The sequence below is a fragment of the Xyrauchen texanus genome, chromosome 1 (assembly GCF_025860055.1).
Source record: "Xyrauchen texanus isolate HMW12.3.18 chromosome 1, RBS_HiC_50CHRs, whole genome shotgun sequence".
Classification (NCBI taxonomy): domain Eukaryota; kingdom Metazoa; phylum Chordata; class Actinopteri; order Cypriniformes; family Catostomidae; genus Xyrauchen; species Xyrauchen texanus.
This window is the reverse complement of record NC_068276.1, coordinates 27,824,273-28,396,928: the sequence shown is the minus strand read 5'-3', so window position 1 is coordinate 28,396,928 and position 572,656 is coordinate 27,824,273. Positions and strand designations below refer to the sequence as shown.

The 572,656-nt window shown below is 40.0% G+C and overlaps 6 protein-coding genes across 15 annotated transcripts; 1 reads left to right on the top strand and 5 right to left on the bottom strand.

Annotated features, from left to right (window-relative positions):
* Positions 1–60,828: 60,828 nt before the first annotated feature.
* On the top strand, positions 60,829–68,066 carry LOC127644710 (cartilage intermediate layer protein 1-like). The gene is made up of 9 exons (XM_052128039.1): positions 60,829–60,950; positions 61,714–61,875; positions 62,939–63,007; positions 63,145–63,414; positions 63,720–63,893; positions 64,022–64,336; positions 65,028–65,136; positions 65,441–65,598; positions 65,716–68,066. Exons 2-9 carry the CDS (start codon positions 61,809–61,811, stop codon positions 68,064–68,066), a joined length of 3,513 nt encoding a protein of 1,170 aa, XP_051983999.1. The 5' UTR covers positions 60,829–60,950; positions 61,714–61,808.
* A 3,363-nt stretch (positions 68,067–71,429) lies between these two features.
* On the bottom strand, positions 71,430–79,960 carry LOC127644718 (eukaryotic translation initiation factor 3 subunit J-B-like). Its single transcript, XM_052128050.1, has 8 exons — positions 79,785–79,960; positions 79,599–79,690; positions 76,565–76,613; positions 76,277–76,368; positions 76,027–76,141; positions 72,115–72,315; positions 71,826–71,899; positions 71,430–71,568 (listed from the first exon to the last, which is right to left on the bottom strand). Exons 1-8 carry the CDS (start codon positions 79,804–79,806, stop codon positions 71,434–71,436), a joined length of 780 nt encoding a protein of 259 aa, XP_051984010.1. The 5' UTR covers positions 79,807–79,960; the 3' UTR covers positions 71,430–71,433.
* An 18,520-nt stretch (positions 79,961–98,480) lies between these two features.
* Positions 98,481–129,552, bottom strand: LOC127651366 (CTD small phosphatase-like protein 2-B). Its single transcript, XM_052137141.1, has 13 exons — positions 129,393–129,552; positions 123,596–123,771; positions 120,844–120,967; positions 118,070–118,219; positions 117,490–117,714; positions 109,666–109,762; positions 109,347–109,458; positions 109,174–109,260; positions 102,529–102,591; positions 102,318–102,397; positions 101,791–101,917; positions 101,446–101,541; positions 98,481–101,351 (listed from the first exon to the last, which is right to left on the bottom strand). Exons 2-13 carry the CDS (start codon positions 123,746–123,748, stop codon positions 101,286–101,288), a joined length of 1,380 nt encoding a protein of 459 aa, XP_051993101.1. The 5' UTR covers positions 123,749–123,771; positions 129,393–129,552; the 3' UTR covers positions 98,481–101,285.
* Positions 129,553–132,034: 2,482 nt separating this feature from the next.
* Positions 132,035–154,970, bottom strand: LOC127646941 (protein GOLM2-like). 2 transcript variants are annotated; one of them, XM_052130933.1, is made up of 10 exons: positions 153,642–154,970; positions 142,946–143,000; positions 140,847–140,949; positions 140,510–140,600; positions 140,253–140,397; positions 140,065–140,148; positions 138,811–139,116; positions 137,247–137,375; positions 136,016–136,183; positions 132,035–133,892 (listed from the first exon to the last, which is right to left on the bottom strand). In XM_052130933.1, the coding sequence occupies exons 1-10, from the start codon at positions 153,966–153,968 to the stop codon at positions 133,816–133,818; spliced, it is 1,485 nt and encodes a 494-aa protein (XP_051986893.1). In that variant the 5' UTR covers positions 153,969–154,970; the 3' UTR covers positions 132,035–133,815. The 2 variants fall into 2 exon arrangements, with proteins under 2 accessions (XP_051986893.1, XP_051986901.1); XM_052130941.1 differs by lacking the exon at positions 136,016–136,183 and having other exon boundaries at positions 132,036–133,892.
* A 2,204-nt stretch (positions 154,971–157,174) lies between these two features.
* On the bottom strand, positions 157,175–362,234 carry LOC127646933 (protein ENTREP2-like). The gene is made up of 12 exons (XM_052130920.1): positions 361,697–362,234; positions 262,895–262,951; positions 205,423–205,533; positions 189,890–190,021; positions 170,526–170,633; positions 167,906–168,066; positions 166,994–167,129; positions 163,694–163,772; positions 160,965–161,651; positions 160,359–160,424; positions 159,891–160,213; positions 157,175–158,070 (listed from the first exon to the last, which is right to left on the bottom strand). The coding sequence occupies exons 1-12, from the start codon at positions 361,919–361,921 to the stop codon at positions 157,855–157,857; spliced, it is 2,301 nt and encodes a 766-aa protein (XP_051986880.1). The 5' UTR covers positions 361,922–362,234; the 3' UTR covers positions 157,175–157,854.
* Positions 362,235–370,703: 8,469 nt separating this feature from the next.
* LOC127620185 (tight junction protein ZO-1-like) lies at positions 370,704–533,101 on the bottom strand. Of its 9 annotated transcripts, none has more exons than XM_052093351.1 (30): positions 532,637–533,101; positions 518,741–518,888; positions 419,048–419,104; positions 415,534–415,658; positions 414,028–414,130; positions 411,822–412,119; positions 411,460–411,563; positions 409,483–409,648; positions 409,129–409,258; positions 401,117–401,247; positions 399,889–399,994; positions 399,481–399,631; positions 395,382–395,490; positions 394,986–395,205; positions 393,541–393,725; positions 392,594–392,689; positions 392,333–392,359; positions 390,021–390,103; positions 389,617–389,827; positions 388,211–388,311; positions 386,598–386,951; positions 384,772–384,996; positions 381,480–382,232; positions 380,533–380,618; positions 379,926–380,129; positions 379,116–379,195; positions 378,515–378,953; positions 377,604–377,821; positions 375,264–375,407; positions 370,704–372,588 (listed from the first exon to the last, which is right to left on the bottom strand). In XM_052093351.1, the coding sequence occupies exons 1-30, from the start codon at positions 532,729–532,731 to the stop codon at positions 372,494–372,496; spliced, it is 5,244 nt and encodes a 1,747-aa protein (XP_051949311.1). In that variant the 5' UTR covers positions 532,732–533,101; the 3' UTR covers positions 370,704–372,493. The 9 variants fall into 9 exon arrangements, with proteins under 9 accessions (XP_051949311.1, XP_051949464.1, XP_051949539.1 ...); XM_052093504.1 differs by having other exon boundaries at positions 375,303–375,407; XM_052093579.1 differs by having other exon boundaries at positions 370,704–372,585; positions 375,303–375,407.
* Positions 533,102–572,656: the final 39,555 nt, after the last annotated feature.

The window sequence follows — 572,656 nt, the reverse complement described above, 5'->3', positions numbered from 1 at the left end:
AACTTCGGCATTCCCTTGTTTCAAAGAGCGCTACTTCCGCAATCAGTCAACCGCAGCCCAACAACTTCGGCATTCCCTCGTTTCAAAGAGTGCTACTTCCGCAATCAGTCAACCACAGCCCAGTCCTCCTGTGCCATCAGCCCCTCCAGTGAACACCTTATTGAATTCACTAGCACCACCTTTGCCTACCAGCCACCATTCAGGGCCTGTGGCCAATCCAGCACCATATTTCGGGTCTGCTGAGGATTGTAATGGATTCCTCCTCCAGTGTTCTCTTTCCATGGAGATGCACGAAGTGGCACTTCGTCAGGGGCTCACATCTACACTCCAAAGACAACTCACTTCCTACGACGATGCAGTGGGGCTTGAGCATTTCATCCATTTCACTCCCTTTCATTGTAGAAGTCGACACCTCCATGACCAGCGTCGGAGCGGTGTTGTCTTAATGCCAGGGCCAACCTCCCATGCTTCATCCTTGTGCCTTTTCATCCCACAAGCTATCATCTGTGGAAAGGAACTATGATATCGGCAACCGAGAGCTTCTTGCCATCAAGTTGGCTTTGGACGAGTGCTGCCACTGGTTGAAGGGTTCCAAGGACCCTTTCCAGGTGGTAACTGACCACTGAAACCTCGAATATCTCTGTGACGCAAAGAGGCTGAATCCTCATCAGGTGAGATGGCCACGATTCTGCTTCTCGGAAACCTATTCCCTTGGATCCAGATGTCAAAGCTCTTTCACCTGGTTCCAAAAACAAAACTTCTTCAGTTTAAGATTTTGCATTGTTTCTACTGCTAGACTCCCTCTAGATTGTTTAGGCTTGGTTTAAAAGGCACACCTGCTGGCGATGTAATTTGGGGGATGGAGACATAGCCCATGCTCTGTGGTTCTGTGCTTAGATTCAAGAATTCTGGGCAGGAGTCCAGAACTTTATCTGTGATGTTTTAGATAATCAAATTTAATTTTACCCCAGACCCAATGTATATTGGGTGCTGAGGAGGTTATTAAACTAGGTGATAATTATACAAAAAGCTGGGTCCCAACTAGCGTAATGATTGGCAGACAGATAATTCTTAGAGGATGGAAGTCAATTGGCGCTCCCTCATTTCAAGAATGTTCACATTCTTGTGTGTGTGTGTGTGTGTGTGTGTGTTTGTGTGTGTGTGTGTGTGCGCGTGTGTGTGTGTGTGTGCGTGCGCGCGCGCGCGTTTATATGTGTATAGTCAGGCATGGACCACTGTAATGTTTGTTGGGGACTGGGAAGGGGGATAGGGAATTAATGGGGGAGAAAGGGGGATAATGGATGACTCTGGATATGTATACTTTGTTATATTCTGTACTGTGTTTGAGAATCAACCAAAAAACCAGCCAGGCAGCTCCTGCTGCTTTGCTCTGATAGTCTTGTTGCTATGTGTGATTGCATCTGTGTGTTTGTTTGGGGGTAGAAAAAGTCTGCCGGTGGCCACATACCAAGCACACAACATTTTATTTTAAGTGTGGCCCCATTTCAGTCAGTAGCTACCAGAGCCCTAAAGAGAGTATGACAGAATTATGGGCCCTTACAGTGTGGGCTTTTTGTGTGTGTGCTATATGAATGTGTAAGCATGTGTTTGTGTGCTTGCATTCCTGTTTCTGTGGCTCAACTAGTAGTAATGCATGGTGCTACTGGAGTGGTGGTGGTGTAGTGGGCTAAAGCACATAACTTGAGCAAGGCACTTAACTCCAGGTTGCTCCGGGGGGATTGTCCCTGTAATAAATGCACTGTAAGTTGCTTTGGTAAAAGCATCTGCCAAATGTATAAATGCTACTGTAACCAAAGTCATGGGTCTGATTCCCAATGAACAAGCCATGCTGATACAATGTACTTTCTTGAATGCACTGCAAGGGGCCGCTCACACCGAATATGTTTTTGCGTCTGTCTGCACTGTTCTTCAATTGTTTTTCAATGTAAACAAGCCAAAGGTGAATGCTCTATTCGTGCTGCTGGCCCTAGGTTTTTGTAGCACAATGATACATTCAGTTTCAAAGTCATTTTGGAAGCATCTGCCACATGCATAACTGCAAATTAGTGTTTATGTGTGACTTTATTGTTGCACTTAGAAAATAGCAGAACGGATGTTCTTTAAAAGGAGAATGTGAAGGAGATTTGGGAATATGTATACTATTATATATTCAAAGACTATATTTTTATATTTTTGCCAGAAATAAATCTACTGAACATTATTGAGGCTGTGAGAGAGTGTCTTGAGCAAAGATATGAAATGCTGATTCCACAGAGCTCCACATATCTGCACACACACTCACACAAATGTTCCTAAGCCCAAGTGATCAAATCCCAACATATACACAGACACTCAAAATTGCTTAGCTCCTGAGGAGAGGGATCAGAGAGAGAAGGGAAAGAGCATCACCTGAGCAGCCGACAGCAGTCATGTGTAAAGCAGGACAAATCGTGAAGAGAAAGAGAGTGAGCGTAAACCTAAATTCTTTGTCAGCCTATAGTACGCATCTCCTCAAACATTTCCGATGTGGAAATCCACAGAAAACAGGCAAATCTGCAGCAGAGCAGATCGCATTCAATAAAGAAATGTGCGTGTGGGGGGGCGTATTTGGGTGGTTTACGAGGACATTTTTTTTTAGGTTACAAACTGTTAATTACAGGGGTATTATGCTATAAACGTTGTTTATGAAGACATTTCTAGTGTCCCCATAATTCAAATCGCTTAAAAAACATACTAAACTATGTGTTTTTTGATAATGTAAAAAGGCAGAATGTTTTTTTGTGAGGAATAGGTATAGAGTTAGGTTTATAATATAAAAAGGGGATATAATCTATAGTTTATACAGTATAAAAATCATTATTTCTATGGAGAGACCTCATAAGGATAGCCGCACCAGAGTGTGTGTGTGTGTGTGTGTGTGTGGCTGTGTGTGGCTGTGCAGAATGTCAAGTTTAAAACCCAGGGGTTAAAAGTTTCCTGAGCTCAGTAATACAATAACAGTTATTTTAGTCTTTATTGGACTGTCAGTAACATTTTTCCAATTCATTCCTGCAGGGCTAATCATACTCCTTTGTGTGCAAGTCAAATAGCTTTTCCTGCCCCCTGTTCCTGGTATACATAGAGTGAAAAAGAGAGAGAGTGAACGGTTTTCTGCAGTGTGGAGGACATCAATGAAGAGCGATAGAAGAAGGGTGATACGCTGCTCATGTGGGGAGAGAGAAAAAAAATAACAAGAGCAGAGAGCGTGAGAAAGGTGGGGGGGAAAGCAGCTGATCCATTCACTCTGTGTTAACATATTTATCAATATGGATGCCCAAAATGTTGAATTAATTAAGTCCCAGGGTGCAACTTCCTGGCTCCCATCCCTCACTACCACGCCAAGTCCACCTGTCTCTCTCACTCTGTCTCTTGTTCAATCTGTGCTGGAGCAAAATCACCTCCAGAGAGGATACTCACAAAGACAATGCAGTTGACCAGGCAACAAATTATATCTGGGCCTTAAAGGCTACAACCTCTAGTGTCAGTCACGTGTGCACCTCTTGAGGCCAGGTAAGTTAGGTTTAAACATACAGCATTGCTATCACGTACCAGATGGCTCCCGTTACACATAAATGATACAATGTGTAATTTAATATTTGAAGGAAGGATGTCAGCTGAGGTAGTGTTAATATGCACATCACACATCATCTCATTCTTTCAGAGCATGCGCACAATGGCAAAGCTAATTGTGGTCCAATTAAGGTGTACACATCAGTTCAGTCGCCTACAGCTTGCTCACTGGGGTTATTAATACAATTATAATTTAATTATTTTTAAACACTATTAAAAATCGTATTTTATCTAAATTACACAATGATGATTAATCGACTTTATAGACATTACAGTTTGATCGTCTGTTAATGCTGATATTCTGTAAAGCTGCTTTGAAACGATGTGTGTTGTGAAAGGCGCTATACAAATAAAATTGACTTGACTTGACTACACATGCTGGACAAAACCAAGCTAGAATCATATTATATATGTCTGTTTGTCTGACTTTGCATGTTAATTCGTGACATTTTAAAATGGCAAATTATTGTCTTAGTCTGGCTGAATTTGAACCTTTAAAGTGCATGTAAATGTCTGCTGCAAAAGTCAGACATTTAAATATAAACTCAAACATTTCTAATAAGATTAATTTATCTTACTAGCTACCCATATTAATTGTATAGCTCAGGGTTCATATATGTTAAGATCTGACAAGTTAAATTCAACGTAATGTAGATCCAGACTAAAATTTCCATTCTTACTTACAGATAAGATAGTATTTCCCAATTAGGATGTTTGTGTAATATGGCCCCTGTTCACTTTCTATATGTGAACATTTGTCTCATCAGTGTCTATATTTATTTTTTCCTAAGGAATCTTATGGAGAACATCTGAAGCACAGATAATACTGAAATTAACTTCTTATTGACTAAGAATCACTCTTGGTCTATAAGAGTGCAAATTTCAAGAATTTTAAGTTCTCTGCATGTTAATATACAGTATAATGTGTTATTCCATGTTTAATGCCTAGATGAAAAGATGTAGAGTTAGATGTAAAGACTTTTAACTTTCTGCCTGTAAATTAGGTAAACCCAAAAGCATTGCAGGCAAGTTTGAGAGAGAGACATACATACGTAGATGTTTACATGTCTACAAGTTCAAAGAGCTCAAGTCTTTGACATTTTTTACATAGATTATGCTTGGCAAGCTGAGCTTCATATTAATAATAGATGGAGAATCCTATTCCTGGGTACAAAACAGAAAGCAACAGGAAAAGCAAGAGACAAGATAAGCTTTCCAATAATGCTTTGCTTAGCAAAGCCGAAATTAGCTTGGAGAGGAAAAGAAAGAGAAATGAGCATAAAAGAAGAATGAGTGTGTTCAGAATTTATGGATGTTCTCTTTTTTGTAGCCAGGCCCTTGTTTCCTCCACTGAGGTGCAAATCTATAGAAATCTACTCAAGAGTCATCTAGAGGGAGCATCTGCTTCCTGAAAATACTAAAGAGTAATGAGAATGGGTTTTCCCTCAGCACCCAGAAGAACACTATGATGGGGCTCACACACCAGTTTGACAGGTAGAGTGATGCTGAACACAGAAGCACTTGAGTGAGAAAACTGCCTGGTCCTCCCATTCATTTTATTGAATCACCTTCCTTTTATCTCTCACTTCTTTTTTTACTACCATTTTCTTCTTCTCTGCAGAGATCAAGTTAGTGGATTTGGCAAAGTTTGCCATCATATCTTTGAACAACACACTCTCATAATAAATCCCCATAGCGACTTTTTGCATGCACCACAATACTTGAGGCTACATTTAAAAAAAACATTATAATAATTATTATTATTATTTACTCATTGCTTTATTTAATTTTTATATTTGTTTGTTGTGGGAGTTCTCATGATGTCATTTAATTTAAATTTATATTTAGGGTACAAGGGTGCTCAAGGCACCCCTTTTTCTGGTCACAAAATGTATAAAGGTACAAAAAATACATATATTTATTTTTATTGAATATTGATGGATCAACATAGTTTGTGTAAAAAAACCTTTTTGATCTGTGTTGATTACATTTAAAAAAAAAAAAAAAAAGGTGATGAGGGAGCCTTTTACTCCTCACTCGGGGTCCCCTATGGACCCTAGGGGGTTTAAAGTCATATCGTGTAGATGCAGGGGCAAAAGTTATAGGGCACAATTTGTCAGCTAATGCAAATAAGTTTGAGACAACAAGATGATTTTTGTGTAACAAATTAAGATGATGTTTACTCAAAATATCTACTTAAGAAAAAAGTCAAATCTCTATTATGATTGGAAGAGTAAATGTGAGGCAACTTTGACAATTTTTCATAACAAATCTATTCGCCCCACTTTAAAAAAACTAAAAAACAAAAAAAAAAAACAATGCGTGGTAGGTGCTTTTAGCTCCTGCTACAGGGGCTTTTTATTTTTTTACCCCAAATGCTATCCTTTCACTTATTGAACAGTTATTGAAAAATGTTTGATTTAAAGACCTTAATCAAAACTGAAAATTATAAATAAGTATTTAACTTTTTTTTTAATTAGATCAAATTGCCTCAAAATCAAACTTTAGACACCAAAAGCATTGATCTTATGGATCAGGAAAAGTGCTGTGGTAGTTTTTGTTGCTATTTAGAGTTTTGGGAGAAAATTATCAATGAAAATCAATGGAGCCTTTTACCCCTGTCACGTTCCTCTGTTGTCTCACTATTCACGTTCATGTCATGTTTCCTTGTCTGCTCCGTGTTTTCCATTTTACCCATCACCGTTCACGCTCCATGTTTCACTGTCCTTGTCTAAAACTACATTTCCCACAATTCTCGGCCTCCCTCACTGCCTGCACTCATCATTGTTTTCACCTGTGTCTTGTTCAGTCTCCACTTTGTCTGTGTATTTAAACCCTGGTTCTTTGTTTAGTCTCTGTCAATCTTTGTTCGTTTCTTGAATGTCGTCAAGCCTGGTCTGTGTTCCTTACCCGAGTTCTTAGTTTTGTTTGAGTTATGTTTCACTGTGTTAAATCTGTTTCGTTGTGTTTTAGTTTCCTGTTTTCCCATCGTGGACTTTCATTTGTGTTTACCTTTTATTTCTTATGTGTTAATCCCAATAAAACCGCGTTTGGATCCGCACCTCTTGTCCGTCTTGTCCTGCTTCCACACCCTTCATAACAACCCCACTGAGCCTTTAGCCCCGTTGTACCCCACATTTCATTTGACAAAAAATGAGAGCACCATAAAAATTATCATGAAAGTAGTTATCTGTTCATGCTCTGTATTCCAGGTCTTTTTAAACTGTTAAAAAAGTTTTAAACTGTATGTAAAGGTTTTTAAACCTGGGTCTCATAAGCAGACTGGGAGGTTATAGTGGGTGAGCATCAATTGAAGGGTTCCCTGTAACTAATTCCAAGAGCTGGGGCCTGGGTACAGGCTCCACAGGTCATGGCAAATAAAAGTGTAATATGGTTGTTTGACCAGCTGTCTACTGGGTGACTGGGGTTGAGAGGGACATATGATGGGGTGGTGGATTTAGGAGCAGCAAAGACATTCTTAAAGATACAGAAGACAAAAAAAAGACGGAGCATCCTTTTAACATGAATACATACATTATATTAAGGGCAGAGGGAGGATGAGAAGAAGAAAGGGGGCTATAGTCAGCCCCCACTTATGCATGAATAATATGAACACAATATAAGATGGGACGGTGTGATAGTGTGGTATTATTTGTTTTAGAAGCAGCAGGTCTCCATCCACCCCCAGCACACCTCCTGTCATGCCACTCCATCTCTCCCCTCATCCATGCTACTCCTTGTAAAGGGATATATGGGAAAGGAGGAGGCAAGAACCCGCTTGACAATATAAATAATAGTTTAATGAAGAAATAACCAAAAAGACACAAACACAAACAGCTGACTGTAAATGACCTGTAACATTGTAGTACCCCCCCACCAAACAAAACACTGTAAAATTTAAAAGAGAGGGAAAAGGCCAACGCGGAGTGGCGGTGAGAGAGAGAGGAGAGATGAAAAAAAAATCTCACCGGTTCTCTGATAAACCATCATGTGGTCCTCGATCACTCCTCCACCATCTTATGCGGACGGCAGCCGCTCCTCCCTGGGTGGACCGGAGTCAGACCTACGACCCCCGGTGGACAGAACGCCCCTCTGCGTTTCCAGCGACTCGTAAGGACACTCCTCTGCCCCTGGCAGCAGCTCCATTGCTCCAGGTGGTCATGGAGTCCAGTACCCACTCGCCACTTGGCAGCCGTAGCCCGCGTCCTGGTGGCCAGGCTACTCCGTCCCCCTGCGGACGGCAGCACCACTCCCCTGGGTGGACGGCAGTGTTGAGGACTCTGCAACGGTCATCCCCCTTCCTTCCGAGGTTTCGGCACCAGTTTAAAGGGATATATGGGAAAGGAGGAGGAGGCCAGAACCCACTTGACAATATAAATAATAGTTTAATGAAGAAATAAACAAAAGACACAAACACACACATTACGGTCAGCTGACCGTAAACTATCTCTCTCTCGTCGCACCCCCTTCCGCAGTCAGCCTTTATCCCACTCGGAGGCTTAATTAGCCTGATAAGGGAACGGGTGTGTATAATCACGACCCGGCCCGCCCTCCGCCCTGTCACACTCCTCCATGTCCCCAGTCCTTGTCTCCTCTCCACTCTTCTGACAAACGAATCCTCTCAAAGCCTCGCCCTACCCCGGGAATGGCATTCCTCCTCGTCCGTCTTCGCCTGTAAATTCCTCCTGTCTTTTTGTTTGCCTTCCCACCCACATCTACACAACTGGACACTTTAGGCCCTCTCACTTGCTACAGACGCATATCAATTTGACACCCACTCGACAAGTGAGTTTACATACAATCAGCAAGCTCACCAGCACTTCTGTGCCATGAATTTTCCTTTACTGATGATGTTAAAAGCATGTGACTCATATGTGTCTATAGCTACACTCAAAAAGCCCTCTGGAAATATAAATAAGGTATGGTAAGCCTTGGGGAACGAGAACTTCCTTTTGGCCTTCGTTTATCAGGTGCAGATATTTTCTTTGTTTCTTTTCTCCATCTCAATGTGAATAAAGTGCTGTTGTTTTGATCTGCGGCTATTTGAAGCACAATTCAATACAGTAAATGTATTTACTGCATGTCTTAGAGACAACTCTATGGTGGGAAAATATGGAGAGAGAGAGAGAGAGAGAGAGGGCTGCTGTCGGTATCTATAAGACCAGCACAAAGAGACTTGAGAGGTCAGTCTGTATGAATCTGTGGAGGATTTATTGCATCTCGTTGCATCATCCTCCATGATATTTTTATGACTGCTTTTTTATGCTGAAATGCATTAAAAGGTCTTCTGTTTCTCCATAAGAATTTATTGAGCATCTGTTCTTCCATCCTAGGTTAAGATGTGGTCACAAGTTTAAAGAATATTCCGGGTTAAACTCAATCGACAGCATTTGTGGCATAATGTTGATTACCACAAAAATTACTTTTGACTTATCCCTCTGGGTTACAGTAAAGCACTTACAATGGAATTTAATGGGGCCAATCCGTAAATGTTAAAATACTCAATGTTTTAAAGATAAGGGCACAAGATACAAATGTATTCTGTCCTCTTGTCAATGTTAGCCCAACACATCTCTGTCTGTTTGGTTACTTTTTATTGTGGTCTTTTTCCTGTGTTTTTATTTTATTATATTTATATACGTATTTATTTTATTATTATTATTATTATTATTATATTTTTTTTCTTTCATTTTCGTCTTCCAGGTCAATAAGTGGTCGAGCAAATCAAAACTGTAACGTTTTCAATGTTCAACACAGAACAGTGCGCAGAAAAGTACTGCCATCTGTTGGCTAAAACCGGAATTCGTTTAGAAACTGTTCTTTTCCATACTGTACTGTACAAGCCCAATTCCAATTCAATTCAAAGTTGGGACAGTATGAAAAATGCGAAGAAAAACAAAAAGGAGTGATTTGTAAATTATATTCACACTTTGCTATATTGAAAGCACTACAACTAAACATTATATGATGTTTTACCTTGTGAATTTCATTGTTTTTTTATGTACAGTAATTTCAAATCAGATGATTGTAACATGAGACAGGGGCAATTTAAGACTAGTAACAATTTGAAAAGTTAAAGCGATGTTAAACGGGAGATGTTAAACAGGTGAGGCAACTGTGTCATAGTATATATGGAGCCTCCAAAACAACCTAATCCTTCAAGAGCAAGGATTGTTCAAGACTTGCCAACAGATGCTTCAGCAAATAAACCAGAAATTTGAGAACAATGTTCCCCAAAGACTAATTGGAAGGATTTTGGACATTTTACTTTCTACAGTGCACAATATAGTTAAAAGATTCAAGTATCGGGGCTTCGTTCGTTTTGGATATTAGAAATAATTAATAATTATCAAAGATAATTATTTATTATTAAAATCAATAGAACATTGATTAGAATCGCCAGCTTATTTTATTAATCCTTAAAATCACCAATCATCAAATATAATTATCAATTATCAAAATCAATATAATATTAATTGGGATTAATATTGCCAGGGCACCACCCTGGAATCATGGACAAATAACCAGACAGTATAACAGTCTCAATATAGGATTGTACTCTTAGGAAGGACATCGACATTAAAAAGGAAAACAATGAAGGCTTGAATCCGAACTCTGACATCCCCTGCCAGCCCTTGGCACAGGTGCGTGCAGAACAATACCAAAACACTTCTCTTTAAAGTATAACAAAGTTTATTGATGCAGTAATATCAATTAATAATCAATACAGTGAGTGAGTGAGTGAGTGGAGAGTAGGAGTGCACAAAATGGTGAGTTATCGCCAAGTTATCTGTTCGCCAAATGTGTGTGTGGGTATGTTTGTGAGTGGTCGTGTGTGTGTGTGTGTGTGAGGTTAGTACAAGAGAGAGAGAACAGGGTGACTGCACCGAAGCCGCTTAAGTGATCTTGGGAGAGACGGCAACCATTAGTTTTAACACTCAGAGACGTGGTGAACAGCTCGTAATCCGGCCGCCATGCTCGTTGGTTCTTTAATGGATAAACTCAGTGTACCAATCTCACCCGCGATGGCGGAAATAAACAAACAGCCCTGGTTGGATGACAACACAGCAAATCTCATTCGTGGGAACAGTGAGTTACAGTAATACCTGGAGTATTATTAGCAGCAATGAGCGGACTCGGTGGTCCATAAACTGTTCAAGCAATAACCTTGATACACAAAAACAACACACTATAATAATCTCTGCTCAGACGTAAACCGCATAAAACCGACTTGAATCACATGAGGACGTGGGTAGAATATGTGTTCGCCGACTCTGTTCCTCAAAGCTCGGGTGATGACAGGATGCCGTTTCCCCACTCTGTCGGCGGGCGGGACGGCAGGTTGGTGGAGATATCAGAGAAGTCAACTCGGTTGAAGAAGGAAGAGAAATCTTCTTGACTTCTGCAGGCACAAGGGTGAGAAGCCGATTGCTCGGCGGTCTCCTTCGGATCCGTTAGCATGCTTGGTGGAACATGGAGAATCTCGGTTCATCCAGCGAGATGGAGATCTTATGGCCAAAGTTCAGGTACATACATTACTTCCTTGGGCAGCAATGCTACACCTGGGAGCAGCAGAGCTGCAACTAGATGCAGCGCATACCTAGTTGTAAAGTGAGCAATGCTTGATGGGATCTGCACTCTGTTTGGACTCCCTTTGTTTAATTTTGGTGCCGTTTTTGTGTTATCAGGCTTTGAGAGTTCCTTCAGGCCTCATTCAGGCTTTATGACTATGTGTAGGCCTGTCTTTGTCTCCTATCTGAGCACATGAGGCCCAACACAAGGAATCTGGTCAAATTACAGTGCGTGAAGGGCAAGGCAAAAACCACTTCTGAATGTGCGTGATCTATATATATATATATATATATTCCTGTTTGCGCACAGCTTCCCTGTCAAACAAATATATTTATTGAACAAAAAATCTAAATATTAGGTCGAGAGATGAGACTTTGTCGAGTTCCGATGCCCTCCCTCTCTCTCTCTCTCTCTCTCTCTCTCTCTCTCTCTCTCTCTCTCTCCCTCTTTCTCCCTCTCACTCCCTCCCTCTCTCTCTTTCTCTCTCCCTTCGCGTCACCGCGCAGCAGTGCAGCATACATCAGACACACAGACAGGCAGGCAGCAGCCCCTCCCAGCTCCCAGCTCCTATCCCAATTTAGATTTTTTTGACTTGTGTGGAGGTGAGTCGTGATGAACAAAAGACAAATCTACCAGTGCCTCGAATTCACAGCTAATTGGCCAAAAGACAAATATATTTAACTTGTGTCTTGCTAACTTGCATGACTCATGAACTACTAGCTAATGTAATAAGTTAGCAAAGGTTTAGCTATGACAATATATCATGGCCATACAGGCTAATGTACAGTACTTAATGGAGACACTATTGAATACAGTAAAATTTGTGTCTAATAACGTCTTAAAAATCACCACATTGATAAGTAAATTAAGCGTTAACTAATTAAAATGCTCTAATTTGCATACATTTGATAAGACACTGCAGGTGAATAGGATAAACTAAATAACTAAAGCATATCACCACAGAACTTCCCCAGTTAATGACATCAGGTGTCTTTTCCCCTGAAATGTTATGTTTAAATATGCAGATTAGCTTGTTAATTTTGAATAAATGTACTAATGCAAACAGACAAGAGGTAGGCTTAAACAAACAAAAATCTAAATGTGTATTTTGGAAGTTTTCTTTCCATAAGAGTAAAAGAAGACATGGAAGCAAAATAGACCAAAATCTAAAAATTGACCACTACATGAAAAAAGTGTCCTGCCTTATACAGTAACTTCATAATTGTGATCATAGGCTCCTCATCTAATAGCTATCCATTCTATTAATTTGTTGTACGCTGATAGATCTTGACATGATACAGACAGCCCTCCCTCAGATGTGAAACTAAGTCACTGACCAAAAGTCAGTGTCTGTCTGGGCCAGGGGTGTCAGTGCCAATGGCATGGGTAACTTGCACATTTGGGAGAGCACCATTAATGCAGACAGATATGTACAAATTTTGAAGCGGCATATACTGCCATCCAGCACCGTCTTTTCCAGGGACGTCCCTGAATTTTCAGCATGATAACTTCAAACCACATACTGGCCAAATAAGCAGAGAGTGCATTTGCTAGATTGGCCTGCCTGCAGTCCTGACCATCTCCAATTGAGAATGTGTGGTGCATTATGAAGCACACCATATGGCAACGAAGACACGGTTTCAAACAAAACACTCGACTGTCCCAACTTTTTTGGAGCATCATCTGATTTGAAATTACTGTATATTTAAAAAAACAAAACAATGAAATTCACAAGGTAAAACATCACATAATGTTTAGTTGTAGTTGTTTCAATATAGCAAATATAATATGAATATATTTTACAAATCACTAATATTTGTTTTTATTAGCATTTTTGTCCCAACTTTTTCGGAAGTGTGGTTGTACATGAGATTATGTGGTTAACTTCTAAATTCTCAATCAGGTGGAAATATATATGGATTGTAACTGTTTAAATTGATATTCTGTCATTTTTCTGCTATAGGAAACAACATTCATTGAAACTCTTAATACTCATGATGGCCACTGACTTCTATCAGTGAAATGGAATTTTCTTTTTGTCACTTTATGTCTGTATGTTACTGCTAATAATAACTACATCATTATACATCAATTTAAATAATCTGGATTGAGAAGATTCACTCACAGTACAGGAGTCAAATGTCAAAATTGCTCATGAACTGAAATGGTTTGCCATCATTAATGCATACAGCTGAATGCACAAGAAGAAATCTTTCACCTGTGCTATCAGCATGAACATGTGAGAGCTCTTTCTCAACACAAATGTAACACACACACACACACACACACACACACACACACACACACACAAAACACTGAAACTGTGATCTCCATCAAACCTTTTACCCCTTATGCCATTTAAGGTACACACGCTTTGGTATCCCTAATGTCTGGGACATATAACCAAGCGGTGTGAATCTACTTGTTGTCGAGATGTGGGCAGTGATGTTTAACTTGTCAAGCACTATTGTTATTGTTATGGAGTCCAGCATGTCACTGCTAAACAAAAAAAAAGAAAAGAAAAAAAAGAAAAGAAAGACACCTGCATAGCTGATGCACCAGCTTTTATGTTTTGATTGCTGCTTCCCAGCATGGAATGATGGTGTTGGTAACAGTGTTCCTGGATCAATTTGTTGGTCCTTTAATGACATTCTTGTCCAACAGACATAGACCTATAGCCAAATCTGTAATCCCAACCCTAACCATTAACTACCACTTAAATCATAGGGAGGGCAAGGTTGATAAGATTAATGTAAGCCCAACCTCAGACATAAACCTAACCCTAATTTCTGATTGGTCGATAGGAATGTTGCTGATATTTTGTCCTATTTTGGAGAATCAAGTTCACCTCTCTGCACTAGGCTTGTTTGATTTGATTTGATTTACTAAGCTTATGCTTTATGCATTTATGTATATTGTATTTTCTCAATACATATCATTGTGCCTGTCTAATACATGGCAAGAAATCCCCCATTGAAGCTTACCGCCAACAAGGTTAATTGTGTGCTGTTTATTTTGACCAACAGTGGGGATGCTCCCTATAGCAGCTTTCAGTCATTCATCTTCCTTTACTGATTACTTGTTGTTTGCTCCAGTTTTGCCATTACGAACAGGACCAGGAAATATTTACAGGGTAAACTTTGACAGAGGTGAATAGGAGGTCACAGCATATATTATTTTCATTTCCTGATTTTCTCCAAATCCAAAAGAAAAAATCCACTCTTACATTTGAATAATTTTCCTTAAGAGTTCAAAAAAATTAAATTTTCGTTAACAGCTTCGAGGTGAGGCACATACTAGTTATGATATAAAGAATTTATATTATGTATTATATAAAATGTATGCATTTAAAATAAGAATACAACATTAAAAACATGGTATAATAAATTAAATGTATAATAAAGTATCTACAAAGAACAACAGTAAATTTAAATAATCACATTACAGCATAGGCAGGTTGTCACGAACCCCGCTCCCTCGCTCCGCCCCCTCGAGCTTCCACGCTCGTTCCGCCCCCTCGAGCTCGCACGCTCGTTTTGCTCCCTCGAGCTTCCACGCTCGTTTTGCTCCTACGAGCTCTCATGCTCGTAGCAGGTCTCCCTCCTCGGGCTCACATGCCCGCTCCCAATGGCCAGAACATTATGACCACCTGCACTCGTCTCTATCACCCCTTTATTCGTTTCACCTGCACTCGTCTCATCACCTTTCATTGTTTACACCTGCACCTTCCCCTATAAATACCACAGCACATCCGTTTCACGGGTGTTGGTTATTGTATTTAGTTTCCCGTGTCTTTGCCCCCCGCTAGTCTCGTCTAGTTCTGAAACTCCTCTCGTTTACCCCTTAGCTTGCCAGCTCCCCTTGTTCCCCTGTCTTTTGCTCCCTCTAGTCCCATCTCGCTGATTCTGATTACCCCGGCTTTGACCCTACGCTTTCCACGACCTCTCTCTTTGGATTTGCCCCTTTTATATTCTCCGATTCCCCGGCTTCGACCTCTCGCTCCCCTTGACTACTCTTCACTGGATTTGCCCCTTGATTGTACTTTTGCCTGCCTGCAATAAAACGCAGTTTGACTTACATTGTGACTGTCTCTTCTTGTGCGGGTTACACAGGTTTGGGGAGTAACGGAATACATGTAACGGGATTACGTATTTAAAATTCTAAATATAAGTAACTGTATTTCACTACAGTTACAATTTAAATCAGTGGTAATTAGAATACATTTACATTCAAAATGTATTTTGATTACTGAAGAGATTACTTTGCATTTTATTGTCATTTGTTTCATTTAATATTAAGTTCTTTCAGATGGAAAACATTTAAATATTTAAATGATGTGATCCAAACTGCATTTGAACAGCAGTGAAACACTTTCTTATGAAGTGTTACATTCATATGAGCTGACAGAGAAGTGACTGAAAAGAAGCATCATAATACATAAGAATTAATCAAAAGGAATAATTAACAAAAACAAGTCCATATGAGATAACTGATAGAAAAAGTTAGGTGAAATAGTGTAATAATAATAGCAATAATAATTTTATACAATATAGAAAATCTTTTTGTTATGACTACAAAAAGGAAAAAATCCCCAACAACATGAGGCAATATGGGGCAATCCCTATGTTCACCAAAATTAGATTAGATCCATTTAATGATTCAGTGACTATTTCTGTTCATGCCAGAAGGTGATGACAAATCAGGGTCTTGTGTGAAAATAGTCACTGAATCATGAACAAAAGAAAATTTGAATCCTTTAAAATTTGTCGGTCTACATACCAACAAAGAGACTTTAGTAGAGGTTTTAAGTAGCGGTCAACCAATATGTTTTTTTTTTTAATGGACGATATCCAGAGATCAGGGTGGCCGATAGATAGATACAATGCCTATATATCACAAAATTTAATATAGTAAATAACAAACATAAAATTGCTATTTAGCATAAAAACATTTTTAAAAAACTCTTATTTAGCACTTTATATACTCATTTTCACACAAAACAAAAAAAAAGATAATAATATTGTATTTGAAATGGTAGATTGCAGTTTCTTCAGATTTCTGTTTAGTCATCCAATTTTAGTAATTATTTGCACAAAGAAATTGTTAATATATTAGGAAGAAGTCTAGATCAAGAGTTAAAAAGTGTGATTGCTTGAGGGAAGAAGCTGTCGTGTCAATGGAAAGCTCCTCCTTTCCATTGAACTGCTTTACACTGGTGCCGAAATCCGGGAAGGAGGAAGGACAGGCCATAGTAGAGTTCTCGCCACTACCATCTACCCCAACGGAGCAGCCGTGAGGGGAAAAGGCTCACGGCTGACCGCCTGGAGCGAGAACTGGTGAGTAAGTGTTTTTTTCATCTCTCTCTCCTCTCTCTCTCTCTCTCATTGCCGATCCACATTGGCCTCTTACATTCATACAGACGGGATCATCACAGATGTTTTTTTAATCAGACCAGAAAACAACAAAAAACCTTTGTAACTTCAGAATGAGAGATGTTTAAGGTGATGTGCAGGTGGGCGTGTGTACTTACCTGTCACATATGAGACTCGCCTGTGTCCGTGGATAAATTGTGGATAAAATATATTTAAATACCTGCAAAAGTTCAATTTGTAATATTTGTGCTGTCTTCAGACCTTTATGAACTTTTCCTCGGACTTAGCAAGGAGCAAAAGCTATTTTTTTTTTAATGTTTTTCTTGATATCGATTTTTCGGGTGTTTTTCCATTCACCACCATTGTTTCCTCCCACTGATGGTCACAAATATGGCAGCTGCGGGGAAAAGTGAAGTCACTGAAACAGGCCAATATACAGTATTTTAAGTAAATCCAACGCAATAAATGATTTCATTGCAGTGTAAGACTTTCTTTCTCTGCTAAACACAAACATAGGTTTTTAGAAGAATATTCCAGCTATGTTGGTCCATACAATGTAAGTAAATGGTGGCCAGAACTTTGAAACTCCAAAATGCACATAAAGGCAGCATAAAAGTAATCCATACAACTCCAGTGGATATATCCATATCTTCAGAAGTGATGTGAAAGGTGTGGCTGAGAAACAGATCTAAATTAAGTCCTTTTATATTATAAATTCTCCTCCCTGCTCAGTAGGTGGCGAAATATGCCTGAAGAATGTGAATTTCCAAGAAGAGAAATAAGAATAAGGAGGAAGTGAATGTGGAATTAGAGATTTATAGTAAAAAAATTAATAAAATATCTGTCTGTTTCTCACCAGCACCTATCACATCACTTCTGAAGATATGTACAGTATTAAACCACTGGAGAATGAAATAGTCAGCTGAAATATTCTTCTAAAATATTTTGTAAAATCTTCTAAAATTTGTTTGTGTTCAGCAGAAGAAAGAAAGTCAGACACATTTGGGATGAGTAAATGATGGGAGAATTTTTGGTTGAACTATCCCTTTAAGATTTCCTTTTTTCAATGTTCATTATTTTAAGGAAATGTATATATGTAATTTATATTTTTGTTCAAACAAAAAAAATAGCATTTATAAACAATCCTGTTCATGGGTAACCTTAAATCCAATTATCTTTTGGTATCACGTCAGTGCATCATTTACGCCTACTTTTGGTTAAAGCAACAGGTGAAGTTTAGTAAAAAATATCAGTGAAATCCAAATTATTGAAAGATATCAGATCATGCAATGAAGGAGCAGAGCAGAAAGGGATTTAGCGCTCTACATTGGTGAGTACATGATGTTTGAATGGGGTCCTCCATTCATTTCTAAATGTTTGTATTTGTCATTGTCTGTCAGTAGATGGCACTGCGTGATTAATTCGTTCCGTTCACTAGATTGACAGGTGTTTGACTGGTGATAGGGAAAGAAAATAATGCAGAGTTCATTTTCAAGACAATTTAAAGCTGTCAGGGAGATATCAGACAGGAGCAAATTTATCAGCAAAAAAATACATGATAACAAAACCTACTGCAATATTTTATTGGTTTGATCAATCGATATTGATTAACATATCAGCCTCCCAGAAAATATTGTCACCGACCACCACTGATACTCTGGTCATGCAGACATAGTTCAACTGTCGCATTCATTTCATTTCTGTTCCTTGGCCCTCTTCCCCCCAGACTGGGCACTGGGTTTGTTCAGACATTCAGAGGAGCTCCAGGCTGCACTTGAAACCTGTCAACATCATTCAAACCAGCAGTCACTCACAATCCAGGGAGCCACAATCCAGTGCTCTTCTGGAAAACACAACACCTCAGAAAGCTTCTCTTCTCTTCTCTTCTCTTCTCAACAAAGCTACAGTAAACCTACTACAAATAGTAAGACTTTGCAAATACATCTCTCCTATCGCTCACATACGCTCACATAAAGACTTTATGTATTTATAACCGGCCACTTAATTCTGCAGTGTGCATATCAGCATCCCCTGTGTGTGCTTATACTAGTGTAAAATATTTCAGGCATAGATGTGTGTTCTATCCTCAGCATTCCTTGTAGATCAATATGCTGCTAATCTGTCACCACCCTGGGGAGAAATATGTGTGTGAGTGTGTGTGTGTGTGAGTGTGTGTGTGTGTGTGCGTGTGTGTGTGTGCATGTGAGTGAGTGAGTGAGTGAGTGAGTGAGTGAGTGAGTGTGTAGCTATGTCCTTGTGCTGGATTGCACACTCAAACAGCTCATCCTTGTCTGATTTGTCTCACGTGAGCTTTAATAAAAGGACAAGGGAGGCTTTTCCACTGTGTGAGTGGTTGTATGTGTGCATTGATTAGTGTCTGTGCCTCAGTGTTTACATGTAATGAAAAAGTCTTCATTTTGTCCGTGTGCTTAAGGATGAGGGGATTTGTGCATACCTGTGCATTTGTGGAGGGGTGTGTGTGCATGTGTTTTGAGGTCATACTTTGAACAGATAAAATAAGCTGTTCAAGGCAGCTATAGACTGGAAATTGGAAGCCATTTTAGGAGACCTTTCAAAACACACATAGCCATCACTCATCATAAAGGAGATGAAAAGTAGAAATTCATTTCTGGAAAGGATGCAAATAACACAGAGTGTGTTCAGTGGCTCTGTGCTGTCACTTTGCACATCAAAATGCTAAGATAAAAGTGATTGGTGGGCCGGGGGGGGGGGGGGTCCTTAATGCCTTATGGGGAATGCCCCCACCCTCAATTGAAGCACTGAGTAAAACTCATTTTAAGAATATTTTTCAAAAATACTGTTCTACTATTACTATTTCTTTGCATTTGCAAAAAGGTTCAATTTGTTAACATTTGTTAACTACATTAGTTTTGATGTAAACATGAACTAAGAATTAACAATAATCTTAAAGCATTTATTAATCTTGTTTCATGTTAAGTTCAACATATATTATAAAATCTTTTTTATTAAAAGTTGTATATGTTAACATTAGTTAATGTATTATGAACATAATGAACAGCTGTATTTTTGTATACTAACATTAACCAAGATGAATAAATGGTGTAAAGAGATATTGTTAATTGTTTGTTCAATAGTTAATCCATTAACTAATGGATTTATTGTAGTGTTATCAGTCTTGCAATTATTAGCGTTTGACACCACTTCAGGGTTCATGTGTGGAAATGAGGAGGAGGGGAGCGGTGACACGCGTCTGGTCAGATTTTTATTCTGTTCTTCCTTTGGTGTACTTTTTGGTGGCTTTTCACTCAGTCAATAATTCACTCTTAAAATAAACGTAAACTTTTTCTAAATATTCAATGGATCAAACACTCAATATAAACAGATGCCAACACTGCACACTCATTCTATCTTTCTCTTCTCTGGTGTGTTCAGCTGTATTAAGGAGTCTCTCCGCTATCACTGTAATAAGATTTAGCTGTTAGAAATAATGTCAACCAGCTTGACGAGCCACACCACACTCTCTCTCCCACAGACAGACACATGACCATGCCCCCATCACCACATAGCAATTTTAAAATAAAATAAAATATAAAACAATACTGGGTGCACCCAAACATTTTCACCCAAACGAAACTAACAAAATGAAAATCTGTCATAATTGACCAACCCCTAATTGACTTACCCCTGTGTGTTGTTCCAAACATTTTTTAATTTTTTTAACAAAAAATTCAATATTATGGCAGGTGGATAGTGCCTCACTTTAGAGCATAAAAAGGACCCAAATGTATCATAAAAGTAGTCCATCCGACTCGTGCTTCATATTACATGTCTTTTGAATGCATATGATTAGTTTGTGTACGTTTTTCAGTGAAAATCTTGACGTCTGTTGCACTGAGAGCTATGAGAGAAGCTTGTTCACAGTGGCTTGTGTGCTCATGCAAGCACTTGCATTGTTTAGTGCTAAAAAACTGAGGCCCATTTAAGTGAGGCTTTGGTCATTAAAATGTTCATTCCTTTTTGTATTGCACAAAAGAAAGAACGTTATATGGGTTTGGAACAAGTGTTAATTATGACAGAATTTAGATTTTTGGGTGATCTATTTCTTTAAAGAACTATAATGCAGCTAGCATTTCCACAAACACTATAGAATACATAATACTGTATACAGCTTTCAGCACACACACACACACACACACACACATTTGTTTCACTATATAAGTTAGGACATCTCATAGACTACTAATGATTTCATTGCAGGCTAGTGATATTTGTTATCCCCTAACCCTACTTCTAAACCTAACCCTCACTATGTTTCACTATATTAGTTAGGACATTTAAAAAAAATTGCCACTCACGATTGTGGCACACACACACACTACATTTCTGTTCAAGGAGCTCTCTGCAAGTGAGAGAAGATCCTTCTCCATCCATCACTTCTTCACTTTGCCTCTGACAAACTGCTGATGTTTGGAACCTCTTTATTATTTTCGTATTTGCATTTCAATAAGTGCAACACCACACAATGTTGGGAGAGTGATAATGTCTGCCAATTGCAGAGCCATAACTTGAAGTGAGTAAAGAGTCAATACATTTCACCATCTCGCTCCTTCCCCCTCGCCCTCCGTCTGAATTGCAGATAGTTGCTTTTTGATCTGAATGTACTCATTAAGAACAACTGAGCTTGGATTATCTGCACTGTGTGTCTGTATTTATAATTACAAGCACCTCAATTAGTCAGACAATCCCCCCTCCCCCTCTGTTTTGTGGTCATGTTTAAAATGTGAAGCAAATGTGATATTCATATGCATTGATGGGTTGTTCCCTATCTTTCACTCACTCTATGTTGTGACGATGTAGTGACACTAGGGATCACTCTTGAGAGTCCGAAACACCTCTGATCTTTGATAAAAGGCCAATGGGAATTGGCGAGTGGTATTTGCTTGCCCCTCCCCCAGACATTCGGGTATATATTTTCTCTTCGGAGCCAAACGGTCGATGGTTCAAGCTGAGTTAAGAGTTTTCCATCCCTCAACTCTGCCGGATTCTTACGACGCATCACAGGGGCTTTCTCCCCTCTCTGCACAGGTGCACTGCAGAGATCGCCCCTGGGCACTTCAGCAGATCACTTACTGTATTCAAAAGAGTATTTTCCCTCCTAAAAGAGTATATTCCAAAAGACCGGCACACATCGGAACGTCTTTTTCAAGACGCGTCTTTTTAAAAATGACTTTCCGATTGTGTGTTAGTCCTGGTTGCGGTCGATACCTCTCGCCCTCTGACAGCCACAATCGCTGTCTTTCGTGCCTGGGCGCCCCCACGGCGAGACATCTTTTGTGGATGCATCATGCCCTCATTGCGAAGACACGACCATGGCAACGTTGCTGTCACGGCTCGCTTTTGTAAGAAAGCAAGCCACCCCAGCGGCTCCCTGCCTCGGTCCTTCTACCTACAGGTTTGAGGCCAGCGCAGAGAGCAGTGGGGGCGATTTGGGGACAACAATGGGAACACCCACGCCGGTTAAATCCCTGCGGACCTCCCATTTCTTGGCATGCCCGTTTGCTCCGGTTAGGCATTAGAAAAAGACCCTTAAAGCGTATACATTTCAGTCACTTTTGCACATTAATCATTGCTCTTCGCAATCACAAAAGTGACCGATTATGGTTTCAAAACGACAAATTTCTCCGAAAGGTAAGGAGTTTGTATCCCTGAAATATTTATTTTTTTCATGCATTTATTTATTTAGTGGAATTTTATAATTTTTCACGGCACACCTGACAGGTTTTTATGGCACACTGGTTGGGAAACACTGCCCTAGTGGCTCCCTACTGGCCCACCCAGACTAGGTTCTCGGCCCTCACGCTCCCTACAAAGGAGATGTAGACTTTATAAACTGTCCCTGGAATGAGTCACATACAGTGTGCTAAGTTAATTGGAAATTACTTGTGCAGAGTGCGGCAGCCATGGCTAGATATTACAGAATCAGAGGGAGGTGTGACAAAATTGTCATTATTTTTCTCAAGGTCAGATCAGCCACAGGCTGCCCCCATCCTCCCCTTCTTCCTGCTCTCTAGATGAGAAATCAATGTCATTTTGCCCAACACACTCTGTGTCGCCTGCCTTCCCCTGTGCCTTTCATCACGTACCTCACAGTGGAATAAGACTGTCCTCCAATCAATTCACCTTCTGCCCTCTATTTGAACGACTTTGACATAAATCAAAGAACTGAGCAGTGCACACCCTTAGAGACACAAACACTTGTGCATTCATTCTCCAGATGGGTTTATTTCATAAACACAGAAACTGCACGAGAGCAGAATAAAAAACTGTGCACGTTTGTATTAGATTATCTCATTGGACTAGAAACAAGTGTACAACCACTGCAAATCCATTAGCTAGAGGATGTAATTTTCTGTTTCAATTTGGAATTGCACTGTTGCGACATTTAGTGCATCTACAGAAGGCTACAAGAACCTTTTTAAAAAAAAGAAAAATACTCTTGTACATTCCGTAATAATGGCTTTAGTATTGTGTTATTATCTCTGTATGATTCCACAAAAATCTAAACTTATATTATTTGCATTTCTAGTGCGGTGTGCTCACTTGTTTATGACATTGGAGCTTGTCAGAGGCAGTAAAGGTCATATCATTAGTGTCCATGGCAGCAATCAGAGAGCCTGTAAAGACATGCCTGTGTCCTCATAGAGAATCCATTATGATTAATTGATCATTACTGAGCAATCACAAATTGTGCAGGGAATATAACCTTGTTGTGAGATCAATTAGCCTGCGCTACCAAGGCTGTGAATTGACTAACCCGATTCTGGCCTCTGAACCTGCAGTTACTGAAATGACATTGTGATCAATTAAAAAAAATAGGAAAAGGCAGCAAACTAAATGGAGGAAAGTGACAAGTATTCATTATGTCCTCATTTTAGTGATGGTGTAATTATGGGATGGTCACGGGAGATATCGATTCATTGCAACTCACTGCATGGACAGATTCACAGATAATGAAGAAAGAAAGAAAGATAATGAAAGAAAGAAAGAAAAACACAAGCAAAAATATGTATTATAAGGATGGATGGACAGATAGATCATTTATACGCTGCTGTATTGTTGAACAGTGGATAATGCTGTTTGTTTAAGCTCATTGGTGTATAAACCAGAACAGCTCCATACATTAAAACAGTGAGGAAAAGATGGGTAGAAAAAAAAGAAGAGAAGTATGTGGAAAAGAAAACAAGATAAGAAGCCAATAAATGAGCTGTGGGAAATGAGAATGAATTCTAAGGTGTTTGTACAATGTTGTGATGCTCCTCTCAGAGTGAAGTCATTTTTATTAGTGTGGCGCTTTTTACAACACACACAATTTCAAAGCAGCTTTACAGAAAATCATGCTTTAACAGACAATGAAACTGTAATATCTATAAAGTCATCATTGTGTAATTTGATTAAATATGATTGTAGATTGTGTACAAAAAAAAATCATTAAATAATTAAATAATAATTGTATTAATAACCCCAGTGTATAAACTAAGTAAGTGTTATGATCAAGTGTTTATACAAAGATTTTGTAAAATTAATGACTAATGTCTTTGAAGTTCATCCTGGAATAACGGCAGAAGTTCAAATAGATGCGGCTGAGGAGGGATTTTGTTGGCAATTAATTGTTTTCCATTATGTATACCATTTTAAGAGTATAGTCCATCAATAGACAAAGGTGATGCAGACAGAGATCAATGAGGTTCATTGCAGTTCAACTGGCAGGTCATTTCGGTGAGGTTCGTGGGGTCCATCCACGTCCAAGTTTCATGCAGTGGCATATGAAGTATTCCTAACAGTTGCAGTTGGCATCAGTTCATCCTCTAAACTCCATAGTAAAAGCGGAGAAATCTCTTTCTAGCACTGGCTGTAGTTTGTCATCATCACTCAGCGGCACATAGCAGTGGAGTCTGACACCAAGCAGGGATGGAGCTGGATCTGGCCGGCTCTGGGAACCTCGGGATATGAGACAGGGAAACAAATAGAAATATATCTGCAAGCAGCAATGCGATTCCTCCTCAAAATGGCAAATCATTTAAAATTGATCTATAGAGGGTTGGGGTTAAACCCTCCCAATGGAGGAATCCAAAAAACATGTCTTTCTGTCTGAAACCTAAACGAAAAATGTTCAGATCATGCTGGACCTTATGGATCCTTGAAGCTTTTTTGTTCCCAATGAGAAATGAGAAGGTATGTACATTAAGTTTCAGAAGAATTTATTAAATGGGGTGGAAATGACTCTTTGAAAATAGGACATTTGGGAATGGCTTCTAAGGGTGATTGTGGGCCATTCTTGGTATGGGGTTTCCTGTTGGCCTGTAGTATCAATGTACACAATTACAAGATTTTGGCAAATGTTGGCCATTATTGATGTACAAAATTAGAACAGTTTTGTCCCAAAAATGGGACATTTGGGCATGGCCTGAAGTGGCCCCTAAAGGCAAATGTGGGCCATTCTTGGTTTGTGGGTTCCTGTTGGCCTGTAGTATCAATGTACCAAATTAGAACATTTTTGACCAGAAAATGGGAATTTTGGTTGTGGCCTGTAGCGCCCCTAAGGGTGAATGTGGGCCATTCTTTGAGCAGTACTTCAGAGTGATGTCATCTTGAAGCATGTTAGGTTTGAAAAACCATCAGTCAAAATTACAATTGATTTATTGACACATATATATTTAATTGGATAAATGGGGTGGAAATGACATCACTTTGAAAATATTTATTTGGGCTTGGCCTGTAGCGCCACCTATGGGCGAATGTGGGCCATTCTTGGTGTGGGGGTACCCGTTGGCATGAAGTATCAATTTAGAAAATGTTTGGGTATTGGGGCTCAAGGAGAATAATAATAATAATAATAATAATAATAATAATAATAATACCTACCGGAGGAATCTAATAATAAAACCGTCAATAACAATAGATTTCCTCCTATCGGAGGAATCTAATAAAACTGTCAATAACAATAGATTTCCTCCTACCGGAGGAATCTAATAATATTAGCATAGATGCCATTCAATTTATTGCAGAGTTATAGATTATGAGAAATATTTCTTAGAAATTTGTATGGTTCCGGCAGACCTAACTAAAGTAGCCGAAGAGTTGATGGATGAATTAGGTGAATGCCTGGCTATATAGATGTGTCTTTAGTCTAGACTTAAACTGAGTGAGTGTGTCTGTGTCCAGAACAGTGTTAGGGAAACTATTCCATAGTTTAGGAGCCAAATAGGAAAAGGATCTACCTCCTTTTGTGGATTTTGATATTCTAGGAACTATTAATATGGAATATTTTATTTAATAATTCAGCTAATCCATTTTTGGTGATTTAATTAATATGTATGCAATATGCAATTATTTAAAAATTATAATATTTAATCAATGTACTATGAATAACTGCATTATGGATGTTATTCAATATGTTAGATATTTAATTATTAATTTATTGATTTAATTATCATTTACAATTTTTGTCAAATTTTGAATGACCCTAAGGGAGATAATTAAATTTTTAATAAGAGCAGAGCTGGTGTCCAAAAAAGTCAGATGATATATATGCATTAATTAGTGAAAGAAATTACATGCAAAACTTGTATGTGGACAGCCTTTATTTGTTAAACTCTATATGACTCTAAATGTGGATATTAAAAGGATGACTTAAGGTCAGAGGCAGGAACTGCCTCATATCCAAAAAAGGCAGATGATAAATGTGCGCTTATTAGTGCTAGAAACGACATGAAAAACATGTAAACTGTCAAGATCCCATGTTGTCTGCCCCGTGTTTCACTAGTCAATTGTCTTAAACTACAATTCCCATAATTCCCGGCCCTCATCACTGCCAGCACTCAGCTATTGTTCTCACCTGTTTGTCGTATAGTCCTCATTACTCCTGTGTATTTTAAACCCTGCTGTTCCTCCATTCCTTGTTGATCGGTAAATGTAAATGTTTGAATGTTATGGTTGTCCTCGATGTTTCTCCTGCCCGTGCTCTCCGTGGATGTTTTTCATGTTTGTGTTTTGTTTTCCCGTCGTGGATGTTTTGTTTGTTCCCTGTGTTGTTTTATTACTTTGAGTTACCCTGTTCACCCTTTTGTTCATTCATTAAAGAACTGCATCTAGATCCTCACTCCTCATCTACTCTCGTCTGATTCATAGCAGAACGACCGACCGATAATGGATCTAGCGGTGCAACAGGCAAATTATAAACTGCTCTGCCTCATGCAAAAGGACCACCCAGTTGAGGATCACATTCACTACTTCCTGGAGCTGGTGAAGGTAGCGGACTTTCCGGAATACTCCCTGGTGGTATTCTTCAGGGCAAATCTGAACAGTTCGCTCAAGGAGCGGTTGCCACCGGCGCCTCGCCGCTGGACGCTCCTCGAATTCGTGGAGGAGACTCTACTAGTCTGCTATTCGCCGTTCATTGTGGGCATAGTTGAAGAGGGCCCTACCTCTCCTCCCACAGTGGTCACCCCCCAGTCTTCCATGGCTCATCCCTTCATGCCTGCCTCGGCCAAAGAACCAGCGTTGCCAGCTTCGTCCACCCAGAGGAGGAGGAGGAGGAGGAGAAGAGGAAAGGCTACTGCTCTCCAGCCTCCGCCTTCCACGGCTCCGTCCACAGAACCTCCCATGGCTCTGCCTCCAATGTTCAGCGAACCAGAGCTCACGCATGCCACGATCAACAAATCAATGCCCGTAGCCTCGACCGTCAGTGAGCCAGTGCCTGTAGCCTCGACTGCCAGTGAGCCAGTGCTTGTAGCCTCGAACGTCAGTGAGCCAGTGCCTGTAGCCTCGACCATCCCAGAGCCAGCGCCTGTAGCCTCGACCGTACCAGAGCCAGCGCCTGTAGCCTCGACCATCCTAGAGCCCCCCAGGGCTCCGCCTCTCGAGCCTCTTAGGGCTCCACCCCCGAGTCTTCCAGGGCTCCGCCTCCAGTGTAGCTTACGTAGCATTGAGAGTTTCTGGCATCCCAGCACCGTCCGACGCTATAGTCCCCTTGGTCCCTCTCGCTCGGAGCTTGGGGGCGTGGCTCGCGCTCCCCAACCTGTCGCGTCGGCTATGCGATTCAGTTCACCAGGCACCCGCCCAGGTTCAACGGCGTCCGCCCCACCACGGTGAGAGGTGAGAACGCTGCTGCCTTGCGTGCTGAAATTGCTTCCCTCCTACAGAAGGGCGCGATAGAGCCTGTCCCTCCAGCAGAGATGAAGAAGGGGTTTTTACAGCCCCTACTTCATCGTACCCAAAAAAGACAGCGGGTTGCGGCCAATCCTCGACCTGCGAGTTCTGAACTTCCCCTGAGGAAGGACCGTCTTTCTCTGGATGCAGTAGACTTAGGTGGCCTACCACCTGCGGTGGTAGACACGATCACTCAGGTGAGAGCCCCCTCAACGAGGCGCCTTTACGGCCTGAAGTGGCATCTGTTCACTCAGTGGTGTTCTTCCCGTGGTGAAGACCCCCAGAGATGTGCAGTTGGATCAGTGCTTTCCTTTCTGCAGGAAAAGTTGGAGGGATGGCTGTCCCCTCCACCTTGAAGGTGTATGTAGCCGCTATATTGGCACATCACGATGCAGTGGAAGGTAAGTATTTAGGGAAAAACCATTTGATTATCAGGTTCCTGAGAGGCGTGAGGAGGTTAAATCCCCCCATGCCGCTCCTCGTTCCCTCGTGGGACCTCTCCGTGGTCCTTCGAGGCCTTCAGGGAGCTGAGTCAGCAGAGCTAAAGGTGCTCTCTCTGAAGACCGCCCTCCTGACGGCACTCACCTCCATCAAGAGGGTAGGGGACCTGCAGGCGTCCTCTGTTAGCGAACTGTGCCTAGAGTTCGGTCCGGCTTACTCTCACGTCATCCCAATCCCTGCACCTACGTGCCCAAGGTTACCACGACCCCTTTTAGGGGTCACGATGGCATACCATGCCCAGCATGTGCCGTCCCCTGCTTGCCTACAACCCCATTCTACCAGGGGCGTTGCGGCTTCATGGGCATTGTTCCATGGCACCTCTCTAGCATACATATGTAGAGCCGCGTGTTGGGCAACACCTAACACCTTTGCAAGGTTCTATAACCTCAGGTTTGAGCAAGTTTCGTCCCGTGTGTTATCAGATGACACAAACAGGTAAGTTCGGGTCAGCTGGCTGGGTGTATCGCTTGTGCATAGCGCCTTTCCCCTCCCTTGTGGCGAAGACGTGCGCTATTTTCCCAGTTGTGTTCGCAGGGAGTGTGAACCCCCTTGACGGGGCTGCGGTACCCTCATTCTCAGTAAAAGAGCTATTTCCTTTGTCTCTGGGTCACCTGGCCTGCAAAGGCCGTTCTCACGGCACTCTGCCGCCACACTTCAACAGTCCCGGCATGCTTGACGAGGACCCCCCGCCCTCAGCCTCACGACTGTTCCCCGGCCGGCCGGTTCTGATGAATCTAGAGGATGCCTCCACCGGACCCCCTCCTCAGTCACTAACCCGCCTCCTGCTGTGTGTGCGGAGCAAGGTAAGTGCTTTGAGTCCTTTCTCAGCACCAGAGCCTCGGGACGCGTCCTCGCCTCCCGATGCCGTACTACCTGCTCCGCCCCGCCGGGTACATAAAAAATAATCGTCCCCTTGGTGCCCCTAGCACAGAGCTTGGATGCATGGCTTTCACTTCCCATTCTGTCACGCTGGCTGGCCCAGACCATTCGACTCTGTTATGCAATTCAGTTTGCCAGGCCTCCGCCCCCATTCGCGGGCGTCCACTTTACCGCAGTACACGGTGAGCATGCCAAATCCCTGCACGCGGAAATCGCTACTCTCTTACTCAAAGTCGCGATAGAGCCTGTCCCTCCAACCGAGATGAAGAAGGGTTTCTACAGCCCTTACTTCATCATACCCAAGGAAGGCGGCAGCTTACGACCGAACTTGGACTTGCAAGTTTTCAACCGGGCTTTGCACAAACTCCTGTTCAAAATGCTCACGCAAAAACACATCTTAACTTGCATCCGGCATCTTGATTGGTTCGCAGCGGTAGACCTGAAGGATGCGTACATGCACGTCTCAATTCTGCCTCGACACCAACCCTTCCTACGGCCAGGTGTATCAGTACAAAATCCTCCCCTTCAGCATGTCTCTGTCCCCTCGCGTCTTCATGAATGTCGCAGAGGCAGCCCTTGCCCCGCTCCAAGAAGCCAAAATCTCCAAACTCAATTACCTCGACGACTGGCTCATTCTGGCCCACTCCCGAGAGTTACTATGCACTCACACTTAGGAACCTCAGCCCTTTGGGGCTTCAGGTCAACTGGGAAAAGAGCAAGCTCACCCCGGTTCAGAGCAACACTTTTCTCAGCATGGAGTTAGACTCAGTCTCAATGTTAGCACGTCTCACCAACGAGCGTGCGCAGTTGGTGCTGGAATGCCTCGCCACCTTCAGGCAGGGCACAGCAGACCCTTTAAAACTTTTCCAGAGGCTCCTGGGGCATATGGCGTCCTCCGCGGCGGTCACGCTGCTGGGGTTGATGCATATGAGACCGCTTCAGCACTGCTTCAGACTCGAGGCCCGAGACGAGCATGGTGCCACGGCATGCACCGTGTGATTTCCCCCCCTGCCTGCCACCAAACGTTCAAATCCTGTACAGACCTCTGCTTTTTGCGGGCAGGAATGCCCTTGAAGCAGGTGTCCCGATGCGTCCTGGTCATGACCGACGCCTCCAGATTGGGTTGGGGCACCGTGTGCAACGGGCAGCCGAAAGGTGCCCCGCTGCGCTGGCACATCAATTGCCTAGAGTTGCTGTGGAGAGTGGAGGCTTTTCTCATGGACGGGGCACGTTCTGGCATCCGCACCCAGACATTTGGAACCTCCACGTATGGCCCCTGGACGGGACGTGGAAGATCTAGCTTGTCTATCACCTGCCGTCGTAGACACTATCAAACAAGACAGTGCCCCCTCTACCAGGCAACTTTATGCCCTGAAGTGGCACTTGTTCGCAAATTGGTGTTCTTCCCGGGCTGAAGACCCACAGATGTGCACAGTTAGGTCAGTGCTCTTATTCCTGCAGGAGAGGCTAGAGGGGAGGCTGTCCCCTTCCACCTTGAAGGTGTATGTTGCTGCTATCGTGGCCAACCACGACGCAGTAGATGGCAAGTCTTTGGGCAAGCACGACTTAATCATCAGGTTCCTAAGAGGTGCCCGGAGGTTAAATCCTTCCTGGCCAATCCTGTTCCCCTCCTGGGATCTCTCAGTGGTCCTCGCGGGCTTTCAGAGACCCCCCCTTCAGTTGGACTCAGGGCCCTCTCCCTGAAGACGGCCATGCTGATCGCGCTCACCTCCATCAAGAGGGTCGGGGACCTGCAAGCGTTCTTTGTCAGCGACACTTGCCTGGAGTTCGGTCCAGCAGACACACATGTGATCCTAAGACTGCAACCGGGCTACGTGCCCAAGTTTCTTACCAGGCCCTTCAGAGACCAGGTATTGAACCTGCAATTGCTGCCCCGGGAGGAGGCAGACCCAGCCCATTCGTTGCTGTGTCTGGTACGTGCTTTTCATGGAATTCGCCGACCCAATCCACTGCGGGTACTCAAATCTACCCTGTACTGGAATAGGTGCTCCACAGGTTGGGACTCCTGCGTGGACTCCTCCTGTGTGTATTTTCCATGGTACGGTCCACTTACGAGTGGACCCGCGTCTCCCTTGGGCAGTTCCATCTGCCCTCCGGTCGCCGTGTTGTAGCAACTCCCCACTCCTTGAGGCTGGATCTACCACCGTGCCATTTTTCCACATGTGACCTGAGTGGTCCATGTAATGTATTTCGCCACTTTTACCTCCCCGTTCCTGGGCAGGTGTGGAAAGAACAGGAAACTGGGTAAGACCCCCTTCCCACAATGCATGTAAGGGCCCCAGCCGTTTGGCTCTATGCGAGAAACATAGAGAGAAAAGGGGCCCGGCTAGGCTCGGCCCGTTGGCAAGCGTCGCCTTATTCCACTGTTTAGGGTAACCAGAAGGATTCCAACAACTTTTATGGGGCATTGGGGAAGGGTATGTGCATTCTGACACAACTAGTTGCCTTTGCACGTGAAATACTTGCCCGCTCTTGTGTCAGCAGTACACGTACACGGCTCAGCGCATGGCCTGATTTAAATTGGACCCCTAGTGTCGCTTCTTCTACACAACGTCGAAGTGAGCGACAGACGGGGAACGTCTAGGTTACGTATGTAACCTCCATTCCCTGATGGAGGGAACGAGACTTTGTGTCCTCCAGCCACGTCGCTGAGCCGAGCCACTATGGTGGCCGGACCATTTCCGTCTCCTCAGAAAAATGCTGAATTAACTCAACGTATTTCCCCGCTTTTATACCCATATGTCCGGGGTCGGGGTATGCAAATACTGTCTGCCTAATTCTCATTGGCCTTTTTTCATAGATCAGAGGCATATTCGGCGCTCAAGTGAGACCCCTAGTGTCGCTTCTTCAACAGGGTGTTCTTCGAGACATTTGATTTTCTGCATGCAAATTATAAATTCTTATCTATTTCTTTACATTTTAGAATGACTGTACTGTACAATTTTCCTATGGGTAAATATGTGAACCACACATTAGGATTACAAAAGAACTGTACAATGTTACCAATGCCAAATTCCCATTGCGATTCCCTGTTCATGCTTTCCCAGTGAATACAAGCATTTCCATTGTTTTTATTGTTAATTCCCACCCTGACCCTTATTCGTAATGGCATTCTGTGGTTAAGAGGATGCAGTCTCACTTCACACACCTGCAGAGAGAACCTTTTGCCTTCCACCTGTCTGTTAATAAATGAAATTGCAGCACAATACCCATTCATCGGGTTGCCAATAAAATAGTAAACAGAATCACAGTTGCAATTACAGTACTATTAGTATATAAAGCAGACACAAATACAGAACCTGATAGATGAGATTGGACAGTGACAAAAGGGAATTGATTGAATTTGAGAGACGATGGTTTCACCTGCTCTTTAAAATGTCCTTTTTTTTCTATTCCAAGATTCTTTTCTTCTAAACTATGCTTTGAAGAGATCCAGGGAATCATGTTCTCTATAGAGGCTATAGAGGGAGAGGAGCCAATTGGGAGTATATGGGAAGAGAATTTAGTGTTCATTGTAGTGTAGAGTGGCAACAAAAGTGCAAGGAAACCACATGGGTCAAGAGCATTGGATACACTACACCACCAGCTTGTGCTAACAGACTCTGCTTTCATTTACTTTAGCATAAAATGGGAAAGTAATGGCCTGTATATTGTGCCAGCATGTTCACTGTTATGGAAATAATAGTTAAGTTTCAGTTCTTTTTTAATTACCAAAAAAAAGACCTTCCTCTCCCTCAGTCAGGCCACTGTGAGAAAACAATGGTGTTCTAGAAACACACAAACAGGGAATAAGTCATGTGAGAAGAAATAGGGAAAAGTGAGTAAAACAAAGGAGAGAAAACCATATCTAACACACCCACTGTGTTTCATATTAATTATGTATCTCTTCTTATTTTTCATTCACGGAGTTGTTCTTTGATCGTGAGAGTTAAAGAGTGGTGGAAGCCCTCTCTCCCTGCAGTCTTCACAGCTCTGCTGGAGCTCGCTGGCCTCTATAGAGAGAGCTCACTGTGCTGCTAGGACCCCTAGCAGGGGATCCAGATCTCTGCCTGCCTGCTGTGCACAGATCTCTCATGGGCACTACAGCTGTGAGGCAGGTCTCGGCCCCCTCCAGTGTGTATTCACAAACACGGGCTGGCCGTCATTCCTTTTAGGCACACACAGATGCAATCTCCCCCTCGCATTCTGCTCATAATCCACCTCCAACTGCTCTGCCTTTCCTCTATTGTCTCATACATGCTGCTCACCTCACTTCTCTGCCATTAGAAAATCCTGCATGCAAACCCTCAAGATCAGCCACTCACCATAAAAGCATTTTGATTTCAGGCTAGTGTCAGAGTTAATTTTTAAGTGGTAATGACATAAGGATGCAATCTTGTGTTTTAGTTAATATCGTTCATTTTGTGTGCTGCTTGTGTGTAAATTGGGACAATTGAAAACATGTGTTATTCTTCTGTGTTAACTTAAAGGAATAGTTCACCTAAAAATGAAAATGTACTGATAGTTTACTCACCCTCAGGCCATACAAGGTGTATCTGAGTTTCTTTCTTCATCAAAACAGAATTTAAGATTTTTAGGATTTCATTTCAGGCTTCCTCCTTCTAACAATGCAAGTGAATGTACACCATTTTTTGACGGTCCAAAATGCATATTTAGGGTGTATCAAAATAAATCCACACGACTCCAGTTGATAAATAAAGATCTTCTGAACCCAAACGATTGATTATATTTAGAAACAAATCAATACTTATATACTTTTTAACTACAAATGTTCGCTTCCGTACATCTCTGTGATGCGCGCTCATGAGAGGGATGACGTAAGCGTGTTGGTAAGGTCACGCATCACGTTGAGGAGGAGGCAGGAAGCGCGTCATTGTTTACAACACTTGCACAGACCACAGACCAAGTGCCGTTCACAAACCAAAACAGTCCAAAACAATTTTAAAACAATATAAAATAAATACAAAATAATTTGCAAATTATAATAATAATAAAAACATTACTGCAGTAAATATCCATCCTTTATTTTGGAGCAATGCCATTGCGTTATCTACTTATGCTTTTTCTTTTGCAGAAATATATAGGCTATATATCAAGCCACACAAGTTGTAGTTATTGAAACCAAGAGCTAGAGTGTTTATAGAGATTTATCAGGATTTACAGGGTTTACGCAGTGAGATCAATGGTACAGGTGATATCACACAGAAGAGAAGCTTCACAAACTGAAGAGGGATTGACAAGGTTGATGTCCATAGAACTGAAGAAGAGGTAACAGGCAAAACAGCAGGGTAAGCACTAAACAGATATTGACGAAGATCAAGAGCAAATACAGACAGGTAAATAAACACTGCATGAGAGCAGCACAGTCAAACCAGAGTCCTTTGTGTGAGAATTGACGGTGAAGTTGCGTGAAGGTGAGTTCTTTATCCAGGCAGTGATGAGCGAGTGAATTGAGTGCAGGTGCGGTGAATTAGGAATCGGGTGATGAGGAGCGGAGCGCTGAGGGAGGCGTGACAGTTACAAAGTTTTCACACATCCCTGAGTTCACTGGAAAAACAGCACAGGCACAGCCGATGAATTCAGATATCGACCCTTTGTTTCTTTCGATGGTCTGAAATCCTCAGGGGTAAAATATTCACTGCACACCCTTTTTGAGAGAATGTAGGGGTGTACTGATATCCAGGTTCAGTTATTAAAGTTAATATTTTTCCTGGTGTGGGGTTTCTTTGGGATTTCAGAAGGTTGAAGCATCCAGGATGCACACACCAAATTATCATTTTGAACAATTCACTTATACAAATACAAATCTACAGCAAAGACAATTAAACTTTTGTACAGCGCTCCTTCACTTGTAAACAATAATGCACTTCCTGACTCCTCCACGTGATGCGTGACCTTACCAACGAGCTTACGTCATCCCTCTCATGAGCGCACATCACAGAAATTTACGGAACGAACATTTGTAGTTAAAAAGTATATAAGTATTGTTTTGTTTCTAAAAATATTCAATCATTTGGATTCAAAAGAACTTTATATGTCGAGTGTCGTGTGGACTATTTTGATACACCCTAAATATGCATTTTGGAGTACATTCACTTGCATTGTTTGAAGGAGGAGGCCTGAAATGAAATCCTAAAAATATTAAATTCTGTTTTGTTGAAGAAAGAAATTCAGATACAACTTTGAGTAAATTATCAGTTTTTTGTATATGTTACCTCATGAAGCACATTTTTGTTAACATTCTTTTCAGTGTAGGTTTGCTAAGTGAATATCAGGGTTCAAGAGTTTCTTTTCTAATAACACTACTTAAGCACACACAATCACCTCCTACATATAATCTACATTATCCTGCACTTACAGTGCCTCTATCCCCACCCACACAAGCTCACAGTCATGAAGAAAAATAATGACACATTCAGCTAAAGGAGCCTGTGCTTTTTTATTCATGAATGTCATCCATAGACATTCAGCCTGCTCTCTTATGTAAATGCAACCGCAAAAATATATTCAACTTATTCCTTCTTCATCGTGTATTGAAATGAGGCAGAGTTCAAATACATTGAGACCCCATCAATTGAGATTGCGGTAAAAGCTCCAGACTGAAGTTGTTAGAAGAAAAAAAGAAGAAAAAAAATAGCATCCTTCTGCTATTATATTATATACAGCAATGTACATAATGTAATATTAGATATGATGTTTGTAAAATTTAACATTTTAAATACAGAGCTCAGCATCTGTAAGACTGTAAAATCCTTATCCTTTCTCAAAACTGTAGCATAGGTTGATCAGACCTGGTTAAATACACTATTTCCATGAGCATTTGGGACATCTATACTGACTGTGTAGTGCACACTGAGCAGACTACATTTTTAGGTCTCATATTCTCATGCCAGATGTGAAGTGTGCGTTCATTCTTATGACATGCTAATTATATACCAAGGCCAACTGTCTGTTGAAATGTTTCTCAAAGAGCAACATTCATATTGAAGGGGTGCTGCGTGAGTGTCGATATGATAGTCTAGAGAACTAAATAGTGTGAGCCAGAGAGACAAATCTGCAGAATAAGCTTTAATTGGGTAATTACACAAAGTGAGAATGAGGCATTTAGAGGCTTAAATGGAAAGCAAATTGCCCATTATCCTGCGATTGTCCTTTTCTATCTTCCTGCTTAGCACCGAGATACAAATTTTACAATAGCACCATCATATACTGGGGGTTCACAAACATAAATTGCCCCATTATTTCTTGTAAACATAGGATGCCACACCTGTAGAAACAAGCAATAGACCTCATGAAGCAAATCACTGGAATAATTATTGGAATACATGTTTATTTTATGGCCACACATTATGCGCTTATTAAGAGGAGAAACATTAATCATGGCTTTTTAATTATAGCCTGGCCATGATCGTTAGTTGCAATATTTAAATGTATAATGATCTCGTGGATTGAAACTGATGGGTGCTTTTTCTTTCCCAGATTTCATCTTGATCTTTAAATCCCCTGCAGCCCTCTCTTTAAAACCTATTACATTTGAACGCAATGCTGTCTCCACTGATGTGCTCAATCATTTTCAAGGTGTACACAAGGTTTTGCCAGTACATCTGTCTGTTGTTTTTCTTAGAGCTCCCTGTACAGAGTGTTTTGTTTGATTGTTGGCTCACATCTAAGAAAGTATTTGTCATTTTCACTGGTGCACAGGATGCCTTTGGCACTCTGAACAGCCATCTGAAGACCTCTTTACTCTGCCACCAAGCGGTGAGTCTTTAGAATTGAAGCACTGGGTTAAAGGAATATTCCGGGTTCAATACAAGTTAAGCTCAAAAGACATTTGTGGAATAATATTGATTACCACAAAAATGTATTTAGACTCGTTTATACTTTTCTTAAAAAAATAAAAAAGGAAAAATCTGGGTTACATGGAGGCACTTACAATGCAAGTGAAAAAATTAAAATACTCATTATTTCAAAAGTATAGCTATTAGACGTAAACAATATGCTTGTTAACACAAATAAATCTTTGTTGGCCCTATGTTCTTTGATCAGTAAAATGTCAAATGTGACTGGACGGTGTGCCCTTTGCAGGCCTTAAAGGCAATATAAGATGGGCTGTTATGTCAAACATGGTTTTAAACTAAAAATGAAATAAATAAACTTAAATTAACTGGTAGTTCATTTCAGATGCGGGCTCTGCAATTGGAAATTATTAATTAGTTTGACAAGAATAATTGTTTTACTTTACATTGTAATTTTCATCCTTCTAAATGGTTTAATATTTAAACTTATTAAAAGTTTCATAGTCAAACACCCCCACACCACCATCATCACCCCCACATTCATAGCAGTCTAGATCCAGGCTACAACAGTGAGATTCAAAAGCTTCTGCCAATTGCCAGTAAGATTGGATAGCTGCTGCCACCTGTCTATAGGATGTCATACTGCCTGACACCAGTCAGAAAAAGATTCACTTCTTATGCTTCACATTTTAAGACCCCCAAAGTACAGATCAATCAAATCAGCTAAATTAAAGGTATTTACAAACTATTATTATTATTATTATTATTATTATTATTATTATTATTATTATTATTGCTCTTGGGCAATGAGTTTTGCATAGTTTTTTTTTTTTTTTTTTTTTTTACCTGAGCTGTAAATGCTATGTGACTAATCACTCTGGAGCAACAGAAAAGTCATGTCATGACAAGGCTGATTCCCTGATGGCAGAAAAAGTACGTGCTCAGTCCCAAGTCCTTCACTAGCGACTATCCTGCTGTGACTCTTTATTTTTTTTCTCGATGTCTTTCTATGTTGTGCATATGTGTGTGTAAGGAAGCTGTAATTGTGGCAATATCACTTTTTGTGGCAACAAAGCACAGAGGGTCTCAAAGCTGAAACATCACATCTTAAATGCAGATTTTCGTCTTGAGGGCATACAGCAAAGAAGTCATTTTTAGTGGCTCAACGGGATTGTGGCACTTTTTTTTCACCTCAGGCATCAGGTTTGAAGTGGACAACAGGGTATTCATGAGTCTTATGACGTGGCTTACAGCAGTCTGCCACTTCTAGCACGGATAGCCCAGTATCTTTTTCCAGATGGCAAACGAGCAAAAAGTCCATGCGATTGGTGTGTGAGGTCAATGTTCACTGCAAATTCTTCACTTGTGGTGAAGGGAGGGAAGCCAGCTGCAAGGACTATCGGTCAAAAACTTAGTAGTTCATATACCAGAGAGACAAAACTAATTCCTGGCCCAGACAAAAATGTTGATGGATGATCTGCTAAGGAAGGTCAGCTTAAAATCACAATTCTAAAAATAAAACATAACATATAACATAACCACGCCCATATGTAATCTAAATGTACAGAATTCCATAGAAAACTCTGCTGATTACCACAGATTTGGGACACCCATCACTCACATATTTCCACACATCCCCAACCTTGCGTGTTTGTTTATTAAATATATAAGCTAATTATGCTTTCACCAGTCATTGAGATTGTTTTACTCTCCATTTAGTTCAACACATTTAATAATGTATAAAATCCTTTTGCAGAATTCCACAGATTTCAAACATTATCAGCACAGAAATGCCTGCACATTCTGTATGGGCCTGCATTTAACAAAGCTCAAAATGACAGCTGTTACATAAATTCAGGGACATCTTAGTACACAGCATGACATAGCTCATGTTTTGTATGTTAAAAATGTCCAATCTCATTGTCATTGCTTGTTGTTTCTTTCCCCCTCAGCTTGAATGTGTTCACTTGTGCCTTGTTTCCTCATTAGTTTAAATGTGTTTTTACGAACAGTTTGTTCCGGTCATCTAATACCAGACAGTTGCAGCAGGACAGCAGATCCACCACAGTGCTCCTGTAGAAGTACTATTTCTCACAGTCATACTGTCATTAGATAAAAGAAGGAGAAAATATACTTGTCAGAAATCCTCTGTCCACGCATTAACAAAAGAACATGGAAAATGTTCGGACTGTTCATGTTATATGGTTGGCTCTATGCTGACTGTTCTTCTTTGTTCTAGGATGTCCTCTCCAGAGGCAGGAGGTATGTATTACTGTGTGCGTGGGGAAGAAAGCTTAGGGATTTTAGTGACTGATTGCTTTTACAGAGATCTGCATGCAAATATACACATCTGTTTTGTGGGGATGTACAGTTTTATATTAATTTCCATATTGAGGAGATGATGAAGTACCTTCATGCTGTCTTCTAATTGACATGTACTTTACAAAGCACACTTATCCCTACCTTTCACCCATATTAAACAGACTATTATAATCTTTAAAGCAGAAAATGGTGTTGCTACTGTATAAAGTCTACAGGCACACCATTTTTGAATTTAAGGAGACCAAGGTCAGATTAAAATCACAATTCTAAAAATGACACATAACACTATGCACATAACAGAAAACAAATATCTCAGAACATCTGCTTTTACACAAACTCAATACCAAAGTCTTGGAACATAGTTTGCAGTTTGTCTCATTGTCATTGTTAATTGATTCCTGTTCCTCCCCTCTGAGATTTTTTTCCACTTTTATTTTGCAGTAGCAGAATAAAACAAACAAACAAACAAACAAACAAACAAACAAACAAAACATCCAATGAGCAGGCATTAGGCCTAAGGATCCAAGATTTTCCAGGATTGTGATGGTTTTTGGCCATCTGCCCTGGAAAAATAAAATTCTTTAATGTTCTAAAAAAACATGTCCAAAAAGGAATGTGCTTACTTTTACTGTAAGATTTCTTAGGTCCATACTGCAGTTAAACAGTTTAAAAAACAGTTACAAAAGTAAATGTATGTTTACATATTTCAATTTCATAAAAAATGTCTATCAAATTGAATTTTGTGATCTTTATCAAAATTAAATTAGTACATTTCAAATATCTAAGATTTTTTACTTAATTTTGTTAAAGATAACTCAATTTGATGGAAATGTGTTATGAAATTTAAACGTGTAAATCTATATATATATATATATATATATATATATATATATATATATATATATATATATATATATACATATATATACGTTTTATACATTTAATTTGGTTAAAAATTACACAATTCATTGTGATGGGATTTTGGTAAGAAATGGATATGAATATTTTTTAAAATAGGTTAAAATATTTTTTTCATTGTACATTGTATTGGTGTCATTGTTTGATAGAATTATTTGCTATGTATGATCTAATTTCCAAATCAAACAAGGAGTAAAAAATCATAAATAATATGTTTTATTTCTTGAATGATGGCCAGCAATGCTTTTCGTCATTGACCAGGTGTCCAGGAATTTTAAAGGACCAAGGTGGCAACACTAAGTAGGCCTCATTTGTTAGAATGGATCTATAATATGTTAGAGAGAAACAGGCACAAACTGGTTATGGAGGAGAACAGAGTAGTTAGCCAAGAGGCAACAGAGGAAGGACATATAGGATGATCATACTGTCAATTTTATAAAAGATTTGCAAGTTTCAGGCAGAGGTGGACTGACCATCAGGAGAACAGCGACTTTTCCCAGTGGGCCTGCCACAAAATGGGGCCAAAGAGGTCCGCAATATGACGAAAGGGACTGCGATAAGCTGAAGGGGGCCACAAAAAGTTGACGCATTATGCCGAAGGGAACAGCAAAACACATTGCCATCCAGGTCGACAGCTTCACATCCTCCAACCCCCTTCCGGTCGACAAATTTTCTCAAGGGCTGATTTTTGTTCCCAGTCTGCCCCTGGTTTCAGGAGTTATAGTAGTTTACATCAGGAGATAAAGTGACAAAAGCGTTAAGAATTGCACATTTCCAAATATAACTTTAGGACTAAGATAGTGTTTAGAACTATTATCAGAAAGATAATTAGATATTGCTGCTTTAAACAAGTGCTAAAAAGTGCTTTTAAGAAAAATAAATTATAATATCATTAGACACTTGCAACTTACCTTCCATATATGTACTTCTTATATACTCCTGACTTAGGGCATGAGCGGTCTTTAGAGAAGTGACCAACTTTGAAGAGACACTGTTCAACTGCTCTTGTTCATGCACAAAAAGATGAGTTGGTGTCAAACATTAGGTCTTCTAATCTAAAATGGAGCAATAGTGTCTACAGTGTACATACTAGTACCAAAAGAAGAATGGAGAAATAGCCTCAATAGAGCATGTAAAAGGAGAAAAAATAAATACACCTGAGCAATTCCTGGCCATGGAAGGTTATTAGAGGTAAGAAGTTCATTAAACACATATAATACATTGCGATAGTAATAACAATGTGTACATACAAACTGTTCCAAAAACTACAAGTAATTAAAGCTGAAGTGTCAAATGTCTGTGCCACTAGCGACACCAAATAAATTAGCAAAAATAAACATTGTTTTCAGCCTTCCAAATGCACCCTCTGTCTGCCCTTGTTCAAACAAACCGATAGTATCACGCTAAATGGTTGAGCCAATATTGTGGTGTCAGGCTGAATGAGACGCTCAAAACCTACAGAGAAAATTGACATAGCAACTAAAATACCTGGAGAGAGCTATCTGTTAGCTTCTCCATTCATCTCTGTGGCAGTGCTCAGCTAGCGCAGGGATCCCAGGAAGCTTGTGACATGGCTGTTTGCTGTGAATGTCACTCACTTATTCATGGGTATGCACGCATGATATAATCATAAACTCCCGATCAAAGCCTAAGATGACAGAGAAAGTTGACAAGCAGCATCATGGTATCAATTCAGCCAGATTGGATTGGTTTAGTTTGGTCAAACTAATCCTGTAACCCTGAGTCTGTTTAAACGAGCCTCATGGTATAAACCCAAAGTTTACTGTTTCATGTTGAGTATTTCAAAAAAACACATTTGTACACTTGAATTAACTTTCAAAGATGCTGCTTTAAATTTTGAAGTGATTATATCAATTAAATTACATGCAGTAAACCCGTCAAATATAATTGAAATAGCTGCCATCACACCTGTCTCTGTAACAGCCCTAGGCTCATTAAACACCGGCAAAAAAGATGTCAGCGGGCTGGGGATCATTTGTTTAGCCAACCAGAAGACGTTTTGCCTGTCAATCGTTGTCTGCATTCACAGGGCAACCCATATATATGCTCATATCCACCTTTTTCCTGACATCTCCATGGGTGCGCCATTTTGGCGAGAGACTTTCACTTTGATGCTCCACACTTCAGTTTAGTTGTTGTTATCAGCTAGACTAACGTTACTGGTGATGGCGAGCAGCTAAGGGTCTGGATAATTATGCACTGTTATACGGTGTTATAACAACTACAGTTGGCTTAAAAATTACTGGAAAATGAATGTCACAACGATAAGCCGAGTCAGACCAGATGTAATAATCAGAGGTTGCATTAAACTAATTCTCCGTCACTTGTCTTTTTTAAAACATTGACAGATAATTCCAAATACTGTCTGTCATTATGGAAGATAACAAAGATGAAAAACATTCAAACCAAGCCTTTGTTTTATTAATCATCTATACATGGTTCATATCTCATGTCGCGCTGTGAGTGTATGTGAATGAGGGAGAGACCAAGTTCTTCCCGGCAGTGTGTGAGAAGGCGGCACTTGTTAATGCAAAAATAATGTGAAGTTACGTGCCTCAAATCTGTGGATTTTTAAATGGAATCTATTGTGATCATATGTCCTCTTTTCCCGGATGTTTCCTCTTTTTTTTTAACCTTAAAAAGTGACCAGTCAGGATTTCTAGATTCCCTTAATGTCTGCGATTTGTTTTCATATTGAACTGCTCAACAAAAACTTAATTAAATCTAGCGCATCATATACATTGTATCTCTCTCTCTCTCTCTCTCTCTCTCTCTCTCTCTCTCTCTCTCTCTCTCTCTCTCTGCGTGTTGTATGTCTGTGTCTCTCATAATGGGTAATTTCGATGCCTGTGAAAAAGGTGGATAAGTGCCTGTATGGTGTCCTGCTCCTGTGAAATGCTCAGGGGGACCCTCCATCTGCTCCAAAACAACGGTCTCCATGTGCATCGGTGTGTGCTGCATGCGTGTCTTTGTTGTACGTGGTTTTGGACAAAGAGGGCTTGGCTAAGTCTGGTGGAAGTTCCAGAGCTAAAACTGCTAATAGCAACGTTAAATGTTGTTCAATAAATCAAATAGTTTTGACACTAAATTCTTATTGAATGCAACACGTTTGAAGCCATTGTTACTGTTACTGACTGCATAACTGATACAGAGAGGACTAATTTGCAGGAACTTGAATTATTTTTCCTAAAAAGATATTAAAAAGAGAATGTCAGAGCAATAATTTACAGAGCAGCCTGTGGTCTGAAGTTGTCAGCGGCTCTCTAATAACATCTAAATGTGCCTTCGGAAGCCCAAACATTAATGAGAAACAGATGATTTTCTAAGGGTCTTCTTTCCCTTTCTTTCTTTCTTTTTCTTTCTTTCTTTCTCTTGTATTAACACGTTCTGTCACAGAATCAAGTCACAAAATAGTAATTGCATTTGACTGCTACTGCACTTGATAATCTGACATTTATTTTTCAAACATTAATTTCATGTTTCCATTGGAATGCTTCAAATGGTTACATTTAGGTTCATGACATTTTTGGAGAATACATTCTTAATTCAGAATAAGAATTTCAGAGTCCATTCTTATAGTATCAAACATAAGGATAAATATATTAGGGTAGAGAAACTAGGATACTATTTGTGAGGAGAAACATAAAAATTCAATTGACCTCTCCAGAGTGGTTAAAATGCTGTCATACTGTAATATCTGCATTGCGCTGCAGGATATGTCAAATTCTTGGAACACAAAAAAGACATAGTTAATTGGTTCTTAAAGGCACCCTTTGACTATTCAAAATTAAGATACTTAATTTTGATAAATTAAGATACTTTTTGTACAATGTACAGTACTGTACAAAAGTTTAGGCACTTTGGAAAATGTTTGGGGACCATACCATTTGTTGCAGGGCTCCCTGCTCTTCTATTCTATTCTATTCTATTCTATTTGCAAAAGAAATGTTTGGGAGTCTAAAATTTATATTTACTATTAACACACTAAAGCTGCAAATACAAATAACCATCTTAAGACAAATGTTTTTGTGAAGCATCTTATGTGCCTAAGACTTTTGCACAGTACTGTATATTTTCTTGTTTCCCCTTTTTTGACCTTTGAGTGAGAGACAGGCTGAGCCAGAATGAACAAATGAATGGTTGAGAGAAAGATGGAAGACTTTGTCTTGCTAGCATGTTGAAAGCACATCCCATTGATCTTGCAGGTCTGCCACATGTTTTCAATCTCATGGTACATACTGCATGTCTTTGTGTTTTATAGCTGCAGGGCAGCCTCGGCCAACACCATACCAAAACTGCTCACTGCTTGCCTGAGGTGATATGCATGTGTGTAAATGTTGAACATATCTTTTAAAACATGTTTATAAGGCTATGTGTCTGTTTGATTGCAGGAATCTAGTCTTTAAACGAAAGCATGCAGAGCTGAATGACATCATGGAAATGTAATTCATACAACATTGCACAAACATGCCGCTAGATCAATTATTTTTCGTTTTGCCTATTCTGTGTTAAGAAACCCTGAATCATCTTTTGGAACCATGACAAAGAACACAGAGGTCTGGACAGACCGGACACTGAATAGTCTACTTTTAGCCTTCCTTGCCATTATGCAAGTTTTCAACCAGACAACAGCATTACTTCATGTCAATACCTTCTAATGCTTTCCATTCAGACATATGCATTAAGACAAGACAAGACTAAATAAGATGACCCCCATAGCCTGGTTACAGGGTACTTTCAACGTAACACTAAACAATAAGGTTGTATTTATTAACTCTGTAGTTAACATGAACTAACAATGTAAAATACTTTTACAGCATTTATTTAGAAATGTTAACAAGGAGGACCTCATTGTAAAACTTGTTTAGTGTTACACTCAATGTGTCAGCTAACTAAATCAAGGCAAATGGGGGAATATTTTTACCATTTCAAACAATCCCAAACAAACCGGAACACCAATCCAATGTCTAATTTCAGTGGAGTTGTTTATTAAAGTGTAACAGTGGTTTTATGCTTAGAACTAATAATGAGCAAGATGTCATTTAAAACAATTCTCTGGAATACAAAAAGCATACGTTAAGTTTCCAACAAATCTGTTTCATATTTTCTTTATCCGCAGGCTCAACCAATTCCATGTAAAGCTTTTAGTCATTTCAGGGAATATGCACATTATTCTGAATGACAAGAGAAAAGGGGTTAACATCCTTTTCCTGGGGGTCCAGGCCTCTTAATGACCCTACCAGAAGCTGCTGCATACTTTTTCTGGTGTAGTCATTAAATCAAGCTTCCTCAAGAAACCCCAGCACATAATACCAAACCACTGCATTCTCCAGTGGGATTCATTTTGAATCCAGAACCCACTCAGTTACGGCACTATCTTTATCTGCTGGTCAAGTTTAATTTTGCCTTGGTGGCAACAATAAAAACTCCTGGAACCGAAACTTTACACAACACTAATGAAAATGAGCCACAGAAGCTTTGATAAAGTCCAGATCTTTTAAGTATTTGAAGAGAGTGAGCTTAAAGTGCTCAATTTAATCTGTACATAATAACAAGTTATTGGTTTGAATTGGTATGGTATTCATTGCGTGTGTTCCTCCAGTGTCAGTTGAGGGGCACAATGTCATTTTTCCAAACACCAGAAAACTACAACACATGTGTATCTCACTGAGGTCCTGACGTGCCATTACTTGCCTTGAGACCTTGCTGTTGCTAGACAACTGGCAAACCTTGTGTGTTTGCTTGTATTTGTTTATCTTTCCACTTCCTCTCTCTGTGCCCACCTATTGGACCTGTCCTGCTCAATTAATGAGAAATAAGCTCTTTGAAGTAAGCGGTTTACATTAAATTACCTCCTCACAAATACAATTTTAAGAGTACATTTTACAGGAGAGTAGACACAGAACAGTTATTAAACTGGTGCTGATGTGGAATTGGGATCTTAAGAAGAGTTGTATGTGTTATATCGCTAACAAACAGATGAATGCATGGCACTACCATGGATTTGCTGGACATAATACCACTACTTTACCATGGTACAGATACAGTGCTTTTTGTAAGGCATGAGAGGAGTATGTGGCTGTATGTGTAAGAATGTGTTGGTATTATGGAAACAAGGTAACCGTAGGCATATAACAAGGAACAAGGAACCCTAACCCTAAGATGTGCTTTTAGAGAATTGTTAGGGGTAGGTTTAGGTTAGGAGTAGGGCTGTCGATTTAACGTGTTCATTTAGTGCGATTAATTTTACAAAAAATAAAGCGTTAAAAAACGCATTTAATCGTGATGCCCCCCAGGACCATAATAAGGAAGAGTCCTGAGAAATGGAAGCTTGTAGTACCACCTGTTTACTCCAGAGGGCAGTAAGTGAAATTTCAGCTGTATGAGCATCGCGCAGTTTATACAGTGAAGAAAATACTTCAGTAGCCAGAACAACACAGACATGCGTTATGTTCTTGCGTTCAAAACACTTGAAGGAGCGCAAATGCGAACTTAGGGATCTCAAGATGTGTTTAAAGATTGAGTATTAAACTATATTTAACTTGAAACAGTGACCTAAACATTTTATGTTTATGATGCAACACACCCGAGACGCTACACAATGTCTGACGCAGGGTGTGGCTGGATTGAGATGGTGCAAAATTTGGAAATTACCCATAAATATTTAATCACGAATAAAATCAAAAAAATTTCCTTCAAACTTATTTATAAGTACTAACTCACTAATTATTTACTTGTAGAGAAATTTAATTGTGATGTCGATATATTCTGTACATTTTGTGGTCTGCAGGAGGAAACATATTTTAATTTATTTTGGATTAGTCCCTACTCGACTTGTTTTTGGTCTGATTTCTGCAAGATTGTTAGAGATCATATAATTCCCAGCTTTGTTTTGAAAATGTTTTATTCTGTGTTTTTATCTATGACATTAGTTTTAATTTTTAATTCAGAGGTTCAGCAATACCTAAGAACAATTATACAATTGTATATATATAATTTGGATATATATATATATATATATATATATATATATATATATATATATATATATATATATATATATATATATATATATAATTTTACATATTTTAAGATAACTATGTATAATTATATATATTGATATAAATATGTATAATCATTATATATTGAGTTATTGTTATGTGAGGGGCTTTCTCAGCAAATATTTGTATATGCGATTAATCACGATTAATTAATCGGGACACCATGCAATTAATTCGATTAAAAAATGTAATCGATTGACAGCCCTCGTTAGGAGTATTTCAATGTACAATAATTACTGCTTAATTTCTTCTCTTCACATCTATTTAAAGTCTGGCACATGCGCAGTGTTACGCAAGTTGTACTTTTCTGCATATTGCAGCGCCTTTTTGTGGTCCGTTCTGCATAACACCACACCACCGGCCCGCTCGGTTCTCCCGCTGGCCAGTCCACCCATGAATGGCCCCAAAGTGTGTTGGCCCACCGGAATAATGCCCGGTATGCCAGATTGCCAGTCCAGCCCTGGTCCGAAAGCAAAAACCTATTGCAGCAGTCAAAACATTCAACCTCCTTTCACTGATTTTCAATTAGATTAGTCTGAAAAATGAAAACATCAGTGTCTAAAACATAATTCCATCATGAATATTTACTGATGTACTGTATACAATATTGTTCCAAGTATAAAAATGTCTGTAATTCATTTTAATCCACTGTTACATTGTGTAAATCCATTTAAAGGGATTCAGTGAACGCCAGCACAATTCCTTTTTTTACAGGCAATGTTTAAGCACAGGCATGAATGGAAAAACAGACAGCACCAATAAATCTTACCTCATGTTTACTGGACACTGGAATATTGCAATAGCTGTGTTTCCTGTGTGATTTGGCAGAATGTGAGATCATTAAAACAGAATTAAAACGAGATGTAGGTGGTGTCACAGGTGAGATGCCAGCTCAAACAGCTAATTTCAGTGAGACTTGGAGAACGGTGACTGTTATGATTTTCCAAAACAGTACTTAGACCAAAACACTATTTTTGTCACTTCTTTGCAAATGTAGTATGATGGTAGCTGGAAATCAAAACAATGAGATGTCAAACGTACAGGACGACTATTTTGGGGGCATGGACATTCAGTGCATATAGGGGTGTAAAAAAGTACTCGGTAATTATACTTAAGTGAAAGTATGGATACTGACTGAACATTTTACTTAATTAAAAGTCCAAGTATCTAGCCAAAAACATACTTACTAAATACAAAAAAATAATTTACATAAAATTGTACTTAAGTATTAAAAAAGTAAAGGTATATTTTTTCCTAGCTAGAATGAAATCAAGAGAGAAGATTGTGTGAGAGAGGATGTTGTTAAATTTGGTTCCCCTTCTGTCGCTCTCTCCACGTTGTGTCAGAGAAGCGACACTAGGGGTCTCTCTTGAGCGCTGATATTCACCTCTGGACTATGAAAAAAGGCCAATGAGAGTTGGCAACCAGTATTTGCATGTCCCGCCCCCGGACATACGGGTATTTAAGCGGCACAAATACAGGAGTTCATTCAGAAAATTTCTTCGGAGCCGATGGTCGTGTCTGCAACTGCTGCGTGTACACACCAAGTTCCTGCTATCCCTCTGCTGCATGCTGTTGGATTCTACGGTGCACAACAGCGGCTTTCTCCTGTTTGCACGGCTGTGCATTCCTGCCCCTGGGCGCATCGACAGTGCAGATTCAAAAACTCTCACAAGTTTTTTCCCTAAAAGAGTGATATTATTTAAAAGAGTAATTTCCTCTAAAAGAGCAAAACACAGCGCATTGAACGTCCTTTTAAGGACGCATCTTTATAAAGATGCCTTTCCGCCCCTGTGTTGTGTCTGGATGCGGTAGAGTGCTCTCCGCTTCCGACGGCCACAGGCGCTGTCTCGTGTGTCTGGGTAGCGATCACACCGAGGCTGCGTTTGTGGATGGTTCATGTTCTCACTGCGAGAACATGACCATGACCATGTTGCGGTCGCGGCTTGCTTACAATCGTGAGCAAGCCACTCCAGCCGCCCCCCGTGTCGCTCCTTCTTCCCACGGGATTGAGGACGATGCGGCTGGCGATGGAGGCGATTTGGGGATGGCAGCGGGTGCAGCTCCGCCGGGTACGCCCCCTCGGACCACCCGCACCCCGGCACGCTCGTTGATTCCCGTCCGTGCTCGAGGCAGTGGTGACTCGCCTCACAGCCAGTCTGCCGACCCTCTTGCGATGGAAGCAGATGAGCTCGCCGCGGCATCGGAGGGCGTGTTATCTGATGCTGAGGACTCCCCTGGGCTACCGCTTTCGGGCCTGAATGCCCAGGCTGAGGCTGACGCACAGATGACTGACATGCTTTCCCGGGCAGCCAACAGCGTGGGCTTGGATTGGAACCCTCCATCCTCCCCACAACCATCACGGCTGGACGACTGGTTCCTGGGGTCTGGGCGCCGCTCACAGCCTCGCCCCCCCGGTCCCGTTTTTCCCGGAAGTGCATGACGAGCTGACGTCTTCGTGGAGAGCACCCCTCTCCACTCGTCACATCGCCACAGGCTCGTCCGCCCTCGCCACCCTCGACAGCGGAGCGCGGCATGGGTACGAGGCGATTCCCCAGGTGGATAGGGCGGTTGCGATTGCCCCGGTACCCCTACCACCTGGCGAGGTCGCCCCGTACTCCCTTCCCGGACATGTAGAGCAACCTCCTCGCTGACAGCGAAGGCCTACAGCGCCGCCGGATGTGCCGCTTCCGCCCTGCATGCCATGGCTCTCCAGCAGGTCCACCAAGCCAAGGCACTACGCGACATGCACGGGGGTGGCCCTGATCCCGACACGCTGCAGGAACTGCGCTCAGCAACTGACCTCGCCCTGAGAGCGACAAAGGTCACAGCGCAAGCGCTCGGGCAGGCGATGGCCACGCTAGTGGTCCAGGAACGTCAACTGTGGCTGAACATGGTCGAGATGCGTGAAGCCGACAAGACTCGCTTCCTCAACGCCCCTGTCTCCCAGTTCGGCCTCTTCGGCGACACCGTCGAGGACTTTGCCCAGCAGTTCTCCATGGTGAAGAAGCAGACAGAGGCCATCTCTCACATCATGCCTCGCTGCAAGCCTGCCGCCACGGCCCATGCCCCGTCTGCTCACCGAGGGCGTCCTCCCGCGGCCAGAAGGCAAGCTCCTGCTCCGCCTCAACCCGGGCCCAGCTCTCAGCCCCAGTGTCGAGCAAACCGCGGGAAGCACACGCCCCCTGTCTCATGGACCCCCTCGAGGGCCCGGAAGTCTTCCAGGCGCTCCTGAGACAACGCACCCAGAGCCCAAGACGTTAGCTCCGGAGGTGTTAAGACCGCTCCGTCCCCGGTGGAGGGCCGGGAGGAGAATCCTTTGTTTTTTCATTTGCCACACCCCCTAACACAGGCTGCGGTACCCAAATTCTGAATAAAAGAGCTATTTCCTCTGTCTCTGGGGCACATGGCCTGCAAATGCCGTTCTCACGGCACTCTGCTTTCAGGCCTCAACAGTCCCGGCTCCATGGATGCGGTGTCCCCGCCTTCAGTGCCACGACTGTTCCCCGGCCGGCCGGTTCAGACGAGTCCAGAGGACGCCAGCATCAGACCTCCTCCTCAGTCACGAACCCGCCCCCTGCCGGATGCGCGGAGCAAGGTAAGTGCTTTGAGTTTATTCTCAGCACCAGAGCCTCGGGACGCCACGTTGCCTCCCGATGCCGCGTTACCTGTTCCGCACCGCTGCGAAGCCCCGCTGGGTACGTCCAAAAAACCCGTCCCCTTGGTGCCCCTAGCACGGAGTTTAGAGGCGTGGCTTTCACTGCCCAACCCGTCACGCTGGCTGCACCGGACCATTCGACTCGGTTACGCAATTCAGTTTGCCAGGTCTCCGCCCCCTTCATGGGCTTACATTTTTCCGCAGTACACGGCCAACATGCCCACTCCCTGCATGAAGAAATCGCCTCCCTTCTATTAAAGGACGCGATAGAGCCTTTCCCTCCAACCGAAACGAAGAAGGGTTTCTACAGCCCTTACTTCGTTGTACCCAAGAAAGGCGGCGGCTTACGACCGAACTTGGACCTGCGAGTTTTCAATCGGACCTTGTCCAAACTCCCGTTCAAAATGCTCACCCAGAAACAAATTCTATCTGGCGTCCGGCATCTAGATTGGTTCGCAGCGGTAGACCTGAAGGACGCGTACTTCCACGTCTCAATTCGCCCTCGACATCGACCCTTCCTAAGGTTCACTTTCGACGGCCAGGCGTATCAGTACAAAGTCCTCCCCTTCGGCCTGTCTCTGTCCCCTCGTGTCTTCACGAAAGTTGCAGAGGCAGCTCTTGCCCCGCTCCAAGAAGCCGGCATACGCATACTCAATTACCTCGACGACTGGCTCATACTGGCCCACTCCCGAGAGTTACTATGAGCACACAGAGACCAGGTGCTCAGCCACCTCAGCCGTTTGGGGTTTCAGATCAACTGGGAAAAGAGCAAGCTCTCCCCGGTCCAGAGCATCTCTTTTCTCAGTCTGGAGTTAGACTCAGTTCCAATGACAGCACGTCTCTCTAACGAGCGTGCTCAGTCAGTGCTGAAATGCCTCGCTTCCTTCAAGCCAGGCGCCATGGTCCCGCTAAAACATTTCCAACAGCTCCTGGGGCATATGGCATCCTCCGCGGCGGCCGTGCCGCTGGGGTTGATGCATATGAGACCACTTCAGCACTGGCTCCGGACTCGAGTCCCGAGACTGCCCAACCCATCACGCTGGCTGCACCGGACCATTCGACTCGGTTACGCAATTCAGTTTGCCAGGTCTCCGCCCCCCTTCATGGGCTTACATTTTTCCGCAGTACACGGCCAACATGCCCACTCCCTGCATGAAGAAATTGCCTCCCTTCTATTAAAGGACGCGATAGAGCCTTTCCCTCCAACCGAAACGAAGAAGGGTTTCTACAGCCCTTACTTCGTTGTACCCAAGAAAGGCGGCGGCTTACTACCGATCTTGGACCTGCGAGTTTTCAATCGGACCTTGTCCAAACTCCCGTTCAAAATGCTCACCCAGAATGCACAACATAAAAGTTACCTCTGCCTGCCGCCAAACCTTCAAACCCTGGACAGACCTCTGCTTTCTAAGGGCAGGAGTACCCTTGCAGCAGGTGTCCCGACACGTTCTGGTCACAACCGACGCCTCCAAATTGGGTTGGGGCGCCATATGCAACGGGCGCGCAGCCGCAGGCCGGTGGAACCGAGGCCCGCTGCGCTGGCACATCAACTGCCTAGAGCTGCTGGCTGTTTTTCTGGCCCTGTAGAAGTTTCTCCCGTTAATTCGGAACAAACAAGTCCTAGTCAGGACAGACAGCACCACGGTCGTAGCCTCCATAAACCGCCAAGGCGGAGTACGCTCCCTCCACATGTCACAGCTCGCCCATCGTCTCCTCCTTTGGAGTCAGCAGCAACTGAAGTCACTGCGCGCCACTCACATCCCCGGCAACCTCAATGTGATAGCAGACGCGCTGTCAAGACAAAGCTTGCCTGGAGGAGAGTGGAGGCTCCACCCCCAGTCGGTCCAGCTGATTTGGGACCGGTTCGGCAAGGCTCAGGTAGACCTGTTTGCCTGCCAAGAAACCTCCCACTGCCCGCTCTGGTATGCCCGGACAGAGGCTCCCCTCGGGCCAGACGCGTTGGCACACAGCTGGCCTGCGGGGCTGCGCAAGTACGCATTCACCCCAGTGAGCCTTCTTGCACAGGTGCTATGCAAGGTCAGGGAGGACGAGGAACAAGTCATTCTGGTAGCCCCTTACTGGCCCACCCGGACTTGGTTTTTGGACCTCACGCTCCTCACAACAGCCCCTCCCTGGCGAATTTCCCTGAGGAAGGACCTTCTTTCTCAGGGACGGGGCACGCTTTGGCACCCGCACCCAGACCTCTGGAACCTCCACGTCTGGCCCTTGGACGGGATGCGGAAGATCTAGCTGGCCTACCGCCGACCGTCATAGATACAATCAACCAAGCCAGAGCCCCCTCTACCAGGCATCTCTACGCTCTAAAGTGGCGTCTGTTCACGGACTGGTGTTCTTCCCGAGCCGAAGACCCGCAGAAGTGCGCAGTTAAGTCAGTGCTCATGTTTCTTCAGGAGAGGCTGGAGAGGAGGCTGTCCCCCTCCACCCTCAAGGTGTATGTCACCGCGATCGCGGCCCACCACGACACGGTAGACGGCAAGTCTCTTGGTAAGTCTCTCTTTCACTGCTGTGTCCAGTACGTGCCTTACGTATTTATCTGGACCGCACACAGAGCACCAGACGCTCTGAGCAGCTCTTCGTCTGCTTTGGGGGACAGCAGAAAGGGAACGCTGTCTCCAAGCAGAGACTCGCCCACTGGGTTTTCGACGCCATTTCCCTGGCTTATCACACCCAGGCCTTGTCCCCCCTGCGGGTCCGAGCTCACTCCACCAGGAGTGTTGCGTCCTCATGGGCACTGGCTAGGGGCACTGCCCTAGCAGACATTTGTAGAGCAGCAGGCTGGGCAACACCTAACACTTTTGCGAGATTCTACAATCTGTATCGTCCCGTGTTTTCTCAGGTACCGAGCCCGTAGAACTCGGTAGCACGCCCATGATCTGACCGGGTGAATCGCTTGCACCTAGCGCCCTTCCTCCTAACCAGGGGAAACAGTGCGCCTTCATTCCCAGGAGATCTCAGGTTTGGGACACTGGTCGATTCCTCCCTAGCCCTCGTGGGTCGCAGTTCAGCGGAGGAACTCGCTGACCCAAGCCACTGCGGGTACCACAAGCTACCCTGTACTGGTATAGGTGCTCCACAGGTAAGGCCTCCTTCGGACTCCCCCTGTGTGTAACACCACGGTTCTGTCCCCTCTGGTGAGCGGACTCCCGTGTTTCCCTTAGGCAGTCATGGCTGCCTTGGTTGCCGTGCAGTATGTTCCCCCCTCTATGAGGTTGGATCCACCACCGCACCAACTTTTCCACACAGGCCCTAAGCAGGCCTCTTATGGTTTTGCCACTTAAACTTTCCTCCCCTCTCGGGTAGGCATGGCCTCCGCAGGGTCTTCTCCGCCCTGAATAAGGGCTAAGACCCCCTTCCCTCAATGCGTGTAAGGGCCCCGGCCTTAGTTGCTCTATGCGAGAAACATAGAGAGAAAAGAGGCCCGGCCAGGCTTGGCCCGTTCCCAGGTTGGCGGCCAGCACCTTGTTCCCCTCTCTAGGGTAACGATAAGTAATCCTGATGGCTTAAATGGGGCATTGGGGAAGGGTACGTGCAGCCTGATACAGTTGGTCGTCCTGCACGTAAGAATACCTGCTCGCTCCTGTATCAGCAGTTCACGTACATGGCTCAGCGCATGGCACTTTTATAAGTGGACCCCTGGTGTCTCTTCTCTGACACAACGTGGAGAGAGCGACAGAAGGGGAACGTCTAGGTTACGTATGTAACCTCCGTTCCCCGATGGAGGGAACGAGACGTTGTGTCTCCCCTGCCACGTCGCTGAGCCGAGCCACTGTTGTGGCTGGACCATTTCCGGCTCCTCAGAAAAATCCTGAATAAACTCCCGTATTTGCGCCACTTAAATACCCGTATGTCCGGGGGCGGGACATGCAAATACTGGTTGCAACTCTCATTGGCCTTTTTTCATAGTCCAGAGGTGAATATCGGCACTCAAGAAAGACCCCTAGTGTCGCTTCTCTGACACAACGTCTCGTTCCCTCCATCGGGGAATGGAGGTTACATACGTAACCTAGACGTTTGTTTAAGTTGCCTTTTTTCTGTCTCTGACAACTGTCATATCTCTCCCCCTATGGCATTCGCAACCTGGTCATAGAATCATCTTACAATAACTACATTTTAGCTAAATGATTTTTATGTGGCCTGTTGTACATAACACGGCAATTTCCTGGTGGAATGAACACTAGAGCCGCTAAAACAACAATGACTTTAAATCTTTTACTCAAATCACGTGTAAAACAGCTGATTATCAGTTCATAAACACTTTTCACTCTGTTCCTCACACACTGCTATCTTATGACATCCAAACAATTTGACTATCCACCGTTTTCCTGAGAAACCACTGGGCGGTGCCATGATGACTCTAATTGCTTGTTTTCTGTTTCTGGTCTCAAGACACTAACCAAAACCAGCGATTTAGACAGAGAACAACAAACATTAAAAAAAATTTGGAGTAAAAATTAACTTGTGCAGTTGTTGGATGTAGTAACAACTCAAAGTAGTTAATGATATTAACATAACTAACCTCGGACCATCAATTCATGACATCTACACACTCGACTCTGTGAAGTATCAGCACTATACTGCCGCACGTTTTTTTTTTACCATTTATGCAAACATTAGCATTATCTAACATTACCACTAAGAATATACGCCGACACGAATTAAAACACCGAAGACAGGAAACTGAAAACAGTCGAATTGTGGAACACTTCCACGTTCAGGTAAAAGGTGGATAGTGTATGACTCATTTTAACATTTACATTACATACCCAACTACATTTACAAGCTTGTTTAAGTGTGATCAAATTGTGCCGTAGGTCAAATTGATCACACTTAAACAGCTCAGAGGTCAAATTGCGATGTCAGAGCACCCAGCCCCTTGAGATGTAGAGAAAGAAAAAAGAAAAAAAAAGCTTTGAAGAAAGTTAGTAATGTTGTTGCTTTTGTGAACTGTTTTCTGAGGTTTACTACCAAACCTTGCTGTTGAGCAGATGGAAATTAATACAATTAATAATTAATATTTACTCAGATTCCATTATTTTAATTATCATTAGTATCATCATTTTCATTGCTGGTTTTATAGTTGTTATGATTATAACGAATAGAGTCATAGATATGATTTAAATATGAAGGCATGTGTAGAAATAAATGACATGTACACATTTAATTACAAAAGCCTTTTGTTCTTACATATATACTATATTTGCAACATGAATGATCAGTCCTAAGTCCTAACTGTAGAAGTAGCAGACGTTTAGAATAAAGCTTAGGACAAAAACCGTCAGTGTTTTTCACTTCTTGCTCATAGGTGCAAGCGATTCACCCGGTCAGATCGTGGGCGTGCTACCGAGTTCTACGGGCTCGGTACCTGAGAAAACACTCATTCATTTAAATGAATACATCACATTCAGTCAGGCGGTCAAATACGGACTAGTCGCACAAATATTATGACGTATCCGAAACTCAACTCAGATCTGAAATTGTGACGATGTGCGAGACTGGATTTGAAACGACTGACCTCTGGTCTATCATCTGTTGTTTGTCGGAAGCAGCTTCAGTCTAGTTAGTCGTAATAAAATTTTAACTTTAAAATTTAAGGAGTAAAAAGTAAATAATTTTCTTTGGAAATGTAGTACAAGTATTCTGTTTAAATTGCACTTAAGTAAAGTCCAAATCCCAAAAATTAATACTCAAGTATAATACTTAAGTATTTTTACTCAATTATTTTACACCCCTGAGTGCATGGTGGTGCTTTTCTATAATTGAGCACATTAAATCCGAATTAGGGAAAACCTTTTAAACTAACACGGTTATTTTCTGCGTGATGATGTTGGTTATGCAATTCCATTCTGTGATACCCTCAAATTAAATTAGCATTGATCATTGTCCTTTCATATTTGATGACATGAATGTTGACTTGAGGAAATGTTCATTTGATTGCAGAAATATGCAACAAGATAAGTGCCTTGAATTATTATTGTTTGGTTATGTACGTATGTGAGTGTTTTTGTGTGCGTGATTAGACATTGAGGCTTTCAAGGCTCCTTTGTGGTAATTTGCCCAAAACAGTCATCAAGAAAAAATGTTACTGTGTTACTGAATTTCAACAAGGCCACTGGACTGAAACTAATCTTAGCTGATTTGGACAGCAGAAAGTTGTTTAAAGATTAGTTTGCAGCAGCATTATTGATTTTATATGAGTAGATCAGCAAAATGAAAGAGAGATTTTAAAGGACCTGGACCCAAGAAGTATTACTATTGCTATATTTTATGCCTGTTGTCCTCTTTTTCCATATCTGACTTCCCATTCACCCTAGGGAGTATGTTAGTGCTTTTAGTTTTCAAACACACATACTTCTCATGCTCTGCTGATAGAGCGGGTGTGTTCTGCAAAATCTGACATCATGTCTGCAGAGGCACAGTGTATATTGTTCTTGGCTCTTGTTTGCAATACATCACTTTCATATTGTTTATCAACACATTCAAAGGGACAGATGGGAAGGAATGCTAAAGAGTTTGAGTTACAGAAATAATCTCTTTCGTGTGTTTAAAATACATGGATGTCTTTATGACAAGTAATCTAAATTCTAAACAAAAGCAAACTTAGAAAAATAACTTTCTTTGTGGATGTTGCATAATGAAAGACATTCACAACACAAAACTCCCAGCAACAAATATTTAACCAAATTTATTTCACTCTCATTTCAAGTTCTATAAGTTTCTTAGTCTATCTAACTGGCAAATACATTTGAACTTCTACATTTTAGACATAAAGTGTTTTATGTTTACACTTCAGGGATTCGTGTGATGATGGGAACAGACTTGATTTGTCAGTGGGACTTAATGAACTAAACCCAGAAATAGTTATTTGTGTTAATAAGATAAGCCAGTGGTGTGTGAATTTGTGTGTAGTTTTTAAGCTTTGTGAGCTTCGGGTCTCTTTTCTAGCGTTTGCCTGTGATGAAGGATAAATGGATGGCGCTGCGGGAGAAAATGGAGAAAGAAAACATCTAAATGATCCAGTGTTTGTGCCTGTGAAGAGAATAAATTTGTGGCATGAGAAGATGGATAAATAATTGTTAATTTGAGGATTGATATGGTAAGCCAATCTTTTTGGAGTGTTTTGTTCACGCGAATGGGTTGACCTTGTTAGTTATAATATGGCCAAATGTACTATATCATTCGCACAACCTGCTCTGGAAAAGCTTTTTGTAATTTCCCCCCTCATTTCAGGCTGATTAATCTGATGAAAGATCCAGTGCTATTGTAAGACCACATGAGCTCAATTAGCATTCAGGTTTAGGGCAAATAATCAGTTCTATGATCGTGCTTTTGAGTCCGTGTTATCATTTTGCCAGCACATGAAACTCCATAGTCATGTTCCTAATGCTGGTTTTAAATGTGGTATTCCAGATTGCTCCAGATCCTTTAGAAAGTTTCCTGCTTTCAAGGCTCATATCTACACGGATCACAAAAAGAGGGCCACAAAGACGCCTGTGGAACAGGAAGGAAGTGATGCTGCCACTGCATCAATGTGACATTGATTTACTGTATGTCAAGTAAAGTGTAGTGATTGGAAAAACATAATTTTACACTTGAAGTCTCATATCAAAGAAGAGCCTTGCCTGTTTCAGTGTAACAAAAGGTTTTAGCATCAACACTGACCTCACATATATCTAGAAATAATTTAAACTCTTCAGCAGAAAGGCTACTTGATAATATACTGCAGTTTGGTGTTTCAGTCCAGAGGCCTCACGGTGATGAATGCAATGTGGCTGAACACTCAAATACAACATGTTTTATTTTTTTGTTGTCTTTTAATGAAGGTGTGCTGTCTTTTCTATCATTTTGTTTCAGGAATTTGCAACTCTGTCTGACATCCAGCAATCTCTACATCTGCCAGGGAGTTCACCACTTATAATTCTTGGTATGTAAACATTAGGAACATTCATTTCTGTCACTCAGCCCGATGCAATCCGCATCTTGATACATTATGAATGATCCAATAAATTTAACAAAGAACAAATTTCAAGAAAACAATCATACAATATGATTCAGTTCTTTTGAATGAGACAATGCGATGCGTTATAATGCAATTTGACTGGATGTGATGTGATGCAAAGAGTTCATATTTAACTCCCTTTTAACAAATGTAATTATAGAATTGCTCTTATATGCTCCTTTTTGCAGGTCATCTTAGGGTGTGTTCACACTTGTAGTTTGCTTCTCTTGGTTCTCTTGGTCCAGAACAAAAAAGGAAATGATACATTTAGTCCTGGTTTGCTTGGTATTCACACTGGCATTTTTATCACTGAACCTAAAGATACAAAACAAAAGGCATAAGGATAAGGTCACAACCTGATTGGACAGCTTTTATGACGTATATTTTGCAATGGAACTTGCTGAACATCTAAAACATTGCTGGCTGCTGGTCTAAATGTCCTCGTTGGATTTATGTATATAAACTCACCTAAAGGATTATTAGGAACACCTGTTCAATTTCTCATTAATGCAATTATCTAATCAACCAATCACATGGCAGTTGCTTCAATGCATTTAGGGGTGTGGTCCTGGTCAAGACAATCTCCTGAACTCCAAACTGAATGTCAGAATGGGAAAGAAAGGTGATTTAAGCAATTTTGAGTGTGGCATGGTTGTTGGTGCCAGACGGGCCGCTCTGAGTATTTCACAATCTGCTCAGTTACTGGGATTTTCATGCACAACCATTTCTAGGGTTTACAAAGAATGGTGTGAAAAGGGAAAAACATCCAGTATGCGGCAGTCCTGTGGGCGAAAATGCTTTGTTGACGCTAGAGCCAACTGATTCAAGCTGATAGAAGAGCAACTTTGCCTGAAATAACCACTCGTTACAACCGAGGTATGCAGCAAAGCATTTGTGAAGCCACAACACGCACAACCTTGAGGCAGATGGGCTACAACAGCAGAAGACCCCACCGGGTACCACTCATCTCCACTACAAATAGGAAAAAGAGGCTACAATTTGCAAGAGCTCACCAAAATTGGACAGTTGAAGACTGGAAAAATGTTGCCTGGTCTGATGAGTCTCGATTTCTGTTGAGACATTCAGATGGTAGAGTCAGAATTTGGCGTAAACAGAATGAGAACATGGATCCATCATGCCTTGTTACCACTGTGCAGGCTGGTGGTGGTGGTGTAATGGTGTGGGGGATGTTTTCTTGGCACACTTTAGGCCCCTTAGTGCCATTTGGGCATTGTTTAAATGCCACGGCCTACCTGAGCATTGTTTCTGACCATGTCCATCCCTTTATGGCCACCATGTACCCATCCTCTGATGGCTACTTCCAGCAGGATAATGCACCATGTCACAAAGCTCGAATCAGTTCAAATTGGTTTCTTGAACATGACAATGAGTTCACTGTACTAAAATGGCCCCCACAGTCACCAGATCTCAACCCAATAGAGCATCTTTGGGATGTGGTGGAACGGGAGCTTCATGCCCTGGATGTGCATCCCACAAATCTCCATCAACTGCAAGATGCTATCCTATCAATATGGGCCAACATTTCTAAAGAATGCTTTCAGCACCTTGTTGAATCAATGCCACGTAGAATTAAGGCAGTTCTGAAGGGGGTCAAACACAGTATTAGTATGGTGTTCCTAATAATCCTTTAGGTGAGTGTATATATATAGCTGGTATTTTTACCAGCTGAAAACAAACGAAGAGCTAACAAAAGATATCTGTTTTGACTCCATCTGTTTCTGTTATAATGATGTTAAATTAGTCAGCCCTTACTTCTACTGTACAGGAGCAGTTGATAGTGTCAAACTCATTTAGTTGTTTCGCGAGAATGGCAGAGAGTCGACTCTATGGCTGAGGGCTGAGCTATAAAAGTGCTGGACACAGTCCTGCACTGCACATTCACTCTCATTCTCTCTCTCATTCTCACTCCAATTATTTAGCAACTGCTCTCTAAACACATCTAGAAACAAGCAGGAGTAAAAGATCTGTCCATTTCACAGAGAAACATTTGCTTTGGTAAGGTTTCATATTCTCAGCTATTTAATCATTCTTGCTTTGACCATTTTTGTGGATTTGGGCACTTGTACTTTCTAATAATTTTTCTAACATGTAATTTCTTCCTTGTCGAAGATTTTCTTAGGTTGTATAGATTTTTTGTTTGTTTGTTTTTCGCATTTGTTGAGCCCTTTTAAATATTTGTGGTTAACATATTTTGTGAATTTTAACCTTTTGTTTCCCCCTTAGCGACAGCGCAAATTGATTGTACATTGTTCAATATAATATTTTTATAACATAAGATTTGACTCTGAAGTCAAAATTTTCATTTTCATTTGGTGTATTTTTGTACATAAGACATTTGTGCAGTTAGGTCTGATTTTTCTGACAGGATGTCCATTCCCTTGACACACAGGGATGGCTTACACAGACGTGATATTTGAGAGCAGCTGAAAAATCTAAGTACTTAAGGTTTTTTAATCTAACAACATTTAAGCCAATTTCAGCATGGGTATTTCACAAGAACTGTACCCTAATATTATTTAAGCATTCCAAATTATATTGGTTAAGTATCTTAAAGAGGAAATTATTTAAATGCACACTAATTTTAGAATTCTTCTTTGGTCATTTTTTTTTTTTTAAAGGTTGCAATGAGTTAATAACTTGCTGAACAAACACACATGGAAGTGATTTTGGGGTTTTCCTGTGTGATTTACTGAAATAAAAACAATGTGGCCAATTTCACTTAAAAAAAAATAGGCTGATTGTCTTTATTTCCTTTCAGATTGGCACAGAATCTGTGTCTGATCTATTCTTAGTGTGTAGCTGTGTGGAAGAGTGTCATTCCCAGAGGTTGGAGGTCATTAACAGAGAGCAAGGATGGGCTGCCACTCAATATGGACCATTCTTCTATTTCTGTTGGGTTCTACAAGCACCGTTGCACAAGGTTTGTTTGGCCATAACCCCTCTGAACATTACAACAACATGAACAAGCCATAATTTTATCAGCACATTTCACACAAGATTGTTAATGCATGTTGTAATGCAACTATCTTGCATGTCATTGCTTATGGCAGAGGCTGCAAATTTCCCCAGGATATTGACAGCTGGCTCTTAGAAACATGACTCTTTCAATACTCTCCCATCTCCTTCTTAGCAAACCCATTACTGAAGCTAAGGCAACAGTGTTCTAGTGTCCCCAATATATACCTAGAATCTGAGGTGTTTTGCAAGGCAGCAGCTAGCAAACCACCTGTCAGCAATCGAGTATTCTTCAGTATGTTACAGAACCAGTAGTGGAAATCTTGTTTAACTCTGATCTAAGAAGAAAGCAGGCAACTTAATCTGGAGTAATTTGGTAGAACTCACATGAAAATGAAGAGTTGTATTCCACAGATGAAGGCAACATCCAGTATAACAGATGTACTATGTAAAAAATAAATAAATACATAGTACTTTTGAAAATAGTTTTTTAATTATTGAGACTCCAGTCTTATCTGTATTCTAATAAAAGCTATTTTATTCAGGGCTACCTCATGGGGTCAGCCATATTGAGATCACATGACCAGCCGGATACTGCTCCCTTTATCTCGGTATTCCAAGTGTTATTGGACAGTTTCACTATCTGACATTTTTTTTGTGTATGACTGTGAATAGCAGCACATTTCTAACAAAAAAACTTCTGTTTTTGTGTAATGCTGCATCTACACCACTAGGTGTCAATGCAACATAAACTTACTGAATATAACTTTAAATGCTCCTTTAAATTCGTAAGGCTCATGACAATAAGCTTTTATTAACCTACAATAAGACAAAATTCTCATTTTAAATATTTTCCCTACATCAAAGCCATCCCTGTATTAAACCCATTTGTAACCCACAAGTGTAGACTATATCATTATCAATAAACGTGTTTTCAAGAGACTGCAACAGCTCCATGTATTTGGCAAGATAAATCTGTTGTGAAAATGAATGAAAAGCATATTAAGAACATTTGTTTTTCTCCATAGGGATACAAAAAAGCATCAGTGGAAGATCAGGGAGACCTAACACAGCAGTAGGCCTATACGATAATGACGGTAAGTTTGCATGCATGTCTGACAACATCGAGCTAATGAAACATTTCAAAAGATTATCAAAACTCTCTTGTAAGTCAATACATTTGAGGTCATAGAGCTTGGTGCTTAAAATCATCAAATACTCTCCCTGTCACTAGATGATTATGAGTGGACCACATGGTTCAATGTAGATCACCCTGGAGGGAAAGGAGACTATGAGAAGCTGAATGTCATTCATTTCTATTATCGAGCCCGTGTGTGTGATGTTCCTCGAGCTCTAGAAGCACGCACTACAGAGTGGATCCCAGCTCGCAGCACTGGGGAAAGAGTACATGCTGACCCAGCTTTGGGATTCTGGTGTATCAATGCTGAACAGGCTGAAGGAAAGAACTGCTCAAACTATGCAGTACGCTTCCTGTGTGCAAGAGGTAAGTAAATAAGACTTTAGGAGCAACAAGTTGAACAGGTTGACACCTGTGCAGTGGTTAAAGGGAACAATCTTCCCAATAGTCTTTTATAATTATTTTTTATATTAAAACACCCTCCACCAAAGCACAGAATTTGCTAGTGCATTTCATTGTGTACTCTTTTTGTCTCTGATAATGATGGTGAGAAAATGAGGTATGCAAAAGTTTCATTTGTTGTTTGAGTACAGCAGAATACATTTCTCAAAAGTATAATCCACTAATGTCTTGAATTCAACATAAGCAAAGAGATTCCTCTCTCCATTAAGACAATCCATCAGAAGTTGAAGTGATATGGGGTCCATGGTCAGATTGGAGTCTGTGTCCAGCTCAATGTGATCAGGTGGCAACACAGCATCGCTCTAGAACTTGCCAATCCAATTCCAAGCAATGCAATGGCCAAGCTGTAGAAGCCAGGTATTGCCAAGGACCCCCTTGCCCAGGTACCACATCTGCATTTCCAAAAGATTGAAAAAATTACTAATAATTTTCTTGCCAATTATTATTTCTGCCAATCATTACTGAAGTTTATTTTAACAGGAAAACATTTCTTTCCCCTGTGCGTCCTCAGGCTGTAATCTGCAGTGTGTGATGGGCAGGGTAAATGCTGAGTGTGATGGCTGTATGTGTCAGGATCATACAGTGCTAGGATCAGTCCGTAGTGCAGGGGGCCTGCCTGCACCTGGAGTTGCCGTCCTCCGCGCTGGTCCAAGCCCTAAACTCTACACCATTACTGATCATAATGGGCATTTCCAAATCCCCGGAATCTGCCCCGATGGCAACACTACTTTGATGATCAAGCTACATAATCACACTCCATACAAAGTCATTGTGCCTCAAAGCACCGACCGTACCTCCGTCCTCATTCTGAAGCTTGAGCGAGCAAGTAATGATTCTTTTGATTACCTTGAAAACATTTGCTGAATTCTGTAGTGTTTGTTATTAATTGATCAAGAAGACTACACACAATGACAACATTCACAAAGTTACTCAATTAAACAGGACTGACCAAGTGATAAATAACAGTTATGCCCATACACAATTTGATTGTGTATGAGCATAACTAGAGTGACAACTAGGTTCTGTCAACAAAGTAATTCCCTTAAAAAAAAAAATTAACAACTTATTAATAAAACTCAAATTATTTCTTTAATTATTATAAAAAATTAAATGATGCACACTCTCATGAAATGAAGTATCCAGTTATAAAAGTAGCAAAATCTCCAAACTGCAATTGTAGGAACTGAGTTTAGACTTCGCACTGAAAACAGACATGCTTTTGAAATGCTTTGCGTAACTTCATTAACATATAATTCCCCCACAGATAGTGCAAACTCTCCCACTCATGGCCACTTGTGCTGACATGAAAATTGCACTTAGAATTATTGCACTAAAATAAATGGTGCCCAATGTGTGAACATAGCCAATATGACTTATTCCATACATACATGACTGCACCAGCCAAATCCAACCTTTTGAAGAGCTGAGGTTGAATTATATATATCAAAAAAAAAATTATAATGAAAATGTGACATGTACAGAAAAATACTTACATGCAATATTGCTGTGTTTCTCAGAAAAACTGTATGTTCTGAAAAATCCTGAGAATAAGGCCAGAAGGGAAGGTCAAACAGCTGCCTTCTGTTGCAAGGTTAATGGCTCACCTGAACCAGACCAGTATGAATGGTAAGCTTAATGCTCTATGGCTGTAAAGGTAACTTTAACATAGGAATTGATGCTCACTATGCAGTTTCAACAGAATAAATTCTATCTTTCCCTTGACATTAAATGACAAAATAATTAGAGAATTATAGAGAAACACTTTGACAGCCTTGATCTTTCGTATTCCTTCTAATTAATGACCAAGTTATATGGAGACGGCTTAAACAAACCAGGTTGACGGGTTGAGGTTTCTTTTGACGTCACTGCATGACAACAATAAATTATCATGAATCGGAAAACAATGTAAATTAATGGTATTCATCTTCAGGTTCCACAATGGTACTCTGCTGGACAGAAGACGATATCATTTTGACGAGACATTGGTTTTGAAGAATCTCAGTTTGGACCAGATGGGAGAATACTATTGCAGAGCCAGTAATGACAATGGAGCCATCAAATCCAAACCAGCCATGTTAACAGTTATTGGTGTGCTCCTTAATTCTGCTGACCACAAACATTTCAATGAAATATACTCACAGATTACCTAACAAAAATTGTGATCTGTCATAATAATTTTTTCCTTCCAACTATTTCCATATTAAGGTAAAAATGAGCCATCATGCAATGCTAAGCCTGATTCACACCTGATGCGCCTACCACATGACTGTTTTCAAAAAGAGACAAACTCTTTCTACTATGACGTGGGGAGATGTCCTATATCCACATGTACTGGGAAGCTCGATAATGGCATCAGATGCAAAGACTCCGTGTCATACTGCTGTGGAATTTCAAACATGGAGGAAAAAGAGATTAAATGTCAGGGATATCTGTTACCCATGATGATAGTGACTCAGTGTGGCTGCAAAACATGTGTGGAAACCAAAGCTATTGTTCGCGGACGTGCTATTGCAGCAGACACTGGTGAGCCCATGAGGTTTGGACACATCTACATGGATGGCACAAGAGTAAGCCGAACAGGATACAAAGGCACCTTTTCAATCCAGGTACCAAAAGACACACAGCGTCTGGTCCTCACATTTGTGGACAACATGCAGAAGTTTGTGAACACCACCAAAGTACTGCCATTCAACACTAAAGGTGGAGCTGTGTTTCATGAGATCAAGCTATTGAGGAAAAAACCAGCTGTGACCATTAGCTCAAGAGAGACTAATAAGCTAAACCTTGGTGAGGTAGAGGGACAAGACCCCATTGCTGAGATTGAGATCCCACCCAACACATTCTATAAAGAAAATGGAGAGGTATTTATGGGAAATGTCAAGGCCAGTGTAACTTTCCTTGACCCCAGGGATGTATCAACAGCAGCAGCTGCCCAGAGTGACCTCAACTTCATTGGTGATGAAGGTGATACTCTGCCGTTGAGGACCTACGGAATGTTCTCTGTGGACTTCAGGGATGAGGAAGGAGGGGAGCCACTCAATGCTGGGGAGGTGAAAGTGCGTCTTGATGCAGCACAAGTAAAGATGCCTGAGCACTTAAAGACCATGAAGTTGTGGTCCCTTAATCCAGATACTGGCTTGTGGGAGGAGGAGGGGCAGTTCCATGCTGAGAAAAAGCAACGAGGGAAAAGAGAGGAGAGGACCTTCCTAATAGGTAATATGGAAATCCGTGAGAGGCGGCTGTTTAACTTAGATGTACCAGAGAACAGGAGATGTTATGTGAAAGTGAGAGCTTTCCGCAGTGAACGATTTATGCAAAGTGAGCAAACTGAAGGAGTTGTGGTTACTTTAATTAATATGGAGCCCACACCAGGGTTTTCAACCAATCCTCGGGCTTGGGGTAGATTTGACAGTGTCATCACTGGCCCAAATGGTGCATGTCTTCCAGCCTTCTGTGATGAACAAAAAGCAGATGCATACTCTGCTTATGTTATGGCCAACCTTGGGGGAGAAGAGCTTGAGGCAGTGGCATCATCTCCAAAGCTGAATTCGAACAGCATTGGTGTCCCGCAACCGTATTTGAATAAACTTAACTACAGACGCACGGACCATGATGATCCCAGAATAAAAAAGACTGCATTCAGCATGAATGTGGTCAAACCCATATCGAACACAGCGGAGGCCAACGGTCCAGTTTACTCATTTGACAAACTTAAAGAGTGTGAGGAAGCTCCATTCAGCGCAGCTCACTTCCGTTTCTCAAGAGTTGAGGGAGATCGCTATGATTACAACACAGTGCCTTTTAATGAGGATGATCCCATGAGCTGGACCGAAGACTACTTGAGTTGGTGGCCAAAGCCCATGGAATACAGGGCTTGCTATATTAAAGTCAAACTCAACAGTGCCCACGAGCTCAATGTTCGCTCTCGTAATATGGGAGGTACCCACCCAAAAACTGTTGGCCAGCTCTATGGTATCCGTGACACCCGAAGCATCCGAGACATGGACCAATCAAGCATTTCTGCTGTGTGTCTGGAATTTAAATGCAGCGGGATGCTCTATGACCAGGACCGAGTGGATCGCACTCTTGTTAAGGTAATTCCACAGGGCAACTGCAAGAGAGACAGTGTAAACAGCATGCTACAGGAATATTTGGTAAATCATCTCCCACTGGCTGTCAACAATGACACAAATGAGTTTACTATGCTTGCACCCCTGGACCCACTGGGCCACAACTATGGTATATATACAGTGACAGACCAAGACCCCCGCACAGCCAAAGAAATTGCTCTTGGCCGTTGCTTTGATGGTACATCAGATGGTACCTCCCGAGTCATGAAGAGCAATGATGGTGTGGCACTGACATTCACCTGTGGTGATAAAGAAGTCACTAGGCAGAATGTGTTCCAGCAGATGCAGAACTCATTGGGTCAGGCCACAGCTGGAAGTGCACGGCAGGGACGAGGAAACAGAAAACAGAGAGGAGGCTCAACAGCACCTAGCAGTAGGAAGAGGAGTACTCGTAATCCCTACCAACGTGCCCAGACTGTTGGCTGATATCCCAAGCAAAACTTAACCCTATGAGACAAGACAGACCTATTCCCAATGAGAGTTGTTCTCAAGTTCAGTTCCTAGTTACTAGGTTTAAGCAGTTTCAGAACCTGGATGAAGTGAGGAAAGTACAGATGTTCTTGAAAATGGCTGAGGTAAAGTCCAGTGAATTATTCATTTAGAATGGCTAATAATAATGTACACTGGCAAACACAATTACAAGTTTCATGAATTGCAAAGCAAATTATATAAAAGGAGAACAGAATACATTTAACAATAAACATAATTTTTTACCCCTTTAAAGCCTTACAAGAATTAAAACATTTTAATAATGTATTTTAGAAATAGCAACTCCAGAAGAACCTGTGCTTTATGTAAGTTTTTATTTATGCATTTTTATTCACTTTTACTGTGGCAAATATTTTATACTTTAAATTGAAGTATGCAATAAATACTCTATATTTACAGAGTATCAAAGACAAAGCAGTTAAACAACACTCTTCTATCCAACCAAACATCTGCCATATTTCATTCACTAATTTGAAAAATCTCTGAAGTTGTCCCAAATTTAAACAAACATAACAAATTATTGTTATAGACCAATGCTTTTATTAAATTCGATTCTTAAAAAAATAAAAAAGTAAAACTATGCCTTTGAGTTTGCTTTCTCTATTTTTGACTTACCTATTTTAAACATTTGTGAGAACATTCTCTCTAAAAATATTTTTAGGGACATTTTGCTGCTTACTACCAAATAAGCTTGTATTTTATTTCATACATGTCTGTAGAAGCTACTGTGCAGTGACAACAGGTGAAAATAAAACATAAGCCCCATATACCTATTACTTTAGCTAGTAATTGTTCAAATCTACCATCAAGAATCTAACACACCATTAGTAACTCTATACATTAAGGTTGCATATATCATTCATTAAAGCAAGGGTTACCATGAACTTATGATAAACAATGCTTTTACAGAGTTTATCAATCATATCCGATACATAACACTAAATGTTTTACATAGAATGCTGCATATACTGTACATTGGTACAGTATATTAACTTGTAAACCAACATAACAATAGTGTTTTTATAAACTATCATTAACCAAGACTACTAAATGCAGTCAAAATGTGTTCATTGTTTGTTCACCATAACCTTATGCATTAACCAATGTAAATAGATAGAACCTTATTGTCTGTGTTAAGAAGTGTTACCTTTCTTTTACATTTTGAGAAACAAATCAATTGATCAAGTGTGCAGAAATACAGTTAATTTAAAAATTACTTTGGAGGAATAGCAAAACAAAAAGACCTACAATAGAGGATTATTCTATTTACTCTCATTTCACAAATTTTTAAGGATGGCACCAATCCGATACCTGGGTCGGTATTGAGTCCGATACTGATGTTTTAACCCAGATCGGGTATCTGTCTGACGAATTCGATCCAAATCCGATACCGCGTGTTGGTCATTGACGTTATTGTCATGATCAAAAAATTACATAAATAACCTTCAAATCATCATTATAGTAGTCCATATGACTTGTGTGTTATTCAGGCTCTTACAGTCAACCAAAAGGTTTGTGAAAGTCCATGTTTAATAATAAATATACAACATTTAGTTCCAGTCCTCTAATCTGATTGGAGACGTTCCATTAGTACCGATTGTCTTACACCATCAGCACTAACTCGGACACTTCACTGTTTGTATCACTCCGCTTGTGTTCATACCCTTCTAAAGTGTAAGAGCATCGCTGTGTTCAGAGAAGTCTCTTTACATTTAATCTTGTAACATTACATGTTAGCCAGCAGGTGGAGGCAAAAGACAATTTTGGTGTGTAATAGGAGCGAGTTAGTGATGTTAAGTGTCAGCATCATTCAGTGTTTATATTCAATAGCACTCTGTTATTAATCATATTACTACTAAAGCTAGGAAATGGGTTTAAACTAACAACTTCAGCATTACGGCTCATCACAGCTGACAGACACAACAGACTGATTGATTTAATTACACAAACTCAAGGTGCTTACCTCTTACTGCACTTTCCACATTGGAGAGGAAATACTGTTCAAAAAGGCAGAGAAGATTGCGGTTTCTATAGTGAATGACTCTTGCACACTAGCTACCGAAATAGTGAGGAATACCCCTGCTTGGATGGCTATTTTTCCACTGAGAAAATTGGATGAATTTTGAAACTGCATCTCACATAAATAGACTTCCTGGAGCATTCAGCGCAAGACTTTCAAAATAAAAGCCTTAAGAAATTACAACTGAAATGTATTACCAATGTATAGAAAAATTATTAATAATAACAATAAAAACAAATTGGGTTCCAAAAATTACTGTGTAATTGAAAAGTGGATTGATATACTAATAAAACTAAAATTAAATAAATAGAGAGAGAGATCTGAAACCATTAACAACTCCAGATTGAAGTGAAAAGACTTAAAGTGGAATTACTTTTACTGTTACTGTTATTTTTGCTGCTGCCTAGTTCAGACTAGTTAAACAAAGTTTGCACATTCTCTTCAGCAATTGTTTTTGTTTTCCTATTTTATAATTAAATTATGTATTGTTTGAGGTTTTGTTTCTTTACACAAGGAATACTCCAAATCAGTTTATAGTGAATTATTGAAGTTCTAAACTCATTAAAGAAAAAAACAATGGTACCGGATCGGGATTGGCTGATACTGATAGTTCAGGTATCAGAATCAGAAAAGAAATTTTTTTTATCGATCCATCCCTACAAATTTTCCATCTCTTCTTTTAATCAGTGTGCCACCTTCTGTTAATTATGTAGTATTGACATTAAAAGCAGACAAACTTTCAATTTATATTTTTAAAATTTCAATCACACTAATCTGGTTTACATTTGGGAAGTTTAAGACTGTGATACTGTTTGCAGAAAACTGCAAGAAAAGTACAACCGTATGTTCAATATGGACATTCTTGAAAGATATTAATTTGCATAGAGCATTACCTTTACTTGTGTACCTGAAATTGCACAGCATTTAAAACAAGTCACTTTTAATAAAACAAAAGATATTTTCTACAAAGTACTCAGTAAGGCAATGAAATTCTAGTTTAGCCCAATCAGAGACACCTACGTCAAAGATGTCCCACACAGTCTGCTTTGATCATAAATATTTTAAGGCCATATGAATAAATTTGCTTTGCCCATACGTCGCCTGGGGCCAATGGCGTGATTGCAGCTTAATGAGGAGTCCGTTACCACACTGAAACCAAGTTAAGGGTTGACACACTGTTCAGTTTACCCCAAGATGGCACTGTGTAGCATGAAAGGGTACTGCTGCATGTCTGCAGGGGTGTTTGGGCACTGAGGGAATAGGAAGGGTGACGATCAACCTTTGTCACATGAAGTCATCATATTCATTGCCGTAGCCACCATCAAAGTCACCATAATCAGCAAAGTCATCTCTCATGTTTGCTTTAAAACCACCACCAGGGAGCACACCTTTCTTCTTTTTCTTATTTGCTTTCTTTTCCTGTGTGTAATGCAACAGCAACAAATTGAGATGTAATATTTATCATAAACAATAGAGTAATAACAATGGCAGATACAAATGGCTTTACATCTGATCCTTGATCACTTAATGTGATTTCCATAAAAAAAAAAAAGGGTTTTAAGGGGTTCCTTTAGCACAACTGAAAAACCAGATGACTAATGCCTACCCACAGACATTCACACAGAGTAAAATAGACTCATGACTTCCTGATTCATCTTCCCCATCATTCAACTCACCTTTTCTTGTTTTTGTCTTTCACTAAGAAGAACAGATAAAGAATTACTTATTTTCTTCAGATCATCTACTTCCACTATAAAGAAAACAAGAAAAAAACAAAATAAGCTTATTAGCCTTCAGACATGTAAATAGTTTAATATTTTTGCAAGCCACAAAACAATCTTTAAACACCAGGGTAAATATCTGTAACACCTCATCACAACTAATATATTAAGAACAACAAACAAAACATTAACAATCATGCACATTAAATAGCCGATTCACACAAAAATAAATGTATGCACTTACATGAAATACAAAGCTCTCGAAACAGTGACTCCAAAAAGCTGGAATAATGAACAGATTTTTCAAACTGTGTTATCTTATCTTTGAGTAATTTTTCAAATGCAACAAAATCTTCTTTGGATGAGGGGCACATGGCTTCAATTCCACAGGTATCGTTAGTGGTAATACCAGTAGTAGACGCATTTGCAGCAGCAGGATCAACACCTACAATCAGAAAGTTTGTCAAAAGTAATCTTAGTATCTAACAGACTCAAATATGAGCATAAATGTGATGTGTAAAAAAAAAAAAAAAAATCTGTTTTTATTAGCACCAGTTTACATACAAGGGCATTTTTTCAAGAATGAGAACCAGTACTTTCTGGTAGAGATAACAACATTTTTTGTAATGCTGTAATATTCAAGTACAGTACAGGGTTCTACAGTTCGAGCATTTCACTAGCATTTTCCAAGTCATGTTAAAAATAGTCTCAAGCCTATTAGTCTCAAGTTTTTAAACACAAAAACATGTCCAATGAGTACATGTGTTCAATAACAAACTGTTGCACAGATACAATCATTTAAATGCTGGCTGTCATAAAACCTTTATTTTGAGAGTTAGCAATTAATACTTTAGTGAGTGAGAGAGCTGTAGCGGCAGCAGAAGGAGCATCACCATGTGTGCAGCTCTCTTAGTTTGAAGATCCAACTTGCCTGAGTTTTCTCTTTTTCTATACTACTTATATTTACTTGCTACGCTTGTAATATGTGTTTTAAATACATTCTATTGTTTCCTGTAGTCGAAAATCCACATGCTGTACACTACACACTCAGAACACCGGAGGTGGCATAGTGCTGCCTCATCACAGCCTCTCTCTCCCTCTGTGGAATTGCCAGTCAGCAGTCAACAAAGCCGACTTCTTCCCGGCCTTTGCCATTCAGTCAAAACTCAATGTTTTGTCTGTTTTGTCTGTCAGCAGAGACAACACATCAACTCCCTCGGCTCTCTTAACCAACTTCAGTTTCACCCTCACCCCTTGTCTGACTGGGCAGGGTGGGGGGGGCGGCTAGTTTGCTCATTTCTAACTCACTGCAACAACACATCTTTCAAATATCATGTCATTACTGCCACAAATACTGCTAACATTCTGTTTTTGGACATTCATTTTCCTCCAGGTCAACTAGGCATCACATTCCCTGAGGAAGGCACTCCACTAGTGGTCATTGGGGACTTCAACATTCACCTCGACAAACCTAAACCAGCAGACATTTTTAGCTCTTCTGACCCCATGTGACCCATACAAGATTGCACACCCCGACAATACAGGGCAGGAAAACAACTAGATCTCATCCTTACCCGTAATTGTATCTCTGATAATCCTCTTGTTACTCCACTACATATCTCTGACCACATCCAGTTCTCTGTCACTCTCCCTTCCCTCTCAACCCACCTATGGTTTCCTTCCGCCGTAACCTTCACTCTCTTTATCCCTCTCCCACGTGCTTCTCTTCGATGGTTTCTGCATCACTTTCCTCCACTAAAAACTTCTCTTCACTTGATATAAATGGAGCTACAAAAGCTCTTTGCTCAACATTAACTTCTTGCCTTGATAGAGTCCGTCCTGTTTCCTCCAGGCCAGCGTGTGCCACACCGTCTAGCCCCTGGCTGTCGGAGACACTTTGTCATCATCCCACAGAGCTCAGGGCTGCGGAGAAAGTGACGCACGTTAAAAGGCTCTGCTGACCTGAGCAAGTATCAATCTCTTCTCTCTTCTTTTTCCTCTAGTGTTTCTGCTGCTAGGGTTTATTATTACCAGAAAAAGATCAGTAACACTTCAGATTCCTGTAAACTGACTTTTTCTTCAATATCCTCCTTTATCATGACTGCTGATGACTTTGCTACGTTTGTTACTGACAAAGTAGCGAGCATCAGCAGACAGCTCTTTACACCACAAACCCACAACCTTTCTCTCCTCTCTCCTTATCTGGGATCTCCAAAGTGCTTCTTTCCAACTGTCCTACCACCGGTCACCTTGACCATATCCCCACTCCCATCCTCTGCAACTGCCCCATCATCATTCTTAAACTCACTCACACACTTCAACCCGTCTCTTGGAAACCGGAAAGTTTCCCAACACATTCAAACAGGCTCAAGTATCCCCACTGCTCAAAAAACAACACATGACCCAACAGTAGTTGATAACTACTAACTTTCCTAGCTAAAACTCTTGAGAGGGTTGTTTTCAACTAGCTTTTATTTTACAGAACAACCTACTCGACAGACATGAGTCTGGTTTCAAAAAAGGACACTCAACAGAGCCTGCCATCTTGTCAGTAGCTGAAACACTGTGACTGGCAAGAGCTAAATCCAAATCATCTGTCCTTATCCTCCTTGACTTGTCTGCTACTTTCAACACAGAGAACCACTAGATTCTCCTGCCCACTCTCTCTGACCTGGGCATCACAAGAACTGCGCTTGGATGGTTTGAGTCATACCTAGCAGATCCTTCAAGGTCACCTGGAGAGGTGTCCAAGTCACACCAGCTGGCCACTGTTGTTCCTCAGGGATCAGTGCTTGGACCTCTCCTCTTCTCTATCTACACTACATCACTCAGACCTATCATTAAGGCACATCGTTTTTCATACCACTGCTGCACAGAGGAAGCCTGATGACCCCACCGTTTAAGCTTGTATCACTGCCTGCCTCTAAATCTCGGCCTGGATAAAGGAATGTCACCTTCAATTCAAACCTGACATGACAGAACTCCTCTTGATCCCAGTCAACCTGTCTGTTGGCCACAACATCCCTATTCATCTTGGTTCAACTAGGTTCAACTACACTAATGCCAACCACAGCCCTGAACCTGGGAGTGGTGGTGGATGACCAGCTTAACTTCACTGCCAACCTCTCAACAACTGGCAACATCTCATCAACCGCTCTATTCATCTTGGTTCAACTATGCTAATGCCAACCACAGCCCAGAACTTGGGAGTGGTGGTGGATGACCAGCTTAACTTCACTGCCAACCTCTCAACAACTGCCAACATCTCATCAACCGCTCTATTCATCTTGGTTCAACTATGCTAATGCCAACCATAGCCCAGAACTTGGGAGTGGTGGTGGATGACCAGCTTAACTTCACTGCCAACATCACATCAACTGTCAATTATGTTGTTTTACAACATATGGAAAATTAGACTTTTCCTGTCTGCACATGCTGCACAGCTCCTGGTCATTTCAAGACTGGAATACTGTAATACCCTGTTGGCCAGCCTCCCAGCTACCACGATTAAGCCACTGCAGATGGTCCAGAACGCTGCAGCGCATCTGATCTTCAATCAGCCAAAGAGGTCTCACATCTCTTAATTTCACTCCACTGACTACCAGTAGCTACCCGCATCAAAGTAACAACAATGGCAGAGCAAAGTGTGGACATCAAAGGATGTGAAACTCAGACTGGAAAAGGGTCAATTTAGTGTTAAGATATCAATCTCAGGGAAGTCAGATGGGCATTAGGTCATACGTCATCTAATTAGCAATAATAAGAAAAATAAAATGTTCTTTGTGTACACTTCTTGTCTATTTGTATGGCTTTTGCTCTATGTGGAAAACACATGCAGGGTTGCAGGAAAGGGAGAGGTCGGGGAGAAAATCACTGCAGGTAGAGAGTGGGTGAACATGAAGTAAAATTTAGTGGGAGCATTAGGGTGCAGGTTAGAAACTTGCTGGAGCGGGATGGGAAAAAAAACAGTTCTGCACAGACCTCTTCATTGGTATTACACAGATTACAAATAAAAGCTAACTAATATGCTCAATAAATACTTACATTTTTAAATAGAACCCTGCATTAATGTAGACTTTAAATGCCACCAGATGTATCTTTTTGTTTTTTTAAAAGGTCTATGTTGCACATGCTGTGCGCGTAGGCTGATTCTTACCAAAAGCCTCACGGGCCAATTCCAGGTCTGCCTCCTCCTGCAGCTTCTGCTGTCGAAGCTTCTCTGCTTGCTGCTCCTCAGGTGATAGTTTCTCACTTATCTGTGGTTCTTGTAACTGTTCACAAATTGCAAAAACAAAAGATGGGGCCTAACTATCACTCAGAATATGTAACAGAAATTAGCATAAGGCGGAGCGTGGGAGTAATAATTCATTATAAAATTGCACATCAACTAAAAGTATTATTCTTACCTTATTTTTTGACTCTTCTTGTTTTTTCTTTTGTGTTATTTCTTTCTCTTTTATTTTAGGAATTTCCTTTTTCTTCTTAGGGGCTTTCACTTCTATAAGAAAAGTAAATCAAACCACTGGAGGACTTGAACGAAGGTGAAAAACAAGACTATGTTCGACATTGGTAAAAGAAGAACATTAACATAACAATATCACTTCCCTAAAAGATCTACTTAATTCCCTCTTTTGCTTTTGAAATATGCAATTGTTCCATCTGTGAAATATTTACAGCTCAACAGAGACCCATACCTTCTTTTTTCTGCTCTTCCTCAGTCTCCACCTCATCATCCCAGTTATCCTGCAGAGACATACAGTATTTGCATGGTGCCCAATGAATTAATATTAAACAGCCACATGTGAGAATTGGTTGTAACTAGGGTTGCAGCGGTATACCGGTTTCACGGTACACCACGGTTTGAAAATTGACGGTTATCATACCATGTACATTTGCTTATCTACGGTATTGAGAAAAAAATGCAAACGGAGAATCTCACATGCGCATCTCCTTTCCTTCTCGACTGTCTGTCAGACTCGTCAACTTGCGCCACACACACATGCAGCAGATGTCAGAGAGAAGCGAGGGGGTCTGACATGAGTTTGTGTGCGAGTTAAAGCAGTGTTTCTCAACTGGTCTATTCGGACAGGGTCGCGGACAGCAGGGAAAGAACAATGCCATGGTAACTTCTCCCATTGAAGATATTTTGGCGGCTGCACAAGTGATCAAGTATTTACCTGCCGAGGCAGATTTGATGATAATCTCGCTAACAGCTAAAGGCGTCTCATCTGCACTTTCGCGAGTATAATGAGCTCTTCTCTCTGGCGTGCGTGTTCAACAACTGGGCTTCCCTCGATATTGCGGAGCGCAGACATCAAAACTGATGTGACCAATTTCAATTCTAGCGAGACTTTTCTAGTTTAAAGTGTTACGGAGATTGTCAATTTGAACCTCTCAACAGTAGCATCCCTGACATGCCAAACAGCATTGAGGAGGAAAAGAGCAACTGTGCTCTGCGCCAAAATAAATAAATTAATTAATTAAACACAATCACCTTTACAAATTAGTTTTGTTATATTTTGACAAAATGTTAAAGTTTCGTATGAAATAATCTAAAGGTAGAATCTATTAAACCTCATTTTATATCAACAGTGGCAGTTTTAGTTAACTTTTCAAGATGTGTTTCAGCTAGTATTTATTTTTTTATAATTATTTTTTATTATATTTATTTATTTTTCATAAATACACTTATTTATTATTATTATTGCTATTATTTAAGACTAGCACAATGACCTAACCATGGTAACGAGGAGCCTTTCCTCCTGTGTAATATGTGTATAAATATGTAATATTATGTAACAAACGGGATAATAATGGGCTCATAGAAGTAAATATGCTCTTCAATTTTTAAAAGGGGAGAGAGAAACTTCCTGTAGATTTTGACATCAACAACAAAAATAATGTCACTTGATGCGTGTCCTTGTACTGGTAAACCATGAACAAAACTATACAACATAAAAGGAAATGCAACTCAGGATACATTAAATACAGGTTATGTTTAATCTATGGCAGGTCGACATTTGATGTCCAATGTAAAATCTGTCCTGAAGCAAAACCAGTTGAGAAGCACTGGGTTAAAGATACAGACAGGAGCATTCTGGCTTCACTGTCACGCACCTACAGTACATGTTAACTGTTAATAATCATTGGACATTACTTTAAAAGCTCACACAGCTGATGTTATTTTTCATTTAGTAGTTCATTTAACATGTAAACTAACATGCTTTAGTTATATAACATGTTATAGTTACATGATATTTTTTATCAGGTTTATAATTCTGTTTATTATAATTCTGTTAGCTTACTTATTTTTTCTATTTATTTTATTTTCAAAAGAGAGAATTTTTTTTACACATACTTCAATAAAATAAATGGTTTCAAGTTTCAATTATAATAAAGTGTTTGCTCAAAAATAAGTTAATTAATAAAATAACCCTTCTGTTTTCACTAATAATAGTAATTGTGTAATACCATATACTGTGAAACAGTGATATTTTCTGAGACGGTTATCATACCGTGAAAATCTCATACCGTTGCAACCCTAGTTGTAACATATATAATAAGAACTATAATGTTTGATGTATGTATAATTTATGTACTGTATTATAACTACATGTAAATGCTCAATTACAGTCATAGCTTAGTTTAATAAACACAGCTGCCAAAATAATAATAACAAATTTAAGCAGCATTAAGCACCATTTGAATGACCATTTTTACATGTCAACGGTAACATGTAACGTGGCTTAACAGTAACACGAAACAAACAGCATGTCAGCATCAAATTCAGGTGAACTCTCATGAAGGCTTCAGATGCCTTGTTCATCCATATGTCACCTGCTACACCAGGGGAAAGCAGTTGAAAAGCGAGTCCTTTCTAGCGCTGCCTTCAAACAAAACACAATCCCCTAACTAGCCCATAATAACATTTCAACTGGAAATGAGTAGGGCGTGTGAGAGTTCTAAAGTTGACGCAACATGACAATCGCTTCGTGACGTCATATCGAACTAGACCAGCTGCTGCCGTTCGCTCAACTTTTCTAGAGCGCAAAAGCTACTGCAACTATTATGACGTGGAGCGCAAATTCATGTAAAAAAAATAAACGTAATAAAAGTGTTAACCTGTTTGCCAGGGTAATGTCAATGCATTTCAATTAAGTGTGTAATTACAACCAACTAACTTAAAAAAAAAAAAAAAAAAAGAAAAGAAACCGATCACTCGTGGGAAAGCTACAAATGAAGTGCTCCACGTGGCTGTCACTCGCTCACAGTATTCATGTCATTAATACTTCATATGAACATATGAACAGGCACAATCGTGTCTGCACTGTATGGTGTGCTTTCATTATGACTGGATTAGTGCGATTAATCTGTAAATTATTAACTGCTTGTTACTTACTGGTATGAGAGCAACAGTTAAACGGTTAAGAACGTGTTAAGATGGAACATGAAACATTTGCTAACTTAGACACAGAAAATGTCCCTGTCTGTAAGATTAGTACTAGGAATTCATAAACACGAAAATGGATACAGCTGGGTGAATCTCTAAATAAAACAGGCCCATTCAAGGCTAGCTAAAGTGCTAAAAACACACCACCCGATAGACCATGTTAGTTTGCTGTGATGTCTGCGACAAGGCACATCTCACTTCTCTAAGACAACACCGAAGACGGAATTGAAATGAGGAAACAATTTACAGATGTGATTATTTGGCCATTTGCACGTTACCTTCACGTCTTCCTCCTCGTCCTCGCCTTCCCACCTATCCAGCCTCACGGCGGTACTTCTGACCGGCTCACTCACCTCGAAGTTCTCAGCGTCTTTGAACAACACAAAAATATCGTAGTCAAGACAGGTCAAATACAGAGACCAACACTTTCATACTCGTAACCCAAAATATTGAAGTCATCCTACCCCAAGAGTCGGAATCCGCCATCTTGGCTAAGCGTGAGTAAAATAGAAACTGAGGTAAAGCATGTGAGCCGCTCTGCTCTACAGCGCTTCTGTCTTCATGATGACGTATCCCGGAGGACTCGCGTCAGCTCAGCGTCGCGCTACAGCGCACCCGCGTGGCGCACCATTGGATCACACGAGCATCAAAACGCTAACAAAAGAAACTGTTTCGAGATAGGTGTAATTGCAGAACCGCAGAACCATACGTCATAGCAGTGTGAGGACGACAGCGCCAGCCTAACCGTCTGATGCCGGAAGTGGGCGGGGTAGCAGTCTAATGCCGGAAGTGGGCGGAGTTCATGTTTAACTATGGCGGAGCACACGGTAGAACAAGGAAAAGAAGAAGAGAAGAAAGTAAAAAGAAGTTATATCTTTGATTGATGCAACATACTTAACGTTATACGCTTATGCAAAACGGCTCTAAGTATTTTGTAAGTTAATATTCAACAATACTATTGATCTGTCATTGACATATGAGAACTGAACTGGATGATAACATCACTGTTTTCTCCAGAATGGCTATATAGATTAATTAACAGAATTAATAACTTTTTTACAACAGAAATTAATCAACACTGAATTTACTTAAGCTGGATTATGACACTATTTTGTTCTAGATCTACAGAGACAAACTTTGTTGCATAATTTTCCTATTATCCCTGTAAAGCTGCTTTGAACAATCTGTATTGTAAAAAGTGCTATATAATAAATGTGACTAAGTGAGAATTGTGACGAAGGCACTTGATCACGTATCGTTATTTTACAGTTGGATTGTATCACTTTGTTAGGTTACATATTCATGGTTTTTGATTTAATTTGTTGTTGGCGTTGTATTTTACGGCATTTGTTAAATTTTCTGACCATGAGAATTGCATTAATTGTATTTTATTTCACCTATAGAACCACATAAAGATTCAGAGAGGTTCAGGCTACCACCTTTGGAGCAATGCACAACATGCTGCAGAAATTTTCACTGCCCTTTTTGTGATGGTCTTTGAGGCACCCTTTGATTTCACAGCTGTAAGTCTTTGTTAAAAATATATATTTTAACTAAATAATATAATCTATTAAATTGATCTATTAACACTTTTTCCCCCCTTATGCAAGTCTGATTTCCCTCTTATTCGAAAATGGTGATGCCTTATTCTGATGGAGAACTTTGCCATTGAAAGGTAACTCTCTCAGCTCTCAAGTTTTCTCTCTCTCTATAAATTAACTTAAAAATTAATTTGTCACAGGAAACATTGATGTGCAGGTGCCACCTAAAGCACAAGAAACTGAAATCGACGACAAGGTATGTTTTTATCGTCTCAAACGGGCACATGAAAGAGCATAATTTCAAAACAATAATTTACATGCATCCTGATTAAAACACAATGTATTGTTGAGGACACGTCCAATCTCCCCAGGGACAACAGATGGAAATTAGCTAGCAGCTAAATGTGGTGCAAACCATCTTTTCTCTTGTGAGAATAATTTCTTTTAAATGAATTAAATATTTCATTCCTTTTTTGTGCTCCTCTCTCAAGGAACCACAGATAGTCAAAGACCTCAGGACAGGAGCTGCATGGCTCGGGAAAACTGCCACTCGTTCAGAGGTTTTGTGGATGAGCCTTTTGTGGATGAGCCGTGGTATCAGTAACCTAAATAAGGAAGACCAGGAAAAGGCCCTTAAAGGGTAACTAAACACCTGCTCAGAGTCTGACTCCACCCACTAGAAATATTTGAAAATGCTGGAAAAGTGGGCAGACCCCGGCGGGGATAGAGGGAACGAACCGAGTGGGGGGAGACCTGAGACTTGTAGTGACGGATTAATTGACAGCTGTTGTCAGACTCTATGTTATTATTATTCCTCATACGGTCGCAAGACAACATGTACATGAATCTGGCATGGTGAGCTGGAACCTGCTTACATCAGCTGTCACCGCTTACATCACGAAGTACCGCAAACAGCCAATAGGAAAATTCAACTGCAGTAGCCACCGTTCAACCTGAAGAGGGCAGCACTCAGACGTTTTTACACCATATATTGTAGAATTAAAACACTTTATAAACAAATGTCAAAAAAATTACTTGAATCAATGACCAGTACTAATAAAGCCCCATGCTTACAGATCATTAACTAAAAAAAGTTGGTTTAGGGTTTAGTTACCCTTTAAACTTGATCAGGCAGAAAAGAAAGATGATCTGGAACTGGCCAAAGAGCCTTTCATGTTTCAGTTCCTGTTTAAGGAAGACATGGAACTTTTTCTTAGCAAGTGTCATGATGAAAGGCGCCTCAGGATTAACTGCATTTGTATGGAGTTTTGATTTATTTTAATTATTTTTCTCTTGAGAATTATTGTTAAATGTGTGCCTGCATAACTTTTATAAGATTTATATTCTTTGGTTTAATTTAGTTTTATATAATTTATTTATTATTTAGTTCAATTTTGTATTTTTCTTTAATTACTATTATTTATTTGGAGCAGGTACAGCTAGTGTGTGATTCTTTTCATATTTCAAAAGATGATTTGAGGAAAAAACTAATTTTATTTAAATTAATCATTTGTGTTTTTTCAGTCCATCATATAATTGTTGTGTTCTATGAAAAAAATTGTTGGTTGAGTATTAAAAATTATTTTCAATTAAATCAAATGTTCAAACGCTCAAGCTTTGTTTTCATTGTATTTTTTTGTTTTAAGCTTTGTTAAATTTATATTGTTAATCATTTGACTCAACAAAACAAATGGATAAAGTATAATTTTAACTTTTAAAAAACTATTAACATTTGTTAATAGTAGTATATTGTCTTTTGTTGGACAAAACATAATTCTTATCTTTTATACTATTTGAGAATTGATATATATATATATATATATATATATATATATATATATATATATATATATATATATATAATCTTTTCAATTAAATCGTTTAAAAAAAAGTATTTATAATAACGTTTTTTTAAACTTTAAAACGTTCCAAATCGCTGAAGTAGCGCAATGCCTTGCCGCGCCCACTTCCGGCATCAGACGGTTAGGCTGGCGCTGTCGTCCTCACACTGCTATGACGTATGGTTCTGCGGTTGGTTATTATTGACTGTTTCTCAAGTCATTATTCTTCTTCTCGTGTAAGTGCATTTACCGCCATTACCTTCTGTTTGCATGAATCAGAGACTGTCCTTCCTCTCTCCCTTCTCCTCCCCCTCAGATCCGTCAGGACCCCGGCTTCCACCGGCGCTGCGGTTCAGCTCATCCGGTGTACCAAAATCCCTTCGGTCCCAAATGAGGAAGAGAGAGGGTTGAATATTTGTATTATTATTATTATTATTATTATTATTATTATTATTTAAACTAACCCTTCCTCTATATTCTACCAGTTAGAATTGTATCTTTAATCATTTAAACGTCATGTATTTTTCCACCTGCTAACAGGGTCTTTACTGATAACTGTTCCCTCATCCTCTCCAACTTCTCTTTAATTCCACTTTCTGCATCATATTTCTTGCACTGTTTTAATACGTTCCACAGTTTCCTTACTCCACACAATTCACACAGTCCTGATGTATGTTACACAATAAAGCAAGACACCTTGATTTCAAACTTTGAACTTTATTTTTATTAACTGGAAAAACATAAGTGTATTTAAAATGTGTTGTTCAACGTTTTGAAAGATGGCTTTACAACATTTGTGAACTGTATATATATATATATATATTACATCGGAAACCTCGGGGCAGAGGGATTGGTGAATATTTTGCTTTATTGATTTTGCATTGAAAATTAAATAATTTATTTAAAAAACTCCAAATGAAACGAAAAAGCAAATAAATACATAATAAAGTGATAAAATAATAGCCTATATTTATAAAACCACCTTTCCATTTACCTTTGCAACTCAAATCATTTTCTGATAAGCCTACTAGTGTTTTTCCTTTATGCCTAAACACAGCCAATCACCGGCACTTTTAGATTTGGACACATCGAGCATGCTTATCACTGACGTTGACCAGATTAACCCCTTAAGTATCATAAGCGGTGCCTAAAATGTATCGAACTGGATACCCAGCCCTAGCTGGGACCCACACAAAAAAGCACGTTTAGCCTATATTTCTTTGTTCCAAACTATATAAGTGTTGAAATATGTCTCCTATAATATCCTGCCTGCTATTTGATTGTTGAACTTCCAGACTCCAGAAGAGTCTGAGCAGATAACCGCCTTCCTTATTTTATTTATTTTTTTGTATGGCCATTCCGATATTCTTTTCTTTTCTGCAATGTCCATTTCTGGAATTACATATGCTATACTTGATTCCTCATAGGATCTTTTGAAGCATCTGTAAATATTTGAGTGCAACATCTATTACCCTTACCATACTAGTTTCTTGAACTGAGTTAATTCAACTGCTGGACTAGAATCCACAGAGGAACATCTGCAATAATCAATCATGGAATATTTTCAAGATTTGCTTATCCCATTTCATTCACTATGTTTCCAAATATCCATCCAAAACTTCTACACTTTCCTTTCCCATACTCCCAACATGCTTTTATTACAGATTTCGTAGGGTGTGACTCATCTTGAACTTTTACATTTGTCCAATACACTGTCCTCAATTGTTTCCACCTGATACACAGCAGCATTTCCCCTACCTCTACTTGCAATGCCTATACCGGTGTACAGTAGATGGATACACACCACAGCTGATTCTCAAATGCTTGGGACTGTATTATATCTAGCCTTAATAACTGTGTCTTGCTTGCTGAATCATAGACTACAGTACACATTCATAATCCAGTACTAATCTGATCATTGATATATATATATATATATATATATATATATATAAAACGTCTTCAGAGCTTCTCTGTTTGCTCCCCACTCACATACTGTATAACTATATTGTATACAATATTTTATCGATATTACTTTTCCATGTTCATTTTCTACCGACCTATAACCCAAAAACCTTACTGCTGGTACCTGACACAATACACAATAAAGATTTACTTTACTGTTAACTTTTGTCTTTGTGAAAACCATCATCTGCGTCCAATCTTGAATCCAATGTACTTCTCCCACTTCTAAACTCATGTTGGTATGGGGAGAATAATTTCCTTTTTTCCAAATAATCTATTATTCTATCAGCTATCTTCCTCTCCATTAATTTACATACATGAAATGTTAGCACTATTGGTTGATAATTTAGCGGGTTACTTCTTTCCCTGTTTTTCTATTGGTATTAATAAAGCTTCTTTGCAACTCTGGGGGATTTTCCCTTCCATCCAAACTTTATTATACAACTTAAAAACCACCTTAATAGACTCATTACTAAGATGTTTTAACATTTCATACCTTAAGAGAATGTGACATCCAACAAATTGTTCTCTCTTTCTCATTAAGTTAGAATACTCTAATAATTTCTTCTTCCTAATTTCCTTACTTTCCTCTGGTCAATTCTCAGAACTATTCACCTTAATGAATGCACTTCTAAATCTGCCTTGTCTTTGTTACTTTCTGTAACAACTTCCCCCGAGCATAATACTGGATAGTCATATTCTTTTCGGATACCACAATTTTTTTTGATTGTATTCCAAACCTGTTCCGCTGGGGTATTATTTCCAATTTCACTACAACAAATTCTCCAGTACTCTTTCTTAGATTTCCTAATTATCCTTCTATCTTCTGCTTAGGCTTGTTTATACATTATTAGATGTATGAAATTATGCTTATTCTTTAAACGCTACATAATTTCTCTTCTTGACCCACACTGTAAACAAAATCCTGTTGTTTTTACAAAAACAAAACTGGCGGCTGTGGTTGCCATAATAATTATGTAAAAAATACAGTTAAAATGTAAACCACTTTACAGAACAACCTGTACATTTTACAGGTTAAAATGGTTATAATTTACATGCTGGCACTGTAAAAAAATAATAAGAAATTCTGTTAAATTTACAGTAAATAAAATTCATAAACTTGATATTAGCCTTCTGAAACTGTATAAATCTGTTGTTTACTTTATGAGGTATTTGTTAATCACAGTAGTAACTGTAGAAGGGCACATGATGACATGAAGTTCATCAGAAGTGTCTCTTCCAGGAGCAATAACCAATAAACATATAGAGACAGTGCTCAGTGTCACTCACAAACACTAAACACCATCATGGTAACACATGTGAGCTTTAAATAATGCAGTAAACATTAACTAAATTACATCAAATATAGCACAGAACACCCCTGTGTACGTAACTGATATAAAAAATATGATGAAACATAACTATTCCCATCAAATATAATGAAATATAATGGGTCATGCAGGGAATTGTGGGAATGCCCGATTACTGTTTTTTATTGTAATTTTAACTATAATTTACTGTAAAAATGTACATGTACTCTCTTGTTCTTTTTACCATTAATTATACAGGAAAATCTTACTTTTTACCTTTAAATAATGTAGTTTTTACTTCATTGTATTGTAAAAACTACTGTATTGACTTTTAAAATATATTAAAACATTTTACTGTATATTTTACAGTTAATATATGTTAATCAATTAACATTTTATTTATGTAGCATTTTTTACACTATTTTACTGTTAAAATTACATGTTAAATGTAATGTCATGTTAAAAATGACATTTCTTAGTGCAGATCTCTATGACCACATCCTCAACCCTTTTCCTATTTTTCTATATGGCATACCATATTTTATTAAAAAAAAATTATACATCCACCCCCATTTACTTTTTCCCTTTCCCTACGTTACACTTGAATATCCCTTCACCACAAAATCCAATAAGCCACGATTCCTGAAAACAAAATCACTTATTTACATAACCTTTTAATTCCTGCCCATTTGCCACTAAACGTCTTGCTTTCCACTGTAAAATGACTAACGTGTGTTTATTTTCCTGGCCATGAACTCTGACTATGTTGCATCCACTGTCAACTCATCCCTAATCACTTCCCAAGAAATTCCTCTTATTTCATGAAACTTTTCAACAGCTTTAAGGGTGAACTGGATTTTTTCCATTGTTCTTTCTGTCTGCGCTAAACAAATAAGACGTTTTTTCCCCTACCACCTTTGTTTCCTCATCTATCTTCCTGGTTCCCCCCACTCCAGTGTACCCTTTATTCTAGTCCTCTTTGTTTTAACCCACAAATTACATTGCCTTACCACACCTTATTCTAAATTCTTGCTTTCTGTATTTCCACTGCTCTTTTCCTTGCTTCACATCCTCCAAATGCCACGCCATGCGCTCCTCCACAATTACAACATTTGGCTTCAACTTCTCCGCATTTCCCATGATCATGCTCACCACCACATCGTGCACATCTCTTTTTGGACTCTTTGGACAAATTTTGCAATATGTCCATATTTCTGGCAGTTAAAACACCTTAACGGTGACGGTACATATTCCCTCAACGGAAAACGATTAAATCCTAATTTATCTCGATCCGACACAATTCTTTCCTTCAAACCTTAATCGAACCGACCAGCTGTCTGTCCTGTTTCCATCTCGATTAATCGGAACTCCTGTTTTCACACCACTTACCCACATTTTTCTCATACAGTATACTAAGAATTCCCTGTTTACATGCCACTTTTAATATCTCTATTAGGCTACTAGCTACTTGTCGACCCTTCCTGATTATTATTATTTTTCCTTTTCTTAGTACCTACAGGTGAAACTCGAAAAATTAGAATATCGTGCAAAAGTTCATTAATTTCAGTAATTCAACTTAAAAGGTGAAACTAATATATTATATAGACTCATTACAAGCAAAGTAAGATATTTCAAGCCTTTATTTGATATAATTTTGATGATTATGGCTTACAGCTTATGAAAACCCCAAATTCAGAATCTCAGAAAATTTGAATATTACATGAAATCAATAAAAAAAAGGATTTTAAATACAGAAATGTCGGCCCTCTGAAAAGTATAATCATGCATATGTACTCAGTACTTGGTTTGGGCCCCTTTTGCATTAATTACTGCCTCAATGCGGCGTGGCATGGATGCTATCAGCCTGTGGCACTGCTGAGGTGTTATGGAAGACCAAGATGCTTCAATAGCGGCCTTCAGCTCTTCTGCATTGTTTGGTCTCATGTCTCTCATCTTTCTCTTGGCAATGCCCCATAGATTCTCTATGGGGTTCAGGTCAGGCGAGTTTGCTGGCCAATCAAGCACAGTAATACCATGGTCATTGAACCAGGTTTTGGTACTTTTGGCAGTGTGGGCAGGTGCCAAGTCCTGCTGGAAAATGAAGTCAGCATCTCCATAAAGCTTGTCTGCTGAAGGAAGCATGAAGTGCTCTAAAATGTCCGGTAGACGGCTGCGTTGACTCTGGACTTAATAAAGCACAGTGGACCAACACCAGCCGATGACATGGCTCCCCAAACCAACACAGACTGTGGAAACTTCACACTGGACTTCAAGCATCTTGGATTGTGTGCCTCTCCATTCTTCCTCCAGACTCTGGGACCTTGGTTTCCAAATGAGATGCAAAATTTGCTCTCATCAGAAAAGAGGACTTTGGACCACTGAGCAACAGACCAGTTCTTTTTTTCTTTAGCCCAGGTAAGACGTTTGACATTTGAAGCCCATGTCCAGGACCCGTCTGTGTGTGGTGGCTCTTGATGCAGTAACTCCAGCCTCAGTCCACTCCTTGTGAAGCTCCCCACACATTTGAATGGCCTTTTCCTGACAATCCTCTCCAGGCTACGGTCATCCCTGCTGCTTGTGCACCTTTTTCTTCCACACTTTTCCCTTCCACTTAACTTTCTATTAATGTGCTTTGATACAGCACTTTGAGAACATCCAACTTCTTTTGCAATTACCTTTTGAGGCTTTCCCTCCTTGTGGAGGGTGTCAATGATGGTTTTCTGCACAACTGTCAGGTCAGCAGTCTTCCCCATAATTGTGAATTCAACTGAACCAGACTGAGAGACCATTTAAAGGCTCAGGAACCCTTTGCAGGTGTTTAGCTGATTAGAGTGTGACACTTTGAGCTACAATACTGAACCTTTTCACAATATTCAAATTTTCTGAGATTCTGAATTTGGGGTTTTCATAAGCTGTAAGCCATAATCATCAAAATTATATCAAATAAAGGCTTGAAATATCTTACTTTGCTTGTAATGAGTCTATATAATATATTAGTTTCACCTTTTAAGTTGAATTACTGAAATTAATGAACTTTTGCACGATATTCTAATTTTTCGAGTTTCACCTGTATACCCTTCCCTCCTACCTTCTTCTCTTCATTCACTGACTCATTTTCATATATTTCAGTCTCCAATCCAGCAATTTTATTATTTCTCCGTGTTTTTCTTTTTTCTTTCTTTTTTAATGTCTCTCTCATCTCGTGTCGCTGTTTGAATCTTCCTCCACGCCGCGCTTCTCCCAAGTAATAGTTTTCGCACATAACACAAAATAGTAATACTTTATTACCGAGGATTCATGCAGTGGTTTATGCACAACAAAGACAAACAACAATACAAAATTAAAATACAGCCTGACATCAGGTGACATGAAATAGTATGAGAAACATGATTTTAAAATGATAATTATAATTAACAAAAGATCACAATCAGGTTTTTTACTTTGTTTATACAATCCATATTGATATTTTGAGAAGTATGGCCCATATCGCAGGAACAATGCATAATAAATAAATAGATAAAACAAATCATAATATAGGATGAATATAAAGCACAAGTGAAACCAAAATAACTACAGCAATGTATAATTTTTAGCTCAGTAATTTATTTTAAGCAAAATATATATATAGCATAACTAACAATTGTATTTAATTTATAGATTTATAATATTCATATATAGAATTATAATAATTCATGATTTATAGTTACATACTTTTAAATTAATTTAATTACTTTTAAATTAAACAATGCACTTTAGGTCAAGTCAAGGTCAAGTTTATTTATATAGCACCATAAAAGCACCTTGAGTGCCAACAAGGTGATGTACAACAGACATAAAATAGCACACCCCCCTACACTGAAAACCATTAATGAAATCAAATTTAAAATAAATTAAATACAAATATAGGAAAAAAGAAAATATCAACATAATACAAAGCATCACCAGACATAAAATAAAAACATAATTGTACTAATGGTGAAAACAAGTTACGAAAAAGCCTTAAAAAAAAAAATGTTTTAAGAGATTATTTAAATGTAGATAGAGTAGGGGATGATCGAATACTTTAAAAGTATTGTTATTTTTAATTCTACTTAATATTGCACTTAATTGGAAAGGAGAGCTCAACGCAGTAAAGTGACATTATTCATCAGTGACAGATCTTACTCAGCAACAGCAGCAGTATCAGGACATTGGAGAAATAGAATACGGGACGGGGTGCACTGCAACTCCTTATGACCTACCTGGAAACATACACAAACAGAGTCAATAGCAAACATTTGAACAGTATAAACCAATGACATCTCTTAAAACATCCAATTATCTAGACTTAAAGACTTATTTTGAGAGAATACACCGCATTTTTTTTTTTCTTTTTTCTTGTTTAAACCATAAATCTCACAAACTTTTGTGAGGTTTATGCTTTTAAAAAAAAAGGTAATGCCCTAAGATAAATAAATGTAAAACTGATGTGTGTAACTTTTTCTGTGTTAAAATACTTTCTCCTATCGAAGCTTAACATGCAGAGACAACTTTGTAAGTCATTCATAGGTAAATCTTCTTAAAAACTGAGAATTCTTTCTCTTTTTGAAGATATACTGTAAATCATCTGAAAACAAGTCTTATTATATATCACAAATGTTCTTCTCCAGTAAACTTATCTTTTTTTTTAAGAATGCTTAGATATTGTTACTGGAAAACAAGTCACAATACTGAGATTAATTTATGTGTATCTCTACAATGAGGAAGCAGTTTTGAAGAATGTGTAATCTATGACAATAAGTATTAATTAATCATCAGTATTTATCAGTTCAGACATCTGATCTGGAATGAGTAGTTGTGGCATTGCCATTTTACCATATTCCTAGGGACACTGACTCCCTGGATGACACATGTCATAATGTTGTTCTGGATAACTTGGAGAAGGCTTCTGTTCCAGTATATACCATCAGCTGGCTGGGGTTAGCCAGACAAAACAGATTACCTAACCTGTGTCATGTAAAACAAGCATATGTGAAATTAATATGGAATATATCATTAGTTCATCAAACCATCCAGCAGCTAAGAGATTAAGACACAGGATCATAAGTATTTTATGACTCATTATGGTCATTTTAGACAATGCATTTAGTCAAAATGAGCATTTTATGTCTTTAAAAGTTTTTTATACCATATTGTTTTTAAGAAAACCATTTTGTGTTAAAGGGATAGTTCACCCAAAAATGAAAATTATGTCATAATTTACCCTTGTTGTTCTGAACCAGAAGACTTTCTTTTCTTACATTCTGGGTGAACTATTTCTTTAAGGAAATGTCCTTTCTGTGTGTACGAACAGCCGTGAAGACCTTTTCATTATTGTGTTCACTTCAATAAGCCCCACAATCTTATTGACTGTCCACTACACACCCATTTCTAATTCATGTGTCTTTGTATTTATTTATTGAAAACAGACTACGAGGGCTTGTCTGTTACAGTGAAACAGAGTCCAGCATTGGCATTTTGGTTAAATGGTGCCAAATTAGCTCAGATATCTTTGGGAGGTGTTGGGGCTGTTACCTGAGTAGGTGACAGATACTGGAAGCTCTGGGAGGGCAGATATGCGATTAGGTTACCACTGTCTCTGATGAAGGATAAGCTGCTGGCTGTAATTTTAGGCAAGCTCATGGACTGACTAAACCACTGACCAAATGCTTGCTGCTGCTGCTGCAGGGAAAGGTTTTTGATGCTGAGGTTAATGATGCTTAACCTGGAGAAAAGTATGGAAACAGAGTGTTTTATAATAATAATAATAATAATAATAATAAAAACTATATTCTGGTAGTTCGAAACAAAATAATTAAATATGTGTGATCTTTTATCCCACTCACGATTAACTCAGGCTTTTCATAATGTTTGACATTCAAATCAGACAGGAAATGACAGAAAAAGGAGGGAGAATGGGATTGGGAAATAACCTTGAGCTGGATTCGAACCCTGGGTCATCCAGAATCACTCTGGCTTAACAGGAAGTGATTAACAGGTGGTGCTTTTAAAGCTATATAAACAGATCCTACAATATGTGTGTCACTTACACATTGATGTTCTGTAGAGGAGGCATTGACATGATTTCTGAAGGTGTGGCCAGTTCCAGCAAAAGGCCCATGTCAGGGAACAGGCTTCTATCCCTGGGCAGGTGTGTTTGAAAGAGCACAGACAGCATGGTATGCAGGTACACATCTGACAGCTTCAAAAGTGGAAAGAGTGAAAATTACATTAATGCACATATAAAGCATATGAGTTAAGGAAAACGAGCTGAAAGTTAGTTCACAACAGTGACGTAAACAGACCTTAGCAGGACAGGGGTGGAAGGATAAAAAAGGGCACAGGCTTTTGCAGTTCACAGTTAGATCAGGTGCTAGATATTTTGTACCCCCCGCTTTGGTGGGCATGGTTTACCTGTAAAGTGGCATGGTTCCTGTTGTAATACTGCAGAATCTTCCTTACGACTGTGATGTCTGCAGCACTGAGCACTGACATCAGATTGGACAAATGAATGCAAAAATACTCCTGTAAAGCAAATAATCAGAACTGTAATGCTCTTTGACAAATTAAATAGGAATTTGGCCCAAAACACTTTAAAATGCCTGCCTAAAAAACTGGGGACTTTTAGGTCCCCCTTTATTTTAGGATCCTTTGACTACTGTGTACTTATGCATTTTATACAATGTAATTATTATGTACATATGCAGTGTTGTATAGTACTTACATTTAAAGCACCTGCATTTTATTACATGTGTAACTGCACTGTTAACATTACCCCTAACCTAAGCCTATAGCAACTCTTACCTAACCCTATCACCTACTCCCAAATCTATCCATACCTAAATCTCAGTAGCAGCAAATGTGGATCTTGTGAACATTTTGTAGAACAATATAAAGTTACACAATAAAAAAAATCTATTTTATGTATTTACATAGTAGTTACACACCTAATATATAGTGGGGCCCACTATTACACTGAAGTCAGCAAGTGAAACAGGAGATTGTTTCTGAATGGTAATGCAGGTTGACACTTTGACAAATGAAATAGGAATTTGGCCCAAAACACTTTAAAATGTTATTTTGTATAATTACAATGCCAGATAATTACAAAAATATGCAAATAAAGTTTTCCAACCAACATTGATAAGGAAGAAACTACTGGCGACACATCTTCCTGTTTGCATCAGACTGGTCAGAACTTTCTGAAATACACACATGGAAAGTTTCAACTGGAAATACAGTGCTATTATCATATTGTCATGGAAATGACAAGGAAATTATATCTGAACATTGATGACAACTACAACAAACATTAAGTATTTGTATCAGTACCAATGTAAAGACAAATCAAATGATTCCGAGTTAATATTACATGCTTAGGAAGAGATTTATAACATCCAGTGTCAGGTCTAACACCTTTCCTCATGTTGATGAGTTAGACCATTGAGCCAATTACAAAATTGTAGTGAACCTGGTAATGGATATACTTAATTAATAACCAAATTAACTTCCAGAACTCTCAAAGTACATTCTGTTTAACATTAAGGATTGAGGCCAGGAAAACCTCAATCTAATGATCTAATGAATGTTGTTTGCCTTGTTCTTAATAGTAATTAATTTAATTTATACGTAGTGACAGAATAATAATGCTAACCCCAAAGCACTGCAGAAGCACATGCTTGTTATCAAAGTTGGTCTCGTTCTCCATGTAGATGACCATTTACTCTAATACTCTAAGCCGAATATTCCCTGTCACCCTCATAGTAGTCATCTGGCTTTCCTCTAGAGCCAACAGTAGGATAACCCACAAGCTGGTGGTTTACCTGACAACTGATGCCACCTTTGTAGTCATTAGATTCGCTAAGCGTGTCAAGATCGGCACAGAGAGAAAGGTCGGTCATGTCTACAATAGTAGCCTGGCTCCAATCTGAATAGACACAAGCTTGTTCCAACATGTTCACAGTGCCATTATCAGAGCACTCTCGAAACAGCCATTGGTTGTCAGGATTAAGAGTCAAGTTCTGATACAAAAGCATGTTGCAGCAGATATACTGACGGAAGCCTATCTGGTCATACTGCCAACACAGAACAACCACTGAAGGATCCACATATATTTCAGTCCATTCACACCAGAAGTCAGTGCTCAGTGGTGGTGGGCTTGTTTCTCTATTGCTGATAGAGAAAGTGCAGTATTGCTCTTCCCAAACATTCACACTGTTATTTACAATGTCAGAAATGAATGTGTGGTTTGTACACACTTCACTAATAAATTTAAACTCATCATTTTGGATACAAAGAGAGATCTGTTCAGTGGTGAACGCTCGTACATTCTTCCATTCAGAGTATTTGCAAGACTCAGACACAAGGGTGTTTATGTCAACTTGTAAAGGACGTTCAGTACAATTGGGCTTCAACCAGCTGTTTTCATCTTAGGAGAACACAATCATAAAGAATTCCAGGCTGTCACACAAAAGCTGCTCAGATCTCTCCATGTAATTTTTCCAAAAGAATGTTACAATTGTTGGATCAATTGTTTCAAAGGTCCACAAGTTATACAGGAAATACTGCTTCACAACGTATGTGTCTGATGAGTTTGCACAGTATTCCCACAGCCAGGCATTACTGGGTTTGTTGATCAGCACTTGCATTAAATCTTTATTGTCACACACAGCGAGGATGAATGCCTCACTATCATTTTCACTGCACATAGTGACCAGAGCTGGGTCCAAGCCATCTGCAGGGATCCAGGTCTGATAGTCACAGAGGAGTTCGCTCAGGCTGAGGGTGGACCGTGCGACATGCTGACTTGATTGTACGGTGACAGGTTCACTGCAGGGCTCCATGAGAGGTAAGAAGATGTTCTGCATTATGTGACATGTGCTACTCCATACCTGGATCACCTCAGTATGGGAGAGCACGCTAAGTGCTCGACACATCTGATAAAGGACGTAAGATTCCGGAGAGCTTGTTGCTAAAATTGTAGTACAAAGAGTTTTATTGAGTTGGTTTACATTTTGAAGTTCGCAAGTTAGAATATTAGTAGGTATGTCCACTGAGGGTGTGGCAGTATGACTGAACTGCACACTTCTTGTAGTTTGGCATTCTGGACCTGGGAAACTGCAGGGAATATACTCAGGAGCCAAAAATATATCCAGAAGCGATTGTCCAAAGGACCAGCTCACATTATGATTCATGCCCCTGAATATAAAACACAAGGAATAGAATTAATTAAGAAATGAAGTCTTAATTTCATTATAAGAGAAAATAGCTCCCGTTATCATCTGCTTAAAAATAAAACAGTGATAAGATTTTATGGTCCATCCATATTTAATGTTGAATATTCAGGACATCTTTTAAAAAAAGAACATTCTGGAATGTGCTTTAAAAAAAAAAACAACAACAACAACAACAACAAAAAAAAACACTAATTGGTTCATAGCAGAATAAAAGTATGAAACAGTCTAATTCAAATGTGTAACAATAAAATGGACATCCAAGAACATACCACATGATAAGCTGCTTTAGGTCACCTGTGAACAAAGACAGCTGTCTTGGTTTGGATGCATGTTTGGATTAATTTTTCATGGCATTAAATATGCATCCATACCAAGACTGAAAAAAAAAATATATTGAACTTCAATGTATGACACACCTTGCTGACAATTGTCACTCTGGTCTAGAGAAGGGATTTCAATGCCGAACTGTAATCCAAGTTCTAGAAAATCCACTGCCGTTTGAAGCACACTTAACATGATATCGGTGAATAGATTATTATGAAACATTTTCAAATTGGACTCAACTTGACTAATCACAATAGAGATTAATTTATCAGTTACCTGAGATGTTATGTAATGCCAAATGTGTTTGAAAAATATCTGAAGTGGATATTTTGAATAAGCATTATCTTAATTTGTTACTCAAAGCATCTTGATGTCAAGTAGCCTAGTTGCCTGGTCAAAGCTGACACATTTTTGCCCTATATAACTATTCTCTCAATATCACAATGACACATTTTACCCCAAATGTGGGGGCCTTTCACACACAAATTATGCTGCTCCATCAGTATTTAATCTAAAAAAAATTTTTTTTTCAATAGACATGTAGGTAACAGTTTACCTAGAAAGATGCAGAGCGTGAGAAAGATGGCGCATATTTACCGAGAAATATACAGCTGTCGCTCGGGCGAATATTCAGTTTGACTCAAGCATGGCCACTAGCAGGCCACTGACAATAAAACTGTCAGAGTCCATTTCATCAAGATTAAAAATTCAACAGACGCCGCACTATTTGTTAAGCGTCTTTGTGTATTGATGCCTGCTTCTCTTCCCTCTCTGACTCTGGTCCTGTCCTATCACGGCAGCCGTGTCAACTGGCAATTCAGTCCTCAATCAGCCCCCTAATTAAACAGCGGCATGGAAATAGGTGCAAAACAGAGGCCGAGGACCACACGGAACGGATTTGGGCGTAAAGACACCGCCGACAGAGCTGAAATATTAACACGTCACGTTGACTCAGCAGGTTGGTCACAGTAATGTACACCGGACCTGCGGCACAGGTAGCAACTGACGTCAGCACAGGTGGGTGTGAGATGATGGACTCAGCGTCACTGATGCACAATATCATTTAATGAATCCAGAGAGGCTGAATTAAATGTGAATATCAAGTCACAAGTGCATTGTGAATGCAGCGCCTCAGAGACGGGGTTCCCAGAACTTCCCACTCTTTTCAAGCCACAATTTACTAGGACATTTTATGCGCCCAACAAGTGTAATATTTAAGCAAAAACACGTGTCCATTTAAATCAAGCTTTTATTTAGCCGTTTCTGTGTGTTTTTGACAGAAATTTCTCACCTCAATGGCCCATTTTCTCATTGGAAATAGGTACATATCTAAATATCACTGTCCTGATCACAAAAGCAACGTTTGTGGGGAATAATAGCCATTTTATATACTTTTGAGGCATAAGCAATTAGGAAATAATACTTTACTACCTAGTAACAAAAAATGGTGTTACATAGTGACCCCTTCTGGAGATGACACTAGGTGGCAACAAATTAAAGTCTTGTGCTATGAGAGAGTCATTGAATCATGTTCACGACCGAAATCTGCCAAGATACTTCAGTGTTTAAGCAGGTGTACTGTATAATTTTCCTACAGGATTTAAACAGCCGAACATTCATTTTATCTGAAAAGACAACAATAATCATTTTTAGTTTTATTGATGCCCCTTTGTCATTGTAAAGTGCATTTTAGATGAGTCGAGGCGTCAAAGCTACGCTAAACACCAGCGTCAAGCGGCCCTTTGCCATCCACACATGGGCGCCTACACACTGATCTCTATAGATCTGTGGCGCCTACACACCAGAGTTTATGCTGTGTCAGAGAATGCAGCGAATGCATTGATTTCAAAGGGGATGGTACGTCGGAAGGACGAAGAGGGAAATTATGAGACGTTCAATATCTCTTCATAAATTTCAACCATTTTAAAATGTAGCTTTGTACTCTCAAAGACATCATTTGTGAGGCAAAACGTGTGTGAAAAAACCTTTGGTGTGAAGTTGGAGCCGAGGTTGTGCTGACGCGTCACTTCATAGGCTTCAATGTATTCGGCAGCGCTGACACAAGACGTGAAATCCTCCAGTGAAATATCATTCACTTTTACACATTAACAGCTCTTTCCCCCTTTTCTCTCCAAGATGAACAAGATAGACTCGCATGCCGATGCTGAAGTAAACGAATAACACGCCCCTCTCATTCAGTTTGTTTATGAATGAAAAGCCTCACGAATGCCGCTTTTGCACGCGCCGCTGAAGCACAGCACGCCATTGGCTGTAGCCAATCATGAGGGTGTTAGCGCTCTTTACCGCTAATGTAAACATTGCGCAGAAACAAGCAGTGAAAACTATACAGATTTGTGCATATGACTTCTATTCCGAGTCTAATCATTACCATGTTTTTGTGCTTGTAACGGAAACCTTGCTAGCAACACAGTCAAATGGTTTTATTAATATTTTCCATGACAAATCATTATTTTTCCAGGACAATTAGGTATTTTTCTAATTTTCCATGACTGAAAAACTGCATTGCAAAATTCCAGGTTTTCCAGGACGCGTGGAAACCCGGAGAGTGTTACGAAAATCAACCTTATAGAATATTAACTATACTTGCTGTAAAATACTTGTAGAAACATTGAAATTGCATTAACGATCTTGGTATATGTTTGCAGAAACTATAGTAAACTGTTAAATAGCTTAGGCTTATAATGGACTGAGCAATAAAAAAATATTTGGAAGGCAATGCTTCTCTACTTTAGGGTTCCCTAAACCAAACAAATCCCTTATTTCACCAGTAGTTCCTGATTATAAAAAATATAGGGGTGGGTGGGTGGGATATACTGGTTGTTTTGATTATTGGAAACTGTGCATAGCCATTTTAGAGTCAAATACAACTAGAAAACAAGTAACTTAGAAAATCTCCAAGACTTTTAAAGATTTTATTGATTTCCATGACTTCCAGATCTAAAAAAACAAAACAAAAAAACAATTCTTTGATATTTCCAGGCTTTGACTGTGGGAACCCCAGGAACTTTTATACTAAAAGTTTGATTAAGAGCTTGGCTCCTTTTAGATGCATTAATCGTAGCTTGCTCTCAATCAAGGTACATTAAGGCATTCAGTTAACTTTTATCAGGATGCTGAATGAATCTCACAAGATTGATACTAGTCATTATCATATCCCTAAAATGTCCATGATATTAAGCACCTTTTGATGGTAAAATGAAGTAGCAGAAAGATACATGAAATACAACCATCTGTTCTGAAGTATGTTGTTTTGACATAACACTAACAGAAAAGAGCATGCAATTTTCCAAAGACTTAATTTCAATTATATGAACAATAACAACACGTTTCAGAAAATGACATTTAGACCTAGAGTGTTTCTCCAATGCAGCTCAAGAACAATTGCAAGCCATATGACTTTTGAAATGTGAAGTATAAAAGAAAATAAAACAAACCTGAAACATTCATCTGCAAAAAGTGCCTTGATTAAAATCTCAACTGTCATATGACAGGCTTTTTACATGCTGAGAATGTTTCGTGATTGTAATAACTACATACAAAGATATAATAATAATAATAATTAAAAAAAAAAAAATCAGATGTCAATTTATATCTGCAATAATACACTGGAAAATGAATACATTTGAAAAATAGATATGACATGCCTTTTGGAATACAAAATCAAAAATACAAAAAGATTTTCCTTTTTTCATGAAGCTGGATGTATTTAGTACAATATGCATTTTACAAAAAACAAAAATGTACATTACAATAATCTGGGATTTCATATGAAACAAACCTCTGCGTCATACTTCACACTTATAACATGAAGCTCTTTGACATTCATACAAAATAATTCTCTTTGCAAGAAAGTGCCAGACCCTAAAAGGTAGTTGCAACCCATCTCCCAACAACAGAGCTATCATTCTTGAATTAAGAAACTATTGGTACTTAACATCTTTTGAAGATTTTGCATGTAGTGAGAAGGAATACTTTACCCTAATAAAATGCTACTCATTTGTATTACATACTGTGTTGCCATATGCAACCATTTAAAAAAAAACATTACCAATTCATTTTTAAAAATACAGTGCCCCCCTCTCAAATAACTTGGAAGTATTATGGGATATTGAAAATTACAGTATGAACACAAATACATTTTAACATTAAATTTTTTTAATTCATATAAAAAGCACTAAATGGATCCAACCATTTTGTCTACTGCATAAGAGGAAGATTTTTTTTTTTTTTGTAGAAAGACACTCAACCAAAGGCCAAAATTAAAATAACTAACAACATAAGCAACAAATTACTATGTCATGGTCACAATCCAAAGTAGACAAATTATGTAATCCGTGATTGTCTATTATAATGACCCAGCACTAAAAAGCACACTGTTCACAAGAAGAGCAGAAATGGCACCAGAGGCATGAGTAGGAAAGTGAATATGTTCATGTCAAACACAAAACTAAATGCACGGTGGGACATACAGCAAAAAATGAGGGGGGGTTGGCAGCATAGTGCTGCTTTAGTTACCATAAATTACACTACTGTAGTTTTTTCTCTTACTCTGTATTTTTACTAAATCTGAAGTATCACCTACAACTGTGGAATTAAAAGGCAACATGAGAGGGGTGGAGGAGAATAAATAAAATAAAAAAAGATCTTTGCAGTATATTTATTTCTCATTCTTCCCCAGACTAAGATTCACATTCATTCATCTAGAAGATAACCTCACAAAATACTTCCTGACAGAGCAAAAACCTGTCAGAAACCCAGTATAGAAGAAAAGCAAGAACTAAAGGCAGTTAGGTTTAAACCACAGCGACAACGCTTGATGTTGTAATGCTGGTGATTTAAACAGGGCTCCTTCCAAGCTACCACCTTCTATCCATTCATTTGCAGTTCAGTTAGAATAGATTAGCTCTGGGTAATGCTACATTAGCTCCAATATTTTACATGAATATACTTGTTTGTAATCCAACACAAAAACAATGCAATTGTGGTTATTTTACTAACACCAGTAATAAAAAAAAATCTAAAGTATAAAAAATACACAGGCCAAGTATGAAAACAATTTTAAGAAAATACAAAATTATAAAAAAAAGGTAACAGTAGCTGATATAGTATTTGAAACCCTAACATGTGCTACTAATTAACAACTAATGTAAGCTCTCTTTGTTGTTGTTAGCTCTTACAAAGTGTAAGAATCTGTGGCGAGACAATACTAAGATGATTTTTAGCAAACAAAATAAGCCAGGAGTTAGAAACTATTATTTTGAAACAAAAAGAGATGGAGGAATGCATACCGGATATTTAAAAAATGGGTGGGGTGGGGCATTCAATCGCAAGGAACTAACTTGTGTCAAACAATATGCTTTCCTTACTGGCCATTCCTGTTGAAATTGGTCAAAAGCCCAAGTGTCAACCAATCCCATTGGGAGCACCAAAAGACATGAGCATGATCCTCTTCTCTTCTGACTGCTACACATTCACTTTGTACTGGATGAAATGACTGAAGATACCACACAACCACTTCAAAACCCTCAGACTAGAGGGTACAAAGGGTAAAAAGGAGTCAAAAACATTTGCCATTACTGTTCTGATGTTATCATAGTGAAGAAAATGTGGGACAAAAAAGCTAATTTTAAGAGTAATGGCAATGATGTTGTAATCCAAAGCATATCTGCTTTTGTTGTCTTTATTACTGTCTTGTCCCACTAGGAGCACTCAGTCAGGGGGAAGGAGATCATGCAGCCGAAACCGATCACGGACATGTGGTCGCACATCCTCATTCTGTAGACATAAATATATAAAACAATTATTCACATTCATTTTAGTACAAGGAGGAAGAAAAACTATGCCAGTACCAAATACTGTGCAAGCATACCAATTCAACAAGCTTCTCCAAGAAAGGGACCAGCTTCAGAAGCTCATTGTCATTCTTGTCCATGAACCAACTCTCAATAGGAATTCCATTGGAGAGCTGTAGGTGAAACACGTGAGCCAGCAATTTTGGTTGTATAGATATACCTTAATTTCTTTACAGTATTTCTTTAAATGTGTAATGTACCTTTATGCTCACTAAATATCTGTAAAGTACTTTGTGTAGCATTTTATGAGGGGCATTACATCATAAATGATGTGTAAATTTGTGAAAATAAGGTTGCAACTTAATGAATTTAACTTAATGTGAAATTACCTGAAATCAGGATAAGCCAACTAGTCAGCTCACCTGATAAGCAAAGGCTTGTGGCGAGTTATCAATAATTATGGTCTTGGACAGATCCCGACCGAGAATATTTAGATCCTTGATGTAGTTTCCTTGTACACAGACACAATGCTCACGAAATAACCGGTGCCTAGAACATGTAGGAAATCCGCACACACACACAGAAAGAGGAGCAAAATAAATCTCTAGAACCTGAAGGAATAATGCATTCAAAGTAAAGGTTTGACACCTGAGGATGGCGTGGAGTTTACATATACAAGAGACCAAAGCGGTCTAATCCACCCCAATTCCTCACTTTAACCAAACCCTACAGAGCAACTGCACAGCCATGACAAAGCTGAACCTGGGTTACCCAACAACTGACACTCTGCCTAATTTACATTTACTCTCCCCAAGAACTGGCAAAGTTTCTTAAAAGAAACATATGCAAACAATGGCTTGGTTTTACTTTTTCTATGTGAATCAAATTGTTATGAAGAAGAATTGAGTTTAAAATTATTACAATAAAATTAAAAATAAAGCCCACAGACCGCACCAGCTGTTTCTTCGGATCGAGAATATTCAGCAACTTGTCTGCATAAACTTTCTTGGAGGCAGTGAAGAGAATGATCTAGAAAAAAAAATCAAAATTGGAACAACTTCAGTGCACTATGAGAAACAGATGTTAACTTGAAGGTTCAAACTTTTCCTTGTAATACTTTAAGATATTTTAAGGGCGAAAAAGGATTGGGATAAGCTTACCTCAAAAATTTGGGACATGCGTTCAAGAAACTCTCTAAAGAATGGCCTCAATCGCACATAAACCTAACAGAAATTATACATTAGAATATACTAGAATCTATTAGAAATACAATTCAATAAACAAAATTGATCTTAGGCCACAAAGAAGTGGGTAAAAACCCTTTTACTCTTCACTTACAAAATTTCACACATTTCAGATCTCTCTCAACATTGGGCAAATAAGATTAGGTAAGCGCTGTATATTCCTGGCCAGTTAGTTTCTGAAAGTGGCTCTAGAACCTCCTCTAGTGGTAAGTTGCTGAAACTAAAGTCACAATGTACTAACAAACGCTTAACACAACAGGATAATACAGTTGTCCGTGTTTGGAGTGCTAAATAAGGTTCAAACAGTTCAGTAATGAAAAAGGCTGATAACTGGATTTCATAACCAAAGTCACCTTAAATTTGCAGGACTTACTACCCATTTGAAATGTGCTTTATGACACATCAATTTGTCAAAGTGTGTATTTGTGCATAACTGAGATACATATATAGCATGAGGCGTTGCAGGTTTTTTTTGCTGACAATCACTGATGTTAGGGCTGCCAACCTCTCTCAGGTTATAAACAGGGTTTCTGTAGGTTTGAAGGAATTACATTAAAGACTTAAGGCAACATAAAATAAAAATGTAAGACCACTTAAATGATTAATTAGATGGTAAATTCAAAGCCACTGAGGCTACATGGATGTCTCTGGACATGTTTTTTTTTTTTATATTTTATTGTGCATTTAGGTGTTTTCTTTAAAAAGAAAAAAAAAAAAAACATAAGTTAATACATTAAAACTCATTCATTAAGAATGCATGTAAGCTCAAGTATGTAGCCTATATTGTGACCCTTTTCTTTAGTCACATGTTTTCCAGCAAGACATGACGCAATAGACCAAAGCTTTAACAACATAACCACTTATGTCAAACACGGAAGTGGTGGAAAAAAACATGCGCAACAAGTAAAATTTTATTGGATTACATTGTTGAAAAATTATTCCGAGGGCTGTCATTGACTGCTGTGGCTTCAAGCCATCAACAGAGCTGACTGGACTGAGGAGATCATTTCAACTCACAACTTTGCAGCAAAAAAGTTTTGTGAACATGTTTGTTATTAATCTCATTTCATATAAGAATATGTTTGTATTTATGATGGTTTTGTGTCACACTGTCATGTCTTATCTTGTCATATCATCATATGTTTTGCTCTTGTTCTTTCCTTCTACTCTTATGCCATCTATTGGCTCTCTTTTGTTACTTCTCTCCTTTTCCCTCGCTCCCCAGCTGTCTCTCGTCTCCCCTTAAGTCTTCGTCAATTTCCTCCCCACCTGATTCCGTTTTCCCCGCTGATTAGCGCTCTACTTCTTTCCCTGCTTTCTCTGCCTTCATTGTCTGAGTCTCACTTGAGAACGCTACACGCTGTTTCTATCCACTGTCAGAATTGTCGCTGTCCAGTCCTGTCCTGTATTTGTTTCCGCTCCTCTGCACCCCTCTCTCCGTTAACAACCTGGATTTGTGTTCTATTCAGTTCGCCCCTCGCTGCTAGAGGTCTGGTTCCCACGTTCTCCCCTCTATCCCTGCCAACCCCAGGGGAATCCACAGCCTGTCGGCGCCACACCGCAAGCCTCGGCAGCCGCCTAAGGGACGCCCGCTAAGGAGCTCTGAAGACTGCTCCCTTCATTCTTCGCCCACGCTGCGGGTTGTTTATGTTTACCTTTCGCCTCTCAAGGAGAAGACTTTGTGTTCTGTTGTGATCTAATTACGAACTTTCATTAAAGACTGCTTTTTGTTATATCGCTTTTGGGTCCTCACTTACCTCACATCACACACTTTCGTTAATCATCTAATCTGTCAGATCTAACACAACAGTCAGCGGGCTTTCTGCCACAACTTACTGAGCATGTGCTGACATTTTTGTAAACCTTATTCACAGTAGTGCCATGTTTGATTAATGTGAATGGAAACAAAGCTTTGAGGGATAGACTTACCATCTCTTCAAGGACATGCACAGTATAAATCTGTAAAAAGCTCCAATATCCCATCTGGTTTTCCTCAACTCATGTTGTCTGGAGTTTTTTGTCTACTGAGTGTCCTTGAAAAGATATTTGTCCAATGTTTTGTACACGGAACGATCCAAAAACACTTTAAACTGCAGTACAGCCCATTGAAGAGACTGCATGTCTATCCCTCGTAGCCTTGTTGTTCCAATTAAAAAGCCATTCCAATTCAAAATCAAAGATGCCGCCCACGCATGTGCTGTATAACATTTACATAGAAATGTTTTCTTGGCAGATACCTTTAACAAATACTATAACAGGTCGTTAAATGGCAATTCATTTAAAATCACTGCTCACCCTTGAGTCTGTATGAATTTTTCTCTGCCATGGAACTAAAAAGTTGAGGTTAAGCAAAACGTTTAGTCTCATTCACTGTCACTGCATCTTGTTTTTCATTCAATGTAAGTGAATGGTGACTGAAACTCCCCAATATCTCTTTTTGATATTCACTAAAATAAGAAAGTCATGCCGGTTTGCAAAAGCATGAAGGTAAGTGATGACAATTTTAATTTTTGTGTGAAATACTTTAAAATAAACCTTCAAAGTTGATAAGATGTATTGAAAATGTTACTGTAAGTGATCTGTGCTGCATAATTAGTTATGATGTACAGTATATTGAAAACAGATTATATACAAATATTAAATATAGATAATATACATGTACAGGTGCTGGTCATATAATTAGAATATCATCAAAAAGTTAATTTATTTCAGTAATTCCATTCAAAAAGTGAAACTTGGATATTATATTCATTCATTACACACAGACTGATATATTTCAAATGTTTATTTCATTTAATTGTGATGATTAAAACTGACAACTAATGAAAATCCCCAATTCAGTCTCTCCAAAAATTTGAATATTACTTAAGACCAATACAAAAAAAGGATTTTTAGAAATGTTGCCCAACTGAAAATTATGAACATGAAAAGTATGAGCATGTACAGCACTCAATACTTACCGTAATTTCCGGACTATTGAGCGCACCCGAATATAAGCCGCACCCACTGATTTTTAAATACAATATTATTTTAAACATAAATAAGCCGCACCTGTCTATAAGCCGCAGGTGCCTACCGGTACATTGAAACAAATGAACTTTACTCAGGCTTTAACGAAACCCGGCTTGTAACAAAAATAAATAGGCTTTAACGAAACACGGTGTGGCAGCGGGGGCGTGGTCAAGCGCCCGTCCGGGAGAGAAAAGCGGTAAGGGCGCTTACACCTGAGCTAAATTATGTCTAACACCGGTGTCTAATTTCAGTAAGCATGGGGAGAGCGGCATAAAAAGGCAGCAGCCACAGAGCTGAGAGAGTGACACACGTCAGTCTAGTGTTGGCGCATAGAAGAATTGAGAAAATTTATAAAATTGATTGTAAACATTGCTGTGGCCATTAAAAGCCTTACCTGGAACGTCAAGTGCCCTGCTGAAAACTGTCACACTGGTGCCCGTGTGACAGTTTTCCCAAGAAGGACACGTGAAGCAGGGCACTTGAAATTAGACACCGGTGTTAGACATAATTTAGTGCAGGTGTAAGCGCCCTTACAGCTTTTCTCTCCCGGACGGGCGCTTGACCACGCCCCCGCTGCCACACACGGCTTGTAATAAAACATTTGCAGTAAACAGTCGCCTACCAAGAAAGTCATTGGTCACTATCTTCCTCGTCCTGTGCACTGAAACCACTGAAGTCATCTCCTTCGGTGTCGGAGTTGAATAGCCTCAGATTTAGTTGTCTTTTTGCACTGAGTCAATTCCTCACGCTGCTGTTTCCAACGTCTTATCATCGACTCATTAAGACCAAGCTCCCGTGCAGCAGCCAGATCAATCGCCTTCAACTTGAAAGCAGCATCATATGCGTTTCTCCATGTCTTTGCCATGGTGAGGGTGACAAAATTACTACCGTAATCAGAATGATGGGAAGTTTGAGCGCTTCGATTTAATCTAAACAGTAAACAAAAAAGTTGTTTTGACCTTAACCCGTTCGGCAATTTCATTGGTCTAATGAAAGCTTCATGCCGCCAAAAAACTGAGCACGTCACAGAATGTTTTTTTTTTTTTAAATAAAATTTGAAAGCGGGAAAAATCCATATATTAGCCGTGTCATTGTATAAGCCGCGAGGTTCAAAGCGTGGGAAAAAAGTTGCAGCTTATAGTCCGGAAATTACGGTAGTTGGGGCTCCTTTTGCCTGAATTACTGCAGCAATGCGGCATGGCATGGAGTCGATCAGTCTGTGGCACTGCTCGTGTGTTATGAGAGCCCAGGTTGCTCTGATAGTGGCCTTCAGCTCTTCTGCATTGTTGGGTCTGGCGTATCGCATCTTCCTCTTCACAATACCCCACAGATTTTCTATAGGGTTAAGGTCATGCGAGTTTGCTGGCCAATTAAGAACAGGGATACCATGGTCCTTAAACCAGGTACTGGTAGCTTGGCACTGTGTGCAGGTGCCAAGTCTTGTTGGAAAATGAAATCTGCATCTCCATAAAGTTAGTCAGCAGCAGGAAGCATGAAGTGCTCTAAAACTTCCTGGTAGACGGCTGCGTTGACCTTGGACCTCAGAAAACACAGCGGATCAACACCAGCAGATGACATGGCACCCCAAACCATCACTGACTTTGGAAACTTTACACTGGACTTCAGGCAACGTGGATTCTGTGCCTCTCCTCTCTTCCTCCAGACTCTGGGACCTTGATTTCCAAAGGAAATACAAAATTTACTTTCATCAGAGAACATAACTTTGGAACACTCAGCAGCAGTCCAGGCGAGACGCTTCTGACGCTGTGTCTTGTTCAAGAGTGGCTTGACACAAGGAATGTGACAGCTGCAACCCATGTCTTGCATACGTCTGTGCGTGGGGTGGTTCTTGAAGCACTGACTCCAGCTGCAGTCCACTCTTTGTGAATCTCCCCCTCATTTTTGAATGGGTTTTGTTTCACAATCCTCTCCAGGGTGCGGTTATCCCTATTGCTTGTACACTTTTTTCTACCACATCTTTTCCTTCCCTTCGCCTCTCTATTAATGTGCTTGGACACAGAGCTCTGTGAACAGCCAGCCTCTTTAGCAATGACCTTTTGTGACTTGCCCTCCTTGTGCAAGGTGTCAATGGTCGTCTTTTGGACAGCTGTCAAGTCAGCAGTCTTCCCCATGATTGTGTAGCCTACAGAACTAGACTGAGAGACCATTTAAAGGCCTTTGCAGGTGTTTTGAGTTAATTAGCTGATTAGAGTGTGGCACCCGGTGTCTTCAATATTTAACCTTTTCACAATATTCTAATTTTCGGAGATACTGAATTGGGGATTTTCATTAGTTGTCAGTCTTAATCATCACAATTAAATGAAATAAATCAGTCTGTGTGTAATGAATGAATATAATATCCAAGTTTCACTTTTTTAATGGAATTACTGAAATAAATTAACTTTTTGATGATATTCTAATTATATGACCAGCACCTGTATATTATTAATATTAATATCATTATTTTATTATTGTTTTGTGTATTACTACAAAAAATTTACAAATGACATTCAGATGGTAGAGAAAATACCAGTGTATGTCAGATGGAGCTCTAGACAGATGGAGATGATAGATATAACAGGTGTAACTCTTCAGCTGAGTAGATCTGTTACCTTTACAAATATTGTCAAAGGTGATATAAAGTAAGGAAGCACCATGATTTGTAAGGCATCGAAAGACGCTCCAACCTTGCGCACTTCCAAATTGCAACGTTGACAGCTTTGTCGCTTATCAGCAGGAGCGAGAGTGTTAGCGCATTGCTCGCATACAGAGACACAGAATAGCGGCATTTGCATTTCGGATTTATGAAGGTTTAGTAAAAATGTGCTTTACTGCACGTGCTCACACTAAACTCAAGCGTCAGCTGCTAAATGGTGGATGCATGGGAGAGATGAATGACTCACGCAGATGCTGCTGTTTTAAGCATCTCTACTATTCACGCCCCAAAATTTAAGACCTCAGCAAATTAAATTTAAGACTTCTTGTCATTTATTTAAGATATTTAAGACCGATTTTAAAAAGTAAATGTAAGATATTTTAAGACTTTGTAAGGACCCACGGGTACCCTGTATAAACAACACCATAAAACAGGGGTACTGTGAGGTCAAAGAGTGAGACTAACACCTCTTAAGTGTTTGCATGGAGGCGAAAGGAAAGGAACCAGAGAATTTTTGTCTGCATATCTGAGAGGAAGAAAGCAGTCAGAAATAGTACAGAAATAAAAATAATTCTTAGAGGCAGAGCACATCTTTTTTTTTTTGCCCACAAGCATTGGGTCCGAATCAGGGTTCACTTTGGTATAAAGACATACATTTAGATTCAGTGGAGATATGAATTCATCCACAAGATTTATTCCTGCATATCTTTAAGAAAACTGCAGATTTTTGCCAGCTTCAGGAACTTGATATTTACTGTTGTTTTCTGTCATTAGTTACAGGTGTACACAAGGCTATTAGAGAAGGGGATTAACCAGTTTCCACAGACATTGTTAAATTTGCTCCTGTATGTGTAGTAATACAGTTAATACCAAACACTCCTGTGAATTTCTACCTGGTAAATGACATCTTGGAAGAGGACAGGAAAGGTTAGTGCTGCATCCTCCAGCTCATTCAAGCTGCAATGGACAAGGGTTTCATCCTGCAGTGGGGACAAATTATAATTACTATGCTAACATCCATCCATTGTAGTGCCTATGAAATACACCTGTAGTCTTTAACACTGACCAGGTCAAGCACCAGGGAGAATTCGGGAGCGCTGCGAGTCTTCAAAGGGAGCGCAGGTTTGCGAGTTAGCTGCTCATCTGTTAGCGGAGGTACATGTTTGATGAAAAAATACCTGCAAAACCATATGTAAATGTACATAAATGCCTGCAATTACATACGTCCTTGTGACAAACACTGATAATGAAAGGAAATTTGCATTTTCTATGACAGGAAATTTATTTTTTCAAATGTATTTATTTTTAGCTGTAATGTAAAAAAATAAATAAAGACTTATTCTACATGAGAACAAAGCCCAGAGATTTAATACAGGTGAACTCACGGGTCGAACACTTCCCACTCCTCCTCATATGATCCTTCAGTTGGGACAGTCATTGGGGTGTCCACATACACCCCTGTTGGAGGAGGAGAGCCAGGAGCTGAGATAAAGCATGAGACAGAGGACAAATGATGCCAGGTAAGCACAACAATTTTCTTGTCTGTGTAGCCCTCATAAAGCAAGTAGACAGCCCTTCATAAGTAGCCAAATAAGAACATTCTATGGTTAGACATTTGTATACACAATATTATACACATTATTGTACAACAGTTTTGTATTGGATAGGCAGTGTTCCAGAAGTGCTCATATTTACTTTAACAGCACTATGACACTCACTGGGCCACATTCATGAAACATTCGTGAATACATGTGTAAATTGGGAGTCATTTACGCATAAAACGGACCTTCCCGAAAACGTTCCTCCAGATTTACAAATGCTGCGTACACCCCAGATTTGTTTTGTCAGATGCATGTTAGTGAATTACAAACATTAATAAATAGGGGGCATGCACACGTACATTCACAATTACATAATCCATGCCCATGAAAATGGCATATAAGGAAGGCACCAGATTCTAAAGTAAATGCTTTTAACATCTATATGGAACAGTAATTAAATTGTTTATGAATGAAGTGCTTTCATACCATAAAAGTTTGATTTAGCAAACACAATAGTGTCGCAAAGACAGTGAGGAACTAACTGTCACTGCATGTTTGTGCTGTCATTAGAAGTTTAAGAGTTCAATAAAAATTGTTTGACATGAAGCTTTAGAGAAAAAAAAATTCAGTTCACACCGGCAGGAGGATATCCACCACCATTAAACTTCTCTGTTTCTGTTCTTTGTCCGAAATACTGTAAACGAATAAAGAATTGCAAGCTACATGAGTGACCGGGCATTTTCTGTTTTTTGTTTTGTTGTTGATCGCATCTGCTGGAAAAACTCTATATAATGTATGAGGCAGAGTTGGGAATAAACTATACTTCTGAGAAGCTCAGAGAGTATTGACGCGGACTACCACCCCTGGAGTCGCGAGTTCGAATACAGGGTGTGCTGAGAGACTCCAGCCAGGTCTCCTAAGCAACCAAATTGGCCCAGTTGCTGGGGAGGGTAGAGTCACATGGGGTAACCCCATCTTGGTTGCGATTAAGTGGTTCTCACTCTCAATGGGGCACATGGCAAGTTGCTTGTGGATTGCGGAGTGTAGCATGAGCCTCCATATCCTGGGAATCTCCGTGGTGTCATGCACAACTAGCCACATGATAAGATGCGCGGATTGACTGTCTCAGAAACAGAGGCAACTGAGACTTGTCCTCCACCACCCGGATTGAGACAAGTAACCGTGCCACCACGAGGACCTACTAAGTAGTGGGAATTGGTCATTCAGAATTGGGAGAAAAAAACATTTGATTAAGTATATAAATATATATATATATATATATTATATATATATATATATATATATATATAACTCAGCAAAAAGAAATGTCCCCTTTTCAGGACACTGTATATTAAAGATAATTTTGTGAAATCCAAATAACTTTACAGATCTTTATTGTAAAGGGTTTAAACAATGTTTTCCATGCTTGTTAAGTGAACCATAAACAATTAATGAACATGCACCTGTGGAATGGTCGTTAAGACACTAATAGCTTATAGACGGTAGGCAATTAAGGGAGGTCTCCTTCATGCCGCCAAAACAGCACCTATACTTCTCACCACAATTGTACTGAGTGGTTATCCGAGTTACCGTAGACTTTGTCAGTTTGAACCAGTATGGCCATTTTCTGTTGACGTCTCTTATCAACAAGGCGTTTCCATCTGCAGAACTGCCGCACACTGGATGCTTTTTGTTGAGACTGTTGTGTGTGCAAATCCCAGGAGATTCTGCAGTAACACAATTACTCAAACCAGCCTGTCTGGCATCAACAATCATCCATGCGATTATCTAATCAGCAAATCGTGTGGCAGCAGTGCAGTACATAAAATCATGAAAATACTGTTCAGGAGCTTCAGTTAATGTTCACATCAACCATCAGAATCGGGAAAATGTTATTATCTCAGTGATTTGGACCATGGCATGATTATTGGTGCCAGATGGGCTTGTTTGAGTTTTTCTGTAACTGCTAATATCCTGGGATTTTCCAAACACAATAGTCACAAGAATTTACTCAGAATGGTACAAAAAAAATCTAGTGAGTGGCAGTTCGGTGGACGGAAATGCCTTGTTGATAAGAGAGGACAATGGAGAATGGACAGACTGGTTCGAACTGACAAAGTCTACGGTAACTCAGATAACCACCCTGACCAATGTGACAATTGTGGTGAGAAGAATAGAATAGGTTGGCGCTGTTTTGGCAGCATGAAGGGGACCTACACAATATTAGAGGCGTGGTTTGAATGTTGTGGCTGATCAGTGTATTTTTTTAATTTATTTTTTTATTTTTTTTAGAGAAACAGGGACAGCGTACAATAAACATTAACCTCAAGGGGAAAGATGCATAGTACCAGGTTTTAGCTCAAGAGCTAATTTCCACCCGTAGTCCCTGGGCAGGCTGATGTTATAATAAAATACATAATACATCATACATACATGAATAATGAAATTTACATTGACCAAATAAATAATAATAAAAAATTCAAGTCATTACATGCACAACATCGGTCACATATGGGTGCAAATTTGATTTGACAAAAGCCATTTCTTTGCCAGACATGAGAATGTGTAAAAGTTTGTACTTCTTATCAACTCTATAGGCAACATATTCCACTGACGAGAAGCCACACAAGAAAAAGCATAGTTTCCAAATGCTGTCCTGCGTTTAGGGATCCTGCATTCGCCTCGCACTGTAGATCTAGTGGCTCAAGCTGTTGTTTCAGAGCTCAAAGTTATAAACTCTTTTAGTGGAGCAGCAGCGTTGTCATGGAGGATCTTATACATCAAACACAGGTTTGTGTGGATTATCAGGTTTTCAAAACTGAGAAATTTGTATTTTACGAGGATATGACAGTGATGGAATCGTCTGGCTTTCGTATCATGAATTTTTAGAGAACTTTAATATAATGTCTCGAGTGGCTTGAGGGCAGATTTACAAGCCTGTGACCAACTTGTCATACAATAAAGAAAGTGTGGAACAATCATTGCATATAAATAGGCTCCTGAGGCCTCAATTGTAAGGGAATTTCGAATATGTCTGAATTGTACCATATTAAATTTGATTGTATTTGATAACTTTTTTATGTGCTTTTTAAAGCCTAAGTTCGGTTCCAATATGACACCTAAATATTTTACCTGATCTGGATTTGAAATGATTTGTCCATCAATTAAAATCTTAGGGCAATTTTGTATTTTATAACGATTTGTAAAAAACATTGAAACAGTCTTATCTAGATTTAAGGTGAGGCATGAATTTTTCAGCCACAAAGAAACTTTCTTCATCTCTTTGGTCAGTTTTTGAGCGACTTCTTCCGCAGTTATACCATGTGCATATATCACCGTATCATCAGCATACATAGTAATTTTACTCTTACACACATTTGGCAAGTCATTTATGTATAATGTAAACAGCAATGGGCCCAGAATGGAACCTTGTGGTACTTCCATGCTGCAAGGTCTTAAGGATGATTTTGTATTGTCGACCGCAACACATTGTTGTCTGTCATTAAGGTAAGATTGAATCCATGCTATTGTGTTTGTGTCAAGAGAAAAATTTGTTAATTTGCTGATGAGAAGCTGGTGATTAACTGTATCGAAGGCCTTTCTCAAGTCCAGAAAGACCGCCCCTACCACACCTCCGCCATCAAGACTTGATTTGATGTCTTCTAGTAAGTAGCAGCATGCAGACTCTGTGGAGTATCTTTTCCTAAACCCAAACTGGCAAGGATGTAATGCATCAATGTGGTCGAGATGCTCTCCTATCTACTCTGCCACCACCTTCTCCAAGATCGTGGAGATGGCTGGTAGGATACTAATAGGTCGGTAGTTTGACACACAGAGCTTGTCTCCTGACTTGAAAATCGGCGTGACTACTGCCTTTTTCAACGCCAAAGGAAAGATGTTTTCATTTATAGATTGATTCACAGCTATTGTTAGTACAGGAGTTAGAGTAATTTTGTGTTCTTTTAGAAGGGATGTATCAAGTCCAAATATATCCTTTGCTTTACTATTTTTTTTAAATTTGCTATTATTTTAGAAATTGTGTCTTCATCTATATTCTGCAACCTACACTAAAACGCATTGCCATCCCCATGATCATCTTGGCAACAGTTCACTTCAGGGAAAGTCTTCGCCAGGTCTAACACAGAATCCAAGAAATAATCATTGTAATATTTAGCCAGAATAGAGCCCTCATTTTGAACTACACCATTTATTTTGAGCTGTAAATGCTCCTGATACATTTTTTCCCTTCCCAATAATTTATCCATGCTCCTCCACAGATTTTTACAATTACCTTTTGCCTCTTTTATTAGGTTTAGGAAAAAAATTGTTTTTTCTTTTCGAAGCAGCATGGTAACTTTATTTCTCAGAGATTTATAAATGTAATAATCAGTGGTTAATTTAGTTTTAAGTGAAACCTTGAGAGCTTTATCTCTCTGTTTCATTATGTCCCAAAGGGATTTATTAAACCACGGGAGCCTCTTTTTATTTGATTTTCTATGTTTGAGCTGTGTATATTTATCAATTTTATTCTTTATTGCATTTAAAATATTGTTACATGTATGTACACAGCTTTCTCTATCAATTTTGGAGGCCCAATCAATTTCATTTAAATCATTTTTAAGGAGCTCTTGATTTGACTCGTGCCACGAGATCTCGCGATATTACAACGTGACGATATTTCTCGTCGAGATGAAAAGCTGCCTCGTGATATCAGCGTGACGGAATTTGAAGGTGAAATTAGGATAGAAGATGCCCCTGCCACATTTAAATCGTTTGTGTGGCAGCATTTTGGATACCCAGTGGAAACAATAAACGGCAAAGAATGTGACAAGACACGAACAATATGTAAGTACTGTAAGAAAATAGTGCCGTACACCACGGCTAACACAAGCACAATGCAAAGACACCTACAGAACCACCACAGCTCTCAACTAAAATCCACCAGGTCTGAAGAGACTCGTGCAGTACCGGCACTCCCTATAAACTGACTACGCAGTCTGCGTAGGGCACCAACTCCCTAGGTTGGCACGATCTTACCCTAGGAAGACACCAGTAAGTCCACCAGCTGCCCTTACTCGCACGTTATATGTTATTCAAGGACCCGAAAGCAGTTGGGGAACACGCTAAAAATCACACAAAACCCCTACAATTGGAACTCTGCGTAGGGCAGCAATTTGGCCAAAGCTGGCCCTGGAATGATCAAACTCTGGTCGCTGCCATCTCCACTTGATGCTGAAAAGGCATTTGATATGGCAGAATGTGATTATCTTTTTAAGATTTTGGATGGATTAAGTTACTTTATAGACACCCAGTAGTGGCGGTTCAAACAATTAAAATAATTTCATATTATTTTACTCTGATAGGGGCACCCAGCAGGGTTGCCCTCTTTCCCCATTATTGTTCTGTCTTGCCCTGGAAACATTAGCAGCCGCAATAAGAAAGGAGGGTGATTTTCTAGGGATGATGGCGGGAGGTGTGGCATATAAGCTTTTGCTTTATGCAGAAGATATTTTATTATTAATCTCCGACCCTAACAAGTTACATAGGCCGATTGACAAAGGTGGGCTAGGCCTACCTAAGATTTTGTTTTATTATTATGCATTCAGTCTCAGACATTTGGCTTATCGGTCACTTCCAACTGTGAGGTCACTTCCAACCCTTCCAAAGTTCTTGCCCCATGCCATTGCAAAGCTTTTTCTATCCAATAAACCGGAGAAGTTACACCTCGTTATCTCGCATTTGCAATTCTTTGGGTGTGGCTCAGGTGGTAGAGCGGGTCGGCCACTAATCGCAGGGTTGATTACTGGCCCACATGACTCCACATGCCGAAGTGTCCTTGGGGAAGACACTGAACCCCAAGTTGCTCCCAATAGCAGGCTAGCGCAGCTCAGCGGTGATCGGTTTATGAGTTTGAATGGGACACAGTATAAAGCACTTTGGTAACCATTAAGGTTAAAAATGGCGCTATATATGTGCAGACCATTTACCATTTAATTCTGACATTTATTTAAATGTAGTCTCGAGCATATGGCTGAACCCAACATTATGTTTTAATAAGTCCCCTTTCTGCTGGACAAAGTGGACTGAGAGGGAGTTTAATACGCTCGGTGACCTATATGAGAGCGGAGTGATGAGAGCCTTTGAAAATATGGTTCAACATTTTGAGAGTCCCATGTCTCAGTTCTTTAGGTATTTACAGCTGCACCACCTGCTCTGTACTATTTTAGGAAGTAGCATACACCCCCCCCCTAAAGCGGCAAATACTCTGTAATGGGAGTGTTGATTACTGCTTTTGGAAAAGGTCACAAGGCATCAGTGTATTACTCTTTGCTAATTCAGTGTCTGGGGGACAGAGTTTCGGCTTCTCTCAAGAGATTATGTAAGAAAGATCTAAACTTGGTATTGGAGGAGGGAGTGTGGGCCAGGGTTCTTAAAAAGTCAAGTCTACATCTAGAGACGCAAAGGTGCACCTTATGCAATTTAAGATTTTACATAAATTCTATTGGACCACATCTAAATGGTATAGGCTTGGTCTTAAAGACACACCCACCTGCTGGAGATGCCAATCGGAAGATGGAGACACAACCCATGCTTTTTGGTGTTGTGTTAAGATCCAAGAATTCTGGTTGAGGGTTCAGAGTTTTATGTCTGATGTATTGGGCACTCAAATTAAATTTTGCCCCAGACTCTGTGTTTTAGGCGCTGAGGCTGTCATTAATATAGGGAATAAATATATTAGCAAATTGGGTCATAGCTAGTGTTATGATTGGCAAACAGATTGTTCAAAAGGGATGGAAGTCAGCTGGAGTGCCCTTATTTCAAGAGTGGTGCAGAGATGGGGAATGTGGCAGCATTCGAAGAAATGTCATTGTCATGTCATTCTAGGCAAGTTGGATTCATTTAATAAAAAAATGGGGCAGCTACTTGGTCATCTTGGAGGGCTCTCTGGAAGGGGCAGTGGAGAGAAGTGTAGTTTTAAATGTGTGATTATTATTATAATTTTTTTCCTTTCTATTTTTTTTCCATGTGTGTATAAAATAAAGTGTGACCACAGGGATATTTGTTGAGGGTCAGGGTGGGGTTGGGGATTGGGAGGGGGAAAGGGAATAATGGGGGTTAAATGTTGATTCTGTGAAAATAGGTTTTGCTTTTCTTTGTCAATTGTATCAATAAACTGTTAATCAGAAAAAAATTATGCATGATAATTATTAAGGTTAATTGCACGATTTACACACAAATTAGTTCTGCTCATGTTTTATGAATGATATGCACTGTTTACATCACACTGCTTGTGTTTTTTTCACAGTGTTCCAGACAGGCTGTCAGTCTGTGCTCATTCTAATTCATTCTAGTCTAATTTGGCTTCTTTTGGAACTAATTTTGTTAGTGAATAAAAAACACCAAATAATTGGTCAAATTTTTTTACATTGTACATTTTCTTGCTTATAAAGCTGATGTATAAAAGCAATATCACAATTGAACCTTGTCCTTGTACGTACAGCCGAATCACAGCCATGCTGATTATCAGCTCAACAGCACTCTTGCTTGTGATATTGGCTTAATAATACATGGCATGATACATTTAACAAAAGAGTCAAGCCCTGTGTCAAGAACATAAGTATTATGTTCATTATTTGTACCGATAAGCCAATATTATATCTTTATCACCTGTGAGAGGTGGCAGGTCAGAGTGTGGGGTGTCTTCAACATCATCTGCAGATGTGTGAGTGGAGGGTGGGAGCCTTAGGTGTGAGGTCCTGGCACTGGTGTAGAGAGAGACACCCATGGGCTCTCTAGATGTGGCAGTACTGGCTGGTAACTCTTCTACTTGTTCAATTTCCAACTGCTTCACAATCTCTTCTGCCTCCACTGCCTGGCCTGGGGAATCTGAGCCTGATGTGAAAGAGTACAGGGTAGTGCAATAATTGATCAAATATTGCAATTTAATTCATACACTATCTAATTTTACTTTGCCAGTAAATGTACTCATCTCATTTATTTGTCTCAGATATAGTTACTTACCTTGCACATTTGACAAACTGAATATATGTAAGAATGACATATCCCACTTTTAAAAATGGTGATCCTAAAAAGGTTTTTTTGGGGAAAAGACCAGAGCTGGACTAATTCTCAACATATCGGAGCACACTCACTGCAATCAAGGCCACTTCTCCGACACCATGCTCTTGGCATTGGCTCTAGCTTCTTAAGAATGTCAGGCAATTATAGTCAGTGTTTTTCATCTCACCATTTTTATTTGCTGGTGAGAAGAAGCTGAAGACAGGAGAGAAGATGGTTCCAAGTAGGGTGGTGCGGGGTGGGCTGCTCAAAACCTCCTCAGAGTCTTCCATCTTCCCATTAGGCTTGACAGGCTTACTCGTGTCATGGTTTGTGGTTTCTACAAGACAATATTTGAAGAGAAACATAAAATAGATACTGGTAAAGTCAGAGGTAGAAGAGGCTTTTTAAAATCTCCAAATACATATAATAATAATAAATATATAAATATAGCTGCAGGCTGCAATTACGAGCCCAAGCATGCCAATGGCAACAATGACCGTAATCTTTGAATGTCTGAAGTTATCAATGTAGTTTAAAAGTCATTAGTAAAATTACTAAAAATGTAAATACAATTGCTTATAATTTATGAGCATAAGGTGGCAAAGTCACCAAATGTGTGTGGTAATATCAAAGCATGGTGGCATTGACACATGCAAAATTCCAAGTCAATACATTAAAACATTGCGGAGATACAGCCTAAGATCCTTTTTGGCATCTTGCCATCATTTCAATGTGTTAAGCGTGAAACTTTTTTTCAGCAAAAGCATTTCCATAACTTTTGGCCAGCATTTTCTGAAACAAACTAAACAGAAGCTAAAAGCATTTTTTTAGAAATATATTTGTCCCCTATGACAATGTAATGTTTCTACATTCAAAATGACTGACACTTATCTGACACAGGAAAATTGGGTATAATTCAACTATCATTTGATATGCCCCAAGGTGATCGGTTTCATTATTTCAGGTCAAACTATTCAAAAGTTAAGCAAAATAGCCATTTATCATATATCTTTACAGTAGGTGGTGCTGTGCCCAAACTGCTCATGTAACCCGAGAGAATGATGGCTATGACATTTCGTTTTAATACGTAAAAAAAAGTTTCCTCTTTGGCAAGCTCACCTACAAATTCATTGATGTGTTTTATGAGAAGGATCCTAAATTTTTGTCAAGATTTTCTCTAGATGATACATGCAGATTTTTTGCTAATCAGACATATGGTCAAGAAGTTTGAAAAATTAGGTTTTTCTGAAAATTTTAAATAGCAGAAAATCTATTCAGGTATCCAATCGAACTTCCAAGGAATCTTTCAGGATTAGTCTTTCTGTTAGTTTGTCTCCGTTTCATAGCCAAGTGCTTAAACTACACATCGCGCATTTATGTAACACATCTCACTAGAGCATGAATAGATGTTACATTTAATAAAATGTATTACTTTAAGCAAGTTACATTACCTGTGGACAACCCCCAGCATTGTTTCCTCTAACACACACACAGCTGCAATGGCCGTCTTGTTTGCAATTTCAGAAACTCCTGCTAGATGGCACCAGTTATCGGTGGATCCGATATTACAAAAACGATATACGATAAAAGTATCAACAAAATATCGGTAAATCCGTTTATCGGTCGATCCATGGTTGATGTTCAGACTCTTCCCTATTAGTGTGCCAAATACCAAAACTTTCCAATGGATTCATAAAACAGTTCTATGATACAATAACAACAGATACAATAGGGGCTCCACACCTTTGGTGCTTGATCCCTGATAATAACAATGATAATATAGGTCTAATACACTATTATTACTACAATAAATAGGGGACACTATAATGCCAGGTAAGTGCAACTATTTTCTTGCCTCAAATAGCCCCAGTAAAGCAGACAGGTTAGATGAATCTTTCAAAAATCTTGCTAATTTGGGCAAATATAAAAAATAAAGCTGTCGGGAACTGTAGATTTAACACATTAATTCAGTGCGATTAATTTGATAAAAAATTATGCATTTAAAAAAATTTACACAATTATTCATGTCCTCGGACCATAAAAAAGTAAGATTCCTGAGAAATTCAAGCTTGAAGTACCACCTGTTTTCTCCAGCAGGCAGCAAGCGAAACTTCAGGCAACATGCAGCTTATACAGAGAACAAAACAACCCTTTAGCACAACACAAGGATACATTCTTGTGTTCAAAACACAGCTTGGAGCACAAATCTGAACTAAGGGATCTCAAGACATGTCCTTCCATGTACTAAACTACATTTAACTTGACACAAAAATTTTAGCGGCCTAAAATGGTATGACGCAACATAACCAAACTGAGATGCTCCAAAAGCACCCGTCTGATGCAGGTGTACATTGACGGGTCCTTAGACAAGCCCTCATAATAAATCTCAGACTGACTGGCAAATTCAGTTGCTAAATGGATTGCTGTGAACTGTGTGCCAATGATTGTTCAATAATATGCAAATAAACAATGTATCTGCATGTCTTAACAATGCTTAACTGCCAAAATAACATAATACATTTTAATTATCTGAATATTTTTTTATATTACACACACATATAATATATAATCATATTAAATATTTAAAAAGATAACTATTAATAATTATTTCATCATTATATATTGAATTATTGTTATTTGAGGGGCTTTCTCAACAAACATTTATATATGTGGATAATTGTGATTAATCGGGACATAATGTAATTAATTTGATTTAAAAAAAAAAATCGATTGACAGCCTTAAAGTGTGGAAATATTGAATGAGATATCACTCTCATAACACAAGCACACTAACATAGATTTGCAAATAATGATTTCGCTTCATTGTCAAAATACTGGTAGATTTTTTTTTACTCTGTAAAAGAAATTAGCACTTTATATACGTTTTATGTAATGACTCTCAAAAGTTAAAGTGCAGACCATCCAATTTTTATGCTTACCTAGAGCAAACCTTTGACTCACCTCCATTGGAGCAGCTTCTACGGGCTCTGTAGATGCGTTTCCTAGGCAAGTTGTTCCTCTGCGGTGTGGAGGTGATCAGCTCGCAGCTCAAACGATTACGCTTTGCTGGATTCTCCTGTTCTACCTGATAAAGACCAACAGTCATGCAGAAGTTTCCATACTCCACTCTTGGGAGAACACTATGATATAACTTAAAGGTGTAAAAATCCCATCCGTTGAGCACAAATATATGTGATCAGTTGGATAATCAGTGAGCTTATTTTCATGGGCACCAGAAAGACATTTATTGCCATGTTTACATGCACTGTGTTAACGGCCTTCTCTTTACCCCCGTATATATGAAGCCCAGTCGGTAATTAGCTTTTCTCCACAGCAAAGGGGATACATGTGAGTTGTTGCTTCGCTTTATTTCCAGATGTTCCACAGCTGCAGCAGTGTTTGTTTCCTTAACCTCTCATTCTTGTGTCAAACTCTGCCATACGTAAGTGCATATGCTGACATGAGGGACAGTAGTTGATATTTGAAATTGGTGTGTTCTAGTTGATTGTGTGTGTATACATGTGTGATTTTTCAATTTTTCCTATGTACAGTCCATCTGGTCAGGTTACTTAAATTTGCCTATACAGTCTTTTTGACGCACATGCACGCTTCAAAGCCCTATAGGGGTTGGGCAGAATAATCTCTCTTAAATGTATTTAGTATTGTATTCTGATACATCATATAAATTTTTTTTTTATTACATTTATAAAGGCAAGGCACAACTGAAAGAATATTGTGTGATGTCAAATTATCTGAACCACTACATTTCCACTCTTAACTCTTTCCCCGCCAGCGTTTTTTAAAAAAGTTGCCAGCCACCACCAGGGTTTTTGACGATTTTCGCTAAATTTTAATGGCCCGCAGAATATTTTCTTCCATGAATATATGAAGATGCTATATATCAAAATAAAGATCTGAGCCTCTGCTTTTAGGCAAACTTCATTTGTTCTTTTTTTATTGCCACTTGAACAGAGGTAGGTTTTGTCAAAAACAACATTTCGGACAAAAAGCTGAGAAAAAGGCATTTTTATCAAACAAGTGCTTTAGTATTAGTATGGTGTTCCACTTCACGTTTGAGACGATCACAGTCTGTTTCTTTGATCAAAGAGTTGCATACTCTTTCAAAACATGCGCGCGGGTCTTCCTTACCGTATACCACCTAAAACACGGATACCCGGAAAATTCTGTGTTTGGCGGGGAAGCGTTTTTTCATAAAACCCGGAAAATTTCGTGTTTGGCGGGGAAAGAGTTAACAGCTAACTGAATCAAAACAGCAAGCTTAGCTAGCTATTTGTCAGCAAATTTCATGAATTTAGTAGCCTATTACCTTGAGATGTTTCTTTAGATTAGATTAGGACATTGATGTTTTTCTTTATGGAAGGCAGAAGGCAGTTTGTGGCCAACTACAATATCTCTTCCACATTCCAATATAAGAAAAATGCTGCTTGTTCCTCCAAGACCCAAAAGCACCTAGCTGCAACATTCTAGATACCAAGCAGGGTTGTTTGTGAATGTTCAGAATGGCATTTTTAACCTTTATTAACATTTATTTTTTAATATTAAACCATTATTTGATTGGACTGAAAAAGATTGTTAAATTGTGACACAAAATTGTATATGAAATGCAAATTAGCCATTTTTCCTTGATTATAACTGGATGCCATTTACAGAAATAAAAAATGCAACATAGTGAGTTCCTGTAATATGCATGGGAAACGAAAGCTAGAGGACAAGTGCACATCTGTGCCATTCTCCTTTTTTTCTCAATTTTCTTTTTTTCCTTGCTTTATCTTAATCATTCACTCGCCATAAGAAAAAGGCATTTACATGATTTTTCAGAATGCGGCTTAATGTAAAAAACCTAAAATAATCTTTCTCTTAAGTGCATGTAAACAGGGTCAGTCAATGCATTTACATGAACAGTCTCTCACAGATTAAGTTTAATAGGCCGACTATGTTTAAGCTCATGTAAATGTCTTGGCGCTACATTGACCCCCATTCAAACACAGCAGACCAGAAATGCAACCTTATTTGAAGAGAATTCATACTATGCTGCGCTCCGAAAATGAAAGTTTAGTTAACTCCGACCTGCGAATCTGTATGTCAAGAGGACACGTGACCAATAGAACATTTAAATGTTTTTGATGGTGAACTGCACATTTGTGTGCATGTAAAGTGTTATTATGAAAAATTTTATTTCAGTTAGGGGCAGTAGAAGCAGAGTGAAATTAATCAAATGAGTGTCTACATATCAACCTGTAGGCACAACATCTTCAAAGTCAGTACAAAAACTTATTTTCAAAACCCTAATTCAAATCCAGCTGTGTGCACATGGAAAATTACTTGTGTGCAAAGAACAGAGGTGATTTAGAACCCAAATGAGAGAACCTACTATCTATTTATTTCTAAACACTATATCTCTCCTGAAGTACTGGTTGTCTTGCAGCAGGCAGCATGCCTGTTAAACCAACCCTACCTACTGTCATTATGTGCACGCTGTGGAACCACTGCTAAAATTAGAACAGAACTGAGCTCCTCAGACAAGCAGCAGCATTCCACCATGCCTTTCTGGAGGAAATGTGACACCAGGTCTAACGTGCATTCCATTCTAGAACATACTGTGTCATGATCATCTAAGCCAAGAAAAGAGCCTGGATCTACCATGCTCAATGAACTTGTAATACAAGACAGAGAGAGATTGTTATAGGCTCACCTTGACGGAACTTCCGTGGATGATTTTCTTGATGCTGGTCAGAAGGCCCGTCCTTTCACCTGTGCACCCCTCCACCTCTGAGTGCTTCCGTTTGGTCGGGGGCCTGCGAGCGAGGTTTGGGTGCTGAGAAGCCTTGCGCATTCTCAGCCTCATTTTGTAGAGAGTCACATGTAAAACTGAAGAGAGAGAAGAAAGTACTGAAAGAAAACAGAACTGGAGAGAGAGAGCAACACAGGAGGCAATCACTCTGTTTAAGTTCAGCATGGCTGACAATGATCTTGAGAAGCGGCACTAAGCTTATCTCCAGCTATGCTCGTTAGTTCTCACACAGGTAAATTAATAGTTCTTTAGTTTGCTTTTTAGAGTGCAACACTTCATTCAAGAGCTCTAGCCACAGACATCTGGATGTATTCAGGACACCATTTTCTCTAACACAGTTCATCATTAATGCAGAAGCACCTCCACAGCAAAACATTCAACTACTTACAACTACTTATTAATTCCCCACAACATGAGAATTTTCAATCCTGAATGGACAAGCTTTTAAAGGACAATCTATGTTGTTCCTTAAAGGGTTAGTTCACCAAAAAATTAAAATTATCCCATAATTTACTCACCCTCAAGCCATCCTAGGTGTATAAGACTTTCTTCTTTCAGCCAAAAACAATCGGAGATATATTAAAAAATATCCTGGCTCTTCCAAGCTTTATAATCGGAATGAATGGTACCTTCAATTTTGAAGTCCAAAAAAAGCACATCCATCAAAAAAGTAATCCATGCGGCTCCAGGGGTTTAGTAAAGAACTTCTGAAGCAAAGCGATGTGTTTCTGTTAAAAAAATATCCATATTTATAACTTTATAATCTATAATCACTGGCTTCCTCGATCCTCTGCGCTTCAGTGTTTGTCACTTCTCACCGGAGCTTACACTACGCTTACATCATACACCGGAACTGGACTCTCTCGTGAACGCGTAGACGGCCGTTACCAGATGCCAGTTATTATAGATATTTTTTTTATATATCTCCGATTGTGTTTGGCTGAAAGAAGACAGTCATATACACCTAGGATTAGAGGTCGACCGACATTGTTTTTTTCAGGCCGATGCCGATCTTTTGAAAACCGGGTCGGCCGATTAATGCTGCCGATTTATTTTGGCCGATATGTGCTTGTTTTTAACCTCTTATTTGAACCTTTTATTTGAAAGATAAAATGTAACACAAATTACTTTAGACAAAATTTCTCAACAAATACATTTATAGACTTTAGACAAAATTTCTCAACAAATAAATTTATTGAACACTTGACCAATCTGCACTTGTACACTTAAATAAAAAATTTATAATGTAAAAACATATTATATAACAAATATATTAAATAAACAAAGCAGGTGTTACGAACTGCTCCGAGACACGTAGGTTGAGATCCAAATGCAGCTTTAATTAAGGGGCAATCCAGACACGTAATCCAATATTCAGAGCATCCAAGAGAAGCACAGGCATAACTAGGGATGGGTATCGTTAAGGTTTTAATGGTATTACTACTCTTACCGATACTGCTTATCGATCCGGTACTTCAACGGTATTCTTAACGGTTCTTTTTGTTATATATATATATATATATATATATTAAACAAAGATAAACATTATATAGGCAGTGATTTTATTTCAGGAAGGTCTACTAACATTACTGTTCAGGTGTGGTCTAAAAAGAAATCTAATAAAGTAATCAATTGTAAAATAACACTGCATAGTTTATCATAGATAGATTAATGCAGATTAATTCTCATTAATGCAGAAGTTATTCATTCAAGAGCTGTAAGTGATTTTCTCTTTGCCTTTTGTTGTTTGATTCGCAGTAATGTACGGAAGAGGATTAGGGCCAAGCAATAATAAAAAAATAAAACCATCTCGAGATTAAAGTCATTATAATGCGAGAATAAACTCGTTAAATTTCGAGAAAAAAGTCGAAATACAATCTTGAGAATAAACTCATTAAATATCGAGATTAAAGTCATTATAATGCGAGATTAAACTCGTTAAATGTTGAGAAAAAAGTTGAAATACAATCTTGAGAATAAACTCATTAAATATCGAGATTAAAGTCATTATAATGCGAGATTAAACTCGTTAAATGTCGAGAAAAAAGTCGAAATACAATCTTGAGAATAAACTCATTAAATATCGAGAATAAAGTCATTATAATGCGAGATTAAACTTAACGAGTTTTTTCTCGAAACACAACGACTTTATTCTCGATATTTAATGAGTTTATTCTCAAGATTGTATTTCGACTTTTTTCTCGAAATTTAACGAGTTTAATCTTGCATTATAATGACTTTAATCTCGATATTTAATGAGTTTATTCTCAAGATTGTATTTCGACTTTTTTCTCGAAATTTAACGAGTTTAATCTCGCATTATAATGACTTTAATCTCGAGATGGCTTTATTTTTTTTATTATTGCTTGGCCCTAATCCTCTTCCGTAGTAATGGCTCAATCGTCAGCATGTTTATTAGGATGCTTCCCCTTTAAGACCGAGTCTAATAGGCTCCTGATGCAGCATATTTTCTCCCAACTATTTCCATAACTACGTCCATTTAAGACATAAACTGTGTTTAAGTGAATCTTCAAGCCGGTCGTTTTGACATATTTTTGTGTATAGTTCATCGTTTAGACGCGCACATGAAACCCAAAGTAGCCTATATTTTGCTTGTCTCGTTGTGGTCCGTTTCGGAGCGCGCGCCGCCTTGGGAACGGTATCTCTTGCGCTCTTTTTATTATTAAACGCGTCCCGCAATTTAGCAACAGTAGCTAGACTGCATTTTACAACAATCACCGAACGTGCTGATTCTGACGTTAAGTTTGAGTTTTAGGGAGAAATGTCAGTGCACCGCTGTGAAGGGAAGGAAGGAGTGCAAGACATAATGCGGCTTATGTATAAATATTCTTTTTATAATCTTTGGAAGGCAAAATCTAAAATAAAATCACACTAATAATCACTGATCTAAACCAGGCTACGTTTGAATGTTTAGTTCTGTCCTCCGTCGTCACTCATTAAGCAAGGCTCTTGTTGTGCTCGCTGTGGCACCGCGTGAGCGAGATCTCTCTCTCTCTGAGTGCGAATAGCTAAATTGCATCACAGATGAATGGTTTCATATTATTACACATAAAAAATGGCTGGCGAGATAAAATAACTTTCTCTTTATAGCAATAATAAATGTATTTTCTTAATTTCTCCAGTACCGACAGCAGAACCGGTAACGTCCGAGCTTACCAAAGCCAGTCCTTCAATAGCCTATACTGCGTTGGTATATTTTTATTACTTATTTCTCTGCATTGAGTGACAACCCTCTCAAATATAAGACACACAAACAGAACAAATAAAAGTCTCAGATTCACTGTCTGTAATTGCAAAATTCTTGCTTATTGTGACATGATAGCAACCCTTCTGCTGTGATAATGCAACTTCAACTACGCTATCAATATCCAAAGTAGCCGAACGTCGCGTTTTTTCTTGAAGTTGGCAGTAACATATCAAAAGTTTTTAATTAGTTATACAAAATTAATCCTTACTGTTTTCCCCAAGGAACTTAGCTCCTTCCTTAGGCACTGGATGAGGTCTGCTCACTCTGCTGGAAAATGACTCTAGGGGCAGCGTGCGTCGAACACGTGTTCCACAACAACACTAGGCTGCCCACAGATGCGCCTGCCTAATAATCGGCTTGATATACTTGGATATTGGCCGATGCCGATTATGTTAAAAAATGCAAAAAATCGGCCGATTAATCGGTCGACCTCTACCTAGGATGGCTTGAGGTTGAGTAAATTATGGGATAAATGTTTATTAATGTAATAACATCAGTTAAGATCTATCAGTTTATCTCTGAAGCAAAATTTGTCTTGATCACTCTTCATTATTTTTATTTAATGTAGCTTAACATGGTCATGTAAGAATGCACATTAAAAGGCACACATTTCAGAAACACACATTTTCCAGGGCATCAATTTTTAAGGTGCAGGGAAAATATTTTTAGATTAAGGGAAAAAATGTTTAACCCCCTTAAACACCCTACAGAGATATACAACATTTTTAGTAAAACAAATATGTATGATGATTGCTTTCATTATTTCTGTGACTCCTTTGTCCTTTTCAACCACAATTTTACATTTACAGGTCAATGCAGAATCATTAAAGACAACAGTGTAGCCAGCCAACAAGTTCTTTAGCACCGCCAACGCCATTGTGGCTTGGTGTTGCTAATCTCTGTACTATGAAGTCGCTAGTGGGCATTCCTACTATGTTATAGAGTACAACAGTGCCCGTCCACCTTTTTTGTGTGTGAAAAAAAATGCATGCTTTTGAATGCATCGTTTTATTATATCCATACATGTAGTTATAGACAAATGATATAGGGCAGTGAAATCCCTTTAAAATTATCTGTCTTGCCTGCACTCGACATCATACCAGTATGTCACAGGAAATGGATGATATGATCTCCACTACCTTCTCTCCCATTGGTAGTCACTCCTGAATGTTGCTTGCCTTTTGCATAGTTAAATTGTTCACAACTTCTTGTTGCTCACCACACCACATCTTGCTGGTGCACCTCGAGAGCATGCCCCCATCTCATCCTCCCTTTTTCTTTTCTTCCCAATTTTCATCATCTTATATTATCTTTTCATCCTTATCTCATATTCTAATCAAAATCCATATCCAGGTATCCATTGAATAAAATAATAAAAAATAAAACGGCCTAGTCTCCTCACCAGGGTACTGCCCCATAGAATGTCTATAAAGGACCACAACAATATGTATTGTTTTACTAAACTTGTAGGCATCCCTTGGTAGGAGGGCTCTGGTCTGGTATCAGGCTGGTCATGTGATCCTCAAATGGCAGCCACCATGAAGGGACCCTCTCAATGTAGAATAAAACAGCTTTTAAAAAAAGGTAACTGATATGACTTAATTCCGTACATATGTTTCAGAATTACTAGGCTATTTATTTTTTTGGAAGTAAACATTTTTAAGGAGGAAAATATATGAGTGTACCTTTAAAGTACATTACAAACACGGACACATGTTATTTAATGCAACAGAGTGACATATCGAAGAACTTCAAAGACTCATTGTAACCTGTCCTTTAACAGCTGAACAACTAGGAAAGCTGCTCTTAAAACGAAGACAAATTACTCTACAGTTACCTTTGTTAATGTATGCATGACAAAGTGTTTCCCCGTCATGACTATCAACCTCATCAGATACTACACTACAGAAATGATTAAGTTCAGCCACTGGCAAAGTAAAACAGTGTCGTGCTGGGCGGGAAAACACACGGAAGACGAGCAACTCTCTTACGAATGACTATCCCGTTGATTAGAATAGCGTCTGTATGTTTCCACTAATCAAAAGGCTAAAATGTGGATTTTTCTCTCTCCAGGCAGCAGAGAGAGCAGTAAGCTCTCGAGACACAAAGCATCTGTGCATGTCTATTTTTAGTTTCTCCTGGACACTGCCAGCCAGGTGAGAAATGTGCTCGACCTGCTGATGGACACAAGCAGGACCAGAACCAGCTGACATGCTGCCAGAAACATGCAAGCTCTCATGACCCGCAACCACCAGAAGCGTCTTATGTTATGCCGTGAAAGCGCGGGAAATGTTCGCAGCAGTCTGTCCGCGCGAGTAAAAAGAAGCAAGCCGAACCACCGCGAAACATTTCCAACTGGAGCGAACAGACGGCCAGTTACTGGGGGACATTATTACTACATGCCAGACAGAATGGGGGGAAATCACTTACTGGATGAAGCTCAGGGGGATCGGGTCTCTGGATAACAGTCGATTTCACGGTTGCTGTAGCGACGACCGCGGTAGTCTGACGCCTGTTCTTGTTCGTGTCTCTTCAGACGAGGTTCACCTCTGTCCTCCGCGCACCTCTGGACGCCATTTCCCGCCTCTGTACCAACACAGTCAGCTGCAGGTACCCGGATGAGAAGAGCGAGCATGCGTCCTGCGGCGCGCATCCCACACCCCCTTTCTGTTTCGAGTATCAAAGCAATTCCGAGGCTTCGCAGTGCGACACGTACAGCGCCCATTTAAAAAGGAATAGAATAGTCATACAGAAAGTTACATTTTAAACAAAAACAACACTGAAAATAATAACTGGGTTTGTTGCGTGTTTTAAAGCAGACATGTGGGAATCTACCCCGGCAGCATGAAGGTACACACACAAATTGCTAATGTAATGAAATGTGTTTGAATACATTTTCTGATCGAAATGTGCCTCTGAAGATTTGGGAGAAGATGTTTGCATGACAATGAGCGTATCATTATCATAATCGAACAAAACGAGCAGGCTGACCAAAAGGTTAGTTCACCAAAAAATGGCAATTCATTCACCATTTACTCACCCTCATACCATTCCAGACGTGTATGACTTTCTTCTGAAGAACACTAATATTTTTTGAAGAATATCTCAGCTCTGTTGGTCCTCACAATGGAAATATGAATGATGTCCAGAACTTTGAAGCCCCAAAAACGATATATAGGCAGTACAAAAGTAATCCACAAGACTCCAGTGGTTAAATCCATATTTTCAGGAGTAATATTATAGCTGTGGGTGAGAAACAGATCAGTATTTAAGTATTTTTTTTTACACTACATCACCACCTTTGACTATGGTTGCAACAGTATGAGATTTTCACGGTATGATAACCATCTCAGAAAATATCACAGTATACGGTATTACACAATTACTATTATTAGTGAAAACAGAAGGGTTATTTATTTATTTATTTTTGAGCAAACACTTTATTATAATTGAAACTTGAAACCATTTATTTTATTGAAGCATGTGTATAAAAAAAATTCTCTCTTTTGAAAATAAAATAAATAGAAAAAATAAGTAAGCTAACAGAATTATAATAAACAGAATTATAAACCTGATAAAAAATATCATGTAACTATAACATGTTATATAACTAAAGCATGTTAGTTTACATGTTAAATTAACTACTAAATGAAAAATAACATCAGCTGTGTGAGCTTTTAAAGTAATGTCCAATGATTATTAACAGTTAACATGTACTGTAGGTGCGTGACAGTGAGGCCAGAATGCTCCTGTCTGTCCCTTTAACCCAGTGCTTCTCAACTGGTTTTGCTTCAGGACAGATTTTACATTGGACATCAAATGTCGACCTGCCATAGATTAAACATAACCTGTATTTAATGTATCCTGGGTTGCATTTCCTTTTATGTTGTATAGTTTTGTTCATGGATTTCCAGTACAAGGACACGCATCAAGTGACATTATTTTTGTTGCTGATGTCAAAATCTACAGGAAGTTTCTCTCCCCCCTTTTAAAAATTGAAGAGCATATTTACTTCTATGAGCCCATTATTATCCCGTTTGTTACATAATATTACATATTTATACATATATTACACAGGAGGAAAGGCTCCTCGTTACCATGGTTAGGTCAGTGTGCTAGTCTTAAATAGTAGTAATATAATTAGGTCTAATAGATTCTACCTTTAGATTATCTCAAATAAAACTATAACATTTTGTCAAAATATAACAGTTACTTTAACTCATGTAAAATCTTTTTTGGCGCATAGCACAGTTGCTCTTTTCCTCAATGCTGTTTGGCATGTCAGGGATGCTACTGTTTGAGAAGTTCGACTTGACTTCCTCCGTAACACTTTAAACTAGAAACGTCTCACTAGAATTGAAATTGGTCAGTTTTGATGTCTGCGCTCCGCAATATCGAAGCCCAGTTGTTGAACGCGCGCCAGAGAGAAGAGCAGATCATTAGCGCGAGCTCGTTACACTCGCAAAATTGCAGATGAGAAGTTTTAGCTGTTTGCGAGATTATCATTAAATCTGCCTCGGCAGTCCTACACAGTCGATCACTTGTGCAGCCACCGAAATCTCTTCAATGGGAGAAGTTACCATGGCATTGTTATTTCCCTGCTGTCCGCGACCAAGTCCGAATAGACCAGTTGAGAAACACTGCTTTAACTCGCACACAAACTCATGTCAGACCCCCTCGCCTCGCTTCTCTCTGACATCTGCTGCATGTGTGTGTGTGACGCAAGTTGACGAGTCTGACAGACAGTCACATTTTTTTCTCAATACCGTAGATAAGCAAATGTACATGGTATGATAACTGTCAATTTTCAAACCGTGGTATACCGTGAAACCGGTATACCGCTGCAACCCTACCTTTGACCAGTCCCTACCAGTAGGTGGCAATCATTCAAGAAGAATGCCAATCGTCTAAAACAAAAGAAGAATGTTGAAGTGAAAGTGGAGATTGATTGTAAAAAAGGACTTACATTTTTACCCGTTTCTCACCCACACTTGTGATATCACTTCTGAAGATGTAAATGTAACACTGGAGTATTATGATTACATTTATGCTGCATTTATGGAGCTTCAAATTTCTGGCCACCATTCACTTGCATTCACTTCAGCGTGGAGATATTATTGTAAATATGTGTATAGCAGAAGAAAAATCTGGGATAGCATGAGGGTGAGTAAATTATCTTTAACTGTATACTAGCAGAGGCATTAGATTTACATATGCATACAACAAGAGGCAAAAATAGAAAGAGCACATAGGGTATGAAATGAGAAGGAAAAGCATGTTGCTGGCCTCATGGCAATACCCTATAATGAAAGCACTTGTTAACAAAATGCCGTGAATTTCAGTTCACGTCTACTAATACAATCATATGATATGTACAAACATATGACATACTATAGAGAAAATGTTATTTTTCATGATAGTTTTGAAATGCATACACGTGGTGAATACAGTAAACAAGTGGCCACAAAGCCTATGCAATCTAAGAATGTATAAACATTCAAAAATAAAGATTTAAAGAAAATTTAAACGGAACACTGAATGCAAACAGACAATGAATGTATACAGAAAAGTCATTTATTGTTAGCCGAATGCAATCAATTATTTTTTAAAGCAGCCTGGAAAAAACTTAAAGATTTCTGGAGCATGCGCTTCTTGATGCTACTTTCTGTAGTTCAATCACAGTAATAGGGATTTTACTTTCCAAAACAGGACCTGTTTATTGGAAATATAGAGCATTTTGTTCAACTTTATTCCTTGGATTCCACTGCACAGCACTGTTTGAGAACCCAAACACCCATGTGACCGATCTCAAAACAATCACAAACTTTAAGAGTACATTCAGTATGCCAACCCTATCAAATTAGCTTGATTATGAAACAAACATGAACAGTTAGGTCTATGATCATTATATCCATTTGTGAGTTTAGGAATTCTGCAGCATTCCATGTCACTCAAGACTCCTCGGTTATTTACTGTACATCTCACTGTAAAAAAGGAAGCAGGTCGACGTAATGAGTTTAGTCTATGGCACCAAGTATTGCTTTTTTCTTGATGATATACAGGCTGATTTACAAAGGCTTCCTTTTGCATGCAACAATGTCCTTACAAGACTCAGTGTGCAATAAGAAATGCTCCTTCAGAACCAGAAACTGTGAGCAGTAAAAAAAAAAAAAAATGGCTCAAGCAACTATCTGCACCAGAGGGTGGTTTGAGGAAAAAAAAGGTAAACAGCAACTCAATTGCATCTTCCGATAGTCTACACTTTGATTCAGCAACAATTTTCCAAAAGATATAGGGAAATATTGCTTTTCAGCAGTTCTATGAGGGGAAGAAAAATGGTGTTGTAGAGGTCCTTTTCACCAGTAATATCAATTTGTTCCACTTTATTAATGAAACAGATGTTGTCGGTCTATCTCTCCTTCAGTCTAATGAAAAGGTATTACCCCCCCCCCCCCCCCCTACAAAACACTTTTGTGTACATTTATAATATTTTTTTTATTTCCAAAACCCAATTCTGCTAGACCAGATAAAAAAAAAGTAAGGAAAATGATACTCTCAAATCAGGTCATGTGAAAGCAAACATTTGTAGATCATGGAAATCACTTTGCTGCATTTCAGTTGAAAAAGATTTTCATCGACAGTCATTGATTTCCCAGCCATAACCGTTGAATGAAACTCACTCCTGTCTGAAGACACTGAAATAGTTTGAATAATCTGTATGTCTCCAATCATACATTACACCAAAATCACAGCTGAAATCCAAGGGCAAGAAATAAAGTTCTTTTTTTCTCACTTGGTTACTTCATAATCAGAAACATCCAAAGTTCAGTTTTAGGGACTTTGAGAAATGGGACTACAGAATGTCAATGGCTTGATGTCGCTTTCCATAATCCACTGCCCTTTTACCTGGAGCCTCCCGGTCTTCATCATCTGAAAGATACAAAAAGAATGCATGATTACAATTTAGGGAACAATGAGAGTTTCACAACCATGTCTTTCTACCTTAACATTCATGTGTAAAGAACATATGCTTAATTCAAACTCAAAAGAGTGAGAGCTACTAAGACCATGTACACACAGCAGCTAATAGTTGTCACTCCTTTTGAGTGTTTAATCCTGTTCTGTACACAGTTTAGTTATTTACAGCAGTGACTAATTCAAACCTGAAAAATTCAGGTAGTGAAAATCATATTTAGATTAAATCTGCATACCACATTAAACAACTAGTTAATGTAGTGACACCACTCTCTTTTGGACAGTGACAGCTCAAAGAAATGCCAAAACAGTTATAAATTAGCACGTTTACATATGCAGTTGTAATCGAGCTACAGCGGTTTTTGCATAGTCAAGCTAGTCTTCACCTGTCTTTCCAAGTATACATGAAAATGCATAATCCAATATTTGAAGGATGTCAGCTGAAGAAGTGTTAAATACAAATTGCGAGTCACCACTCTTTTTCGGATTATGTTCTCAACACTGAGGTCAATTGACCCTTTGCTAAGTCCTGCCTTAAGAGTATGTGACCAATCCTGTTTTAGCAACTTTTGCCTGCCGCCATTTCTCTGATACATGTTTGCAATTTTCCAATGAGAGCCTATATGAATGATGCGTGTGAGTAGTTTTTAGTGAGATTTTCTGAAAATCATCCGAAAAAAAAAATGTCCAACACGTTGTTGCTGGGTCACTTGTAATAGTGACCAAATTAACATGTATAACATCAGTGAGGTATATTAAAGCTAATAACTTAACATTAAATTATTTATGTATTAGTAAAAGGCATAAACGTGTATAGAGGTCACTGCATCAATGTGAGTTCTTTTCACTTAAACTAATGTTATGAGGTTTGTAATTGCTATCAAATGACGCTTTTCTCTTTGAAAGTGACTGATGATCATTTGCCTAAATTCTGATTCACAGTCTGCACAATTTTCAATCAAATTACTGTCTAATTTAACAATTTATTTGAGCAAAAAACATCAGCTAAATATGTTTTACAATGTCACTCTTCATTCCAGCCCACATAATAATATTATCGATTTCGTTTATGAGAATATTTACCAAAAACCACATCATTCACTATTCATTCCTATGAGGAGTTCTGCAGAGATTGTCTGAATGAGTAACCGTAACCATGGAGAAGGCAGAGCTTAGCGAAGGGTCAATTGTGGTCCAGTTAATATGTATACATGCTGGACGAAGCCAAGCTACAATTGCATTATCTAGGTCTGTTAGTGCAACCTCGCAAAAATCGGACTACTACGGTTTCAGTTAGACTAAAGCGTTTACGTGATGGTTTAAAGAGACAAATTATTATTTTAATCCATTACGATTTCAGTAGTGACTCCTGTACTCCATATTTGCACAATTAATTTAAAGGGGATTCACTCCTGCAATTAAATGTAATTGTCACTTCTGAAGTGTGGAATGGCCTAAGAGAAAAATGGTTTACAATTGCTAAAAGTGTTAAGTGACAAGGTGAGCTGAGGAAAAATGGTAATATTAAGGAAGATGGCCAGACAATGGTTCTATGAATTGTGGGTCCACTGGACAAATCTACACAGCTATACAGTATATCAAAACATCTAATGTATGAACATCAAAAACCTAGTGATATCTATGGCATTCAGAACAGCATTATGGCTTTTACATGCACCAAAAACACAACAGCTCTACACATAAGCACACCAATTAATAAAGACAAAGGCTGGATTTTGCAGAATAAAGTGCACAAACAAGAGCCGAAAAATGCATGCTGAGGAAAGGTTCAGTCTCATAACCACATAGCCCAGAAGGGTTAAAGATCTTACCACACAGGCCATTTCACATACTCGCATGCTCTCAGTATACAGAGTTTGAGATTTAAACAAAAAAGGCTCCAAACGTTGTTCCTTAAATTAGCCTTATAAGCATTAAATCAAAAGAACTGAGAGTAATTCAATATGATGTGAGACCATGATGTCTGAACCTGCAGCTTAATACAGCAGCACAGCAACCCGACAAGGGAGGGGGAGAGGAGACAGAATAGCAAAGCAGTTGCAATCCCCTTGGCTCACCTTGGACATCTTCCTCCCCACCATCACCATCCTCTTCCTCATTGTAGGCCAGCTCGGCCTGCTTGTCCGCCTCATACTCACCCACGTTGCCATCATCCCCGTTGTAGTCCGCCAGCTTATTGCCGTGTTGCGGATCTACAGGGGACTCATTTTCATCAAAGAAACGGCCTGCAGAGGCAGAGAAGGGCCCCATAAAGAAGGAAAGAAAGGACGAGGTGAGAAAAAGACAGACAGAAACAAAGAAAGACAAAGCACAAGCAAAAAAAAATTTAAAAGTAAGAGTAGTGAGGGTACAGTCATAGAAACCAAGGACAGGCAAACAGATCAGAAACATTCATAATGGGAATAAAGAGCCAAGTAATGAAAACTGCCTGTAGATATGACTAAACGGAAGGTAATGACTTTAAAAATGACAACAACAAAAAAAATAATTAAATGTCATAAATTGGGCTCATGGCAAATCAAATTTGTTGGTGGTAGAGGACTTCACAAAGTAGTAAGGATGTTAGTGTGGAGGAGTAAGAGAGCACAAAGTCAAGCAGCACAGTTATCAGGCTTATAAGCAGAGAATCTTCTGAGTTTGTACTTCATCCTATTAGCTCTTTGTTTACACACACCACTGCCAGACTCTAGCCCAAGATACTGAAAAACACCAAAATACAGTGGTGTGTACAAGTTTACAATCTCTGTTTTACATACTGTCCACTCTGCTAGGGCATCCATACATATTCAAGCTGCTAAAGAGGGATTGAATGAAGGCTGTAAAATGGTTTGAAAAGCGCCCACTACTACTGCTTCAAGCCCAGATAGAGTTAGTGTAATTTGCTCACCCTCATGTTGTTATAAACTTGTATGATTTTTTTAATTTTTCCATGGAACACAAAAGCTTGACAGTGTGAATCACTATACACTATTGTTGTACTGGAAAATAGCAGCTTGGACATTCTGATAAATACTCTATATCATTTTGTGTTCCATGCAAGGAAAAAATCATAAAAGGTTCGTTTTTGGATGAACAATTCCTTTAAGATGGCAGAATATTATATATCAGAGAATACAGTATATCTCAAAGGTTAGCCACCTGAACATTTCACAGACCACCGAATGTCAATAACATATAGATGAGCAAATGCAATCTGGGATTCAGAGAACCTGCGACTTTAGCTGATGCCTTGGCTTACATGATTGTTATAATCAGTAATTGCAAACACTTGGACTGTTTAACACTCACTCTGACGGTGCCGAATGGGATCAGCAGGCACAGGATCTCTACCATTGTGAGGATCAATGGGTTTGGGCAGAAACTGTGCAGGGTTCGGAGGAGGAAGCCCAACTCCCTCTGCTTTCAAGCTGTCAGGAGCTATTGAAGATGGAAATAAAGGAAAAAAATATGGATGTTAAAAAGGTACAATCCTGTGATTATTACTCTGTCTTATAATCATCCTCACTCCCATGTGAAAAACAATTAAAGTGCTAAGTAACTCTATTCTTTAATCATAGAAAATGAGTGAAATGGGGAGAAAAAAAAACAAGAGTGCCGAAAGGCTCAAGTTTAAAATAAATATTCCTGGTTCAATACAAGTTCAATCAATAGTGTTCGTCATAATGTTGATTACCACAAAAATAATTTTGACTCATCACTCACAGCAAAAATCAACGTTACTGTTACATTTTTGTGTAAAGGCAGAAATATGAAGCTTATAATTTTATAAAAGCACTTACATTAATTCTTCGGTTAAAACGTGTATTATTTGAGCTGTAAAATTGTTTAAATCATAATTTAAGTTGTTATGGTAACTAAATTGTAAAATGGGATATATAACTTGACACAGTAAACCATTTTATCACACTAAAATTATGTTAACATAATTGTAAGCATATTGTTTACATCTCATGGCTATACTTTTGAAACAATGTGTATATTAAATGTTAACGGATTGGCCCCATTGTACAGCAAGTGCCTCATTGTAACCCAGATTGAAATTAGTGACAAACTGAAATGCTGTTGACTGAGCATTTTGACAGCACAGAGTAATCAAAGGCCCAAAGTATCCACACAACCTCACATATAAAAGTACAGAATAATGGCATCCCTACTACTAAAAACTGCACAGCTTCCTTTGTAATTTCAAATCAGAGGCCCAGAGGACGGATGGACGGACAGGCGCACACATGCACACACACGAAACTTAAAAATGTTTGGGTAAATGATCATTCGATTTTGAATGCTGAACACTGTACCAGTGTAAGTTAAGGGAGATTTCAAAACTTAAAGGTGCACTCCGTAAGTTTCGGTGCATGTTTCATCGGCTATTTTTATTCCCAGCGTTTTTGGTGTTTATACTTGTACCCATCAGCATGGATGAATAAATATTGTTTATTAGCAGCAGCTGTTTCTCAACAGGGCTGTTTATCTCATGTTTAGTTCCTTCTCTTCTATGTTTTCAATCTGTGTTATACTACACACATCAATAAAATCAATATCTTTGAATTAAATCCCAAACAATTTTCACATATTGTTGGTGGTTATTACAGGTGCATGTCTAGCTGATCTGCCACAAACTGCTCTCTCTCTCTCTCTCTCTCCCCTGCCCTGTTTGTTCCAGAGTGAGCAAATGAGGAATTTTACCGTGTTGCCTTGTAAGCCCTGTAGTAATGTAATTCCTATTTTATGTATAGTACATTGCTGCAACAAGTGTTTCAGTTTTTGTTTTTGTACTGCAGTGCATCCTATTTCCAACAGAGAAGCATTACCCAAGAAAACAAGTGATGAACATGAAAACATGATCTCTCACCTCCCAGCTGTCTGTGCTGCTCCCCAAACTTTTCTGCCTTTATGGCAACTTTATTGTCCACATCCAACAGCATGGGTTTATCAGCCACTGGCTTTGGAACCTGCTGCTGAATGGGGATCTCATGGTTCCCCAAATGCAGGCTGTCATCATGAGGCATGTCCGGCCGGTCCAGCGGTTGCCCACGAGCCAAATCCTCCCCTGGTCTAACACCAGCGCCAGCTCCGAGCCCTGCCCTCTCCTCCTTCAGCAATGCTGCAGCCTCTGCAGGCTCCATGTGTTTCTGTGTGATCGCTGGCTTCTTTAGAGCTGGAGAAACATATTTGAATGAAGTAATTTAGGGACTCTTGGCCCTGTTTCCATCTGGAATGTCTCAAATGCGTCTCCTGTGATCACTTCTGTTCTGATTTCGAGGGGAGTGTCTCTGTTATCATTACTACATGAATCAATCACTATGTCAGCATGCTACTGCATGATAATAAACCTTTAAAGATGGATTGCAATTCACAACTCAAATGTGATGCAGTCACATGCATTTTAACTACCTTGGAATGTGATGTCAGTGATCCAATCACAAAATATGGTGGACCCCGTTTCCACCTGTATTTAGCAATGACCACATGTGATCGGATCACCAAAACCGCATCTTAATACCAGGTGGAAACTAGGGAGCATAGAGTACTCTTAACACATAGAAAAAAAAAAAAACAAGTTATCTATTTCTTTAAATGTAGAATTTACATTTACAAGTTTTTTTATTAGTTGAATATTTAAAGCTAACTCGAGTAATCGATTTCTCATGCATATCCGTAGTGGTAAAGGGGTCTTAAGTATAAGGTTTACCACACTTTTTGAGCAATTAGGTTCCAAGAACTTTCATTTATGATTAGTGGATAAGGATTTTTTTTTAGAAATCATTTTATGAAAAAAACTGAGGCAGATTTCCATTTGTACAGGTATCTCAGGCACCAATCTTTTGAATTTTAAATAATAGATTTAAACATACTATCTAGTGTACAAATGTCTCAGTGCACAGACCGATATTAACAAGCTGGCTTGTCTAGCCGATGAAATAAATCCACTATATATTGACTATAGAAATGTCCATGACATCTCCATAATTTGTAATATTCTACCAATTTCCATGTCTAATATTTACAGGTTTTCCATGAATGTGAATTATTTTTTAAGACAGAAATTCTTAAGCTAGAAATTCTGTGGACTTATTCTGCTAGAGTTGTAGTTTTTGATACTTACCAAAATGTGCATCTTCAATCTTGCCTACTTCACTATCCTCAATGCCGGGCATCCCAGCATCACTCCCAGGTTTACCCATCTCATCTTGAGTGTATGTGATAGAAAAGAAGTTAAAGAATGACACGTCGCAGTTAATAGATGTCAACCCAAATATTAATACATTTGTTCAGAATGTTCTATTCTGCTACCTTTAAGACCTTGGCTGTCATGTTGCCGTGTAGCCAATGTGTGGCGCTCTGCAGTGTCATCCCTTTCTTTTCTTTTCTTGGATTGCTCATGATCCACCTCCACTTGGTGACCCCCTTGGCCTGCTTTACCACTCTCTGATAAACTCTGCACATGGCAAGACAATTTGTTTGAAAATGATTAAGGCAAGATGAATTATGAGTGCAGGCAAGCAAAAGAGTTTACACTGACTGTATTCAAGACATAGTCGTAGATGTACCTGTCTGAGTTTTGCTACCTCCTCCTCCACTCTTTTCTTGCTCTCTTCATACTCTGCCTTCAGCTCAGCTATCTGTCGATGACACTGCAAACTGGAAAACACATCACATGAGTTGAGTGTCACACATATAAGAAAGCAACAGTAACATGATCATCTTTATAAATGGTCAAAGAGTAAAGAATGCGCTGCCTTCAAATCAAACAATAGGTCTTTATTAAATCAGAACAGACCAAGTTTGACACAAGTGTGTTTATACGTTCGAATAAGGGTTTGTTTGACTTAGACCCCTTTTGCTTGGTTCAGTAAAGTCCATCTGTGTGTGTTTGAGTTTATTCACCTCTCATACTCCAGTTTCTTCTCAAGGTTAGTGCTGTTTTTCTGCACCTCCCTCAACTGGTCTTCCTGTCGGATGATCTCCTGTCGTAACTCTTTCACCTGCTCTGAAAGTGTATATACTCACCTTTAGAATCAATCCCTAAAACATCCCATTAAAGGGATAGTTAACCTAAAATGTTTAATTCTCTCATTATTCACTTCCCATTATTCATCATCCCAGATGTGCATGACTGTCTTTCTTAAAGAACACAAATAAAGATTTTTAGAAGAGCTCTGAAGAGCTCTGTCTGATCCTTATAATGCAAGTACACGTGCGCCAGCATTTTAATGGTCAAAAATCAAATTTAGGCAGCGTAAAATAAATCCATGTGACTCCAGTCGATCAATGAATATCCTCTGAAGCAAATCGATAAGTTTGTGTATAAAGTAAATTGATAATTAAAACATTACTAACTTTTAAAAAGCGATTCCTGCTAGCAGTTGATGCATCACGTCGAGTGATCAAATTCAGAAGCGGCACTTATTTAGAGCAGAAGAATGAGCGTCACGCAAGAGTTCAGCCATTTTAAACAGCATCAAAGTCCTGGACGGAAGCGGCGTTTTAATTATCGACTTGTTTCTTACATGAACCTATCGATTCGCTTCAGAAGACATTTATTGATCAACTGATCGCATGGATTACATTTATGCTGCCTAAATGTGACTTTTGGACTGTAAAAGTTTACTTGCATTATAAGGACCTGACTGAGGGCTATCTTCTGCAAAAAATCTTAATTTGTGTTCTGCTGAAGAAAGACAGTCATACACATCTGGGATGGCATCAGGGTAAATGAATAATGACAGAATACATTTTTTAGGGTGAACTATTCCTTTAAAGCAGCAGTCAAACACATTATTATCAGATACATGATATATCCACTAACTCAGTGGTTCTCAAAGTGTGGGGTGCGCCCCATGGGGGGGTAATGCAGTGGGGTATTGCAAGGGGGTGCGGAAGACTGACCCGTCCTCTAATCTCATTCACTTTCACACATTCAACAAAAATAGTGAAAATACACATATGAACCAACGTGTGCATTTTTTGTTTTCTCCTGCCTTGTTTAAACTTTCGTCTGGCACCTCAGCACATCCTGCGTGCACAACTCTTGATAGCCCAAAGCGTTGATGTCAGGTGCGCTCATGTAAACATTCTTGTTCATTCTTGAATGTGCAGCAGTTTCAAATGAGTGACGAGGTGAATTAACACTTACATTTCCTGTTCCTTACACAACACTATCATGTGGCTTCAGATGAATTTAAATCTAAGGCACAACTGTTATGGACTAATTGAATGCCGTTTTTTATTTGTGCTTTCGGATCTTGTACAGCAACAAACACAATCCTCTCATCCCTCAATCTTGTGTTTCACAGATGAAAAAAGTAGTACTGATTTAGAAAGATCAATGAGGAGGAGGACTAAATGATGGCAGAGAGGTCAGTTTTTATTAAAATGTATCAGTAAATTATTGTCCAGAGCAGTGATGAGCACAGACCTTAGCAGGGTCAGGGGCGAAAGGACATGGACAGAGTGTGAAGGGGGGGGTGGGGGGGATGGGGGGGTTTGTGAGGTTGTGCTGTAGTAAAAACACCTCCGCTTAAATCTCTGCACTCTTAAAGGCACCTCTGCTTAAAAGGTCACCTTTAGATTTGTTTACGAAAGGGACTTGCGGCCCTGCAGCCCTGTTCTGTGCACGTCAATGGTCCAGAGGTCCTGACTGCTACTGAAACAGCATGTAGACAGCACTGTCACATTAATGGAGGAGGATTTAAAAACATTTATCAGTTTAAAAAATATATATATATATATTCTAAAATAAAATTATCTTCAATGAGATATAAAAACTTTCTTGTAGTTAAATGCGGATGGATGGAGGATTCGGTTTTCTGAGAGGCCAAGCACCCCCTGGAGTGAAGTATAACTTTTCATTCAGTTTTCATAGTATTTTTAAATAAAACCTTATTTGTCAAATAAAGATGAAATAAAAAGTAGTTTAATCTTTTAAAAGTATTATATTTTCAGTAAAAACTAACATTATATGGGGGAGGGTGGTGTTCACTCACCCTTTAACCTGTGAATCTCTGACATCTGTGCACTGACATCATTCTGCAGCTTATTCTGTAAAACACATAAAAAAATATTGAATAGTGACATGACAGAATATACAAAACATTAGAATATTTAAAATGACTACACTTTTTAAGAATGTGTCATGACATGACCATTTAAAGAGAAACAGGATAGTAATTAGGTTAAAACAAACTAAATAATGTAATTTTCTGATTAGACTAAAGTATGTGATGCAAGTTATTTTCAATCATTTTCAATATAAAAATAATATAAATAAAATGTTCAGTATATACAATAAAAAAAAATATATTTAAACAATGCTATTATTGTTAATTTAAAATTGTTCTTTTAAATTGTCTTGCCTTCTTAGATTTTATTTATTAATTTGTGTGTTAAGTAACAGCCAGCTAACGTGTAACTGTGGGTGATTAATCTCTAAATCCAAACTGTTTTACCTCTCTATAATTAATTACATCTCTTTCTTTGGAGATATGTTGCAATTACAATCACACCATCCTCTTAAAAAGACAAAATTCCTTTGGACCCATTAGGCATGTGCAGTTGCCTACTGCACTGACTCCCCACACACAAACCTTATTGTTGTCCAATTCCCTTTCACTAAGCCACAGTAAGAGAATTCAATCTCTGGAGCTTTAATGCGGTGGCTTTGAGATGGGATTTCAGAATCAGCAGGAGCATCCACTGATCTCACGAGGGGGGAAAAGCTCAAAACAAGCCAAGATAGAGAGAGCAAATTTATTGAGGTGGACGCTGAATAGTCGGAGCTGAAGAAAAGAGTCAGGGCTCTGCTCCCAGCTACTGTTCAGAAGATGATAGTTGGCACAGTGAATTAAGATGCAAAAGGACTTATAACTGAGCCATAAGAGAGGGTCGATAAACACCTGAACAACTGATCCCAACATAACAACATAGAGATACAACAAAACATCAGTCTACTGTACACTGCCTGTATGCAGTACTCAATAATACTGATGTAAGGTCATCTGAATGTCTTTGTATAAATAGCACGTAGGATTCCCAGTGGTGATACATCTGTAAAAACATTACCTAGGAGCAAACTTACCCGAGTTACCCGTTACCAGAGTGTCCAAACCCACCAGACTCTCTAGTAGAACATCTATGTACTATTCACTCAATACCTGAAGAGGGAGGCAGAGGCTGCAGACTTTCTTTACAGTTACTTCAGACACAATGGAGCTCTAATCAGACAAAGCACAGAGCTAGTTCTGATTCCCATTTTTAAGCTGAGACATCTAAACTTTACATCCATGAAAACATTGTGCTCATGGGTAGACTCAACCTACTCAGTGGTAGTTCTTTTTAAATCAGCAATTTCCACAAGAGTTAGAGACTAAACTGATCTAGTCCACTTGCATACAGAAAAAGATTAGCCTATTTGTTATTTCCTTTTAACAAAATAAGATTTTTACTAGTATGCTTAAAACAACATAAGGATATTGCATGCAGACACAGGACTACAGAGTTATTTAAGGGATAGTTCACCCAAAAATGAAAATTCTCTCATCATTTACTCACCCTCATGATATCCCAGGTGTGTATGACCTTTTACTTCTACAGAACATATTTGAAGAAAAATAGAAACATACATCAACTCAGTACGTCCTTAAAATGCAAGTGGCAAGTGGATGATGATCAGACATTTGAAGCTCCAAAACTCACAGACAGTCAGCATAATCGGCATCCATACAAAACCAGCGGTTAAATTAATGTCTTCTAAAGTGACATGATCGCTTTTGGTGTGAAAAAAGATCAATATTCAAGTACTTTTTAATTATAAATCATCGTTTCTGGTAAACGTAAAAAAAAAAAAAGCACTGAGTTCATGCGGTTTCTCGTGTGATGTTTCGCATTGGCATGTTACAGGTGCACTGTAATCTCACATTCTTCTCTCGGTTGAGACATCCAGGATAAGCATACAAACGCACCAGTCATTAAACAAACAGATACAAATGCAGATATAAACCAAAACCAACAAAGCGTTCCTCCTCCTCAGTTGCAAACAGTGCTGCTCTTCCAAGTGTGCTGCATGTTCTCGTGTGTCTCACATGCAAACTTGATTACATCACACGCACTTACTGTTGTTGACTGGAAGCAATTGTTTATACTGTAGTTAAAAAGTACTTAAAAAGTGATAGTGTAACTTTAGAAGACATTCATATTTCCACCTGAGTGCATGACTTTTATGCTGACTGTCTGTGATTTTTGGAACTTCAAAAGTCTGATCACCATTCATTTGCATTTTTAGGACCTACTGAGCTGAGATATTTTTCTTCAAATGTGTTCTGGGGAAGAATGTAAGTCATACACACCTGGGATATCATGAGGGTGAGTAAATAATGAGAGAAGTTTCATTTTTGGGTGAACAATCACTTTAAATTGATATATGGGTGTTTCAAAATGTATGTTAAAGAAAAAGACCATTATTATTAAAAATATACTGGCTGAGTGTGTCAATTAATGGTTATCGCAAATGAGCAAGATGGCTATTATACTCTTTGTATTTGATAATGATCATCAGGAACTACTTAAAAAGGGAATGTACAATTAAGGACTTTAACTACAAAGTGCGCACACACACACACGCGGTAGGAATTAATGAGGAATTAGAAGTAGGAGAGAGGGCAGTAATTAGGCATCAATGTGACCCTGTAGAGGATATAAAATCAGAGCTCAACGCCCCTCCCATTAAGCATGTGAGAGAGACGCAGAGGCTCACAGAATCACTTTAAACCACTTGGAGTGCTTCTTCTTGGCTCTCTTTTAATATTTGTCTCAAAGCAACAAATCGCCTACATTTTAGAGAAACACCTTGAAGACATGCAACCAGAGGACAACTGGTCTTCATTCGTCACATACAACTTAGTCAACATGAAACACTGTTTGCTTCCAAGACGTATTTTTGAATTGGGTTGTGTGGTATACTGGAACTATAAAAGGTACCACAGTCCCAAAAAACATACAGTGAAAATGTATTTGAAAATGCATTAAAATACACATATATACAGAAGCGCCTTGAACATTTTATAAGATGTTATTTTATATGCCATTAATATATACTGTTAATAGTTCATTATATGACCCTGCTTGATGGACCTCATCAGCCTGTACATTATAGATTTAATTTATATTTTTGCCTAGTGCAACCACTTGTCCTTCTGCATGGAAATTGTGTTTTGTCTTCGCTTTACGCTATGGATAATTTTATTTCATTTAAAATGACTGATCTCAGTTCAGAACACTCTGATCTATCAGTAAAGGGTTAAACTTTCTAAGCGCCGAGTCATATAAACAAAACAATATGGCGGCGATCACATCGGAATTTGTCTTTGGGAGAAACGGCAACAAAACTACATCCGGTAAGAAACCTTGTTTATTTTTTATATTGAAACCGGTTCGAGTGAAAAGATTAGAGTCTCTAGTTTCATCCGTTATGCCTATATCTGCCAAATCTGAGCGATTTATTGTGAAACATACAGGTGCATCTCAAAAAATAGAGAATATCGTGGAAAAGTAAATTTTTACCATAATTTAATTCAAAAAGTGGAACTTTCATATATTTTAGATTCATTACAGAAAGTTACATATTTCCAAGCCTTTTTGTGTTGTAATCTTGATGATTACGGCTTACAGCTCATGGGAATAAAAAATCCAGTATCTTAAAATATTAGAATAAAGAATTTAATGAAAATTACTTCTGAAAAGTATGTTAATTTATGCCCTCAATACTTGGTACTACAATATATAAATCATATTTGAACATGGTTGGCTGTGATTTGATGTTGATGGCCATTACTTTGAATCAGAAATAATTTGCCATTTTCTGATTGGTAAAATGGTTCACCACTGTTCTTTCACTTGTTTCTTTGACAATGCAAAGAGAAAATATTGAGATTTTGTTGGCAAAGTAGAAAAACCTAAAAGTCAAATCATGTCAAATAACTTTTATTTGTATAAAGTTTTTTTTATGCATTGATTTTCCCAATGCACATTGTTCCAAAGAAGCTTTACACAAAATTAGCTGCAGCGTCTGTAATGTCTCAAAAACATGAATAACCAACACTCCTGGAAACACAACAATTTGATAAAAATAAAAACTGACCTTCTATAGTATTATAAAGTCCTGCTTTCCCCATATGAGGACATACATTTCTATAATAAACTTTTCTTTTTTGCACATTTATTAGGGGCTACTAGTCAAAAAGGGTTATGTAAATTGCAGACAGCATTCACGCTCAGTCTGAAGGGCATGATTATTGGTTTAGCAAATGTTAAGGCTATGCAAATCTATTACAAATATCCAGCAGTCTACCAACTGTCTGTTTGTGATGACAGACAATGTTCTCTGTTATTCATATTTTAATCTATAGTGCATGTAACATCAGTGTTATAGTTTTTTTCATAATTGCAGACACGCACAGACAAACCTTCTTGTACATCCTAATGCATCTGTGACTGACGCATGCTAAAGACTATTCAAGGTCTAATGCGTTTCAATTAAGAATGTTCAGTAAAGATTTTTAATCTTCTTTCTGCCTGAAAACCCTCGGGCCCTAAAGCAATCTATGCACATATGGTTCTTTCTACCACAGAAAAAAAAAGTATGACAGCGCTTGACTGTATCTATCAAGAATTTATTAAATCCTCAATCAAAATCCATTTCAAAATCACAATGTGGATAGATACACTATTGTTATTGTTTAATTGGGGATTTAGTTAAAAAAAAATGACTGGTCATGAATAAAACATCAGGCCGGAAAAAAGTAAAAGTCTATACTATACTGTCTAGTGAATCACAAAATATATTACTGGACAATCTCTTGGGTATCCTTTAAAATGTTGGTAATCAGGACCCCAACAGGAAGTAAACAAGAAATATTATTTTAAGTTTTTAGGAAGAGTGTGAGTTTTCCCTATAAATATTGTGCTTAAATAAAATGTTAATGTTTATGTGGAACTACCTGAATGTTATTTTTTTTAGTCTTGCAGTATGAAGTCTCCATATACACTCACCTAAATGATTATTAGGAACACCATACTAATACTGTGTTTGACCCCCTTTCACCTTCAGAACTGCCTTAATTCTACGTGGCATTGATTCAACAAGGTGCTGAAAGCATTCTTTAGAAATACTGGCCCATATTGATAGGATAGCATCTTGCAGTTGATGGAGATTTGTGGGATGCACATCCAGGGCACAAAGCTCCCGTTCCACCACATCCCAAAGATGCTCTATTGGGTTGAGATCTGGTGACTGTGGGGGCCATTTTAGTACAGTGAACTCATTGTCATGTTCAAGAAACCAATTTGAAATGATTCGAGCTTTGTGACATGGTGCATTATCCTGCTGGAAGTAGCCATCAGAGGATGGGTACATGGTGGCCATAAAGGGATGGACATGGTCAGAAACAATGCTCAGGTAGGCCGTGGCATTTAAACGATGCCCAATTGGCACTAAGGGGCCTAAAGTGTGCCAAGAAAACATCCCCCACACCATTACACCACCACCACCAGCCTGCACAGTGGTAACAAGGCATGATGGATCCATGTTCTCATTCTGTTTACGCCAAATTCTGACTCTACCATCTGAATGTCTCAACAGAAATCGAGACTCATCAGACCAGGCAACATTTTTCCAGTCTTCAACCGTCCAATTTTGGTGAGCTCTTGCAAATTGTAGCCTCTTTTTCCTATTTGTAGTGGAGATGAGTGGTACCAGGTGGGATCTTCTGCTGTTGTAGCCCATCCGCCTCAAGGTTGTGCGTGTTGTGGCTTCACAAATGCTTTGCTGCATTCCTCGGTTGTAACGAGTGGTTATTTCAGGCAAAGTTGCTCTTCTATCAGCTTGAATCAGTCTGCCCATTCTCCTCTGACCTCTAGCATCAACAAGGCATTTTCGCCCACAGGACTGCCGCATACTGGATGTTTTTCCCTTTTCACACCATTCTTTGTAAACCCTAGAAATGGTTGTGCGTGAAAATCCCAGTAACTGAGCAGATTGTGAAATACGCAGACCAGCCCGTCTGGCACCAACAACCATGCCACGCTCAAAATTGCTTAAATCACCTTTCTTTCCCATTCTGACATTCAGTTTGGAGTTCAGGAGATTGTCTTGACCAGGACCACACCCCTAAATGCATTGAAGCAACTGCCTTGTGATTGGTTGATTAGATAATTGCATTAATGATAAATTGAACAAGTGTTCCTAATAATCCTTTAGGTGAGTGTAATAAAAGAGATTATCAACATCAATATTTCTGTTTGTAACATGTTTTAACATGGTAGGACCACTGAAATGAACTAGCGAGGGTAAAGAAAGTGGTACTATACAACATGAACAGGTAAAGACCCTGATTATCATAGGTTGGTACTGTGAAGAGAGATGGGCAGATAGCAAATGCGAAAAGGAAAGTACAGTTGAGTGGATGTGTCTACATGGGTGTATGTTGACACATTGGTCCACAAACTTTGAGATATACACACACACACACACACACACACACACACACACACACACACACACACACACACACACACACACACACACACACACACACACACACACACACACACACAGGACAGAAATAGGATTGCTACAGTGGCAGAAGTAGGAAACAGATTCTACAATGTTCTTAATCCCATGACACAAGTCTGGGGAGAGGTATTACATTGCATAGGCTTTAATATGCAAGCATTTGTGTTGCTATGATTAGGTGGGGTATATCACAATGTAACTGTAGTCTATCACAGATTTGCTGAAGTATGGAGAGGTCTTTGACTTAGCAAGTATGTGGTCAAGACCCTGAAGGAACAACTTTCCCTTGAAAGGTTTGCCTTACATGTATGAAAAAATTCGGAATTAGCAGCTGGTGCAAACCTTCCAAAAATAAGAAAATAAGCAGTGGTATCACAAAAGTAGAGGATAGTGTGTACAAAAGTAAATGTACACACTATCAGTGTGGCAGGGCGGAGGGTGGGGTCGTGATTCTGCACACCCGGGCCCAAATTAGGCTGATGAAGTTCAAGAGGGATAAAGGCGACCAGAGACAGCAGTGCAGAATCACAACCCGGCCCCGGCCCCGGCCCCGCCCTCCGCCCTGCCGCAATCAGTTATCTGCAAAAATCTATACCGATAGTTTTTTTATTCCTCAGCAATAAACCTCATCTGGTGAAATATTATATACACACACACACACACACACACACACACACACACAAACCAGTTAGTTCAGGTCCTCGAATCTGATGGTCTGAAACGCTTCACTGTGTGTATCACTCCGCTTGTGTTCGTGCCGTTCTAAACTAAAGTGAAAGAGCAGTTCAGATGTGTTAAGGGATGTCTCTTTACATTTAAATTTGTGACATTACATATTTTAGCCATGGCAGCAAAAGGCACTTTTTGTGTGTAATATGAGCCAGTTGGTGACATGAAGTGAGTCAGCGTCACTCAGTGTTTACATACAACAACACTCCGTGATCGCTCCTATTACTACTACACAACTAAAGCTAGGAAATAGCTTTAAACGGCTTTAAAATAAAAACTTCAGCATTAAGGCTCGTCACAGCTGAGAGACACTGCCACAGTCAGTAACACACAGCAAAACTAGCAGAACAGGAGCAAACAGAACAGTTAATATACGTAAACAGCTACTCCACTAAAAAGAGATGTGAACAGCACTCGCTTAAATGAGCAGTCTCTTTCATCAGCACATTCTTCTTAAATGGACTGTGTATGTATGTGAGAAGCTAAAAGGAAAGAAAACTGTTAAAAGAAATGTATAGCTACTTCCTGCAATCATGAATGTTCTTGTGAAATCAAATATTCCTAAAATAGGCATTTATTTAGACATCTTATTGTGTAAGAAGCAAACATGTTTTATGTTTTCTATCAACTGATTAAAAAGCACTTCAATAAAAAGTATGTTCTTTTGTCATATAATTTTCAAACTTTCATTTGTTTGCGATAACCAAGCAGTACCTACAAAAACGTATCATAATGACCACAGGGCTAAGCAAATACACTATATGAGGTGCACTGCTCAAAAGGCACAGCTATGGTTACTATGGACCATATGAAGTAACATTATATTCCTACTAGGGATGGGCATTTTGGTCATTTTGTCTACTCAAGTACTCGGACTAAGTACTTGTCGAGTTCTCGAGGGGCAATGACATGTACATAACTGTATACAGTTGTATACATTTTGCCACAAACAAATGCACCATATTCCAGGCCTTCAAAGCCATATGATCAAAGTCAATAGAGTTTAACTTGTGTTAAACCCAAAACACTTCTTGTAAGAATGAATATTGATGAATTTATGTTAGGTCTCAAAACAGTCCTGGTTTGGTGGCAATGTCTGCACTTCACTTCATTCTCTAAAGTTTGAACAAAACAAACAAATCTTGATTTGCAAATGGTTCTATCTAGGGGCATGTCAATGTGTGTCATTGTTGAAATTTTAATGTAGACATTCAAACGATGGTGGAATACATACCAAAAGTGGTCTCAAATTCTTAAACCGCAGAGTAAAACCACAGTAAATACTTTTAACTGTAACTTTTGTTAAACAATTAACAGGAGGCATTAGAATAAGCGGTCAAATATTTTGCTGCAGGGCTAACATTAGCTAACAAATAACAAATCTGATAATCAGCAATCTGTTTCCCGCACCGGCATTTTTTTACTTCTATAGCACGGCCGGTAAAATTATCACAGGTTAAGGTTAAAATGTTGTGAATCTGAACTGTCTGTGAGCCGTTGGCTTTAATGATCGTTGTTTCTCATGTTCTCCGTGTGACTGAAGATGTCGGTCATGTAAGAAGCTTCATAACTTAAGATAACTCTGGACGGATGCATGTTTTTCCTCAAGCAATAAATCCAATTATGTGTTTATTTACCCATTTAAAAGAGAAACAAATAATCATGTTTTCTTGTGATTAAGGAAATTAGAACACAAGTGAAGGGGAGAAATTGTGTTTTTAAGTGTTGTTCGGACACTGCAGCCTCTCGTTTCGGAACATAATCGTAGCCTAATAATGAGCTTCCACAAGCAAATATTAATTGTGGAAATAAAAATACTTGTGGCATGAAAAATTACAAACTTCTCTATTGACATTGGAGAAAACAAAAAAGGTGGGTTATAGTACATCTTTCTCCCCTTTTAGATTAGTAAACTTTAGGCCATGCAAAATTTAGAAAATTCATAAAGGCTGATAATCTATCACGCTTGCAATTCCCTATGTATGATGCATAAACATGATGTACATTTCTATAATTGTATCCAACTGTATTTGCTGATTTGGATTCAAACGTCCCATAAATAATTACCAGTATATACAGTTCAATCTTTCTATTATATTTTATTTATTTATTATAAATAAAATTGGAGTTGTGTGAATCTCAGCTTAAGAAGTTTACATATGTTTAAAGTAAAATTAGTAATTAAGTTATTAAATAGTAATTAAATTAACACTGTAAAGAAAATGCATGATAAATGTAAAGAAAAAAAAAACGAGAAAATGCAATAATTTATTTATTTTCATTTTGTAGCCCAAGCTCTGCATTTATTTCATTTGAAGAATAAATCTTTCATATTGCTGAAGTGTTACACTTTTCTCAAAGTATTTTCTGCTAATTTATTTATTAAAAAGCTTTTATATAAAATGAAAAGAAAAAACATTAAAAGTGCTTGAGTAGAGTGATAACTGGGCACAAATGTTGCTACAGTGGGGCAAACACGGGGCAGGTTTCTTTGGGTGCGAGAGAGGAGCGGAATATCTCAACTGGCCGTCCTAATAGCAGTCACAACATACGGCTATGATGCTAAATATAAACAAAAACAATGTATTTGCATGTCAAGAACACGTGTGTGGGGGTCTGGTTAGCTCAGCAAGTAAAGAGGCTGACTACCACACCTGGAGTCGCAAGTTCGAATCCAGGGCGTGCTGAGTGACTCCAGTCAGGCTTCCTGAGCAACCAATTGGCCTGGTTGCTAAGGGTGGGTAAAGTCACATGGGGTAGCCTCCTCATGGTCACAATAATGTGGTTCTAGCTCTCGGTGGGGCATATGGTGAGTTGTGTGTGGATGCCGCGGAGAATAGCGTGAGCCTCCACGCGCTATGTCTCAGTGGTAACACACTCAACGAGACGCATGATAAAATGTGCAGTGAGGCAACTGGATCTGGATTTAGTCACTACGCAACCATGAGGACTTAGAGCACATTGGGAATTGGGCATTCCAAATTGATGAGAAAAGGAGGTCATGTGATGTGCATTCGTATAGCTCAGGTCAACTTTATGGGTCTTAAGCAACCAAGTACACCCCCCCAACCCCCCCAATATTTATACCATGATCAATGGAAATATGGAAATTCTTCACAATGTAACCACCCAATTTTCAAGCCATTTGTGTAACATCTTATTTTTTTCACACTGCAGTTAAACAAATATCATAACATTTCTTCTCATTACAGTAATGACACGATGTAAAAAATATTGGCTCGAAATTAAAGCTTTATTTTGTCATGGGCATAATATAATTTCTTATTAGTTTCTTTTGATTTTGGAATTAAGGCCAGAACATATTCTTAACCGGTTTCGTGAGAATCACCCCTATGGTTCTTGTGTCCTTGTGGACTCTCACCCACCTTTTCATCGGTGCAGGATTTCACCAGCGCATCCCTGGCCTGCAGTTTGCTCTCCAGCACGCTGTAGTCTCCGTGATTCTGATCGATCTGTTTCCTGTGCGTGTCCACCTGCATTATCAGCTCAGAGTTTCTCTTCTCCAGACGGGAGCGCGCCGCGTCCGTGCGCTTCACCTGCGTCTGCACTTCGGCCAGCTCGTCCAGAAGCCGCCCGTACTTTGTGGACACGCTCCAGTAGTTAAACGCCAGAATGACGATGATCACCAATAACGCGATCAGGATGAAAGACGGGAGACGACCTCCGCGTCGATTCGCACCGAACCCGATCATCGTGTAATCGAACGAACACCGATAACGATCACAGGTTTTACGTGAGCGTTGGACGTTTTAATACGTGTGCAATGGCTAGTGCTCCACTAAGTTATCTATCTTGGAATGTTTAAGCGAAACACGTATTCCCAAGATGTTTTATAGCAGCCTTGAGACGTCCTTAAGTTGATGACAGAACTACTTTGACGATTCCTCCGTGTTCCTTCCGCACAGTTGGCGACTTCTCGCTTTTCCGTGTTTGCATTCATGCAACGCCACAGTCAGTAGATCAAATACCTCAACACACACACAGACGACGTGGCCTATCTATCTGAGAGCTAACAGCACACAGGCATGAGCTTTCTGCTTCTACAGCGCTAGAGATCGTGCATTTTCATTCGGTTAAGGTCATCTCTGCAGATCTACCGTCATGCTCGAGTCACGTATAGACTTAAGAATATCGGCTGTGTTAATAGTATTAGCGAATGACCACGTCAAAGTGACATGCGTGTATAATAACAAAAACCGGTGGTGCAACAGCCGTGCTTCAGTCAAACAATACGAACCCGATCTCTTCTAAACACACGGCGATTGATAAAGAAACCGCAACCGAATTTGTGCACGTTAACAGAGCCATTAGCATTAGAGCGCAGGAAACTAGACAGTTAGCATCACATCTGACACTGCTAACATGACCAAATGTACACTATTCAGCGAATGCACCACATACGCACCTGATATGAAACAACACCGTATAAACAAACGGAAAATAAGCGTTTAATGCGTCTCTGGATAAAACTCCGTGCAGGTTTGACTATCCACACACACAGCTATCTGTAGAGTTCGCTTATTACTCAACTCCAGTCTTCCTGCTCTGCTTTCAGTCCTGACAGTGTGCGTAAGGAAAACCGGCGAACAATGTCTATGTGTGTGTGTAAGTAAACTAGTCAAAAAGCATCGCGTATCGGTGTCTTACTGTATATCTAAATGCCAGGTTACACGTCTCGATAAAATCCTGCAAAAATGTCGTCCAACGTGTAAGGTGTACAAAAGGGCGTGACTGTTAGCTGCATTAGCCAATCCGTGAATACAACCAAATGAATTAGACGTTTCTGATTGGCTGCGCGTGTAACTGGTACTTTCGCTCGATTTCAATTGGACGCTCAAATACTAAGAGAAGGTGGGGTCTGTGTCACTAGAATGAACATAGATCCTACAGACAAAACGTCACATTTATGAGGAAACAAAACTGTCCTGGGTGTGTTGCACATCAGGTTACTTATAGAAATAATGTATTTGATGCTTGTGGTTGAGTTGATTACATAACTCACTTTGAATGAGTTGACTAAAGTTCAAGAATCAGAGGTGCCTGGTGGCATACTGAGATGACAGTTGGATAATTGATTGATTTAGATATATTACCAAATTCATCCTTAGAACTTCACTTTTCAAAGCCAAAAATAATATGTGCAGTTGAAGTCAGAAGTTTACACACACTTAGGTTGAAGTCATTAAAAAACATAATTTTAACCACTCCACAGATTTAATATTACCAAACTATAGCTAAGACAAGTCGTTTAGGACATCTACTTTAGTTTTTTACAACAGAAATTATTTACACACAGACTGTTTCACTTCTAATTGACTATAACACAGTTCCAGTGGGGCAGAAGTTTACATACACTAAGTTAACTGTGACTTTAAGCAGCTTGGAAAATTCCAGAAAATTATGTCAAGCCTTTAGACAGTTATCCAATTAGCTTCTGATAGGAGGTGTTCCTGTGAACCATTTTAGGCCTACCTTCAAATTCAGTGCCTCTTTGCTTGACATCATGGAAAAGGAAAATAAATCAGCCAAGACCTCAGAAAAACAATTGTGGACCTCCACAAGTCAGGTTCATTCTTGGGAGCAATTTCCATACACCTGAAGGTTTCAGGTTCATCTGTACAAACATTAGTATGCAAGTATAAACACCATGGGACCACGCAGCCATCATAACGCTCAGGAATGAGAGATGGACTTAGTTTGGTGCGAAAAGTGCGAATCAATCCCAGAACAACAGCAAAGGACCTTGTGAAGCTGCTGGAGGAAACAGGGAGACAAGTATCTATATCCACAGTAATACAAGTCTTATATCGACATAACCTGAAAGGCTGCTCAGCAAGGAAGAAGCCACTGCTCCAAAACCGCCAGACTAAAGTTTGCAAATTCACATAGGGACAAAGATCTTACTTTCTGGAGAAATGTCCTCTGGTCTGATCAAACAAAAATGGAACCGTTTGGCCATAACAACCATCGTTATGTTTGGATGAAAAAGGGTGATGCTTGCAAGCCGAAGATCACCATCTCAAACTTGAAGCATGGGGGTGGCAGCATCATGTTGTGGGGGTGCTTTGCTGCAGGAGGGACTGGTGCAGCTCACAAAATAGATGGCATCATGAGGAAGGAAATTTAAGTGGATATATTGAAGCAACATCTCAAGACATCAGCCATGAAGTTAATGCTCGGTTGCAAAATGGTCTTCCAAAGGGACAATGACCCCAAGCAGACCTCCAAAGTTGTGGCAAAATGTCTTAAGGACAACAAAGTCAAGGTATTGGAGTGGCCATCACAAAGCCCTGACCTCAATCCAATTTGTTGGAAGAACTGAAATAGTGTGTACGAGCAAGGAATCCAACAAGCCAGACTCCGTTACACCAGTTCTGTCTGGAGGAATGGGCCAAAATTCCAGCAAATTATTGTGAGAAGCTTGTGTAAGTTTACCCAAAATGTTTGACCCAAGTTAAACTATTGTAAAGGCAATGCTACCAAATACTAATAAAGTGTATGTAAACTTCTGACCCACTGGAAATGTGATGAAAGAAATAAAAGCTGAAATAAATCATTCTCTCTACTATTTCTCTCTGACATTTCACATTCTTAAAATAAAGTTGTGATCCTAACTGACCTAAGACAGGGAATGTTTTCTACGATTAAATGTCAGGAATTGTGAAAATTGAGTTTAAATATATTTGGCTAAGGTGTATGTTAACTTCTGATTTCAACTGTACTTGGGAAAGATTGTTTGATATATTTAAGAAACAAGTATCTGCCACCTGTTGTAGCAAATCATTGACTGGGGATCATTCAATCTCCCTGAGAAGTTTACCAAGGGCTCTTGAAAAGAATTTGCAAACTGAACAAAAACTTTATTGGACAGCAAAGCAAATACTCTTTGTCGGTTTTTTGAATACAGACAGAACAGAATCTAGTCAAAACAAGGATTTTCACTGCAGAGTCACGTTGAGATTTACTGAGATCTCTGTCAGGTGGACGTTACCAAAAACTCATTGTTACTAAGGACTCAAAACCCCATAAAAGTAATGTTTTTCCAACCAGATAATCTGCAGAAGGGGATAAAAATACAAACAGACACATTTTTATTTTGCAACACTGAAAATAATAATTACACACTGAGGTAAGTTGATAATCCAGCTTCACCGAGTTCTCTGCCCTGCAGTGGCACATAATGAACGAATATGTCCCATAATTCACACAATGTCTGCAGAAGTTGTGTATCATGTTATTTCATTAAATAAACAGTTTAAAAGAGGTAAATCCTCCTCTCCTTCTATGGTCCATTACAGACCCACTCTCCTATGTAGCACAGTAGCAAATTGAACATTTGAACAAATATTTAACCTTTATTTTGACAATAAAATAAAAATATATACCCCTGAAGGTAAACATTCTGGAGTTTCATTCTTCTTCTTTTTTTTTTTTTTTTTTTTTTAAACATGGGGAGTGTCAACTCCACATTAACTCACTGTTTTTTCAAGAGCTACTGTTTCTGCTGATGAGAGTTTGGACATGGCCTTGGCACATATTGAGAGCATGAGGAAAAGGATCCTGTTGTGATCCAGAGGGTCAGAGTGTTGTTTCTCTGCATATACCAATGAAGCTTTGAGGATGATGTGGAGACTGCAGATCCAGGGTACCAGAGATTTCTGTCTGACTGGATCTGCGTGAAGGACGGCGCAAGGATGAGGAAGGGGAACTCAAAGCTCCACAGCTCTGTAAATGCAGGTCTTCGTGCGCATGCTTCCTTGGGCTGCCCATGACATTCTGCGATTGTGTCATCAACTGTGTAGAAGGTCGGAACAAAACAAGCATTCTCAATATAATGTGATAGGTCAACCATAACTATTAAAGGGATAGTTGAACTTAAAAAATGAAAATTCTGTCATCATTTACTCACCCTCAGGTTGTTCCAAACCAGTATGATATTGCTTCCTCCTTGGATCACATAAGGTGAGGTCAGGCAGAATTTTAGTCACCATTGCATCTTTTTTCCTTACAATGAAAATAAATGGTGACTGAGGCATCCATTCTGCCTAACATCACCTTTTATATTTCATGGCAGAAAGATAGTCATATGAGTTTGGAACAACATGAGGTTGAGTAAATGATGACAGAATTTGCATTATCGGGTGAATCATCCCTTTTAACTATTTATCACAAGAAAAAAGGTGAAACTATGTTGTGTCATGCAGAGTGAAAAAAAAGAGTAATCGCAGAGCATATGGCTGAGATTTTACCTAATAATAATATCATTTATACACAAATATAAAATTTACAAAATCAGGCATTGCCTAGAAATGTGCTGTGGCAGGGCGGAGGGCGGGGCCAGGTAGTGATCCTACACACCCGGTCCCGTATTAGGCTAATCAAGCCTCCAGAGAGGGATAAAGGTTGACTGCAGAGGATCGTGCGGGAGAGAGAGATCGTTTACGGACATGTCTGTCATGTGTGTGTTTGTCTTTTGATAAAGTTTTGTATTAAACTATTATTTATATTGACAAGCCGGTTCTCACCTCCTCCTTTCCATTGATCCCTTTACACTGGTGCCGAAAACCCGTGAAGGAGGAGGGATACACCGCAGTAGAGTTCTCGCCACTACCGTCCACCCAAACGGAGCAGCCGCGGCCATCTGCCGGGGGGACGAGGAGCCCAGCCGCCTGAAAGAGGACGATGGCCGCCGACCGCGAGGGGAGAAGGGGCTCCTAATCGACCGCCTAGAGCAGTCAGGGCCGCTGCTAGGGGCGGAGGAATTCCCTACCAGCCGCTGAAACGCGGTGGGGTTTGAGACCGCCGACCGCGAGCGGGGAGGGACTTGCTGCCGACCGCCTGGAGCAGGAGAACCGCTGCCAGGGGGCCGGGGTGACCCCTTCTGTTCCCCGAGAACGCGGCGGGGCGTTCCGTCCGCCGGGGGCTGGAGGTCTGCCTCTGATCCCCCCGGAGAGGTGCGGCTGTCGTCCGATAGAGGGTGGAGGAGTGGCCGAGGAACAAGCTATGGCGTATCGGAGAACTGGCGAATTTTTTTTTTCATTTCTCTCTCCTCTCTCTCTCTCTCTCACTGCCGCTCTGCGTTGGCCTTTTCCCTCTCTTTTAAATTTTACTGAGTTTTTTGGGGGGGTACTACACTGTTACAGGAAGTACCCCCCAGTTTAATTATTTATTTTTCACTCCCCTTGTCTCCTCCCTCGTCCAGGTAGATGGGGATAACCTGCCAGCAGACGGGGCTTAGGGCACGCCCTCCCCCAGGGAAAGAGGGGGGAGGGGTGTACGTCATGCTGGGGGCTCCCCAGCCTGAGAGAACGATGGGGGAATGTGGCAGGGCGGAGGGCGGGGCCGGGTAGTGATCCTACACACCCAGTCCCGTATTAGGCTAATCAAGCCTACCGAGAGGGATAAAGGTCGACTGCAGAGGATCGTGCGGGAGAGAGAGATAGTTTACGGACATGTCCGTCGTGTGTGTTTGTCTTTTGATAAAGTTTTATATTAAACTTTTATTTATATTGACAAGCCGGTTCTCGCCTCCTCCTTTCCATTGATCCCTTTACATGTGCATTTTACAAAAATATACAGAGGTCAACGGAATACAGAGGTCAACGGAAATTCACCTGATCAATTATGTTGGCACTGAATATGGCCTCCTCCATGTGCTTCTCATCAGATTTAATGACACATTTAATGCTGTTGACCACCTGCTGGACCTCTGGAGGTAGACTGCAGCTAGAGTGCTCTAGGAATTTGGCCACCAGTACTTTGGTGTCTTTGTAGGTTTTGAGGTCTGCAAGAGAGTGTGGGTGTTCTGTAGACACTGAGTGAGGAATGTGAGGTTTAAGTCGGATGTCAACCTTCCCAGCATTCTTCTGTTTCTTGCATCCAAGGCTGCTGTGCTTGATGGCAGTCTGTCGAACACTCTCAGAGAGCTCCATACATGCTGTGGAAAAAAAAATCCTGGCCATTTATTTGGAATGTAATTCTAATATTCTTTCTACAATTTTATTTAAAGGTGGATGAACAACTAAATCTCCTGAGTACTATGTTATGTGGAAAATAGAAAACAGAAGAGGAGAGGGTGTTACCTTGATCACAGGGGGTCAGTGGGGAGTCCTCAGGTGGATGGTTAGAAGCTGGAGCACAGCAATCACCTGCAAGTAAACTCACATGCTCAAATTGCTCATGGATGATTAATAGCTAAGTTTGTGAGGTGGCATACCTCTCAAAAGGTTTGATAGTTAACCTCAACAATACAGTGACCCCAAAAAGTATTTGGACACATAAGGCATACATGTGTATGAATGTCTTTGTCAAGTTCCAAAAAAGAAAACAACAAAAAACACTAAATGACAGTATAAGTAGTAGATAAACAATACAAAATTTAAGTTGTAATACACTCTCAAATAATAATAATATTATTATGTTTTTTTGTCCTGTTTGGAGTTTGACAGCCTGAAGTCACTGTTCACTTTTATTTCGTGGCAAAAAGACTGGTGAAGATAAACATTTTTTCCTTTTGTGTTCCACAGAAAAGAAAGACATATGGTTTTTCAGCAATATTAAGGTGAGGGAATTAGGATGCTTTTGAGAGTGGACTAATTCTAGCACCTCTAGGACCATTTTCTAACACCCTAAAAGTGTTTTGGGGCCACTGTACATTCAAATCACAGACAGTAAGGGAACTCACATACTTCTAGATATGGAAGTACAGGATATTGGTTCGCTAGTGGAACGCACAATCCTCGCCAGTTTCCGGTAACCTCTGGTGGCACGGAGAGTGCGGGGACGCTCGTGGAGGCTGGAGCTGCTGAGGGCAGAGGTAGCATGGGGTTGTGGAGCCAGTGAGGAAGAGGAGGATGGGGACCATATGCTGAAACAGAGCCGGGTTCCCCACAGCTGACCGGTGGGTGATGGGGAGGAGCAGACAGAAGGGTTCAGAATAGAAGTTGCACCTGCAGTGGAAGTCACAGCAGAGCTAGAAGCACAAAAAGATGGAGCGTTCAGAGGAAAAGGGAGGGTTAGCTTCTTATTGGATCTTTCTCTGTGCTGTGTATAATATGCAGGTAAAACCGCTGAACTCTCCTCCTTCTCGAGAGTATTGACAGACTCGGGTGACATCTGGGGCGATTGGGGCTTAGATTCCTGCGCGACAGAGGACTCGCTGTGGTTGAGCCGGGCACAGGCCTGTCGTCTCAGGGAAGAGCAGGTGCTGTGTTCCAGGCTTGTGCAGCTGCCAATAGTTGGTGCCATGCGTGATGTACCATAAGGAGAAGAATCAGAGCCCTGCACCTCTAGAGAGCACAGGTCTTCAGAGGAACAGCTGTGATCAGGGATGTCTGCCGTCTCTGACACCATAAGGGAAGTACTATCAACAGAGGCTGTTGGAATAAAGGAATAACAAACATAGACCATATATTCTTTATATACAGACAGACTGAAAGATGTAACCAAAGGATTATACAGTGAGGGAAAAAGTATTTGATCCCCTGCTAATTTTGTATGTTTGACACTGACAAAGAAATGATCAGTCTATAATTTTAATGGTAGGTTAATTTGAACAGTGAGAGAAAGAATAACAACAAAAACATCCAGAAAAACACATGTCAAAAATGTTATAAATTGAATTGCATTTTAATGAGGGAAATAATTATTCGACCCCCTCTTAATCAGAGATTTCTGTCTCCCAGATGTCTTTATTACAGGTAACTCTTAAAGGGAGTGCTCAGTTTGTTACCTGTATAAAAGACACCGGTTCACAGAAGCAATCAATCAATCAGATTCCAAACCCTCGTTCATGGCCAAGACCAAAGTGCCATCCAAGGATTTCAGGGACAAGATTATAGATCTACACAAGGCTGGGATGGGCTACAAGACCATCGCTAAGCAGCTTGGTGAGAAGGTGACAACAGTTGGTGCGATTATTCGTAAATGGAAGAAACACAAAAGAACGGTCAATCTCCCTCGGTCTGGGGCTCCATGCAAGATCTCACTACGTGGAGTTGCAATGATCATGAGAACGGTGAGGAATCAGCCCAGAACTATCTTGTCAATGATCTTGTCAATGATCTCAAGGCAGCTGGGACCATAGTCACCAAGAAAACAATTGGTAACACACTATGTCGTGAAGGACTGAAATCCTGCAGCAAGGTCCCCCTGCTCAAGAAAGCACATGTAAAGGCCTGTCTGAAGTTTGCCAATGAACATCTGAATGATTCAGATGAGAACTGGGTGAAAGTGTTGTGGTCAGATGAGACCAAAATCGACCTCTTTAGCATCAACTCAACTCGCCGTGTTTGGAGGAGGAGGAGGAATGCTGCCTATGACCCCAAGAACACCATTCCCATCGTCAAACTTGGAGGTGGAAACATTATGCTTTGGGGGTGTTTTTCTGCTAAGGGGACAGGACAACTTCACCGCATCAAAGGGACGATGGACGGGGCCATGTACCGTCAAATCTTGGGTGAGAACCTCCTTCCCTCAGCCAGGGCATTGAAAATGGGTCGTGGATGGGTATTCCAGCATGACAATGACCCAAAACACACGGCCAAGGCAACAAAGGAGTGGCTCAAGAAGAAGCATATTAAGGTCCTGGAGTGGCCTAGCCAGTCTCCAGAACTTAATCCCATAGAAAATCTGTGGAGGCAGCTGAAGGTTCGAGTTGCCAAACATCAGCCTCGAAACCTTAATGACTTGGAGAAGATCTGCAAAGAGGAGTGGGACAAAATCCCTCCTGAGATGTGTGCAAACCTGGTGGCCAACTACAAGAAACGTCTGACCTCTGTGACCTCATGTTTTGCAGAGGGGCCGAATACTTATTTCCCTCATTAAAATGCAATTCAATTTATAACATTTTTGACATGTGTTTTTCTGGATGTTTTTGTTGTTATTCTTTCTCTCACTGTTCAAATTAACCTACCATTAAAATTATAGACTGATCATTTGTTTGTCAGTGGGCAACTGTACAATATCAGCAGGGGATCAAATACTTTTTTCCCTCACTGTATGCTATCCGGACCACAAATATGAAACTCTTATTGCTTTAAAGATATCATCTATTTTAATTAGGTGTTAGCAGTTTGAACTTTGCATGTGTTTGGCTATGAGATAAAGAGGCAAGTAGATAGATCTATCTATCTATCTATCTGTCTGTCTGTCTGTCTGTCTGTCAGTCAGTCAGTTTCTAGTCAAAGAAATACTTTAGAACTGAATATAACTTCATAAATGTATATTAACTATATACAGTATATTTATATACAGTCGACAATGCCTTTTTAAAATTGTATTAACTTCCATGACTATTCCAGGCTTGGAAATCACACTTTTCATATTCCCTAATACTTCCCGGGTTTATGTATATCAGAGATGAGGTGGGAAAAAACTCTCACTGCATGGTTGTTAAATAACATTGAGGCTTCCTCACCCTGAGTGCTAAGGCCAGTTGTGGTGTTCCTTTCACACAGACTGGACTCAGTCACCTGCTGCTCAAGACTGGTGGTGATCTGGGAGAAAAAGGCACAAACATGTTACTTACATTTGTAAGCGTAACCTTCTGGAGAGGATGGTGATTGAAAACTGTCTTACACCTGAGGAAGATTACAAAGAACTGCAAAAGGAGGAGAATCAGACAGCAGAACATCTGGCACTGAGGAATGTGCTGAAACCTGACATCTGGCATCACAGCAGTGCCTTAATGCAACAGTAACGTCCAATTACCAGCAGGGGGCTCTCTGAGATCAAAATTGCTCTTTAACCATCTGTGTGAATCTGACTTCACATGGTGTGGTTTACATTTCAAAACATCTTCGTAACATGAATGATTCATTCAAAACACTTGAAAGTCTTAACAGATAAATTTAGCACAGCACAAACTAACTTCATAAAGATATGTGGCGAAAAAAAATGTAAATATTATGACCGATCCATCTGCTGCATGCACACTACAGGCTGATTCTTCAGCCTAGGCTGCGTCCTTCCTAGATCAGACCATCTGAGGCTGTAGGCTAGACTTCTCCTCAGCATTCAGCGCTAGATTGAGATGGCCTAGTAAGTGCACATGGCAAAATATAAGCTTAGAACCATTTGTTACTTTTTACTTTGTTTAGAAAACCCATATACTTCAGAAAATGAGAAATATGTCCTTATTCTCTATATCATTTTAGCTAAATTTGTTATTCACAAAGCTAGAGTCACTAAATAAAAAAGCCTTTATATAATACATTTTGTAAAACTGATCTTAGAATTTAAATTGAAATCCTTTCAATAATGAAAAAAAGATCTAGACCCTAGATCTAACATTTTCAAAGGTTTTCAAATTCATTTAATTGCCATTTTATTAAATGTATTTATTTATTTTTTTGGTGATTTGCATCTCCTGATTTGTTGTGTTGTCTAAACTGTTTGGTATTTTTTTCTACTACATATTGTCATTTCTGCAAATACAAATAAAAACTTGAAGAGAGAGAGAGAAAGTAAGCTGTGTCATAAAGTTTTCCACATCCGTGGTTGCACAACTCGTTTTCTGACCCTTTTTTTTTTTTTTATATAATTTGGGACATGTGCAAAGGATTGTGGGTGATTGAAGGCCATAAAGCAGGGGTGGGGAACCTTTTTTCCATTAAGGGCAATTTGAGTATTTATGAAATTATTTGTGGGCCATACAATTACTCGCAATTTGTGATTATGGGTTGAATTAATGTACGCGTTCAGTTACGTGCTCACACACCACAAACACTAAAAGGTCTGTCTATTATACAATATTTTATGTAGTTGTCTGTTAAATTCATTTTTAAACATCTGAATTTATTTTTCAGGTTAACTGAATCAAGGCCATATTTTGGTTTTCAATTTATTTCTCAAATGGCCTCGCGGGCCTTATACGGCCCTGAGGCCTGACGTTCCCCACCCCTGACATAAAGAATACACCTGATGCATCCTCCAAAATGTGGCAAACGAAGGCTGCGAAATGAGGCTGCCTTCTGAGGTTCCTCACAATTGAGATGGCCTTAGACGATGCTTGATGACGTGGCAGCCAAGACATCCACCCAAACGATGCTGCAGCCTTCCGATTGAGAAGCACCCATTGCCAAAATGTATAAATACTTTGTGAGAAGCATCATTTTCTTCCTAAACTGACTATGATAAATTAAAACACATTTCTTCCCATCTCTGTCTAGTACCAGTATTTCCATTGCTGTACCCTTTCAAACCCTCTCAGCCCTGTGCTTCAGGAAAGAAAATGCTCCACTGATTGAACTGCCTCCAATGCTTTGTTTGCAGATTGTTATCAATAGTCTCACATGAGAAAGGTCTAAAATGAAAGAAACCTTTCAAAATTGTCTCCTTTTTTAATCACAGATTCCCACAAATCTTAAAATAAAAATGCTTGATCACAGACTCCGCTGCTGGATTTGAAAGGTTTCGGTGGTCCTTTGTGAAGAGGAGAGCTCTTGTTCCTTTTCATCAGGCCAAGAAGAAAAATTTGATGGAAAAATCATTGTTCAAGTACAGGCCCTGCTCTCACTAGAAGAAAGTCTATTTCTTTTAAATGGACTAAAATTCCTGCCCGTGCTGCTTATGTGTTCCAGAGAAAATTATAATCCATTATACAAACGCACTTATATTGACTTATTTGAGCCCTCAAGTGCACCGAAGGACCTTTTGACTGTCAAGCTTTACACAAACAAATGAGTGTAACTGAAGAGGAGGAGCATTGCTGAATCAGAGGAATGCTAACACAGTGAGTCGGAATTACTGTAAGGCTGAGATATATTGTAGGAGATACTGCAAATTGCCATTACAAATTATGAGATACTAAGAACTGATTCTTCACCAAAACAGAGTGAAATAAAATTACTGTCATCTCAAACCTATTAATTCTCTTAACATATTCAGCATAATGTACTGTATGTCAACAAAATTAAACAGTACATATTTTGTATTATATCTGACCATCAATCATCCATGCGATTATCTAATCAGCCAATCGTATGGCAGCAGTGTAATGAATACAATCATGCAGATACGGGTCAGGAGCTTCAGTTAATGTTCACATCAACCATCAGAATGGGAAACAAAATGTGATCTCAGTGATTTGGACCGTGGCATCATTGTTGCTAGACGGGCTGGTCTCCTGGGATTTTCACACACAACTGTCTCTAGAATTTACTCTGAATAGTGCCAAAAACAAAAAACATCCATAGAGCAGCAGTTCTGTGGTTGGAAATGCCTTGTTGGTGAGAGAGATTAACAGAGAATGGCCAGACTGGTACTAACTGACAAAGTGTACGGTAACTCAGATAACCTCTCTGTATAGAGTGGTGGTGGTGTAGTGGTCTAAAGCACATCACTGTTAATCAGAAGGTTGCTGGTTCGATCCCCACAGCCACCACCATTGTGTCCTTGAGCAAGGCACTTAACTCCAGGTTGCTCCAGGGGGATTGTCCCTATAATAAGTGCACTGTAAGTCACTTTGGATAAAAGCGTCTGCCAAATGCATAAATGTAAAAATGTAAATGTACAATTGTGGTGAGAAGAATATCATCTCAGAATGCTGTTTTGAAATATGGGTTGACATTTTTTTGGCAGCACGAGGGGGACCTACATAATATTAGACAGGTTGTTTTAATGTTGTGGCTGTTCAGTGTATAACCACCATACTAGACACTACTAACACAAACCAAAACATGCAATGTTAATACATGTATGTAGAAGGTGTTCTTACCTGACTGGCAGGTGTCTGTCCCACCACAGATTCATATGGTGGTGGCAGCTCAGATGGATACAGAGTACCAGGGCTGTTAATGGGTACTCCATAAATAGCACTGAAGGGAGAGTGTGGAAAATCCAGATGCAACCCTCTAATGGACAGAGATGGTAAAACATGATTACAACCATGCGTCAATGTTTCAACAAATGTGCCTGCACAGTGTTGGTAAGGACAATAGCCATAAAAAATATCAGAGAGGGTTTTAGGAACTGGGAGAAATAATAACCATTCCGCATTTGCCTATTCAACTAATCAGCTGTGCCCAGTGGGCTAGCTATCCCATTCTTTTAATTAACCAACCTCTCTTCATCGGTTTCCCTTATGACATCATGACATTGTCTGTGCTTTGAAACACCCAGTGCACATGAAGGGCTGCTCTGTATGTATTTACTGCTTTGTTGACACATTAATGTGGCTGCAGGGTAAACAGCCTCATCAGCACGTTTTTATGATGGTGTGGTGGGCAGAGTGCCTCACAGTGGGAGACAGATATCAATGGTGGATTTACACCAGGCCAGGGACACTGCTGCTTCATTATATTGGCTGTCAGAGCTGTGTGCATTAAGACCATGCACTTATTCAACATGGTGCTGGTTTTATTTCTAAGGGCACTACATCTGAATTCCAATAAAAATAAAAGTGTTTTATGGATGTTTTGCATAATAATTCCACAGGGTTCTTGTGTATCAACTACTTACAATCACTAAAACCTATTTCTCACAACTACTGTATTTTTCCTGCCAAGCAGATCAAACCAGTTCTCATATACAACACAGATATTAGGACATTTCAGGTCAACTGGGATGTGAGCAGCAAACTGTGTGTCTTTTTGTGTGTGTGCTTGTGTCAATATGTTAATGGGTATACCTCTGGCCTTCCATCACAGGTGTGCAGGTGTACTCTGGGGGGTAGTACGGCGGAGGAGGGATGGGTGGGATGAAATCATCGAAGTCCAATGTCTGGTGTAAAATGGTGCCATGAGGTGTCATGCAGTCTGCACTCAAGGCACGTGCTCTGTGTGGCATAAACTGATGAAATACAATGTAAAAGTCAAAAATGGTATTTGTCACATCCTTAATGGAATACGATGGTACAAAGCCAGTCAAATGTTTTATGTAATTGTCTAAATATATAAAGAGAAATACATGTAAGTAAAATGTCTAAGTACAAAGAATGCTCTAGTCTTTGCAATCTCAGTCACTTGATTTTCATTACTGGTGATCAAATGCACCATTGTAGTGTCAAAAATGAGGTATATTAAAGATTAGGATGACTGTTAGTTGATAGAGATAACATCAAATATCAGAGGTTGCTTAGTGTAACAAGGTTAAGGTTGGGGAAGGAGGAGGCGGGAACCGGATTAACAGTCAAAATAATATTTAATTTAAACAAAAAGACACAAATACACACACGGCAGCTGCATGTGTCTCTCTCTCTCTTGAACTGCCCCGTCCCGCTGCACTTATCCCTCTCCTCGGCTGATTAGCCTGATTGGGGGTCAGGAGTGCATAGTCATGGCCTGGCCCTGCCCTCCTCCTCGTCACACTAAGGTCTGGATATTTTGGAAGATTTGAGGTGCTGAGTGTGCTACAGTATGTAATTACACTGAGCACATTAATTTAATGCAATGTAATCTTTCTTGGTTTCTTTTTTAAACCTCTATATTTAAAAAATGGGTGTGAACTGCATTCCTTTAATCTGATATCTGAGACAGCTGTTGAAAGGTTTAAACAGGGAAAATAACATAATTTTGTGCAATTTCTTGCAAGTCCGAGGATATGTTTTAAGAGCTGTTTTATGATGAGAAAGCAGGTTTGAGTTGATGACATGTTAGACTAAGGTAAGTTTCATCAATCAGTGAACACTGATTCAATCCTGATCCTGTTATTATTAAGAAAAGAAGTGACTGTAAATGGCTACAAAATGAACAAAGGCTACAAAATGAAGATGGTATGTGAATATTCAACTATATATTTAATGAAAGTCAAACATAGACTGTTTTGTATAATGGCACAATTAAAAATAGCAATCAGCAATCTTACACAAAACTGTAACTTTATTGTATATTTTTATCCATGAATTATAATTAAATCCCTTATAAACACACAGGTGTAAAGGGAAAACCTTTATCCAGAGCTTCACCCTCATCCCAGCCCTAGGGCTTTCCTTGTCTTTATTCATGGACTGTGCAGCTGGCAAAAGGGATGATTTCTTGCATTGGCACTCTGTGCCCTGAGTTGAAACTGATCCCTCTACTGCTCTAGCCTCTCACAGAGCCGAATCTATGCTAATATAACTAATCTCAATTCATCTCCCTCTGGCCATGCCTTTACTGCAGCTATACAGCAGGCTGTGCAATTTACTGCATCACCCATAAAATGCAAAAAGCCCACTCTTAAACAATATTACAACTTTATGTCCCACAAGTTTATTTTATCTCACATAAAATGGGCCAGCTGAAAAGATCCACTAAAGGGAGTGATGACAGATCCACTGTTCTTTGATTGAGTATTGTAATGTTTTTAATTTCAAAATTAACTTCATTTAATTTCAAAGGTGCACTAAACAATTTTGTCCTCTTTAAAGTTTTGTCAAAAAAAATAAACAGTACTTTTGAATAATAGATTTACAATGATTTACACTTGCATGAGTTGACAACTTATGTATCAGTAGCTTAACAAAGCTTATTTTTTTCTACAAAAGGGTGGACCCCCTAATGTTGAGATCACATTATTAGTCAAACACTACTCACTTTATCTCAGTATCTCTCTTATTATCTAAAAGTATCTGTTTTAGAATAAATAATTAATGGGAAACAAATATACCTCTGAATATGGTATTTCCACAATGCCATTGGTAACACCAAACATTTGCATCCAAACTGATTTATAGTATACAGTATATAGACCACTATTGTATTGTACTTAATGCACCTTTAAAGCCAGTTTTTCCCTTGTATTTAAAAGGTCAAAAAATCTGCATTCAATTCTGCATTAATTACCCCCTTGAACGGCAAGGCATTAGTGCACTGGAACAGAGGTTACTACTCTCTTAAAAAAGCATAAAGGTTAATTTTGAAAGAAGGGATGTCATTCACAAAAATATAAAACCAAATCCACACTACTTTGAACTTGTGATGTGCATGAGTAATCGACTAATCGAGTACTCGTTCTGCACAGTTTGACTATTATAACACTACTCGAATATCACATATTGATTTTCCTTTTACTTAATCTGAAATATTTTGATAAATATAAGGTACACACAACAATGAAATTTGATTACATTTAATTGCCTTTGTAACTAATGCTTATGTTTATGTAGGGCTAGACTAAATACTATTTCTCTGTATTTCTATTATATTTTCATATGGTCAGTTGTATTTATTATCTGATCTTATTTTTATGATATTATGGGAAAATGTGATGTGCACATCAAAAACACACCCAGAAAGACACACACACATTGTGATATGAATCAAACTTACCATCTGTAGTAAATCAGTAGAAACCATTTGCATACAGCACACGGCTGTGGCCAGAGCACACACAATGGTAGAGATAACATTCAGTGCACACACACTGAAAAGCAGCTCCTGGGAGACAGAGAGAAATAGCGAAATGGGGATAAGATGCGAGAGGGGAAGAAGGTGAGAAAGCGAGAGAGAGAGAGAGAGAGAGAGAGAGAGAAATAAAGAAGAGGCAATTGTTTTGTTGTAAAAACCACAACCTAGTATGAACATTTATTGTTCTATTTGTCAGAAACAGAGAGCTGGAAAAAAAAACAAGCAGTCAGACTCCCAAGGAGGAAAAGAACAAACATATGGAAGTGATAGGGGGTAGTTGTGACATAACAAATAAGAAGGAAAGAAAAAAAGTTGAATTAAAAGATGCCACAATTAAACATTTCAAAACCTAGTGAGCTGTCTACAGGTACTATTTTAATGCATTATGGCACACTCCCAACATGAAGGCTGCTTAAAAAGATGGATAGCTTATTTATCCTGCATACTAAGATACTGTCCATTGTTTGGGCCAAATTTAAAGGCAGCATCACGTTTCCTTTACGCACAAGAAAATTCCAGAATGTATTGTGGCGAGCTTCGTTCAATACTGAGGAATGCAATTTGTATGGGATACAGAGCTGTTGTCTATGCAGAACATTCCAAATCAGTCACTTACGGGGCGTTCACATAGAACACTATCTTGTGTAAAAAAAGAAACAAAAAAAGCAAGACACATGGAACATTATGCGTAGCATCTCAAGGCGTGTTTTTGAATGTTGAAGTTCCTTTCACTTCACAGCAATTTAAAAAAAAAAAATGTATTCAATTTGGAATGCCCATTCCCAATGCACTGTAAGTCCTCACGGTGGTGTAGTAACTCACCTCAATGCAAGTGGCGGAGGACGAATCTCAGTTGCCTCCATGTCTGAGACTGTCAACCTGCACATCTTATCACATGGCCCGTTGAGCGCATGACCGCGGAGATATAGCGTGTGTGGAGGCTTCACGCTATCCCCTGTGTCATCCATGAACAACTCACCACGCGCCCCACCGAGAGTGAACAATATTATAGCGACCACGAGAAGGTTACCCCATATGACTCTACCCTCCCTAGCAACTGGGCCAATTTGGTTGCTTGGGGGCCTGGCTGGAGTCACTCAGTACGCCCTGGATTCGAACTTGTGACTCCAGGGGTGGTAGTCAACGTCTTTACTTGCTGAGCTACCCAGACCCCCACTTCACATCCATCTAAAAAAATGCTGTGATTATGTAGCTGTGAGAGGAGTCAGAGTTGTTCAAGACATCCATGAGCCTAGCGCACAGCTACAAACAAAAAGCATTTTAGTGTGAACGGCCCCTTAAGAGGTCCCATGACCTTAGAAGGCAGCTGTATATGAAGGCAGCGAGGCAGCTCACTGGATTTTGGAACAGAGCATAAGTCCTTGTTTTACCATTATTCTTTATTATCTTTTAAAATCTGTGCAGCTTTTAAAACTAATTCTCAAATGGATTTAATGATTAGCCATAACATTAGCCAAAGTGAGATAAGTTGAGGGCAGCAATGACACATCAATTTCCTGTGAAACTTTAGAACTCAGCATGTAGCCATTGCAGATAGTGTTTAACCTACACAAGAAAGGCACTTTTAGAGAAATCCAAGGACACCGATGGTAGCTCAGTTCAGAATTAAACCACACATAGCCGGTGTAAGGTCTGTATCCACTACAATGTGAAGAACATTCCATATTTACGACAGGCAATCTCAAACACCTGCTATCAGAGCACTGTCTTATCTCTTGTAGTGACACAATGAGAAGTATGTGACCCAGTGATGTCCTCAAGGAAAACGCTGAATGCTTTAATGTGCAGAAGCCCTTTATGTGAAAGGAGCCCATCCTAAGAGGACTGGACAGGCCAAACCATTTCCACATGACTGTACAATCAACTACACTTTTAATCCACAAAAAGTGCAAGACCTCTGGTGGGGCAGATAGTTTATGATGTGTTTTTGAAAACACAAACAATAAAGTCCTAGAAAGAAAATAATTTAATGTATTGTCTTTCTCATAATTTAAAGTTCCACTATATTTTCAGAGTTTGCACATGAACTTTATTATCACTTGTTGGAAGAACCTCCAAACTGCAAATGTAGGAACTGAGACAAATTGTTGGCTGTCATAACAACAAAGTATTTAAGTGTCAAAAAATGCTCTTGGAGGACACGAGACGCAATGAATGAAGCAGTCGTTTGAGCGATGAGCACTGCGCACTTTGCTAAATGTTTAATATTCTTATGTTATAGTTTGGTGAAATTCGAATTAGACAATTTGCTCTTTTAGTTAAACATGGCAAAGAAGTCAAAACCCTCAGGCTCTGGAGACATTAAAAAGCACTTACATGTTCAGGATGAAAGCCCCAACAGGCCTACAGACTGGGGACTCGATTTGGATGACATGGTGTGAGAGGAGACCCAGCGTCAACTGTCCAACATGTCGGTGATGCTTTGATGAAGGTTCTTGCTGACTTGGAGGATCTCGCTGTAATACGTTGATTGATTACGGCGATGGAAATAAAACTGTCTGAGTTAGTTACAAGAGTGGCAGATGTTATGACAGATATCTATAGTCATCGGAGAGGGAATCATCCGCTAATCTGCCTGCGGATGTTCTTAAAAAGCTTGAAGATTTTGAGAATAGAAGCTGCAGGAATAATGTCCGAATTGTTGGAATTCCTGAGCAAGAGGAGGGCAGAGATATGGTGAAATTCCTAACAGGCCACAAGCTGGAAATCAAGCGAGCTCACAGAGTTCTGGCTCGGAGACCTGCTGAAGAAGATCATCCGATAAAGATCTCATGTTGCGCCAGGCGAGGAGAAAAGGAAAGCTTTCTTGGAAGAATCATAATATTTTCTCTGACTTTGCGAGTCGACAAGAGAGAAACCCGGTTCAGGGAATGCAAGAAACTCTTGCATCAACGTAAGATCTCTTTTGCATTGATGTTTCCATCCAAGCTGAGAATAGAAATGAAGGAAGGTCGTAAAGTATTTACATTTCCGAAACAGGCGCTGTCTTTTATAAAATCAATGGGTGAGTAAACCATTGGGTGTTTCTCGGGTTAGTGGATCAACTCGCTGTACTTACTCTGTCTTTCGGAGGAAGCTGGGTGATTATGTTTCTTTTTGCATTGGCTCCGCCTAGCAGGTGAAGTTTGTTTTGTGAATAACACTCTTCCTTAAAGAAACTTTTGCATTGATGGAAGATCACATTTACACTGAAGTTCCTGGCCAGTTTGAGAATAGACACTACGGATGACTGCAAAATATCTACATGCTCACACAAAGGATGTCTTTTATAAAGTTGACGGACTGAGTAATTTATGTTATATACTTTTATGCGGCCTCCGAGTGAATTGACTTGACCATCCGAGGAACCGGGATGCCTGTTTTGTTTCTTTTTGTGTTGGTTCCACCTACCGGCTGGAGCTTGTTCTGTTGAATAACACTGCATCGGAACAGTTATGGATGACTCTATTTGTTCTTCACGCTTATGCCTCCTACTGGCTGGAGTTTCTTTTGTGGAGTATTTTTACGGGACATTGGAATGATTACGGCATCTGTTGAAGCTCACTGAATATTAATTTGTCTGTCCGAGTAAACTGAATGGTTTTATATTGGCTAGAATTTGTTTAATGGAGGATCACACCTTTGAGACAGTTCTGTGAATGCATCTACATGTTCTTTGTGTTCATTCTGCCTATTGGCTGGGGTTTATTGTACAAAGTATTTTCTGTTAAGTAATTTTGCTTCACAAATTTGTGAGGCAAAATTGAGCAATCCGATGGTAAAGATGTCGTTGGGGCTCGTGGGCGTTCATGAACCTTTTGGGTTTAGAGGGATGGACGCCAGTTGGCGCTGTAATGCGCTGGGTTAATGCACACGTTTTTATTTTTTTCCCATTTGATTTGTTCGGGGTTTGATTGTTTCAATAATGGGGAATGTGGTCTGTATAATCTTGTTTTTGACACACAATTAATTTTTTCTACTATATATAAATGTCACATGTTAGTATGAGTGGATTGTCTCTCTCCACATAGAATGTGAATGGGTTGGGGCACCCCATAAAAAGAAGGAAGGTTATTTATTTTCTTAAATGTAAGAAATATGATATAGTGTTTCTTCAAGAAACGCATATTTCCTTGGGTGGACATGTTTTCATTAGTGCAGGCTCAAGAAAAACCAGGGGAGTCATTATATTGGTAAATAAACATTTACAATTCAAATGTAACTAAAGATAAATTAGGGAGAGTAATTATTGTTTTAGCTTAAATTCAGGGGCAAAGGTTGATTTTGGCTAATATTTACGCACCTAACGCTGATGATCAGGGCTTTTTATAGATCTTGAAGGGATGTTGCAAGCCACTGGCACCCCTCATGATATAATATTGGGAGGAGACTTTAATCTTATGATGGACTCAATCCTTGATCATAGTGAAGCAAAAGTGTGCAAGCCCAATAGAGCAACATTGACACTTAACAGGATGTGTAAAAATCTTGGTCTTACAGATATTTGGAGACTTTTGAACCCATCTGGTAGGGACTATAAATGTTTTTCATCAGTCCATAAGATTTATTCTCCCTCATTTCATCTGTTGTTGATTGCTCAATTGTAAATATCTTAGTCTCTGATCACACCCTGGTGAGGTTTCCACATACAGAGAAAAATAAATCATATAGTTGGCGCTTTAATGTGTCCCTTTTGCAAAATCCTGATTTCCAACAAATGTTAAAGACTGAAATCAATGTTTATATGGAGACAAACTGGTCCTCAGTATCCCCTGTGGGCATGGCTTGGGAGGCACTTAAGGCGGTTCTTAGAGGTTGGATCATACAGTATGCCTCATTCATCAAAAAATCCAAAAGTGCAAGAACTCGTGGTGTTGGAAAGAAATATTAAAAGTGCTAAGGCAGAGCTGAAGCTTTTCACCCGATTGAAATACAGATATAATACTATTTTGTCATGGAAGGTGGAGTTTTGGTTATTCAGGGCAAGTCAGTCATACTTTGAGTCGGGGGGCAAAGCAGGAAAACTTATGGCTAGATTTATAAAGCAGAGAGAGAGTCTTTTTCTACCATTCCCTCAGTGAAATCTGCTGGTGGTGAAATATTTACCTCTGACATTGATATTAATAATGCTTTTAAAGAATTCTATCTTGATCTCTATAGTTCCATGTCTTCGTCTACTGATGAAGATATTAGAAACTTTGTGGAACCTTAGAACTTCCTAAACTGACGACTGAGCACATGTCTCATCAATATCATGTGTTCAGTAGCTAATTATCAATCTGCCATCTCTGCCATCTCACTTGATGCCGAAAAGGCGTTTGATATGGTAGAATGGGATTATCTTTTCAAGATTTTGGAAATGTATGGGTTCGGGAGTACTTTTATTGGTTGGATTAAGTTATTTTATAGATATCCGGTGGCGGCGGTACTAACAAATGGACTAAATTCAGATTATTTTACTCTGGATAGAGGTACCCGGCAGGGTTGCCCTCTTACCCCACTATTGTTCTGTCTTGCCCTGCATCCATTTGCAGCTGCGATAAGAAAGGAGGATGATTTTCCAGGGATGATTGCAGGAGGTATGGCACATAAGCTTCTGCTTAATGGCTATGATATTTTATTATTCGTCTCCGACCCGACTAGATCTATGTCTTGCTTCCACAGAATTATTAATTCCTTTCTAAGTTCTCAGGATACAGACTCAATTATTCTAAATCCGAAGCTTTGCCTCTGACAGCTTACTGCCCGATAACGACCTTCCAGCCGGATGCCTTCCAGTGGTCCAAACAGGGCATTAACTATTTGGGAATTTTATTCCCAGCAAACTTGTCTGATTTAGTTAGCGTTAATTTTGATCCCTTAATAACAAGGTTTTCGAATGATGTGGACAGGTGGGCTTCATTATATTTATCACTGATTGGGAAGGTTAATGTTATTAAAATGAATTGTGTTCCAGAATTCAACTACCTGTTACAGTCTTTCCCTGTAGATGTCCCCCTCTCTTATTTTAAGCAATGTGATAGCACAGCGAAGTTCTTCATTTGGAATGGTAAGCGTCCCAGATTACATTTCAATAAGTTACATAGGCCGACTGACAAAGGTGGGTTAGGCCTACCCAAGCTTTTGTTTTATTATTATGCATTCGGTCTCACCTGAGAGAGCCCATCCCTGGTTTTGTATTGAAAAGGAAGCTCTTGCCCCTATCTCGCCACTGCAGAGCCTTTCAATCAAACTCACCAGAGAGGTTAAGTTACACCCCGTTATTTGCATTTGCACTCAGAATGGACAAAAGTATCCACAGTGTTTAATTCAGATATTTATCTAAATGTTGCCTCAAGCTTATGGCAAAACCCCAAACTATGTTTTCATAAGTCCCATTTCTACTAGACTGTGAGGGAGGTTACTACACTTGGTAACCTATATGAGAGTGGTGTTCTGAGATCCTTTGAAAATTTGGTTCAATATTTTGCGATCCCCAGATGTCTGTTTTTAGTTATTTACAGCTGTGCCACTTGCTTTATGCTATTTTTTTTAATAGCATGCACCTCCCCTAAAGCAGCAGATACTCTGGGAGAGGTGATTACAGCTTTTGGAAAAGGTCATGAGGCATCAGTGTATTACTCCTTGTAAATTCAGAGTCCGGGGGATGGAGTCTCGACCACTCTCAAGAGATTAAGGGAGAAAGATTTAAATTTGGAATTGGAGGAGGGAGATTGGGTTAAGATAAAAAAAAAAAAAACATAAAAACTGCATCAACGGTACACCTTATACAATTTAAGATTTTACATTGGTTCAATTGGACCCCCTCTAAATTTTATAGGCTTGGTCTTAAAGACACACCCACCTGCTGGCAATGCTGATCAGAGGATGGAGACATATCCCATGTCTTTTGGGGGTGTGTTAGGATCCAGGAGTTTTGGTCGAAAGTTTAGAGTTTTATATGTGATGTATTGGGCACTCGGCTCTCTTTTTGCCCCAGAATCTGTATTTTGGCCGATTGGGCGATCATCGACGAGAATAGGCATGTAAAGTGTTGGGTCCTAATTAGCGTCATGATCGCCAGACAGGCTTTTTTAAGGGGTTGGAGGTCGGCTGGATTGCCCTCATTTCATGAGTGGTGCTCAGAGGAAGGGAGGGTTGTGACCTTTGAAGAAGGGTCATTTAGAAGGCTGGGTATATCAGATTCGTTTATAGAGAAATGGGGCAAATACCTGAGATTATTGGATGTGTAAATATATATATATATGTTTTTTTTAGTGTTTTTATTGTTATGTGTGTCTATAATCATCTGTATATACTTTTATGTGACCACAGTGGTGTTTGTTGGGGTTGAGGGTGGGGTTGGGGATTCTGAGGGGTGGTAGTGGTTGTGGGGTTTAAATGTTTGAATGATTCCATTTATTTATGTATTTTTTTTCTTGTTTGCTCTTGTATATATGTTTTGTAGAATTAATAAAAAAATGTAATTACAAGGAAAAAAAAAAACTCTTTGTGACTCTTAAGTTTTGGAATTATGGAGCTGCTTTTTTTTTTGTGACAATTTTTACAAATTTTGTAAAACCACATTTCCACTAAAAACAGGGTCGGCCCATGGCATAGGAAGATAGGTGGTTTCCTAGGGCACAAAATGACAGAGGGGCGCAGTACGAGAGGATTTTTTTTTTGGTCAGAAGTGCGCCCTCTCATAATGACTATGCACACCTCTACCCCTGTGTTGAGCGAAATGTTCCACTAACATTAATTCAGTACAGATAAATGTTTAAATAGGGTGACTATAAGTCCTTTTCCCAGACCAAGTGTCCATCCAGGATTTCAAAATTGGCTAAAAATGTCTGGGATTTGGCTTTCTCTTCATATTGATGTGCTCTCTACAGTTAGGATTATCATACATTCAGAGTTCCCTTTACAAAAAGCTTCACTTTGATGCTGCACTGCTAAGCGCTACGGGGAACAACTCTAGCTGTGAACCGAGCTGAAATAGTGTGTGTAACACGTCAGTGAACATTGACCGGAATTTATAGCCTCGGCTGATGTAATCATTAGATGCACCTGTGGCCAGGCTATAAATGGATACGTCACCAGGTGTCGTCAGAAACTATTTTTTCAGAGCGATTCTGTTTCTGTGTGTTTCACAAACCCTGTCAAAACTTTCTTTCCTCTGTTAGAAGTTAGAATCAGTTAGGCAGTGTGCAGTGAACGTTGTTCTCTTTTCTCTTCTGTTTAGAAAATATTATATATATATATTTCTAAAAAAGAAAGAAAAAAAGAGAGAATGACTGAAAGCCGCAAACGGTGCGTGTTCCCCTCTTCTCGCTCTATAGCCGAAGACGACACACATCAGTTTTTGCTGTTTGTTTGGGGGTAAGAGCACGCTGCTCTCGCGTTGCAGCAGGGCGGGTGCGAGCACTGCGATTTGCTTTAACAGGCAGAGTGCGTCGTGCTCGCCTCGCTTGCTTCCGGGAGTCAGCAATCACGGAAAAAAAAAAAAAAGATCGTTCGTGGGGCTCTTGCATGGATTTGGCTGAGGAGCAAGAGACGGGTTGTTCCCTTTCTCTCACTTTCTCCCCAAACCCAGCTGGTCCTTCACATGATCTCGAAGCGCGTTCCGACGCTTCTTCGGATCATGAGGTGGACTGCGATTCTCTTCCTGCCTCCGAGCTTTCCATCCGCGATAGAAAATCTACGAAGGAATTGCTCGATGTTGTTACTCGTGCGGTTGCCAGATTGGTCTGGCCACGCGAAAAAGAGACCCCCAAACGCTCCAAATTAGGGGATAGATTTTATCTTCCAGTCGAAGAAAGGGAACGCCTCATGGGTCCCTTCCCTTATTTGATAACCTCCATGAAGAGCTTTTTCGCTCATAGAGAACCCCTATAAAAAAAAATTATATATATATATTTTCTTCCCATGTTCACATACCCTCGACGTCATTATATTTGACTATCGTGGGTGCTGAGGCACGGGGGTATTCAGTGATGCCGCCGGTCGAAGAGACGCTTGTGGGCTATCTCTCGCCGGGATCGGCATCATCACTTAAGAAGCCCTCTCTCCCCTCAAAGCCTTGTAGGACAACCTCCACTTTAATGGGAAGGGCTTATCAAGCAGCAGGTCAGGCTGGTGCTGCTCTGCACACTATGCTGTTTTACAGACGTACCAGGCTGACCTCCTGGATGACCTGAGTGTGGGTTCTGTGCTTGACGAGCAAGCCTCAGACCCGCCTCGGTCCTGACTGAAGGGAGGCTCAAAAGCAAAGCGTGGCAAGTCGTGCTCCTCCTCCCAGGGATTGGGGACAGTCTCGCCGCCCTTGCCAGCCCCCGAAGCAAGACCTCAGGACAATAAATTCTAGTAAGAGAAAACCCTGATGGTCTTGCACCTAGATTAGGGGGTAGCTCCCTTCGGGACGGGGCGCGTGCTTCACTTCACCCCTCCCGGTACCCCCTCGAAGCCCCTCCATTCCCGCCACCTCTTGGTGTTTTGGGTTGCAGAGGCTTCCGTCAAAATTGGGTGTTTTCGCTGTTCCTGCATTTTATTCAGGACGCGAAACACTCGACAACCCCTCAACAGGAAGTGTTAAAATATAATACCCATCTCAGAGATCCTGGCAGCGTGGAAATGTCTGCCGGCTATATTCTTTTCTGTGGGTCTTATAAGGGCATCAGGATTTAATTCACTCGCCGCTTTTCCGTGTTTCAACGGCGTGTTCTCACTACCGTGAACCGGATTTCTTTTTATGTAAAAATAAAAAAACTCAATCTCCTGGTTAAAGGGGCCATGGTATGTGTTCCCCTTCCAGAGAGAGAGTTAGGTTATTACTCTAAATACTTCCCGTTTCCCATGGAGGGTGAGGGGTGGCGTCTGGCTTAGATCTTAAAGCTTGAACTACCCGTGGGTGTTCAAGTCCAAGATGATGCCTGTCAAGACGGTCGTGTCTCAAGCCCAACAACTCGTTTGGCAGGTCACCATCAATCTTATGATGCAGTTCTATACTTCATTTAGAAGTTATGCCACAACATGGAAAGTTCCTGAGGTTCACTTCCGGGGGCGAAGTCTTCCAGGGTCAGGTTCTTTCACTCAGCCTAGACCTTTTTACCCGCACATTCACAATGCATGATGTAGCGCTGGCTCCTTGTGACTCCGGGGCATCTGCATTCTGAATTATGTAGACGACTGGCTGATCCTAGCGCAGTTCCAGGAACTGGCAGTTCAGCACAGGGACATCGTCTTAGCTCATCTGTTTCTCTGTGGTTGAGGCTCAACGCCAAGAAAAGCGTCCTCTCTCCCACTCAGAACACTGTCTATCGGGGCATCGTATGGAGTTCAATCACAATGCGGGCACAACTGTCTCCCGATAGATTGAGTCCATTCAGATCACCCTGAGCAAAGTCAGGCTAGGTCAAGGTTGCACTGTTATCAGTATCAACGATTTCCAGGTCTCAGGGCGACCGTGTCCACGGTGATCCCTCTGGACCTTCTGCTCATGAGACCGTTTTTGTTGTGGCCAAAAGCCAGGGGATTTCTTCCAAGGGCCAAAACCCCTAGGCTAAAAAGGGTTACGCACCTCAGGCTTCGTTCCCTTTCTATGTGGTTCAGACCCCGGTTTTCTGCCTTGGGTCCCACTCTAGGTGCGTCTTGTTGTCGCAGACTGCTAACGACAGACGCCTCCCTGACGGGCGGGGTAGCGGCCTTAAGTGTTCGTCCAGCTTAAGGGGATAGGAGGGTCGTCAGCTCAGTTGTCACAGTCACTGTCTCGGGTTGATGGCTGTATTTCTGGCCCTGAAATACCTCCTCCTGAGGCTGCCATATCTTGGTGCGGGTGGGCAATACAGCGGTAGCCTCTTACATAAATCATCAAGGAGACCCACGTTCTTGTCAGCTGTATTTCTGACATGTCGGATTCTCCTTAGGGCCCAGGGTAAGCTCCTGTCACTCAGGTCAGTTATATCCCTGGATGCCCGTATACGGGAGCAGATTTACGGTCCAGAAAGAAAATACCAACGGGGGAGTTAAGAACTCCACCCTAAGGTAGTAGTTGCCCAGAGTTCGCCAGCAAGGGTTTTTGCCTCTTACTGATAGCACCGTGCTGGCCGAACAGGGCTTGGTTCTCGGAGCTAATCTCTTCCCGCGACGGCTCGCCTTGGGCGATTCCGAACAGGAAGGATCTTCTATCTCAGGCACAGGGCAATATTTCATCCCTGCCCCGAATTCTGGAATCTTTCATATTTGGCCCCTAAGGGTACCAACTGAGGGACACAGGGCTTTCTCCTGAGGTTATCGACACCTTTTTAAATGCCGGGCTTTTTCCACTTGGAACAAGTTTGGGTGAGATCTTAGGGCAGAAGAGGACCTCTTCGCCTCTATGAATAGTGCAATGTCTCCTCTACTTCTCCCTGAAATCACCCAGCCCCCTTGGGTCTGGACGTTAAGACACATACATGACCCAGAATGCGTCTGTATGCATTTCTTTCCCCCGTTTCTCTGCTCCCTGGAGTCTTGGCGATGTTCACCAGCAAGAGTCTTGCCTCCTATTAATGGCGCTGCGCTGGCCGAACAGGATATGTTTCTCTGAGCTAATTCCTCTCCTCGACGGCTCGCCTTGGGCGATTCCAAACAGGGAGGACCTTCTCATCCTTGGCCCGAATTGTGAAACCTTTCATGTCTGTCCCCTAAGGGTACCAAATGAGGTTCACAGGGTTTTCTCTTGAGATTATCGAGACCATTTCAAGTGCTAGGGCTCCCTCCACTTGGTACTGAACTTGGTAGATTTTACAGGGCAGAAGAGGACGTCTTCGCCTCTGTTGATAGCGCAATGTCTCCTCTACTTCTCCCCGAGTTGCCCAGTCCCCCCCCCCTCGGGAGGGGCTGATCGTAGTAACGCATACATAGCACAAATGCGCCTGCATGCGTTTCCTTCTACTAAAGTTCTTATTACAGAACCAGCTTACTGCCAGTTTGCTTCAGTTCTGGATTCTCTGTAGAAAGAACTGTCAGCTGGCACTTGCCTCGCCACTGCCAGGTTCTATGTGGCCACTGCGGTTTGCCACGGCTTGGTGGGCAGGGTGCCCTCAAAGAGGCATCCTCATTATTGCCCGGACTTACGAGGCGCGCGGTCAAGCTTCGCCAGTAGGTTTTAGGGCGCACTCTACCAGAGGGCTCTCCTCCTTGGCTAGAGGTCTCCCTCTGCAGCAAGTTTGTGATGCGGCAGGTTGCCCTCTCCGCACACATTCATTAGATTTTTATAGTTTGGATGTTTTGCCACTCCGGGCTCTTATGCCCTTGAGTCGACATCTCAGCTCATGCCTGCACAAGTTTGTGATGTGGCAGGCTGGTCCTCTCCGCTCACATTCATCAGTTTTTATGACAAGTTTGTGTTGCGATAGGGTTCTCTTCGCACACATTCATCGAACTTTATGGGTTAGATGCTTTGCTACTCCGGGCTCTTATGCCCTTGAGTCGACATCTCAGCTCATGCCTGAACAAGTTTGTGATGTGGCAGGCTGGTCCTCTCCGCACACATTCATCAAAATTGAATGGTTTAGATGTTTATGCTACTCTGGGCTCTTATGCCCTTGAGTCGACATCTCAAGCTCATGTCTTAGACCTCTCGCGTATTTGTGAGTACACTGCACAACCGTAGGGGTCCGGACAGCCCCAAGTGCGGCGGCGTGGGTATTGCGTTCCCCTGCACTGCTTTGCCGCACTGGGATGTCCCAGGACTGCTCTTCAAAAAGAAGTATCTGACGACACCTGGTGACGTATCCATTTATAGCCTGGCCACAGGTGCATCTAATGATTACATCAGCCGAGGCTATAAATTCTGGTCAATGTTCATTGACTTGTTACACACACTATTTCAGCTCGGTTCACAGCTAGAGTTGTTCCCCGTAGCGCTTAGCAGCACAGCATCTCGTTCCACTTTTTTCAGGGAACAAGGTTTACACATGTAACCCGAGACGTTTTTTATACTGTGCATCATTTTTCAAGTTTTTATGTTTCCTTATTATGTGATATTATGTGATTCTGGCTGAGAGCAGCTGCGGCAGAGTGTTTACAACTGCGTCTGTCAGATAATTGTAGGGCAACTCTGCAAGTGACCTGTAATGCTGGCACTTGTGTGTCAATGTCAATGACAAAAAGGAGATATGAATCATACTGAATGACAAGCACAAAATATCAGCCAAATTACCATTGTCATTCAAATTGGATTGAAAAGTGTGAGGTGTAGTACGATTTTTTCAATGGGATCTGATCTTTTCTGTTTTTATTTTATGACCATTATTAAATGTATTAATGTTACCATTCATTAAATTTATTAAATACATTGTATAAAATGTAATTCTTGTGTGCAATGTTTTTTTTTTTTTTAAACAATCAGAAGGTAATTTGGAAATGGTTGTTTGTTGATGGTCAGATTAGTTAGATGTAATTTATTATCACAAATTATTTACATCATACATATACATATTAAAACATTTTTTATAAAATGTTGCCCTAAATTTGAGTTCAATTGAAGTTCAATTTTAAAATCTGAACAGATTAAAAAATGCAAAGTTTCACACCTACTATGTAAATTGCTACAGAACAAACTGGGCATCACAGTCCAAATGACTTAGAATCAAATTTGACACATATGTCAAGTTGATCCGAACACAACAAACATGAGCATAAACACACCTCCTCCAATTAACTCTTGTCTTTGACATAGTAGAGGCAGAAATTCTTCTGCAAAACCTCAATTAACTTTTCCTCCATTGCAGAGCTCTGCTTTGAGTGCTTTGTGTTCAAAATCTTGATTTCTTGACATTCGAGACCCCTCGATGTTTTTCATTGGTTGGTCAACATATGACTTCAGATTTTATATACAGAACATCTTGCACTAATATATATATATATATATATATATATATATATATATATATATATATATATATATATATATACAGTATATAGTCGGTATATATCTATAGTCCGTTCTAAGCAGACGAGGACTATTGTGACAAATCAGGGCTAAAATCGATGTTAAAGTCGTTTAGTGTAATTCAGCCTTTAACCTTACACTCTGAAAATAAATAATCAATTTGGTTCCTAGAGCTAAAGGGTTATGGCATAGTGTTTTGGATTAACTGGCATCCAGTCACTGTGTTATGAATCAGACAAGGGCAGACGAGGAGAGAGGATCTAAATGCAGCATTTATTAGTGAAGGAGCAAAAGGTGAATAAGATAACTAAAAATAACTAAACAACACAGGGAACAAACAAAACATCCACAAGGGGATAACAAAATATAAACATGAGAGACATAGACGAAGGGCACGGCAGGAACACAGTCAAGGACAACATAACATACAACGAATGAACAAAAAACAGGGCTTAAATACACAGGGATGATGATTCAATTACAAACAGGTGAGAACAATGACACTGGCAGTGATGAGGGCAGGGGATTATGGGAAGTGTAGTTCGGGACAGGTGACAGGGGAGAAACACTGAGCAGACAACAGGGAATCGTGACATAACCCCCCCTCAAAGGAGCGGATTCCAGACGCTCCTAAAAAATAATTAAAAAACCCACAAACAACAAAACAAAATCATCCAAGGAGTGAAGGAAGCACAAGGGGCAAACAGGCAGTCCAAGGGGGGCACAAAGGGCAAACAGGCAGTCCAAGGGGGGAACAGAGGGCAAACAGGCAGTCCACGGGGGGCACAAAGGGCAAACAGGCAGTCCACGGTGGGCATAAGGGGCAAACAGGCAGTCCAAGGGGGCCACAAGACAGGGACTGGGTCAGGAGGCCTGGGAGGCAGCCACAGGACAGGGACTGAGTCAGGAGGACTGGGAGGTGGCCACAGGACAGGGACTGGGTCAGAAGGCCTGAGAGGCGGCCACAGGACAGGGACTGAGTCAGGAGGCCTGGGAGGTGGCCACAGGACAGGGACTGAGTCAGGAGGCCTGGGAGGTGGCCACAGGACAGGGACTGAGTCAGGAGGCCTGGGAGGTGGCCACAGGACAGGGACTGAGTCAGGAGGCCTGGGAGGTAGCCACAGGACAGGGACTGGGTCAGGAGGCCTGGGAGGTGGCCAAAGGACAGGGACTGGGTCAGGAGGCCTGGGAGGTGGCCATAGGGCCACAGCCATGGAGAAGCCATGGAAGATTCAGGTGGTGGAGCCATGGAGGGCGGAGCCATGGAAGACTCAGGTGGTAGAGCCATGGAAGGCTCAGGAGGCAGAGCCGTAGAAGGTTACGGAGACAGGGCCGTGGTAGGCGGAGTCATGGAGAACTCGGGGGGCAGAGCCGTGGAAGGCGGCGTCATGGAAGGCTCAGGAGGAGGAGCCGTGGGTGGCGAAGCCGTGGAAGGTTCTGAAGGCGGAGCAGTGGAAGGCTCAAGAGGCGGAGTCGTGGAAGGCTCGGGATGCGGAGCCGGAGCCATGGGAGGCGGAGCCGTGGAAGGCTCTGGAGGCGGAGCCCTGGGAGGCTCAAGAGGCGAAGCCGAGGGAGGTTCTGGAGGCAGAGCCCTGGAAGGCTCAAGAGGCGGAGCCCTGGGAGGCTCAAGAGGTGGACACATTGACTGTATGACGGGATCAAGCAGCACTTAATGGGATTATTGTAAAAGGTTGCTGCTTTATACCACAACCTGGGGTATGACCGTTCTCTGACCACAGCTGTAGGGTAATGCCACTCTAAATTGGGTAAATCAGTCTAAAAATAAAGTAACTGAGCAAGGTTGAACAATTTAGACAAAAATTCGAATTGCATTTATTTTGAAAAATATTGCGATTTGGTGTAATTCCTTTTAACCCAAATTAAACAATGTTTTTTCAATGATTTGTATAGTAAATTGTATTGGCTAAACATATGTGAAATTAAGCAAATGTGCAATTAAAGTGAATCTGGAGCTATTTTAATATAATGAGTTAGCACACCGCACCAAACTTGTAACACATTTGTCACTCAGTAGACCATAATTTGTGTGTATTGAGCACAGAAGCACTCTGAGACCACTAAAACACTATCATGAGCCTCTGATAATTGCACTGGTTTATATTGAAATTTCGATTTTATTTCAAATAATCATTCAGCCCTCTTACTAAGGGTACTATACAATTGGATGCTGATGTCATTAAGCTTTTGTTGTTGTTTCCTGTATTATTGTTCAATTATTTAGAGCAGCTAAATATTGTGCACAGTTGTGACAACCTAAAAAAGGCACGAAGAGTCACAAAGTTGAAGAAATGTCTTAAACTGCTCACAGTCTGCTGCATCACACTAGATAGCATTGACATGTCACTCGCTGTCATTATTGTGACAAACACCTCAGGGTATCAAGCCTCCTAATGAGCCCTTAAGGAAAATGAGTCCATCATTATGAAGCACACCACTGGGTTATAATGGCCCATGATCCTTACACAGAAGGAGCTGCATGGTGCGATATTCCATTGAGTCATAACATCAGTTTTAGTGAAAGTCTTTATAGCCATTTCAATTGACCTAACTGGCCACAAAACGACATAGAATCTACAGACATCAATAATGTCATAAAAATATATATGTCTCATTGATCCAGTGATGCCAGCTGAGTTGAGGTGCTGCATATATCATATTAACCATCAATAGTCACATATAAAGGGATTTGTCTCAGTCTTTCTGTGTAAAAATGAATGTAAGAGGCTAGCTGAGGGAATGCATTCATGTAGTTTCTGTTTACCTTTGATTCAGGCAGGAGATTGTACATTACCAGCAAATTTAGATCACAGTAAGGTAATGCTAATTTTATCGTAATTTACATTCTGAATATTTAATTAGGATTTTGAATAGCACACAATTCAACTGTATTTGGCCATAATATAATTATATATAATCGATGGCTCAAATACAAGCTGCATTGCTAATTTACTGCACAGCCTGCCTATGGAAGACCTTTTGTGTGTGTTAGTGTTAGTGTTTGAAATGATAAAAGCACGTATGCCAGTGAGGTCAAACAGAAACAATAGTCACTTCTGGCCTTTCAATTGAAATAATTTCACTACTGCCCAAGTGATTAAACACCACAGAGAACACAAATAATGTAATACATTATTAAAATCTAGCGTTTAGAAATGCTCATACATGATTTAGCTTTTTGACATGGTTGCATGTAGCATGTTAAGACAATGTAGCCAATGTTTACTTGATTTCTGAAGTTAAATTCTATTTTCTTTATTCATGATTTCATAAAGAGTGATGCGCGTTGAATGCCTTGTATGAACCAATTTGTGGAAGCCTTACATCACCCTTTTCAAAGCTGCCAAATATGCTAAGATCATGGATAGCGTGGGTGAATTGCTTAGACACCGGAAAAGGAACTAACGGCGGCCACTAACTGAAGATGCATAACTAATGATGACTGAGCCTCATCTGCATATTAGAGAGAGACACACAGAGCGATGTGAAGAGACGTGTCCAATAAGGCAGACATTATTAAGAATACCGTGTAATTCTTGCTCTGCTAAATGGTTCATGTGCTTGCTAAAAGTCAAATGAAAATTTTTGAAAATGGAAAAATCCCTGGAGGAGCTCGGCAAGTGTGTGTTGGAGCAGAATAAAAAAAATACCTATCTCCAGGCTAAAAGTGTGATAATTTGTAAATACATTCCTCAAAATACAATGCATTCCCCCAAATCTTTTGTGATCATAAACAATGTTCAAGCCAAACGGCAGAAAATGAGTACAAATCTTTATTGATTTCAAACTCTTATATTATATTAAAATCCCACAAAAAAGGAATGTTCTTGAGTAGTAAGATCATTATGTGACACAGCTTAATTTAAGAATGTATGCTACAATATTCGTCACACTTAGTTACCTATCATTTAGAAGGCACTTTCACTCAAGGTGACTTACAGTGGCATTCCTGAAGAGATGGTGCTCGTGGAGTGCTTACCTAAGGGTTAAGTGTTTGACTGAAGGCATAATGGCAGCAGAGCATGATTAAGGTCTCACAAGTTCATATAGTTCTAGGTCATTCCTATGTGGGACCTACCTTACAATTTTGTGCTACCGGCCCTGATTCTTAATCACCAAGCTTTAACCACTCAGTAACCACACCACTGCTATTATTCTATAGTGCAATCTATTAAATTCTGTTCAGACTGGTTACAACTCCTTAATTATGTACAGTATATATATACAGTATAGGAGGGCCTCTTAATTTTTAAGAAAAACAAAAAAATAGATAAATGTTATTAGACTGTTTTCCATAGTCCTACATTTGCTAATATCATTAAAGGATTACATATGATGAAGAAACGTATTTCTTTTTAAAAACATAAGACTTTCACACAAAACCTGTATGCTTCCTAATCTAATAAAAATGCAAAGACATTGTATATCATCAAAATGATCGAATAACAATAATTGGCAAGTGCTGCTAATTGTTCTCATTTACTTATCTAATATAATAATTAAACTAATATAATAATAAAAAAATAATAATAATCAGACAGATATTCTGACATGGTGTTTCAAACTAAATACCAAACATTTCTTCAAGATCAAATTGAGTTTATCTCACAGATACAAGAAGATTATGTTAACAACAAACACACACACACACACACACACACACACACACACACACACACACACACACACACACACACACACACACACACACACACACACACACACAGTCGTGTTTCCATGTTTTATGGGGACTTTCCATAGATATAATGGTTTTTATACTGTACAAACTTTATATTCTATCCCCTAAACCTAACCCTACCCCTAAACCTAACCCTCACAGAAAACTTTCTGCATTTTTACATTTTCAAAAAACATAATTTAATATGATTTATAAGCTGTTTTCCTCATGGGGACCAACAAAATGTCCCCACAAGGTCAAAAATTTCAGGTTTTACTATCCTTATGGGGACATTTGGTCCCCACAAAGTGATAAATACACGCTCACATGCACACACATTCACACACACACATGTTGGTCTACCTATCATTATGAGGACTTTCCATAGACATAATGACTTTTATACTGTATAAACTATAGATTCTATCCTCTAAACCTAACACAACCCCTAAACCTAACCCTCACAGAAAACCTTCTGCATTTTTACATTTTCAATAAAACATTGTTTAGTATGATTTTTAAGCAATTTGAATTATGGGGACACTAGAAATGTCCTCATAAATCACATTTATAGCATAATACCCTTGTAATTACTAATTTGTAACTTACAAAATTGTCCTCGTAAATCACAAAAACACGCACACATGCACACACACATGCACACACACTCAATACCTTAAGTCTGAGGCGTATGGTGTTGCAGTCCCTCAGCGGATTGAGTTTAAGAGTCTCTCCCAGATTATTACAGGTGGATCTCTGGTGCTCAAGCTCACAGCAGACACAAACTCCATCACTGTCAAATTTGATCTGCAGGAGAACAGACACAAAAAACCTTCAGCCTCATGCAATCAAATGTTATTCTCTGCATAAAAGGGGCAATACAGTATGTGAATGCACAATGTGAGTGTACTTAAATACAAATAGGTCAGACCAGGAACAACTGTAACACACTAAATTATGCCCATTACAAACAAGTTAAAGTGATAACACTAACTCCTGCTCCTGCACCTGCTCAACAGAGCATTTTGATTTGATTGTTTTTTAGGTATACATTTTTTTTTTTTTGTCAAATGTTTCCTCTTGTCTAATGTTTTGCAGCCTTTTGATTTATATATACACTCACCTAAAGGATTATTAGGAACACCATACTAATACTGTGTTTGACCCCCTTTCGCCTTCAGAACTGCCTTAATTCTACGTGGCATTGATTCAACAAGGTGCTGAAAGCATTCTTTAGAAATTTTGGCCCATATTGATAGGATAGCATCTTGCAGTTGATGGAGATTTGTGGGATGCACATCCAGGGCATGAAGCTCCCGTTCCACCACATCCCAAAGATGCTCTATTGGGTTGAGATCTGGTGACTGTGGGGGCCATTTTAGTACAGTGAACTCGTTGTCATGTTCAAGAAACCAATTTAAAATGATTCAAGCTTTGTGACATGGTGCATTATCCTGCTGGAAGTAGCCATCAGAGGATGGGTACATGGTGGCCATAAAGGGATGGACATGGTCAGAAACAATGCTCAGGTAGGCCGTGGCATTTAAACGATGCCCAATTGGCACTAAGGGGCCTAAAGTGTGCCAAGAAAACATCCCCCACACCATTACACCACCACCACCAGCCTGCACAGTGGTAACAAGGCATGATGGATCCATGTTCTCATTCTGTTTACGCCAAATTAAAAACATCCGCCTCAAGGTTGTGCATGTTGTGGCTTCACAAATGCTTTGCTGCATACCTCGGTTGTAACGAGTGGTTATTTCAGGCAAAGTTGCTCTTCTATCAGCTTGAATCAGTCGGCCCATTCTCCTCTGACCTCTAGCATCAACAAGGCATTTTCGCCCACAGGACTGCCGCATACTGGATGTTTTTCCCTTTTCACACCATTCTTTGTAAACCCTAGAAATGGTTGTGCGTGAAAATCCCAGTAACTGAGCAGATTGTGAAATACTCAGACCGGCCCGTCTGGCACCAACAACCATGCCACGCTCAAAATTGCTTAAATCACCTTTCTTTCCCATTCTGACATTCAGTTTGGAGTTCAGGAGATTGTCTTGACCAGGACCACACCCCTAAATGCATTGAAGCAACTGCCATGTGATTGGTTGATTAGATAATTGCATTAATGAGAAATTGAACAGGTGTTCCTAATAATCCTTTAGGTGAGTATAGTTTATTAATTGGATGACAGATGCTGACACTGAATGCTAGCAGGCAATGTTTTATTATGGCTTTGAAGTTCTGAGTAATTTTACCAAAATAAATTGAACTGAATGACTTGAGAATCTTTAAAATATGTAATGAGCATTATTTGTTATTCATTTAAGTAACTGTTTTTGACTCATCAGCTGATCGATGTTTTAACTGAATTAATTTCAAGTAACTATAATATAAATCCCACTTACATGATAACTAATAGTACCGTATGAAAAAGTAGACTATTCAGTAAATGTACTAATTATTGAAGCACAGTAAAATTATTCTATTAAGATGTGTTTAGACGGAATCTGTGCACACAAATTTGCAGCCTCTGTTTTTCACAGAAATCCCCACCCTTTACATGTTTGTTTATTATAATTTTTTGGGGGGGCTAATAAATAAAATTATAGTACTCTAAGGTTCATTTAACTATGTTTAAGTCCCTTCCACAATATTCAGCAGATCTGATTTTCCTTCCAAATCAGAGCAGAAAATGCCAAAAAAAAGCCTGCAAAATTCGTCTGGGCCTGCGATACACTGGCTTATATAATTCATCTTAATAAAAAAGTGTTAAGTCCATTCTCAATAAAAAAAAATATTCAGTCTTTCTCAGGTGAATATTTTACTTTTAGTTTTGACACATATGTGTGTTTCTTATCCCAAATTATGTCAGGTTGATTTCTACTTGTCTCTGAGCTGTGAAAATGTTCTCAAGAATGTTCTTCTATAACAATGCTACAATTGCTTCTCTCTCCAACACATATTTGTTGCTAAAAGGCCCAAAAAAATTTAAAGGAAGAGAAAATAATGATACTACATTGTAACAATGAAACACTTCTATATTCCTGAATTTCAGTAATAGTCTTTATACATGTCAGTCCAGAAAGATCTCAATAAAGCCCATACATGGTGGTCCAGCATAGCTAATAAACACTTTGTATTTTAGACTGAAACAGAGTCTCCATGTGACCCATATTGCACAGACGCAATGTGTGAACTTTGCAAGCAGGGGTTAATTGAATTGAGGAAACAACTTCATTAATATTTCAGTCATGGCAGGATATGAGTCTCTGAGGAGACATGCAGAGAGGAGAGATGTTTAATCCAACACGCTAATCCCTAAATCAGGTGGAGCAGAGACTGATGAAGACAGAAGTCTGTCTTGAGTCTGGTCAACTTGTGGACAAAGGGGAGGATAATCACCCAGCCAATGTATGTGTGTGTGCTCTTGATGGAGGGTACTTGAAGGCCGCATTAGCACAAGAGCACCAGGTGTGAAACTGCCTTTGGGTTCTCAGTGTCATGTTTCCATGACGACAGGAGGTTAAGACAGTGTTTAGTTTCTGTTAAATTGTATAATACATTATAAAGAAACACCATATTATTAATTCTTTACATGTAGTATCGCTGCGGGTACTGTGGATTAATGAAACTCCAAAAGCCTGGCAGCATCTAATAACCATTTGCTTTTGCTATCTGCAAATAATAAATAAATAAATAAAAAGCAATTGGATAGTTTCCTACTAATTTCACAGACCACTTTACATAATGTCATAATTTAACCTTCCCTTGATTACTTGAAGAGGGAGAGAGAGAGAGAGAGAAAAAAAAAATAAGAATCATGTACAGTATGTGATCATTTATATTTGAATTTGTGAATGTAAGATTTAATCTAAAGGAGATCAGTGAACTTTTCATGGAGGATAAGATCATTTGAAATCCCCTAAATATTTCATATTAATGACACATTCAATCCATTGAGCTCATGACACATACTGACGTGGGCTCAACTCTGCTGTGATGAATCATTAAAGTATGTTCAGGTTCAATTTCAAAGAGCCATCAACACTTGCAAAGTGCATTCATCTAGAAAACGTCTGATCATTTTTGATAAAGAAAGTTTTCATCTCATCATCAAAGTGTGTACTGACTGCCCAGTACATAAGATTTCGGTTTGGTCCATCAAAGACTCATCTAATCATCACAGAACTAAATGGACACTATTCAAACCACCGTTCAATTATTTTTTAGATTTTTGCACAGATTCGCTTATGGGTTTTCAACACTCACAGAGATTCAGAGATGGGTGTTATTATTTAAACTCAGCTCGGCAGCTGTCCTGCATTTACCGCAATACAGAAAGAAAAAGGTATCAAAAACAGATCTATGCATGTCTGATTTGAGGGTCTGACATTTTTCATGAAAGTGAATAATAATGGAGAATGTAGTTAAATGGGTGGAAAATGATAATGAAAATGAAAATGATGTTTAACATGGCAAATGGAAACTTTGTGTCATACAAGTTACAAGTGTCGTAAAAGTGAATTCCGTAATATTTGGCTTTTTGTTGTAATATCTAGCGGTGTAAATGGTCTGCACTTATATTGCGCCTTTTTAAACTTAGTAGTATTCAAAGCGCTTTACACTACATCTCATTCACACACCAATGATGGCAGAGCTGCCATGCAAAGAAGGCGCTAACCTGCCATTGGGAGCAACTTGGGGTTCAGTGTCTTGCCCATGGACACTTTGGCATGTGGAGTCATGTGGGCCGGGAATGAAACCGCCAACCCTGCGATTAGTGGACAACCCGCTCTACCACCTGAGCCACAGCCGCCACAGCTGTGTGTATATGCAGCATCATCAGGATTCCCACTCTTTTCACGGCACAATTTTCCAGGACATTTCCTGGACATTTTCTGTGCCCAACAAGTGTAATACAAGTGTAATACGTTTCTGTTTGTTTTTGATGGTAGATTATCACCTCCAGATAAGCAATTTGCTCCATGGCCCAGTGAGATTATTAATCCCGTAAAGCTGCAATTTAATTAAATAAATACATAGTCTGTATGTGTTGTGCACTTCAGAGTGCTTTCTGTCTGTCATCTCACAAACAAGAGCGTACATGATGATCATAATGAGGTTTTTTTCAATTTATGAGCGGCCGGCTCTACACATTCATATTGAAGTGTGCATCACTTACAGATTATTACCCCCTTTTTTGGAATGGCCAATTCCCAATGCGCTCTAAGTCTTCATGGTGGTGTATTGACTGTATTGGAGGACGGTTTATATATAATACATACGAAGTATTAAGGCTGAATCACCACACTACGAACTAGGGCAGCAACTAACGATTAATTGGATAATCAATTAATCTATCGATTATTAGAACAATTATTTGACTATTTGGTCGATTATTAAAAGGTTGTATTAAACGTGCTTACTAACAATAAATAGAACAAAATAATCTTTTAAAAATAACTCTAAATGACATTCACTGAATTAAAGCATAACACTATTCTTATTAAGTGTTTTTGTCTTGTTTTCCATTTAAAATTGTCAAAACATTATTTAAATATTCTCACAATTTATATGAGAAGCAACATGTAAGTTATTTAGACTTGCTTTAAGAGATTAATTTTAAATATAAATGTAGTTTGTATACAAGTGTATTTTTTCACTTGGTTATAATTCTGCGACATTTTAATATTATATTCATCATTCTCAGATTAAAAATGTTTTCTTCTGCAGAATAGCTGCTAAAGTAAATGTACATTGTTTTAAAGGAGATTTAGATATTTATATTGGAAAACAAACCAAAACAAATAATACATGTATATTGTTGCAGCGTATAATGTTGCGAAGACTTCCTCTCTCACCTTTCTGGTCACTTCAATCCATCTTTAACTCACAAAAAAACAAATTCACTCATATTAATAAAGCTGCGTATTCTTGATGATAAGAAATGCACAGTGACACATATGCTGTATTATGATACAATAAATCACAAGCCATCACGTTATAATCTAGTTGCATTAATTGTGCATGCTTGAGGGACGAGCATTCCCATGACGGAATGTGTATCAGCCGGATGCAGTTTCAATGTATCCCCCTTAGATCGGGACACTTCACGCAACTCATAGAAGAGGCGCTGACCACTGCCAGTTTTGGAGTTTGTAAATGACTTGTGTTTGTGGAATAAATCACTTCCAGAAAAAATCTGATATACACTGTTCCGTCTTTCCTTTGTTGTGCTCACACTTTTAGCACAAATTTCTCACTGAAAAGAGTTTTGCAAGCATGAGGGGGAAGGAGTGTCTACCTGCTTCTAGTAACCAATCAAATGAGGTTTTCTTGACCAGTTTACTCTGACCTGATTGGTTTAATAAGGTGACAGACAGATTCTTCTTCATATGGCTCAGCGTCGTTCCTCTGGGTATCCCTCCTCTCTTAAATATTAAAGTGAAATATTAATACATACACAATTTAATTGGCAAGGCATTTGATGAATAGATGTAATTAGCTGGAATCACAGAACTCATGCTGGAAAACAAATTAGCCATATAAAACAAAACTCTGTGAACAGATAGATTACTTATATCATTATTTTTTAGAATGAGTTCAATGATACCAGCAAGATCCATCCATCCCATCCATCCATCGATCCATCTATCCATCATCCATCCATTTCCCATTACAATGATAATTGAAAGAAATTAAAATATAATTAAAATAATGAACAGAAACAAGAAGAAACTTTTGAACAACAGATTGAGATTTATATCAATAATCAGTGTCTGCTCAACTTTACACTCTGAAGAACGATGCTGAGCCTTATGAAGAAGCTGTCTGTCATGTCATTAAACCAATCAGGTCAGAGTAAACTGGTCAACAAAAACCTAATTTGATTGGTTACTAGTAACAGGTAGACCCGCCTCTCCCCTCGCGCTTGCAAAACTCTTCAGTGAAAAAATCGTGCCAAAAGTGTGAGCGCAACAAAGGAAAGACGGAACAGTGAATATCAGATTTTTATGGAAATTATTTATGCCACAAACACAAGTCATTTACACGTGTGTAGCAGTTTAATTTATACATACAGACCGATTCTACGGGGTCAATTATAATTCTTTTCTATAACAGGGCATTTAGGCATTTTTCTAATTTTCCTTGACTGGAAAACTGCATTGTGTAACGATATGCAGAAATAAGAGGCAATGGAACTAAATGCAGGCTTTGTTTAATGGAAATGAAGAAGGTGGTACAATCATCGTGGAGCAATACAAAGAACTAAACATGTACATTTAACATTACATCTAAACATTCACACATAATAAGCACAAGAACAAGAACTGACCAAGAACAAAAGAACATGAGGGAAAATGTATACACAGACGACTGATGAGGGAACAGGGAACAGCTGAGGAAGATGGGGAACAGATGGATATGATGAGGGCAGTGCATCATGGGAATTGTTGTAAGGGGACAAACTACAACACAAGACATTAATGGAATCAAAATAAGAGTCCTTGTGAATAGAGGGGTGATGATTAAAAACGAAGGGACAGGAGTGAAGACAATGACGGTGTACACATTGCAAAATTCCAGAATGCGTGTAAAAATAGAAATTCACAGTGACAAGATGCCACTGTAGAAATGCGCTATTCACTATTCAGTCATGATTCATTTACTCTGAGAGTGAAAGCATCTGATTACAGAGGATTATTGAGATAAGGCCTGTAATATTTGGCTGGTCATGTGATCTCAACATAGCGGCGCTCATGAATGTACACCCAGCTCCATATGTAGAATAAAGCAACTTTTTCTCTAAGACTGAAATAACTATTAAGTCTTCATCTCATGTGAGTTACATATTTTTAAAAATACTTTCCTACTTTTATTATTTCTTTCTGTTTAGCAAGTTCAGCAACTATTAAACAAATTACTGAGTGCCTCGTTTAACTTCAGTTTGCACTTAGCAGGCTTCCACATTGTGACATAAAATTATGAAATGTTCTATGTAAAAAAAAAACTTCACCATCAAGCACAATTTTAATGTTAAACCTAAAAACTCTTAATCAGACAAATTCTGAGAAGAAAATTGGGAAAAGTCTTCAGACATGCAAAGCTGCCAATGAAAGACCAACCACTGAGCTAAATCAGCATGAACGATTTCTCTCTGAATTACTAAAACTTATGATAGCATACACAATAATGAAATCTAAACAAACTGCATTCAGAACGAAAAACAAAGGCTTTTTCTTATTTTGCATTCTTAAGCAATCTTATGTTCTTGTGGAATTGTTCATCATCCACCTCCAAAAAAGGAAAATAGATATGAGGTTGTTAAATCTACACATTGCAACACATCTCAAAATTCATATAGATGCGTTCTACATCCTGCTGTTCTTCCGAGTTCACTCGTTCAAGGTAGCTAGCAAGGCAAGACAGATTTTCAAGTCTGAACTTTGCATTCTTATTGTGGAACACCAAAATTTTCTGCTATGCCAAAACCTGACCTAAACCTTGTTTAAACTATATCAATATTTTAAGATACACAATACCTAAAATAAAGAAAAAAGCTTAATGGTCATTTTATCTATGCAAGTCCTTGTATGAGCAATAAACCTGTAAACCTGAGAGATCCCTGAAACTAGAAAGAAGCTGAAATGAATTCAAAGCCTTCATCCATAACCTGAAAACCATTCAAGCATTTAATTGTGGTTGAGACAAACAAATAAGAATTACCTGGTGATTAATGTACACAGAGATATGGATGTAGTAATAATAAACTCCAGCAGCTGCCTTTGAATCCAGTGGATTGAGTGCTGTGGTTTATTTGAAGACAATTCTATGATATGTATTAAATATATATGCAAAGTGGATAAGGTTATGTGTCTTTTTATTGCCACCCATTGTAAATGCTATTCAAATTATCGTTTAGTTATAAATCTCCTCCGCACCACACAGACAAATGGTTGGAGTAGGTATCCCGTTCTGGATAACAGAAATGGGGAAAGCCGTGATGAGCCGTTATGCCAAGTTGGGCCAGCACTGGACCAACTGTAGAGCTGATAAATCAACATCAATAGAAATCACAACAAAGACAGTATTAATCTACTGTATAAGCATTAATTCAGAGAACTCAAGCGGCAGCATGCAAGCATAATATGACATTTACAGAAGATATTCTTCAGTCTCACAACCAGCCATTCATGACAATTCAGAGGTATTTCGTTTTTTCATACATTTTCAGTGTATAATTTTAGATTCTACATTTTAGATTTAGAACTTCAGTTACAGTGTTCATATTGACACTGTACAAATAGATTTACTTTTACATCCCTATGCAGGCAACCGTTCTTCCATGTTTTCTTTTGAGCAGCAGATTTGAATGGTGGACATGGACAGTGTTGCAGTTTAATAAGCTTACAAGCCTTTGCAACTGTTGACCGGGGAGGCTCAACTCACGGCCTAACTGGGCTGCAGCGGGTTGGCCGCAGCCCAGAACAGCATCACCAGCATTATTAAGGATCTGTGGGGGTTCCGAAAAAAATACTCACTGATCAGGGCATGACGTTTATGTCATTCACAATATGCAAACTGTACGAATTACTGGGGATTAAATAGATTCTGACCAGAATTTACCACCCCCCAATCAGATGGCTTGGTCAAATCATTTAATCAGACACTAAAGGATTTATTCATAAGTTTGTACACGAAGACGCTTAAAATTGGGACAAGTTACTCGAACACCAATTATTTGCAGTAAGAGAGGTTCTGCAAGCCTCCAAGTGTTTCTCCCCTTTTTAATTTACGTCTGCAAAATATTCTCAAACTAGCTACACTAATTTCAATTTCATCTTTTAAAACTATTATATCATCCTTGTTCACGGACACCTGCAGTTGCTTTTCTACATAATCATGTAATGTACTGTATTTATTTTAGCCCCATTACCTTTCCCTAAGTGGTTATTCCACTTGTCAGGCCGCCATTGTAAATAAGAACTTGTTCTTAATGACTTGCCTGTAAAAATAAAGAAGTAAAAAAAATAAATAAATAAATAAAAATAAAACATTATTGTACAGGCGTTGACCACAAGGTGTGCTCGACTTCCTATGGGAAAATTGGGAGGAAGCACTTTCAAACAGCAAAAACGATATTCAATTCTTTCATGACCTGAGAGCAAAACTCCACACACTGGGGCAATTAACAAAGAATAATTTGCTCCAGACTCAAAAACATCAAAGCCGGCTGTAAAATAGGGGTACTCGGCTAGGAGCTAGGTTGCAAGGAGAATTCTCCGACGTGCTCTCGCCTCTTTCCAGTCGTACGAATCTCTTAGAGCACCATATCAAAACGACCCCAGGGGTAGTGGTACCTTCATACCTACCGATTACCCAAGCACAAAAAAGAAGTGGTTTGGTTAGAATTAAAGTCCATGCTAGATATGGGGGTAACAGAAGAATCAAAAAGTGACTGGGCCAGCCCGGTGGTTTAGGTTAGGTAGAGTGATAGCTCAGACCAGTTCTGTGTGAATTATAGAAAAGTCAATGTGATGTCTAAATTTTATGTGTACCCAATGCCTCGGATTGATCAACTGCTCGATTAGTTAGGCACGGCTCGCTTTTATTTGAAACTGGATATAAAACAAAGGGATATTGGCAGATCTCCTTAACTCCCATGTCCAGTGAAAAGACAGCATTTTCCACACCATTCGGATTAGTGATAGGCCACATGGCTCCCTGGAGTCGGGCAATGGTGGTATGTGGTGACGGGGGTGTGGCCGTGCGACATCTGTGGAGAGCGAGGCCGGGAGAGGAAGAACAGTAAGGATTGACAACTGTGGGAAAACCTCTCTGACAGCTGTTTTGTGTTGCATTGAGAGCTGGAGAGGGATAAAAGGGCAATCCAAACTGTCAGATGGGAGAGAGATGCACGAAGCTCTGTGTGTCACTGCTGAAAAGAAAACCAGACCTGTGTGTGTGTGTGTTACTGCTGAAAAGCAAACAGCATGTGAACTTTGAGTTATTCAAAAAGTGTCAATAAAACGTACGTTATATTGTTTAGCTGGCTCCCGCTTCCTCTTTCAGAAGAATACAAGAGATCTGTCACAGTGCGGTAGTAGTTTGAAGCTGAAAGCTTGTAGCCACAACAATTGAGCAACAATAGAGCCTATCCCACTGGTAGTATTACAGCATGTCTTAGGTCCTTTTCCCCGGGACAAGTGCTTTTTATCACTATAATGATCTCTAAGCCGGTTTAGGGGACATTTTTAGCTCCTACTCCGGTGTAGATACTTTTGGGGCATATGGGTACTGTGGGAGGTGCTGCAGCCTGTTATTGGACAAAAACCTGGATTGAGAAAAGAGAGGAGCTCCATAGCCACCATTAGTAAACAACTAGCTGCTAGCCTGCTATTCAGAGGAGTGTGCTTATTTTACAATTCCCTTAAATGAAATAACATTTAACAAACAAAGTATCCAAAGACAATCAACCGTTTCACAAATGTGTGTATGTGTGTATGTGTGTGTGTGTGTGTGTGTGTGTGTGTGTGTTGTGTGTGACTTCATCGGGAGACACGCTTTGAGTTTTCATCTGTACTGTGCGACTACACAGAAAATATAGTAATCCAGAAATCACTTCATTGATTTTTTCCTGGGATGACAGATATATATAATCAGATCTTTATTGAGAGTGGGTAATAGAACTTTATTTTACATTAAACCATCATTAAATCTAGTTTATTTGCATGCCTCTTACTGCATGTGTAACTTGCATCAACATGTCTTTTTTAATCAATTAAAAGAGTATTTCAGTACAGTAATTAATGCCTTTAATTATGGCCAACCCGCTGCAGCCCAGTTAGGCCGTGAGTTGAGCCTCCCCGGTCAACAGTTGCAAAGGCGGACCACTCACTGGTTGTTGGGTCATCCCCAGGATGTGGCCGTCCGCTCTAACAACTTGATAAAGGCCTCCGAGTCATGAAAGCCTTTATTGTAAAAGATTGTGTTGATAAATAGGTTTAATGTGCATTTTCAACATGTGAGTTCAGCATGTGCTGCATGGTTAAACAGCACTTTTGCCTCTTCATCTCTCCTCTCACTCTGGCTGCAGCAAGGAGCACTGCATGCATACCTACATTTTAAACTGTAACCTGAAGACACAGGCTGTGTCCGAAAACTGGAAAATGCTGCCTTTGGAGGCTGTATAAAGATACATGAAGTTAGGATGAAATAAGGTGCCTTTTAAACTGGGAAAGTTGGAAAGGGCCTATTGACCATGGATCACTCAAAAAGGCAACCACCAGGGAATCACGCATTTTCAACCTGTTGAGATGTCATTGCATTATAAAAATAAACTGTACGTTTCAGAACTGAAAATTTCCTCCTTAAATGAAAAAGAGCATTTATTTAAACCAGGCTCCATAAACGGGTCGTTTGGAATTTGTGGGATTTGTGAGATCACAAGGACCAAATACATCTGCATAAGACTGCCTCTTCAGCAAAACGTCAAAGCCTATTTTTCATCATTGCACCATTGGCCCCACCCACTGGTGCTCACTGCTAAGTTACACAGGTGAAGAGGAGAGAGACGAGCCTGTCATAGGAGATTCATATACACCAAAGGGGACAAGCACATCTTTTAAATGTCTATCTCATTCTTCTGCTGCCACTGACTGGGAGAAACACATGCCGTTCTGTGTGTAAACAAACATGGGATGAGATGTGAAGACCACTCTGCTATGGCCTGTTGAAGCCGGTTGAAGCATCCAACATCACCATGGATTGAACTATGTTTGCATATTCATAACATTTCAGTGTCGATTGTATGTTTTCGCATCAGATCAACGTGGAGTGCTTGTGAACCAGTCAATACATGATTCAGGTTTTCCAAAGGAACTGTTTTTGAATGAGTATTTTTAAAGATGAGGCAGTAAAAACTCTATTGGGTATGATGCAAAACTGCAAGTAAACAGTTTAATTCACAAATATTTCAAATGTCATCACTGTTTTATAGTTAAGGTGCCACTGTGCTTAAAGGGATAGTTCACCCCAAAATTAAAATTATGTCATTATTTACTCATGCTATCCCAGATGACTTTTTCTTCTGCAGACCACAAATGATAATTTTTAGAAGAATATTTCAGCTCTGTAGGTCCATACAATGCAAGTGAATGGGTGCCAAAATGTGATGCTCCAAAAATCACATTAAGGCATCATAAAAGTAATCTATATGACTTCAGGGTTTTAATCCATATATTCAGAAGTGATATGATAGGTATGGGTAAGAAACAGATCAATATTTAAGCCCTATTTTGCTAGAAATTCTTCTCCCTGCAATATGCATAAAGAATGTGAATCACCAAAAACACAAGAAGAATGTGAAAGTTAAAGTGGATTACCTGAGCAGGGAGGAAAATCTATAGTAAAAAAAGGACTTAAATATTTATCTGTTTCTCCCTCACACCTATCATTTAGCTTCTGAAGACATGAATTTAACCATTGAAGTCTTATGGATTATTTTTAGGCTGATTTTATTGGCACCTATTCACTTGCATTGAATTGACCAAAATAGTTGAGAAATTCTTCAAAACATCTTAATTTGTGTTCTGCAGAAGGAAGAAAGCCATACACATCTGGGATGTCATAAGGGTGAGTAAATGATTAGAGAATTTTCATTTTTGGGTATAGTATTCCTTTAATGTTTTCGGATCCAATGTATAGGGTGTATGTTATGTGTAAACCCTGAAATTGAATTTTAGAATGTTGAGAAGCTTATTGTTCATTTTATTCACTTTATTCTATTCATAAACAAGGATGTGTGTATGTCTGTGTGTGTGTGTGTGTGTGTGTGTGTGTGTGTGTGTGTGTGTGTGAGCATGTATTTATCACTTTGTGGGGACCAAATGTCCCCATAAGGATAGTAAAACCCACATTTTTTGACCTTGTGGGGACATTTTGTCGGTCCCCATGAGGAAAACAGCTTATAAATCATACTAAATTATGTTTTTTGAAAATGTAAAAATGCAGAAAGTTTTCTGTGAGGGTTAGGTTTAGGGGTAGGGTTAGGTTTAGGGGATAGAATATAAAGTTTGTACAGTATAAAATCATTATGTCTATGGAAAGTCCCCATAAAACATGGAAACCCAACGTGTGTGTGTGTGTAGCGGTTAGTGTGCTGCGCTACGAACCTGGTGACCGGAGTTCAATTGCCTCTCATGGCCAACACCAGTGATGATTATCTGAACCAGTCCCGGGCCTCCCCTAGGTCGACTCAGCCTAAAATGAGTACCTGGTGTGGTGTGTAAAAACATCGCCACTGGGGAGACAAAGGCGGTTGGGTGTGGTGCTGGCCACCCACCCCCTTGTGTACCGTTCCGGCCTTCATAGGTGCTCGCTAACAGCACTTGCCCCTACAGTCTGTTAAGGCTAAATGGGGGATCTTTATCTTTATCGTGAGAGAGAGAGAGAAACGTGTGCCACTCCCAAGCAGAGATGTTGTCTGCTTTCTGAAGAGCAGCTTTCTCAGTGGAAAAATAGCATCCAAGAGGGGGTATTTCTCCCTATTTCACGGTAGCTGGTATGCAACTGTCGATCACTATAGAAAACGCAATGTCCTCCACCATTTTAAACAGCACCCATTGTGTACTTAATCAGTCTGTTGTGTCTCTCAGATGTGATGAGCCGTAATGGTGAAGTTGTTCATTTAAAACAGTTTAAAGCTATTTCCTAGCTTTAGTAATACGAGAAATCATGAAGAGCAGTGAAGCGTCTGAGTGCTGATGGTGTCAGCCAATTTGTGCTGATGGAACATCTCTCATCCAATCAGATTCGAGGACCGGACACACACACACACACACACACACACACACACACACACACACACACACATGTTGGTCTACCTATCATTATGAAGACTTTCCATAGACATAATGATTTTTATTCTGTACAAACTATAGATTCTATACCCTAACCCTAACCCTACCCCTAAACCTAACCCTCACAAAAAACTTTCTGCATTTTTACATTTCAATAAAACATTGTTTAATATGATTTTTAAGCGATTTAAATTATGGGGACACTAGAAATGTCCTCATAAATCACATTTATAGCATAATACCCTTGTAATTACTAATTTGTAACTTATAAAATTGTCCTCATAAGTCACAAATACACACACACACACACACACACACACACACACACACACACACACACACACACACACACACACACACACACACACCATCGTAATACCATCAGGACATGGGGCAAACGAAAAGTCACATTCAATTATTAATGATTGTCCTTGTACATTGGGTATAAATGTCAAACTCTTCATTCAGGCCTTTTGGTGCGACAGTATCTAGAGTGTAAATCCAATAGGATTCATGCCTTAAAAGGAAATTATTAATGTCACCTCTCCTACGAGGACACTTCAGTTATTCATATGATGTATATTGATGAATTGTTATGGGATATATAAGGGCTGACCTTTCGATGTTTTTATTGCTTGATGAGGAGCAGTGGGCTTGAAACGTCACCTTAGGTCAGAACACTATAATAAAGGTTTCTATTTTTGGAGCTGTGGTGTGTTTTTTTGGACGGGCACCCACACTGCGCTTTTTTGCCATTGGATGTGTGTGCTTTTTTTCATTTCTTATGTGTATTTTATCACACATTGAGCTCATGATATGACATCCTGTAATAGCATGGCTAATGCACATGAACTGACACCCACAGCAACATCTCATCCAAAAGCATGCTGCATATTGAACTTTCAATCAAAGAAAGAGAGGAGCTTTCTCCAGACAGTGGATGATTATGATTTTCCTGCTTGCAAAACCCTGTGAGATTCGACAGACAATTAGGAAAGGTGGTGGGTGTTAATATTTATTTAAACACGAATAGAATGAGAACATTGCAGCTCATCAAAATAGGTCCAGGCAGACTCCCTAATTACTTCGGCCATGCCGACTGATTGTTGAGCTAATTTTTCTGAGGGCATCGTGTTAATGAATGATTCTCTTGGGAAATTGTTAGATGGACTGATTCTTTAGTGACAGGCAGGTTTGTTTTGAGTGGACGATAAAAGGACTAGTGATTCACCGACATTTAGGACTAAGCTATTTTCAGTTCAAAACTCTACCTTCTCCTTTAACAACACAGAATTGATTTTACTGAAGGTATGTGTTTGAGGAGAAGCCCTATGATTTTCTCACCAGCTGACAGTCCTCTAGAGAGTTGACCAACTGGGCATTCTGACAGGAAAGGATGGCTCCAGCGAGGTTCAGCATCACGCACACAGCAGACAACAGCATGAAGAAAGTTATCTGTGGAGACAGAAATGAAACAGACTGTCAGTTCCGGAGGCTTAGGTGGTAAATTAAGACTCCTAATAAACAAAAACAGTGGGAAGCAACTTTTCACCTCATTAAACAGCCATTGCACAAGGATTCTACATACATTTCTCTCTAAAGGCACGGTCACACATCCCTTCTCACAGCAAAATTCAGCGGGCGAAGATGGCATGGGCGGACATTGAGCGAGTGTGAAAACAGCAAAAACATAATTGTCAAGCAGCCTTTTTTAATATTGCACTTTATCATCAGTGAGACTTAAGCTAAAAAGAAACTCACTGCTAAAATGATATCCTTGTCAATTGTGAATATTCAGTGTAGCTTTGTATGATTCACCACCTGCACAGAGGTCACTGCCAAACCAAACAACTTCCTATTGGTCAAGGCAGCGAATTCGCCTGTCAAAATTCACCAAATTTGAATGTGAGCCAAAATCAGCACCAGGAGATTTGTTGACTCCAGAAGTCCATCGCGCCATGGAATTTCCTCATGCAATATATGTGTGACCACGCCTTAATGTCTAGTCTTGCTATTATTTTTATTTGCAAAATGTTTTACAAAGCAGTGCAATTTTTTGCAATAAAAAATTTGCAGTATCAATCAGTATTTTTCATGTTTTCTAGGAAAAATATCTAAACATCCTTAAAAGAAGATACATTTTAATTTAATTTAGCTTAATTTAAAAACAAAATGTGGTAAAGTTTATGCTTAAAACATGAAAAAAAAGAAAAAAGAAATCACCAATGGTTAAGAAAATTAAACCTTTTCTTTGAATTTCTAGGGGGGGAGACTTTGTCTTGTTTTTCAGACTTTTTTGTGTGTTTAGTTTTAGCAGACCAATTATAACCAATTGTGTTTTTTTGGATTTCATGAAAGAGTGTGAAAGATTGAACTTGATAGATCAGAACTATTTATGGGAAAAGTGAAAGGAACAGATGTGACTTATAATTAAAGAACTCAAATCAATGCCTTCAACCAAAACAATTATCATCTGAGCCCCAACTCATTACTGTGAGAGACAGCTTCTAACAGCTCACATAGATAAATGAGAAACAGTAACAGAAGTGCACTTCAGAGCACTTGGGTATTTTTCTCTGGATGATGATATACTACCTCTCCCACAATTCCTTGGCAGACCACGCAGATACATGGTCAGTGACATATGGCCGTCTAGAGAAACCAATTTTTGCGCAATTCCCCGCCCCACATCCTATCAGTGCAGCCCCATGCAGCTTGATAGATCTCAAGCATGCTCATTTTTTCTCTTTTTGTACAGCTGGCGAAAGGCAACTTCTGGTTCCTCTCACCGTCTCTCCATTAAAAACAATTATCTTTATTTCTCAACTGACCATTCTGGGATGTCAGTCCTGAAGGATGAAATACAGAGGACATTCGGCTGCTTTAAATCACAGTTCATGTGCAGTAATATGCGTATAAAACCGTCATGTCCAGCCCAGGCAGATTACTGGCTAGGATACTAAGCTGTATATCAGCTTTGGCCTTAGCTCCACTGCATTGTGATTTACTAATGTGGCCCTCTACCTGACAGGACATTAAACCTTGCAATACCAAACGTGCCAGTAGAGAGAAGAAGAGACAGAGTGAGAAAGCTGAGTGCTGAAAGTGAAAGTTAGAGAGGCTAGACATCAGACTCATTTTAAATCAATCTCACAGACAAAGAGGGCATGTAGCAGTGATGATGTGAGGGACATTTGGAGAGAGATAGTGAGCTATGACTGATATAAATTTTAGCGTTTTTTAGGCTTGTAGTAAACAGGAAGTTTCAGTGACTGATGTTTGAAGGAGTTATGAAGCTTTCTGAGGCTGTGAGGGTCCTTGGCTCAGACAATCAGTAAACCTCTCGCTTGAGTTCCTTCTCACTCAAATAATGTGTGGACATTGTAGCGATGTCAAAGGTGATCAACTACATCTGAATGACTGAACTGCGTCAAATTCTGACTTGTGAACAAAAGGACATAGAAAGGTTATGAGCACAGGCAGGAAATGATGAGAATCAATTTCCCCTATATTTCAAAAGAAAATAAAAAAATGTAAGGTTTTTATTCAATGCCCTTGCTGACCAGCATGTAGATGAATTTACATGCTGGTCCAAGCTGGTTAATGCCGGTTATTTTTATTTTGGTGCTTGTCTAGCCTGTGGGCCAGCATAGACTCAAGATCAGCATGGTTTTTCTGATGAAGTTGGTTGACCAAAGGAGGCTTGCTGGTACCAGCATATCAGCATCAAAAACATAACAATGCTCATCTTTTCAACAATGGTAAGGTATATGCATAACAAATCACAAATCAAGAAGTATGTATATTAGATGTGTTCCAAGATATAATAACTTATCTTATACACCTGCGGCTTCTTCATGTTCTTCTTTATTTATATAACTTGTGCCTAGCAGTTCTTTTCAGAAACAGGATTTTCAGATGTTTTGTAACGTAGTCATCAACATTCATGTCAGAATGTGTTTCTCTTCTGCAGAATGACAAACATGAAACCAAGCCTGCGCTCCATCATTTCACAGAGAGAGAACACATTACAGCAGAGATGATGACTGAGAACCAACACAAGCAATAATGAGTCTGATTTTGTAAAGCAAAAAAGTAAGATGTTATTCAGAAAGCGATTGATAAGGGAAAGCTTAATGGGCCACTCTTCAGGCTTCCTTTTACTGCAAGCTGAGCGTGGCCAATGAAATACACAATTCTGTCTATCTCTAATTTACTCATATAGAGGAGGGAAAATGGTTCTTTTCAGCAAATGCTTTGTAGTCTATACAGTGAGCAATATCAAAAGACAAATTCAAATGCTGCACTTCGAACCTACTACTGCGACTCAAATGTAATCTTTATCTTTAATTGCAACATGCTGTCTTCTCTTCTTGCTGTCTTCCCAGCAGATAAAATGGTTCAAGGAAGGAAACGAAAAATTAAAACAAATGAAATTTTTAGCAGAACAAAACCAAGTGATTTTCAGTTGTTTTGGAGTGAAAACGTTATTTTTAAATGCTGGAAACTGGTTATAAATGAAAAGTGCTTTGATCCTGAAGGAAACTGCTGCATTACACATTTCTGTACCTAATTGCTCTTTGTGGATGTCGTATTCTGTGAATTAAGACCTCTTTAACAACTAGGTATAGTTACTACATATACTGTACATGTACGGCTAATCCAGGTACAAGGAAACATTATTAGAGGTAAAGAGTAAATTTCTCAGTTGTTTCCAAGTCTTCACTGAATTAATGTTAGATATGATGCATGAATACAGATTTGATGCTGCTGGGTTTTGACTCAGAAACAAATCTGTAAATAAAATGATACTTAATTGTTAATTAACAGCTCGTTATGATTTCTATGCCAATGAGTCCACCACACAGGGCATTTTTTGTTGTTGTTTATTTTTGCTTATTTTGGTGAGGCGAGTTGCTTATTTTGGGCTTGTTTTTCCAGACCAGGTAGCTTGTTTCTCTTGTGAGATCTGGCAAAATTGCAATTGGTATTTCACCCACCCATTAGCACAGAGAACTGTCACTGGAGCATAGGAAGCTATATTGAAGAAAGTATAATTCTGGCCATTCCCCTGTGAACCATGGTCCTAGACTGCAACCCCTGAATCCTATGGAGGGAGCCAATAGGGGCATGTCATCTGGAGATTCTCGGCAGCCATCGTCGACTGGTGGGTAGGAGAGGCTGTCTATGGAATGAGCTAGTGTGAGGAGACGGGAAACGAAGGTGTGGCCTTGAGGAATGATAAGCATGGCAAAATTGAGGTGGCCTGATAGGGCTGGAGATTGCGTTAGGAGACCCAAACTGACCAGAGAACGACGTGCAAATAGACCTGATCCTGTCATGCTTGTTTAGGGAGGAAGCTTGCATGGTTAGAGAATAGTGTGTGATGTCTAGAAATTCTAGAGACTTGGCTTGTTGTGTTTTTTTTTCTCTCTCTCTCTCTCTCTCTCTCTCTCTCTCTCTCCTCCCTCTTATTCCTCGAGCTGGAGCAAATACGGTGAGAAGAATAATGTCTCAGCTTCATGAGAGTTTTGTTGTTGGCTGTAAAAGGAACATAAGTGTCTTCATGTACTCCCGGCATAGAGCCCTGAAGATGCAGTGGACAGTTTAGTTATTGAAGGAAGCGTGCCCCAAAACATACAAAAATGTGTGCATGTTTGTGCAAATCATCTTGCACAAGACTGCTTTGTGAATGTGTGTTGATATGAATCGGGATCTACAAGAATGTGATTCTCGAGCATGGATCAGTTCCAACTGTTCATGTCCCACCTTTACGACCTGAAGATGCAGTATCACACTTTATATTTTGTGACTATTTGCAAATCTCCTTCCGAATGTGCTTGATAGCTGATTCGACGGCTGATGTGCCGAGTTACCATTGTCTCTGACAGTATTCCGAAGAGCAGATACACACACGCACGCCTATAAATGTATGGCTGAATTCCGGCATTTACGCTGTCAATCATATTGCTTCTGATTAGTTGTTGCTGTAGTGGTCTGACCATGATGAGTGAATGACTGTGATTTGTGAAGACATGTCAACGAATTTCTGCTCTTTGATGATGCCTGAATGATAATAAAATGCAAGTATGCCATGAGATGGGAATTACTCGCTGTATGACCTGATCATAGCAAAATGCCTTACGCTGGTGATAGATAATCTGATGAATAAGGGGAAGCGGTGCGGAGCATACCGCTAGGTGCTAGCAATGAGAACATGGAAGTACATCTGGAGTAAGAAAATGCTGCGTTTTATGGATCGCATAAATGCGCCCTTGGAGGCGCTCTGGGAACCTCATTCGAAATGTTGTACCAAACGAAATAAATTCTTTCACAAGGCTTTGGTGAAGGCTATATTAACCCGTGGATACGTATTTGTTCGCACTCGGGAGTGACGTCACTCTGCTTATGTTAAATATAATTGCATGCTGATATATACATGCATGTATATGTAATTAATGTTAACAGCTTATACATCTTTTCGAAGGTCTAAGTGTTCGCCGTTGGTATCCGATCTCTGCTGCATGATAGCAATCCTCCGGAAACAGCAATTTGTTTATTTGTGCCGGAAGTGCGAATGATAATATGCAATTTCAAAACGGGACTTCATATCTTATTATGAAATCGCGATCGCCAGATGAATCCAGTTCAGCCTGCTTGGGTCAATTGTCCGTGACAGAGTTCATTCTATAACGTCCAGTAGCACTTTTGTACATAATTATAAATCTTGATATGTTCTCCATAGTTTACATGAGATCTCGCCTGGAAGAATTACACTTCATTGTCATTCTTCGACAGACTATGCAATCTGAGCAGCATTCCTGTTGTAAACTGTATATTATCTTATATATTGAAGTCTTCTAAACAGAATGAGCCCATCTCAAAGTCAAATAAAAATTTTTTTTTTTTTTTTTTAAATGGAGTGTACTTTTCTAGCTTTAAAAAACAACATATATTAATTCTGAAACTTGGGAAATAAAGCCCAAAGTGTCTTTCAAAAGATAATACAATGGTGTCCATACTCTTAGGGGGCCAGTGAATACAGCCTTTTAAGTTGGGTATGTCATTTGCATGGTTTGTGCTAAAAAAAAAGGGGGGCGCCCATCAATGGGTTAAAATGTGATGTCATGCTCCCTCGGAATGCCCACGTCATCGACTCGGTCTTCCTAGTGAGGGGATGATGAATTGAAAAGCACCCATTACGTGCTGCGCTGTTGAAATGAAATACTGGCTTTTGATATTGATGCGAAAGCGTTATGATGAACTTTGTAATGAATAGGTAGCATGGCAACTGATGGCCTAGACCCATGACTAAATCTGAGTGCATTTGATGGATATGATAATGACTTAGCTTATTTCTGATAGAAGCCGGCTGCTGCTGGAGCTGATGATTTTGCCGAATTCGCGTAGAATGCGCTCCTTCCGCGCTGGGCTGTGCAGTTCGAGATGTTCTTTGCACTGATTCTCCTGTGGCCTGGAGAGGTTGAAACGTGTCTATTTGCCTGTTTTTAGCACACTGAAACACAATGTGATAGATTGTGAGCAGACTTATAAAGCAACGGCTTACATGCGATTGGCTAGGAATTACCCAGCTAATGATGTGATGATGTACAGCTGCTAGTCTTCCCGCTAGAACTACGCTGCGCTTCCATGGAAAGGAGGCTGCAGAACTTCTGAACCAGAATGAAAAAATACAGTTTTTGCTCATAAAGAACCAAAAAGAAAAACATCAGGTGTGTGTTCTGCACTTTCTAGTCTTTTACTGAATATTAACAGTGGCTCTCTACATACAAGCCATACAAATATGATAACATCAGTAATTTGCTTTAAAATTAGTCACTTGTTCTTAAGAGGTAGGTCTTAGATTACTTTCAGAACACAAAATGACACATTGCCATTTGAACAAAAATGATGATGACACTTTATATAGGTGAATATCAAAAGAATAGTTCACCTAAATTTTTTTATTCTGTCATCATTTACCCCATTTTGTTCCAACCATGTTTTATTTTCTTTCTTCCATGATATGCAAAGGGAGATCATAGGCAGAAAGTCAGAGCTTTAGTTTTCCATACATGGAAAGTGGATAGTGATTTATACCAAAATAACAAAAACAAAAAAAATGACTGGTGTGCTATATTCCAGACCAAACTCTCAAATCGCATTTGCAATCATGTTTCTTTGAAACCTGCAACTTTCGTCAAGAATAGTCATGACACGTGACCAACGAGAACCAATGTCATTGGGCATCAATGACATACCACATCTAAAGGTGACATTTTTTAACTGTTCACAAACGTGAATGTGATTTCAGAGCTATAGTGAAGGGGAACATAATCAGTGAATTTCTTTCAATGTATGGCTTCAGAAAACTTGGAATATTGTACATGGACTACATTTATGATACATTACCTGTGCTTTATTGTGAGATTGGGGCCTTTGGAGCATGAAAGTATAAATACATTTTTCTTGTATGGAGGAGAGCAAATCTACCTGGCATCTTATTTTCTGTTTTATATAAAAATGAAAATAATGTAGGGTTGGAAAGACATGAGGCGGAGTAAATAGCTATTGCTTTAAAGCTATTTAATCAAATTGTTGCAATATTCAATGTCCTAAATAAGCATGATGTATGTGTTTATATGCTGCATTAGTTGCTTGTGACTGGAAAAACCCTCCTTTAGGAGGGCGGACTCCTGAGACCCCAAGCCCTGGCGGACTAATTACTCTGCCTGGCTCCATGCTGGTGTTTTCTAATTACCATGTAGGATCACATATCACTGTTTAACAGGCTCTCATTAATTACAGCCCATCTGCCACCTGCATGCCAAGCAGCAAGATGAGTTGCCAGGCTCATGTCACTCACCAACACGGTCAAAAGCCATGAGCAATTCACACCTGTCAACATTACTATATATTGGCATTTCGATTTTTGGCAATGCTAGTAAAGCCAGCACAGATTTCAAACAACTCGATTTTGGCAGAGGGTGTCACACATGCTGACTGTGTTACTGAGATCTCACTCTCTTGGACTTATGGCACAATTGGCAATGCAAAATGGTGGAGTGCTGACAAACATATCACCGCAACTCTTTCTCTCTCTCTGATTCCTTGTTACGTGGCGCAACAACATGAATATCGCATAAGCATAAACAATTGAAAAAGAGTGATTTAAGTCATTTTCAGACATGTAGCTTGCTTGACTTGTTCTGAAACAGGAGCTAATATAGTTACACTGTTGCATTTTCTTCATGGTTCATTTGGCTTTCACATGGTTATATTTTAAAATGAACCAAAAGGGAAAAAAAATATGTTCTCACGTTCACAGAGCTCTCCTCTCGCGCCCCCACACACACACACTTGCACACACATACACACAGAAAGAAAGAAGCCATGGTTTTATCTGTCAAAAATTTCTGATGCCATCCTACCTGTGTCTGTTCTGCCTCTATCCAAAGACAGAAGTGATCGTAAAGATCAATCTACACAGATCAGCCACAACATTAAAACCACTGACAGGTGAAGTTAATAACATTTATTATCTTGTTACAATGGCTGGGATATATATTAGGCAGCAAGTGAACCATCAGTTCTTGAATTTCATGTGTTGGAAGCAGGAAAAATGGGCAAGTGTAAGGATCTGAGCGACTTTGTCAAGGGACAAATTGTGATAGCTAGACGACTGGATCAGAGGATCTCCACATGACACACAGTGCATCGCAGCTTGTTGCATATTATAAGCCGCAGACCATTTAGAGTGCCCATGTCCACCGCCGAAAGCACCTACAATGGGCATGTGAGTGTTAGAACTGGACCACGAAGCAATGGAAGAAGGTGGCCGGGTCTGATGAATCATGATTTCTTATAGATCATGTGGATGGCCGGGTGCGTGAGCATCGTTTATCTGGGGAAGAGATGGCAGCAGGATGCACCATGGGAAGAAGGCAGGCTGGCGGAGGCAGTGTGATGCTCTGGGCAATGTTTTGCTGGGAAACCTTGAGTCCTGGCATTCATGTGGATGTTAATTTGACACATACCACCTACCTAAAGATTGTTGCTGACCACGTACACCCCTTCATGGCTACGGTATTCCCTGATGGGAGTGGCTTCTTTCAGCAGGATAATGCACACTGCCACACAGCAAAAATTGTTAAGGAATGGTTTGAGGAACATGACAAAGAGTTCAAAGTGTTGATTGGCCTCCAAATTCCCCAGATGTCAATCCGATTGAGCATCTATGGGATATGCTGGACCAACAAGTCCGATCCATGGAGACCCCAACTCACAACTTACAAGACTTAAAGGATCTGCTGCTAATGTCTCGGTGCCAGATAGCAAAAGACACCTTCAGAGGTCTTGTAGAGTCCATGCCTCGACAGGTCAGAGCTGTTTTGGCGGCTTGAGGGGGACTTTCATTAGGCAGATGGTTTTAATGTTGTGGCTGATTGGTGTATATCTAATATAGGTTGTATATATAATTTAACTTAAAAAATCAATCTAAGAGATAATAAAACTGAACACAAGTGCCATCTAATCATCACCATACTGTCCCTCATACCTCCAACTCACATATAGACTCATATTAGGAGATTGTGAGCCAAAGAAATATGGCGTAAACAAGAGGAGACACTTTAAAACCGAATACTGCAGAGATGATTTTTATGCAGCATTACATTTTTTTACACAGACTTGAGAGAAGGCAAAAACAATATGATACTGCAATTTGATAAAGCAACAAGTGCTAAAAGTTCACTTCTACATAAAATGAGTTTTTGTTCTTATCAGCTGAGTTTGAGTGACAACATTTTGACGTTCACTTTTATCAGTTTCTAAAACTTCTCTGAGATGTATCACTGCTAACCCCAGAGTGTCTTTATGTAAGACATTCACACAAACACACCATCTCCATATGAGTTGGGAATTTTTAGTCCCAACTTGCACAGTGAAAACCTGCACAGTTGTGCCTAATACAACACCAATTTTCTCTATTTCAGGATGAAATAAGATTAACACACTCCTCTATCAGCAAAGCAGTCATGCATCAACTGCTCAATAAACTCCTGATAGTTCAGCTTACTTGAACAAAGCTTGATACTTGATGCAAATCACAAATAAGCTACTGCTCAAATAAACTTGGACTCAGAGTGATACGTGGGACCTAATGCACCTTTCATCTAGTCACAACTAGTCACATTTAAAAAGGAAAGTGTGCAGACAAGAAACCTGTCTTCGCTGGTTCTTCTTCATCCATGTGGTTTTAAGAGTTGATCCCGACACCTGTCCGTGTGCATGAGGTTTGTGTACTAACTCCTGCCACTTCACACCAAAAGCTGTTTGTTTATCTTGTGTTTTGTTCCTTTTTGTCTCTGTTTTTCTCTGTCACATATGACACACATCAATAAAATGGATTGTCTCAACACACACTCGCATATTGTAGGTGATCTGTGCTGATGTGTAAGTAAATATATTATTATTGTCTTTTGTTATTATTATTATTATTATAGTTAGGGTTGGGGAGTAACAGAATACATGTAACAGGATTACTTTCCACTACAGTTACGATTTAAATAATTAGTTATTAGAATACAGTTACATTCAAAAAGTATTTTGAGTGCTGAAGAGATTACTTTGCATTTTATTGTCATTGGTTTCATTTAATATTTGGTCTTTTCAGATGGAAACATTTATACATATAAATGATCCAAAGTGCATTTGAACAGGAGTGAAACACTTTCTTATGATGTGTTACATTCATACGAGCAGACAGAGAAGAAAGTTTGAAGTAAGTTTGGAGCAGAATAAATAGAAATAAACCTTGTATAACTTGTCAGCTTAACGTTAAACTAAAATGCTATTTCTAGCCATTTTATATGTAGCCATTTTATCATATTACCACGATCACGATCATATTTATTTATCAAGAAAATTCATGTTAGATCATCATTTCTTTTTTCTACTAAGACCTTTGATATTAGAGCAAAAATCATCTTCTTGATCATAATTTTTTTTTATTGTTTTCCTGTAAAAATATCAAAAAATCTTTAAAACAAGTTCAATTAATTTAGAAACAACACCTTTTTCAGAGAATATATTTTTAACAGTATTTTGTCTTACTGTACTGTCAAAAAAAGTGAAAATATCTACCAGTGCTGAAGAAGTAATCAAAAGTATTTAGAATACATTACTGGCCTTGAGTAATCTGACAGAATAAGTTACAAATTACATTTAATAGCATGTGTTCTGTAATCTGTAGTGGAATATATTTCAGAAGTAACCCTCACAACCCTGATTATAGTTAACTGAGTCAATTGTATAATGAGACTAGTCATGTGATCTCATGTGGAGGCAACTTGCTCCATATAAAATAAAACAGCTTTTTCTAGAAGACTCATATGACTTGAGTCTTTATCTCATATGAGTGTACCTCAATCAATAATATACTGTATCTCAAAAGGTCTATTAATTTCTTAATGCGTAAAAAGACTGGGTGGCCCGCCACAGTCTAATTTGTTGCGCTATAGATTCATAATGAACCGAAAATATTTTTACACTGCTCGTAATAACAAAAGAAATCTAAGAAAGTTGTGTTTTGAGCAGTTGCTTCAGCAAAGTATCTGAAGGGGTAAGTGAAAGAGAAATTTACTTGCCCAGCTGGACAATCAGACTGATTAAAACGTCAATAACAAAAATATAAAAAATAACCAGCTATAATTTTGATTATTATAAAGATCATATTCTTATTCTGCTGTTGAAAGTAATCCAGAGCATGTCATTTTATAATTCGCAAGCGATCTAATAACATCTGTGCCCTGTTCGATTGACGGCAGCATATGTGTCACGATTCCCTTGTTGTCTGCCCTGGGTTTCACTTGTCATTGTTAAATGTACTACACTTCCCAGAATCCACCTGCCATCACCGCTGCCATTTTGTTCATTGTTCTCACCTGTGTCTAATTCAGTCATCACTCCCTGGTTATTTAAGCCCTGCTTTTTGTTCACTCCTTGTCGTTCGTTGAATGTTGTCAAGCCTGATCTGTGTTTCCCTGCCCGAGTTCTTAGTTTATGTTTGTTTCCCCATCGAGGGTTTTTCCTTTGTGTTTGTTTTGTATTTTGTTAATAATAAAGAAGCCTGCATTTAGATCCTCTCTCCTCGCTGCCTCATTCGTAACAATATGTGTGTGTGCTGAACATGCGCATGTGTTCCGAAAATGCTTGTGCTAATGCACACCTGAACAATCAAACACATTTCAAAATTCTGTCAAAATGCCTGTCTTGGTGAGGTATTCATGTAAACACGGAGAGTGATATCCAATGTGAATGAGAAAAAAGTGGATTTGTATTAAAATGTTGGACTTGTAAGTATAAATGTAAGCTAATAGACCTGTTGCTCTCTAGTGTGTCATTATAATAATCAAACAACTATAACAAGAAAATGAGAACCACTCACTGCTCTTTACTGGGTAACTTTAGTAGCTTTCAAAAGTAGTAATGTATTATAATCATAAAGGCCAGCAGTAGTTTTATGTTGCATTTCATTCTGAATGTTTCCTTGAATACTTGATAGCCTACTGCTTTTAAAAACATTTAAAGCTGTTAAAAAAGCACAGAATTTTCTTAATTTGTATTTTTTTGTTCAATTATTTGTAATCTATTTATTAATATTTTTTTTATTGTTAATTTATTACTGACTGTTTACTAGTCTTGAATAGTTACTCAAGAACCTGAAACGCATCCATCATTAGCAAATTAGATGTATATAAATTAGTGTTATTATTTGTTGTGGTATTGAAGCTAGTATTGAGAATCGTCAAATTTCACTACTGATTACTGACATTTTGATATTGTGATAATGTATAGCCTTTATTGTACATGGTAGATCTTGCAGCAATAACATGATGAAAAATTTGATCTCATTCCACAGAAGTGTGATTCCCCCAGCTGTTAATGATGGTGATGGAGGCTTTACTTTATTTGACCACCATACAAAATAATGATCATTTGACAATAGCCTCCTCTCCTACCCAGTGCAGTTTACATTTCTGTCGCAGAGAACGGAGTTGATTGCATAGGTACACTATTAGGTTGGCCATCGGTCATAATATTTGAAAAATATACAACATAAACTGACATGATTCTTGAGCATGTAACTTAAATGTCCTTTAATCTCTCCAGACAAGTTACTTTTTTACTCTGACAAGTGAATGACCAATTACTAGTCCCAGTGATTTTTTCCATTGTCAAATACTTCAGAAAAAAATCACCCCGATCAATCTGTGAACAGGGTGATGACTCACACTAAGCACATCAATGCCTCAGTATTTGATAAACAGAGTTGGCTGTCAGGTCTCAGACCATGTCACTGCTCTCAGCATCACAGCTCAGTCGGCTGCTAATTGCCACGCTGAAAGAGGATTACCTTTCAGCATGCCAATTGCCTGTCTCTGCCCATCCATACATTTAAACTGCAGTCTGATTGTAGTATTACTGCAATCTATGTAGTAAAATGTGCATTTATGTGATGTACAATGATGTTGTACTGCACAATGATAAACTGTACTGCACTTACAATGCCTTTTAACTGCAGTACTGATATATTGCACTACAGTACAATTGCAGGTCAGTGTAGCACTACTGCAGAGAAATATATATGGTATAACTGTAGTACACTGCAAAACAATAGTTCAGTGAAGTACAATTCCAAATCAATGCAGTACAGCTGAAATTTGTGTAGTTCACCTGCAGTTCAGTGCAGTTAAACAGCTGTATTACAGTATAAATGGAGCTTCAAATGCAAATGCAGTTTTCACATTGAACAAAACTGCATTTCTAAATCGTCTTAAATAGGGCTGTCAAAATTAAGGCATGCAATAATTTACAATGCTTGACAAATTGTTTATTTTTTTAACGTGATTAACAATTACAAATTTGACATTATATTCTGTCATTCTATTCTATTCTATGTGAGATCTAAACACTGGTTGCAATGGGGCAGAACCTTTGAGATGTAACCGGGGGAACTTAAACAGACACGCACACACCACAAACAAACACACCGCATCAAAGACCTCTTAACAGTAATTCTTTTCTACAAAACAACTGCAGACGCAGCAAAATAAAGACTCATTCACACTACTCGGTGGAGTGAAGCAGCCAGCGTTTCCTCTGCGCTTCTGTTCTTACCGGATTATTCGGATGAAGTATAAATATGAGGGCAGTATTAGCACAAAAAAAAAAACAAAGCCGTATTTGGATGTCATTGTTACTCAGATTGATGTCTGTGTAACAAAATTTGCATGGATTCTCTATGATAAAACTCATGCGTTCAGATAATAATTAATTCACGGTGGAAAAGTGAGTTTGGACATCCCACTAACCCAGAAATTTGCTTCTCACATGGTCAATCGCATTTAATATTTGTAATTTTTGTATTAGAGGGTGTACCATTTAGTTGACTTGTTTGTTAACCCAACAGTCAACGAGTTGGGTTGGTACCTACTAGTCAAGGACCACATCAATTCAGTTACGCTTGTTCCATATGGTGATAGCATGAGGAATATTCCTTAGTCCACAAAAGTTCTGTGTATTTTGTGAAAAAACATTTTCAAATATAGGCTATACAAATATATTTGGAGTAATGCTAAAGTGTAAATAGAGTGAGCAGGGAGCACTTTGCTCAAGCTTTCTTTTCTCTTGTGCTGAGATGAGAGCACATTATCAGTTGCGCATGCTCTTTCTCTCTCTCCAGCTTTCTCTCTCTAGAGAGAGAAAGAGAAAAACTCTAAATATACCACATACGATAGAGAAAATTTGGAAAATATCAGGAAAAGTTAAATTAGCGCAACTTATTTTTTAAATATTTTTGTAAGAGCTCCCACTCAGTGTGGTGGAGCAGGAATGTAACTTTATTAATGTTATTACCTTTCAACATTTCTACACATTAATAAACATCTTGACAAATAAGATGCACGTATATATAGAGAGTCATATTTCAGCATTTTTTAAATCTGTGACTGACTATAAAAGATCATGCATTTCAATATTTTAAACAACATTGCCAATGATGGGTATTATTTACAGTACAGTACTGTAGTATAGAGGTCATGTACTGTATGTGCACTGCATGTACACTATCACATGTTCATGCCACTTGCTCTGATCATTTGTGAAAAAGGATGCCTTTAACTAATTCCTGCTTTCATTTTTACTTTTATATTTGCTAGTGAATGTTACATTTGAAATATAGCGTTGCTGATGCTCAGGTGTCTTAATGGCTTGGCACATCGTTAAAAGCTTTTAAACCTTTTTAAACATTTGAATGTCAATAAATTGCTGATTGCTAATAACCTGCATTGTGTTTACAGTCATTGGTCAAGTTTTGAAGAATTTACAGAAGTACAGCAAATGTATTAAGTGTAGGAGTGCAGCGGACAGTTCTAGAGAACAACAGCAGAACTGCAGTACAAGTGTGGTAATTTGGACGCAGTATTCCTGCAGTTTTCTGTACTGCAGTACAAGTGTGGTCATTTGGACGCAGTATTCCTGCAGTTTTCTGTACTGCAGTACAAGTGTGGTCATTTGGACGCAGTATTCCTGCAGTTTTCTGTACTGCAGTACAAGTGTGGTCATGTGGATGCAGTATTCCTGCAGTTTTCTGTACTGCAGTACAAGTGTGGTCATGTGGATGCAGTATTCCTGCAGTTTCCAGTACTGCAGTACAAGTGTGGTAATTTGGACAAACAAGGTATTTTATTATAACCAACTCAGCACTCGCTTTTTAACATAACAGTTTCGGGCACACACAACCCGTTTGTTTCACTCTCTCCCCAATCTGATGTTCTCTTGGTCTTTATAGCTGTCACAGTTCCGCCGGACTTCCTCTCACATGCCACACTCTGCAACCTCTCCTTCACCTCACACAGCGCTCACTCTCCCCTGAGTTGATTACACGCACCTGCACGTCATCAGAACTCTAATCACAGACTGCATAAGAATCCTGCTCCCACACTCAGTCAGTTGTCTGTTCTCATCTAGGTACACCCTAAAACTATGGATTCCTTAGCCACTGCAATACTTAACAGTTGGCTTACTTATCTAGATATTTGTTCCCATCATCTGAGTTTGGTGTGTGTTTCATCCTCCATGTATTCCTCCAGCTATTTGACTCTCCCATTGTTGTCACTATTCATAGGATCAAAAGACTGTTTTGAGTTTTCTGATTATCTGCACTTTGCTAATTACCATGTTTGGAGTTTACTCACCAGCTGTTCATGTCATACCTGTGTTTGGATTAGCTCACCTGTTTGTTTCACCTCTCATCTCTTTCCTTATCAATAAACCCTATGATTAAGTCCATCCCACTGCCTCTGAGAGTTTGTATTCTGACAGAAGACTATACCACCTAAATGGACTCAGTGGATATTCCACCAACACAGACGAGCAGTCACTAAAATCATGGAGCTGAAGGGTGCGTTCATGGAACTGTTCCTACAGGATCTTCCTCTCCTGGAATATTCAACTAAGTTTTACGAACTTGCTGCTGCAACCCCTATATCGGACTTATACCTTAGAAACATTTATAGAATGGGACTTAACTTTCACAAACCTACAGAGGCGGAGAATCTTTCCTTTGCAGATTATGTCCGAGCCTTGCTGGCCAACCAAAACCCCTCGCCATTTTCGACACACGGGTCAGAGGAGATCCCTCCCATTACACCCAAGGTAACTCCTATCCCAGCATTCTCCCCTTACACTGTGGGTTATTGCAGGGACCCCGTGCCACCACCACCACCTGCTCCGAAGACCATGAAGCTTACCTCTGTGTTTTCTGTACTATCTTCTTAAGTGAATGATCCTCCACTGATGTCGGTACGTTTGGACATGACCACCATTCCTCACAGATTATCAACACCCATGCCTGCCACGATTACCGTCCCAGAGCCAATGTCTGTAGCCTTGACTGTCCCAGAGCCTATGCCTGTAGCCTCGACTGTCCCCGTAACAATGCTGTCCAGAAAAAGAGGAGGAGAACAAGGGCTCCTGCTCCCCTGTCGCTGCCAGTGCTCATGACCACGGATGTCGTTGCCCAGTCGCTGCCAGTGCTCACGACCATGGAGGTCGATCCCTAGCTGCTGCCAGTGCTCACGACCATGGAGGTTGATCCCCAGCCTGTGCCTGTGCTCTCGACCATGGGAGTCAGTTCCCAGTCATACGCAGCTCTTAGTCCCGAGCCTTCCACAGCTCTTAGTCCGAAGCCTTCCATGTCCTCATCCCTCAAGCCTTCTTTTGGCTCCACCTCCCTTGGCTCCACCCCTCAATCCTTCCACGGCTCCGCCTTTCCTGGCTCTGCCCCTCAAGCCTTCCATGGCTCCCTGGATCTCCACCTCCAATGGTTCAGCCACTATCTTCACCACCTCAAATCCCTGATCCTTCTGTGGCTCTGTCTGCTTCTCCTCTGGTTCCTCCTCTTGAGACCCAAATCCACCATCCTCCTGTGGCCCCATCTCCACCTCTGGATCTGCCTATGGCTTCGCCCCCTAAGTTTCCACCTCCTGCGGCCGTTGTGACACGTACACAGTGGAACACTTACTTTTCCAAGAATTCTTCAATTGATTTTGCTCACAAACACTGGTGGTATGACTGCTATGAGATATTGGACTATTTCTCTTCAGGGGTTTAGACCCATAAAGTTATCTTTATAGTCCTTCAGTCTCGAGTTACACAAATACAAGTATCTCCTGACCTCCTCACACACGCACTCTTGATGTGCACATCAAGCGTTGCTGTTTTCACCTTCATCTACTGTTGTTTACTGGTGATCACATCACATTCAAGTGCTTCTTCATGACAGCAATGAATCAACTATGAGTGTTGCCACCTTGTGAACGGACTAATTAGTGCAAATAATTCCTTTCGCATGTGCATTCAGAGTATGTGCAGTTAGAAAAATTGAGCCTCACATGTTTAGTGCTCGAGCTCTTTGCTGATGACAACATTTTTGTCAATTGTAAACAGTACCTGTATGCAGATGCCTGCCGTTTGTGTCTGACCAAAGTATAATTTGAGCTTAAGCAAGCTTAACCTGTGAAATTTGCAAACACCTAAATTGGCCTTGTTGAATTCATGGATTAAAAAAGCTGCCCTCCGGAGAAGGCGAGAGGTTAGAGTCTGTATACTTTGCTGAAATACTAGTTTAGCACCCTGCCTGCCTCTGCAGCACAAATTAATATTTAGTCTGCAGCACCTCTGCGACAACACATCATTTATTTTCAATTATCTTTGCCTGAATGAGATTGGGACAGTGTTGTTTTGATGCTGTCTTTTTTCCATCTTCTTTAGAGTTTGTTTACTACAAACACATCTATTCTGATTTGGCTCCAGCCAGATTGCCACATAATTTGCCCAGTCCCTGGAACACTTGCCATCAGGGCAAAGATGCATCAATCTACTGAAAAACCCTGATGCCATACCAGTCTGTGCATTTCTTTTTCTTTTTTCACATTCTCTCTCAAACTTGCTCTCTTTTTTTTCATCTCAATCATCATTCTTGTCAGCTGTTCCATACTTGGACGGAAAAAAGTCTGTACCTTTGCTGTCTCTCTCATTTTCTCTCTTGATTTCTGTCTCATGGGGTCTTTATGGCTTGTTAGACTTAAAGTGAAAATGACAGAAATATTGTCCAATTATAGGCCATGAGCGCATAACAGAATTAACATTCAGTCTGTTCTAACAAGTCTTCAGTTTGGAAATAAAAACATAGTGTGTATTTTTTATTTTAGGTCTCTCTGAGAGCTCCCTGCTCCGTTCTCGTAGCTGACATGATAAACAAATAATAGGAAGGTTAGAAGTGTATTTGCAGCAAGGAGATTGTTAGGGGGGATCTAAGGGCCACAAAGGGTGATTTACGTATCAGAAGAAGGGTATAGAAAACAATTCCATGCTGGTCACTAGAATTTGCACAGCCACATCCGTATTCAGGGGAAAATTTCTTAAATATCAGGAGTGAGTGTCACTTACACATTTATTGATGAACACACTGATCTAGTGAATATAATACAATGAACAGAACAGAATAGAATTTTACAGGACAGAATATATTATCAAACAGAATAGGATAAAATAGAACAGAATGAACAGAATTGAACAGAATAGAATTTGACAGGACACAATAGAAGTTCAACAGAATAGGACAGGACAGGAAAGGAAAGGACAGGGCAGAATAGAATAGAATTAGACAGAATATAATTTTACAGGATAGAACAGTACCATACATAATATAATAGAATAGGTCTGGGCAGGACAGAACAGAATACAACAGAATAGAAAAAAATATATTGAAAAGAATAAACATTATGACAATATTATATTATCATGAAGAAAACTGGAGTCAGAGACAGGGAAATATTTCAGATGTCTGGAATGTGGGTGGAAGAGTCGACCACACCATCTTAAAAACTCATTGATTTAAATGGAGTACAGGGCCACAACAGCTCCTTGGGGGTCAGTCAGTGTTTAACTCACACTTTTCAACTTTTTATCTACGGGCCAAAACAAAAGGACCAGGACAGAGCACCTACAAAGCAGCCTTTAATAAGGTTGGGCTATTATGCCTCAATCTACTAGACATCCTGAGCTGAGAGAATGAGAGAAAGAGACATCCCTCCTGTCTCCTTTCTTAGAGTCCCTGAGAGAGCCACATCAGATAATTAATCCACAACCATATCAGAAGGAGCTAGCGCAAATTAATTGGCATATTTCATGTTCGAGTTTGCATTCCATTGCCAGCCCTGTTCACTGTAAGGAAACTGTGATTCAAAGCTGTACTATATGATATATGATACTGTCATTAACACATCATGACTTTTATTCACCTTATTCAGCCTTGCCCCTTTTAAGTGCTCTGCTCTTACAAATTATTTTTTACAAATGTTCCTGTTTGTTTTGAAGCTACTTAGAAGAGTCGGTCAAAATGGATTACGTGATGTAGCACAGAAAGTATTTTTCAGCAATAGTTGATAGTGTGAGTCTGCACCACCCCTTTACTACGTGAACATGCTAGTGCGGTGTTTTCTGTCACTGTACATGTTTGATTTCCGACACTCATGGAGGTAAACTGGACCTGGAAGAACACATTTGGACAGCTATGACACACTGCACTTTTTTGCTTCTGCTTTCTGCTTAATTTTTATTTTAAAAATTGTTAATAATTTATGTTAAAATGCCTAGTTGATATAAAATTTCAAACAGGCTCGTATTATTTTACATGCAAGTTCATAACATTAAAGGAAATGTTTTGTCCTTTTTAAAATTAATTATTCATCCCACATTTTTAAGTGGCTTAAATATGATTAAAATAGTTTTAAATGCAATATAAAATAAAACTTAAACTTTTAAGTGTGTGTGTGTGTGTGTGTGTGTGTGTGTGTGTGTGTGTATAAATATAGTTGCACCCCCTTCCCTTGTCCAGGTTTAACACTCAAAATATCTACTCACCTGAACAATAACGCGATGAATGACATGAGAAGATGGTCAGAAGTGTCTTACGGAGATATTTTTAATGACTTTGTGTTGTCTCTTGGAGTTTCATGAGCATGAGGCATATCAGTATGTCCACAGCGTGAAGGTAGGCTCTTGTGCATTTATGAATGAAGTACTCTTGTTTTAAAATCTCCCCTCTGCTTTTAGTTGGTATGACATCCCCTGATCACTTTAAAATACTCATGGTAATGTTTGGCATCTCTATAACTTGAAAATCCACTTTGCTAGCTAATACACATCGACATCAACACCATAGAATATGCTACACCGGAATTTCTCTGGCACATAAGGTGAATAGGGGTGTAACAAGGTTCGTTGTTGGGTGGAAAGGAGGAAGCTGAGACCGGGTTGAACAATACACGTAGACATTTATTGCTGCACTCTTCCGTGACACACAATAAGACACTGTTTCACACTGCTGTGTGCGTCTCTCTCTCTCAATCTCTCTGGCATCCCTGGCTCCTCCCTATCTCTCTCTCAGGGCCAGGCGTGCATCCTCTTGATCTGGCCATGCCCTCCTCGTCACATACCCCCAACGTTCGATTCAGGCCGGAGAACTAACCGGCCTGGCCTGGCCTGTTCCCTCCTCCACCTTCCTGGAGGGGAGGAGTTGCCCTTTTGGCCAATCCGCCGCCGGCTGGTCTTCCCCGCCTCCTAGAAACCTGAGTGGGATGAGGGGAGAGAGAGGGGAGAGCAAAAAAAAGCACTCTGGTTTGCCGGCCACCGGCAAATAGTCCTCAGCCAGCTGCACTGAATCCTGGTGGATGGCAGAGGGCTACTTCGCCTCCTGGCAGACAGTAGCGGGCTCCTCTGCCTCAAGGCAAATGGCAGCGGGATCCTCCACCTACAGGCGGATAGCAGCGGCGATGATTCCATGACAACGCATCCTTCCTCCTTCCCCTAATTCGGCACCAATGTAACAGACAAGACTCTTGTTCATCGGAAGAGAGGACCAAAAATACTTAACTAATTAATAAACAAAACACAACATAAAACTGCTTTTTAGCATAACCAAAACACACATCGATCCACACACACACACACACACACACACAACTCCATGTGTGTTTCTCTCTCTCTCTCTCTCTCTCTCTCACTCTCTCTCTGGCATCTCCAGCTCCTCCTTATCTCTCTCTCTCTCTCTCTTCCTGCTGATTGGGGCATCTCAGCACCAGACGTGCATCCTCACGACCCGGCCACGTCCTCCTCCTCGTCACAAGGGGCTTCCTTAACAACTGCTCAGAAAAATCACTGAAGAGAGTCAACACACTAACAGGTCAAACATCAAAAGGACACACACTGTGGCAGTTATATAACTCTGTTACTGTACTGAATGAAATGAGGAAAAATGAAGGTGCATGCTGAGAGAGAGAGTTTGCTTGGACATGATGGATGCCTCTCATTCTGTATTGACAGTTACTGTGAGTGAAATAATACGCCTCTCAGAATCAGTCTCACAGCTCTGATCTTAAACACATAGCAGAGGTGACTAAAAGGAGGACAGATTATGCTTTTTCTTTCTGAAGTGAATGAAGGGGGGAAAGCAGAGTGACAATAGTTGATTAATATTATCTGACATTAGCTTCAAACTTGCCAAAGAGTCCTTGAGTACAAATCATCAGTGGTATCAGATAAGAATTATCATTCATATCTAAAATAGTAGTGAAACACAGCCCAGACACTAAGGGGCTCTAAAGGAAGGGCACTGCTCATCAGGCTTCTCACAAATCACAAACAAATATCCAATACATCATCCCTCAGAAACATTATTTTCCATCTCTTTCACTCACTTATTCTTTCTGTAACACACACATACAGTACAATGCTTTCTCTTGCACACACATGCACACACCTGAGCAAGGCACTTACTAGGTTTCTCCAGGGAAAATGTCCCAGCCATAAACGTTAAAGATGGATAAAAGCACCTTATGAGCTCTTTTAAACTCCCTTCTCTAATTTCTTACCTCCCTTCTCAATGTTTTAATGTGTGACTAGTTTCATGTACAGTATTATTTTTTATAAATGTTACAAGAGTATATATGTGTGTGTGTAGAAACACAATAATAATATCATCATAACAATGAAAAGGTCACATTTCATAGTCTTTTCCTGAATTCCCCTGGGCGTTCACAACCTGAATGTTACTGACAACCAAGTTTTGAGGTTCTATATAAAGATAATTTCAGAAAAGGGTTGTGTGCCATTCAGAATTGAATTGACATTTATATTCCAATTCAGTTCCTAAATTTGAGGTGATTTTAAATTGAGGAAGTAAACAGGATCCAGAATTTTTATTTAAATTTAAAGTAAACAACAGGATAATTTTTTTTTAAAGAAAATAATATAATTTACTTTTTAATAATATATATCATTTGTCAGTATCAATTACAAATCAAAATGTTATCATAACATTAGATGATGTTAATATTCCATTTTTAAGTGCCTCCTATATAAATGTAATTATATATATATATATATATATATATATATATATATATATATATATATATATATATATATATATACACACATTTCATTTAATACATTTACTTCCACTAATTGCAAAATACTGGCAACTACTTTTTTCATCTAAAGTCCCAACCATGCCTCTGACACAGAAACAACCATATCCTCCAAGCTCAGTTTTATGGTGACTTTTAAGTGGGTTCTTGTCAGACATTCCAGAGTGCCTTAAAGATTAAATGCAGAGGAGCCTCTGGGTTTGTACAGGCCAGGGATTATAAACACAGATCACTTTGCCTTGTGCTTATTCTACAGTGATATAAACCACAGGAACAGTAAGAGTTATAATGACTGGGATAATACAAACTGGAAACTTTGGAAACTGGATACACAAATATATATACTAAAATGAAATTTTTGGGGCCCTAGGCGAGATCATAAAAACAGGCCCCACCGGTGTAAAAATGATCCTTCAAACTTAAACGTCCATAGAAATCACTGCAATGTCGCATACAATTTATTTTGAACCCCACATGTCCATGAATTAACGCATCATGAGAGGGCATTTCCGTTCCATTCTCCAAAACAGTTGAACGGCAGGTTGATATGCTCACATTTCCACTTAGCATTTGACACGTAAGCAGTGTCGAAATTCCTTCCACATATTATTTTTGAGAAAGCATGGGAAGTCTTGTTCTTTTGACAGGCACTGTTTTCTGACAAAAGTGAGCATTAGTGAACAAGGTCTAGAATCTGGAAAACAACAATGCGATTTTTAGCTGAACGTGCTGACTTATAATCCTTGAATTATACAGTATGTTCTGAATAAATTATGCTAGTTACTGTTTACTGTTTAACTGTTTGCTGCTTCTATGCTTTTATAGTTGTGTTTGTTGTAACCGTTAATGTGTGTTAAATGTTGAAGTCCATACACATATGGTGGTAAAAGTCCATTCTATATTTATTCTAATCTACAAGCAGATCTTATAATATCATAACATGAAAGATCTTCACATGTGGAGCTGGGTAGGAGGAGGGTTTCAAAGAAAATTCTTGCAGTGTGCTGCAGTGAAACTGGCTTGCAAACTGAGCAAAGAGAAAGTACGAAAGTTGATTAGCTACCTGATTACACATCAAGGGACCAATCAGCTTACACCAAGTGAGCTGACTGGCTTGACAAATCACATGTGAGCAAGCTGATTGGCTAAAAGATAACAAGTTCATATAACCGATCAGCTTGCACTATTCAGAGTTTCATGCCTTAACAAAGTAATTTATGTTAAAACAATCAAACTTAAACTTAAAAAAAAAGAGCTAAAAATATAAATGCATGCCTACAACTTATAAAACGACCGTTCCTGAAACTTCTGAAATCACAAAAGTAATTGTGATTATCCATTGAATCTTTTGACACTCCTAGTTTCCAGTTGGAGGGGACTTTCACATATTGAAGTTCAAAAGGTTGAGAATCACTGAACAATAGAACAGGCTGGCACTGAATGTAAAATGAAACTGGTGTGGTTTATACACTTAGAATTTTTACATTTCTTCACTAATATACTGAAGCCCAAATTAATCCTTTTTCTGGCACACTAGGACACAGTATGACAGTCAAAATCAGTCAAATACAACAATAAGAGCAAATAACACAAATTTAAAATGGCATTTGATGTATTGAGTTTAAAACAGCACTCTTCATGTAATATCCTATGTCCCCTTTCATTCCGTTTTCCCGTACCCCAAAACAGCTCCGAGATTAACATCACCATGTGCCATACTTCATTCTGATTCAATGGATCACAGAGGACTGCTTTTCCCCTTCTCGTGTAGCCTATTCTTGACAGAGTGCCCTCAGAGATTCATCTTCAATCTGAGGAGAGTGGCAGAACTCTCTCATGTCTCTCCAACCGGCATAGCCCTAAACAATAACGCTCTTTAATGGAGGAAAAGAGAGGGGAAGTGGAGGCTACAAGCATAACCCTTAAACACAAGAGCTGTCAAAAAGACTGATGAGTGTGTGTTTGTAGGGAGGGTGTACTGTATATAGTGTGAGAGAGAAAGAAAGCCCTATGAAATAGAGAGGAGTAACAGTGAGTGAGTGAAGGAGAGAGTCATTTATTGGTGTTAGGATATTACAAAACCTTATAAGACAAGAGCTTTGAGCCATAATGAATGGCTCCTTTCACAGCTCTCAAATTAATGAAAATGAAAGAGTGTCAGCATTATTTAGAGAATTCTAATACCCCAAATGACTCCTCTGAATGAGTTTCTCCCCATTCACTCAAGCTCCCGCAATCCCCTTTGTCAGAATGGATGAACAGAGCCAGTTCTATGAATGTACAGCATGAAATGTGCAAGCATCTATGGTGATGTTAAGCAGCCCTAAATAATGTTTAGTTTAAAAAAGAATGAAACCTAAGAACATATGAACATACGTTGTATATGAGATGAATTTAAGTGTGTTTAGGGTTTGTCAACATGCAGACAAAAATCAGCAGAGCTTGAGACTGAACTCTGTTTATAGGTCATGTTTTAATTTTTCAGAGCAATACTGTATATCATGTACACGTAATCCACTCTCTTTTGTGCACATGATTCATAATGGATGTCTAGACTTTGCTAAATAAGTATTTTTGAATTTGAAAACATTTAAGACTTTTGCTTTTATATTATTAACACATCTGTTATACTACCGTACCTACAAATCTAAAACTATTAGACATTAGAAACAAGACTGTAAATGCATCTGAACACATGTACTGTATTTACAGTATATAGCAAGCACCCCTATCATTACTACTCCCAAGGCTTGAAATCGTGACCATTTTGGTCGCATATGCCCCTGAAATGTAATCTGTGCGACCTCAAAATATATTTGGGAGCATTTGTGTGAGTGCAAATAATTGTTGTGGTGCGACCTGTTTTCATTTCTCTACAAAATGTTTGCTAATTACTGCCTGCTGTGAACTGATACAGTGACTGGTCCACTGTTCTATTCAACGTTACATAACCAATTCAACTTCATCTTTCTTAACTTTAATGCAGATTTTAGATTGGTTAATATTAGCCATCAATCACTCCCTTTCACTGCACTCTGTTGTCACGTGACAGGGAACTAACAAACACGCAAAATGTAAAGAGCTGAAGAGAGAAGATGAAACGAACACTGAGAGATTTCTTTTGTAAGCCGTCTAAAGTTACAGATAGTGTAACTCCTGGAGTTAATGATGGTGATCATGTGGTGAATGTGGATCCACCAGCAGAAAAGAAGGCTTAAAGTTTTCGGAGAGAGTGCCTGAAAGACTTTGAGTGGCTCCGCTATGAAAATGGCTCAATGCACGACGTTCACTGTAAAGCTTGTGGGACAGAGGTTGCAGGTAACACGGCTTTCGCCACTGATTCAATAAATTTTAAGCACGAGAGCTTGTTTAAACATGGGGAGAGCACCAAGCACAAGAAATGTGGGAAAAGTGTGTGGCAAAGAATTCAGGATCAGGTTCGATTGTTGAAGCTTTTAATCGTCAGGATGCTGCCGGATGTTCCGCTCAATTGGCAGAGCTTAATTTAAACCCATGTTGCAGCTCATGAAAATGATGTACGCCAATGACAAGTCATGTGCCAACATTATCGTCGTGATAGCAGGAAGTTTAAAGCCCCAGTGGTGTTGTTGTTTTTAAATAAATTATATATTTAGATATATAATTTATATATATATATATATATAAATTGTAGTTGTGGTGCTCCTTAATTTTCGGTGGGTGCAACTAAATTTGCTCCTAACTTTTTGAAGTTGGGAGCAACATTGCTACCAAGTAAAAAGTTAATTTCGAGCCCTGCTACTCAGATCTCATGTTAAGGATGTGAACAAAACCACATAGCAACGCCCAAGCAACCACATAGAATATCCTAGCTACCAAACAGTATCTCCCTGGCAACTACCAACAACTATTTAGCAGTGTGATATTGAGTTTTGCATGACCAACTCTCACATTTCATTTACACTTAATTTACCATATATCCCAGAAATCTCTCAATAATTTTTTTTTTCATACATTTTATTTTCATTTTTGGTGATGTGAAACTAATGTGTTTGTACTATATTCACTGTATTTTAAGTACTGTAAAAAGTGGTAACCTGCATTTTTATTTTAAAGAGCTTTTCCTACCTAATCTAGCCTTTAAATTTTGTTTAGCTGTTTTTGCCCTGAATGAAACAAGTTAAATTAAATGTTACCACTTGAAGCACATTTTTATGTTAACATTTTTAACATGGCTCAGTTACGCAAAGCACGTGTCTATATCTCTGTGGGTATTTCATTTTTGTTCTTTTGAATTCCTTTTAATTTGAGGCTACTTTAAGTGTGAATTCTGTCATATTACTTTCTTTCTTTCTTTTTCTTAACACAAAATGAGAAATTGTGAAAAATCCTCTGTGATGTCATAGAATGGCATTTTATGGAGACCACCTCTTCAAGCTTCAAAAACCTGCAAAATTATAATTCAGAAGTCTAATAAATTATTCCATGAGACTCACAATTGTTCTGAAAGCATGAGAAACAACTTGAAATCTAATATATTATTTAGTGAAACTATTGACCAACCATTGCTCTCCTCTGCATATTCATGAGACTGCATGAGACCAACAGTTCACACAGCCCCCACTCTCAAAAAGTGGCATTCAAGATAAAATTTGTTTTTGTTTTTTATCAAAAAACAGGCACACCACAGCAATAGTGACAACAGAACACAAAAAAGCTGCACACAAACCAGAGAATGTTTGAAGAGTTTGTAGTCAAAGAATTTATGCATTTCTATGCCCAGCCTTATTTGTTTGAACCGGAGTTTGCTTACCCAAAACACCACTTATCCCTTTTGACATAAAACTGTTTTCTCTAAACATTCAGCCATCACTATAAAATATGCCAGTAGAGGTTATTAAGAATACAGACTGCAATACAAGTGTGCCAGGATTCCTCCCATGAGGTTTTGTCTGGGAGAGGGGGGGCAACCAATTATAGAAGGCATTCACACAGTCACAAACCCACAAGTGACAGTAAGTGTACAGTAAAACACGCAAAACAGAGCAGTACTATTTCATCTGCCAAGTATGCAATAACACACAACGTGACATAAAAACACTGTGGAGATTACGGTTAATGAGATGAAGACATTTGGTTTGAGTTTCAGTCACAAGGAATCCTGGGAGTGTTAAGCTTTAAGTACGTATTAAAATGGATTCAGAGTAACTACACCCTTTAAAGGTTCACTGCTTTGTTTGAAATTAAATTCTGACTGAATAAACACCATCAAAGAGACTGCGCTCAGATTTAGTCAGAGAATGAAAAATAGAAATCAAGAAAGACAGATAGAGGGAGCGAGAGAATGGCAGAAGAGAATTGAGTGTCTCTCTGTTTTCAAACTGTATATACTGAGCCACTAACACAGAGGTAAATGTTTATGTTAGGGAAATGCATGCTCTGAGGTAATGTGCAGGCTCACTGTCTCACTGAAGCCATGTGAAAAGCATGTCCTTCCCATTATCCATTATAGGAGGTGTGGTAACGGATTTTGGGATATATATGTCTATAGGAGGCATATTTGTTATGATATACTGCATACATGTTACAATGATGAATATATGAGGTTGGTTGGGTACAAACACCAACGTGCCTGGAAGATTTATATTGCAAACACTAATCAACAATAGTAGAGTTGGTATTTCAGAAACATCATCAAGTCATTGTAAGACAACTCTGTTTATAAATATCGCTGATTTTACTGTGCATGATTCATCACTGCATGCTGTGTCTTCATAGTCTTTCATCAAAATGTACTAGCTTTCTATGTCTCTGGAATGATCTTTTTTTCTGCTGATATAACCATAGGTGTGGGAAAAAATAAACTTAACAAATAATATCATAGCCCTCTTTCACAATCCAATCAAATCCCAATGTCTAACATAAGATCTCATCCAACATTTTTTCTTGTTTTACTTGGAAATATGTAATATTATGGAAATTAAATACCTTGTGTATACTCATGTCATCTTAAAACAATGCAAATGAGTAATTGCGAGGTGACAAATCATAACAATGACTACATTTATAGAAGTGCGAGGGACCTGTTCTCTTACTCCCTTACTCGTTCTCTCAGTGCTGGTTAGATATAATGAGTCAGTGAACTGATATGACTCAACTTCTGGCACTAAAGCAGACATAGTTCAAGAAACCCTGCTGTAATCAATACACCAATCTGGCCCATGCTTTCACTGATTGTCTCTGAAATCAATACACTCTCTATATTTGAGACTTAACTCCCTTCCACCTGTCCTTTCTTACCCAGCATGTGTGTCTGTGAGTGGAGGACAAAGGGCAAGAAGAAATGAGAGATCTGTCTGATTTTGAAATAAATATGTGCATGCACTGTTTACTGTATATTGATCAATGAGATTCACAGGTGCTTCATGATGGCAAATATATCAGGAAATAGCAAGTATAAGTTGTTGATGAACAGGAATATGTCATTGGGCTCTGTTGTCTAGATTATAATCATTATGGGGATGTTGAATTTTTGTCACTTTCCTGTAAAGGATAACAACATTATGTAGATCAATAAAAATGTCCTACAGTTTAATTTTCTCTGCATCTTAAATGTGTGAAAAGTGAAGGTGTAAAAGTGTGTACATTTTTCGATAAATGTTTTCTCCTATCTGAGATTAAGATATCAAGTCGTTTATAAGCAAGCAGATTGCAGTTTGATTTCCCTTAAAAGTTCAAGCACTGTGGTGTTATAAAAACATTGCTCTGTTTATCTGAGCATCCCAAGCAGCCCAACATACAGTAGCAACGTTGTATCAACCAATATTATAAATTTGGGGCAGGAGTATCTGGTTTGTTCAACCATAGAATGGGAGATACTCATGAATGGAAGAAACCATAATACTGGGTATGGCAGCTATTGGAATGGAAGTCCGGCCTTACATTTAAAAGAGTCCATCACCTTTTTAATTAAGACATTCCTGTCAGTTTACTTCAGAATGTGCATGTGGCTTGGCTGGATCATCCTGAAAAATTGTGTTTGTGTGTATGTGAGTGTGATATAAGCTAAAGCAGCACAATCTATGATACCACTGATATCAAACTTTAAGCTGAGGCTATTTGAACTAAGAGCAAATAGAGATAGATGTAATTTACACAAAGTGTAAATTACCTTGTGCAAATAGTGGTGGATACTATTTGCACCCCCACTTAAATACAAACATACAGTATAAGGGCATTACTGCAGTGTGTCTATAGTGTGTATTTAGAGTCCCATAGACACCTTACACAAATCCCTAAACCTAACCCTAACATTACATTACAAATTAATCATAGTTTTATTACAATAACCATATTATCACCATGGTATTTTGTAGTACAATTTTGTAGTAACAACAAAATTAACCATTGTTACTATATTAACAGCATATTATTGTAGTAACACCATGGTTTTAATTGCATTACATTATGGCTTCCACCAAAATACATGGTTGCTAAATATTAGTATAGTAAAACCACATTTTTCCAAATCAAATATTTGACCAAATCACTACAAAGCATTAAACCTTTATATTAATTTGAATTTATTATTATAAGCAGGGTGTGATTTGTTGAAAAACCATTGTGTGTCAAAATGAATGTCATTGAAATTTGAATGTAAAAATTCAGACGCAAGTGTAATTCCTAACAAAAGCGGTCTCAAATTCTTAAACTGTAGACTAAAACCACAGAATATAATTATTTTAACTGAATTTAATTTACCGGTAATCAAAATAATGAACCGTATGTCTATTGACAATTAATATTTATATATAGAATAATATTTATATATAGATCTTATTAATTGTAACTTTTGTTAAACAATTAACAGGAGGCATTAGAATAAGCGGTCAAATATTTTGCTGCAGGGCTAACATTAGCTAACAAATAACAAATCTGATAATCAGCAATCTGTTTCCCGCACCGGCATTTTTTAACTTCTATAGCACGGCCGGTAAAATTATCACAGGTTAAGGTTAAAATGTTGTGAATCTGAACTGTCTGTGAGCCGTTGGCTTTAATGATCGTTGTTTCTCATGTTCTCCGTGTGACTGAAGATGTCGGTCATGTAAGAAGCTTCATAACTTAAGATAACTCTGGCCGGATGCATGTTTTTCCTCAAGCAATAAATGCAATTATGTGTTTATTTACCCATTTAAAAGAGAAACAAACCAGAATATTTTCTTTTGATTAAGGAAATTAGAACACAAGTGAAGGGGAGATGTTGTGTTAATGTAGTGTTGTTCGGACACTGCAGCCTCTCGTTTCGGAACATATTTTCATGACGTGCAAAAAAAACCAAAAAAACAATGTGAACGGATTGCTCATTATTTTTTATATAGGATTACAGGCTTGCTAATGTCACTAGTTGTGTTGTATTTAGGTAGATATTTGAGGTTTTCCAATCAATTTATTTTTATAATCCCTATATAGGCTACAGCATATGTTCATAATTATAGTTCATGATAATTAATTTTTACATTTTCTGATGGGTTATTTATGTGTGACATCAGTGTGTAAATGTAGTGAGTTTACGCACCTATCTCTGGGATCTCTACAGACATCCTTTATCCTGTGCGCATGGGCGTAGATTCCAGTGGGGATGGGGGAGAGGTAACCCCCTCCCAAGAATCAAAACAAGCAAGTACAACCCCCCCCCAATATTTTTACAGTGATCACTAGAAACATTTAAATTCTTCACACTGTAACCCCCCAATGTTCAAGCCAAATCTATGTCCTTGCCTGTGCAAATCAAAAGTTAACATTACAGATATCCAGGTGCAGTAATAATTAATCTAAAGCCAGACATTTGTCCACAATACTAATCGCATCCAAATAGTGCTTTACTTAATCGCACCGTCTTCTGTTGGATTTGGTAAATGCATTCCATCTGACCAGAAGTGGGGATAAAACGTATCCTCTCCAGAGATAAAAAAAAAAATGGATGACCAGAAGGGGAATATCAAAAGCAGAGGCAGGGAAATTGCACCCTGATTATAGTAGTATTAAAGGAAATATTAAGAGTGCACACACAGGATGGGAAAAGTGGAACAAAAGTGGGAAATCGAACCCGGGTCATATGAAAAATCACATCCACACTGTCACAGCCAATCAGCACATTATATTTCTGATTTGAAATAAGTTAATTACTCTTAATATTGACCAACCATTTGGAGATTTCTGTCTTTGCCATTTAAGCAGATGTGACATGTTCTTGTATACATAGAAAATAGCTGCCCGGAGGTGTTACAATCATGACCGCTGAGTGACCTGACTCTTAAAGGGACTTTGTAGTCGTGCAGAAATAAGCCACTTCACCTTTACTGAAATTTGAGGGAAATTAGAATGACAAAAACACCAATGAAAAACTTATCAGAAGGACAATCTAGAGGTTAAATGTGATCTGTGTATAAAATACAGCTCTGCGTTATCCTGCTGGCTGGTGGCTTGCAGTGCAACATTCTAATCCTATAAGAAACCATGCTGTGAATGCCGAACGTCCTCTCGGCTGTTTGGATGGACTCTCTGTGATTACAATACGTTAACACTGCAGCTGTAATCAGAACCACCAGCCTGCCCTCCTCCACCTCCCTTTGCTTAATCAGTCTGACTCAGCCCAGATTAGGAAGATCATAATCAAGATCCCACTGTGGCAAAAAAAAAAAAAAAAACACCACCCACTCCCTCAGACACAATGGACACCTTGCAGTCATGGTGTCATGATCTTCAGACACAAACTGATGCTGTGCTGCAGGGAAATAAAGCTTTGTTCACCTTTTATCATAGGATGCATGTAATCAGAATGGACCAGATACTAATTGCAGTGGTTATGTTTGATGTGAGGGGGAAAGGAGGTATTACAGGGCTTCATTCCAGAGAGTAAACTCAAGGAGGATTTGAAACCCTTAAGGGTTTCATTTCTCTATCTGAGTGTTCTAATTAATTTCCTTGGCACTTAGGCCAGTGACTTCAGAAAATAGCTGGTGGTGTGCCATCACTTTGTATGTGTGTACTATATATAGGTGTGCATCTGTAGGAGAGAGAAAATGAGCGAGTGAGAAATTGACCCAGTCTGTGACATTTTCATATAACTAATTTAACTTGCGGAATGCACATCACAAAGATCAAAGGCAATATTATTATTGTTCCATAGAGAAAAACATTCCACTGTTGCATGGCTGTACAGTGCAATAGTTCTGCTCCTATTTGTGATTATAGTATTTTATAGTGTTTTAAATATAATATGCAACAACAAATTTTAAACCTTTCAAACGTGTGATCATTTCTGTTTCACCTATGAAGAGCATTGCAACAAAGAACATGTATAATGAGACTGATGTCTGCTTTGTTATTAACAAATCTCAAGCGCTTGAACATTAAGGAGTTGCCATGGATGCTTTGTCAACATCACTGTAATTTTCCTTCTATGCTTGAGCCATGCTCAAGAGTAGCAAAAAGACAGCAGAGGGGCCTGGGTAGCTCAGCGGAAGTGGGAGGTGACAGATCCAACTCAAAAAGGTATTTTATTTTCACAATTAAAGAAAATGTCATACCCGACACTGTGGGCTACACGGACACACATACACACACACACACACACATACAAAATATGCTGCTGTATCAGAATTGTAGTTAAATAAATGTAAATAATACAAATAGCAATAAATAATAATAAAAAACAATAAAACAATTTCAACACTTTTCTGTGTGCTAATAAATGTTTATTTGTGCTAATTAATTATTTAGTTTACTAGCACAGGTGCTAACACCTGAAAAAGTAAGCTTACAGCCCTGAGCTTTTGAAAACTTTGGCTTGAAAAACCTGTGCAGGGATTTTGTTTTTGCTATAAGCCAATTATAACAGGTAATATGCCCAGGGATGCAAACTCATGAATGGTGAAATAGGTGAGCAAGTCATACCAGGTGTTCCAGATATTTTCTGTTGATTATATTTTTTTATTTAAAGTTTTATGTTGTATTTAAGCTTAAAATAACCCTTTTCAACGATTTGTATGGACTTTTAAGTAAAAATTTAGGACATTTTCCTAAACAATGTGGGCGAATTATCTTCAGAAAAGTTGACTTTAGCTGAAAGGTGAGTAGTTTGCATGACTGTATGCAGTAGCCTGTTGGTTCCATTGTAATGACATTTAATAGCATCCACATAGGCAAGGGCACCTAAAACATGCTAATGTTTTGCTACTGTTGGAGCTAATACCCGCTTTTGGTGAATCTCTCTCTCTCTTGCAATCACTTTTTTTCCTTTCCACTCTTCCGCTCTCTGGGGCATATGACTCAGGTAGCAGCAAGGAGACAGAAAAGCCTTCATGCAAGTGGACGACTTACAAACACCCTGCTGTCAGCGTGCTACTCCATTCGTGACAAGTGTCAAAGCACAGTGCAGAGGGGCCACCTGCTGCATGAAGATCAGATCATTCCACCCCAGGCACACGGGTGAGACAAATAAAACCTCTGTTATCTGCTCTTGCTTAGCAGAGCTAAAAGATAAAGGAGGCTCACTTCACTAATAATTAAAGAATCATCATTGCACTATTCACAAACAAATAATTACTCTAGAGGAGGGATAAGCCTGCACTGGTTCATGTATTTAGAATCCAGAAACCAAAAATTAATATAAGGAGTTTTTATCAAAACGATCATCATCTGATATTTATACAATTTGTAATTTGAAGAGGGATTCCAGGATGTGAAGAAAATGAGTGTAAATGAAACAGTAATCCCAGAAGGAATAGGCTGAGCTTTAACACAACGTGTGGGTGTTTGGGTAATTATCCAGAGGAGTCTGCTGTTTTGTTAACAGTTATGAGTGTCAGCTAGCAGCTGTCAAAAACAAAGAGACAGAAAGAGAAAGAGAGAGAGAAAGAGAGAGAGAGAGAGAGAGAGAGAAAGAAATTTGGCAATAAAGGTATTTGACAATACAAATCCAAATATGCCAACAACAGAGACACCTGACCCCCACTGTATATGTCTGTAAAGTTGCACTTATTGTTATGTTGTTTACACCCAAAATGCATTCACACTTACACCAGACAAATTTACATTAATTCAGAAAGATACACACATACATACACACACAAATAACTTATCTTGTCATGTTGTAACGGTGGTATACCCACAGAATAAATATAAATAAATAATTTATATAATAAATAAACAAATATATCGGGCACCAAACAGGATTTGGCCTGTCAAAAAGAATCCATTTGCCCAGGATAGCTGTAACTAAACAAAAAAAAAACACCTGTTACAAATGAGAAATGTAGGTATATATTTTTAACAATTTCTCTAATCATTATAGTAATTACCAACAGAATGGTCACCTACCAAATCAACTGAATTGAGCAAAGTGTATGGTTACATAGACAAGACATGGACACATTTAAATTAATAATGGAATATAAACATTAACACATCATACATATTTACAAACATTACAAATACAATTATTAATAAACGTGTATGAGTGTATGTGCGTGCGTGCGCACGTGTCAACAAGTACGAGATCGGAAGATTGTTCTCAGCAGGCAACTTGCAGGAGGGGAGAGAGTTGATTGGGGAAACTCAAGAGGTTAGGCAGAGAAACTGAAGAGCCAAATACCTGGTTAACACTGCACACCCCAACCTCTATGCCAGCGCTATCAGAAATGAAGTGCTATTTCAAAACCGTTGTATCCGTCTCTGCATTGCAACGTGATCCTCCGAGATCTCACTCACCGAACAACGACACCTGGTCTCTGTTATTTTGGACAGTGAGTGGCTTCCAATATAAGTCGACAGCGCACTTCGACCACACACACTCCTGTAAAGTTTCCACCGCCTCCTTCGTTACTGCAATCACCGCTACACCTGCATTTCGTTTCATTCATTTTCGTGTGAATGATCCCCCCCGTTTCAATCCAAGCAACCATCTATTAAACTCTCTCTCACGGATTCACCAATCAAGGTGATTAAGGACAGGTGCAAATGTACGTGCGTGTGTGTGGTTTTCCGTACCCACAATGTCAGAAGCGTTTACTGGGATGCAATGTGAACTGTAATCAGATGTGGATGAGAGGGCTTCATGCCAGTTTGTTTGTGCAGGAGTGAAAGGAGACAGGGAGAGACAGAGTAAGAGAGAGAAAGAGAAAAAGGTAGAAAATCAGAGCTAAAGAAGTGCCAGGCTATGACACGTGTGTCAAACTTTGTCACAGTCAAGCTGTGATTGAGGCATCAGAGCTGCCCTAGATATCCAAACATTCATTTTCAGCATGGAACAGAAACCGGAGTTGAATTTGCATGCATCCAGCAAAGTGTTTCTAAGGCAATACTTGCTGGAGATCATTTTCTCCAAAGCATGCTGGAAACAACATCCATCACACACACACACAAAAATGGTTCAAGACAGGAAAACATACTCTGACATACAATGTAAAGTTGTTAAATGCAATTGTTACCCTCCAAAACTAGATCTACAAGATCTAACTCTGAAAAATGACTTTTGTTCGTGTAATCTAATGTATTCAGGTTGATTTAGTTATGTTAAACAATATTTTCCACATTAATTAAACCAGTTCATTTAGAAGTTACCACATGAAGCATGATTTTTTTTAGGTTGCCTGCCATTTTATTTTACGGATTGCAAACTGTATATAATGCATATAAAATCTTTAGTTTGTTTGTTAGCTTTTAGTTGTAATTTTCAAAAACGATCCGCATGGAGCTGGTTCATCACATTTGCAGCAGAAAAGGGTTTAATAGCATTTAAAGATGCTGTAAGCAGTTTTGTTTATGGAGTACCTCGCATAAAATGTCTCCCACCTGACAAATATCACTGAAATAGGTGTCCTGAGAAATCACACCTTTCTCTATGCTCTGTAAACAGTAAAAACCAGTCAGGGGAGCACTGAAAAAGTGGTAACATGCAATTGTTGCCTCAAAGATCTATTTCTACAAGGGATGTTAATGTTTAATTGATGGTCAATTAATTGTCATTATTATTATTTGATCAATTAAGCTACTGTAATTTTTATTAATCTATTAATTTCAGCAAAAATGTGTTCAGTAATCATGCTAGCAGACATTGAAAGGATGCCATCAATCAAGGAGAGTTTCTCTATTGATGAATATTATATTTTCTGCATACACCACTATATGTTAAAGTAAAACATGACAACAAGCACTGTTGATTCGACAATCTCCTTGTTTCATCCCAATCTACAATTATGTCAGTGATCGCTGGGAGAGAATGAAGGCACATTTAAATGACATCTCACAGAGAAGTGGTATGCTATGTACTACGTTTAGGCAGTGTGTTATAATTTGACTAAGAGTCAGAAATATCCCACTATCCACAACAACATTTTAATGAACTCAAATATGTACGCTCTATACAATTTATTATTAACAATAATTCTTTACCAGTATTTAAACAATTCACAAATTTGTATTTAACAGCCTAAATGTATTTAAATACACTGAACTAAGAATATTTTATGAGGAAAATGCCAATACTTGCATTTCTTAAATCTTTTCATTTAAATAATATTCACACAGTGGGCTACATGCACATATTATTTGGGGTCCTGCGGTATTAACGTTAATGATTAATTGAACGTAAAATGTCACGACAATAGATTATGAAAATATAAAAAAATGTACATTCCTAATTTCTACTTGATTTAACCAATTTAACCTTGATTTAGCGATAATTTCTGATAATTTTAGAGTTAAAAAGTACTTAAATATGGATCGTTTCACACCAAAAGTGATCATATTGCTTAAGAAGACATTCATTGAACAGCTGGAGTCATAACGATGACGTTTATGCTGACTGTCTATGATTTTTGGAGCTTCTAAAGAGAAATCTCCATCCACTTGCATTTTAAGGACATTTTAAGAAAGATATTTTTCTAATTTTCTTCAAATGTGTTCTGGTAAAGAAAGAAAGACATATACACCTGGGATATCATGAGGGTGAGTACATAACGAGATCATTTTGTGAACTACCCCTTAAAGAAGGTGTACCGCAGAAGACTATAAACTAATTGTGACCACAGTGAATTAATGTGAACCATAATTCTGTGGTTGAAAGAGTCCACATGGCTTTAGTGAGTCTCATCTGGTCTGGGGCTCTCTGGAGACACTGGAGCAAGGGAGGAGGATTGAGGTTGCACCACTGTACTGTAAACAAGGCTGACACAATCATTTACTGCAGCTATCACCACTTCTGCCACAATCACACACACACACACACACCCTTTAGAAACAATATGATTTTTCAATGAAGACTTAATTCTCTAACTGAAAAACAACACCACCTCTCACCTCAAGAAAGAACATAAAGAACAGCAATTAAATCAATATTTCAATTTTTGTATCTGCCTTTTCCGGGATTGATTTTTGGGAATTTAAAAAGCATATTAGATTTATTAGATAACACCCTGTCTACACCGGACTTGAGCGTCGTGTTACGTCAAAAGTAATAGAACCCCATTATAATCAATGATGCTGTCTACACTGGACAATAAATGGGTGTTCTGTTCCATTTTGTGCTGCACGCACTGGCGCTACTACACAAATTAAATGGTTTAGAAAGTTCCTGTCGACATGTCCAGAACAAGGCCACCCTGCCATGCCACCATACTGAGACAGGAGTAATCCACTAACCACACACACAATAAGAGCATCATGATCTCATAGCCTCAGCTACAGTAGACACTCTTTCTGAAATAATGACACAATAAATCTAATAAAAACTTTGAAACACAATTTATTTGACTTCTATTCCAGCAGGAAAGCCTGGAATTATTTACCTGTCAATCTTCTATTCATTCTCCTTTCCCTGTGTCCCTTCATCCTGAAAGGCTCTTCCTCTGCAGCCATGGCAGCTGAGAGAGAAAGACCTCAATGCATGGCATCAGTACTGCCGGCTCAAACTGCTAATTACCTCATTTTACAAGTAATTAGCTGATTAAAATAGGCACTCAAGGCCAGTGTCAGGGCTCCTGCAACCCACAAATTATTTAGACAGGAAGACCCGACAGCTGCTGGCTGTAAAAGCAACGGAAAGACTGTGATTAAAGCAGAGAATAATGCCAGCTATGCTCTTTTTAAGCATCTGGAGTGGTAGACAAGTAAGATCAGGGGTAATTGACTGTTAAATGATCAGCATTTGACCCCACTGTGAGTCAAATTCTTGAAATAATTCAGGAAATCCATCAGGCTTCCACAGCTCTACGGTATCTATACAGAGGTGACAATCACTGCAAGATGGCAAAGCAACAATGATGCAATTGAACTGAAGTAGGTTTACATAAATTAATGAAAATATGAAATACAAGTATGATAGTAAAGACAGGTTAAACAAACTATGGTATTTGTTTTGAAGTATACTAGCCTGAAAACATTTTGAAATTTAGGGATGTCCCGATCCTGATCGCAAGTATAGGATGGGAGCCGATATGGGCATATCTTAACTGATTGGGGAATGGCAGTCAGCCCAATCACCATACTCCGATAATTTATGTAAGCTGAGCACAATTTGCGGCAGAATGTAAACTGACAAGTAACTTAGTATTAGCAACCCCGTGGCTAAAATGTCAGCAGTGTGGAAATATTTTAAACTTGAAAGCGAAAACTGTCCAAAATCCACTTGCAATATTTGCAATACGGTCATTTCGCGAGGCGGTAGCAATAGAGCTGCGTTCAATATGACCATTTTGATACAACATCTTAAAACTAATCATGCAAAGGAATATGGAACGAGTTCACTAAAACAACACAGGAAAAGGCTGCTACTTAGAAGCAACAAACACTGGACATAACTTTTAAAAAGAAGGAAAACTATCCTTGAGAGAGCGAAAAGGCCAAAAAGATTACAGAGAAAGTGGTTGAATTCATAGATTTGGACAACCAGCCAATCTCTGTAGTAGAAAATGCAGGTTTTTGCCATCTGCAGAGCGGAGGAGGGCGGGGCTGGAACAACGCACGCCCGGTCCCCAATCAGTTTGATGGGGGTGCGTGAGGGATAAAGGTGACCGGTGATGACAGTTCGAGAGAGAGAGAGAATGACATGCAGCTGCTCTGTGTTTATGTTTGTGTGTTTTCCATTCAGTTTATCATTAAACTATTATTTATCCGCCGGGAGACGGAGTAGCCCCACCGGCCGGACGCGGGGAACGGCCGCCGCCCGTGAGGCGAGTGGGGACTGGACTCCCTGACCGCCTGGAATGATGGAGCTGCGGAACAGAGGATTGCCCTGCCATCCCCCAGAAATGCAGAGGGGTCGAGAGGACCACCATCCACGAGGGGAGGAGGGAAGTGACTCCCCGACCTCCTGGAGTGGTAGGGTCGCTGCCAGGGGCGGAGGAGAATCCCCACGGGTCGCAGAGAACACGGAGGGGCATTCTGTCCGCTGGGGGTCGGTCTGACTCCGGTCAGCCTGTGGAGGAGTGGCTGCTGTCTGTCTGAGAGGGTGGAGGAGTGATCGGGGACCACGTGACGGCGCATCAGAGAACCGGTGAGTGGTTTTTTTCTCTCTCTCTCCTCTCTCTCTCTATATGTCGCTCTGTCTTGGCCTTAGGACGAGTGTAGAGCGGAGGAGAAAAGGGCCGGGCTGGAACAATGCATGGGCGTGTGAGGGATAAAGGCGGCCGGTGACGACGGTTCGAGAGAGAGTGAGAGAATGATATGCAGCTGCTCTGTTTTTATGTTGTGTGTTTTCCGTTCAGTTTATCATTAAACTATTATTTATATTGCCAAGTTGGTTCTCGCCTCCTCCTTGCCCATTAACCACTTTACACCGTCTTTTGGAGCTTTTGGATCCACGCTATGTCCTGCTGTCTCGACACTACATTTCAGACACCGCCTTGCCAGAGCTGTACAGTACGGTTCATGACAACATAAAAGATGATTTAAAACATAACGTGACTGCTGTTAGTTTTACAAGAGACATTTGGGCTCTGATCTTTGCCCCATGTCATAGCTCAGCCTCACTGCACACTGGATTGATTCCTCCACTTTCGAGTTTAAGCGTACAGTATTGCATGCACACTAGTTTAATGGGTCTCATATAGCCGAGCATGTAAAACAGGCCATCGAGGAGATACTGAACACTTTGTTTAATTAGTTATTTTTTTAAACAAACAAAAATCAGTCTGCAGCTCTATTATCTAGGCCAGGGGTGCACACACTTTTTCAGCATGCGAGCTACTTATCTAATGACTTACTCAATGTGATCTACCTACTATAAAAATGTAAGACATATATTTATTTATAAATACATTGACAATTTTTTATGTGTACAATGTATGCTGTGACCCTTGAATAAATGCATGAACCCATATTGCACAATACAACTGTGTAAATTTTTTGTCATTAGCCTACCTTACTCTGATGACTTGCAGTGAATGGAATCAGTCAGGGATGCATAGTCCGGACAGTAGTTGCTGATAGCCAGCCTCAAGCAAACTTCCAAATGATCATCAGTCATGGTGGAACGGTATTTGGACTTAATGATCTTCATGTGTGAAAAAGCTGACTCACATAAATAAGTGGAGCCGAATAATGCAGTCAAGGAGGTGGCACATTTCCTCATGTTGGGGTACTTTTCCTCTGTGAGTAAGTTCCAGAACTGTCCATGAGCTCTGGACTTCAGCTCAATGTCGGCTTGTAGTGTCAAAATCTCATCCTCCACTCCAGAAGAGTTCAGGTGAAACAGTGTTGCAATTTTTGATGCGAATGAAACAACTCAGCATCTTCCCGAAATGGATAGCACATGAATGTAGCAATTGGCTCGATTAAAACAAAGTCTTGAAAGCGTTTGTCAAACTCTGACAGACAAATGTCAATTGTAGCGTGCACTGTCAAGCTGCACACATGACTAACCTTGCGTCTCCAGCTCTGACACGAGGTTCTGGAAGTTTGCCAAATTATGGCCCTGCAGCTTTGAGGAGAGATGTTGCATTTTCCGTTTGAATGCATTAATTGAGCTGATCATACTGATCACGGTTTTGTCTTTTCCTTGCAGCTCTAGATTAAGGTCATTCAACATGTTGGTCAGATCGGTTAAAAATGCCAAATCTAGCAGCCACTGATCGTCATTTAGTTGGTTGTACTCTGCATGTTTAACTACACGGAAAAACTCCTTTATCTCCGGACAGAGCTCTTGAAATCATTGCAGGAATTTACCTCGACTAAGCCACCTCATGTCAGTGTGTAATAACAAGTCAGAGTGGTCGCAGACAGCCTTATCCAGATGCGCACGGAATAGTCGTCTTTGAAGAGATCTGGCGCGAATAGAACAGGCGATCTTCGTTGCCACATCCATTATCTCTTTCATGTTTAGCATTTTTGAGCATAACACTTGTTGGTGTATTATGCAGTGGTAATTGAGGAAGTCCGGAAACTCATCGTCCTCCATGCACTTGGCAATAAATCCTTGGTGATAGACACCAATTTAAACAATGGGAGCTGGGTTTTCTCGATAAAGTTTTTGCAAGACTGAAATATGTCTTCTCCTCGTGTACGTTCTCTCATGGGCAGTACACTTAACAGCTCCTCTTTCGCAGTCATATCGGTAAACACCATCCGAATAAAAATGCACATCTGGGCTGTGTCACTCACGTCTGTAGACTCGTCCAGCTGCAGTGAGAAACACTCGCAATCTGTGATGTCCTTCAAAAGTTGCTGGGTCAAATCCTCGGCCATGACTTCACTGCGCCGCGCAATTGTGGTTCTTGATAGCTGGAGAGCTTTGATCGAAAACAGTATTTCTGATTTGTTTTTAAAGTCTCGGAACAGCGAGTCAGCTGCTTCAACAAACGCCTCTTTTACCATCCCTCCATCTCGGAAAGACTTCTTGTTCTTAACGATGAGGTGACTCACCCGGAATGACGCTTCGGTGGCTGCCTTGGCTTTTGTAGTTCGCTGTGAGAAAAATGACTGCTGTCCGGACAACTGGGATTTTAGTTCTTTCACCTTTCTCCTTCTCAGCTCGCTTTTTGGAGGAAAGTCGGTGTCGTAGTTTTTATGAAGGGTCTCGAAAATGGCGCTCCACATTCCCTTTCTTATGTATAGCGATGGAAGACTGGCAGATGAGGCAAACGCACTTCGAAAATGACATGGTGAAAAAAAAGTCCTCCTCCCACTCCGTATGGAAATGTTAAGTTTTAGGCTTCTTACTTGGTCCAGCTTCTTTACTCATTTTTAAACCCTTTCTCAAGTTCAAAAGAAATAAATTGGAGGCTAGCTTGCTAGAGTTTTGCAGCACTTGGTGCCATTGCATGCGCGGCGATGACTGGCTGCCCTGTATGTCAATCAAGTGACAAATTTTATAGCAAGGACAGATGATAGGCTGACGTCTATTTTTTTAATGCCATGCGATCTACCCACACTACCTTTGCGATCGACCGGTAGATCGCGATCGACGTATTGTGCACCCCTGATCTAGGCAAATACAAGTATTGGATCAGAACTCGGTATCGGCAGATATTTAATATTTAAAAAATCGGATTGGGCCAAAAAAGCTAACTGGGACATCTCTATTGAAATTATAACTACAAATGCCATATTTATAATTAAAATGTACTGTTGCAGATTCTTTTACTACCCTAATAGATCATTTAGAATGAATCAACAACTTTTCTGCCACTAGTTATTATAGTAAGTGTTACAATAGCAACAACCATACATTTTCATAAGGGTTGGTCTTAGTCTCTGTATCATGTCCTAGCTGCCTAAGTGCGATAAGGGAATATCATCAAATTGGCATCCCTCATATCAACATTAAATGAGACCCAGTTCAGATCCAGGCCATTCTCCACTTGGTCTGGTTATCAGCCACTCCTCACCTCTCCATTTTATCCCCTGTCCTTCCACTGGTCGCTGCCCCTCAAAAGCCCCTGAGGTGCTCTTGCTTCTGTGCTAAAACAAGCCTGACAAAGCTTCATATGCCTCTTTGACAAAAGTCGCTCAGAGCATTTATCTTAAAATCACCAGTTTAAGGTATATTTCAGCTGGTGTCTCAGCGGCCAGACTGACAGAGAGGCAATGAGATAATAAAGCCCTATAAGCTCTTGCCTCCAGCTGGACTCTACATTATGAATGCACTAGATTTTCTGCCACAGGGTTGGTTGCCTTGGAGATGGAGGACAAGTTTGGACTGAGCACAGATAGGAATTCTAATGCTTTCTATGAAGCAGAACAAGGAAAATCACTAAACTGTGTCTCTTGACACTCTCACATTCACTCATTGCACTTGTACTCTGTCAATGGGATGAAATGGGAGAGGTTTTTAATTCCCGTTTAAGATAAATAAACAGAGCAGGAATCACGGGACCAGATTCCAGCACTTCTGCCTGACATAAAATGTGATTCCAGCACAAAACTCCTCTGATGTTGTAAGACACTGCTAATTAAAGAGCAGAACAATACTAACAATACTAACTAAGCTAATGCACACTGCAAGTCAGCGCATCTGTTGTCTGAAAATAAGGTTTGCTGTCTCAACAAAGCAAACTGGACTTTGCATTGAGCAGGGGTAAGGATAAAATTATCAAATAATTTTCATGTTCATTTGTGCGTGTGAAATTACTCTTTGTTAAGCCCCGCCTTAAAAGTGCTTCTGACCAATCCTGTTATAGAACGGCTGTGGCTCAGGTGGTAGAGCGGGTTACTCTACCACCTAATTCCACTAATCGCAGGGTTGGTGGTTCGATTCCTGGCCCACACGACTCCACATAACGAAGTGTCCTTGGGCAAGACAATGAACCCCAAGTTGCTCTCAATGGCAGGCTAGCACCTTGCATGGCAGCTCTGCCGTCATAGGTGTGTGAATGTGTGTGTGAATGAGATGTATTGTAAAGCACTTTGAATACTGCAAAGGTTAAAAAGGCGCTATCTAAGTGCAGACCATTTAACATTTGAATGCTTTTATGCATGATTTTATAAAAATGATTTGAAGCGGAGCGAAGATGCCCCTGTTCGAATGCCATGAGGGCCCCTCATTGCCAGGATGAGAGACTGAGGTTGTCCCAAGCAACTAGGATCCACGCCTCCGCGGGGGGGCCTGGCTCCCCCAGCGCAATCCAGAAGGGCTTTCCCATTCATACCGCAGCAGGGGGTTCTCACATTCTGAACGCTGAGTGAGCTATTCACATTAATTTGTATTGTGGGAGGACTCTCCTTGTCAAATGCAGCGAGAGCCTCCATTCGATCACAGGTTGGGCTTGAGTGCCGCAGTGTTCCATCCCTCTGGGGTGGCCCCTGCGTTCAGGCATAACGATCCCTCCAGCACTTTTCAGCTCTCACAGAGCTCATTTCTATGTGGCCACAACCACCACTGTCTCTTCAGTGCTGTTCTCCACCTCTACCTATTCTATAACTCCCAGTTTCCTGTCCTCCGAGCAGACCCTAGTGTGAGGCTGCCTCCACTAGCAACCCCTGCTTGTTCTATCATACTCTGGCACCTCTGGCCACCACTCAAAGGGCTTAACAAGTGCCTCCCCCTTCCCCAAACAAATTTTTTCACTCCATGCTCCTTTTTGTGGGGTACAAGAGGTATCATGAAATACTTTCATCAATAATTCATCTCAAATACAAGACTCTATAGACAACAGCTCGCTGTCCCGTTTTCTGGCATCTTTGGGGGGTATTTGTACTCAGGTCAAGCCTCTTCGCCCAGAACAGCAAGCCACAAACATCTACACTATCTTCTAAACAGGATTACATTTACTTGTAAACTACTGAACTAGGACATTGAGGTTGACTGCCCTTTGTCCGCAGCAACATTGGGATTATACTGCCCAGAAACAGTTGCTGTTCCTATGTCTAAAGGAGTTAAATTTCTCTGAACCTCAAAGGAACTCTCAATTCCCATTCCCATGAATTAATTTTACAGTCTGTGGCACAACTTGCGTGTTGTTAGAGGTCATAGGAGAATGTGGGCTTGGTTGTGGTATTGATTACTTTGCCTTAGCCACAGGCTGCTCAGCTTCCGCATCCTGCTACTGTTGTTCTGAGCCCTCTTTCACAGAGCCCTGTTGGCACAACCTGAAGATGCCGTCGATTTCTCTTTGAAATGTTTCCGTTGTCTGTTTGAACTAGGTAAGACCTAGGCCCTTCTGATATATGAATGACAACTGCAAAAGATTTCCATCCTTTCTCACTGTCAAGTTTGACATTAACCTGCTGACCGGATTGTATTTCTGGCAATGAAGGCACAGAGTGTCTCCTGTTGTAATAGCACTGGTAAATTTGCTTGGCTCTTTGATCCTTTTCTCTCACTTCAGCTGGACTGATTTCATAGTTTTGGAGTTTCCTTTCCAGCATAAGTAGAGTCGTACAGATTTGACATCCAAACATGAGCTGCGCAGGACTGGTTCCAGTAGCACCAATTGGAGTGGCTCTGTAGCTCATAAGAGCCTGGTGCAGAATGTACATTGCGGTCTACAACACTCTCTCTGCAACACCATTAGCCTGCAGATAGTGAGGCCTTGAGGTAGTGTGCTTGAAACCATACCTGGCTCTGAACTGTGCAAATTCTGCTGATACAAACTGAGTGCCATTTTCACTTATGAGTTTAATCGTAATTTCCCATCTCACGAGCATGCCCTTCAAATGTGTGATAACCTGCTGACTTGTTGTTGTCAGGTGAGCTATTTCTATATCTCTTGAATTGTAGTCCACTACAATGAGATATTTCCTACCATCCAGCTCACAGATATCAGCACCAATCTTCAGACAGGGACCTTCTGGCAAAGGTGTTGTCATTAGTGGCTCTCTCCACTGAGATAGTTTGTTAGTAATGCAGAATTTGCATGACATCAATTTCTGGGCTATGTCAGAACTGATGTTAGGCCACCAAACAGACCCCAAGGCTCTTTCGTGGCACCTTGTCAGTCCTTAGTCACCTGTATGGATCTGCTCAAGAATTGACATTAAATCTCAGTAGTCTCAGCAATATTAATCAGTGGGACTAGAGGCTTATGATTTGTTTGTAGATGGATGCTCTCCATGCCCTGCAGATAACGTGAGAAGTGTTCACAAGCACATACACCTGCTAAGAACTCTTTCTTGACCTGCGAGTATCTTCTCTCCATCTCTGTCAGTGTATGTGAGCAGAAAGCCACTGGTTGTAGCTTGCTGTCTGCCTCCTGAAGAAATGGCAACTGCTTTCACTACTGTAGACTTAGAGACATTGTAGTACGCTGAAAACAAGTACTGTTGAGAGCATGTCCTTGACTTTTCTGAAGGCCTGTTCTTCCACTTCACCCCACATCCAGTTTGTCTCTTTCCTCAGCAGTGTTGTGTCATGCTGGAGTACTGTTGACAGATCAGGCAAGAATTTACCTAAATAGTTTATCATGCCCAACATTTGGTTTGATTCCTTCTCTCCCCACTATGTGTCCAAAGTACTAGATTTCAGGCTTTTTGAAAGGACATATTTCTTTGTTAAGTTTTAATCCAGATACTTTGATAGTCTACAATACCACCTTTAAGTAGTTGTCATGGGTTTCCTCATCAGGCCCAAAAACAAGGATGTCATCCATCACCACAACTGTGCCTTCATGATCACGCAAGAGATTGGACATCTTGCGCTTAAATATTTCAGGAGCAATCGTGATGCCAAAGGGAAGACGACGGAAACAGAATCTCCCCACCGTAGTGATAAAAGTCATCAGTTTTGCACAGGTATTTGCCAGAATCCGCTAGATGCGCTGAGAGAGGAAAAACTTAGGTACAATGTCCTCCAATGTAGACAAGATGAATCCTCGCAACACTGCTACATTGCGTGGCTTCAAATCAACGCATATACACACTTTCCCATTTTTCTTGATAACTGGCACATTGACTCTCACCAGTCAATGTTTTTTTTTCTTTTCCACCTTGGGCAAGATTGGGAAGGGCATTTGTTGCAGAGTTGTGAGTGAAAAGGGAACAGCATCGGGTTGTAGCTAAATTTTCACAGGTGCACAGTTTAGAAGTCCTATGTTTTCAAACACATCAGAGTTCAGCTTGTTTACTGTTTTTGCCTGAATAAGTCACTTTTCCGCCCGGGCTAATAACTTGTTTTTCAGTTATTGTGAGCTGAAACGGTAGTGACATGCTTTTCTACGTAGACTCTGAGATAACATTAATGTCTGCCCCCCGTGTCTATTTTAAACTGAATACCTGACCCATTTACCTGCAGCTCAACTTGCCATGCATCTTCCGTAAATGTCTGCTGCACAATTGATCCAAGGAAGAAAGTCTCTTGATCATCCTTTTCACAGACTGTAACTTCTTTGACCATTTTCATTTTGCAGACAGCCTCGAAATGTCATATTTTATGACATCTGCATTTTTTGTTTCATGCTGGGCAGTCTTTCGCTTCCCTGTGAGCCCCATTGCATCGTGTGCATCTTACGTGTTTCCCCTCGTTGCCTTTAGTTCCAAACTACGTAAGTTTAGTGCCACTCTGCCAATTGTTTTTGTAGTGCATCTGCTTGCAGCTGACTTCAGCCACACCTTTCTCTGTTCTCATATCCACATTTTGCGCTTTGATTTGCTCAGACAGATGAGCGATCTGTATTGTTTTTTCAAGAGTCAACTGAGACTCGAGCTGTAACTTTTGAGAGACTTCCCCATCCAGTATTCCTATCACTATTCTATTCCTATTCTGCACCAAATTCACAGTATTCAGCGAGCTAATACAAACTCCTGACATATGACTCAACCGATTCACCCACTTTCTGATTTCTTTTGTAAAAGCAGGCACATTCATGGATCACATTCCGCTTTAGAATGAAGAGCTCATCTAATTTAGTCATGACTACGATGACATCGTAATTTATCTCCTCGACAACAGCAAAAGTGAAGGAAATGTAAATCTGCATTTCTGCCGATTGACGAAAGCAAAGAGATCGCCTGCACATCTTCACTCTCCTTGTCCAGTTTCAAAGCCACAAGATAACGTAAAAACCTTTAGTCACTTGAAAAAAGAAAAACTTTATTTAATTGTGATTATATATCTAATGACACATGAAAAGAGCTGTTTATAACATATCATAACACGCTAACTATTGCTTTTAATTTACCTTAGAGCAAATGTAGGTGTTGTTGCAGATGTTATATGTTAATTTAGGAATGAGGGCTGACACAGTTTAATTCATAACATACTCTGCTTATGTTATAAACAGCTCTGTTCACTTACGCTGATGTTATTAGATGTGTAATCGCTATTATATTAAGTTTTTCTCTTTTCAAGTGACTGTAATAATCGTTTGCCTTGATTCTGATTCACAGTCTCCACAGTTTTCAATCAAATTGAAATTTCTTTCACCAAAAACTTCAGATAAATATGTATTAATGTTCCTTAATAATGTAGTAATGTTAATCTTCATACCAGCCCATGTAAAAATATGCGTCATTCACTGCAATCTCATATTCATTCCTATGGGGAGTTCTGCAGAGCTTGTCAGAGCGAGCAACCATAACCAAGGGGGGTGGAGCTTAGCGAAGGGTCAATTAAGGGAAAAGAATATCACACATCTTATTGGGACTTCAGGAGACAGAGCTTCTATTTATGCAGAGAAAAGGCCAATCAATACACTATTGACATTTTTAATTTTAAAATTATTTTATTCATTCTAAATCTTGATGTTAAATGTAATGACGTTTTATATTATCCAAATAATGTATTAATTAATATAAAAAGATAATGCTATATATATATATATATATATATATTACTACATACAAATATTTATGAATAGTACCAAAATATGTGAGAGCCTAGGTGAACGTTTGGCTTTGAATATAACAGTAACTAGTTGACGTGACAGGACAGTCTATGAAAATGACCTATTATTGACAGCGGATGCTAATTAATATTCATGAGTTCATCCTTCTGCATAAAGTGATGTAAAAACCTGCAAATCGTCACGGGGACCACCTCTCTCCACGGTTTTAGGAGGTTGAGGTGGTAAATCTGACGTGCTCCGCATTTATCTATTAGTTTCACATCATAATCGATTTCCCTAACTCGCCGTGTGACCTCAAAGTGTCCTTGCCACTTGGTGAGTAAGTTAGAGCTTGATGTGGGGAACAGTAAAAGGACTTTATCTCCCAGTGTAAATTCTCATAGTTGAGTACCCCTATTATACAGCCGACTTTGACGTTCTTGAGCCTGGAGCAAATTCTTCTGTTTTAATTGCCCCAGTGCGTGTAGTATTTCAGGTCAAGAATGTATTGAATTTCAGAAGGTCCTTCCTCCCAATTTTGCCATAGGACATTGAGCACGCCACGGGTTCAATGGCCATAGAAAAATTAAAATGGTAAGAACACTGTGAAGGCCTGTGGGACTTCTCATAATGCAAATAATAGAGGCTCGAGCCGACTGTCCCAATTTTGAGCATCTTCATGAATGAATTTACGAACTTAGAGTGGTGGTAGCGTAGTGGCTAAAGCACAGAGATGTTAATCAGAAGGTCGCTGGTTCGAACCCCACGGCCACCACCATTGTGTCCTTGAGCAAGGCACTTAACTCCAGGTTGTTCCGGGGGGATTGTCCCTGTAATAATTGCACTGTAAGTCGCTTTGGATAAAAGCGTCTGCCAAATGCATAAATGTAAATGTACGAATCATATTCTTTAGGGTCTGATTAATCAATCGACCAAGCTGTCCGTTTGGGGGTAATAAATGCTGATCCGAATAAATTTAATCCCGATAATTTGTACAGTTCGCTTAGTGTATGTGATATAAACATATTGCCCAGATCAGTGAGGATTATTTTCAGAATCCCCACTCTGGAGATTATTCTGAAGAGTGCCTAAGCAACACTTCATGCTGAAATGTTGCACAGAGGAACTGCTTCCGGATATCACGTTGCGTAGTTCACCAAAACCAACACAAAGCCATGCCCACGTGCCATCTATTCTAATGGCCCGACGAGGTCCATGGCAATTTTTCAGAAGGAAACCTCGACCAATGGAAGGGTGTGCAATGGCACTCTTGGAGTGGCAAATTCATCAGCTGACATTCATGGCATGCCGCACACCACCTGCGAACATCCCCGCAAATACCGGCATACAGGCCATTAGATGGTTCAGTGTCTTTTCCTACCCTAAGTGACACGCCATCAGATTATAATGAGCCATCTGGAATAACATTTCCCAACGGCTCAACGGTATTTACAATTGGGTTGTATCCTCCTTATTGAGTGTCCTGCGTCACTCGATACAACGGATCCTTGATAACTGAAAAATACGGATATGTAAATGCAATGTCTGGCTGGAGGCATTCATCAATCACTTTCACTTGATCAAAGGCATGTCTAAGGGTCTCGTCTCACATCTGCTCCAGAGAGAAATCCACTGCAAGGAATCCTGTAAGGGCTGGGGAGGCAGAGACTTCCTCCTCCCTTACGTCCTGCTGAGAGTCCTCTGGTTGAGCTGAAGTAAACATCCCTTGCACTGCCTCCCCAGCCAGCAACTCACACACCACACACCAATATGCTTTGTTGCAGGACACATCCACACAAATCCCCTTAATAAAGTAGTAAATGCCAGCCAATTCATACCCAAGATTAGTGGATGGGAGAAGCGGGGAGTAACTGCAGCCTCGACACTATGCTTTTGTCCCCGAAATTTAATAATGACCATCACTAAAGGGTAATTTTGAACATCCCCATGCACACAACTTACCTTTACCTGCCGGCCTGTATCCAAAGCCTCGGATTGAACCAAGCTTTGATTAATGGAGGTTTGATTACAACCTGAATCAACTAAGGTACACAGCTCCAGCAGACTGGCCCAGACTTCCCACCCACACCAGCGGATTCACCAACCTGGGAAGGAGAGCGGAGAGAGATAGGGGGAACCATCGGGTTAAAAGGTCCCCTGGACAGATTTTGTGGGAACAACTTCCAGTTTCTGGGGAATAGGGACAGGACAGAGAAAACAGGAGGGGGAGGAGGGAGAAGGAGAGAGAGAAAGAGAGAGAGAGAGAGAGAGAGAGAGAGAGAGAGAGAGAGAGAGAGAAGAGGGCTCTACGGCCCCCTGATATGCTGCTATGTGGTCCTCAGCCAGCTGGACGGCCTCATCCAGCGACATCGGGTGGTGGCACAGGAGCCATTCAGCCATCCCTTTCGGCAGTCAAGAGATGATGCTCCAGTACCACCAGATGCTTGAACATGAACTGCAATAAATTTCATTTGTTCAATTATTTCAACGAAGGGTATCTTTTAGGTGTGAGAGATCTCTGATTGGCTGCTATCCTTCCATGCACAGTCATTGTGCGGTGATGCTTTTACGTCGGTAACCCAATTAATAACTATCAATAAAAAGCTATAATGAAAAGAGCAAAAAGCCCACAAATGATAAATAAACCATAATTCATGCGAATGCTGTGTCCTCCTTCCATTTCCAATTTTCTCACCTGCTTATTTCCTCACCTCCCTAACCATCTTGGACTGATTGATTCCCCCCACCCCCTCAGCCTACTATGTAAGAGGAAAGCATCATCAATCTTTCTCTACCTTGACAGCATTCAACTGTGCCATGCTTTCCCATGTTAGGAGACAGAATGGACAGAGCCCTATTGATAACTCAATCATCATTGCTTGCCTGTGTGAGTGGAAACACTTGCCCTCATGAGCCTGAGGAAAGACTGTGGAATTCACTGGCTGATGAGTGAACCCCTGAGTCTACAGGGGCAGATTCAATGACAGTCCCTGAAGTCAAGAGCAAACACTGCTGATGGCACACTTGTCAGGCCTGTACAATTCATTGCTCATATTGCTGTAATAGGCTACAGCTTGGAGAGATTCCTCTGGATGTCAAACAGTATTGAACCCTTTTACAGGACCTGTCGCTCATATCACTTCTACATTTACTGTCCTGCAAGGCATCATCGGAAGCTTTAAACTTTCATATGTGTGGAAAGTATTTAGGCACATTAACAGCTAGTTTTCATAGCCACATACCTTAAAGTGTTGGCTACAAAACAATCTATTGAAATTATTACCATTCTTGCCCAGGAAAAAAGCTACAGTTAATCTGTATTAAAGCAGACACTGACCTTTTGTGACAATTTTTCTAATAGTGGGGCATGTGGTCACACATTATGGTGTACTGTGTCACAATTGGGGGCAGTGGGGGGGGTGGGTGGGGGTTTTGGGGCGGGGGGCAGTGGTGGGGCAGTGGTGGCTCAGTGGTTGAGGCTCAGGGTTACTGACCAGAAGGTTGGGGGTTCAATCCCCAGCACAACCAAGATGCCACTGTTGGGCCCTTGAGCAAGGCACTTAACTCCAGGTTGCTCCGGGGGACTGTTCCTGTAATAAGTGCTCTGTAAGTCACTTTGGATAAAAGCGTCTGCCAAATGCATAACTATAAATGTAAATGTAAATGTAATTGGGAAAAGGTAACTGTGGTTATGTGAGTGTCGCCGAGCGACATCTGTGGAGGGTGAGGCTGGGAGAGGAAGAGTGGTAAGGACTGATACCTGTGGGAAATCACCTATAAAAGCTGTTTTGTGTTGCAGTGAGAGCTGGAGAGGGATAAAAGGGTAGTCCAAACCGCCGGAGGGGAGAGAGAGACGCACGCAACAGTGATCATGTGTGCCATCATTTATGTTATGCTGGAAAGCAAATGTTTTTGTTACACTGCTAAGTGAAACAATTATGTCTATCATTGGACAATTTACCTGGCCCTCGCTTCCTCCTTCACAAGAAAACTAGTGAACTGTCACAGTAACATACAAAAATGCTCCATTCTAATAGAAAATCACTAATGTGTATATATTTTTTGCTTCTGCCTTTTTGCCAAACCCCAAAAGATTTAAAATAATAATGCAACACATTGGAGCAGAGTCAGTAAGTTCCTCCAACCCCTTGTAAACAGTTCAGTGACACAGAGCACAGATGCATGTTTAGTCTTTTATAGAGCATTGCTAGCTGTATTGGTGATTTACTGAAAAACTGCTGTGCAAAGGCTCATTATTGTACAGAAGTGTGGTTGCATGGAGAGAACCACTGAGAGCATCTGTCCATGCGTGTATGCATTTGTCTTAGTTCTGCTTTTGTATCAGGGTATAGACTTAACAGCATCCCACCCATTTTGCAGTCTGTAAACTTGTACATCCTCTCTTAATGCTGGCCGATCCCAGCAAACAAGAGGCATGAAAAATTCAGCCAATGTGCCCAATCCTAGCTCCAATTATGCATGAGCTGAATGGCTGGCTGAACAGAGCAAAACCCAATGCATACACTTTACATCCCGCAGCAACATGATCACGCGGGAAGTCGGCATGCTGTTTCCGAAAGTTCCGGTATCCTAGGATGGACAACAGTATGCCAACTGACTGACATGTTCTATCTCCCATCGGACATATTTGGAATGGCTCAACAACAATTATTTTCCCTTGTGGCACGACTGTTAGAGCGTTGCGTCAGTTGTAAAGGAGACCACAGTTCAATCCCTATTCAAATGAGGAAGTAATCACGTCTGTATAAACAATCACGAGCATAATAAGGAGGTTGCATTTTTATCCTTAACATTGCATTCTGTCTTTACCAGTGGCGGCTGCTGGTCTTTCAAAGAGGGGAAGCTCATTTTCGGCCTACATTATAAACTTATTTAAAAGTAAATTCTGCCCTACGTTCCTTTTCGAGAAAATGCACTGTGACTCTGTCGTACCAACTAGGCGTCTTTTCCAGTGACTTGACCAGTGTCTTCTCAATGGCCAGCAGAGCTAGGCTGCTTAAACGACCTTGGCCCATTGTGTTACTTGGCCCTTGTTGGATGATTCACTACTCTCATCATGTCCCCTAAATGACAGCTCCTGTCGGCCAAGCAAGGATGTTACATCAATAAGGAGGTTTAGGAAGGCCCTGTTTTGTTTGACTGTTTCATTATGTTTAGTCACTTGAATGCGAGCACCTTCATTGATTGCATGCTCAACCCTGATCCTGCCCATGCAACTTAATCTTGCACATGCACTCACATGTTCATTGCTCTTTTCATGTCTTTTATATGCCCTGTCAAAGTTAGACAGATCTCCAAACCCCACTTTTGACCAAACAACACATCCGTGAGATGGTTTCATCAAGAGGCATGGCCAGGAGTACATTTTATTTGTCACAGCACTTCCAGTCAGCCAGCTAACTTTGTCATACCAGGAGAGCTGAAAAGACCTGTTATTTTTCCCTATTTTTTGCACTAAATCAATCTTAGGTGTTGATCTGCCCTGCTGTTTAATTCAAATTTTTTCCTCGTAAGAAAGACTTTCAAATGGCTTCGCCAAAATCAGGTCGACAATATTAGCACCGTCTGCCATCGTGCGCAGTTTCACCCGTACGACGCTAGCCTAGCCTACTGTATGAATGAATGAATGAACGAACGAACGCTCTAAAACAAAATATATTAAACTTGGTAAAACTGAAACAAGGAATGTGGTGTATAATTGTGTGAAATGTATTATGCAAATTGACTAGCAATTTCGCCAAACAAATATAAAGAAATAGGTTGCAGCAGTTTGTCTTTCGACTACACTTAAGAAATCCGCGATGGGACTGAGCGTAAAATAGCTTCAGTGACTTCTTATAGTACAGATTCACTGTCAATCAAAAGGAGATGCAGTCTTTTGACAGATCCTCCAATCATCATGCGGAAGCCCGGAGTCCGGGCCAGCCCACTCCTCATTCACCCCCAGAGACGCTGAGCGTCCGTGGGCGGGACATAATCGCAGCATTTAGCCAATGACCGTCTATTTTTGGAGCACTGAAAAAAACTGTTCAGAGCAGCCCCATTGAAGTCAATGGACGCTCGGCTTCAACAGGGAAATGCACTGACGCTACGGGAATGTATGAGAAGTAAATCGAGTCAGCCGACCTGCTATATGTCATGTAGCTGATTCTGAACGAACTCGTCTTCGAGATGAACGTGTTCTAACGCATTTTTAATCAATAAATTGTTTACACAATAGTACATATTTGACCATTATTTTTTTGACATTATAGGGGAAGCTGAGCTTCCCTTGCAGTCTTAAAGAAATCCCCACTGGTCTTCACTAATGGTTATGGTTAAATTTGGGTTTTGGTTAGGGGTAGATTAAATAAAATAAAATTGACAACTCCATTCACTGTTTTACACCCTGTTCAGCTGAAAACAGTTATTTTTACAACTGGCATCTGGCATCCTCCCCTGGAAATAAATGGATGTCACATTTGTTTATTTGCTCTGACATACTCACCACTTTAGCCTCTGGAGGCAGTATTTAAAAATTTGGTCAACATATACCGATTTCGGCTAAAGAAAAATCGGCACACACTTGCCGAATTTTATGTGAGATCAGGCTGCCCATTGTAGCTCTGACTTCCAGGCTGGATCTGTGTGTGCTCAGACACACACTGTCTACAGAGCACTACACGACAGGCATTCAAAAGCCCTACAGCTCCTCCCGAACTGCAAATCTGCAGTTAAATTCAGACAGGGCAGAGGGCAAATTAGAAAATGAAACATACATGTGCATGTCACATATTGGTAATAGCACATTATTAATGGAAGAGAGAAATCTTCAAGTCTTTTCGCCTTGGTTAGAATGAGCAGGTAATAGGTAAGGAATACAAATAAATGTGTATGTGAGGAGGAAGTGTTGTTTGGAGACTTTGTTGTGCACTCAGAGCACAAACTGAACATGGAACTGGTTGTTTATGAATCTAAAACCAGAATTAGTTGATGGCTCACACACATCTGAAAACACATAAACGCAAACACCACACTTGCAAACAATATGCGCGCGTGCAGCCATGCACTTCTAATGTTTATTCTGTGTAGATGAAAAATTAAATCTGTGCAGAAGGCTCACTAAAAATATATGGAATAAAGCTAGAGATTTCTTGAATCAGAGCTAAATGAATGGACAGGGCTTCAGCTGGATTTGCATGTTACATTTTTTTTTTCAATATGGAACTGAAGCTGTGAGAAATCTTGTAATTGAAAGGACTGTATCCATGAACAGTACAGAGATTTAATGTTTGTAGCAAAACGTACTAAAGCCCACAGAGGCCATGCATGAATTATTATGTTTCTGCCTTGTTTACAAAATGATCTCATGCTGCTTCAAAATGTTCATGTATCCTGAAATCAACCCCATACTGCCTAATTACTGACAAACACCCCATCTGACATTTTTGAATCAATGCAAACATGTTCGCCTTTCCCTGTGGTGCAACATATAATGCAAGTTGTGGTCCCATAAAAACTAGGAAGTAATCACGTTTACTCTGAGGCACAGGTTCTTGTCCCGTGCAAACCAGGAAGTAATTGCGTTAACATTAATAATGGTGAGCATGATTTGAAGGTTGCCTTTTTTCTCTAAAATTACATTTTTACTCACTGATGGTTAGGTTTAGGGTTGGGGTTTATGTTAGGGAGTATGATTAATAAAATATGCATTCCTTTAAGACTGTATTACATAATTTACAACTAAAAATACAACTTAATTTCACCTCAACAACACATACAGCTTCATCCACTGGCAGAAGTGATTCAAATTTCGGTAAGCACAGACCAATTTCACAAATATGCATAATTGCTTACCATTTAGTATGTCAAAAACAGTTTTCCAATGCAACTGGAATCATCTGTATTCATATTGAATATATATAATTATTTACATAAGAAATGTATTTGCCTGCTCAACTGAAATAGCTTTTGCTCAGCAATAACAAGATTAGAGGGAACATTGGGTAGTTTATGCCTTACCACCAAAGAAAGGGGCCTTTTCCACGACACCACTCCGATCAGTCCGGACAAAAGCACCTGAAACAAAAAGAAAATTGTTTTTATTGTAAGCCAAAAGAACAAAGCTGCAAGTCTCACTGGCTCAGATCAACACCAACGCTGTTGAATGAAAAGAACATCTCAGCACTACAAGAGACAGGAGGAAGAGCACTCTCTCACAGGTGACATTATCAATATTTCATGTGCAGGGAGTGATACGGTCATCTGGGTGTCAGAGGGAATTCTGCAGGAAGGGTCATGATGTAAAAAAGAATGAGCGTTTACACTTTTCTAGCAGCACCCAGACCCTGTTCTTCTATCTTTTTCTCCTTCACCCTTCATTACCCAGCAGCACTCTACTCTGAGGCAGTCTTTCTCTTTCTCTCACATACACACTCACCCTTTAACCCAGGGGTTAGGGATGGGTCATACCACTTATTTCAAGTCCAACATCGTCGATACAGATACCAATACCCATACTTCTATTACATTTCTTTTTTAGTGATTTCTTGGGATAAATGGATCATTTTAAATATTATTTTTAGTCATAATCGTCATTATTATAATTTTTTTTTTTTTACATTTGTGAGCCTAAACACAAAATTATTAGACTTCTGTTTGTTTACCCTTATATACATTAACCACGGTTTTACTACAGTAACTATAGTTTAACCATGGTATTTATACATAGATAACACAAAATTAACCATGGTTACTACTACAATATTACTGTAGTAAAACCATGGTTAACAATTTTTTTTATTACTTATAATTGTGTGTAATTAGAAATAATAATAATAATAATAATGTTAATAAGAAACAAGAAATATCACCTTTAGAAATCTTGTTATTTTAACGTGAATTTACTCCAGAAGCAGTGGTGTAGTAGTGTCTGAAGAGGTGGGCATACTGTGAATTTATGAAAGACCCTCCATAAAAAAAATCTTTAAAATTAATTTACACACACACACACACACACACACACACACACACACACACACACACACACACACACACATATATATATATATATACAGTACATATGTATAAAGTGAAAGAAATAAATTTACTTGTATTTATAGTCCCACATAAACTTGCAAAATGTATATCAGGGTAAGTTTCTTGCTGGCACGGTGTAGAGTTAAGAAGACTGCTAAGAACCATGGTATGGTAACTTTATGTTAAATATGTATTTAAATTAATAGGTGTCATTAATGCTCCTTTTAATAGGCTACTATGAAAATTGTTAATACTTTAATATAACTAACTAATAAACAAATTCATAATACACATAAAAACTGTTAAGCATTGTAGCTAATATGAGTGCAGTAATGTTCAAAATTTATGGTTTTATTTGTGTACTATTATGTGTTTTTCTGTGTAGTGAAGTTGTCTTCCTACTTAGAAATACAAATTGAAATGATTTGATATCACGAGATAAAGGCACCACTGACAGCAGTAAAAGGCAAAGATAAAAAGAGCATAACAAACTAGCAGGGGTGGATGGTTAACCAGGGCATTGCTGTGTGGTTGCTAACATGCAGTATTTTCACAAAGTTTAATTGCAAAAGTTAAATTTAAATGTAAAAATATACATTATTTATATATATATATATATATATATATATATATATATATATATATATATATATATATACACACACACACACATATACATATGTAAGGAATAATTGACGATGGGCCGTTGAATTATTGACAATATTGTGCATAATTTTTAAATAATTCAATAGGATGGAGTCAATTATTCAATTTATACCATGATTACCACACCTTAAGACATCATTCAGGGTTTTATCTCAAGATATTTTTTGTTTTTGTCCCTAAAACGCTCTTGTGAGAACTATTTTCTTCCGACACGGATTCAGCGTCTTACTCTGATACAGATAAAGCCTTTGTTGCTAGTTTGAAAACGTCACTTTTGAACTAGCAACAGAGGCTTGCGAGGTTTGCGTTGCTTTACTGGAGCACCTACTGGGGTAATAAGTTAATGCATTTGTGTGTGTGAGTTTGTTTTTGAGGGTTTAAAAAAGAGAAGCTCAGAAACTGAGAGATATCCCATGTGGGTTTACCTTAATTTGATGCAGCTCTCATCAGAAGTAACATTGCTTAAAAATCGCCAAGATGTAAGTTTAAGCACTTCTCAGCAGCAACCATATTTCTGTTGTAAACCTTAATAACGGTTTTCAACCTCACTGAGTGAGATGCAGGTGTGCGCTGGCATGACAGCTTTGTTTTTTGCTCTCAAGTAAATGTGTGCATAATGCATATATGTATGTGTCCACATGTGTGAGAGTGTGTAAAGAGAGGGGGAGGGTGAAGGTTTTTCCCACAGATATATGTTTATATATACACTCACCTAAAGGATTATTAGGAACACCTGTTCAATTTCTCATTAATGCAATTATCTAATCAACCAATCACATGGCAGTTGCTTCAATGCATTTAGGGGTGTGGTCCTGGTCAAGACAATCTCCTGAACTCCAAACTGAATGTCAGAATGGGAAAGAAAGGTGATTTAAGCAATTTTGAGCGTGGCATGGTTGTTGGTGACAGACGGGCCGGTCTGAGTATTTCACAATCTGCTCAGTTACTGGGATTTTCACGCACAACCATTTCTAGGGTTTACAAAGAATGGTGTGAAAAGGGAAAAACATCCAGTATGCGGCAGTCCTGTGGGCGAAAATGCCTTGTTGATGCTAGAGGTCAGAGGAGAATGGGCCGACTGATTCAAGCTGATAGAAGAGCAACTTTGCCTGAAATAACCACTCGTTACAACCGAGGTATGCAGCAAAGCATTTGTGAAGCCACAACACGCACAACCTTGAGGCGGATGGGCTACAACAGCAGAAGACCCCACCGGGTACCACTCATCTCCACTACAAATAGGAAAAAGAGGCTACAATTTGCAAGAGCTCACCAAAATTGGACAGTTGAAGACTGGAAAAATGTTGCCTGGTCTGATGAGTCTCGATTTCTGTTGAGACATTCAGATGGTAGAGTCAGAATTTGGCATAAACAGAATGAGAACATGGATCCATCATGCCTTGTTACCACTGTGCAGGCTGGTGGTGGTGGTGTAATGGTGTGGGGGATGTTTTCTTGGCACACTTTAGGCCCCTTAGTGCCAATTGGGCATCGTTTAAATGCCACGGCCTACCTGAGCATTGTTTTTGACCATGTCCATCCCTTTATGGCCACCATGTACCCATCCTCTGATGGCTACTTCCAGCAGGATAATGCACCATGTCACAAAGCTCGAATCATTTCAAATTGGTTTCTTGAACATGACAATGAGTTCACTGTACTAAAATGGCCCCCACAGTCACCAGATCTCAACCCAATAGAGCATCTTTGGGATGTGGTGGAACGGGAGCTTCGTGCACTGGATGTGCATCCCACAAATCTCCATCAACTGCAAGATGCTATCCTATCAATATGGGCCAACATTTCTAAAGAATGCTTTCAGCACTTTGTTGAATCAATGCCACGTAGAATTAAGGCAGTTCTGAAGGCGAAAGGGGGTCAAACACAGTATTAGTATGGTGTTCCTAATAATCCTTTAGGTGAGTGCATATATATATATGTTTAGCAGGGAAATAATTTTACAGTGCAAATTATGGTTACTCCATGGATGCTTGTGCATCAGATTCTGGAAATGTCCTTACTGAAACAAAAAATATTATGGGTTAGCAAATATTCAATCACGTATGAAATGAACATTCTGATTGGTGGATCAGCTTAGTCGGACTGTCTGTTTTGCCTGTGCCATCAGTTGCACTCCCACAGCTCCGTGTGCATTTATAGAATCTCTGTACACTTTAAAAAATATATATACGATATACAGTATACACAATTCAATCAATGGTGCTGCAGCATCGCGTTAGTAGATTGAAAAAGTTCCAGGTCAAAAGACTACTCATTGTTCTGGCAGCCATCCGTATCGTCAATTATTTCATTTGGGCATACGTGAAATCCTAAGAAAGATAGGTGGGCATACGGAGTATGCCTGTATGTGCCCTGGACTACACTACTGTCCAGAAGCCATTTCTCTGATTTTCTATCATTACCTCTACAAGGCACTGATCCTTCTTGTTTGAACAAGCCTTGTGACAGCACAAGCGCTTGTCTGCTTGTGTCTCTCAGCATGCAAGTTAAGATGAGTGGAAGAAGAAATAGTTCCCATCCTGCGCAAGTATTTGCTAATATACCTAATCCTTTTTATTTTACTTTGAAGCTTATGATTATTGTTCATGTTCATGGAGAGAAAAAATAATTAAATGAAAACATCACCAACATCTCCCGAACCGCTGCCTTGTCATTATTTTCTTCTGTGTTTTCCACCGTTGTGTGCAAATCAGTGCAATTATGGGTGCAAGCTCGTCTTTCATGTTGTTTATTGGCTTCTTATCATGAATAAACACTCTCGTTGGGTTTGTGAAATAAGATTGTAGTTTCATTCGGGCACAAATGGTCATGTGTTTGATACAGCTGGTCTGCAAACAGTCGTGTTTGTGCACTTGACTTTAGTGTAAACACATAACTCACATCTTTGTTTCCACATCTGTCTTTGGCGTGCACCACTGCTGTGCTGTGATTTAAACTGAACTCAGAATCGATTCAGAATTGAGTATGAATCGTGATGCATCGCTGAAATTTTATTTCCAACAGCTCTATATACATGCATTAACTGTTCGGCCCTCATACAGTCACGATTAGTCCAATCTGGCCCTTGACCTACAATGAGTCTGACAAATCTGCTTTAACCCATCATGTCCTGCAGGGCTCTCTCCCTTCTTCACACTCTTTCCCATGTTACGCTGCTGCGTTGAAATCACAACGCTGCCTCACACAAAACAGTTTGAGAGAAGGTGCAGAGCATTACAACTAGAATAAAACATTAGCAATAAAGCTGATGTTGTCAGCAGTTTAGAATGCAAATCAAGTTATGAATAATGATACAGAAGTCATTTAAATGCTTAGTATTTCATACAGTATGTTAAAGGATATGAATGCTGATTTATGTGCATGCTGACTTGTTCTAAGTCACTGATATTTGTTTGGTGGCAAAAGGAAGAGAGATTGGGGAATCAATCAATTTGAAGATTATAGGATTACTGTGTTTATTGTGTGCAATCACACACAGCTGTGGGATTAGCAATCATAAACATAAGGGAAAAGTGAAGAAGAACATAAAACTCTGATCAATATTTAATACAAAAATATCAAACACACAGTCTTTTTAAAAGACTAAAATGCGATTCTTATGAGCTACAACATGATTTGGTATGCTGACTGATTTACTGGGAGGTACAGATATGGAAATTGAAGGTTCACTAAGAAAGAATTATGCCCACTGGATGCAATGTTAACAGTTTGTATGAGTGGTCTGAATTATTTTATTACACAAATTATTTTATTACACGTTCAAATGAATAATGAGATTCAGATGACAGCGCAAAAATAGACCAACATTTTCACTGAATGTCATTTTATTGATGCAATTTCCCTTGGTTCTGTGTGATAACAATCTAGCAATGCTCTTTTCCATCATTTGATCATTATATACTCAACTACTACAGCCATAATGCCAGGCTATAACACACTTTTTCATCATTTGATAATTTTTTACTCAATTACTGTGGCCATAATCAATGGAAAGTGTACACAAACATCTCGTTTAATAAAATTGCTTTCAGCAGCCTATAATAGCACAACATTAATTGTGCAGGGCTAACAGCACAGAGTTTTGGGAATTAAGCACAATTGATAATGTGCATAATTTAGATATAAAGGAGCTGTGCTTGCACTAAAAATAATGACAGTGAATTTAAATATGCATGCTGCAGCAATGAACAATTGCATGTAGCAGCCAGTCAAGTTGAACTGTTAGTATTGTAAAGGATCTCCTCTTTGGGTTGCTGTTCCCCTCCAGACCAGCAGGGGGTGCTTTCCTTTAGCCTCCCATGCCATGCTCCTTCCAGGCCTGCAGATGGCACTTATACCTTGAGCTCTGTTCTCTCCACTCCTGCAGATTGCACCAACGCCCCTAACCCTGTTCAACTCTCTGCTCGTTGACCCTCATTCCCTTCACCTGTGTCTAGGCCTTTATAAGTCTGTTTGTTCACTGCCTTTGTGTTCAGTCTTGAGCCTATGTACCCTGTGCCTCCAGTGACCAGTTCTCTAGCTAAGTGTTTTCCTTATTATACCCTTTTGACCCTTGAGTCTATTTTTGTTTCCCTGTTTTGTGGAAGCTCAGCTTTCCTTGCTTATTTGTACTTAGCTCAGTGGTAAAACACCTAACACTTGAGCACTGCAGACCTGGGTTTGATCCCCGCCTACAGCAGCCTTATTACAGCATCCACTGAACCATGGATGCTTCTATGTTTGATGAAGACCCATGGAAGGGTCTTCATCAAACATAGAACGGATTCTTTCAGCCCTTTCAGATCAAGCTGCAACCATTCAGAGGCACAACCAGGCTCTGTCAGAGATCCTTCACCTTCTGAGTCACCAGTCTCAAGCCGCCTCATCCTGAGACCCATCTCCCGATCTTTCACCAAGACCTATACTTTCTTTACAGTCAGAGCCCAGACTGCCAGCCCCTGAAAGATTTGATGGCAGTCCTGAGAGATGTAGAGGTTTTATTACCCAGTGTACCTGGCCTTCCAGCTCCAGCCCAGCAGCTTTCCCGCTGAAAGTAGTAAAGTGGCCTACATCATTACCCTTCTCACAGGCAAGGCATTGGACTGGGCCTTAGCCTTATGGGACCAGAAATCTCCACTCACAGCCAACAGTCAAGACTTCATTTCTGAGATGAATAGAGTTTTCCTCCATCCAGCTAGTAGGGGAGATGTGGATCATCGCTCGCTTCATCTCTCTCAAGGTACCCGGAGTGCAGCAGAGTTTGCTATCGAGTTTCGCACCCTTGCCACGGAGAGTGGATGGGATCAACAAGCCCTGAGAGCTACCTTTCACCATGCCTTGTCTCCTGAGCTCAAGGACGAGTTGGCGTTCCGAGACCTTGCACCTGATCTTGAATCCCTCATTGACGTGGCCATCCGGGTAGACCATCGCCTCAGAGAACGGCAATAGGAGCGACAGCTGGAGATCAGATTGCTGGAGTCCGCCAGCCCTATTAAACTGCCTTCATCCCCTAGAGACCCTGAGGAACCCATGCAGCTGGGTAGAACCAGGATATCCCAAGCAGAACGCAACCAACTGATGAGGGACAGATGCTGTCTCTATTGTGGCAAGCCAGGTCACTTTCGCTTTGCATGTCCTGAGTTGTCGGGAAAAGCCAAATCTCGTCCAGGAGGAGGGGAGCCAGGGTGAGAATAGGAACCATCCCCTGCTCGACGACCTCTGGTTTGACCATCCATGCCACCCTTTCCAATGGCATTCATCATCATCAAGTTTGTGCCTTTGTAGATTCTGGGGCCGCAGGGAGTTTTATGGACTTTGAGTTGGCAAAGAGACTTTCTATTCAGCCTGCGACCCTTCAGAAACCCCTTAACATTACGGCAGTTGATGGCAGTCATCTAGGTTCCAGACAGGTTAGTCAATGTACCCCACCTCTCTAGCTAAGGGTGGGGCAACACCAGGAACAGATACAGTTCCTTTTGATTCACTCTCCTAAGCCTCCTCTAATTCTTGGCTTCCCATGGCTGACCGCTCACAACCCACACATTGACTGGTCCCGAGGGGGTTGTTAGAACCTAGGGAAACAACTGCCATGTCTCAGACATCGCCTTCTGTTGTACCCCTAATCTGCAAAGATCATTCCCAGAACCTTCGCAAGAAATCTCCAGGTGGAGTTGTACCTCTGTTCCCGAGACCCTGTCCATGGACGTCATGGCTCCTCTCAAGATGGAGCTGGCAAAACCCAAGTCTCTAACAAATCTTCCCGAGTTATCCCGAGTACCCCCGGCCTCACTGCCCATTCATAGGTCTTATGATTGCTCTACTGAACTGCTTCCTATTTCCTGCCCACCTCGTGGAAGGCTCTACTCTCTCTCTGGTCCTGAAAGATTAGCCATGGATAAATACCTCAAAGAATATCTGGACAGTGGATTCATCAGTCCTTCCACCTCACCTGCAGGAGCCAGTTTTGTCTTTGTTGAAAAGAAGGATGGCAGCCTCCAACCCTGCATAGACTACCGAGGTCTAAACCGTATTACCATCAACAATTGGTACCCTCTCCCCCTCATGACCACAGCTTTTGAGATCCTGGAGGGTGCCACCATCTTTACCAAACTAGACCTTCGTAATCCATACCACCTAGTTAGAATCCATGAGGGAGACGAGTGGAAGACAGTGTTCGACACCCCGACGGGCCACTACGAATACCAGGTAATGCCATTCGTCCTGGTAAATGCCCCAGCCGTCTTCCAGGCCTTTATTAATTATGCTCTCAGAGAGATACTGAATAGATTTATGTTTGTTTATCTGGATGACATACTCATATTCTCCCACAACTACCAAGAACACGTTCAGCATGTCCGGCAGGTCCTAGCGCAGTTGCTGAAGCATAAACTGAAGCTGGAGAAGTGTGAATTTCATGTTCCGTCAGTCTCATTCCTTGGCTTCTGTGTGTCCAAGGGCAGTCTCCAGATGGATCCTGGCAAGATTCGGGCAGTCTTGGATTGGCCCTGTCCAACTTCAGTGAAGCAAGTACAGCGCTTTCTACGCTTCTCCAATATTTATAGGAGATTCATTAGAAATGTTTGGTTACGTATGTAACCTCCGTTCCCCGAGGGAGGGAACGACACTTTGTGTCGGAGAAGCGACACTATGGGTCTCTCTTGAGCGCCGATATTCACCTCTGACCTATTGAAAAGGGCCAATGAGAGTTGGCAGTCAGTATTTGCATACCCCGCCCCCGCATACGGGTATTTAAGCGGGGCAAATACAGAAGTTTAGTCAGGATTTTTCTTAGGAGCCGGAAATGGTCCGGCCACAACAGTGGCTCAGTTCAGCAACATGGCGGAGGAAAGACACAACGTGTCGTTCCCTCCCTCGGGGAACGGAGGTTACATACGTAACCAAACGTTCCCCTTCTGTCGCTCTCTCCACGTTGTGTCGGAGAAGCGACACTAGGGGACCCATTCCAATCTTGCCATGTGTTGAATCGTGTACGTGAACTGCCGATGCAGAGGCGGGCAGGGATTCATCCAGTGCCGCGCATCGTCTGTACCTGGCTGCACGTACCCTTCCCCAATGCCCCATACGAACATCGGGATCCTTCTAGTTACCCTGAGATTGGAGGGCTGCGGAGGAATCGACCAGGGTCCCGACTCGGAGTGGGGTGCCCTGGGAAAAAAGGCGCACTACTTAACCTTGACTTCAGGAAAAGGGTGCTGGGCGCAAGCGATAAACCCGGCCGGTCAGTCTACGCAGTTACCGAAGTTCTCACGGGCTCGGACCTGACAAAACACGCAGACGCAACCGACTCAACGCGGAGGTTGTAAAACCTCGCGGAGGTGTTGCCCAACCCGCGGCTCTACAGATGTCTGCTAGGGAGGTGCCCTTGGCCAGTGTCCACGAGGAGGCAACACCCCTTGTTGAGTGAGCTCGGACCCGCAAGGGTAGGGGCACGGCCTGGGTGTGATAAGCCAGTGTGATGGCGTCAACAACCCAGTGGGCGAGCCTCTGTTTGGAGATGGCACTCCCTTTCTGCCATCCCCCAAAGCAGACAAAGAGCTGCTCAGAGGGTCTGGTGCTCTGTGTGTGGTCCAGGTAAATGCGCAAGGCGCGCACTGGACATAGCAACGAAAGGGCTGGGTCTGCCTTCTCCCAGGGCAGCTTTGCAGGTTCACTACCTGATCTCGAATGGTGTGGTAGGAACCTTGGGCACATAGCCCGGTCAGCGGTCTTAGGATCACAGACGTATCTGCCGGACCTAACTCCAGGCAAGTGTCGCTGACAGAGAACGCTTGCAGGTCCCCGACCCTCTTGATAGAGGCGAAGCACGATCAGCAGGGCCGTCTTAAGAGAGAGGGCCCTGAGTCCAATTGATTCAAGCTGCTCGAAGGGGGTCTCTGGAGTCCTGCCAAGACTACCGAGAGATCCCAGGAGGGAACTAGGCCTGGCCGGGAGGGATTCAACCTCCAGGCGCTCTCAGGAACCTGAGGATCAGGTCGTGCTTACCCAAAGACTTGCCGCCTACAGGATCGTGGTGGGCTGCAATGGCGGCAACATACACCTTGAGGGTGGACGGGACAGCCTCCTGTCCAGCCTCTCCTGTAGGAACAGGTGCACTCACTTGATCGCAGATCTCTGCGTGGTCTTCAGTTCGGAAGAACACCAATCTGCTAACAAGCGCCACTTTAGGGCGTAAAGGTGCCTGGTAGAGGGGCTCTGGCTTGGTTGATTGTATTCACAACGGTCGCCGTAAGCCGGCTAGCTCTTCCGCGATCCCATCCAGGGACCAGACGTGGAGGTTCCAGAGGTCTGGGCGCGGGTGCCAGAGCGTGCCCCATCCCTGAGAGAGGAGGTCCTTTCTCAGGGAATTCGCCAGGGAGGAGCTGTCATGAGAAGCCTGAGTTCCGAGAACCAAGTCCGAAAGTGGGCCAGTAGGGGCCACTAGCGTGACTTGCTCCTCGTCCTCCCTGACCTTGCACAGCACCAGTGCAAGAAGGCTCACTGGGGAAATGCGTACTTGCGCAGCCCCAAGGGCCAGCTGTGTGCCAGCTGCCTGTCCCGAGGGGAGCCTCTGTTAGGGCGCACCAGAGCAGGCAGTGGGAGGTTTCCTGGGAGGCTAACAGGTCTACCTGGGCCTTGCCAAACTGTTCCCAAATCAGCTGGACCGACTGGGGTGAAGCCTCCACTCCCGCCGGGCAGGCGTTGTCGTGATAGCGCGTCCGCTACGACGCTGAGCTTGCCGGGATGTGAGTCACTGCTGGCTCCATAGGAGGAGACGGCGGGTGAGTTGTGACATGTGGCGGGAGCGTACGCCGCCTTGGCGATTTATGTACGCCACCACCGTGGTGCTGTCCGATCTCACGAGGACGTGTTTGTCCCGAACTAACGGGAGGAACTTCCTGAGAGAAAGAAGGATGGTCAGCAACTCCAGGCAGTTGATGTGCCAACGCAGCGGGGCCCCTTTCCAACGGCCCGCTGCTGCGTGCCCGCTGCACACGGCACCCCACCCAGACCGGGAGGCGTCGGTTGTGACCAGAACGCATCGGGACACCTGCTGCAGGGGCACTCCTGCCCGTAAAAAGCAGAGGTCTGTCCAGGGTTGGAGTGTTTTGAGGCAGGCGGGGGTGATACTTACCCGATGCGTGCCGTGGTGCCATGCTTGTCTCGGGACTCGAGTATGGAGCCAGTGCTGGAGTGGTCTCATATGCATAAACGCCATATGCCCCAGGAGCCTCTGGAAAAGTTTTAGAGGGACCACTGTGCCTGGCTTGAAGGAAGCGAGGCAATCCAGCACCGACTGAGCACGCTCGCTTGTGAGATGTGCTGCCATTGAGACTGAGTCTAACTCCAGCCCAAGAAAAGAGACGCTCTGAACCGGAGTGAGCTTGCTCTTATCCCAGTTGACCTGAAGCCCCAAGCGGCTGAGGTGCTGGAGCACCTGGTCTCTGTGTGTGCATAGTAACTCTCGAGAGTGTGCTAGGATGAGCCAGTCATCGAGGTAGTTGAGAATGCGGATGCCGGCTACTCGTAGCGGGGCAAGGGCCGCCTCTGCGAACTTCGTGAAGGCACGAGGGGACAGAGACAGGGCAAAGGGGAGGACTTTGTACTGAAACGCCTGGCTGTCGAACGCGAACCGTAAGAAGGGTCGGTGTCGTGGCAGAATTGAGACGTGGAAGTACGCGTCCTTCAGGTCTACCAATCTAGATGCTGAACGCCAGCCAGAATATTTCTCTGCGTGAGCATTTTGGACGGGAGTTTTAACAAGGCCCGATTGAAAACTCGCAGGTCCAGGATTGGTCGTAAGCTGCCGCCTTTCTTGGGTACAATGAAGTAAGGGCTGTAGAAACCCTTCCTCATTTCGGTTGGAGGGATAGGCTCTACCGCACCCTTGGCTAAGAGGGTCGTGATTTCCGTGCGCAGGAACTGGCATGCTGGCCGTGTACTGCGGAAAAGTGGACGCCCCTGAAGGGGGCCGGGAGCCGGGCAAACTGAATTGCGTGAACCGAAGTCGAATGGTCCGGTGCAGCCAGCGTGATGCATTGGGAAGCTAAAGCCACGCTTCCCAGCTCTGGCGCTTAGGGGCACCAAAGGGACGAGTATTTTGGACGTACCGGGCGGGCCTCGCGAGCGGGCGGAATAAGTAATGCAGCGCCGGGCAGCTTCGTCGCTGCCTGAGGCTGAGGTGTTGAGAATAGACTCAAAGCACTTACCTTGCTCCGCGACCCGCAGGGGCGGGTTCGTGACTGAGGAGGAGGTCTGATGCTGGCGTCCTCTGGACTCGCCTGAACCGGCCGGCCGGGGACAGTCGTGGGCAGGCGGAAGGCGGATCGCCGTCCGTGTACCGGGCTGTCGTAATCTGAAAGCAGATTGCCGTGAGAACGGCATTTGCGGCCAGGTGACCCAGAGGCAAAGGAAATAGCTCTTATTGAGAATGTGGGTACCACAGCCCCCGCCAGGGGTGTGGCAAATGAAAAAACAAAGGATTCTCCTCCCGCCCTCCACCGGGGGACGGAGCGGTCTTACCACCTCCGGAGCTAAAGTCTTCGGCTCTGGGTCGGCTGTCTCAGGAATGCTTGGGAGCCTTCCGGGTCCTAGAGGGGGTTCGTGAGACAGGGGGCGTGCGCCGCCTGCGGGGTGCTCGACGCTGGGGCTGAGAGCTGGGCCCGGGTTGAGGCAGAGCAGGAGCTGGTTTCTTCGCAGGGGGACGCCCTCGGCGGGCAGACGGGGCAGGGCCCATAGCGGCAGGTCTGCGGCGGGGCATGATGCTTGAGTGACGGAGTTGGCCTCCGTCTGCTTCTTCACCGCGGAGAACTGTTGGGCGAAGTCTTCGACGGTGTCGCCGAAAAGGCCATTCTGAGAGACAGGTGCGTCCAGGAGGCGGTTCTTGTCGGCCTCACGCATCTCGACCAGACTGAGCCAAAGATGGCGTTCCTGGACCACTAGGGTGGCCATCGCCTGTCCGAGTGCCTGCGCTGTGGCCTTCGTCGCTCTCAGGGCGAGGTCGGTCGCTGAGCACAGTTCCTGCAGCACATCAGGATCAGGTCCACCCCCGTGCATGTTTCTGAGTGCTTTGGCCTGGTGGACTTGCAGGAGGGCCATCGCATGCAGGGTGGAGGCAGCGCTCCAGCCGCGACTGTAGGCCTCGCGTTGAGCGAGGATGTTGTCCTACAGGGCTTGGATGGGAGTACGGGCGGCCACGCCAGGAGGTAGGGCTACCGGGCATAGATGGTACGCAACTGCCCTATCGACCTGGGGAATCGCCTCAGATCCGCGGCGCTCTCGCCGCCGAGGGTGGTGAGAGTGGAGCGGGTGGCACCTAGACGGGCGGAGAGCGGGCTCTCCACGTAGATGTCAGCTCGTCATGCACCTCCGGAAAAACGGACCGGGAGATGCGAGGCCGCGAACGGCGCGCTGCCCCCAGGAACCAGTCATCCAACCGTAAAGGCTGTGGGGAGGATGGAGGGTTCCAATCCAACCCCACGCTTACGGCGCCCGGAAAGCATGTCGGACATCTGAGCTGTCGGCCTCAGCCTGGGCCTGCTGGCCCGGCGGCAGTCCAGGGGAGTCCTCGGCATCCGACATCACACTCTCCGATGCAGCGGCGAGCTCATCTGCTTCGGGCTCGGGAGGATAGACAGCCGGGCCGTGAGGCGAGCGTGGACGGGACCAGCGAGCGTGTCGAGGAACGGGAGGTTCGCGGGGTGCTACCCGGCGAAACCGCACCCGCTGCCGCCCCCAAATCGCCCCAGCGCCAACCGCATCATCCTCAATCCAGTGGGAAGAAGGAGCAATGCGGGGTGCAGCTGGGGTGGCTGCTTTCTGTTGAAAGCAAGCTGCGACCGCAACATGGTCATGGTCATGTTCTCGCAGTGAGAACATGAACCATCCACAAACGCCGTCTCGGTGTGATCACGGCCCAAACACACGAGACAGCGCCTGTGGCCGTCTGAAGCGGAGAGCACTCTACCGCATCCAGGAACAACACAGGGGCGGAAGGGCATCTTGAAAAAGACGCGTTCTGAAAAGAACGTTCAACGGCACTGTGTTTTGCTCTTTTAGAGAAATTACTCTTTTAATAGGAATTTACTCTTTTAATACACAGTGTGTGTGTGTGTGTGTCTGCGCTGTCGAAGCGCTCAGACCATCGGCTCCGAAGAAATTTTCTGACTAAACTTCCGTATTTGCCCCGCTTAAATACCAGTATGCGGGGGCGGGGTATGCAAATACTGACTGCCAACTCTCATTGGCCCTTTTCAATAGGTCAGAGGTGAATATCGGCGCTCAAAAGAGACCCCTAGTGTCGCTTCTCCGACACAATGTGGAGAGAGCGACAGAAGGGGAACTTCAGTTCTGTTGCAGAGCCTCTCTCCGCACTCACTAAGAAGTCAACCAGACCGTTTGCGTGGACCAGCAGAACTAACCAGGCCTTCAATAAATTGAAGCGACTCTTCACATCTGCCCCTAGATTGTTAAATTGTTTCTCTGTTTTGTGGAAGCTTGGCTTTCCTTGTTTATTTGTACTTTGCTTTATAGCTCAATGCACTCCAGACCCGGGTTCAATCCCCGCCTACGGCAGCCTCATTACAAGAAATTGGTGGTTAGTAAATAAGAAGCAGGTTTTTTTGCTGAAATACTGTGCACTAAAGTAGTGCAAATGTTTAGTAAATTCACCCCGATGTATCCCAGATATTGTGGGTTGGCAGTAGATGTTTTGTTAGATGGAGCTGTCTGTTTTTACACTCGATGCAGTCTAGCCTCTGGGAGCCAAATTTAATTTAAATTATAATTTGATGTCATTATTAGTCCTTTCTGTAACTCATATACATTTCTGTCACAATTATGATATGAGATTATATTTTATGAGAGAGAAAGTGTGTGTGTGTGTGTGTGTGTGTGTGTGTGTACAGGTTTCACCATATTTGTGAGTGCCAAATTTATATAAAAAAACCTTTAATCCTTCAAATGTATTTAAAATTCCTTACTAATGTTGTGAAACTTGTTGAAAAGCCACTAGTAGGTTTCTGTGAAGGTTAGGTTTAGGGGTAGGGTTAAGGGATAGAAAATATCATTAGCCTGCTGTGAAACCAATGGAAGTCTATGAGATGTCCTTACTTAACGCATGTGTGTGTGTCTGTGTGTGTATGTGTGTGTGTGGGTGTGCGCAGGTTTGGGTGGTTTACGAGGAGTTTTGTTTTAGGTTACAAACTGGTAATTACAAGGGTATTATGCTATAAATGTGGTTTATGAGGACATTTCTACTGTCTCCATAATTAAAATCATTTTAAAAGCATACTAAATGATGTTTTTTTTTTGAAAATGTAAAAATGCAGAAAGTTTTTTGTGAGGTTTAGGTTTAGGGGATAGAATCTATAATTTGTAAAGTATAAAAATCATTATGTCTATGGAGAGTCCTCATAAAGATAGCCACACCAACATGTGTGTGTGTGAGTGTGCATTTGAGTATGCTTCATTCTTTATTTCCTCACTTTTTTTGTATACATTTTTTTAACCCCTTTTATCCCAATTTGGAATGCCCAATTCCCACTACTTAGTAGGTTCTTATGGTGGTGCGGTTACTCACCTCAATCCTGGTGGCGGAGGACAAGTCTCAGTTGCCTCCGCTTCTGAGAAGGTCAATACGCACTTATTATCACATGGATCATAGTGCATGACACCGCGGAGACTCAGCACATGGAGGCTCATGCTACTCTCTGCGATCCACACACAACTTACCATGCACCCCATTGAGAGCGAAAACCCCTAATCACGACCATGAGGAGGTTACCCCATGTGACTCTAACCTCCCTAGCAACCGGGCCAATTTGGTTGCTTAGGAGACCTGGCTGGAGTCACTCAGCACACCCTGAGTTCGACAATGTGACCCCAGGGGTGGTAGTTAGCATCAATACTCGCTGAGTAACTGCAGGCCCCCCTTTATTTGCTCTCTTGAATTATTGATCCTCTTTTCAGTACCAATAGAGAGGGAGAAAGAAAGGGAGAAAACAAAAGAGAGAAGATAAAAATGTTGAGAAAAAGTCTGTTAAAGATAAAACTGAAAGAGAGGAAGGGTCTATCTGCTGGTCATTTGTATGTTTGGGAGAAGGGGAAAAGCATATGTGATCATTACAAGTAAAAGTAATTTTAAAGTAAAATTATAAAATGTTTAGTTATTGACTATTTTACAAAGGGACAAGCCCTTTGACATTTCCTACCCAGAACTAGTACTTTTCGTGGTTTTCGCACATGAAGAACTACAGTTCCTCTTAGTTGTTAAGAGGGAATCTAGACAGACTTTTTAGCTTCTACTAAAGGGTAGGTACTTCTACCCTCAGATGAGGGACTGTGGGAGGTGCTGCAACCTGTATGATGCACAAAGCAATGAGAAACGTGAGTTGGCAGGTGCCATGAGTAAAAAATTGTAGCTGCTACCCTGCTACTCAGAGGATTGCACAAATTTTCCAGTTCCCTAAACAGAAATAACATAAAACCAACAAAGTATCCAAAGAGTATCGCCTGTTTCACATATGTGTGTGTGAGGGGTGAGCAGAGCTGCTGCGTGACTTTAACGGGAGACATCTGTACTGTGACTATACAGAAAATAAAGTGATTTCTGGATTACTGGAATAACAGACTTAAATATAAGATGTTTATCGAGAGTGGCTAAATGAAATATAATATAAACAACCATTATAAAATCTAGTTTACATTAGAAAAGTTTTGTGTGCCTGTACTGTGCGGTTAACTTGCATCAACATGTCTTTTTTAAATCAATGTAGTTGATACAGTATACAGTTGTAGTAGTTTAGTACAGTATTTTATGTTCAGTCATAAAAGCCTTTATTGTAAAAGATTGTTTTAATAAATAGATTTATAGGGCATTTTCAACATGTTTTCTAATAGTGAGTATTTGAATGTTTACGTATTGGCCCCATTCACTTCCAATGTAAGTACCTCACATTGTAAGTACCAGATTTGTGCTTTTATTAAAGAAAAGGAGGGATGAGTCAAAATAAATTTTTGTGGAAATCAATATTATGCCACAAATGCTGTCGATTGAGCTTAACTTGTATTGAAAGCACAATATTCCTTTAAGCACAATTGGTGTAAGAATGTGCCAATTTAAGGATTTTGCACATGCTAATCTAAAATGAGTAATAATACCCATGGCCGCCAGAACAACGAGTAGGTTTGTGACCCATAACTTTTCAATCTACTGAGGTGATGCCGCAGCATAAGTAAATGTACAAAGATTAAAAGCAAACCGAGCAGTGGGAGGTGGGAGCACTGAACTGAAGTTAAGGGCAAGATACGATACAGTACAACTCAGATCAGCACTCAATCAAAACGCTAATTTCAGAAGTGATTGGATATTTGTCTTCCAATCATATTTTCCATTTCTTTAAGGGGCGGAACATTTCTAGCATCTACAGTGAAATGCTGATATGCCCACAGTGCTCTAGTCATCATAATTTTCATTGTAAATAACAATAAGCACATTATAAGTACACTGATAAACACATTATTGTACACATATAAAACAAATAACCATTAATTCTCATGGAAATGGTGTTCAGCACAAAATATTTCCATTACTATAAACTTCAGCTTCTCTAACTTTAAAAAATAACAACATATATTCATTTTGAAACTTGGTAAATGAAGCCCAAAGTGTCTTCTTTCAAAAGATACTACAACTGTGTCCATACTCCAAAGGGTCCAGTAAATACAACCATTTAAGTTCAGGAATGTCATTTTCATGGTTTATGCTCAAAAAGGGGGTGCGTATCAACAGGTTAAGATCTGGGCTTGAATTAGGGCTCCTACAGTAAAATATTAACTCCATGTTGTAGCATCTAAATGAACCATTATTTTATTTTATAAAGTAAAACAATATTATTTACAAACAAAACTAATTTTAACAGGTAGAAATACCTCCTTAAGGTAACAGTTACAGGTTACCACCTTTTGCAGTGTAAGACGTTGGTACAACATGCCTGTTAAATGAACATCCCTACATCTAAAATATGAGGGAAATGATAGAAATGACCATAAGAATGGTGTTCAAGTCCCTAACCATAATATCAACCTAAAACCCAATCCATCCTAAAGACTGATTGTTAATAGGAATGCTGTTGCAGACCAGGACCAAGGATATTAATCCAGGCACATGTGCTACGTTGCTGAACATGCCACCATCTATCCCAAAATGCCTACATCTCTGGAGAGCACATACTGTTCTCTGGGTGGGAAGTCTTGCTGATGATTTCCTGTCTGTGCAGTCCAGTCTGTGGAGAAATAGTTTTTATGGAAAGAGCCAACGATAGCAATCAATAATCAAAGGTTTTCACCCTCGGCTGCACACTCAACAGGATTAAGATGCACCACTCACTGACATTAGTCACTAAAGCCTTTTAGCTCAGTCAGCAGTGCGAACACAGGAGAGAGGGCCCTTCAGTCAGTTACCAGGTTACAGCTGCTCAGTGTAATAGAGTATAAGTAGAGAGGAACAATTAATCAAAATAAATTAGAAATTGTATTAGGGTAGACCTGGGTAGCTCAGCAAGTAAAGACGCTGACTATCACCCCTGGAGTTGCGAGTTCGAATCCAGGGTGTGCTGAGTGATTTCAGCCAGGTCTCCTAAGCAACCAAATTGGCCCGGTTGCTAGGGAGAGTAGAGTTACAAGGGGTAACCTCCTCGTGGTCGCTATAATGTGTGCTTCTAGATCTTGGTGGGCGCATTGTGAGTTGTGCGTGGATGCCGCAGAGAATAGTCACCCGGATTGAGGCAAGTCACTACACCACCATGAGGACTTAGAGTGCAATGGGAATTGGGCATTCCAAATTGGGTAGAAAAGGGAAGAAAAAAAAAGAAAAAAGAAATCGCAGTATCACCTTGTGTGATTATTAAACTGCAAAGGGTTACGATTTAATAAAAAAAAGAACAAATACTCTGCTCGTGCTGCTAAAAGTTACAAGTTTTTGGGCTCTGTCCTGTCTGTATTGTGTTAATGCAGTATTACAGTGTTTTCAGAGTGATTCTGTGCTCACCAACTAAATTTTGTGCTCAGAGTGACAGATGTGCTCCGCATTCGGTTCCGTTTGCTTACGTGTGCTGAGCACGTGTCTGTGGCGGGGCAGAGCGATTATGGTGTGGAGCGACGCTGAGATGTACACCTGGGGCGAATGATCAGCTGTTAGTAATTATGACGATGGCGGGCGAGAGATAAAGCCATGACCAGAGCTGCAGTTGAGAGAGAGACACCGGGAGAGAGAAAAACAACAACGCTGTGTATGTGTGTACGTTTTTAATGTCTGTGCTTTGTTTAATAAATGCTGAACATTGGATGTGCACCCGGCTCCCACTTCCTTCTTACCCAGACAAGTACAGATCTTTCACACTGGTTCCGAAACCTGGGAAAGGAGGAAGAGCACGCTGTCTGGGAGCAGTCGCCGCTGTATAAAGCGATATATGGAGGATGTCAAACCTCTCACACTGCTAGACAGCAAATACATCATAAAAAGCACTGACGAGATAAAGAGAACACAAATAAGTCTTAACACTAAAACACTAACTGGTAACTCACATAGATTAATATTAAATCTATTAGGGCGAATCTATAAGATTTCTAAATGCGTTTAGTCTATTATCTGTTTCATAGCAAATACTATTTTGCTTTTTTTGCTTTTTGTTTTTTAGATAAGACATTAACCTAACCACAGTAATATGAGGCCACCCATGGGCTACATAACTTGTCATTAAAAATGCCACTGTTAAACAATGGTAGAACAATGGTTAACTTTCATAGGCAAGTACAATTTGAAGGGGTTGAAACATTATTGACAAATTTTCCTCCTGTTATATCCTACTCCTGTTCTAACTGGCAATTGCCTTTGGATATTTTATAGGTTTCTTAAATCAGTCAGTGTCCTGCTGAACTCACTTCATTCTTGTTTAAATAAAATGTGCAAACAAATGCATGCAATTACAGTCTCCAGTTACCTTTATCACTTTTTGCGAGGTGGGGGATTTTGGCTAATGAAAATGCTGAGTAGCTAGTGACCTTGGAAAACTACTAGCCACAGTGGCCGGTGAGCCAAAAAGTTAATTTCAAACTCTTGTATACAGTTTATGCCCCCACATTTTGAACTTTAGGGCATTAGTGTAACACAGTTGCTTTGACAGCTGCTCTTTGCAACTATTGTACCGAATGTACATCAGCAGGTTTCTTTCGGCTAGAAGGCTAAACCGGGCTCATGTGCCACTGAATTGATGACAATGCTGCATGTCTGGAATCCAAGATTTATTGTTTTAATTCATGTGATAAGCACACATGTTCTAATCCAGATTTCAGTGAGGTCTCCTGAAATCACCATGTAGAGTGTGAACTTCAGCTGCCTCAATAAAGCTGATGTGTGTAATAGTTTTGATGTAAATTTTGTCTCGTAACCCGAGACAACTTTTAAGTAAGCCATTTGTAGGCAGATTTTACCTATCGGTTAAATTTGTATTCAAATTTATTACATGCTATGCCGATTAATTAATGGAATCAATTGGAATTAATCATATTTATCAGTGTTTTTTGTGAAAGACATTTCAATATATAACAATCATAACGATGATACATTATAGTATAAACAGTTCATTTTTGGACACAGTGTCAAGTTAAATGTAGTAGAGACCGCTGCATTCTGTTGTGCATTGTCCAGTTGTCTTTGAGCAGCTGTTGGTTTGCCTATACAGCTGGAGCTGGTGTTATTTTAAGCTTGAATTGCTCGATGAAAACAAAGCTATAGGTGGCATTTTAATAGTGTTAATTGTTTAACATGTTGTTTTTTTATGTAATTAATCACATTGAATTAACACATTAAATTAACAGCCTTACTAAAAATATTACACTGTGCCCTTGTGGCACTATCAAAACATTCCTGTTTTCTTGAGCGACCCATCCTTTCTGGCACAGCAACATTGGCTTTACTAATGATAAGAGTTTGTAATGGGACTACTGGCAGTGTTTTCAGAAATCAGTTTTTAGAACTGTGATTATTTTTGCAATTCCATTTGTTGACTACAGTAGGGTTGGGAACCGAGAACCGGTTCTTGTTCAGAACTGGTTCCATTCTTAAAATTCTAAACTGTCTCTAATTAAAGATACAATTGGATTGTTTTATGTCTCTAAAATGTCTGCAAACACACCTTTTACAAGAACTGTTTTAAATGTATTTCTGATTGGTTATATCTGCTCTTTACAAATCTGAAATGATCTCATTATTTGGTAACAGACAGCAGAGATAAGAAATGAATTTCACATTTCTAAATAATTCTTTAAAAAAAAAAAAGTACTAAAAGTATTACTTGAATCTTTACTGGGACCGTTAAGGAACCGGAATCGTTAAGAGGAATCTGAATCATAACATTCCATACAATTCTCAACCCTAGACATCAGTGGCACAAGAAAGCTTTAAGTAGAAAGAGAAGCTATCATCAAATAGTACTGTATGTGCTATTAGATATAAATAGATTTAATTTTCCCCTTGCATGCCTGCAAATGACTTCAAAGCACATTTCTCAACCATAAAATCCAGCACACACATACTAATGAAGGTGTGTAGCTTATCATCTTGGTTTACATACATATTTATGAAGGTGCGTGCATACTTATGTGTAAAGTGTAAAGCTTATCATTTGCAGTCAAATATATATATATATATATATATATATATAAGTATGAGGGTGTCTCCATCTTTATTCTATAGTGTTGAGTTTAATTCGGTAAGTAAAGTCTTTGTATACAGTCCACAAACTCAATACTTATTATCAAGGCTCATGAGTGACTGAAGGACGGTCCTGGAATGAGGACACGGCACACTTACACATCACTCCCTAAGAGGGAGAGAGAGAGAAGAGAGAGAGAGAGAGAGAGAGAGAGAGAGAGAGAGAGAGAGAGAGAGAGAGAGAGATCGGAACCATGGTTCTGTTGCCGTGGAAACCCCTTTCTGGACACTTTCCAGGCTTTGTAATGATTTCCCATTTACCCCTCATAGAGAAAGAGAGCGAAGTGTCTCCTTCAATATCAACATGCAACACATACTACGCTCAGCACACCTTAACTGCAACCCCCAAACACACAGGAACACATAATATCATACACCAGAAGACCCATGTCACTCTAACAGTAAAAAAAACTGTCTACATTCACAATTGTGACTGCAAAATTTCTATATATTAATTTTAAAACATGCCAGATGTGTAGTATATCAATTCTGCTCATACCACTCTAGCAGAACTGAACAACAGACACTATTGAACTCCCAAATGGTTTTCAGAAGCTGCAATCTCTGATCACTCGGTCCTGTTGTATCCCTTTAAAGCGACGACCTGCACCTTTTTGCCAATTCGCTTCCATCTAATAAGATTACAGATCTCCCATCACTGTCCTTGTCATTGCTGTAATCACATTAGGGGGGGCACTCATATTAGGTAGAATACATTTTTCAGGAATGGTTAACACTACAAAACACCTGTCCTAAAAATGCACCTTCATGCAAGGTTCAAGCAGAAATTTGCATGAGGATTATCCTCGGGTGGTTGCCTTCAGGATGAAAATATTTGTGGTACAAACACACTGGAGGCCAAAAGCTTGGAATAATGTACAGTTTCGGAAGGAAATTGGTACTTTAATTCACCAAAGTGGCATTCAAATGATCACAAAGTATAGTCATTATTACATCATTACTGATGTAAAAAACAGCACCATCACTATTTGAAAAACTTATTTGAGATCAAATCGAGACAGGCCCCATTTCCAGCAGCCGTTACTCCAACACTTTATTCTTGAGTAATCATGCAAAATTTCGAATTTGCTACAAGAAAATCATTGCTATTATATCAAACACTGCTGAAAGATATTTGGCTTGTTAAATTAAGTTTAACATTGTCTTTCTGTTTGTTTTTGAGTTGCACAGTATGCTTGAGGTCAATATTAGGTAAAAAATGGCAAAAAAAGAAATTTTCTCTAGAAACTCATCAGTCAATCATTGTTTTGAGGAATGAAGGCTATACAATGCTTGAAACTGCAGAAAAACGGAAGATTTCATACAAACATGTACACTACAGTCTTCAAAGACAAAGGACAACTGGCTCTAACAAGGACAGAAAGAGATGTGTAAGGCCAGATGTACAACTAAACAAGAGGATAAGTACATCAGAGTCTCTAGTTTGAGAAATAGATGCCTCGCATGTCCTCATCTGACAGCTTCATTTAATTCACATACAACAGTAAAGAGAAGACTCAGGGGTGCAGGACTTATGGGAAGAATTACAAAGAAAAAGCGATATTTTTAAACAGAAAAAGAAAATGTTAGAGTGGGCAAAGATTCACAGACATTGGACAACAGATAATTGGAAAAGAGTTTTATGGATCTTAACCCCATTAAGCTTTTGTGGGATCAGCTAGACTGTAAGGTACATGAGAAGCGCCCAACAGGACAGCTAGTGTTATAGGAAGTGTGGGGTGAAATGTCACCCGAGTATCTGGACAAACTGACAGCTAGAATACCAAGAATCTACAAAGCTGTCACTGCTGCACGTGGAGAATTTCTGAAAACAAAAATTCTAATTGTAATAGTAATTTTTCACGTTAATTCACGTTATTCATGTCCTGACTATACATTGTGATCAGTTGAATGCAACTTTGGTGAATTAAAGTACCGATTTCTTTCCATAAGAGCAAAATCTGAACAATATTCCAAACTTTTGGCCGCCAGTATAAGCAGAAGTGTATTGGTCCATATTTTCCTGAAGTTCATGTTTTGGAATATCCATAGCTTTGCTGATGTAGATGGTCAACCCATCTGTCCAAAGGCTGTCAAATACAGAAGCCTCTCTATATTTCTCTAATGGATATCAAAATTCTATCCAACTCATCTTCTGGGTCTGCTTTTATACATTTATCCCTCCTTTACTAATTTCAATATTATAAGAGTAGATGTAGAGGTAATGTTGCACAGCAGTGGTTTTTATCCCTAAATATGATGTAGTATTGATCTCCAGAATGCTAACCTACCAATCCAGACGCGAGCGGTTGTGTGTATACAAATCCAACTTTGGGCTGAACACGTCAGAGAAAACTGAGTGTTCTCTCTTAATTAAAATGAACAATCCGGGGATTAAAAGAGTGTCAGTGTAAATCCACTCTCGAAGACAGTGACACTTGACAGCTCCAGATAAATCGAATGGAAAGCTGGGAGCCAAGAAATAAATTTCACTCTTTAAAAGGCAATGCTTCACCAGCTCACAAAACTTGCTGTGTTCAATTTAGTAATGGCCTTCTGCAGTCATTATCACATCTCCCAAATAAATAAAGATGTAAAGCATACATCATAAATTTGTGTTTGAGCACAACATGAACACAGTTCTGACCTTGTTCAAGACAGCAGAACACTGCTTGAATGAAGTGTCTCGAGTCAATCATGATCCAGTGTGCAGGTTGCATGTTCACGTGTGGAAATGACAAATGTGAAGGAATGACAATGAAGGAAAGGGGAATAATGTGTGTGCATATGTGTGTATGAGAAAGAGAGAGAGAGAGAGAGAGAGAGAGAGAGAGAGAGAGAGAGAGAGAGAACTTGTGTTTACAATGTGACTTCTCCATCATATTGGCTCTGGCTCCTCTTTGGGCTCTCAAGACACGATGAGTGCTCTTGTTATATTAAACACCGCCACACTCAAACAGCTCTAAACCAGCACTTACGCAGCTACTTACACAAAGGAGCTCACTAGAATAAGGTCAAAGCCACTGTGATTGGCTAAAGAATTTGTAGCACATTCTAAATGCAATATGCACAGACACATGGTTACTTTGCTTTCCTTTCACAGTCACCAAGCATCATTCACTGTTTCCACCTCATCCTCATTTTCTCTCATGCTTTCCCCATTCCACAAATCATTATTCCCTCTCTTACATCTCACACTTTCCTCTCATCTGAGCTTAGAACAAACAGCTCATCCTAATCGTCATGGAAACAGTGGAACAACAGCAGGTTCCCTAGTGTTACTGGGGGGTTGGGCATCTCGTCTCAATCAATCTTTTCCCTCCTCTCCCTGTCTCATGCCGGTATTCACATTCATACTCTCTCTGCATACAGATCTTCTCTAAGGACCCAGCCAGTATGCACACATGGTGCTGGATTCAGGCTGTTCTGATAGCTACAATAACAATAACCACACAAACAGTCTGGGCCGTGGGAAGATGATTTAAGTTAGGGGTGCTATAGTGGGAGGTAGGGCTGGGCTATATATTTTATCAATAATCACCTTAAAAAATATTGTGATAAACAATTATATCATCAACCCCCCTGCCGAGGGTCAGTGAATATTTTTGCTTTATTTTTTATTATTTTGCTTTAAATATTAAATTAATTTATTTAAACACATAAACTATTGCAATACGAAAAAAGCTATTAAAATAACAATGTGATCAAAAGATCTTATTTAACCACCTCCCCAAATCCAAACATTTACCATCTAACGACAACAGATGAAAAATTACTATTAGCCTACAGATTAAGAATGAAAGACAATTACAAATATAAAGACAATAATAATCATAATTAAAAGCCTAATAAATTCCATTGTGTTCCCAAAAAATGCTTTGTGTTCTTATTGAATTTGTGTTTGTATTGCATTTTGGTAATCCAGTTTATGCTGCCAAAAAAAGGTGAACATGTCTTGTATTATTTTATGATTTGTGACTGTCTAAAACCCAGCTAAAGTCGTTTTTTAGTGATTCACTGTTTTACATTTACATTTATGCATTTGGCAGACGCTTTTATCCAAAGCGACTTACAGTGCAATTATTACAGGGACAACCACCCCCCCGGAACAACCTGGAGTTAAGTGCCTTGCTCAAGGACACAATGGTGGTGGCTGTGGGGCTTGAACCAGTGACCTTCTGATTAACAGCCCTGTGCTTTAGCCACTACACCACCACCACTCTATGTTTTCTACATAGAATCATCCTAAATAATGTAAAGAACATTCTGTGAAAATATAATCTTGATATCTTTTGACTGAGTAAGGCTATGTCAAATATTTTGGGCTCAGAAAATCATGTTTTTGAGAAATTCCAATGTAAAAACAAGCTTATATTTAAAACTGCAACACATTTCAACCATAATAATCCTGACTATGTGCCATATACCACATTAAAGCTGAGATTCTCCCATTTTCAGTGATATATGACACATTTATGGGACAGTTAACAGGCCTATTTATTATGATGCGCATGTACAAAAATCATAAAAGCATTCAAACGAATGGGGGTACCACAAGAGCTTGATTGTAGCAACAATTACCAAGTCAATTCAGTGGAATGATTTGTATAACTTTATTAGTCAAATGAAATATCAGTAGAAAATGTCATTAATATATAAATTAATTAATATATAAATCTCATTATCTTACTGGGCTACTGTGTAACATTTGGAGTAAAAAAATACATAAAAACACGTTCAAGGGATAGTTCACCCAAAAAATTAAAATTTGTCATAATTTACTCACCTGCAAGTTTCTTCTCTTGAACACAAAAGAATATATTTTGAAGAATGTTGGTAATTAAATAGTTGAAGGTAGCCATTGTCTGCCATAGCAGAAGAAAAAAATACTATGGAACTCAATGGTTACCGTCAACTGTCTGGTTACCAACATTCTTCAAAATATCTTCTTTTGTGTTCAACAGAAGAAAGAAACTCATACAGGTTTGGAACAACATAAGGGTGAGTAAATGATGACAGAATTTTCATTTTTGGATGAACTATCACTTTAACTATCACTTTTAGGTCAGTCTCAAACTTTGTATACACAGAACCACACACTCTAAAATTGTCAGAGACATTTCATAGCTGATCCCACAAAGCTCAATGAGTTTAAGATCCAGAACACTCTTTTCCAATTATCTGTTGTCCAATGTCTGTGTTTCTTTGCCCACTCTAACCTTTTTCTTTTTGTTTTTCAAAAGTGACTTTTTCTTTGCAATTCTTCCCATAAGGCTGCACCCCTGAGTCTTCTCTATACTGTTGTACATGAAACTGGTGTTGAGCGGGTAGAATTCAATGAAGCTGTCAGATGAGGACATGCGAGGCATCTATTTCTCAAACTAGAGACTCTGATGTACTTATCCTCTTGTTTAGTTGTACATCTGGCCTTACACATCTCTTTCTGTCCTTGTTAGAGCCAGTTGTCTTTTGTCTTTGAAGATTGCATAAAATCTTCAGTTTTGGCCATTTCAAGCACTGTATAGCCTTTATTCCTCAAAACAATGAATGACTTCTAGAGAAAGCTGTTTCTTTTTTGTCATTTTTGAACAAATATTGATATAAGACAAACACTAAGACAATGTTAAGCTTCATTTAATGAACCAAATAGCTTTCAACTGTGTTTGATATAATGGCAAGTGTTTAAATGCTAGCAGGAAAAGGTGTTGGAGTGATGGCTGCTGGAGATGGGGCCTGTCTAGATTTGTAATTGTTTATCAATTTTTTACTTTTTTTCAAATAGTGATGGTGCTGTTTTTTGCATCAGTAATGTCCTGACTATACTTTGTGATCAGTTGAATGCCACTTTGGTGAATTAAAGTACCAATTTCCTTCCAAAACAGAACTCCATGCATGAAATACATTTGGACAAGGAGCTTGCAAACTGGATTCAGCCTCATCGCATTTGACGGGTGACGTGACGGGTGCTAGTTTCACAATCTGGGCACTGTTACTATATTTGCTGACTTCCCAGATCCATGGTTTTGCCATTTCCCAATATTGTCGATAAAGACAATAAACCACACTCCAATAAAATAAAACCCAATAAAGGGTCTTTGAAAGATACCGTCGATATCTGAAAACATCGTCCTATGGCCCAGCCCTTGTGGGAAGTGTATATTTGCCTGTACATGGGTTTTTAAGTTGTTGTTGTTTTTTTTTTTTATGAAAATTCTCTCATCATTCACTCACACTCATGCATCACAGATATGTATGCCTTTCTTTCTTCTGCAGAAAACAAGGAATATCTCAGCTCTGTTGGTCCTCAAAATGCAAGTGAATGGTGACCAGATATCAGAAGGTCCAAAAAGGACATAAAAGCAGTATAAAAGTAATCCATAAGACTCCAGTGGTAAAACTCATATCTTCTGAACAGATATGAAAGGTGTGGGTGAGAAACAGATCAATATTTAAGTCCTTTTTCATCTTTGCAACATAAGGGTGCTTTCACACTTGGTTCAATTGCTTGGACTATACCCGAGATTGTTTCCTCTCCCCTCCCCCTTCCCCATGCTGGTCTCTGCTCACATCATATTATTTGGCTCTGAACCGCTGTCCGATTAGGTCATCAACCCAGGTACAACCGGCAGTGGTTTACCACTGTAACTAGCTAACAACTCAAGAAGACAAGTGTCATTGAAGTATTCTCTCTGGATTTACCACCAAAACTTTACATGTACAGAACGATACTTGTGTTTGTCTGCCACGGATACATTGAATGTGCAATGATGTGAAGATCATTAGAGTTTGCCTGCCGCAAGTCCATAAATGCTTTGCAAGAGATGTGAAGAATGTGAACTGGTCTTTGAAAGGGATTTATTTGAAGACAGGCAAGTATGAGAAATACATTATGCCATAATATTTGCATTTGGGAGCCTGCAAAGATGCAAATTATAAGTCATCAATAGTGGTTCACTTCTGTAATTTGGTATAATTGCTTTCATTTCAGCAGTGAAACATATCAAAGTTCATATGAACCGTACCCCAGATCACCTTTTCAAGCGTTTGGTTCGTTCACTCATCCAAACGAACCAAACATTAACATTATTTGAACTCGGACACCCATCGTCCTGGTTTATTAATTGCTGCTGCTTCACACAGAATATTTGTATTCATCTTTTGTTTTGTTACTGATAGTCTAAGTTTTTCTCTGTCTCATACTATACACATCCCTATTATGAACATGTTTGAGCATGGGCAGCAGTCACATCATCTGTTTAACAAATTAGAAGATTTTCTGCCTGTCAATCATTATGTAATTTAACAGGGCAGCACATATACTCCATAAATGCAGGTACAGTGTCCTGCTCCCACGAAACGGCAAAATGCTCAGGGATACCCTCCCCACTCCATCTGCTTCAACAAAATGGTCTCTGGTGTTAGTGTGTACATCTTTGAAGTGCAGGTTTTGGAAAGAAGGGGCATGGCTAATTCAACGGCTAGTCAGATGGAAGTTCCAAAACGGCATGTTGATGAGATTCACCCCCATAACCCCATTTAAGTTAAATTGGATTGTAATATATTTAATTTTAAACAGCTCAAATAAAGGGAGGAAGGGGTGATTATAATATGAAATGTATTCACAACAGCAAAAGAATGACTGTGTATATGCCATGTACATGCACACACACGCACACACACACACACACACACACACACACACACACACACACACACACACACACACATACACACACATTGGTGCAGCTATCCTTATGAGGACTCTCCAGAGACATTTTTATATATTCAAAAAAACATGGTTTAGTATGTTTTTTTAAGCGATTTGAATTATAGGGGCACTAGAAATGTCCTCATAAACTACATTTATAGCATATCATGTAATTACCAGTTTGTAACCTGAAATGTCCTCATAAACCACCCAAACCCAACCACACACACACACACACACAAACCCACACACACAATGTGGTGGGAATATATAGCACTGTCTTAACTTTAATAGACATTTATTGTTACAGACCAGCAGGCATGCTGTAGACTACAGTGGCATCAAGAGAGAAAAAAATAACTTTTCATCAGAGCAGTGGATTACATTTAAAATATTATCTTTGAAATGTGGACCATGGTACTGATGATGAAGGAGAGGGTGAAGAGGAGAAAGAGAACGAAGATAAACTAAGACTAATTAGGGGAGTTAAGTGAGGGTGGGGTTGGAAAGAGGGAGACAGAAATCCTGTACAGCACAAGGAATTTTCCTCAGTAATTGAGATGGATTGAAAGTGAGCATAGTGACCAGACATGCAAAGCAAAGACCCTCCTCTCACTGCAGGAACTATTTAATCTCTGCGTGTGTGTATGTGTGTGTGTGTGTGTGTGTGTGTGTGTGTCCATGCTATATCTCATATATTTTGTGCATTAGCTTACTTTAGCCAGTTTAATCACTAATGACTTCTAAAGAAGCTTGCTGGTCTCTACACAAGAACAGATTAATTCAGGGGATGGAGGACGGGATAATGTTTCATCACCATGGTAAAGTTTTCCCAAACAACAACAGAAGCTACCGCCTGCAGCAAGGAATATTTCTTCGCTTTATAACAACAATAAAAAACCCACAAAATTATCAGACATCAAAAGCGTTCAGGTAACACAATGAAACGAGTGCTCTACTGGCGATATGGTATTTACGAAGATCCGAGATAAGCTAGAAAAATCACAAAGGAAAAAAATACTCTACGAGAATGAAGATCCAGCACGAAATGATGCACATTGCCTTCAATTGGAGAACTGACCAAATCATAAACCAATTGAAAAACACTTAAGGGAGTACAGGGACCAAAAGAAGGACTTAAGCAAAAGCGACAGTGGAGGAAGCAACAATGTTTTGGACTCTAAATTCAGCAAGTAATGCTCGTGATAAACAGTGAAAATGGCAAAAATCCAAATATGACATCACTACACCAATGTTAATAATGTTTCCACTGTTTAACAGTTTGCAGAACTTAGCAAGTTAAGCCATAGTTCATACAATATAATATAATTACTAGGGCTGTCAATCGATTCAAATATATAATCAAATTAATTACATGGTGTCCCGATTAATTAATCGTGATTAATCGCATATACAAATATTTGCTGAGAAAGCCCATCATATAATAATAATTCAATATATAAAGATTATACATATTTATATCAATATATAATTATACATAGTTATCTTTAAATATTTAAAATTATATATATATATATATATATATATATATATATATATATATATATATATATATATATATATATATATATATATATATATATACAAAAAATATTCAGATAATTAAAATGCTTTACATTCTTGTAAACAATACAAAAATCGGCTTTAGAATACAATGTATTGTTTACTACCATATTATTGATCATAAGTCAATCATTGGCACACAGTTCACAGCAATCCATTTCACAAGTGAATTTGTCAATCAGTTGGAGATTTATTATGAGAGCTTGTTTAAGAGCCCATCAATTTACACCTGCGTCAGACAGATGCTTGTGTCGTGTCTCGGGTGTGTTGCGTCATAAAAATAAAATGTTTAGGTCACTGTGTCAAGTTAAATATAGTTTAATACTCAATATTTAAACACATCTTGAGATCCCTTAGATCGCATTTGCGCTCCTTCAAGTGTTTTGAACGCAAGAACGTAACGCATGTTTGTGCTGTTCTGCCAACTGAAGTGTTTTCTTCACTGTATAAACTGCACGTTGCTCATACAGCTGAAATTTCACTTACTGCCCTCTGGAGTAAACAGGTGGTACTACAAGCTTGTATTTCTCAGGAATCTTCCTTATTATGGTCTGGGGGCAGTGCGATTAATTGCGTTAATATTTTTTGTCAAATCGGCCTAATAATTACATTACCTGTCATCTTTAGTGTATAATTACATTACCTGTCTACTCCGACAATCTTGTTGAGCAATGTAATAATGATGGATTGCATTAATCAGTATGTTTAAACATGTCCTCAAAAACAAGCTGTATACAAACACACTGTGGTGTTCCATGTTTGTTTACGTTTGTGGTAGACAAGTGCAACTACCAGGTAGGCAGTAACCCGTTATGTCACCGTCCGGCTCTCAGGTCAGTGGAAAATTGCGACCGGTTTATGATTGCCCCAGTCGTGAATCAGCGGAGCACAGGCTTGCCAAGAGAACATCGCAATTTCAGTGGAAAAGGGCTATCGGTATCCCTTTGTAGCCTCAGTGTTTCAATAATCAATGATGGTGTTTGACTAAAATGACAGCTAGCTAAAAACATCCCTTTAAATAAATTATAGAAGAATGGTCACTGGTAATACAGTAACAAAATGGCAACCAATGAAACTCTTTCACATTTGAGGAAGTTGAACACTTTTCATTTCTCACTCTCAGTTTGTGATGAAAAGAAGAAAAAAAGATGAGTGGGAGCTGAGAAGGGAACATTTCTGATTCTTTCTGCTCTATTAAACACTTAATATGAAAGCCTTACCATCTCGGAAAGCACTTCCGAAGAACCCTGTGAACATCTAAAAACTGCAATTAGGAGCAAAGGGCTTCTGTAATGTAATTAGCTACAAATGGCAGCCAGCTTCATCAAAACAATGTAATGAAGCATATATCCAAACGCTATTTAACAATGAGTTTCCTTGTTGCAGTGACAATGGTGCTCTGTTGCACTAAACAGCAGTAGTAAACTAAAAGTGTAGTGTACATTGGTCCTAATAAATAGCAGTTTACCAAAGATGAAGGCTTACTGCTGCACAACAAAGAGGATCTCATCAAAGTGTATGTGTTCTAACATTTACAGGCAGGATGTTTTCATTGCACAGAACATATAAAGCATCCATCACAGCTGGTAACCAGATATGTGCATGGCTACTATTGAAGTGTGCCAGACCTTTAATTCATACACTGGTGGCCAAGCAGGAAATATTGACCCAGCCAGTGTAACCACACACACACGTGCGACACACACACACACGCACATGCATGCTCGCGCACACGCACACACACACAAACACACACGCATTGGTGCAGCTATACTTATGAGGACTCTCCAAAGACATAATTATTTTTATACTGTACAGACTATAGATTATATCCCCTAACCCTAACAAAAAACGTTCTGCATTTTTACATTTAAAAAAAAAAAAAAACTGAATGTTTTTTAAGCGATTTGAATTATGGGGACACTAGAAATGTCCTCATAAACCACATGTATAGCATATTATGTACCAGTTTGTAACCTAAAATTTTTTCCTTGTAAACCACCCAAACCCACCTACACACACACAGTGGCAATATAATATGAAATGGTTAGATCAGTGGCAATAAAATTACCATTGCTGATTGTTGCAAGACAGAATAACTGTAAATTATATTTGAAAACCAATATAAAATATACATCAACAAAATCATCAATGAGCTACTTCATTTTCAAAGCATCTCAAGCCCAACCTGGAAACTAGAATGCCTCACAATACCAGCTCTAATAAATACCATTACCACAACTTGGTTTTGTCTAGGCACTTGATTGGTATGCATGCTGTGGCTACCTGCTGAAAGTCATAATATGCTTTATTTTAATTTTTTTGCAGTTGCTTAAAAAGCAGAGCATCTGCCTAGGGGCAAAGGATAAGGTAAAAGCAACTCACAATGCAATATTCAAATCCCCCATATTATAGTAATATAGGTATTGTTGTAGTGAGAATTGCCCCAGTGTATGAGAGAGGTCAGTTATTTGAGGGTAATATTCTCCCTTACACATCATTCTGATCGGCTTATAGAGCGCTGAGAGAGAGCAGGACCCTGAGCAACAGGGATAAGAGAGGAACAGACAGCCAGTCACCCACAGGCTACATAACACTGCTAAGATGAACCACAAAGCTAATGTCCCCTGATATATGCACACACACACACACACACAAATTATTACAAACCAAAAAGTTAAATTCAGGGTCATAAATGCAAACATACACACACTTTTCCAAATATGTGGTTAAACTTTTTCATTCCTGATTAAAAAATCAACAAGTTTTGAATGCTGGTGTCCCCACCAAATTTTTCTAAACTAGATTTAGCAAACCCAGAGACAGTCACTGAAATACTTTAAATGGGAGAAATCATAACACTGAATATGGCGGATGAAGGAATGGAAGTCCCACCTTCCAGTTAAAAGAGCTAATCAACTTTTTGGTAGAATTAATGAATGTTACACATAAAGTATATAGCACTTTTCTGACACTACACTCAAATTGCTTCTCATAGTGATGAGGGGACAGTCCTCAACCACCACCAGTGTGCAGAACCCACCTGGATGAAGCGGCCGTAGTGTGTCAGTACACTCACCACATGCCAGCTGTTGGTGGAGAGGAGAGAGTAGAGTTATACAGCTAATTCATGGATAGGGATTATTAGGAGGCCATGATTGATAAGGGCCAATGGGAGGGAATTTGGCCAGGACACCAGGGTTACACCCCTACTCTTTACAAGAAGTGGAATTTTTAATGACCACAGAGAGTCTGGACATCGGTTTAAAATCTCATCTGAAGGATGGTGACTTTATACAGTGTAGTGACCCCGTCACTAAACTGGGACAATAGCACCCACACATACCCCAGGGTGAGCACTCCCTGCTGGCCTCACTAACACCTCTTACAGCAGCAACCTTAGTTTTCCCCAAGAGGTCTCCATTCAGGCACTTATCAGGCGCAATCCTGCTCAGCTTCATTGGGTAACCAGGCAAGAACTGCAGGGTGATATGGCTGCCGGTTATAGCTGGTGGAGCAGCAAAGTCATCTTTTTCCTCAGCACAAAAAGGTCATCAACAAGGACAATCTTTGTAGTGAAGGATAATAGAGACATTGCCTGTCAGTTTTCTGAACGCGCAAGCACATAAGTGATTTTTATGTTGATATGTTATTTGCACCTCATCTTGACAAACTGTTTTGGATATTTCAGTCTTTTCCCATTTAAGTAGATAGAATGCTGTCCTTAGAAAATGGACATGATGGCAGCTGATTGACCTGGCTTGCCTTAAAAACTTCCTTGGCCACCAGCTTCACTACAAAGATTTTCCTGGTTGATGAGCATTTTTTGCAGATGAAAAAGATGACTTTGCTGGTCCACCAGCTAGACCCACACCAAACAAGAATAAAATTAGCCAGAACCAGCATGGGAATTCATGTTTGGTTGGGGGCTCATGGTTGATGGCGAACATGCGAATTCCCCATCCGCACCAAGTTCGGATGGTTGCCTAGGGATGCTGAAATCACACCAACCAAAAGGGGCTGGAAGGAAAATGAGCCAGAACAAATCTAGTTTAGATGGAGTTCACCTGAGAAGATATTAGCATCCAATGGTTTATTATCACAACAGAATTATTCAAACATCTAAGATCTTTCGGCTCTTACCTGATGGTGATTAGATTATAAGTATCCTTATCTCTCAAAGCATAACACACTTGAAATAGTAATCTAATAGTGTTCATACAGTATAGAAATCTGAGAAGGAACTGAGACTGGGTCTTCAGTGTATTGTAAATGCAAATCACACAAATTACACTGGAAAAATGTGCAGCATATAAATTAAACAAAACACCTTTGATTCTGCAGCGGCAGAAAACGCTGTAGCAATAAGAAGATGCTATCTGCAGGTTCACCCAAAGTTCAGTAAGTATGTGTGTGTAAAGTGAACATTTTAAGATATATAAAGTACTGTAATTGCACAACCCCACTTCTGAAAAATTTGGGACATGCTAATGAAAAATGCTAATAAAAACAAAAAGGAGTAATTTGTAAATTATATTCAACCTATTGAAAGCACCAAAATTACACACAATATGATGTTTTACCTTGTGTTTTTTATAGCTTTTTTGAAAATGTACAGTAATATCAAATCAGATGATTGTAACATGCTCCAAAAAAGTTGAGATGGGCAATTTAAGACTAATAACAATTTGATGTGTTGAAATAACAAGGCGATGTGAAACAGGAGATGTTAAACAGGTGAGGCACCTGTGTCATAGTATATAAGGAGCCTCCAAAACAGCCTAATCCTTCAAGAGCAAGGATTGTTCGAGATTTGCCAACAGATTCTTCAGCATATAATCCAGAACTTTGAGAACAATGTTCCCCTAGGTCAAATTGGAAGGATTTTGGGCATTTCACCCTCTAAAGTGCAAAATATAGTTAAAAGATTCAAGGAATCTGGTCAAATCTCGGTGCGTAAAGAGCAAGATGAAAACCACTTCTGAATGCGCATGATCTCTGATCCCTCAGACGTCACTGTTTTAAAAAACATAATTCATCTATAATAGATATCATGAACATGAACATGGGATTAGGATAAACTTTAGTAAACCATTGTTAGTCAACACCAATTGCTGCTGCATTCACAGATACAAGTTAAGACTTTATTATGTAAAGCAGAAGCCCTACATCAACACTGTCCAGAAATGCTGCCAACTTCTCTGGGCTCAATTTAATCTTAAATGGAAAGTAGAACAGTGGAACTGGGTCTTTTGGTCCACATTTCAAATAATTTTGAAAAACACAGCCGTTGTGTAATCCGGGCCAAAGAGGAAAAGGTCCATCCAAGCCGTTATCAGCGTCAGGTCCAAACGCCAGTGTCTGTCTGGGCCCAGGGGTGTGTCAGTTCCACATTTTGGAGCAACATATACTGCCATCCCTGCATTTACCAACAGGACAACTTCAAACCACATACTGCCCAGATTACAAGTGCATGGCTGTGAAACAGTGAGTGCGGGTGCTAGATTGGCCTGCCTGCAGTCCTGACCATCTCCAATTGAGAATGTGTCACGCATTATGAAGCACAATAGATGGTAATGAAGACACCTTACAATTGTGCAGCTGAAGAACCTGTGAACCTGCATAATGGATGAATGGGGGGAAATTCCACTTTCTAAACTTAACAAACTTGTGTCTTCAGTGCCTAAATGCTTAATAAGTGTTATTAGAAGAAATGTTGATGTTTCACAGTAGAAAACCCTTCCAATCATCTGATTTGAAATTACTTTACATTAAAAAAGCAATGAAATTCACAAGGTAAAACATCATATAATGTTTAGTTGTAGTGATTTCAATATAGCAAAGGGTGAATATAATTTACAAATCATTCCTTTTCGTTTTAATTAGCATTTTCATACTGTACTAACTTTTTCAGAATTGGGGTTGTACTATCACCACAACACACTGTGCACTTCAAACTAGAGGTTTCAGAACCTGATAAAGCAGATGAAGCCTGTTACTTGGCTTGGGGGAAAGTGCACTCTCGTTAATCAAAGTATCAATCAATTGAATGTCTTTGGGCTACTACTGTACCAGTATCAATCCCACAGAATGGACATGGAAAATGCTTTCGGTGTTTGAGTCTGCACATCACTCAAGATGATCCTGAGGAAACATGAGAATTAAATGTTTTTCATTTCTATTCTTTTTTTTTTTTTTTACATACTGTAACATTCTGTCATGTCAAAACCACACAGTGTTGCATCTTATGATCAAATCTTCAGCCTTAGGACCTTTAAAGAACATGAAGAACTGCATCGTGAATCTACAGTATGTATCTCTGACACTTCAACAGAATTATAAAGATGAGTAATGACCCATTCATGCATTGAATCTAATCCTGCTAATGACATAGTGTCTGTAATGCATAATTAAGATATTCAGGTAATTAAGATTTTTGTTAAAGAGTCAAATTCTGTTTATGCAGACACAAATATTGGACTCAATTAAGGATTGTATTAAGCTAAAATAAAATACATTTATATAAAGACGGTGTAATTCTCTTTGAAGAGAACAGCACTAGCACTTGATGAAAACTTATTTTTAATTTTGTAATATTTATTCATCTCAATTAACAAGTGCTATTAAATTAAATTCTGTGAAAATAGTGGATTTCATATTTCAATTGGCACTTTTCTCCCTTGTTTATTAACTTATACAGAAATAACAAGAGGATATTTTTAAAGCAATATTTCTCCCAAAAATGAAAATTCTCTCATAATTTACTGTGTATCACTTTCTTTCTTCTGCAGAACACCAATGAAAATTTTGTAGAAGAATATCTCAGCTCTGTAGGTCCATATAATGCAAATGAATGATGGCCAGAACTTAGAAACTCCATAAAGTAGATAAAGTCAGCATAAAGGTAATCAATAAGGACTCCAGTGCTTTAATCAATGTCTTCTGAAGCGATACAGTTGGTTTTGGGTGAGAAAAGACCAAAATATATTATTTATAAAATTATTATTATTAAATAATAATAATATTATTTATTTATATTATTATACTCGATTATACATCCTTGTGTTGGACGCATATGTAGAGTGCTAGATGGGACTATAGAAAGCATGAAATCATGATTACCAAGGAGACGGCAGTCAATATGTACAGTGAAAAAGGAGTTACATTTTGGTCTGTTTTCACCCAAAACCAACTGGATCACTTCAGAAACATGGATTATGTTTATGCTGACTTGATCTGCTTTTTGGAGCTTCAAAGGCCTGGCCAACATTCACTTGCATTGTATGAACCTACAGAACTGAAATATTCTTCTAAAAAGTTTGTTTTATTCTGCAGAAACAAAGTAATACACATCTTAGATGGCATGAGGGTGAGTAAATGATGAGAGAATTATAATTTTGGGGTGAACTATTTCTTTAATTCTTCTTGGTACAAGCAGGCTGCCTCAGATCTATCAGACTACCACTGCTATTATTTTCAAAGCTCATTCAGTAATTGCTATTAAATCTATGAGCAGCATTTTAATTAACTTACTCCCATTTAGAAGGGTGTGTAAATGAGTGTGATTGCAAGAGAAACATATAAAAAGGAATAATGAATAAATGTGACTGAGTGAGTGTTCATCTGGCAGTAGCACTGAGGGCCATTTTTCACCTCTCTCCCCTTAGGATTATTAATAGATTTGTTACTAGCCACCTCCTTCCCTGCTGTCATCTACCAGGCAACATGTGTTACATACATAAATGCATGATTACCCACATCAAAAATCAAAAGAAAAGCTTCCATATTGAAGTGACTATTCGCAATTATTTTATTGGCAGATACTTTCATTGGGGGATGTCTGCATCCCCCCCAAAGGGACACCCATGGCCAGATGCAGACATACTAGTTACCCAAAAACCAACTACAGTATTCTAGTTAAGAAATAAAAGCTGAGAAAGAGAAACTGGATGGAGTACAGGATTGGTCAGAAGATGCAGAAAAACAACTTAAAGGTCAGCTGGTTGTCTAGGTTAACAAGTTTATTATTAATACTATTTTTATATTTTTAACTAGAGTGGCTATGGCAAGTCTAGGATGTTTTCTAAATGTGTTATGTGTGCTGTTGTGAAACTCATATAGTTAAAAGGTAGCTTGAGAACAAAGGGTGGATATCACAGCAGACTTACAAGAAGCTGCGGTGTGATTTGGTAACAAAACCAAGTGATACAAAGTGGTAGTTTTATTCACCAAAGTGGCATTCAGCTGATCACAATGTATAGTCAGGACATTAATAACGTGAAAAATTACTATTACAATTTGGAAAAAAAATTCTGAACTTCTTAAACTACTTCAGTTCTCATCAAAAAAATCATCCACATGCAGCAGTGACAGCTTTACAGATTCTTGGCATTCTAGCTGTCAGCTTGTCCAGATACTCAGGTGACATTTCACCCCACGCTTCCTGTAGCACCTGCCAAAGATGTGACTATCTAGTCGGGCACTTCTCACGCACCTTTACAGTCTAGCTGATCCCACAAAAGCTCAATGGGGTTAAGATCCAGAACACTCTTTTCCAATTATCTGTTGTCAAATGACTGTTTTTCTTTGTTTTTCATCTTTTTTTCTGTTTCAAAAGTGGCTTTTTCTTTGTAATTCTTCTCATAAGGCCTGCAACCCCTGAGTCTCCTCTTTACTGTTGTACATGAAACTGGGGTTGAGGGGGTAGAATTCAATGAAGCTGTCAGCTGAGGACATGAGAGGCATCTATTTCTCAAACTAGAGGCTCTGATGTACTTATCTTCTTGTTTAGTTGGCGGATGCATGGGTGGCTGTGGCTCAGGTGGTAGAGCAGATTGTCCACAAAACGCAGGGTTGGTGGTCTGACTCTGCGACCTTCGTAAAGACGCGAGGGGACAGGGACATGCCGAAGGGGAGGACCTTGTACTGACACGCCTGGCCGTCGAACGCGAACCGTAGAAAGGGTCGATGTCGAGGCAGTATTGAGACGTGGAAATACGCGTCCTTCAGGTCTACCGCTGCGAACCAATCTAGATACCGGATGCAAGTTAAAATATGTTTTTGAGTGAGCATTTTGAACGGGAGTTTGTGTAAGGCCCTGTTGAAAACTTGCAAGTCCAAGATTGGTCGTAAGCCATCACCTTTCTTGGGTACAATGAAGTAAGGGCTGTAGAGACCCTTCTTCATCTCAGTTGGAGGGACAGGCTCTATCGTGTATTTGAGCAAAAGGGTCCCAATTTCCGCATGCAGGGATTTGTCATGTTCCCCGTGTACTGCGGAAAAGCTCACCGCCCACGAAGGGGGGAGGGGGCCTGGCAAACTGAATTGCGGAACCGAGTCAGATGGTCCTGGCCAGCCAGCGAGACGGGTTGGGAAGTGAAAGCCACGCATCCAAGCTCCGTGCTAGGGGCACTAAAGGGACGATCATTTTTGACATACCCGGCAGGGTGGAGCAGCGGGGCGGAGCAGGTAGTATGGCATTGGGAGGCGAAAGTGCATCCCGAGGCTCTGGTGCTGAGAAAAGACTCTAAGCACTTACCTTGCTCCGCACACCCGGCAGGGGGCGGGATAGTGACTGAGGAGGGGGTCCAGCGTCGGAGTCCTCTAGACTTGTTGGAACCGGCCGGCCGGGGGACAGTCGTGGCATGGCTGGAGGCGGGGGTTCCGCGTCAGGTGGACTGTTGAGGTCTGTGAGAGTGCTGTGAGAATGGCATTTGTGGGCCAGGTGACCCAGAGACAAAGGAAATCACTCTTTTATTGAGAATGTGGGTACCGCAGCCCCGGAGGGGTGCGACAAATGAAATAACTTCAAATAAAGATTCTCCTCCTGGCCCTCCACCAGGGGACGGAGTGGTCTGCTTACCAGCTCCAAAGCGCGCATCTCGGGCTCTGGGTCGATCGTCTCAGGAGCGCCTGGGGGCCTTTCGGGTCCTCGAGGGGGTCCGTGAGACGGGGGGCGTGCACTTCCTGCATGGTGCTCGACAATGGGGCTGAGGCGGAGCACATTTTCTAGCCGCAGGGTGACGCCCAGTCAGGGCTTGGCCCGTGGCGGCAGGGTTGCGGCGAGGCAGGATGTGTGAGATGGCCTCCGTCGGCTTTTTCACCGCGGAGAACTGATGGGCGAAGTCCTCAACAGTGTTGCCGAAGAGGCCGAACTGGGAGACAGGGGAGCCGAGGAAGCGTGTCTTGTCCGTCTCGCGCATCTCGACCAAGTTCAGCCACAGATGATGTTCCTGAACCACGAGTGTGGCCATCGACTGCCCGAGTGACTGTGCTGTGGCCTTCGTGGCCCTGAGGGCGAGGTCGGTTGCTGAGCACAGTTCCTGCAGCACGTCGGGATCAGGACTACCCTCGTGCAGTTCTTTAAGTGCCTTGGCCTGGTGGACTTGCAGGAAGGCCATGACATGCAGGGAGGAAGCGGCCTGTTCGGTGATGCTGTAGGCTTTAGCGGTCAATGATGACATCATCCTACAGGCCTTGTAGGGGAGCACAGGGCACCCCGTCAGGTGGCGGCATTCTTGGGGCACAGGAGGATCGCAACCACCCTATCCACCTGAGGAATTGCCGTGTACCCATGGGCCGCTCCTCCATCGAGGGTAGTGAGAGCAGATGAGTGAGGGGCTTTGTGACGAGCAGAGAGGGGTGCTCTCAATGCAGTCGTCAGCTCATCATGCACATCCGGGAAGAAAAGGACCGGGTGGCTTGGCGTGCAGACCCCAAGAACCAATCATCCAGCCGCGACGGCTGTGGGGAGGACGGAGGGTTCCAGTCCAACCCCACGCTGGCGGCGGCCAGGGCAAACATGTCAGACATCTGGGCGTCAGCCTCAGTCTGGGCGTGCTGGCCCGAAGGCGGCAACCTAGATGAGTCCTCTGCATCAGACCGCTCTCCGATGCAACGAGCTCATCCAGCTCAGGGGGTTCAAGAGGATAGGCAGGCTGGCTGTGAGGCAAGCCACCACCATAGTATACTTGAGCAAGGCACTTAACTCCAGGTTGCTCCGGGGGAATTTGGATAAAAGCATCTGACAAATGCATAAATGTAAATGTAAATGTAAAGCGCTTTGAAGCGCTTTGAATACCGCTAAGGTTAAAAAGGCACTATATAAGAGCAAATCATTTAATTGTACATCTGGCCTTCTAAATCTTTTTCTGTCCTTGTTAGAGCCAGTTGCCATTTTGTCCTTTGAATTAAATTTTAAGAACTGTATAGCCTTCATTCCTCAAAACAATGACTGACTGATGAGTTTCTAGAGAACGCTGTTTCTTTTTAGCCATTTTTGTCCTAATATTGACCTTAAGACATGCCAGTCTATTGCAAACTGTGGTTCCCCTTCTGTCACTCTCTCCACGTTGTGTCGGAGAAGCGACACTAGGGGTCTCTCTTGAGCGCCGATATCCACCTCTGATCTATGAAAAAAGGCCAATGAGAGTTGGCAGCCGGTATTTGCATGTCCCGCCCCCGGACATACGGGTATTTAAGCGGTGCAAATACGGGAGTTCATTCAGAAAATTTCTTCTGAGCCGATGGTCTGTCTGCAGTTTGCTGCGAGTTACACACCACTTTAAACGTTCCTGTTTCCTCTGACGATCTGCATGCTGTTGGATCTTGACGGTGCACAACAGCGGCTTTCTCCTTCACATTGCACGGCGTGCATTGTTGCCCCTGAGCGCTTCGACAGCGCAGACACACACACACACACTGTGTATTAAAAGAGTAAATTCCTATTAAAAGAGTAATTTCTCTAAAAGATTCCTGGATGCGGTAGAGTGCTCTCCGCTTCAGACGGCCACAGGCGCTGTCTCGTGTGTTTGGGCCGCGATCACACCGAGGCGGCGTTTGTGGATGGCTCATGTTCTCACTGCGAGAACATGACCATGACCACGTTGCGGTCGCGGCTTGCTTTCAACAGAAAGCAAGCCACCCCAGCTGCACCCCGCATTGCTCCTTCTTCCCACGGGATTGAGGACAATGCGGTTGGCGCTGGGGGCGATTTGGGGGAGGCAGCGGGTGCAGTTTCGCCAGGTAGCCCCCCGCGAACCTCCCATTCCCCGACACGCTCGCTGGTCCCCGTCTATGCTCACGGCGATAGCGGCTCGCCTCACGGCCCGGCTGTCTATCCTCCCGAGCCCGAAGCAGATGACCTCGCCGCTGCATCGGAGAGTGTGATGTCTGATGCCGAGGACTCCCCTGGACTGCCGCCTTCGGGCCAGCAGGCCCAGGCTGAGGCCGACGCTCAGATGTCTGACATGCTTTCCCGGGCCGCCGTGAGCGTGGGGTTGGATTGGAACCCTCCATACTCCCCACAGCCTTCACAGTTGGATGACTGGTTCCTGGGGGCAGCGCGCCGTTCGCGGCCTCGCATCCCCCCGGCCACCCGCTCCACTCTCACCACACTCGGCGGCGGAGAGCGCCATGGATACGGGGCGATTCCCCAGGTCGATAGGGCAGTTGCGTACCATCTATGCCCCGGTAGCCCTACCTCCTGGCGTTGCCGCCCCGTACTCCCATCCAAGCCCTGTAGGACAACATCCTCGCTCAACGCGAAGGCCTACAGTGTGGCTGGACGCGCTGCCTCCGCCCTGCATGCGATGGCCCTCCTGCAAGTCCACCAGGCCAAAGCACTCAGAAACATGCACGGGGTGGACCTGATCCTGATGTGCTGCAGGAACTGCGCTCAGCGACCGACCTCGCCCTGAGAGCGACGAAGGCCACAGCGCAGGCACTCGGACAGGCGATGGCCACCCTAGTGGTCCAGGAACGCCATCTTTGGCTCAATCTGGTTGAGATGCATGGGGCCGACAAGAACCGCTTCCTGGACGCACCTGTCTCTCAGATTGGCCTTTTCAGCGACACCGTCGAGGACTTCACCCAACAGTTCTCTGCGGTGAAGAAGCAGACGGAGGCCATCTCTCACTTCATGCCCCGCCGCAGACCTGCCGCTACGGGCCCTGCCCCGTCTGCCCGCCGAGGGCGTCCCAGCTCCTGCTCCACCTCAACCCGGGCCCAGCTCTCAGCCCCAGCATCGAGCACCCCGCAGGTGGCAGCACGCCCCCTGTCTCACGAACCCCCTCTAGGACCCAGAAGGCTCCCAAGCGTTCCTGAGACAGCCGACCCAGAGCCAAAGACGTTAGCTCCGGAGGTGGTAAGACCGCTCTGTCCCCTGGTGGAGGGCTGGGAGGAGAATACTTTGTTTTTTCATTTGCCACACCCCCTGACGGGGACTGTGGTACCCACATTCTCAATAAAAGAGCTATTTCCTTTGCCTCTGGGTCACCTGGCCCGCAAATGCCGTTCTCACGGCAATCTGCTTTCAGATTACGACAGTCCCGGTACACCGGACGCGGCGATCCCGCCTTCCGCCTGCCCACGACTGTCCCCCGGCCGGCCGGTTCAGATGAGTCCAGAGGACGCCAGCATCAGACCTCCTCCTCAGTCACGAACCCGCCCCTGCCGGTGCGCGTGAGCAAGGTAAGTGCTTTGAGTCTATTCTCAGCACCTCAGCCTCAGGCCGCAACAAAGCCGCCCGACGCTGCACTACCTGTTCCGCCCGCTCGCGAGGCCCTGCCGGTACATCCAAAATACTCGTCCCTTTGGTGCCCCTAAGCAGAGCTGGGAAGCATGGCTTTCACTTCCCAACGCATCACGCTGGCTGCACCGGACCATTCGACTTCGGTTACGCAATTCAGTTTGCCCGGCTCCGCCCCCTTCAGGAGCGTCCGCTTTCCGCAGTACACGGCGAGCATGCCAGTTCCTGTGCACGGAAATCGCGACCCTCTTAGCCAAGAGCGCGGTAGAGCCCGTCCCTCCAACCGAAATGAGGAAGGGTTTCTACAGCCCTTACTTCATTGTACCCAAGAAAGGCGGCGACTTACGACCAATCCTGGACCTGCGAGTTTTCAGTCGGGCCTTGTTAAAACTCCCGTTCAAAATGCTCACGCAGAGAAATATTCTGGCTGGTGTTCAGCATCTAGATTGGTTTGCAGCGGTAGACCTGAAGGACGCGTACTTCCACGTCTCAATTCTGCCACGACACCGACCCTTCTTACGGTTCGCGTTCGACGGCCAGGCGTTTCAGTACAAAGTCCTCCCCTTCGGCCTGTCTCTGTCCCCTCGCGTCTTCACGAAGGTCGCAGAGGCGGCCCTTGCCCCGCTACGAGTAGCCGGCATCCGCACAGATGCTTGGGGCTTCAGGTCAACTGGGAAAAGAGCAAGCTCACTCCGGTTCAGAGCATCTCTTTTCTCGGGTTGGAGTTAGACTCAGTCTCAATGACAGCATGTCTCACGAGCGAGCGTGCTCAGTCGGTGCTGGACTGCCTCGCTTCCTTCAAGCCAGGCACAGTGGTCCCTCTAAAACTTTTCCAGAGGCTCCTGGGGCATATGGCGTCCTCCGCGGTGGTCGCGCCGCTGGGGTTGATGCATATGAGACCACTCCAGCACTGGCTCTAGACTCGAGTCCCGAGACAAGCATGGCACCACGGCATGCATCGGGTAAGGATCACCCCCACCTGCCTCAAAACACTCTGACCCTGGACAGACCTCTGCTTTTTACAGGCAGGAGTGCCCCTGCAGCAGGTGTCCCGACGCGTTCTGGTCACAACCGACGCCTCCCGGTCCGGGTGGGGTGCCGTGTGCAGCGGGCACGCAGCAGCGGGCCGTTGGAAAGGGGCCCCGCTGCGTTGGCACATCAATTGCCTGGAGTTGCTGACCGTCCTTCTTGCTCTCAGGAAGTTCCTTCCGTTAGTTCGGGACAAACATGTCCTCGTGAGATCGGACAGCACCACGGTGGTGGCGTACATAAATCGCCAAGGCGGCGTACGCTCCCGCCACATGTCACAACTCGCCCGCCGTCTCCCCCATGGAGCCAGTCCCACGCCGTGCCACTCACATCCCCGGCAAGCTCAACGTCGTAGCATGACAATGCCTGCCCGGCGGGGAGTGGAGGCTTCACCCCCAGTCGGTCCAGCTGATTTGGGAACGGTTTGGCAAGGCCCAGGTAGACCTGTTTGCCTCCCAGGAAACCTCCCACTGCCCGCTCTGGTACGCCCTAACAGAGGCTCCCCTTGGGACAGACGCGCTGGCACACAGCTGGCCCTCGGGGCTGCGCAAGTACGCATTTCCCCCAGTGAGCCTTCTTGCACCGGTGCTGTGCAAGGTCAGGGAGGACAAGGAGCAAGTCACGTTAGTGGCCCCCTACTGGCCCACTCGGACTTGGTTCTCGGAACTCAGACTTCTCGCGACACCTCCTCCCTGGCGAATTCCCCTGAGAAAGGACCTCCTCTCTCAGGGACGGGGCACGCTCCCTCTACCAGGCACCTTTACGCCCTAAAGTGGCGCTTTTTCGCAGATTGGTGTTCTTCCCGAACTGAAGACCCGCAGAGATGCGCGATCAAGTCAGTGCTCCTGTTCCTACAGGAGAGGCTGGACAGGAGGCTGTCCCCGTCCACCCTCAAGGTGTATGTTGCCACCATTGCCGCCCACCACGATCCTGTAGATGGCAAGTCTTTGGGTAAGCACGACTTGATCCTCATGTTCCTGAGCGGCACCCGGAGGTTGAATCCCTCCCGGCCAGGCCTAGTTCCCTCCTGGGATCTCTCGGTAGTCTTGGTAGGACTCCAGAGACCTCCCTTCGAGCCGCTTGAATCAATTGGACTCAGGGCCCTCTCTCTTAGACGGCCCTGCTGATCGTGCTCGCCTCTATCAAGAGGGTGGGGGACCTGCAAGCGTTCTCTGTCAGCGACACTTGCCTGGAGTTCGGTCCGGCGGATACGTCTGTGATCCTAAGACTGCGACCGGGCTATGTGCCCAAGGTTCCTACCACACCCTTCCGAGATCAGATAGTGAACCTGAAAGCGCTGCCCCAGGAGGAGGCAGACCCAGCCCTTTCATTGCTATGTCCAGTGCACGCCCTGCGCATTTACCTGGACCGCACACAGAGCACCAGACGCTCTGAGCAGCTCTTTGTCTGCTCTGGGGGACGGCAGAAAGGGAATGCCGTCTCCAAACAGAAGCTCGCCCACTGGGTTGTCGACGCCATCACACTGGCTTATCACACCCAGGCCGTGCCCCTACCCTTGCGGGTCCGAGCTCACTCAACAAGGGGTGTTGCGTCCTCGTGGGCACTGGCCAAGGGCACCTCCCTAGCAGACATCTGTAGAGCCGCGGGTTGGGCAACACCCAACACCTTCGCGAGGTTTTACAACCTCCGCGTCGAGTCGGTTGTGTCTCGTGTTTTGTCAGGTCCGAGCCCGTAGAACTCGGTAACACGTAGACCGACCGGACGGGTGGATCGCTTGCGCCCAGCGCCCTTTTCCTGACATCAAGGTAATGTAGTGCGCCTTCTTCCCAGGGCGCCCCACTCCGAGTCGGGACCCTGGTCGATTCCTCCCCAGCCCTCCGGGTCCGCGGTTCAGCGGAGGAACTCGCCGACCCAAGCCACTGCGGGTACCCTGATGGCTACCCTGTACTGGTATAGGTGCTCCACAGGTAAGGCCTCCTGCTCGGACTCCCCCTGTGTGTAATTCCACGGTTCTGTCCCATTACGAGCGGACCCCCGTGTCTCCCTTAGGCAGTTACAGCTGCCCCGGTCGCCATGCTGTAGCAACTCCCCCCTTTCGAGGCTGGATCAACCACCGCACCATACTTTCCACACGAGCCCTAAGACGGCCATGTGACGTGTCTACCACTTTTCCTCCCCAAGAAAAAGGGCAGGTGTGGCCTCCGCAGGGTCTGCCTTCCCTATATGTGTGTAAGGGCCCCGGCCGTGATTGCTCTATGCGAGAAACATAGAGAGAAAAGAGGCCCAGCCAGGCTGGCCCGTTCCCATGTTGGCAAACATCGCCTTGTTCCCCTTTCAGGGTAACTAGAAAGATTCCGATGTTCTTATGGGGCATTGGGGAAGGGTACGTGCAGCCAGGTACAGACGATGCGCGGCACTGGATGAAATCCATGCCCGCCTCTGTATCGGCGGTTCACGTACACGGTTCAGCGCATGGCAAGATTGGAATGGGTCCCCTAGTGTCGATTCTCCGACACAACATGGAGAGAGCGACAGAAGGGGAACGTTTGGTTACATATGTAACCTCCGTTCCCGAGGGAGGAACGACACGTTGTGTCTTTCCTCCGCCATGTCGCTGAACTGAGCCACTGTTGTGGCCGGACCATTTCCGGCTCCTCAGAAAAATCCTGAATGAACTCCCGTATTTGCGCTGCTTAAATACCTGTATGTCCGGGGGCGGGACATGCAAATACCGTCTGCCAACTCTCATTGGCCTTTTTTCATAGATCAGAGGTGGATATCGGCGCTCAAGAGAGACCCCTAGTGTCGCTTCTCCGACACAACGTGTCGTTCCCTCCCTCGGGGAACGGAGGTTACATACGTAACCAAACGTTACTCAAAAACAAACACAAACACAATGTTTTTCACAAAGCTTTCAACTGTGCTTGATAAAATGGCAAGTGATTTTCTATGACCAAATGAGCAATTTAGCATGATTACTCAAGGATAAGGTGTCGGAGTGATGGCTGTTGGAAATGGGGTCTGTCTAGATTTTATAAAAAATGACTATTTTCAAATAGTGATGGTGCTGTTTTTTACATCAGTAATGTCCTGACTATACATTGTAATCAGGTGAATGCCAATATGGTCAATTTCCAGGTGTTGATAAGTATGGAAATCCTTTTTGGAGAATCGTGATGGAAGTGGATGACAAAACTCTGGCTGTAATTGGTTGATTCAGTCACTGCACATTTTTCAGTTGAGAGTCCCATTTTAGACCTGACTGCTAAGGATCAAGCAAGTTTTTGGAAATGGACTGACTTTTTTGGCTCATTAAAGTTCTTCTATCCTTCTATCTTTCATACAGTGACTAGACTGGGTCACCTGGCACCCTGCGACTGCCCCATTCTCCTCAGCACATCAATGCCATTTACTGAGGTACCACTGTAACAATGGATTTAGTTGGAATCGAAGTATACTTTATTTAAAGCTGTACAAAATCAGAAACCAAAAATCTATACAGATCCTGGCTTGGTCAAGAAATGGAATAAAAAATTAACTTGTGCTGGGAACTTATACGTGACCTGGAAACTAATACGAACCAAATGTCTGTCATGGCAAAATTGATGACTGTTATCGGTGAAATTACTTCCTTGAAGTGACCATTGTGTTCACCCTTTGCTAGTGGCTTTGTAGAAGGGATCTTTGTGAAAGGATTCAGTTGCTCATTTTCATTTGCACAGCCCTTCAAGAAGCATCCCCTGCCCACAGTGCCTTTCAATGGAACAAAAATGCCTTTTGGACTTCACCCATATACACAGAAGTGGCTAACAACAACCAATGGCATAACGATACAAATAAACATGACATAAAGAATTAACAAGACTAATGTGTCCTTCAAGTGAAGTTGAAAATATCATAATTATGAGTTCTGAGCACATGAATAACCAAGTTGTATTTCTGAGTGTGAAAGTTGGAATTCTAAATTAATCCAGAGTTTCCATCATAGGACGTTGGAAGGGGCATTTCTACATTTAGAGAATGAAAGAATTTGCAAAACTATTTTAAATTCTGTAATCTATTTCAATAATATTAATTTGTTATATATGACAATCAAATAATTACTCACCCTTCATGGGTGTTAATAATTAATAATATGTTTTTTTTATTATTATGTTTATTCACTGGTGCAACAGGAAAAGAGCTTTTGTGGTCATTCACTGTGTATTTCTTTAAGTTTGGCTTCTTCCACATTTTGTTTCCCACTTAAATGTGTGAGATGTCCTAGTAATAAATGCCCGACTCGTAGGTACAAACTTCCCAGGTCTGCCTGAAGGCAACATTTTTAACCAATGACAAGACAGAAAACGCTTGAAACAATCTCTTTGGAAGCAGAAATCATGGATGTGACAAGAACACAAGAGCTATACACTGAATGTCAAAATAAAAAAACAAACAAGATCCAAACTAAATATATGAAACAAAGATCAACAAAACCATTACAACAAGTAACCTCTTCCCATGGGCCTGTCAACTGCCACCACACCAAAGAGCACACTCACTTCTTTTCCATATGTTAAAATATGAATAGTCCACTGAGGTAATATATTGTAAATTTGAATTAAAAATTAAATCAGAGCAGAGAAGAGAAAGCCAAAAGTGCAAGTGTAAAAAAGAGATTTGTATATCATTTCCTAGACATTTCTCAACCACACAGCCATACACAGAGTGGCTTAGTCAGATAGTTGTTTTCACAAGATTCAAAACACACATAAAACACCTCCTCCCATACAAAGCATTACTAACCCTTCCAATTTATAAAAGTGCACCACAAATCAATGGGTATTAGGTTTCAGAAAACAATATTGGTGCAGCGACTCACTTCCATTTATAAAAAGAAGGCACGATTGCCCTTTTGGGATATGGCCGTAATTTTGTCTATCGATCTGGACACAGACTAAAATAATCTATTGTGTTGTAGAGGAAGGTTTAAAAAGTATCTGAAATACTGCAAATTAGCTTTTTTTCAAAGCAAAATCTATAATATTTTCAGAGACCCATTTTTTGAATTTCTTTATAAATTCATATAAGTACACAAGATATCATATTTTTTATATACATCAATCAGCCACAACATTAAAGCCACCTGTCTAATATTGTGTAGGTCCCCCTCATGCCACCAAAACAGCACCAACACTAGCAGATGCTATTCTTCTCACCACAATTGTACAGAGCGTTTATCTGTGTTACCGTAGACTTTGTCAGTTTGAACCAGTCTGACCATTCTCTGTTGATCTCTCTCATCAACAAGAATTTCCATCTGAAGAATTGCCGCTCACTGGATGTTTTTTGTTTTTGGCACCATTTGGAGTAAATTCTAGGGACTGTTGTGTGTGAAAATCCCAGGAGATCAGCAGTTACAGAAATACTCAAACCAACCTGTCTGGCACAAACAATCATGCCACGGTCCAAATCACTGAGATCACATTTGTTCCCCATTCTTGTGGTTGATGTGAACATGAACTGAAGCTCCTGGCCCATATCTGCATGATTTTATGCACTGCAGCCACACAGTTGGCTGATTAGATAATCGCTGGTTTGAGTATTTCTGTAAATGCTGATCTCCTGGGATTTTGGAGCACATGGAGCTGCTTGTAAAGAGTTACTGGCTAGGACACCAACAATTTTCATATCTACAGCACATTGCCTATAGATTATTGCCTGCATATGTCAGGATACACAGCTTTAATGGGCCGGCCTAACAATGGCAGAATGTTTTCTTCCAATAAATATTTGTTCATTTACATTATAATTAAGATTTGACAGCCAGCCCAGAAGTAAATCAGCACACAGCGAAATGTTCCTGAGCACCCTATGGTCAGTCCATTCCTACAAGCAAACAAGCATGTGTTTATTTGATCTAAACAAGTCTGCATTTTCCTGCATCTCCAAGAATCATCCCTGTGTGCTTTTAAATTGATAAAAACAAAACAATGCCAGAAAAAAAGCCATAAGCAAAGACATCATGATTAATTTCCTTAAATCTTTGAAGGAAATATAGCTGTGCACAGTGCTGGTCTTGCAAAAAGACCTTAGGAAAAATGTTCAATGGTTTTCAATGGTCCACAAGGAAACTCTGGGCGTCAGTCACACACTGCTTTTAGCTGACCTCATAAAAAATCTGCAGGTTCCATTGTGCAAATTTGACTTCAATTACTTGACTGTAATGGGACACATGACCCCTAATTTCACAGATCAGAGCAGAAGTATGCATACGTCAGCATACAAACTGACTGAGTGAAAAGCACTCTTTCAATCCATTGAGAGCAACTAAGAACTTCAGTTTTGCCATGAAATACTGCATTCCAAATCATAATCTTAGTACTGAATAATGAAGTGACTGAATGGTGTTAACATCAGCTATAAGAGAGAGACTAACTAAAGAACAACTGAAGTCTGTTAGTAATTCCAAACTGTGCTGTGTGTGAACTCAGAATGAAAATAACGGCATACGTTACCCTGATAAGTGGTGTTCATAGGCACAATGCACATTTTAACGCACTTGTGTACATTAAAAAAGTCTCAAATTTAATTTGGGTTCCAAATAATTATTACAATAATTCCAATATTAAAAAAAACATAGCCGCAAGCGGCAATTGTTGAGGGCCAAGCCTTATGGAAAAATGGCAAAAAATAATCCGATTTCAGAGGAACCATAAGCCTAACTCAAACTGTTACCCTAACTGCCTTCGGTGCTTGGCACCCTAACAAGCAAAACTGGAACTAAGATACTGGAACTGCTATGCATGTTTCCATCCTGGATTCTAATGGAGCTATTCATGTTATATATTTCTCATCTTTCCATCATTTATACACACTGCATGCGGAATACATGACAAACAATATTACATTTTGCTATTCAGCCAAAATACTCTTCTGGACAGATGCCAGTGATCCTATCCAGTGCCTTAATTTAACAGGAAGATGAAGGTTGCTCATGTCAAGTTTAAACTCCCTATTGTCACCACCATTAATTAATAGCTACATTTACAAATTATGTTTATGGTTATTACAGCATTAATAATGTATTACTGTTATAACTGTATACTAACTGTAATCAGCTATCGACTTCTCTACACACTCTCCTATTCTGTATTGTCCCGAAAGGTTCTGGACATCAGTTGGCCCTCATCATGGGAGCTAAACATTTCACATGGAACAGACACTTTTTATACAGAAGAACTGTGTCAAAACTATAACTGTCTCACAACATTGAGCCCTGACATGTCAGTTCCAAAAACAGCACATGAATGACTGAACCATTACCACCTCAATAGACAGAACCCCGAGAACATCATTCATCATTCTTCAAGGCCTTCACACCATTTTGACACATTTCCACACAAACAGTCCAGTTTAAAGATATTAAAAGAAATTCCAAGTGGAAGTTATGATATTCTTCTTCATAATATGCAAGGAGACTGTTCTTCAACCTGGCAGTTTAACACCTCTCTTAACACCATGCTCTAAGTGAAATATACTGCACTTATATGTGCACCGGATTACTTTAGTTGGCCATCCATCAAAGAAAATTGACTGTTCTGCAGATTTTTTTTTATAATTTTTGTCAAATTTGCTAGTGGTATAATGATTGAGCTATATTTTCTGCACACCAAAATGGTTGCAGGTACATTCTATCATGACATCTGTCAGCAACTGTTTGTTTCAGATTAAAAGCTGTAAAGTCGCAGCAATCTTTGAACCGAATCCTTTCTTACTCTCAGCTCTAAAATGTTCAGTTCATGCGAGTACAAAACATCAGCAAAGAAGCAGTAGCATAAACTATTCAAATTTATCTCAACACCATCCATTCATCATTACCATTGTTTCACATGTGGAGATCACTATGGTCGATGCAATGGTTGGTGAAATATGGAGCAGAACTACTGCTACTCACCAGGGTTAAATATAGCCCATGCCAACACAACAGCTACCAACACAATGCCTGAATACAAAAGCAAAGGCAGCTGCCTTGATGCCTCAGTGCCTCGTCAGTCAATTACTTAATTTGAAGCATATGCATATTAAGGCACCTCGTACGGATGCCTGTTTCGGACAGCCTTCCAAGGCACCATAACATTCATAGCAGTGTCCATAATCGCATATTGTCAGACAGGGTTGGAGAGTAACAGGATTACGTATTTAAAATACAAAATATAAGTAACTGTATTCCACTAAAGTTACAATTTAAATCATTGGTATTTAGATACAGTTACATTCAAAAAGTATTTTGAGTGCTGAAGAGATTACTTTGCATTTTATTGTAATTTGTTTCATTTAATATTTAGTCCTTTCAGATGGAATCATTTATCCAAATAAATGATGTGATCCAAAGTGCATTTGAACAGCGGTGAAACACTTTCTTATGATGTATTACATTTATACGAGCAGACAGAAAAGTATGTTTGAAGTAAGTTTGGAGCAGAAGAAATAGAAATAAACCTTGTTTAACTTGTCAGATTTATGCTAAACTAAAATGCAATTTTAACAATTTTACATGCACGTTACCAGCACGAACATATTTTTTTATCAAGAAAATTCACGTTGGATCACAATTTCTTTTTCTAGTAAGACCTTTGATATTAGGGCAAAAATCATCGACTTGATTATAATTGTTTTCCTGTAAAAATATCAAAAAATCCTTAAAACAACACTGAAACAACACTGCATAAGATATATAGTTTTTTCAGGGAATGTATTTTTAACATGTGTATTTTGTATTTTTATAGTCAAAACAAGTGAAAAAATCTACCAGTGCTGAAGAGGTAATCCAAAGTATTTAGAATACGTTACGACACTGAGCGGGAAATACAGAGAAGTAGCCGCCTTTTTGAGTAAGCTGGAGTAGCTGCATTTCTTTTGAGCACCACAAAGGTGGCGAGGAGGTAAGTTTGTATTTTTTAATTTGTGTTGATAAAATTTTATAATGTTGCCTCTTTCTTGCATGGTGAAAAGTTCAGCACATTGACCGTGCTCTGCGAATGTGACAGCACAAGTTCTGTAAAACATTGGTGAAACCTGGATGCTTTTACAACAGGTCTTTATTAGAACCTGTTTTCCTACTAGGAATCAAATCCCAAGCCAATGTGAAAGCTTGTGTAACATCATTCTTGTTCAAATAAATTTGATCTTTTTTAACAGATAGTGTAAATAAGGAAACTGACAAACATGCCATTATTAGCCAAGATGAGAAATACATTTAAGAATTTTAAAACATTAGTGCTCTTAACTTAAAATGGCAATTGATATGAATATAGTTTAAGTGTGAGTTGAAATAGTGACGAATTGTATGTTTATTTGACAAGATAAAGTGAGTTTTCTTGAGTTGATAATGTAAAATACAGTAGTAAGTTGTTTTAACTCAGAGTATCAAGTTGAAACAACAAATTATCATTAGTTAAACAACCTGTAAAATGTAACCTTTTGAGTTGAAACAAAGGTTATCTTCAAGTTGAATTTACTTACATTTTTAAGGCAGCAGGTGAACTTTCGTTTCTAAGTTTTACCAACTTGAATTTTTTTACAGTGAAAGAGCAGTCCAGTGTTTTGAATGTGACATCTTCTCTGAACCTGTGTAATTTTGGAATAGTTAAGTTTCCAGTTGATCCAAACTTCAGAATCTATCTGGAAATAGATGGATCTTGTAATTTCTTGCTTACTTATTCTGAGGATTTGGACATACTACTCCAGGGGTCTTCGACCATTTTCAGTCCAAGGACCACTTGGTGAGTAGAGAGACAGAGCCGGGACCCCCGTTACATATTGTATAAAATTGAGAGTTGCGTTTTATGCCTATAAAAATCTGGATGGTAGGCTACCATATTATTGTATGTTTACTTCATGAAGTTTACATTGCACAGCCATTGAAATAATTATTAAATGCTGCTCTGCTGAAAAGACCGGCTAAAACAAGCATAAGCTGGTTGGCTGGTTTTAGCTGGCCAGCCTGGTCATAGCTGGTCAGGCTGGTCTTAAAGTGGTTTTGAACCCTTTTTTAGCTGGTCAAGCTGGTATTAGCTGGCCTTAGCTGGTCAGGCTGGTCATGCTGATCTTAGCTAGTCAGGGTGGTCTTGGTTGGTCAGGCTGGTCTTAGCTGGTCAGTATGGTCTTAGCTGGTCAGGGTGGTCTTAGCTGGTCAGGGTGGTCTTAGCTGGCCTCCCAGCCTGACCAGCTAAAAAGTGTTCAAACTCCCACTGAAACCAGCTAACTGACCAGCCTGGCTGGGCTGGGTAACCAGCTAAAACCAGCCAACCAGCTTAAGCTGATTTTAGCTGGTCTTTTCAGCAGGGATGTATATTAGGGGTCTGCAACATTTTTGACATGAAGTGAAATTTTTTAATTCATTAATTAATAAAGACAGACAGACAGACAGACAGACAGACAGACAGACAAATAGATAGACACACCAAGGACCCCCTGGGGGTCATGGACTCCCTGTTGAAGACCCTTGTACTACTCCATTGGCATATTGTTTTTAGCCTACTACTGTATATGGTAGGTAAGAATGGATCTGAGAGGAGTTCACATTCTTTGCATCTCTGCATCTGTGATAGGCAAAAGTTTTCATAGTAAATCCAAATGGACAAAAAATATGAATAAAACCGTGAAGGTTGCATCTTTTCATCTTGCATCCTACCTAGCTACAGAGGTAAACAGCTTTTTGCTAGTGCTCACGGTGGTACTCGGGTTGATGACACAAACACTGCAATTTGAACCCAAAAGCAATGTTAAAAAAAAAAAAAAAAAAACCTACAGGGCAGAGGAAGGTAGGTACAAATCTGGTTAAGACCAAGTGATCAAACTATGTATGAAAACAACTTACTTTACAAAAAAAGACCAATGTGTCTTTTAATCCACGACATACCAGCAGAACTTGGATGGATAGAATGTTGTGTGTAGGGATTAGCATTACAGAGAACAGGAAACTGGTCTATTGAAATCAGTGGACTCTTATACTCTCTATTCAGTGAACATATAGAAGAACAAAAGTATAGAACACTCTCTTTTCATCAGCTGTAAACTTCCACTGTATGCTTTACCTTGGCAATGACATGCAAAGAGAGATATCCCATGAGAACAGAAAAATGGGAAAAAGAAAAAAACATGAATAAGGTGAGGAGAAGCACGGGACACCTGACTGGGGTGAATGCGAACACAAGGACAAGTCCTTATCCTCAAGAAGAGAATATATGACAGGAGAATGGATGCAGGCTACAACAAAGGCGCAAAATAGAGGCATCCATCATCACAAGGACTCAGTGAACCTCTATGATACCTGCTGCTACTCCAGGACAGACAACCCACAACTCTTTATACTATACATACTATGCTACACAACAAAGACTGCTTTTCGACTTTTCTTTAACCAAAATCGTTATCTGCTTACCAAAATGTAAAGCACTGCCCCCAGTGGCCAAAGCGGTAAGTGTTCTAGGGCATATAGGCATCTAATACAGTGAAGAGGAATGCATATTTTATGGACTCTAACCATTAGTGGAGTAAAAATGAAATATTATGGGGAAAAGTGCAACCTCCGAATCACGCTCATCACTGATTAAGTGAATGCAATTATTCCTGGTTTCAACATGGATACGAACCCTGGTATCTCACGCTGCCAGCACAATGCACTGCCAGTCGAGACATGTGGGAAGGTAAACACAGTGAAACCGATGCTAAAATGTCTGGTGGGAAATGTAGCATGTCAGTGAGTCGGCATACTTTTGCCGATTCTAGGGTGCCGGAACTTTTGGAAACAGCATGATGACTTCCTGTGTGATCATGTTGAAAAGCGGCCAGTTCCTTGAAGGAATTACAATTACTGAGACTCTTAGTGTCTTTGTGAGAGACAAACAAACCAAACTGCAGCTCCCAAAAGCCTTGAAAAATATTTTTTGTTTGTTTGTGTTTTTGACAATGGAATCTATGATACAGATCATCCAAAAGTTACGATGCCCAATGTTGCCCTGTGAAGAAAATTATGATCATATTAACACAGGATTTGTTATACTAACGTACTGCTTACTGTAGTTTACACTGAATATGGTCTAAATTTTTTTGTGAAGCAGTATGATTATTCAATAGTAAACATTTCAAATAGTGTGCAGCAATGTCACATGACTTGCATGTTTAATTCAGCGAGTGTCATCCAGTTATCAACTAGAGCTGTTGATTAACGTGTTAATTTTGTGTGATTAATTACGTACAAAATTGTGTTAAAAAATGTACGCAATTAATCACGTAACCTGCCCATAATAATGAATGTTTAATTTTATGTGTTAACGAGCTACAGAACGTCTAGGTTACGTATGTAACCTCAGTTCCCCGATGGAGGGAACGAGACGTTGTGTCAGAGAACGACACTAGGGGTCTCTCTTGAGCGCCGATATTCACCTCTGTACTATGAAAAAAGGCCAATGAGAGTTGGCAGCCAGTATTTGCATGTCCCGCCCCCGGACATACGGGTATTTAAGCGGCGCAAATACGGAGTTCATTCAGGATTTTTCTGAGGAGCCGGAAATGGTCCGGCCACAACAGGGGCTCGGCTCAGCGACGTGGCAAGGGGGACACAACGTCTCGTTCCCTCCATCGGGGAACTGAGGTTACATACGTAACCTAGACGTTCCCCTTCTGTCGCTCTCTTACGTTGTGTCAGAGAACGACACTAGGGGTCCACTTAAAAGCGCCATGCGCTGAGCCGTGTACGTGATCCGCTGATACAGGAGCGAGCAGGTATTCCTACGTGCAGAACGACCAACTGTATCAGGCCGCACGTACCCTTCCCCAATGCCCCATTTAAGCCATCAGGATTCCTTATCGTTACCCCGGAGGGGGGAACAAGGTGACGGCCGCCAACATGGGAAGGGGCCAGCCTGGCTGGGCCTCTTTTCTCTCTATGTTTCTCGCATAGAGCAACTACGGCCGGGGCCCTTACACGCATTGAGGGAAGGGGGTCTTAGCCCTTGGTAGGGCGGGGAAGATCCTGCGGAGGCCACACCTACCCGGAGGGGAGGCAAATTTGAGTGGCACATACATCGCATGGCCTATACCTAGGCCTTATGCGGAACAGTAGTGCGGTGGTAACACCAGCCTCAGAGAGGGGGGAGCACACAGCACGGCACCTGAGGTAGCTGTGACTGCCTAAGGGAAACACGGCGTCAACTCACGTGAGGGGACAGAACCGTGGTTTTACACACAGGGGGAGTCCGAGCAGGAGGCCTTACCTGTGGGGCCCCTATACAAGTACAGGGTAGCTAGCGGTACCCGCAGTGGTTTGGGTCAGCGAGTCCCTCCGCAGAACTGCGACCCGCAAGGGCTAGGGGAGGAGCCAACCAGTGTCCCAAGCCTGGGATCTCCTGGGAAGAAGGCGCACTGTTTCCCCTGGTTAGGGGGAAGGGCGCTGGGTGCAAGCGATCCACCCGGTCAGATCGTCGGCGTGCCACCGAGTTCTACGGGCTCGGTACCTGAGAGAACGCGGGACGAAACTGACTCAACTCGGAGATTGTAGAATCTCACAAAAGTGTTAGGTGTTGCCCAGCCCGCAGCTCTACAAATGTCTGCTAGGGCAGTGCCCCTAGCCAGTGCCCATGAGGACGCAACACTCCTGGTGGAGTGGGCTCGGACCCGCAAAGGGGGGGGCACGGCCTGGGTGTGATAAGCCAGGGAAATGGCATCGACAACCCAGTGGGCGAATCTCTGCTTGGAGACAGCGTTCCCTTTCTGCTGTCCCCCAAAGCAGACGAAGAGCTGCTCAGAGCGTCTGGTGCTCTGTGTGCGGTCCAGGTAAATACGTAAGGCACGTACCGGACACAGCAGTGAGAGGGCTGGGTCTGCCTCCTCCCGGGGCAGCGCTTGCAGGTTCACCACCTGATCCCTGAAGGGTGTGGTAGGAACCTTGGGCACGTAGCCCGGTCGCGGTCTTAGGATCACGAAAGTGTCTGCCGGACCGAACTCCAGGCAGGCGTCGCTAACAGAGAACGCATGCAGGTCCCCGACCCTCTTGATGGAGGCGAGCGCGATCAGCAGGGCAGTCTTGAGAGAGGGCCCTGAGTCCAACTGAGTCAAGCGGCTCGAAGGGGGTCTCCGGAGTCCCATCAGGACGACCGAGAGATCCCAGGAGGGAAATAGGTTAGGCCGGGAGGGAATCATCCTCCGGGCACCTTTTAGGAACCTGACGATTAAGTCGTGCTTGCCAAGAGACTTGCCGTCTACCGTGTCATGGTGGGCCACGATAGCAGCAACATACACCTTGAGGGTGGAGGGGGACAGCCTCCTCTCCAGCCTCTCCTGAAGAAACACGAGCACTGACCTAACTGCGCACTTCTGCGGGTCTTCGGCTCGGGAAGAACACCAGTTCGCGAACAGACGCCACTTCAGGGCGTAAAGATGCCTGGTCGAAGGGGCTCTGGCTTGGTTAATAGTGTCTATGACGGCTAAAGGTAGGCCGGCTAGACCCTCCGCGTCCCGTCCAGGGACCAGACGTGGAGTTTCCAGAGGTCTGGGCGCGGGTGCCAGAGCGTGCCCCGTCCCTGAGAAAGAAGGTCCTTCCTCAGGGGAATTCGCCAGGGAGGGGCTGTCATAAGGAGCGTGAGATCCGAAAACCACGTCCGGTTGGGCCAGTAGGGGGCCACCAGAGTGACTTGCTCCTTGTCCTCCCTGACCTTGCATAGCACCTGTGCAAGAAGGCTCACTGGGGGAAAAGCGTACTTGCGCAGCCCCATGGGCCAGCTGTGTGCCAGAGCATCTGTCCCCAGGGGAGCCTCTGTGAGGGCATACCAGAGCGGACAGTGGGAGGTTTCCTGGGAGGCAAACAGGTCTACCTGGGCCTTGCCGAACCTGTCCCAAATCAGCTGGACCGATTGGGGGTGGAGCCTCCACTCTCCGCCAGGCAAGGTTTGTCTTGACAGCGCGTCCGCTATCACATTGAGGTTGCCGGGGATGTGAGTGGCGCGCAGCGACTCCAGTCGCTGCTGACTCCAAAGGAGGAGACGACGGGCGAGCTGTGACATGTGGGGGGAGCGTACTCCGCCTTGGCGGTTTATGTAAGCCACCACCGTGGTGCTGTCTGTCCTGACCAGGACATGTTTGCCACGAATCATCGGAAGAAATTTCTTCAGGGCAAGACGAACGGCCAGCAGCTCTAGGCAGTTGATGTGCCAGCGCAGCGGGCCTTGGTTCCACCGGCCTGCGGCTGCGCGCCCGTTGCACACGGCGCCCCAACCCAATTTGGAGGCGTCGGTTGTAGCCAGAACGCGACGGGACACCTGCTGCAAGGGTACCCCTGCCCGAAGAAAGCAGAGGTCTGTCCAGGGTTTGAAGGTTTGGAGGCAGGCAGTGGTAATTTCCATGCCGTGCGTGCCGTGGCGCCATGCTCGTCTCGGGACTCGAGTCTGGAGCCAATGCTGAAGTGGTCTCATATGCATCAACCCTAGTGGCGCGACCGCCGCGGAGGATGCCATATGCCCCAGGAGCTGTTGGAAACGTTTCAACGGGACCACGGTGCCTGGCTTGAAGGAAGCGAGGCATTCCAGCACTGACTGAGCACGCTCGTTGGAGAGACATGCTGTCATTGAGACTGAGTCTAACTCCAAACCGAGAAAAGAGATGCTCTGGACTGGGGTGAGCTTGCTCTTCTCCCAGTTGACCTGAAGCCCCAAGCGGCGGAGGTGCTCGAGCACCTGGTCTCTGTGTGCGCATAGTAATTCCTGCGAGGGGGCCAGAATGAGCCAATCGTCGAGGTAATTGAGTATGCGTATGCCCGCTCCTCGTAGCGGGGCAAGAGCCGCCTCTGCGACCTTCGTGAAGACGCGAGGGGACAGAGACAGGCCGAAGGGGAGGACCTTGTACTGATACGCCTGGCCGTCGAATGCGAACCGTAGAAAGGGTCGGTGTCGAGGGCGAATTGAGACGTGAAAGTACGCGTCCTTCAGGTCTACCGCTGCGAACCAATCTAGATGCCGAACGCCAGATAGGATTTGTTTCTGGGTGAGCATTTTGAACGGGAGTTTGGACAGGGTCCGATTAAAAGCTCGCAGGTCCAAGATCGGTCGTATGCCACCGCCTTTCTTGGGTACAATGAAGTAAGGGCTGTAGAAACCCTTCTTCGTTTCGGTTGGAGGGACAGGCTCTATCGCGTCCTTGATTAGAAGGGAGGCAATTTCCTCGCGCAGGGAGAGGGCATGTTCGCCGTGCACTGCGGAGGAACGAACGCCCAGGAAGGGGGGCGGAGACCTGGCAAACTGAATTGCGTAACCGAGTCGAATGGTCCGGTGCAGCCAGCGTGACGAGCTGGGCAGAGAAAGCCATGCCTCTGCGCTCTGTGCTAGGGGCACCAAGGGGACAAGTATTTTGGATGTACCCGGCGGGGCTTCGCAGCGGTGCGGAACAGGTAACGCAGCGTCGGGAGGCTCTGTGGCATCCCGAGGCTCTGGTGCTGAGAATAAGCTCAAAGCACTTACCTTGTTCCGCGCACCCGGCAGGGGGCGGGTTCGTGACAGAGGAGGAGGTCTGATGTCGGCGTCCTCTGGACTCGTCTGAACCGGCCGGCCGGGGAACAGTCATGGGGCTGAGGGCAGGAGCACCGCATCCTGGGCGCCAGGACTGTTGAGGCCTGAAACAAAAGTGCCGTGAGAACGGCATTTGCGGGCCATGCGACCCAGAGGTAAAGAAAATAGCTCTTTTATTGAGAATTTGGGTACCGCAGCCCCCGTCAAATGAAAAAACACAAGATTCTCCTCCCGGCCCTCCACCGGGGGACGGAGCGGTCTCACCATCTCCGGCGCTAACTTCTCGTCCTCTGGGTCCGCTGTCTCAGGGACGTTTGGGAGCCTTCCGGGTCCTCGACAGGGTCCGTGAGGCAGGGGGCGTACGCTTCCTGCGGTTTGCTCGACGCTGGGGCTGAGAGCTGGGCCCAGGTTGGGGCGGAGCAGAAGGTCTTCTGGCCGCAGGAGGACGCCCTCGGCGAGCAGATGGGGCCTGGGCCGTGGCGGCAGGCTTGCGGCGCGGCATGATGTGAGAAATGGCCTCCGTCTGCTTCTTCACCAGGGAGAACTGCTGGGCAAAGTCCTCCACGGTGTCGCCGAAGAGGCCGAACTGGGAGACAGGGGCGTTGAGGAAGCGAGTCTTGTCGGCTTCACGCATCTCAACCAAGTCCAGCCATTGCTGACGTTCCTGGACCACCAGAGTGGCCATTGCCTGCCCGAGTGCCCGCGCTGTGACCTTCGTCGCTCTCAGGGCGAGGTCGGTCGCTGAGCGCAGTTCCTGCAGCGTGTCGGGATCAGGGCCACCCCCGTGCATGTTGCGGAGTGCCTTGGATTGATGGACCTGCAGGAGAGCCATGGCATGCAGGGCGGAAGCGGCGCGTCCGGTAGCGCTGTAGGCCTTCGCGGTGAGCGAGGATGTTGCTCTACAGGACCGGGAAGGGAGTACAGGGCGGCCCCGCCAGGTGGTAGTGCTTCCGGGGCATAGATGGATCGCAACAGCTCTATCCACCTGGGGGATCTCCGTGTACCCGTGGCACGCTCCGCCGTCGAGGGTGGCGAGGGCGGATGAGCAGGTGGCACGACGAGTGGAGAGGGGTGCTCTCCACGAAGACGTCAGCTCATCATGCACCTCCGGGAAGAAAGGTACTGGGGGGGGGCGAGGCTGTGAGCGGCGCCCCACGCCCAAAAACCAATCGTCTAGCCGTGATGGCTGCGGGGAGGATGGAGGGTTCCAATCCAGGCCCACACTATTGGCTGCCCGGGAAAGCATATCGGACATCTGCGCGTCGGCCTCCTGCTGGGCGTGCAAGCCCGAAGGCGGCAGCCCAGAGGAGCCCTCAGCGTCAGAGCCCACGCCCTCCGATGTCGCGGCGAACTCATCTGCTTCCATCGCCTGAGGGTAGGCAGACTGGCTGTGAGGCGAGTCACCGCCACCTCGAGCGAGGACGGGAGTCAACGAGCGTGCCGGGCGCGGGTGGTCCGAGGGGGCGTACCCGGCGGAGCTGCACCCGCTGCCATCCCCAAATCGCCTCCATCGCCAGCCGCATCGTCCTCAATCCCGTGGGAAGAAGGAGCGACACGGGGGGCGGCTGGAGTGGCTTGCTTACGATTGTAAGCAAGCCGCGACCGCAACGTTGTCATGGTCATGTTCTCGCAGTGAGAACATGAACCATCCACAAACGCAGCCTCGGTGTGATCACTGCCCAGACACACGAGACAACGCCTGTGGCCGTCGGAAGCGGAGAGTACTCTACCGCATCCAGGAACAACACAGGGGCGGAAGGGCATCTTTAAAAGACGCGTCCTTAAAAGGACGTTCACGCCGCTGTGTTTTTGCTCTTTTAGAGAAATTACTCTTTTAGAAGGAAATAACTCTTTTATGAAAGAAAGACTCGTGAGAGATCTTTCTTATTTCTGCAACTGTCGATGCGCTCAGGGGCAGGAAGTGCACAGCCGTGCAACCAGGAGAAAGCCGCTGTTGTGCGCCGCAGAATCCAACAGCATGCAGCAGAGGATAGCAGGAACTCGGTGTGTAGTCACGCAGCAAACTGCAAACACGACCATCGGCTCCGAAGAAATTTTCTGAATGAACTCCCGTATTTGCGCCGCTTAAATACCCGTATGTCCGGGGGCGGGACATGCAAATACTGGCTGCCAACTCTCATTGGCCTTTTTTCATAGTACAGAGGTGAATATCGGCGCTCAAGAGAGACCCCTAGTGTCGTTCTCTGACACAACGTAAGAGAGCAACAGAAGGGGAACTCAGAATACAGGGTTCTTAAGACACGTTTTTCAGTTTCAAACAACATTTAACTTGGTATATAGCATCCTAAAAAAGATTTGTTTATGATGCAACGCAAAATATTCCAAAAGTGTCCATCTGATGCATGTGTACATTGACATGTCCTTAGACAAGCCCTTATAATAAATCTACCTCAGATAAATTGACAAGCTCAATTGCAAAATGGATTGCTGTGGACTGTATGCCAATGATAGTCTTAAGTTCAATGGCATGTAAATAAATAATTGATTGCCTTATAAAGCCACTCTTTGTAATGACTTATCAATTGTCATCAAACAAAATAATGTAATGCATTTCAATTACCTGAATTATTGTTTTTATTATAAGTTATATTTTAAAAATTATTTAAATATTTAAATTATTTTAAATTACTGAAGTGATTTTATAATTATTTATTACATTATTTTTAATTGGGGGCCTTTCTCTGCAGCTATTAATAAATGTGATTAGTTGCGGTTAATCTGATTAATTAATCAACACCTCATGTAATTTATTTCATTAAAATATATTAATTGATTGACAACCCTTATAAAATGGGTTTATATGTGGGACATACTATTAAAATAATATATGCATAAAATATACCCAGGGTTGGGGAGTAACGGAATACATGAAACGGGATTATGTATTTAATATACAAAATATAAGTAACTGTATTCCACAACGGTTACAATTTCAATTATTGGTAATCAGAATACAGCTACATTCAAAAAGTATTTTGATTACTGAAGAGATTACTCTGTGGGGTTTTGATGTTTGGAGCATAAAAAATAGTTAAACTTGTGTAAATTGTCATGTGAACATTTAGCTTCATGCTAAGCTAAAATGCTATATCTTGCATTTACATGCATCTGTTATCAGGTGCGGTTATATTTTTTAATGAATTCTATGACGAAATTGAACATTGGAGCAAGTAAGACATTTGTTATAAGGGCAAAGATCTTATTCTTAATGCAAATTTAAATGTTGTTTTCCTGTAAAAATATCTAAAAATCCTTAAAAAAAAAAAAAAAAACTACATTTACTTGAGAACCAAAACTGCATGAGATATTTAGGCTTTTTTCAGAGAATATATTTTTACAGTGAAGTGTATTTTCTTACTTTATTTACTTGTTTTTGTCAAAAGTAGTGAAAAAACCTGCCAGTGCTGAAAAAGTAATCCAACATAATTAGATTACATTACTGACATTGAGTAATCCAACGGAATATGTTACAAATTACATTATACAGCATGTATTCTGTAATCTGTAGCGGAAGAGTTTTTAAAAGTAACCCTCCCAACCCTGAATGTACAGACCTTATCTTACTATATTCAGAGTGACGGTTGAGCACAAGGAGCCAGTCTGTGTTTTAATACCCAACACAGAATCATAACTCATCCTTCACTGTCAATAAACTTAATCCATACTTGTTTTGATGGATGGAAAATGTAGCTTTGCTCTGTGGTCTGTCAACCCTGACAACTCTTAAGTAAGCTGGCTTATCTTTGAAAGTCTGTGTTTGGCTTTGCTTATGAGTTTTAGAGGATTTAAACTGTCATTCGCAAGCACCTTAGAACATAAAACATTTTGTGGATGAGGTTCAATACTTATCATGATGCACATGAATCCAGATTTATGCATCGTTCATCATATTTTCTTTCGTTCTGTCCAATGTTTTTGCTTCAGCATACAGCATGCCTGAACGAATCAGTGTTTTTAATTAAATCTTTTAAGTGAACAAATCATTCTTGTTCACTTCCACTGTTTCTGTCATAAAAGACTGAAAGTTTTTACCGAATCAGTTGAATCAATGAATGCGTTTACATGCACATTCTAACACCGATTATGCTTATTATTATAACGATTATGATTATTATGTGTGTGGTCATGTAAAAGCATTAAACAGCGTTCCTTTATAGGTGTGAGGCAGAGTATGTGAGTGGAGTAGCAACAATTTCACCTCAGCACTCAAAGCATTCTTTAATCAATCCGCTCCAGCTCCACTCTGGGTTGTCCATTTCAGCATTTCAGCTCCGCGCTTCTGGATTAGAGAAACCACGCTCTGTGTTCGATCCATGGCAAAATCAGTGGCTAACTACTAGTGTTGGGTTCGAGTCCACCTTAGTCGAGATGTTAAAAAAACATTGCATTAAATATATTAATTATCAAACGAAAACAAATATTACCAGAATGAAAACAAAACATTAAATTAAATTAAATTACAAAACAAAACAAATATATATATATATATATATATATATATATATATATATATATATATATATATATATATATATATATATATTATTAGGCCTATGTGTCATTGCCTATTATTTTCTATTATTGCACCTTGCCCTATAATTCTGTGAATGAATAAATACATTCTCAGAATGCTCTACACGTTTTCATCAAAACGATATAAGACAAAATGTCTAATGCAGAGATCACTTTTAGAAATACTAGCTTTTGAATCTTTTAAAGATTAAAAATTCTACCTCTCTCTGTTTGCATTTGCTGAGCTTCTTCATCTGCAAATGTATAATGCATAAATTAGCCTATAGCACTAAATAAATTTAGATGGCAATCGATTAAATTCAAACTATGCAATATTAACATCATCGTTAAAAGTTCAATTCTATTTAATGCGGGACATAATAGCTTACAGTTAAGATTGAGATGCATTAGATTAGAATGATATGATTATTCAAAATATTTAAAAGGGGATTTATGTTTTACTATGTTTTAGATTTTCTCCACATGTGAACGGATTATCATCGTGTTTTCTGGACACGTCTTTTAGAATTTCACAACAAACATTTGATAGTGGCTATCACCTCGTGTTCTCCTTCGCCATCCCGTCATTCATTTTCACTATAAAATTAACAAAATACTCGGAGCATAAACACAGAATACAGAGGGTGAAAGGGAAAGTAACCTTCACGCTGGAGGTCGAACATTACCAAGTGCTGCTAGATTTTAAATTTGTATTTTTTTTTTAATCACATTCTTTTGTTTATATCAGAAATTCCAGCTTTCCTTCATGCCAATAGTGTTTAACACTTCTTAACACGTGGTGAATTATAGCATTAAGGTCCGTTAACAGGTGTTTTGCCCATGATGGAATATTAGTGGAACACTCTTGGAGCGACAGAAAACAATGATGCTCCGATTTTTTAAAAACCCGCTCCTCGCTCCAGGCAAAATCATGCCGCTCCACTCCTCGCTCCGCTCCACTCTGGTGTAAGGTCATAAACGGCAAGAGTAGAAGTTTGCCCATAAGATTTTGTGTTGCATTTAAACACCTTAACTGGCATTTTTACAGGCTCTTCACGGTTTGAAGTCAAATACTAAGAATATTTGACTAACAATTATTTCAAATGTTATCTAAACATGGATTTTCTGCTTTTTCAGATTTATTTAAATAATAATGTGTGTAATAAATAAAGGTGTAATCAGTGTATTGGTGTGCATATAAACAGGCTCAATTATTCATTACTCACAAAAGTTTATATACCTACTGTAAACCATTTTTGAAGAACTATAATCAAAGGCTTGACTCACTGGGATGAATCAAACAACTGAATCATCTCCACAACTAATTTGTTTGTTTGCTTCTATGAATATAACAGGGCAAAATCCTGTTCAAATATAATGACAGGTAACAACTAAAAACATGTATAAGATGCTAAAATCCATTTGAATAAAAACTCTAAAACTGATTCTGGACTGACTTTGTCAAAAACCTGTTCAAGAAACCTAACCACTTAAAACACCAACTCTTGCACTCCCATTCTGCTCTACACAAAGGAATTTCTTCATGTAATAAATGTAATTAATCTCCTCTTTTTAAAAGACACCTGGATAAACATCAAAATGTTCTATTTTTCTATCCCAAAATAAATCTATTTTGTCTCTCATAGAAAACATCTGTTCAACTTGATCAGACCAGTTGAATCAACAGAATTTTTTTACATGTACTGAATAAACACCAAAGCCACAGAAAACACTGATGTAAAGATAGGCCCATTTAATTAGCTCCCAGCAAATGTTCTGCATCGTTTCCTCAATAACTTTACTCCCAGAGAACACTAACTATCTCCTTATTGATCAAGGCCACTGAATAACATTTAGGATCAATCCAAACATACTTGGGAGAGATTTCATTAATCTACCTTCTGCAGAGCACCACAAAGCAGAGTGATGAGAAACCAGCTGCCATTTTTAGAGGTTAATGTGTAAACAGAAAACGTATTTAACAAGACACCACATCTAATGGTGTTTGTAGAAGTAAACCAATGAATTAGCCAAGCAGAAGCAACTAACTTCATCTTTTGAATAGCAGAGGGTGCTCAAGTATTATACACGGTTGTGAGTACACCTGACTCAACTGAAACACTGCATGTCCTGTGCATCAGTGATATTAATGAGGCAATAGAAGAAGCGCCATCAGCCCTTTTCTTCATAGGTCAGATGTCTGAGAGCTCAGGGATGTGAGCTACATGCTGTTCAGCCTCAGGTTAGGAAAAGCTGGTGAGAGAGACATGCAGACATCAGAGGAGACACATGACCTGACACCACAGAGAGACGAGACCAAGACAGACAGGAACTGGAGGGACAGGGGTCAGACATGTAACAGGGGTATAAAAAAGAGTGAATGCTGAATTTATTTATAAGGGATTTTGTTATATTCAAGGCAATATATCATGGGCCTCACAAATGATAATGTGTGTACCTTTAAAAGCCTTTCTCCTTTCTTCCGGTTCCCCTTAACTCTTTCTCTCATCTCAGTCAGTTCTTCTTCTCTTTCCGTCTTCATCCATCTTAATCCCTCCTTCTCATCATTCATCACACACACACACACACACACACACACAGCCTCCTTCACACTGGTGGTTTGGACAAGAAAGGTTTTGGGCAGGTGGTTGGTGCTGTAAAAGGTCAGGGCCTGTGAGGACAGTCCCTCCTGTAGAGCTGTTTTCCTAGTTCTCAGATCCTGGCAGTACTTCTGCAATCTGGGCCAAAAGGCAATATCTCTGCAGTTTATAATACTACTGCCATGATGCAAACTACACTTTTATACTAGAATATAGGATTTTATTGTATAGTACACTCTTCTTTTCTTCTCATAATGGACTTAGCATCTTATATTTTAAACTCTTTTTTTGCACATAGGGAGTTATGACCTCTATTATGGCTATAAAATGTAGATTCTTAACCATCATAACATTTAAAACTTTCAGGTATAATGGGCACCATCAAGCACACTTAAAGTATAAATGTCATAAAAAGTGCTTTCAAAAGCATTATGTTTTCTGAAAGCGATTCATACTGTGCAATTAAAAATTACACTGCAAGCAACTGCAAAAAGCAGCAGAATTGCCTGAATCAACCCTTCTTGTTGCTCGTGAAGTACAGAAGCTTATTTAAAAGTCTTATCTTATTAACAAATTTGTTATGCATTGAAATATTTTTTTGTAATGTATTTATTTATTTAGCTTTGCCAGAGCTTTATAAGTTGCTGACAAAAAGATGAGGCTTCTTTGATTTTTGTGTGTACAAGATGAATATAATATATTAGTGTGGAGGGGAAGGTCTTGAGAAAATAAGCATCTATTGCCCTGTCATTCTGATTAATTACACAGTAAAACCAGTCCAGAAAATACACTTTAATCATGCTAACTCTCCAACAACTGCCCATCTCCCTGCCAACTCAAATTTAAGGGTGAAATGAGAGAAAAGAGGTGAGAGGTGAGAAGGTCACGAAGGCAGATGCCAAAAACAGAAAAAACACCTTTAGCTGATGAAGCTCTGCTGAGGTATCTCTGGTGACCTTGTTTATGACATTTTGGGACTTTTAGGAGGCTACTTATCTCATACTGAACGAACAGTAGAGAAACTATATTTTTAGGTTTTCTGGAGAAAATGCAAGTGGTGCTTGCCTGTACAAATGTCGCCTCCACAATGTTAGGGATGGTTTGGTAGTTTCCAGAGTGTTGCTAAGTGATTGGTAGTGTTCTGAGAGATTTTTAGGTACTGCTATGTGGTTGCTAGGGTGTTATGGGTGGTTGCTTACTGTCAAAAAAAGCCCAACTCCAAGTCTCTATGATATTCTAAGGCTGTATCACAGAAACATCCAATCCTATCATATCTGTTATGGTCTTGGTTTTTAGGATCGGTTTACATTTATAGGGAATAAATAGGATCTATACTGTGACAGGGCGGAGGGCAGGGCCAGTTCGTGATTTTACACACCCGCCCCTAATTAGGCTAATCAAGCCTCCGAGAGGGATAATGGCCGTCTGCGGACGGTGGTGCAACAGAGAGAGAGCGTTTACGGGCAGCTGTCCATCCTATGTGTGTGTTTGTGTCTTTTGGTTTCTGTTTTACATTCAAATATTTTTTATATTGTCAAGCCGGTTCTCGCCTCCTCCTTTCCCTTAATCCCCTTACATGTTCTATTTCTACTTAACACTCTAGATATGAAGTTTCTGTAATATGGTCCCTAGATATGAAATGTTGGGTCCTTTTTTAACGCAAGTCTTTGGGATTTTTTTTTTATTGTTCCATGGCCAGCTTGTAAGTTTGATTGTGTAAGTCTTATTACTTAGAGTTGTGTATCAAAATGTAACACTTATTGAAATACAGTACATGGAAATATAAGCTTTAGTGTATAAACGAGCAATAGCCTCACTAATGACTGGAAATCATGAGGACTGGGACATAACACACACACCGGAATCAAACCCCACAAGCTGGTGCTTGACATGCCTGGAGCACGTGTTTTAACCACTAGACCACAGCTCTGATCTGGTGACCTTTTCTTAAAAGGCATGAATATGTCCAATCTGTTCCTCCCACCTCATGTTGATTTCAAAGTCACACAGAGCCTTTAACAGACATTCATCTTGATTTGACACATAATTTTCTTTTTCCTCTTCCCACGCCTAAAGCTACAATAAATGAGAAAAATGATCTTTCTCCTGTTTAGATAAATTCCAGAAACATGGGTTGCCTAAACATTATGTTTACAACAGAACTCAATATATTATGAACATCACAACACCAAGAACTTTGCATTTAAATAACTTGACACTACATTTGTTCTTGAGTAATGTTTGGTCAGTTCTGATGCCTTGCATTAACTGAGGTCATGAGACTGCAAAATAACCACATGCCACACACGCAGACCAGGGTTCCTGAAAATTTTAAATTAAATTTAATTGGATTAAATCCTTTTTCAAGGCCTGAACAAATAAAATTACTACCATATCCCCATACCAAAACAAAACCACACAATCTCAAAAGTAAATCATGTATCACAGACTCTTAAACAGGCAGGGGCACAGATTCAACATGGCCTTGGCATTGCTTATCAATAAAACAGGGTAGAAAATTGGCTGCTCATTCAAACAGATAAGGGAAATATAAATGTATAATCCTTCAATAATCTACAACGTAAACCATTAAAATTAAGGGTTGTCGTATTTCATCAACACTACATTATCATCATCATCATCATCATCATCATCAACAGTTGATCATTAGTAATCGCTTGTCATAAATTTCCGATATGGCTTAATGATTGCGAACTGCTGTGCAACAGCTGGAAACACTGACAATCCCACGCGTGCCTGGACAAAATACAACAATGCCGCGTTTTCACTCTGAAGGATGTAGCGCATGCATTTATTTAATCAGATCATAATAATTTGAAGTTTGATAATCACATTAGGTTATATTCCTGTCCGCCCCCAAATTTAAGACCTCTTTAAATGACAATTACGACTTTTGTTGACCTTTAATTTTGTAAAACTGAAATTAAGATATCTTTTGACTTTTTAAGGAACTGCGGGAACCCAGGCAGACACACAAAGTGTGAGAAGAATGCTGATGCATTTGATTCTCCTCTAGATTGTGGTTTAAAGCTGAAGTTTGTGATTTTTGCCCCACTAGCACCACCAAACTCAATTGTAAAAAACAAATCATTTTTAAACATATTTTCACCCCATGGGCCATTGAACGAATAGACATTTCTGCCCTGAACACATGCCATTGGATGGGAGTTGTTAGGTATTACGTAAGTCTCCATTCACCAAGTGAAAGATGACTGGGACTAACATACTTCCCTTTCTTACCAAAGTAACCTACAAGAAAGAGCATTGTGGCTTTATTACACTAATTTTCACCATCTGTGTCATGTTTATAATTACATTTCATTAGTGACCACTGGTATTCAGACCACAGGTTACATCCTTTCACAACAAGCCCATTTTACTAATCATAGCACAAAAGAGCAGCATACATCCAGCCTTTCATTGATCTACTTTGTAAAGAGCCACGCTTAGCACATAATGCCTCTTTGTGTCAGAGGGAAGTGGAGTGAAAGTATGGTGGCAACATCTGATCGTTAACTCATCTGGGAAGAATACAGAGCACCAACTGACTCAGGGCAGGCCATTTTTGTGGTGTAGGTGATGCTCATACAGTGCTGACCTATTGACCTTGCTCCTGGTCCACGAGTGTCAGCTGTCAAACAGAAGCGATGCTGGTTTTTGTTTGACAATGCCACATTAACGCTGCACACTAACTGCCCGCAGAAAGCGTCACTTTCAACCCTAACTGCCTTTTTTCTAAAGCAGTTGCTTGTTCACACAAACACTACTGTACCTTTATAAGGAACAGAAAAAGCAAAAAGGGCTAGTTCACCCAAAAACAAAAATGTTGTCATAATTCCAAACCCATGATATATTTTTTTCTTCTGTGGAATTCTGTGGTGTTTCAAAGAATGTTCACACGATGCTGCTTTCCATACAATGAAAGCATACTGTTACGAATGCAGACAGCGAAGGCAGACGAGGAGAGCGGATCTAAGTGCAAGCTTTTACTTTTATTGAGACACAAAAACACAAAGGAAAATCAAGGTGATTAACAGAAACCAAAAGGCAAATGAACAAGGGCAGGTGAAAACAATGAACAGTGAACACGAGGAAAACAAGACTGTGGAGCTACAAAAGGGACAAAAGTGAAAACTATGGAATAACAAAGGGACAAAAATGGAAAACAAAGGGGCAACGGTAAAACAAGACAAGGTCATACATAACATAGCCCCCCCTCTAAGGATCGGATCCCAGACGATCCTAAAAGAAAAAACACCAAAAGACAAAACAAAAAAAAACAGGAAAAACAAATGTCCATAGACAAGGCTATGTGGTGGGCAGACAGACCAAGGGGAGCAACGAAGGGCAAACAGGCAGTCCAGGGGGCAACGAGGGGCAGACAGACAGTCCAGGGGGCAACGAGGGGCAGACAGGCAGTCCAGGGGGCAACGAGGGGCAGACAGGCAGTCCAGGGGGGCACAGAGGGCAGGCAGGAAGTCCAGGGGGCAACAAGGGGCAGACAGGCAGACCAGGGGGCAACGAGGGGCAAACAGGCAGTCCAGGGGGCAACGAGGGGCAGACAGGCAGTCCAGGGGGCACAGAGGGCAGGCAGGAAGTCCAAGGGGGCACAGAGGGCAAGGACAGGTTCAGGTGGTCTGGGAGCTGGCCACAGGGCAAGGGTAGGTCCAGGAGGCCTGGGAGCTGACCACAGGACAAGGACAGGTTCAGGTGGTCTGGGGGCTGGCCACAGGGCAAGGATAGGTCTGGGGGACCGGGGAGAAGGCCACTGGACAGGGGCCGGGTCAGGAGGCCTGGGAGGAGGCCACAGGACGGGAACTGGGTCAGGGGGCCTGGGAGGAGGCCACAGGATAGGGGCCGGGTCAGGAGGCCTGGGAGGAGGCCGCAGGTCAGGAACAGGGTCAGGGGGCCTGGGAGGAGGCCACAGGTCAGGAACAGGGTCAGGGGCCCTGGGAGGAGGCCACAGGATAGGGGCCAGGTCAGGAGGCCTGGGAGGAGGCCACAGGTCAGGAACAGGGTCAGGGGCCCTGGGAGGATGCCACAGGACAGGGGCCGGGTCAGGAGGCCTGGGAGGAGGCCACAGGACAGGGGCCGGGTCAGGAGGCCTGGAAGGCTCAGAGGACGGAGCTGAGGAAGGCTCAGGAGACGGAACTGAGGAAGGCTCAGGAGGCAGAGCCGAGGAAGGCTCAGGAGGCGGAGCCGAGGAAGGCTCAGGAGGCGGAGCCGTAGGAGGCTCAGGAGGCTTTGGGGGTGGAGCCGTAGTAGGCTCTGGGGGCGGAGCCGTAGGAGGCTCGGGAGGTTCTGGAGGCGGAGCCGTAGGAGGCTTGGGAGGCGGAGCCGTAGGAGACTCGGGAGGCGGAGCCATGGGACGTTCTGGAGGCTCAGGAGGCGGAGCCGTAGGAGGCTCGGGAGGCGGAGCCGTAGAAGGCTCGGGAGGTTCTGGAGGCGGAGCTGAGGGAGGCTCAGGAGGCAGAGCCATAGGACGCTCTAGAGGCGGAGTCCTAGAAGGCTCGGGAGTCTCTGGGAGCAGAGCCGTAGGAGGCTCGGGAGGCGGAGCCGTAGGGGGCTCTGGAGGTGGAGCCGTAGGAGACTCTGGGAGAAGGGCCGTGGAAGACTCGAGAGGCTCTGGAGGCGGAGCCCTGGAAGGCTCGAGAGGCTTGAGGCGGAGCCCTGGAAGGCTCGAGAGGCTTGAGGGGCAGAGCCCTAGAAGACTCGAGTGACTTGAGGGGCGGAGCCCTGGGAGGCTCGAGAGGCTTGAGAGGCAGAGCCCTGGGAGGCTCGGGAAGCTCGAGAGGTGGAGCCCTGGAAAGCTCGGGAGGCTCGAGAGGCGGAGCCCTGGAAAGCTCGGGAGGCTCGGAAGGCGGAGCTCTAGGATGCTCGGAAGGCGGAGCTCTTGAAAGCTCGGAAGGCGGAGCTCTGGAAAGCTCGGAAGGCGGAGCTCTTGAAAGCTCGGAAGGCGGAGCTCTGGAAAGCTCGGAAGGCGGAGCTCTGGAAAGCTCGGGAGACTCGGAAGGCGGAGCTCTGGAAAGCTCGGGAGGCTCGGAAGGCGGAGCTCTGGCTCAGGCGGAGACTGGGGAGCAGAAGCCTTTCCTCTTCTCCTCCTCCGCCGGGCGGACGAAGCTGGCAACGCTGGCTCGTTGGCCGTGGCAGGCACGGAAAGCCCAGAGGCGGAAACCGGGATCGAGAGAGGTGGTTCCCCGGCAGCGAGTTCTCCCAAGACTAAACTCACATATTCCATCCACGTGAGGTCTCCGGAGTTCGGCAATTCCCTCAGCCGGTACGTAGGTAGCCCGAGCTGGTAGATGGTCTTTAGGGATGCGTCGAAGCCGATGTGGAGGGCAACAGCGGAAAAGAAGTGGGAGAACTCGCGGATGGTCAACTCCGCCTGGGTTAGTTCCATGAGGTAAGCTGCTAGATCCATTTGATGGTCTTTCATTCTGTTACGAATGCAGACAGCGAAGGCAGACGAGGAGAGTGGATCTAAGTGCAAGCTTTTACTTTTATTGAGACACAAAAACACAAAGGAAAAGGCAAATTAACAAGGGCAGGTGAAAACAATGAACAGTGAACACGAGGGAAAACAAGACTGTGGAGCTACAAAAGGGACAAAAGTGAAAACTATGGAATAACAAAGGGACAAAAATGGAAAACAAAGGGGCAACGGTAAAACAAGACAAGGTCATACATAACACATACGTGTGAACAGAAAAACACAATCTAGCGCCATTAGATTTATTAAAATTTCATGGCACCTCATTGCTTGTGAGCGAGTTATTAGTGTGTAAAAGCTCTATAATATACAGTACATGCACTGTCTCAATGACATACTGTGCTGTTCCCCTTAGAGCTCATATGCTCAATAGAGCTCAAATAAAAATGTTATTTGGAAAAAGTAAAAAGTTAAAGACTGCCAAGTTGCCTTTTAGACTAACATTGTCTGTTTTGCAAAAGAAAAATCAAGATGTATACATATTCTGTTTTTACTACATCGTAAGCCATAACTGAAGCATAATTCTTTCAACAAGTTGCCTTAAGATTAGGACTGCAACTATCGATTATTTTGATAATCGATTAATCTTTGATTATTTATTCAATTAATCGATTAATCAGAAAAAAGGGAACATTTATTTCCTGTATTTTATTACAATGTATTTATTTAAAACATTAATGACTGAGGGCGTAACACTTCATCTCATGATTCGCAAATTAAATTAATAGTTAAATTCACAATACCAAATTCAAACTTTGATAAGACACTTATCAAAGGCTAAATCAAGAAAACTTTCATTTGAATGTTTGTTTTAATTACTTTTAAGACTTTGTAAACCTGTTCCTTTCCTTTACTTGCAAAACTTGACAGAAAGTATTGTTCATTAAAATGATCAGCAAAATGATCCATTACGGATGTAATGGGATTAAAAATCAGCCCAGTAGTTGGCAATGGTGACAGTAGAAAATAAATATTACGCTAATAATTCTGCTCAGCTAGCAGAGTTACATTCATTCAATATATTAATTTACCATCACTGACTACAAACATTCTAAATATTTTTAATTATTATTGTAAGTTTTAAAATAAAAATTTTATATAGTATTTTCACTGATTATAGTTCTTTACACAAAATATAATTTAAAAACAATACATATTAATTACAGTATCAAGTAAAATAATGTTTCCCTTACTATATAATTACTGGTGAAATCAGATATTACATTTGGTATTATCAGGACCATCAAATATTCCCCCATCATTATACATTGTATTCTGCATTACATATAGCATATAATACAATCATCTGTTATCTTCATTCAGTGAAGTTTTATGGAGACTCGCTTGTTGTAAAGACAGACAGATTTGTGAAATGGAAGTACATGCCTTAAAATCATAACACTTATACACCATAAAAAGACTCTCAAGCACATCAAACACTAAAGTTAGATATGCTGTAAATCCACCTGAATAAGGAAGAGAAAAATAATTCATAGCGCTTGTCTTAATGCCACTCCCGATCTGATTAGTTGCACATGTGTTGCACTCTCCAAATGAACGTGACAGGTTAACAACACAGAGACTGAAATAAAAAACAGCGCTAATATTCCCAGTACGATTGTACACAGTGTGATTGTAGCTCAACTTCATCCACCGTGCAGGTATACACCAGCATCAGACCATAACTGCCCTCAGCATGAACGGTCTTCTTTATTTCTTTTTACCCATGAAAAAGCATTAGTTACGTGACAGTTATGGGAGCTTTATTTCAAGTTATGGAGAGTCTATATATGGGAGACTCAAACATCCGCCGCTCCTTTTGCCATGATGATTCAGATAGATCACTAATTATTGCTTTGTTCTGTGTACTTCTTGTATTGTTTAAAATATTTTGATATGCGATATTTCGTTAGTACAGGTATAACGCACAACCGTTTGAGCAAGTAATTTAAAGTAAATATTTTTATAGAAACTTCCCTGAATAATAACACATGCAGTTTAATGGCACAGATGTTTGAAGGAAACTCTATCGCACCCTTGAGTACTGAGGTTTGTTCCCACCACTGCAATGGAAGAACCCACGTTAAACATGTTCCACCAGAGCACATGTTGGCAATGCGGTAGCCAAGCGCTTGCATCTGCGTTCATGTACTTGCGTAGAGTATGTTTTGGCCTTTAGTCAACCAGCATAGTCAACCGGCTCCTTAGTCAACTATAAAGGAAATGCTGGTAAAACAGCTCAACTGGCTATGTTTTGCTAGAAAACAGCATGAAGTCCCATGAAGTGTAAGCTACCACCACACACCCTGCAAGAGTGCAAAAAACGATGTCACCCATCTGGACTTTAAAATACTCACATCCTTCATTACATTCACAAACACAAAAATCTGTGTAACATTAGCCATATATAAATGTGTGTGGTTCATGTTTGTTCATCTGTGGGGTTTAAGGGGCCAGGAGAGAGGAGAGTGTTGGGGTAGGGGGTCATTAACACATCTGCGGTCCAAAAATGCCTTTTATTGCCTCTGTGCTACGACATTTATCACTCTGAAGCTGGAGTACAGCACAGGCTGCTGCTAAAACTACTGGCTCATAACAGCTCTGACTCATCCCTAGAGCTCACGCTGAGACACAACAGACAACTGTTCAGATGCTCAGTACACTGCACTGGGAGTAACAAAAGTTTTAAATAGATTTCCACTATAATAGAAAATGCTGTCTGTTTCAGTATTTAGGTTTAATATATTTTAAATCTCTTTATCTTCAAACACTCTGTTATCTCTAATAACTTTTGTGACACGTGTTTGTGTGTGTGTGTGTGTGTCATAGATTTTCACAATAATTACAAGTAGTAACTGAATTGCTCAGCAGCTTTTCATCACATCAGTCAGGGTCAGTATTCAAAGCCTGTAGTGATGTAAAAGGTGAAGAGCACTGTGTGTTCTGTTTGATCATCAAAACCCTGGTGCAGGTGCTCTAGCCAGATCCAAACATGTCTTAATGATGCATGACAGCATTGGGAGCAGATCACATTGACAGCAGACAGTAAATGCAATCCTTTGACTTAGATCTGAGAGGCAGTAGGCGTCTGCACGGAGATCTGAGATGCATTATCCAAGGCATCCAAATTTGCAAGATACAGAGAGCAAAGAGCAGCAGATTGTGGCTCTCGGCCCAGTTTTGACAGACAGCCCGCTGAATGGGAGCTAATACCTCTGGTGTATGGCTAACCATACCAGTTGATCTTCTTATACTGTACTTCTCTACCACGCCTTGGCCAGAGCTCAAGCTTTCTCATGCTAAAGCTCATCAGATTTATATTCACATCCTTTGCCGTTTTAAAGCATATATCACTTATTTGAAATCAATATTTGTTTAATGGTTTACAAAGTGAGGTTTAAAGCTTGGAAAAAAATGTCCTCTTGCCTGCAGGTTTCTTCTGCATAAAACTCTCTTTTGTTGCTTGTCGTTTATGTTGCTTGTTTGTTGTTTAAACAGACACTAAAACGTACAATACAGACATTTGAAAGCATCTAAAATGTAAAACCTTTTTTTTTTACATATTAACAGCTTTAGAAACAAATTTGACAAATTTATGAAAATATTTTTTAATACACAAATCCATTATAAATATATTGTAACAGACAGATTGATTGATGTACAGTGACAATACTTTTTGTTACAATATATTAATTTATATATATTTTACAATGCGGTAATCCACACATACCTGTAAACCTAACCCTAACCATTTCTTAACCATATATTTAAAATAAAGATACATTTAATTGCAATAATTTACTCATAAAAATGGTAACGTTCAGTACAAAAGTAGTCCAAAGTACAATGTGCTGCATCTGATGTGCTCCATGATGGCATTTTAGCTTTTTGTATAGTAGAGAGTGGAATATTAGTTATTAATCGCTGAAATTATTCTCCTAATGCACTCTAATGTGAAGGTGTTCTTATATGTAACATGGCATATCGCCAATGGTCAAGAGAGACATAAGAGCCAATGAGCATTCAACATCACTGCCATAAAACCTGTTGTAATGCTTCTTGAGGTGGCATTGTTTTCATTCTGTTAACAAAACCAATTCAGGTTGATGTTACGGCAGGCACTAGAATGGTGCTATGGCAAATGGAGATGGAGATCAGTGAATAAAACATTGAATTTGGGTCTATTCATTACAGTTATCTGAATATTTGTATTATTGTAAACGACTAAAATGTATTACTTTCATGATTGCTTTATGGTGCTTTTGTGTTTTGTTTGGTTTGTATTTTCTTTGATATTTTTGTGCATTTTCTGAAAACTTTAGTGTCCCATGGCAAATAAAAATTACATGCTTAATGACTGATTAAACGATTACAGAATTTTTATGCATTTTACATTTTAAAGTTTAGTCTTGGTTAAAATTATATAATACATTAAAACATTGAATAAAGCAGCAGAAATCACAGATTGCATCAACTACTTCAAATAAATTTGATGGCATTAAACTAATCTCATCGATTATAAATGCAATGAAATTAACTGATTAATTCAATTAATTCAATATTAATTTATTTAAAAAGTGCATGAAACATTTGTACATTTCCAAAGCTGTTAATACGTAAAATTAGGTTTTAGATGCTGTCAATATTGTAAGTGTAATGATTACCTTGTCTTGTTTCACCGTTGCCCTTTGTTTATCATTTTTTGTCACTTTCGTAATTCCTTAGTTTTCACTTTTGTCCCTTGTGTAGCTCCATAGTCTCCCTGTTAGCGTTCGTGTTTTCTGTTTTCCGTTGAGTTCTATTTGTTCATTGGCCCCTTTTTCCCTTGTTCATGTATTTAACCCTGTCTGTTTGTTCAGTCTCTGTCGGTTGTTGTTTGTGAATGGATGTATGGATCGTTTCATGTTTGCTGTTCTTGCCCCCTGATGTTGATTCGTGTTCGTCCGAGGTTCCCTTTCCCCTTCGTGGATGTTTGTCAACTTGTGCTCACCCGTGTGTCACTGTGTGTTTGCACTTTTCCCATCGTGGACTTTTCTTTTGTTCCCGTTTTTTCTTATCTGTGTACATTCCTTAATAAAAACCGCGTTTGGATCCGCATCTACCGTCTGCCTTCTCCTGACTCACCATAGCGTGACAGTAAGTTTCAGAACATATGCTAGAAACAAACTTTATGAAGAATCCATATGAATTCTCATGAGATCACACTGACAATCAACTGTATGTTACTTTAAGTGATGGAGAGGAAGCAACAGCAGCAGATGAGCAATGAGGCGAATACTAGCAGCGATAGTCTGAGTGAAATGATAGGAAAAATTTGCCTACTTATAATAAAGAATTGCACAATAAAAATGAATTACTACTGACCGTCGACACCTGAACAGCTTGCAGGCTCACAGGGGAGCTCGTAACATACAGTGATTTCTGGGAGTGCACAAAAATGAGGTCACCGTAAAAGATGAATGACTCAGGCAGACATTACAAAGCTGCACGTGACACTGAAACAAAATAACTGGGCGGGAAAAACATGCAGATGTAATCATTGATCAGATTCCATCTAATTAATTGATCTAGCACACTTTGTCAGAGATTGGTGTTTTAACCGTGAGTGGCATGAGAGCAAATTCAGTAACGGATTCTCTAGAGGACAGTGATTGATCTGAGCATAAGTGTGGGTATAATAGGCCAAAGCAGCATACGCTCTTGAGTTCTTGACAGGCAGATGCACAAATACACAACAAAGGGGTCTTGAGCACCAGCCCTTTTTCGTCCTCGAGAGAAAGTGCCCTTTTTTCTGGGGTGCTAATTTTTTTTAAATATATGAAAAAAATGATAAATATATATATTCCTGTTTGCACACAACCCTGTCAAACAACTATATTTATTGAATAAAAAATCGAAATATCAGGTTGGGAGATGAGACTTTGTTCCTAGTTTTTCATTAAGTGTTTTTTTTCCTGTAAAATTAACAAAATAGCTGCAACAGCCTTTTTCAGTTTAGTGTGAAGATTTTGGGTGATTTTGAAGTGTTATGTATTCCAATAACATCAAAAGAATTAAAACAAATTATTGCATTGTGGAAAATAAACAAATTATAAGTGAAACTATGTATGTCCCTCTCCTTAATGCTGTCATTTATTCTAAATATATACTTGAAATTAGTAGCATAGAAAAAATGCACATTGTGGCATAGTTTCCTTTGCTGTTGCCTGCTCTTGTGATACACCTAGAACTGATTATTTAGTAGAAATCTGTTGAGTATGAAACAATTACGTGAGTGTGAGGGAATTAAAATAAATTGGTAAGGAAGTCAGAGTTGTGTTAATATATTTAACGTTTTGTTTTTAGATAAATAATTATGAGAAGTGCCCGTATTTTCCACTTGAGCCCCTGCCCCCCAAAATGTCTGTGCACATCCCTGGTTCTTGAATTAACTCACCCTTTCCCTGAAACCAACATGCTTTTCCATACACACACCTCTGAGGAAAACAAACAAATAAACAATCACCATCTTATCCACCCATCCAAAACAACTTTCCACAAGAACTCTAAAGAACCCTAAGGACTATCAACAGTTCCTTCAATAACCTTATAAAGTAAGGCTTTTAGGCCCTTGAAATATATTTTGAAGTTCCTTGAATACACAAATAGGCTGTTCTAAAGTGTATTCGGAGGATCTAAAGCGGGTTCTGCCAGTGTGGTAGTGAAGGAACCCCAAAAGGTGCCTGGACTATCTTTACATGTTTACAGTGTTACAACCAAATTAAACAAGTAACAGGTTACAGGTCTACAGATAACTATTATAGTCTGAAGCTCAGATGCCACACCCACACTGCCAGCTGACTGCTAGTAGTTCAAACCTGGCAGGATTTTGGGTACATCAATCAGCCTGAAAACAAATATGGGGGGAATTCAATTAGAATAAATTATGACTGGTAAATATGCTATTTATTAGCGCACTCTCTCTCTGTGCTGGTATAGGGCACCAATTTTGAACACTTCAAAGTAGAGGATGCAGATAACCACCCTACTCTAACACAGCCAGCCAGGACTGAACAGCATTTCTGTGATCAAGACATCTGAATCATCTTTTTAACATGATGAAAGTGCATTTGACTGCATTACGCATCTAGATGTACGACAGATTATAATACTCTTCTTCATCATTTCATCATAAATTGATGAATAACTGCTTCCATAAACAATAGAATAAGTACACAATAATCTCTTTTTCATCTGTTGAAAGCAGTTGCACCTGCTTTATTTTGTGCTGGAATACCATGTGCAAATGTGATGCAACTGTTTCGTGAATTCAAACGGTTTAGTGTGTTTACAAGCTATCTGCCTGAGTGCTTTTGAGGAAGAACTACACACTAGATCTGCCAAACTTTGACAGTTTAGTGTCACCAAACCTATCTGAAATGTATCTGAAAGATATTCAGAGTTATGTTTGAGGCACTTAACAAGTAAACTAGATATCCACAGAACTGTCTGTTCCACTTTGTTTGTTTTCTTTTAGTTATGCCTTTGAAATTACTAAACAATTACTTGTTACTTTTGGACAGACTGTAATTACAAAGTCTACAAACAAATATATGTATGTGAGCCTCTGGAATTAGTGTTGTATTGGCACAAACATGAGTGAAGCATCACAGAAGTATTTAGAAGCATTGTTCTTTGTTTGAGGTAGCCTCTTCTTCCTTTAATAGCCTGCCAGTTGCAGAAATTATGGATTGCACATGGTCTGCTCATGGAAATCTAATCTAAAAATGGCCATCTGTGACTGGGAAGTTCCATTAAATGAGATCCATCCCACCTCCTCAGTCTTTAATCATGTTCCATATTCCGAAACAATTACACAAGGCAATTAAGCCAACCCAGGAAATGAACAACTCCCATCCAGGCCTTTTCTCTCAGGCAAACTTCTAATTTACTCATTAGTATGCAAAGAGATTTAAATTCTACCAGTTCCACACACAAACCATAAAGGCGTTTGTTCCTCTTTTATGCCATCTCTCAACCATTAATCACTAATCAAAAATGTAATTCATGCATAGACGAGACTCAAACAAGTACACAATGAACACAAGGTTTTACTACTGGAATGATACTATTTTAATGTCAGTTCCTTATGAATATAAAATAGTAGAAATAGTTATAAAAAAGGCCCTTGTCTTTTTATTGGTCCAGATCCAAGATCCTATTGCTCTACCAATGATAGTGGAGATCGAGGGGTTCTGATAATGCAAATATTTTCAGCTCTCACAAAAATGTAGCTAAAGTTGCTTGTTCAGAAATTTGATATTCAGATGAGAAATGAAACCAATATTTCATGCTGCTGGTGCCTACAGATAAATAAAATCTCATAACAATTAAGTGCTCATCCAGTGCTGAAAGACTGACATATTCTAGAAGAACTAAGAACAAAAGTCTTGATTACCCATCAGCCAAACACAACTATCAGGAGCATACCAGTATAAAGAAAAAGAGGATAGGTATGATCTATTGAATGAGATGTAAACAAAGTAAACAATGTTGACCACAATTAAACAAGCTTATTAAACGTTACTAGAGAGGATTGATTGTTTTTATTTGAGGCCATGATGGCATGAAGTGGAAGGAAAAGATGGGGATAGGGTGGAAGAGCTGCAAAGAAACATGACACGGGCCATGACATGCCTTTTTTATTTTAATAAAACTCTTGACTCTTTGTCAGAAAGGCTCTGTTTTGGTGCAGCATCTCCTGTAAGACTTGACAGTAAACGCCCACTATTATGTGAACAGGGCTCCATGAAAGGGTGGTGGTAGTGTCCATAGGAAGGCCCAGGCACGAGCTGGGTCAATCGCCCGCTCACGCTCCCCTCCAAGATCCACGGCATGAGTGGCGGCAGCATCACTGGCGGCCTGTCTTTCCAGGCCCGTGGCAAGTGTGAGGGGTAGGCGGCCTAGCTTCTAGCCCGTCGGCGCAATGTGAACTGTTCAACCCCAGCGACTCATCTGGGGGTCTGAAGAACGGGGCCGGCAGCAGACCTTCTGTTCAGCTCCGAACCCTCCCAGCTCTGGTCCTGGGCATGCAGGGATGCCAGTGTGTGAACACGTGGAGATTTGTAACCGGTTCACCGAAAAGAGGGGCACTCTGCGTTTTAAAGACAGCGGTGATGAAGCATTATCCCCATCAGGTGTGCTTCATTCATCGCTGACCAAACGAGGCTTATTAATTATGCACCTCTTCTTGCTCTCCCGCCCAACTCCCGTCGTGAACCTGGCTAAAGGGCGGCCTAAGAGGCGGGGTGACGATAACGAGCCAGAGAGGCAGATCATTCCGCCACAGTCAAAAGATTAAGCAAAATTTGATTCCTCATGTCATGACCCCTTTAAGGTTTTCCTAAAAGTTAAGAGCTGGGATGGAAGTTTTTACTCATTTGGGAATTCTGGAGATCAACCCAGTCTCACATGCATTACCATTACACACACTTTTTTGCACACAGACACACTAAATGCATGTGTCATATGCCCAAGCCCCCTGTCCCCATCCCACCTATTGGCCCCAACCCATCATGGTTAACAATATAACAATATACTTTAACTTGAAAAAGTAGGCTGTTGCTGTAAATTCAGGCTGTGATTCGGCCATAGGCAGAAGGTTGTCGGTAATCACAGCTGTATAAATACAGCACGATTGCGAGTGTGATATTACTATTATACAACATTCCAACAAACATGTAAATTATGTTGAATAACTTACTTTTTTTAGTCAAATATTGACCAATTCTTTTTTTTTTCTCAACATTTCTCCACCAGAGAAAATAGTTTTAGAAGCAGCCAAAGCATCTAGCACATCTCCACATTCTACACTGCTCTCATACTCTGAGTTTCAACTAGTGCTGTTTTGTTTGTGAACAAATTAATGTTTTGAATTAATCTTTAAAGTAAACAAAATGCTCTCATTTACTTTCATTGGGCCTCATCCATAAAACATGAGAACACATTTTTCTCATGCAAATTGTCCCATTTAAATTAATGGGACAATTTACAAAAGAATCATTAACAATTTTGTTGAATTTGCATACAAATTTGTTCTACCAGTGTTTCATTAATAAGGCTCATTGTTGAGGTGGTGAAAGAGTTTAACAAATCAGTTAAGTCAATAATTCATTGACTCACTGATTAAATAACTGCGTAAAAGCCACCCACTGCGTAAAAGTGTAATCTGCAGAAATGGTCAACGAATTAGTAAAATAAATCAAAATTGATCAAAAATCCTCACTCTTTGGAAAGTCCCGAACATAAACAAGGGGAGTGTCACAAGGTAAGGAAAGTAAGGAGGAAGCTGGTACAGCAGGCCGAGGACCACACAACGGTGTATCTCTCCGCTCTCGCTCATCTCTCTACCCTCTCTCTCCCCTCTTTGCTTTCTCTCTCACTTTTGTTATTCCCGCCCCTCCCACCTTCCCTTTCTCCTCTCTTTCGTCCTGTTCCCAATCCCAGGCACGAACAGGTCGGATCCATGCACAGGTGTGACCCGTCGATGCTCCCTCCCTAGAAATGGGGGGTTGTAGATCACAGGCCGGAGAAATTCCCGACCTCGGGGTATGTGGTGAGCAGTGCAGAGCCGAACGCCGTCTGGGCAGAGCGAGGCACTGGACCTTTTAGACGTTCATTTCAGTTGCCGGTTGACATGGGGCTCCAGCGCCACCAGATCAAACACACCCTCGCCGTCGTGACCCCAGTCAGCCGTGAGGACTCCTTGAATGACGCATCCTTCCTCCTTCCTGGGTTTCAGCACCAGTGAATCAAGGTAAGGAATTGTGGCAGCGGGGGCGTTGGTCAAGCACCCGTCCGGGAGAGAAAAGCGGTAAGGGCGCTTACACCTGAGCTAAATTATGTCTAACACCTGTCTCTAATTTCAGTGAGTACGAGGAGAGCGGCATAAAAAGGCAGCGAGAGGGCCCCACGGGGGAGAGAGATGACAAGCGAACTCAGTGTTTGGCACTGTATTGTATGTGTGATAGTTGTACGAAGCAAAAGGGAATTAAAAACCTTACCTTGTGGTGAAGACCTGTTTCCTGTCCTCCTTCTTTGGGAAGTATTACACTGGTGCCGAAACCCGGGAATTTAAAAGGAAACATGGAAAGTGGTCGCCCCATAGAGTCCTCCCAGCTGGCAGAAGTCCTCCAGTCCCTCGCGACGCTGCATCAAGGCCACCAACAATCCCTGCTTGAGCTCCGGCAAGACCAAGATCGCCGGTTTTTCGAAATCATGCCGGCTCAGGCAGAGGACCGGCTCGCCATCCGGAGCCTCCTCAGCCAGGAGGATGCGTCAGCCACAACCGCGACCCCGGACACCCGCGCTACGCTGCCCCCCCCATGCTACAGAAGATGGGGGCAGCAGCTGAGGCCTTCCTCGATTTGTTTGAGCGCTCAGCAGAAATCTGGGGCTGGCCCCGCGAACAGTGGGCAGCCTGCCTGATTCCCCTCCTGTCCGGGGAAGCTCAACTTGCGGCACAGCAGCTGCCGGCGACGAACCTCCTGGCCTACACCGATCTGAAGAGGTCTATTCTGCAGCGGGTCGGTCGGAGCCCGGAAGAGAATCGCCAGCTCTTCCAGGGCATGAAACTAGGAATGTCCGATCGCCCGTTCGCGTTCGCTCAACGGCTCCGGGACGCCTGTCGGAGATGGCTGCTCGCGGGGGACCGCGACGTCGAGGGAGTAATCGACCAGGTGGTACTGGAACAGTTCGTTCAACGGCTGCCTCGGAAGACGGCGGGGTGGGTCCAGTGCCATCGCCCGGCGTCGCTGGAGGAAGCTGTTCGGTTGGCGGAGGACCACTTGGCGGCGATCCCGAGGGCGGACGAGCCCTCTTCTTCTTCGTCTCTCTCTCTTTCCCCTTCCCTTGTGTCTGCCCCTGCCCTCGCCCCCTCCCCATGTTCTCTCCTTCTGTTCTCTCCCCAGGGCCCGTTCCTGCCCCGCGCAGGCGTGGAGGGTTCCAGAGACCAGCTTCCCGGCCTTGGGAGAATGTACCCTCCCATTCCCCGTCATTCAGCCGCTCTCCTCCTCAGGTGGGGGCGCCCGCCAGCACAAGTGCGGCCGCAACGCCTGGGCCGGCCTGTTGGAGGTGCGGAGACCCGGACTAATTCCGGGATCAGTGTCCGCTGATGGAGGTGGGGACGGTGGTGCGGGTCGCCGATGTCCCGCAGGCTGCCCCCTATCGGGCTGGAGCATACCGGATTACGGTAAGGATCAGGGGGGGGGTATTTACCAAGCTTTGCTGGATACCGGCTGCAATCAGACCACCATCCACCAACGCTTGGTTCAACCCGGGGCTTTGGGTTTAGCTAAACTGGTGAGGATGAGGTGTGTGCATGGGGATGTTCACAAGTATCCCATGGTGACTTTGGCGATTAAATTCAGGGGAAAAAAACAGTGTGGAGGCAGCGGTTAGTTCCCGCTTCACCCATCCGCTAATCTTGGGTACTGATTGGCCGAATTTTAAAGATATTTTAGAGGGTATTTGTGCGGATGGGTCCTGCATAAAGAAGTGTGCCGTGTGCGATGCTTTGGCGGGGGAGGCGGAGCCGGGACCATCCTCGGCTGCTCGGAATGACGAGGGAAGGGGCGAGGTGGCCGCCCCTCCTCTCAGGGAATTCCCTGAGGGGGACTTCCCTCTAGAGCAGTCGCGGGACGAAACCCTTAAACATGCTCTTGACCAAGTGAGAGTAATTGATGGTCAACAGCTCCGGCCGGGCATCGCCATTGCATACCCATACTTTGCCATGATTAGAGATCGGTTATATAGAGTGACGCAGGATGCTCAAACAAAGGAGGAAGTAACACAATTATTGATTCCACGGAGCCGCCGGGAAATGGTTTTCCAGGCGGCTCACTATAATCCTATGGCCGGTCACCTAGGGGAACGGAAAACACTTCTCCGTCTAATAGCCCGATTCTATTGGCCGGGCATTGGCGGTGACGTCCGCAGGTGGTGTGCGGCGTGCCGTGAATGTCATCTGGTAAACCCACCGGCCACCCCAAAAGCGCCATTGCGCCCTCTACCATTAATCGAGGTCCCCTTCGAAAGAATTGGGATGGAACTCGTCGGGCCATTAGAACGGTCAGCACGCGGACATCGCTTCGTGTTAGTCCTAGTGGATTACGCGACGCGATATCCGGAAGCAGTGCCTCTGAGCAACATCTCCGCACGTAGTGTTGCAGGGGCACTCTTCAAGATAATCTCCGGGTCGGGATTCGAAAGAAATCCTCACCGATCAAGGCACGACTTTTATGTCATGAACACTTCGCGAACTTTACGAGCTCTTGGGCATTAAATCGATTCGCACTAGCGTTTACCATCCGCAGACGGATGGCCTAGTGGAACGATTTAATAAAACGCTCAAGAACATGATTCAGTAAATTCGTACACGATGACGCTAGAAATTGGGATAAGTGGCTAGACCCCCTGTTGTTTGCAGTACGAGAGGTCCCACAAGCCTCCACAGGGTTTTCCCCGTTTGAGCTGCTGTACGGGCGACGCCCCCGTGGTGTCATTGACGTCATCCGCGAAGCTTGGGAGGAGGGACCTTCTAATAGCAAAAATGAAATTCAGTTTGTTCTCGATCTTAGAGCAAAACTCCACACACTGGGGCGACTAACACAGGAGAATTTGCTCCAAGCTCAAGAACGCCAACGCCGGCTGTATGACAGGGGTGCTCGGCTCACGGAATTTGCACCGGAGATAAGGTACTCGTATTACTCCCAACATCGAGCTCTAAATTTCTCGCCAAGTGGCAAGGACCCTTTGAGGTCACACGACGAGTAGGGGATCTCGATTATGAAGTTAAACGTACCGATAGAGGGGGCGCACGTCAAATTTATCACCTCAACCTCCTGAAATTGTGGAGGGAGGAGGCGGCCTCTGTGACGTTGGCCACGGTAGTTCCGGAGAGGGCGGAGCTCGGACCGGAGGTAAACAAAAACTACAACCTTAACACTCCGCTTACTTGTGGAGACCACCTATCACCGCGTCAACTCACAGAGGTTTCTGAATTACAAAAGGAATTTGCGGATGTGTTCTCCCCTCTACCGGGCCGTACAGACATCATAAAGCACCACATCGAGACCGAGCCGGGCGCGGTGGTGCGTTGCCGCCCCTATCGCTTACCCGAACATAAAAAGAAAACAGTACGGGAGGAATTAGATGCGATGCTTGATATGGGCGTAATAGAGGAATCCCACAGTGATTGGTCCAGCCCGGTTGTTCTTGTTCCCAAGAGTGATGGGTCTGTTCGATTCTGTGTGGATTACAGAAAAGTCAACGCGGTGTCTAAATTTGATGCGTACCCAATGCCCCGTGTTGATGAACTGCTCGATCGGTTAGGTACTGCTCGATTTTATTTGACCTTGGATTTAACAAAGGGTTATTGGCAGATCCCCTTGACACCAATGTCCCGTGAGAAATCAGCCTTCACTACGCCGTTTGGATTACACTAATTTGTGACGCTTCCTTTCGGTTTGTTTGGGGCTCCGGCCACGTTTCAGCGCCTCATGGATCGGATCCTCAGACCACACACCGCGTACGCCGCTGCCTATTTAGATGATATAATCATTTATAGCAATGATTGGCAGCGGCACATGCAACATCTGAGGGCCGTCCTGAGATCGCTGCGGTGGCGGGCTCACAGCAAACCCTAAGAAGTGCGCGATTGGGCGTGTGGAGGTACGGTATCTGGGGTTCCACTTGGGTCATGGCCAGGTGCGTCCCCAAATTGATAAGACCGCGGCGATTGCGACTTGCCCTAGACCTAAGACCAAAAAGGGGTGAGGCAGTTCCTGGGGCTGGCTGGCTATTATAGAAGGTTTGTGCCTAATTATTCGGACGTCACCAGCCCGCTGACTGACCTCACTAAAAAGGGGGCTCCAGATCCGGTCCAGTGGTCGAAGCAGTGCCAACAGGCGTTTATGCAGATTAAAGCCGCACTTTGTGGGGGGCCGCTTCTTCATGCACCTGACTTCTCTCTCCCTTTTTTATTACAGACGGACTCTTCAGACAGAGGGCTGGGGGCCGTACTCTCACAGGTGGTGGAGGCGGAGGAGCGCCCGGTGCTGTACATTAGCCGTAAGCTCTCCTTAAGGGAGACTAAGTACAGCACCGTGGAGAAGGAGTGTTTGGCCATCAAGTGGGCGGTCCTCACCCTCCGTTACTACCTGCTGGGGCGGGCCTTCACCCTCTGCTCGGATCACGCCCCGCTGCAGTGGCTCCATCGCATGAAAGATACTAACGCCCGGATCACCCGTTGGTATCTTGCTCTCCAGCCCTTTAAATTCAAGGTGGTCCACAGACCGGGGGTACAGATGGCTGTCGCCGACTTCCTCTCCAGAAATGGGGGGGGAGTGGTAGGCAGGCCGGATGACGCCCCGGCCTGAGTCGGGCGGTGGGGGTATGTGGCAGCGGGGGCGTGGTCAAGCGCCCGTCCGGGAGAGAAAAGCGGTAAGGGCGCTTACACCTGAGCTAAATTATGTCTAACACCTGTCTCTAATTTCAGTGAGTACGAGGAGAGCGGCATAAAAAGGCAGCGAGAGGGCCCCACGGGGGAGAGAGATGACATGCGAACTCAGTGTTTGGCATTGTATTGTATGTGTGATAGTTGTACGAAGCAAAAGGTAATTAAAAACCTTACCTTGTGGTGAAGACCTGTTTCCTGTCCTCCTTCTTTGGGAAGTATTACAGGAATATAATGAGGAAGCTGGGACCGGCTTGACAAACACATAGATATTTAATATAGGGCTGGCCGATATGGCCACAATTGTAATCAAGATAATCTTTTTCATATTGTCCAATATCGATATTTATCACGATATACACTGACACATTGCACTTTCTTTTTTTTAATATCAAAGTTGACGGAAGAAAAGAAGAAAAAATGTATTCTAAACAGTCAAAATAGTCTCTACAAAACTGCACAGGGTGTCCAGATATGGCCAAAGCAGTGGGGTCTGCAGGATCTTTTACCAAAATATAAAAATATTTGATAGTTTATCAATTGAAAATGAATGTTAAAAGATCCTGTTTCTTCTGAAGCATAGTGACAGTCCAGTATTTGTTGGAATATTTTTACATTAAAATGAAATATTTTTTGTATTTCTTTAGATTCAGATACCCAAATATGGGGCATAGAAGCCCTTGTGACTGTGGAATGATGCTGAATGTGGGTTCAGGGGTGTCCCGAGAGAAAATTTTGAAAATGTTTTTTAAATTTTTTTATTTAAAAAAACATTTGTATATTTTCATTAAAGTGAGAGACTAGTCTATCAATTAGTAATTTTAGTCTTTCCTTATCCATTCCAGACATCTAATTAATTTTCACAAAATTAGAACAGAAATCTATTTGTTTATTCGATTTTTTTATTATTAAAGGCTAGTAGCATGCTGATTAATACAGATACATTTAGAAGGGAAAAACGTTTTGGTCTAAAAGGTGCTTTGAAACCACGTTAACTCAATGCAGCGCTTCATGTCTACACACATGCAGGGAAAAGAGGCAACGCGTGCGGATCGGGACAAGGCAAAAATTATGCATGTTTGATGTTGAGAGAACAATATTCAAGATTACAGTGCAGAAAGATCAGAGCTGTTGTCCACATCACTGTTGTTTTGTCGCTGTCTTCACTAGAGACGATGAGAGGGTGCAACTGTTGTCATTAAGTCTTGCGGTGCGGATGGAATCAATCCGGTGTCCGACGTACCCTAATTGTTAGCAAGGCAGCTAGCATTAGCAAGTTCATCCAGTCTGACCCTACGTTACCACTGGTGCCTTGTGAGCGAAGCTGAGAGCGTTTTCAATTAATTCCTATGAAAGCAGAGCGTCATGCTCTCAAGGTGGAGTCATTCGCCACTTATTTTCACTCTGCCCAGACGCCGCTCGGCTCAGCCCTGCTCACCACAGGGAGTTCAATCTCAACGTTGTAATGCTGAAAATCAGCATTCTTGGACAACCACTTGGTCAATAAATTTCAATATTAGTAATAGTAAAATACTTAGACTGTCCTATTTTATTAAACCTTGCATTTAAAACCACATGATGCCCACTCACAGACATCTACACAAGCATACTGTACATATACTGTATATGTACCCAGTAAAAATGTTTGATTAAGAACTGAAGAATGTGCTTGGTGTGGTCACATTTAAATGAACTGGTTTCAAGTCAAAAATATTTAATATGAATTAATCAACCTGACTACAGTAGACCAACAATAAAACAAATAGCAACAAATGGCTCCTAAAGGTATAAACCACACATTTTCACAATTATCAGTGCACTACTTGGTAAAAAAAAAAAAAAAAGAAAGAAGGTTACTATTTGAAAAAATATCTTCAAGAGAGAATCATGAGAGCAGGGTTTTTTTATGCAGGAGGTGGGATCAGCCTATGGAGTTTGATGTCTTCCTCATTCTAAATCTCTAAGGCTGTATTACAAGACTCTGTTTGGATGTTTGACTAATGTGCACCCCAGCTGTAGGATGTCTCGACAGCAGCAGAACTCATGCTCAGCCGGATGAGATGCTTGTGCGACACATTCGAGAACGAGGGACCAATTAATGAAAATGTGAACTTCAGCTCAGAGCCCGACATGGTGGTGATTGGCTCAATGTGGTCAGGCTCATCCTCTACATGACTCCTGAGCATAATACACTCCCAAAATGCAAAATTAATAAATTAAATAAAGATTATGAATCGGCATGCCCCTATCAGCACAAAGAGAAACCAGCCTCAGTAGATTACTGTGGTTTACAGCTCTTCTGACCGGTCAAGCAACAGATCTTTCATCTCATTCACAAACTCTGTGGGAGTTTATGAGGAGGCAGTTGGATAAAACAAAATTTAAATCAATAAACATATCAACCTTTTCCTTATCCTTCCACTGTAATCCCTCAAAGTATTCAAGTGGAATAGATCTAAGTGATGCAGGGCACATGTAGGTCATGTAGGTGTGTTTAAATGAAGCATTAACACACTACTGCCACAAGCCTTTGCCAAAAAAATGGTCTGTTTACATATGCACACCCTTGAGAGTGTTTCTCCTTAACCATATGCTGTGTGCAACTGTCAGTCAGGTTTGTGCTCTTGTTGCAAATGCCTTCTCAAAGTGGAGCACCGCTATGAATTTCCTTCCTGAGTGGCCATCCAGGGCAGCAGAATGCCTCTTCTCAGTGGGGGATAATTTGAAAGTGTGCACCTCTGGACAGCCCCAGAACAGGATTTCCTTAAGCTGATTTTTGGTAAGGGGTTGGAACTGGCTGAGGGTTTATACGGAATGTGAGGGGAGGTTTTGTGGGATGCTTTGAGATATGCAGACAGACCCTAAAGCCTAATTTATGCAATAGAAATAGCCAAAGCTTTTCTCCTAAATGCACTAAAGCAAAATAGGCAAACGAATCCTGCTTATATACTATGAGCAGCGTTGTTCAAAATTAGTTTGTTGAGGACAGTAAATAAAGAAAATAATACTCAACCATCAATGCTCTTCGAATAGCCGAGTTCACCTAAGAACTTCACATGTGTGCACAAACTGAAGAAATATCACCCAACGAACACCTAAGACGGACAAAAAGTTTTTTATGTTTTTTTTTGTCATAATTATTATGCAAATTAAAATAAGCCTGTTTTCCCAATAAAATATAAATTAGTCTAAAGACAAATATAGTACAAAAACCAAAGAGTGTGCACCATTCACATACATGCACAGAAACGCTTAAAGTGTTGCTAGATTCAGCATGAAACTGGCAGCGTCTGCATGGAATGTGATATGACAGAGGGTCATTTCATAAAAGCCTGTTAGCACTCATTTTGTTCCCCTTGCGACATGGCTGTCAGGTATCCAACACCCCTCTGCCATATTCCGACCAACATTGATGATTCTCCCCTGCAGCAGACTAGGGCTGTCACGATTATGATTTGGCTGATTATTAATTGTCAAACAAATAATTGTGATTATGACAATTAATTGTCTGTTTTAGGGCTGTGACGATTAATTGTCTCGTTAAGGGTTTCACGATTAATTGTCATAAATTGTCATATTTTTTTAAGGTGTGCTTTTTTCTGCATGTGTGCTTCTTAATAGGAATAAACTATGATTTCCTTTTAAGGCTTTTTTTAAAGGTAATGATTGACATAAAAATAATGGTTTAAAAATCAAAATATTTCTAAATACATAAAACATGTCTCCGTTTTTGGTCAACTTTAGTTTTGGTCAATTTTACATTTACACTTGTTTTTTTAAATAAAAAATAAAACATAAATTTTAGATATATTTTATTGTATTTATATTAATTTTGTATAATATTATGCAATAGTAAAATATTTATTTCCTAATTTCTTCACTTTCACATGTTCTTTTAATGCTCTGATTGAACAAATAAGGACTCACAAGCCCTTATTTGTCATGAAGTAAATCATTTAAGATTTAGTTTCATTATTTTATCACTCCACAGATATAAATTGTGTGTCTCCTCCTTGGTCACTGCATGTAATTAACACAGTGTGTATGAACCAGGAACATTAGCCATTAAACGATCATTTAAAGTGAAACTGGAGCTCTTTGTGCTCACTAGTTTATACTTGTACGTTTATATTTTTGTGGGAGTTTGACGCGAGCTTCTGCTGACATCAGAGCTTGAGAAGCGCTCACACAGATTAGACATTCTGCTAGATATCTAAATTTGTCTTCCACGCAAGAGAGAAAGTCTTCTGAGTTTGCATTATATGAGGGTGTGTAACTGATAAAAAATTAAAAAAAATTGTGGTGAACTATCCCTTTACATACCCCATAAATATTAGAACTGGGTATCCATACAGATTTCAAATTGATTTAATTTGATTCTGATTGTCAAGGTCTCAATTTGTTTCAATTCCAATACAAATTGATTAGATTATGGTTCATTTGGGTATGTTTCAGTTTTCATTTTTCTTACAAATAAAAGAAATTATCTTTCAGCTAATGTTGTAAATTACACAGGGAACTATCTAGCTTGGTATATTAACAAAAGTATTCATTTCAAAATTAGCAGCATGGCCCAAACTATGCTATACTGTATATTTAACAATTGCTATATTATAACGTTGGCTGGCAACAGGTAGATGCAGAGACGATGATGAACTGCGATGATCCCAAGTGCAATTTAATAACAAAAGTGATATCCAAAAAAACCTAACTCCAACGTCACTACAAGACATAAACATGAACTTGACTTGATCATGGAACCAACATTACACAAACAACAATAAATTCACAATACTCGACAATGGAAAATGGAAAACACGAGGGTTAAATACTAGGACTTGAGAGAACACATGACAATGATAACCAATGAACACTTAGGACTCTAAAGAAGACTGCTAACAACCTAATGAAAAGATTAACCAATGGGGACAAGACACAAGAACATGGGAAACACATGGCAACATCACATGACAAGGAAACAAGATCAAACATGGCATGTAACTAATTTAAGACATATATAATCATACATAAACACATACAATCCTGACATATATATATATATATATATTTAAAAGATTGAATAAACAATACAACCAAAACCGAATTAAACTTTTTAAGTAAAAGATTGATCTTGGGATTTTAGGAATAGATATACCCATTCCTATTAAATATCTGCACTTTTGATTAGGAAGCCTGTAGTCAGGATGTGGCACATATTCTGATAATAAAATGATGGAATGGGACACAATGAAAACAGTAGATAAACAGAATAACAAGGAATAGGAGGATTGGTAGGTTTGATTGGATGAGTGATTTGGCTAAATGTCTACACAGCTTTCAAACACATAACTCATTACATTTCCCCCGTACAAGGGCACGCACACCTGCTGTACAGCCCCCTTCCTCAGTGCACTGAAGCCCACACACACCATTAATCCAATCCTCTGATTGGTAACTCTGTAGAACTGCATTATGCCCCAGTCGCTCAGCCCACTCCCGTGAGGAATACAGCGTGTTCACCAGCTTGATCTCAGGGCTGAACATGGTAATTTGCCCCCACGAAAACCCAGCCTCGAAATATATTATTAAACCCTATTAGGTATTTAAAACCTGCTAAGCGCCCTACACCTAAAGTACATTTACAAGAAAATCCATGAAATGCATATCAAACCATACAGATACAAGCTGGTACTTCTCACAGGCACATGTTTCCTTATCTGGTGCATGCAATACATCAGTTTCTGGTTAATGATCAGCAAGTCTTGAGCCCTGTTGTTTGACCTCTGACCCCTAAGCTGGTTATCTCTGTCACCACACATGTCTCCTTTTCTTCTATTTTACTCATTCACCCCCATAATTAACACTACCGAGCTCTTTCACAAAGCCTATGACAGGAAATCAAGGGAGAATGATTTATACATATTGATGGTAGTTGCCATGAAATTTTAAGATGTTGAAAATACTGTCCAACAAAAGCTCCCTGTACTGTGCCCAGTAAAAATTAAACTGCGGTTTGTCCTTATATATGCTTCTTGGTGAGGAGCAATGGCAATGTAATATTCACTTACTAGCCTTCATCCTCCTGACAATGCGAGGTGGAGTCATGTTTAAACATTCGACTATAGAGAACTTTGGCAACACTGTTGTAAGAATTTTTTCTGTTTATACTACAAAGGCACTGTGATTACTTTTATTGACAGTGGATATTTCAGATTGCAAGAACAGAAATTGCAGTTCTTAGTAATTGTAAGCTGTGTGCTGAATGAGAAAAAGCATTTAGAGGTTGAGGACATGGTGTGAGCTTCAAAACACTTGTATTCAGAAAATTGAGTCACCAGTTCACAAAAAGGATTCGAAAAGATGCTGGACTGTAGAGTGACACTACATTTTACTATAACCTTCCTTCATTGCCCAGAGCAGTTTCTGAGCTTTTTTTCTATGGAGATAGAATCTAAATGTTCATTTCATCAAAAATGCATGCCAACAACTCTGTGTCCCGAATGACACACTACATTATTCAATTACAATATTCTCTCTGCATTCCATTTTCAAAGTGATGTAAGAAGCAGCAGGCAACAAATAAACAAACACTAAATATGTGCAACATGTCAGGATTATAAGCAGCTGCATTCAGTAACATTCAGAGTTACTTTACAGCAAATAATGAACAAAATATAAGAGGTGCCTGTATATAAAACAAGAAAACAGTATGACAAAATATGAGATGAAAGCAAGCTATGAAAAAAGAATATTGGACACATAGCAGTGTTAAGGATGTATAACCATGGTTATCTATGAAGTACACCTCAAAAGTGTGTACTAGTAGTACCAACACAAGCCAATATAGGAATTAAAGAAAATAAAAGAAGTTGTGATTCATTACAGGGCTCATGCCTGTATGAAAATCAGTAAAGGATAAAATAATCAATACTAGTCACAAACTAACATCCACATTACTCCACATCAACACGCATAAGTGAGATATAAATGCATCTTTACAATCTCCTCCATAGATTTGGCTTTGTTCTGCTGGATTTAAGGAGAATTCACATAACAGGTGAACTCACCTTAGCCAAGAGCAATAAAATAAGCTTTTGTAGCTGCAAAGGGTCCCCATGCCCCCCAATTTATTTAAATGGCACTTCATTTCGCAGTTGGCGAATATAATACCTCAGGCTCTTCAGTGATGAGGGGGAGAATTTCATTATAAAGTAAGAATCACGCGAGGATGAAGAGTCGCGCGCGCGACACGATTGCTGACTGTGCAATTGCTGGGGCTCACAAATGACGCGTGGTGTCACATATCTAAACAGAAAAAAAACACACCAAATGACATTAGTTGTAGGTACGGGTTCCACTTACCGAGAATCCAGCCCAAAAGGGACACGAATGTCTGACCCTCGGAGAAGTAGTGAGGGCCAAAGCGGCGAAACTGACAGCCAAGATGAGACTCCCGAGCACCATCTGTGAAACTCCCAGAGAAAGCATGATGCGAGTCCGGGTCCGAAACTCCCTCAGCCGGGAGAGACTGCGGGACAGGGACACCGGACTCAGAGACCGACCCCTCGGCATCGCACTGACCGGCATGGTCACGATTAAAATAGTTTGAATGAAAGCGAAAGTTTAGTTAAATTAGCGAGCTTCGGGTTTGCAAGATTCCTCTGGGTTCAGTCGATCCGACATCCACAATGTAAAGAACAATTAAAAGCGGGTTTCCAAGACGCACAGACCAACATCCCGTTTCACGAGGAATAAAGACGTCCTACACTCTCGCTGTTCTGAAGAGAAGTGCGCTAGTATTCAAGCAGGCGCTTAATTGAGGTTATCCAAAAGGATTTCAATAATGCACAATGAGGTTCGCGCTTCGGTGATCATCCATCAAATCCGTCCGTTAATGAAATCTTTCACGACTCGTCTCTGAATGTAGAACGTTCAAATGATTATACAACAGAATGCGTTTAAATGGTAACATTCGACATTACAATAACAAACTTAACGTTCCTCGCGTTTAACTAGACCGATGCGTACGCCAGGTGAGGTACGCCTGCAAATGACGTGCTTTGAGATTCCGTTTCTAACGCTCGGCACCGGTGTACGACTCCCATTCGAGTCTGTGCGTACAGCAGCTCTGCCGCCGCAGTCTCGCGCCAGTCGCCTGTCAGTCAGATGTGTGACTAGGTGGTTGGGGAGAATAGAGGAGGTGAATTGTGGTGCCGCCATATGTAGGCTACATTCACATGGATGCGGGCAACGACTCTGTTTAAGGCGCCAAAAAATCCCTTCAGGATGCATACTTAGCTACTTGATGATAAACGATAACAAAATTATTCACATTGTGTTACTTTCAGTAAAATCCTACAGCTCTCATTTTTAAGACTGAACCTTTCCTTTAAAGGTTAATATGCACTCATACAATAGAAAATTAGGCTATTTTATCATCAATTAATAAATTAGTTAAAACAATGTACTGTAGGCTATATATATATATATATATATATATATATATATATATATATATATATATATATATATATATATATATATATATATATATACTTTTTAAAGATATATAGCCTATTTCAACTTACCAGCTGAAAGCCAGTGTGACAGGCACCCTTAAAGTGATATTGTTTTTAAAGCAATTGAAAGACAGACTCATTAAATAAAATAAAAACACTTTAAATATGTTGAATAAAATGAATATGTATCGGAGCATTTATTGAATTATTTGCATAGATGTACAATATTTAATATTAGGCTATTACTGTAAGTGTAGGGCAAAGATTCACACTGCTTGATTTACCACACTGATGAAAATGTAATATTAACCTATTACAGTTATTCTACATTGCTAAGGCACATTTCTTGAAACCTTCACCCATTTTCTCACAACTTTAAACACAAAATCAAATCTTCACATTACATTCACAAAACCCCAGACTCTTCTGGCAAAATCATACAATTGCCTCAAAACCATTTCAACTGTGCTCAAAATCAAGCAATGCTCATACACACAGGCAGTCAGGGGCGTAGATTTTGGGGCAAGGGGGTAGCCCCCCAAAAATTAAAAAAAGCAAGTGCACCCCACCCCAATGTTTAAGAAAAATCCAGGCCCTTGCAGCCAGTCAGTATATAAACACTACAGAGAATTTATTAGACACTACATACAAAAAGGAGAACACAGCATCCAAGACAAGTAGTTTCAGAAAACTGAAAACTTTTATTGTATAAATAGCGCATTTTGCAATTACTGTCAAAAAAAAGTATAGTAATCAAAATTTACAGTAGTAAAGTGAATATAGTGTATACTGTAAGTACTGTAGGCTAGAGGTCCCCATGGGTCCAGAAATTCGTGCCCGAATCCAAAGAGACCAGTATGTACTACCCAGACCTGTCTATTATCTGAAAGCTTAGGCCCGTACCCATGCAGAACTGAGAAATGCCAGACCTGGACCCGAACCAGACCCATCTATTATTGGAAAGCTGGGATCCGACTCAGAGACACAAACCGGATCGACACCGATTTCACAGCTGAGTGCTCTTAACAAGTTAATTTGCAAGTTGTGAAAACAAAGCCTTGTCTTACCCAATGTGACGTTAGTTGCCTTCTCCCCTGTGCCTGGGCTTGACACATATAATCCATCCTCCTTACCAAGAAAGTTGGTAAAATACATCCAGGTTTTCTGTTATTCCTCTCTTGATGATTGAAACCACATAACTAATCCACTCATTATTTCAGCTTCAAAAGTCTAATTGCTGCCACGGTGACGAATGACAAACGCGACTTGTTTAGAATCAGCTTTGCAGTTTTTTGTATCTCGCATAAGATATATTTCGACTTTACTTTTGAACTATAATAACGATTGCTCATTCATAGCATTGCTAATTTGCAATCTTGTGCCTTAACTCTGCTCTGCCTCTGACGTCACTCAGCTCGTTATGGCTCTGCTCCATTTTTCACCCACACTTTTCCTCCAAACATTACAATGTTGCACGTTACAACACACACACACACACACACACACACACACACACACACACACACACACACACACAGAGCACCATCATCATCAGCGCTCTCTGATCACGGCCGGGTCTTCTCCGATCTACTCAGTTATTATGCATAATGTACGGGACCCGTAGCAATGGCACCCGACCGGGACCCGGCTACCATTTAAAACGTGGATCTGCACCTCTATCACTGTAATACTGTATTGACTGTATATTCAGCACTTGAATACTGTAAAAAAAACAGTATTCCAACTGCACCCCCAAATGAAAAACACATTACAGTACACTCACTCAAAAATTATGTAACTTCAAAATCAAAGTCAATGAGATATTCATTCCACATCAGCATCACGTTTTCTGGATCTGCGCAGTAGAGTGTTAGCGCCATCTGCAGGCCACAGATTGTCACTACACACTCGCTACACTGATGTTTAATTTCGCATTACAATTTTTTACAAGATAAATTACCAACATGTATCTTGGCCAAACAGTTCATCTCACCTCCAAAACTCATCCAAACCACCAAACACTTCATACGTGCGGGCGCGGTGCGAGATCATGCCACATCCGATGTTAAGTAGATCCTAGAAGAGAGAAGATAAACATTTCTGCACAGTATCTTTTACTCATGCACTCAATGAATGATGCACAATTTTCTCATAGTGTGTACTGACTGATGGGCCATTCTGTGATTGCTTGAAGTTTTGCTGCTACTTACGTTTCTATCACATGTTAGTAAAACTGAATAAAGGCTGAGTACAATTATTAATTGTTTATTTTACCATACTTCAATACAGTGGTAATTTAGTATTCAATTTAACACTCTACATCAGGAGTCTGGTTTAATAGTAAAATAACATATTCTGAATTGATAGATTTTAAAGGCTTATTTTAATGTTGGCTGCAAAGTGGACACTTTTTTATTATTCTTAGAGCATTTTCAACCTGATTAAATGCTCATGGGTCATGAAGTGAGTCTCGTCAATGGTTTGGCATTCAGCACACAACTGAATAAAACAGACTGCATGACACTGATAAATTATTACTGCCTGAGTAACATACACATACAGGTGTGAGGGATATTTTACAAATAACACAAAGAACAAACATTTTCCTCTTTCACTTGGTTTTGCTCGCGTTTCACTGTATTGACTGTAATATAGTATATGTAACAAGAATTAATCATAAATGCAGCAATTTGCTTCAACATCCTTTATTCCTTCTATATCTTTGCATATAGTTATTTACTTGTGGGAGAAAAAAAAAATTGGTGGGAAATAAAATCAGAAATTCCAGGTCTGCAATCCAGTTTTTCTGAATTGCTAAAGCACATTTCTTGAAACCTTCACCCATTTTCTCACAACCAAATCTTCACACTACATTCACAAAACACCAGAATCTTCTGGCAAAATTAACAATCGTCTCATAACCATTTCATCTGTTCTCAAAATCAAACAATGCTTTCAGATCATACACACAACCCGTCAATATATAAACACTACAGAGAATTCATTAGACACTACATAAAAAAAAACGGAGAATGCAGCATCCAGGGCATAGTTACAGAAAAGAAAACTGTTTATTGTAATTATACCGATCAGTCACAACATTAAAACCACGTGTCTAATATTGTGTAGGTCCCCCTCCTGCCACCAAAACAGCACCAACCCTCATCTCAGAATCAGCATTCTGAGGTGATATTCTTCTCACCACAATTGTAGATTGGTCATCTGAGTTACAGTAGACTTTCGAATTTCGAACCAGTCTGGACATTTTCTTCAACATGTCTTTTCCATCTGTGCAAATGTGTTGAGAAGAATATCATGCTATTATGAGATGCGGGTTGGTGCTGTTTTGGCAGCACAAGGGGGGCCTACACAATATTAGGCAGGTGGTTTTGATGTTGTGGCTGATCGGTGTATAGCACATTTTGCAATTATTGTCAAAAAAAGTATAGACCACAACTTACTGTAGTACAGTGACTATATTGTATACTATAAGTACTGCAAGCACTGTAATGTATTGAATGTCTGTATATTCAGCCCTTGAATACAGTAAAAATACAGTAGTCCAACTGTAAATGAAAAACACATTACAGTACACTCAGTCAAAAATGATGTAAATGCAAAATCAAAGTCAATGAGGTATTCATTCTACATCAGCATCACGTTTTCACATCATTAGAAACAAGTGTGAACTGTTTTGAGTCGTTGTGTGTAAACGATGACAACTGTGTTGTAGTTGTGTTTAACTTTTGCTGCCCGTGTTTACCGTTTTGTATCACAGTGCAAAATGTGTTTAGCGTTTTGCAAAAAGAGTGATTGATTTGACAAATGGTTTAGGCCACTGAGTATTTTCTTCAGAGAATATGGTTTAGTGTTTTAGCAGATCAGGAAAAGCTGTAATAATTACAACAACAACATGTATAGTATAATCACTCATACTGTGAGAGTTCTAGTTCTCCCTCTCTCCTGCATTTGGGCTGTTCTTCAGGAGAAGTGTGTCCACATCCCGCATTCATACATCCAGTAAGGACATATGGTCATTTGGATGGTGGTCATAATTGTGGCCCTTATCTCATCAGAGACCACTGCTCTTGGTCTTCCTCTCCTTTGTCCTCCATGCATTCTCTCTCTCCCTGCCACTCTTCTTTCCCCACCAACCTGTCTTCCTTGACCCATGTTACAAACAAAATCATTCCGAAGCATCCTCTTTCGTCTGTTTAGTAACGAGACAAAACAGGACACATGGGTAGGCTTTCAGCTGACAATGCAATCTGCTGTGTTTGGAATGATTAAATAAGGTTTTCTATGTATTTCAATCTGGTTACTGCAGAAATGCACAACATTTGCCATCATTCTGTTTTGAATGTTTTGAATTGTTAGCATTTGAAAATGCACTGCACATAACCCTAGTGTTGCAGGTGGTGGAGTGTGAATGAGAAAGTTCATGGATTTTGGATAATGTGGTCATTTAAGGATGCATATCGCTGACGGATGCATATCGCTCTGTCCCACCTGCAGCTTTGGGACTCTCTGATCACTGTCTGGTTCATCTTCTCCCAACCTACAGGCAGAAATTAAAATCAACAAAGCCAGTTGTAAGGACTATAAGGAGATGGACTATTGAAGCAGAGCTGGAACTACAAGCCTGCTTTGACTGCACTGATTGGAGTGTTTTTGAAGCTGCAGCTACAGACCTGGACGAGCTCACAGATACTGTTACATCATACATCAGTTTCTGTGAGGATATGTGCATCCCTACTAGGACATTTTTGTCATTCAACAATGATAAACCATGGTTCACAGGAAAACTCAGATAGCTTTGTCATGCCAAAGAGGAGGCTTACAGGGGTGGGGATAGAGTCTTGTATAATCAGGCCAGGAACACACTGAATAAGGAAATCAGAGTGGCTAAAAGAAGCTACTCTGAGAAGCTGAAAAGCAAGTTTTCAGCTAACGACCCTGCATCAGTGTGGAGTGGCCTGAAACAACTTACTAATTACAGGACTCCTACCCCCAACCCTGTGGCGGACCAACGACTGGCTGACGACCTGAATGTGTTTTACTGCAGATTTGAAAGGCCCGATTTCACACCCCACATGCACTCGGACCTTCATTTCACACAACCATTAACACCTCCTGCAACCCCACTCCTCCTCCCTCCTGCTACACTACCTGCACTCAAGATCTGTGAGGACGATGTGTGCCATGTCTTTCGGAAGCAAAGGACAAGGAAGGCTCCAGGACCAGATGGCATCTCACCAGCTTGCCTTCGTTCCTGAGCTAACCAACTGGCCCCCATCTTCACTCAGATCTTCAATAGATCACTGGAGCAGTGTGAAGTCCCATGCTGCTTCAAACGCTCAGTTATTATCCCCGTCCCTAAGAAACCTAAAATCACAGGACTTAATGACTACAGACCTGTCGCCCTGACATCTGTGGTCATGAAGTCATTTGAGATACTGGTGTTGGCCCACCTGAAGGACATCACTGGACCCTTTCTGGACCCCCTTCAATTTGCTTATCAAGCAAACAGATCTGTGGATGATGCAGTCAACATGGGTTTGCATCATATCCTGCAACATCTGGACAGACCGGGGACATACGTAAGGATCCTTTTTGTGGACTTCAGCTCGGCTTTCAACACAATCATACCAGATATACTCCGGACTAAGTTAAACCAACTCCTTGTTCCCACCTCTACCTGTCAGTGGATTACCAGCTTTCTGACGGACAGGCAGCAGCTTGTGAGGCAGGGAAAATTCACTTCCACCACCTGTACCATCAGCACTGGTGCCCCCCATGGATGTGTGCTCTCCCCACTACTCTTCTCCCTGTACACCAATGACTGCACCACCAAGGACCCCTCTGTCAGGCTCCTGAAGTTTGCAGACGACACCACTGTCATCGGCCTCATCCGAGATGATGATGAGTCTGCATATAGAAAGGAGGTTGAACGGCTGGCTTTCTGGTGCAGTCAAAACAACCTGAAGCTGAACACGCTCAAAACCGTGGAGATGATTGTGGACTTTAGGAGGAACACCCCAACATTGTCCCCCCTCACCATTCTAAACAGCACTGTGGCAGCAGTGGAGTCATTCAGGTTCCTGGGCACTACCATCTCACAGGACCTGAAGTGGGAGATACACATCGACTCCATTGTGAAAAAGGCCCAGCAGAGGTTGTACTTCCTTTGCCAGCTGAGGAAGTTCAACCTGCCACAGGCGCTGCTGATACAGTTCTACTCAGCAGTCATTGAGTCCGTCCTCTGCACTTCAATAACTGTCTGGTTTGGTGCAGCTACGAAATCAGACATCAGAAGACTACAAAGGACAGTTCGGTCTGCTGAGAGGATTATTGGTTGCCCCCTGCCCCCCCCTTCAAGAACTATACACTTCCAGAATGAGGAAAAAGGCTGGTAAAATCACTCTGGACCCCACTTACCTTTTTGAACTGTTGCCTTCTGGCCGGCGCTTCAGAGCACTGAGCACCAGAACCGTCAGACACAGGAACAGTTTTTTCCCTCAGGCCATCTATCTCATGAACAATTAAATTGCCCCATTGAGCAATAATTATGTGCAATACACAGTTTAATTTTAATTTATATTATCCAACATATCCACTTCTGCCATTACTTACATTGCTCTGTACATAATATACAGGTTTTTGTTCTTTATATAACAGATTGTATTAGATTTGCACTATGTGTGTGTATGTGGGTATGCATGAAGGTGAGTGTATGTACGTATATGTATAATAATTTATTTTGTGTTCTTTTTTGTTTTTAATTACCTATGTCTTGCTGCTGTTTTTGGTATTGTTTGTATTGTTGTTGACTGGAAGCTCCTGTCACCTAGACAAATTCCTTGTATGTGTAAGCATACTTGGCAATAAAGCTGATTCTGATTCTTGAATGCATTTTGTGTGATAGCAATGAAAAGTGATTCACAGTTTGGTCCATATACACTTCAGTGTGTGAAGAGTTTTGACAATGTGACACTTTTGAGTTTTACCAATGCATGTTAGCAAATGAAAAAAGAAAACCCCTGTAAAACACATTTTGAAAGTCCTCTTACCCTTAAAGGCATAGTTCACTCAAAATGAAAATTCTCTCATCATTTATTCACTCCCTGCTATCCCAGATGAGATATGTATGACCTTCTTTCTTTCTTCTGCAGAACACAAAGGAAGCTTTTTAGAAGAATATGAATTTTTAATTAGTCAATAAATAAATAAATAATGGCAGAAAAAAATAGCAGCGTTTAATGAAATAATATAGACTATATGATTATTACTAAGAATTGATCATAAAAAATAAGAATAATTTCCAACTTTGAAGCTACTGATTAAAAATAAACATCAATTTGGTCAAGAATATTTCAACTTTGAAGCTCCAAAAATGATATCAAGGCAGCATAATAGTAATTCATACGTTAAATTCATATCTTCAAAAGCAATATGATTGTTGTGGGTGAAAATCTCCACTTTCACATTCTTTTGTTTTTGATGATCCACATTCTTTGTGAGAATTTATTGAAAAAAGACTTAAATCGCTTTGGAATATATTGATTTACCCTCTGGTGTCGTATGGACTTTTATCCTGTGTTTATGCTTTCGAGCTTTAAAAGTTTGGTCACCATTCACTTGCATTGGATCTACAGAACAATAGTTGTGTGTGCAGTAGAAGAAAGAAAGTCAGACACATCTGGGTAAGGTTGAGTAAATGGTGAGAGAATTTTCATTTTTGGGTGAACTGTTCCTTTAAGGATAAAAACAGGCATTGAATCCACTATGTGAATAGCTTTGCATTGCAGCTACAAGGTTAACCACCAATAAGACCGCAACACCTGGTATTTTAAAAATGACTTTATTTTTTAATACAGTAGCATTCGGGAAATTGTTTTGAAAAGGGTCAAAGCAGTGTTACAGTATATTGTCTAAAGAAAATGCTTTCTGGTGTGCCATAATAAATCGTCTATTAGTACAAAAATACATTTCAGGACACGCAATTTAGCATCCAGTATTACAAATAAATGGGTGGGTCATATTTAGAGCACTCAGTTTAAAAGAAATACGTTTTGAGAAGTGTACATCAAGCACTTTCCTTTGTAAATAAAGAATAAAAAGATGGTTATCATTAAAAAAAAAATCATACTTAGTGTTTAACTGTAGAAAAGGTGAAATTATTACTGTTATACGTTCCAAAGCCCAAGGGTAAAACCAGAATACAAAGATCAGACCATTTTCATTTCATTCATTCTCTTTTATAAACATTTCTTCCCCTAAGTTTTATACAAAATAACAAAGACATACAAAAGTCTTTTTTTTTTTTTTTTACAAACCAATAATGAAGGCAATATGCTAGCTTTATGTACAGCCAATTTGTCTCCTTTCTCCCATCTTTTATTTTTGTTGTCATGTGCATAGCAGATTAAAAGAGAAAACCTGTTCTTAACCTTTATTCTGTTCCTGTATACGACACCCAGGTTTTTTTTTTTTTTTTTTTACAGTGTCTTGACAAAATGGCAGAAAGACAACTTCAGTTTCTTCATAATTTATCATAAACACAACTTAGCAAAAATAAACAAAAAAGGTTTTTGTTATTGAAAAACTGTATCATTTCAGATAAGGCATCACTGCTTTAGATGGAGTAAGAGAGTGAGGAAGAAACTGGGAGAAATATTATAGAAAACAAAGTGAAAGTGAGAGTGAAAAAGTAAAGAATAAGAGAGCAGCAGTCTTCAAACCTGAGTCAAAGCACATGCATAGATCACGATACAGCAGGAATGTTCCAGTGCTTAAGTTCACAGGTCTGTACGGAGGCTAGTAGTGTCTTCAAAGTTGTACAAAGGAACTATTAAAAAGATAAACCTGCAGGTATCTGGTGACACAATTCCTTGGTAAGGAAATGTCATAGTGTATATTCTTCAGTTGTCAGTTCTTTCACGATAATATCTCAATGACACTTTCCTTACACTCTTATCTAGCACTGTTTCTGCACCATGACATGTTCGCCTATACTCTCATGATGAAAGTCAGGAAATGTATCAGGTATACACTTCAACCTTTTGAAACATATTTGTCGTCTAAAAAGTCTGAAATTAGAATTAAATATTCTAGAAAAGTTGCACTATACATTACAGTAATATCATGATGGTGTATAAACTATATGAAATGACAATACATTTGCAGATTAATAGTCTATAATTTGCATATGTCTAGACTGAATGGAAGAACCTAACAAATTGTTAAAGAACACAAAAATGATGTGTTTTAAATAATATAGTTGGCTTTCAGTGTGTATGAATTTGTCAGTGGCACAGAGCATGCAGTCCATCAAAGGTAATGTCTGTTTTTGTTACCGTCAAAAGCCTTTAAAAGCACTTAAAAAAAGTAGAGGAAGAAGAAAAAATTAGGAATAAGATGAGCACAACACTTCAGAGAACGTAACCCTTCATCCATTCTCTCTGTAGTTACACTAAACAAAGCCAGAGCACAGTCAGGAGACCCTTCATTTAGTGTTGCTTTGTTCCTTCATCCAAGATGTGTGTGTGTGTGTGTGTGTGTGTCTTAGCGTTCTTTAGGGGAATGTCTTCTTTTCGGTTATCTGGTTCCACATTCATTAATGTGCCTGCTGTTGCCCTCTTCAGAAATGGTCAATAAGCACAGACACGCAGTTGGGTCCAACCAGGTAGTTGGGATCACCGGGGAGAGATTTGTTCTGCCAACTCTTAGGATCTTCTGGATAAATAGAGAAAACAGAGATGAATATGACAGAGAAAATGGAGAACCGAGCATAAGATAAACCACAATGTAGTACATTATACACTGCAAATGTCCCAGTGACAGCACGCTCTCTGTGTAAACACGAACTTTGAATAAAGCTGCATTCATGCTTATTTTATTGTCAGATCCACCACAGATAGAAAGCACATGACACGTGTGCATGCGTCAAAAGTGAGGAAGAGTAATCGAGCTTCAAATTACGATCGCGCCTTGGAGACTGCAGATGTCAAGATTTAGAGTGAAAAGGAGTTACGCTTTGGTCTGTTCTCACTCAAAACCGATCAGAATGATTAAGACATGGATTAAACCTGTATGGATTACCTTTACGTTGCCTTTATGTCCTTTTTGGAGCTTGGAAGTGTTGGACCCCACTGACTTGTAGTGTATGGATATATTCACATCATGTTTCCATCAAAATATCTTTGCGTTACGCAAGAAGAAAATAAGTCACATGAGTTTAAGATGGCATAAGGGTGAGAAAATTATAAGAATTATAATTTTTGGGTGAAATATTCCTTTCAGTACTGAAGAACTTCAACTAGTACAATGCCTAATTTGTTCTACTGTATGTATCTGTGACTCTTGCCTAAATACTACAAGGAATATTCATAGTTCATTGCAATTTAAACTCAATGGATAATATTTGTGCCATAATATTTATTACCACAAAAATTAATTTAGACTTATTAATTATATATATTACACACACCATCGTGCTATATGGCCCTAAATCAGCACTGCTGTGATTCGGTCGCAGGCACAGCTGTCAAAGGTAATCGCAGCAGCAGACTACCTCAGTAGTCATAAAAACGCAATTTTCAATAAACATGATTTTGATTTTACTATTCCCTTTTCTCCCCAATTTGGAATGCCCAATTTCCACTACTTAGTAGGTCCTCGTGGTGGTGTGGTTACTCACCTCAATCCGGGTGGCGAAGGACAAGTCTCAGTTGCCTCCACTTCTAAGACGGTCAATCCGTCTTTTTTACATGTCTCGTATTGCATGACACCACAGAGACTCAAAGCACAGGAAGAGGCTCATGCTACTCTCCGCGATCCATGCACAACTTACCACGCACCCATTGAGAGCGAGAACCACTTAATCACGACCACGAGGAAGTTACCCCATGTGACTCCTACCCTCCCTAGCAACCGGACCAACTTGGTTGCATAAGAGACATAGCTGGAGTCACTCAGCACACCCTGGATTTGAACTCGCGACTCCAAGGGTTGTAGTCAGTGTCAATACTTGCTGAGTAACCCAGACCCCAATAAACATGGTTTATTATATCAAATAAATGTCTATGGTTTTCCACCATAGAGTACTTCAGCAGCTGTACAATCTTGCTCCCTTTGTGCAGAACAGTTCGTGAATTCGCACTGGCCCATGTCGGTGGAAAAGGGATATGTAAGCTCTATCAGAACAACCTCTGTGTAATACTACAGTTTGATAGAACTCTCCTACTTTCCATTAGTGTGTGGCAATTAGCCTCGAGCTATGGGTAAAGAATGGCCTTGTTTTACAAATGCAGATTAGAGGCAAGGGCCTGTAATCCTTTTGCAATGAGGAAGGAGAGTACAAGGCTTCAGGCTCATCTATCCACTGAACATTCAAAACGAGAGGTTAATAAGAGGCTACTCCAGGGTGGTGCCTGCTCTATCTGTAAGAGTTATACAGAGATGAATGAATAGAAAAAGAAAGAGAATTGAAGACCCAGGGACAAACTTTTTTGCTGCTACTCTCAGGTCAGAGAAGGTTGTGGTAAATAAAGAACCTCCATTAGTGGAGGAAAGGCAATTACTGTATCTCTGAACATTTAGACATTTGGGTGGCTGTGTGAGAAAGTTTAAAGCACAAAAACAACATGAGTGAATGATGATTAAAAGCAGTGAAATTGCCTTGACCAATAAATGATTGAATTGGAGATGAAAAAAAAAAAAGCTTAATGCTAATTTAAAGATTCTAAGATTATTGAACTAACCTGAAGGTTGAAATCATTGACAGATACAATGACTTAACATGACTAATGCAGCAGGGAGTCATGTTTAAGAGAGCAAATTAAGCATCTTAACATTGCAACAAACTAATGCAAATTGCCCATGAAATTCAACTGGTGAAATTTGCATCAAATATATTTAAAACAATAACACAAATGTTCATCTAATGTAATAAACAGCTACTTCTGCATTGGTATAGAATATAGTGGCTCCATGTCTAACTGGAAGGCCAGCTCCAGACACAGCTGAAAAGCATTTATCTTATTGGTCTTCTCATCCATCCATCCATCTATCTATTTTTGCTGAGCAAAGAAAACACACCTACACTTCAAATAAAAATGTTGCAGAGTGAATCTTCGCATCCGGAGTGACAGGATCCATAGTAAGGCACTGTTTCAATTTAAAAGCTTGTCATGATTTATTATGGGAACCACATAAATAAATGAGAAGGCAGTGAGCTAGTGCGAGTGAGTGAGTGTCAGAAAAAAAAGGAATCAACAAATGATTGGCTGTAAATGTGTGAATGTGATGATGCAGAATGAAAAAGTCTCTTAGAAAGAAAAGCCCATAACAAAAACTTTCACAAAGCCATCCCAAACGACCCCAAAAAGGACAGAGAGAAGACAGCGTACCCGACGAGGAGTCGGAGGATTTTAGAGCAAAAGACCAACCATCAGGGGTCATAGATGCACAGTGAGGTAGGCGGAGCTCCACTGGCTTCAGGAACTTAAGACCATGAGGACCACACATCACCAGAGGACTCAGCAGAGTTTCACCTGCATGTAAAAAATATTGTTCATTAGCACATGCTACTTTTAATATATTTCTCTGCAAAGCATATCTATAGCAATTGCAAACAAAAAGTTATCCCTTAAGCTATGAATTTAGGGTAGAAAATCTTTCACAGAGCTATGAAAAAAAAAATCTTCAATAACACTTTAAAATAAGGATACATTTGTTACCATTAGTTAACATGAACTTAAAATTAACAATCTGCACACACCCCAGTGGTCATAAATATTTAGAAACATAAGAAAAACAAACACACACACACACACACACACACACACACACACACACACACACACACACACACACACACACACACACGCACGCACACACACACACACACACACACACACACACACACACACACTTTATTCCCTATATTAATCACTGCCCCATCACCTAAAACACAGAGTCTGGGGCAAAATGAAATATGAGCATCCAATACGTCCCACATAAAACTCTGAACCCTCACCAAAATTCTTGGATCTTAACACACCAACAAAAAGCATGGGTTGTGTCCCATTCTTCTTATTGGTATCGCCAGCAGGTGTCTTTAAGACCAAGACTATACAATCTAGAGGGGTCCAATAGAATCAATGTCAATGTTTAAATTGCGTAAGGCACACCCTTGCATCTCTAGATGCAGACTTGATGTTTTTTTAAATCCTAGCCCATAGTCCCTCCTCCAATACCAAGTTTAGATCTTTCCCCCATAATCTCTTGAGAGAAGCTGAAGCTCTGTCCCCCAGACTCTGAATTAGCAGGGAATAATACACTGAAGCCTCATGACCTTTTCCAAAAGCAGTATTCAACATTCCCAGAGTATCTGCTGCTTTGGGGGGGTATGCTACTCCCAAAAATAGTACAGAGCATGTGGTACAGCTGTAAATACCTAAAGAGCTGAGACCTGGGATTCCCAAAATGTTGAACCATATTTTCAAAGGATCTCAACACTCCACTCTCATATACTGAAGGTCACCATGCGTATTAACCCCCCTCATAATCCACTCTGACCAGCAGAATACATAATTTTGGGTTCAGCCATATGTTTGAGGCAACATTTAAATAAATGTCTGAATTAAACAATCTGGACACTTTTGTCCATACCGAGAGCAAATGCGAGATAACGGGGTGTAACTTATATTCTCTGATTAATTAGATAGAAATGCTTTGCAAATAGGGGCAAGAAATTACTGTTCAATACAAAACCAGAGAGGGGCTCTCTCAGGTGGAAGCGACCAATGAGCCAAATTATCCGAAGACCGAATGCATAAAAATAAAAGAAAATCTTGAGTAGGCCTAGCCCACCTTTGTCAATCGGCCTATATAAATGGTCTGCACTTATACAGCCCTTTTTTAACCTTAGCAGTTCTCAAATGCTTTACACTGTGTCTCATTCACCCATTCACACACCAATGATGGCAGAGCTGCCATGCAAGGCGCTAGCCTTGGGAGCAACTTGGGGTTCAGTGTCTTGCCCAAGGACACTTCGGCATTTGGAGTCATGTGGTCCAGGAATCGAACTGCCAACCCTGCGATTAGTGGACAACCCGCTCTACCACCTGAGCCACAGCCGCCGCTATGTAACTTATTGAAATGTAATCTGGGATGCTTACAATTCCAAATGAATGACTATGCTATTACAATTGCTTGAAATAAGAGAGAGGGACATCTATAGGGATATATGAAACAATATTTGTCTGTTTCACTTATAACAAGATTTTCCTATTACACAAAAAGGTATGTAACAAGACTGACCTGTTACACATATGTAATAATACTGGTCTATTATGCATACATAATTACAAGGTGTAAGTACATAGTGTTCAATAACTTAATTATATATAAAGTAAGTTGATGTGTCATCTTATTAGATTTAGTACTTTGTACTCACTTGGGTTATAAGACTGAAACAGAGACACTAAAATAAAGTATTACCCATTATTGAAATTAAAAGTTACACATGCAAACATTACTTAATATATTATGAACGAACATGAACTTACAAATAACAATTCTATTTAAAAAAATTTATATTAACTAAGATTAATAAATACTGTAAGAAATATCTTGTTCATTGTTAGTTCATGGATACCTAATTTACCATTGTAAACAAATGGAACCTTATTTTAAAGTGCTACTGACTCTTCTAACCCTTATAGTTCAAACATGCGTGACTTGACCTTTCTCTTTGTCCAGAGGTGGCAGGATGCTGTTATCCCGACACACTTTGAAGTAAATCTCTTGCTCCACACCATCAGGAATGGCTCCCTGTGGGATAATGATGCTCACTCCCGTCTCAATGGAGCTCAGGACCCCGCCGTTACAGTTAAAGATGCCCCGGGCTGTTGCCACCACTGTGTGGCTTTCATCATCATCATCATCCTCCAAAGCAGTTGGGCTGTAAACACAAAGAAAAATAGATGTTTTGACTTGTGTTTTTTTCTTTATGTGCTCTCCACTCTTATTATCTGAAATGTTTTAAATTCACCTGCCTGTCCTGGACGTTCTTTTTCTGTTTACTCCCATTTTTTCAGGGGGGGTTTTTCCTGAAAAAGTTATCTAGCAAATATCTAGTTCTACTGATTACAAAGACGTCAATTTCTATTTTGTTTATTTGGCTATTTTCATACATTTTATAAATAATATTAAATCTTAGGAGTACCATTTCTGTAATTGTATTTTTTATTTTTTTAATATATAACTTTTTTACTTTTAAGAAATGTAAGATTAAAGTTTGAAAATCTCTACTGAGAGATTGTTTTGAATTTAAATGTAATTGTATCAATGATGTTGTATTGTAATATCTGCAAACAAAATTGTGATTGGCCTGGTTTTCCTTACAGCCGCCATTACACAGTACAGTGACTATGTGTTGACTGTGGTGCGCAGCCACCTGAAAAGATGCCGCATGACTTTTCTTACTTTTCTTGCAAGCACTTGTAATTCCTTCAGGAAGTGCAAGTCTAGTTCCTCATTCATTTTGGAAAACAATCTTCTTCAGATATAAAACCTATAGCGTGAATGAAATGCCTATTTACCAAGCAAAAAGTAAGCATGCAGAACTATGGAGCTTCTATTGATTCTACTTTACCTGACAGGTATTGCCTTGGGCACAGCATTGATGCTGTTCTGCTGGAATTTGGGTTTCTGTTCCATGGTGTGAGAGAATGTATCTAGGCCGCTGTCGTGGTCTGTCTTTTGGGGGGAGCTCAGTGGTTTGACTGTGTTGGTGATGGGAGCTTTAACATTATCGGCCTTATTTTGTGAGTCATTAGGCAGGAGGTTGTGGTTGAACTTGGGGCTGTCGAACTTGCGCTCAAAGGGCCTTGCAGATGTTGTGTATGGCTTGGTCACAAATCGGTTGTAGCTGGACGTGACGGGAGCGCTGTTGGGCTTTGGAGGTTCACCTGTTCCATTCACAGGAGATTTCTCTGGGAAGCTTTTCTGAGGCAGGTAATTACTCTGGACTGTGTCTTCATGACTGTGAGGCTTCATTTTGGGAGAACTGTGTGGGTCGAGTGTTGGCGTCACTGTTTATGTGCAAGAGAGGAAGAAGGGTACATCAACAAGCTTGTGCGGGCATTTGACAGTATGTGTCTCAGGAAGAGTGCAAATATGGAAGTCTCTTTAAATAAATACATACAATTGAGGTCAGGGCATATACAATAAGTCAACTTCCATGAATGACTTACCTGCAGGTTTGGGTAGGGTTAGAGGTGGGACAGTTGGGTTTACTGGAGGAACATGGTTGATTTTCTCCACGGATTCTGCCCTGTGGCAGATATACAGAGAGACAAATTCACACATGAGAACAAATTCTCAACTGATTTAAACTTAACAGAGCTATATATCCTTCAATCACATTTAGAGCTGTGATATTAGCTATAATTATATTACATTAATATTACCAATCCTGAGAAATGTTTAGCTGACATGACAAAATTATGATTTTATATACTTTAGTGGTTTTCAACCAGGGGGTAAAACTTAAAAAAAGACCTTAAGGTTACTTAAAATGATTTAACCCCAGAACGCAAATGTAACTTATTCTTTATAAAAAAATTTTTTTTTTATTAATGCTAATGATATATTTCTTTGTTATAAAAACTTTTAAATAGTTGATATATATATATTTATTCAATTCAAATGAGGTTCAGACACTTTGAAAATGAAGTAGGAGTTTTAGGTGACAGTGTGAAAAAGCCTGTATGGCAGAAGCATGGGCAGTTTCAATATTTGGTGCTGAAATATTGCCTTGGGGTGAAAAGCTGAGCTGTGTATGATAATAACTTACAAATATGTTTGTCTTGCATGTTAATTTGCAAGACATTCAAACATATAGTTCTTAAGATTTGGTGAACCTCTAGTATACAAACACCAATAAACAATTGCACACTAAATGAAAACATCTGAAGTGAATTAACGCCAAGGAACATATAAATGTTTGGGTGTGTAAATACCATTTGCATAAAGTATGTTAAGGTATTGACTTGAGCATGTACCTGGGATAGTAGCCTGGTTGGGTCTGGGGTTGGGCTGGCTTGACTGCAGGTGTCAGCTGTGCGGCAGGTTTGCTGTCAAAGCTTCGACGGTCAAAGTAAGAGAGCTGTTTCCTGTAGTACTCCTCATCCTCATCAGGATCATTGTTGTTAGAGCGAATTATATCCTCCACTGCTTTAGGCTGAGGCTGCTGTGGCTCTGGAGATCTGAGAGAGGAAAGGAGCAAGTGTTATTTTATAGCTTTAACACTGGTAAAATGGTGAAAGTGTACACAAATGTAAACATTTTTGAGCTCACTTCGACTAGAGAAACAGAATCAGTATCCACACATTAAGTTTATTTATCACCAAAATGCCTACTGCGTTTAGAGTGGCAAAAATTTGCCTTGGCATGGAGACAGAATGCCTGATATTTCATTATTTCACCACTAGATGGAGATCTACATCTAACTTCATTCCTATGGCCTGTGCCACTGAGATTTAAATCAGCTCCATATATTTTATTGACTATATGACAGGGCTTGAAGGACTGCTCTTTCAACAGACACAAATAATGCGATATGTCAATTGCTGAAAATTAATTTGTGTACTTTATGAGCTAGCTCATTACCTAAAGGCCTTCTCTTGGTCCAGGTTACTTAAGGAGTTGGCTTTGGGCACAGAGGCAGCTCCAGGTTTAGGCATCATGTCCACTGGCTATGGTGAGAGAGAGAGAGAGAGAGAGAGAGAGAGAGAGAGAGAGATTAATTTACTCAATTTTGAGTTCACAGTAGAAGTTGTTTAAGTTAAAAGTTCTAGAATGTTTATTAAAAGAAAAGCTGTCATAATTTCCTAACCCTTATGTCGTTCCAACACTCTATGACTTATTTTCTTCTGAGGAACACAAAAGGAGACTTTTAAATGTATATCACAGCCTGTATTTTCAATACAATGGCAGTGGATAGTGACTCACTTTAAAGCTTAAAAAATTTAAATTCATCACTTACCCTCATGCCATCACATCATGTGTATGACTTACTTTCTTCAGCAGAACACAATTAAGATTTGTGCAAGTAAACACTCTGCAAGTAAACAGGCTCCACATGTGGCTCCACATGTGACTCTCAGATGTAAATGTGAACGTGGAGATGACTTAAATTTATATAAATAATAAAAAAAATGTGAAAAATCTTTTATGGGATTTTTGGAGCTACAAAGGTCTGATTACCATTTCCTTGCATTGTTTGGACCAACAGATCTGAGATATTTTTCAAAAAAATTTAATTTGTGTTCTACTGAATAAAGAAAGAGTAAATGATGAGAGAATTTTCATTTTTGGGTGAAATGTCCTTTTAATGCCATCGCATGGACTACTTTTATGATACTTTTGGATTGTTTTCAAGCCCTTTCCACTGACATTGTATAGAAAGGAGATGCTGTGATGTTCATTAAAACATCTCCTTTTATGTTCTGCATAAAAAAAGACAGTCATATGGGTTTGGAACGACATGACGGTGAGTAAATTATGAGAGATTTAAACATTTTTGGTGAACTATTCTACAGACTGTGTCAGCTAACCTGAAGGCCAGAGTCTGCAGACTCTCTTGCCCTGTCCACAGACACAGAACGCTTGTTCTCAAACATCTTCACCCTCGTCAGCACAGACTGGTGCTTCATGACTGGGTCTTCCTCAGCCTCAGCTGGAAGAGGTGGAAGTGCAGGCTCTGCTGGCTGTGTGATGGACTCTGGTTTGGTAGGGGCCACAAAAGCCTCAGAGTTCATATAACTCCTCTGTGGTGCTTGATTGTAGGAAGGCCTCTGAGAAGGGTCGTAGTACTGTTTGGGGGGTTCAGGGGAGCGGGAGGTAGCTCGAGTGCGATGGAGTGACTCCTGGTCATACGGAGGGAGTGCTTCATATACTCCTGCCTTAGGAGGGGGTGGTTCATCGTGTCGAATCAGCCCGGTACTGGGTTTGCCATAGCGAGGTCGACCCGTGTTGTATCCAGTGTCATGTCGCTGACCGTAGATGCGGTTCGGATCATCCTCATAGGGCAAACGAGGGTCGTATCCAGAGGGATGCTGGGGAATGGTCTGGTGGTCGTACGGTGCCCACTGCTCTTCATATGGAGGCACGCGTCTATCAAAATGTAGGTGAGGATCAAAGTCACGGGCCTTTGGTTCCATGTAGCCCCCATCATAGTGGTACGGCTGGTGGTCATAATCTATATATGGCTTGTCTTCCTGGTAGGTGGGCTGCTGGGAGTTATAGTTGGGCTGCATAGGAACTGGGCTTACTGGCTCATTGCTACGGTAGATCTCCTTCTTGTACATCTGTTGATAAAGCCAAAGGGGCATAATTATAACCTAACAGTACCAAGAAACAAAACTCTATATCACAGCAATCAATTGAATCGAACGAGATGGCAGAAACCAGCGGTGATTAATATTCAGATTAATAGTTGAAGACTGAAGCATAGAGTCAGCAGAAAGACCTGCAATAGAGGAAGACTCAGAGTGGGCAGTTATTGAACAGGTCAAAATGGAGGCAGCCATCACACAAACAGTCAAGAGTTTTAGGAGAGAGATTTGAACTCATTACACCAAAGATGCAAAAGCACTGGGATAAAATAAAAGTCCCACTGTAATTCAAAATAATCCAGTTCAGGCAACATTTTGCTTCAAAAACTAAAGAATATTTTGAGAAGTAGCCTTTAAATAATAATAACAATCAAGGCTATGATATATCTGCACAGCACCACACCTATAACAAATGTTGAGTCAGCTGTTGTAAATGTTGTAAACAGCAAGGCTACTTTTCAAAGTAAGAAAAGGAGGGAGGAAAAAGACCAAAAGTTTTATATATGAAGGTACATACAGGGTTCCCACACCTTTTGACCAACAAATTTCCATTACCTTCCCATTCATTTGTGATTACTCAATGTTACACATACATTACAATAAGGATTTTTTTTAAATCCTTTTGTTTCATACCCATCTGCAAACGAATCATTAAGCCTAATTTGTAAACCGGTATGAAGATTAATTTCAAAATAACGATCACCATGGTCCACGAGCAAATTTAACTCTACATAAGCTCAACACAAGAGAAATAACTAGCCGAATATTTAAGAACAGAGCATAACTAGTGAAATTTATGTTCTCTAAAGAAATTTCCATGACTTTTAGGATTTAAATTTATTCCATCAATAGTCCATGCTCCGACAACACAGATTAAAAATTCCCTGATATCTCCAGGCATTCCATGACCATGGGAACGAAGGCTGTTAAATAAAAATTTGACATTCAAATATTCGTTGAATTTAAGGGGGCTGGGGGGAGCACATTCAAAGGCTAAAATGAACATTCAAAATTTGGATGTGTGCAAAGCACTGATGATGACGACTTACATTATTGGACTAAAGCAGACAAAGTGCAAAAAATACACTGCCTGGCGAAAAGAAATGTCGCTGTTTAGATTAAAATGTTTATGATCTGGTGTTGCTTCAATTGGTCTAGGCTCAGCAATGTTATGCGGGAATAAAATCAAGTCAGCTGAGTACCTGAATGTACTGAATGACCATGTTATCCCATCGATAGATTTTTTTCTTCAAGATTCATCAGGTTCAAATTGTGAGTGGTTCAGTGAGCATGAGGAATCATTTTCACACATGAATTGGCCACCACAGAGTCCTGAACTTAACCCCTTTGGGATGTCTTTGGGAGTGGTTCGACTCTCCAATCGTCAATCCTGCCTTTATCTTGGATTACGGCATACATTTGTCATGGCATTGTTTCGACAACCTTATGCAACCTCACAACATTATTTCAATCCATGCATTATCTTGTATTGATTATGGGAGAGAAGAACCACTCGGCAAAGTCTTCTCCAGCACATCCTAAAGACTTTTAATGGGGTTAATGTCAGGACTCTGTGTTGGCCAATTCATGCGTGACAATTATTCCTCATGCTCCCTGAACCACTCTCACAATTTGAACCCAATGAATCTTGGCATTGTTATCCTGGAATATGCCTGTGTTGTCAAGGAAGAAAAAATCCATAGATGGGATAACCTGACCTTTCAGTACATTCAGATACTCAGCTGACTTCATTTTACTGTCGCATAACATTGCTGAGCCTAGACATGACCAACTGAAGCAACCCCAGATCATAACCGTTATTTAAATACAAACAGTGAGATTTTTTTGGCCAGGCAGTGTATAACAGAATGCGGGTGTCTCAAGACGCATTTTAAATGGTGAATTTCCTTTTAAACTGACACACCATCTGAAATTTTTTTTTGTTATTGCTACCTGAAATTATTTGAAATATAATTAACATTTTGGCCATATTTCAGTTAATTCAATTTCTCAACCCCGTTAACAGCTCTAGTGGGAACCCTGTAAATAAAGATTGTATTAATGCATTTTTTTGCATTCATTGCATCACTAATATCACAAACTCTACTTCAAGCAAAAAACTGAAGTAAATAAACCCAGACATGTCATGCAAAAGTAGGAAGGCAACAGTGAGGACCTGGGCTGGCCTGCAGGTTCTTGAACTACAGTATGATTTGATGCAGCAGGCCTGGGTCGTACCCACTGTTGTTTATGAATGCAGTAATGGACACACAAACACACACACACACACACACACACACACACACACACACACACACACACACACACACACACACACACACACACACACACACACAGAATAGATACTCTCTTTGACAAACACTCTGCACACATGCAGGAGCTAAAGGAAAGCAATGCAGCACACAGGCAGAGCAGACGGCGGTAAGAGGGCACCAGGCTTGGCTGTTAAACTGGGCCGGTTTCAGTCCAGAGCAGGTGGCTGGTGAGGTACCTTGGACTCCGACCCAGGCTGTCCAGATTGGTTGGGGTCAGGAGACGGGGGCTGAGCTAGCTCAGTGGCAGGTGGGAAGAGAGAGCCAGCCTCTGGGCTGAAATCCCCCTGAGAGAGGGTGACCGGGACATCCTTGGCACTCAGAGCCCCTACATTTACATGAACAGCAGGGGGAGCTGTCTCTGCCAGCGGCTCAGGCTGCAGGGGGAGAGATGCCTCTGCTTTCTGTGAAGGTGTTCAGAAATGTTTAATACATGTGGTCAAACCTCACCACTGCACTTCAGCTCAGCTTCATGCTTGTCCTCTCTCTCATCTGACACCAGTACTGCTATAGTATGTTAAAGGAATGTTCCGGTTTAATACAAGTTAAGCTCTATTGACCGCATTTGTGGCCTAATATTGATTACAGCAGAAAATAATTTTGACTTGTCCCTCAGTTAAAGAAAAAGAAGCAACAACTTTTGTTACAGTAATTAGGAATGTGCCACGGTGGTCGACTTGTCATCCAGCAACTGATTGGTCAATTAGCATGGTCGACTACTAACATTATTATAGTTAGTGGTGGTGCTTTTAATGGAAGACACAATTCTCAAATTATTTGACAGATGCAACTCCTTGGAGAGCCTTTTTGCATAATTATAGCTTGCTGTGCTGAAAAGTGAATAGTAGTCAGCACAGAAAAATCTTCCGCAAGACATTTCATCTCTGTAATGCTTTAAGTTTAGTCCATTTATCAATTTGCTACATCAACAATACATTTCAAGACCATCACACTCTTGGATGTTAAATACTCTCCTGTAAGTAATGTTCCCATATTTGTGAGGTGATTTGAGAGATTAAAATGTCTTTTGTGGATTCTGTCCGATACTGCTTAAATAAAACACTTAATCTTGTGAACTTAATGTGAACCTGCATCGTTATTTTACAAATCTGCGCTTTTGAAAGTGCAGTGAGGATCACCCAAAGACTCCCAAGTCCTCTGGTTGCATTGAAGCACGTCATTCTGCATTCAGGATGCGCATCACAATAGTCTCATTCCACCTCGTATAATGTTGAAGTCTTGTGGCTAAATATTTAAAAATGTTTAATGTTTATTGCCTGGGCCTGTGTACTTCCATTGTGCCACAAATGCTATCGATTGAGCTTTACTTGCACTGAACACGGAACATTCCGTAAATATACAAAATAAAGGCCGTGGGGTGATTCTTGGAACCATGTCATGTAATAATTTGCAACTGGACAAGGTTCTGTTTTTAAGGTCATCTGATGCCAGTTTAATTCTACAGTACAATACAACGTTTTGGCTCTCTTGTAACACAAGGTCTAAGACACATTGGATATAATGGTGGCTACTTGAGCCATGTAGATAAACACATTTACAGCAATATATTTAACACTGTAATTCCATCATGCACATAATACTTTCTGGTAATGACATCATTTTGCATGATATGAGGGGGCAGCCACACCACAAGGATGGGCAACTATTACACATACTTAAAACATACAATATCTTCACATTCATCTCCTCGTAAATTATACGTATTGTATCATACTGAGATAAGAGTCACATTGTCTAGGTAGTATATAACAGCCAAGCCATACTATATTTGTTCAAACTCACAGACACACATTCACTGCACACTCACAAATACATACGATAGATACGTGGCAGCAATAAAATACTTGGTCATTGTCACTTCTCTAGTACTGCAATAATACGGTTTTAAAGCACTCCTCCTTCATTAGTGGTGCTAGAACACTTTTCTAACGCACACTACGGCCTCCAGACAACAGGGAAGTGGTACAGCTCGCAGAAACGCTACCTGCTGAGGTGCAGGGGCCTTGAACCCTGCTGGGTCGATGCGGTTCATCGGCTCAGGCTGCAGCGGGGGCTGCTGGTAGTTTCCATATCCAGGAGGTTCCTGAATGACGGGCAGATCCTCCCGAACGGGCTCTGAGGAGCGAGTGATGGCGGGTTCGCTGGGCAGTCCCAGCTCATCATTGAGGGTCTCGTCTAGTTCCTGGTCTGTGTAGGCGCCACCCTCCGTATCTGTGTCCTCATAGTCAGAGGTGTGGCGGCTGTCCGTGCTGTACATACTGTACTCACTGCCAGGGGCAGACAAGTAGGACAGACGGTCATCGTGAAGGTCCAGATCATCGTCAGGAGTGCCATCCGCCTGCAGAGATAGATAGAGGACAGGAGGGAAAGCGGGAAAGAGGAAGACAAAGACATGTAGAGAGAGATTAGTAGGTGAACAAAAGCCTAATTTGGATGGGACTAGTTTACCCTGAAGAGGTTAACTAAATGTGTGATACACCAAACATGTCTGTTTTTCTGGGGTTTTTTCCCACACAACCAAAAATAACAGAGCAAACTACCTACTGTTTCCTCTGCGAAATTTAATCCTGCTCGGATAGGAAGGTCTGTGCTGACAGTTTGGTATTTCTTTCACAACTCTTGTCCTCATTAATTCTGACCTTTGCTGAATACTGTAACTAAAGCTTAATTTCTTGTTACGCTACCTGGTTCAACTTCACTATGGATTTAGACCATTTTGCCAACTTTTGAGTAAAATAACAGCATCCCATACCACCAAAAAGGAAATTAAATTAATAAGAAGAGACCACTCCCGGAAACTGATCAGAATGTCCATTGTCATAGCAGTTTCAGGTATGATCCTATTATTTACATTCTTACCTAAAAGGAATATTCCAGGTTCAATACAAGTTAAGCTTAATCACTAGCAATTATGGCATTATATGGATTACCAAAAAGAAAAAAAGAAAAAGTGAGGCACTTACAATGGAAGTGAATGAGGGCCAATTTTGGAATATTAAAATACTCACTGTTTCAAAAGTATAGCCAAAATATATTAAACATATGCATGTTAAAATAATTTTAGTTTGATAAAATCAATTACTAACATTTCTGTGTAAAAGTATAGCCAATTTTACAACTTGTATAGCCATGATGATGTAATGTCAACAAACCGTAAAATGACTCTAAAAATTATAATTTAAACAACTTAACATCTCAATTAATACATAGAGTTTTAACAGAAGAATTAATATTTGCTTTTATAAAATTGTAAGCTTTACATTTCTGCTTTTAATCCCTCCAAAAAATGGCCCCCACTCACTTCCATTGTAAGTGCCTCACTGTAACTCGATTTTCGCTTTTTTTAAATAAAGAAGGGATGATTCTATATAATAGCTTAATTTGTACTAAACCCAGAATATTCCTTTAGATATGTACATAGCGTTATATATATCACACACCGTATATATGTTATATTTCATTGGGTTTCATGGTGCATTCTTCCAGAGCATGTAAACCAATTGTAACACCTTCATCCAGACAATGCAGACTCCCAACTTAAAAGGAATGATCTGGGTTCAATACAAGTTGAGGTCAATCAACCTTAGTGAAACTCACCTTGCCCTCTGAGACCCACACAAGCTGATTCTGCTGCTGTTGAATGGTCTCCTTTAATGCGCCGTACCATCCATCATTCATGTTGTTCATATTAATGGTGGCTACAGGATAGTGACAGCAAATAGAGATGATAAAATCCCACGAATGAGTCTTTTTACAGCAAAGACCTCAATGTGCTCAAAACTTTTCAAAAAGATTTGTTCATTTAGCAACCTCACCATTCCTTACTGTCCACAGCACAAAACATGGGAGCATCATAGCTCATTTATGTTTCTATTAATTCATATAAAGTGTCTCTGTCAGGTTCTGTCACTTTATGAGTGCACCAAGTGATCTTTGCCCTGTCACATTTACATTTATGAGATCCTTTAATTCAATATGACTTACAAATGAGGATTGCAATAACACACCAGTCTTTATACAGCTCTGCCAAATACACAGTGTGGTTATCTTATTACTGTAATAAAATGAATTACTATGGCTGGCTGCTCAGTGAGGCCATCATCAAATCAAATGTGATGCACAGTTTAATGTAATATTCTGAGGACATGTGACACATTAGAGCTGGGCCCTATTTTTTAAAAGTCTGACTCATTTTGTAAATTCTTCTGATTAAGATTCATTGATTGATTTTGATGAAATTAACATCAAGTTAAACATTACTTTTTTATCACTCTGATCAATTAAGTTGTATCAATTATTATGTTTTTAGTGTAAATGTTTATGTGCACCAGTTCGATGCTATCACCCTAATTTAAATTCTGATTGTGTTCAAGATAAATACAATTAAGGCATTTTTGAAGTAAATATTGTATAATATTGCATTGCCTATGGTTACAACATGACTCACTTCATAATTTAACCTCCAAACATCTTAAGTCATTTGCAATCCAGTGATTTAAAAACGCTTGCTCAACCAAATTATTTAAAAGGTCCAACTTTATTCGCAAATCAGTGATGTGTGCATTGTATTCATGTGCTGAAATATTGCAACACATGACCATGTTGCTGCGTTTTGTAATCTGCATGTCTGGACCTGTAGTTACTCTATTAATAAGACAAGGCTTAGGGATCTTGGGCCGGTTGCATAAACATAGCCATTAACTTAAGATGTCAAAATAATTGGGGACGCCAGCAAAAGCCTGTTGCATTAAACAAGCTCACAGCTAGCTTTAGTTAGACAGTGTAATTCACACAATATTGTGGGAAACGTAAGGCACTGAACGACTTAAAAGAAATAGCAGACAGTGGGCGCCCAACACTATTAGAAGAACACACTGCAAGAATACAACCAGCCCCTGGGTCTAAATTCTGGATATAAATGATATCCCATGGTCTTAATTCATTTCTCTCCATTTCTTCCTTGAGTATAAGGATACACAATTTCTAAAATTCCCTGAGGTTACCTGTGAAGAGATGGTGGTTGTTCTTTCTCAATTTGAGTGCACGGTCATGGAGTTTCCTGGCACTCTTTCTGGACTCAGGACACAGCCTGGTCCTCATGTTCTTTACGCCCTGCTTACTGTCAGGATTCAGGAACACCACGATAGGATACCACTGGGCATAGTTCAGCCGATCCACTGCATTAGGAGTAATGTCCAACACTGCATGCTTATCCTGCACAACACAGATAAAAAACAAACTGTCAGATTAAAGCCAAAACAAAAAAACATTCATCTGTATAATGCGTTGTACCACCAGCAGGGGACAGTGATGTGTCATTCAAAGACAGTGTTTCGTGCATTACATTACATTTACTGTATATGTGTGTCCTCGACGTGTATATTGGAGGGTGTGCATGGGTTCTCACCTGGTCGATAATCTGTTTGATAGTGTGAAGGCGTATGATCCCTGAACTGCGCTGGTCAGTGCCGGCATCTCTGGGTTCACTCTCTACATAAGAAAAAAACAATCCATATAGTAATATACACTTACATTCTTCTTGCTGCGCACTCTCATGCCGTACGTCAGCACCCTCACCCTCATTAGCATACAGTGAGAAGGCAATTCAACATGGATGTGCACATGCACCTGCATACACAATATAAACACCAGCAGATTGTTCACATGTTCTGTGTGTGACATCAGTGTGGTGCAATGCACTTGACTAGGTACAGACAAACAAATATATATTTTTTTAAATGTATATTATTAATTATAAATAGTGTTGGGGGAAAGCATCAGTGCTTGCAAGAGGGTCTGGAATATTTGAAAGAAATAGTTCACCCAAAAATTACAATTCTGTCATAATTTATTCACCCTAACGTCATTCCAAACCCATATGTAAGGGGGGTTCAAGGGAGAGGAGGAGACGAGAACTGGCTAAACAATACAAATAATGTTTAATGATAAACTTAACCAAAAACACACAACTACATAACCACACATAGGGCAGCTGCCTGTAATTCTCTCTCTCTCTAACTCTTATCACCAGCCGCCTATATCACTCGCGTTCCTCATCAGGCTGATTGTGGACCGGGCGAGCGTAGTACCAGCCCGGCCCCGCCCTCCTCCACTTTACACTATAAAACATGCTCAAACACAATATATATATATTTTTTATAAATATCCCGGTCTGTCTTTTCAACATAGTGGCAGTTGATAGTGACTCACTTCATTTATTTAGTTCAAAGTGGCATGCGTGTTCACATAAGAAAGTGCTTTGTTTTCAGCACGTTAAGACTTTAAGAAACAACTTTAATTTCAGGTTGTTTCTCACCAAAATATATCATATGCCTTCAGAACACAAAAAGTTGCAGTGAATACTTTTCTGACACTTTTGTATCCTTTAAGCTTTTAAGTCACTATCAACTGCCATTTTACTGAAAAGCCTGACCGGAATATTCATTAAAACATCTCCTTTTGTGTTGCTCATATGTAAGAAAGCCATATGGGTTTGGAACAACATGAGGGTGAGTAAATTATGACAGAGTTTGTTAGGGGTGGGGACAAATTCTGTTACAAATCGTGATTCTTGAGACAAACTATTTTAAAATTGCTTTTTTAAAATAAAATAAAAAATACACATTTAGATGCAATGATTGATCAATAAATATAGGAAGCTACATTTAGAATCTAACAGCTGTGCACACACATGATCGCCATGTGACTTCAAGAGCTGCGGTTACTTTTAAGCATTTCAGGGAGAAGCATTTAAGCCCATCATTCAGCATCCAGGATGCGCATAAGCAGTTTTGTACCGCTCTGTATTGGAGCTTTTCATGTTTCTTACTTTTCTAACATTAGTAGTTTTGTGGGTCAAGAGGTTATAGTTATTTAGCCTATTTAATTGTTGAATATCTGTTAGTTATCATGTTAAATGGCTGCGCTTAGCATCCATGTGTCCTTATGAAACACATCTGATTGGGTAACATGGACATATAATTCAGCCTAATTATACATATGTTCCTTAACACTGACTAGTCAACTAATAGCTCACACTCTGCACCGACTGGTTGAGTAGTTTTAAATTTGTAGTTTTGCACATCCCTGCCTGTAAATTATGTAAGAAACAACTGTTCTTCAATAGACATTTCTTTCTAAGATCGGGAGGTCTATGGCAATTCCCAGCCCTAAAGTTTGGGTGAACTGTTGCTCAAAGAACACTCACCTTCAAAGAAACTTGTTTCAGTATGTTACAGAGGACAACTAAATAGTCATTATAGACAGAGTAAAGCTAATGTGCACTGATCTTTAGGACCTTAAGCCATTGGTGGCCTTTGACAGCAACATATTATTTAAGATAGCAAGCCTAAATCTGTGCCTCCACTTTACTATAACATGGTGCCTAAATAGCAGCAACTACAGGAAGCCTTTTTAGCAACCAAAAAAAGAAAGAAAAGGAAAAAACAAAAAGAGCCCATTCCAATAGGATCACAAAATAACACAGGAAGCAGGCGCTTGGGATGGGGGAAATCAATGAGCAATGTGCCTTCATCTCCTCTCAAGCATGACTGAAGGGTTGGAGCTGTCGATAGCATGAATACATCTTGGATTTTTTATCTTTTGTTAACATTCCAAGCAGTGTCGATTTGGTGTAACTAAAATAAGGGATGCCATACTGCACAGCCTCTAGTAACTATGGTTACTGATGGGGTGAGCTGATGTGACTATGCAACGTACTTTCCCTTCCATCTGGGTGCTGTGTCTCTGAAAAGCAAATACAGTCATACAGGAACAATGTTATGTAAATAAAGCCAGTGGCCACTCATGGAATCAGTTTACAAGCTGAATTTTAAATGCACTTAGATAACTGAAACTTGAGAGCAGGGCAGCTCATTTGCTCTAATAGCAGCAGTGACTGCTGAAGTGTGCTGAACAGGTAGGTGGATTAGAGTACTGAAGTGCTGAAGCGCTGTTTGGTTTTAGTAAATGAACACTCACTTGCAAGCTCGAACAGATCAGGCACCTCTCTTGCCAGTTTATCTCGTGCCACATCGGCGATTGGCCCAAAGATCACAACAGGCCTCAGGAACCCAGCTAAACAGAACAATGGACAATATAATGCTTTACTTCAAAGAGAACAGGATTTTCTATTGGATTCCTATTCTGAGATTATTCAAGTGTTCTGTTAAATACAGTAGATCTAACAGTTTGTAAAATAATTGCAATTACATTTTTATATCTTCGGAAGAAAATGGGAGTGGAGCTTGCATATGCAAAACTTTTTGCCGTGATGCTAGTGTTATGGGTGGATGCCAGAATTTGTTACAGTATGTGGTTGCTTTGGTGTTCTGGGTGGTTGCTAGGGCATTGCTAGGTGGTTGTTTACTGGCCCAAGTCAAAAGAGTCCAGTGCATATTCTCTTTGATAGTCTGGTCCCTAGATATGGCTTAGGCCACTCCTTCAATGCAAGTCTATTAAACTTCCATGAGTCTGATTGGAAGTCTGATTGTTTAGAATAGTAGCACACCTCTCCTCAATACAAATTTTCAGGTATCATTCATGCCCATAGCACAACAGTGCAGGATGAGTTATAATGCCAAAAGTTTATACTAAATCCTTAAAGGGTTAGTTCCCCCAAAAATGAAAATTCTCTCATGATTTACATATCTTTAAGCCATCCCAGATGTGCATGACTTTCCTTCTTACTGTAAGTAAATCATGAGAGAATTTTCATTTTTAGGTAAACTCATCCTTTTAACTCTAACTATGAACAAAAGTAATAGTGACAGTGATGATTGCCTTAGCAAGCACCACAAATAAAGTATAGATTCATCCCAAGCCTACAAGTAAGCCTGAATTTAGTTTAAATGCAAAATACTCCAACCCTTTAAATTCAAATCTTTAAACCAGTTGCACTCAAATATTTATTTGAAAAACATACATACCCTCCCTAAGAACCACCCTCTCATAAGCAGGGAATTTGGTCTGAACAGGCTGAGCTGACAGATCCTCTTTGCTCTTCCGCAAGTTCCTCTTGGAGCTGCGCAGCCCTCTGAACCTCCAGAAGTCAGCCCGGTCTCCGCCCGCTGTTTTGGGGAGTGTGTACTGCACACTGGAAAGCTGCTCTGCCCTAAAACAAGATGGTCAGCTTTAGCTCAAAGTATATTGCATTTACATATAGAATGACACAACTTGTATACAGTTACATTCTTGCATTATAAACTAAATTTAAAACCAGGGCTGTCAATCGATTAAAGGAATAGTTTACCCAAAAATCTTTCTAATTTATTTTCATTTAACTCATCTTCTTGCCATCCAAGATTTAAATGACTTTCTTCTCCTGCAGAACACAAATTAAGATTTTGAGAATATTTCAGGTCTGTAGCTCCAAAAAGCACAAAGGAAGCATAAAAGAAATCCATATGACTCTATTGGTTAAATCCACATCTTCAGAAGCAATATGATATGAGTGGGTGAGAAACAGATCAATATTTAAGTCATTTTTTTTACGATACAGCTCCACTTTTGGCCCCGACCAGAAGAAGAATGTGGACATGAAAGTTTTTCACCCACACCTATCATATTGCTACTGAAGACATGGATTTACTACTGGAGTCTTATGGATTACTTTTATGTTGCCTTTATATGCTTTTTGGAGCTTCAAAGTTCTGGCCACCATTCACTTGCATTGCATGGACCAACATAGCTGGAATATTCTTCTAAAAATCTTTGTGTTCTGCAGAAGAATAAGGTCATACATATCTGTGATGGACTGATGGTGAGTAACTGATTAAAGTAACATTTTTGGGTGAACTATGCCTTTAAAAATTTTAAATGAATAATTATATGATACGCCAATTAATTAATCTAATAAATCACAATCAATCGCATTGTAATATTTACTGAGCAAGGCCAGTAAATAAAGGTAATTGCCTCACTTCTGTTGCATTGTGTCTCTCTAGTTTTCATCTCCTCTAGTCATACATACTGTGTTTTTAGGATGCCGTGTCATGTTAAATGCTTTTTGAAACTTTAAAAAAAATAAAATAATAAAATCTGTCTCGAGATCCCTGCATTCTCTTGTGTTTGGTCTCGGTCCAGCTGTCATTTAGTGCAAGAGCACATAACTTTTGAAAGGCTATGCTGCCTGCACCCGGGTTTGACGAGGTGTTTTGCCTGTACAGCTGGAGCAAATTGCTGGAATTTATGAGCTGGTCGGGGGCATGATTGTGTAATTTTTCCTCTGCATTATTTTCATATAATTAATCACTAAATGAACGGGTTTAATTGACAGTGCCATTTTAAAACCCAATACTTTATGCTGATCTGTATATATAATGGGGCAGCATGTCAGTTGTCTCTTCCTTCTAGTGCTTCACAGGGCAGTTACCTGTTTTTGTTGGGAATGATGCCTCTCTCCACCTCCTGATGGTTTTTCCCAATGCGGATGGCCAGCCAGGAGCCCAGTTTGCCATTGTAGAGTGTGTCCACCACCCTGAACACCTCTCCCTTATTAAAGCTCAACCCATAAGGAGATTCCTTCTCGTACTCAAAGTGTGTTCTGATGTAGAAGGAGTCGCCCACATCAGATTCTACTATCCGCCGGTACACTGGAGGACAGAACATGTAAACAGTTTAGCAGCCATTATACAAAATATTTGATATTTGATAGCAGAATGTCAAGACTGACCAATCAGAATCAAGTATTCCAGAGAGACTTGCAATAATTGAGAATGCATTGAATAAATAATTAACCAATGCATGAAATTTATGTGTATCTGCTTACCGTCCTTTTTCTTCTGAGCCAGGATGGTGACCTCTTCACCTCTGGGCAGGTCCAGAAGGAACAGCACCGCTTCCTCACGAATGATGTTTGCAAAATCAACATTGTTCACCTACGAACATGAGAAGGAGACGAAAACAGGCTTTAGATCTCTGCGGTGTTGTAACCTAACAATACAATGTTTATTTGCATTGGAAGAGGAGAGTAAAAGAGAGTGCAAATCCACTTTTCCTTATCCGTGTTTCTGCTGTATCTGAAAGTTACTGTGACGAGGAGGAGGGTGTGGCCAGGCCTTGAGGATGCACGCCCAGCCCTGAATTGTTCTAATCAGCTGGGAGTGGGATAAAGATGAGCCGGAGGTGCCAGTTCGAGAGAGAGAGAGAGAGAGAGAGAGACACATGCAGCCACTGTGTGTGTGCATCTGTGTTAAAGTTGATTTATGCCATTAAAAGTTTTGTTGACTGCTGAGCCGTTCCTCCTTGCCCATCCTTACAGTCACAAAATCAGGGAAAAAGAGGAGAGGTGAACGTTCAGTAACATCTGGCAAATGTCCAGAGAAATGTCTGGAGAGGAAAACAAAGAGCTAGAAGCTTCACAGTGGGGTAGGTCCTGGAATCTAAGGAGTGTGTGTTTGTGCAGCAGGGAAGAGAAATATACGCACGCGGCACACACACACACACACACACAGTGATGACCTGCACTGGAACGGGTGTGGGAGAGACACAAAGCAATCTATGTTTCATTAAAATGTGGCTATGTGATAAACACGCCTAAATGAGTCTGACTTAGATTCTCTGTTTTACACAACTACTGACAATAGCGTAAGACCACTGGAGGCTTGAGTTGTGGAAGACCACAATAAGAGCCATTGTGTGTCCACAGGCTAAACAAAGGAAAGATGGAAAAGAGAAGAGTCAGGCACTGAGTCAGAGCAGGAGTATGTCATGATTATTTTTGCCCGCAGCCACAGGGTCATATAGTGTCTTCATATTTTTCGGAAGAAAAAGTGGGATGTTGCACAGTGTTACAGTACAGAGATTAGTAAACGGAAGACTTTCACACATGCTTTCTTTTCTTAGACTAAGATTAAGGTGGCTACTTTAACTGTTCCACAGGGTGTATATTTCAAGGTGAAGTGTGCAGCTGCGTCTCTACATTAGGGGCAAGTGGGGCTAAGCCCCGCCAAAGGTGGCGCTGTTGTGCAAATTGCATGGCATCGTCATACATTTATTTTAAGAAATAATACAACTTAAACATGTTTTAATGTCCATTATACAAGAAAAATATATATATTATTTTGAGAAATTCTCTTATTATTAAGGTATGTTGTGAAAAGGCCATTTAATCGTTCTCATTTGCGATGCGTGGGCCTAGCCCTTCATCCTCAATGTTAATCAACAGAGATCTGGAGAATTGCATGCACATACACAAGCTTTCAACGATGGCCTGAGGGGCTAGTTTGCCTTTGCCCCTGAGCCAATCAAAAGCTTCAATAATATTTACATTTATGCATTTTAAAGATGCTTTTATCCAAAGTGACTTAGTTCACTTATTACAGGGACAATCCCCCTGGAGCCTTGCACAAGGATACAATGGTAGTGGCTGTGGGGATTGAACCAGCAACCTTCTGATTACCAGTTCTGTGCTTTAGCCCACTACACCACCACCACTCCTAATATTTATGTCAAGCTGTTGACATGAGCATAGGAAGTTACCGAGTGCAGAGTATATCTGCGTAGTGAACATCATTGGTAATTTTTAAAAGCAATTTTATTTCTCTAATGGTTGGATTAGTTAAAGTGCACCATTCTTCACTTCAACGAATTATATGCCATTGCGTTAAGGTGTTGTGTTGTTTGGTGCATTGGTTTGAATTAGATTACAATGACTGATATATATTGGAAGTATGCAGTCATTTTGATTAGTTTTGTTATGCTGTTCAATCAAGTTAGTGAATATGCACACCCTTTGACAATTTGTCTATTTGTGGTTTACTTTCACGTTTACTTGAGCTTTTTGACGTGGATGTGCTGGGATGAAACAAGGATATCAACAGTGCTTGTTGTCATGTTGTACTTCAACACACCATCACATTGTGTACAGAAAATACTAATGTTCACTTATAGAAAAGTGCTTCAACATTGTTTACATTGAGCCTGCTTCCTCTCTGATCTGTGCGCCATCTTTGCGGCTCTTCTTCTGTGAAGTGGATAAAACATGACACGCCCTGCCCTCGCCCTCATTGTTTGGACTGTCCCAAACTCATGCCACTGGTTAAACCAAAAGTTGACATGTTGAACTGATCAAACAACCAGAGCCACCGTGTTTACAATCCTTGGGGTAATCCACCTAACTATGGCTAATCACTGCACATTAAACTAAGACAATAGGCACTTTCCCACCTATAGTCCTGGTACTTTTCCCTTAGTAGCTTTCTAGAAGTGAACTCTTACGAGGAATGGGACACCAGAGAATTTTCTCCTGCATTCGCACTCACGAAGTAACCACCATGATGATGTCATCTAGTATCGACCATTTTTATTCTAACATTATTTGCATGACGTTTTAATAGCAACAACAAAATCAACAACACTATCGGAGAATGCCGGGATCGGAGCTAAACTTTTGTTTGTTTAGGACTGGTATATATGAACTTTGGCTGCATCAGAAAATGTAGGCAGCTGCCTTGTCGGTCAATGGTTTAAACAACAGGGTTTTTGGAAGAATTATTTCATCCTACCTTCATTCATCCTTATACAGCATCCGAAGGCATTTTCCAGTTTTCGGACACAGTCTGTGTGACAAGGTTACAGTTTAAACTGAGTGCATGAGCCACATGTGCGGTGCTCTGTGCTTAAGCTGGAGTAAGAGCTGTACGTGCTGAACTCTGCCGACAACATGTTGGAAATGCACTATAAACCTATTTATCAACAAAATCTTTTATAATAAAGGCTTTTATGACTCAGCATTAATTACTGTACTGAAATACACACTCATTGACTTAAAAAATACATCTTGATGCAAGTTCACCACGCAGTAACAGGCACGCAATACTTCCTTCACGTTAACTACATTTAATGATGTTTGGTGAATAATAAAGTTAAATTAACCACTCTCGATAAACATCTGATTATTTATATCCATCGTCTCAGGAAAATGTAAATGTAGTAATCCAGAATTCACTTTATTTTCTGTGCAGTCACAGAGTACAGATGCAATAAACACTCGAAGCAGGTCTCCCAGTGTGGTCACACACACGCACGCACACAAGCACACACGCACGCGAAATGGGTGATCTTTTGTTTATTGTAAGTTAATTCTGTTAAGGGAATTATACAATTTGCGCAGTCATCTAAGTAGCAGGCTAGATTTGTTTCAGATTTCCACCTGTAAATCTCTTTGCAAATACTTTAAATGATGCTAGATACTGTACATCCTGCAGCATACTGCCTAGCCTTAACATACAGTAGATTTAACTTGTGATCTTAGGCCATGTCCACACCAACACGTTTTTGTTTGAAAACGCATCCATTTCTCCATGTTTTGCCCTTCCGTCCACACTGAGATGGTGTTTTTGTCAGCAAAAACTGAGCTTTTTGAAAATGCTCTCCCAAGTGGATTCATTTGAAAATGCAGTCTTCATGTTGCAGTGTGAAAAATGGAAATATCTGAAAACGGTGACGTATTTGTTGGATAGTCATGTGATCCATTCAACCAAATCAATCATGATGGCGGCCTGTGTTACAGCGGCTCTGTTGTGCTTGATATTCACTTCGCTAGCATATTTAAAGATAAATATTACTTTGTACAACTTTCACATTGCATTCCTTCAAATGCGAGGGGAAGTTTACTCGGAACTGGTGTCCGGCGATGGAACACAAAGACAATTGCATTTCAGACCGTACATGCAATGGCGATTTTCGTATGTGCAGTTAGGGGTTTTAAGCATTTTCTTTAGTTTCAGTGTGGACGAGCAACTTTTGGAAAACGCTTGAAAATGGCAGTATGGACAGAAAGACTTTCGAAAACTAAAATGCTGATATCAAATTTATCCAGATAAATGTAGCCTTAGTAAATGGACAAGTCCTGTGGACATTCTCACCCTGAGTATCTGGTCTCCCTCCTCCAGGCCTTCTTTGGCAGCAGGACTGTCCTCCAGCACACCAGCCACAAAGATTCCTACATCATTACCTCCCGCCAGCCGCAATCCTACGCTTTCTCCCTTCTTGAACTTCACCAGCTTCATACTAGGCCTGGTAACAGAAAAAAATGGGTCAGTCCCTGAACAGGAGCATTTTGTGTGGCCTGTTGATTTATGGTAATAAAATTATGAAACACAGAATCACAACTTATAACATTTTGATAAAGTCACATCAGGAGTGCTAGCATGTATAAACCAGATGTCATTTGTCTTGTACACCTTCAGTGGGCAAGTAATTTCATGTACACTAGAAAGGGCACTTCCGCTTCCACATGGGAGAATGGCATGACTGCAGAATATAATACTTACCGGAGGATGCTGTCATCATGGGCGGCACTGGGCACAGGGGCATCTGATGGGCTCACTGGCAGATCGACATCAGGTTGTCCAGGCTGCGCATATAGTGGCTTTGGCTCTACACACCCATAAACACACATTTCTGTTAGACATTTCTGTTAGAGGACAAACATCGGTAACACAAACATCTTTTAAAACAGATTCAGAGAGTAAGGAGAGACCAGCAGCTAAAGAGTGAGACAGGATGAAAGAGACATAAAGATCAACCAGATATCGTTACAATAATACAATTCCGGACTTCTCATATTGCCCTTATAAAATTGCCAATTTGATTTGTCTGTAATAAAATAACTTGTTTCTGATTAATGCTGTTGAGAGACAGGAGTGTTTGGAGACTAAGGTGAATGGGCTAATTAGAGAATGTGAAGAACCAGAGGGGAGGAAAGTCAGATCAGGATGGAGGAGTGGACAGCAGCTCCGTTAAGGAGAGAAAACTAGATTAGTCGTGGGAATGTGGGAGTTGGAGTTAAGCCCCTTTCATAGTGACAGCAACTTGCAGTCAGCAACCAGTCATTCGATCTACGTTGACATGAGCGACAATGACCATTGACAAGTTGAGAAAAGCGATATGATGCAGCGACTACAAATGGGAATGAGGACAGTAGCGCTCACATGATCTCCTGTGAAAGACTGAAATTGAATGTAGGTAAAACAGAGAAGACTTTAATATTACTGTGCAAAATGTCACTGTTCTATTTAATTTGTCTCTGCCCACAAGCAGGGATATAATAAAAAAAATAAATTAGGTGTGCAAAAATCGTGTCAGAAATTGCCTGCATTCTTAAGAGTAAAATGCTCATAAAGCATAGCATGACGCATTAAGAAATTCATTATGAAATTTATATACAAACACTTTCCCCTGCAGAATACTGATTCCTTGTCAAAATATAATAAAAAAATGTATACTGGCAATACATCTAATTTGTGATCACACTTTCAAAAGCTTTGGCCTGTTGCAAAGCCCACCAATAACTTTAGGGCATCCAGTGGCAGGAACACCTACCAGTGACAAGATGTATAGCGGCCTAGTGACCTTGTCATTGACAAATCACTGTCATTGTGAATGTGGCTTAAAGTGCAATACAGAAAAATGTAAAACAGCGAGAAAAAGATAGGTGAGACAATATATTAGGAAAGCAGAAGGAAAGGTATTTGACAGGTGGAGGTGAAGAGTCTCGACCTGGCAGTGGAAAGATCTGTTTGTCCCCGGGCTGTTCAGTGGATGGAGCCAGAAGTGCATCATCAGCCATCTTAACTGGGGTGGACACAGCCGATGGTTTAGAGGTGCGCTCCTCTTCACGACTCCTGTGACTACAGACACACACAGCTCAGTCACACACTGCAGCTGATTGTAATGCACAGGAATCTGACAAGTAACATGGACAAGAACTTTTCTATGAGCATCAAGATTTTAGGTTTCAATCTAAATTAACATATAATAAAAAAAGATAAAGAACTATCAAAATAAAGATTATTGAAAGTTGTTGTGAATGAATCGCCATCAAATAACTCAATAATAGATTGAATATTCGATTTATTTACTGATAAATGTCCACACGAGCAGACACAGTGACGAAAAAAGAATGCCTGTGGGCCAAGTTAGTAAACATGTATAATGTCAAAGCGCTTTTGATCAACGGTGGCATTTCACTGTACATATGAATTTGGTCAGCAAATTCATTACTCAGTTTCAGAGTACATGTCAACCATTATATTTGCTCCACATGGATATGAGAATGTCCCTAAGGGAGAGTATGTAAAACAAGCTGAATGGAAACAACGAGTAGAGAAGGAACAAACAAGTAAATGTACAATGCTTCAAACCAACAGGGATACAGACTGCCCATTAGACAGCACCAGATGCAAGTTTTCATAATTTCTCTTGTTAAATATTAAACATAAGGACAGATGTTAGAGCTTCTTGTGAAAGCTGTGAACACCAACCTTAAAGGAAAGCTCCGGGTTCGGTACGAATTAAGCTCAATCGACAGTATTTGTGGTATAATGTTGATAACCACAACATTTTATTTTGACTTGTCCCTCCTTTTGTTTAAAAAATGGAAAAATCGAGGTTACAGTAGGTGCTTACAATGGAAGTGAATGGAAACCAATTTTGGAAGCTTACAAATTTATAAAGCATTTGCATTCATTCTTCTGATAAAACTTGTGTATTATTTGAGCGGTTAAGTTATTTGAGCTGTAAATCGTCATTTTTACAGTCCTTTTAGGGTTGTAGAGTTTGGTGACATTATATTATTATCATGGCAACAAATTTGTAAAACTGGCTGTAACTTTACACAGTAAAGGTTAGTAAGTGATTTTATCACGCTAAAATCATGTTAACACACATACTGTTTACATCTGTGGCTTTACTTTTTAAACAGCGAGTATTTTAAAATTCCAAAAATGGCCCCCATTCACTTCCATCGTAAGTGCCTCACTGGAACACAGATTTTTGCTTCTTTTTTTTTTATTTAAAGAAAAAAAAGGGTAAGTCAAAAATAATTTTTGTGGTAATCAATATTATGCCACAAATTCTGTCATTTAAGCTTATCTTGTATTGAACCCGAATATTCCTTTATTAGCAACGTTTCAGATATTTTGAATGCCGATTACTACTAGTAAGGGCCGATGAAAATATCTACACAATTTTATTATTAGCATTCAGACAGGAAAGAGAATATTCTCTAATACTCCCTAAATCTTAAAAAATGCTGTGCCTGCTAAATAAATTAAAACAAATATATTTGTTTCTGACCATTCCAAGAACACAAAAATTAAATGCTAGTCTGTTAGAATGAATCAACAAAGAAAGAAAAATGAACCCTTATTTCTTGGCAGTGTAGGCAACTTTGTCCTAAATCTCTGATGTCCTGGAAATGCACAAATACACACTGACACACACACAAAGGCCTACATAAATCCCAGGGTCTCTTTTCCTCTGTTGATTTTTCTCTGCACTAACACATCCATCACACACCCACACATCAGCCAAATCCCTCTTTCCTCTCATCTCTCTCTCCTGTGTTTGCTCCTCATGTGACCCACTATAATCTCACTGAAACTCCTATGTGTGCATTTCATTTCAATTCCATTTGTTTCCCTGCAAGTTTCAGAACAATAACTGACCCCCTATAAACAGTATGCATATATTACCTAACTTAAATTAATTTGACCAACACTACAGTAATATGTGGGGGGAGAGAGATTTAAAAATCGCAAATATTTGCCTTGCATGCATAAAAATATAGCACATGCAGCAAAACCGCTATTTGTTTCATGGCCTTGTTCACCACTTTAATATATCTAAACCACTTATAAATCAATTAATTAATTAGAACCTAAATATCTTGCAAATATGTTTTAGAATACAAACCTGTTGGATAAATAGATCATTAGGATCGAGTCATCTAAAATACATAGGGGTCACTCCAAACATAGCAAGAATGAATGCTAGATATTATCTCTGAAAGAATGTAACTGACTGAAACTATGTGGAATAACCCATCTGGTGATGTACATTGAATGGAGTTGTCTCTTGTGTGCCAAGGTCAATGAACATGCATGAAAATTAATACAGGCCCATTTCTACATTACAGACTCGACACCCTTGGGCAGTTTCCACAAACACACAAACACCTAAGTACACAGAGCTCGTTACCTCTGTGTTACCAGCTCAAACTGACACAACACATGCTAATTGTACAATAAGCACATATGAATGCACCATATCAAATGCATTGCAAGTGCTTCAATGAAACTCAGGTGCAACCTAAAACACCTACATAGAAGACAAGACCCACACAATTAAAGACTATGAAACAACTACACAAAAACACATATATACAACAAATCAACCTAATATCATGCACTCAGACTCCATCTACAAATACTACCCACTGTATACAGAGCACAGCACTTACAGCGGGAGTATTCTGGTGAGAAAAGTGCCAGTCCGCCTGTGCAAAGACAGAGCAGTTATTCAGAGGAGAGCAACCGATGCATGGCTCTGAGATATTAATCTGGCTCACTGACAAACGTGTACTGGTATATCATTCCTCAAAATGCCTCCAAACCTATCAGTTCAAGTCTAATTAATGGGGTTTACACCATCACTCTATTATCTTTACACCATTAATCTTTAGTAGTGCTGGAAATGGAGTATTTCCATGGGGTTTTGTCCTGTCAGTCATTGGAGACCCAGAAGACCAGAAGGGCCAACTTTAAGACCCTTTTAAGAACTTTAAGGTTAATGTTGTCAGATGACTTCAGCTATACTATCTTTATATTTATTATCATTCAGTGGAGGCCAATACTTCTGTTCCTTGCATATACAGAAGCAAGTGTTCCTTCTAAGCTGCACATGTGTGTGATAGCACACTTCTGACGTTGTTTCTATTCAGATGGAAAAAATATAGTAGAGTAATTATATAAAGTAAATAAAAAAACTAAATTAAATGTGATTCGTACTAGAGGTCGGCCGACAGTGGATTTTGCAGATCCCGATAACAAAGGTGGAGGAAAAGGCTGATAACAGGTTAGAAAACATTTGTTTTTAAAATAGATTTATAGATAGTAAAATAAATAAATAAATGTTATGACGGGCACAGACATAGATGCTACAAGAATCCCAAATTAATACAATTTCAGATGCTGTTTGTTTAAGCAAAATCTCAATAACAATCAGAAAAGTTTTGGTGCAAAATGTGGAAATTTTAACTGTAAACAAGCCTAAAATACAAGGAGCTCTTAATTTTAAATGATAGAGACTTGGCTCAGTTACAATGCTCAATATTAAAGTATTGACGAAATTAAGCTTTTTATAGCCTATATTTATTCACCGGATGAAGAGTTTTGTATATGTAGATAATGTATTTCGCCAGATGAGGTTAAATGAGGAATCAGGTATATTATTATTCACAAGATGCCCTCGCTTCAATTTAGAACAGTTCATTATCTAATCAATATAACAACATATGCATTGAAGTGAGAATAAAAATATGGATGAATGAAAGATTTAGATGAGCAAATCCCCAAGTGATTTGTTAATCACAAAGAAAAAAAAAAGAAGAGAGACAACTATCAGTGTTTAAAAGCACGACAAAGGAAGACAAGTGGAATTTTTATGTCTACAAATGTACAAAGACACTTTAAAAATAGAGTTTAAACACCATAACCGTTTCACCACAAATGGCAGGTCTTATTTCCCCTATATTTTGTCTAATACTGGGCATAATTATTACCAAGACAAAGAAAAAGTTTAAGAAAGCCTAAATATCTTACACTGAACATCAAAGCACATTCCCATCCATAATTCATGACATTTTTACTGTACGTCTTCAGTCCTTTTTGCACATTCATAAATTGGTTTCAATCTTTGTGTTTAATTATAAACTTATCACAAGTGCACTTCACGCCTGTCTCTCCAAATTGAACATGACTGACTCACATAGGCAAACTGAACAAATGACAAGCCTCATTCACTCGTTCAGCAGATCTTCGTCCACGAGTCATTCGCAAACGAGTTTACCAGTATATTCAGTTTGTTCACGAACCACCCCTATTCTTGTTCAGAATGACCGACTAGTTCAGTGACAGGGTGTATTTGTTCAGCTAGTGATATGCTATGATATTCGAACCAATGATATGCTCCTTCATAGCGGGTATTCAAATCCTATTGGCTCATGCTGTAGTCAGTCTTAACGGGGATGAAAAGCAGCAGATCTCATTGGCTTCGAAAGGCATAGATGTCAGTGAAAGAAAAATCAAGAGTCAGTGTATGGAGGTGAATGAAAATTGTTTGTTCACTTAAAAGACTTGTTCAAAAAGACAGATTTGTTCACGAATTAAACATCACTAGTTACAGCCATTGTGCATATGTGCAGAGCAGGCACGAGGCCACATATGGGCCAGAGTGAAACTAGTCCACCCAGATTGACGGCTCTCTACAGTCTCTACAGTCTGTAAACAGATCCGCTTACTGTGCTTAGCACCAAGATAACGTATCCACGCTTTGTCTCACTTAAATTTTCTTATTATTATTTGACATGGGAGTGTGGTAGATGTTTTTGTAGATGGCATGGCATGAAATCGGCAGGTAACTTTGCTCGTCGTCTACCTGCAACTGTGTGGCAGGCGACCTGTAAGAAGTCTCGAAGTGACAAATGGCAAGAAACACCGTTAGACACAAATACACATGTTTGAAGAAGCGCACAATCCTATTTTGGAAAACCGATGACAGAGAAGCCATCGATGCCTGTTTCTGATTTGCTGTGTGTTTAGACGTTTATTGGTGCGTGTCTTGCGGAAACACGCATATGACGAATTCTCACTATTTTTTCACTGTCTGTAATCTGGGGAAAATTTACAGAAGTAGTGTAGTCTATGAGAATGCTAAACATGATCTCAGACTATCTCAGGATGCAAGGATATTGGGATGACAGGAGAATGTATCAGTTCAGTTATATGTATCAATTCAGTAGCTACAACCTCTTCTGTGCTTGTCTACTCTTTAGCTTGCATTTGAATGTCACATACCACAACTCTATAGGACAGCTTTTAAACGTCAGCCAAAGGAGTGTTGTCTTTGATTTGATCTTTGGAGAAATAGCCAACACCTATGCAAAGCAGAGGACTGAAAAGTGTCTAATAATCATGTTTATTGCATCATATCTCTTATTTAAATTTATTATATTTATTTCTAAGGCCATTTCATTTTTCATTGCATTGATATGACCTATTAAGGTAAATAACTAATAATTAACTTAATAATTGTTCAAAAACAAATAGGCCTAATTATTGTTATCGTACTTGTAATTATGCAACTAAGTATTAAGCTAACTGTAAATGAGCAAATATTGACTCATAACGGCTGAGGAAAGGTGCACACTTTATTATATTCACAATGAAATTAGGCACAGAATAGAGGTCCACTCATTTCGAGATTTCTGGCCTCATCTGTGGTGCAGAGCGAAGGCAGACATCATACAGCTTGTTGCAGCTGTAGCAGTTCTGAGACTTCAAGAATGCAAGAGTGTCTTGTTAAGGTGAGAGATCCAATAATGAGGTGTATTCCGAGTTCAGATATTAAGTGAGATGCTGCACTAGACAGGCAGGTAGAGGATGCATGGAGAAGCGAGGTGTGAATTTATAAGAATGCCTGCAGCCTGTGAGGATGTGGATGAAAAGGGCACAGCTGCTGTAATGCAGGAAGGATGGCATGTCCCGTGGGAAAGAATCAGCACTTTGTGGCGTTGTCACATTTTTCATGCTTTTGATGTCTGTCTCTTTTACCAATCGCAGTCTGCTGGCAAACAGCATCTTGTGTGGTCCATCTTTCTTGTCTAGCATTACTTACACATCCTCTGCTAGTGGTTCTGACTGGCCTGTTGCGCTAATGCACTTCCACACATACCTGTACTTTTGAACTTCAATGTTTCTCCTATCCAAACACACATGCGCTAATGCACTACAGAGACATATTGCCAGACTACTTGCTGTCAACACTTCTCAGCTTACATATCTACAATGCTACCGCTCAAGCTAGTGTACATCTAGTACGTTCACTGAGAAAGCTACATGAGCTCAGTGCTATTGTAGTGTCAAACTGGGTTATGGTCAGCCAGCTCACTGCACTGTAACCAACCCTTATGCTCTCCTCTGACTGCAGCTAAACCAAAAGAAAAAAAAGCAACATATTATACACAAATATCAATGAGTGACAGGCACAGGAAGAATAATATTTGTTCAAGGATGCAAGCAATTGCAATGTTTGTGTGTTCTGTGTCTTTATGCAAGTTATCAGCCCTCTCTGCTTCAAATGATTATTGATGACTCTGGGAGCAGACACGGGAGTGAGGTGCAACCAGTCACAGTCCTTTTCTGTCATTAACCAGATTGACCCTGCTTATGGCTGAGATGAAATTGCTATTGATTTATAGTTTATATACCAGTGGCCCATAAAATATATATATTCAACTCACTAAATCAAAGATATATCGCATGACAAAGCATGACATTAACTGTGGCAACCATGATGAGGATAAGAATGGTGCAATGCAAATGGCTCTAAAGAAAGACTTCAGGACTGTTCTTTGAGGGATGTTTCAGTATGGTGGTAAATTAGTGCCAACATTTTTCCACGTGTACAGTAAAATTTGTTAAAGCATAAATGACGTTACAAGCATGATAGAAAGACTTAAACGTTATTAAACCAATCAGATCAAAGTAAACTAGTCAACAGAAAAACCTTAGTTCATTGGTTAGAAGAAGCAGGAAGAACCACCTTCCCTTTCGTGTTTGCAAAATTCTACAGTGAGAAAGTCGTGCCAAAAGTGTAAATGCAACAATAGGGTAGACGGAACAATTTATATATGACTATTTCTAGAATTTATTTGTGTCACAAACACAAGTCATTTTCACTTTTTTAATAGTTTATTTTTACGCATACAGATTTGATTCTACGTGATCTATCCATTTTGTTGTTAATGACACCCTTTCTTTGTTTAGATATCGCTGATTGCAAGTTTGCACTGTTTTTGGCCATACTGTATTTAGGCACAGAAACTGTTCCAAATGTGTTAGCTCGAAAAAAAGTAAGTCAGTTTTGTGTTAATATGCAGTTACAGATTCATATATGCAAAGCATTAAAATACTGCACATCTTTTTTTCTTACGCTTGCAATTTGATTTACACCTTTACAAACGTTCTGTGCATATACAATAATTTTTATGCTGGCGCTTTCACAAATCTTACTTTGTGCACACAAATCGTTTAGGCACTAATTTACCTTCATATTTCAGACTTTAGTTTGGTATAAGTTGAAATCTTTAAAGTTGTGGTTCTCAACTGGTTTTGCTTCACTACCCAATTTTATAATGGACATCAAGTAGCAACCCAGTACCAAATTTGTTACAAAAGTAACAAAAAATTATTTAAAATAAAATATGTGAAAGATGAATTTCTGCCAAAATAATTTAGCATTTGATTGGATGGAGAGCATTTGTGAGAAGCTTTTAAACATGCCTATTTTGCTATACGAACTATTCACAATTATGGCTAGTTGTAATTTTTTTATTTGTATTTAGCATTGTTTTTTCCATGACCCTATTACAACAGACAATGCAATCCATTTTGGGTCATTAGCAACCAGTTGAGGAACAGCTCAAAAGGGCTGTTCATGAAGTCTCTTACCTGCCATTGCTCATCTGCTGGGGAGACTGGCTGGAGATGTCCGAGGGCTCTGAGTGTTTGTCAGGGGAGCGGCTGTGTCTGGTGGGCTCATGGGAATGATCTGATGCCAGTGAATGAATTTCTGAAATGTCTGTCGAAACATACCATGACTTTAAAATCCTATTTGGTTTTTAGCAGTACCATAAAAGCAAAGCCAAATAGATCTGACTTTATTATGAGACTGGAAGGCCAATGATAACAAAGCCACGCAACTTACACAATACAACAAATAAAGTCTCAAATTTAACTAAAGTCTAACTACCAGTTAATTAATCCTTTAACCCACAACTCCATGTTTTACTAGTATCTTCTCACCATCTCTGTCTGAATTAGCTGAGGGAATGCTATCGTCCATGTCAGGAATGTTGAGGAGTGTTGCCCTCTCGTCTCTCTGCACCACCATCTTCAGCTTGCCTTTTGATCGCTCTATAAGCTTCTTTGCATCGATCAAGGACAGGTTCTCAGTCACTGTGCCATTGATCTATGTAAACAGGAGAAAGCACAATTCGAACACCATTTTCAAACAAGTCATTGGCATGTGCCTGCTATTTTGTTTATTAAAGCTTTAATGGTGAGAGTCTTAGCCAGACCACATCAGGAGAGCTTAGCACTGATCACAATGTTGACAGCACCTGCTCTACAGAAAATGCTAGCATTATATACAGTGTGTATGATGAGTCTTTCTCTGATTTTATATTTACAGAGCCTAGCAAGAGAACAAGATGCAGGCAATCGGTGACAGACCGTGGTAATGGGTTAGATGGGGAAAGCTCATTTATGTTATTTCTACGCCTTGGTTAAAAAAAAAATAAAAAATTACCTGCAGAACAAGGACATTTTGAAAGTGTCAAGATCAAACAGTATCAGATGACATCATTTCCAGCTAATATGAACCAAAGCAACTATAATTAAACTTATCCTATATATATATATATAAATATAAACTGGCAACCAAAAGTTTGGAATAATGTAGATTTTGCTCTTATGGAAAAGAAATTGCTACTTTTATTGACCAAAGTGGCATTCAGCTGATCACAATGTGTAGTCAGGACATTAATAACGTGAAAAATTACTATTACAATTTGAAATTTGATTTATTTTTTACTTAAACTACTTCAAAGAGTTCTCATCTAAACCAATCCTCCACGTGCAGCAGTGACAGCTTTGCAGATTCTTGGCATTCTAGCTGTAAGTTTGTCCAGATACTCAGGTGACATTTCACCCCACACTTCCTGTAACACTTGCCAGTCTAGCTGATCCCACAAAAGCTCAATGGGGTTAAGATCATAACACTCTTTTACAGTTATCTGTTGTCCAATGTCTGTTTCTGTGCCCACTCTAACCTTTTAATTTTGTTTCAAAAGCGGCTTTTTGCTTTGCAATTCTTCCCATAAGGCCTGCACCCCTGAGTCTTCTCTATACTGTTGTACATGAAACTGGTGTTGAGCGGGTAGAATTCAATGAAGCTGTCAGCTGAGGACATGTGAGGCATCTGTTTCTCAAACTAGAGACTCTGATGTACTTATCCTCTTTTTGAGCTGTACATCTGCCCTTCTGTCCTTTAAGCTTAAGAACCAGTTGTCCTTTGTCTTTGAAGTTTGTAGTGTACACCTTTGAATGAAATCTTCAGTTTTTTGGCAATTTCAAGCATTATATAGCCTTCATTACTCAAACCAATAATTGACTGATGAATTTCTAGAGAAAGCCGTTTCTTGCCATTTTTTATCTAATATAGACTTTAAGACATGCCAGTCTATTGCATACTGTGGCAACTCAAAAACAAACACAAAGACGATGTTAAGCTTCATTTAAGAAACCAAATAGCTTTCAACTGTGTTTGATACAATGGCAAGTGTTTAAATGCTAGCAGGATAAGTTGTTGGAGTGATGGCTGCTGGAAATGGGGCCTGTCTCAGTTGATAAAAAATGACTTTTTTGAAATAGTGATGGTGCTGTTTTTAACATCAGTAATATCCTGACTATAATTTGTGATCAGTTGAATGCCACCTTTGGTGAAATTAAAGTACCAATTTGCTTCCAAAACAGCAAAATCTGTAGATTATTCCAAACCTTTGGGTGTGTGTGTATGTATGCATATATATATATATATATATATATATATATATATATATATATATATATACACATACTACCCTTCATTTCCAACACAGTCTCACTTGATGACTTCTCATTCTATGCCTATTTTTAATCCTTTTGCTTTATGACTTAAGTTTCTTGTCCCCCAAAAGATTTCTCTTTCTCCCCATCATGTCCATACACTCTTTCTCATACCTTTAGGACAACGTCTCCCTCTTGTATGTTGCCGTCACGGGCCGCCAGGCTTTCAGGAGAAATATCTTTTACAAAGATGTGGCTGGCCAGACGCAGGCCATATTCTGCACACAACAGAAAGCACATGCATGAGCTATCTAAATAAATGAGCGATGGATAAATCTGACTACTGAGTAACTAACTCAAGCATTGTTCTTAAAGGGAGTTCTCTGCGGGTATTTTGTAACAGCAGAACAATCAGAGCTATTGGCTAATGTACAACAGCAGCATGTTTTACAACCGTTTACACATTCTAATATGTTTACTTGCTAAGCCCTCTGGTGAAGCAATCAAGAGTAATTAAGGGTCTTTTCCATTCTCACCTTCAGTCTTGCGTGACTTAACGAGTGTGACATTGGCAGGTCGAGATGGGACGTTGGACGCAACAGATCGTATGTCTGAGCATGGGGAGACACTCCTCTCACGGGTAGCACTGTGGTCCCGCCGGCCGCCACTGCCACTGCGTTCGTTTCTTCTGCTTGTGCCCCCGCTTGCCCCCCCTGCACGTGGTCCCTCATAGTCATCCTCCTCAGTGTCATCCTCTTCTTCTCTTTCTGACATCGTCTCTCGGTCTCCTCCCCGTGTTACGGGAATCTGTACTTTCCGCTTTCTGCGAATAGTCTGGAGAGAGAATGTTAATATAAAGAACAATAGCCAACCAGCAATTTAGTTAATCAATTATATATAATTTTACCAACAAGAAATTAAATTAAATGGTGACCAGAAATTTGAAGGTCCCAAAGGAACATAAAGGCAGCATAAAAGTAATCCAGACTCCAGTGGTTAAATCCATATCTTCAGAAGCTATATGATGAGAAACTGATCAAATTTTAAGCCCTTTTTTACTGAAAATCAACAATGTCACTTTCACATTCAGCCACCAACTGAATGGGGCTGGTCAAAGGTGGAGATTGATAGTAAAGAAGTTTCTCACTCATCATATCCCTTCAGAAGATATGGATTACTCTTATGCTGCCTTTATGTCTTTTTTTTGGACCTTTTGAGTTCTGGTCACCGTTCACTTGCACCATGAGGGCCAACAAAGCTGAAATATTCTTCTAAAAAACTTCATTTGAGTTCTGCAGAAGAAAGATAATCATCCACATCTGGGATGGCATAAGGTTGAGTAAATGATGAAAGAGTTTTTGGGTGAACTATCCCTTTACGTCTGCTAAAAGTTAACCCAAAAAATTATATTTTTTGTCATTATTAACTCATACTTATGTAGTCTTAAACTTGTGCGACTATCTTTATTCTGTGGAACACAAACAAAGAAAATTTCAAAATTTGTAATTCTATCCAATGCAAATAAATGGGGTCTAAATCTGAAGTTCCAAAAAAACTAAGGCAGCATGAAAATAATCGATACAAATAGAGTGGTATAATGTTTTCTTAAGTAATACTATCATGTACAGCACTCTTTGCATGCATTAAGCACGAACAAGTGTGAGCAAGCTTCTCTTATGAAAGCAGCAAGGATTCAGCTGATGTCAATTTATATTGAAAAAGGAGTTACATTTTGGTTTCTTTCACAAAACCAATCATATCGCTTAAGTCATAGATTAAATCACTTAAGTGGTATGGATTTAATTTATGCTGCATTTATGTCCTTTTTTGCAGCTTGAAAGTTTTGGACCCCATTGACTTGCATTGTACAGATATAAATACATCATACACATCTATCAAAATAACGTTGTGTTCTGAAGAAGAAAGTAAGTTTAAGATGGCACAAGGGTGAGTATTAGATAATTATTACGAGATAAATAGTTCATTCTAGTGAATGGTTCGATTCCTGGCCCACATGACTCCACATGCCGTAGTGCCCTTGGGCAAGACACTGAAACCCCAAGTTGCTCCCAATGGCAGGCTAGCGCCTTGCATGGCAGATCTGCTGTCATTGGTGTGTGAATGTGTGTGTGAATGGGAGAATGAGACACAGTGTGAAGTGCTTTGAATACCGTTAAGGTTAAAAAGGTGCTATAAGTGCAGACCATTTAGTGAACAATTTATTTAAGTGTCCAAATAAGTTTTGGTGCCACTGTACATGTATAACCATCTATACCATTTATATAACCCTTAAGGACAGATACTATCAACTCCTAACTCACCACTTTTTCCAAGGATTTATAATTATACAGTATATAGGATTTATAATAAGTATAAAGACTAAATGCACTCCAGGACATTACGGTCAATTGTGTGAGAGTCTTCAACAAAAATCTTTCTGTTTTAGTATCAGGCTTTCAGTGAAACAGGATTCAGCATGAAAGGGGAACAAAATAGAAGTCTAGGCGTCTTCTCACAGCTCTAGTACACACACAAATATTCAGCTGTGCAGCAGTCTAACTCCCAGCATTCCTACATGCTCTAGTCTTACGCTCAGTTATAACCGATCACCTACACATTTCCCTCCCTTAAGTCCTGCCATCCTCCATCACAGCCCACTACCCACATCTGAAGCACACATGGGGCTCAAGTTTATGCTTGACTGATGCAATGAATGAGGGATTGAAGTTTTGGATTTCTTACAATTTTGGCATTCTTTCCACTCTTCCTCAGCTGCTGAACAGCGTATGCATGCTCCACATTGTCCATGGAGACAGCGTTTACCATCACCACTCTGTCGTTCTCTCTGTAGATGGACAGAAAAGAGAGAGATGATAATATGGTGAAAGAGAGGGAAAGATTGAAAACAGTAATCTTGATAAAACACATTGTTAGTAGGCTATTAGACCCAGTTTCCACCTGATATTAAGATGTGTTTTAGGTGATCGTATCACATGTGGGCAGCACTAAATAAAAGGTCTAAACAGGGTTTAAAATGTTTTGTGATCGGATCACAAAAACCACATTAATATGTGGTCAAAAACGCATCTGAACACATCACATTCGAGGTGTAAACGCTAATCCATCCTGTATGTGTCCCGGCAGCAGCGAAGTGCCTCCCCTCTCCTGTCAATCAACCACTGTGCTGAAACAAGTGTTTAAACTTTGCCTGTTACACGCGGCATTAAAAGGAAAACAAAATGAACGATCTGAACATTTTAAAAAGCAGATGCACACACAAACACGAGAACTTCATGGATCTTCTTCAGTGTGGATACTTATGAGAAGCAAGAACATCTACAGCTCAGGTTAATTCAACTAATCCACTAAAATAATGGACAATTCTGCTTGAAATGTTGATTTTGTGATTAGCTCAAATTTCACTTGCATCAGGGAGAAATAGCGCTACGTTGTTTTTTTTTGTTTCCGCACTATCTTTGTCTTTTCTAACTTTGTTGCCGTTTATTATCATGCAATAACACACTGACATAGTGATTGATGTGTTCATGAAACAGTCCCTCCCCTCCAAATCCAATCACAAGTGGTCACAGGAGATGCATTTAAGTGACCAGGTGTAAACCGTGATGTGTCTTACCTGACAACATGTGATCGAATCACCCAATGCATCTTAATACCAGTTGGAAACAGGGTCTTAATTGCAGGGTTCCCACACCTTTTGACCAATGAATTTCCATGACTTTTCCAATTGTTTGTGATTACTGGATTTTAAAAATAACTTTATAGTAAAGTGGCAGAGGGGTGCACCACACAACCAAATTAGCAAAGCAAAAAAAAAAAAGCTGAAAACACAATGAAAATCAGCCACAATACAACTAAATTAAGCCACAGCACAATGGAAAAACTACAGCACAACTGATATAAGCCACAACACAACAAAATTATCAGGAAATAAATATTTATTAAAGAATAAAATGTACCCAACCAACCAGGTATGTGTTGTTCAGAGCACTTCAGAACAAAAAAGTTATTTGTCCTGCCACAATATTATAAAGATAACACTCACAAAGAGCAATTTCTCTTGATGAGCAAAGCACATCTAAAAATATGTATATTCGCTATAAGTTTACCTGACTTTTTCCATTATATTTTAGGATTTTATTATTTTTCATGACTATTCAAATTCACTAATATTTCTAAGATTTTCATGTAGTTAACTATGAATATAAGTACAATCTCTAAGTATCTTACTGTAGAAGCCCCTCTGCCGGTCCTCCTTTGAGCACATCTGAGATCACTATGGAGGTCTCTCCACTTTGGAAATGAGGGTTATCACGTCCCCCTGAGATTGCTATTCCAAACCCAAAACCCGGAGCCTGCCGAGGATATGCACACAAACACAGTTTAGAGTGAGCTCTTAGAAATCACATTATTATACTTAATAATTCAATTCTAAAGTCAAGACTGATAGACAGACATGTAGGTGTGTGTGTGTGTGTGTGTGTGTGTGTGTGTGTGTGTGTGTGTGTGTGTGTGTGTGTGTGTGTTTAATTGGCAACAGTTTGGGGACAAATTTATATCCAGAAGTGAACTCAAATCTGATCTCTTTTAGGAGACATAGTCACTTGGAAACATGTTTCATAAAATATTATTTAATAAAAATACTTATTTATTCTAAAAAAAATTATAATGAAAAAGCAGGGCCATTCCATAGTATTTATAATTAGCTTTAAAAAAATAAAAACAATATAAAGTCTAAAGCATATCCCCATTTAGCTAGCTGTGTGTGTGTGTGAGTGTGTGTGTGTGTGTGTGTGTGTGTGTGTGTGCATGTTTATGTGGTTTAGGAGGACAATAATTTTGGTTACAAACTGGTAATTACAAGGGTATTATGCTATAAAATGTGGTTTATGAGGACATTTCTAGTGTCCCCATAAATTAAATAGCTTAAAAACGTTTTAAACGATGTTTTATTGAAAATGTAAAAATGTAGAAAGTTTTCTGTGAGGGTTAGGTTTATGGCTTGTGTTAGGTTTAGGGGTTAGAATCTAAAGTATAAAAATCATTATGTCTGCGGAAAGTCCTCATAATGATAGGTAGACCAACGTGTGTGTGTGTGTGTGTGTGTGTGTGTGTGTGTGTGTGTGTGTGTGTGTGTGTGTGTGTGTGTGTGGAGCGATGTCTGGCAGCTTTTCAATCTCCCAGGTGTCTGATGGTCTGGGCTCTCATTCTTGCACTCGAGCAATCACAAGAAAAGGCAGATAAGTGCGAGAGGGAGAAAAAGGCAGACAGAGACTCAGTCTAGACATTTGGCCTCCCTGATGTCACTGGTTATCTTCACACATGCACTGGGCCTCTATCAACCCCTCAGACCATCTGGACTGTGACTGCCAGTGCTTCCTCTAAACATATTTAGCTATAAAGCACATCAAGAGCCTGAGCAAGGTGACCACAGATAATTGTAGGGGGAAAGAATACAGCCTTGTCTACAACCCCAATTCCCAAAAAGTTGGAACAGTATGAAAAATGTGAATAAAAACAAACAGGAGGGATTTGTCAATTATCTTCAGCCTTTGCTATATTGAAAGTACTACACATTACACATTATATGATTCCGCTCACCCGGCCCCTAATTAGGCTGATGAAGCCTGAGAGGGATAAAGGTGATCGGAGACGGCATTGCAACAGAGAGTGTTACGGGCAGCTGCACGACACCTGTATGTGTGCTAGAATTTTGCTTATGTTTATTATAAAAAAATTATTTATATTGTTAAGCCCGTTCTCGCCTTCATCCTTCTCGGGCTTAATCAGCCTAATTAGGGGCATCATGGCCTGGCCCCGCCCTCCCTGCCACAATGATGTTTTACCTTGTGAATTTCAATGGTTTTTAAAAAATTTACAATCATTTAAAACAGTTGATTGCGACATGCTCCAAAAAAGTTGAGACAGGGTCAATTTAAGACTAATAACAATTTGACAAGTTAAAATAACAAGGCGATGTGAAACAGGAGATGTTAAACAGGAGGCAATTGTGTCATAGTACTGTATACTGTATAAGGAGCCTCCAAAAACAGCTTAGTCCTTCAAGAGCAAGGATCATTCGAGACTTGTCAATTTGCCAACAGATGCTTCAGCCAAAAATCCAGCATATTGAGAACAATGTTCCTCAAAGACAAATTGGAAGGATTTTGGGCATGTCACCCACTACAGTGCACAATATAGTTAAAAGATTCAAGAAATCTGGTCAAATCTCTGTGCATATTGGGCAAGATGAAAATCACTTCTGAATGCGCATGATCTCTGATCCCTCAAAAAAAGTAAAACAGTGGAACAGTGTTTTTTTTGAAGAATCCACATTTCAAAACATTTTTGAAAAACACAGCCATCGTGTTATCTGGGCCAAAGAGAATCCGGGCAACCATCCAAGCTGTTATTAGCATCAGGTCCAAACGCCAGTGTCTATCTGGGCCAGGGGTGTGTCAGTGCCCATGGCATAGGTAGCTCGTACATCTGTGAGAACACCATAAATGCAGTCCTGACCATCTCCAATTGAGAATATGTGGTGCATTATGAAGCGCATAATACGGCAATACAATTGGGCAGCTTAAGATATAAATAATGGATGAATGGGGGAACATTCCAGTTTTTAAACGTAAACTTGTGTCTTCAGTGCCCAAATGCTTAATAAGTGTTAGAAGAAATAATGATGTTTCACAATGGAAATCACTCGAGTGTCCCAACTTTTTTGGAGCGTGTTGTAATCATCTGATTTGAAATTACTGTACATTTAAAAAAACAAAACAATTAAATTCACAAGGTAAAACAATATATAATGTTTAGTTGTAGTGCTTTCAATATAGCAATGGTTAAATATAATTTACAAATCACTCATTTTTGTTTTTATTAGCATTTTTCATACTGTCCCAACTTTTTCAAAATTGGGGTTGTATTTTTGAGGACAGTTACAGAGGCAGGGATGTAACACTGTTGAGCTGATTGACCGACATAGCTAAAGAGATTCCATCTATACCATAATAAAGCCCCCAATAAAAGGCTTAGCGCTCCTACAACTGTTATCTTGTCTAGGCTGTCAGCACACCAAAATCAGGTCACTGAAGGACCTATGAGCACATGGGTAAATACTGATGGGCGTACTGAAGAGCTATACAGACATCATATTGTGTAAGATATTCAAGAGTGACAATAACAGTATTCTGAGTCTTTGATTTTTGATAGACTATTAAATAATCCCTCTCTTGCTCTGACTCAGATTTAGATGTGTTAGAATCATATGCCGGTAGAGGAAAAGGAAGTGGAGCAAAAGCAGGCATTAAGTCCTCTCACATGCTGCTTCCTGCCATCTGGGGGATACTGTGTGTTGAATGACCACACATCCTGAAGCAAGTGTTCAAAACAGTTAAAAGCCACACTGACAAAGAAAGATGTATGAAAGTATGAAATAACGTAGAAGATATGAAAGAAAGTGCGAAAGCATGGAAGAAACAAATAAATACAAATTTATGCAAGAAAGAAAAAGACAGACCGAAAAGAAGAAAGTATGAATTCAAAGCACAAAAGTATTAACAATGAGAAAAAATGTAAATACGAAAGTACAAAATAAAGAATAGAAGAGAAACAACAAGACAGTCAGAAAGGAAGTACAAAATTATGAAAGCATGAAAGTGCGAACAAACAAACGAAAGAACTGAAGAGAAATAGTAAAAAAAGTAGAGGGGGAGAGAATGTAGAGGTGAAGAAAACTTACCCTGTGAAGAGTCACTGTGTGCTGTTCCCATATTACAGTTTCCTCCATCGTTGTACTCTATGAGAGAAAAAGAGAGTGAGAGGTCAGTACACTAAGCACAGAAATTTCATTTTTTTTTTTTTCTGCAGGAATTTGGGGATGTTGTCGATAATCGTTTCAGCCCTACACACACACAACTGGAAACAACAACAACAACAACAACAATACAAACACTGGAACAGCTATAAACAGATTAGTTTTGCTCCGATTCCAAAATGTTGGATTCGGTATGATACCAGCCCTGGTACCTTGGTATTGACACTAAATTGATACTTAAAAAATTAAAAAACTCAGATTTTTGATAAAATTACACAGAAAATAACTTGTCTAAAAGAACTGCATAAAGTCTTATAGATACAAATGATGACTTTTCTGTTTTAATTTATTCTGTATTCCATGTTAAATGTTTTAATTAATTAAATGTTAAAATCAAATTGTGTTCAAATATATAATGTACAGCTTTAATCAAATTAAAATATAATACTTTTCAACAATATATATATATATATATATATATATATATATATATATATATATATATATATATAAAACCATTTCATATTATATTATTGTTACTATGAGTATTATTGTGACTGCTTTGGCTATTATTCTTTTATACAGTAGTAAAAATGTTCTGTCATAATGTCTTCAATTTCACGCAATCAGTTGAATAGAACTGTCATTTCAGCAGAACTTTTGTTTTGAAAGATCTTTGACGTTCTTCCTGTTTGTGAAGGGTTCGTTATATCAAGCTTCCTGCGACTTGCAAGCTGAAATCTCCGAGATGCAATGGAGAAAGAGTTCATTATATAGTTCACAGCAGTTTATACACTCATCACACTGATCTGTGGCTTTGCAGATGGACACTATTGGACACACTGTATGAAAATCAAGCATTAATAGTGTGTTTGTGTGCCTGTGTGAAGGAGTTGACAGTGCACAGAGGCACCTCTTATTCACACTGTGGCACGTAGTGCATGTGACTGTAAATTATTCATTAAATTACATCCTTCTGCTGTTTAATGATCACACTTGGCCATATAGAGGCTTTTTTATTATTATTTTCAAATGGTCTTTGATTTCATCTAAAAACTCACATTACATTCGATTTTGCTAATGGCAACATACTTTAAAATGGTACCGAAATTAACAACATGATGATCTCGTACTATTTTAAATGTTTTAGTATCGCGATATTTCGTTAGTACCGGTTTAGAGAGCAAACCTAAGACAAATACTGGTTTTATCACAAGAACAAAAATAATGCTGGAAAACACTGTAAGAAACCTAGTTAGAGAGATAGAGAATATAAAAACAAAAAGTAGAGGATATTTATAGCTGTAACCCTGAGCTGAGGTGAACAGTATGTGCTGCATCACCCCTGTATGACAGCACCAAGCTGGAACAAATTACTGCAGGTAACAGACTCAAGCTTAAGATCTGAGAACTCCACCTGTGCAGGTTCCAACTTGTGTCTGGATGCACTTATTTATCAGCAACTAGTTGTTGTTTTTTTCTTTTGTGGTAGCTGAAATTAGTATTAAACTTAAAATGAACAATTAAATGGATGATAATTGGCCATTTTGACATTATCTGCATTGGCCATTGTGTCTGGCTGACAAATAACAGAAGTATTTGTCTTATTTGAGTTTCCAAATAGGCCTTTAGACCCATTGTACCCTACACATTGGCAGGCCCAGATGAAATCTGCAAACTTTTGCACTTATACACCAACTTTGGGGAAATAATCAGTGGAATTCTGCATAATGGATTTAAACATGTAAAATGTGTTAAACAGAGCTTTGAGTACTACAATGTCTACAGAACGTCCCCATGATGATGAATGTTTGCAATAGAAACTTGACATGATCATAACCCTGCTGAAAACTCATCTTCACAACAATCTACAGTATCTCCCTTCTCTATATACACTTCTCTTCAAAACACTTTTCCGTTGGCTCCTCTCCATTTTAAGTATGCTTCAACTAAAATCTATTTCTCTTAACATGCTGCTCAGCAAGCACCTCATTCTTGGCCCTAATTGGCACAGGGGCAACAACATACAGATTAACACCCCCTCTATGCCCCATTTTTACTCCTCTCTCCCATGTCTGGGTTTTATTGTGAAAGGATCTGACCCATTTGACAAGCATCCACCTCCAACCCACTCACCAAGCCTCTCTCCCCTCCTCTGACCCTCTGTCCACACATTCCTTTCATGTCTCTTTTGGGTCAGAGGTGTTGGATTCATCGGACTGTTAGGGCCAACAGCAGGGGCCTCAACCATGAGAAAAATGCCCATGCAGGGAGCCTTATGACAGATAGAGAGTGAGAGAGAGAGAGAGAGAGAGAGAGAGAGAGAGAGAAAGAGGCCTAAGGGATCTTGTCCTTGGTGGTGGGTGAACAGCAGGCAGGTCTGGCTTTAAGAGAATGACATCATTACGCCTGCGCAAAAGGCAAGGAGCAAAAGCAGTAGGGATGGGAATACTAAGGAATTTAATGATTTTGGTTCTGATTCATTTTCCACATTACTATTCCATTAGTAACTTTGAGGAAGAAAGAATGCACAATCTTTGGCAATGGCAATCAAATTGCATTTTCTGCCCTCAGCAGTGAATTGTCAAACTGAATTAAACACAGGTTGTTATTATTAGGCCTCTCAATCGATTCAAATTTATAAATCAAATGATTTACATGAAATGCCGATTAATAAATACCATATATAATTATTTGCAGAGAAAGTCTCCCAAGAAAAATTGTGAAATAGGCTATTTAATGATTAAATTATTATATTAAAATAATTATAAAAAATAATATATATTATAAATATAATTCAAATAATTACAATTAATTACAATATTGTGGCAGATGAGTAAGAGCATTGACCAATAAGTATATATTGAATTCTAAAGCCACTTTTTGTAATTTCTATATTATCGAACTTAAGCCTTTTATTGGCCTACAGTCAACAGTATATAGCTATGACATGTACAGAGCTGCATAAATATATTAAGACATGAATCAATATAATAATAACACAAAAATGAATAATTGTTCAAAATGTCATTGTTGATTCTCATGCACAGAAAAAATATGCCACACAACATAGCACATGCACTTCTCATTATGACAACAGCCAAGTCCTGCATGGGCGTGAGAGCCCAAAGTGACATCATAATGTAATTTCATTTACACAGAACCAATCTCGGATAAATACATTTCACACCTGTAATTAGATCTGTCCAGTTGAGAACAGATCAATAAAATGAAGGTATAACAGCCAGGTGTAAACAGGGCCTCTGATAAAAGGGGGTGAGACTAGTCATATGTATGAATGGTGTTCTGTCTGCATGTGCGGAAGAATGCACATATTCTAGAAACAGTTAATGGTCATGAAAATCATGCGGTTCCCGTATTTTTCATAATCATGGAAGCCATTCTGTGTAAGGAAGCAAGAATAGAGCACTAAAGATGACATAGTCTTTGGCTAATGGTTTGGCTTGCTTCACTGTTGTATTTCTTGCTCTTTCCCTCCATTTCTCTCCTCTGTATTTCTCACCCATTCATCAATTCTCTCACATAATCTAGTTTTCAAACCTGAATGTGGAAAGCCACAATTCCAAACATTTGTCTATGCACTGCAGCTCTTTCACTCAGTTTAAAACTTGAGTAGAAAAAAGGATCCAGTTTTAGCCAGATTGTTTACTGCCGAGAGAGCTACTGGAGATTATTTACACAAAATCCTTTTCTCTATTTCACCTGAATATACCTCATGCTGAGGGGGACGTATTTCCAGTGCACATAGTTACACATACCCTTGCCACCTTCTTATTCCCTCACTCACTCACCTACCTACCCACCTACTCACCTCACTCACCTACCCACCTCACTCACCTTTAGTCTCCATGAGATTTCAAGTAATTACTAGCCTTCTCATTAATGCCTGGGATCTCACAGACCCTTCGGACAAGAGAACCTCATGATAAGGATTGTGTGTGTGGGGTCAGGTAACAGCCAGATAATAGAGCCACTCTATGACCCTAGAAGCCATTTATTTGAGTCAGGCTAAGCACTCCTGATTCTCTAATCTGACGAGCTTATCTTTTAATTAATCACAACAACGCAGATCTCCGAGTAAACAAACACTTCTGAAATCTGAGCTGTGTGATGCTCAGGACAGATAGTTGAACGCTTAAGTACAACAAGCCATTTCCAGAAGTTGTGACAAAGCTCTGCAGCTACCATCAATTTGAGAGAAATCATGGATTTTACACAAAATATCTGACTATAAAAGTTAATCTATTTCCTAGAATATATTGGAAAACACTCTTTAGGTCTTCTTAAAGCCAAACTAAATCTCCTGAAGGCAAATCAAAACAAGGTCTAATTTTGTTGGGGAAATAAATACACAAAAGATACAAAGAGCCTTAAACACAGCGGTGATCTAATAATTCCCCACAAGCAGTAGCAAAAATAAGCCTTTTTATGCACAAAGACGCCTGGGTATATTTAATACATTCACATTTATTCAGGCCTCAGGCCACAGTAGAGCTGCACTAAGAAACTAAGGGCAGACATGGGCAGTCCTGCTCAGAGCCAAAGACTCAATCTGCCGTTAAAGAGAGTCTTTGTTTCAAGCAGACCTCAGACCTGCCAGAAAGAGAGCAAGCGTTCAAAGAGCCTAGATAGGCAGCTAATAGTGAGCTCTGACAGCCAGATGAAACTGAGAGGCTTTCTGTAAGATCAACGGCCATCTTTTCTGGGCCAACAGCTTTGCTAGAGCAGGCAGGCAGCTTAAAAGGTGGTGTATCTCTAAAGAGCTTTCTCTCTGGATCAATAAAATCAATGGAGCAAACTGACTGCTGGTTAGCAGCGCATTCGCTTTTAATGGTGATAAGCAGATTGAGGGTGTTTGCAAGTAAGCTGCAGCACTCTTGGCTGTTAAATAATGATTGTTAGTCATTAGACACCTCAGCACAAACACACAGCAGGAGAAATGCAGGGCTATAATTTGAGGTATAAATACAGGTTTCAGCTGAGAGAGTTTTGAATAGCACTGTCAGGTTTGCAATGCAGTTGGGGGTCCACATGCACGTCAACTGAACCCTCTCAAAGAACATTCCACCAAAACTTCCTTTCCTGCGAGTTAATGATAATTGTATTTATTTTTTCACAATATAGTTTTTTTTCTCAACTCTGCTGATAATTTTTCCAGCAGAAGTTCTTGACACAGGGTGAAAGGTTCATTTGAAATTTGCATTTGATTTTCTCAAAGAAAAAATAATAATAAATAATAATAATGCCATCTAACGTGACTGGATTGACATTTTTTTATTTGATATGAACTTTATAATTTAATCATCTGTAAATTGCGTTCAGTTGATAATGTATGGTCAATGGTAATGTTGTTAAATCCATAAATAAACACATTGCAGGCAGGTGCATACACAATACAATGAGAAACAAAAAAAAAACCTAAAGCCTGCACACTGTCGAATTGCTTGCAAATCTGTAATATCTTACAGTGTTTTGGTCAATGACTGTATTCAGGTATTCTATCAGTTTCTTTAAAGATTTTTCCTGTTGTGAGAGGTGAAGTCTTCGATTTACTCAAGATGTTTCTCCAATGATGCTGGCGATGCACTCAGCTGAACCAGAGAAGGTTAATTGTGGTGGACATCCTCCTACCGGCGTGAACTGAAGATTTCTTCCACTAAAGCTTCATGTCAAACCATTTTTATTGACCTCTTGGATTGTTTGATTCACAAAGAACCTCTGATGACAGTAAAAGTATGCCACGACTGCAAGTTCCTCACTTTCTTTTTGGAACGAACATGCAAGTGTTTGATAAATCAATATTTTATGATGTGAATGCACTCCTATTCTCATTTACTCGATTAATGGACATTTGGAATTCGCTAACCTACACAGGTTTTACTAACAAATCTAAGGAATACGAAGCATTAGTGAATCTGATGGAAAGTTATGGGACACTCCTTTTTATGTGTAAATTACTTCCAATTTTTGTTTGTATATTTAAGGAATTTTCATGAATGATGCCCATTAAATCTCATGTATTTTCTTCAATTCCCAGTTTTTTTTTTTTTTTTTCAAAAATGTATTTCTGACATGTTAAAACTAAAACAAATTATTCAATTTACTGGTGCCCAAGTGAGGTAATAAACATCACCTGCAGTATAATACTGAAGCTGTGCACTTGCTGTGAGAAAGATGTTTAGTTGTTTAGGAAGGAAAAATGTCAATCCTTAAACAGTAGTGTGACAGCAGAGCCTTGATTGGACTGGACAGGACATAACCTGGAATTTACTGCAGGAACCTCCTTCCTGTTTGCAGAGTATTTTCAACTTTAAATGAAAACACACTAGCCGTTAAGGCTATATCTAATTGCCTTGAATTGGCCCAACATGACTGACAACAAAACACCACACAAAACAACACATTTTGCATTGTCTAGCAACATAATAAAAATTCATAAAAAATTGTTTTTAAAAAGGCAAACAAAAAAAATCAGACAGTGGCCTGAATCAATGCACATAATTCCTAAAATTAAACATGAACAACAAATGATTAGCTAATGATTAGCTAATAGATCAACTAATCTGACAACTTGACATTCTCTGAGATGCCCGACACTGCAGATGGTCTCTTAGAATGACCGTCTTCTATTTTATTACACAAATAACGTAATGTAAGAAAAAACAAAGAAATTATGAATGTGTGACCCATTTATAGAGAAAAATACAAGAATTGTTGCATGCTGCATGGGAGATGACATAATCCTATCTGCTGCAGAGTCTTGCACTCACAGTTCAGCGGTAAGATCTGTGTGGCTAGGTGTTTCTTCCTCTCGTGCATATCCATTCAAACTGCAGCAGTGTGCTACACGTTTGCCTTTTTAATGTAAATCCATACAGAGACTGTCAGGTGGCTAGCGGCAGTGGACGAGCACAGAGCCTGTTCCTTCAGTGTGCTAAAGATCCAACATTAGAATGACAGCCAGGGACACCACATGTTTTCTGGATAGCAACTCCGTACCGGTGAAAAATAAGGGCATCAGGCATTGAGAGATAATATCCTACCGTCTGCAAACACACACAGACAGCAAAAATTCCCCTCTGCAGTAGTAACTCCCCACAATCTCTTGAAGCTTCTCCCTCTGTATGTGTGGTGTGCGTGCGTGTATGAGAACGAGAGAGTGCAGGAGGGAGGTAGGGAGGGAGGGATAAACACACCCACCTTGTGTGTGTTTGTGAGGGGGGGAAATGAGACACGGTTGCTCTTGCTCAGCCCTGGACTGTATGCACTCTGTTACCCACAGCAGCAAAGCACACACATCTGCAGCTACAGTATGCCCATCTCCTCTATTCTCAAGGTGTCTACTGCAGTACACACTACAGCACATAGCAGCAAAAAGGATGTGTGTGCATTAGCAGGACACCCGTCAAACAAACCAGGGATCACTTCATCTAAGACTCTAGCATTGTATCCTAAGCACATGTGGTATAGACATGCTGGTTTAACTGATCTGAAAGATAATTTAATAATGGTATTTGATGTAGTCAATTATATTTTTTACCGTTTCATTCTTGCTGACCAAATCAAGTACTCAAAATAACATTTGACATTTAATTGAATAACTTCATCCTTAAATTTGTTACTGTTGTTCCAGGGATTATAGAGTCATAAATTCACTAAGAGTATGATTAGATGGTTTATAGGTAACGTTTTTGCTACAAATACGGGCCAACCCAAACAAACCAAAAAAAGAAACTTGAAATAAATTTTTAAAAAACCCTGAGATTGCATCAAACATTAGTTTGCAGTTTGTGATTTCAATGGAAAGCATAGCAGGCTGTGGAAAAGAGACTGGTGCAAGTGTCTGAAGGTGTGTGTGTGTGTGTGTGTGTGTGTGTGTGTGTGTGTGAGCGTGTATTTATCACTTTGTGGGGACCAAATGTCCCCATAAGGATAGTAAAACCCGAAATTTTTGACCTTGTGGGGACATTTTGTCGGTCCCCATGAGGAAAACAGCTTATAAATCATACTAAATTATGTTTTTTGAAAATGTAAAAATGCAGAATGTTTTCTGTGAGGGTTAGGTTTAGGGGTAGAGTTAGGTTTAGGGGATAGAATATAAAGTTTGTACAGTATAAAAACCATTATGTGTGTGTGTCTGTGTGTGTGTGTGTGTGTGTGTGTGTGTGTGTGTGTGTGTGTGTGTGTGTGTGTGTGTGTGTGTGTGTACGAGAGAACCTTGCAGCTGTCTGTGATGAGGAGGAGAACGTGGCTGGGCCGTGATGGAGCATGGGTGGCGCTGAATCAGCTGATCAGAAGGAGAGTGAGATAAAGGGCAGCCGGAGATGCAGGTTTGGAAGAAAGAGACGTATGAGGCTGCGCTGCATGTGTCTATGTGTATGTTTATGGTTGTTTTATGTTGAGTTAAATGTTATATTTACTGTTCAGCTGGTTCCCGCCTACTCCTTGCCCATCCTTTACCTGTTACAGTGGTGCTGAATCCCGAGAAGGAGGGATGCGCCGTCACGGAGTCCTCACCATTGCCATCCACCTGGAGAGCAGACGCAGCCGTCTGCCTGGGGATGGAGGCCACTGCTGGCCGCTGAGAACCGGAAGAACCACAGCCATCTGACGAGAAAGGGAGGGGCAGTTACATCCACCACGGGCCGGAGATCCCAGAGGACTGAGGAGCGGTTGAGGACCGGGAGACTTCTGAGAGCTGGCAAGCAAGTTCATCTCGCTCTCTCTCTCTCTCCTCTCTCTGTGTCTCTCCGCTCACCCTTTCCCTCTCCCCATGCCTTGACTCTCCTCCAGGTTAGCAGGAGGCAGGAGTTAGTCAGAACTGTGGCGCCCCGGCCTGAATCGGGCGAGGGAGGAGTGTGATGAGGAGGAGGGCATGGCCGGGCCGTGATGAAGCTGAATCAGCTGATCAGCGGAAGTGCGCGATATAGGGCAGCCGGAGATGCCGGTTTGGAATAGAGAGAGACGCACACAGCTGCGTTGCATATGTTATGTTATGGTTACTGTTCAGCCGGTTCCCGCCGCCTCCTCTCCCATCCATGAACTGTTACACTGTTGCTTAACATCACTGATAACATTCGGTCATCATTTGATCATAACATAAAAATAAAAATCAGTGCTGGATTGTCACACATTATAATAGGGCAGGGTGATATGCGCTCATGGGCTAGTGTTTATAGCGCTTTTAGAGCAGTTAATTTGCATTGTGAAAGAAGTACAGAATGTTCAAGCATTCATGCAATTCCAAACATTAGCAACCATTACAAGTTACTATACAAATCTACAACCAAACACAGCACAAAATAACAGAAAAGGAGGAAATGACAATGTTTCATCAGATGCAGAACATTTTAAACAAACAAAAATTTCAGTGTCAAAATAAAAGCTACAGGTGAAGGTGAAGTGTCAAAATAAAAGCTCCAGGTTTTTAATCTTTCACAAAAAAAGTTTTAGTAAAAACATTTGAAGGTAAATAATGTTGAAAATGTTTTGATAACATTTTTGCAGCCATATCACCCAGCCCTAACAAAAAGTGATTTGGACATGGCCCACCTGTCCCCACCATGAATGACACCTTTCAATCCACTGCAAACTGGGGGTGTAACGTTTCTTGGTAAAAAAAACGAACTGTACGGTTTGCAAACCCCGCTTCGGTAAGCAATTTCTCTGCAGTTCAATGCTAGTTTAACAACGCATCAGGATCATACAGTGTAGCAAAGAAAACAAAGAGCCAAACGGACATGCGCAGTTGTAACCTCTGTTAATGCACCTGTATGGCTCTGTAGATAGACACTGTCCACCTGTGTTTCACATGTGAACTTTCTACAGAGAAGTGGTTCTATTAACTGTTCATATATATCAGTGGATGACATCACAGTTCTGCAAGCATTAGTTGGCAAAATGGCAAGTGGAGAAAACAAGCCACAAGAGAGAAGCCCCTGCGTCATTTAAGTCTCCTGTCTGGGAACTTTTTCTTTATGCAATTACAACAGCATTGGTCAAAAAACATTAAAAAAAAAAAAAAAAACAGGCATTGTTTGTGGACATTGCTCGACGCGAGTGCCGTATACTGGTAATACATCGATAATTGATCATTTATTTAGGCTGACATCACCCCAGGATACATAGTGTGTGGTGCGCACAAAGACGCAGACACAGTCCATCTTTAAGCAGGCACTCTGTGCTAGTTCGGACAGACATGAAACAAGAAGTAAAGCACTTGGGGTGTTCATACTCAATATTATGTTGCCCTTAATCTGTTGATGAAGATGTGGGATTTCCATGTATGTTTACAATACTTGACTCGTGACATCCTTTCTCACATTCATTTTAATAGCAAATGCATTTCTTCTATAGTGATGTACAGATTCTTAAAGTTTAATATACGTTAAGTTTCAAATGCACTTCATGTTGATGTATGTCACGTATGGTTTTGCAGGACCCTAATGAAAATTAACCATGGTTTTACTATAGTAATATTGTAGTAACCATGACTGTAATAACAATGATTTTTGTCGCCATGGTTTTCTGAAATCATGGTTTTGATAAAATTAACCATGGTTTTATGTAGTAATACTGTAGTAGCCATATAGGAATCTTGATTTTACTATAGTATTGTAACCATGACATTAGCATGTTAATTTTGTGGTTACTATGATTTTACTAAAAATACAATGTTTACTCTATGGTTACTGTAGTAAAATCATGGTGATTTGTAGTGAGGGCAAATCTCTTGATGTGTCTGTTACCAAATAGATAGGGCTGGGACGACGCGTCGACGTAATCGATGACGTCGACGCAAAAAATACGTTGACGCAAAATATGCGCTTCGATTCGTCAGACCAAAACAAAGATGGCGGCGCCGGAGAGTAGAAGCAAAACGAGTGGCTCCTCAGACTACCAGAAGTGCAAGGCGGCACGCACTCGTTCATCTAAAGTGTGGGAATTCTTTAATTTAAAAGGAAAAAATTATGTGATATGTCGTCTTTGCAAAATGGAGATGGCTTTCCATTCTAGCACCACGGCAATACACCAGCACTAGGGCTGGGATGACGTCGACGCAAAATATGCGAGTCCAATTGTCAGACCCAAAACAAAGATAGCGGCGCCGGCGCCAACACGAGTGGCTCCTCAGACTATTAGAAGTGCAAGGCGGCATGCACTCGTTCCTCTAAAGTATGGGAATTATTTAATTTAAAAGGAAAAAAATTATGTGATATGTCGTCTTTGCAAAATGGAGATGGCCTTACATTCTAGCTCCACCCGGGAGCAGCCGCAGATGACAGAGCACCGTAAGTTTTTTTTCAACTCCCCACTTTGCACTCGATGTTGGAGTAGGCTATAATACGTTGTCGACACCTAAAGTTTTCGCTTATAGCTATTAATAATGCGCTTATAGCTATGAATGTCGTGAAAAATACATAGAGGACACTGACAATGCGCTGACAGACAGGACCAAGCAGGTAACATTTAATAAAGTCTCAACTTTCAAATTTGGTCATTCAAAGAAAATTAAACCATAAATAGGCCTACTATTTTGTGGCTCTTTAATGTGTCGTGACAGATTGCCTCAGTTAAAGCTGCTCGTGAACCGATCATCTTTCCCTTGGTTAATTTATAGCATCAAATAGGCTAAACATGAATGTAGCCTACATCAGTAGGACTGTTGTTTTAACCGCGGAAAGATGTCAGTACAGTAGCCTACAATCCATTATTCAAATTCAAATCCACCGACGTTAATCTTCTCTCTCCTGACTACTTTATCGGACAAAAATGGCGTATTATGATTGATTGATCAGATCGCCAGTCAATCAAACTCCCGGCAAATGTTTTTTTTAAAACATTTTATACACCCCCACCCCCGATGAAACCGGTATTACCGGTGTTGTCACAAGTCGATTAATCGAATCGAAATCGAATCAGACTGAAAAAATGAATCGTTAGATTAATCGATGCATCGAAAAAAATAATCACTAGATTAATCGTTTAAAAAAATAATCGTTTATCCCAGCCCTACAAATAGAATATTTTTACTTTGGAATTGGCAGTACTATTTTTTTCCCCATGATAACAAATACCGATCCGTACCGAAGCCATGACCCTAAAACCATGGTACAAACCGAACAGTGAGAAATTAACCATTACACCCCTATTGCAAACAATATCAAATAAGCATAACAAGAAGTTACATTACGAATAGCTACAAGGTACCATCACCTCAGACCATTGATTCATCAGAACCAAAATCACCCATTTTTCTAGGACACATCCCCTTCCTGCCTCACCTCTGTTTTTAATCATGTGCTTCAGGTGAACATGAGGACTGTATAAAGATTCACAGCTGTTGTTCTTACGTCACAGGGACAATAGCACTTCCTTTCAGTGAAATCCTCTAAACATGCCCTCAGTGAAACACAAACATGCTCTTCCCTCTGTCAGGCATTCAGATATTTTTACCTCTTTCTGCAAATTGCAGATGTGATCCTAAATAAGCATTGCCTCTCTAACCGACATTCTTGGTGATTATTCAGCAGGATTACATTCGTCTCTACTGTGCGTTATTTTTAAAACATGCCAAGGTCACACAAGCTTTCCATATCCCCCCCTCCCCCCTTTCCTCCCAATCTGCTTTGGTTCCAAACAAGCTGTAAAAACGCTCTCTCGTTCTCTCTCTCTCTCTCTCTCTCTCTCTCTCTCTCTTTCTCAAAATCCACAAGCTTACACAGGCACGCAAACACACTCATGTCTCTGTGCTGTCAGATTTTTGTTCATCAAGTGCTAACGATGTAAAATCACATGGAAACAATACAGAGTTTGAATAGTAATGTATTTGAATATCCCCATCTTCAACACCCTCCAACAACAGGCCTATAAGAATAATCCACAACAAAGACCTCATTCCTAGTTATTCAGCCATCTTACATCTGAAGAGCCCTTTTTGAGAGAAACCGGAAGGTAAGTTTATGCAAATCTCAGGGAAGCTGTGACCCCTTGTGTTTACTATGTGGACTGATTTGGTAGAAATCACACAGCAGATCTGTCCTTCACAGGCAAGTTTATTTAGGACAATGAGATAAAGGCCAGTTTATAAGAACGGTGAGATAATATTGAGATGGTAAAGGTATTCAATTTTAAATAAACTGACTATGAGAATTAACAATGCCATTCATTGTCCCATCTCTCACTTCTGGTTCCCTTTACCTTCACCTAGCTCACAAGAGGCACAACAGAAAAGCCATTTAATCTAAAGAGATGTTATAAATCTTCTTAATTCCCCCATTTATTCCCTGTTCTTCCCACTGACCCAGCTCAAATAGCCACTGTGTGGGTGTCAAGGCTCTGAACTTAGATGAGAGCCAGCAGTGGGTTTAATGTGCCGCTTAAAATTTTGTTGAGAAAAACTTACCTTCAAGCCTAATCTGTGGCAAAACTGAACATCACTAGACAAAAGATAACATATTAACTACCTGTAGAGGGAGAGAGAGTGAGAGAAAATGATTGAGAGAGAAAGAGTGAGATATGTCTAATCTGGTTAAGCGGTTCTTGACATTCTAGGTTTAAATATAGTCCATGGCAGCCCTGAATGAGTGGGAGAAAGAAAGACAGAAACCAGACAGACAGGCATGATCCCAGGCTGCTAAATCAGATCCATTCATACAATTCATGGTTCTAAGATTAATTTAAGAAGTTAAGAGTTGCTGACTGCAGGTAATTTCTGCGGCATTAACAGCACCAAACAGAATTGCTAAAAGCTGACATGTCAGCCACTAAAACAAACCGACAACAACCTATGTTTGACTGACACAGCAGACTGACTGACTGTCTGAAGTTCAAAGAGGAAGAAATAAAAATACAAAACCTTTAATCCAGTGCTCTAGGATTAAAAAGTTAATCTCCACCACATTTCTCTTAGAAGGTCCTCACAGCCTGAGAATGGATGTCATCAGCAGAAAAAGGCAAACCACTAACATTGGACACTTACTTCACCTCACACCTAATGAGATCCTCCTGGCATCTTAATAAGGCCTCTAATGATTCACTCACCCAAAAAAGTTCTGAAGTAGTGACAAGGAGAGAAGACAGCACATCTCTGCATAACATCTAATACCAATATGCAATATTATGAGGCCAGTGTGGATGAGAGAGGTAAACAAAGCAAAAATCAAAGCGGTATCAAATGAAAATGGATTAGTGTGGATGTGGCCTATATTTACCATATTTTAATCCATTCTACAAAATGTGATTTTAAAAAAAAAAAAAAAAAATTTAAGCCTGGACCTTGAACTTTACTGCACATATTGATCACTTCCAGGTTTGAGTTGTAATTTTGGTTGAGCTTATTTGCCACATCATGCAAGAGAGCATATATCAAAATGAACACCCTGTCTACACCGGATGAGAGCGGCATGGAGCGTCAAAAACAATAGAATCTAATTATAATCAATGATGCGATCTACACTGGTAGCGTCCGTTGTGGCACGTCCATTGCGGCACGTCTGTTGCGCTGACAATAAACAGGTGTCGCATTCCATTTTGAGCAGCACGCACTGGCACCGCTACACAAATTAAATTATTGAGAACATTTGTGTCAACATGTCCAGTTTAGACAGCCTCAAGCCGTTGTGGCGAGTCATGTCAATGGACACTCCCGGTGCAGGGTGTAAAGGTGCACTCAAGAAAAGGTTCCACCAGTAAAATGCCATAAAGCACCTTAACTGTGCGATCAGACCAGAGGCGGCGAGAGTGTCAAAAATTCGCTCTGGCTGCCCTGCCAACAACGCTATCATAAATTCGTGGACGCTTTGACGTAGTTGAAATAGGCGGCAACATTCGTTCAGAATGCTTGGTTTTGTGAGCTATATTTAAAGGGGCCGCAAAACATCCAGACATGTTGACCGGTATCTTTTTGAACATATCACAAGTAGCGTATATCCTCATGAAATATTTTAATATATTCTTATATTATATTATATAAACCATAATATCCACTTCAACAACTCACCTGGCTCACCAAAAATTTCAGACACCTTTGTCCACGCATCGTTTTTTAAAAAGTATTATTTATATCCCTATATTAAGCAAACAGGGACAGATCAAATATTAAAGGGAAAACCTGCCATGGAAATAATCCGTTTCTCCTCCGTTTTGTCTTCAGAACTAATGTTTGGTGGGAACCAAAGTTTACACTGTTGTGTTCTCTAGACTTCGCTAGAGCGGAGCACTTCTATATTCTAATAGGTTGCTGCCGAACCGCGTCAATGCTCATTACATAATGTTGGCTGCACTTGAACTTTCCTCTTACACCCACACCGCCCAAGACTCACCACGGCGAGACACTGGCTGCCATAGAAAATGAATGACTTCCGGTCGATTTGACGCTCTCAACGCCTCTGGTCTGAACGCACCATAACAGTCTAAAAAGTCCATGACTAAAGGACATCAAACTTGCGGCATAGGCCACGCGTAACTGTGGTGGTTAAGGAGTAGCCTACGCCGTAGCTCAACTTTGCCCATCATAACTCATCTTTGATGCTACAATAATTTGATAAATACTTTTGAATCCAGAAATTACATTGATTGCATTGCTTTTGTTTATTTATGAAACATAGTTAGCATTTTGGCTGTGTTCTCACAGAACATAAATGCAAACCAATGCGTTGGCCACTACGTGGAGCCTACACTGTAGGTACATCTCTGAGGTTCCCCTTACTGCAATGTATTTAACCAAGTTGTCCATTGAGAAGACCCTCTCTATCCCAACATACATTTGTTTAGCACTGTGTATCTGAGCATGGCAAATTACCCCTATTTGTTAATGTTTTGCAGGTCCCCTCAATGGTCATCTCACCTTAAACAAACATCTGAGAGATGGGAGTTGAGACAGTGCTCAAACTTCTCAAGTATTTTTTCACACATATTCACAGTAGAGTAACACTTCCTCAAGGAACGATTTACATTCCCCTTAAGACAACTTCATCTACTAGTCCAAAGCAGCATGGTAAAGTGTATGCTTTGAGTGTTATGTGTGCTCGGTGACAAAAAAACTCAAAAAACACTCCCTCTATTTTATTTTAAGTTTGCCGTGGCAGAGCACTGGTAGGTCAGGGACGATAACCAGGCATCAGATTCTGGCATTGCCACAGGAGCTTTTAAATCAGTGCTGCTCTGACCCAATGAGCACTCGCAAAGTTATCTGCCCTACACACACAATTCCACCGGGCAGGAATGTGCTGATAAGACAAGGCCCTCCACACTCGTTTTCTTTCTCTTTCTCTCTCAGGCAGAACTGGCAATGATTTCAGGCTAAAAGACTCAAGATTTCACTAAAACTGCTTAAGCTTTTTAATATTTAAAAATAGAAATGAACAAAGCCATAATGTAATACAGAATGCTGAAAACCTAAATATAATGATGCTATAAATAAATAATCTGAAGTGCTGTGAATAAATAAATCTGGAATAATGGTTAGTTTAGCTACCGAGTGACAATCTAAATGGCTTGCTTTATAAGTTGTTTTTACTGTTGTTATGATCATCAATTTTACTAAAGAATAAGAATTTCACACTTATAGTACAAGTAAAATGTTTATAGATACAGACAGAGGAAGCCTATGTTTGTTTTTTTTTACTTTTGTTTTTGAAGAACTCTTATCTTCATAAGCAAGCCCTACAAAACTTTCCAGAACTTTGCATGGTGAAGAAGGTATAGCCAAATGCTGTGTGATGGATACATTTTTCCAATCAAGTTATTTTATGCTTGTGCTGCTTGTGATGTGTTTTGATTAGGAATGTGCAAAACTAAAACATTTTTTATAATAGACTTATGAACAATGCGCTTCGCCAGAGCACTCTGGAGTCTCGGTGATCCTTGCTGCACATTCAAAAGTATGATGCACCGATATGGAAATTTTGGTGGATACCGATAGCTCAGTGTATTTGAATGCAGATTAACGATGTATTTGCTGATAAATATATATCTGGATAGAAATCTACATTTTGTGAGTCTGACTGCAAAAACAAAAAGGCATACATCACAAAGCCACATCCGGAGCACTTCTAATGAAATTATATGTAAATTATTTTGTAGATTTTTGTTTTTAAAAGAACTTCAATTGCAGGAAAAAATTATGAATCTAAATCATTTAACAGATGTAGCAAACTTTAAACCAGTTAAATTAAGACATTTCACATTCTTATTGCTCACATATTATTGTAGCCCAGTTTGTGCTGAAAAAAGCATTATCAGACTTTAGCCTATATGTTTAGACTTATATTTATTATTCTGCCTGATACTGCTTAAATAAATAGTTACAGTAACAACGGTTTAACCCTCGGTGTAACGGTTTAAGTTATTGGCATGTCAAAACTTCTCCAGGGCCCCAAAACACCCTCAGAACACAGAGGGTTAAACCTTTGTTACTGCAACTATTTATTTAAGCAGTGTCAGGTAGAATCAGCAAAAGACATTAATCTTTCCTAAACACCTCACAAATATGGGAACGTTAATCACAGCAGAGGATTTAATGTCCGACAGTGTGATCATCATGTATTGTTCATGTGGCACTTTGATGGCTGAAACAGCAGTGGTGCATAAATGGACTAAACTTTCAAGCATTAAAGAGATTTAACTTCTTGCAGAAGGTTTTACTCATGACTATTATTCACTTTTAAGCTCAGCAAGCTATAATCATGGAAAAATGCTCACCAAGTAATTGCATCTCTCAATTAAGTTTTTTATTGCATCTCCCATTAAAACCAATAGCACTAAAAATATTGTCGTCAATAGTTAGTAGACAGTTGTTGGATTACTCGATTAGTCGACAACCGTGGCACATCCCTAGTATTGATGTCCCCAAAGAAGAAAAAACTGTGAAATACTTATGTACCCTTTCTCTCTTAAAAGAAGTAAATTAGGTTATAGAGAAACCTGGCTGTTCCCATATCAGAATTTCCACATCCAGATTTGGTGATGCAAACACACACATACACACACAATGAATGAAAGAACCACAGTGATGTGTAACTGTACAACAGGCTCATTCAGCAGAGGGTCCTTTTGTTAGTATGGTATGTGTGTGAGACTAAGTAGAGAGAGAGAGAGAAAGAGACAAAGGGAAGAAAGGGGCAAAATTATGAGTGAGATGGGAGATAGGGGGATATATAGGACACCTTGGTGGTGCTTGCTTATATCCAAATACGAGAGAAACATCATCTAGGACAGGCCTCCAAGCCACGGGTCACATGACAAGTACAAGCCGGCATAAACTCAACTCAACTCAACTCAACTCAACTTTATTTATAGAGCACTTTCAAAACCACAAGTGGAACCAAAGTGCTGTACAGAAGGTATAAAAGTAAAAACAAAGACATAAAAACAATGCAAACATATTACATAAAAACTTACAAAGCATTGTCAAAAGCTAAAGTGAACAAGTAAGTTTTAAGCGCACTCTGAAAAGCACCCAATGAAGGACAAGTTTTTACAGACAGAGGAAGGTCATTCCAGAGCCTAGGAGCTGCAACAGAGAATGCCCGATCACCTTTACATCTTAAACATGATCGCGGAACCATGAGAAGCAATTGATCGTTAGAGCGCAGAGATCTACTTGATTGACAACGGCTGATTAAATCACTAACATACTCAGGTGCTAGGCCATGCAGAGACTTAAAAACATACAACAAAGCTTTGTATTGGATTCTGTATCGTATGGGTAACCAATGTAATTTAATTAAAACCGGAGTAATGTGCTCTCTTTCTTAGTGCCCGTTAAAAGTCTGGCAGCTGAATTCTGAACGAGCTGCAAGCGGAAGAGAGAAGCCTGACTCACACCCAGATACAATACATTACAATAATCCAAATGGGATGACACAAAGGCATGAACAACCTTCTCCATATCGTCAAAAGAAAGGATAGATTTCAATTTAGAAACTGATCTAAGATGGAAAAACTATTCTTAACGACAGCATTGATTTGCCGGTCAAATTTAAGATCAGAGTCAAAAATGACACCAAGGTTCCTCACGCTAGACAATTTTTTCCCAGGAAACAACCCCAGGCAGTCATCATCCACACAGCCCTTATTTCCAAATAAAATCATCTCGGTCTTATCCTCATTTAATTGGAGAAAGTTATTCGCAAGCCAACACTTAACTTCGGCCAAACATGCACGAAGAGACTGAATGGCACATCTATGGCCATGTTTCAGTGGTAAGTAAATTTGAGAATCATCCGCATACAGGTGATACTGAATCCCAAATTTCTCAAAAATCGAGCCTAGAGGGAGCATATAAAGGGAAAATAAAATTGGTCCCAGTATAGAGCCCTGTGGAACCCCACACACAAGAGGGGCAACAGAAGAAAAATAATCCCCTAAACTGACTGAAAAAGTCCTATCCTTCAAATAGGAAGAGAACCATTTCAGGGCTAAGCCCTGAATACCAACCTGATTCCTAAGACGACCAATGAGAATGTTATGATCAACTGTATCAAATGCCGCTGTAAGATCTAACAAAAGCAGAACAACACGGTTTCCAGAATCAACACCTCGTAGGATATCATTAGAGACCCTCAAAAGAGCAGATTCTGTACTATGACCAGCTCTAAAACCTGACTGGAATCTATCGGCGATGTTATTCCTCATTAAAAAGTCATTAAGCTGTGCATGCACAATTTTTTCCAGTATCTTCGAAATAAAAGGCAATTTTGAAATCGGATCTGAAAACTACTCATGTCAAAAGGGTCTAAGCCGTTTCTTTTTAGAAGGGGCTGAATAACCGCATGCTTAAAACTAACCGGAACAACACCAGATGACAAACTAGTATTCATAATAGACAGAATACTTGGGCCAATGGAATCAAGTACCTTCTTAAACAGGGAAGAAGGGAGCACATCACCAGGGGACCTGGTGGGCTTCATATGAGCAGTTATATCATTAAGCTGCTGCAAAGAAACAGGCATAAAACAGGTTAATTGATTCGTAGGGTCAACACGAGTAAAACAAACATTGAGAACAGATGAAATCTGAGATCTAATTCCATCAACTTTACCAATAAAAAGTTTAAGAACTCTTCACACATCTTAGCAGAAGGAGTGAATGGAGGAGTAGTAGTCGGATGAAGAACAGCATTTATAGTCGAGAAAAGTACTCTAGAATTATTACAGTTTCTGGAGATGATATCAGAAAAATAATTTGATCTAGCCAATTTAACAGCTCTTTGAAATTCGTTCAAATGGTTCTTCAAAATCTCATAAGAGACTTGTAATTTATCTTTGAGCCATTTGCGTTCAGCCCTCCTACACTCCTGCCTAAGAGCGCGGGTAGTACTGTTCAACCAGGGCTGTGATTTGACTTTTTTTCCCTGACTTTAACAGGAGCCACAACATCTAAAATCTCTAAACAAGAAGAATTAAACTGATCGACCAACTCTTCCAAACCCATACAGGGAGAGTGTGACTCGGTCAAGGAAAAAAAAGAAGAGACATTAAAAGCAGCTGAAAAACTACTAGCTGTGCATGGATTGAGTATCGCGGGATGGAACCGAGGCAGAAGCAATATTACTCGGCGCCACAAGGAAAGTTAGAACTTAAAATTACAGTCTTATGGTCCGAAAAAACAGTATCGACAATCTTCACGCTATCAACAGAGAATCCCTTAGATAATACAAGGTCAAGCGTATGACCACGTTCATGAGTTGGACCTAAAACACATTGCAAAAAACAAATGACTCTATTAAATTTAAAAATTCTTTGACCAGGGGCTTTGAAGGGCAGCACACATGTATATTAAAATCCCCAAAAATTAGAATATTGTCAAAAGAAGAGACAATACCAGATAAAAGTTCAGAGAACTCTTGTATAAAATCCCCATGAAAATTTGGGGGTCTATAAATCAAAACACATAACACAGATTTAAAAGAATTCAGCGTAATTAGCTGAGATTCAAAAGTGCAAAAGGATGCAGAAGGTAAAAGTCTACACCTAAACAACTGCAAGACCCCCGCCCCGGCCAACAGACCTAGGGGTACTAAAAAAACTGCAACCAGGAGGAGAAAGTTCAGAGAGAGAAGTCATCTCACCAGCCTTAAGCCAAGTCTCAGTGACAAATAAAAAATCAATTTCATGAGAAAGAAAAAGATCGTTCAAAATAAAGGTCTTATTTGCCAGAGATCTCGCGTTAATCAACGCCATTGTCACTGGAGTAGGAGTGGTATCAGAAGAGGATTGCAGAGAGGAATCACAAAACGCCACCGGACTCCTGTCATGTAATAGAGAGCGAAGATTCCGACGATCAACTCCTCGATCTGCAGACCGTCGCCTTACGCACACCATCTCGCGAAAACTGAGGCATCAACGCCGAAGACGGGAAGACAGGCACAATGTATGAACATCTCAGGTTCACGACCACGGCCTCCGCCATCGAAGAAGCAAGTCCGATGACTGGACACTTCCCGATCTTCTTCGATCTCACAAGGACTCCAGAACGCTTCCCACGCCTCCTTCGCTGTTTCCTCCACATACACAGACATCCCGGCAGGTAACACATGTTCCTCAATGCGACTGGCACATAATGCGAGTGCAAATGCCAATCATCTCTGGGATCGCAAAATAAACAATCAGACACAGCCGATCGAATATTAAATAGCGTCATGCGATCATATACCAGAGGGGAGCAAACAGAGCGCGTGATAAAACAAACAAAAAACATTACAAATAAAAGAAACAAGGACAGACTGTGGCAAGCCGGCAAACATCCTGGCGCCATCTTCATCTTCCCCCCTTCACCTTCACTTCCAAATAAAGGAATTCCCAAGCTCTCACAGGCAGCATTTTGCCCCACAATGCCTGCGTTGTGACCCACGATAGACAGCCACAGTTAATGAGTCACAGCTAAAGCAAGATTAATTCATGGAATAAAAGTAGGGCCTCCTCTGCACACAGGTTAATGCAGTACACATTTGGAAAGTCTATATAATTCATGACTACCAAAACATAAAATGCCAGAATTGTCATTAAAATTTACATTGTGAAACGCTAACACTTTCTGCCACTTCACATCAGGGTCCTGATCACCCTTTCGGGAGTGTAATGTGTAATATATATATATATATTATTATAACACACACACACACACACACACACACACACACACACACACACACCACAAGATTAAAGCCACCTTCCTAATATTGTGTATGTCCCTCTCATGCCGCCAAAACAGCACAAATCAGCATCTCAGTAGTGGTCGACCAATAAGGGTTTTTAAATGGCCAAGGCCGATATCCAGAGGCAGCATTTTCCTGGTTTCGGATACAGCCTTGAAGTTGCACTCATGCGCTCGTGCAGATCCAGTACGAGAAGCAGAAATCTCCTGACACTTTAAATGGCCTGGATTGCCTGCTTGGATTGACACGGAGTGACCGTCATGATTTGAGAATCGGAGGACTTTTTGATCCTCATCCTGATGTTTTTGATTCTGGCTGATGGAATACGCATTTTAGAGGAAGCTATTAGATTTATGGAACTTGTATATAATTCAGTTTTATTGATATTGCCTTTTATCATTAGAAAAGAAAGTTAAAGGTGACAGAACTGTTGAGCAGTGGCTGTAGGAATACATGCTTTAGAGGTAAATAAATGAGAGCTCCACAAGATGCTGGATCTGCTCAAGTTGTGTGAGGTTGAGTTATTACTAGGTCTGCCCCCTAATAGTCCGTCAAACATTAGTCGATGAGAAGAGTCTTAGTCATCCAAGTTTTGATTGGTCAGTTGGTCTAAAAAAAATAAAATACTCCACAGGAAACTGACCAACACCAGTATTAGCGTTGGTTGGACTGGTGGTACTATGAGATAATTTTCATTATGCAGGTTTAGGGTTAAGCTTACACAATAAAACAAGACACCTTGATTTCAAACTTAGAATTTTATTTAGTATTTATTTTAACTAAAAATTCGCATTTGTGAAGGACAACATCTCTGGCAAAGAACATACTTCATCTGTGTATTGTCTACCGGTTGGACTCGGGTATTTCGTTGTACGGGAAAATACAAATTTGTGTGAATACATTTTTTTGTTCCCTCCTTATATCTCGCAATATCCAATTACATTGTCAACCCCTAGCTGAGGGATCAGTGAATATTCATGCTTTAATGATTTTGCATTGAAAATTACATTAATTTATTATATATATAGTAACCTTCCACTTACTGTCAGGCAAGAATCAGTGTAAACATGCATACGAAACACACTTCCACAAATGAAGACACATAAATACAATTATAAATGTAAAAATAATAATTATAATGATGATAATAATCACTGAAATATAAATTATTGTTCAAGGTGAGTGTGTTTATGTATTATTTTATGATTTAATCACAGATGTATAGGCTGTAGAGTTGAGGTCACAATGAACTGCTGTGGATATAAAATTAACTGAACTCAAAGCACCTCCTGAGCTGAGATGTCAGAGGACATTTGCAGCACTCATAGATGATACGGTTCTTACAAAAAAATAAAAACAAATCAGAAGACAGAAACAAAGAAAGAATGAGAAAATTTTACATGCGCGTGTTTCACCAGACTGCACGCCTCCTGTTCTTAATAATAGAATAAAGTGTGTTTCTTCAAGCACGTGTCTGTGTGTCTAGGGGGAAATTATTTGTAATATTACATTGATAATAATAACAATAATAATAATAATAATTTTAATACATTAAATGGGAAAACATCTGTCCAAGTGCCTGCTCAAAAATGGAAGGGAGTGTGTGCAGTTTTGGCTCACCTGCTATTTCCCTGGGTGATGTTGGTGTAAATGATTAATCATGTATCAATGTATTACTATAACGGCATCTTAATGCAATTAATCAAAGCGCATTATTGACTCTTGTGATAGATTACAGCCACAAAAGGAAACATTCCCTGTCAGCATTTTGTTTTCTCCACTTGCCATTTTCAACTACACACAACAACGCTTACAGAACAGAGATGTCATCAAGTTGACCCATGTGAAACACAGGTGGAGCATATCCATTTACAGATCCATTCAAGTGCATTAGCGGAGGTTGTAACAGCGTAGTCTGTTTGACGCTTTGTTTTCTTGAGCAAAACATGTGCTCCAGAGATGTCATAAATGTGAGATGAACCAACGGCAGTGTCAATGCTTCTGGAACCATGGGTAGCAAACCGTACAATAAAGTGTTTTTTTTTTTACCGAGAACAGTTACACCCCTAGAAACCAGCATACACAAACACCAACAACAGAAACCCGGACTTGAATGGGGAAAAATGCTCACATAAAAAACAATTTGACACTCGATGGTGAAAGCCTACAAAACACATTGGGCTGATTCAGTCTTTGAACCTGGAAACACTTAGCAACATGATCTTGGCACCCTGAGAGACGAGAACAACAAAACACTTTTGATTGAATGATGGAATCAGGCAAAAAAAATTAAATACAAAAAATTACAGATTCAAACAATTTTGCTAATTTGTATATGGGTGATGGGCCATGTCGTGCTTTCTTATGTGTCTAAAATGTAGTCATGAATCTGTGCTAATCAAATTTAGCCTAGTGATTGTATAATGAGGCCTACAGTTGTTGGGTTTTTTTTCTGTACATTTTTCATGCTCAAATGTAAATCATCCATGTACAGGACCCTCTAACAAATATATTAAAGAAGAGTGATAAAGTTTCTACAAGAAACGCTTAAGAAAAGTCAAAAGAGCACACAGCAACATCTGCTTAAAGTTTCTGGGGCAGATGGAGGAAATGGCTCAAATCTTATCCTCAAAACAGCCTTCTAGACTTTCCCAGCTCCATAAACACAGATTAGATCCCAGCTAACCTGCTTTGTGCTGTGTGGGTACAGCAGAGCTGAGGTCAGTGGACCTGAATATGAGACATCAGGCCTAATGGAGAGCTGGACTGCCAACAGACGTGAGAAGTCCAAGAAAGACTGCTCACTGAAAACACAAAAAGAATTTACTGCTTTACAATACAGGGCTATGAGAATTTTACAACATCATGAGTTTTCATGTGGCAGTGAGCTTGTCAGGCTCTTTATCTTCAGGAGTCAGGAATGATTCCCCTTTTTCAGAGCCCCTGTACTACATTCACACAGACTACCAAAACCACTAATCCGGTAACTCAGCCAGACTCACACAAACAAAAACTGCCAATGAAGACCGTCATTATCCCAATTCACCCACAAACACACCAAATCTTGCAGTGTACCATTACACACAAATGATACAATAATAACAGACTATTATCAAATAAATATAGACATTTTGGTCTCTGAGGTAAATAAATGCTTTGAGGTAATCTCTTCAGGCTTCAGTCTGCATTTAACAACAGCTTAAACAACAATTATATAGGGGTCAATAACATTGAAAATGATTGGTATAATCAATGTGGCTTAAGAAGATACAGAGCTAGACATGGTCATCACCTGCTTGAAATATTCACCCAGTTCAAGCTGAGGTAACACGTAGGAACTTGGCATGCTGAGTGTGCGTCTGGGTCACTGTAGCCCACACCCTCCTTTAGGGCTCTGTAGTATCATGGCTGAGAGAGGAAGGCTCACTAAGACCCAACATGTGATTCAGATTAATGCTGTTTTTGTCTGCCCCATTCTATCAACCATAACTCAATGCTTACCCACCATAGTATAATGCGTCGTTGGAGAAATTAACTAGCCAATCACGACTATTCAATTATAATAGCTCATTTGAACATACACCAGAAAGATGTTTAATGCAAGATAGCTGCTGGAGAAAAGAAATCAGCGTAAACTTTGTAATGAGATCGATGCACTGCACTGCAATGGATGGGTTTCTTTCGACATCAGACTTCGGGGTTCCCCCGACGCGCTTAAGCACAAATGCACATGAGCACTCTTCAAATGTGCGTGTTCTATTCAGAAGAGATCATCCCTTTGTCATATTTGCTGTGTTTCCCTGTCCTAAGTCTTTACCATCCACTGTGAGAACAGTGGAGGGCTGAAAGTAGTGGGGCTCCAAAATAACAGTCATTTGCAATTCTGTTTTTTTAGCCAATTTTATTGAAAATTACGTTTAAAGTTAACTATTATGATTGTTCTCCATCCCGTCGAAGGCTGATTTATTCCATTTGGAATGCAGGCGAAAACACCACTTGTGTGGACACAGAAGCTGTGTTCTCCAACAGAAACAGTTTGTGTTAAAGCGCTTTCTCTTTACAGCCTTTAATCCCTTAAAAGGCTGCATTCATGTCTGTATTACTTTTCAGAATGGCGCTTTCTGCAAAACCCTTATTACGTTTTTTTTTTTATGCATGTAAACGTGATTTTGTTTTGACATAATTAAATATATAAACTCAGCAAAAAAGAAACATCCTCCCACATTCAACTGCTGGGGGTGGTTAAAATCAAAAGTAAAAGTAACAGTCAGTATCTGTGTGGCCAGCAGCTGCATTAAGTACTGCAGTGCATCTCCTCCTTATGGTCTGCACCAGATATGCCAGTTCTTGCTGTGAGATGTTACCCCACTCTTCCACCAAGTCACTTGCAAGTTCCTGAACATTTCTGGGGGGGATGGCCCTAGCCCTCATCCTCCAATCCAACAGGTCCCAGACATGCTCAATGAGATTGAGATCCGGGCTCTTCACTGGCCATGGCAGAACAGTGACATTCCTGTCTTGCAGCAAATCACACACAGAACAAGCAGTATGGCTGGTGGCATTGTCAGGATGAGCCTGAAGGAAGGGTACCACATGAGGTAGGAGGATGTCTTCCCTGTAAAGCACAGCATTGAGATTTTCTGCAATGATAACAAGCTCATTCCTGGTGTAACTCAGGCAGTTGTTGTTACATCCTGTACCTGTCCCGCAGGTGTGATATTCGGATGTACCGATCCTGTGCAGGTGTGTTACACGTGGTCTGCCACTGCGAGGGCGATCAGCTGCCCTTCCTGTCTCTCTGTAGCACTGTCTTAGGCATCTCACAGTATGGACATTGCGATTTATTGCCCTGGCCACATCTGCAGTCCTCATGCCTCCAAGGCACGTTCACGCAGATGAGCAGGGACCCTGGGCAATTTTCTTTAGTTGTTTTTCAGAGTCAGTAGAAAGGTCCCTTTAGTGTCCTAAATTTTTATAACTGTGACCTTAATTGTCTTAATTGCTCACGCAGAGGAGCAGGGACCCTGGGCATTTTTCATTAGGTGTTTATCAGAGTCAGTAGAAAGGTCTCTTTAGTGTCCTAAATTTTTTTTTAACTGTGACCTTAATTGCCTACCGTCTGTAAGCTGTTAGTGTCTTAATGACCGGTTCACAGGTGCATGTTCATTAATTGTTTATGGTACATTGAACAAGCAAGCAAAACATTGTTTAAACCCTTTACAATAAAGATCTGTAAAGTTTTATGGATTTTTTAATTATCATTAAAATACAATGTCCTGAAATGTCCTGTTTCTTTTTTGCTGAGTTTATATGGAAGAAAAGATACAGAAGCCTCAGCCAAAGGAAATTATGTCCACACAGCAAAACTAACGAGGAACTTGGCTTCTAACCACAAGTAAAGAGCTGTAGTTCCAACCACACAGCTTTGGTATGCTTTTTGCAAATGTTAGTTTGAACTGCGGTTTCGGGAAACACCAAATCGGTGAACTGTGTTGGTAAAGCTGCCTTTTCACTGTCTCCGACATTCACATACGACTGTCGTATTTCTCCCCCTGTGGCAGTTGTGATGAATTTTGTTTATTTAAGGAGAAGCTACCAAAGGTTTACCTCAGAATGACATTGCTGTATGTGATTTTGTTGAGTAGATGAATGAATACAAATAAAAATTCAGAATTAATATTCACTAAATATGTATTATTAATCATATTATTTATCATTATTACTGTTTTTATAGTTAATATTATGATAATTAACAGCAACAACAACACTAATTCAGCAAATAGGAATCAGAAATGCATAGATGTGATTTTAAATATGTAGGTTTTGTGCTGGAGTGCGGTGGATACACTGAAAAGTGATAAAAAATTATATTTTACGTGGACTGTTCACCTGACCTCCACTTCCTCTATAGAAGAGCTAGATGCAGTGAAAAGGTAGCTTTTCTACGATGGAACTTACGACCATAGTTGGCTAACGATCCTTTTGAGAAATGCACCCCAGATTGGTGTATGAGTAGAGTTGTACAGATAGACATGACAGAAAATCTATAGGAAACATGCATTACACTTAAATGTACTTTAAATATGTATACACACAAAAAACTCAACATATACTGTATATATATATATGCCCTGATGACATCTGATTAATTTTCACAAAATTAGAACAAAAATCTGTTTGTTTATTATGAAAGGCTCCTAACATGCGGATTAATAAAGCTAAAGCTTTAGCTGTTGTCTAAAGGTGCCACGTTAACTTGTCCTAACACAGACCTGGCCATTTGAATCGCATATCAGACAGGTGAAGATAGTTTTGGACTAAAACTAACTACCGCTGGACGTGCTTTATTCCTGCTCTAGAGAGAACAATTTCTCTCTAGAGGAGAGCACGCTATATTGCTGCTCTGTGTGCATATACACGTATGCTTACACAACCACTTGGCTACGTGTCAGATAACTAGCACAAATATTTTGATCTGGTCCGGACTGAATTGTCCTTCGGTCTGGATCCGGACCGGAGTCCGCCTATTGAGTAGCCCAGGTCTAAAGTTGAATTTTTAGGTAATTTGATCTAATATGTAATCATTTTAAAACTGTTGCAAATTTATGTAGGAAATTATACATAAATCCCTGAATTATCACATTTATGTTGAGAAAATTTACTATACTTTTATTTTCACAAAAGTTTGTGTTTTTCTAAATTGGGTGAATAGACAAACACAATGGAGAGATTAATTTATATTGCCATATTTATATAAATTTATATTACTGCCAAATGTGATTGAAATTAACCTTTTCTGAAGTGTTTATTTTGAATAAGCATTATCGGAATTTTGTTACTCAAAATAAAATAAAAATGTTGCTGTCTCAAAAGTATTTGCATTAATTGACAAATTTTGCAGTAAAACGATTGCCTCTATATTTAAACTGTATCACTATAACCCCTGGGGGCCTTTACCCTAAATGTTGGAGGCCTTTCACAACAAACGTTTTTATTCAAAATAAATTTCAATCAAAAGAACCTTCAGGTATTATTTATTTTTACACAAATTATGTTGCTCCCTTAATATTCAATAAAAAGACATTTATTTTTCAATCTTGATACACTTTGTGACCTGAAAAACAAAAGCAGCATATTTTCCTTGAGGTGTCCCTTTAGCCCCATTGTACCCTACTGCCTTACAGGAAAATCCAATGTTTCTCGAACAAATACGTAGACTTTTTGAGGTAGGAAGCAAAAAGTTACTGTTATGTCTTAATCATGCTTTGTCTTGCTTTTGTGTCCTAAAGTTCTAATCTCCCGGGTGTCCTTGTTTCCTTCGTGTCTTGGAGCTTGTCCTGTCTCTGCTGAATCTGGCATCTTATGTTTTGTCTTTGGTTTTTAGATGCAAAGGCTATGTAGAGTTTGGAAGTATTTGCTATTTAAGGATCAATGGATGATTGCAGACCACATGCCCACAGACAGATTTTCTCAGTCACTTTGGCAAAAACATTTTTTAAACAATCTTAACATTCTCTAAACTGTAAGTGCAATTATCACAACACTATTGTATGTCTGCAAAATGTAACTCACCCAAAACCTTTAATTAATGCTTCAAAACTTAGTTATTGTGTCAGTACATTGGCCAATGCCACCAAAATGAAATGTTTCTGTCATTGTGTGAGTTTAGATGTTTTTTCACCATGACAGTCAACCCAAACAAAATGTTTGATATATACACAAATTTCATTTTTGTTGTCACTGACTGCTTACTGTACTATAAAAGAAATACAGTGAATACATTTTTGTACAAATGTGTTACATGTAAACAGAAAATTCACATTTGCATGTCCATTTCTACACATTTCTTACATGTAAAGTCATATATAGGAGCGTAGTGGGCTAAAGCACTGAACTGATAAGCAGAAGGTTGTAGGTTCGATCCTCACAGCCACCACCATTGTGTCCTTGAGCAAGGCACTTAACTCCAGGTTGCTCCAGGGGGATTGTCCCTGTAATAAGTGCACTGTAAGTCGCTTTGGATAAAAGCATCTGCCAAATACATAAAATAAAAATAAATGCAGTGAACAGAAATCTGCCACAAAATGACATCCATGCAGAAAAATGCAACAATGTTGTACAACTACCTGCTGTAGTTCTGTAAAAAAAAAAAAAAAAAAAGTACCTCCTCACAGTACGTAAAACTACAAGTTCCAATCTTCCTGTCGCTCTTGTTGGTCTGGCCAGAGAATTAGCGGACATCACAAACAATGCATGCTATAGATGTTTATGGAATATACAAGTATGTCTGACAGATTTTGATAATTGAATGGATCATTTTGATTGTGATGGCCCACACAATGAAAGAATGTTTAGAAGTTGTGAAGAGTATGACAGTAACCCTGAGAATCAAGTTTTATTCAGCAAGCCATGTGCATTTAGTTCTTGTGCAAATTGTAGACAGTTGCACTTACATTTTTGCACACAAGCAAAGGATACACATGCAATTTGCTTAAATTAATAAGAAATTCAAATCTGGTGAGAACAAGAATCTAATTGTTCAGAGATTTGAACTTATTGTTTAGAAAAAAATAATTAACATTTGAGAATTGAGCCAAAGCGATTGAGAAAATCTGTAATAAAGTCCTTTACGGGTCTTCAACGAAACCACATTCATTGAATGGCTATTGCTCACCAAGCTCCTAATTCGGGGCTAATTTAGAGCTAAATGAACCGTTTGATAGAGAAATATAGTTTGAGTACTTTGTTTATCTAATTACGCATCTGTTAGCATAGATTCTGAATAAAGATGTCAGGCGTATTCTTCAGATATAAATAATCTAGGGAATAATAAAGCAAAATCCTGTTTCAGTTGTGGACACGGCTCATAGTTTGTTACTGAATCTGATTAATATTCCATCCATCCAATGTTTGTTCTGCAGGAAGAAAATGTCTTGTTAGATTGAATAGACTCACTCTGATACTCACTGTATCAAACTCTTAATGATCTACACAAAGCCAATTTGTATTGTTGAAAGAAAAAGAAGAAAAAAAATAAAACAAAATCAGTCTATACTGAATATACTATACTAAAAATAAAGTTTGAAAGACAGAACAATACACAAGTGAGAAAACTCCTGGATAGTGACGAAGAGTTACAATTTTCCTCAGAAGAGGAGCGGACTCTGATGAACATTTGTATTTTGAAGAGAGACTTGATCCAGCCGAGGATACAATTTCGGACATGTAAGTAATTTAGTTTTAATTAGTTGACATGTTATTTTATATAAACATGTAGATATTTTACTAGTGGGACTGTTTCCAGACTTGCCAGCCAGGATTCAGAGTATTGAAATTTGAAATATGTGCTAATAAGCAAGTTTTAGTTACATTTAATTGCTAATTAAATTGTATGCAGTATGATATAAATATGATATGTAATATGATATAAAAATAATATGAATGTTTAGATTATATTTTAACTAGTGTTTATGCTGCCTCATTATCATCAACAAAGCTTGTGCTTGCAAATATGCGTTCAGTTTAAATGAGTAAAATGCACTTTAAATATGCCCATATTAGAATTTCTGAAGTGTCATCATGTGACACTGAAGACTGCAGTAATGATGCTGAAAATTCAGCTTTGATCACAAATTGCATTTTACAATATATTCAAATAGATGCAGCCTTGGTGAACAGAACAGACTTCTTTTAAATGGTATTGTAAGTCTTTAATTATGTTAAGTCTTTATGTAAAGAAAGTGTATGGTCTTTTAACTTAAAACTTGATTTTGATCATTAAGTCTCCTCACATTCATTCTCTCTCTGTCACATTCCTCAGTGATAGGCCCAGGGGAGGGTTCTTTTGTCTCAGGTGTGAATTACCTCAATATTCATGATGGTTCATGCCTCCTCGCATATGACTTTTCTAACACTACAAGTGTCTTACAGAAGTTAAATGACTATATTGTTTTGTATGAATGAGTGATCAGGATGGTTGTCACATTATTTTGTAGCAAAACTCTAGGCTACAAGATCCAGTTCACAAAAGTCTTGTGGACAAATGTTTAGTATGTGTTATATGGCCTTATTTAAATTACTTAAAATTTAAGTTTTTTCAAAAACCATGCATAAACGTTATTTTCTCAAAAATACAAACATGCACACACATGTTGCTCACATATTATTGTAGCCCAGTTTGTGCTGAATACAGTGTTATCAGACTTTAGCCATTAATGTGTTTAAGCAACTGAAAAAAGCACAAATGTCAAGGCAAAACTTCTCCAGGGCCCAAAACACCCTCAGACCCCAGAGGGTTAATTAATACTGTAAATAGGTTTCTAGAGCTTGTAATCATAGCTAAATTAGAGAGTGTGAGCAAGAGCGCTTGTCCTCTGTATATGTTCTGGAAAGGTTATGTTAATTACTGCTGGAGCATCTGGCCTTCATTGAGAGCATACAGAATGGATTTTCAAATCATCAGAGGACAACAGGGAAGAAACGGTTTCCGGTTTCATGATAAACCACGGTTAGTATTACTGTTTAAAATTTTAATTATCATTAAAAACGTTTGATTACCACGGTTTGAAAAACTCACGGTAAATACTGTCCAGCATCAATCAAAGTTAGCAACTGTCTGATGCAGGTGCAGTATACAACGTTGGTTTTGCTTTGTGTGAAAACATGGCGGAAGGTAGTGACAGCACTCTAGAGATTTTTCAGCCTTCTAAGAGGATCAAATCTGAAGTGTTGTAGTATTTTGGGTTTTACAATAGTGTTGAGGGAAACTTAATCGAAGAAGGTCACCCTGTCTGCAGAAAATGCTAAAATTTAATATCGCTGCGAAAGGGGGCAAATCTTCAAATCTCTTGAGTCATCTTCCTGACAACCACCCACTGCTTTATAGCGAATGCAAGGCAAGTTAACTTTTAGCTCAATGCATGATGTGGGCACTTCGGAATGGGGGAAAATGTCATGGTATGTCTGTCTAACTTGCTAATAGCTTGTCAATAATGTAAACGGAAGCTTTCAGTTTGATCTACTCTTGTAAAAACACTACAATGTGTTCTACTGCTGTATGCATCACGTGTCTGCAGACTCTATTCGCCCATTGCACACGACAACCCGTTATGTAGTTTAGTCACCCAACCAACATAATTTGTCATTAACTGAAGTGTTCCAACAGGAGAAACACTATAGACTCCTATACAAGACTCCTGTATTTATGTCAATTGTTGGGCTCATTGCAATTACTATCAGTGTCTTCTTTTTAACATTATATTTATTGAATTTTAACAAAACAAGCAAGTGATACATTTGACATAAGCTTAATATTTCACAACTTAACCCCCAAAGTAAAAAGTAAAAACATCACATAACAGAATAATAAAGACAATATTAAAAACAAACAAAAAAAAAAAAAAAACACAACAACTCGGCAGTCAGCTTTACTTTCTTAATTTCCTTCATAATGTCTTAGAAACTCAGTTAATGGTGACCATATTTCTTCAAAATTTCTTCCCTTTCTTCTAACAATATAAGTGAGTCGTTCCAATACAATACATGATGCCATCTCCTTCACCCACATATGATTTGAGGGTACATCCATTTTCTTCCAGTACAGAGATATTAACCGCCTGGCTTGCAGGAGTCCAAAGTCAATCAGTTTTATTTGTCTGGAGCTAAAAACACAGTTCTCTGGGTATATACCCAACACACATATTTTTGCCTCAGCAGGTATGTTTACTCCAACAATCTTTGACAAAGTCTGCATGACTGACTTCCAATATTGATGTAATTTTGGACAGTCCCATACACAGTGAAAAAGAGTACCCTTTCCATCAAAACATTTACTACAGCTATCTGGGATATTAGGTGACCAACGGTTCAGCTTGACCGGAGTTATGTAGGTTCTCATCAACCATTTATATTGGAGGAGTTTCATCCTGGTACTAATTGACTGTTTTTGGGCTTTTAAACATGCAGCTTCCCAGTCTGCCACATTTATCTCCTCTTGGATGTCAGATCTCCATGCATCTAGCTTATCAGCGGTGGATTCCTCATCATGTATTAGTAAAGCTGCATAAAATAAAGAAATATGACCTCTCCTTTCAAAATTTTGCAATATAATATTCTCTAATTTTGACAGTGTTGGTTCAGATTCAATCTGTTTATATTTCGACATAATGAAATGTTTAATTTGTAAATGTTTATAAAAATGTTTCTTTGGAATGTTATATGTTTGGCATAACTGCTCAAATGTAAGAAAGTTGCCATCCTTATAGAGGTCTGCCAGCTTCTGTACACCTTTATCCGCCCAGATTTTGAAACCTCCATCAGCTCTTCCTGCCTTAAAACCTGTGTTGCCCCAAATAGGCGAAAAAGGAGAGATGGGAGGAATACTTCCCATATACTGATGGGCCCTATACCAAATATCAATTGTGTTTTTTAAAAAGGGGTTTTTTGTAATTTTCCCCCAATTTTTTGGGGCATGCTGAATATAAATACAAATTTAATTTAAGTTTTGTTTCCAATTGTTCAATTTTTATCCATGCTGGGGGTGTCTCAGTTGCAAAGTAGAATATGGCTGAGCGCAGCTGTGCAGACCAGTAATATAATTTAAAATTAGGGAGTTGTAACCCCCCTCTCTCATATGGCATGTACAGCAGTCGAAGCCTTAGTCTAGGTTTTTTATTATTCCAAATGAATCTATTAAAGACAGTGTTTAATTCATCAAAAAATTGTTTTGAGAGAGGCAAAGGGAGTGCCTGAAACAAATATAAAAATGTTGGTAATATGCTCATTTTGATCATGTTTATTCTGCCAATCATTGACACGGGCATTACTATCCATTTATTTAAAGACTCCTTTACTTCACTAACCAAAGGATCATAATTCATTGGTACAATGGTTTTAATGTCTGGAGTAATTTTAACACCAAGATACACAAATCCCTCTTTTGCATTGACAAACGGGGTCTGTATGACTGGGTTTAGCCTCTCATCCCTGTTCAAAAATAGAATAGAAGATTTTGAATCATTTATTTCATAACCAGAAAATCGACCAAATAGCTCCATTTGTTGCATTAAATTTGGGACACTGATGGACAGCTTTGTCAAAAAAAACTATCAGATCATCAGCATATAGGGCCAATATATGCTCCTGATCTCCTAACTGGATGCCAAATATATCAGTTCGCATTCTTATCTTCATTGCCAAGGGTTCCATAGCCAAAATAAATAACATTGGAGATAACGGGCATCCCTGGCGAGTGGAACGTTCCAATGTGAAAGGTTTAGAGACTATGTTGTTTGTCAAGACACTGGCTTTAGGATTTGTATACAAAAGTTTAACCCATTTGAGAAAGTTAAATCCAAATCCATACCTCGGAAGAACGTTAAACAAGTATGACCACTCTATTCTGTCAAAGGCCTGACGGGCATCAAGTGATAATAAAGCCGTATCTTTAGCATCAAATTTCTCATGAATTATTTTCAAAACTCTTCTTATATTATGAAACCCTTGACGTTTTGGTACAAAGCCATTTTGATTGTTATGAACTAGGTGTGAGATAAAGGGGTCTAATCTTTTTGCTAAAACTTTACAAAGTATTTTAGTGTCAACCACAATCAAACTTATTGGTCTGAATGATGAGCATTCTGCAGGAGGTTTACCTGGTTTTAATATCAAAGTGATCATAGCCTGTCTTAGAGTGGGTGGGAGAACCTCATTTTTAAATGCTTCTTCAGACATGTTAAAAAGTGGAACTATTATTTTTTCTTTGAAAGTTTTGTAGAATTCAATCGTAAATCCGTCTAGCCCAGGGGCTTTACCACTGTTGATACTTTGTATGGCCTGTGATATCTCTTCAATACTTAAATTCCTTTCCAACTCTTGTTGTGTGTCTTCTGTGAGTGTCTGGAACTGAAGTTGGTCCAAGAATAGGTCTTGTTCCTCCGAGGTATGGCAACAATCAGATCTATACAAATTTTCATAAAACTGTCTAAAACTATCGTTAATTTCAGATGGGTCTACTGTTACCTCACCCGAGGAGGTCTTTATACTATTAATTGCTCTTTCGCTCTGTGTTTTCTTTATTTTCCATGCCAAGAGCTTCCCCGCTTTCTCACCTTGGTCATAATAAGATTGCTTTAACCACATTAAACTTTTTGCTGCTGCATCAGAAGACAATTTATTATATTCAGTTCTCAAACGTAATAATTCACTTTGTTTTATTGGGTCATCACTAGCATTTAAGTCTAATTCCAAAGATTTAATTTGCCTATCCAAGATTTCCATTTGCTTTTGTTGTTGTTTATTCTTCGTACTCGTATAGCTATGGATTTCACCTCGAATATATGCTTTAAATCCTTCCCATCTCATTGCGGCACAAGTTTGATCTGTATTTAACTCAAAGTAATTATCTATTTTCTCCCCTATAAATTTAACAAAGTTTGAGTTCTGTAGCCATCTTGCTTGAAACCGCCAACGGAACTGTTTGTGGGTAAAGTTGTCCATGTAAACATTCAGTGAGATAGCTGCATGATCACTGATCACTATGCTATCATACTGACATTGTTTGATCCTTGATAAAAGTTCCCTTGAGATAAGAAAATAATCTATACGCGATCGAGATTTATGTATACCTGAGTGACAGGAAAATTCTATTTTATCAGGATTTTGTTCCCTCCACACTTCCACCAAGTTCAAATCCAATATATATTGATTTATTAAATGTCTAGTTTGAGCTTTATAGATATCTGAGCCTGTTGAACGATCTATACTTGGATTCAAGGTACAATTAAAGTCTCCTCCAATTATATAGAGTCCTTGCAGAGTGGATACTGTAAGAAATAGATCTTCAAAAAACTTTGGTTTATTTTCATTTGGGCCATACAAACTCACTAAATTCAAAGTAATTGAGAGAATGTTACCCTGGACGATTACGTATCTACCAGCTGGGTCTTTTTTTATTTGTAGCATTTGGAATGGTATACTCCTATGAATCAAAATAATTACGCCTCTTGCATAATTATTGTATGAGGAGTGTATCACCTGGCCAGGCCATCTGTTTTTTACAAATTTTAATTCACAATCTGTAAGATGTGTTTCTTGAAGAAAAATTATTTTCGATTTGAGTTGCTTAATCCTGTTGATAACCTGTTTTAGTTTAATTCTTTTCCTGAGTCCTCTGACATTCCAACTTGTGATTTTTATATCAGACATTATGAGTATTCACTTGTTCCATACTTTGTTGGTTTTTTCAGGAGTATTAATATAGCAATACATTGTGCCGAGTTAGTATGAAATACAGATAACTTTTGAATTAAAAAAAACAAATAACTAAATAAAAAAAGAAAATCCTGAAAATGACACATAACACTTAAATCCCCCAGCCCCCTCCCTTACTCAAATTAGTAAATGGGGGTTTGTGCTAATCCACTAATAAGGGGAGTAGCTAAGCTATAAAACCCAACTTCAAAAAGCAGCAGTGGTGTCCGTAAACCATGCATACACCAAATTAAGAGATAAACACAGCCAACCCATATGAACATGTTAACATAGTCCCTCCATGAAATTATTCAACAGCAATGTTATTTATCTGCTCATATTGTCTCCCTTTCAAGAATAAAAGTTTAACCAAAGTATGTAGTATTAATGTGTTTAGAAAAAGAGAGAAAAAGAGTATACACACATATACACACACACATATATACATATGCATACATACATGTGCCCATAGTGGCGTTATGAACGCATTATAGAAAATGCCTTAAAGTGCAGTTATTAAGTCTGAACAGCTGATTTTCTAGTTCGGGAACCGAATCGCTCACCATCATAGTCAGTCCTGTCCGGCGTGTCTGTGGAGAAAATCCCCAGCCTCCTTTGGGGATGAAAACAACTGTAGCTTCCCATTGTGGAGGATCCTCATCTTACATGGATTGTAATGGAACCCACGGAAAATGCCTTTTTCAACGAACACTTTCCTGACGGTGCTGAACTCGGCTCGTAGTCGGACGGTCTCCGCTGAAAGATCCTGGGCGAAAAAAGTTTGTTCCCTTCATGTTCAATATTACGTTGTTTTGTGGAACGGAAAACAAACTCCCGATCTTGGAAATTCAGGAATCGGATAAGGACTGCTCTGTGCTGGTTTGGTCTTGGAGGTGCCAGGGTGCGGTGAGCCCTCTCAATGACAAAGGATTTGTCGGTCTCCAGCCAACGCGGCAGCGCCTCCCGAATGTACTCCAGCAGCGGCCGCTGACCCTCGGCGCCCTCCCGGAGGCCAAACAAGCGAAGGTTCTTCCTGCGACCCCGGTTCTCCAGGTTGTCAGTCTTTGCCTCCAGGTAGGATATTCTCTTCATGGCGTTGTTAAGGTCGACCGTGCTCTTTTCCAGGAGTTCCTCCGCCGACATGATTCTATTCTCAGCTTCCTCCAGTCGAGTAACATTAGTGGCTACATTTTGCTTCACCTCCGTCATGTTTTTCTCCAAAGCAGCGATGGACTTAGTCATTTCACCCATACGATTATCTATGCTATTCAGCTTGGTTCCAAATCCAGTAAACTCCGAGTGCAATGACCGAAGTTCAGCTAACACCGTGGTGAGGTCACACATGCTATCCGTGCTAGCAGCAGTCCCCACGTTGTCTTGATCTGCTGCCGAAATGTCAGTTTTAGCTGGTTTTTGGGAACCGCGTTTTCGTGTGAAAATATCACAATCCTTGAGAGTAGCAGATTTTGACATCTTCCGATTCAGCTTACGCTTCAAAGGCTGGGTTTTTTGGAATTTTGATGCAGGCTACACGGAGCATTCACTTTACGCTGCCATCTTGGTTCACGGCTCTATAGCGCCCCCATCAATGTCTTCTTAAAACACATTTGTATTTATGTAAATTGTGCATGGGGTCATTGCATATACTCAAATCCAACACAGAAGAGTGTGTGTGTGTGTGTGTGTGTGGCGGTTAGCGCGCTGCACTACCAACCTGGCGATCAGAGTTCCATTCCTGCTCATGGCCAACACCAGTGACAATTATCTGAACCGGTCCGGGACTCCCCTAGGTCAACTCAGCCTAAAATGAGTACCTGGTGCGGTGTGTAAAAACATTGCCACTGGGGAGACAAAGGCGGTCGGGCGTGGTGCTGGCCACCCACCCCCTCATGTACCGTTCTGGCCTTCATAGGTGCTCGCTAACAGCACTTGCCCCTACAGTCTGTTAAGGCTAAATGGGGATCTTTGTCTTTGTTTTGTGAGAGAGAATAATAATAATAAAACAACACCAATAATAATACATTTGCAATTTTCTTGTTTACAGAGTGGGTGTGCAGCAGTCAAACCCAGTGGTGCTACTGGTCCCTCCTCATCTACAGTTGTGACAGACAACAAGGCAGGCTGCTTATGCACCCACATCAAAAAACGCTCAAGACCTCACTGCAGCCCTTTCATATTACATTGCAAAGGACATGATGCCATTTCAAATTGTTGAGAGGCCTGGCTTTCTGAGACTAATGAATGTTGCCGTGCCTCACTACAAAGTGCCATCACGGACATTCTTTTCCAAGACTGAAATCCCAAACCTGTTCAACCAGGTTAAAGCTGATGTTGGTAAAAGATTGGCTCAAGGCATATGGTTTGCTGCAACTACTGACCTCTGGACCAGTGAAAGCGGGGTTGTCAACCCTACATCAGCTTTACTATCTATTACTTCATCCAGACTGGCAACTGGACTCAAACTGCCTGGAAACACAGTTCTTCCCAGAAGATCACTCAGCTCACAACATCAGAGAGTTTTTTGAGAATATGCTGAAAGAGTGGGGGATCAACAAGAAAGACCTGGTCTGCATAACCACAGACAACGCAACAAACACGATCAAGGCTTTTGAAGAGTTCCCAGATCTTGGGTGCTTTGGCCATAATTTGAACCTGGCCATCTCAAAGGCTCTGAAAATTCAGAGAGTTGACACAGCAGTCAAAGACTACAATCATCTGGTCTAATGCTTCTCACGGAGCAAGAATCTGGGAAAAAGAAAGAAAAGGAAAGAACTGAGAGAAAATCAAGCTGCCCTCAACATGCCACAGAAAGATCTGATCCATGATGTGGTGAACCGATGGGGATCTACACATAAGATGCTTGAGCATTTCATCAGCCAGTCTGTGAGACACTGGCTGGAGAAAGAAGAACATGGCATCTGATTCCCAAGGATGCTGACATAAGTTTCATGGATCAACTGTACCAGCTCCTTGAACCTCTGATGCACTTGCCTCAGTCACAAGTGACACTGTCAGCCATCAAGCCTGTCCTGGACCACATCACCCGTGATGTTCTGGTGGAAAAGGATAAAGAGCCATCCCAGACCAAGGAGATGAAAGGGTATTGAGTGAAGACCTAAACAACAGATACACAGAGAAGGCAGAGAGTCACGCACATGGCTCGTTTCATTGCCCCTAGCTTTAAAAGGAGCTTTTTAGATGAGCCTGAGGCTGCAAAAGTTGGCACTGACCACTGTGTCCTGGAGGCCTTGAAGCTGGCAGCTGCACAAGTCAAGGAAGAACCACAAAGCACCAGCAGCAACTCCACCACCAACACCCGCACAGCGGCATCGGATGGGAAAGGTCTGGCTGGGTTTCTGAGAAATATTACCTCAACAAGGCAGCAAGACAGGTGAACAGGGTCAGATTCCAACCACCCCAGAAGACAGAGTGAAAGAGATCAAGGTCTACCCATCTCTGCCACCCATTCCAGCAGAAGAGGATCCACTGGTGTGGTGGAGCTGCCTCATGCATCAGAGCTGCCTCACCTTGCAAGTTTTTTTGCATCCAAGCAACCAGCGTGCCATCAGACCATCAGTGTGTTCAGTGCCAGTCTCTCCTTGCAGATCACTACTTAAACTGGACAAAGTAAAAATGCTGACATTTTTACATTTCAATCTCAATGAACAAATATGCATACATATAGTGTATGTTAGGCCACCAACACATATTTCTTTACGTGTTGCTGACAGACGGACATACAATCAGTGCTGTTAATTTGGTCCATTTACATATTTTGTGTTAGTTTAATGTCAACACCTACACATTGGATTTGTTTACATATGGTTGTATTGTTCTTACATGCACATTGCTTTACTTATGTTGCTTTTATATGCACATTTGATTTATTTACTTAAGGTTGTGTTCATTAAAACCTGAACTACGGAAACTTTTAACTCTCATGGCCACATGGTGCCATCTGCAATGTTATTGTTATTATTTTAATGTTTATGCACACAAAGTTCATAGTGCTGATCATTTTATTTCTTGGTTTTCAATATAAAACTTGGTGAAATTATTTCAGTGTGTGTGTGTGTGTGTGTGTGTATCTATTTTTTGAACATTTCCAGCACATTTTAACAATACCGTAATAATACTGATAACAGTGATCATTTGTCACTATAATCATGATATTAAATTTTAATTCCATTTCATCTGTAGAGGACAAATGTATCTACTGTAGTACTAGACATATTGTAGAAGAGATTACATTTCCCATGCAGGATAGAGAAAATTTGTTTGTTTGCATCTCAGCTGGATTTGTGCCTTGTGAAAAATGTAGGCTACATGTCAGAATCTGGGAGCGGAGTGTAACGTGCTGTTTACAGAGCCCTGTGACCCTCTTTCAAAGCCAGTCTGTGGCCAGTCAGGCTCAAGAGTGTCTGTGTGTGTTGTTGGAAAGCTTGAGCAGTTCCCATGATGAGTAAAAGCAATGGGCTCCTGGTGCAGCTCCACCACTACTACTGTATGCATTCTCTTGTAGGAGTGTTTCACAATATCAGAATTACTGCATTCAATTATCAGTCAACTCCTGGATTAAAGGAATATTTCACCCCCAAAATGAAAATTATTTGATCATGTACTCTCTCAAAATTCACTCATGTAACAAAGGAACACAAAAGGATGTATTTTAATGAATATCCCAGTCCGTCTATTAAATGCAATGGCAGATGTTAGTGACTCAATTCAAAGCTTTAAAAAATTAAAAAATAAAATAAAATAAAATGCACCCAAAAGTGTCATAAAATTAGTCAGTGCATCAAATTTCCTAAAGCCATCCGATAGGTTTTGTCATTTCAAAAGACGTGGAATATGACGCGCAAGTTGCAAGGAATACTTTTATGATATTGTTGGGTCCTTTTTTAAGCTTTAAAGTGAGGCACTATATGCTGCCATTGTATTCAAAAGACAGACAGTATGGTAAACATATCCTTTTGTTAAAGTCATAGGAATTTGGAATAATATGGGGGTTAATGAATGTAAAAAAAAATATTTTGGGTTTACTTTTCCTTTGAGAATGTATGTTCAACATTTTATGATAAGTGTGAAAGTGATGTATCTGTGAGTGATGAGAAGGAGGGCGTGGCCAGGCCAAGAGGATACATGCCAGGCGCTGAGTTGCCTAATCATCGTGAGGGAGATAAGGGAAGAGCCGGAGACACCAGAGAGAGAGAGAGACTCTGTGTGTGTGTTCACACATCCTCCTTTCTCGAACTGTTACACTGGTGCCAAAACCCGGGAAAGGATGAAGGACACACTGTCTGGGAGAACCCGCCGCTGCAGTCCGCTGGGAAGCAGAGGAGCCATTGCTGTCCGCCAGGGGATGGAGGACTCGCTGCCATCCGCCAGGAGGCAGAGGAACCGCTGCTCTACACCAGGGGAAGGAGGAGCAGCTGAGGACCAGGTGGGCAGGGTGCCCGCGGGAGCCGAAGAAGAGTGTTTCTTTCCTCTCTATCCCGCTTGTTCTTTCTCTCTCCCCCTTCCTCCCCTCAGATTCTGAACTCTTCCATCTCTCTCAGATTCTCAGGAGGCAGGTAACACATCGGAGGAGTGTGAAAATGAGGAAGTGTGTCATTTCCACATTTCCTCTTAGTTTAATGCTCTGCAATTGAGTGATATCACATCATGGATCAGAGTCCTCACCACTGGGCTTTCAGTGTTCTGGAACACTGTGAGGGAGCCTCTATGTGTCTTAGATCTTTACTGCATGTGACAGGAGAGAGCAAGAGTGTATGTGTGATCCTCTGTATGTGTCATCTCTTAGCCAGTGAGTTTGTAACATATTAAAGAGTGGTGCAGTACACAGCAGGGCAGCTGTAGCAGAGGCAATGCTAATTTTAGTTGGTATATTCAGCCAAATACTGGAAGATTTACTCTGATCAAATCAAACTGGTATGAGACAAAGATTGGAAATGCAAGAAATTAAGCATTACTTACATTTTGTTAGAGCTTATGTTGTATAAGTGAAATGTATTGATTAGTTTATATCTTAATCTTCCCTGCACTGAAGACAATGGCCATATTAAATCCATTTTATTTTTTCCCCAAACTGTGTTTTCATAAAAAAAAAAATTTTTAAATTGTCTAATCAAATGAATTTATAGAACTTAAATCAAATGAAAACAAGCATTTTGTACCACAGTTCACCTCAAGTTCAGGAGAACCAGATTTTGCGAAGAATACGAAGCATCAAATAAACAAACACAGTTACAACCTCTTCTAATGCTGCTGTATGGCTCTGTAGATGGATACGCTCCACCTGTTATTCACATGGGTCAGATTGATGACATCTCAGTTCTGCAAGCGTTGTGTGTAGTTGAAAATGAAAAGTGGAGAAAGCAAGCTGCTGATAGAGAAGCCCGCTCTGTTATTCAAGTCTCCTTTCTGGGAACGTTTTCTTTTTTAAATCAATTACAACAGTGAGGGTCAAAAAACCTTTACAAAACAGTCACTTTTTGCAGACATCGATATAAGTAAGGGATAATCCATGGCTAGGTGTGCATTAAATGATTTAAAATGCAAAACGTGGATGCGAAGAACCACCCGATTTGCAGCTTTGGCGTGAGTTTTGGCTTCGGTAGGATACCAGCCCTGGAACAGATACTAAATCGATACTATAAGTTTTCCGATTTTTAAGAAATTACACAGAAAATGGCTTGATTAAAAGAATTGCATAAAGTCTCAAAGATTTTTCTTGATTTAAATATTTCTGAATTCCACATTAAATGTTTTAATTAAATGTTAAGATCAAATGGACTTTAATCAAATTGATACAAACCGCTTTTCTCAAATAAAAATATAATAATTACTTAACTATAATATACTTTTACTACAAAACTTTCCAAAAATTGCTAGTTTATTTTTGGTAATATAAAATGCAGAAGAACAGAGCTTCACAGTATTCATGAAAATCACAACATGCTGATAACACACTTGCGTTTTTATATTTTTTTACAGATGATAATAAAACTATTTAATATTATATAATAGTTCTGAGTATTATTGCTACTTTTTTAATATTACATTTTTATACAGTAGTTATTTTTTTCTGTCTAAATTTAGCATGTTAGGAGTCTTTCATAGAAAAAAATAAATAAACAGGTTTCACTTTAAGGAAAATATAAAAATGGTCCATTCAGATGATTACATTTATATTTAAATAATAAGAAGAATTTAATTCAGGGGACACCCCTGAACCCCCCTACAGTGTTTTTTTATCAGTCAAAAGGCCTGCTATGTCCCATACATGGATATAGATTCTGAATGCAAAAATATTTCAAGAACAAAACTGGACTGCTGTCATTCAGCTTCAAAACAAACTGTTGATCTTATCTTTTAATATTCATATCCAAGTGCCCTCGACTGATGAAGTCTTGATGAAAATAGTGTAATCTTTTGGTAGAAGATCCCCACTACTTTAGCTGTCTCTGGGCCCCCAATGTCCTCATCCCTGCCCATTTTGAAGATACCTTTTTGACTGTTTAGGACAGTTTCTTTTTTTACAAAGTACTATTGCTGCCAACATGGCAAGTTATAAAACTATTAAAAAATATATATTATATAATTTCATAGCCATATGACACTGTGTAAGGTATGTATTATCCGGACCTTTGCCGAGAAGGAAATGTAGAGACCGGACCTCTTGGAACTTTAATTGAGTACCACTGCTTTAGATATTACAAAAAATGATGGTTTTATCATGGTTTAGGGAAATTTTGCAGTTCATAGTGACAAACAGGTGTTTAGGAAAGTACAGTGTTCATTTTGGTTGAAATTTAGTGTTTTGGGAGAAAATAAAGACAAATGTGCCTTTAACCCCAGTTGGTCTTTAGCCCCATTGTACCCTACACTTGATCCTGGAAAAAATGGGTTTCACAAATAGTAATATATATACATATATATATAGACTATATATCATGTAATTGACAAAAAAAATTCACAGTGCTTAGTGTGAAATGTTTCCTGAAACTAATGTCAAAACAAAGACTACACCAGGGCATTGCATCATCACATAACAATTTCACCTCATCAAGAAAAACTCACCAAACCTGAATGACCAAATGTGCTGTACACATTCCTGCGTTTTCATAGTGTTCCTCCCCACTCAGTACAGTGAGAAGCCCACTCAAACACACACATATACTCGCATGTACACCACTGTACTTCCCAAGCCACCCTATATGGAGCCAGATCAATCTCATTAATAATTCACGCACAAAAAACGATTCACACATGCGTAGACAATTTCACATACGTGAAACCTTATTCACGTACACAAAAAAAAATTCACGTGCATGAAAAAAATATACATTCACAAAAAGCTATTCACATGCGCAAAATAAAAGTATGCATACGTAAAATACATTTTACAAACGCAAAACTTACTTCATAGATATACAACTAGTCTCAAAAAGTTTCGAATGTTTAAAATGTACAAGTGTATCCATGAATCTGAATGTGCAAATCGTCATTCACGTGTGAATCACCTCGGATTTGTGTGTGTGTGTGTTTTTGAGACTTTCCTGGCAGAAATCTCTTCCCACATGTGTCTGTCGTACTCTTTAGCCAATCAGATGCGAGTTTAACCAATCATATCATAAGCCACTGATTCAGCGCACCTTTTGCGCAATATGTTTTAAGTAGAACGGAAATGAAGCATTTCAGTAATCCAGCATGGCGAACGAAGAATGGGAAGTAATTTTTTTTTGTGCTGCTATTATTATTGTTGTTGTTTTTATTATTAGAGTCACACATACATATTCAGATTTTTTTCTCAGTATTAGTTAATTGCCTATTTTATTTATTCAATAAAAGTATCAATACTGTCCTCATTATGTTTTCAGTCACAATACATTATTGTCCAAAAACATTTTACTTCACTTACCCGTGCTTCCCGTTCTTCGTTCGCCATGCTGGATTACTGATATAAAGGCTTCATTTCCTACCGCTGGAGTTTTAAATATTAATAAAACTATTCGTTCCTTACTACAAAAAGACATTGTCACTATGCCAAACTGTTTATTGGAATAGACTGGTGGAAGGTTTATTATGGAAGGCCATCTGGGCTTTACCAAACAAATATTTATTAGGAAATAAAGTTAAGGAAATAACTTTCAAAATCTTACACTGATACTACCCAGTTAATATTTTTCTTGTTAAATTTAAAAAAGATATTGATTTTAACTGTTCTTTGTGCAATACATTGCCTTAGACTTTGTTTCATCTATTTTGGCATTGTGCTCATGTAAGGAAATTTTTGAAAGATTTGACCAGATTTATAATTGATAACATTGAACCCACATTTTCCTTATGTTTAGATAATGTTATATTTGGTTTTACTAATATCCCCTCAAATAAAAAGGAAAGAATACTATATTATAAATTTAATTTTAATTTTTGCTAAATTTCATATACATAAATGTAAGTACAGTAAATCCCAACCTTTGTTTTTGGTTCTTGAAAAAGAAATTCAAATATATATAAAGACTATTTTTCATTCACATAATAAGAAAGCAATTAAAACTGTTTCTATATGTGAGTCCTTCAATATATTTACATGATGTTTAGCCTTCCCCCCTGGCTTTATTGTTTTTCTCTTTATATATGTATTATTGTAGTTTTGACTGTACATTGACTTTGTTTGTTTGAATCTTAATAAAAAAAAAAAAAAAGCCTTCATTTCCGTTCTAATTAATCCATATTGCGCAAAAGGTGCGCAGAATCAGTGGCTTATGATATGATTGGTTAAACTCGCATCTGATTGGCTAAAGAGTACGACAGACCCACGTGGGAAGAGATCTCTGCCAGGAAAGTCTCAAAAACAAACACACACACAAATCCGAGGTGATTCACACGTGAATGACGATTTGCACATTCAGATTCATGGATACACTTGTACATTTCAAACATTCGAAACTTTTTGCGACTAGTTGTATATCTATGAAGTATGTTTTGCGTTTGTAAAATGTATTTTACGTATGCATACTTTTATTTTGCGCATGTGAATAGCTTTTTGTGAATGTATATTTTTTTCACGCACGTGAATTTTTTTTTTTGTGTACGTGAATTAGGTTTCATGCATGTGAAATTGTCTACGCATGTGTGAATCGTTTTTTGTGCGTGAATTATTAATGAGATTGATCTGGCTCCATAACCCTACACACAGACCCCAAGAAACAAACCCAACACGTAAGCAGGCTCGTACAGTTGAAGTCAGAAGTTTACATACACCTTAGCCAAATACATTTAAACTCAGTTTTTTACAATTTCTGACATTTAATCGTAGAAAACATTTCCTGTCTTAGGTCAGTTAGGATCACTACTTTATTTTAAGAATGTGAAATGTCAGAATAATAGTAGAGAGAATTATTTATTTCAGCTTTTATTTCTTTCATTAATTCCCAGTGGGTCAGAATTTTCTATACACTTTATTAGTATTTGGTAGCATTGCCTTTAAATTATTTAACTTGGGTCAAACATTTTGGGTAACCTTCCACAAGCTTCTCACAATAAGTTGCTGGAATTTTGGCCCATTCCTCCAGACAGAACTGGTGTAACGGAGTCAGGTTTGTTGGCCTCCTTGCTCGCACATGCTTTTTCAGTTCTGCCCACAAATTTTCTATTTGAATTGAGGTCAGGGCTTTGTGATGGCCACACCAATACCTTGACTTTGTTGTCCTTAAGCCATTTTTCCATAACTTGAGGTCTGCTTGGGGTCATTGTCCATTTGGAAGATCCATTTGCGACCGAGCATTAACTTAATGGCTGATGTCTTGAGATGTTGCTTCAATGTATAAAAAAATTTTCCTTCCTCCTGATGCCATCTATTTTGTGAGCTGCACCAGTCCCTCCTGCAGCAAAGCACCCCAGCAACATGAATCTGCCACCCACATGCTTCACGTTTGAGATGGTGATCTTCGGCTTGCAAACCTCACCATTTTTCCTCCAAACATAACGATGGTTGTTATGGCCAAACAGTTCAATTTTTGCTTGATCAGACCAGAGGACATTTTTCCAGAAAGTAAGATCTTTGTCCCCATGTGCACTTGCAAACTGTCTGGCTTTTTATGGCAGTTTTGAAGCAGTGGCTTCTTCCTTGCTGAGCAGCCTTTCAGGTTATGTCGATATAAGACTTGTATTACTGTGGATATAGATACTTGTCTACCTGTTTCCTCCAGCATCTTCACATGGTCCTTTGCTGTCGTTCTGGGATTGATTCGCACTTTTCGCACCAAACTACATTCATTTCTAGGAGACAGAATGCATCTCCTTCCTGTGCGTTATGACGGCTGCATGGTCCCATGGTGTTTATTCTTACATACTAATGTTTGTACAGATGAACGTGGTGCCTTCATGCATTTGGAAATTGTCCCCAGGGATGAACCTTAATTGTGGAGGTCCACAATAATTTTTCCTGAGGTCTTGGCGGATTTCTTTTGATTTTCCCATTATGTCAAGCAAAGAGGCACGGAGTTTGAAGGTAGGCCTTAAAATACACTCACAGTGAAGGCTTTATATAATTTTCTGGAATTTTCCAAGCTGCTTAAAGGCACTGTTAACTTAGTGTATGTAAACTTCTGATTAACTAGAATAGTGATAGTCAATTACAAGTGAAACAATATGTCTGTAAACAACTGTTGGAAAAATTACCTGTCATTCACAAAATAGATGTCCTAAATGACTTGCCAAAACTATAGTTCGCTAATATTAAATCTGTAGAGTGGTTAAAAGTGAGTTTTAATGACTTCAAGTGTATGTAAACGTCTGACTTCAACTATGCAACTCTATCCGTATTTTCCTGTACTGGACTGGCAGGGGCGCGTGTATCGACTTTTCCGAAAGGAAGTTGGTCTATATTCAGCAACGCGGGAAAATAAAAGCTTGTAATGAAAATAACAATAATAATTTCGTCCACACACACAGCTTTTGACAACCATTGTCGGAATATTCTATTTCAGTGCAATTTATAATCAACGTGTGTTCCGCAAACACTTCAGCGATCATTAAAGTCACTTTAAAGACGTTTCAATTGTATAAATATGTCAATATTCTGTCTAAACGTGGATTATAATGGAAAACAAGTTATGTACTGCCGTGTAAACGCGTTGACTGATTGGTGATTATCTTGATGAATGATGTTTACGCACTACGATCTCTTCCTACATGTATCGCTCTTTAAATGGGTCAGGACTCGTGTGCCCCCAATCGCACCCATATGTTTTTGTTTTACTTTTAAAAGTAACAAGTGCCTACCTTATTTGATGCAGACATGTTGATCTCTTGTAGCCTCCCGGCGTAGCAAGTTCACTGTTGTTAAATATCACTACGGCCAAAAGGGGAAATTATTCATCCTCTCTCCTGCCCAGCAGCCACAGCACCGCCGGGCAAACGCGGGTTCACTTCTTCTGATCGCCCGAAGACATGTCAACACAACTGAAATCCCGCAGTCCAAAGTTCATAATCTATTATTACCAACGCCTTAACCTGTAACAAACTTCAGAACCTACGCGAAGGCTCTCGGATTGACTCCCTCTTTCAGGAATTTCACCAAAGAATAACAATAAGTCAAGAAACTATTAGTCCTCAAGTCGAAGCAGCTGTGTAGTTTAATACGATGATGACGGACACCGTCTCACAACGGTTGAAGAAGTTTCAAACAGATGAGCTCGCTTCTCCCTTCTCTTCTCTCCCAGAAACAATCGTGACATGTCTGACTGGGACGGACCATTGCATTTCTGTGGGGGTGGTGGGGTGGAAACAGGGACATAGTTAGCTGTGTAACCACAATTCCAGATATGAAATATTAACTCTTTGTGTGTATGTAGAGATTATATGTCTTCATATCGCGTGTTATCTGATGAAAGTGACATTATTTTACTCTAAACAAAAGAGAGAAGGATGAAAATTACAGGGGCCCCTCCCGTCCGTGTCCTGTTTGTTCTGACCGGAGAGAGGATGGATCGCTGGATGGGATGGAAAGAGATGAAGCAAAGGTAAAAGTGGAACAAAGTTGTTTCTCACTGCTCTGTTGTTGCTATGTCATGTACGCGAGCACCGAGGGAGTTTCTGTATTATTATTATCTTTAACGCAAGATGCAATATTTTTGTCAGACTTACTTTTTTATTTTCTTCTTTTTTTTCAACCTTTCAGGCACTACATGCCATTAGTCAATTCATCAAGAATGATTCTCCTTGAAAACTTTTCCTTGTAACTCTATAAATTCGTATAATTGTGTTGAAATGAGGAACACAACATATTGTGGTTATACAACTATGTAAATGAGTCACCTAGTGACGAAACTAAATATTACTCAAAAGACCTGATGCAGTTACAAAGAAACTGCTTTATTAACTGTCTAAAGTGTACAGACTTCTTTTATTTCATGTGGTTTAACCTGTAGATTGGGTTTTGGTTGATAAACCACTCAGGAAACCCAATGGGACATAATTGCTGCAATACAGGCCACTTCCTGTGGTTTCCGGGTCCCCTCCCATAGGACAGGGCCCCAGAATGCGGTTTTGTATTGTTTTAAAACCAGTATTATGGGCTGAACATTTCACTGTAAAATGTCAGCTTATGTTTGCAACTGATTAAAGGGAACACAAAGGCACAAAATATCACTGGCTCCTTATTATCAACCAGTCAGTTGATAGTGATAGTGCTTTTCGTGCATTAAGTCCATGAAGTGTTGCCAAAGTCCACCAAATGGGAGAGTAAAATTGTTTCATTTCCATTCAACAAACTAACTGCCTCTCTGAATTATCTGCACAGTTCTTGTAAGCATCATTAAGATGGTAAAGATATCCTTACTGACAACAGCAAAGCTAAGGATAATACATGTAAGATCCATTCACAGTTTGTTCTGCAATAACTTAATCAGATACACACAGACACACAAGAATCAGCAAATCAGATATACTGATACAGCTTAACACAGTCCATAATAAAACAGGGGACACTCTAGTGTCTCGTAGTGCTGCAGTCAGAATATATCAGCACAACACATTATGTTGGGTGCCTTGTGATATTGAATACACCACAATAGCACAGTCAAAAAGATAACATAACTTGTAATATGAGCAAACCAAAACCAAAGACACTGAACACAATGTGCTATAATAAAAACCTCCTTGCTCCACCATATGCTCTTCAACAACAGCCACCAATCCAGAGTTAGTTGTGGCTTATGTTCACAAGGTTACTGCTTGTAGATGTAGTCTTGCAAATACATTGATGATTGACAGACAGGTCCAAGGGAGAGGCAAAGGATGCTTTTGATTAGTCATGCTGGGTGGGATAAATTCTTAAAGTCATATACCAGGTCTGTCGGTTGAACCCAAAATAACTTGGTGTAAGAGGTCACATTCTCTCATTGCTATAGGCTTTAGGAATCATGAAAGGAGGCGGGAGAGGAACTGAGAGGATAGGAGTATATACAATTTTAAGAAGGCTTTCAACTGCCAATATATATGTTTTTGAGGACCAAAATATAAAACAAAAAGCCTTTGCAATACAGTTATTTTTAAATAACTAATCAGTTGCACTCAACGAGAAATCCTATCCTACGTCCCAAGGCCTCTGCTATGTAGATATCTGCTACACATACTATACCATACCCACTTTACGGCATACAACCTCCCATGAAACCATACATACTAGCTGTGCTAGCCCCTCAATGAGTCGCCAGGTGAGCTTTGCTAATTTTCTTCCACTGTTCTTTTATCCACCACACACATATACACACACATACACATGAAGCTATGTGATGAATTGACCAGATGTACAGATAGTATTAGCACATCTTAGTCCCGAATATTTACAAATGCCAGAAACACAGAAAAAACAAACACGAAACAACACAAAAAAACAGAATGATAAATACTGCCAACGAGGACAGGCGCCTTCTCCACCGCATATTACGATCCGCATCGAACAGAGAGGATATCAGGATATTCAGCATGTTGTCTTGTTAGTGCTGGCAAATCAATCTCAGATTCCCAAAAACCTCAGAAAATCTCTTTCATGTCTTCGAATAAACCTAAGTAAATGACTCAAATCTAAGCCCAGGATGAAGAGGATTGCTCTATGCCACTCTGAAGAGTCAGTGGTTCTGTGAGGATGGAGCAAAGACTGAGTGTTAGTGACAGAAAAACGTGATCAAAGCAGCTTTGTTGTGCATGGCTACCCTAAACAGCTCTCAACAATGAGCAGCCTGAGGCTGCGCATTAGCCTACGAGCTCAGGTGTGCTCATGGAAGAGCAAGCACTTGGAAAACACCCCCATGGTCATCAACATTACACACACAGAAACATGTGTGATCAGAGGGAAAGCTCAGGAGGTTTGCATGCCTGAGTCTAATTCACAGCAAAAAAGTACATCAATCACATGATGCTCTGCCCCTTCAATGTACAATACATCATACCTCTAGATGTGCATATATTAGCATAGGGAAAGGTTCAATTGTATTGGCAGAAATTATTTAAAATTATGTCCACATGACTTATTTACACGTGCAGTTACTGTATAAATAAAGATACAGCTAGTTTTTGAGTAGTCACGTTACAGTCTTCATCTGTCTTTCCAAGTATACATCACACACTGCATAAGCAAATACTTGAAGGAAAGACATACATGTCATGCATCACCTCTCTTTTTCTTAGAATGCACATGATGCCAAGGCCAGTTGTGGTCTAGTTAACAACAAGCTGGACAAAGTTGAGCTTCAATCACATTATCTAGTTCTCTTAGTTCAACTTCCCAAAAAATACTGGTATACATCAGTGATGATGACTGAATAGTGAGGCCATAGCCATGTTATAGATACTTTATGCATATCTTTAGCCTTTTTAGGTGTAGATTGCATGGATGTAGGGACACTGTATATACAATCATGCTAATATTTTAGGTATTTTAGGTATTGTTTTCACAACTAGATCAGCCGAAAGAACAGAGACATATAGGATGATGTGTCATAGAGAAGAATGAACATAAAGAGAGCTCAGAGCTGGGCCTGAGGCTGAGGTTAGAATCTGAGTCCAGAATCTTACAAATGGCTGTTTTTTTGTGTTTTTTTTCTTTTCCCTTGTCTGCATTGCCTTACAGCAAGCTTGAGATATTTTCTGTGCTCTCTTTTCATGAACATACTTATGATTTTTCTCATCAAACCTTTTGCTCAAAAACAAAAAAATTGAATAATGAAGATATCAAAAATACACTGTTAGGAAAAGTAGCTTGGAAACATGATTGGTGTTTATTTAATGTGGGAAAATAGGGGAAAGGGAGAATGCTAGAGCAGAAACATAGTGAAATTCAGAGACCTGTGGAGGAAACAGGGGAGGGGAGAAAATTATCCAGTTTCACACTCTGTCTTCATCTGTGCTGAATTAAAAACCAATTGACCTTATCTACGTTCCACAGGCTTTATTGACTTTGGAAATTCTTGCCTTGGTTAAAGGCCTCACAATGTAAAGTGCTCTGTTTCCCTTGCTTTCGGGAACCCTCCGGAGCTCATGGGATGGACTCGGCTAAACTTGGACATCGATCTGAGGATATCGCTCAGAATTAAACATAAATCAATACTTCAGTGTATAAATACACAACCTTTTGGCCTGTAGCTTTTTTTTGTATGGGTAAGCTCTGTATACCACCTCTTCACCAACATGATCACACAGGAACTCAACAGATTGTTACAGAATCTGCCGGTACTCTGACATCGACCCCATTCTGCTGAGTTACTAACAAGCGGCATCTCCCATCATACATCATTGCGGCAATTTAAATATGTTCATCTTTTCCTCTGGTGTTACTTATAGAATGTTGGGTGCACAGCCTCAGGGATATGAGTTCTGGTCCCGTGTAAATCAGTAAGTAATCTTGTTCATATAGTCAATGTTGAGCAAAACATTAAGGTTACATTTTCAATTCTAAGATGACATTTTTCTCCATTGATGGTAAGGTTCAGGGTTTGGTTTAGGACATATGGAAAAAAAAAGCTGTTGACTGTATTACATAATTTACAACTAAAATTAACTTGCTTTACAACTCACTTTTAGCACCATGCTGGCTGTGTTCCAGTAAAAGAAGTTTCTTTTGCCCTTTCCTCACTAAATCAGTCCATCTCATAGACTCGGATGTACGTCGTTGCTTACATTTACACTGTGTTACATACAGTATGGAGCCCACCGTTGCCCATGCAGTAAGGCTGATAACACTTTGTGGAATTATTTGGCGATTTTTGCACAGACTGATGCAATTACAGATTCAGGTACATTTTATTTGTAATTTCAGAGGCTTTTGTTTTTGTCTGTAAAGAAAAATAAAAACTTATAATTAGAATAATTATTAGAAATAATAATTATTCACTCAACCATCTGCATCAAAGGGTAGTAAACTGTTTGAAAAATGACAAATGCTTTACCTGCAGTGTAATATTTCTACAGCAATATAGTCTTCACAAAATCTGCAAAATGTACACAAACATAAATAGTAACATTACACTGAACACATAGGCTATGGCTGTATAACTGTCAAGAATATTTCAGCTCCGTAGGCACATAAAATGCAAGTGAATTGGTGCCAAAATGTTGATGCTCCAAAAAGCACATTAAAGTAATCCATCGTCTCCAATGTTTTAATCCATATCTTGGATTAAATCAAGTGATATGATAGGTGTAGGTGAGAAAAAGATTAGCGTAATCCTTTTTGCTTGAAATTATTCTCCCTGCCCAGTTGGGGGTGATATGCATAAAGAATGCTAATCACCAAAAACACAAGAAGAAGCATGTGAAAGTTAAAGTGGATATTTATCTGTTTCTCACTCACACGTCTCATATTGCATCTGAAGACATTGATTTAATGTCCAATGGATTACTTTTATGCTGACTTGTGTGATTTTTGGATATTAAAAATTTTGGAATTGAATTGTAAGTAAAGTGAAGTCTTAATGTATTTATAAAGCACACTCAAACACAGCAAAGCTGACCAAAGTGCTGTACAGATGAATCTACAATACATTAATAAAAATAAATAAATAAATAATCTCATTTAATACTGCAAAACGCTAGAGAATAAAAATGTGTTTTCAGCCTATGTTTAAAAATAGACAGTGATAAAGCTTGTCTAATGTAGTGGTAGCTGATTACCCAGCCTAGGGGCAGCAACAGCAAATGCTCTATCACCCTTGCGTATACAACGTGACGGAAGAATATGCATTAACATTTTGTCTGCAGATCTTAAATACCTAGTTGGTAAGTATGGCTGTATTAAATCCCTAATATATGACGGAGCATGGTGAATAAGAGCTTTAAAAACAAACAACAGTATTTTAAATTGAATCCTAAAATAAACAGGAAGCCAGTGCAGAGAGGCCAGGATTGGTGTAATATGATCCCTTTTTTAGATGATGTCAAAAATCTGGCCGCAGCATTTTTAACCAGTTCAAGACAGAAAAGAGGGGATTGAGGAAGACCAACATAAAGATAATTACAATAATCCAATCGAGAGGTGATAAAAGCATGAATAACAGTCTCAAGGTCTTGAAAAGATAAAACTGATTTAAATTTAGAAATCATTCGTAACTGATAAAAACTATTTTTCACTACTGAATTTATTTGTCAGTCTAAGCCCAAGTCAGAATCTATAATGACACCAAGATTCCTCACATGCGAATTAACATGGTGGAAGTGTTGGCCAAGCTTGTTAGCAAGAGCGCTTCAAGATTCAGTAGAACCAAAAATAATCATTTCAGTCTTATCATTGTTTAGCTGGAGAAAGTTACTATGGTCAAAAAGAGCTGAGATATTCTTCTGAAAATCTTTATTTGAGTTCAACAGAAGAAAAAAGTCATACACAACTTTGATGGCATGAGGCTGAGTAAATTATGAGAGAATTTTCATTTTTGGGTGAACTAACCCTTTAAGGTAACTGCAAATATTATACAGTTAAATCTCAATATAACTCTTCTAAATAATTTAATTGACCTAACTTCACTTACAGCTGTAAACTGCTTTCCCTTTCATCATACACTAATGCTGTGTGGTGTGGGGTAGGTGAAGCACGATCTGCTGCGATGTCAACATTAAGTTGCATTGTGGGAAATGGAGCTAACTGAAGTATAGCAATTTATAGGGAATTTAAGGTTTTTGTGTTCCATGAGAATTTAGTCCATGACCTTGGAAGCATCATGCTCTGCCAGTTTCAGCAACAGAAACTCAGTTTACTTCTTTATCCTGTTTTGAGGAGCCAAAAGAGATGCATTGTGGAGTGGTACAATGTTCAATCCCGCATCAGAATCACGGTTCATCGTAGTTCACAGAGCCCCAGCTAACCAGCCCTTCTAAACCTGACTGTGGTTCCAAACAGAGCTTCTCCATAGAGTTAATACCAACAAGGAGAGCAACCATTCTTCAATGAGCTTTAGCTAATGGTGTAAATTGCATGGGAATGAAGGGGAAAGTGGGACTGAGAGGAGAGAGTTTAATCTGAGATTGAATGACCCCAGATGCATGGAACAGTGGGATATCGAAATAGTGCTTTACAAAGAATTACAAAGAAAAAACAGGTGTATTAAAAGTGCATTGTAATTACATTCTGTGACATCCTTTTCAGGAGAGGACCAGCTGACTTTTCCCAATATATATAAAAAAAAATCACAATACAAAGCTAATATATGTGTGTGTGTTTGTGCTTACATGCTGGGATGGAAGAGAGAGTTAAGAAGCTTATTATAAATCTTGCACTTGACATAAAAAGACATCAAGTACAGCAGCATGTTGTTAATTTAGAACAAGCTCAACCCATAACAAACATAAAAAGGAAAACTAAATATGTATACAGGGGAAAAGCTTTGAAATGTTAATTAATCCTTGACAGAATAGATTTCTTTAAAAGAATCATGCATAAATAGAACAACAATGGTGCCCATTTAGTGACCTTTTTCAGTCCCTCAAGTGCTGTGGTTTCAGAGAGACTGGCTGTCCTCCATTCAACCCACTGGGTCATGGACAAATGTGCATGTTTAGAGCCATAGCCACTGCCAGCACAACACAGCTTAACACTTCTCTGTTAACACACCAACTATTTTGATCTCATTAGTTACCAAAAGGCCTTAGTTACAAAGCAGACTCCATGTAACCTCAGTTAACCTGGCCAGAAAGAAGCAATGTTGCTTCTTTCTGGCATATAAATGAGATTTGAGATAGTAGAAATGGACATGTGACTTGTTAAGAGTTCATTGTTTTATGGACAAAGAGTGGCCAAGACAGCAAACAATGCTCCTTTAATCACACAATGACATTTATTCAGTGTACCATGAGAATCAAAAATACATAACAAACAAACAGTCCTTATTTCCATAACCAAACAAACATTTATACAAATAGCATTAATAGAGATATTTTTGTTCAAGACATTTTTCCATTTTTTTTTGTGTAAATATAAATAGCACATTCTGAAACAGTTGTGGCGCTTCAGTGAGTGGAGGAGCTCAATGAACTCTGAGCTTCAGTAATTTACATCACACATTTGGTTAGATCAATTTATAAACTCACAAACAGCTCTTTGATTTTTCATACTTTTAATAATTCCAAAAAGCAAATATAACTATTAAAAACAAAAGGATCTATCAAAATTATACTTTTTTCTTGAAGGTATTAAGAATGGATAGTAGAGACAATACATAGTATATGTGACGCTTTGAAAAGTGTAGCACTGATGTGTGGCAGGATGAGAATAACATTAACATTTAATGAGTGACGAGTGTTCTGTTGTAGTGGGGAAAAATATATAATGCATGTTTCCTTTAAATAATGCCTATTTCCTAGGCAGGTAATTTCCTTCACCAAAGGATTCGGGTTAGTTGGGAAGTAACCTCACACACACACAATCATACATAATGCATGATGCACACATTGCTAAATGAATCGTAACTGTGATGCCAATAGCATATGTCTGTGTAACCCCCTCCATTGCCTCCTGCATAACACTCAATCTCATAGAGCCATAAGAAACTCATTTTCAAATGGCAGGACCAATATGTCAGCGTTATTTACATTTGCAACACATCTTATGCCTACACCTTTGCAAATGTCTTCAGAGTCTTTAGAAAGAAAGAGGGTGTTACCTTTTCTGATTTTTAGAAAGGTATATTTTTAACAGAGTGTGGTAATCTAGGAGATATAGCTTGTCACTGGGTGAGTACCTTTTAGAGCTGCACCTCTTCGAGATGAGACCCATGGCTCACTTTAACAGGTTTATGTATTAATGCGAGAGGCCTCTCCATGAGATCAGCGGCTAAGTTGTCAGATGTGTGCAGTCCTGCAGCTATGGTGCCATAAGAAGATTGCAGCAGAATGAAACCAGGCTACATGTGTTATGTTGTCTTTGTATGTGCAAAAAGCCCTAAAGGGCTCATTTAAGCAGCACAATGGAACACATGTTCATCAGTCAACAAAACTATAAGTAAATCCATAACTGCTGATTTAAATCACTGTGCTGTAGTAAATGGAGTGAGACTTAAAAGGTTTACACATTTACTCAAGGGAAAGCTTTTCATTTGTGTGTAAATATGCATAGCTGGCAGAGATGCAAAAGGGCACAATACATGTCCAGTAACACTTTACAATAAGTTTGGATATGTTATCATAAGTTAACACAATAGTTAAAATTAACTACCTTTACAGTATTTATTCATCTAAAATAATGTTAATTTCAAAATGTTCTAATACATTTTTAACATTACAACTTGAAAGTGTTAGTTAATGCATTATGAACAACATGAACTAAACATGGACAATAGTACTTTTATAAATGATCATTAACTAAGATTATTAAATGCTTTAAAAATGTTGTTAATTGTTAGTTCATGATAATTAATGCAGTAACTGACACAGCTGACACACACTATAACTCTGTAACTGTAACTATTGCAATCAGTAAGTAGAACATGCAGGTCAAGGTTGCTTTAGCACACAATGAGTTCTACTCACCGCTTTTGTCCTCCACACCTCAGCCTGGCTACACTGTAACTTTATTAGCCTGCAGCACCGCTGTGAAATCCATTTTGCACAGACTACAACTCTTGTAAATCTCTGATCTTCACAGGTATTCAATTAAAATCTTGTTAAGAGTCAAATGTCATGTGTACAGGGACTACTTTGAACAAAATGGGAACAGTTGTAACACTTTGTGTCAAACCAGCCTTAAGCCTCTAGAATCTGCACCATATTTTCTCCCTGTGTGTAAGACTGTTGACATCAGCAACTGTACAGGCCAAATGTGCAGCAGGTGGCATTGTGAGGTCTTAGCTATGAAGACCACGAGTAAAGATGTGCAACATAGACCATTGCTCAAATTGCTTGCAGGATTAGAGCTGCAAATTACATTGTATCGGAATTGTAAAATCGATAAGGTTAAAAAAACGCTATATAAGTGCAGACCATTTATATAAGCAATGAAAAAATGTATTGAAGGGGAAAGTTCATGAGGTCAGCTGAGGGACAAATGCAGACATGATTTTTTTCATTCATTCATGCGGGAATGTCTCTTTCTCTCTGTCTGTCATTCCTGGTCTCTTACATACGCTCCTCTTCTCAGAACTTCCCAGGACCACAATGTCCAGAAGTGAAGGAGGAAAGAGAGGTTTACGAGGTCATCTGTGATGTTAACAATGGTACATGACTGCAGATGCCCCTCAGCCTACATCACAAAATCATGATGCAGTCAGTATGAGAGAGCTGAGATTACTCTCAAACCACTCTTTATTTATTACATTTTCATTCAAGTCAACATGAGATCAAGATTCAGCCTATTTACTTTCTTAAGTTGTGAATGGTTCATCTGTTCTTCTACGCTATTTAAAAAATAAATAAAAAACGTATCTTTAATAAAAATGTAATAACTTGATCACTCTGAAATGATTTTGATTGATGCCACTTAGCCAACACAGAATATTCAATAATATTACCAATAATTATTAATAGCCAAATAGCTATTTAGGCATAAAAGTCAATTACACAAATGATTAGCAAGAACTTCCAGTCTGAGAAGCACAATGTGTTGAAGTCAATGAATGAATGAATGTTACATTTATATGCTTTTCTGACACTACTCTCAAAGTTCTTCTCATAGTGACAGGGGACTCTCCTCAACTACCACCAGTGTGCAGCATCCACCTGGATGATGCAATGGCAGCCATAGTGTGCCAGTACATTCAAAACACAAGAGTGATCATACAGTTGGTCTGGCTGATCTTGGCCCTGTCAGGAGGAGAGGTTGTTCTAGCACAAGCATGCCAAAGGCAGAGAGCAAACACAGAGATGGCATCATGACAGACAGAGTTCTACACACATTCAGCTGCTAAATGTCTCAAGCAGCTGCATGTAAACAGAGCACCAGAGAACTGTTCCTCTTGGAGCACTAATAATACTGTCACATATCAAACAAGACTGTGGGAAAGTTCTAAACCCTGTTTTAAAATGAATCTGCTGGATTTAAACTACACATGCTAATAACAGTATACTTGAGTTCACATCTGTAATCCCATCAGGTATGGGCAAATTTCAGAATATAAGAATTGTCTCCCTTCCAATTCATGAATTTGAATTGAATTGGCCACACCCCACAGGATGTTTAATTGGAATGGCAGGAAGAGGAATCTACTTTCTGCATCCTGTTTGCTACTTCAATTCAAATTGAATTAAAATTCAGGAACTTAAAAGGCATTCTTAATTCAATTTGAATCCAAATGATTTCCTGTTATGTCAAACTATTTATCATACTAATCTCATTGGAGAGGAATCAAGCCTTCTGGAAAAGGTTGTCAGTTGAGTCAGAAATGTACAGGGCTTGGGACAAACATGCCTCCAAAATAATAATAATAAAAAAGCCCTCAGTTTTTTATTTGTAAAATCTGATATAGTTCTTATTATTCTATTATAGTCCTAGTATTATGGGATAAAATATAAATAATTGTTGATTTAATTCTTAGGGTAGGTGGTAATAATTCTCAATCTTTAGCTAAATTTATGTATTTGTGTCACGAACACCGGTGAGGGCGCCTCCTCCCCCGGCCTTCAGAGATCGCACTCGCCCGAGTATTGACTGCTCAGACTACATTTCCCATAACCCACATACCTAGATCTGATTGTTCCGCAGCTGTTCCTCATTGTCTCTGTCTATTTAACCATGCCTGTGTATTTCTCCATTGCGAAGTCTTGTTTGCCCCGGCGACATCACCAAGCGTATTTACTCTGTTTACTCCTTGATTTCCTGTGTATCAACCTAGCCTGTTTCCTTGACTACGATAGCTCCGCCGCCAGCCTTGTTTACTCCGTGCCTGTTACTTTCTACGATTGTATGCTGCCTGCCCTGAACCATTGCCTGTCCTTGTTTACGTTCCTCTCTATCTTCTACACTCTGTTTGCCCGTTCCTGACCCTGCCTGTACTACCTGACTTGCCTCTGTCTAATAAACCGCAGATGGATCCTAACCAGCCTGACTCTTCATTACAATTTGATGGCTGGAACACAGTTTGTTTAAAATGTTTAAAAAAAACGTTCTGCCCTCTACCTTTAAATACCTTAAAGTGAAAAAGAATGCCACTGAAAATCAAATCCAGGGGGCAAATATTGCCTCTTAATATAAAAGTTCATATCTGACAGTGGATTTCAGACTGTCTGTGTGGGGACTGGAGTAAAGGAGATATTGCAGTGGAGCTCTTCAGAATGAAACTGTCTGCTCAGCACTGTTCCATGTGCCAAGCAAGCTCATATGTATGAGTAACAAATACTCAAACGTGCACAACCAATACCATGGTGTCAAGCACGGGGATAAGAAAGCAAGTGAGGAAAGAAGGATGTGCAATTTAGGTAAAGTATGTCAAGCCATGACAGAATGAGAAAAAGTAACAGCAAAATAAGCACAGAAAGTAAGAGGAAGGTGTAAAAGCTAGATAAAGTGCCAGAACCCTCCCTCAAGTCCAAATGCACACAGTGATGCAATGGCTCCTCATCCATTCCACACTGACATTCCGGAGCCAAGAGATTGTGCTCTCTGGCAGCAAGACACTCACAAATTATTACCCAAATCAAGCTACAGATGAGAGAGAGTACTGCTGCTCTGCTCATTACAGGAAAATTGGTCCTTAAAAGGGAACCTTGAGAGAGTGATTGTGGGCAGATGAGAGCAATGGGACTGCCTCTTTGTACTGAATTGAGTTATGCTCCAATCAAAGCAGACTGTGAGGCAGGAGGTGAGTGCCAAATCTGATTTAGAGCAGTGCGGATGGGACTAGGTAATGTGATTCATGATAAACGGGGGTAATAATGCTCTGATAATGTCACTGGAATCGACTATGATTAAAACCTTACTTTCATCAGGCCTGAAGGTACCATCTCAGCAGTTCTGCTGGAAATCACTTAACACCAAAGCCAAGATGATATCAGCCACATAGGGCGCTTTTGGAGATACAGGAATCTGATTGACAGCTCTCTTGAGGGATAAAATCACTCCCCATACTGACAGCCCAAAATGCTAACAGAATCAGAGCTTCATTTTTAAAAGCTTCACTGGTGAGCTTACCTTATTACAGACTTCAGCTTTGCCTCATTATGAATTTAAAGAGACAGCTTAAAGGCACAGTTCGCTAAAAAAATGAAAATACTCTCATCGTTTTCTCTCCCTCATATCATCCCAGATGTGTATGACTTTCTTTCTTCTGCAGAACACAAACAAAGATTTTAAAGAATATCTTGCTTCAGTAGGTCCATACAATACAAGTGAATGGTGATCAGACCTTTAAAGCTCCAAAAATCACATAAAGGATACAGAGAAGTATGATGAGAGAATACATTTTTTGGGGTGAAGTATCCCTTTAATTAATTGATCTATTGAAATGTTGGATTGCAGCTTTTGCCATCAAACAAGAATTCTTTCTAGATATCTGTTTTTTTATTTTCGTCTTTTTGCCTCTTAATATAGGGAAGATCAGGGCTAGTTGTCACACTTTTTACTCCAATGAATACTTATCAGGGTATGATTATTTTTAAAAGTCAATTTCTGTATAGCCACATACCTTGAAGTCTTGGATACAAAAAAATTCCATTGAACATTTTCACCATTTTTGCCCAAGTAAAAAATAATTGTTTATTGAACGCTAAACTTTAGTGACAACAAGTCCCCATAGCAATGTCATCTTGTTAAACTATATAGGGTAAGTAAAACACATGTGACAACATGACCTGACTTTCATGAAAAATACCTTTGTCCTTAAAACACATTTGAACCTTTCGCAATATATATATTTATATTTATATATTTATATATTAGGTATCAGGCCATTTTGGCAAACATTTGATTCCTTCAGTGTGTAAATTAAAGCTAGGTGATCACTTGACTTTCCAGCAAGACAGTAACACCAAGGATACATCCAAGCTGTCCAAAATCTGGTTCAGCGATGGGTCGTGGAATGTCCTTGAATGGCCCTTTCAGGCTATCATTAAAATCCCATTGAAAATCTTTGTTGGGATTTCAAGGATGCAGTGGCAGTACTGAAACCAAAGAATGTCAATGAGTTGGAAGCTTTTGCTCACAAGTATTGTGTTAACAATTCCAATAGAGAGGTGTCCGAAGCCTGAGAACACTTACCCGAAACATTTATTTGATGTTGACAAATTATTGACTTCAGGAGTTTAATATTTTTGACATGACATTTGTGGAGAGAATTAATTCAATTTTATTTAAAATTTTGGGGTAAACTGAAATCTTTGTTCTCAAAGTCACTCAAATGTGTATTAAAATCTTACTTTGACTGTTTACTGAGGTTTTAGTTGATGTGTTTTAATTCACATCAATAGAACTGCTGGTTAGGGGGTTGAATACATTTGATTGCAACTATATATATAATATATATATATATATATATATATATATATATATATATATATATATATATATATATATATATAATTAAAAGATGACATAGCATCAGCTAGCAGCATGCTCATCACATGAGTACAAAGAAAGAGAAGTTGGTGGCTGGCGCCAGTGCATGCTGGGACATGGTAATCTGCCCTCCACAGTGGTGCCAGGATCAAGCCTCATCAGCTTTAGTGTTCAGTGGGAGACCACAAGTCCCACCAGTCAATTCTTGCCACTAATGCTTTACACAACAGGTACTAATGCCAAGTGATTATCCAGTGCTGTTTTAGCACATTCAAAGCTTGTAGAGGGAGAAAAGACCACAGCGGCAGTCGATCCACGCTTCTCTGAAAAGGGTCAGCATGATGAGCTCAGCAGAATAGGGATCCCCCAGCTGAAAAGCGGTCTAAGCAAGGCACAGGGAGACAGGGAGGGGCCACTGGCGTCTGGTGCTGTTTGGGGATGTGGGGGACTGAGCTGACAGCTACTGTATAGCCTGTAATTGATGCAAACCCTGTACTTTGCATGAATATTAGAGCTGGAAAACACCTTGTCATTTATCATAAGACCCTACAATTGTAGTGACTAAGGTAGAGAATTTCAAGAAAATTAAACCCTTTTTTTATGAAATGAAACCCTAGAAAATGACTTGTATGATAATAATAAGTGCTTCAGAAAATAACAAAAGTCAAGGAGATAAAGAGTCTTCTTTCATGTGTTCAGTCTCAAATACTTATCAGCCCACTTATATTTGCGAATCAATGTAGCAGATTTACAAATGCTTAAGTAAGGATATATGATAGTTATATAATACTGTAAATGCACACATATATCCCTCCTCCCCATTAAACACACACTGTCAGGCTTCAAGGAAGGTCAGTAGCTCAGACTTCAGGGAAGGTCAGTTGTGTGGGAGTTTCTTTTTTTGGGCAATTTTTCTTTGTGAGTGTGACACTGAATCATTGCAGGCTCTAGAGTGTACTGACACAACCTTATGGACAGGAGCGAGAGTGAGATGGGGAGCAAGATAAACACCCTGCTGAAAAGACCAGCATTGCTAGTCAGAATATGTTGTGTTTTGCACTAATAAGCATATCATAATAAGCTTATAGCACTAATAAGCATAAACAGGCATTGACTATCAAAGTCTTTTCAGCTGGGTACACCCAGGCCTCTGTTCTTAATAGAACACATCTTGTGCACTTCTTCCAAAGTCTTCTAAATTTGCTTTAGTTGGGCGAGTATGGGAACTACTATATAAATTCATTGATGAAGAGGAGCTTCAGACTTTGGATGCTTTTTGACAAGCAACATCAGTAAAGCAACTGAAACTCTAAAGCTTGCATTCATTAGTCAGTGAGAGTGAGTATAATGTGAACACTGGTGTGCGATAGCAGTAGAGTCAGATGGTGGAGCACTTATGCATTGCTGAGCAATTCCATGATGATTGGGGGGAAGCAAAATATGACTGAGAGAGCTACACTCCAGCTGTAAACAGAGACAGTCATGAAGCTGCCTTCTCATTCCGTTGTATGATGGGAACACAGTCAAGTATCCTGTAGTAGCCATCATTTGGCTGGTTTTAATCAGTGATGTCCAAGGAAATCCCTCTCTTTCTTTCTTTTCCTTTTTTGCTATTTCTCTTATTTTGTTTTTGTCTTACTCCCTAAATCCCTCCATTATTTATTTGTCACATTCAAATTCTGGATTTGAGATCCAGTCACATGAAAGGGATTCACAGTACAAAGCGGATACATGCAGTTGTTACATTAAAATGCCATTTCTAGTATGTGAGCTTACCCTTAACAATGACTTTTGTTGGTGTAACCTCATGTATTCAGGTAGATTTAGTCATATTCATTATAATAATATTTTTTACTTGAATAAAACTTGGCTGTTACCACATAAAGCACATTTCTAGATAATGTTTTTTTTACAATGTATGTTGTCTTAAAGGAATAGTTCACGCAAAATGAAATTTCTGTCATAATTTACACACCATTCCAAACCAGTATGACTTTCTTTCGTTTACTAAACACAAAAGGAGAAATATTATAGAATGTTGCGGCCCATCTTTCAATACTATGGTGTTCATGCGAGATCTATTACCTCAAACAGTGCAAGTTTTCATGTGATCATGCAAGCCACTTTGAACAAGCTTCTCTCATAGCGCTTATAAACATGAAAAAGATTTTCATGGAAAAATTACCTTCATTTCAGGTTGTTTCTAACCAAAACCTATTGTATACTTTCAGAAGTCTTGGAATATGTCACATGGACACATGATACTTTGGCATCCTTTTTAAAGCTTTACAGTGAGGCAACATCCACTGCCATTGTATTAAAAAGACAGACTGCTATTTTCATTACAACATCTTTGTAATAGATCTTTTAAATTCTGCATAAGAAAGAATGTCATACATGTTTGGAAAGGTATATAAAGTGAGTAAATTGTCAGAATTTTCATTTTTGGGTAAACCATTCTTTTAAATAATATTTTTAACTTGAATAAAGCCTGTCAATTTAGATATTACCAAATGAAGCAAATTTTCCGGTTACCTGACAATTTTGTTTTTACAGTGGGCTTCAGCCAAATGACATCTGATGACATTTGAATCATTACCAACTAAATGGACAACTAAAATCAACGTGCCATGCACTCAATTTGTCCTACACTCAAAACTGTACAATGTATTTTCCATCCAATGACAAACACATTCAAGCCAGTATGTTAATATGCATAATATGCATATCCATAATAACAACTAAGCTGCACTGATGTGTCAGGCCTGCATAGTACATTATTGAAGAAACACTGTTTACTTGAGTAAGTGAGCATGAGTCTTTCTTTGCTCACTCATCTTACATCAAATATCATCATCTTCTAATTTATCTAATATCTGCTATAATGTAGATTCAAATACTGAAGTAACTACAGTACAGTATATCAGCAAGGAGTACTAATTCTCCCTTTATTTCGAGCATCTTTAGAGATGTGCAATGTGTTTTGAAGAATCCAGTAATCCTATGGATTGAAAGCATTCAGGTTGACAAAAAGCATTTTAAATCATCTCCAGACAAAGAGATGATTTAGGAAGGGAAAATCCATTCACTACAAGAAGATGTGAATTATTTATATATTCATGATATTTGGGTAAAGGCTGTTTGGGTTGCAGTGTGATGATACTGGCACAAAACAGCTGTAAGGGCCTAAAACATTAATGTTTTCAGGATGTGAATTATCCTGGAAAATAAGCTTCTACATCCTGAGGAACAGTAACTGAATTAATGTTTCAGGAGAAGCAAAAAAAAAAAAAAAAAAAACCATGCCTTTTTGGTTAGCTCTGTTTGCTTCTCTTTCCACAAGCATTAATTAAATATTGGCAATATATCATGTATACACTGGGGCTAAAAGTTTGGAATAATATACAGATTTAGCTCTTATGGGAAGAGGCATTCAACTGGTCACAATGTATAGTCAGGACATCAATAATGTGAAGGGAAAACAAATTCAGAACTTCTTAAGAGTTCTCAACAAAAAATCCTCCACGTGCAGCAGTGACAGCTTTGCAGATTCTTGGTATTCTAGCTGTCAGTTTGTCCAGATACTCAGGTGACATTTCACCCCACACTTCCTGTAGCACTTACCAAAGATGTGGATGTCTTGTCGGGCACTTCTCACGCACCTTAAAGTCTAGCTGATCCCATAAAAGCTCAACGGGGTTAAGATCCAGAACACTCTTTACCAATGATCTGTTGTCCATAGTCTGTGTTTCTTTGCCCACTCTAACCTATTCTTTTTGTTTTTCTGTTTAAAAAAAATAGCATTTTCTTTGCAATTCTTCCCATAAGGCCTGCGCCCCTGAGTCTTCTCTTTACTGTTGTACATGAAACTGGTGTTGAGCAGGTAGAATTCAATGAAGCTGTCAGATGAGGACATGTGAGGCGTCTGTTTCTCAAACTAGAGACTCTGATGTACTTATCCTCTTTTTGAGTTGTACATCTGGCCTTCCACATCTCTTTCTGTTAGAACCTTTGTCTTTGAAGACTGTAGTGTACACCTTTGTTTGATTGACTGACGAGTTTCTAGAGAAAGCTGTTTCTTTTTGCCATTTTTTATCTAATATTGACCTTATGACATGCCAGTCTATTGCATAATGTGACAAATCAAAAACAAACACAAAGACAATGTTAAGCTTTATTTATGTCACCATATAGCTTTCAGCTGTGTTTGATATAATGGCAAGTGATTTTCTAGAACCAAATTAGCAATTTAGCATGAATACTCAATGAAAAGATGTCTAGATTTTATAAAAAATTACTTTTTGAAATAGTGATGGTGCTGTTTTTTACATCAGTAATGTCCTGACTATAAACGACAAAATCTACATTATTCCAAACTTTTGGCCTCCAGTGTATGTATCTTTAGTGAGTAAATTAAGTCACTATAATAAAGCATAATTTCATTAGGTGAAAAACAAGATGTATAAACATCAGTGAGACTTTCATCCAGTGCCACGTTTTTCCACACAGAAACCATACAAACCTATCTTGACTCATGAAGGATTCAGGGTACAGAGAGAGCGAGTGAGTCAGTTTCGTCATAGCACAGCAAATGCACCCTGACATCTACCAAAGCCATGCCATAATTCAGATGACATCGCCATTGATTGGCACACTGGTATTAATTTCAATTTAATTTACTAAAATTAGAGTCTCCTCACACCTAGGATGCAGGCACCTCTTGAAGGAGATTTGACAAGGTACTCTGATTGTGGCCTAATAGGATTAATCGGCCGATTTTTTGCATTTTATAACATAATCGGCTTCGGCCAATATCCAAGTATATCAAGCCGATTATTAGGCAGGCGCATCTGTGGGCAGCCTAGTGTTGTTGTGGAACACGTGTTCGACGCACACTGCCCCTAGAGTCATTTTCCAGCAGAGTGAGCAGACCTCATCCAGTGCCTAAGGAAGGAGCTAAGCTCCTTGGAGAAAACAGTAAGGATTAAATTTGTATAACTTCTTTATATTTAATTAAAAACTTTTGATATGTTACTGCCAACTTCGAGAAAAAACGCGACATGACGTTCGGCTACTTTGGATATTGATAGCGTAGTTGAAGTTGCATTATCACAGCAGAAGGGTTGCTATCATGTCACAATAAGTAAGCAAGAAATTTACAATTACAGACAGTGAATCTGAGACTTTTATTTGTTCTGTTTGTGTGTCTTATATTTGAGAGGGTTGTCACTCAATGCAGAGAAATAAGTAATAAAAAAAAGATACCAACGCGCTATAGGCTATTGAAGGACTGGCTTTGGTAAGCTCGGATGTTATCGGTTCTGCTGTCGGTACTGGAGAAATTAAGAAAATACATTTATTATTGCTTAATTTATTTTATCTCACCAGCCATTTCTATGTATAATAATATGAAACCATTTGTCTGTGATGCAATTTAGCTATTCGCAGTCAGAGAGAGAGAGAGAGAGAGAGAACTCGCTCACGCGGTGCCACAGCGAGCACAACACGAGCCCAGCTTAATGAGTGACAGAACGAAACATTCAAACGTAGCCTGGTTTAGATCTGTGATTATTAGTCTGATTTTATTTTATATTTCGCCTTCCAAAGATTATAAAAATAATATTTATACATACGCCGCATTCTGTCTAACACAACTTCCTTCCCTTCACAGCGGTGCACTGACATTTCACCCTAAAACTCAAACTTAACGTCAGAATCAGCACGATCGGTGATTGTTGTAAAATGCAGTCTAGCTACTGTTGCTAAATTGCGGGATGCGTTTAATAATAAAAAGAGCGCAAGAGATACCGTTCCCAAGGCGGCGCGCACGCTCCGATACAGACTGCAACGTGACAAGCAAAGTATAGGCTACTTTGGGTTTCATGCGTCTAAACGATGAACTATACACAAAAATATGTCAAAACGACCGGCTTGGATATTCACTTAAACACAGTTTATGTCTTAAATGGACGTAGTTATGGAAATAGTTGGGAGAAAATATGGCGCATCAGGAGCCTTTTAGACTCGGTCTTAAAGGGGAAGCTATCTAAAAAACATGCTGACGATTGAGCCATTACTGCGAATCAAACAACAAAAGGCAAAGAGAAAATCACTTACAGCTCTTGAATGAATAACTTCTGCATTAATGAGAATTAATCTGCATTAATCTATCTATGATAAACTATGCAGTGTTATTTTACAATTGATTACTTTATTAGATTTCTTTTTAGACCACACCTGAACAGTAATGTTAGTAGACCTTCCTGAAATTAAATCACTGTGCCTATATAACGTTTGTCTTTGTGATATATATATATATATATATATATATATATATATATATATATATATATAAAACAAAAGAACCGTTAAGAATACCGTTAAAGTACCGGATCGATAAGCAGTATCGGTAAGAGTAGTAATACCATTAAAACCTTAACGATACCCATCCCTAGTTATGCCTGTACTTCTCTTGGATGCTCTGAATATTGGATTACGTGTCTGGATTGCCCCTTAATTAAAGCTGCATTTGGATCTCAACCTTCGTGTCTCGGAGCAGTTCGTAACACCTGCTTCGTTTATTTAATATATTTTTTATACATTAGTTATACAATATGTTTTTACATTATACATTTTTAATTTTAAGTGTACAAGTGCAGATTGGTCAAGTGTTCAATAAATGTTTTTGTTGAGAAATTTTGTCTATCTTAAGTAATTATTTGTGTTACATTTTATCTTTCAAATAAAAGGTTCAAATAAGAGGTTAAAAACAAGCACATATCGGCCAAATATCGGCCAAAATAAATCGGCAGCTTTAATCGGCCATCGGCCGACCCGGATTTCAAAAGATCGGCATCGGCCTGAAAAAAACAACATCGGTCGACCTCTACATTAGACTATGTGGAATGTCATAGCACACAGAAAAGAGAGAATGACAGAGAAAAAGAAGGAGAAGAGAAAGAGAGAGAGAGAGAGAGAGAGAGAGAGAGAGAGACAAACGGAAATGAAAAACACAAGGGGCCTTGCTTGATCCCTGTTTTCCTTCAGGTCAAGGCACCTGCAGAAATGCACAAGACAAGTTTCTGCTTTTTAATGACTCTCACATACTCAACAATAAAAAGCTGTCAAAAGCTATTTGTATGTAGTGCAACAATAGGCTTTCCGAAGAAAGAAATCTAATTTATGTTCCCCATAGCAAAATAAATATGAATGATAACAAAACAGACCTACCAGAGATTAAGCACTGATGTACACTGTAAAAATGTTTTGCAAGGATAACCTAAAAATTTGCTTTTAATCAAAAGGTTTATTTAATCTAAAAATCTTTCTCTGACTATTTAGGTTACACCAATGAAAGTACTTTTTATGGGTTAGGTCTAGTAGAAATAGATCAATAGCAACAACTGCAGGTTATCACTCTTTTTAGTGTATGATTCAGAAGAAACCACAAGTCAGTGTGATTGCAGAGCTGGATATTTATGAATTGATCGGTAAATAATAGGATTATCCGTACCGTGAGGCAAGCAGTAATACAGGGTAACACGAGAAGAAAGCCCCAGGAACATCTGGCTGTCAGTGTACATATGTTTCTGTGCATGTGAACACAAATATACATGTGTGATCTGAATTAAAAGCTCACTGAGGAGCAATGGTGTGTTTGGACAGGCCGACAGGGTCTCAGATGATCAATGGTGTGGTGGACTCACGAGCAGCTGGCCAGAGAGAATGAGCTTTAATCACCAACATTAATTAGCCTCTCCTGTCATCTTGGCCTGCTGGGCACTAGAATGACACTTTCTATTTCATGCCCTCCTTTTGTCTTTTCTGGCTATCTTTCTCTGCTCCCTAATCCCCCTTTCTCTTTCACTCACACCTTTTCTACTTTTCTGTAGTTTTTCTATATTCCCATATCGCAAGACATTTGCTCCAAATCGCATATTCAATTCAGCTGTTAGTGTCATGATTCACTTCATTCCTGATAAGGGTGTAGGCTCACATATTCCAGCACTGGTGTGGTGGGGTCCTTTTAGTCTATGTTGAATTTTGCACACGTCTCAGAAAAACATCCCTAGAATGTTCAATGCAACATCTGGGAATGGTTACTGGGTCCATGATAACAAAAACAATGTAATCTCAGACATGGATCTACAGCCTCAAACTTTATTTTGAGGCTGAAGTTGATAAGATAACATCTTTATTTGAGAACCGGTTGGAAAAATAAAAAATATTTCTAAGATAAATGTAATGAAGCAGTCAAGAGCAAGGAGAGTGGACAAAAAAATCTGACATTTGGTGATTAACTGCACAGTGCACGAGCCAGGCAGTGTCATAAATCTACACCCCTTCTCTTTTCCAACAGTCATCAATTCGCTCCATTGGTAGCTGTTAAATTTATGGATAAACATTGGCAGGGTAACGCAATCAGGTTTACTGATGGAAGACTGCTTGCAAAAGAGAGAAAAGTGTTGATGAAAACCAATGTGTTTCTGTAGGATTGTATAAGAAACTGTCTGATGCATTTATGTTACAGACCTGGTTTAAAGTTTTTCCCAAAACCCCTAAAAAATAGTTAAATTAGCCACTCTGACTGTCGATTCATTTTGTTAGCAAGTTTGTTTGTTCCTGTTCAAGTCTTGTTCCTGTCCCAGTCTTGTTCCTGTCCCTGGTCGGTTCACGTTATTTGTCTTTATTCTAGTTTACATTTTGTGTTGCCTGTATCTGTTGTTTAAATAAAAGTTATTTTATTTTGCACTCATTCCTGTGCTTGGGTCCTTCTTCCTTCCAAGTATACAGTGACGGAATAAATCGACCAAGATTGGACCCAGCAGGAATTCGTTTTTTTTTTTTAGTTTAAACCTCGTTCCCCTGTGTGTCGTTAGGATTGCACCCCCAAGAGCATATTCGATCTCCATCAGGGGAACCAGTCAGTCAGAGAAGGAGTATGCGCTTGAATTTCTAACATTGGCTTCGGGTTTGGGCTTCAACCAGGAATGCCTCATTGATCTCTTTGTGGCAGGCCTGGTTGAGCCCATCAAGTCTTGTATTCCTGTTGGGGGAGTCTTACCGAGACCATAATATTGGCTTTAAATTGGTGTTATTTTATTTCAGCCTGTGTCTTGGAAGGCTCTCTCACTTCATCTCAGCCTGAGGACAGCTATGGCCCCTCACTGACGTAGGGTGCTGCAGCCCCTCTTCCCATCACTTGTAGGAGGAGTAGGAAGAGACGGAGTTCCCCCCTCCTATAGGCAGTGGCCATTCCTGCTACCGACCACCAGGAGGTGGTGACTGTTCCCACTGCAGTGATTCCAACCGTCCGGAGGAGAAGAAGGAAGCCAAGTAAGGTGCCCGATCCCCAGTCGCTGCCAGCGCTCACGGCCATGGAGGCTGTTTCCAGTCACTTCCAGCGTTCCAGGCAACATAGGCCATTCCCCAGTCGCTGCCAGCGCTCATCAGACACCAGCCACCAGTCTGTTGCTCAGCCCAGTAACCAACAATCATTCGACACCAGTCATCAGTCCTTTGCTCAGTCTGTTCAGTCCCCAGCGTGCCACTTACTCAGTACTGTCCCCAGCGGTCATCGACTAATCTGTTCAGCCTTGTGAGGTCCCTGTCCAGTCTGACCAGCCCTCTGCGGTCCTCACTCGGTCTGACCCAGTCCTGTCCCCAGCGGTCTGAGAGCCCTCTCCTTTCTCTTATCTTTTAATGTGTTTGTGTCTGTCTTGTGTTTGAGCGCATGGCTCTGTTTTCTCTCTGCCATGCACTGTGCTTCTCCTGCATGCTTGTTTCCTCCTGCCACACTCGTTTAGTCTTTGTCATGATGATATTCTGCACCTGTCCCTCATGTATGTTCCTCTATATATTGTGCCCTCGTGTTTGTCGATTTGTTTTGTTAGCAAGTTTGTTTGTTCCAGTCTTGTTCCTGTCCCTAGTCGGTCCAAGTTATTTATCTTTATTCTAGTTTACGTTGGTTTGTTTTCTCTCCCCAGTGAGAGTTTTGTGTTGCCTGTTTGTCTCATGAGACCACTTCTGATCGGAGTTGGACAGCAGGGTCTTTATTTCAGGATGACACATATAAATCACTATGTCAGTGTATTACTGCATGGGATTAAAGCTAAAAACTGTGCTGTTCCTCCCAGGTGCAAGTGAAATTTAATATAAGCAGAAATGCATCTTTTCAAGCAGATTTATCCGTTATTTTAGTTGATTACATGTATTAAATGAGATTCAGATGTTCATGCTTCCCATCTGTGTTCATATCAGAAACACTGAAGATCCGTGAAGTTCTTGTGTTTGTGTATGTATCCGCATTTTTACATTTTCTGATCGGATGATTATTTCCATTTAAAGCAAATCATTACCGGCAAAGTTTAAACTCTTGTTTTAGCGCAGGGGTTGATTGACAGGTGAGGGGTGGTGCTTCACCTCTGAAGCATTCAGGACAGATTAATTAGCTTTTACCCCTCAAATACGATGTAGTCATATGAGTTTTTGACAACATTCAATTGTGGTTTTTGTGATCGGATCACAAAACATTTTAGACCCCGTTAAGGCCTGTACATAGCGCTGACCACATGTGATTGGATCACCAAAAACACATCTTAATACCAGGTTTAAACAGGGTCGGAGAGTCCCTGCTTTGCCTGTTACTCCCAACCAGAGACTTCTCTCTCCAAAGCCATCACAAGAGCTCAGAGCTAAATGAAAGAAAACAGGGCAGGAGACTGCAATGTGGTATACACTTAGTCCCTTAGAATAGAGGAAAGAAAACATTTACTCATGAGGCATCAGCGGATAGGAAGTTGTGAGTGTTGTCAGAACAATTTGATACTTGTTTGGATGGGATAAATTATGTAGCATGTAACATTTCCATTCAGAGAAAGAGTTGTTTTGGATCCCTTCCCACAGTTCAGGGGCTTGTGTGTGGTGTGTGCGCAAGAGATACATGGATCTGGAAAGAAGGAAAAAAGTAAAGGCTGAAATAGATGCCATTTCAAGCCTCTTCAAACCTAGAAAAAAACAGAAACAGAAGTGTCTGCTTCATCTTTCTTTATTTCAGTCTATAAATACTCACTTAGGCCTGTGCATATAAGCGCATAAACACGTGTTGATTTTTCCTCTAAATAATGTCATACTTCATGCTAATAAAGCCTAAACTTTCTCATTTAATTTCCATCTTTTCTAACTCCCATGTCGCCACTTACTTAGAAATATAACTGCATAAATTGTGGGTGTTGCTTATTTAAATCTGGCTGGAGATTGCCGCCAGAGAGGCTGTTTCATTAATTGAAGAAATCGTGTTTGCTACTAAAGTAATCTCACTGAAAGCCTGACTCATGAGAAAAAATCAGCACACACCATATTATGCACCTGCCGTCCAACTACTATATATACACGCGTCATCCTTTAGTATTTTGAAGTATCTTGAGAAATTGCAGTGCATAAAACTCAAGGTCACTTACTCTGAAAAATGTATTAATACATAGAGAATTTGAGAAACTGAAAAGGCAGCATAAATCCAGATGAAATGAAAATGAAAAATTCCTTTGATAATTTGTGGATGAGCAACCTGTATAAAACACACTGTAGCAGCATAGTGAGAAGTCACCATGTCCCAGTTCCTCTGTCCTAAAGTCTAAACATTATTAACCATTTTCTCAAAATGGACCAAAGTACATTACCCTTACTGTCCATGAGAACTTTTCCTGTATGAGACTTTTTCTTTATTGTCCTCTCTCTTTAATTTACCAGCAAATATCTGTTATGAAAGAAAGAAAGAGAGAGGTGAGAGGGTATATACAGTATAGATAAAATCCCTGCTGGCAGTTGCTGTAACATCAATTGGCGTTAATTAAATCATCTGGCAAGTGCTCTGCCAGGCAGCCAGGGCAACCTCAGCCGCTGCCACACAAAGCCTAAGAATATAAGCACAGTTGTGAGGTCTACACGTGCTTCATTAACGTCATTGCACACCAAGTGCCGTCTTCTCCACTACACGTCCCCCATCAGGGTACAAGAACACTTCCAAAACTAATTTAAAGCACCCAGCTCCACACAGCATGGCAAGCCTAATCAAATTAGCAGCACTTCTTTATTGAGTGCGGCTCTCAAGGCAACCCCAAATAGATCAAAAGACGTAACTACAACTCTCAAATGCAGTGGTGAGGGTGAAGGACAGAGAGTTGGAGCAGGGGAATGTGCTTAAACTCTTCTTAATATGGTGCGATAGTATGCTGTGTGTTTACCCAATATTGATTTACAATGTGGTGGAACTCTTCCCTCTGCAGGCCACTATGAAAAGTACAGCCAAAAGGATTGAACATCTACTGTTGCCCATGGAACAAGAAAAAAAAAAAAACACATCCCTGTGATATTTAGTGTGATTTTATCAGTACTCACAGATACCTTTATTTTTACACATTTAAATTTGTATATAGATTTTTATATATAATTTACCAAGCATTGTTTGCCAAATTTTAAGCTACTGTGTCAGGAAAACATAGTATCATGTTCTCTGTGGATAAAATGACATGAAAATGAAAACAGTTGGAGTAGTGTGTTTTTAGTCTTGGTAAATATTAGTATTGGATACGCATAGGAAATGTAGGAAATGTAGCTCATGGTCACACTTGAGATCAACTGAACATAACCATAATAATGTTTCTGTGAGTGTGTGCCATATTTTAAAAACATAGTTATTAATTTTAAACACAAAAAAGGGCAGGAAACCAGAAGCCTGTGTTATATGTCGTCTCTCCTGCTTTCTTCTATAATGCAAGCACTACATTTGGTGTATTAAACAATCTGTAGGCAGTCAAGCAGACCCAAATGAATCATGACAGGGTCTAATATCTTTTGCGTCTAATAAATTATCTAAGTATTGATAAAGAGATTAATCAACCGTACAGATCATAAACGTGGCTGGTAATAACTGAAGTGTTAAAGCTGCAGCACAGAAGGACCTATGACCTTCAGTGTGACAGCTTTTTATTAAACCTGTAATTGCTTTAGCCTGTGCTTAAGGAAATAGTCAATATGTGCTGCCTGACTCCATAGTAAATGGCTTGGAATAGACAGGTCTCCATTCCTCTGTTTTATTTTTTTGTTCCTTTGTTCAAATTCCCATCCTACACCTATCTTTCATTCTCTTTCTCCCTCTTGCACCCTCTCTCTCACATACGGAGTCACACAATGACAGTTTCTGGCAGACGATCACAGAAGAGCAGCCAGTGTATTTACTGACTGAAGTAGGTCCAGACAGCAGCCCACTGGTCAGCTCTGCTCACCCTCTATAAAAGGTTTCCATTAGACCCCATCACTTCCTTTAAACTCCTTCAGAGCATGCTGTCAGAAAGGAGCCTGGACAAACCCTTCTCTTATTTAATGGACTTTGGCTGAGGAGGCATGATGGCAATATAGGGAGCATTCCGCCACAGGTAGAGGACAGAAATAGCAGCTCTGATCCTAATGGGGCACAGCAGAGGGGATGGAGCATGATGAATCAAGCCTGAGGGCGTGGAGTCCACGCAGGGTACAGAACACATAGCTCCAGATAGTGAAAAACACACATTGTTTGGCCATGAATGCTAATACCAATCAAGCACATTTGAACACCTACACGGGTTGTAGATAATATGTGATGCTTCCATCCACATTCTCATTCTTGTGCAAACGCTAATTATTTAAAAAGTGCAAAGCTATTTATGTTGATGTACATGACAACAGAAAATGAAATATAATCCATGGCTAAAATTATTTTCAAGTATCATCACACTATGTTTTTATCTTTGTCATCCATTGGTCAGCTCTCATGAACATTAAAGTCATTTGTGAAACAGGAAACCCCAATAGGAAGAAAACACTCTGGGTGCAACAAAAACATTTAAGTGTTTAGATGTCTTAATAGGAGACATTTCTCTCAAATATGTGGAAATCTAACAAATCAATCATTCATTCCAAAAATCATATAGGAAAAATACAAAGAAATTATATTTTGCATGAAGAAAATTAAGCCTATTTTAGAACCATTTCGATTTTTTTACAGGGTGATATTATTTGACAATTATAATTTTTCTCAGTTGCTTAGACACAATTCCTGGAACAACTCACCATTTTCTCAAAGCTTCACATACAATTTTAAAATCTCACACCCAACAGTACAAACATCTAACTTCTCTGTCCCAATTCAAATGTTGCCCTCAGACAACACACACAAGTGGTCAAAAATACAGAATACATGACTGTTTGTCACAACACTGACAATCCAGATAACCCTTTAAGGAACACCCTGGCGAGAGAAATTCAAAACAGTACTGTAATACTGTAAATACCTCTTACATTAGTGGATAAGGGAATACTACTGTATATGCTGTTTTGGTCAAAAACCTGAACTTTGAAATGTCACACTGACAGAACATGTAAGGAAGAGTGCATGCACAGTAAATTACCCAATTTCCAAAAGATTTATTTCCAAATGCAGCAAATGTACAGGTTACTCAGCATCAGCATTCACATCAGCTTGTCTCAGGCCTGGGTCAGGCCATAATATCTCATCAACGTCACACATTATGTTTGCTCTCGCCAGGCAGTGTGGGAAAAATGCCCTTGTGTGCCTTAGATAACCCTGGATAGACTCCAAAGACACATCACCACAAGTGTCCAAAATTGCCTCCAGGAGGTTTTGCTGTGCGTAGGGGTTGCGGTCATAAACTTTTATATTCAGAAATGGGAAATATGCTGGCAAAAAAAGAACGGTGAACCTGGGGTGGTCATTAAACCAGGCACGAACCAGAGCAGCCCGATGGAAACTCACGCTATCCCAAATGACAACATATTGTGCTTGCTCTGGTTGCCATGGCTCCCCTTCCTGTTGATAACTGTTATTGTGCAGCTGATCTAGTAATTGAAGGAATCGTGCTGTGTTGTATGGACCCATTTTGACATGGCAGTAGAGGACGCCACGATTGCTGATGGTTGCACATAGGGTGACGTTGCCTCCCCTCTGGCCAGGAACTTGTATGATGGCACAATTACCAAGGATGTTGTGCCCCCTTTTGCACCTTTTAGTTTAGAACCCTGCCTGGACTATGAAGATGTATTCATGTGGGTCAGCCACGTCATCCAGCTCAAAGATTCTCTACAGAAGTTAAAAAAACAACACATTTTTATGTACTACAAATACAATAATGTAGTGTACTACTATACTGGAATGAAAGATTGTGTACTGCAGTTACTGTAACACATTACAATACCGTACTGTATTGATATGCTGGAGACATGGCCATACTGTAACAATTCTATACAGTATAGCAATTACCTGCACATATTAGAATCATTGGTCCTTAACTCTGTTTGAATTCCTTTCAAAAGGCACATGGTACAGCTGCTTTGTCCTTATGTGGTTCTTTCTGAAAGATCCGGTCAATGGTGGAAATGCTGCTGCTGCTGACAATTCCTTGGAAGACTACCTGGTCTTCAACTATTTGGATTTGAATTTCCCTAAGATGGATGGCATTATTGGCAATCACCATATTCACCATGGCAGTCTCCTGCTCAGCTGTGAGAAATCTCCGCTTAATTCCATTAGATGGCCACCTCTCAGTTATGCAGAAATAAAAATTTTACCATTACTGACCTATGGTCATCCATTACTGTGATAAAAACTACAATAAGAACAAAGTTGAGATTCAGTCTATATGCACTACAACATTACATGTATCACAGTAACAACAAGGTAAATTACCTGTTTTCCCTTCTGAAAGTAAGGACAATGGATGCAACCATGTAACGGATTAGGTTGGGTTGTACTAGCTGTCCAGCTTCTCTCATAGTACTCCCATGTCTGAGCACATGATGAACTAGGGTGGCACGGATTTCATCTGAGATTACATGTCTTTGTTGATGTCGTCATCCTCTTCCTCTCTGTTGTCTTGCAACTTCTGCATTGTTAGGATCCATTGTTCCAAAGCACATGGACATGCCACTAGGCACTATTTATTGACCCTGCAATTCTGATTGGTGTGTTAACAATTTTGAGGCTTAGTGTTTGCACCTGGAGAAAGGTGTTCTCTTTGAGTTTTGGTTGTGATGACATGAGTTCATTATTTTGAGAGCACGTGTTTGCTGAATGAACATATCGTGAATGATTTATTACACTTTTGTGTAAGTTTTTGCAGAAAGAGTTTTGAATATTGAAACGTGTGTGGAAACAGGTGAATAATGTTTACAGTTAGGGGAAATGTGTTTGTGTTTTTGGGAATGATGTTAGGGTATGGTTTTTTGAGCTACGGGAACCAGTGTTTGTGTTTAAGCAATCGAGCAAAACTGTAAGCACATTCTCCTCTTCCCATTCTAATAACTGTAATGTAACAAAATATAAGCAAAAAATGCAATAGATTATTTATACATTATGATAATATTTGTTGTACTGCCTTTATTGATGCTGACATAATTAAAAATATACTGTATTACAGCTATGAAAATTACCACTGAGAAAAATGGGAATTACATACAAAATTAAAAACAAAACATTTGGACGCGTTATTGTCAAAGAGAATTTGGAGGGAATCATTTTTAAATTAATAGTTCACCCAAAAATTTAAATTCTCTCATCATTTACTCACCCTCATGCCATCCCAGTTGTGTATGACTTTCTTTCTTCTGTTAAACTAAAATAAGATTTTTAGAAGAATTTCTCTGCTCTGTAAGTCCGTTCAGTGTAAGTGAAGGGGTACCAAAATTCTGAAGCTCCAAAAGCACATAAAGGCAGCTTAAAAGTAATCCATTTGACTCCAGTGGTGAAATCCATATCTTCAGAAGTGAAATGATAAGTGTGGGTGAGAAACAGATCAATATATATTGTTTTACTATCAATCTCCACTTTCTCATTCTACTTCTTTTGTTTTTGATGATTCACATTCTTCTTGCATATCACCATCTACTGGGCAGGGAGGATAATTTAGAGTAAAACTGGACTTAAATATTGATCTGTTTCTAAGGCTACGTCCACATTAATCCGGACACACATTTCGAGTAAACTTCCCACCCGCCACCTTTGAAAGAATGCAGTGTTGAGGTTGTACAAAGTAAAAATTGTCTTTCACAAAGCTATCAATGTGGATATCATGCAGAAAAACGCTGCTACAACATGGGCCACCACTTTGATTGTTTTGGATTGAATGGAGCACATGACTGCATCACATGAAAACAAATATGTCATCGTATTCCAATATCTAAAATTTTCCAGTCCACGGAAGTCTAAAAGGTAGTAAGAATGATGCTTTTTCAAACGAAAACACATTACTGAGGATGCAGTCAAACTCACACCTATCATATTGCTTCTGAAGACATAGCTTTAACCACTGGAATCTTAAGGATTAGTTTTATGCTGCCTTTATGTGCTGTTTGTAGCTTAGAAATGTTGGTACCCATTCACTTGCATTGTAAGGACCTACAGAGCAGAGTTATTCTTCTAAAAATCTTGTGTGCCTTCTAAGTCATACACATCTGGGATGGCATGAGCCTGAGTAAATTATGTGAGTATTTTTATTTTGGTTGAACTATCCCTTAAATCTTCATTGAAATAATGTCACAATGCAAAAGAATTCTTAGTGGTTCTAAACTAGGCATCACTTTTTTCATGCAAAATATAATTTTTATTATTTATACATTTTTTGATCTACATGTTCTTGGCATGTTTTGGAGAGAGATTTACAAAAAAATGATTACCTTATAAAATCAGTGAAGAAATAGCAAATATTTTTGTCATAAGGAAAGCATAAAATTGCTTAAAATGAGGAAAGCAACAAACCTCTAAATATGTGCTACAGCTCACATTTCATTCACCTGCACGGTTGCTTTTTTAAATCACAAAACAGCCCTGTCATCCTTTACTGAGGTCAGATATCACCCACATCAGTGGATGTGTAAAAACTCAAAGGAAGAATGAATATGTGAAGGTAAGCGGTGTAAAATGCTTAGGATTGTTATTTGTCTGTCGCCTCTAAATAAAACATGAAGCAGCCCAGCACTGCTCATCAAACTGCTCTCATTCCCTTGCAGTTCTTCCCTGTTGCTGTATAACAGACTTTCACAGAATTAAATTGCTCAGTTTAATTCAGGAGCAAAGGCGAGCTAATATGAATACATTTGTATGCGTGGAGACATTCCCATCCTCAGTTGAGTAAGGTGAATGGGAAAGAGCTTATTTAATATAAACAGTGTGCATGCCAACTCTCCAAATCTCTGTACTTCCCCTCTGTTTTTCCATCTACATCACTTTATCTACCCCCTCCCCCTTTCATTCTATCATTCTCCTATGCTCTCTCCATTAAAAAAGAATTTGCCGAGAATATTTTTCACCCCCCTCTGCTATAGGCCAACTGTGTTTCCATAGCAACAGACTAAAAGACTCGATTCCTCTGGCTCACACAGAATCAGTGGTGGCAGGCACATTTCAGGGGCGAGTGAACCTGTTGATGATTGATGTTGAGCTCACATGCAATTGTGCAGTAAATGCATTTTAAACAAACCCAATGGACATGCATTGCCTTAATACACCCTTAACACTATGCACATATTGTAACATAATATTATATCATATTGAAAAATGCAATTACAGGGTGGTAATGACAAATTGGCCTCAATTCTCTGTTTTCTCAGGTTTCCAAGTATCATGCAAAAAAGTAAACGCACTGTGTATATATTAATAAGCTAAGCAGCATCTATGCTGAAAAAGGTAAACATGTGAATGCATACAGTTGAAGACAGACGTTTACATACACCTTAGCCAAATACATTTAAACTCAAAATTGATTTTTCACAAGTCCTGACATTTAATTGTAGAAAGCATTCACTGTCTTAGGTCAATTATGATCACAGCCTTATTTTAAGAATTTGAAATGACAGAATATTTGTAGAGAGAATTATTTATTTCAGCTTTTATTTATTTTATCACATTCCCACTGAGCGAAGTTCACATACACTTTGTTAGTATTTGGTAGCATTGCCTTTAAATTGTTTAAATTAGGTCAAATATTTTGGGTAGCCTTGCACAAGCCTCTTATAATAAGTTACTAATAAGTTATTTTTTCCCATTCCTCCAGACAAATCTGTGTAACTGAGTCAGGTTTGTAGGCCTCCTTGCTCGCACAAACTTTTTCAGTTCTGCCCACAGATTGTCTATCAGATTGAGGTCAGGGCTTTGTGATGGCCACTCCAATACCTTGACTTTGTTGTCCTTAAGCCATTTTGCCACAACTTTGGAGGTCTGCTTTGGGTCATTGTCCATTTGGAAGACCCATTTGTGACCGAGCTTTAACTTCCTGGCTGATGTCTTGAGATGTCGCTTCAGTATATACACAGAATTTTCCTTCCTCATGATGCCATCTTTTTTTTTTATTGCACCAGTCCCTCCTGCAGCAAAGCTACCCCCAAGCTTCACAGTTGGGATGGTGTTCTCTGGATTGCAAGCCTCACCCTTTTTCCTCCAAACATAACGATGGTCATTATGGCCAAACAGTTAAATTTTTTTTCATCAGACCAGAGGATATTTCACCAAAAATTAAGATCTTTGTCCCCATGTGCACTTGCAAACTGTAGTCTGGCTTTTTATGGTGGTTTTGGAGCAGTGGCTTCTTCCTTGCTGAGCAGCCTTTCAGGTTATGTCGATATAAGACTCGTTTTACTGTGGATATAGATACTTGTCTGCCTGTTTCCTCCAGCATCTTCTCAAGGTTGTTCTGGGATTGATTTGCACTTTTCGCACCAAACTACATTAATCTCTAGGAGACAGAATGCGTCCCCTCCCTGAGTGTTATGACGGCTGCGTGGTCCCATGGTGTTTATACTTGTGTACTATTGTTTGTACAGATGAACATTTTGAAATTGCTCTCAAGGATATTTTTTCATTTTATTTTTCTGAGGTCTTGGCTGATTTATTTTGATTTTCCCATGATGTCAAGCAAAGAGGCACTGAGTTTGAAGGTAGGCCTTAAAATACATCCACAGGAACACCTCCAATCAGAAGCTAATTGGCTAACTGTCTAAAGGCTTGATGTGATTTGCTGGAGTTTTCCAAGCTGCTTAAAGACACATTTAACTTAGTGTATGTAAACTTCTGACCCACTGGAATAGTGATATAGTCATTTAAAGTGAAACAATCTGTGTGTAAACAATTTTTGGAAAAATGATTTGTCTCATGCACAAAGTAGATGTCTTAAATGACTTGACAAACCTATAGTTCGCTAATATTAAATCTGTTTAGTGGTTAAATAATTAGTTTTTATGACTTTAACCTAAGTGTATGTAAACTTCTGACTTCAACTGTAACCGGAAACACACAAACATAGTAAAAAGACACTCAATGAGATCCTACATGACAGAAGTAATGTCTGATCCACTCACACACATCAACACTGAACACACACACACACACACACACACACACACACACACACACACACACACACACACACACACACACACACACACACACACACAAACACTAGGGTTGTTTTATGGGGACTTTCTATTGACATAATGGTTTTTATACTGTACAAACTATATGTTCTATCCCCTACCCCTACCCCTAAACCTCACAGAAAACTTTCTGCATTTTTAGATAATTTAGTATGAATTATAAGCTGTTTTCCTCATGGGGACCGAATGTACCCACAATGACAAAATGTCCCCACAACGTCAAAACTTTCAGGCTTTACTATCCTTATGGGGACATTTGGTCCCCACAAAGCAATAAATACATGCTCTCACACACACACACACACACACACACACACACACACACACACACACACACACACACACACAATCAAAATTCCATCAATTGGCCGTGACATTTGATTTCTCCCCTGACCTTCAGCATGTCCATGTAAAATGTAAGACCACTTGAAGTGATGTCACATCCTTAGGCATGTTTCTAGGGTTCATTATCTCATTTCATACACTGAGTGCTTTTGTTCTCATTAATGGCCCCAAGAATGATCACCAGCTTTAAACGCCTAATGAATCCTCCTTATTTTAATCAAGACCAGAGGAAACATTTTCGGTAGCTTATAATAAGAGCATGTGTTGTGCATTAGTGAGCTACAGCTCAACAGAACAGCATGTTGCACAGAGCAGGAGTATCCCATTAATACCCAGCCTTATTTTTATTCCCAGCATAAGGCTAAAATGGCTCTAAAGGTAAAGTTCATATTTAAAAAAAGAAATAACATAATTTAAACAAATAATATTTTATTTCAAGAGCTTATATGATAAAAGAATGTTTATTTGTTTGTGTTGGGGTGATTTGGGGTTCATTTTGGTGCCAGTCAAGGACAGAAACGAAGGTGGTAGAGCACGGGGGGAGGTGATATCAGGCAGCTCTCATAAATATGTCATGGTATGCTAACCACCGAATGTTTGCTGTAATCTTCAAAATAAGCCTGGTAAACTGCATCTGTTGTTACAGTGAAACATGGGTAGCTGATCCATTCTAATGTGCTGGGATGCTTAGTTTGTTTATTTGTTTGTTTACTTGTCGTGCAGGATGCATTACAGTTTATTCTGTGCAAGCTTACAGTGTGTAAGATTTTTGGTTTTAGTTTAATTGATTTTCTGTTCTGAAAAGGAAATTAGGCACAGTTAGTGAGAGATTAGATATATGCTCCTCAAATACTGAATGAGCTGTACTGCCTGACTTCACTGAGGTCCTAATTCACAGCTGGGAGTCCATCATAACTAAATCAGGGATCAGAATACTCAACAAAAATGAAGCAAAGTGGATAAAGACTGAGCTTTCTGAAAATAGAAAATGATCAGATTTTTTTTGTATTATGATGTTTTATTCCTAATTGTCCAGAATCCCATTATTGATGGATGCAGCTGGAAAATGCTGAATTTAGAGAAGAGTCAATGGTGAATTATTTGCTCAGATTTGTGACCATTTATAGAGATTACAACAATTCATTATATGAGTGAGTTATTGAATCTTCACTTTCACACATACAGTCATTTCCAGAAAAATAACACCAATTTTCAGTTTAGAGATCATGTGTGAACACACCCTATTTTAAAATGTTAACATTACCTGAAAAGTTCTGTTTTGATACTATGTGTGAACAGAGTCGTAAGATTAACTATTTGAGCACATACAAGGTCAGGATGTACTGAAATAAAAAGTCTGAAATCTTAAATCGTGAACAAGCACTCAAAGTGGACAAAACATTTAAGGTCATTCACCTCCAGCTCGTGTCGCATTCTCTGTCTTTCCAACGAAAACTGCACCCAATTGCGCTCAGACTGTTTCTTTCACGATGTGCAACAGCGAAGCAGCAATATTAACTGCAGCGCTTTTGTTGTGTGTCTCTTAGAGTGAGGGCATGTGTTTCCACATGAGTTTGTGATCAGATCGACTTGACAGCCGGGGTGATCCTCAGTTGTTTGGTGTGTGATGCCCGGTTTTTGTATGTAGCCATTTAGTGATACCTAGTATTTTTATATTCTTATCAGATTTTAGAAGTGGTTTAGTGCAATCAAGCCATATAGCACTTCTCTTCTTTAAAGTGAATGAAGAAATTTGTCAACTGATAAAATAACTAACTACATCAAAGAGTTTAAAGGAATTTTTGGTGTTGATGTGTGAATGGCAGCAAAACAGAAAAAAGAAAAGAAAAAAAAAACAGAAAAGGCTATCCAAAAATGTTATCGCAATTTGCCTGGTTTCATGTGTTAAAGTGTCTACTGACTCAACTGATTTGTTAAAAAACTGTGAATTGTTCACGACTGAAACAGATAAATACATTTGTTCACAAACCGATTTGTTCATTAATGGAACACTAGTTCAATACCAGAGTATGAGAACAGTGCAGAGAGTTTTGCCTTTGGCTTCTTTTGGAACTATTTTCTAACAGGCCAATTTTGTCTAAAATGAAAATGATGTTATATTATTTACTTTTTTGTTGAACTGGTGCATAAAATCAATTACATACCTAGAATTGTGCTGTTGGTCTGAATATCAGCACAGCCATGATTACCTGTGGCAGGCTTGCTGATTTTCAGAACAAAAGCACTCTTGCTTACAGTATGTGATATTGCTTACATATAGAACTATATAGGATATATAACACATTTTTCCACCTACAATACTTCCTGCAGATTTCCTGCAGCTCTCTATCAACTAAAAACTCAAGAGGCCATTAAGGCATCTTAAGCTGTGATGAGAAATGACTGACTGCATTTGACAAAGGGCAGAGGACAGCAGGCCATAAGCTCTCTCTTAGGTCTTTAAGCAAGCATTCTTTGCCTCTCCCATACTAGACTGTTCTAAATGATTGATTCCTGTTCTTTGTCCCACATAATTTAGAAGCTATTATGCATTTAAAGACAGATGAAACAGTTGGTGGTTGGCTGTGAATAATTTATCATGGCCTCTGTTTGACAGTGCATATCGCTCCACAGAGAGCATTTGTTTTCTTAATGAAGTTGCTATAATGGTATAAAAACTGGTTGATAATGATTTCATGGTATAATGGATTAAGATTTCATTATGGGTTTTTTTAATAGAGCTCACAGTGCAGGGGACTGAAGACAAGCTATCATGAAGAGATGGCCCTATGAATATATATATATTTTTCAATCTGCATGTTCAGCATCCATCCACTTGTAATTCTGCAGTCATAACATTCAGCCAACCTTTGACATAAGGATGTTGATGTGTTGGTCCCAGGCTGGTGGAGGCTGTCTTTTGAAGTGATACATGATTGACGCCACAGTAAGTCTTATGTGTTAGCTGAGACAGATTACATCTTTTACATCCAAATTTCCTTCTCCTTTTCTATCCCCTTTTTTTACTTGTCACACACAGACACGGACACACACAGGCTTTACTATAATGGTAAGGACTTTCCGTTGAGATGTATTGTTTTTATACTGACCTAATTATATTTTCTATCCCATATCCCTAAACCAAGCCCTCAAAAAACCTTTTTGCATTTTTAAATGCAAATTCATTCTAATATTATTAAGAATGTTTATTAAGCCATTTTCCTTGTTGGGACCATTGGTTGGTTCCAATGATGTGGATGATTTCAGGTTTTACTGTCATTGTGGGGACATTTGATAAGGCGTTGGTATAACGTCAATTGTATTGCGGTCACTAGGGTTGCAACGGTATGAGATTTTCACGGTATGATAACCTTCAGAAAATATCACATTTTCACGGTATCACGGTATTACACAATTACTATTATCAGTGAAATCAGAAGGGTTATTTTATTTTTTTATTTTTGAGCAAACACTTTATTACAATTGAAACTTGAAACCATTTATTTTATTGAAGTATGTGTTACAAAATTCTCCCTTTTGAAAATAAATAAATAGAAAAAATAAGAAAGCTAACAGAATTATAATAAACAGAATTACAAACATGATAACTAGCATGTAACTATAACATGTTATATAACTAAAGCATGTTAGTTTACATGTTAAATGAACTACTAAATGAAAAATAATACTTTTAAAGTAATGTCCTATAATTATTAACAGTTAACATGTACTGTAGGTGCGCGACAGTGAGGCCAGACTGCTCCTGTCTGTACCTTTAACTCTAAATAGATTCTTTATATTATTTCATATGAAACTATAACATTTTGTCAAAATATAACAGTTTCTTTTACTCGTGTAAAATCCTGAAACAAATTTGTAAAGGTGATGGTGTGTAATTATTAATATTTTTAACTATTCTGGTAAAGGTGCCCTCATCTGGCTGTAAGTTGTGCATGGGGGGGTATAAATCTCAAACTGGGGGTGTTTTGTCTCTTATCTGGCAACCCTGAGCATGTTAAATGCTTGTGGAGAAGCGTTAGGTCCCAATGCAAGTTAACTGAAATATCCAATGAAAAATAAAAACGCTTTCACAATAAATGAGCCGCGGGCCACATTAAACCATGTGGAGGGCCTGATTCAGCACGCGGGCCGTATGTTGCCCATGTCTGCTTTAGCTGTTTGCGAGATTATCATTAAATCTACGTCGGCAGTCCTAAATAGTCGATCACTTGGGCGGCTGCTGAAATATCTTCAATTGGAGAACCATGGCATTGCCCTTTCCCTGCTGTCCGAATAGACGAGTTGAGAAACACTGCTTTAACTCACACACTCAGACATTTTCACGCATGTGTGTGCATGTGTGTGTGTCGCAAGTTGACGAGTCTGACAGGCAGACAAGGAATAAAGGAGATGCGCATATGAGATTCTCTGTCCGGTTGTATTTTTTAAAATACGGTAGATAAGCAAATGTACATGGTATGATAACCGACAATCAAACCGTGGTATACCGTGAAACCGGTATACCGCTGCAACCCTAGTGGTCACAAAAAACTAAATTATAAATGTGAATCATAAAATTTTAAAACACACTTTCAAAATATTGTAAAACAAAAAAACTGAACTAAATGTTTCACCATACAACAGACTGACATGGAGGACATGGAGATCCAGATTGTCCATTAAGTTTTTTTTATTTCAGCAGGCAAAGTTGTGTAGTTATGTATATCTGTATACAAACAAAATGTCCATAATTGTTTGAGTAAATAAAACAGGCTACTAATACTGAGAAAAATAACTAATAAAAAAATTAGAATATTTATGCATGACTTTTAATAATAAAAACAACAATAGTAGTAATAATAACAATAGCAGTAGCACAAAACATGTGTCAATACATCGATGGCCATGGCCCTTGATTTTGTATTGTTGACAGAATTTGCCCTTGGTGAAAACTAATTGGGGAACCCTGGCGTAGCCTACGCTGTAGTCTGAAGTTCATCTCTTCAAACAGCTGTGATAGGTCCACTTTAACCAGAGTCCCCCTCCCAGGAATATTTGAGGTAGCATTGAATTTTATCCAAGATTATATTAATATCTATGCATTATATAACATTGTATTTGGACTCGTGACCATTAAAGAAATTGTCTCAATCAGGAGCATCTGCTGTTTTTTTATATTATGTTTGTGTTTCATGAAGTTACAAACGAAACTCAACAAAATATCTCTGTTTACAGCTTATAAACTGTAAAAGCTTTTTTCTCCAGGTCTTTACTTGATATTAATTTGATCAGTGAGTGAAATAATATGTTTGGTACTCTACTCGCAAACTTTCCAATCGGCACAATGATTTGATCGTATGTTTGACGGTAAGTGTTTAGTAAATAATCATATTTCATTAGTTATGGAAACGGAATACTTCTAATTTGTTAGCAAATTAAAAAGCACCTGGCAAGAGTTGGTTATACTGCCTATATGCATTGTAAAGTCTTTAAAACGACACCCATTTTGTGTTATTCAGGCAAGTAGATATTAATTTGACAATTTCTTTTTCAGCACAGAATGTCAAATGTATGCATAATTATTTATGTATTATTATGTAAAAGCAACTCAACAGCAAGTGTACAGTAATATATAGTAGTAATACAGTAGTAACTACATTTCAACAAGATAACATACGTTAAACACATTTTTGATGCTACAATAATTTAATAAATACTTTTGAATCCAGAAATTACATTGCTTGCATTGCTTTTGTTTATTTATGAAACATATTGTTAGCATTTTGGCTGTGTAATCACAGAATGATGCAGACACACCAATGCAGAAATATACATGCTAACCAACATGTTGGCTACTACGTGGAGCCTACGTATGATGCAGAAATATAAATCAGCCTTTACACATCTCCAGTGGATTCTATGTCATTGTCAAATTAACTTGGCACATGTATCACCATTCCAGTAAAGTGACTCTTACTCCCCTCTTTCCATAAAGCTAAAAATCAGGCCACAAGCCAAGATCCTCCACACACTTCTGACAACAAGCGTGAAGTTAATACTCCATCTGTCTTAAGGGGATACTACAAAGCAAACCATCAAGGGTGCATTAGTACAACAGGAAGAGATTTGGCCTTCAACACAAACCTGCTCAAAGCCAATCACCTGCTCCCAGATGAACATGGGAGGATCTGCTGATAGAATATCAAGCAATGGATGCTTATGATTTGAGAGACAAAATGCTGTTGCCTAAGCTGTTTAGCTGATTTATATTCATGCCTGGAAAATAAAAATCCTATTTTGTCAGGAAACACTTTATTTCTACAGTCATTCATTCTCAGCGGAGCATATGTTGCATAAAGTACAAAATTATTCAGTGATTTTATATGGATGCATCTGATCATAGTAACTCAGGATTTGCCTTTGGCAAGCAGAGCTAAGTATAGATCTTTATAAACCAAATAAATACTCCTAGTTTGGCTCTTGTAATTATTCCCTCTTTAATCATTAGCTTTAATATTGGTCATCAGGGGATCTTATTTGTTTGAGTAGACCAGGATTAGCGTCCAGACAGGCTTTAAATTTCCCTGGCCGTTACCCCCTTCTACATCCTTTACATCAGTAATGAATTAAGTTATGTGACCTGCAATGAGACATTTGAAAATGTAGCTACTGTACAGTTTCCTTACGTACAGAGTGCCATCAGCCTCCCACCGAAAGGGTTGCCCCTTCAAGACACTCACACACGTGTACATATACACACACACACACACACACACACATGTGGACACACTTTCGGTCGATACTGCAATTATATGTCAACAGGGAAAAATTGCTCCAACAAAAGTGGTGACAGTTACCAAAGCTCAGGGGAAGAGAGGTTAATTACTTCATATAAAAGGCTAAAGTAAATGACTAAAGACTACATCAAACACCTAGGCACCCCTAAGAGAACGGAAAGAGAGGCCATCAGTGGAAAGCAAATCTGTGTAGTGTTTGAGTTGGCATGTGTACGTTTGTCAGTTAAAGAGGTAAACTAAGTCTACAAAGTAATATGATATGAAACTAATGTCTGTGTTCCAGCCCTCCCAAAGCACTCTATTATAGTGCATTAATGACACATTTGTGTGATGCTGACATTCTGAAAACTTCGACAGTCTTCCTGCCATCGAGGCCTCACCTCCCCGAACATGGGTCTCTTTTGTAAGTGCACATGAGATGAACAGGGCCAGGCAAACAGCTTTCAGCTCACCTCAGATTCATGAGAATATAATGGTTTATAGTGCTTTTTTTTCAAGCAGCTTACCCATTTAATTTGTGAGATTTCTGCTCTAATTTCTCACTCAAATAAACCACTCAGCAAACGACATGTGAAATGTTTTAAAGTTTTCTCTGTGACTTACCTATGCGGTAAGACTCAGATCACATAAGGTAGATTTTTCTGTCTGCAAAAATCACCTTTATGCTCCAAATTTCCGAACTGGCTGGAACTACAGTTGAACACATGTGCAAACATCTAAATGAAACATTATTGTGTTGTGTAAGTATGTGTACATTTGATATGTAAATTGTGTTGTGTAAATATGTTGTTTATTGTAATTGGTATATGTCTCTTCACTGTCATGACTGCTATGTTGCTTGGAACTGCACACAAGAATTTCACCTACGGTTGCACTTGTGTACATGGTAGTGTGACAATAAAGTGATTTGATTTGATCTGAACATTTGAGTACTAATTACATTAATATACTCTTAAAGCTTACCCTAACACCCTGTCTACACCGGACCTGAGTGTTGCATAGTGTGAAAAGCAAATAGATCCTATTAAATCTATAACATTCTCTGCACTGGACGTGTCCATAGCAGCATGTTGCATTGTGTTGCGTAGCGACAGTGTTGTATAAAGTATTAATTTGTCATACTTGAGTAAAAGTAAAGATACCTTCATTCAAATTGACTCAAGAAAAAGTTAAAGTAGCTCATCAGAAAATGACTTAAGTAAAAGTATTAAAATTTACTTAAGTATCACAAGTACAAGTAAATTGCATAAATTACAGAACGGAAAACCCATGGCAACTTATTTGATTGGTGATGCTCATCATTTACTCACCCTCATGCCCAATGTGTTTGACTTTCTTTCATCTGCAGAACACAAACAAAGATTTTAGAAGAACATTTCAGCTCTTTAGGTCAATTCAATGCAAGTGATTGGTGGCCAGATATTTCAAGCTACAAAAAGCACATTAAGGGACCATAAAGTTATCCATACAAATACAGTGATTAAATCCATGTCCTCTGAAGCGATTCAGTTGGTTTTGGGTGAGAATAAACCAAATTGTAACTCATTTTCACTGAATATCTTGCCATTGCAATCTCTAGGCATGATCATGATTTCAAGAGCGATTTCACTTTCTAGTGCTTGATGCATGCGCAGAGCCCTAGATGACGCTATAGGAGGTGTATAGGAACTGATCGCCAAGGAGACTACTAATGTCAAGATGTATAGTCGGAAAAGGAGTTATATTTTGGTCTATTCTCAGCCAAAACTAATTGGATCCGTTCAGAATACATTGGTGAAACCACTAGAGTCTTATGTATTACTCTAAAGCTGCATTTATGAGCTTTTTGGAGCTTCAAAGGTCTGGCCACTATTCACTTACATTGAATTGACCTACATAACAGTGATATTTTTCTGAAAAATATTTTTTTGGTGTGTGTGTGGGTGTGTGTGTGTGTGTGTGTGTGTGTGTGTGTGTGTGTGTGTGTGTGTGTGTGTGTGTGTGTGTGTGTTCTGCAGAAAAAAAATGAAAGTCATACACATCTTGGATCGAATGAGGGCGAGAAAATTATGAGAGAATTTTCATTCGCCGCATTCGATCACATCAGAATAATCATATTGATGGGATGAGTGTAAATGAAAGCCACAGTCCATAAAAAAGGGAACACTGAAGGAGAGAGTTGAGTCATATTAGTGACCTGAACAGAGACTTGTGGGGGTGGGCTCTTTTCATTTGGGCCAATAAGCAACCACCCAAAACACCCTGGCGACTACATAGCAATGTGCTGAAACACAGTTAAAACAACTTAACAACAGCACAGCAGCAACCTGACAACCACCCAGAACACCCTAGCAACAGCATAGCAATGTGCTGAAACACAGTTAAAACAACTTAACAACAGCACAGCAGAAACCTGACAACCACCCAGAACACCCTAGCAACAGCAGAGCAATATGCAAAAAGCATTCAACAATCAAACAAAAGGAAAACATTAATTCTATCATGTAACGCAGTTAGTGTTTACAGGCAATTCATTTCCACTATTCATTAAATTCAGACTGTATTTAATAGGTAGATCACATGTTATCATCATCATCATCATTATTATTGTCATATTTAATTATGGAGAGTGTCTTTCCTCTGATTGCTCATGATCCAAAGTTAAACATCACCAGCTAACAGTTTATGACTGATTTCTATGTTTGTGTTTAAGGAGGATTTTAAAGGGCAAAAAAAGTTTTGATTCCAAAAAGAAAACAAAATCCAGTTTTAAAGAATAGATCAAAACAGATTTCAACTTTTAGTGTGTCTTTTCAGTTACTTATTCGTAATTGCTACAAGTGTTGAACATGTTACATTTGCCAGACTGTCTCCCTCACCCAGACATTTAAACTGTTCTCAACAATAATTGATCAAAATCAGATAAATTCTTCATTTAACTTTCTTTTTATAAGAACTTAAAACACATTTTCAATTAATCTGGTATTAACAGTATGTGTACAATATGGATTTGTTAATATGATCAGGGATGCAAAATCATGAGAGGTGAATTAAGTGAATTATTCAAAACATTTTCTTAAATGATGAAGGTTTAAGTACATTCACTTGGAGGAGGGGCCATTTTTTCAGCTTCAATACGGAACACAACAACATACAAGACGTCCTGCTACAGTTCGTATTTAGAACCACGCAAACCAGGGGATTTTTATGTCGTACCATAGTTATGTTTCCATCCAAGCTGCAAATTTAATTTATGCGAAAAATCTGAATATCGCAAAAACAATGTGCGGATAAAGCCGTGTATCTATCCCTTGCGTTCAAAAGAACAAAATAGTCACTTCCAGAGAAATTGTAGAGACTTTGTGACTATTTTCTTAATAAAAAACTTGCGGTTTAGGACGCACAGGCAAAACATTTTTATAACTATTTTCATGACTGGAAATGACGTGTCACACAGTTCTGGGAGCACTGTGTGTGTGTGTTCCTCCATCATGACTTTGTGGTGTGGATCTATAAGATAGTCTTTAAAAGTATCAATAAACCTGCTCTTCAGGAAAAAAGCGCAAGTATGTGTTTAACTTATTTGCTCTGCAATCTCTATGCAGGCTTTGGATTTTTAGGACACTTGTATTTCAGAATGACCAGGGCCTCGTTTCCCAAAATCTTAAGCCTAAGTAGATCGTAGAATCCATCTTACGATTCATCTTAGTTTTGCGGCCTGTTTCCCAAAAGCATCGTACCTAAAGTGATATTGAAAATGCTCTGGAGTAATCGTACAGTGCTAAGACTCAGACTTATGCAGACACTTGCAGGACAATCTTGAAATTACACCTAATACAATTAAACTAATTTAATATCAGTATATGTATGTTTTATTTTATTATTATTTTTAATCAACAAGGCTAATAATAATGATAATGATAATAATAATAATAAATGCATAAAATATTTAGTCAATATTTGATGAACAGATAAATTCATAAGAAAACAAATAAAAGTGAAAACATTTGTGGACTAGTTGGTAACAACAAAGTGGTGGGATGATTGTTGCAGAGAACTGTAAAAATTACAATCAGAGAGAGAAGGAATAAAGTCAATAACTTGCTGCCGTGCACGAATCGTCCATACAGTATGTTGGCTCCTCATCCTCGTCTCTTCTTGCTCTCTGACACCTAAGGGCACTCTTGCCCGCACCATGCGTTGTGTAGTACTGCACATGTTGTGTAGCATTGCTGTTACAGTTATCACTTTTGGGAGTAAAGAGCAGATCTACCTTTGATTGGTGAATGTCCCTAAAGCGCAGCTTCCACACATCTCCTTATTTAGGGGCTTGTCATTAGCAGGACCGTACACAGGGTCTCTGCTGTCTTCACTGATCCTGGATGCTTTAATCTCGACCCACAGAGCAATTTGTTTTTAACGAAATGTTAAAACGCTCTTAACCACTGAGATCAATCGTTATTGGGAAATGAGGCCCAGGGCAACAATTCAGATGTGATGATTGGTCTGCTGGTTCCTCCAGTTATGAATGAATTATTCAATCATATTACTTTTTTTTTTATGTGCATCTTCTATTCCTGTTAAATTCAACAGGAGTTTATTCGGTAAACATATTTCCATCATGGTTTATGCACATTTCTTCTTATCGAATAACAAACAAATGTATCCACCTCAAATGAGCATATAATCCATGTTATCCATGCGCATGCTGGAGGTTTTATTCACATCTTGGTGTTTCCATCCAGCAGATTTTATGTATCCATTTAATATTTACATTTACATTTATGCATTTGGCAGATGCTTTTATCCAAAGCGACTTACAGTGCACTTATTACAGGGACAATCCCCCCAGAGCAACCTGGAGTTAAGTGCCTTGCTCAAGGACACAATGATGGTGGCCGTGGGGATCGAACCAACGACCTTCTGATTACCAGTAATGTGCTTTATTCCCCTTCTACGCCACCACCACTCTATACATCCCTATAATATCCTTAAATGTGCATAAAAAAGCATTGATGGAAACATAGCTACTGCAAATAGTGACAGTATTGGCAGTTGCACCCGACAAATGATGAGGGCCACAGGTTTCTTTGAGCACTAAGGCTAATTCATTTTAACACATTTTAGCTAATGTGATTTCTGTGTGGCTCTTATTACCTTCAAATTCTCAGGTCCTTGGGTAATGAGAGCCGCTCCTGACTCAAGTGTGTCATGAGAGAGAACCCGAAGAGAACGTGCATCTAAACCATCTCTCACTCTAAACAAACAGCTGTCTGTATGACTGTCAGGAAAGTTAACTATTTCTTTTGTCAGAAATTAAAACTTGTAATCCTGACAGTAATCACACATTTTAGAAAATGTAACTGTAATCTGATTATGATGTTTTTTATGTAACTGTAATGGATTACAGTTGTCCCACTGTCCCCATACGAGAAAATGTTTAGCTCTAGAATTTTTTATTTTTAGCATGTTTTTTAGGTGCTACTAGTTACAAATCAAAAAGGAAAATGGGAAATGCACACATCAGTCATGCTTGGGTCTGAAGTGTATAGTACCCTCTGCCCCATGTAACACTTTTAGCCATGTTTAAATCCATAAAACAGAATTTCAATAGATTTTCTTGAGAAAACTGAACAGAAAATGTAGAAAGAGTCTGCTTTTATATATGAGACTTTACTGGCAGCTCAGTTTAACTCATGTGTTAATTGTGTATGATCTCACACATCCGCACCACAGATGCATACAAATACAGCATGTTCACAGACACATATGCAAATGAGAACACAGACACACGAACAAACACGCACACCCACACCCACACCCACACCCACACACACACACATATGCCTCTGGTCCTTAATAGGTACATATCTGATGTCAGTGAGTTCCACACATGCTCACGTGACTCACATTTTTGCTTTGCAGATCACATGATCACAGAGGTAGTAATCTGATATCATCTGGCAGAAGAGAATATGAATGGGGACATGCCACCTATTCCACTGGTGTCTGTCAGCCTGTGCTTCAGGGATTAAACATGTAAAAGAAAATCTGTCCAATGCATTTTTTTTCTCCTGCCTAATTAAATTAAAGTATCTTAATGTGGAGCTCTGGCTCCTCAGGACTATTACTCTTGCTTTCTGTGCACCACACAACATCATGATCATTTCTCCAGAATGTAAAGAGGAAAAGAAAACAAAGGATGAGAAAAATGTAAAATAATCTGTATCTGAATATATTTTTGTATTTATGTAAAATTCGTAAGATCTGCTTCGATGCCATGCTGACCTGATGGACTGGTGAGAGTCAGTGAGTTTGTGGCCTGTTAATGGTGGCCAGGTCAGTACATGTATGTCCAAAAGCCATTTTCCCTGCTGCTGTATTTTATTTGTACACATAGCCATACATTATAGAAAGATGCAATGCTGTGTCTCACTTTGAGTAAAAATAGCTTGTTTTGATACAAGGGAAAATTTGAAAATGATTAAAAATATACTCTCCTGTGATCATAGTAAATTTCAGCAATAAAGAGAGAAGTAACTATTTCAATCTGTATCTATATTTATCTACAACTTAGGGCACTGAAAAAGCTCATTTTGTTATTTTCACATTTGAACAGATTATTTTAAAGTTATATTCCAGGTTCAATACAAAGTAAGCTTAATCGACAGGATTTCTGGCATAAAGTTGATTACCACAAAAATGAATTTTGACTTGTCCCTACTTTTCTTTAAAAATAAAAAAGCAAAATACTGGGTTACAGTGAGGCACTTACAATGGGGTCAATCCGTAAACATTAAAATACTCAGTGTTTAAAATGTAAATCCACAAGAAGTAAACAATATGCATGTTATCATGAAGTATCGAAGTGGTATACAATTTCCAAAAATGCACATAAAATAAAAGTGTACACTCGCTTGTGGCAAATACATTTTTGGTAACACTTAACAATAAGGTTCCATTTGTTAACATTAGTTAACATGAGCTGAAAATGAACAATTCTTATTAAGCATTTATTAATCTTAGTTAAATATTCATTTCAACATATACTAATACATTCTTAAAATCAAAAATTGTATTGTTAACATTAGTTAATGCATAATGAACTAACATGAACTAATAATGAACAACTGTTTTTATTAACTAACATTAACAAAGATTAATAAATTGTGTAACAAATATATTGTTAATTGTTAGTTCATGATACCAAATGCAATAACTAATGTTAACGAATGGAACCTTATTGTAAATGTTACCAAATGTTTTATTCCATTAGAAGAAATGCACATTAACTATGATGGAAACACATTTACCAAATAAACTCCTATTGAGTTTATTAGGAATACAAGATGCGCTTTAAAAAAGTCACAAGACTGAATAATTCATTCATAACTGGACTAACCAGTGGACCAAACATGGCATCAGAAATGTTGCTCTGGTCATCCTGAAATGAACAGAGAACAGGAAAATCCAAAAACAAAATGAACAAAAATGAACTGTGCCAAAAAGCAGGTTTAAAGACACTTTTGAAAAATATCTTCTAGATCTGCATGGTAGAGTCATTTGGATGGAGGAACATGTAGAACACTATCTCAGTGTGCACTGTATTAACTCACATTGCAGTCCAGTAGGTCCATGCTGTCCAGACTTTTGCTCCTGTGGATGCAACCCTTGACCCTACGCAGTGATGGTTTACCCTGACTCACATCCGCAGCAGGTGGCGCCGCAGCAGAGGCAGTGGGGTCATCTGAACCAGGTGGCATCCTGGAGTGGAGAGACATTAGCAAATAATCATATGGCATGCCGTGGTCCTTAATGTTCAATCAGACCAGCTGCTACCTACATATCAACTGCAAGGTAAAATAATCACTGTAATTTCATAGGCAAGAAATGGTATCTCTTAGTTAACTTGTTTTTGTACTTTTCTTGGATGAATCAGGGTCATCATGGGACATCTTTTGCGCTTCCAACTTTTATTGCAATTTACTTGACCAGTGCATTTACAAGAAATGTACACATCAGAGCTTAGTTGTTGACCCAATGAAAAGCAAGCAGTATCATAAAAGTCTCTCATGTAGCATCTGAGCACTAAGCTAGATTATTATTCATTGCCAAATGAGCATGCATCAAAGGTTTGAGAGCATTTTTCGCACTTAAACCAATATGGATTAATGTTCTCTCACTGAAGGTGTCTGCTAGTGTGAATTAGTGCAAGAAGTCATTAAAACCTCATGACATATTTCCCATGATAGCTTTAGCGTCCTCATAAAAATCTTTGCATCGCTATTACATTTACTCATACTTAGAGTTTTACATTTCGGTGTGCAAGTCATCCAGTACCATTTGTGACATCAATGATACCTCAAATAATACAGTTTACCTGTATTTAGAAGAGACCATGCTTAGCATTTGGGGTGGACTCTTTTGACATAAGCCAATTAGGAACCATCTAGCAACCACTCAGAACCCCCTAGCAAACACTTAGCAAAGGCCTAACAAACCACTCCAAACATTTTAGTACCCGCATAACAACAGCCTGAAGACCAACCCTTAGAATCATTTTGATAATTTATTGAGTAGAAGGTGTAGTCTCACATACAGACACTCAAACACAAACACACACATACATGCCCACAATGACCTATCAGAGGAATAATGGTTTTCATAATAAAGGGCAAGGTATATTTCTCTTGTGTACCCTTCCCTATCATTTTGTCTCCTTTTAAATTACACTCAGTGTTGAGGTGAAATTTCAGGAATGTAGGCATAGTTGGGCTCAATTTCATTTGGCCACCCAGGAACCATCACTTAAGATGAGAAATTTATGAAAGATGCTCTCATGTACACTGTCTAAGTGTTTTACTTTCAGCGCTTTGAGTTCCCTGTCGCATTCCTTTTTTATCTGTGTCTAAGCTAATTCTAATTCTTCTTACCCTCTCTCAACCAATGTGATCACATGGGAAGTCGGCATGCTGTTTCCAAAAGTTCCAGTACCTATGATCGGCAGCAGTATGCCATCTCACTGACATGCCATATCTCCCATCGGACACATTTTGAACGTCTCAACAACAATTACTTTCCTTCATGGCAAGACTGTAACACGTTAGCACTTTGTGTCAGTTGTATGGGAGAACACAGTTCAGTCCCCATTCAAACGAGGAAGTAATCACGTTTGTATAAACAATCATGTGCGATTGTGTGGCATAAGCAGGATTTACACTTACAAAAGTCTCTTTTTCATATTTACGCATTTCAGTTGTAATAAAATTTTCCATCAAATTTAATTGAGTAATCTTCAATGGTGTGTATATTATAAGTGCGAATAAATGAAAATAAATAATTTTAAACATAACAATATAGTTTGGAAAATGGCAACTGAAGTAATTTCATGCTTAGTAAAGTTGGCCTTGTTTAAATAAATCTAATTCAAAACATTTGTTTTTGTTAATGGTTGATACTAATTTTTAAGGTGGCCAATTGCTAATGTAGACATGTTTCAATTTAATGATAGAAGATATGACTTTTGCAAAATTGCGGACATGAACCATTATTTAACAAAATGTTTCTTCTATATTCATGTGAATCTAAATGTGCCCTATCCAATTGACTTTTGGTCGATTTTGGAACTAACACGTGGCGGAATAGCCACTACTGTTAAGCATAGTTATCAGCCAATGCTGATAATCGCAAAACAGCTAAATATTAGTAGATTTATCTGCCTGTCAGTTATATCAGTCTCTCACTTGTATTGTATTTAGCACAAACAATGTGGCATAAAAATATTCCACTTTAGCATTAGGAAGAGTAGTGTACATGGAATAGGTGGCCGTTCTCTAAGTATTCTGTACACTGACATAGTGATCTAATAGGTGCCAATATGACAAAAATTTGACATTTTCTCTAAACCCAAACAAACAAGCCACTGCATCTGTGAAATGTCAAGATCTACATGTATCTTCTCCACAGCAATTTTCTGTTTCCAATGTAGGAGCAGGCTGAGTTATAGTAGCCTGGCTGTCTGCGTCCTCTCCTTTTCAACTGGTGATCTGGCTGATACACGTGCTCTCTCTCTCAACAACTCCCCAAAGCAGAGGGCAGTCTGGCCAAAGTGAAAGCCTTGGATCCCATTCACTGCAGTGAATCCCTCTGATTGGCAGACAAAGCAGCAGAGCTGGACTTCTTTCCTGTGACCTCCACACTGTCCACGATCCCTAGAGGATTTGCACTAAACCCAAGAGCACTGCATTCAATATGGACCAGCTTCTGTCGCCACCAGTCTCTCTCTCTCTCTCTCTCTCTCTCTCTCTCACACACACACACACACAAACTTTTTCCTGTGATTCTCTTAAAGGGATTGATTAATTCTGTACTAACCAGATGCCTTCTTTGTGTACTCGAGTGGAAGAATTAAATGACAAACCAGAATGGATTCACCTGTTCTTGCTCTCTAAACAAGCATGAAAAGCCTTCATAAAAACAATTATTGCACTGAGATATGTAACAGTCAAACCAATCAAATCAAACTGCCTCTCACACTGAATCCAAATGGAAAATATAGCTACAGGCAGCAATTATGGAGCAAAGCACAGCCTACACTGTAGTAAGCGACAAAGCATTGTGAAGATAGAGCTTTGTTTCCTGTTTGGCATTGGAGTTGTTGACTTTGATTGTACAAAGATGAAGAAGGTGGAAACTGAAAATACCCTGCCCAATCAAGACGAGTCATTTTCCTGGTTTTGGGTTTAAAAGTTATAAGTACAACAAAAGTCCAAGGTAAGACCAAAGTCCAAGTCCGTAGCAAGGGGCAAAGTTGGGTCAAAATGCAAAGTCAAATGCTGAGCGTCTATCACTCTCTTTGGGGCTCTAGCATGACTTTGCAAAGTGAAAATGTCTAAGCTGAGCTAATTTCTAGCCTTTGGGAGGAGGGCTGACACAGGAGAATATTACAAAGTGAAGTGTCCTTTCCTTGGCCCTTAAGAGTAATGCACTAAATATTAAGCAGTCTGCCCTGTTTATCCACCCCACTCAACTTCATAATACACAGAACATTTCCTTCAAAAGGAAAAACATGGAGTCACGACTCCTCCAAGAGGTGAGCTTCATGAATGTTACATGAGGGTTTTCCTAGAAATAGCAATTGTTCCAGCTCAGTGTGAGAGTTTTAAGAGGTCACCAGCACTGGAAGTTCCAGCAAGCACTGATTACCTCAAACTGGCCATTAAACAACACACACATATTTAAACACTGTATAAAATGATCTGGTCTTAGGATGCTTTCACACGTGAGTTGTTCCAAAACTGGATGATGTTCTTTCTTCTGTGGAACACAAAAGGAGATGTCAGAAAGAAATAATTCCAAAGTTTCCTTTAAGTGTCTTAAAGTGTCCAAATACTCTTTGGGGCCCCTGTAAATATGATCATATTAAATATACTAAAATAGTTCATCAAAAGTTCAACAAAGAAAAATCTCTTTCCAACATGAGTCGACACATGACGCTGATGTGTTCTGTTGTGAAACTGCGACTGACTGCCTGTAAATGTCCATATATTGATAAGGAATCACATTCATGGGGTATAAATAACCCACTCCACAGGATGTATGATAACTCATGTCATTCTGGGCATGCTCCAACAAAGGCGATGCACTTGCAAGAGGGATCAGTGTAAACGGATATCTTCTGCAGCAGCAGCACAGCAAGACCACGCTGCATGACATTGTATGGGCGGAAGAGCAGAGACCTTGCACTGATGTAGATCCATTACTCAGCTCAGGGATTGTGACACTACCTTGTTAGGAAATATTCATTCAATAGGATGCCAAGGTGAGGGCAAGGAGTGCTGATATATTTGTATCAGAGCAGCACACCATGTACACAGCACTTGATATGAGTGAGTACAGGACGCTGTTTGGGCGTGAGCTGTGTGTACTTTGGGAAAGTATTAAGGCTAAATTGAATGACTAAGAAGAGAGTGCCCTGAGGACATGTGTAGTCATCAAGTCTTTCTTAGATGAAAGAAGACAAGTGAGACTTGCTCTGAGATCTGAGGGACATAATTTGAGTCGCTTCATGTCCACTGTTAAATTGTTGCCTAACAATACAGCATAGATTCTATTCATGTTCAAAGAATACTATTTTACAAGCCATACAACCACATAAGGTATTATATGTAGTATTTTACACTTAACTGCATTTATTTGACTAAAAAACCTTTTTGCACTTAAGAAAACAAAACCTTATACTTCTGCTCTAGCATTATACTCAGGTAGAGCTACTTGTTATGTGTTCTCCCTTCACTCAAAAAATAAATACATTCAAAAAAGTTAACTGAGGACTACTTTTCCATGCAAATAAATAAAAAAAAATTCAACCTAACACTATTTGTTTGAAGGGATTTGGTGTTGTTGTACATTTTTTGGCATTTAATCACACATTTGTTATTAAAACAAGTATAGAAAACTCTGATCTTATAGTCTCAGAAATAGAAGACTACAACTTGCAAATGAGTTCTTACAAAAAGCACTTTATCCAGACATATAGGGCCCTTAACATCCAACACACAAACCACAATGACAGTGACACTCAACAGTCACATATTTATGAATAGAAATGCACTCTAACGTAACACCACATGAGACATTACTCAAACGAGCAACAAACACAACAGCATCAGCTGTAAATATTTAAACATTTTGCTTTTTTACCTCATGTGAACTTGTGCAACTGATTGCACATAATGTAATTCTGTTACATTAGCTCATTTTAATTATTTAAATTCAACAATGAGTAAAAATCTTTTTTTGTGTGTGTTGGATTAATTTCTTCTACTTGCTTAGTTTCCATTTATAAATCAATTTGGATTAAAGCATCTATACCAATTCACTTTCATTATAGTAAAACAGTGGCTTTTATATTCTTCATCATTCTCCTTTTATATTCCATGGAAAACAAGAAAGTCATACGGGTTTAAATGACATGGGTATGAGCAAATGATGACAGAATTTTCATTTTGCGTGAACTATTCTTTTAATAGAGCTTTCATCTTAATCTTCCCAAGAGCCTCGAGGCCTCTGATTGATTTTAAGCTGGCTTCTGTGGAACACATTACTTGACAGAGTCCTGTAGAACAGCGTTATGAAGACAGGGTGTCTTTGCAAAGAAGGCAACGGCACCTTTTCAAAGTTTTGCTTTTCCGACTAAACATTATGACCTGTTCGTCATTGCCTCTTCAGCTTGGTGACCAATTACATGTTGTGTCTTTCCTGTAGGTCAATATGGTGAGTTCAGTGAATCAGTGCAGCTGGAAGCAGATCTGAATCAAGGATCTGAGGGGTCATACTTGTCCTGGCCAACTTGCAAGGAGTGCAAACTCTTAGTGCATACGTTCTCATCCCACCCTATGGGCAGGTTTTTTAAAGGAGTCATAACAAAGTTAAGGTAAGATCTGAAAGTCATGAAGTCAGATGTATTTTGAGTACAGTGTTGTGCTGTGTCTGTACAGTTAAGCAGATAAAAATCCTGAGCTTAGAACAACATGATGAAGTTAACAAACCCTTTAAAATAATACATTAATGACATTAAGTGTGAGAAAAGAAAAAAGAAATAAGTAAAAAGAGAGAGAGAGAGAGAGAGATTTTTACTTTATAAAACACTAATACCAAAAAGTAAAAGGTTTTCCCATTCATAAAAAAATCATTAAGGCAATTAAATAGCACATTTTAGAACATCACATTACCACAATGAGAAAAAAAAAAAACATAAATTACTAAAATAAAATATGCAAATTGCCACTATGATCAACATCACAAATGCATTGATTTACACCCCATTTACAATTAAATGTTTCAAGGTCATTAACCAGTTTATAATCTGTATATTAAATATCAACATCACAAGATTCATTTCCGCACTGTTTTTCTTTGCGTGACAATCACATTTTTTATATTTTAACTTGTTTAAATTTGTACCATTTTAACTTGGCCAAATAAAAAGTTGAGTAAAACATGAGACTCTTTTTTTATTTAGGTCCATATATGAAACAAATAGGTGAAAAGACTTCTCCCAGGGTTTGGCACCACCTATCTATTGTTGGAAACAACAATTGTAATCTAGCACATTTTAAAAATAAATGAAAAACAGTTTCTTGTACTCCACAGAAAGGGCATCCCTCCTTCACCTGCGGATCAAGACGTGCTCTGTGTTGTTTGTGGCTATTATACCATGCACTAACATCCTCTGAAGATCTCCAGATCTTTTTTCAATGGGAGGTTTGTACAAGGTCCTCCAGCTACCCCTGGGGGATGCACCCATTCCAAACACCTCTTGCCATTTGGACTCCTTTTCGTTTGTATGAGCATGAAGATGCTGTATCTTTACACATAGTGTGTACAGTGATTTATTTCCTGTATAGCTGAAAACTACCAGCTGTGGTGTCTTAAAAGATAATAAGCCACCCTCAATTTCTTCCCAGCTTTCAGTCTCAATCCCAATCCTGGGAAGTCAGATATGTCCATCTCTCTATTAAGAATTTATAAGGAATGTCTATAACGTCTATAACTCGGTGGCAAACTACTATTTGAGTAAAAAAATTCTATGCACTCAAATTGATCTTATACCCAGTTTTGAAGCAAAAATCTCTGCTGATATCCATTCACCCTCAGGTATTAAATGTCCTTAAAAATATCCAGATTCAGTGCAGAGTTAAAAAGCAGTGGTTCTTCCCTCTGCCAAAGACTTTGGGCATTGTTTGGCTCCCGAGAGAACTTGAAAAGTGTCCATGTATTTAAGAGTGAATTATAAAATGATGTTAATCCTGCAAGACCTAACTAGTTTATATCCATCAGGAACAAGTGGCAATCAAGTCCCATGTTGCCCTCTTTTCTCAATTAGGTGCATGCTATGCCTGTCCGGTTCACATCCATCTCATAGAGGAATCTCTGAGCCATTAAAGTCTGAAGGTCTTTACTCTAGGTCTGATATCAACTAGGCCCTGTCCTCCTTCCTGTCTGGGCAGATACAGCACTGGTGCCTTTAGCCAATGCTGTCCAGACAAGAAATAATCCACCAGACATCTCTGAATTTGTCTCACAAGGTCTTCTGGAGGTTCAAGGATCATCATTCTGTGCCAAAGGGATGAGGCAACAAGGTTATTACATATCAGCACCCTTCCCCTGTGAGACAACCGAGCACACACTTTCTCCAGCAGGCCCTCCCAATTTTGCTTTCTGTACTCGTTTGTCCCCAAGAAAACTCCCAGATATTTAAAATCTGCCCTTCCAAATCGCCTCCAGGGGACGGCTGAAGTGGTATTCCCCTGGAAGAAAGAAAGCCGCGACCGCAATGAGAACATGAACCATCCATGAACGCTTCCTCAACGTGATAAGGGCCCAGACACATGAGGCAGCTATCGTGGCCATCAGAGGTGGAGAGATAACGACCACACACAGAAACTACACAGAGACGGAAGGGCATATTTAAAAAGACGTGACTTTAAAAAGACATTTAATTCAATGTGTTTGCTCAATTAGAGAAAATATACTCTTTTGCAGGAATATATACTCTCTTAGGATGTCGAAGCGCCCAGGGGTGTAATCTGCAGCAACGCTGCAGAAGGACAGAAAGCCGCTAAAATGCGCCGTATATCCAACAACAATTCGCCTCGTAGAGGTGAATGGACCGGTAGAGGAATCTGAAGTGTTTGGGGCTCCCAAGTGCGACCCCCATGTCACTACATCTACACAACATTGAGTGAGTGACAGATAGAGAAATGCAGATTACCTGCAATAGATCTGTCTTTTATGCAGTAAGATTGATCTTTATGTAATGCAGTACATAGTTTAATCTATTTGCCAAACATTTGGAAATTATTTTGTACTCAGAACACAAAATTGCCACAAGCCTCCAGTCCTTAAGAATGTTAAATCACCCTTCTTAGGGAGCAGCATTAGAACTGCATGCTGAAAGCTCATAGGAAGGATTCCTTCACTGATGCTATGTTGAAGAACCTCAATGTAATCATGTATAATAACAGGCCATAATGTCATATAGAATTCAGCAGGCAGTCCACCTATTCCAGGTGTACAACCAATTGAAAGCTCCATAACAGAAGCAGTGACTCCTTCATAGGTAAGTTCAGTCTCTAGAAATATTTTGTGCTTTGTAGTTAAAACTGGAAGGTCATAAAGCAGTTAGTTTCTACATTGCTCATCTGAATTTTCAGAAGCGTATAAACTGGAATAAAAATCCACAGCAATTTTACGCATCTCTACTTGAACAGAAGTGTCTCGACCATTACAGTCTTTTAAAGAGTACATCAGTTTTTGTCCTTTTTTACGCTCCAAGTTGAAAAAACAAAAACAAAAGTAGGAGCGTCCATGTCTCCTGCTGTTAGAAACCGACTTCTTACAAGAGCTCCTTTCACTCTTTCATTTAAAATTGAGCTCATCCTCATATTGCGTGATATGTAAAGTCTGTCCAACCGTGCAGCAGAAAACCTTCTCGTTACTAATCTTCACCCATGTATATTGACGTATAAACAGATTATGTTCCCTCCATACATCTGAGATGTAAACATTTTTAATCACATTGGCTAAGCACAAGGCAGACTGTGCATGAGTTTCTTCCCCATTCCTGTCCTGTGTAAAATCCAATGTACAATTAATATCTCCCCCCTAAAATAATGAGGTCTCCGTCATGTTGCTTCCTTAAAATATATTCTAGTTCAGTGAACAATCGTATTCTCTCTGTACCAGTATTTAGAGCATAAAAATTCACAAAGAGAAAAAAAAAGATTACTAATTTCTGCCATCACAATCAGCAACTTCAACTTCATTTTTTGAGAAGATTTTCACTTTAACTATAGAGGGAACAGTACTGCCACTCCAGCATTCAATTTGGACCCATGACTAAGAACTTTCTTTCCTTCCCACCACAAGCCCCATTCAGCTTCATTGTTTTGATCACTATGAGTCTCTTGTAATAAAATCACACCTAGATCTTTCAAATTTATAACCTCTGAAAGTAACCTATTCTTTCTCCCATCCCTGATCCCATTAACATTAAGGGATTCCCCCCGCAAGACTTCCATGAGAAAGAGGGAGAGAAAGAAGAAAAAAGTACAGAGAAAAAAAATTATTAACGTAAAATTATTAACATAAAACATTTATCATGATAATTATGTTTTTCTTTTTCTTTTCCCCTCTTTATCCTTTCTTTACCTGTTTTTTTACCCTGTCTGGTAACAGTAATCTGCTTTTTAAAATAAAACTTCTGCTGTAAGAGATCTTTCATAGCTACTCGTTCTCCTTGCCCACATAACAGTATATATAATACACTTTTCAATATCTGGAAAAAAAATCACTGACTTCTACACCTGTTTTTCCTTTTGTTTCATCTAGAAAAGAGTTGATCTGTTCAAAAGTATACATATCATTTTCAGCCACTCTTGGTATATTAGATACATCTGACCACTGCTCTTCATTTCTCATTCCATCATCAGTACATTGGGACATCCCATCATCAGCCATGTTTTCTTCTGAAACTCCTGCTTGTGTTTCTTTTAGCTCACACACACCTTCAACACCTCCCTGAGGCTCACTCTTATCAGTTACATTAGTTACAGTCTCAACTTGTTCGGGAATAGAAACGCAACAGGTTGCTCAATATTACCAGCATTTAAATTATCACCACTCAAATCTTCTGAGGCTCCTTTCTCCTGTGTCTCAGTTCTCTGCCCTTCTGCATCCCATCGATATTGGTTTGCATTGTTAATATCCCCACCTGATCATCTTTATGCGGGCATGGAAAATGTTTGTGCCCTAGGTCACCACATTCAAAATACCTCAAATTTTCGGCGCTTGCATACACCATGTAAGAGTTCTCTCCTTGATTAACATGGAAAGAATCTTCCAGTTAAAAACATAAAGACCAAGACATGTTTAAGTGCAATGTTTTTACAGCCTATTGGAATCATGCTCATTGGGCTTGCTATTTTTCAAAATCTTAGCAGCTCTTTCGTGATAACATCATTACTGATAAAAGATGGGAAACTGAAATTGTGATTTTTGTTGCTGGAGCGGATAGTGGTGTATCCGGAACAAACACTTCTTTAACCCATATTCTGCTCACAGTCAACGGATTGATCAGCGATTCAGATTTTAAAAAACAACAACCGCTTCGTTCATTTGTGAAGCTGAAACTATATTGTCAAAACCTACTTGCTCTCCCACAACTAAGAGCAGCTCCTCCACTGTCACTCAAGGCTCTGGTACACACCTGCACCCATTTCGGAGTGATAAATTAGGTGGTGTTTTGCCGGGAACAGACGTCATCCAGGCCTCTAAAAAACCACGGGCACGCGATAGAGCCATATTAAGTCAAATAACAAGGGGGAATAGTCAAGAAAAACATGTAAGAAAAACAAATAAACAACTTTGTCACAATCACTCTCAGCAACACACTCAGACCTAGCCCACACTCCCAGTATGCAACATGCACAAAAAGAGTTCCTTTATAGTTTGCATTCACTTACAATAAGTTTTGCATTCCCATTGTTTTGCGCTCCCTTGCAATAGTTTGGGTCCCCTCACATTAAGTTTCCTTTTCTTTGCAATAGTTTGCATTCCCTCACAATAAGTTTGCGTTCCCTTGCAATAGTTTGCGAACCCTTACAATAATTTTTGTTTTGTATTTGTTTGTATTCCCTCCCAATATGTTTTGCATTCTCTCGCAATAAGTTTATTATTCTCTCAAATTTGTTTGCTTTCCCTTACAATAAATTTAACTTTCCCTCGCTTTAGTCTACCTTCTCTGACAATAAGTTTTGCGTTCCCTCGCGATAGTTAGCGTTCCCTCACAATACGTTTTGCATTACATCTCGCTAGTTTGCATTCTCACAATAAGTTCTGCGTTCCCTCGCAATAGTTTGCGTTCCCACACAAGTAGTTTTGTTTTCCCTCACTATAGTTTGTTCCCTCACAATAACAAATTTTGTGTTCCCTAGCAATGAGTTTTTCTTTCCTTTTGCATTTATTTTGGGTTTCTGCAGAATAACTTTATCCATCCCTTATTAAATTAACCATGACTTTACCACAGTAACCATAGTAACCACAACATTTACCATGGTTTTACAACAATAACCAAATTATAACCATAATATTTGCGGTACACCTGTAATAATAATACATAAAAAACAAAACTTTGGCAATAAAAATAATTCTGACATAAAAAAACAAAATGGTTAATTTTACTATAGTAACACCATAGTTCATTTGTGGTACATGTACCATACCATGGTTTATTTAAAAAACTGGGCTCTGAGGTTAGGTCTTGCTTCATTTAGTACATTTTTGTATTAAATAGTTTTTTTATCCACTCAAGCACACACACATACACCCCTTACTCTATCTACTTTGCCCCCCTCTATGTACCATCCCCACATATCCCGCTCTTTTTCAGCTTCATCTGAATACACTAAAACCAATAGGATAACAGTGGTCACTAAACCTAATTACCACAAGCTTCAATCAAAAATGCCTTCTCTATCCCCACCCTAACACACAACACTTCGGCGGCAAAGGAGTAAGAGACATACGGCTGGGAGGAGGCAGCCATGAGTCAGTAAACCCAGTGTAATCCACAGTGCCATTGCAGCTGAAAGGAGATTACAACCTCACAAACAGAGTAGAAACATGTGAGTTTCTAAAAAACAGAGAAACAGCTATTTGCCCTGACCAGGAATCCCTGAGACAATGACAAAAGCGAGGAGGTTGAGAGCAATCAGTGTCAAACAGTGGTGAGATTTCCACTCTGGTGCCTATTGGGGGTAACCAAACCTCTGTGTTGTCAGTTTTGGCAGCACTCTGAATCATTGTTGAACTGAGTGTTCAAGGAACAGTTTCTGTATGAATATGTGAGTGTGAGTTCATGCATCATTAAGCAGGTAGAGAACAATGGCTTGCAGGATGCAACAGACAGACATCTGGGAGTGTGAAATACAACGGTCGCCTCCCACTATCAACATGCTTGGTTACCGTACACATGCTATAAGCAAGAGGCAGCAGACAACCATTAGCCACAAGCTAGCTGGTTGGTTGTGGGTGCATCCATCACAGCAATAACGTAACACTATTCTGATCAAACACCCACCTCCTTTCCCGTGCATGTGAGTGCTCTCGGCTGATGGGGACGGGATGTGAACCCATGACCCATCCTTGTGTCTTTTCAGAAACCACAAGTGACAAGATAAAAGGTTGCTTCTCTGTTTATGCTCAACCATAAACAGAGTTTTCAGACATATACATAAAATACACAAATACTACTTTTGTATTTATACATTTTAAATCCCCTCCACATCCATAGCAGCACATGCAGAAAAATTAGCATCTTGGTCAATCAGCTCCCAAAGATTAAACTCAGTTGCAAACAGTGTTTTATATATATATATATATATATATATATATATATATATATATATATATATATATATATATTCCTGGAAGAATATGATGCATGCAATTAAGCACTGGTATAATACTAAATAAAATCACAGACAGAATGTTGTTGAGTCTGAATTCTACCTATCCATTATATCATCAATAATCAACAGGACCGGATGTAAGGAATAGTGATGCAATGGTCCTGGTTGCAATGGCCCCTAGTCAGCAAGTGTGCTATTGGGACAGAAATATTATGTTTGTCTCATCAATAACAGTTACTACAATAAAAAAAGGAAAAAGGACAAAAAACAGTGAGTCTGTATATGATGAACTCAACACAAATGAGCTTAAGCCTCCAGTAAGTATGCAATAATACCATCTAAAATCGTAAAATCATACATTGTGTTTCCTTTTGTTCCCCTCATTTGAAAGAATGCTGCAATTGCATTGAGTGTAATTGTTAAATGGCTTTGCCCATGTGATTAATAAGCTGTCTGAGTGATTTCAGCATGGAGGCACTCAAGATTGAAAATATAAGAAATAATAACCAAAGCCAGTCTACAGGAATAGAATTGTTACAAAAATTATTTTGCATTATTGATGTCCAGAAGAAGCAACAAAATTATTTATAGATTCATGTGCAAGCTTCTATTCATACCAGGGAAGGACTGATTCTGTCTATTACTAGAGGGAGAGAGAGCGGGAGAGAGAAAATTGAGAGAGAGAGAGTTGCAACACATCAAAGAGACAAAAATAAAATATATACAGACAAAAGCAATACAGGAAAGATAGAAAACAATGTGGGATGAGCATGAAAGAGTGAGAGAAAAAAGAAAATGAAAAAGAAAGAAAGTCTCACTTCCAAAGAGTGAGAAGTGAGCATGTCATTAGAAGATGCGATTTCATTCACAACAAAGATGGCTCATTTAGCTGCATATACTAAAACAGCAACAGTTACTCTGTCTATTACTCTATATGTCTCCATTTTTTCTTCTATATCTTGTTTGTAATTCTGACACGTGTGCACGTCACACTCTACTCTCCTCCCATTCCCCACTCTCCCAAAATTCAATACTCACCACAACTGTCTCTTTGGAGGGATGCAGTCGTCTTTGTTGGAGGCTGTCACTCCCATGGCCATCTGCATCACTGTTATATACTTTTGGTATTTCATATTGTCCACCGCTACTATCAGAATACACACCAAAAAACCAACATAGGTGAGCGCATATGTGTCTACTCCTTGGCATCCGCGCGCGCCGGCTCTGCCTCAGTCACTTTCAGAGCTCCATATCCACCGTTGAGGGACTGACTAGTAAAACACTCCTCAAGAAGCGCGGCAAAAGGTAACATGCTGCTAGGACCCATGTCTTTTGTGACTCCGTAATCTCATTAGTGCTCAGAATAGCCGGCTAATCCATTCAGTGTTAGTCAGGAGCAAGACATTGTTTCCGTTCACTCCTCGCAAAGCACTTTCTGTTCGGCAAACAGTCAGAGAAAAACTCTGACAGATGCAAGTGATGGCGGCAGTCGACGGCTGAGCGTCTGTGTACGAGGTAGGAGAGTGGAAAAGCGTGCATGTATAAAGAGAGAGCTGGAGGCAGAGCGAGAAAAAAGAGGGAGGGAGAGACACGTGCTCAGGGAGAGCAGAGTGGGGGTGAGAGCGAGTGAGACAGATACATGGCACAGATAAATATTCTTAAAGAAGTGAAGATAATGTGAGATAATTTCAAAAGGATTCATTTTGTAAGTGGGAAGGTCTGAAGGCAAATTCGATGTTGGGAAAACTGAGCATCCTGTGATTTGAGTTTTGTGACCAGTGTTTACTTAATGGAAGAGGGGGATGGAATACAGGAATAGGAGAGAGGGAGATGTGAAGAAGGAGATCAAAAATCAAATCAAATCACTTTATTGTCACACTACCATGTACACAAGTGCAACAGTAGGTGAAATTCTTGTGTGCAGGTCCGAGCAACATAGCAGTCATGACAGTGACAAGACATATACTAATTACAATAAACAACATACTTACACAACACAATTTACATATCAAATATACACATACTTACACAACACAATAATTATATACAATGCACAGTAAACAATACACACAATATAGAATACACAATATACAATAAGTGGGAGTATATGAAATATAAGTAGTTGAATTAGATAGACAGCAGAATGATTTTTGTAATCCAAAACACATGCACACAGATGTAATATTCAGTAAATTAAAATTCACTACATTGTTACATTTTGTTTAAACATTGTTTAAACAAAAGCTTATTGATCGCACATCTGACCCTCCATTCCGAACGATCAATCACAGAGACAATTCAGTGCTATTTTTATCTCCCAGTCACACTACAAGCAAAGCATATTTACAGCCCAAACAAGCTAAACAAGAGCAATTACAATTATTTGTGACTACCTGCTGGCCTCAATCTGCTTAAGTGACCCTCATCTGATCTGGCAGAGGTCTAAAGGGCAGCCGTTGTTAACTGGCTGCCTTAACTGAGTTAAAGGACTTGCTTACTTAGAAAGGGCACTTAGCCACTAGACAAGATAATGTTATTAGTGATACACTGTCCATGTAACTAGGACTTTTGAGAGGATCAATTGTGCACACGAGTTGTTTTTTTAATGAAACTTAATTAAGTAAATTCTTATTGTTCAGCATACCACCCTTTTAGTTTAAAGTAACTGAAAGGACATTGGTTGCAGGGACAGCCCCCTTAAAAATGATGTGTGGTTAAGTGCTTTGCACAAAGGCAGAATGGTGATATCAGGATAGCAATCTTAGAATCTGTCCTCAGTTACTGGGTCATGCCCACTTGGGAATAAATCACAGCTTTAAATGTGATGGGGGTCTGTGAGGTGAAGCACCTTAAACACTTAAAACAGAGTGTGATTAAGAAATGGTGTGCAGAATGATTGGTTGTTACAGTGTCAAACAAAATGTCACAGAATCCTTGTTCTACCTACACTGAAAAAGCAGTAACCTTTGTATAAACCAATTTATACATACAGAGCTATTTTCTTCATACATGATTTAACCCTTAAAATTACTTCAATTTGAATCAAGATTGACTTGAATAAAACCAGTTAATTTAGATGTTTTTTTGTTCTGGTAACCTAAAAAAAAATTTGCTTTGTGTGGTCAAAATCAAAATTATTTAATATTGCTAAATCATCCAGACTTGGTTACACCAACAAAATATTTTTTGAAGGGTTAGATCAAGTAGAAAACAATCCTTAAAGTAACAATAGTTACTTATAACAATACTTGTATTATAATGTGGCAGAAAACACCAAACCACAAGCTATAAGAATGAAATGAAATGCTACAAAACAGTGGTTAGACACCAGTCCCAGAGCGTCACTCCCACAGGAGAGCACATTAACCTTTGAGCAGGACTAGAGAGCCACTTCAGTGAGGTCAAGCAATAGGACTCACAAAGAAATGTCACTGAGAATATACGTATGTGACAAGTACCTCAACGATAATAATTTCAATAATTGCGACAGAAAATTTGAACCAAAAAAATTATTCGAATAATTCTGCATAATGCCATTTGCAAAATACTGATCCTGTTTTTTAATCTCAGAGAAAATTTGATTACTAACCTCTTTGTCGAACTCACAATATATTTACTAGAGACATAACATTTTATGAGCACTTCTCTACATTAATAACAATATTAGTATAATCAAATTTGCAGAAGGCAAGTTTCTCTTGTTAGAAAGTCCAGTCTGATCAGAGAGCATGCAGGTCAGACAGAAAGTGGCGTGTCGGCAACTTGCATGCCCGGAGGTCTCTAATAAAAGCAAGAAAATAGACTTTTCTGTCTCCTTTATTCTGTCAATACTCTGTTTCTTGGTAAGTCTTTGAGACACTTCAGATGAAGGTTGTGAGATGAGGAACTGCATAATGGCTAGCCTGTTCTATTTATGAGCTGTTTTAAAAGAAAAATAGTGAATCTATTTAAACCACTTATTCGTATTTACACATCTTAGAAGGTAAACAACTCAAAATACATTTTTAGGATTAATTATTAACTATATTCAAAAACGGGAACAAAGAAGTTGGTGAAGAGTTGTGAAATGGATTTTCTGCTCATAATCTTCAATTTAGTCTGGCTAATCTGCTCTAATTATAACTATAAACATTGCATAATTCATGTTGCTTACAGACAGGTTTACTCAGAGCTCAGCCAAGAGATTAATAAACACCCTTATTCAGGAACCGTCCTCTGAGTAATACATAATTTATATATGTTTAATAATAAAAACTAAAAAAAATCAGGGTTGACACTTATGTCCCAGTGAATTATCATCTACACTAAAAGTATGTGGGGAATGTCTTAAGAACTACTTCTACTTTATAATGGCATTTAAGAAAAGGTCATAAAATCTAGGTGACATGTAAACTTTGTCCAGAAGGAATAATAGATTTTTGGTGTACCCTCTCTCACTTGCACTCTGTCCCTTAAATACATTCTTTAAAAGATAAATATTTGTTTTTATGTTTTAGCAAGAGTCTGGGCAGCAGCAACATTCAGCACAAGGTCAAGAGAGGTGCTAAATAAAATCACGCTCACACAACAGCAGACAGCCACAGCAGGTTTTCCTATTAAAACCTCACACCTTTCAGTCACAGGTGACAGCTAACTGTGGAGGTATGGGCTGGCATGCTGAGTAGAGGATGCACACTGAGTAAAACTGGCATTTAAAACTACTCAACGTAGTTCGTTCCTACTTTGATGACCACTGGATGGGTTTAAGATGGAGTTTTCACCCTAAGGACACCACCCACCTTAATGTTGTGTTGATTATACCCGGCCATATGTTATACTCTCAACCGGCCTGAAGACACAATTAATCACATGACCCACTGCAGCGAGATTAATTCTGAAGCCTTGGACTCTAGCCCCTTCCACACATTCACGGATGGAAATTTAACAGAGAGGGCCACTGAGAGAGCCAAATATATACTATACACATACAAGCACACAAACATTCACTAATGAGGACATGAATACCACACAGAGAGAGAAAATCACTCAAACAATAAAAAAAAAAAAAACAAGCAAACAAATAAACACACAAACATCCTTATTAGGTAGATTTGAGTGAAGTCATGCTTTAGAGTCAGACTCTAAAGAAAACATTTGTCTTTGTAAAACGTCATGTGAACACTTTAGTAGCAGACCAGCTAACTGACCTAGATAATGTGATTGTAGCTCGGCTTCGCTCAACATGTATACTACATATAATCGGACCACAATTGGCCTCTGTGTTGTGCACATGCTCCGAAAGACAGAGGTGACCCCCAAAGTGTATTGCAAACGCTTCCTTAGCTGACATCCATCCTTCAAATATTAAATTCTGCATTGTGTCATGAGGACAGACAGAAGAAGACTGTTGCTCATCTACAATGGCACATGTAAACATACTGACTGTATCATCCACAAGCTACTTGTTGTCAGACTTGTTACTGCAGTAATGGACACCTGTAGCTCAACTCTTCAACATTACAGGTGAAACTCGAAAAATTAGAATTTTTCTATGGGGTTCAGGTCAGGCGAGTTTGCTGGCCAATCAAGCACAGTAATACCATGGTCATTGAACCAGGTTTTGGTACTTTTGGCAGTGTGGGCAGGTGCTAAGTCCTGCTGGAAAATGAAGTCAGCATCTCCATAAAGCTTGTCTGCTGAAGGAAGCATGAAGTGCTCTAAAATGTCCCGGTAGACGGCTGCATTGACTCTGGACTTAATAAAGCACAGTGGACCAACACCAGCCGATGACATGGCTCCCCAAACCAACACAGACTGTGGAAACTTCACACTGGACTTCAAGCATCTTGGATTGTGTGCCTCTCCATTCTTCCTCCAGACTCTGGGACCTTGGTTTCCAAATGAGATGCAAAATTTGCTCTCATCAGAAAAGAGGACTTTGGACCACTGAGCAACAGACCAGTTCTTTTTTTCTTTAGCCCAGGTAAGACGTTTGACATTTGAAGCCCATGTCCAGGACCCGTCTGTGTGTGGTGGCTCTTGATGCAGTAACTCCAGCCTCAGTCCACTCCTTGTGAAGCTCCCCACACATTTGAATGGCCTTTTCCTGACAATCCTCTCCAGGCTACGGTCATCCCTGCTGCTTGTGCACCTTTTTCTTCCACACTTTTCCCTTCCACTTAACTTTCTATTAATGTGCTTTGATACAGCACTTTGTGAACATCCAACTTCTTTTGCAATTACCTTTTGAGGCTTTCCCTCCTTGTGGAGGGTGTCAATGATGGTTTTCTGCACAACTGTCAGGTCAGCAGTCTTCCCCATGATTGTGAATTCAACTGAACCAGACTGAGAGACCGTTTAAAGGCTCAGGAACCCTTTGCAGGTGTTTAGCTGATTAGAGTGTGACACTTTGAGCCTACAATACTGAACCTTTTCACAATATTCTAATTTTCTGAGATTCTGAATTTGGGGTTTTCATAAGCTGTAAGCCATAATCATCAAAATTATATCAAATAAAGGCTTGAAATATCTTACTTTGCTTGTAATGAGTCTACATAATATATTAGTTTCACCTTTTAAGTTGAATTACTGAAATTAATGAACTTTTGCACGATATTCAAATTTTTCGAGTTTCAACTGTACATCCCCATAATCGCCATAACAGCATGACACCCGACCATCACCACCTCCCTCAGGAGATGATAAAACTGGACAGAGACTTACAGTGAAACCCTTTTTCAATGCTATGCATATGTTAGATCTGTTAAATGGTAGTAAAAGAGCATGTCATCTTTGCAGATGACACACTGATTATATAAAATATGCACAAAGGTATTGTAATATGTATGTAAACGAGCTTTCATTTGAATAAATCACTTCTTCCTTTAACCTCATTTAAACAGATTACTGCGGGCCAATACCGGCAGGGTCCTCAGGTACCTGGGAGGAATTTGCTGTTACCCAGGGCAGAAAAAGGTAAACAGGGGCTGTGGTCTTGGGTTAAGAGCTCAGTTTAGATTGAGACAATGAGCAGGAGAATTTATTTATGACAGTTTCTGAGGGCAGTGGAAAAAGTAGAGGAGAAACCAAGCAGGTGAGCAGAAGTGCCAGAAAGGAAGTTCAGACTGCTGTGACATTTCATAGCGGGCAGAGACAGAAGGGCAGTGAGGCATGTGGCCGCAGCAGTCCAACTCTGTCTTTCTCTCCCTCTGTCACCTGCCTCCCTTGTCTCTCTCAGATGTTCTCTCTTTCATCTTCACTCCGGTCATCTCTTCTCTTTAGTCATTAGTGCCCCACACTGAAAATGTACTGATGTCTCTCAGAGTTTTGCAGGCAAGGAAGACTCTCAAGAATATGAGCACCTCAACTCTCTGTACCAAGCAGTGCTCGATCACATACCCTAAATCATTAAAGGGTGACTAGTTGCTGGATCACTGATAAATAGATCACTGAAAAATACAAATTGAAATACATGATGATAAATGAAAGTAATAAGCCATGAGAGTGCCTAAAACCCTCTTACATGTGGTAAAATCAATATGGTAATGGACTTGACTGGTTTATTTCTTTTATAAAATTGTGGCAAAATCAATATGGTAAAAGCCAGACACTGATTATTAATAATTATCAGGATAAACTAATCTTCTGCCAAGTAATGGATGTCATGATCCTGTCTGGACTGCCCTTCCTTTTCTGTTGGTTTTTGGTTTATGTCTGTCTGTTGTGTGTTCGTGCACATGGCTTTGTCTTTGTTTTTGTCAGCCATTTGCTCCACTGACTCTGCCTCATTGTTTTCCCTTGCCCAGCCTCCTCGTCGTCTAGTCCTCATTGGGTAAATTGTTGTCACCTGTTCCTCATGTGTTTCCCCTCTGTATCTATGGTGCCTTTTCCCCTCATGTTCTTGCCAGATTGATTTTCGTGTTTGTTAGCTCCTGGTTCATGTCAGTTTCTGTAACTTTGGTCGGTCTTGTGATTGTTTACTATTGTTCTCCCCTGTGAGGGTTTTGTTTGTATTTACTTTATTTTTTGATAAAAGCCGTTTGAATTTATCAGGATAAACTTCTACAGTGGTAAATGGGAGACCACAACAAATCATATTTACTCCAACAGCAAATGAAAGAATCCACTATTAAGTTTCCATGAATTTCCAAAAGAGGAAAAATAAAAAATAGAGAGTGATGGATTATGGCAGTCAGAAGACAATAAGATGCCAGATTTGACAGTCAATCCCTCAGCAGCTGTATGAAAAGACCCATCACAGTTGTTAACTATTTTTCTCAGAGTAATATACAACAAAGAATAATATATATTTATGTTAATATAATATTAAACATTTGCTAGATTAACCCTGTTAAATAAGGCAGATATGCAATATTACAATCTGTGAAAAGGGTCCATATTGTTTATTACTCAAACTGTTGGCTGTACTGTATATGGTTGCCAAGCAACATTGATTTGGTGCCTTAATATCCACCTTTTTACTTTTCTCCATTGTTATTACTCGCATTGGCATATTTTCTGAGCAGATAATGTATAAGGTATTCAATTTGTACAAATTGGCAAAAAAGGTAATGGCTTTGTTGTGTTGATACTTTATAGAGTTGCGATGACTGTCTTTTGACAGTGCCTTACCCATCAAAATTTAAGGAGCAGGTAGACCAAGTTTAGTTACAATTATAATTAACTACTTTGTGTTATGACAGTCAACAACTGTACAAATTGAGCCTGAAATAATTTTTACTCCAACTAACAAAAAGGTTGTTATATTTCCTTTACCAGACTGTCAGAGGTAGTCCTGAAAGCACTAGCAGTATACTCATGCGCTTTGAACAAGAATCGAATTAAAGAGGTGTCACCTCGTGACACGTGATGAGTCTTGAGCTATAAAAGCCCCCAAACTCATCAGCTTGATCTCTTCTTCATTTTACCTAGTGACATTATTTTGTGTATTTCGGTTTTGAAGCATGATTCAGTTGACATCCCCAGACCATTTCATGACCAAGTTTACATCTTTATCATTATGCGGGTCTGTTTATGAGCATCAATCTCTGTGAAGTTTTGTTTTGTTATTGTATCTGTTTTGACAGTAACCGTCAACTGTGGACTATTTATTTATTAAAAGGACTTTATCTTGACTCCTCCATTGCCCACAGACCAAGATCCTTTTATAGTGGTGCCGAAAGCCTGGGTTTGGAGGAGTACACCGTTATGGAGTCCTCACCGCTGGGCGAAGTTTTCAAGACCCTCACCAGCATTCAGCAAACACAACACCAGGCCCTCATGGAGGTATGCCTGGAGCTGGAACAACGCTTCCAAGTCCTGCTCCAGGCACAAGAGGAGGACCGGCAGGTGCTCCGGAGACTGATCGCCAGGGAGGGGGCTGGCTCTACGACCTCCCCAGAGCCTACCCCACATGTGGCCCTAATGTCTGGTGGTACTGGAGCAGTTCATCTCCCAACTGCCCCAACTATATGGCGGCATTCCCAGGAGGCGGCGAAGCAGTGTTGTGTTCTCTCTCTCCACCCCCTTTCTCTCATATTCCCTCCCCTTCCCCCGTTCCCCTCACTCCTGCCCAGTTCCGGGTCCTCAGAGGTGGGGAGTCCTGCCCAAACCCCGCCCCTGGTCCAGTGGAACCTTCCCCTTGTCTGTCTCTCCAGTAATGGAGGTGGGGACACTGGTCCGGATCCCTGATGCTCCACAGGCTGCCCCCGATCGGGCAGGGGCGTATCGGGTACTGGTAAGAGTAAAGGGGATACACATCAAGCTTTGGTGGATACAGGTTGTTCTCAAACCTCGATCCACCAATGCTTGGTGCAAGGCGGGGCATTGTATATAAATAAACTGGAGAGGTGTGTGCATGGTGACATTGAGATACAATTCAGGTGAAAAAGGCATAGAGTCAAGGCCGTGGTTAATTCCCGCCTCATCCATCCACTAATTCTCGTAACCAATTGGCCCAGTTTTAAAAATCTATTGAGGGTAATATGTGTGTCCTGCAAAGTAGTGGCGCGGGGTGTGACGTGTGATACTATGGCTGGTGAGGCTGTGCCAGGGCCGTCAACGTCGGCTCTGCATCAGGATGACGCAGATGAGGGAATTGCCATTCTCAGGGGCTTCCCTGAGGGGAATTTCGCATGATAAAAGTTATTGAAGGTCAAAAGCTCCAGCCCAGTGTTGTGCTCACAGACTTTTTTAAAGAGTGGTTGTATCGAGTGTTGCAGCACACTCAAACCAGAGAGAATGCAACTCAGCTGTTAGTACCAAAGAGCCATCGGGAAACACTCTTCCAGGTGGCTCACTATAATCCAATGGCTGGCCACTTAGGTCACGAAAAGACTTTGAACCGACTAATGGCCCAGTTCTTTTGGCCGGGCATTCACGGGGACGTTCGCAAGTGGTGTGCGGTGTGCCGTGAATGTTGGTGAATCCCCCAGCCACTGCAAGAGAACCATCGTGCCCGCTGCTGTTGATCGAGATCCCCTTCGGCAGAATTGGTAATGATCTTGTCGGGCCATTATAACGGACTGCACGTGGCCATCGCTATGTATTGTTTCTGGTGGATTATGCAACGTGATATCCAGAAGCAGTGCCCCTACACAATATCTCAGCATGTAGTGTTGGGGAGGCTTTCTTCAAAATTATCTCCCGAGTGGGGATTTAAAAGGAAATCTTCACTTATAAAGGCACAACATTCATGTCACTTACACTTCGCAAACTATATGAATTATTGGGCATTAAGTCGATTCGCACCAGCGTTTATCACCTGCAAACCGACAGGTTGGTTGAACAATTTAATAAGACCTTAAAAAACATGATTCGTAAGTTTGTACACAAAGATGCAAAAAATTGGGATAAGTGACTCGAACCCCTGCTGTTTGCAACACGAGAGGTTTTCTCCGTTTGAGTTACTGTAGGGGCGGCGGCCGTACGGCGTGCTTGATGTCATACGGGAAGCTTGGGAGGAAGGATGTTCGAATAGTAAAAATATAATTTAATACGTTCTTGACCTTAAAGCAAAACTCCACACTTTGGGGCATGTAACACAGGAGAATTTGCTCCAAGTGCAAGAACGTCAATGCCGGCTGTACAACAGGGACACTCGACTACAGGAATTTGCACAAGGGGGAAAAAGTGCTTGTATTGCTGCCCACCTCAAGCTCCAGATTGCTCGCCAAGTGGCAAGGACCCTTTGAGGTCACACGACGAGTCGGTGATCTCGATTATGAGGCACTACCACCTTAACCTCATGAAACCATGGAGGGAGGCGGTATCTGTAGCCTTGGAGACGGTAGTTCCAGAGAGGGCGGAGCTTGGGCTGGAGGTATCTCCCAAATCAAGTTCATTCACCCTGGTCCCTTTCGGAGACCACCTCTCATTTTAGCTGCTAACAGACATTGCCCGGTTGCAAGCAGAATTCATAGACATGTTGTCACCCCTACCCAGTCACATAAACCTCTTAGAGCACCATAACGAGACCACCCAGGGGGTGGTGGTTCGTAGCTGCTCCTATCGTCTTCCTGAACAGGCAATTCGAGGCAATGCTCGAAATGGGTGTAATACAAGATTCGCACAGCAGTTGGGCCAGCCCGGTAGATCTGGTAACGAAGAGCGATGGCTCAGTCCGCTTCTGTGTTTACTACCAGAAAGTGAATGCGGTGTCCAAATCTCATGCTTATCCAATGCCGTGAATTGACGAGTTACTCGATCCGTTGGGCACGGCTCAATTCTACTTGATGCTGGACTTAACGAAAGGTTATTGGCAGATCCCTTTAACTCCAATATCTCGAGAAAAGATGGCTTTTTCCACACCGTTCGGATTACATAAATTTGTGACACTTCCGTTTGGTTTGTTTGGAGCCCTGGCCATGTTTAAGTACCTTATGGACAAGGTCCTTAGACCATACATGTTATATGCCGCCGCATATTTAGATGACCATAATCTATAGTAACGATTGGCAGCAGCATGTGCAATATCTGAGGGCTGTCCTGAGAGCACTGAGACAGGTGGGACACACGGCCAACCCGAAAAAGTGTGCAATTGGGCGGGTGGATGTTAGGTATCTGGGGTTCCACTTGGGTCATGGGCATGTGCGTCCACAGGTTGACAAAACCACAGCAATCGCAGCCTGCTTGGTGCCCAAGACCAAAATAGGGGTGAGGCAGTTTTTGGGGCTGGTTGGCTACTAATGAAGGCTTGTGCCTAGTTATTCCGATGTCACCAACCAGCGGTCCGATCCGGTCCAGCCGTGCCAACGGGCCTAAAGTCTGCACTGTGTAGGAGGGCCTCTTTTACATGTACCTGATTTCCCTCTCCCCTTTATTTTGCAGACTGATGCATCTGACAGGGGGCTGGGTGCGGTGCTCTCACAGGAGGTTGGGTGGGGGGGCGGGGGGGGGGGCAGTGCTATTTATTAGTCGCAAGCTCTCCTTCGGGGAGACAAAATATAGTATAGTATACATTAAGTGGGCAGTTCTGACCCTCCATTACTACTATTAGGCCTTCACCCTCTGTTCTGATCACGCACCTCTGCAGTGGCTCCACTGCATCAAGGATACTAATGCGTGGATCACCAGTTGGTATCTGGCTCTCCAGCCCTTTAGGTTCAAGGTGATCCACAGACCGGGGGCACCGATGGTTGTGACTGACTTTCTCTCCAGAAATGGGGGGAAGTGCTTAGGCCAGATTTTGCCCCGGCATGAGTCAGTGGTGGGGGCATGGGGGGGGTCATGTATCGGTCTGCGGGAGAGGGAGAGTGGTAAGGCTCGTGACCTGGCTCATAATTGTCTATCATTATAGTGATGGTGGAGATAGACTTAAAAGGCACGCCAGAGCATCGGGGAGGGAGATTGACCAGCGGGTTAAAACCTGCAGAGAGAACGAGTTTTTGTTATTGCTTCTGTTTTGATGGTAACCTTCAACTGTGGACTATTTATTTATTAAAATGACTTTACCTTGAACCTGCTTCGTTGTCTCCTGACTCCTCCATTGCCCACAGACCAAGATCCTTTTACAAAGGTGTTATGGGTAAAACATCACAATGCCTTAAGATTTCCCACAAGTATTTATTTTTTACTTAAGTGTGCCCTTAAAAACCATTAAGTGTTGCAAAGCCCCTTAACTGTGATTTTCCTAAGTATTTCTTAAGGTTTGGAAAAGTATAGGTTAAGAATTTCAAGGTTTATAAAAAAAAAGGTGTCAGACATCTGGTGCGGCCAAATAATTTTCCACTTTCACACGCAGTAATTTTCACTCACATTTGCTTGCACACTAGAGACCTTTTAAAAAAAAGTACCTTGATGTTGAATACCTGGAGGGGTACGTCACTGTTAAAAGTTTGGAAACCACTGATTTAAGTTATGAAAAACTGTTGCAGTTGTTGCAGCCTGCAGGATTACACACAACGAAATCGATAACAAGCTGGAGGGCATTCTAATAGAAACACACACAAACCAGAAGTGTACACAGTTTTAGCAACTATCTGCATTTTTTTAAACTGTATAAATTGCAATATATCGCTAATTTGTATATATATCCTACACCCCTACTGACCACTAATATTCTTAATTTGGGATGGCAATCAGTTCTCTGCAAAGTTATACATGTATCTTAATGTCTTGCACCTCTAATCCCACTCGTACCGGGCAGATTTTGAAAGGTGTCTTTCTCAAAAGGCCGTAAAAGCAGTCTCCTCCATTAATTGGTCTGAATATGAAACTCAGGACATTTACATAGGAAAAATGTGTACCCAAAAAAGTGTTGGAAGTGATTAAATTCAAGGATTGTACCTCAGATACAAATATAAATTTGCCAGTGTATTACAGGGTCAACTGATTGAATATAAAACACAGCATAGCTGGCAAAGCGTGAGGGGAACAAGGCACTGACTGCATCGTGGAGATGGAGAGTGTGTGCGTTGGCTTGTGTGCATTGTAGTGTTGTGGAGCGCAGATCCACGAGGAATCCTCTGGAGGATAGTGTGTTCTTAGGTTTGTGTTCGTCGTGGTAATGTGAAGAGCAGATCTGCGAGGAATCCTCTGAAGGATAGTGTGTTCGTATGTTTGTGTGTGTCATGGTAGTGTGAAGAGCAGATCCAGTGTAAAGAGGTAACTGATGAGGAATACTCCGGTGAGGCATCAAGGCGAGCAAAGCGACCAACAGTATGGTAACCACAATCCAGGCACTATGGCGAAGATGGTTACCAATATAGAAAACATGCAACAGGACTGACTAGAGCAGAGAGAGAGTGGTGAGTAACTAAACACACAACAATAATATAGCAATGAACACGAAACAGAGTGGGTAAATATAGGCAGAAAACAAATCACGATCAAGTGCCGCTTGTCCACTGAAACTTAGCAATCAGATCAAATCACTTTATTGTCACTCAACCATATACACAAGTGCAACAGTGGGTGAAAGTCTTAGGTGCAGTTCCAAGCAACATAGCAGTAATGATAGTTATCTGTCAGCATGATCAGCGTTCACATGGAAATGATCAGGGTTCCCATGGAAATGCTAATTCCGCAAGCCAGTGGCACCTGAAACACATGAAGCGAACATAAACAAAAATGGAAAAACCGCCAAACTCACAGAGACCATGACAGTTCTATGGGAGAGATTTTAGATTTTATACAACATCTCTTGTAGCTGGGACATTCTGCATCTACACTCAATGTGTATGTGTCAGCCTTGGCAGCCCACTGTTCTGAGATGAGTGGTGTCTCACTTGGGTCTGACTGGCTGGTTGTTGCCTTCTTGTAAGGGGTTAACAGTTTGTGCCCTCAATGGGGTGTGTGGAAAACAACGTGACGCTTGATTGTGGTGCTCATTTCCCTATGTCAAGACCCATTTGGGCTTAAGTTGGATGTTAAATGACTGTCTTTGAAAACGGCATTCCTCTTGGCCATTACAACAGTGAAGCATGTGAGTGAACTCCATACATTATCAGCGAGTGCCCCCTGTGCTGGGGTCCTGATTTTAATTACATTTTATTTTTGCCCAATCCAGCATTTTTACCCAATTACTGCGGAATTTATGAAACGGCTTGTAGTGTTGGAAACTCTGCCACAAGTTCAGGCTTACATGCAGGTGAAGCTATGTCCAGTTAGGTCTGTAAGTGTATATATATTGATAGGAGAGCAGCCAGGTGCAAGACAGACCAATTGTGTGTTTGCTTTAGGGATGCACGCAAAGGGACAGCGCTCTCAAAGCATATTAGCTCACTGGGTGACACAGGTAATTTCTCATTCATATGGGTCTACAAGGTGTCCTGTCCCCTCATCTGTTCACTGTCAGTCTATGCGTGCCCTCACAACATCTTGAGCAGTGCTCAGAGGTACAATATCGCTTTCTGAAATTTGTGCAGCAGCAACATTTTTCTCATTTCTACAAATTGAATGTGACTCCCCTGCCAGCAGTGTGTGCTCCGGGACTCTCTACCTGCACTAATACATTGCAAGGGGATTCCTTGTCGTGACTGCATAGGTATGCTTTCATTACTGACTGTGGCACCTGGAACGAAAGTAAATAGAATGTTGGTTACGAATGTAACTGATGTGACAACTCTTTAATTTGATTCTCAGTCAAAGTGCAAACAAAAGAGTTTTCTCTGTCTGGATCGCTTGTTTTGATAGTTTTTGCTTCTTAAGGAGAATCGGAACCAGAAAAAAGTCCACTGTGGATGAAGTGTGTCATCAGAGGTGTATGCTTATAGTAATTTCACAATAACTTTGAACGTGGCTCATCCAATCAGAATTTTAATCAGTAAGGACTAGCCATTTTATAAGTACAATAAACGTATTTCTGGAGGAGGTTAATTAATTTTTTCTCTGAAAGACATCAGTAAAAGTGACAGAAAATGTGGAAGTAAAAATGTACATAATAATGATATTAATATAATTCAAAATAATTATGAACATAAATTAAGTAATAGAGGAACACAGAGTATGCATAAACACACTTATGCATAACACATATTTAGTAGTGATCAGTATATACAGGCTGGAATATTGCCTTTGCCTTAACAAGGGGGTCGTCAGAATCTGACAGTGTTTCCATGGTGATGAGGAGAATGGATTTTCAGCTTTTCCAGAGCCGTAAATCTATGGAAATTCTCTCTGGAAAGCTCATTTGTTCTATCATAAAGGAGAAAGAAAAGGAAATGGACAGAGACAAGACAATGTACAAGACTGCTCTAGTTGAAAATGTACAGTGTATATATCCAGACATTTGCCCATTAGTGTTTTGTTAGCCCATGTGCACACTTGGTCGATATCAATCAATGGACAAATGATGGTTGAGATCTAAATGGAGAGATCATTCTCTCTTAATGTGGTATAGAAAAAAAAAGAATCCTGGGTGCAGTATCAGGAGTCATGTTGTTGCAATGGCACCAGGACACTCTGGCTGATTGTAGCTGAAGGAAAGAAAATCTCAACAGTCTACCATGACAGGAGAAGAGAGAAACATCACAGATGTATCTCTCCTACAAGAATCACAACTTTCCAAGTAAAGCTGTACACTGGTGCTGAACCAGATACATTTACATATTTTTTTCTGGACTATTACTTTAAGAGACCATTAGCTTGTTACCCACATATTCTACCTTAAATGGCCAAAATTATGTAGACACCCTCTTCTAATTAAAAGGTTTGACTAGGCCCAATAATTCCAGTTTAGACATTTTAAACAGTTTAATCATTCTAGAAAACGCTGTGACATAAATGTACATTTTGACAACAATTTGGGGAGGGCCTTTCCTTTACCAGCATAACAATGGCCAAATGCACAAAGTGAGGCTAACAAAGAAATGGTTTACTAAGTCTGGTGTTGAAGAACTTAAATTGCATGCTCAGATCAAGACCTGAACACCATTGAACACTTTTGGGATGAATTGGAATGCTGATTGAGAGCCAGACACAATTGCCTGAGCTCAATGATGCTCTTGTGTCTGAATGAGAGCAAATCCCTGCAGCCATGTTCCAACATCTAGTCAAAAGACTTCCCAGAAAAGTGAAAGCTGGTAGGGAGGACCATTTCTCTAATAATGCTCAAGGTTTTGAAAATAAAGGTGGCTTTACATGCTGCTCTGAACACGCATTGCCGAATAAAAGACAGAATAAATTATGCCAGCTCTGAACCACCACAGCCCCTAGTATCAAAAGCAGTTCTGATGCTGCTTTGGTTCTGTGCAAATGAAATGTAGCAAAAGAGCATTGTTAAATCATGTTGCTGTCATGATCGAGCATATATTCAGGGTGCTTTCACACTAGCACTTTTGGTGAGCGCCCGTGGTCGAATGATGTCAAAGTTTGGTTCGTTTCAGTGGTGTGAACGCTGTTTTCTAAACTCGGGTGCGCACCCATGTTGGTCTGGGGTATGGTTCGCTGCTGATTTGAACACAATCGTACCAAATCACAGAAGTAAACCACTTGTAATGACGTTAATATGTGTATTTGCAGGCTCCCGATCACAATTATTATGGTATAATGCATTTCTCACACTGCTTGTGTCCAAATAAACCGCCTTCAGAGAGCAGCTCACATTCTTCACATCTCTTGCCACACATCCACGGGCTCACAGTAGACAAACGCTAATATTCAGCTGACCCGGGTGCAGTTTGTGGGTTCAGAAAACAGCGTTCACACCACCGAAGCAAACTGAACTTTGTTGTCATTCGAACAAGTGCTAGTGTGAAAGCACCCATAATTAAAAGTATAATTTAAGATTCTCATTTATTTCACATTTTCATATTTATCATTTAAAAATAAAAATATTAATATCATACATTTTTTTATGCATTTGTAACTGCTGTGTAAATGCATTTATTTGTGCAGTATTAAACATTCTGTGAAATTGCAACTTTTCATGATATATATATATTTCAGATGCAGCTCCTATGCCACCTTTGCCATGTAAAGATTGTTTAAATGTTCAACAAGCTTATGAGATGTGGTGTTTGGGTGTCCTCATACTTTTGGTCATGTAGTATATCTATAGGTAATCTGATACTATCTCTACATATTAGTTGTTTTTTTTGTAATGAGGCATTTTAGGTAATTGACAGAAGTACAAGCACAGTTCTCTCCTCTTATATATTGGCTAACACATTTGTTTAAAAGCTAACCTACTTTTCAGGCATGTCAGAAAACTTCCTGGTACATTATGCAAGGCCACATTTAATTCTCTAATTAAATTACGTTCTTCAGGAGCTTCGCAAGCTTCCATTGTTTGAAACATAACACTGTGCAATACAGTTTGTGTGTGCGTTTCCCTGTAATTAATTTACCATCTTTCCTTTGTTTACTTTAGCTGTTTACGGCATCAGGCCTGGTCTTGAATGAAAGCCAATGCCAGGAGTGAGACGGAGGGGGTATATTTTTGCTGCTCCAGGCACTTCTGCATTGGCTTATCAAGGTCAGCCAATAAGCCGAGAGCCAGAGCCTGTAGAGGAAGAAACTTGAACCAGCACATAGCACGGCCCACATGAATCATGGCAATGTGGCTGGGTCGGTAACCACAGGAGATAGGAGACATTGCTCCTGTGTTGAAGGTGGGTCATTCTGGCAGATCTTCAGCTTACTTCTTAGCAGCCCTGTTTTGAGCATCACTTTATAATGTCATCTGTCCAAAGCTGAACTTAATCAGAGTCAATAAGAAGTTTTACATAACCAAGCCAATGAGCTTAAGGGGGAAACTTACAGGGGAATTCACTAAGAATGAATTGCACCTGGTAAAGGCGCTGTTTTTTGTTTGCATGTGCTGTCTGTGCTGGTTTCGCATCTGTCACTAAAGGAATTATGCAGATCAGGCAATGGCACACAAAATCTGTGCTGACTGCACTTGGCAAGGTGCAATTCTGATCATGCAGGTAATTTCTGAGCCCTATATAATGATGCAGCAGATAGATTTTTTTAAATAAAAATATATTTTTTTTGTTATCTGAAATACCATGCACATAAGTGCAGCATCTGTTTTGTGAATTCACCCTAACTGTTATTACGGCTACTATTCCAAAAATTAACCACATTTTAATATCAGCACTGCTGTGGAATCAATGGATGTTGCTACTTGTTACTCATATCGGCATTACTTTGAAATCAGTAAATTGTGAGCCTCTTTCTGAGTTTGTCTTCTCCTATGGCAATGTATTTAACCAACAGACCCCAAAGCCCATTAAAATACTCAATAATTTCACACCAGTGCTGTGATAACGTTTAAATCTCTGAAATGCCGATTAAAGCATGCTCTCTTATGTTTGCCTGTGAAGCTGGATCGAAAAGGTTGATTAAAACCCAAAGCACATCAATGCACACACGAGATCTATCAATATCACTTTAATCAGTCAGGCAAGAACTATTACAGAAAGGAAAGCATTTTTAAATTCCAAGCTTAAGAGAGATGGAATGAAATGATAAATGGCACTAATCCATCACAGCCTGTTCTTGATTTGACCTAGCTGGAATGTGATCAAATTACATTTTCTTATAAGTAGTTAAGTGATAGATCTAAATCCAAGGCTTAAACAAAATAATAAATAAAGCTATGGACATTTGGAAATATCTTAAACTAAAAGCATTAAATATAATTCAGTTAAGTACAAATCTGACTATGAAAACTTCTCCCAAGAAGTCATTACAGTTTAATACATAAGATGTTCAGCTGACTTGAAGTGGAACTTAATTTAAAGATTTAAGATGGGTGACAAGCTAGAACATTGAAAAATCTTTCTAGCAGTGAAATCAAAGGGGCACACCCACATGTATATGTGTCCTTCATCTCTCTTTTGTTTTTGTTTTCATTAAATATTAATATATAAAAAAAATGGCAGCAGAACTGGCCCAAGTGAGCCCACAGCTCACATAGAGACCACACTCAGCAAATATACAGCAACAGCCTCTCTGGCAGTCTATTCAAGGTTATTTCATTAACAAAAGCAAAGGAATGACTGACAAGTTGTTGATCCGATCGCAAACATCCTCAGGAGTCTCTGGCGGTTTTCCTCCAGGTCTCTGAGTCACTTGCATATTTCACAAACATGGCCTCTCAGCCAGCGACAGTCAAGAACTATTTAGTGGTACTCTAAAAATTCTCATTAACGGCCAGAAGTGGAAAAAATAATGCAGGCTGACAGTCCTCTTCTCACTGTCATTTTTTCCTGATTTCCTACTTCCTAGACTCTAGAGCTTTAGTTGTGCATGAGACTGTTTGACAAAAGAGTTTGTTTTGTTTTCCAAACTCAGGTGAACACCAATGAACCATACATGCTTGAAAATATAAATCTGGGGTACGTTCTTGCACTCCAGTATGGTTCGCAACTGGTATGCAAGCAACTTGGTCTAACATGAGCAAAGTGCACTCTATAATTGATACCCAATTTGCAGATTATTGCATAATGCATTTCTCATTTCTGCTCTTTGCCACAGATATTGTCTTCGGAAAGCAACCTTTTAGCGTTTCTTGCAACGGATCTGTGGCAGATTAACATGGGTGCTGTTCTGTGTGTATTTAAGAGATAGCTCACACAACAATAAAATCTCTCATCATTTACTCACCGATGTCCCCAATGTGTATGAATTTCTTTCTTCAGCAGAACACAAACAAAGATTTTTAGAAGAATATCTCATCTCTGTAGGTCCATATCATGCAAGCGTTTGGTGATCAGACCTTTAAAGCTCCAAAAAGCACAGACAGCTGTAGTAAAAGTAATCTATATGACTCCAGTGGTTAAATGAATGTCTTCTAAAGCGATATGAACGTGTGAAGTAAGGGCACTGGGATGATCAATTGAAAGCAAACCAAAAAAGCTTGTAAACAGCATTCTGTTGTAAATACAGTTTGAGTTAACATGGCCCACAATAATTGTGTGATTCTCGATTTTCAGTTGTAGAAAAATTGCAAGGAATAGAAGATTGCAGCTGCAGCAGTTTTTCAATGTATGAATCAAGTTAATAATTAAATTCAAGGTAATTTTGATTTAGGTAATGCTAATGCTTGCATATAAATACAAACAGTGCACAACAAGGTGGTATGAAGATGCAGTTTTATGATGCGGAATGTCCCAATACTGATCAACTGTCTTACTACTCTACATATTCAAGAGTTTGTACTTCCCCATCACCAGCATATATTTATATAGGCACTTTTCCACTGCACGTTACAGTTTGACTCGCCTCAACTCTGCTTGCTTTACTTTTCTGAGCTTGCATTTCCACAGTGTCGCCTAAACGTGGGTTGGATTATAAGGCTGATCATCATTGTTGTGCCACCTCTACTGCCGTGACATCATCTTAAACGGGACACAAACTGACCAAAACAATAAAACCGCTAGCTGTTAGCTACTAGCTCATTGTGTTGCATAAAGCAGTTGTTGCATGGTTATTTTACACAAGAGTAACAGTTAAATTGGCCTGGTTGTTTTAGAAGCAAGCTTGCAGTAGCTGGTCAACTAAATAAAGTGAAGCTTTCAAGCAGAGTATAGATTTAATATAACAAAATGTACCATCCTCCATCGTGGCTGAGTCCCGGGCACTCTCCATCCCATTGCTCGCCGGTTAAGATAGCGTCCATTTGGTCGAACCGCTTGTAGGGAAAAGTTTTTTTAACTTTTCCCTACACTGTTGGTACAGCAAAAATCAAGGTTACAGTGAGGCTCTTACAATGGAAATGAATCGGGGCAATTTTTATGTTCCTTGATGTTTACTTAAATATAGATTACTTAAAAAAAGTTTTTTGCACAAAAACATAAAACAATAAAACAGTCATATATTAGTAAAAATATTATTTTCCACCCTTACTCTGACCCTCTGTCAAAATGCTCTGTTTTGATGCTTTTAAGACTTGACAGTAAACACCTACTGTTATGATTGGCTCTCTGCTCTTGACTGACCTACACTCTCCTCTTACCATCTCACGGTTCACTGCTACTGAGAGGTGCTACATAAGTGATAAGTTAAAGTAGGCATTGATGTGTTGTTGTGGAGGTGGTCAGATGCAAATGTTTACCATAGTGTGACATGACAATATGGAGGATGTAGAGAATGAGTCATTTTGGCAGCTTTGTTTCAACAAATATTATTTTTGCAGTTAGGGGGATGTTTTGAGTCCTGAAACTAACAGTCTGTTTTTACAATGACCTCCTATGAGTCAAAAGATCAGGAAAATGTAATTCCTCATGTCATGCCCCCTTTAAAATAATGGTGCCATACATGTTTATTTATATATAGTTTTTCCTAAAATACACTAAAAAGTATCAAATGTCATTACGGCTTATATTCCACATGCTTTAAGAGTAATATCATTACAACTGTCTCTTCCTAGCAAATAATCAGTCACTGCATGATAATTAGCTGTCTGCATGCTGATGATTTCAGACTTACCTCATTGATGCCTTTGCATCTACAGTGAATTTTCTGTTAGACCCTCAGTCTTCCAAGTGTTAGAGAAGCAATGCTCACCATGGTTCCTTTCCTTCACTCTAAGAGGACCAGCTGGCCAGAGACTGCACCAAATATTACAAGGTCTCTTAGATCCCCAGGTGTAATGACTACTGGAGCAAGTTACAGGACACACTACTGCAAATAATAGCTGGCAGCTGCCCCTTTATATTTCAGTGTTTCTGCTAAATGGTCAAACTAACAAAAAAAATCGCTATTATCACAACAATTTATGCATACTTTTCTAATATGAAAATAACTGTAAAATTCATGAAAATTCTGAATTTATCAAGATCCAAGCCAAGAGATCTCAACATTGCAATATGTTACTCATGGCTACAATAGACCTACTGTAAAATTGTCTAAAATTTGGACTCTCGGCGTTTTAAAGGCTATGAAATTAAAAGAATACATCTTCTTTCAAATAGACTGGTGAACATATTGTAAATTGATAAAATTACCAGCATTGCTTTTCACTAACCACACAGCTCACCAGATGCTATCTAAGAACTGTGTTCAAATTACATCGGTTTTCACACTCTAGTTGAAAGGCTTTTAAAACAGAACATTTATTTTAGTATTCTACCAGTTCTGAGAGTTGGATCCAAGCAGAGTTTCACAGAAAAGGCAGGTGACGACACTTCAAAGGTGAGATTTAGTGTGTGTGGTGGGGGGATGCAAAATCCAGCAACTGCCTTATTCCAGAGACACCTGCCATGAAAAAGACCCCTTTGAAGTCATTAGCTGAGCTGAACAAGACATTGCATTTACATTAGAAACAAAGAGGTTGATTGCTGTCAGTCTTGTCACATAAAGCGGTGCTGAAAATGCTTGCCAAACAGAATGAAAATGTCTGCTATGTTATGCCAAAATCACAAAAAACATGTGCATTGGTTGATCCCTTCATCTCAATGTACACACTTTCACCTGCTTTGACCATGAATTAACACCTAAATATACAACCTCAATTCCAAAAAAGTTGGGACAGTATGAAAAATGCTAATAAAAACAAAAATGAGTGATTTGCAAATTATATTCACCCTTTGCTATATTGAAAGCACTACAACTAAACATTATATGATGTTTAACCTTGTGAATTTCATTGTTTTGTTTTTTAACTGTACAGTAATTTCAAATCAGTTGATTACAACAAGCTCCAAAAAAAGTTGGGACAGTCGAGTGTGAAGCATCACCATTTTTTCTAATTTCACTTTTATTTTACAAGTTTGTTACATTTGGCAAGATACATTTTCCCCCATTCATCCAATATGCAGGTCTTCAGCTGCACAATTGTATGGGGTATTCATTGCAGTACCGCGTGCTTCTTTTATTGTTTTTTACTATTTGAAATCGTTTTTGGAATCGTCGGACCAAAAAACATTGTTCCACCATTCTACTTTCCATCTAAGATGAGACCGAGCCCAGAGAAGTCGGCAGCGCTTCTAGACAACGTTGATATATAGCTTCAATATAACAAAGGTTGAATATAAATGTCAAATCACTCCTTTTTGTTTATATTAGCATTTTTCATACTGTCCCAACTTTTTTGGAATTGGGGTTGTATGTCAGGATGGGAGACAATAGTAACTGTGTAGTGGATCTTACATTCTGAACAGTCATAGTGCAGCAGTATCTGGTTCTTCGGAGTTAAATTGGCCTAATTAGAGCTTGCAGGACATCCGCACACTAATCCCCCACACTCCCCATCATCCTCCCTGCTTTCATCTATCCATGCGGATGGCTCCGTAAATCCAATAAGCGTGTGGGGGCTATGTTATGGGCAGTAAAGTAATGTTCTGTAGTAACCTGTAATGTGATCATACACAATTTGGCAGGGTGTGGAGGGAACTGAATGAATGCACTATTTTATTGCTGCATGTTTGCATGTACACCAAATAAAATAAAATAAACTATATGTTATACAAGTACATGTATATCGTTTTAAAAATATTTTAAGACATACTCACGCACTACCGTCTTGTTCTTTAAAAAATGCTATGTGTACTGCTCCAAGCTACTGTATGTGAGACTTGTATTACAGCACTTATATTGTTGCCCCTTTTGTTGGATGAATTGCTTCTATTGTGCTCATTTGTTCTCAAGTCGTTTTGGATAAAGGTGTCTGCTAAAATACAAAATTATATTTACATTACAAGTATGTGTCTAGATCTCGATCAGATGCAGAATATATACATACTATACACACACACACACACACACACACACACACACACACACACAGTTGTGTTTCCATGTTTTATGGGGACATTCCATAGACATAATGGTTTTTATACTGTACAAACTTTATATTCTATCCCCTAAACCTAACCCTACCCCTAAACCTAACCCTCACAGAAAACATTCTGCATTTTTACATTTTCAAAAAACATAATTTTGTATGATTTATAAGCTGTTTTCCTCATGGGGACCGACAAAATGTCCCCACAAGGTCAAAAATTTCAGGTTTTACTATCCTTATGGGGACATTAGGTCCCCACAAAGTGATAAATACACGCTCACACACACACACACACACACACACACACACACACACACACACACACACACACATATCTTACAAATATCTGAGAGGTTTTCCTGATAGGATGCATCTGATCTGATCCACATCCATAAATGGAGTTAATTAACATAGGGTTGGGAGGAGCATTAATTAATTTTAATCGGACAAATCACGGCCTGCTTGTAGGAGTATATAAGCCGCTGCTTCTTGTGTCAATTCTCTTGAGTCGAATCTCGAGCTCTGAGCCCTCCAGTATAGGGACAGCAAGCCAAATAAGTTTACCTCTTCTACACAAGATTACATTAATATACGAACTATTGAATTTTAAAACAGCATCCAACTGATGAATGCTGGGACGTAAAAAGGTTTTTGCTGTCACACCAGCTGATTTATATGAGCTGATGACTATTACATTATGGGCCATAAATTTAGCCATGTTTGAGTCATATAATTGTCCCTCACCTTGACCGCTGTCTGCTCTAAAAAAAAAATTTTCAACACCAAGAAAGCAATTTTAACAGTACTGCACATAACTCTCCCGCTCTATGAGGGCATATTTTGCTTTCCTGAATCTACAGTATATACAGCAGCATAATACAGAGGTTATCACTGGAAGCCGTGTAATAATGATCACTTAGAGGAAAAAAGAAGAGCACATTAATGAGATTCCTCAGTGATACAATCACTAAATAACAACATTCATTATTCTGACTGGGATATTCAATGGTTCATCTCTGCATATAAACAGCATGAAGGGAAGCAATGCTGCCATATCCTTCAACCTGAATTCTGTTTGAATTCAGTGGATCTGTAAATCTCTCCATCTGTCCAGTTGTATATGCTTGTGATGTTTTATGTATAGTGTCAGCCAAACATTCTTTGTACCTCTTGCTAAGGGTCTGGAAGCAAACCCAGAGCTTAACCAAAGCTGCAGAAATGTGTACTGCTAAAAAGTTTATACTCAGCCTCAGGCTGCTTTTTCTTTCTTTCTTTCTTTCCTTGTTTTATGTATTCATCTCTCTAATTTTAGTTTTTGCATGCCAGGGAGTTGTCAGTCAATGAGAGGAAAGTAGTTCTACTTTGAACTGAAGGCTTCTTTTTCCTCTGATGGTCACACTTTACTGAGCAAGTTTGCTTCAAACAGCCCTCAGCCAAGAATAGACTACAAGCAAATCTGAATAATGTCTCTCTAGATTATGCTTTAAGTTCAAACCTGCAACATTAAACTGTAATGGAAAAAAGCTTTAAGTATAAGCAAACTATGAAGAATTGAAACTTTTAAAACTTTTACCGTCTGCCTTAACTGGTGGCAAATGCACAGGACAATTACTTTTTATTTTTCCGTCTCTTAAAATAGTACAGAATATGAGATTGTTGTGACATCACAAATAGGACCACTGAAGCATAAATTATCTGAATATATTTTGGATAGTTTGTCCTTTGCAATCCCTGTTTTTACAGTTATTTATCTAGTCCTTCACATTTTACAGAGTATCCAAAGTATTTGTAAATGCTTTTACTTAACTTAGGCAAATCAGTTCGATATGCCTTCTGTCATTTTCTTCAGATGCCCTCTGATGAATCCCTTTGCATCTGCTTAGGATGCGCATTCAGTTTTAAAAGATCAAGACACATAGAATTTCATAGTTCGATATGACCTCTGAGGTAAAGAAATGTAGTGATGTGCAGAACTGTACACATTTTTTTGTGGCGAATGTATAATATTTAAAAACACTTTTGATATCACAGTGGTTTGGCCTACAGTTACCCAGCAAATAGCATGCTAACCCTCTACTGTAGTTATGTCTTTTTCAATGGCCTCCTGGAGACATAAAACACAAGGCTACATGACAGTGCTGCTCACTAAAAATAGGAACCAATTTGGTTTAGTGGGTGCCAATAGAAGCCATTTCTACCTGAACTGCGGGCAAACCTCACATTGATATAAATATATGACAGGGAACACCTTTAAATCATATGTCGAAACTGTCATGCTCCTCCAAATGTGTTTGAGTCACCACGACCAGCAAGATCAGTGTCTGAATCGGAAGAGTATGCACTTGCCTCCAGGTAAATGAAGGTGACTAATGACTTCATCTAGTGACAGTTTAATTTTTGTATTGCTTTTAAAAAAACATGGTAAACCAATCAAACACCACATTTGTTTACAAAATAGTTTTACAAGGTCAGAGTGTCTCTTCTCTGTGTTGTGATCACAAATGTAGATATGTAGGCCTAGAGCTCACTTAGGCTCTATACCTGTATATTTTGGCCATGTCTTACAGTCACAGTCTTGGTTAAATAAACTATGGTGTCAAGACACATGATGATGACTAGGAATTTCCTGACTGGTGGGCAGAATGAATGCAGTTTAAGAATTCTTTCAGTAATAACTTTTGTACAGTCTCTATAGCACTAATGAATTCATGTATGTAGAATCAAATATTCCAACATAAATTGCCAGCCAGACACGTATATTAAACAAGCAGACAAGTGGGGAAAAACAGCCCCCAAACATAAACAAAGAGACACTTTTCAAACTTACCTAAATCCTAGTTGACAATTAATTAAACACCAAACTAAATCAGCAACAAACGCCACTTGATCAACTAAACAGTTTAAAATGATTAAACTCCCGTTGATCAGGGCAGATTAGGCCTACTTACGTTAGAATCAAATCAGAGCGCAAGGTTTTAGTATTACAACATGCTAGCACCATCTAGTGGGCATGAGCGTGTTATGCACTACTTAATCCCACTTTAGATGAGTCAAGTCTTTTTATTTGTTTTGCGCTTTTCGGAGCGCACATCGTTTCAAAGCAGCTTTACAGAAAATCATGCTTTAACAGACAATGAAACTGTAATATGTATAAGGTCTTAGAGTCATCATTGTGTAGTTTGATTAAATATGATTGTAAATTATGTATAAAAATACATAATTAAATTATAAAATAATCATTGTATTAATAACCCCAGTGAGCAAGCTGAAGGTGACTGTGGCAAGGAACACAAAACTCAATAAGATGTTTGTTAATGGAGAAAAATAACCTTGTGAGAAACCAGACTCACTAAGAGACCAGTTCCCCTCTGGCTAACATCATGAATAAAATGGCAATATTAGGTATTTATGTGCAGTGCAAGTTATGGTTTAAAAGTAAGTAAGTGTTAAGGGTCAGTGTTTAAACAAAGATTTTGTAAGAACTGTAAAATTAATGACTAATGTCTTTGAAGTTCATCCTGGATTAACTGCAGAAGTTCACATAGATGTGTTGTCCTTTGTTAGTTGGCTGATGAAGGCTTTTGTTGGCAGTATTTGACAGTATATGTATACCATTTTAAGAGTATAGTCCATCTTTAGACCTAGGTGATGCAGGCAGAGATCAGTGAGGTGCTTTGCAGTTCAACCGGCAGGTCATTTCAGTTAGGTCTATCCTAAATTCAAGGTTCAGGCAATGGCATATGAAGTATCTCAGGTCTTATGGTTGGAGTTGGCATCAGTTCATCCTCTGAAGTCCATCATAATAAACTGAAGTAATTGATCTTGTTATAAGGATTTGCATTTTATCTTAGCGTAAAGCTGACAATTTACACATGGTATATTTCTTCTGCTCCAAACTTACTTCTCTGTCTGCTCATATGAATGTAACCACTGACGTGCGGTCTGGGTAGGCAAACTAGGCACTGCCTACCCGGCCAAAATTCAAAAATAAAATGTTTATTAAATAATAAACTTGTATTTGTATTTTTACTTTTTATTCTTGTGATTTATATATGCAATATGTGTGTTATTCCAATTGTTTAGACGTTATGATGACAAATGTAGCAGTTACGCATAATCAACTAAAAACAAATGGTAGAATAAGCAGCGCTTTTACGGTCCATTCATTGCAGACGACAAGCGGAAAACCCATGTTGCGCATGCGCACTTCGATCCTGTATTCTTTAACATGTACGGCAAAAAGCACAAATCTGCTGTGCCTTTTGACGTAAATATATTATGCCCGTAATCATCTCTGTTACGTATCAGACATGGACCAGTTAAAATCGAGATATTCCTGGACATTTGCGTAGCTAACGTCATTACACCACAGCTAGCGTACATGCCTAATCCCCGCCAAATTCAAAATCAAAATGACAGCACCGGCCGTAATCACGGAATTAAGAAATTTTTCCAACTTCCAAGCTCGATTTTAATTCCAAATATGAGTTAATTGCAAGAGGGAGGTCTACGCCAGCCTTAGATGGACTAGTACAGCAAAAGGGCCCAAAAATTATCCGATCATTTCAAACTGATTGGCATGTAAGAAAAGATTGGCTATGTGGCTGTGCTAACAATCAGCATCCCTGCCTGCTTTTTTCAACCAGTCAGACTGTTTGGACTTCAGCGGGATATTGTGATTTGAACAACCTGCCCGCAGCTTTAACCAAGCATGAAAAGTCGTCAGCTCACATCCAGTGTCAAATTAAACTGAAAATCTTTGGAAAATCTCGGATCAACCTTGCACTTGACGAGCAAAGGAAGCTGAATATAACCTACCACAATGAAAAGGTAAAGGATTGTTGTATTGTATCTTCTGTTATAAAGATGAAGATTGCACATAAAAAAATAAGCACATAATGTTGTAAAAAATAAACAACTTATGTTCTGTTATATGTTCTGTGTTTTGACTACTGAATTTTGTATAATAATATCTAATGAAGATATATTAACAAAATCGTATATATTATATATAAAACATAAAATACACATTTCTTGATATGCCGCGCTTGTGCGTAACGTTCACTGTTTGTGTGTGTGTGTGTGTGTGTGTGTGTGTGTGTGTGTCTGTGATAGAGAGAGAGAGAGAGAGTACACGATATACATCCTGATTTGTACATTTCTTGATATGCTGCGCTTGTGCGTAACGTTCACTGTTATTACGTATTATTATCTTAAACAATAAATCAGGTAATCTGGCTTTCATAACTCAGTGCCTAGCCTCTTTAAGACATCACCGCACGTCACTGAATGTAACACATCATAAGAAAGTGTTTCACCGCTGTTCAAATGCACTTTGGATCACGTAATTTATATGTATAAATGTTTCCATCTGAAAAGACCAAATATTAAATGAAACAAATGACAATAAAATGGAAAGTAATCTCTTCAGTAATCTAAATACCTTTTGAATGTAACTGTATTCTAAATACCAATGATTTAAATTGTAACTGTTGTGGAATACAGTTACTTATATTTTGTATTTTTAATACGTAATCCCGTTACATGTATTCCGCTACTCCCCAACCCTGCCTGTATTTGTATCTGTATCTATTCATATGACACAATTATCTGTATCGGTCTCTGTATTTGTTACGAAGGCAGACGAGGAGTGGGGATCTAAATGCGGTTTTATTGTAAATAACTAGACAAACACAACTGGAATAAACAAAACATCCACAATGGGAAACAAAAGATATAAACAGGGGAAAACATCCACGGCGGGCTCAGGCAGGAACACAGACCAGAATATACAAGGCATAAACATTCACTTACAACATTCACATCCAAACATCTACATTCAAGGATCGACAAATGACTGGGGAACAAACAGGGTTTAAATACACAAACACAATGATGACTAAACAACATGCAGGTGAGAACAATGAAGGGCATGGGCAGTGATGAGGGCAGGGAATTATGGGAAGTGTAGTTTATGACAGTTGACAGGTGAAACACGGGGCAGACAACTGGGGATCGTGACAGTATTCAGATAAAGCTGGGTGTGGGCTGGGCTTACACGGAAGTGCGTCAAAACTATATGAAACGCCCATGTTTAAGTATTACTCTTACACTGTTTCTATTAATAAAATATGCCTTGTATATGCCTTTTTATCATAATAATAATAATTATTAAAAAATAATTTTTTACTCTTTTTTTTCTTACCAGCTGAATTTGTAGGCTACATTAACTGTGGAATATGTTGTGGTTTCTCCTGGTATTTCAGATATTAATATACACTGCGTGCCCAATTATTAGGCAAATTGTATTCCTCAGGATTAATTTTATTGTTGAACAAACACAATGCTCTCATTCAATCCAAAATGTAATTGAACCTCAAACCTGAATGTTTAACAAAGAAAAAGTGAGTTTTGTCTTTCTCAGGGGAATATATATATGTACACAATTACTAGGCAACTATTAGTGTGCACAATTATTAGGCAACTAAATAACAAAAATAATTTCTCCAAACTCAATTGTTTATTCTCAATTTTTAGAGTAGGTGCAAAAAATAAGTAACACAAAATTATAATTAAATAACATTTTTGGCCTTTCAAAAATATTCAGTGACAAATATGTGGCGTGGGGACATGGTCATGTGTCGGTCTGCAGGAGTGAGAGAGAGCGGTATGGCTTGTCACCTGGTTCATAATTAACCCTAACACCTATCTCTTGTTATAGTGATGCGGAGGGAGACATAAAAGGCACGCCGAGTGTCCAAAGACAGAGAGAGAGAGAGTAAACAAGAAAGCTACGAAAGAGAGAGTGCTTTTCCATTTAGTTGTAAAGTAGTGCATATCGACGGTTACTGTCTATTGTGTTTGTGTGTAAACCTGAAAATTAAAAACCCTGACCTTGAACTTGTCCCGAACAAAGAGCTTTTTACACCACCCTTCTTTTCAATAACTGCCATGAGCCTTCCATCCATGGAGTCTGTCAGTTTCTTGATCTGTTCAAGCAGCAACCGCAGCCTCCCAAATGCTGTTCAAAGAGGTGCATTGTCTTCCCTCACTGTAAATCTCACATTTGAGAAGTCCTCACATGTTCTCAGTCAGGTGAGAAAGGGGGCCAAGCCATTATTTGGGCATCTTTGAGGCCCTTGCTGGCTAGCCAAGCAGTGGAGTACTTGGATACATGTGATGGAGCATTGCCCTGCATAAAGATCATGGCCTTCTTGAATGCTGAGGACGTCTTCCTGTACCACCGCTTGAAGAAAGTACTTTCCAAAAACTGGCAGTAGGTTTGAGAGTTGAGATTCAGCCCATCTTCAACTCAAAAAGTCCAACTACCTGCCCTGTGTCCATTAGTGATCCAGCCACAGGCCCATCCATCTGTTCCATCAATAGTCACTCTCATTTCATCTGTCCTTAAAACCTTTGAAATATCTTCATGTATATCTTTGCCCAATCTTGATGCTTCAACTTGTGAATATATTCAATGGTGGTCATGTTTCAGCCTTCTTGACCTTGGCCATGTCTCTTGAGCACTTGACACCTTGTACTTCTTGACACTCCGGGTAGGTTGCAGTTCTGGAATATGGTAGCATTGGTGGATAATGTGTTCCTGGTAGCTTCACGTTAAATTCTTCTGCAGTCTTTTGCAGTTATTTGCCCCAGTTGACTATTCGCAACAAAACGTTTGATTGTCCATTGGTCACGCCTCAATAGTTTAGCTATTTCAAGAGTGTTGCATCCGTCTTAGAGGCATTTTACAATATTTGACTTTTCAGTGTCAGTTAAATCTCTTTTTTGTCCCATTTTGCCTGAGGTAATGAAGCTGCCTAATAATAATGCACAACTTGATATAAGTTGTTAGTCACTTTCTCCAGACCATCCCTCATTACACAAATACATACCACCTGAAAATTATAGAATCCAATAAGAATTTAAGTTCATAAGGTTTGGAGTTGTAAAATGTGCATGGAAATAATGATAAGATCAGAATACTCACTTGCCTAATAATCGGGCATGCAGTGTATGCATGAAACAGAATTTTTGTTTGTCTGTGTATGTTTAATAACATTATTCTGAAGGCATGAGGTGTCAAGCAAAATGTGAAATGTCAAGCACACATTTGCAGTGAATAATAAATACAAATTCAAACATTAAAATACATTTAAATAAATAACAAGTGAAAGTGAAAGTCCTGTATGTCTATCAGGAATTTTTACAATATGACACCATTAATTAGTTAATTATAATATTAATAATAATGTTACATTTATATTGTGCCTTAACAGAGTTTAAGAACACTTAACATTTGAAATTTAGCACAGTTTAAAGAAGAAGAAAAAAGACTCAGTTTCAGTTACTTCCTTTTACATAAGGAGGACTATTCCTGATAGATGAATACTCTATGGAGAATTTAAACCTTTATGGAGCATTTTAACTTTTTGTCGAAATAAAGTCTTAACAAGCAATTACCTTAATAAATGTAATCAACTTTAAAAGGCTAATAGATGAGCTCTGACATTAAATCACTTCATGTCAGGAATTTAGCATCATGCTCAGGTTTAGGCTATAAATAAATACATGGGAATCATTACATGTGAATCATTAGATACATTAACATAGATATTTCAAGAAGTGGAAAGTGTATATGATTTAACACAATTAATCAAGACCGAGCACATTCGATCTGAAATCACAACGTGCGCATATTCATTCATAAGGTTTGCACTTCAGAAATATTGGCAGCGCAGATTTATAAATCATTGTAATTTTGGATATGTTTATATAAAATGTCGTTTTATCCTGGTGCTTTTTGGATAATCAGTCATACAAATCTTTTTTAAATTATTCGGATGAATCCGTTATTCATTTTGAAGTCATTATTCGTGCCTTTCCGAATAAGTTATTTGGCTTCGGGGACATCCTTAGTGTCTGCATCCCGAACAGTGTTAGGGAGATTACTCCATAGTTTAGGAGCCAAATAGGAGAAGGATCTACCTTCTTTGTGGATTTTGATATTCTAGGAACTATTAACAGGCCATAATTTTGCAATTGTAACGAATGTGATGGAATATAGTGTGAAGGTCACTTAAGTACTGCAGAGCTAGACCATTCAAAGCTTTGTACGTAGTTAACAAAATTTTTAAATTTACTAATTTAACAGGTAGCCAATGTATCAATGCTAAAATGGGGCTATTATGATCATATTTCTTGATATTTATATGATCATATAAACTTGCAGGACATCCTCCCAGTAATGCATTACAATAATCTAGTTTTGAGGTCATGATCTCATTAGTTTTTCTGCACCAGCAACAGAGAGCATGTGCCTTAATTTAGCAATATTTCTGAGGTGGAAGAATGCTGCTCTACAAAATTAGATTTTCAAAGGACAGATTGGTATCAAATATAACACCCAAGTTCTTCGCTGTAGAAGACGATGTAACAGTACATCCATCGAGAGTCAAATTATATTTTAGCTGCTTATTTTTAGAGGTTTTTGGTCAAATAAATAGTACCTCTGTTTTGTCGGAATTGAGTTGAAGGAAATTTCTGGCCATCAAATCAGTGATTTCATTGACACACTGCTAATTTTGAATATTGTGAAATTTTGGTGGGTTTTGAAGACAAGTAAAGTTGGGTATCATCAGCATAACAGTGGAAACTTATTCCATGATTCCTGATATTATCTCCCAGGGGAATTATATATAAGGAGAAAAGCAGAGGCCCTAAAACTGATCCCTGTAACACTCCATCCTTAACTTTTGTTTGATTTGACAATTCCTCATTAACACAGACTAAATAGGACCTAAACCATGCTATTGCAAGTCCACAAATGCCAACATAATTCTCCAGCCTATTCAAGAGAATGTCGTGATCTGTGGTGTTGAAGGCAACACTAAGATCTAAAATACTAGAAGTGAAATGCAGCCACGATCAGATGATAAGAGCAAGTCATTTGTAACTCTGATACATGCAGTCTCTGTACTGTGATGGGGCCTAAATCCTGACTGAAATTTTTCATATATACTATTTCGCTGTAGAAATTTAAATAGTTGGGAGGACACTACCCAACAGATGATTGCATAATATTGAAGTCATTACTATTGTACTGCGATGGAATATCTGGTTCAGTCAAAGCTTTATTACTAACCAATTTAGCCACAGTAATGAATAAACACCTAGGATTGTTGTGGCTATTTTCTATGAGTTTGCTAAAATATGCTGACCTGGCAGCTTTTAGTGCCTGTCTGTAGTTATAGACACTATCCTTCCATGCACCACAAAATACCTATAATTTTGTGTTCTTCCACTTGCGCTCCATTTTCCAAGCTGCTCTCTTGAAAGCATGAGTGTGATCATTGTACCATGGTGCAGGGCTTTTTTCTTTAATTTTCTTTTTTGTTCTGATTGAGTTTTTATTGATTCATACAGTTAACAAAGAAAAGCAAAACATATTCACAGAATCAACATTTAACCCCCACTAATACCCCTCCATATCACCAACTGCACCCTGACCCTCAACGAACATCCCTGTGGGGGAGTCACGTGATGCCATGTGATGTTCGGACGTGTGAACGGCTAGTTTTAACACTATTAATGTCATAAACTGGTGAGATTCGATACACCCTGTTCCATAACTGTTCTAGGAAGACAATATGTCAAAGATTTCAAAATCATCTGGCTCTGGAAACATTAAAACACATTTATGTGCTCAAGCTGATGCCCCTGACAAGACTTCGGACCAGGGAGCTGATTTGGCTGGAGAAGTGAGGGAAATTCGGCGAGAATTGTTGAACATGTCGGCAATGCTAACGAAGGTCGTTGCTGACTTGGAGGATCTTTCTGTAATACGTAGATTGATCACTGCCATGGAGATGAAATTCACTGCATCTGGGAGAAGCTGGAGGATATTTAGAATTGTAGTCGGTGGAATTACATCCATATTGTTGGAATTCCTGAGGGAACAGAGGGTCCGAACATGGTGGAATTCCTGGACGGGCTCTTTACGAATCTGCTTGACATAACAGGCCATAAACTGGAAATTGAGCGAGCTCACAGGGTTCTGGCTTGGCAATCCGCTGAGGGAAACAGGCCCTGATCAATTCTGGCCAAATTTCTGAGATCATCCGATAAAGATCTTGTGTTACATGAGGCGAGGTGTAAAGGAAGGCTTTCTTGGAAAAAACCACAGCATTTTCTTCTTAGCACCTCCACCTAGCATCTGGAGTTTGTTTTGTGGAATAGCACTCCTTCGGGACAGTGTTTTGGATGAATCTGCGCGTTCTTTGTGCTTATGCCTCCTATTGGCTGGAGTTTGTTTTGTGGAGTATTTCTTGCAAGACATTGGAGTGATTAGGTCATTTGTTGCACTTATGTAGCAGTCGAACAGGCCGGCTCACTGAACATTCATTTGAATGTCCGAGGGAAATGAGCGGGTTTTTTGTTTTTTGTGTGCTGGTTCAGCCTAGCTGCTGGAGTTTGTTATGTGGAGGAACACACCTATGGGACAGTTATGTGGTTGAAACACCAAACTTGAGCATTCCAACAGCAAAAGAGTCGCAAGGGCTCTCATAGGCATACATGGACTGTTTGAGTTTAGAGGGATGGACACCAGTTGGCGATGTCGTTTGTGGGGTTAATACGCAATTTTTTTATTTGTTCTGTTTGTTTGATTCTGGATAAAGTTGTGGGTTTGATTGTTGCTCTAATGTTGGAATGTGGTCTTTAGAAATGTCTTTTTGACACACAATCAATTTTTTCTCACATGTTAAAATGTCAATTGTTAATATGAGTGGATTGTCTCTCTCCACTTGGAATGTGAATGGGTTGGGGCACCCCATAAAAAGAAGGAATGTTATTTCTCTTCTTAAGCGTAAGAAATATGATATAGTGTTTCTTCAAGAAACACATCTTACCCCACAGGAAACTGAAAAATTTGGGAAGATATGGGGTGGACAGATTTTCTTTAGTGCTGGCTCAAGTAAGATCAAGGGAGTCATTACACTGATAAGTAAGCATCTACAATTCAAATGTCTCAAACAGATTAAAGGTAAATTAGGAAGAGTCATAATTGTTTTAGCAGAAATTCAGGGGCAACTTTTTTTTTGGCGAATATGTATGCATCTATGAATGTCACAGCCATACAGAGTCAGCTCCAGGCCATGTCACAGCCACACCAGAGTCAGCTCCAGGCCATGTCACAGCCATGCCTCAGCCTGCTCCATGCCATGTCACAGCCATACCAGAGTCAGCTCCAGGCCATGTCACAGCCATGCCTCAGCCTGCTCCATGCCATGTCACAGTCACACCTCAGCCTGTTCCATGCCATGTCACAGCCACGCTTCAGTCTGCTCCATTCCATGTCACAGCCATGCCCCAGAATTCTCCATGCCATGTCACAGCAAACCTCAGTCGGCTCCATGCCATGTCACAGCCAATCCCCAGATTTCTCCATGCCATGTCACATCCAAACCTCAGTCTGCTCCATGCCATGTCCCATCCACACCTCAGCCTACTCCATACCATGTCACAGCCATGCCTCAGCATGCTCCATGCCATGTCACAGCCACGCCTCAGCCTGCTCCATGCCATGTTACAGCCACGCCTCAGTCTGCTCCATGCCGGAGTCAAGTATTAAGATGAATGCATTTTTTATATACCTTTTAATGTTATATGTTGGTTTCTTGATTAAGTGTTTGTATTGCTATGCTTGTCTTTCATAACACATTTGTTGACAGACTAATCAGTGACCTAGTGTCATAGGCTGGTTAGGGAAAGGGTGGAGACTGTTGCCCTTTAAAACCATGCTGGAGAGACTGAGGGGTGTGTCGTTTGTGACTGCGTCACTTACACGGAAGTCGACGTCCTGTGGAGTGTTTTGTGCGCGCAGGTGCTGGCGTTTGAGAAGGAACACGGAGCAGTGATAACCGAACCTTGTACGGCTGAGCGGAAACGAGTGAGTTAAAGTGTTGTGAAGATGGTGACACAGAGCAATCACGGCACAGCTGTGGGAGACGAGTGAGTCAGCGTGCAGTTGGAGTCGAGTGCAGCAGACGGCGAGCGGAGTACTCACTGTAGTACAGCTGTTTGGAGGCGAGTGATTCAGCGAGTGCTGTTCAGAGACGAGTGAGTCCGCGGTTGGCAAAACGGCGCAGGGCGAGGCAGAGTTTTTACAATGCGGGAAATTTATTAGACTGGGTAGTGGGAATTGCTACCCGGTCATATTGTGAGTACAATCCTAATAACTGATGTTTGAAGATCGTCGGAGGAATATTGTTGTGATTGTTTTTGCATCTAATTCATCTAATTTATAATTGCCAGAGGTTAAGAACTAATTGCCAGTATACCAGCCATAGCTCTTGGTTTTCCCTTGTAGTGGTGTGATTTATTTGGGTTGTAGTGTGTATTAGTTGGTGTGGGTATTTGTGTGCACAAGTGAGAGTGGTAGCTGGCTAATTGTAGCTTTTACTTGCATTGGACTGGAGATACTGTTAGTTGTTTCTATTTTCCTTCCAGTCAACTACTGTCTGGATCTGTGGAGACCTACGTGTAGTGGGACCAACCTAGGACATTTATTCAGTCGAGCCGTAAGGACATCATACCAGACTGTGCTAAAGACTCTTTTTTTTTTGATAACTTGTTTTAATATTTAGATTATCCTGATTTTATGGTAATAAAATATTTTGTACTTCAATCTACTACTGTTTGAGTGTCAATAGTGTCCAGCCCTCAGTGCGAAATTGAATTGGGTGAACTTGGGTCCTGGGTTTTAGTAAATAACCACATCTGGCGTAGTACGGCAGGATTTATTTGTTGAACCTGTGTGAGGGACTGAGGACTTTCTGACACTCACGTGGTAGATTGAACTAGGGTGTCGTAAAAATGTTGATGCCAGTTTTCCCTGGGGCTCCTTGGGTTCCCAAATTTAGTGGGATAGGTGGTGATTTGAGTTATGGGGATTGGAAGGAGCAAATGCAAGGACTTTTAGAGGCTCAAGAAATTAATGGAGCAAAAACAGTAAAGATTTTATTAGGTGCTTTGAGTGGGGATGCAAAACGAGAGATAAGTGTCTTGGCAGATGAAGAACGTGATAGGTTGATCAAGATTTTTGACCAATTAGATGCTCTGTATGTTGGAGAAACCCCTTTGCCTGTCCTCCGTTCACAATTTTTTAGCTGCAGGCAGAAGTCAGATGAGTCTTTTAAAGCTTTTGTTTTACGGTTGCGAGAACTCTTTCGTAGGTTACAGCGGCGCAGCCCAGAGGGGACTCTGGTGGAGGATCAGCTGAAGGAACAGCTATTGATGGGGATGGAGGATGGGCCGATGCAGAGAGCCTTGAAGACGTATGCCTGCCATCACTCAGAAGGGACCTTTGCTGAGCTGCATCAAGAGGCGTTATTGCTGGAGGTGGAGTTTGGCCATGGGAGGTATGAGACTGCATGTGCTGCAATAAGTCAGCTTGATACACCGAATCCACGCCCATATAGGCCTGACTGGAAGGCTGAGTTCAAGCGTGAGATTTTGGAGGAAGTCAAGGGCCAGATTCAAGAGTTGACTCAGGAAGTGGTAAGAGAGTTGAGGGCTGCTAATTATGCAGCCCCTGTAAGTCATGCATCCTCGCAACAGCCAGCTTTTCCTGTGTTTAGGAGGAGAGAGTATCAGTCGATGAACCAATGGGACCCTGATGGTCGACCAATTTGTCGACGCTGTCAGCAATCAGGTCGTGTGGCCCGGCATTGTAGAGAGAACAGAGAGCCCAGACAAGCTTTAAATGAGAATGCCCTGTTGTAGAGGTCCAGACGACAGGGTTACGTGCTCCAACTGATAATCAAGGGACCCACTCTTTTATTGATAACCACTCCTTTATTGCTGATTGTCCTGTGGTGGATGTTGTGATTCAGAATGTTCCTTGTAAAGGCCTGTTAGACACAGGCTCGCAGGTAACTTTAATGCAACAGAGTATACTAGAAAAGTCTTTTCCTAGCTGTAGATTTGGTGAGACCCCTCTTTTGACACTGAGAGCTGCAAATGGCCTAGAAATCCCTTATGTGGGGTATGCCTTATTGGACTTTGAAGTGGCAGGCATCCAACTCCAGGGAAGGGGTGTTGTGATTGTGAAGGATGAATTTTCCACTAATCCTTTAATTATTGGAATTAATGTTATCTCCTCATGTTGGAATGCTCTTTTCCAGAACTCCCCTCAGTCTTTGTCATTTCAGAACCCTACAGAACAGCAGGTGTGGAAACGGGCCATGGCAACATGTCAGCGCATTGCTGCTTGGACTCAAAATGATGGGTTCCTAGGCTATGTGTGGCCAGCTAGTTGTCGCAGGAGATGGATTCCACCTCAGAGCGAGGTCATTGTGTGGGGCCGTGTTCGAATGGGCCGACAGAACAGCAGTTACTGTGGATTGGTGGAACCCCTGCTAGAGTCGAACGGGTTGGCTGCTGCCCAGACTGTGGCTATCGTTAAGGATGGTAGGATTCCTATCAGACTGTGTAATTTGCAGCCTTATAAAGTGTCTGTAGGCCGATACCAGAGGCTTGGTCGGCTGTACGAAACGTCTGGCGTGGATATCTATGGCCAAAGAGACCTGGATTTAACTCTGAACACAGATGGGGTCGTCGATATTCGTGTGGTGGAAGCTGGAAGCCCTGAAGAGGAGGTAACTGCTGATGGGGTGAGTTCATTGATGCTTGGATCTGATTTAACTGACCAACAACATCAAGTTTTTGATGCACTTATGAGGAAGTGGAGTGGAGTGTTTTCTAAGAATGAGGATGATTTGGGGTTTAATGAGACTGTACAGCATAGGATCTATACTGGCGCTGCACCTCCTGTCCGAGAAAAGTTCCGCCCCCTGCCTCCAATGATGTATAAGGAGATGAAACTACTGTTGGCAGCTATGTTGGAAAGAGGAGTAATTTCGGAGCGTAAGAGTCCATGGGCAGCCCCAATAGTCATGGTCAAGAAGAAGGATGGAAGTTGGCGCTTCTGTGTTGACTACAGAAAGCTGAATGCCATTACCCATAAGGATGCATTCCCCCTTCCACGGATAGAAGAAACATTGACCACCTTAACTCGAGCTGAATGGTTTAGCACCCTTGATTTGGCGAGTGGCTATTTGCAAGTGGGGGTGCATGAGGACGATCGTCCAAAGACTGCGTTTACAACTCCTCTGGGATTATTTGAATTCCAACATATGCCTTTTGGCCTGTGCAATGGACCAGCCACATTCCAGAGATTAATGCAGCACTGTTTGAGTGACTATATTGTAGATTTTCTGTTGGTCTATTTGGATGATGTCATTGTATATTCCATAGATTTTGACACCCATCTTCATCATATGTAGCGAGTATTCCAGCGGCTGGCACAGTATGGACTGAAGCTGAGGCTGGATAAGAGTCAGTTC

Bases quoted from the DNA above. Each gene is read 5' to 3' on its own strand.
- LOC127651366 (XM_052137141.1), bottom strand. From the start codon at position 123,748: ATGAGGCTGAGAATGCGCAAGGCTTCTCAGCACCCAAACCTCGCTCGC. The intron at 120,968-123,595 runs GTGAGCCTATAA...GGTCTTTATCAG, and splicing joins TCCACGGAAGTTCCGTCAAG to GTAGAACAGGAGAATCCAGC. The intron at 101,352-101,445 runs GTATGCTTGCAC...TTATGTCTACAG, and splicing joins TGGAGAAGCTTGTTGAATTG to AATGAGGATGTGCGACCACA.
- LOC127646941 (XM_052130933.1), bottom strand. From the start codon at position 153,968: ATGATCGGGTTCGGTGCGAATCGACGCGGAGGTCGTCTCCCGTCTTTC. The intron at 140,398-140,509 runs GTACATCTACGA...TGCCATGTGCAG, and splicing joins AGGTAGCAAAACTCAGACAG to AGTTTATCAGAGAGTGGTAA. The intron at 133,893-136,015 runs GTGAGCCAAGGG...TGTATCTTTCAG, and splicing joins TGGGGAGGAAGATGTCCAAG to ATGATGAAGACCGGGAGGCT.
- LOC127644710 (XM_052128039.1), top strand. From the start codon at position 61,809: ATGGGCTGCCACTCAATATGGACCATTCTTCTATTTCTGTTGGGTTCT. The intron at 61,876-62,938 runs GTTTGTTTGGCC...TTTTCTCCATAG, and splicing joins TACAAGCACCGTTGCACAAG to GGATACAAAAAAGCATCAGT. The intron at 63,894-64,021 runs GTACCACATCTG...GTGCGTCCTCAG, and splicing joins CCAAGGACCCCCTTGCCCAG to GCTGTAATCTGCAGTGTGTG.
- LOC127644718 (XM_052128050.1), bottom strand. From the start codon at position 79,806: ATGGCGGATTCCGACTCTTGGG. The intron at 79,691-79,784 runs GTAGGATGACTT...TGTTGTTCAAAG, and splicing joins GGCGGATTCCGACTCTTGGG to ACGCTGAGAACTTCGAGGTG. The intron at 71,900-72,114 runs GTAAGTGCATAC...TTTTCTTTATAG, and splicing joins TCGAGAGCTTTGTATTTCAT to TGGAAGTAGATGATCTGAAG.
- LOC127646933 (XM_052130920.1), bottom strand. From the start codon at position 361,921: ATGCCGGTCAGTGCGATGCCGAGGGGTCGGTCTCTGAGTCCGGTGTCC. The intron at 205,534-262,894 runs GTAAGGCATAAA...CTGTCTCCACAG, and splicing joins AAAGGCCCCTTTCTTTGGTG to ATAACTTTCTTCATGCTGTT. The intron at 163,773-166,993 runs GTAAGAACACCT...TTTTTCTCCCAG, and splicing joins GACAGACACCTGCCAGTCAG to ATCACCACCAGTCTTGAGCA.
- LOC127620185 (XM_052093351.1), bottom strand. From the start codon at position 532,731: ATGAAATACCAAAAGTATATAACAGTGATGCAGATGGCCATGGGAGTG. The intron at 395,206-395,381 runs GTAAGCAGATAC...TCTGTCCTCCAG, and splicing joins GGCTCAGAAGAAAAAGGACG to TGTACCGGCGGATAGTAGAA. The intron at 386,952-388,210 runs GTGAGTTTCACT...CTATCTCTGCAG, and splicing joins TGTGGGTCTCAGAGGGCAAG to GCGGATGGCACTCCTGACGA.